Source organism: Lagenorhynchus albirostris, chromosome 14 (assembly GCF_949774975.1).
Source record: "Lagenorhynchus albirostris chromosome 14, mLagAlb1.1, whole genome shotgun sequence".
Taxonomy (NCBI): Eukaryota; Metazoa; Chordata; class Mammalia; order Artiodactyla; family Delphinidae; genus Lagenorhynchus; species Lagenorhynchus albirostris.
In genome coordinates this window covers 79,266,587-79,796,458 of record NC_083108.1, presented here as the reverse complement: position 1 = coordinate 79,796,458, position 529,872 = coordinate 79,266,587, and the positions used below count along the sequence as shown (strand labels likewise).

The 529,872-nt window shown below is 46.3% G+C and overlaps 4 protein-coding genes and 1 non-coding gene across 7 annotated transcripts; 3 read left to right on the top strand and 2 right to left on the bottom strand.

The window, feature by feature from the left end:
* Positions 1-26,467: 26,467 nt before the first annotated feature.
* PPP1CC (protein phosphatase 1 catalytic subunit gamma) lies at positions 26,468-47,351 on the bottom strand. Of its 3 annotated transcripts, XR_009534707.1 has the most exons (9): positions 47,099-47,351; positions 36,660-36,791; positions 35,533-35,763; positions 30,800-30,904; positions 29,268-29,491; positions 28,923-29,057; positions 27,649-27,709; positions 27,060-27,152; positions 26,468-26,753 (listed from the first exon to the last, which is right to left on the bottom strand). XR_009534707.1 is itself a non-coding variant. In XM_060121021.1 (8 exons), the coding sequence occupies exons 1-8, from the start codon at positions 47,151-47,153 to the stop codon at positions 27,112-27,114; spliced, it is 984 nt and encodes a 327-aa protein (XP_059977004.1). In that variant the 5' UTR covers positions 47,154-47,350; the 3' UTR covers positions 26,468-27,111. The 3 variants fall into 3 exon arrangements, 2 of the variants coding, with proteins under 2 accessions (XP_059977004.1, XP_059977003.1); XM_060121021.1 differs by having other exon boundaries at positions 26,468-27,152; positions 47,099-47,350; XM_060121020.1 differs by lacking the exon at positions 27,060-27,152 and having other exon boundaries at positions 47,099-47,347.
* A 68,615-nt stretch (positions 47,352-115,966) lies between these two features.
* On the top strand, positions 115,967-116,069 carry LOC132504589 (U6 spliceosomal RNA). The gene has a single exon (XR_009534976.1). It is a non-coding gene; the product is annotated as a U6 spliceosomal RNA (small nuclear RNA).
* A 16,824-nt stretch (positions 116,070-132,893) lies between these two features.
* Positions 132,894-166,463, top strand: CCDC63 (coiled-coil domain containing 63). Its single transcript, XM_060121440.1, is given in 13 exon segments — positions 132,894-132,985; positions 137,747-137,842; positions 138,244-138,407; positions 141,279-141,470; positions 147,922-148,042; positions 148,455-148,636; positions 149,628-149,771; positions 149,773-149,804; positions 153,368-153,588; positions 156,431-156,505; positions 160,375-160,567; positions 163,741-163,944; positions 166,318-166,463. Coding segments are annotated over 12 exon segments (1,683 nt in total). The 5' UTR covers positions 132,894-132,985; positions 137,747-137,833.
* Positions 166,464-168,434: 1,971 nt separating this feature from the next.
* MYL2 (myosin light chain 2) lies at positions 168,435-176,880 on the bottom strand. The gene is made up of 7 exons (XM_060120911.1): positions 176,761-176,880; positions 175,401-175,490; positions 172,844-172,919; positions 171,567-171,671; positions 170,586-170,664; positions 170,439-170,487; positions 168,435-168,762 (listed from the first exon to the last, which is right to left on the bottom strand). The coding sequence occupies exons 1-7, from the start codon at positions 176,761-176,763 to the stop codon at positions 168,664-168,666; spliced, it is 501 nt and encodes a 166-aa protein (XP_059976894.1). The 5' UTR covers positions 176,764-176,880; the 3' UTR covers positions 168,435-168,663.
* An 83,520-nt stretch (positions 176,881-260,400) lies between these two features.
* On the top strand, positions 260,401-523,070 carry CUX2 (cut like homeobox 2). The gene is made up of 22 exons (XM_060170867.1): positions 260,401-260,476; positions 415,090-415,200; positions 418,824-418,871; positions 462,391-462,469; positions 481,290-481,424; positions 484,508-484,631; positions 486,888-486,967; positions 487,864-487,930; positions 489,982-490,030; positions 494,000-494,104; positions 497,819-498,010; positions 498,105-498,163; positions 498,631-498,679; positions 498,773-498,872; positions 500,007-500,681; positions 501,445-501,546; positions 506,288-507,087; positions 508,307-508,466; positions 513,491-513,763; positions 514,992-515,180; positions 516,428-516,701; positions 520,050-523,070. The coding sequence occupies exons 1-22, from the start codon at positions 260,414-260,416 to the stop codon at positions 520,840-520,842; spliced, it is 4,527 nt and encodes a 1,508-aa protein (XP_060026850.1). The 5' UTR covers positions 260,401-260,413; the 3' UTR covers positions 520,843-523,070.
* Positions 523,071-529,872: the final 6,802 nt, after the last annotated feature.

Genomic DNA, 529,872 nt, shown 5'->3' with positions numbered 1-529,872 from the left:
AATGCCCTAAGGGGGTGGCCAACCTCGAAGCTGTCAGGACGCCCCTGGGTTGGGTGGGGGAGGTGAGGCTGGAGGTGAAGAGGAGGTGCCCTGCAGCTGGGCTGGTATTGGCACGAGGGAGGAGCCTTCCAGCCTCGAGGCAGAGCACACCCTTGCTCAGGCCGACTAGGGCTCCCCTTCCCCAGCTTTACCGTCCCTCCCCTGCAGGCCCTCCCTCACCCAGGCTTCTCCAGCGCTCTGTCCATACCTTATTTCTGTTACTGTTCGCTCTCGTCTCAGTTCTTCCGTTAGCTTCCATCTTCCCCAAAATATCACTTGTCCCAAACTTCCAAGGGCAGAAGCCATCCATCTTCTACACACCTCCCTGTTTCTTCTGGTTAGGCTGGCGGGCGGGGGCGGGGGCGGGGCGGAGGGGGAGCCATACTAGTTTTCTGTGGCTGCTGTACCAAGTTACCACAAACCTAGTCGCCTAACACAGCACAAAAATAACACTTAAAACAACAAAGCACTGGAGGTCAGAAGTCCGGGGGGGGGCCTCAAAGGGCTAAAATCAAGGTGTTGGCTTGGCTGTGTCCCTTCTGGAGACCCGAGGGGGGAATCCATTCCTTGCCTTTTCCAGCTTCGAGAGGTTGTTTGCATCCCTTTGCTCCTGGCTAATTATTCTGACCTCTGCTTTCATCGTTAAGTCTCCTTCTCTAGATCTGACCCTTTTCCCTCCCTCTTTTATATGATTTTTTAAAAAATTTATTTATTATTTACATGTGGTTGCATTGGGTCTTTGTTGCTGTGCGTGGGCTTTCTCTAGTTGCGGTGAGCGGGGGTCACTCTTCATTGCGGTGTCCGGGCCTCACATTGTGGTGGCTTCTCTTGTTGTGGATCACGGGCTCTAGGTGCGTGGGCTTCAGTAGTGTGGCACACGGGCTCAGCAGCTGTAGCTCGTGGACTCTAGAGTGCAGGCTCAGTAGTTGTGGCGCACGGGCTTAGTTGCTCTGCAGCATGTGGGAACTTCCTGGACTAGGGCTTGAACCCATGTCCCCTGCATTGGCAGGTGGATTCTTAACCACTGTACCACAAGGGAAGCCCCTCCCTCCCTCTTTTAAAAGGACCCTTGTGATTATATTGGGCCCACCTGAACAATCCAGGATAATCTCCCCATCTCAAGATCCTTGACCTAATCACATGTACAATGTCCTTTTGCCATGTAAGGTAGCATATTCATAGGTTCTGAGGATTCAGACTTGAATATCTCCGGGGGCCCAGCATTCTGCCTATCACAGAGATACTGTCTCCATTAGCTTCTACTGAGTCTGCTCCTCCCAGTCCTGCCTCCTGCCTCCTGCTGGGTAGGGGGCTTTCTTAAAACATGTCTGATCTGACTCCCCAGTCACATTTTGTTATTACAACAGTCCCATTCTGGTCCCTAAGGCGTAGTCTGGTCCATTCTAAACTTCCACTTTATATTTTATTAGAAACTCCCTTCCCGCCCCCAGGGCCAGCCAGACAAAGTAGAGGAGTGTGGACTCTTCTTCCCAGCCCTCCCCTGCGTTCACTCCCTGAGGGCTGGGGAAGGGAAGAGAGTGAGGGAACAGGTTCAGGTATTCCTTCACCTAACTCCCACTGCAATCCTCTTTCTGTTGGTTTTTTTTTTTTTTTTTTGCAGTGCGTGGGCCTCTCACTGTTGTGGCCTCTCCCGTTGCGGAGCACAGGCTCCGGACGCGCAGGCTCAGCGGCCATGGCTCACGGGCCCAGCCACTCCGTGGCACGTGGGATCTTCCCAGACCGGGGCACGAACCCGTGTCCCCTGTATCGGCAGGCGGACTCTCAACCACTGTGCCACCAGGGAAGCCCTTTCTGTTGGTTTTAACAACTAGTCCTGCCTGTAGTTTTAAGCTTAGTACAGACAGCCGGTGATCTCAACAGGCCCTACCAAGGAAAGGCTCAAACACTGCCCCTGGCCTGACCTTCTGGCTGACCCCTGCTGGAGGCACCACTCATTATTCTTCCCATGCACTTCATCGTTGACCTACACTGCAGTGTTCCTGGGAAAGCCTGCAGCTGCCAACCTTACCTATGCCCTGGAGGCTGGGGTCACCAGCAGGGACCTATTTCCATACATTTTTAGGAATCAGGATCCTGAGGGAGCTGGTCAGCAAGTCTGGAGAATTTGGTAATGTTCTCAATACTGCTGTCTTCACTGGAATCCCTGTACTACTTAGTCTTCTCAGTGGACAGGAAAACATCTCAGTTGTGTTAACATCTTTAGCAGAGAGTCTGGCACAGCAGGTGCTTTACATGCCATTATGTAATTATGCAACAGCATAAATTAACAAATGAGTACTGAGCATAATACAGTAAGGGTGCCCACCATCACTGTTTCTCTTCAGCATTGTACTGAAGATCCCAGCTAATGCAATAGGACAAGAAACATGAGGTACAAAGATTGAAAAGAGAAAAGCTAATATTTGCAATCAATGTGATTGTCTACCTAGAAAATCCAAGGGACTCAACAGACTGGCACTGGATACCAACTGTATGGCAGGCCTTTTCTAGATACTTAATATGAGATGAAGGAGCACCTCTGTTCTCAGAGAGCTCCTATTTAAGTAGTTGAGGAGGTGAGGTGAACAGTCCTTACAGCAGAGTCACCTGCAGTCCACAGAAAGAATCCAAGAGGTCCATAAACTTGGATGGGAAAAAAATTACATCTTAATTTGCATTAACCTCTAACTTAAATTTAGTACTTCCTTCAGTTATGAATGTAGGTAACAAACCACAGTTGTATTAGCAGCACCCATGATTTTGTAGTCAGTCAAAATCACAGATGTTTCCACGTTACAATATAGTATTTATAGATATCTCAAAATATAACTTACACTCACTCAAAATTACAGTAGTTATTAAACTAGTTCTTATAGTTTAATGTGTTAACAAAGAATTTCATATATTACTTTATCACAATTAGAAAAATAACTGCATTTCAAGATAACTGGGGTCCTTTGTAAAATGATGCATTTTCTTTTATGCATTTGAGAGGAGGACCCATGTTACAAAAGAGATTAGAAACTCCTGCTTTTTTTTTTTTTTTTTTTTTGCGGCACGTGGGCCTCTCACTGTTGTGGCCTCTCCCGTTGTGGAGCACAGGCTCCAGACGCGCAGGCCCAGCGGCCATGGCTCACGGGCCCAGCCGCTCCACAGCATGTGGGATCCTCCCGGACCAGGGCATGAACCCGTGTCCCCTGCATTGGCAGGCAGACTCTCAACCACTGCTCCACCAGGGAAGCCCAAAACTCCTGCTTTAAATGAAGGCCGTCTTTTCTGGTTTGGGCGATGCTGACACAGTTCTCTTTCACAAGGGAGTCCCTGCCGCACCCCCCATCCTTCACATTTCTTATCAAGCAGTAAGCCCAGCTTGCTCAAGTATGTGTCAGTCATTGTCCCAGGAGCTTTCTGGGTGTCCTGCCTTTTGATATTCATGGAGCATTTTGGGAAGCTCTAAGCTTTGGGTCTAGGCTGCTTGCGCCCCTGAAGAGCCAAAACAGTGACAGTTCTGGTTTTACCCAGTAGGAAGAGAGAGGGCTATCTCTGCTGGTTTTGGTTCCTTCACAGTCGACCACTTCCCTTCCTCGGGGAAAAGCCAGGCTCTAGGAGAATGTACGAAAATGGAAAGGAGGAGAGAGAAGTCGATGCGATCTCAGCCAGGGCCGGGGGCAAGGGCTGTTTGGATTTCCCAGAGTTACATCTACTGCCTGGGTCAAGAGATTCCTTTTCCAGCAGGTATGATTCATCTATACCAGTGACAGCCACACAAGGATACCTATGTATGATAGGTGTGGGTACCTACATAAGATAATGTAGCTACAGTAAAAGGTCGTGACTATCTTTGACCCCCTTCTCTGATACTTGGCTTGAACTTCTGCTTCATAGTTCAGAATCATATGAAAGGGTAGTAAGGATATAGGAGTTGGCATCCAAGAGACTTGGGTTTAAATCCTGCCTCCATCCCTTCCCTTGCTAGCTGGGTGATCTTTCATTAATTTAGTAAATAATTTCTGAGTGTCAGCTATGTGCTAGACACAGAATACAGAGGTGAATGAGACAGGTTCCACCTCCTCTCATCAAACTTACTCCTTAGAGGAAGACACAAAGAATAATAGTGGTGGGGATAGAGATGAGGCCCCACCAAGGTAGGACAGTTGGGAAAGTCCTCTCTGTGACGTTTAAATTAATACTGAAAGCTCATATAGAGCTGACCACAAAGAGAGGGGAAAACCTTCTAAGTGGAGGGAACAGTTTGTGCAAAGGGCCTGAGGTGAGCATGAGCTTGGCCTCCCGAGAAACCAAAGGTGGCCAGAATTACTGAAACATGGTAGGAGGGAAAGACAGTGGTGAGAAGTAAGGTCAGAGAGGAAGGCAGGGGCCAAAGGGAAGGCTGCAGTTCAAAGTACAAGAAGCCATGCCAGTTCTAAGCAGGGGGAGAGTCACAGTTTGATATATGTATTTTTTTATTGTAGTTAAATATACGTAACATTTTAGCCATTAGAAAGTGTACAATCAGTAGCATTTAGTATATTTATAATGTTGTGCAAGCTTCACCACTATTCAATTTAAGAACTTTTTCATCATCTCAAAAATAAACCCTGTACCCATTAAGCAGTTACTCCCCATTCCTGCCTACCTCCAGCCCTAAAGTACCCACTGATCTGCTTCCTGTCTCCATGGATTTGCCTATTTCAGACATTTCATATAAACGGAATCATATAATATGTGGTCTTTTGTGTCTGGCTTATTTCACTCAGCATGTTTTTGAGGTTCATCCATGTTGTAGCACGTGTCACTACTTCCTTCCTTTTTATGGCTGACTATTCCACTGTATGGACAGACCACATTTTGTTTACCCTTTCATCCACTGACATAGTTTGATTTTACAAAGGTAACTCTGCTTGCTGGGTGGGGACTGGATTATAGAGAAGGCAAAAAAAGGAAGTAGAGGTGAGAGATAATGATGGCTGGAACTAGAATGTTGAGAAGAGGGAAGGAAAAAGGGCATGGGTTCAGGATCCATTTGGGATATATTGAACAGATGAGAAACTGAGGGATTGGACATGGAGGGTGAGGAAGAGGCTGGAGCCCCTGAGTGCACAGTGGTGCCATCACTGAGATGGAGAAGGCTGGGAGGGGAACAGGTAGAGGGACGTCCTAGTTGGTTTTGATAATGTTTGGTTTGAATTGTTAAAGTGGCAGTGTCATGAGGGCAGTAGGATTTGAGTCAGAGATTTAGGGTGTGATTTTGTGATAGAAGAACTATATATTCCGGTTTTTGTCCCTGGGCTCCTGGCCAGAGCTCCTAAAACTCTTGTAATTTCCTAAGTGATAAGAGTAATAGGAGCATCTTTCCTTTCTTTAAAAAAAATTTTTTTTTTTTCTTCTTGGCCACACCGCGTGGCACATGGAACTTCCCCGACCTGGGATCCAACCCGTGCCCCCTGCAGTGGAAGCGCGGAATCAACCACTGGACCACCAGGGAAGTCCCAGGAGCATTCTTTTATTTGGTTTTGCCCCCAGCTCCTGAGATGCTCTAGTAATTAAGGTTAAAGGAGCATCTCTTGCTATTCAAAATGAGCCCCTTTGAACCACACCTGAGTTTACATTAATGAAGTGACTTTGGAAAGCCCCCAAGGATGGGGGGCTGGTTGCCAGGGGAACCAGCTAAGGGGTTAGACGGTTGGAACTTTTAGTCCCCCACCTCTCTTGGGGAGGGGAAAGGGGCTGGAGGCTGACTTAATCACTGGCAAGGAAGGATGGCATCATCCAGATTGGTCTAGATACTGGCAAGGAGACCAATGATTTAGTCAATTACACCCGACATAATGAAGCCTCAATTAAAAATCCTAACTGAAAGGGTTCGAAGAGCTCCAAGGTTGGTGAACCTGTGGAGGTGCTGGGAGAGTGGTGTGCCTGGAGAGGGCATGGAAGCTGTGTGTTCCATCATCCAATACCTTGCCCTATGCACCTCTTCCATCTGGCTGTTCCTGAGTTGTATCCATTTATGGTAAACCCTAATTTGGAGTAAACCATTTTCTAGAGTCCTATGAGCCATTCTAGCAAATTATTGATTGAGGAGGGGATCAGAGGAACCTCTGATTTATAGGTAGTAAGAAGCACAGGTGACAACCTGGACTTGCAACTGTTGTCTGAAGGGTGGAGGACGAGAGAGGGGAAGGCGTATGGGGCTGGGCCCTTAACCTGTGGGGTCTGTGCTAACTCCAGGCAGTTAGTGTCAGAATTGCTTGGTGTGCAAACCCCACACACTTGTTGAAATGAAAGTACTGAGTAGAGAGCAAAACATGGAGTTTTCCTTTTAGGGGGTCATGGGCACACAGCTGGTGTTGAAAACCATGGACCAGGTTGAGATTTCCCCCTCCCGAGTGTAGACAAAGTGGCCCAGGACTGAGCTAGAGATGGATCAGGTGAGGAAGAGGTTGCAAGGGAGACAGAGTAACCGGGAGGTAGAAGGAAAAACCCAGAGCGTGTAGGATCCTGGGGACCAAGAGGAGAGTGTGTGGAGGATAGAGGAGTGAATGGTGTCAGATGCTGATAGGAGTGGGCTGAAGAGTGCAGAGAGGGAAGGAAGTGGAGGGAAGGCACTTGAGAAACCAATCAAGGAAGAATGAGCGCTCATGAAAAGGAGCAGAGAAACAGGGCAGAAGTGGGAGGGCTGGTAGGGCCCACGCCGGAGTCCCCCTGGCCTAGCACGGAACCCTGGAATGTAGGAAGCTGCGTTTATTCAGCTCTTACTGTATGTCAGGAGAAGATGTGCTAAGCATCTTCACGGAGAAGACTGTGAGTTACAAGGCCACACAGCTGGTAAGAGGCAGAGGTGGAGCACGAACCGTGCCCCAAACACAGGATTCTCAGTGGACTTCTCCCCCACCTGTGCCAGGAGCAGTGGGTGCCGGCGTTCAGGGCTCAGGTTCTCCAGTTCTCTGGAACCTTTCCTGTCGAAGTGGGTGAGACTTTTACACTGGGAAGAAGAGGACAGAAGGCACTATAAATACTTTCTGACTCTCACTGTGGTGAGCAGAACCTCTAAAAGATTTAGCAGCATCGCTTTGTTCCACCTGCTGGCTACTCATGGAAACTACTCTTGCCCATGTGGTTCGGCCCTCCTGGCCAGCTGGAGAAGGTCCAACCAGATGGATGGGTCCCACGTTAGTCCAATGGTAGACTGACTCCCCAACTTCTCTCCACCCAGGAGATCAGTCTAGACCAATCTGGGTGATGCCATCCCTCCTTGCCAGTATCTGTTTCAGGAGAGGGCATATGACCCAATGCTCTGGCCAGTGAGACCTGAGGGGAAGCTTGCTCTTTCCAGGAGCATTGCAGGAGCCTGCTGCCTTTCTCCTTCCTCTGGTCCAGGTCTGGACCTAATGCCTGGACTGCACTCCTGCTCCCCGCTTGAGGAGGGCAGAGTGAGGGGCGGAAAGCACCCAGGCCCCCGATGATGCTGCCGGGTCACCAATCTACTCAGCCCACGGCCACCTGCATAATTCTGCTTTTGAGAGATGACACATTTCACTATTGTTTGGGTGAGGATTTCTGTTACTTATTGCCAAGAACATCCGGCGCTTGTCTGCACTTGGACACTTGTTGGGTTTTGGCTGCCGCTTAGCACCCATTCCTGTTAAGGGAACTGACTCACCTGTTGGGTCCAGTCTGATGGAACTGTTCGAGGTGTCCCCCTCTTCTAACTGAGAGGTGGGCACGTGACCCAAATGGAGCCAATGGGAAAGAGACAGACAGCTCACATCAGGGCGGGGTCTGCAGTGGAGAAGTTCTGTGGTTGTTGGTGCCTGTCTGTGCCAAGCCTGGGTCTCCAGCCTTCCCTTCCACCATGTGGGTGTCTCACTGCCTTCCGATAAACTCCCTGTTTGTTTCTGTCTGCCTGAGCTGGTCTCTCTCATTTGCATCCAAGGAACCCAGGCCAGGAGCTGAGGGAGAGAGAGATAGGGGAAGTTCCTGCTGTTAAGGTACAGTGTCCTCAGTGTGGGAGGTGGAGCTGTAAACATCCCCCTGGACTGTGTGGCAGAACAAGGGCAGGGAGCATGGTAACTGGGAGAAAATAACAGCCACCTGCATTGAGTGCACGCCTACTGCACGTCAGGCACTGGGTGGGCACATTCAACACATCTCCTTGTTTAATCTCTGCAACAACCCCGTGAGGCAGGAACTCTCATGAGTTAGGATTAGGTCCTGCTGTCAGAGAAAGTCCGAAGTATCAGTGGCTTAAACAAGTCAGAAGTTATTTCTTGTGCCAAAGGCTGGAGGTGCCTCCGCTCCACAAAGCACCTTCCAGCTCGCTGCTCCACCTTCCTAGGGCCTTCATCGTCATGGTCAAAGATGGCAGCACCTGCGCTTCAGGCAGGAGGACGGGGGATAAACAAGAAAAGGACACTATATGGGTGTATGCCAGCCATCTCTTCAGAGCGGCTTCACAGCACTGCTCCCACCCCATGGGGAGCCCTTGGTCCCAGGACACCCAGCTGCAAGGGAACATGGGAACTGCAGTCTTTATTCAGGGCACCTTGTGCCCAGCTAAAAAGTCTATGGTTGTTGAAGAAGTGGAGAGAGATCTTTGGGAAACGGCCAGTAATTCTACAGATGAGAAAAACAAGGCTCAGACAGGTGAAGTCACTTGTCCAAGGTCACCCAGCCATGGGTGGTGGCAAGGCAGGACGTGAACTCACTGTCCATGGGAGCTGTGGTTAGTCAGACAGAGGAAAGCAGAGTCACAGGGCAGCTGCAGGGAGGAGGCCTCTCAGGGGAAGTGGTATTTAAGCTGGGTCTTCTCGGTTGGGAAAAGGGGAAAGAAGGACATTGTTAAGAGCCGAGGTCTAGAGGAAAGAAAATCATTTCTCGGGGTAGCATCTTATAAAGTGCACCCTGGTCACAGGTGGATCATCTCCAGCAATGGGGAGCTCATTACCTGTGAGACAGCTCATTGTATTTGGGCGTATTTCTAGTCAGACTTCTCCCTTAGAAAGCGTGGTGGCTACCTTTAGTGTTTCCCTGCTCGGCATTGTCCCCCTCCTTCTGGTAATGTCAGCCATCCCCTAGTTTCAACACAGGTGGTTTGAGAGAGGCTGACCCAACCAGGCCAGTGGGGTTCCATAGAGGACTCTGGCTGGAACTCTTCACTGAGAAGTCCTCTGCTGGGACCGCTATTTGCAAGGATGGGTAAGCCTGGACCTGTGGGCCATCATGCGGAGAAGGCCTGCCTGAGAGTTAGGCCAACACAGAGGAGAGAAGAGGTATCTGATGGAAAAATGGGAGGATGCATCCTGCTGATCTCATTTGAGGCCCTGCATCCAGCTGTGCTCAGAGCCCTGGTCATGTCAGTTGTACAAGCCAACAAATTCCCTTTTTGCTACAGCCAGTCTGATTGGTATTCCTGTCACTGCCAACTAACAGAGGTAGAAATGTCAGCCCTCTTTTTATCACCACCTAGGAGGAGGTGGGGAGTATCTGTGTATTTTATGAAAGTAGTAGGGCTTACAGCAGAGTTTCTGCAAGTGTGGTCCATGAACCCCCCAGTATCTGCATCACTCTGATACTGAACTTGATGAATGCACTTTCCTGGGTCCCAATTTCCAAATCAGGATCTCTGGAGGTGAGGCCCAGGACTCTGCATTTTTTCAAGCACTCCAGGAGGTTCTCGTGTCTCCCAATCTGAGAAGCAACGGCTGAAACAGGTGACCTGGGATCCAACAGAGATCCTGCCACCAATGTGGACGTTACAAATCTCTTTAGATTTCCAGTAACAGCCAAACAGAGCCCTTCCCTTGACTCGTTGTTTCACGGGTGCCCAGCAGAGTGCTGTGGAAATGCTTTATGTGTGCACCCCCCCATGTAATCCTCACAACCACTGAAAATCTTTATTTTAAGGAAAGGAATGGAGGTTCAGAGAGGTTTATTGACTTGCCTAATGTCACTCTGTTGGTGAATTTAAAACCAGTTTCTGTATCCATTCATCCGATGATGGACACTTAGGTTGTTTCCATCTCCTGGCTATTGTAAATAGAGCTGCAATGAACATTTTGGTACATGACTCTTTTTGAATTATGGTTTTCTCAGGGTATATGCCCAGTAGTGGGATTGCTGGGTCATATGGTAGTTCTATTTGTAGTTTTTTAAGGAACCTCCATATATACAATGGAATATTACTCAGCCCTAACAAGGAACGAAATTGAGCTATTTGTAATGAGGTGGATGGACCTAGAGTCTGCCATATAGAGTGAAGTAAGTCAGAAAGAGAAAGACAAATACCGTATGCTAACACATATATATGGAATTTAAGAAAAAAAAAATGTCATGAGGAACCTAGGGATAAAACAGGAATAAAGACACAGACCTACTAGAGAATGGACTTGAGGATATGGGGAGGGGGAAGGGTAAGCTGTGACAAAGGGAGAGAGTGGCATGGACATATATACACTACCAAACGTAAAATAGATAGCTAGTGGGAAGCAGCCGCATAGCACAGGGAGATCAGCTCGGTGCTTTGTGACCACCTAGAGGGGTGGGATAGGGAGGGAGGGAGACGCAAGTGGGAAGAGATATGGGAACATATGTATATGTATAACTGATTCACTTTGTTATAAAGCAGAAACTAACACGCCATTGTAAAGCAATTATACTCCAATAAAGATGTAAAAAAAAAAAAATTCCTCCTTGTTCCACCCCCCGCCTGCCCCAACCTGATAACTCCCCCGAAGCCCATTTCTGGCCCCCTGGTGTCTGTCTTCTTTCTGTCCTCACTGTAATCCATCCTGGGCCATGTCACCACCACCTGCTGCTTCCAGCAGTCTTTCTACTTTCACTCTTGTCTTCCTCAGACCTGCGCTCCCCACCCAGTACTGAGAGCGACTTTCACAAAATCATATCTCTTAAAAAATATCACAAACATTCAAAAATTATACAGAATACTATAAAAACAGCCATGTCCTCGCCACCAGGTTAAGGAATAAAGTATTTTTCTTGAGTCACAAAGCTCAGAAACCTTCACTGGTTTTCCCTTGCTCTTGAGATCAAAATCCTGTGGCCAAGGAGGCCTTCCCTGCCTGGCCTGGGCCCTGCTCCACTGAGCTTCGTCCGCACCCCTCTACTCTGCTCCTGCTGCCCTGCCTTGATTTCCTCTCCTGCACCAGGCTCCTCACTCAGGGCTGGCATGCCTGTTATTCCTCCTGTAGAAACGCCGGCCTGCCATGTGGGTGCAGCTGGCAGTGCCTTCTCACGCTCAAGTCTGTTGCAATGGCACTTCCTCAGGAACGCACCCCCAACCCCCAAAGCAGGCCGTCCCTGGTCATCCCCCCGCTCACACTGATCCATGCTGTTTAGCTCTTGGCTTAATGCCTGTCTCTTGTACCAGACTGAGTTCCATGAGGGCAGGACTCCTGCCTTCCCAGGGCCCATTGCAGAGTAACTGCTATAGTACCTGGATGAAGAAAGGTATTAATGAAGTGTCAGCCTTTTGCAACCCCAGTAAAATATGTAACACGTATTCACCTGACAAACATTTACCGAGGGCCTACTATGTATTTGGCTGATCTTTATTTCATTAAAAAAAAAACAACCAGGGACTTCCCTGGTGGTCCAGTGGTAGAGAATCCGCCTTCCAATGCAGGGTACGTGGGTTCGGTCCCTGGTCGGGGAGCTAAGATCCCACGTGCTGTGGGGAAACTAAGCCTGCGCGCCACAACTACTGAGCTCGCACGCCACAACTAGAGCCCACGAGCCCTGGAGCTCGCGTGCTACAACTAGAGAGAGAAAACCCACACGCCACAACTGGAGAGAAGCCCGCGCGCCACAACTAGAGAGAAACCCAAGCAGACCACGCGCTGTAACAAAAAGATCCCGCATGTCTCAACTAAGACCCGACGCAGCCAAAAAAAAAAAAAAGGAAAATAAAATAAATATTAAAAAAAAAAACCCCACATCATTTGCCTTAATAACAATCTGTGCTTCAGTTTCCTTATTCATTAATAATATGGGGATCTGAGTACCTACCTTGGGCATGGAAAGACAGAATGAGTTAATACAGGGACGGCTCAACGTGGTGCCTGGCACACACAGTAGCAGGGGCTATGAGGGCCAATATCGGGACAGGCACTGTTTTTTTTTTTTGCGGTACGCGGGCCTCTCACTGTTGTGGCCTATCCTGTTGCGGAGCACAGGCTCCGGACGCGCAGGCTCAGCGGCCATGGCTCACGGGCCCAGCCGCTCTGCGGCATGTGGGATCTTCCCGGACTGGGGCACGAACCCGTGTCCCCTGCATCGGCAGGCAGACTCTCAACCACTGTGCCACCAGGGAAGCCCAGCACTGGGTTTTATACCAAACAAAACATGGGCATCACCCAACACTTGCTGGGTTTTTTCCTGGGCCATGGATAGAATGTCCAGTTTCCTAAGCTGCACCAGTTTGGGCTGGCAACACTACTTCTTCTCTGCGCTCCCCAATTTTAGGCTTGGCTATTCATCTGGCAGGATTACAAAAACAACTTCTGGAAGGTGCTGTCTTTCTATCAATGTGGGGGAATTCACTCCTCCACTGGTTGTTAATTCTAGCTGTTGGAGAAGGAAGTAGAGGGGGAAACAAGCACATTAAAACAATCTTCTCATACAATTCCATCCAGTCTGCCACCGGAAAGTATGGACTGGGTCGGAGCACAAAAATTTATGAAGGTTTCTTTTGGGAAATCCAAATATATAAGTATTTGAATGATAAAGCTGTTGATATTTGGTAGCATTTTAAAACCATTCTGTTGAGAAGCTGCTTTGTTTCCTATCATTGCACAAAATAAGTTGATGGAAAATCCAGAAGCCCATTTTGGCTGCAAATAACAGAAAACTCAATTCAAACAGGAAATGTGTCACTTAACTGAACTAGTCCAGTGGTTGCACAGGCTTCAGGTATGGTCTGATCAAGGCTCTGGCTCTGTTTCTCTGCTGTTCCTTGGCCTTTCTATTCTCCTTGGGTTGGTTTTTGTCCTCAGACTAGCTTCCCTCCTTGTTGCAAAATGTAGCAGTTCTAGACTTCACACTGGCATACCACAGCTTAGAGGTCTTCTTGCCCCATACCCCCATCACAGAATGGTCCTGGGCTTCCTTCTGTTCTGATTAGACTAATCTGGATTGTCTTTCTATTCCTGAACAACATACTCTGGCCAGGGAAATACCATGTGTTAGGTGGCTTGGGTTGGGCTGACCATGACTAGACCAATTTTTCTGCCAATGAGTAGTGGCATTAATTGTGTCCCACTTTGGGCTCTATATACAGGAGAGGGGGAGGTGCAAGTTGGGAGGCAACTGTACTGTCCAAAAGTTGGGGAAATTTTTAAGGGTGAGCAACAGAATTTCCCAAAGTAAACCTGAGAAGGGATACTTGAGCCCAGGGATGCATCAAACACTACTACCTCAGCCTGTAATTCCCATCCAGAACACCGTGGGGAAGGCCCTGTTGTTTTCCAATCATGTCCAATTTTACCCTCACAGAAATAACCCTGAACCCCAGGAAGGATGAAGAATCTGTTCTGGGACCTCTAATGTATGCTGAGGACATGCCAGCCATTCAATTAGTATATTTTTTAAAGGAAAGAACTAAGGATGTGTTGACCTGTAATCAGAAGGCACTTACTGTCAAATCATTGAAACTTGGTGTCTGACACATGCAGACATGCACCCATGCACAAGTACACATGTGCTCATAAATAAAAATAAATGATCTAGAAGAACACAAGGGCAATGAAAGACCATGGAAAATTTGGCATCTAAATGGCCCTGGTTTTTGGTTTTAACACAGCACAGCACAGCCACGCTTCCTTGTCTATGCCTGGCCTATGTGGCCCCGAGTCTACCTCCTGTGACATGGTGACACATCAGGGCTCAAGGGGTGAAGCAAGGACACCTGTAACACACAGGGACACTGAGTTGGATGTCACTGCCATGCAAACAAGCATTTCAAACCAGTCTACTCTCAAAGGATGTTGGTGGAAGGCAGGCAGTGCTCTCTTTGAAAGGCAAGTTAATATATCAAGTTATTAAAAAAATGCATATACATTTACCCCTTGACTCTTCTTATGAACTTATCCCAAAGGCACTGGGCCAGTGACATGGAAAGATATATGTGCAAGTTACTCACCACAGCGCTACTGAGAGAGCACGGGCTGGGAACCGCCCCAGCGTCACTGATAGAGAACTGGTTGAAGAAACCTTTCCATTCCCACCCTGGAGGACCATGAAGCTGGAAAAGTGCAAGAGGAACTCAAATACTGCTATGAAATGGCCTCCAAGAGAAACTGTTACAGAAAAATGTACGGTATGAGCAAGTGTGCCTGATATACTTCCATTCTCCAAGAAAGAGGGGGTCTGGGAATATACAGATGTATTTACTTATATTAAACTCACACATATGCACACACTTAGGAGTATTAACAAACAGGGTGAGGTCAGGACAGGGTGGAGAGGGCAGGGAGAGAAGTTAGACTTCTCTGAATATAACTTGCTTTGTATATTTGACTTTGGGACCATGTAAATAGTTTATCCTTGGATACAAAAGCAAAATTTAAATAAAAATAAATTTAAAGAAGCAAGATGAGAAAACTCCCTGGCGGTCCAGTGGTTAGGACTCTGTGCTTTCACTGCTGAGAGCCTGGGTTTGATCCCTGATCCCTGGTCAGGGAACTAAGATCCCACCTACAAGCTGCGTGGTACAGCCAAAAAAAAAAAGGAGAAGCAAGATGAAACAAATGAACAATTTTGTTTTATTCTGGCATAATCCCACTGAGAGGAATTGTCTCAGGTGACTGTAAAACATGGTAATTTAAAAGGACTCTAAGGACAAAAAGAACTATTAAAAAATTCAGTACTCATATTATTAATAATATTCATATTTTTCTGCAACTATTATAGGTAATATAGGATGAAGCAAATAAATAATTGTTACCATTGCTGGGAACTAATATTTTCATTATAAGAGAATAAGACACAAATGTAAAATCAAAGAAGTAAAAACCATGTAATCCTAAATTTGGATTGGAAATATCAGCATGAATTAATGATCTAGTTTCTCCCGTACTTCCTAGCTTTGTTCACTGAAAAGGCCTAGAAACAAACTCAATAGCAACGAGCCCCAACCCCAACACTAAATGACCAAAAGCCATTTCCCACTGAAGGGAACTGTGGCTCTGGAGAAATGGAGGGAAGTTCAAAATGCACTTAGCACCTTGTCAGAGCAGAAGGCACGGAAATCCATAGTAGAGTCACGTCAAAAGGACATAGCCAAAAAAAAAAAAAAAAAAAAAAAAAGATGTAGGGAAACTCAAAGAGGCTCTGACTGGCTAAAGATGGTAAAAGGTAAACTTTGAGAATATGAATTGCAACGGATTGAAGCCCACGAGTTCATAATGATACTAAAACAGAGCAAAACAAAACAAATCCTGACTCTCTGGTCACCTCTGAAAGGATGGTGACACATTTATTTTGAAAACTGGTAAATAAGGGACTTCCTTGGCAGTCCACTAGTTAAGACTCCGCGCTTCCACTGCAGGGGGTGTGGATTTCATCCCTAGTTGGGGAACTAAGATTCCACATGCCACGTGGCATGGCCAAAAAAAATTTTTTTAAATTGGTAAATAAAGGGAAAGAGTCAAGCGTTTATCCTGACTTTCCTGTACACGTTATAACTCAGGGTAATCATAGAGCAGAGGAAGGAAAGTTTCTCTGTAGAGACATATTCTTGGTAACAAATGAAGAAAGAATGTCAGAGTATGGACAGTTTCCAATCCCTAATGTTTTAGTATCATTATGTCTTTCAGTGTATTTGAATACTGACTGGGTATTAGGTGTGATAACGGTATCATAGTTATGTTTTAAAAAAATCATCTTTTAGAGGTACAAACTGAAATATTTATAAATATGATATCTAGGACTTACTTCAAAATGATGTTAGGGGAGTTAAGTAGAAATGACACAGCTCGGCTCCAAGTTGACTGTGCAGGCTGAATGACACCCACATGGGGGTTCACTACTCTTCTAATTGTTTACATATTTGAAATTTTTTCAGAATGAGAAGTTGAAAAACCTGACCTCCCCTTCTGATTAACAATTTGACTTCATGGAGTCTATTTAACAGATAGCACTTGAGTTGAACATGTGTTCACCTCACTATGGACAAGGATATTTATTCAGCATTAGTATAGCAGCAAACAAGGGCAAACAACCTAAAAGTCCATCCAATGGGGGCTGGTTAAATCAATTATGGCAAAAATATACAAATAGCTCTAAAAAAGAATAAGGCAGCAATATGTACACATAATATAAGATGATCTCCAAGATTACTGAGTATAGGTTAATATACTTACATAAACCAAAATGTAGAAGTGTGTTAAAAATTAGTGTGTAAGGAAAAAAGATCAACTTACAAATACACAGGATTGGAGATTCGCTGTCTCTGAGGAGGAAAACTGAAGCTTAGAAGACCTTTCACTGTCTATCCTTTTTTACCTTCAGGAAAAAAACCCTTTTTAACCACATGCATGGTCATTATCCACTACATAAAATCAATGAGAAAATCTGAACAAGATGCTCTAGGGTACATGGGCACAGGGGTAGCAGCTAATGAACCATCATTTTGAGTGAGCTGCCACACCTGGCAGGTGCCCCAGGCCCCCTCATTGTCTTGTGCTCAGCCCTTGCTTGGTTTTGGGGGTGCGGTCCCTGCTGCTTCCTTCTAGCACAATCACAGAGCTGTACTGGGGCCCCCTGAGCTTATTTCCGTCTTTTGGAACTGATTCAGAAGGCACTCCTCAACCTGCACTTGAGAAACCAGGGCTGGGAACGTGGCTTGTTACAAAGAACAAATGTTTACAGGTAAATACTGTCAGTTCTGTTGGCATAAAACAGCTTTCTGTGTCTGATTGTGATAGGATTTTCCTCCCCACATTTTACTATTGTATTCCCGACTTCACACTTCTCTATTTTCCACAAAGGGAGGAAGAATGTTCTTTTAATAAGCTTTTTGAAAAATTAGAACCAGGGGTTGAGTTCAAAGAATGAGGTAGCTGTATAATATACTAATACGGGAAAATCTACCATAATAAAAACAATGTTCCAATACCACTGGCATTTAAAAGAAAAAAAAAGATTGAGTATGATTTATACTCATACACACTGGTTTAAGTAGCCATATCCATGAAAAGTGCAAAAAAAACCAGGAACAGCTTCATCTGGGGAGGGTGGCCGAGGGGCCAGGGAGAATGGAAGATTTACTTTAACCTTTTAGAGTGTTTTGGAAAATGACTTACGTGCATTACACCTTTTCAAAAAGTGAATTAATTTAAAAGGTTAAAACATGCCTTAAAAAAGGAGAATTAATTAGTTGTAATTGATTTGTTGAGACTGTGTGTGAAACAATTGATATTTTTCCTTCAGTTTCCTGGTTGGCTTGGTGTGACTTGTAGAAAGCTTGTGGATCTTTGTAGAACAGAATTTCACAACAGTGCATTTTGCTAAGTAATTCCATTTTTGGTTATCAACTATAAGACGGTAAGGAGGCTGGGAATAGCGTTTTAACTGTTTTATACCTTTCATTTAATGCTACATGGTTTGGTGGCAGGATGCAGTCAAGCAATAATAGTAATGTCTCATATTTACCACACAGCTATTATGGGTCTGAGTCTCAGTTCTTTCCATGTATTAATGTTTAAAATCTTTACAGCAATCACTGATGTAATGTTTCCATCCCTATTTTTTAACCAAGGGAAACACTGAGGCACAAAGAGGTTAAATGACTTGCCCAAGGCCACACCACCAGCAATGGCAGTGAGGATTCCCACCTCGGCCCTAGGGTATAGAGTCCATGCTCTAACCACTGCCCAGTACGGCCCTTAGGAAGAGGAAGAGCTGCGAGCTGCTGCATATGTGGGCTTCTGCAGACTTGGGAGCTACTGTAACTAGCTCAAGGCCACACATATCCATAAATTCATTACAGAAATGGGTACCTCTGTGTATGTAAGAACTAGCTTGAGCAGCAGTTTGCAGAAAACTCTATAATTGAGTTACTTTTCCTACTTCTTTGTAACAAACGACTCCTAAAGGAATAGGAAGCTTAAATTGAATCTCACCCATCTATATTGTAAAGAAACTACTAACAATTCAGAAAGTTCCCTTATGGCTGTAGATGTATGATTCTACTGTTTTTTCATCAAAATGAACACAGATCTGCTCATCATAAATACTAAAGTTATTACCAACAGGATTTCTGTTACTCCTGGCAAAGAAACCATGAGTGAGATAATTACTAAAAAGAGTGCATAAATACCATTTTAAAACAAGAGATATAAAGAAAAAAAAAAGGGAGAATTAAATTCCAGGCCTGGAAATTTTCTTTGTATTTTAGAAACCCTCTCTAGAATTAAAGTAGTCATCATGAGAATGGCTACCTTCAAACCAAATGAAGTCTGAGGCAGGACCCTGGCCCACTCACTCATTCAAACCAGCACTTACCCCCTCTAAACTATGCAAACTTGATGAAGCTATAAATCCTTTCCTTAGAAAGATTCACAGGTAATATACTGCATAGAATTTCAGGGAGCTCACAGACCCAGATCAATAACCCCAGAGGCTGAACTGTGGAATTATGGCGTGAGGAACCTCTGCTGCCTGGTCTCGCTGCTCAGTTCCTTTGACCTAAATCCTGATAGTCTTTCCACCACAGCTGCTTCACTTCCTGGTGTGGAATCCAAGTGTATAATAAATTCTTATAAAAGGAAAACTGCATAGCAAATCAACATGGGTCTTTAAAATAGTAGTAAATACACCCACTTAGTAAATTATTTCCTATATCAAACTCTGATCTTAAAAGGATTTGCAGGTGGTAACTTCAAACAATTTAAATATAAAGTAAAAAATAATTCCCATTTGAAGTGGCATCCAGGATCAAAGAAAGGAACTATTAAAGAGAAATCTGACAGGCACCTGAATACTAAAGTCTCTGGGTTTAAGTGGTGGTATGTTTGAATTCATAAAACAATGCCAAGGATTCAACTTAATTAGATCAACTACTGAAATAGAAATGAGCTAAAGAGACTCGAAGAGACCAAAGGATGGAGAAAGACCCTGAAAGATTCTCTTGATTAAAATAACTAAAATATTAAATGAAATGTAAAAACTATGTTAAAAAATAAATTATAGGGCTGGCAGGAAAGAGATTAGCAGAGTGATGCTTAAACAAAGTGGAAATAGGAACCTTGAACTTTGGGAAGCACATGGGCACCAAGATGGCTTTGTCTTAAAGGCCTCTTCAAAACCCTGGAGACCTTCCACTTCAGTTTTTATAACTCTCTAGGGGTGCTGGGGAAGGGGATAAAGTCCAGAACCTACTCAAGGCAGGGAATCTATTAGAAAGCTGCCATTTTTTTAAGACCCCAAACTTTATGACATTGCTGAATTATGTAGGCATACCCCCATAGTTCAACCTAATTATAGCAGACCCCAATTACAGCTGGGTATATGGCATTAAAAACAGAAGAAATAACCCTGCCATGCAGGAGATGGCAAAGAAGCCTATCTTGACCCTGGCACTGGGTAGAGGGGAGTAAAAAGCTCTTTCCTACGAATTCATTGCTAGGACCTAAACATTTGAGGCTTAATTTCATGATACCTGTATGATGTGAAAAACAGCAAGTGAGGAATTAAAGATTCTATGCTGCTACTGCACCAGTTTACCCAGAAGGGCAAACTCCTATCTTCTCTGGGGAAACTTAACTTCAATCCAGGCTGCAGAGACTCCCCACAGATAAAGATAAAAAGGACAAGTAAAACGGACAACTCCAAGTAAAATATCACAAAACACACAGAAATGAGAACCAGCAGGAACAACAAAGAAACTCCCAAAGATTTCAGATATTGGGATAACAACCATTTTACCATATTCAGGGAAATAACACTTAAGTTTAAAAAGATTAGGAGGACTTCCCTGGTGGCGCAGTGCTTAAGAATCTGCCTGCCAATGCAGGGAACACAGATTCGATCCCTGGTCTGGGAAGATCCCACATGCCGCGGAGCAACTAAGCCCATGTGCCACAAATACTGAGCCTGTGCTCTAGAGCCTGTGAGCCACAACTGCTGAGCCCATGTGCCACAACTGCTGAAGCCCGCATGCCTAGAGCCCGTGCCCTGCAACAAAGCGAAGACACCGCAATGAGAAGCCCGCACGCAGCAACAAAGACCCAAAACGGCCAAAAATAAATAAATAATTTATAATAAATACATAAATAAAAAATTAGGAGAGAGTAAATGACAAAGAATAGCCAAGCAGATTTTGAAATCTAAACAAAACAAAATGTGAAATAAAAATACAGTGATTAAAATTTAAAATTCAGTGGATGGATTAGATAGATTAGGCATGACTGAGGAGAAAATTAATAAACTAGAAGACAGAGATGAAGCTATTTTTGAGAATGCAGATCATAAGGACAGAGACTGAAAAAAATGAGAGGTTAAAGAGAAATGGAAAGATGAGGTCTAACACATATCTTGCTGTAGATGTCAAAGGAGAATGGGAAGAAGAGCAAAGATAGTAACTTCTAACACTAATAATTTAAATTAAATTTGTTAGAGTAACCACCGAAAGAACAGTGAGTTATAAAGAACATAACTTCAAATAGAAAAAAAGTGGAGGAAAAGAAAAGCAAAAAGGAGGGGAACCCCCCACCACACGCCCACAAAACCAAAAACTGGGAATCAAGCATGTCAACATGGATAAACCCCTAAAAAAAAACATGTTGAAAGAAACCATTTATAGAAGAATACACAGTGTAATTTTCATTACATAAAGTTCAAAAATTGGCAAAATTTAACATATTGTTCAGGGATACAATGAAGAAAAAGCAAGGATATGATTATATACACACATTGGAATACATTTAATTACACCACACACTCAAAAAACATAAATGGCATGGAACACCCTCAGTGAAAAACCCTGGTCTCCTAAAGGATGTTTTGTTAGGATCTGCAGGATGCTTTCCTGATCTACTGTGTCCCATAATGCAATGCTAGGAAATGAAAGCCAGCTAAATAACTTTCAAAGTGCTACCTTGTTTGACTTTCTACCCAAAGAGTACTTAGCTAGTTAGATCTTAGACATGGCATCACAAAGTTTGAAAAGGCTCTAATAGTAGAAGGTTATACTATCGACGCTTACAAGCCTGTAAGTATATAGAATGATAAGCCTCTGCTTCTAACAGAGGCTTTCTGATTTTATTTTACAAATGATGCCTTTTGATACGTTTTTGTTTGAAGGGTTCCACCTGGCAAAAAAAAAGTTTGAACAGCACAGCAGGAATCCTAGCTTCCTGGAGTTGGAAGGGAATGCAGATCACCTTTCTCAAGTCTCAGTATAAATACAACTGAAAACTGTGTGAATCTGAGCAAGGTTATGGATTTTAAAAATAATCTTATAAAAGCACATCATGGTGACCAAAATGTGCACTCAATAAGCAATCTGCACGGCAGCAAATTTTAGGATTGCTGGTTTTCTTTCCTCTCTTTAGTCCATCATCATTAGAAATACCCAATGGCCCTAGAACAGCAAAAGGAACACAAAGCAAATCTCAAACCAATCTAAGCAAAGCAAAATCCAGCCAACCCCTGCCCTGATCCACCACACTGGATCCGTGCATCTTATTTATCATGTACAGCCTCCCGACCAGGGGATTAAGTCTACAATCTGTTGAAGTCAACTCCAGCTACCCCTTAATCAGAAAGATTAAACCTAAATATGAGAAGGAAGATATTGGTGTTTGTCAGTGGGTCATCAAAATTTGGAAAGTGACTTTATTTTGGTAAATAAAAGGTAGAGAATTTGCCTCCACTAAAGGCTCGTGGAGTTGGTGAATAACATTTCCAGCAGATGGCATGTGAACTTCTGCCAACCTCAGCAAGAACATCCTTAATCCCACCCGCTCTCCTGCCACACCTACCTAACTTGCCAGGGTTTTGCTGGAAAGGTCAAGCAGCCAGTCTGTCCCAGAACATAATGACTGGTTACTGTTCTCTTGTTCACCAGCCCTGAACAACTGGTGTGTGGGCTGGTCATCTCTGGGAGACATGGTATTTGATACTGTGCTAACTGGCTGGCTAGAAGAAAAAAAGAATACACATTTTTTAAGTGGTTCCTTAGTATTTTTTCTACAGTTACATCAAATATACATCTTGGCTGAATGATTATTAAAATTCAGTAGTGGTTACAGCCAAATATCACTGCTAGAGAACTGGTTGTTTGGGACATAAGAATGAATCTGAAATTTATCCCAAAAAATCTGTCTTAAATTATTAAAATTGTCAGAATTTTCCAAAGTAGACACTAGGCAGGAATGATTCTTAGCACCATCAGTTGCTTTACTGCCCCGTGTGGTCAGCATCTGCACATCTGTAAATACTAGGCAGATGCTCACGGTTACCTGAAGCTGTGGAAGAAGTTGTCGTTTGGCTGGCCCTAAAACCAAATTGAGTGCTGCGTCCTAACAGTAAGATAATGACGTTAAAAGCACTTAAAAGATTGTTGCCACACTGATTAATTTCCAACATTCTGCAGGCTTATAAACTTCTGTTAGCTCAGAGAATATAAAGTGCATCCTTAACTTATCTAGGTAACAGTCTATTTCCCTACTTAATTATTTCTAACTTTCTTAGTTTTAACTTCTTGGTTAAAAAACTGTGTTTGTAATTAACTGAAGTGCTTTACTTAATCCTATAACATGTACTTCAAATAACTGACAATATACATACCCATAATTCTCACAACTAAAATGCTTACCTGTACTTGAAATTTTTCAGATATTTGCAATAAATCCAAATGTCATGACTGAATGACTGAAGCTATTGTGCTGATCAGATGGATAGCAGTCACCTCTGTGTTCACACAATCATTAATCACGTACTAATTCACGAATGCAGAAAATTTAAGTATTCATTCTATTTCTTGGGCTGAGGTTGACGGCACTGATAGTACATCTTCATTTTCACTTTTTTTTTTTTTTAATTAGTTTATTTTTGACTGCCTTCGGTCTTCGTTGCTGCACGCAGGCTTTCTCTAGTGGCAGCGAGTGGGAGCTACTCTTCGTTGTGGTGCACGGGCTTCTCATTGCGGTGGCTTCTGTTGTTGCAGAGCACGGGCTTCAGTAGTTGTGGCACACGGGCTTCAGTAGTTGTGGCACACGGGCTCAGTAGTTGTGGCTCACGGGCTTAGTTGCTCCGCGGCATGTGGGATCTTCCCGGCCCAGGGCTCGAACCCGTGTCCCCTGCATTGGCAGGCGGATTCTTAACCACTGCACCACGAGGGAAGTCCTTCATTTTCACTCTTAAGTTCACATACATAATCCAGTAACGATGAATGAAAATTGACTTTTGCCTGTACTTGTATCAAATTTTCCTCATGTAACTTTTGTGCTGTCATCGATGTAAATCTTGGAAATATTCTTTGGTGTCTTATAACTCTACAGTGAATGCTTATTATGCGTAAGTCAAGTTGTAGGCACTTTTTATGGGTTTAATCTTCACAATTCCACCATTTTAAAGGTGAGGAAACCGAAGCCTGGAGCAGATGTCACATTCTTCTGGTGTAGGCTGACGTGTACAGCTGATTTGCAGAACAAAAAAAAGTGAAGAACCATCCTTGCAGATTCAAACTAACTGGTCTGCAAGGCTGAGTGAGCTTTGGGTCTGTCTTTTCTTAAGAAGTAGGAAATGGCATACAGAACTTGAAATCTTTTTTTTTTTGGCTGTGCTGCATGTAATCCTAGTTCCCCGACTAGGGATTGAACCCGCGCCCCTGCATTGGAAGTGTGGAGTCTTAACCACTGGACTGCCAGGGAAGTCCCCTCTTTAACTTATTTTTGAAGGAGCTCTTTAATTTCTACGTAACCACACACGAACAAACACTGCTTCTTTGCCCTCATGCCAATAACCAGCTCTATGCCCTCTCTTCTACTACATTCATGATAACTTGGATGAGACCCTTACCTTCGAGGGTGTTTCTGTCAAAATAAACCTAACATTTTTCATGTAGCACCTCCTTGCAATGGCTTTTGCCTTTCTCGACTACCAAGATGCCCACCTTGTCTTAGCTGTACTGGTTGATCTTACATCTTCACTTCCCCACAAACTGGGTTTTCTTTCAACCTTTCATCATGGCTCCACACTGGGAAACTTAGGTTCTCTTCCTTTCCAGCAGTCTAAATCCTGTGCCATCTTCATGGATCAGCAGTCATTTGTTCCCAGCTCCCATGTCTCATATATTCCACTTATGTGTATGTTACTTGAAATGCCTCTAGTCTTATATCAAGCGCCTGAAGAACAAGATGCTATGTTAGAATCTGCTGTTTACTGCAGATACATGTGGGCAAGCCTAATCCAGTAGGTACAAATCAGTAATTTCTGTGAATGGGTTTAAACGTATTATGTTGACTATCTAGCTACATAAGGATGGCAATACCTGTCTTTCTGAATGGTTTTGTAATGGTGCTATTAACTTGAGAACTGAAATACTTTATAAAATACTTAAAAAAAAACTAGAATTGAAAAAATTACACTAATAATTGCAACAAATTCATTTCCTAGTTATTTCTTTTGTATCTGCTGAAAATATCTATAGGTATTCTGTATGCAGTCAGTGCTCAGAAATGCTTTGCTAGGGACACCACTGACAGCACAGTGGTTAAGACTCCACGCTCCCAATGCAGGGGGCCCGGGTTCGATCCCTGGTCGGGTAAAAGGATCGCACATGCGTGCCGCAATTAAAGAGCTGGCGAGCCGCAACTAAGATCCAGCGCAACCAAAGAAGTTAAAAAAAAAAAAGGAGAAAGAAATGTGTAGCTAGCTATGGCTCAGTGTCAGGTCATACTAGGGCTACAAACAAAAGGCAGGTGCTACTTAGAACTCAGTCAATTGAGATATTCATACACGTGAAACAACTGGGATAAATTATAAGCCAACAAATAGCATATATTTACTGAATACTATTCTGAGTCAGGCATTCTTCTGAACATATCTCATTACTTCATTCAGTGATTCACAATGAGAGGCAGATACTGTCCCTGTTTTATAGCTAGGGACACTGTGGCTCAGCATTTAAGTCACACACTCAAATCACACAGCTAGGGGAGGAGCCAGGACCTGGACTGAGTACAACCACTAGCTTATAAAGGCAGATGTGACCTCAACTGCACACGGAGATAAAGGACAAATGAGAAAGTAAGGTCAGTGCAGATTGGGATTTACAAGGCAAAGCCTCGAGTTCTATCATCACATACTAGTTTCAAATTACTTGAGTCTCTCCTAAGATCTTATGTCCTAAAACCAAAGACTGATTTTGTTCTCTACTTAACCAGTGCTATGCCTGTTCTTTTTGGAAGAATTTTCAGCTAGATAATACACTCCACACTTTATAATCCAAGCCCAATGGGTTATAAATGGCCCAATTTTACGACTTTATAGGATTTTGAAATCCTACAAGTGATACAATTGATAATGTCCAGAGCATAGATTGAAGATTTATGAAACTGACACCAATTATTGTTCATCTTCTTCTTGTAGTCAAAGAGATCTGGGAGAATATCATAAGTAAAATAATGCAAACTCTGAATTTGTCACAAACATGGAGCAGGAAGGAGCTAGAGCTCACGAGGTCATCCTCCTTCAAGTGAGGAGCACACTGTGGGTAAGGACACAGACTATGCCTCAGGGCCAGAGCTTGTAGTGCAGACTTTGCTCTTCTCTCTTCTCACCACAAGCAAATGTCAGTTCAAACAATCCCTCACTAGGAGGTCCTCTCCCAACTCCCTAAGAGACACCAGTTTTTGATAAAAGAAAGTGCTTTTCAAATGACACTCCCTCCACCCACTTTTAATGTACTTGAGAGATTAATACGCATTCGACACACTTGTGACAAATGTAAAAGGACACAACACTGTGTTCCATATGAATCAGGGAAGGGAGAAGAGAGCAAAGGTCTGTGTATAAAAACACTGGTGGTTGATTTATAATAATTTAAAAAGTAGTTCTTGAATTTTGCTGCCAAGTTCAAATGAACCCAGATAAAAAGAAAACTATGTATACAGATGATGTCACAACTCACTAAGTCCCACACTTCCCTAAATAGTAGGGGAAGATAGTTCAATCTCATTGCTCTACTTCAGAAACTTAGTTATATCCAGGTAAGAACTCGAAGAATGTGAGCATCCATATTATAATCCATCTTGGAAAACAGACTATTTGAAGGAAGACAAATCCAAATTGAAACTGTGTGGTTTCCAGAGCAATTTATTCATTAAAGGCTACTCAATATGCCATCAACAGTTATCCTGTGTGTATTGTGCTGATAAACTGACACTGAGAGAATTTAACAAGTTGATCATTTAATAAGTCTGAATTTATTTTCACCACATGGTATTGTACATGGTCATCTGTTGAAACAGATTTCTTTTTAACAGATCTTAGTTTAAAAAAGTCATAGATACTGTGAGTTCTGTATAAACTGCTGGATAGTAAGTTAGTTCCTTTGTTTTGACTTATAAGCCTCAACTTCACCGCAGAATAAAGAATGTAGGCCAAAGAAAGCATAATCAGTCACTCGTATAGAACAGTATTGTTTCTATAATTTGAAGCTTTCTGAATGGACGGGTTCGGGCCTGATGTAACTGTAAAAAGATTACTTAATGAATAGGCTATATGGAAATTGTACAAAATGTTATTAACTTTAATCATTAATAGCTTAAACAGCACTATGTTACTAATTGCTATTCAAACTCAAAAACCTGTTTTTGAATCCCCATAAAGGCGGCAGATGTACACAACCATGCCACCTTGTACTTAGGGGAGTGTCAATATATATTTCAACAGAAACTTTGGCTTCAGGAAAGAGTCACAAACATTTAAAATAATGGCTTTAATCGTCATTTTAAGTATATCACAGGGGAAAGTGTGCTTTAATTAAATATACATACCAGTGATGCTGGCAAGGTTGAAAGTTACTCCTAATGTTGATAGCTATAAAAACTAGCTTGTACATGATAAGACAATGAGAAAAAAAGCAATCCCTTTGAAAACAAAAAACAAAAATAGAGTTCACAGTGGTTTGTATCCAACAATATGCATTTTATGACAATAACATGTACAGATTGAGCACCCTAGGGCTCTCTTTATATCCTAAAGAAAGTGAGCATTTACATTATTCATGGGCTGTACTGAATTTAAAAAAAAGATCAGTTGTACACTCAACCCCTTAGAAAGGATAAAATGTCCTGGGGTGTACAGCTTTAACACCATCATTAAAGTTGTTTGCAAAAAGGAACAGAGAACTAAACAAAACAAAACATTTTTCCTTGGGAGTGGAGAGTCTTTCATTTGCTGTTATAACCAGCAAATACTATTCATTAAGTCAAAAATGGAAGGGGGGGCCCACAAACACTTTTTGAGCAAGCTGACCAATACACATTACACTTTTAAAAATGAAGGTTATACACTATATGTTACAAGTCCGAACTAGGCAGTGTCAAAATGACATCTATTTCTTTGCTTGCTTTGTGATCATACCCCTTGGAGGTGTTACGGGCCTCGTGGCATTCGGCTTCTTTTTTTCTGCAGGTTTTAAAATCTGCAAAGATTCAAAAGACCATGCATTTTAGGAATACACTCAACCTCAAATCTTACGTTTCACTCAAATCTTTTGTTAGAAAGTTTTTTGTTTAAAACTGACCCAACAACTTGGAAGGCCCCACTGGCATATTAATACAAACCAAGCTGACAAACATTTTGGTAATAAATGCTCTGATGAACAGCTAAGATATATGAGCTGAACAAATTTTGCCTCTGGATAAAATGACAATTTTTGGAAGTCACACCTTTAGGTATCCCTTCTGATGGGTGGTGGTGGGGGAGTTCTTTAGAATAGTATCCCTCAAACCCCTAGGGCAGCAGTTCCCAACCTTTTTGGCACCAGGGACCGGTTTCGTGGAAGACAGTTTTTCCACAGGGCGGGGCTGGCGGCGATAGTTCAGGCGGTAATGTGAGCGATGGATGAAGAGCAACGGAGAGTGGCAAATGAAGCCTCAGTCGCTCACCCAGTGCAGCCAGGTTCCTAACTTGGCCCCGGGGGTTGGGGACCCCTGCCCTAGGGAATCCTATCACAATCTCTGGGAGCTGCAAGCTCTCCCTGATACTTGGTTAAACACAAAAAACACCTGTTTTAAATTCAGTTAACTGATGACTGCCACATGACTTCAGTGGCTGTATTTTTGTTATGATTGGGCTAGCCTGAAGTCATACAAGTTTATTCATAACAAGTGAATGAGAAAAAGACTGAGGTAGACTTTATGTGTAAATGATCCTTTTGTGCCAAGTGAAGGCCAAATGATGTCATGGTGAATCAATAAGAGGTTTTATAGAAATTAGACTAGAGAAAAGTGGTGGGAGAAGTGAGTAATTACATAGCACATCTGGCACATGGCAGTCAGTATTACTTTCACGTTCAAGTGGTGATTTAATTTTAGCTGAACGTTGCACTGACACTGTAGTTTTAGACTTGTAGTAAAGGAGCCATAAGCATACGAAGCTAATATATTGTGGTTTTTATGTATTTAAATAATGTAAAAACAGTTAAATTCAACACTGGAGGAAGGGTTCTATGATAATTTTTTTCCTTTAAAAGGAATTCACTCATTACTGAACTAGGACAAACACCAGTTAAGGGAAAATAAAAATTCAGTCTACTCAACATAAATGAATAGTAGGCAGAAAGTAGCACTTTTTAAAAAAATCAGTAAAATTCAGACATAATAAAAGGACACAATGCTGAAAGCATCCTCTACCTGAAAAGAACACATTAGTGTTTCGTCCACACTCATCATGGCACCTGCATTGTCAAACTCTCCACAATAATTGGGTGCAGAAAACAGAGTGACCAACTGCCTCTTTGCAAAAAATTCATATCCATCTTCAACCACCTTGGAGAGAAAACATTTTCAGTATAAGGAGGTGCAAATTTTAGGTGGGTAAAACCACTCTTCAGTTTCCCGTTGAGCCTGATATCCTGTAGGTCACACTTCCAGAGACGTTTTGTATAAATAAGCAATACCTACCCACCAAAATCAACAAGGAGAATCTGTGCTCACACACATGCTCTTAAGTGTACATGTAAAATTCAAAATCAATACCTGATGGGCTCTACATATAAGATCCAAATCATGCTTATGGAGAAATTTTGCAACCACTTCTGCACCAAATGTGAAGGACACTCCTCTGTCATTTTCACCCCAGCCTAAGACATCTTTATCGGGGTCAGACCACAAAAGATCACAAAGAAGACCTTGATCTGGTACATCAGTTGGTCGCATAATTCGCCGAATCTGCTCCATAGATTGAAGATCTGGTGATAAACCTATTAAGTGAAAAAAAAAAAAAAAAAAAATGAAGGAAACAGAACTTTAAAAAGGATGTTAGACCTGCTGTATAAAAAAATAAATAAAATAAAATTCAAAAATTAAAAAAATAATAATAAAAATAAAGGCTCATGTAGCAATGCTCCTTACCACTTAAAAAAATAAATAAATAAAAAGGATGTTACCACTTTAACAGCTCCATTTGTCTACAGAGACACCCAGGGACTCTTACAAAGGCTTACATTAAATCTTTGGCTACATTTTCTTATTTAGCTTTGGTTAAAAAAAGGTCGGGGGGGGGGGCTTCCCTGGTGGTGCAGTGGTTGAGAGTCCGCCTGCCGATGCAGGGGACACGGGTTCGTGCCCTGGTCTGGGAAGATCCCTACATGCCGCGGAGCGGCTGGGCCCGTGAGCCATGGACGCTGAGCCTGCGCGTCCGGAGTCTTGCTCCGCAACGGGAAAGGCCACAACAGTGAGAGGCCCGCGTACCACAAAAAAAAAAAAACAAAAAACACGGGGGGCACTGGAACTTATTACATGCACTAATTTGCAAGGTACAGTGTGCTTAAATAGCATATGGAAAGTTACCTCAACATACAGAGCACCCTGGTGACCATTTGTAGTGACTGGGCATAGAGGATGCAGACACTCAGGTGATGTAGCTTTCTAGGAAACCGGCGCTGTCCAAGGACCATAAAATCTATCAGACCAGCTCAGATGTAGCCGACTCTCATATGAGTTTAAAATCACATGCCCAACTCTACCAAAACCAGTTTAAGTATATAAGGAAGGCAGGGATAGTGGATTTATTAAAATATAGTGAGTTGGCCCTGATGGTTGTCTAATTTCTGATCACAGATGAAAAGAAATCCTCTTTGCAATTATTATTTTAATTACATAATATACAGCACAACCACCAAGCAAAATAACTTTTAACATCTAAGTCGAAAAATTTCTGAAAGGATCAAAAACAGACCAAGGAGAAGTCTATTCACATATTCAGTATCCTAGAGGATCTATGGTACAGCATATTAATTGTTTAATTTTATATTCAAAAATCCTTTTGCTCTATTTTCAAAGCTGTTACAGAACCCTTAATTCCCTGTAACAAATCAATTGGGTACTCTGGACTTGTATCCAAATGATCCTGGATGTGCCAAAGTGGACCCAAGATTTAACACAGCAACATAGGAGTTACCTGACAGAGGAAGTCATCCCAATGATAACTCATTGGGATGATAAATATCAAAGTGTACACTCCTTAGAAGAGATCAAAATCTATGTGGAATTAAAATCAGCCCGCATACCTCCATGACAGCAGAATATTTTCTCATCCACGATGGCTGCTATCGGTAAACAGTTAAAGCAGTCTGTGAAAGTTTTCCATAGTTTAATGTTATATCTTCTTTTACCTGTAAAAATTTTGGGATGGTTAAAAAGAGACTGGTGTTCTGTAGGTACATTCCCTCAGGACAAGTCCTCCAAGGCAAGGTTTTGACTACCTTAAGTAAACAAAAACTATGCTTTTATTAAAAGAGAGAGAATCAGATATATATAATACTTGGAGATGTCTGATTTATAAGCAACAACTTACAGTTTCATATGAAGTATTTTAAAATTCCATGGAAGTCTGAAATCAGAATTCCAGATATAATGATTAAGGATAACCATTAAACCTCAACAATTATTTGATAACACCAACTCTGTTTGAAATCTAGTCTGTCTTGTCCACTCTCAACCTGCAAGTAGGTTCCTATTTCTAAAGGCAACTAAGAACTCACACATGTGCCATTATAATCTTCCTTCTGAGGAAGCCTCTGAGAGTTAACACCCATCTCATCTACCACCACCCTCAATAAGCTACTGGAACCATTTAATTCCCACCCCCCTTAAATATTCTAGTAGGAAGCACAACGACTACAGAGGAATACAGATTGCTTATTGCAGGCACACCAGGATAGCCCTAACATGCTGCACAAACACTGAGAATGCCCCCCCCACCAAAAACGTTACAGAGTGGTTACATTCCCACCTCACCAACCCATATATTCCATGCATTCTGGAGTCACTGTGTGCTTTCCACAGGAAAACTATGTTTTGAGTAAAAAACCCACTCATAAACCCTGGAAATACAAATCTTTCTGAATTGGATGAGGAAGACCCAATTGTTAGGGTGCCTTCGTCTCCTGTACACTCCATACTAAGGTTAAAAGCACTAAAGTTAAAAGCACAATCTTACTCCTAAACCAAATTTGTCCTCAGTCTCTTCTCCATTTTCATCCTGTGGATACTGAAAGGTTTACAGCTTTCAATGTACCCTTTCTTTTGAGTTCGAGAAGGGCCCAAGCAACAGGCTTCCTGAACCACATCTTCCACTCCACAGCAAATCAAGTCAGGGAGAAAGTTTAGCACAGGTTTGAAACGCAATGCAAATTCAACAAACGTTTGACTTCTCCCTTTGCAGAGGAGGATTTCTGTTTTTTCTCCTAATAGTTTATGTTTCTCTATGACTGGGTATAACCCTCACCATGGTTCACCCTGTTTTGTATTTCTTTGGAGGCCACTAATTCCCTTTGTCCCACATCTTCCTTCACTGGAGTTTTCTGGAAGCCTAACGGAATTCCTCTCTACAAAAGCCTGAAGGGGAACCTGTGCACCTCTAATTTCCAACAATGGTAATAATACAAGAACAGGGCTGGGCTGTCCTAACCCCTATGTATAAAAGTGATTTGGTTCTGTCTCCATTTTCTACTGAAGCCTGTCTCTGAACAACATTCCAATGGCTCCCCTAGATTTTTCCTTTGCTCAGATGCTGCATTTGCCAGTGCCAACAGATTCTCTTCCTTCTTGAAATCTGCTTCACTCCTTGATTCTTTAGTTTCACAACACACTCCAGCTACTCTTATGGATTCCTTTGCTATTTTTGTTGGCTTCTCTATCAAAAATTAAGATCCTTGGGCTTCCCTGGTGGCTCAGTGGTTAAGAATCCGCCTGCCAATGCAGGGGACACAGGTTCCAGCCCTGGTCCAGGAAGATCTCACATGCCGCGGAGCAACAAAGCCCGTATCCCACAACTAGTGAGCCTGCGCTCTAGAGCCCACAAGCCACAACTACTGAGCCTGTGTGCCACAACTACTGAAGCCCGCGGGCCTAGAGGCCATGCTCCGCAACAAGAGAAGCCACCGCAATGAGAAGCCCGCGCACCACGACGCAGAGTAGCCCCTGCTCACCGCAACTAGCAAAAGCCCGCACACAGCAACAAAGACCCAATGCAGTCAAAAATAAATAAATTAAAAAAAAATTAAGATTCTTCCTCCTGTTGTCTCTGAGCATCTTAACTAAGTCCTGGGCTCCTGCTTCCTCTCCTCTCTACACTTCCTCCCTAAGGCCACTTCAGACCACTAGGAGCATCTGGCTCCAGGATTCCTGGATAATTGCCAAGGTCTCTTCAAGCTTCCAAATCCTCAGATTCTGAGCCAGAACCCCTAATGCAGTTTCCTATTACTATAGACCAGACAGCTCTGGTATCAGAAAAGTATAACACACATTCACATTTTATCCAACAACAGATACCTCGGCTATTCCAGGACTACAGTCATAAAATTGGGGGTGGAGGGAGAAATTGTAGCACAGAGTGCTTGTTACACTTAGGAAATAAGTCTACCACATAAAACAGTGGTTTTTAAATTGTTCCATGGAAATTTCCATTTGAATAAAATTTTTCAGTACAATAAAATTTTTAAAAAATTATCAAGGTTTTTAAAAAAAGTCAGCAAAGCATCAACTGAAAGCCACCTAAGTCAAGAACACTTTTAGGCCCACAAATTATACCTGCCTGATGGGAGAGGGGAAAGCTGGAGTACAAGGTCATTACATCAGTCTTAAGGACGAACAAGAGTCAAAACTAATTCCAATCAGTGCTGACCTTCTAAATCATAGGGCCTCACATTAAACAGAAACAAAAATGATGTAGCCAATACCTTTAGACTAGGATATATGCCACAAGGAAGAGATCTTATGGATTTGAACTTCGTTAATGAAAACAACAAAATACTTGCTAACAGCTGTGTAAAAAGGAACCTGTTCTAAAAAGTAGTACCTGTAACAAATACCTAAAACAAAATTATAAAATTCTCTGCCTCTCATTTCATTACCTAAGGAGTAGTAACTAACTGCCTTACTAGTACTTCTCTAATAGACTCATTGTCAATATCAAGTATCTTTCCTGCCCAACTCAGGTGTCCCAGTCAGTTCAGAAACCACAGTATTTTTCTTCTTGGTAATCCCTCCTGCCTCATCCTGTTTTGTTTTGTTTTAATTTTTTACTGAAGTATAGCTAATTTCCTCCAGCCTCATCTTATGAGCTGGGTCTCAGGGCCATAGACATACATATATAGTCATGTAAGAGGTTGCGAGTACGAGGGCCAAGTCTATAAACATAACCTTTCTAGCAATGTACTTCTAACAAATACGCTAGCTGAACACATCTATGTGAAACTGAGATGGAAAAACACCATACCCTGAGAGACTATAGGTTATTATTACAGTCTAGGGGAGGGTCACAGTGACAATGCTTTACCAGTCTTGTTATAATTATACTGGCAAGTGCTAGTAATTCAAATTCCTTTTCCTCCCAGCCTGAACCCTCCTGCTGGCAGAAATGATGAGTACAAAAGGAAGATGGAGGTAAGGACTTTTTTTAAATTAAAAAAAAAAATTTTTATAGTTACTTAAAAACAGCAGCACCAACAATAAAACTCTCCACCAAAACTGATTATTTTCAAGGCTTTAAGAAACTTGTTTCTGGGACTTCCCTGGTGGCGCAGTGGTTAAGAATCCACCTGCCAATGTGGGGGACATGGGTTCGAGCCCTGATCCGGGAAGATCCCACATGCCACGGAGCAACTAAGCCCGTGCGCCACAACTACTCAGCCTGCATTCTAGAGCCCACGAGCCACAACTACTGAAGCCTGTGCGCCTAGAGCCCGTGCTCCACAACGAGAAGCCACTGTAATGAGAGGCCCGTGCACTGCAACGAAGAATAGCCCTGCTCTCCGCAACTAGAGAAAGCCTGTGAGCAACAACGAAGACCCAACTCAGTCAAAAATAAACAATAAAAGAATAAATAAATTTTAAAAATTAAAAAAAAAAAGACTCTTGTAAAAAAATTTTTTTTTTTGCGGTACGCGGGCCTCTCACTGTTGTGGCCTCTCCCGTTGCGGAGCACAGGCTCTGGACGCGCAGGCTCAGCGGCCATGGCTCACTGGCCCAGCCGCTCCACGGCATGTGGGATCTTCCCGGACCAGAGCACGAACCCATGTCCCCTGCATCGGCAGGCGGACCCCCAACCACTGCGCCACCAGGGAAGCCCTACAAATATTTTTAATTAGCTTCCCCCCCCCAATTTTGTTTTCTCCTTTCAGCACAATTTCAGATAGTAACTGCTATTTTCCCTGGGGTGCAGATGTGCCAGAAGGAAAAAAACTATATTACAAATTACAAAAAGTAATTATTTGTATATTGCAAGTTTCCATTTACATGAAATGTCTAGAAAAGGCAAACCTATAGGACAGAAAGTAATTAGTGCTTGCATAGGGCTGTGGTGATGGTTGCATAACTATGAATTCACTTAATCACTGAATTGTACACTTAAGATGGATGAAGTTTACAAAATCAGATTTTATCTCAAAGTTGTCAAAAACGAAGGTAATTATATGGACAGATTCTCAGAGTTGTACTAAGAATTAAATTATCTGTGACTATTCATCACAAAAATTATCTTAAAGAAATCATCACTGTGATTGCTACTTCCTAATCTAATCATCACATCATACAAGAATCCAGGGGATTATTATATGGCAACGAGTGCTATTCTTTACACCAAGAAAGAAAAACCAGGATAAAAACAAGTTAATGAAATAGTAAACATGAGAAATTACAACACTACATCTAAACTCGCAAATCCTAACAGAAGTATGTTCAGTTTATGACCAAGAATCTCAATTTGAGTAAATCCTCCTCAGACGTAGAAAGTACTTACATTCATCATAAAATCCATAAATTCTATTGATGCTGGCACATTCGTGGTTTCCTCTGAGAAGAAAAAAATTCTCGGGATATTTGATTTTGTAAGCCAACAAGAGGCAAATAGTCTCCAACGACTGCTTTCCCCTGTCCACATAGTCCCCAAGAAACAGGTAGTTGCTTTCTGGTGGGAAACCACCGTACTCAAAAAGTCGAAGCAAATCATAGTATTGTCCATGGATATCACCTAGAAGCAAGAATTCTGTTACATACTGTCTTCATACATATAGTCCAGACCACTAACATTACTAATTTCCAAACTTGTATCATATTTAGTTCAACTGAGCTTAGTGATAATTTTAAGTGTATGTGTGTATCCAGACTCTCACACAAAACTCAACTAATTGAGAATTTATTTTATGGAAAGGATTATTAATGCCTAGGCAGGGCTTCTTGCCAAGTAACACGGTTTTCCTTTCAGGTTGGCCGATCAATATCAGATCTCCCACAGCTCAGTCTCTGGGGACCGTGTCAGCAGAAGTGCTGCACTCTTAACAAGCCCTGGCCCGGCGTGAACAAAGGTGTACACACAGTACACCCACCAATGCATCTGGCTTTCAATGTCTCCCTGCTAGATAATGCCAAAGAGCATTTTACTTAAAAACAAAAACAAACACCACAAGATTCATCAATGCAGTCAAATATGTTAGAAGAATAAATATAGTATTTCTCAGATAGAGTTTAGTTTTTATACCAGTTATCTGTATTTATCATGTAGAAACAGAACTACAAAATGGCATATTTTTAGGCATAACCAGTGTTGCTTTAAGCTTAAATATGATCCCTATATACTCATAATTCAGGCCTTTTTTTGGCTCTCCATTCTGTTTCATTTCTTTCCTTTCTTCTGCAATGTTTATATTCGTTTAGTGAAATAATTTTAAGAAAGTGCGAAGTACGTCTAAGCACATTAAGTCCATTAGAGGTATTTATTCTAAAGCTACAATTATTTAATTTTAAGTAGTTCCAGGTTACTCATAAATAGTAAATGATTTTGTTGGCTAACACAAGGTCATCTATATATCCTTGACTCAGTCCATCAATCACGTAACCAAAGATAACTGTTAGTGTGCCAAAACTTACCACATATTTTGAGTGGTGCTTCAAGTTCTAGTAGGATAGGCTGACTGAGAAAGATCTCTCTGGACTTCAAGCACAGTCCTCTGATTTCATTCTCCTGTAGCTGGACATTCTTACCAGGCTTGGACCCTCTCACTGTAGGGGAGAAAAACCCCAATTCAGTCAAGAGAAGTCAAAATAAGATTTAACGTAAAAATTAAAAATATCGGAAAAGGTAGAAGTTTTAAATAAAGAGGAGGCAAAAACATAGTTTAACTACTTTCTGGCTAGGCTTTATTTTCAGGACACTTATAAAGAACATGATTTTAATGCCTAATTACAATCTTAAAATCTTAAGACAGGATTTCAGAGATTTAGTTGCATTTTCTACACCAAGGTAAGACTTCTTTACAGTATCCTGATCAAGGGGTCAACCTCTCTGTGTATGAATACTGTTAGAAAAGTCTTATCGCTTGCGAAATCAGACTCCCCCTGGGCACAGCTCAAGGCCTCAGTTCTGCATCCAAGACATACAATTGGCCTGGTTCACCTATAACCCGCCCACCAGGCCAGCTCTTTTTGCCTCTCTGTCTTGTCTTCCCTTCTCCAGCCTTATAAATGAATTAGTATTTGTGTAGCAGGAGATTTTAGAGATTGTCATGTTACTGAGTTGGTTCTAAGAATTCCTCGTTTTAAAATGTGAGATTGGAAATGCTCATCTCCCCTCTCAATCAGTGTTTTTCAGAGGTCCACAGGTCTCTCAAGGGTCCCAGATTTATCTATGAAAAAACTTAAGTGTTGTTTTCATTTCATTAAAACACACTGTATGCTTGCTGTGCATATTTTGCTGTGCAACTTTCTGGGCCTGCATTTGTGAATACAATCATGCCTCTACAGGGCAAAGGATGTCAGCGTGTGCTGTGAGAAAGGTATCCTAGTAATTTGAACAGATTAAAATTGAGAAAAGGCAAAAAGAAATCATGGCACAGCACCAAGTGTCCTAAACTCCCAAGTGCCCGCATCAGAGCACTCTGAGTGCTACTTACTATCAAAGTGAAGTACTATCAAAGTGAAGTACAAGATATCCTCTGGCCTTATAACAATTCATTTATCAGCAGGTAAGTAGTAGTAGGAAATAAAATTGTTTTGATTCCAGTTGTAACAGACTAGACAGTTATTAAATACATAATAAATAGCACTGAATTGCTAAATTTACCTTAATTTCACAGTTATGAACTGGCCTGCTTGCCAAAAACTCACAATCAAAGTCTTAATACTTGTTATGTATAAAAGACTTATGAAAGCAAGCATTCTCCAAATTAGAATTGAAGCAAAAACTCCAGACCAGACTAAATACAAAACTAAGGCTACACTACATCTTTCCACCATTAAACCCAATATAAAGTGATGAGCAGATTAAATCAATGCTGTTAATTTAAATTTTATCAGTTTTGGAGGCTTGCTTTATATTCAAAATCACAAAATCATTTGGCCTAATAGCTGAACAAGAGCAACAGGTTTAACTGGTTTGTATCTAGCTTTGTTCTGTAAATATCTAAGTAACATTACAGAGTAATAAAAACTACAAGTAATAAACTCTGATGCCTGTTGAGAATTTTTTTCCATTAAAAAGGGCTGTGTCCAAGTTTGAGAAATACTGTCTTAGGGGAAGCCATCCTTCAGCCTGAATAGCCACTGAAACTGAATTCCCTGAAGAAACAAGTTTTGAGCAGAAATGGAAGGGTGTTATTTTTTTTCAATGAAAGGCAATAAATAAGAAAGGATGACACGTGAGAAGAGTCAAACTCTTGAAGGGCACAAAAAAAAGAAAATGTTGAGTGCACTGAACTGGGAGCCAGAAGCCCCAAGTTTCTGTCTTGATTTTATAGCTTGGGAAAATCACCTCTTTGGACTCCAAAATATGTTAACTAAACTAAATGACTGCCAGTCTCATTCTGATCAAATATTAAGAAACAAGAAGCAATTAAAGGGAAAGCATAGTAAGGATAATCTTTTGAGGGAATTATGCAAAATAGACACATATATAATATTTACAACAGCAACTGAGCTATTTGTACAACAAAAAATGATTTTTTTTTCAGAACCAAAGTAATTTTTTCTCTCTAGACACACAAAGGAGAGAATTCAAGAAACACTCCCAATGGAAAGACGGTGGGATCCCTGCTTCACTGGCCAGAAAACCCCAATCATTAGTGATTTTACCACAAGTCAGCCAGAAGCTTGGGCAGACTGCCCAACAGGAAACTTTATTTTTGGCTAGGGGACTCCTAGATGCTTCTGGTTTCAACCAGAATCTTTTTCAGAAGAGCCCCCACACCTGTAAGTGAACAGCCCACTCTAAGTCTTTTGGGAGAATATGTAATAACTGACTTACACCTATAAGGAACACACAGGCTATTCTTTTAATATGAATGATATCATATTACACCAATGCCATCAGATTAAATCAATGCTAATATAAATTTTACTGGATTTGGAGGCTTCCCACTACCACCATTAGACATAGTTCATGGTAATTTTAGTCCTCTTATTCTGCTTGTCCCTCAAGTGGAAGTGTATAGAGATTAGTAAAGAACAGTACCGACAATTTAAAAAGTATTCCTAATGTGGAGTGAGAATTTTTTTTTAATTGGGGTACTGTTGTTTTACAATGTTGTGTTAGTTTCTACTGTACAACAAAGTGAAGTAGAGATCCCTGTGCTATACAGCAGGTTCTCATTAGTTACCTGTTTTATACCTATTAGTGTGTATGTGTTAATCCCAATCTCCCAATTCATCCACCACCCACCCCCTGCCCCTTGGTGTCCACAGTTTGTTCTCTACCTCTGTGTCTCTACTTCTTCTGCCTTGCAACAGGTTCATCTGTACCATTTTTCTACATTCCACATATAGGCATTGGAATGAGGATTAAATGCAGTTTTTCCAGAACAAATCAAGATATATTTTATATTTGATGAACAGCACTCATTAAAAACAACATAGTCCCAAAGCTTCTTAAATTCCCTACAATTAGCTCAAAAAATAAAATTATAAAAATAGAAACTGCCAAAACCATCTACCAACTGGCGAATACCTGCTCATTTTTCGTGACCGCTTAGATATCACTTCACTCTGGAAAACCTCTCTTAGCCATCTCCTCTCCCCTCAACAAGCCTGCTTTATGCTTTCTGAAATGCTCTCACAACACCTGGTCACCGCCCAGCACATACTGTGTATTATAATTGCCAGTCTGCTTCCACCTATTCATCTGGACCTCCTGGTAGAATGTAAACGCCAGGACCACATCACTTGCTCTGCAGTGTACATGCCCATGGTCAGTACATGGTAGGTGCACAAAATTTGTTGCATAAATGAAGTCTGAATAAATCTCTGTTAATTTGTGGCATTACAATTAGCATGCATTCCAAGCTATATACTTTTTTTTTTTGCAGTACGCGGGCCTCTCACTGTTGTGGCCTCTCCTGTTGCGGAGCACAGGCTCCGGACGTGTAGGCTCAGCAGCCATGGCTCATGGGCCCAGCCACTCCGCGGCATGTGGGATCTTCCCGGACGGGGGCACGAACCCGTGTCCCCTGCATCAGCAGGTGGACTCTCAACCACTACGCCACCAGGGAAGCCCTCAAGCTATATACTTTTGATTAGCAAAAAACAAGAACAAAAATTGTGTCTGTGCCTTAAAATTACAAAGCAATAGTGTCATTTCCCCATAGGCTTTACTAGAGTTTCTAGTTTAGCACATAACTGTTTTTGTCATTTTACAAATTCATAAGCAATAATAAAGATGAAAAAGTGAAAAAAAAGGAATTTGTTCTTCATTAAACTTCTAAACCGAAGGAGTTTTTATAGGGCAAACTACTGAAACTCCAACATACATCGCTCCCTAAGAAAAATTTGATACGGGATATAAAATCATAAGGCATCCTTACATACAGGAAGCATTAAATAAGAACTAAATGATGTAATCTGTTTAAGACTTTCAATATTCATTTTTACCATGCTTCATTCAAATATTCAACAAAATAGTTGCTGGGCACCACTACATGCCAGACCTTGTGTTGGATGCTGGGGATACCCGGGCAACAGCACAGACAACTCTGTCCTTTTTCTTGAGAGGTTTACATTCTAGTGGAGGATGCACAAAATAAGACAAACTAGGTAACCGCAGATTATTATAAACGCTGTAGCTAAAACTAGCCATCCATAAAAACTATAAAACTAAAAGTTTATCTCAGGGACATCTTCAATACCATTAAAAACACAAAGCCTTGAATATCTACTTTATCGCTATTAGCTACAAAGAAAATATGCAAACAGTACAGCTCTGCTCAATAAAAGCAGTCACTACTTCATGGTTTAAAACCCTCACTGTGCTCTGTGCATGATGGGAGAAACCTACACAAAAAGGAGACCCTAGGTGGGAAACTCAAGGGCTGTCTCCTCATGATACCTTCCTAAGTAGTAGTTCAAATTGCATGTATCTAATCATTTCAACAATTGCCAACAGAATCCAAAATATTCCAACAAATATGAATTCCATTTTCCAGGTGGAATGTTTCTCATAAGTCCAGGTGCTAGGCACTGCATGGAAATAAAATCAGCAGGCACAGTGAACATAGGTAGGTTAGTGATTGATATATCAAAATGGTCAACTTAGATCTGAAACTTAGATCTTAAACGTGTGACTTCTCTCTCTTTTTTCTGCTGCACCGTGCGACTTGTGGGGGAACAGCTATGGGATCTTAGTTCCCAGACCAGTGATTGAACCCGAGCCCTCGACAGTGAGAGCTCAAAGTCCTAACCACTGGACCGCCAGGGAATTCCCAAACGTGTGATTTTTGAGCGAAAACTTTTCTTTATCTGGTTAAAATGGTAGATTCAGAAAAAAATGCACTATGGCTGTTACCAGCAAGGACTGCTCTGTTCTGACTTATCTGATCATTTATTTATCTGGCAAATCACTAACATGAGCACATGATAAAAACTCCCATGCAATTTTACTGAAAACAAACTGATAAAAACCTGATATAATAAAAGAATGTCATTGGTGATTATATGCAATGCCAGCTTTTTCTCACAAAACAACATTAACTTTTCTGACAGCCTGGTAACAAAGCAGAGATGAAAACCATAGAGGGAAATTTAAGACTACTCTGGGATTATTTATGAGGAATAAGCAAGTATTCTTCTTGCCCCTTAACTGTTAAAAGAAGATCATAGGGCTTCCCTGGTGGCGCAGTTGTTGAGAGTCCGCCTGCCGGTGCAAGGGACATGGGTTCGTGCCCCGGTCGGGAAGATCCCACATGCCGCGGAGAAGCTAGGCCCGTGAGCCATGGCCGCTGAGCCTGCACGTCCGGAGCCTGTGCTCCGCAGCGGGAGAGGCCACAACAGTGAGAGGCCCGCGTACCGCAAAAAAAAAAAAAAGAAGAAGAAGATCATAGAAAAGGAATAGCATACCCACCAAAAAGCCTCAGCTGAACTATAATCAAGTTTTAAAACCTAAAACTGGCACAACCGGTGTAAAAATAAATCAACAGAGATTTTGCTAACAAGATAATCCTATTAAAGTAAGTGGCAATCTTAACAATATGCCACATCATATTCATTTCAGTGACAATCAATAACCTCACAATATCTGACAGATTTAGGAAAATAAAACCTCAAACCAAAGCAAACAAAAAACAGTGAATATTTGTAACATTAACACTTTCCTGCAAACAATGGAGTTCTTTTCTACAAAAAATATAAGCCACAAAAATGTTAATCGAGAATCACTTGGTTTCTCTGCAAAGTCACCAGCAGGAAGACATCCACTTTCTGGCCATCTTAATTTCTAAACCACCCCTCCCCCATCCTGACTTTCCTAACTGCTGGTGTTATACTTTGGGCATTTAAAGGTGATACCAATTTTCTCAAGGCAGATAATCAGGATATAGCTGCAAAACACTGTCTATTGCTCTCAGTAAAGAACGTTGAGTTTTCTACATCTAGAGTGAAGCCAATTTATTGAAAAATGTTTAACTCTCTACAGTCTAGCCACCAATTCTGATAAACTACCACTGATTAGACTTCACATCTGAACCTACGTTTGTAATGAGTGGTTTTCATTTTCATAAGCCTTAATATCAGTGACATACACTCTCCTCTAGATGAGGGATGCCAGTAAACCCCAGAGTAGGGGTGAAATTGGAGATTTCAGATAAAACATCAAGACCATTAAGTAAATCATCTATTTTTACATGCTTTGGATACAGTGGTCTGATCCTAAAACATAAAAATTTGTCCCAGAATTCTAAACTCCAAAGAGATTGAATCCTTCCTTTTTCTTCTTGAATAAGATTTTCCAGCTTCCTCATTTACAAAACAATTCATATCAGAATATTATCTCCTTCACAATTCAATCTTTAAGGTCTACTAACAGCCGTGATGGTAAATTAAGTGAAATGATTTCCCTGCTTCAAGATCAGTAATCCTCACCCTAGTCAAGCAGACTGACTGGCACTGGCACATACTTTTGCAGAATAGGTTATTATAGGACTGCAGTTTCCCAGATATAAAACAATCTCACCAACCTCTACCGCAGACGGGCTACCAATGCATGGCGCAGCATGGCATGCATTTCCCCAGCTTGGAGGAGGAAAGCCTGGCCTCCTGCTCCTAGGGCTAACATTCCCTCCCTCAAGCACAACAGAATGACACACACCACCCCGTTAGATTTCACTGCTGGGTCTAACATTCCCTCCCTCAAGCACAACAGAATGACACACACCATCCCATTAGATTTCACTGCTGCCTCCTGCTACTGACAGGCGAGGAAGCACTGTGGGCACAAGGAGAGTAATCCTTTCCATGCTGTGGTTTAGGATTGGTGTAAGCTTCTGATCATGCCTCTAAAAGAGCTTTCTTGCCTTACCTTATAGGAGAGGATGCGGCATACAACTGACATGCGGGAGGGGTGGGAAGAGCAGGGGGCTCACAACACAGACTTCTTGTAATTTAGAGTATTAGTAACACATTACTTTAATATTACTGTCTTTATCAGCAAAATGCCCTATGATCATTGATTCCAAGAAAAGCCTCTAATGGGTGAAATTATCTGATGTGTAAAGAAAAAATAATTGCAGAGGTCTCATTAGGAAAGATTATTTTTGTTTTCTTTGGTCAGCATTTTAAGATTTTTTTTTTCTTTTTGCCATTACGATTGTCCTTTATTATCTTCAGGACCCCTGTCTTTTAAACATTACAATATAAACATATTTCATTTCACACCGAATATCTAAACACATGGGTTACTTTTACAAGTCAGAGGATTATGTTAGTAAACGCTGAGGGCCAGGGCTGAGGTCATATTTAAATCACTAAAGCAAGTCAAGCAATTGTGCAGAGCTTGGCACAGTCTTTCAGTTTGACAACCGCCAGCTTTAGAGCCAAGATGCTTCTGGCAAATCAGGATGTGAAAATAAGTTACAACTGCCTGCTCTGCAAGAAAATAGCTAGCCATCACCGCTCCCCGAACGAGATCACTTACAAAGTCACTCTGCCTCAAACCTCACTTTTCTCCAACACAGTAGGACTATGAGACAAATCAGCAGCTGGCTTATTCTCTAAATCCAAAGTTTTACTGTGCAGTTATTTAAATAAGTGAACATGAATGATACGAAGGAGTGACAACCTTAAGGTTTTATCACCCACAAGGCAGAGATCTTCTCAGGTGGGTTGCAGAAGTGATGCCTCCTTAAGGAAAATCCACTAAAAAGTTTAGAGTAGAAAAGAACTGCAAAGCTGTAGTGACTAAAATCTAAAACCAACACGGTATTCTCCTAAATCAGACTTCACTTTTGAATGGTCTTTTTAGTACTATTACCGAACTACTTCTCACTTAGCTTGTACAGTCCTCCACCTTAAAAAAGGAGACAATCTCTAACATGTAAACAATTCTAACAAGGCCACAAAACTCACATTTCCCTCCATTTTCAGATATACTCAAATCTTAATTAAAATTTTTACAGGAAAAAGTTTGTGGGGCATTAAAAAATGGAATCACAGAAATTATCAACCTTTTCTACCTTGGATTATATATATTCTCAATGGATCATTTTCAACCCTTTCCCTGCCCATTTAACACTGACTAGAAAAGAAGGAAATTTACGTCTGTTGAGCAGCTAGCTTATTCCGGAGGAATTAAAACACAATGCTTTATTAATTTCAATGAAAAAATGAAATGTTAAAAAAAATCTGGTTTTCAAGTACAAAACATGTATAGAAATTATTAATAAACAAAGACTGATCTCATTATAAATAATCCAAGTTTATCAAGGCAAATTTCTTGGCACAATTTAAAAAACAAGATTAAAATTAACAAAATGTTATATGAATACAGAGTTATGGGCAACCCTGGACTTAACAAGACTTACCTAATCTTAAAATTCTAATGTTTCTAATCCACAGATTCCATTTTTTCCTGCCTTCTCAACGAAATAAAGCCAGCTCTTAACTAGTTGCACGTGTCCCTCCACAGATATGCAGAATTTACAATTTTTGAATGAAAAACAAAATTTTAAGTTCTTTTCTTATTGCAAACTGTTTAATCCGTTTCTGACCCACTGCTGCCTCACATAAATCGAAGAACTGTAGTAACTAGTATTAAAAGTGTGGTTCTTAAAAAAAAAAAAAAAAAAAAAAAAAAAAAAGTGTGGTTCTTCGGTTTGCAGGGCAGAAGTTGAGACACAGATGTAGAGAACAAGCGTATGGACACCAAGGGGGGAAAACCCCAGTGGGTGGGGATGGTGGTATGCTGAATTGGGCAATTGGGATTGACATGTATACACTGATGGGTATAAAATTGATGACTAATAAGAACCTGCTGTATAAAACAACAATAATAATAATAAAAAGAGAAAATAAATACATTCATGAAGGTGCAAAAAAAAAAAAGTGTGGTTCTTAAATAAATGCCAGGTACTGAACAAATAAGGTTTTCACCCACAAATGGCAGCAACATTTCAGGGGTCTATTTAACGGGTTTTTCTTTTAAGAAACTATAAAATGAAAAAACCTTACAGAGATTAAGAAGAGATATTTTTAGGAGTTTCATTCTAATGACTTAAACAAAAGATCTGCAAATTCTAACACCAGAACTGTCCAACTGTTTATGCTCTCGACTCCATCTCTCACAGCATTTATAGTCCAACAATACTTAGAAATGTACAAAGACAAAAAGCAGTTAAAACTCAGCCAAATCTACATTATCCAGTATTCAAATTAAGAAAGGGATCTGAATTCTTTCAAAGTTTGGAATTAGATGTTAGTATTGGATAGATGTACTCTGGAATTTGGGGGGTGGTGAGGGGTGATTTCATTTCGGCGTCCCTCCTTAAAATCCGAATTTCATCCGTCTCCCACATCAATATAAATCAATCGCCAGGCACCTCACGAGTCTTAGGTCAGCCAATATTTAAGATTTTTTTTAACCTTTGCTCAACCACTTGACACCTCCTTCCTTCATACATAGGGTGACTTGAATGACTTCTAGCTCCTGGCTGCCTGGGTTTGAAACTTGACTGTTACTGTGTGACCTTGGTCAAGTGACTTCACTTCTTTGAGTCTTATCTTCCTCTGAAAAACAGTAAAATATAATAGCACCTACCTCGTAAGGTTGTTGGGAGTATTACATGAAATCTGTGTAAAGTGCTCCAAAAAATGCCTGACACACAGTAAGCGCTTTAGAAGCGCTGGCTAATATCATGACTGTATTTATCCGATGAACGCAAAGCGCTTACAGAGCCTGGCACATTGGAAAGATCCTAACGAAACTGTCATCACTGCTGGCTTCTCGGTTCAGAGGCACGTTCAGAAAAGAGCGCGGAGACCTCTTCAAGATAAGGACAACTTAAAAAGAGTATTTGGAAGGGCAGGAGAATATGAGTTCCAACATCCCCTTGAGATATGAACGGTCGTCACCAAATAACAAGTAATGGGCCCCTCGACCCCAGCCTCACAAAAAATAAAAATGAGCAGGATAGGAAAGAAGCCCCCAAGCCCGGTGGAATCCATATCCCCATCATGTTGCTTTCCAAGAGAACGAGGACCAGAAAGTTCGTAACGTGCCGTCCTGTAAGTTGGACTGGGGCCCCCAACCTTCATCCAAAGATTGGTCGGGTGTGCGGGGCGCACTGGGGTACGTACCGGAAACGTGGGGGTGGGGAGCGGAGTTTTCAAATTTCAAGGCCAGTAGGACGGCTGCACCCTCGTGCAATGAATGAGTGGAGCCAGGAGTGTCCGCGGGTTGGCCCAAGTGCGGAACCCCGGGCAGCCTCCCTCCCGCTGCAGCCCCCGGCCCGCGGGCGAACTCGCGGGGCTCACTCCTCTCGGCGCTGCAAGTCCAAAAGGCCTCCCAAATCCCCCTCCCCCCTCGAGTCCCCGGAGCCGCCCGCCGCCCCCTTCACCTTCCAGCAGCCGTTGGATGATGCTGTCGATGTTGAGCTTATCTATATCCGCCATCGCCTTCCCACCGCCGACCCTCCCGCAGTGGCGCCGCCGCCGGCTCGCGCCCGGGATTTACACCTCCTTTGCCACGCCACGAGCACAGAGATGGTGGTGGCGGCGGTGGCAAAAGCCGCGGCGGGTCCCCCCCAACCGCCCCACTCCCTGCTTCCTCCTTCTCTCCCCACTGGAACCACGAGAAGAACAAAATGGCCGCCGACTCCTTAGCCAGCCTCGGGCGGCGCACGGATGTGCGCGGGGAGTGCAGCGGCAAGGCCGGGACTTCTTTGTGGGCCATAGGGCACCCGGGAGGGGGCGGGGCCAGAGCGCGGAAAGGGGGCGGAGACAGTTGACGTAACTGCGATAGCGCGCGGAATCCTTCCGCCAAACGGGCCGAGCAAATAGGCCTCCTGGCGGGAGCATGAGTTACAAAGTTGCACGCAGGAGTTGGGGTTGGAGGAGAAGAAGCAGCTGTGTACTCGAGGATTGTGGGCTCCGCGGGACGCTGTTCACTGGGGCCAGGTTTTGCAGACCTGGCCATGTGAAAAGCCCACGGAGGGGATTCGGAAGCCCTGGAATCTCCCCTTAAGTTAAATCTGGGGTGGAGGTGAACAGGGAGGATAATAAAGAGAGGTAGGTTGACTTTATTTGGTTTCAGATTTGCTGGGATTTGGAGGAAAGGGAAAGGTTTATTTGATGACTAATAAAGAAACTCTTCTCCTAGGTAAATAAAAATGTTAACAGTTATTCTTTCTGAGTGGTGGAAATATGGGTATTTGTATGTACGTTTTTTGTGCTCTCTGTAACTTACATTTGGGGAAAATTTTTTTTAATCCACCCTCAAAAAAATTTGATCATCCCTATCTTTGGATTGTCTTTCTTGAACTCGGGAAGTTATATAATCATCGGAACGGTTACCCTGATTCCAGCCAGAACGAAGATGAGCGAGCGTGTGCAGCAGATAAAGGGAGAATTTGCAGATTTCGCGCGTCGGAGCTCGAGACCGGAAGAGGAGAACTAGTGTGCATCCACGGGCATTGCGGGCGGGTCCCGGGTTCTACAGACACCCCGGGAAACTTTGGCCCATTTCCTTTGGCTTCCCAGTCTCCCCAAGTGCATCTCTCTCTCGGAGACCCCTCCAAAATGTGCCACCTTTGGGGACTATATGTCTCTTCTAGCTTGGTTTTGAAGTGCAGTTTATGCTCAGCAAACACATCTGCTCTCTTGCATCCTGACTTTTTCATTGAACTGCTTTTTCCTGCAGCGCTTCACAGTTTGCAAAGCCCTTTCCCTCCCCCTAGAGAAATTAATTTTGTTTCTCAAGGCACGCAGGATGCACGAATTCCCATCCTGAAATGCCATCGAAGTGATTGCATCCAATCTCAAAATCGGTGATTCCCCCGCCCCGGGGGGGCCCAAGCGGTGGGGGGGGGGGCCCAGGCTCCTTGCACATGGACCTATGGCCTCCCTGCTGCCAGTTTGAGGGCGTTAGGGTTCAGAGCTCCCCTTGCTTGGCTCAGCTGCTCACTCCACTTTCCCCAGTCACCAGCTCACTCTCCCGCGCTGTAGCTCTGTTCACCAGAAGACACACAAGTGTCATTTGTCAGCCCAGGGCACAGAGCCCAGTTGGTGATATCAGAGTTGATGCCCAGCGCCGCTGTGAACAGCTGGCTGTCAAGGTCAGGGTGGCTCTCCCCGGAGTCCACAACTCCTCCAAAGCGCATTATGGTAATGGCAATTAGAGCAGGAATATCAGAGACAGCGGTTCATTCAGCAAATATTTATGGAGCACCTATTCTGTGCCAGGCATTGTTCTAGGCGGAGAAGCAGGGGTGAGCGAGAAAGACAAGGCCCTTCTCTCATGGAGAGTCATCTAGTAAGCCAGGCAGACAAAAAAAGCCGCAAATAAAAATAGCAGCTTCTGATAAATACTAGTGGAGAAAAAAAAACCACTGCACTTGTTTTCTTTGTATGTGTCAAAAATTATCTCACTGAATCCCCAAGATAATCCTAGGAATTATGTACTATTCCTAGCACATCCATTTTACAGATGAAGTGAGACACAGAGGCTAGGTTGTTTGCTGAAGGTCACACAGCTAGTAAGTTTCAGAGCCACAGCTGGAAGTCAGGACAGCCAGAAACCAAAGCCCTTGTTCATATTTAATAAATTCCCACTGCAAACCCCCAGTACCTAGCACAACTCTGGCACACACTAAGCACATAACAAATGTGGGAATGGTCTAAACATATCTCTATGGACAATAAGAGTACCATAAATTTCCATGCTCAAAGTAGCATGTGTGTTAACCTCTGCTGACATCATCAGGGCTGGAGGAGAACTTCAGACTGGACTGGGACACGGCGAGGGCTTCTGTCCACATGCCATTCTCTGCCAGGCAACTCCCCTCTAGAGTCCAGTTTTGCTGAAACATGTCTAAGAGAATTAGCTGGTTCTGAGCCTGAGAGTGGCATGAGCTCACAGGGTAGGCCTGAAGGGCTCCCAGAAAATAGCCAATAGCTCTGGGAGGAAAGAATGTATCGCCTATTGACTTTTCTCTGCTGTTATCAACACTAAGGACTAGCAGACAAACGTTTGCCAGAAAGGCTACTGTTCCAACAGGTGGAGTGTCTCTTCCCTCCTCTAGTTTGCCTATAGTGAGGAGAATGGATTAAAATGTACTGTGGGGGGACTTCCCTAGTGGTCCAGTGGTTAAGACTCACCGCTTCCACTGCAGGGGGCACGGGTTTGATCCCTGGTCAGGGAGCTAAGATCCTGCATGCTGCGTGGCGTGGCCAAAAAAAGGAAGAAAAATGTACTTTTTGAACTGTCTTCCTTGGATGCACAGAGTTTTCTTAAGGGCCTGCTGAAGATGATGGGGACCTGATGGGGTTCTGATCCCCAAACCCTTGAGTCAACCAAAGCAGAACCATGGCACACAGTAAGCACTCAATCAAAATGAACTGTTATCACTATTATCTGTTTTAGACATTGAGCTTCCATGTAAGGTTTGAAGAGAGGGGCTGTAGTGAAAATATTTGAAAACCAGTAGTATTCCTAAGGATACTTTAGCCTTTGAGGGGGAATCTTAGTGACTAAAGGGACCAGGCTGATAACATGAAAGAATTAAGCCAGGTGGATAGTGACTGATAAACTGAAGAGCACACACCCCAGCTCTAGTCCGTTGGGACCCTGTGGGAAACTGGGGCCCACTGGGGCCAGATCCACTTGAGTTTTCAGGAGAACTTGGGCATCTGAAGTTTGATATGAAATGTTCCAGTTTTTAAAGTTTGGTCATGAGCTCAAATTCTTCTAAAATGTGTAAGGCTGACAAAGCACATCCATGGGCTACATTTGACCCTAGGCCAACAATTTGGAATTCTGTTCTAGAAGGTTGGGGGTGAACTCTTCCCCTTCCCTTCCCCCAACTTAATAAGCATTGGGATTATTGTTAAATGATTAAACGAAATGTTGTTGATGAGGTTTGCCAGCAGATCTGGACCTACCTGGATATTCTGGAGGTTTTGTACAGAGTAGGGAACCACAGGAAAAAATATGGGTGAAAGCCCTTTGACAAAGTTCACCGTTTTATTTCAATGTCCTGTGGTATTACCAGCAGACACTGTTTTTTGTTTTTTGGGTTTTTCTGGGGGTGGTTTTTGGCAAATGTTTATTGAGGCCTTGCTCTGTGTGAGAAGCTGGGGATATAGCAGTCTCTGTCCTCATGGAAGTACCAGTCTAGTGGAGGAGACGGAGAGGAACAGAGAACCCAGTGAAGAAGATAATTTCAGAGAGTCATGAGTTTTGTGAGAGAATTAGAAAGGATCATGTGACCACACAAAAGGGATTCTGAGGATTTGACGTTTGAGTCAAAATCTGAAGAATAAGAAGGAGAAAGTTATGGGAAGAACACCGTAGGGGAAAGAGTATTCTCAACACAGGGAACAGCAAGTGCAAAGGCCCTGAGGCACGAACAGTCTTCCAGTGTTGAAACAGTGGAAAGAAGACCAGAGTAGCTGGAGTGCAGAGTGAGAGGGAGAAATGTTAGGAGAGGAAGCTGAAGAAGTGGGCAAAGGCCAGATCGCTCAGGGCCTTATAGGTCACAGGAAGGCACTCGGATTTTATTCTAAGCCGAATGGGAAATCACTCAGTTTTAGGCCAAGGAGTAATATGATCTGATTCACTTTTTAAATAAGTTTTTTATATTAAAATAATTCTAGATTTACTGCGAAGTTGCAAAGATAGTACAAAGATTTTCCATATACCTTTCACTCAGTTTCCCCTTAATGTTAACATTTTACACAACCATGGCATTGCTCTTAATTTTTCAAGATATTTAAATCATAAAGAAATGTTGGGTCATAAAATATCACATAACATCATTACCCAGAGAACATCTCCTAAATAAGATCTGACTTCATTTTTAAGAGATTCCTTTGGTGTCTGTGAGGAGAATGGACTGTAGGTGGGCAGGAGTGGAAGCTCTGAGATCAGGGAGGGGGCTGATGAAAAATGTGGCATCACTGCTCTGAGCCTCAGTTTCCTCATCTGCAAAATGGGAATGATATATCTCCCATCTCAGAAGGTTGTTGTGAGAATGTACCTTACCCTGTACCTGGGGAGATAAAAGTAATAATGAGGACAATGGTGATAATGATGAAGATAATAATAGTAATAGCTAGCATTTACCGAGTGCTTACTGTGTGCCAGTTTTTGTGCTTCAGGCCCTTCATGCAGAATCAGGAAAGCAGATTCTCTGGGATGTTCCCAGAAGCCTTGGAGAAGGGGGATTAAGATGGGTCTTTCAAACCATCCTTGGCCCTCATAGAGTACATGTTGATGTTGGGTGTTTCTCTGTTTAAGAAGGCCCCAAATATATTTTCATCTGGACTTACCTAACAGAGAAATTAGGATGGTTATTGCCTTGCTAAGTGTTTCTTAGCTTCACAGAATGACTCACTCCAGGTTGGGAAAGTAGCAAGTCGTCCCGATATCTAGAGGGTGGATGACACTGTTGTTTGGAACTAAGTCTGGCAAAGGGAAGCTCATTTTGGTGCAGGGCCTCTCAACCTGGGCACAGCTGACCTTTGGGGGCAGATCATTCTCTGCTGTGGGGCTGTCCTGGGCATTTAGGATGTTCAGCAGCATCCCTGACCTCTACCCACCAGATGCCAGAAGCATTCAAAAATGTTGCCAGGTGCCACCAAAAACCACCCTCCCACTCCTAGATGAGAACCACCACTTTGCAGCATCTGGGACCTGTGGCAAAGCGGCTTTGAAGTTGCTCTGTTCTTCTGTCAGTCTTAACCCTGTGTGGTAAGTGCTTTGCCAGAGTAACTCCTCAACTACTAATACTAATATAATAGCCATCATTTATTCAGATTTACTATGTGCTAGGCATTGACCCAACTCTTGCTTTATCTATCTATCTATCTGTCTTCCAGCTTTACTCCCACTTAATGCATAAGTCATTATTCTCCATATATAGATGGAGAAACAAGGCTCAGAGAGGTGACTTGACGAAAGACACACAGCTAAGAAGCGACAGAGCCTGGATTTGAACCCAGATTTATCCAACTCCAGGGGCCATGCCCTTTAACCACTCTGCTACTCTGAGCCTCTGGAGCCAGAGGTGTTAGAAAATCATGTGGGGAAAAATATTTTATAAACAGTAAAGTGCCATTCTGGTATCAAGTAGGAGAAGCAGCATGGAGAGAACTTGTTCTGGACTCTCAGGTTGGAAAAGCCAAGTTCTAGTGCAGAGTTCACACATGACTCATTGTGTGGCCTTGAGCAAGCCACTTACTTGACTTACTAGGTGAAACAAGCTTAATAAGCCCAGCCCCGCCTTCTCCCACTATGAGCAAGATGGCACACAGTGCTGGGATCTTTGCATATGTGTTCTTTTAAATTTCATCCACAATAATTCTAGGAGGCACAAGCCCTCCCTCCACCCCCTTTTTGAATTGAGATGAAATTCACATAACATAAAACCATTTTACAGTGTACAATTCAGTGCTGTTTAGTACATTCACATGTTGTGCAAACACCATCTCTATCTAGGTCTGAAACATTTTCATCACCACAAAAAGAAACCTTGTACCTATTAGCAGCCACTCCCCATTCCTCCTTCCTCCCAGTTCCTGGCACCACCCACCTGTTTCCTAACTCTGTCTTTGCCTATCCTGGATATTTCATATAATCAGAATCATACAATACACGACCTTCTGTGCCTGGCTTCTTTTTTTTTTTTTTTCCCCAATAAATTTATTTATTTATTTATGGCTACTTTCGGTCTTCGTTTCTGCACGCGGGCTTTCTCCAGTTGCGACAAGCAGGGGCTACTCTTGGTTGCGGTGCGCAGGCTTCTCATTGCGGTGGCTTCTCTTGTTGTGGAGCACGAACTCTAGGCGCGGGGGCTTCAGTAGTTGTGGCACGTGGGCTCAGTAGTTGTGGCTTGCGGGCTGTAGAGCACAGGCTCTGTAGTTGTGGCGCACTTGCTCCATAGCATGTAGGATCTTCCCGGACCAGGGCTTGAACCCGTGTCCCCTACATTGGCAGGTGGATTCTTAACCACTGCGCCACCAGGGAAGCCCTGCCTGGCTTCTTTTACTTAGCATCATGTTTTTGATGTTCATTGACATTGTAGCCTGTGTCAGTACTTCCCTTTTATGGCTGAATCATATTCCATTGTATGGAGTGACCACATTTTGTTTATCCATTTATTCGTTGATGGACATTTGGGTTGGCCCAGCCCTTTTTTCAGATGAGGGACACAAGACCCAGCAAAGTTAAATGACCTCACCAACATCACAGAGGAATTGACAAGCTGCTGGCTCTGGATTTTAAACTATGAAGACCGAACTGTCTTTTACCTGTCTTATCTATACTGGAAATTTCCTAACACTGGTTGATGATGAAAACATTTTAAATGAACTACTGAAAGCTTAGAGCAAAGCTTGGATTACCCTGTTCACAATCCAGAGTTAACAAATGCTAACATTTGGCCATATTTGACTTGGACTTTTTTTAGGTAACAAAAGAAATAAAGCATTATAGTTGAGACTCCCTTTGAACCCCTTCTCCCTTCTACTCGCTTCCTCCCCCCTCCCCAGCGGACCTTGCCTGAGATGTTGTGTAGGTGATTGGGTTCTCACCAGTATACTGAACAAACTAACAATCAACAAGGAACTAACAACAACCTTACCCCCCGGGGGGGTAAATGGAATGCTCTTCTTTTTGGCTGTGCAGCATAGCTTGCAGGTCCTCAGCAGTGAAAGCACCATATCCTAACCACTGGACCCCCAGGGAAGTCCCTCAAATGCATTTTTATAAAGCCAGATTTATTCCAATAAAAAGACCATCTTTGACTCCGAGAGTAGGGCTTTCCAATTTTATTTATATTAAAATGTCCTTCCTAAAGTGAAATGGTGGTGATAGTGACAGCTATTTTTTGAAATGTTCCACTTGGCAAAAGAAAAAAATCCTATAATGGGAGGATGGAAAAATAACTTGTGGCATGTTTATGCAGTGATGGAAATGAATGAAACCAAGCTACATGTCTCAATATGGATACATCTGGAAGCTAATGTCAAGTGAACAAAAGCCAGCTGGGGAAGGATTAGGACTGTACCATACTATTTACATAAAAGTTAAAACGACAAAATATCTTATGTTATATATTAGGACAGTGTTTTTTAAACTTTTGGGGGGCCACAGTGCTCTGTAAGAAAGATATTTTAAAAATAGAATTACTATATGACCCAGCAATCCCACTACTGGGCCTATACCCAGAGAAAACCGTAATTCAAAAGGACACATGCACACCAATGTTCCCTGCAGCACTATTTACAATAGCCAGGTCATGGAAGCAACCTAAATGCCCATCAACAGACAAATGGATAAAGAAAATGTGGTACATATATACAATGGAATATTACTCAGCCATAAAAGGAACAAAATTGGGTCATTTGTAGAGATGTGGATGGATCTAGAGACTGTCATACAGAGTGAAGTAAGTCAGAAAGAGAAGAACAAATATCGTATATTAACGCATATATGTGGAAACTAGAAAAATGGTACAGATGAACTGGTTTGCAGGGCAGAAATTGAGACACAGATGTAGAGGACAAACGTATGGACACCAAGGGGGGAAAGTGGCGGGTGGTGGTGGTGGTGGTGTGATGAATTGGGCGATTGGGATTGACGTATACACTGATGTGTATAAAATTGATGACTAATAAGAACATGCTGCATAAAAAATAAATTAATTAAAAAGAAAGATATTTTATGTCTCAACCCAGTACACATATATACAGATGTAAAACTTGAACAAAAATTTCACAAGACATATTTACCTTACTATGTATCATACACTCTGATTATTTTTTAATCCTATTCTATCCTTATTATTAAAATGCTGGTTGTGACCGTGTAAACTGATTTTGAAAAATACCAGTGTAGGAATATACCCCACGCAGTTAAAAGTATAAAGACAAATGAGAAAGAAACATACAACATTCAGGAAAGTGTTTCCATGTAGCGAAAACATAAAGACACATTCATGAAGCACATCATATTTAGGAGGAAAGGAGAAAGGAGGAGATTGGGGAGGGGTACACAGGGGTGCAATTTTCTTTCTAATGTTTTGTTTCCTGTATTGGAGGGTGGGTATGTGGGAGTTTGTTACATTACTTTTTAAAAATCAACTTCATTTGAGGTACACTTTGCATACGATAAAGACAACCATTTTAAGTGTACAGTTTAATAAATTTTGACCAATGAATATGCTCATGTAACCACCTCCACAATAAGTTATAGAACATTTCCAATACCCCCAAAAAGTTCCTCCAAGCCCTTTTGTAGTCAACCTCTCTCCACCCCCAAATCCCGGTCCCAGGCAATGACTGATTTCCTGTCTGAAATTGTAGACTATAGTGATCTTTTCTAGAGTTTTAGATAAATGGGATCATACAGAGTGGGCTCTTTTTGTGCCTTGTTTCTTTCACTCAACGTAATGTTTTTAAGATTGGTACATATTGTGTGTGTCAGTGATCCATTCCTTTTTATTTCTGAGTAATATTCATAGTATGGATAGATAATAATATGTCTATCTATTCACCTGTCGGCAGTCATTTGGGTGGTTTCCAGTTTTTGGAAATTTTTTTGATAATGTTCATGTCCAAGTTGGTTTAATAAAAAATAAATATACAATTTGAGATAGTTCCAAAATAATAAGAAGAAAAGGGAACCACAAAAAACAAACAAAAAATAATAAGTATAATCTACAACACCCCTCCCCACATCTGCCATGTTATTCTGGCAATTTTTCTGGTGTCACATCCCCGAGTCAACGCTTCCTCGCCAGCAGTCTGGAAAACCACTGTAGGCCACCTGCAGCGGAAGTTAATGATGGGCCATTGGGCAGAGAAACCGGAGGTCCCTAGAGCCCATCTTGGGTTTTGCTCTGGGCTGGCCTTTTCTCCTAGGAAATATCGATCACAGTAAAGGGGCTGCTGGCCCGGCTTAGAAGCCTTCTGGGGATCTCGGATCTGCGAGGAGGTCTGGAATGCCCAGCCCTCCAGCTCTCTTGCTGAGGCTCTGAGCCACACACTGACAGTTTCTGGAAGTGCTTTCCACCAGCCCTTCCATCTGCCCACACACTGGCCCCTACCCAGCCCAGCAGCGAAGTTCCATCCAGATTTCCAGGCCCTCCAGAACCAAACCAGATCAGGCTACCAGGGCCTGACTCAGAACAAATTGTCTTTTTTTGCCCATGAGTGTTCAAACCTCATCTCCTCTTCACAGCCCTGAAATTACAGTAATGCTGTGGTCTTGGACATAGTTGGGAAATAAAGGATAACCCTGGGGAGGGCAGAGGGCTATGAGCGGGCTCAGAACAGCCAGTTCTGTGCTGCTGGCTGCCCCCTCTCTGGGTTCACCTCCAAAGGCCATTCTCTGCCACCCCCATATCTGTTCCACCAGGTGCTTGCCTGTTACCTGGAATCAAACTCCAGCTCTTTCCCCTTAGTAGCTGAGTAGCTTTGGGCAAGTGACATCGCTGAGCCTCAGTTTTGTGAAGTGAGGTTAGTGCAGGATTGAATGAAATGATGTATGTGGGCTGCTTAGCATGGTACCTGAAACATAAGGCAGCGAACTGTATTTTCTAAAATTGGCCATGATGATATTTCCGGTCCCATTTGCTCTTCTATAACCTTACCACTCCCCTATCAAGAGATGGAATCTAGGTTCCCTCCCCCTTAAGTCTGGGTGGGAGTCTCTACAGTGGAAGTGATGCTATGTGGCTTACCTGGCTGGGTCTCAAAAGGTAATATACACCATCCCACTCTCTCCTGGCCTGAAATAAGTCAGACAGAGAAAGACAAATCCTGTATGTTCTCACTTATTTGCTGAGTCTAAAAACGCCTAACTCATAGAAAAAGAGAGTAGAATGGTTGCCAGGGACTGGAGGGTTGTGTATGGGTTGGGGAGATGTTGGTCAAAGGGTACAAACTCCCAGCGATAAGATGAATAAGATCTGGAGGTGTAATGCACAGCATGGTGACTATAATTAACGAGGCTGTATTGCATACTCACAGGTTGTTAAGAGAGGAGAGCTTAAATGCTATCACCACACACATACAAAATGGTAATTATGTGAGGGAATGGAGTTTTAACCTAATTGTGGTAATCATTTTACAATATACACATGTATCTATCTAATCATCACATTGTATACCTTAAACATGCATATGTTACAGGTCAATACCATCTGGATAAAGCTGGGGAGAAAAGGTAGAATGACTCCCCCAGCTCTCTCTGGTGACACTGGCTCCGGGAACCCTGCCACTGTGCTGTGAGGAGGCTAAGGCCACATGCCGAGGGTCCAGGCAGGTGTTCTGGCTGCAGCCCCAGGTGAGATTCCAGTTAACAGCCAGCATCGACCATCAGACAGGCAAGTGAAGAGTTTTCAGAAGGTCCCAGCATCAAGCAGTCCTTCCAGGCCCCTTCCCTTACAGCAGTCACTTCCCTCCACTCCGGGCAAAGATGAGCTAAGTGAATGATCGCTATTGTTCTAAGCCGCCAAGTTACAGGCTGTTTTGTTGTGCTGCGATGGATAACCAGAGCACAGAAAGGCCACAGTAAACCTCGGTGGATCATTATTGCTGTCTGTGTTTTGCTCACACTCCATGTTCCCCGTTTACAGCAAATCCAAACACATCCCAAGTCCAACCCTTTCAAGTTCAAGCCACCGTCACCTCTGGCCTGGAGGACTTAAAGTAAACTGTTTCTACTTTGCCTTCCTGTTGTCTCTTCTCCACCCAGCCTGCGAACCAGCTCTTAGAAACAAAAGTATGATCATGCCTTTCTCTGCTCTGAAGCCTCCAATGGCTTCCTGTCACACCTGGAATAAAATCCAAACCCTGACTGTTGCCTACAAACACTGGTGTGCTGGTAAGTGGTATGTCTGCTCTCAAAAAAAAAAAAAAGCCCTGATTTATAGCATTTGCCAGCTCTTAGAGTCCATATGAAGGAGGCTATGACACACGACAGCTGCCAGGCCCTGTGTCACACTCCAGCCTCAGACTCTATCTACCACCTTCCGCCTTGCCACTGGCAACCACTCTGGCCTCCTTGCTATGCCTCAAACATTCCAAGCACGTTCCCATCCTGAAGCTGTTCCTTGGATAGAAATGCTTCACCCTAGGTATTTGCTCCCTCTCTCCATTCAAGTCTCTGTTCAGCTGTCACCTTGTCAGAAGGCCTTCCCTGACCACCATACCTAAAATAGCCCTCTCTCCCCAACCCTTCTGTCCCCCTTTCTCCCCTCACCTTCTTCTCTTTTTCTCCATGTCACTCCTAGTTTTATCTGCCATTGTATTATGTCTTTGTCCATCTATTTTCTGTCTCCGCGTGGGCAGGGATTTTGTGTGCTTGGTTCACTGCTATATTCTGGGTGCCTGGCACATGCAAGATGCTCAGTAAAAATCTGTCAAACAAACAAATACATCGAAGCTATTGAAACAGAGAAGAACAAACCTGACTCCATATTGAATCTATTCCTTTAGCTCTAACCTTTGTGCTTTGTTGCTTCTGCTGAGTCATGCTGGCTCTGCACCTTTTGTAAAAGAATGTTACATATAGACTGAAATATACAGGATAGCCCAGTTCTCAAGGCTCTGACCTTTAAAGCTATAACACTTTCCCATGCATACAGAGATAAAAAGTGGCAGAACTAAGAATAACATTTGTCTAGTTGGAGGTTTATAAGGAACATTGTGACCAGACCTACTGGACAGCTATAAGAACAAAAAATTCCAGCACCAAGAAATTTGCAAAAACTAGCCAGACCCCCTCCCCTTTTCATATAAAAGAAGCCTGAATTCTAACTCTGGCAAGATGGTTCTTTGGGATACTAGTCCACCAACTTCTCCATCTGCTGGCTTTCTGAATAAAGTTGCTATTCTTTGCTCCAACAACTCATCTCTTGATGTATTGGCCTGTCCTGCAGAGAGCAGTGCAACCTAGGATTTGGTAACACTGTTAATAATACAGCTGCAGGACTCCCCTGGTGGCAGTGGGTAAGACTCCACACTCCCAATGCAGGGGGCCCAGGTTCCATCCCTGGTGGGAGAACTAGGACCCACATGCATGCCGAAGCTAGGAAGCCCGCAAGCTGCAGCTGAGAAGTCTGCATGCCACAACTAAGACCCGGTGCAGCCAAAATAAATAAATAAAATAAACTGATTCCTTTAAATAATAATAATATAGCTGCAAAATGGGGATAATAATAGTTGGGGGCAGAATTCAATGAAATGATGCAGGTAAATGCTTAACACAGAACTCTAAGTAGGAGTGTGTTGTAAGGTTGTTAGTTACCTCACATCACAAGGCTGTCTGAGGCCCAGGGGACAGTACCTGGGGACAGTGAGGAACAGTGGTCATCTCTGTGCATTTCATGTGGCAGAGCAGGCCTCTGCCAGGCACTAGAGTGTCCATCATTGCAGGGTAAGAAAGCAGTCCCTAGGGCCGAGGACACTCTCTCTGGCCTCACTGCTTTATAGGCTAAGGATGGAAGAGCACCAAAGGGATTCTTGGGGCTTGAGAAACCTTGCTTATTTTGATGGTAGGAATGGAGGTGAAGAACAAATGACTCTTTATTGATTTTATTTTCCAAGTTCCAAATCAGCATTGCAGTGTCATCAAGAGACATAAAAATTAAAAGAATCATCATCTCCCTTCCCCAAACCACCACCTCTATTCTTACTCCGGTTTTCATTCGTTTGTTTTGTGGTTTTGTTTAAAAATAAAAACAAGGTCCTGATCTTTGGTAATAGTTACTGAAATATTTGTGGGTGAAATGACATGATGTCTGAGATTTACTTCCAAGTAACTTGTTTGCAAGTTGGGTTCTTTGGAAGCAGGCATTGAGATGGAGGTTGAGGATGCAAGATGTATGTACTGCTTTGAAAACAGACAATGATTTATCTATTGTTTGGTGTAAAAAGCAAGTTGCAGAGCAGTAAATAAAACATCATCCTGCTGTGCAAAATAAAAAGCATGAAGGTAGAGGATGTTTCTGGAAGGATATGCAAGAAACTGTCAACAGTGGGGTAAGACTGAGTGGGAGTAGGTGTCTACAACCCCTTGCCACCCTCTGCACTGTTTGAATGTTTAAAGTATTGGACACACATTACTTTCATACTAAAAGTCTCAGGCTAAAATGTTGGCCACGATTGTTCCTCCACCTTTTAAAATATTTAACATTCTACTACTCATTTTTAAGTAATGCATCTAATACATGGGCTAGGGGCTGAACTGTGTTCCCCAAAATCCATACATTGAAGTCCTAACCCCCAGTCCCTCAATGTGGCTGTATTTGGAAATAGGGTCCTTAGAGGTAATTAAGGTAAAATGAGGTCATTAGGGTGGGCCTTAATCTAATATGACCGGGGTCCTTATAAGAAGAGGAAATTTGGACACAGACACACGCAGAGGAAAGACTAGGAGAATACACAGGGAGAAGACTGCCATCAACAAGCCAAGGGGAGAGATCTTAGAAGAAACCTACGCTGCTGACGTCTTGATCTTGGACTTCTGGCCTCCAGAGCTGTGAGAAATAAATTTCTGCTGTTTAAACCACCACTACTTTGTTATGGTAACCCAAGCAAACTAATACAATGTATCAAATATTTGGAAAATGAAGAAACGTGGAAAGGATAAAATCATACATAATTCTACCACCCAGCAAAACCCACAGGAAGATGCCACTTCTGGCTCAGAGTGAGAAACAAGGGGCTCTGACCACTCTTCTCCTTCTGGAGAAGGCGTTCCTGGCTATTGCCTTCAGAAAGGTGGGAAGAATTTTGCATCGAAAGAGCCTGCTTCACACAAACTGGATGGCATTTGGCCTTTTCAGATTGCTGTGGGCTTTTTATTACAAAGAGATGCTTCCCTTAAAGGTGATAAAAATCCACACCAAAGAATTTGAGCGTGACATGATTTAGAGCAGGGGTCAGCAAACTTTTTCCATAAAGGGCTAGACAGTAAATATTTTTGACTCTATGGGCCAAACGATCTCTGCCCCAGTTACTCAATTCTGTCACTGTAATATGAAAGCATCCCAGACAATATGTAAATGAATGGGTGTGGCCATGTGCCAATAAAACTTTATTTACAGGGCTTCCCTGGTGGTGCAGTGGTTGAGAGTCTGCCTGCCGATTCGGGGGACACGGGTTCCTGCCCCGGCTCGGGAATATCCCACATGCCGCGGAGCGGCTGGGCCCGTGAGCCATGGCCGCTGAGCCTGCGCGTCTGGAGCCTGTGCTCCTCAACGGGAGAGGCCACGGCAGTGAGAGGCCTGCGTACCGCAAAAAACAAAACAAAACAGAAAAATTTTATTTACAAAAACATGTGACAGGGGACTTCCCTGGTGGCGCAGTGATTAAGAATCCTCCTGCCAATGTAGGGGACACGGGTTCGAGCCCTGGTCCGGGAAGATCCCACATGCCACAGAGCAACTAAGCCTGTCCGCCACAACTACCGAGCCTGCGCTCTAGAGCCCGCAAGCCACAACTACTGAGCCTGTGTGCCACAACTACTGAAGCCCGCACGCCTAGGGCCCATGCTCTGCAACAAGAGAAGCCACCGCAATGAGAAGCCCGCGCACCACAATGAAGAGTAGCCCCCGCTCGCCGCAACTAGAGAAAGCCCATGCGCAGCAACGAAGACCCAACACAGCCAAAAATAAATAGTACAAATTAAAAACTAAATAAAAAAAAAAAAGTGACAGGCTCATGGTTTGGTCTGACAACCCTTGGTTTAGAGCAGTTATTTACTTTTGAATATAATTTAATATTTTAATTAGAAGCAATGATTACCTTAAGGAGAAAGTCTCAGTTATTGCTAATAAGTCCTAACCTTGATAATCTCTTTTTATATATTAAAATTTATTTATTTATGGCTGCTTTTTATTACATATGTAATAATACATATGTCTCAGTCTGTTTGGGATGCTATGACAAACATACCATAGACTGGGTGGCTTATAAACAACAAACATGTATTTCTTACAGTTCTGGAGGCTGGAAAGGCCAAGATTAAGGTGCCTCAGATTGGGTGTCTGGTGAGAGCCTGCTTCCTGAGCCATAGACAGCTGTCTTCTCACTGTGTCCTCACATGGCAGAAGGGGCGAGGGAGCTCTGTAGGGTCTCTTTTATAAGAGCACTAATCCCATTTACGAACCTCAGTTTATTCTCTGTAAATTGGGATAATGATGGCATCTACTTGGGGGAGATTGGGGAGTTAGATTCAGTCAGGCAATTCATGTAAAGGGCTGAGAGTTTCCCTGGCAGCAGCAAGAATTCAGTAAATGGTAGTTGTCATGGTGACTGTACTGTCCTCAGAATGATAAGGGAACTTCAGTGCAACATAATGTAAGAGCAGTGGACTTTGAGCCAGGATGATTCAGTATAAATGTTAGATTGTCCATTAATTAGGCCAGTCACTCTGGACACGTTAAACTTCTCAGCTTCAGTTTTGCTTATCTGTAAAATGGGGGCAAGGTCCAAATGGGGTTTAAATATATATATATATATATATATATATATATATATATATATATATATGTATGATAGCCTCTATTCAGGCCCCTTTATTTTTCTATTAAAAAATTTATTGAGCATCTACTATGTGCCAAGAATTATTCTAGGTTCTAGTGCTATGGCAGTAAACAAAACAGACCACTGCTCCCCCCAAAAAAGAAGCACTGGGAAGAGGTGGGGGAATACAATAGACAAGATAAACAAGTAAACTATAGAGAATGTTATATGATTATATAATGAGGGAAAAGGGATAGAAAATTGGGACTTTTATTTGCAAGAATCAGAAAGCCAAACTCCAAGTGGCTTAAGCAGAAAATTTAATTGCTTATGTGCATGAAAAATGCATGAACAACTTAAAAAACATTCAGGTGTGGCTTGATCCAGGAGCTCAAATGATGATATCAGGGCTGATCAGATATCAGGGATGATAGCTCCTCCCGTCGCTCCATTCAGTTTCCCTTTGTGCTAACTCCACTCTCTCAATTAGATGCTGCCCTGTGGGTGGAAAGATGGCTGCCAGCAGCCCCTACTCTCATAACACCAAGACCAGCAGAGCAGAGAGCCAGCTTTTCCCTAACAGACAGAACAAAAGTCCTAGCCTGACTCTCAGTGGTCCAAACTGAGTTGGCAATCACAGCAACCAGAGGCATGTGAGGCTCTGATTGGCCAGGTCTGGGTCACATGACCATCCTGGTCATCGGAAGTGGAGTTGCTATCACTTACACCAAAAGAACCACTGGTTGGGGGAGGGGATGTCCTGAGGAAAATTGAGGTGTTGTTCCTTGAAGAGGGTGAAAAGATGAGGGTGGGTGGGTAGACAAACAGAGTAAGGTGATCAGTAGATGGCAGCCAAACTTGAAGGGAGTAGTTGGCTTCCTTTTTCCAAAGTTCTAACCTGTCTATCCTTGGCTGAGTCAGAAAATTATTTCTGAAAAATTTTCAGCAGTTCTGGTGTGTTCTGCCAAAAAAGAAGTATCAGTCAAGATATAAAGGCCTAGCTGCTTAATTAATGGGCCTGGCAGGAAGAAGGACAGGTGTACTGTGAGTACAATGAACACCCAGTGAGGTCGGGGCAAAGGGGGAGGGGAAGAAGGCTAATGTGGTTTCAGGGCAGCTCCACCCCCTCAGACATGATCTGATGCTGCTGCTGATGTTTCCCCTTCGTGTCTTTAGAGAAAGTAGGAGACACGTGGTTGGATCCCTTGGACGGGTAACAAGGTGACTAAGAGGAGGGCTGGACTCCAGGGTGGGAACAGGGCAGCAAAAGTCTGCAGGAGTCAACCTGGAAATTGTTTCCTCTTTGCAGGACTTGAGAACTTTCCTGGGCAACCACCAGATAACACAGTTCTCCTATGCCATGCCCAGAGCATAAAAAATAATAAAATACAAAGAAGGATGTACATCATAGAATTAACTTTGGCTGCATATAACAGAAACTCAGTACATATTAGTTTGTTTTTCTCTCACTTAAAACAAGTCCATGGGTGGGCAGCTCAAGGCTTATGTTGCCACAAAGTCATCAAAGACCGTTTGTCTAACTTTGCCCTCTGCTTTCTTTTGAATTGGCTTATGATCTCAAGGCTGCTGGAAAGTTTACTCTGCCCACTCAAGGGAGGAGCAGAGCAAGGGCATGAATGTGTGATTCCATTACGGGAGGAATGAAAGAACTCCAGTCCCCCAAAAGGGCCAAGACAGAGTGTTAACACTTCTTTTTAAGAGCACTCACTTCCCATCTAAGTGTCTTGCAACTTGCGGGTGTGCGGTAAATATTGCCAAGTGAATTATATCTTCCTGGCTGCTCCAACACAGCAGCAACTTCCTGCTCGTATGGAAAATTGAACATGCAGCCATCTCAGCTAAGATTTATTGCACATTTTCAAGTCAGGCACACTGCTTAGAGAAGCATCTTGCATGCATCTTTTTTCTAGTTGTGAAGTATCTTATTATTTAATAATGATTTTAAACATCAGGGATCTGAGGCCCAGAGAGCTTAAGTGACTGGCCCAAGGTCACACAGGGATCGGGGACTTGAACCCTCATGTGCCTGACTCCAAAGGATCTTTTCTTAACTATTAGATGAACTTGCTTCCTTGATTCTCAAAAAAGGTCAGTACTGTAATATTCATTGCAAAGTCATCAGAGCTAACGCTTATGGGAGGCTTATTGTATGCCCAACTTTGTTCTAAGCATTTTATGTGAATCATCCCATGTAATCCTCATGCACAATCCTAAATACTATAATTATCCCAGTTTACAGATGTGGAAGCTGAGTCACAGAGAAGTTAAATAAGTAGTCCTTGAGTGGCGGAGGTAGGATTCAAACACAGGCAGCCTGACTGCAAAGCCTGTAGCAGATACTGTCTGTGCCTCCCGCATATCCTTTCAGCAATCACTTTCTTGTGCAAGCTGATCTGATGGTTCACACTTCCCACCCTGCACTTGAACAACCCTAACAGTGAGTGCTGCCTCAAAATTTGTAACCTGGGCACCTCACTCACCTCCCTCTAGTCCTGGACCTGCTAACTTCCAGAATCTGGACTTGGCTCTGTCCTCCAGGGCTGGCTGGGCAAGTATAGGGGCAAATCAGAAGTGCCAGGGAATTAACATCCCCTGGGGAGCACTCCTCAACCAATGAGTGACAGGAGTTGAAGGATAAATACACCAGCTCCCTCCCCTCAGGTGGGATCATGTTCTACACAGTTCCCAGTGTTCCTCAGAGCCTCAGCTGCCCACAGTGGTACTTTGTACCATTTTATTAACTTCATTTCCTTCCCTGTCTCCCTTCCTGATATTTCCTGGAGTCATCTCTCCAATAAACAATTTGCAGTAGAATCCTTGCCTCTGAGTGTCTTTGGGGGGAACTCAAACTAAGTAGAGCTTAAAGTTCCAGCCACTACACCGATTGCCTACATATATCAAGGTTATTTGTAAGCACAAACAAAACTAGCAACTTAGAAAATACCTGGAGGGCACCTAAACAGGGAACTGGCTAAATCAATCTTTGTGTGCATGTGTATATCTTGCTGTATATGCATGTGTGTATGTGTGCATGGGTGTGAAGTTGTGTGTGTACAGACCTCTCAGATGGGCTTCTTACCTTAAAGCTCAAGGTCATCCAGTCCAGCCAAGAGGAGGCAAACTTTGAAGAGTGAACCAATTTCTCTTTCCAAACAGTTTGACAGGAAGGGCATCTATTATAGATAAGATCAGCACAAACGAATTTGCCATTTGTTGTGAATTTTCAGAGTTCAAGCCAGAGGACCTCAACCTGTGGGTATTCTGTTCTTCTGGGGTTTTTGGTGGGGAAGGGCTTCTTTCAGAGGGCTGCATTCATTTTAATAAAGGTATAGTTGTTTTAACAAAGAGACACCAACTAGTTGTTACTGAAATTAGATAGAAACTATTCTCTTTCATATAAAGATATAAATACAGAGCCTGGGGCTATATGGCATCCCTAGAATCATTAGATGTCCAGATTCCTTCCATCTTGTTTTTCTTCTATCCTCAACATGTGCCTGCCAGCTCATGATACAAGACGGCTGCCTGCCATCATGTCTGCATTTGAACCATGGAGAGCTTGTTAAGCATGTCCCCTACATTTTTTTTTTTTTTTCGGTACGCGGGCCTCTCATTGTTGTGGCCTTTCCAGAGCACAGGCTCTGGACGCACAGGCTCAGCGGCCATGGCTCATGGGCCCAGCCACTCCGCGGCATGTGGGATCTTCCCGGACCGGGGCACGAACCCATGTCCCCTGCATCGGCAGGCGGACTCTCAACCACTGCGCCACCAGTGAAGCCCTGTCCCCTACTTTTAAGGACACTTCTTAGAACTTACACATACCACTTCTGTTTACATCCCATAGGCTGGAAGGTAATCATATGGTCATATCTTGCTGCAATGGAACTACAGTGAAGTGTAGTCTCTATTCTGGATGGCCATATCTGGTCTTATTACTGAACAAAAAAAGGAGCAGATATTGTGGAACAAGTCTCTAAGGAGGGCCTCACCAAGCCTATTGGCACCCCAGACTAGTAAATAAATAAAACCACTACTCTTCAAATGTGTGCTACATATTAGAGCAGTTTATAGCAGGGGCTGGACTTCGCAAGGGGAAGGGCAGAGAAAGAAGTGTGGGAGTGGTCTGGTTGGTTTCTCCTCTGGCCCCCAGATTAACAAAATAAAGCCCCTCCTTAGAATGCTAGTATGACATGGGCTTGCATTTCTTTTGGGGCTTCTGCCCTTTACCCAATGCCAGCAAACTTTTCAAAGGCTTCCTTCTGATTACACTCATCTCTAAGGTGAGTCCCCGTGAATGGCTTTCTTGTTCTGTCACTGCGCAGGGTTAGCCCCGTGAGTGATGTGTTCAGACTGCTGCTCTGCTGCTTCCTGGCTGTGTGACCTTGGGCAAATGACTTCACCTCTCTGAACTTCAATTTCCTCCTCTGTGAAACGGAGTTAAGAACAGTGCTTTCCTTGTACAGCTATTGTGAGAGGAGGGATGAGATCACAGATCTCAGTCTGACCCAAGAGCACCTGATATAATTGAACTATTATTACCATTCTCAGTGAAATTTTAAAAAAAGAGTGTCTCGGGACTTCCCTGGTGGCACAATGGTTAAGAATCCACCTGCCAATGCAGGGCACATGAGTTCAAGCCCTGGTCTGGGAAGATCCCACATGCCACGGAGCAACGAAGCCCGAGCGCCACAACTGCTGAGCCTGCACTCTAGAGCCCGTGAGCCGCAACTACTGAGCCTGTGTGCCACAACTACTGAAGCCTGTGCGCCTAGAGCCCACACTCCACAAAAAGAGAAGCCACTGCAATGAGAAGCCCGCACCAAAATGAAGAGTAGCCCCCACTCGCCACAACTAGAGAAAGCCCACGTGCAGCAACAAAGACCCAATGCAGCCAAAAAAAATAAATTAATTAATTTAAAATAAATAGATAAAATAAAACTTAAAAAAAATAGTGTCTCCTTGATAAACTGTTTACAAGGGTACTATCCATTGGAAGTAAAATATTAGCCATATATGGAGTTTAAACTTTTTCTGGTCGCCACATTAAAAAAGTAAAAAGAGCAAGGGAAATTAATTTTAATTACATATTTGATTTAACTCAATATATCTGAAATATTATCATTTCAATATGTAATCAAATAAAGTATTCATGAAATATTTTGTACTCTTTTTTAGTGCATTAAGGCTACAAAATCCAGTGTGTATTTTACACTGACAGCACATCTCAGTTTGGACCAGCAATATCAAAGTCTCAGAACCACATGTTAGGAATGGCTGCCCTGTGAATGCCATAAGCGATAAGCCATCCTTCTCTGGTTTTGTCTATGTGTAGAGTCAAAGAAGCGTTATTATGCATCCAAATCTCTGGGACCTTGGCCAAGCCTATCTGCCGGAAGCTTTCAGAGTATTTATAGGTAACTGATCTTCAGAAAATGGAAAGTAAGACCATCTCCAGCCCCCACTGTCCTCCTTCAATCTCAGGTTTGCTGCCTCAACTACTGTTTTCTAGAGGCCCAGTGGGAAGGGTCTGAAAGGAGTAGTTAAGTACATATGTAAATGTGTAGGAAGAAGTCCGGAAGACTTTTCACCAAATTGTCAACAGTGGAAATGAGGGGTAACATCAAAGCAGACTTTAGTTTTATCAATAATACCCCTAATTTTTTCCACCAAGAGTGTATTCATGTGTTACTGTAAGCAAAAGTCAATAGAGGAAGAGATACAGAGAGACAGATAGAGAAAGGCAAAGAAAAGTAACCATGATTTGAGGTAAATCCCCGAATTTGAACAGAAAACACGGTGAGTGTGTGTGGGTTACCAAGTGGGCTTTGGTGCCAGCTACCTGCATTTGCGCCTCAGCCCTGCCATCTACTAGCTGGGAGACCTCGAATAAGTTTCTTATGCTCTCTGGGCCTCAGTTTCTTGATCTATAAAATGGGGATGATAATGGAACCTCCATCTCTGGGTTGTTTTAAGGATTAAATGAGTGAATGTGTGGAAGGTGTTGTGATCGTGTCTGGCATATAGAAAGTGCTCAAGAAATGTTTTTGAGATTTCTGATGGGGAGAAGGTAGCAGGAGACTCTCTTGGTAAAAATACACTGGCGTGAGAGCTGGGAGATCTGGATGCTAAGTCTGGGTCTACCATCAACTAATTTGTGTGAACTTGGGCCTCAGTTTTATATTAATACAAATACTAACAACAGCAATATACATTGTTTTAGGTACTTCCTATCACCCAGGAGCTTTACGTGTTTAATTTCATCAGACTTCCCTCTGGGAAGGTACTATTATTTCCCTTCTACAGATGAGGAAACAGAGGCTTAAAGAGCTGCAGTAGTTTGCCCAAGGCCACAAAGCTTCTACCTTCCAGTGGAGGGATGTACATTCATGCTGTCTGCTTGACACAAGAGCCCGAGGTGACGCCCACTGCACCACGCTGCCTCACGTAAGGTCTTCTCCAGCTTTGCTGGTCTGTGATGCTGGGAGTTGAGTTGCTTGCTGGGAGTTAACAGTTCTGGGTTACAGAACTAGTTCTTTTGAATTTTTGGGCCCCAGAGTTTGCCTATCAGCTTTTTCATCTGTAAAATGGGGTCAAGAATAACACAGTGCTCTGCCTTTGAGGGGTTTCTTTCTAGCTTTCTCCTTAGGTCCTCCTCTAGACCTTCCTACCTCATTTTCTTTTCTCTTTCCAAACACTTCACTCAAGAGATCACGATGAAGATCACAGGACACAGGTGGAAGGTCTCTGAGATGCTTAAGATGAGATGTCTAAGCCAGACAACACAAGAAGAGGAAAAAGACAGACTTTGCAGGGAAGGAAATCTGAATCAGATTACATTAAAGTATATGAGTGGGGGCTTTGAGAGAATGGTGACATGTGCATTGTGGGACAGGGTCTCACAAGGGAACACATGGTGCATACATGTGTGCATCCTCACACAGACATGCTGTCTGAGACGCCCTGGTGGCCGACGTTCTGGGGAAAACAAGGAAGTTGTTAAAATTATCCAGCTGTTCTGTCTAAATATGTTGCAAATCTGGTAGCCTGGAAACCTCTGGGTGACTTTTTATTTTATATTCACTGTCTTGCTGTCTGGACCCAACCTCAGGGCTCTAGAGGAGGAAAAGGGGGAGGAGAAAAAGAGAAACAGGGGTGGATTAGAGGCAGGGGGTCGGGGAGAGGAAAAAGCACAGAGAGAGAGAGAGAGAGAGAGAGAGAGAGAGAGAGAGAGAAGGGCAAAGACAGAGAGACAGAGACAGAGACAGAGATTGAGGGTGGATTGGAGGCAAGGGGTGGGTGAGAGGAAAAAGTGGGGTGGGAGATTCACTTAGAGAGACAGACACAAACATACAAAGACAGAAAGACAGAGGGAGAGAGACAGATGGACAGATAGATAGGAAGCGGGAGGAAGAGAGAGAGAAAGGTAGAGGAAACTCAAATAAGGAGATGAAGAGAGATAAACACAGAGAGAGTGATGGAGAAAGAGAAATTCATATAGAGACAGAGACAAAAACAAAAGAAGAGGTAGAAAATAGATGAGATAGACTGAGGAAGAGAAAGACTGACACAAACATACAGAGTAAGAGGAAGAAATTGACAGACTGAAAGCAAGAAATCCACATACAGAGATGGAAAGGAAGACATAGACAAACACACACACACACACACACACACACACACACACACACACAGAAATATTCAAAGGGAAAGATTCACATAAGAGAAGGGCTGCCAGTCCACTGGGAAAGAGGGGGACAGAGGTAGAGAAAGACAAAGAGATTGAGACTGGGAGAGACAAATACACACACGGAGCAGAGAATATAAAGAGACAAAGAACAAGAGAAGCAAAAAGAAAAAGGCAAAGAAACCGAGATCCACGCAGAGAAAGAAAATAAACCATTCAAACAAAAAGAGCCATCAGGATTTTCTGTTCTGCCAAAACATCCTGGGAGTCAGAGTGAGTTGTGTTAGGCCTTAATGCAGAACATTAATCTTTTTGAAGGAAAGAGTGGGCTTTAAAAAAATGTTTTTGATATAAGTAATTGCTCCCCAAATGGGGAATTATTTTATTCCTTTTTCATTTTCTCTTTATAACATCAGAACGTTCTGAGGAGCATCAAAGACAGCATTTGAGAGTTGATATACTTTCCAAAAATATCTAGCATCAGCAGTATCTTTTTAACAAGAGAAAAAAAAGTTTCCAGACAAGAATGAGACTTCTAGATGAATGCTGTGGGGTGCAGAGCAGACTGCCAAGTAGAAAGTACTAGATCCGGGAAGGAAATACGCTTGCACTTCTCACATAGTGGCTTCCCAGAGTGCTGCAGAAGGAGGAGTTCTGAGGCCAGGTCTCAGGGAGAAAGAATGCTGAGATCTATAACGTTGTCGCCACGCTCAGGGATGGGGCAGTCTTGGTGGTGTTTGCCATATATTTGCCATTCCGTTACCAGAATCTAGTCCCTGCCTGAAACACTGGCACAGTCTGAGATAAGAGTGCAAGTGGAAGCCCAAATACCATATGTCTAAATACATTAAAAGTTAGAAAAGGATGCGGAATGGTATGAGGTAGCCCTGGCAAGGAAGGGTGTGAGGGAGCCGCAGGTGAGGCAGGGTGAGAGGCAGCCCCGCGTGAGGGAAAGTGAGAGGGAGCCTCGCGTGAGGGAGGGTGTGAGGGAGCCCAGCGTGAGGGAAGGTGAGAGGGAGCCCCGGTGAGGGAGGGTGAGAGGGAGCCCAGCGTGAGGGAAGGTGAGAGGGAGCACCGGGTGAGGGAAGATGAGAGGGAGCCCCAGGTGAGGGAGCGTGAGAGGAAGCCCCGGGTGAGGGAAGGTGAGAGGGAGCCCCGGGTGAGAGGAAGTCCCGGGTGAAGGAAGGTGAGAGGGAGCCCCGGGTGCGGGTGGGTGAGAGGGAGCCCCGGGTAAGGGTGGGTGAGAGGGAGCCCCGGGTGAGGGAGCCCCGCGTGAGCGAAGATGAGAGGGAGCCCCGCGTGAGGGAAGGTGAGAGGGAGCCTCGCGTGAGGGAAGGTGTGAGGGAGCCCCGGGTGCGGGAAGGTGAGAGGGAGCCCCGCGTGAGGGAAGGAGAGAGGGAGCCCCGCGTAAGGGAAGGTGCGAGGGAGACCCGGGGGCGTGTGGGTGAGAGGGAGCCCCGCGTGACGGAGGGTGTGAGGGAGCCCCGGGTGAGGGTGGGTGAGAGGGAGCCCCGAGTGAGGGAGCCCCGCGTGAGGGAAGGTGAGAGGGAGCCCCGGGTGAGGGTGGGTGAGAGGGAGCCCCGTGTGAGGGAGGGTGTGAGGGAGCCCCGCGTGAGGGTGGGTGAGAGGGAGCCCCGCGTGAGTGTGGGTGAGAGGGAGCCCCGGGTGAGGGAAGGAGGGAGGGAGCCCCCGGTGAGGGAAGGTGAGAGGGAGCCTCGCGTGAGGGAAGGTGAGAGGGAGCCCCGGGTGAGGGAAGGTGAGAGGGAGCCCCGGGTGAGGGAAGGAGGGAGGGAGCCTCGCGTGAGGGAAGGTGAGAGGGAGCCCCGCGTGAGGGAAGGTGAGAGGGAGCCCCGGGTGAGGGAAGGAGGGAGGGAGCCCCCGGTGAGGGGAGGTGAGAAGGAGCCCCGCGTGAGGGAAGGTGTGAGGGAGCCCGGCGTGAGGGTGGGTGAGAGGGAGCCATGGGTGAGAGAAGGTGAGTGGGAACCCCGGTGAGGAAGGGTGAGAGGGAGCCCCGCGTGAGGTAAGGTGAGAGGGAACCCCGCGTGAGGGAAGGGGAGAGGCAGCCCCAGGGTGAGGGTGGGTGAGAGGGAGCCCCGGGTGAGGGATGGTGAGAAGCAGCCCCAGGTGAGGGTGGGTGAGAGGGAGCCACGGCTGAGGGAAGGTGAGACGGAGCCCCGCGTCAGGGAAGGCGAGAGGGAGCCCCGCGTGAGGGAAGGTGAGAGGGAGCCCCGCGTGAGGGAGGGTGAGAGGGAACCCCGCGTGAGGGAAGGGGAGAGGCAGCCCCAGGGTGAGGGTGGGTGAGAGGGAGCCCCGGGTGAGGGATGGTGAGAAGCAGCCCCAGGTGAGGGTGGGTGAGAGGGAGCCACGGCTGAGGGAAGGTGAGACGGAGCCCCGCGTCAGGGAAGGCGAGAGGGAGCCCCGGGTGAGGGAAGGTGTGAGGGAGCCCCGCGTGAGGGAGGGTGAGAGGGAGCCCCGCGTGAGTGAGGGTGAGAGGGAGTTCCGCGTGAGGGAGGGTGAGAGGGAGCCCCGCGTGAGGGAACGTGAGAGGGATCCCCGGGTGAGGGAGGGTGAGAGGGAGCCTCCCCACCAAAAAGAAAGGAAAAAGGAAAAAAAAGGAAATAAAAGTCTTAGAAATCAGGTTGCATTCTAGCGGGTCTTGTCTTCTTGCTCATGACCCTGGCAGCCAACCCCATGGGATTTCCCTGCCAACCCACAGACTAAAGGAGGTCAGTGCCTCTCTGGGCCAGTCTTGCCACTAGCAGTCCAGAGTGGCAGCTGGATATGCAGGACAGGGCAGTGTGACCGCTGGGTCCAGGCCAGGGATTGCCCGATGGTGATTGGACCTGTGATGGGACTTCCCAGTCAACCTGCCTGAGGATTTCCAGACAGTCACAACCACCTCCAAAATTATACTTCCCTAGTAAATGATAGGGAGGGAGAATAGTTATCTGGGGAACATAGCCCAAGATAACCAATTTTGGGTCATTTGAGGAGGCCAGCTTTAAACCGAAGCAGCCTCTATGCCCTCACTGGCCACTTCAATTCTTGGGCATAATACATGGTCAGTAAATATTTGGTGATAAAAAAGAATGAATTCTTTTTTTGGTTTTTTAAACATGTTTATTGGAGTATAATTGCTTTATAATGTTGTGTTAAAAAGGAATGAATTCTGTAAAGATACTTCTTTGTAGATGAGTGCACTGAGTCTCAGCTCCTAGAACTCAGTGATTCCTCCCAAAAGTGAGGGGCCATCGAGTGCTGGGAGGTGGGGTTGCTGTTTTTGTTTTATGAGGGGGCTGGCAAAGTGACATTTGAGCCAAGACTGAGGGAAGTGAGGGAGCCAGCCATCAGGATGTCTGGGGGATGATGTTCCAGGCAGTGGGAACAGTCAGTGCAAAGGTTCAGAGACAGGATTGTGCCTGGCATGTCTGAGGAACAATGAGGAGGCTGTTGTGACTGGAATGAAGTGAAGAGCCAGAGCAGTGGGTGATGTGGTCAGAGGTCCCTGAGGCCACCTCCCATAGGGCCTCATGGCAATGTTAAGGGCTTTGGCTTCGACCCTGAGCGAGATGGGGGCCATCAGAGTTCAGAGCCCAGAATGGAGTTATATTTTAAGAGGATCCCTCTGGCTGCTGGGTTGAGAACAGACCAGGCAGAAGCGGGGGCACCAGTGAAGAAGCTGTGGCCTAGTCCGGTGAGAGGCAGTGGTGGCTGGGCTAGTAGCGTGGAGATGGGGAGAAGTGCTCAGATTCTGGACATCTTTTGGAGGCAAGAGATGACAGGATTTGCTAACAAATTGGATTTGGGATTAGAAAGAACAAGAGAGTCAAGGGCGATGCAAAGATTTGGCCTGAGCAGTTAGAAGGATGGAGCTGCTGCCATTCCCTGAGTGCAGGAAAGACTATGGAAGGGGCTGGCTTAGGGCAACAGATCAGGAGTTCAATGTCAGACATGAATTCTGGGGCGGGATGATGGAGTTCTTCGGCAGGCAGTACTGGATCAGGTGGTTGCTCTTTCTTTTTTGCTCCTTGTGGAGCCTCTTGGCTTCCTTTCTATATTTTGATTCTTTTTCTTCTCTCTGCAAATAGGTTTGCTCTGTGCTTCAATGGACTTCAGCATGGAAGCACCAACCCCGTTCCTGATTCCAACACTACTTGACCAGGTTTGGCCTCTGTCTCTTAGTTTATTGTTTAGAGCAGCAATTTTCAAATTATGTGCCAAGGTACCCTGGGGCTTGTGGCCACATCACTCCAGTCTCTGCCTCAAGGATGGATGAATGAGACAGACAAGTGAGTCAAGACTGACAGATGCAACTCTGAAGTGTTTCTAGAGCATTTGACCCAGCCTGGAGAAGTCAAGGGAGCCTTCCTGGAGGAGGTGACATTTCAGTTGAGACTTAAATGGCTAGAAGAACCTAAGTAGGTGGGAGGAGTTGAGGAAGTGGGAGAGGGCATCTCAGGAAGAAAGAGCAGCAACGGTAAAGGCCTGGAGGTAAGAAACAGCATGACACACTGGGGAGCATAAGCAGTTTGATGTGGTTGGAATAAAGGGTGGAGGCAGTTAAAGAAGTGAAAGACTTTGCATGCTAAGCTAAAGAGTCAGAAATAAAATATGAATTAAAAAGTATACATATTTTAAAAGGATTCATACTTGTGTGCTTGTTGTAAAATATCCAGATGTATATTAGAAATCAAAGCCCCCATAATCCTAACTGTTACAGGAGATGATATCTAATAATATTTGGGGGTATATCTCTTTTTTCCTTTTAAAAGATTGAGATATAACTATATACAGGAACATGTGCAATTCTTAAGTACAGATTGACGAGTTTTTACCCATCTTTATACCTGTGTAATCATCACTAAGATCAAGATATAGAACCAGCAAATGTGGGGTCTTTCTAGGTTTTTTTTCTGTTTATTGGCCAATAACCATACACATGTAAATACTAACATATATGGATATATAAATGCGCATGCTAATATGCAATATAATTTTATGTATATATAAATATATATGTACTTATAGCACATACATATATAATAATTTTGTATATATAAATATAATCTGCAGTATCATTTATGTATATATAATTATAAAAAGTAGAATCATTCCTGACATAATATTCCGCAATATTCTTTTTTCACTTAACATGGACATTTTTCCATATCAGTACATAAAGATCAAGAGAGAAAACATCTGGTTTATTCGTGCATTTATTCATTTACTCACTCATTCAACAAATATTCTTTTTGAGGTTGTATGATATGTTCAACTGTGTGTCACTGAAGGGATTTAAACAGAGGAGGGTCATAAAGAGGAACAATAGAACAGGCTTTACTTTTTAGATAGATCATTCTGGAAGAAGTATGCTATCCCTCACTCCCTTTGGTGGAAGAGGAGGGGTAAACAATTTTCCTTCTCAAATATTAAGCAGTTATTTTTGAATAGGTGTTACATTCAATGATTCAATATTCAAAAGAGGCAAAGGACATTTTAGTGAAATCTTCCTTTCAACCATCCCTCAAGCACCCATTTCCACTCTGGAGAGAAAGCTATCATCACTAACTTCTTATGCATCCTTCCAGAGACAGTGGCTGGATACATGAGCAGACACGTGTACATTTTTTTTTTAATCCTTTAAAAATTCATCTTTTCGTACTCAACAACATCTCTTAGAGACCACTCACATCAGTGCATAAAGAGCATCCTCGTTCATTTTTTGTGACTGCACAGTTTTCTATTGAAGGGAAGGACAAGTTCTGTTTTCAAACCTTGCCCCGAAGCCTGGCATCTTTTAGTCCCTGCCAGACTTCTCTCTGCCCCTGGTCGGTGGACACCTAGGTTGACCAGGAGGCAGGGCTCTGAGAGCTGGAAATGTTCCGTGACCTGACTGGGAGTCTCAGAGGCTGAACGTGGGAGGCCCCTAGGAGATGTCTTGTGGCCTCAATGCTGTTCTCACTCTCTCTGTTATTTCAAAAAGCTGCCCTGGCTTGTTTATGGTCCTGTCCCCCTTGTTCCTGTGCCTGAGTTTGTCAGCAGTTGGCCTGAGGGTCCTCCTGCCCACATCTGTTCTTGGTCACTCTCCCCCGAGGGCATCCAACTGTTCCACAGCTGTCTCAGAGCCCCCAGGCCTGTGCCCACATTTTCTAGCAGACAGGGTCACCCTTGGCCATGGGATGAAAGTACTCATTTAATGAATACCTACTGTGTGCCAGGTTGTCTGGTAGGCTTTTACAAGTTAGTTCATAACAATTCTACCATGTATACCATTGTATGGATGAGGAAACAGAGGCTCGGGTAGGGGAGGTCAGAGCTGGGTAACGGTGAAGCCTGAATTTGAACCCACCAACACCAGACATCTTGGTTCCCCTTGTATCCTGGGGCTCCCTGAATCATTAAGGAGTAAGCACTCAATAAATATGTGCTGACTGACTGAATGAATGAACTTGAGAGATATTTCCTGAGGTCTTGTTTGTCAGGCACTGGTGTAGGCACTAGAGATGGGGCAGTGAACCAGAGAGACTTCTTAGAGTGAAATTCTAGTGAGGAAGACAATCAAACAAGCGAAAGTAAGATAATTAGGTGGTAATAGGAACTGTGGAGGAAAGATAACAAGATGTGGAAGACGGGTGGGCCAACTTCAGATAGGGACAGGACAGGATGTGTATGGAGGTGACCTTTGGATTGAGATCTGAATGGCAAGAAGGGGCCAGCTATACAAATAAATGGTAGGGAGGAGAGGATTCCATGCAGAGGAAACAGCACGTGCAAAGGCCCTGAGGTTGGATCAAGCTTGATGTGTTCAGGGGACAGAAAGAATGCTAGTGTGGCTAGAGCAGAATACAAAGGACAGTAGGAGGGGGTGAAGTTCAAGATCTAGGCAGGGGCCAGATCATGCAGGGGCTTGCCAGCCAAATAATGGCTTGGAGGGCTTAGGTAGGGGAGTAATATTTTCTCAGGTTACTGTGTGGAGGATAGACGGTGAGGTGGCAGGAGAAAAAGCAGGCAGCATGGTGAGGAGGCAACTGTGGTCCCTGGTCTGAGATGGAAGTGACATGGACCAAGGTGGCAGCCATGGAGACACAGAGAAGAAAACATACTGGGGATATATTTAGTAAGGAAAGCCAACAAAATTTGCTGATGAATTACAGTTGGGTGATGGGAGAAAGAGAAGAACCAAGGATAATTCCTTGGTTTCTGGCTTGAGCAACTAGGTGGATGATGAGGGAACCATTTATTGAGATGGGCAAGATGGGGGAGAAGTAGGTTTTCCTGACGGCCATTGGGGAGAGAGGAGGATGAAGTAGAGTTCCATTTTGGACACAGGAAGTTTGCTATGCCCATTAGACATCCCAGTGGATGTATCAGTTAGCAGCTAGATAATGAGTCTGGGACTCAGGGGAGAAGGCAGAGCAGGAGACTGATGAGTCATCGTAAGTAGGGTATTAAAGCCACAAGCCTGGATGAGAGTGTGTGGGGAGCGAGTGAAGACAGACCCTTCATCGAGAGAGGAGGAGGATGAGGATGCATGTCACCGAGGGGCAGGGGGAACTGGATTCCAGAATGATGACCAGGATATCCAGCTACTCAGTCTCAAACCCAGAGGGGACCCCATTTTGGGGGTCACTGTAGTCTTCTGGAAGCTGGATCTTAGATGCTGTCCACAGGGCCTTTGACCTGCTCCAATGCCCTCAGTCTGAAGGCCCTCAGACAGCATTATCTGGAATTGCTGTTTACCTAACACCTTCTTCCAAGAAATTCAAAAGCCTGGCTGGGTCCCCAAAGAGCCTCCATTCTTCCCTTGGGGACTTTACCAGAATGCAGGCCAGGAAACTGGGGCAGCAAGTACCTCATTCAAGGTCACAGGGCTAGGGTGTAGCTGCCTGCAGAACCAGGGAAGCAAACCCCTCATTCACCCACATTCATATTGGTTTGGTTTCTGACGAGGCTTTTGTTTTGCCAAGTGGAATATGAAAACTAAAAAATAACTTCTCGGAGTAATAAAGATGTTTAGCAGGGGAGGATTGGGAGAAGACATTCTGAATCACAGAGCTTGAGGAGAGAGAAGTTTAATATAGTTTGATAACATTTGGCTTGTAATATGTGATATAATACCATCCTTGGTCTCTACTTGGAAACTTCAGCAAAATCTGCTGCACTTCAGTGCTTTGGGGGTTAAATTTGTGGTTTGGTGATGGAACAATGTACTGAAACTAGTTTTTGGAGGGTCCTGGGGTCTGAACCACATATGGGTTATGTTGGGAGTAGATTTAAGAAGGCTAAGGGATACCATGGAATGCTTCTTGTTCCCGTCTGGAGCTCCTGGAGGGCAGGGGACACATGTGACTCCCTTCTTTGTCCCCAGTGACCAGCACTGGACGTGAATAGAGTAGGGGATCAGGAATTGTTTCTGCAATGAAGGTATCAAGAGAGGAGTAGCTGAGTGAATGAGTGAAGTGTAAAGAAGCTTATGCATAAGAGAGGGAAGAAAAGTGGACACCAATGAGAAAAAACAAAAATGAAAAGTCTAACAATGCCAAGTTCTGATAGCCGGTCTCCAAGATGGCCCCCAATAATTCTTGCCTTCTGATGTTCACACTGGTATTCATTTTCTTCTGCTGTGTAACAAATTACCATAAATTTAGCAGCTTAAAACAACACCTGTTTATTCTCACAGTTTCTGTAGGTCAGAAGTCCTCTTTTCAGGGTTTCGCAAGGCTGAAATTCGCAAGGCTGAGGTGTCAGTGGGGACTGTGATCTTATCTGAGGTTCAGAGTCCTCTTTTGAGCTCATGGATCATTGGCAGAGTTCATTGCCTTCTGGTTGTATGATGGAGGTCCCCATTTTCTTGCTAGCTGTTGACAGGGCAACACTGTCAGCTCCTAGAGGCTGTTATCAGGTCTTTGCTAAATGGCCTTCTCCATGGATAGTTCATACATAGTTATTTACTTCTTCAAAGCCAGCAGCAGAAATCTTTTCTTTTTTTTTTCTTTTTTGCTTTGAATCTTTCTGATCTTGTTTAAGGGCTCACCTGATTAGGTCAGGCCACCTAGGGTATAATACACCTAGGGTATTTTCCCTTTTGATTAACTGAAAGCCAACTGATTGGGGACCTTAACTACATCTGCAAAATCTCTTCTGCCAAATAATGTAACATAAACGTGAGAGTGAAATCCCATTATATTCACAAGTCCCACTCACACTCAAGGGGAGGAGATTCTACAGGGCATGCACACCAAGGGGTGGGAGTCTTGGGGGCTATTTTAGAATTCTGCCTACCACAATACCCTTGTGTAGAACTCTCCCACACTGAACAGGAATGACCTGTGTAACTAGAAGCATATTGCAAAAATGATGTGTGAATTCCAAGACTTGGTCATAAAAGACATTGTGGCTTCTACCTTGCACTCTCTCTCTTTCTTGGATTATTCTTTCTGGGGGACTCCAGTTGCCATGTTAGGATGCTCAAGCTGCCCCAAGTATCACAAGGATACACAAAGAAAGAAAGAATTTATTAAAAACACATGGAGATGTCTGTCACTTGGAGTCTGGCACCCAGGGCTGTCACAGAGCAACCTGTAGTCCTAAACATGTACTCTCCTGAATACCATCATTCAGGCCCCCGGGAAAAGCTTCTCCACGTCTCTTAGACTGTGACCTCAAAATAACAGTTGTGTCTGAATGCAATGAAGGTTCATGGGTAGTGCTGCTGTCAACACTGGAGGTGAACATTCTAGCTCTGGTTCTAGTGCAGGGATAATTTGGGAATTGGAAGCACTTAAATAAGAGCAAATACAATGTATTAACTTGCAAAATCCTTCCTCTCTGATACCATAAATGCACAAAGAACTCTCAGGCTTCTCCTTGTGTTCCAATTTGTGACTCTGGATGCACTCACACATTAGTGTAATCTTTGCAAGCACCGTGCATGGCGACTGTGGGAGACAGACTCTAAAATGCCACGCCCCCCCACCCCAATTCTCACCTTCTGGCGTTCATGCTCCTGTGTCATCCTCTACCCTTGAGTGTAGGCAGGATCTGTGACTTGCTTTTAACCAACAGAATGCAGCCAAGCTGATAGGATTTCACATCTGTGATTACCCCGCATAAACTGTAACTACTGTCTTGCTTGCAGACTCTCCCTATTGACCCTCCTTTGCTGGCTTTGATGAAGTAAGCCACCATATGGAGAGGCCCACATGGCAAGAAACTGAGGATTTTCTCCAGCCAACAGCTAGGAAGAAGCAGAGATTCTTACTCTGGCAGCCCATAAAGAATCGAGTCCTGAACCACCACGTAAGTTTGGAAGTAGGTCCTTCTTCATCTGAGTCTCAGCTGAGACCCCACCCCTGACTGACATCTTGATTGCTGTCTTGTAAGAGACTCTGAAGCAGAGGGTTCAGCTAAGCTGAGTCTGGATATCTGGATTGTGATATAATAAATCTGTCCTGTTTTAAACTACTAAACTTATGGTAATTTTGTGCACAGCAATATATAACTAACACAGCAGCAGAGGATCATTTTGAAATATTAATGATTCATATTACTCTTAAATTTGAATATATGTAGATCCAAATGTAAAATGCATGAAGTGTGATACGTTTCTTTACATTGACTTCCAGACATTTGAACTCTAAGATTGTTAGCAATTTTATTTTTTAATATTTATTGGGATTTAATTAAAAAATTCATATTTGTAGCTTTATTTATTTATTTATTTAAAAATATTTATTTATTTATTTATTTAGGCTGCGCTGGGTCTTAGCTGCGGCATGTTTAGTTGTGGCACAAGGGATTGTTAGTTGCATCATGCAGGCTTCTTAGTTGTGGAATGTGGACTCTTAGCTGCAGCATGCATGTGGGATCTGGTTCCCAGACCAGGGATTGAACCCGGGCTCCCTGCCTTGGGAGCATGGAGTCTTACCCACTGGACCACCAGGGAAGTCCCTGTAGCTTTATTTTTTTCTTTTTTTAAAATTTTATTTTATTTATTTTTTTATACAACAGGTTCTTATTAGTCATCAATTTTATACACATCAGTGTATACATGTCAATCCCAATCTCCCAATTCATCACACCCCACCCCCTGCCGCTTTCCTCCCTTTGTGTCCATACGTTTGTTTTCTACATCTGTGTCTCAATTTCCGCCCTGCAAACTGGTTCATCTGTACCATTTTTCTAGGTTCCACATATATGCATTAATATACGATGTTTGTTTTTCTCTTTCTGACTTACTTCACTCTGTACAACAGTCTCTAGATCCATCCACGTCTCAACAAATTACCCAGTTTTGTTCCTTTTTATGGCTGAGTAATATTCCATTGTATATATGTACCACATCTTCTTTATCCATTCATCTGTCGATGGGTATTTAGGTTGCTTCCATGACCTGGCTATTGTAAATAGTGCTGCAATGAACATTGGGGTACATGTGTCTTTTTGAATTATGGTTTTCTCAGGGTATATGCCCAGTAGTGGGATTGCTGGATCATATGGTAGTTCTATTTTTAGTTTTTTAAGGAACCTCTATACTGTTCTCCATAGTGGCTGTATCAATTTACATTCCCACCAACAGTGCAAGTGGGTTCCCTTTTCTCCACACCCTCTCCAGCATTTGTTGTTTGTAGATTTTCTGATGATGTCCATTCTAACTGGTGTGAGGTGACACCTCATTGTAGTTTTGATTTGCATTTCTCTAATAATTAGTGATGTTGAGCAGCTTTTCATGTGCTCCTTGGCCACCTGTATGTCTTCGGAGAAATGTCTATTTAGGTCTTCTGCCCATTTTTGGATTGGGTTGTTTGCTTTTTAATATCGAGATGCACGAGCTGTTCATATATTTTGGAGATTAATCCTTTGTCCATTGATTCGTTTGCAAATATCTTCTCCCATTCTGAGGGTTGTCTTTTATTCTTGTTTATGGTTTCCTTTGCTGTGCAAAAGCTTTTAAGTTTCATTAGGTCCCATTTGTTTATTTTTGTTTTTATTTCCATTACTTTAGGAAGTGGATCAAAAAAGGTCTTGCTGTGATTTATGTCAAAGAGTGTTCTTCCTATGTTTTCCTCTAAGAATTTTCTAGTGTCTGGTCTTACATTTAGGTTTTGAATCCATTTTGAGTTTATTTTTGTGTATGGTGTTAGGGAGTGTTCTAATTTCATTCTTCTACATGTAGCTGTCCAGTTTTCCCAGCACCACTTATTGAAGAGACTGTCTTCTCCATTGTATATCCTTGCCTCCTTTGTCATAGTTTAGTTGACCATAGGTGCTTGGGTTTATCTCTGGGCTTTCTATCTTGTTCCATTGATCTATGTTTCTGTTTTTGTGCCAGTAGCATATTGTCTTGATCACTGTAGCTTTGTACTATAGTCTGAAGTCAGGGAGTCTGATTCCTCCAGCTCCATTTTTTTCCCTCAAGACTGCTTTGGTTATTCGGGGTCTTTTGTGTCTCCATACAAATTTTAAGACTTTTTATTCTAGTTCTGTGAAAAATGCCATTGGTAATTTGATAGGGATTGCATTGAATCTGTAGATTGCTTTGTGTAGTAGAGTCATTTTCACAGTATTGATTCTTCCAATCCAAGAACATGGTATATCTCTCCATCTGTTGGTATCATCTTTAATTTCTTTCGTCAGTGCCTTATAGTTTTCTGCATACAGGTCTTTTGTCTCCCTAGGTAGGTTTATTCCTAGGTATTTTATTCTTTTTGGTGCAGTGGTAAATGGGAGTGTTTCCTTAATTTCTCTTTCAGATTTTTTATCATTAATGTATGGGAATGGAAGAGATTTCTGTGCATTAATTTTGTATCCTGCTACTTTACCAAATGCATTGATTAGCTGCAGTAGTTTTCTGGTAGCATCTTTAGGATTCTCTATGTATAGTATCATGTCATCTGCAAACAGTGACAGTTTTACTTCTTTTCCAATTTGTATTCCTTTTACTTCTTTTTCCTCTCTGATTGCTGTGGCTAGGACTTCCAAAACTATGCTGAATAATAGTGGTGAGAGTGGACATCCTTGTCTTGTCCTGATCTTAGAGGAAATGCTTTCAGTTTTTCACCATTGAGAATGATGTTTGCTGTGGGTTTGTGATATATGGCCTTTATTATGTTGAGGTATACTTGTTAAAATAGGAGGTTAGACCATATTTTTTTTGACAATTTGTAAGCTTGATTTTTTTAATAGGTCTTTACTGAAGTATAATTGCGTCACAATACTGTGTTAGTTTCTGATGTACAACAAAGTGAATCAGCCATATGCATACATATATCCCCATATCCCTTCCCTCTTGAGCCTCCTGCCCTCCCTCCCTATCCCAATCCTCTAGCTTATTGCAAAGCACCGAGCTGATCTTCCTGTGCTCTGCTGCTGCTTCCCACTATGTAAGCCTGATTTTTACCATGCAGACTTTTAGACACATGGCCTGTGGGCCTCCATTTGTACTCTTGTTCTGGGTGCTCTGTATGTAAGGGCAGGCTGCCCAAAGTTACCCAGCTGATAAATGGAGCCGAGATTCAAACTCCCACCTGTCTGGACTCCAAGGTGTGGGCTGTGTGACATGTGACCTGACCTGTGTCAGTTCACAGACCAGTGGAGGAGCTGCCATCTCAGGAAGCCCTAAGTGTCACCGAAGCTGGGATACTCTATGCTCAGGGGCAGAAGAGGCTACAGAATTTGTGGGTTCCAGTGCAAAATGAAAATGCATTATAATTATAGTTAATGAATTATTAAGGATTCCCAGATGCTGAGAGCACTAAAGTAAGCAGGAGGCCTTTCTAAGTGCAGGGTCTGTGCAACTGCATGGTTGGGGGGCTTCCTGGAGGTTGTGGCACCCGGTCCCCCTCTTCCACTTATAATAGGTAGATTTGGGTGTGGTGGAAAGAAGGGTCAAGAGCAAATGGGAAAGATGAGGACCATCTATTTATAGCACTTTCTTTTAAAAACCAATTTATTTAAATAAAAATGTGTCATTCAAAGGAAAAATTAAGGAAATAAAAGCATATGTGATATGCAGATATGGAAAAAGTTGTGATGAGTCATTTGAATGACTGGGGGTTGGGAAATTGCTGTCTGGGTGTGTGTGTCTACAAGCGTGTAATTGTGAGCGTGTGCACGAGTCTGTATATGAATCTTTGTATCCTTAAAAATGAGTGTGAGTCTATGTCTGAGTGTGGTTGTGTGATATATTTGTACAAGTGTGTGACAGTGGATGTGTGTCTGAGCATGTGTGTACAATTGTGTGAATGTGTGTAGGGGTGTTTGTGTGGATGTGTGCATGTAAACCTTTCTTATCCTGAACTTCTGCAAGAAGAATGTGGAATTATGAGCTTGCTAACACTGGACGCATTTCTAATACCTGTGTATATATCAGCTATCACCACAATGACGCTGTGTAACAACAAACAGGGAAATGGGAAAAGACTGTTAATGCATTGGATAGGCGATTTTCTTTTGGGGTGATGAAAATGTTCTAAAATTGATTATAGTGATGGCTGTACAACTGTGAATCTGCCAAAAAAAAATTGGATGGTACTATTTAAATGGGTGAATTTTATGGTATGTGAATTATTTCTCAATTCAGCTAATAAAAACCAACAAGAAAGAGCTAGTTTCTTGTTCATTAGTCTAGAGTGAACTATAGCTCTGCTGGAATCATCTGAGGCTTGGCTCCTGGTTGCTGAAGAGTTCAAGTATATTCCACATGCTTCTTCTTCATGTCTTTCATCCTCTTTTTTGGCTCAGCAATGGCTCAGTTATATTCTTTTTGTGGTGAATAGCAGAAGTGCAAGGGGGCGAACAGTCACATGTAAGGTTTCCTACCACCTTGGCTCAGAACTAGCACATCACTTCTGCCCACTTTGCATTGGCTGAAAAAAATATCATACGGTCAAGGGCAAGTCCAACATCTACAGGACAGGGAAATATACTTGTCTCACTCTCAAGCCCTTCAAGGTCATATAGGGGAAGGGAGTGAAGACCTGAGAAGGATAATCCAATCTACCACAACTGCGTAACATGTTGCTCCTGCCTCTTTAGAGATCTGGTTAAACAGGTCATAGACCCGAATTCCAAGTCTGGGGCAGCCTCAAGTCTCCCCATAATTTCTGCCCATTCTGGTGTCTTATTTCCTCATGCTTCTCTCTTTCCCGTGCTTCTCCCTGTCTCAGGGCTCTTGTGTCTATGTGCGCTATCTTTCTTCCACCCTGAGTCAAACTCAGATAAGAAACCCAGCCTCATTGCTATTTTTGAAAAGAAATCCAGTCACACCCAGCACATAGTGCATTTAGCAACTTTGCGGAAGATTTCAAGGCTTATGGCGAAGGGTCACATGGCTTTTTGCACAACCTTCTGTATTTAGGGCTCCACCCCTCTCCCCCTCTGCCCAGAGACTGCAGGGAAGACTTCCTAGAGGAGGTGACATTTGACAAGATTTTGAAGGCTGAGGAAGAGGTGGGCACCTCTTCCTGAAGAGTTCCAGGGAGAGGGAACAGCATGGATAAAGTGAGGCAACATCTGGAATAGTTGAGAAAAGGCGAGTACAGTTGACCCTTGAACAACGTGGGGGTTAGAGGTGCCCATCCCTACAACACACAGTTGAAAATCTGCCTATAACTTTACAGTCAACACTCTGAATTTGTGGTTTTGCATCTGCAGATTCAACCAACCTCGGATCATGTAGCACTGTAGTACGTATTTATTGAAAAAAAATGCATAAAAGTGGACCCTCAGAGTTCAAATCTGTTTTGTTCAAGGGTCAACTGTAGTCGGCATGGCTGGAGTGGAAGGTATGAGCTGGGGAGTGGTGGGGGGTGAGGCTAAGTGTCCCACAGATCCATGAAGTGGCTTGTACTGGGTCCAGCTGGGTTAGAACTCTTTTTCCAGAATTACCTTCCCTGTGTGGTTCTGGGTTAGCATCGAACATAAGAGAAACTTGTGTGGGTTTTGGAAGATGGATGTAAAACTGAAGCCATGTTTTTTATGCTCTGAAGGTCAACCCAGGGCCCCAGGCACTGTGGACACTGGTGCCACTTGGTCCTCTCAGTTGTCCCTGTGGCTCCAAGGTCATCCTCCCAGGTTCCAGTTTGTCCTTGCTCTCATTCATGTCCAGGGCTCCTCCTTGACAACTGATCTAAGTGACGCAGAGGCAAGATCATTGAATAGATTCCTCCACCAGCTCCCACCACTGTGTCCAGTCTTGTCCCTGTAATTCTTTTTTCTATGGTGTTCATAGTGGTTCTCTGGTTGAACCCTGACTGATACATCCAGAATCATAAAGACCTTTATGTGCCACACTGAGGAGTTTGGGCTTCATCTTTTAGAATGGTTTTTCTCAAATTTCAGTCATTTGAGGGCCACTGTGACAGAGGTAATGCTAAATATTCACCAAATCCCCTTCTTCCCAAGCGTATGTCTACACCTCCAGCCTCTTGCGCAGCTAGGTGGGACCATGTGATGAATTCTAGCCAACAGAACATGGGCTGAAGTGAAGTGTGTATGTTCAGGCCTGGCCCCCAATCCTTCCACGTGACACTGCAGATGCATTCTCGCTTCTCTAGCGTGCCAGCTGAGTGCAGAAGGTCCAATGGGGGACTTCAAAGGCCGGAGGGTTTCAGAGCCCTTAGCTGGAAGGAGCCTGGATCTCTGAATGACTCCCTGAAGCAGAGGCCCCATTTCCCTGCATTTGGCTGTGACTTAAGATATAGAACTTTATTATGTAAAGCCAGTGGGATTTAGAATTGTTTGCTAGAGGGGGTAGCTGACCTTAACAAAAACAACCACCTTCACAGTTTTAGTCGTAACCTTTTACCATCTGTATCATTATTGATTTAATCACTTAAAATTCACTGTTTATAACCTTAATTTATTTAAAAAGAGAACTTTGTGTCACTATTCATAAATAGAAAAGCAGCTTCACTCATGGTAGAGAGAAAGTAACAGTAAAAAATAAATGCAATGGAAATCAAACCATGATATGAAATTCTTGTTATATCCTGTCCCTGCTAAGGGCTCTGGAGCCTGAGAATTGCTTTTATTTTGTTATAGAGAGATTAATGGGTGTTTGATAGGTGTTAAAGACAGATTAGCACCAAACTGAGACTTTCTTTTTAATGTTCTTGAACTACCAGTGATAATCACCACACTATGAAAATACATGAGCCAAAGAAAGCTGAAGAGTTTTAAAACTTTTCTTATTATGGAAAATTTCAAACACACGTACATAAATTTAATGAGAATAGTAATATAACACCCCTTGTGTGCACTACCCAGCTTCAACAGTGATCAACTTTTTGCTATTCTTGTACATCTATTCCCCCTCCCCTGCTTCCTTTTTTTGATAGAATATTTTAAAATAAATCTCAGACGTTATATAATTTCACCCACAAATACATCAGTATGTACTTTTTTTTTTAGCCTCACTGCCCGGCATGCGGGATCTTAGTTTCCCGACCAGGGATTGAACCCTTGCCCCCTGCAGTGGAAGCGTGGAGTCTTAACCACTGGACTGCCAAGGAAGTCCCTTCAGTATGTACTTCTAACAATAAAGACATTTAAAAAATTCACACAACACCATTTTTGTACTTAAAAATCAACAATTCCATATTATCATTTAATACTCAGCTTATGTTCAGTTTTCCCTAATGACCACAAAAATAAGGTTTTGCAGTTGGTTTGTGTAAATCCAGATCTGAACAAGGGCACACATTGCATTTGGTTGATATGTCTTTTTTAACCCTGAGGTGGATTGATTGCAGTAAATGGCCTCTCTCCATATTCACTGCCTTAGCCATCTGACTTGGCAGCTTCTCCTGTTGAGAGGTGGAGTCTATTTCTGGACCCTGGAATCTGATCATGTGCCTTGCTTTGGTCAATAGAATGCAGCTGGATGATTTCTGGGTCTGGGCCTCGAGTTGTCTTGCACGATTCCACTTATTCTCTTGGATTCTTATCTCACCCAGGAGAGCAAACTTAGGCAGCTTGCTGTGGGGTAACCATGTAGGGGAGGACTTTCTTGGGTGAGGCCATTCCGGACCAGCTGGTCCCCAGCTGACCTGTCAGCTGACCATAGATGCATGAGCAAGCCCAGCCCAGATCAGCTGAGCCTGGGCCAGACCAAAAGAACTGCCCAGCTGACCACAGAACCATGAGAAATAATACATTGTTATTTTAAGCCACTATGTTCCAGTGTGGTTTATTACATAACATTATTGTGGCAGTTAACTGATATAAATCTACAAAATTTCTGCTCCTTTTTAAAATGTCATTTACTTGCTAAAGACACTAGGTCATTGGTTCTTTAGTTTCTGACATTCTAGATTTTTATATCCCATGTGTCATTATACTACATTACATTCTAGATCATTATATCCCATGTATCATTTAATGTTAGTTCCTGTATTTCTTATAAACTGGTAGTTAACCTCGAGGCTGGATTTGATTCAGGTTGGTTATTTGGGCAAGGATACTTTTAGGCATGCTTCCTCTGCCTCACATCAGCAGGCACACAATGTCTGGTTAACCCCCTTCGAGTCACGTTAAGATTGATCAGTGGGTTCAGTGAATAATTTTAAACAAGAATGGGATAACCGGGGAGACTTCCTGGAGGAATCGGGCTTGAGTTGGACCTCTTTAAAGGACAAGTGGGATTTAGATAGGCCAAGGGAAGGAAGAAATATTCCAAGTGAGGAGAGAAGGAAGGATGTGTGAGTCAGAGAGTGTTCTGAAAATACTGAGCAAAAACTGGTTAATCCTCCCTCATCTCAGCTTCCATTGTTATCCTCTGCTCTAGAGGCCAGGGCAGGAACCAGATTTTATCTCAGGTTTTAATTCTAATAGGTGCATGGAGTATTTTGTTGGGACACATTGTGAAATCACATTCCTGCTCAGTGGAAAAGATTGCTATGATCAACTAGTGATGTCTGGTATGGTGGTATGGTTGCTGTGAATCTGCCAGAGATCAATGACTGCCCAACCACAGGGTCTTAGACATTGGACCCTAGAAGGAAATAAGGGCTGAATGGGGTACCTGACATGAACTGTGGCAGTCCTTGTTGGTTGTTTACTAATCTTCATTTGCCTTTTTGTTTTTGCTAATGGAACCTTAGGTATTGGATGGCAGGGATTGATTTAGACATGAACAATGACCCAGTTCTGGCTAATGAGAAATAAGGGGAAGTCTGCTCCTGGGGCTTCTGCAGAATTTTTTCTTCCTGAATTGAAAGAAATGTGTGAAGGGATGCTTCCCACCCCTTTGGAGGTGGTTGTATAAGGACATGATGCCTGGAGCAATGGCAGCCATCTTGTGACTATGAGAAGGCATGGCCAACATGTCAAGGATGGTGGAGAAGAAATATGGAAAGAACCTGGGTTTTTTTTTTTTTTTTTTTTTTTTTGCGGTACGCGGGCCTTTCACTGTTGTAGCCTCTCCCATTGCGAAGTACAGGCTCCAGACACGCAGGCTCAGTGGCCATGGCTCATGGGCCCAGCCGCTCCGCGGCATGTGGGATCTTCCCAGACCGGGGCACGAACCTGTGTCCCCTGCATCAGCAGGTGGACTCTCAACCACTGTGCCACCAGGGAAGCCCAGAACCTGGGTTTTTGATGAAGGGGTTGAGTCATGAACAAACTCTGGAACCACCTATTGCCAAATATTTTCTTGTGTAGAAAGTAAACCTCTATCATTTAATCCATGTTTAGTCAGGCATTCTTTTATTTATTTATTTATTTGGCTGCATCGGGTCTTAGTTGCAGCATGCAGGATCTTTAGTTGAGGCAGGTGGAATCTAGTTCCCTGACCAGGGATCGAACCTGAGTCCCCTGCATTGGGTGAACGGAGTCTTAACCACTGGACCACCAGGGAAGTCCCTAGTCAGGCATTCTTTTACTTGCAGCTAAGGACAGCCCAAAGGATACACTGACCATACTCCATGCTTCATGGGCATAGTCCAGACTAGCATTTTCAAGCCATGGCTGAGTCATGAAATCAATTTATTGGATCATGACCAACATTTTAAAAAATGAAATAACATAGATTATATGAGAATGCATGACACAGAGAAAGGATAAATATTGGTTTTGTTGAACTCTTGTTTTAATTATGTGGGTCCCAGGTTATGTTCTCCAGGAAGCAGATCCTGAGACAGAATTTAGTGTTTGGAAGGTTTATGAGGGACTGTTCTTGAGATCAACTCCTGTGGACAGGAGGGGAGAGAAACAGGAGTGGGCAGGGGGAGAGGTCAAGCTGGGATGGAGGTCTAACAATGATCTTGACTATCCCCACGGGGAATCTGGGAGTTAAAATGGCTCTTCAGAAATTGTCCTGAGTTGGGCTAAGATGGCCAGGTTTTTATCTTCCCCTCACTGGACATGAACCATCTCGGGAAAGAGGTGTGACTTTGAGCAAGGAGGCTCCATGAAGATAAGGCAGGGACTCAGTCCAAGGGGCTGACAGCTGGAGGCTCTCTGCAGACAGCACTCCCAGAAGCTGGGACAATAAAGCCTTCCTGGGATGAGGATGGAGCACTTCATGTCTGTCAGTGTCTGTGTGTGTGTGTGTTAGAGTGAATCAGATTGTGGTGTAAATGCATTCCTTATTGTGGGTCCTGGTCAAAGCAGTTTGCAAGCCTCTGGAAAGCCTGGGTTATGCTTCCACCCAAGTTGTTTTCCTCCTAATTGCCTTTTGGGGTGTCGTCACTTTTCCCGAGGCTCTGCTTGTGAGAGGCAGCCCTGTCTTGTGAGACAGTGCCCTGGCATATTTGAACACCAACACTGAGCTGAGCTGTTGGTCCTGCCCATGCATTAAGAAATGGCAACTGCTGGGCTTCCCTGGTAGCGCAATGGTTAAGAATCCGCCTGCCGATGTAGGGGACATGGGTTCGAGTCCTGATCTGGGAAGATCCCACATGTCATGGAGCAACTAAACCCGTGCACCACAACTACTGAGCCTGTGCTCTAGAGCCCGCGAGCCACAACTACTGAGCCTGCATGCCACAACTACTGAAGCTGGCGTGCCTATAGCCTGTGCTCTGCAACAAGAGAAGCCACCACAATGAGAAGCCCGCGCACCCCAACGAAGAGTAGCCCCTGCTCGCTGCAACTAGAGAAAGCTAGTACGTAGCAACGAAGACACAACGCAGCCAAAAAGAAAAAAAAAAGAAAACCCTGAAAGAAAAAAAAAAGAAATGGCAGCTGCTGCCAATGTCCCCAAATGAAAATGACTAAGGAGGATTAAAGCCAAGTGATGTCATCATGATCCCTGATGAAACAAACACACAGGAGCTGTCTAGTCCCCCAGGGTGCCGCTTTAGCCTATCTTGGTAGGCTTCTTCCTTTTTTTTTTTTTAACATCTTTATTGGAGTATAATTGCTTTACAATGGTGTGTTAGCTTCTGCTTTATAACAAAGTGAATCAGTTATACACATACATATGTTCCCATATCTCTTCCCTTTTGCGTCTCCCTCCCTTCCATCCTCCCTATCCCACCCCTCCAGGCGGTCACAAAGCACCGAGCTGATCTCCCTATGCGGCTGCTTCCCACTAGCTATCTACCTTACGTTTGGTAGTGTATATATGTCCATGCCTCTCTCGTTTGGTCACAGCTTACCCTTCCCCCTCCCCATACCCTTAAGTCCATTCTCTAGTAGGTCTGTGTCTTTATTCCTGTCTTACCCCTAGGTTCTTCATGACATTTTTCCCCCTTAAATTCCATATATATGTGTTAGCATACGGTATTTGTCTTTCTCTTTCTGACTTACTTCACTCTGTATGACAGACTCTAGGTCTATCCACCTCATTACAAATAGCTCAATTTCGTTTCTTTTTATGGCTGAGTAATATTCCATTGTATATATGTGCCACATCTTCTTTTTTTTTTTTTTTAACATCTTTATTGGAGTATAATTGCTTTACAATGGTATGTTAGCTTCAGCTTCACAACAAAATGAATCAGTTATATACATACATATATTCCCATATCTCTTCCCGCTTGCGTCTCCCTCCCTCCCACCCTCCCTATCCCACCCCTCCAGGCGGTCACAAAGCACCGAGCTGATCTCCCTGTGCTATGCGGCTGCTTCCCACTAGCTATTTACCTTACGTTTGGTAGTGTATATATGTCCATGCCTCTTTATCGCTTTGTCACCGTTTACCCTTCCCCCTCCCCATAACCTCAAGTCCATTCTCTAGTAAGTCTGTGTCTTTATTCCTGTTTCACCCCTAGGTTTTTCATGACATTTTTTTTTAATTCCATATATATGTGTTAGCATACGGTATTTGTCTCTCTCTTTCTGACTTACTTCACTCTGTATGACAGACTCTAGGTCTATCCACCTCATTACAAATAGCTCAATTTCGTCTCTTTTTATGGCTGAGTAATATTCCATTGTATATATGTGCCACATCTTCTTTATCCATTCATCTGATATAGACACTTAGGTTGTTTCCATCTCTGGGCTATTGTAAATAGAGCTGCAATGAACATTTTGGTACATGACTCTTTTTGAATTATGGTTTTCTCAGGGTATATGTCCAGTAGTGGGATTGCTGGGTCATATGGTAGTTCTATTTTTAGTTTTTTAAGGAACTTCCATAGTGTTGTCCACAGTGGCTGTATCAATTTACATTCCCACCAGCAGTGCAAGAGGGTTCCCTTTTCTCCACACCCTCTCCAGCATTTATTGTTTCTAGATTTTTTGATGATGGCCATTCTGACTGGTGTGAGATTATATCTCATTGTAGTTTTGATTTGAATTTCTCTAATGATTACTGATGTTGAGCATTCTTTCATGTGTTTGTTGGTAGTCTGTATATCTTCTTTGGAGAAATGTCTATTTAGGTCTTCTGCCCATTTTTGGATTGAGTTATTTGGTTTTTTGTTATTGAGCTGCATGAGCTGCTTATAAATTTTGGAGATTAATCCTTTGTCAGTTGCTTCATTTGCAAATATTTTCTCCCATTCTGAGGGTTGTCTTTTGGTCTTGTTTATGGTTACCTTTGCTGTGCAAAAGCTTTTAAGTTTCATTAGGTCCCATTTGTTTATTTTTGTTTTTATTTCCATTTCTCTAGGAGGTGGGTCAAAAAGGATCTTGCTAATGATTGCTGTGATTTATGTCATAGAGTGTTCTGCCTATGTTTTCCTCTAAGGGTTTGATAGTTTCTGGCCTTATATTTAGGTCTTTAATCCATTTTGAGTTTATTTTTGTGTATGGTGTTAGGGAGTGATCTAATCTCATACTTTTACATGTAGCTGTCCAGTTTTCCCAGCACCACTTATTGAAGAGGCTGTCCTTTCTCCACTGTACATTCCTGCCTCCTTTATCAAAGATAAGGTGACCATATATGCTTGGGTTTATCTCTGGGCTTTCTATCCTGTTCCATTGATCTATATTTCTGTTTTTGTGCCAGTACCATACTGTCTTGATTACTGTAGCTTTGTAGTATTGTCTGAAGTCAGGGAGCCTGACTCCTCCAGCTCCATTTTTCATTCTCAAGATTGCTTTGGCTATTCGGGGTCTTTTGTGTTTCCATACAAATTGTGAAAGTTTTTGTTCTAGTTCTGTGAAAAATGCCAGTGGTAGTTTGATAGGAATTGAATTGAATCTGTAGATTGCTTTGGGTAGTAGAGTCATTTTCACAATGTTGATTCTTCCAATCCAAGAACATGGTATATCTCTCCATCTATTTGTTTCATCTTTAATTTCTTTCATCAGTGTCTTATAGTTTTCTGCATACAGGTCTTTTGTCTCCTTAGGTAGGTTTATTCTTAGATATTTTATTCTTTTTGTTGCAATGGTAAATGGGAGTGATTTCTTGATTTCACTTTCAGATTTTTCATCCTTAGTGTATAGGAATGCCAGAGATTTCTGTGCATTAATTTTGTATCCTGCTACTTTACCAAATTCATTGATTAGCTCTAGTAGTTTTCTGGTAGCATCTTTAGGATTCTCTATGTATAGTATCATGTCATCTGCAAACAGTGACAACTTTACTTCTTCTTTTCCAATTTGGATTCCTTTTATTTCCTTTTCTTCTCTGACTGCTGTGGCTAAAACTTCCAAAACTATGTTGAATAAGAGTGGTGAAAGTGGGCAACCTTGTCTTGTTCCTGATCTTAGTGGAAATGCTTTCAGTTTTTCAACATTGAGGACGATGTTGGCTGTGGGTTTGTCATATATGGCCTTTATTATGTTGAGGAAAGTTCCCTCTATGCCTACATTCTGCAGGGTTTTTATCATAAATGGGTGTTGAATTTTGTCGGAAGCTTTCTCTGCATCTATTGAGATGATCATATGGTTTTTCTCCTTCAATTTGTTAATATGGTGTATCACGTTGATTGATTTGCGTATATTGAAGAATCCTTGCATTCCTGGAATAAACTCCACTTGATCATGGTGTATGATCCGTTTAATGTGCTGTTGGATTCTGTTTGCTAGTAGTATATTGTTGAGGATTTTTGCATCTATGTTCATCAGTGATATTGGCCTGTAGTTTTCTTTCTTTGTGACATCCTTGTCTGGTTTTGGTATCAGGTTGATGGTGGCCTCATAGAATGAGTTTGGGAGTGTTCCTCCCTCTGCTATATTTTGGAAGAGTTTGAGAAGGATAGGTGTTAGCTCTTCTCTAAATGTTTGATAGAATTCGCCTGTGAAGCCATCTGGTCCTGGGCTTTTGTTTGTTGGAAGATTTTTAATCACAGTTTCAATTTCAGTGCTTGTGATTGGTCTGTTCAAATTTTCTATTTCTTCCTGGTTCAGTCTCAGAAAGTTGTGCTTTTCTAAGAATTTGTCCATTTCTTCCAGGTTGTCCATTTTATTGGCATATAGTTGCTTGTAGTAATCTCTCATGATCTTTTGTATTTCTGCAGTGTCAGTTGTTACTTCTCCTTTTTCATTTCTAATGCTGTTGATTTGAGTCTGCTCCCTTTTTTTTCTTGATGAGTCTGGCTAATGGTCTATCAATTTTGTTTATCTTCTCAAAGAACCAGCTTTTAGTTTTATTGATCTTTGCTATCATTTCCTTCATTTCTTTTTCATTTATTTCTGATCTGATTTTTATGATTTCTTTCCTTCTGCTAACTTTGGGTTTTTTTTGTTCTTCTTTCTCTAATTGCTTTATGTGCAAGGTTAGGTTGTTTATTCGAGATGTTTCCTGTTTCTTAAGGTAGGATTGAATTGCTATAAACTTCCCTCTTAGAACTGCTTTTGCAGCTTCCCATAGATTTTGGGTCGTCGTGTCTCCATTGTCATTTGTTTCTAGGTATTTTTAAATTTCCTCTTTGATTTCTTCAGTGATCACTTCGTTATTAAGTAGTGTATTGTTTAGCCTCCATGTGTTTGTATTTTTTACAGATCTTTTCCTGTAATTGATATCTAGTCTCATAGCGTTGTGGTTGGAAAAGATACTTGATACAATTTCAATTTTCTTAAATTTACCAAGGCTTGATTTGTGACCCAAGATATGATCTATCCTGGAGAATGTTCCATGAGCACTTGAGAAAAATGCGTATTCTGTTGTTTTTGGATGGAATGTCCTATAAATACCAATTAAGTCCATCTTGTTTAATGTATCATTTAAAGCTTGTGTCTCCTTATTTATTTTCATTTTGGATGATCTGTCCATTGGTGAAAGTGGGGTGTTAAAGTCCCCTACTATGAATGTGTTACTGTTGATTTCCCCTTTTATGGCTCTTAGTATTTGCCTTATGTATTGAGGTGCTCCTATGTTGGGTGCATAAATATTTACAATTGTTATATCTTCTTCTTGGATCGATCCCTTGATCATTATATAGTGTCCTTCTTTGTCTCTTATAACAGTCTTTATTTTAAAGTCTATTTTGTCTGATATGAGAATTGCTACTCCAGCTTTCTTTTGGTTTCCATTTGCATGGAATATCTTTTTCCCTCCCCTCACTTTCAGTCTGTATGTGTCTCTAGGTCTGAAGTGGGTCTCTTGTAGACAGCAAATATATGGGTCTTGTTTTTGTATCCATTCAGCCAATCTGTGTCTTTTGGTGGGAGCATTCAGTCCATTTACATTTAAGGTAATTATCGGTATGTATGTTCCTATTCCCATTTTCTTAATTGTTTTGGGTTTGTTATTGTAGGTCTTCTCCTTCTCTTGTGTTTCCTGCCTAGAGAAGTTCCTTTAGCAGTTGTTGTAAAGCTGGTTTGGTGGTGCTGAACTCTCTCAGCTTTTGCTTGTCTGTAAAGGTTTTAATTTCTCCATCAAATCTGAATGAGATCCTTGCTGGGTAGAGTAATATTGGTTGCAGGTTTTTCTCCTTCATCACTTTAAATATGTCCTGCCAGTCCCTTCTGGCTTGCAGAGTTTCTGCTGAAAGATCAGCTGTTAACCTTATGGGGATTCCCTTGTGTGTTATTTGTTGTTTTTCCCTTGCTGCTTTTAATATGTTTTCTTTGTATTTAATTTTTGACAGTTTGACTAATATGTGTCTTGGCATATTTCTCCTTGGATTTATCCTGTATGGGACTCTCTGTGCTTCCTGGACTTGATTATTTCCTTTCCCATATTAGGGAAGTTTTCAACTATAATCTCTTCAAATATTTTCTCAGTCCCTTTCTTTTTCTCTTCTTCTTCTGGAACCCCTATAATTCTAATGTTGGTGCGTTTGATGTTGTCCCAGAGGTCTCTGAGACTGTCCTCAGTTCTTTTCATTCTTTTTTCTTTATTCTGCTCTGCAGTAGTTATTTCCACTATTTTATCTTCCAGGTCACTTATCCGTTCTTCTGCCTCAGTTATTCTGATATTGATCCCATCTAGAGTATTTTAAATTTCATTTATTGTGTTGTTCATTGTTGTTTGTTTCATCTTTAGTTCTTTTATTTCCAAAGATCCAATGAGTTGGGCTCTCCAGGAAGGGGGGAATGTAACACAGGAATCTGCATAGGTACTTGTTAAATGTTTCTTGCATTTTGTCTATTCTATTTCCAAGATTTTGGATCATCTTTACTATCATTATTCTGAATTCTTTTTCAGGTAGACTGCCTATTTCCTCTTCATTTGTTAGGTCTGGTGGGTTTTTATCTTGCTCCTTCATCTGCTGTGTGTTTTTCTGTCTTCTCATTTTCCTTATCTTACTGTGTTTGGGGTCTCCTTTTTGCAGGCTGCAGGTTCGTAGTTCCTGTTGTTTTTGGTGTCTGTCCCCAGTGGCTAAGGTTGGTTCAGTAGGTTGTGTAGGCTTCCTGGTGGAGGGGACTAGTGCCTGTGTTCTGGTGGATGAGGCTGGATCTTGTCTTTCTGGCGGGCAGGTCCACATCTGGTGGTGTGTTTTGGAGTGTCTGTGGACTTATGATTTTAGGCAGCCTCTCTGCTAATGGGTGGGGTTGTGATCCTGTCTTGCTAGTTGTTTGGCATAGGATGTTCAGCACTGTAGCTTGCTGGTCGTTGAGTGAAGCTGGGTGCTGGTGTTGAGATGGAGATCTCTGGGAGATTTTTACCATTTGATATTATGTGGAGCTGGGAGGTCTCTTGTGGACCAGTGTCCTGAAGTTGGCTCTCCCTCCTCAGAGGCACAGCACTGACTCCTGGCTGCTGCACCAAGAGCCTTTCATCCACACGGCTCAGAATAAAAGGGAGAAAAAGTAGAAAGAAAGAATTAGTAGAAGTAGAAAGAAAGAAAGAAAGAAAGAAAGGAGGGAGGGAGGGAGGAAGGAAGGAAGGAGGGAAGGAAGGAAAAAAGGAAAAGAGATAAAGTAAAATAAAATAAGATAAAATATAATAAAGTTATTAAAATAAAAAAATTATTAAGAGAAAAAAAGAAAAAAATTTAAAAAACAACAACAACAAAAAAAACGGACCAGTAGAACCCTAGGACAAATGGTGGAAACAAAGCTATACAGACAAAATCTCACACAGAAGCATACACATACACACTCACAAAAAGAGGAAAAGGGGAAAAAATAATAAATCTTGCTCTCAAAGTCCACCTCCTTAATTTGGGATGATTCGTTGTCTATTCATGCATTCCACAGATGCAGGGTACGTCAAGTTGATCGTGGAGCTTTAATCTGCTGCTTCTGAGGCTGCTGGGAGAGATTTCCCTTTCTCTTCATTGTTCTGATAGCTCCCAGGGGCTCAGTTTTGGATTTGGCCCCGCCTCTGCGTGTAGGTCGCCGGAGGGCGTCTGTTCTTCGCTCAGGGAGGACGGGGTTAAAGGAGCCGCTGATTTGGGGGCTCTGGCTCACTCAGGCCGGGGGGAGGGAGGGGCACGGAGTGTGGGGCGAGCCTGCGGAGGCAGAGGCCGGCGTGACGTTGCACCAGCCTGAACCCCCCCGCGTTCTCCCGGAGGGGTTGACCCTGGATCCCGGGACCCTGGCAGTGGCGGGCTGCACAGGCTCCCGGAAGGGGGGTGTGGAGAGTGACCTGTGCTCGCACACAGGCTTCTTGGTGGCGGCCGCAGCAGCCTTAGCGCCTCATGCCCGTCTCTGGGGTCCGCGCTTTTAGCCGTGGCTTGCGCCCGTCTCTGGAGCTCCTTTAAACAGCGCTCTTAATCCCGTCTCCTCACGCACCAGGAAGTGAGGTAAGAAAAAGTCTCTTGCCTCTTCGGCAGGTCCAGACTTTTCCCCGGACTCCCTCCTGGCTAGCCGTGGCGCACTAACCCCTGCAGGCTGTGTTCACGCCGCCAACCCCAGTCCTCTCCCAGTGCTCTGACCAAAGCCCGAGCCTCAGCTCCCAGCCCCGCCCGCCCTGGCGGGGGAGCAGACAAGCCTCTCGGGCTGGTGAGTGCTGGTCGGCCCTGATCCTCTGTGCGGAAATCTCTCCGCTTTGCCTTCCGCACCCCTGTGGCTGCGCTCTCCTCTGCAGCTCCGAAGCTTTCCCCCTCCGCCACCCGCAGTCTCCGCCCGCGGAAGGGGCTCCTAGTGTGTGGAAACCGTTTCTCCTTCACGGCTCCCTCCCACTGGCGCAGGTCCCGTCCCTATTTTTTGTCTCTGTTTCTTCTTTTTTCTTTAGCCCTACCCAGGTACGGGGGGGGGGGGGTTCTTGCCTTTTGGGAGGTCTGAGGTCTTCTGCCAGCGTTCAGTAGGTGTTCTGTAGGAGTTGTTCCACGTGTAGATGTATTTCTGGTGTATCTGTGGGGAGGAAGGTGATCTCCGCGTTTTACTCTTCCGCCATCTTCCCGGAAGCCTCGGCTTCTTCCTTACTCTCATTTTATTTCTTCTATCTCCCTTCCTCAGCAGATTGTCTTTAGCAAATTGTATTTTAAGTCATGTAATTATAAGTGGGCTAGAGGCTCGGAGCAAGCTTTGCTCTTGACAAAAATCTGGAGGAACCTCCCATGCTGTTGGTTTGCAAAACCCTCCATTAGTGGCTCCTTGATTGTTGCCTGGAACAGGTGGGGAAAGGAAGGTAAAAACTGGAGGGGCTGTGCCTCTGCCCTCTGACTGGGAAAGAAGGCCCCCAGCTTTCTGCAGAGATAGACTTACAGTCAGGCTTCCTGTGTGCCAGAATCCCCTGGGGAGCTTGCTAGAAATACAGATTCCTGGGTCCTTCCAAAGATCCAATGAGTTGGGCTCTCCAGGAAGGGGGGAATGTAACACAGGAATCTGCATTAAAATTTTTTTTTTCACTTTGAAATAATTCTGCTCTCACAGAAAAGTTGCAAGGATAGTGCAAAGGAATTACGTATATCCTTTGTCCCATTTGCTCAGTCATTTCTTTCTTTCCATATATAAATATGCATATTATTTTCTTTTCTGAATCATTTGAGAAGCTGTAAACGAAATGCCTCTTTACCGATGCTTATCTCCTAAGAACAAGGAAATTCTCTTACATAACTGCAGCATAATTATCAAATTCAGGATATTAGCATTGAGGCAATACTATTATCTAATCCACAGTTTGTGGCAAATTTCCCTAACTGTCCCTCCCACCCCATTTAAAAAAAATAATCCAGAATCACGCAGTGCTTTTAGTTGTCATTTCTTTTTTGTCCCTTTTAATCTGAAACAGTTCCTCAGCTTTTTTTTTTTTTGTCATTTATGACCCTGACATTTTGAAGCGTCTAGACCAGTTGTTCAGAGACTGTCCCTCAGTTTGCATTTGTCTGTGGCACGTGTATTTTTAATGTCGCCTTTGACTTTGAGCCCTTTGAGAGGACTGGGCAGCCCTAAGATGCGGGTACTCGGAACTCTTACCTCTCAATAATGCCGACGCTCAAAGCACTTTAAAAAAATAGCTTCGTGGGGTACCAGACTTAGCTCCTCAGTGGTTTTTTTTTTTAATTAATTAATTTATTTTTGGAGGCGTTGAATCTTCGTTGCTGCGCGAGCGCTTTCTCTGGTTGCGGTGAGCGGGAGCTACTCTTTTTGTGGTGCGCGGGCATCTCATTGCGGTGGCTTCTCTTGTTGCGGCGCTCGGGCTCTAGAGCACAGGCTCAGTAGTTGTGGCGCATGGGCTTAGCTGCTCCGCGGCATTTAGGATCTTCCCAGGCCAGGTATGGAACCCACGTCCCCTGCATTGGCAGGCGGATTCGTAACCACTACGCCACCAGGGAAGCCCCTCAGTGGGGTTTAAAGTTTGGGACTTTTGTTTTAAGCTCCGATTTGCTCAGAACTCAAATCCAAGAGATTCTTTAATTGGCTGTGTTGTTAGGCTGGCAGAGCCTGCAGGGATCCCACTGGGCTTTTAATTTCTCCCAACTTTGAGTTCTGGCAAGGTCGGCGAGCAGGCTGCTGGCTTGGGGTGGGAAGTGGGCTGGCGGGAAGCAGAAGGAGACAGAGGGGTCAAGACTAGGCAAGTAGTAAAAGAGAAGCTATCTCCTCCATGCGCACCACGAGCAGGCAAGGGGCTGCACTCTTGGGCGGATTTGCTCGCTCAGTCCCCACAGCCATTCCAGGGGTGAAACATCGTTAGCTCCATTTGGCAGATGGGGCAAATGAGGCTCAGAAAGGTGACATCACTTATCCTTCCCTGCTTAGTTAGGATGTGGCTGAGCTGAGATTTGAACCTAAGTCCATCTGATTCCATAGCCCATGTTTGCTTAATCATTAGGGCACCCCACTCAGCAGGGAACAATGCACTAAGGGAAATTTGTGGTCTGAACGTGAATTCATGAAACAGGAGGGCAAGAGTGGGTCAGCTCGACTCTGGTCTTGGGACCAGAAGCATCTGGGGCACTGTGTCTGGCTGGGTGGCAGGGTGTTAGGGAGACGTTTTGCTTGGGTACAGTGCCCAGGATCACCTGCTCCAATCCCTGCTCAGCCACTTCTGGGGCTTGTCACCTTGGCACGTTGCCTAGCCTCTCTGTGCCTCGACTTTCCCTGGTATAAAATGGGGATAACCACATTACCCACCTCATAGGATTGCTGTAAGGATTAAATGAGTTAATATAGTAAAATGCTCAGAACAATATCTGGTAAATACCATTGTGACTTACATTAATGTTAACCATCATCTTCATCATCATCATCATCTCATTATCAATTACAAACCCATGGGTGTGTGGAGCTGAGTTGGGCATCTTTGGTGAATTCATTCTTACCCCTGCTGCCTGGCTCTGAGCTGGTCTCTTCTGAGTCATTTTACTTCTTTGTCCTCATATACCAGATGGAGACCTTTCCCCAACTCCCTGGCCTTCAGATCCACTCAGAAGGAGGTTAACCCTCTCTGGCCCTGAGAATTCCAAGTCTTTATATTTCAGGATTGAGCCGAGAGCCTTGTTAATTGCCACCACCTACTGGAGGGCCAGCCTGGGTCCAGCTCACTGCCATAAGTTGTCCTAACACCCCAACTTCTCATTCACTCACACCCACACTCAGTGCCTTTACTGAACACCTGCTGTGTACCAGTCACTGTGCAGGGTGCAGGGGCTATACTATATCAAGGAAGATAGGAGACAAGGTCCCTGCCCTCGTGAAGCTCACCTGCTAGAGGGGGTGACAGAAACCTGGCAAGTAAACAACAAATAAATGAATATATAATAGCAGAGAAAATAATGACAATTAAAGTAAAAAAAAAAGGCAAAGCATGGGCTTCCTTGGTGGTGCAGTGGTTGAGAGTCTGCCTGCCGATGCAGGGGACACGGGTTTGTGCCCCGGTCCGGGAGGATCCCACATGCTGCGGAGTGGCTAGGCCCGTGAGCCATGTCCGCTGAGCCTGCGCGTCCGGAGCCTGTGCTTCACAGCGGGAGAGGCCGCAACAGTGAGAGGCCTGCGTACCACAAAAAAAAAAAAAAAAAAGGCAAAGCAGAGAAGGGGGCTAGAGAGTGACTGGGAGGGGGGCAGGAGGTGTGGTGTATGAGTATTTTAGGTTCAAGGAAGTACCTTTTCCTGGGATGCTCTGGTATATTCTGGGATACATGGGATGGCCAGGTAAGATCCCTGGGAATTTATTGCTTACAGGGCCATCATTTCTAATGGGTTTCCTCTCAGTAATTCTGCGTCCCCTGCAATCCATCCTCTACACTGTGGCTAATGTGCTTTTTCCAGATATGATCACATCACCCACTTGCTTCCCCAAATGGCAAGGATGAGGACTAAAATCCTCCCTGCAGCGTGTCTGACCTGCCTTGTCCAGTCCCTTCTGCCTCCAGCCTCAGCTCCAGTCACACCCACTCCCATAGTGGGGCTCAGCCAGGCGACCCCGCTCCTACTACCTGCTAGGAGTATGCTTCCTGCCTCGGTAACACCCATTCTTCATCTCAGCTCAAATGTGCCTTCCTTCAGGAAGTCTTCCATAACTAGGTCAGACCCCCACTTATCAACTGCCACTGACTCCCGGGACTTTTCCTACTTAGCACTTGCAATAAATCCAGCTTGTAATGAATCCTGTATAAAGCGAATCCCCAGTGGAATTCCAGGGCACTCCTGGTCCTGTTGGATACTTGTTTGTTGGGATCCAAGACAATTTGCTAATTTTGAAATCAGAAAATAAAAACTTCCCTCTTCCAAGAAAGTCTTTCCCTGCTTCTGAGAAGGTGATTACCTGTCGAGTTCAGAGCCCCTCTGGCCGGGCTCCTGAATGGGCAGGAACGGAGGCTGCGTATTTGCTTTCCTGCTGAAGCAAAGCGGTAAAATGAACTGGTAGGGCCCTTTGACTGGAGACCCAAATCAGTCAAAACTGCCAAACAACCATGTTCCCTGGCCAGACAGGACCACCAGCAGCACCATGACTGGGATCTCCGCTCTGGCACACACCGTGTGGCTGACAGGGTCTTGCTGCTCCAGCCAGGTGTCAGGCCTGAGCCTCTGAGGTGGGAGAGCCAAGTTCAGTACCGCCAGAAACCTCCTGGCCCCGTGTAATATTAATCGGTGAGAGCTCTCCCAGAGATCTCCGTCTCAATGCTAAGACCCAGCTCCACTCAACGACCAGCAAGCTCACCCCATGGCAAACAACTAGCAAGACAGGAACACAACCCCAACCATTAGCAGAGAGGCTGCCTAAAATCATACTAAGTTCACAGACACCCCAAAGCACACCACCGGATGCGGTCCTGCCCACCAGAAAGACAAGATACAGCCTCGTCCACCAGAACACAGGCACCAGTCCCCTGCACCAGGAAGCCTACCCAATCCACTGAACCAACCTTACCCACTGGGGGTAGACACAAAAAACAACGGGAACTACAAACCTGTGGCCTGCAAAAAGGAGCCCCCAAACACAGTAAGTTAAACAAAATGAGAAGACAGAGAAATATGCAGCAGATGAAGGAGCAAGGTAAAACCCCACCAGACCAAACAAATGAAGAGGAAATAGGCAGTCTACCTGAAAAAGAATTCAGAGTAATGATAGTAAAGAGGATCCCAAATCTTGGAAATAGAATGGAGAAAATACAAGAAACATTTAACAAGGACCTAGAAGAACTAAAGATGAAACAATGATGAACAGCACGATAAATGAAATTAAAAATTCTCTAGAAAGAATAAATAACAGAATAACTGAGGCAGAAGAATGGATAAGTGACCTGGAAGGTAAAATAATAGAAATAACTACTGCAGAGCAGAATAAAGAAAAAAGAATGAAAAGAATTGGGGACAGTCTCAGAGACCTCTGGGACGACATTAAATGCACCAAATTTCGAATTATAGTGGTCCCATAAGAAGAAGAGAGAAAGAAAGGGACTGAGACAATATTTGAAGAGATTATAGTTGAAAACTTCCCTAATATGGGAAAGGAAATAGTCAATCAAGTCCAGGAAGTGCAGGGGGTCCCATACAGCATAAATCCAAGGAGAAACATGATAAGACACATATTAATCAAACTGTCAAAAATTAAATACAAAGAAAAAATATTAAAAGCAGCAAGGGAAAAGCAACAAATAGCATTCAAGGGAATCCCCATAAGGGTAATAGCTGATCTTTCAGCAGAAACTCTGCAAGCCCAAAGGGAGTGGCAGGACATATTTAAAGTGATGAAAGGGAAAAACCTACAACCAAGATTACTATACCCAGCAAGGATCTCATTCAGATTTGATGGAGAAATTAAAACCTTTACAGACAAGCAAAAGCTAAGAGAATTCAACACCACCAAACCAGCTTTACAACAAATGCTAAAGGAACTTCTCTAGGCAGGAAACACAAGAGAAGGAAAAGACCTACAATAACAAACCCAAAACAATTAAGAAAATGGTAATAGGAACATACATACCGATAATTACCTTAAATGTGAATGGATTAAATGCTCCAAAGCAAAAGACATAGACTGGCTGAATGGATACAAAAGACATAGACTGGCTGAATGGATACAAAAATAAGACCCGTATATATGCTGTCTACAAGAGACCCACTTCAGACCTAGAGACACATACAGACTGAAAGTGAGGAGATGGGAAAAGATATTCCATGCAAATGGAAACCAAAAGAAAGCTGGAGTAGCAATTCTCATATCAGACAAAATAGACTTTAAAATAAAGACTATTATAAGAGACAAAGAAGGACACTATATAATGATCAAGGGATCGATCCAAGAAGAAGATATAACAATTGTAAATATTTATGCACCCAACATAGGAGCACCTCAATACATATGGCAAATGCTAACAGCCATAAAAGGGGAAATCGACAGTAACACAATAATAGTAGGGGACTTTAACACCCCAATTTCACCAATGGACAGATCAATCAAAATGAAAATAAATAATGAAACACAAGCTTTAAATGATACATTAAACAAGATGGACTTAATTGGTATTTATAGGACATTCCATCCATAAACAACAGGATACACTTTCTTCTCAAGTGCTCATGGAACATTCTCCAGGATAGATCATATCGTGGGTCACAAAACGAGCCTTGGTAAATTGAAGAAAATTGAAATCATATTAAGTACCTTTTCCGACCACAACGTCATGAGACTAGATATCAATTACAGAAAAAATAACTGTAAAAAATACAAACACATGGAGGCTAAACAATATGCTAAATAACCAAGAGATCACTGAAGAAATCAAAGAGGAAATAAAAGAATACCTAGAAACAAATGACAATGAAAACACGACAACCCGAAACCTATGGGATGCAGCAAAAGCAGTTCTAAGCAGGAAGTTTATAGCAATACAATCCTACCTCAAGAAACAAGAAAAAGCTTGAATAAACAACCTAAACTTACACCTAAAGCAATTAGAAAAAGAAGAACAAAAAAACCCCCAAAATTAGCAGAAGGAAACAAATCATAAAGATCAGATCAGAAATAAATGAAAAAGAAATGAAGGAAACAATAGCAAAGATCAATAAAACTAAAAGCTGGTTCTTTGAGAAGATAAACAAAATTGATAAACCATTAGCCAGACTCATCAAGAAGAAAAGGGAGAAGACTCAAATCAACAGCATTAGAAATGAAAAAGGAGAAGTAACAACTGACACTGCAGAAATACAAAAGATCATGAGAGATTACTACAAGCAACTCTATGCCAATAAAATGGACAACCTGGAAGAAATGGACAAATTCTTAGAAAGGCACAACCTGCCAAGACTGAATCAGGAAGAAATAGAAAATATGAACAGACCAATCACAAGCACTGAAATTGAAACTGTGATTAAAAATCTTCCAACAAGCAAAAGCCCAGGACCAGATGGCTTCACAGGCGAATTCTATGAAACATTTAGAGAAGAGCTATCACCTATCCTTCTCAGACTCTTCCAAAATATAGCAGAGGGAGGAACACTCCCAAACTCATTCTATGAGGCCACCATCACCCTGATACCAAAACCAGACAAGGATGTCACAAAGAAAGAAAACTACAGGCCAATATCACTGATGAACATAGATGCAAAGATCCTCAACAAAATACTAGCAAACAGAATCCAACAGCACATTAAACGTATCATACACCATGATCAAGTGGGGTTTATTCCAGGAATGCAAGGATTCTTCAATATACGCAAATCAATCAACGTGATACACCATATTAACAAATTGAAGGAGAAAAACCATATGATCATCTCAATAGATGCAGAGAAAGCTTTTGACAAAATTCAACACCCATTTATGATAAAAACCCTGCAGAAAGTAGGCATAGAGGGAACTTTCCTCAACATAATAAAGGCCATATATGACAAACCCACAGCCAACATCGTCCTCAATGTTGAAAAACTGAAAGCATTTCCACTAAGATCAGGAACAAGACAAGGTTGCCCACTCTCACCACTATTTTTTTTTTTTTTTTTTTTTTTGCGGTACGCGGGCCTCTCACTGTTGTGGCCTCTCCCGTTGCGAAGCACAGGCTCCGGACACGCAGGATCAGTGGCCATGGCTCACAGGCCTAGCTGCTCCATGGCACATGGGATCTTCCCGGACCGGGGCACGAACCCGTGTCCCCTGCATCGGCAGGCGGACTCTCAACCACTGCACCACCAGGGAAGCCCATCACCACTATTATTCAACATAGTTTTGCAAGTTTTAGCCACAGCAGTCAGAGAAGAAAAAGAAATAAAAGGAATCCAAATCAGAAAAGAAGAAGTAAAACTGTCACCCTTTGCAGATGACATGATACTATAAATAGATAATCCTAAAGATGCTACCAGAAAACTACTGCAGCTAATCAATGAATTTGGTAAAGTAGCAGGATACAAAATTAATGCACAGAAATCTCTTTCATTCCTATACACTAATGATGAAAAACCTGAAAAAGAAATTAAGGAAAAACTCCCATTTACCATTGGAACAAAAAGAATAAAATACCTAGGAATAAACCTACCTAGGGAGACAAAAGACCTCTATGCAGAAAACTATGACACCGATGAAAGAAATTAAAGATGATACAAACAGATGGAGAGATATACCATGTTCTTCGATTGGAAGAATCAACATTGTGAAAATGACTACACTACCGAAAGCAATCTACAGATTCAATGCAATTCCTATCAAACTACCAATGGCATTTTTCACAGAACTAGAACAAAAAATTTCACAATTTGTATGGCAACACAAAAGACCCCGAATAGCCAACGCAATCTTGAGAAAGAAAAACGGAGCTGGAGGAATCAGGCTCCCTGACTTCAGTCCATACTACAAAGCTACAGTAATCAAGACAGTATGGTACTGGCACAAAAACAGGAATATAGATCAGTGGAACAGGATAGAAAGCCCAGAGGTAAACCCACACACATATGGTCACCTTATCTTTGATGAAGGAGGCAAGAATATACAATGGAGAAAAGACAGCCTTTTCAATAAGTGGTGCTGGGAAAACTGGATAGCTACATGTAAAAGAATGAAATTAGATCACTCCCTAACACCATACACAAAAATAACCTCAAAATGTATTAAAGACCTAAATGTAAGGCCAGACACCATAAAAGTCTTAGAGGAAAACATAAGCAGAACACTCTATGACATAAATCGCAGCAAGATCCTTTTTGACCCACCTCCTAGAGAAATGGAAATAAAAAGAGATGGGACCTAATGGGACCTATTGGGACCTAATGAAACTTAAGAGCTTTTGCACAGCAAAGGAAACCATAAACAAGATGAAAAGACAACCCTCAGAATGGGAGAAAATATTTTCAAACAAAGGAACTAACAAAAGATTAATCTCCAAAATATTCAAGCAGCTCATGCAGCTCAATATCAAAAAAACAAACAACCCAATACAAAAATGAGCAGAAGACCTAAATAGACATTTCTCCAAAGAAGATATACAGACTGCCAACAAACACATGAAAGAATGCTCAACATCACTAATCATTAGAGAAATGCAAATCAAAACTACAATGAGGTATCACCTTACACCAGTCAGAATGGCCATCATCAAAATATCTACAAACAACAAATGCTGGAGAGGGTGTGGAGAAAAGGGAACCCTCTTGCACTGTTGGTGGGAATGTAAATTGATACAGCCACTGTGGACAACAGTATGGAGGTTCCTTAAAAAACTACAAATAGAACTACCATATGACCCAGCAATCCCACTACTGGGCACATACCCTGAGAAAACCATAATTCAAAAAGAGTCATGTACCACTATGTTCATTGCACCACTCTTTACAATAGCCAGGACATGGAAGCAGCCTAAGTGTCCATTGACAGATGAATGGATAAAGAAGATGTGGTACATATATACAATAGAATATTACTCAGCCATAAAAAGAAACGAAATTGAGCTATTTGTAGTGAGGTGGATGGACCTACAGTCTGTCATACAGAGTGAAGTAAGTTAGAAAGAGAAAAACAAATACCGTATGGTAGCACATATGTATGGAATCTAAAAAAAAAAAATGGTTTTGAAGAACCTAGGGGCAGGACAGGAATAAAGACACAGACGTAGAGAATGGACTTGAGGACACGGGGAGGGGGCAGGGTAAGCTGAGACGAAGTGAGAGAGTGGCACTGACATAAATACACTACCAAATGTAAAATAGCTAGCTAGTGGGAAGCAGCAGCATAGCACAGGGAGATCAGCTCTGTGCTTTGTGACCACCTAGAGGGGTGGGATAGGGAGGGTGGGAGGGAGATGCAAGAGGGAGGGGATATGGGGAAATATGTATATATATAGCTGATTCAGCAACTAAGACAACAATGTAAAGCAATCACCAATAAAAATGTTAGAAACAAAACAAAACAAAAAAAGGAGTTCAGAGCCCAAGCACTAAACTCCCCCTGAAAAGACCCAGGATTCCAGTCTTGCCCAGAGTGTCCTCCATTGGTAGTGTCCACTCACCCCCACCCTTATTTACCATCTTTGGGCCCTGCCCCGTTTCAGAGGAGGCCAGGCCCCATGTCACCCAGGCTCCTGAAAAAATGTTGGAGAAGCAAATGAATTGTGCGGGTTAATTCAAAGGCCACCTTTGGGCTCTTAGGAGCACAAATTGTTCCTGGGGACTTTGGCTTGCTTCTGGGAGGCCAAGGGAGGCACGAATTCACCTCTGACTGCTCCCAGGGTAGTAAAGCAGGTCCTGAAGTTTTCTCTTGGCTGCTCCCTGTCATTTACCCAATCAGTGAACCTGATTGAACCCGGGCACGCCCCTACTTGGAACAGAAAACACTGACTTTTTTTTCCCTGATTATTGGCTACCAGGATGTTTTACTACTCATCATAATAATCACTAACACCTATTGCTAATTTACTAAGCTCTTGATACCCATTAACTTAATTAATTCTCACAAGGACCTTATGAGGCAAAACTATTGTTACCCCCAACTCACAGAAGAGGAAATTGAGGTCTGGAGAGCTGTGGCAAAGACTGCTGAGTGTCCCCCAACATCTATTCTAAAGTTTCCCTTATCTAAAGTAAAAGTAATCCAATTTTTAGCAGGTCATTTCACAGCCTCCTTTGTGGGTAGGTGTGGACATGTGACTGAATTATGGCTAAAGGGTGTGAGGGTTACTGGAGAATTCTCCCTAAGAGATGTAGATGTGCTCGCTTTGCTGTTGCTTCTTTGTCCTTCTTTTACCTGCTGTCTGGAAAACAAATGCCACCATCTTGGACCATGATGTAGGGCCCCGACTGAAGGTGCATTTGACTGGGAGGACCCTCGGTCCCTTACACTGTTGACCATCATAACCAGGCCTGGTCTGGACTTTTTCAGCAGAGGGAAATGAACTTCTTTCTTCTTTAAACTATTTTCATTTATTGAGCCAACTTCAATATCAAGCACAGTGGCAGAGCTAGGATTCGAACCTATATCTGTGAGGCTCTTAACCAATCTAATTGTAATTGTTGGAGTGCATCGTGTAACACTGCAGGACACGTGCCACCTTGGTGTGAGGGAATTAGGAGCCAAATTCCGTGTCACCCCCATAGGCCTTCTCTGCGTGGCCCGTCTGCTGTGGAATCTGAGTGAGAAGAGAGGCCTCTGGTGAGGATTTGAGGCCATGGACAGTGGGGGCTGAGGGAATTCATGCATTTATTCTACAGATATTTACTGAGAGCACACCATGTGTCAGGCCTGTGTTAAATGCTGAAGTCTTCCAGGTCAGAAGTATGGGAGATTGCAACGTGGCCCCAAGTCCCTCCTATCCCTGTACACTCGCCCCTGTCATTGTGGCATTGCTGTCTCTTCTATCAAGAGATGGAATCCATTTCTCAAGCCCTCAAAGCTGGACTTGGCCGTGTGAGTGGCTTTGGCCTGTTGGATGCTAGCAAACATGATGCAAACAAAGTCTTGAAAAGCACTTGTGCATTGGAATTTGTTACCTCTAGCTGCTGGGAACCCTGCAATCACCACTGCGGGGAGGAGCTGGGCTAGCCTGCTGGATGAATAGGGATGCGTGGTCATTGAGCTAACTGCTGGACATGTGAATCTAGAGGATGCTAGATCTTCCAGTCCCAGCTGAGCCAGCCGAGGCCAGAACTACTCAGCCAACTTGTAGAATCATGAGAAATATTAAGTGTTTGTTGATTAAAGCAGCTAAGTTTTGGGGTGTTTTGTTATTCAGCAAAAGCCAACTAGTTCCAGGGGTATTAGTGGGTATGCACTGACTACAAGTTTTGATAGGATTCATTATTTAATAGATCAAGAAGTCCAGGGTGGGTTGGGCAGTGCCGATTCAGCAGCTCAGTAGTGCTATCAAGGACCCAGATTTTTTCTTTGTCTGTCTGGTCAATCATTGTCAGCGTGTTGCCCTCTTCCCCAACCTTGTCCCCTCAAGTTGCCAAGATGGCTTCCATGTGCCTCAGGCAAGACAGCATCCCAAGCATGAAGTTGCAACTCAGTGGGCAAGAGCCTTCTTTTTGAGTAGCTCTTTATCAAGTAGAAAAATATTTTCTAGAAGTTTCCACCTAGAAAATATTTGGCCAGGACTGGCCACATGTCCACACCTAGGCCAATTGTTGGCAAAGAGAAATAGGATTGACATATTTGGCTTTGACTAATCATGATTTGTCTCCTGAGGTTGGACACATTGCTGCCCAAACAAACTTGGGGCTCCTCTAGCAAGCAAGTTGGGGGAGTGGCTGTTGGGGACATTTCCTGCAACACTGGGGACACGATATGAGCAGAGTTGCTGTGACTAAAATGTGCAAAGTGTGTTCAAGAAAGCAGTGAGCAAACCTGTGCAGTCAGAGGGCAGGAGGTGTCCGAGAAGCATTGCCTAGAGTCACTGTCATGGGTGTTCTGTGAAGATTAGAAAAGGGTCCTTTGCTCAAGTCAGTTTGAGAAAGGTAGAGTTACATAATGTCCCACAGCTTGTGCTGCTGTCGCTGTTGCAGACCCCCTGGGAGCCTTGAAAATGCTAATACTAATATGCCCCACAAATTTCCACGGACAGGAGCAGGGAGGTGGACTGTATGTTTTTTCCTAAACTGTGTTGACCACAGAAGGTTATTTTCCTCAGATCATCTCCCAGTATTTCCGCTCATGGAACAAGCTTTCGGAACTGCTAAGGGACAGTTGGTGCAGTGGCTCTTGACCAGGGTTATGGAGTCCCCCAGGGAACAGTGGGCAACATCTGGAGACATTTTTGGTTGTCACAGTCTGGGGGCCTGGGTACTACTGACATCAGGTGGATTGAAGGCAGGGATGCTTCTAAACATCCTGCAATGTACGGGGCAGCACCCACAACAAAGAACTGTCCAGCCGAAAGTGTCAATAGTCCGCACAAAAACCTGTACATGAATGTTCACGGCAGCATTATTCATAATGGCCAAAAAGTAGAAACAACCACAATGTCCATCAACTGATGAAAGGACAAACAAAATATGGTCTATCCCTACAAAGGAATATTATTCAGCTGTAAAGATGAATGAAGAACTAATACACACCACAAGATGAATGATCCTTGAATACATTATGCTAAGTGAAAGAAGCCAGATACAAAAACCACATACTATATGATTCCTATGGAATAGGCAAATCCATAGAGACAGAAAGCAGATGAGTGGTTGCCAGGGCTGGGTAGTGACTGCTAATGGGTATGGCGTTTCTTTTGGGGTGATGTAAATATTCTAAAATTGATTATGATGATTGTTGCACAACTCTGTGAATACACTAAAAAGCATTGAATTGTACACTTTTTAAAAATATTTTATTTATTTATTTGGCTGCACCGGGCCTTAATCGCGGCACACGGGATCTTGGGTGCTGCAGGTGGCATGCAGGATCTTTAGTTGCGGTATACATGTTCTTGGTTGAGGCATGTGGGTTCTAGTTCCCTGACCAGGCATTGAACCTGGGCCCCCTGCATTGGGAGCGTGGAGTCTTAACCACTGGACCACCAGGGAAGTCCCAGAATTGTACACCTTAAAAGGGGGAATTGTAAGATACAGGAATTATATGCCAATAAATCTGTTTTTTTTTTTTTAAAGTCAGTAGTGCTGAGGGTGAGAGACAGTGAACTAGTAGGTAACTAGGTTGACAGAAGAAAGTGGGGGGATCAGTTTAGAGGACCATGAAGGGTAGGCTAAGGAGTTTGAATTTTATTGACACTGATGGGTGACAAGATTAGTGGACTCAGCCCTGTATATACATCCATATTTCAAGACTCTTTGAGTATGTGCTGTGTGCTGGGCATTTTCATGTACATCATCCCCTGTAATCCTCATGATGAATTTGTAGCTAAGTCTGCATTCCATTGTTCAGATGAGTAAGCTGAGGCTCAGAGAAGTTCACTGACTTGATTGAGGCTGCACAGCTGGTAAATTGTAGAGCTGGGGTCTGAATGCATTTGGATTTGCCCTTGACCCCTCAGGATTTCCACTGCTGTATGCTGACTCTCAGTGAACCATCTGCCTTGGCTCTCTCCTGCCTCAGTCCTGGTTGCAGCCTGTGGTCCTGGCAGAGCCCCAGGAGGCCCTCCCCAGAGTGCTGACGCTCATCCCTCTGCCCAGGCTGCAGCTGGCATCTGGATAGGGGTTGGTTGCTTAGCAACATGGGCGCAGATTCTGCCCTGAGCCAAGGGAACCATTTCCTCAGTCTTGGCTGCAGGAATTTCAAGGAGAACAGCTCCAGGAGGGCCTGAGGGAGCAGGGCATGGGGAAAGCAGGAACAACTATGTCCCCGGGAGGGCATGGAGATGGGGACCCTCCTTAAGGAGAAGACTCAGCTTCAGGGACAGTGAAAGAGAACCAGAAGACCTGCGTCATTCATAAAGATGTTATTATTATGACCACAGCAACATTTCTTGAGCACTATCTGTGTGCCAGGCACTGTGCTAAGTGCTTTATAGTCTATGATCCTTTCCAAACCCCAGGCAATAGGTTACTATTATTATGTCCCTTTTGCAAACGAGGATCCAGGGCTCATGGAGGTTGACTTGTCACACAGTCAGAAAATGCAGAAGCTGGGATATGAACCCAGGTCTTCCTTTTCTTTTTCTTTCTTTTTTAAAAAATAAGCTTATTTATTTATTTTTGGCTGTGTTGGGTCTTCACTGTTGTGCAGGCTTTCTCTAGCTGTGAAAAGCATGGGCTACTCTTCCATGCGGTGCACGGGCTTCTCAGTGCGGTGGCTTTTCTTGTTGCGGAGCACAGGCTCTAGGCTTGCAGGCTTCAGTAGTTGTGGCACATGGGCTCAGTAGTTGTGGCTCATGGGCTCTAGAGTGCAGGCTCAGTAGCCGTGGCACATGGACTTAGTTGCTCCGCGGCATGTGGGATCTTCCCGGACCAGGAATAGAACCTGTGTCCCCTGCATTGGCAGGAGGATTCTTAACGACTGCACCACCAGGGAAGTCCCAAACCCAGGTCTTTCTGATGCCCCAGCTCAGTCCCCATTACAGCCCTGGCTGGGCACTTGATAGAGAAAATATACTATGGGGCTCCCAAGGCCCTGGGCAGCCTGCCCCACTCTCCCTGTCACTCTGCTTGCTCCAGACATACTGTCCTGGCTTTATTTCCTCAAACACTCCTACCTCCTTTCAGCCACAGGGCCTTTGCACATGCTGTTCCCTCTGCCTAGGTTGCTCTTCCATCTACTCTCTTCACTTGGTTTACTCCAACTCATCCTTCTGGTCTCCAGTGGAACATCACTTTATTCATTCATCCATTGATCCAAACCTAGTTAATGGGTGCCTCCCAAAGCCAGGTAAACATTAGCAAATAAAATGTATGACCCCAGGCTTCTTGGAGTTTATAAGCTAGTGGAAGAGATAATAGATGAATAGACAAGCCACAATTGCATGGGAAACATTCCCTGACTCCTCTGCCCTTTGGCAAGAATAATTATCAATTAATTGTATAATTATTTATTTAATGCTGGTCTCCCCTTCTAGGATGTAGGTTCTGTGAGGCCAAGGACTGTGAGGCTGTACTGTGAGGGTCAGTACTATTATTATCCCCACTTTATAGATGAGGAAACTGAGGCACAGAGAGCTTGAGCAACTTGCCTAAGGCAAGAGCTGGTAACTGGTGGAACCAGGATTTGAACTCATGGCTCCAGGGTCCATGTTTTCAATCAGCAGGTTATGAGCAGTTTAGGAGGAAGAAAGAAAGAAAGAAAGGGAGAGAGAGAGAGGGAGGGAGGGAGGGAGGGAGGAAGGAAGGAAGGAAGAAAGGGAAAAAGAAAGAAAGGAAGGAAGAGAGAAAGAGAGGAATGAAGGAAGGGAGGAAAGAGAGGGAGAAAGAAAGAAAGGAAGGAAGGAAGAAAGAAAGAAAGAAAAGAAAGAAAGAAAGAAAGAAAGAAGGGAAGAAAGAAAAAGCAAGCTCGCTTCAGCAGCACATACACTAAATTTAGAACGATACGGAGAAGATTAGCATGGCCCCTGTGCAAGGATGACATGCAAATTTGTGAAGCGGTCCATATTAAAAAAATTTTTTTTAATGAACTAATTTTTTAAAAAATTTGTTTATTTTTGGCTGCATTGGGTCTTCATTGCTGCGCACAGGCTTTCTCTAGTTGCGGTGAGCAGGGGCTACTCTTGGTTGCGGTGTGCAGGCTTCTCATTGTGGTGGCTTCTCCTGTTGCAGAGCATGGGCTCTAGCTGCACAGGCTTCAGTAGTTGTGGCATGCAGGCTCAGTAGTTGTGGCTCGCGGGCTCTAGAGCACAGGCTCAGTAGTTGTGGTGTATGGGCTTAGTTGCTCTGCGGCATGTGGGATCTTCCCGGACCAGGGCCCAAACTTGTGTCTCCTGCATTGGCAAGCATATTCTTAACCACTGTGCCACTAGGGAAGCCCGTTCCATATTTTTAAAAGACAGCCTCTTCAATAAGTAGCGCTGGGAAAACTGGACAGGTACATGTAAAAGAATGAAATTAGAACACTTCTGAACACCATACACACAAAAAAACTCAAGGTGGATTAAAGACCTAAATGTAAGACCAGACACTATAAAACTCTTAGAGGAAAACACAGGCAGAACACTCTTTGACATAAATCGCAGTAAGATCTTTTTTCATCCACCTCCTAAAGTAATGAGAATAAAAACAAAAATAAACAAATGGAACCTAATTAAACTTAAAAGCTTTTGCACAGCAAAGGAAACTATAAACAAGACAAAAAGACAACCCTCAGAATAGGAGAAAATATTTGCAAACGAAGCAACTGACAAAGGATTAATCTCCAAAATATACAAACAGCTCATGCAGCTCAATATTAAAAAAGCAAACAACCCAATCAAAAAATGGGCAGAAGACCTAAATAGACGTTTCTCCAAAGAAGACATACAGATGACTAACAAATACATGAAAAGATGCTCAACAACATCACTAACTGTTAGAGAAATGCAAATCAAATCTACAATGAGGTATCACCTCACACAGGTCAGAATGGCCATCATCAAAAAATCTACAAACAGCAAATGCTGGAGAGGGTGTGGAGAAAAGGGAACCCTCATGCATTGTTAGTGGGAAAGTAAATTGATACAGCCACTATGGAGAACAGTATGGAGGTTCCTTAAAAAACTAAAAATAGAACTACCATATGACCCAGCAATCCCACTACTGGGCATATTCCCATAATTCAAAAAGACACATGCACCGCAATTTTCATTGCACCACTATTTACAGTAGCCAGGACATGGAAGCAAGCTAAATGTCCATCAACAGAGGAATGGATAAAGAAGATGTGGTATATATATACACAATGGAATATTACTCAGCCATAAAAAGGAACAAAATTGGATCATTTATAGAGACGTGGATGGACCTAGAAACTGTCATACAGAGTGAAGTCAGAAAGAGAAAAACAAGTATCGTATATTGTAATATTGTATATCGTATATTAACGTATATATTGAAATATAGAAAAATGGTATAGATGATATTATTTGCAAAGCAGAAATAGAGACACAGAGAACAGATGTACAGATACCAAGGGGGGAAGGGAGCGTGGGAGGAATTGGGAGATTGTGGTTGACATATATACACTATTGATACTATGTACAAAATAGATAACTAATGAGAAACTACTGTATAGCACAGTAGCTCTACTCAATGCTCTGTGGTGACCTAAATGGGAAGAAAATCCAAAAAAGAGGGGATATATGTATACGTATAGCTGATTCATTTTGCAGTAGAAACTAATACAACATTGTAAAGCAACTATATGCCAATAAAAATTAATAGAAAGAAAGAAAGAAAGGGAGAAAGAAAGAGGCAGGGAGGAAGGGAGGAAGGAAAGAAAGAAAGGTGAAAGGGAAGGAGGGAGGGAGGGAAGAAGGGAGAAAGGGAGGAATGGAGGAAGAAAGAAAAAGAAAGAGAAAAAGAGGGGCTTCCCTAGTGGCGCAGTGGTTGAGAGTCCGCCTGCTGATGCAGAGGACACGGGTTCGTGCCCCGGTCCGGGAAGATCTCACATGCCTCGGAGCGGCTGGGCCCCTGAGCCATGGCCGCTGAGCCTGCGCGTCTGGTGCCTGTGCTCCGCAGCGGGAGAGGCCACAGCAGTGAGAGGCCCACGTACCGTAAAAAAAAAAAAAAAAAAAAAAAAAAAGAAAGGTTCCATCAAGGGTTGTGCCTTCCGTGACCAGCCGGTCCTGCAGGAAGTTGTGGTCTGTTTCAGAGCCAGGCCCAGCCTCCTGGGTCCCCACCTTCCCTGCAGCTGTGAAGCAGCCCAGGGTTGCTCAGTAGGCTGGGAAGATCATTGCTGCCCACGAACTTGGTTTGGGCCATGGGAAGGGAGCAGTAGAAGACAGCTTTGAATGTCAGAGGGAATGTCAGAAGCAACCTTTGCTTCTCTGCTGGGCAAACTGGGGTCTCAAGAGTACAATCTCACAGCTCCTGAATCCAGCCCAGGGTTCTAGAAAGATTACTCTGCCCCAGTATTCCAGAGTGTACATTCTCACAAGTCTGTGAGCCAGTAACCTGGGCTTTCTGGGGCCTTTTTTGTTCTCCTATCAAGGAAAGATTCTGGCCAGAGAGCCCTTGAGAACAGTTTTATGCAAGGCTGTGGCCACGGAACAGAGCCAATCCCTTTTTATACAAAAGAAGTCTGGTGTTATCGAGCTCATACCAAGTGCCAAGCAGTGTGCTAAGAATTCCACGTGCATCCACACCTCCAATGGTATATAGTGAAGATCTTGTCTCTATTTGATGTAAGTTGTTCCCCTTCTTACCAGCTGTGTGACCTTGGGCAAGTCCCTTCATTTTTCTGAGCTTCCATTTCCGTTTGACGTTAGAAAGATGAAGGTACTTGTCCAAAGTCACATGCTTATAAGAAGGAAAGACAATTTTTCCATCCACAAAACTTTCCTGAGTTCTTAATATATGAAAACTTATAACTATTTTGGGGCAGGAAGTGGGCAGAGCTGATTACGACTCTACTGCTGCTCTCAAGGAGATTACAATCTCGAGAAGGAAGAGCAAATGTGTTTTGTTTTTTTTTTTTCCTGACAGAACGCTAGAATCAGCGGGTAATGGCTACCTGCCTGGACTCCTGCATCCTGGATCTGCGGGGAAAGAGTTCCAGGATTGATTAGTGATGTCTGCCGCAGGATCCAACTTGATGATCTAAGTACCAGTGGCCAGATGGGGACTGTTAAGAACAAAGTGAGGGTCTGCATGGAGTTCTGCAGGGGTGGGGGAAGGAGAGAGGGGAGACCACCATTTGCGCTTGAGAGAAAACTCATTGGAGATGGTAGCCGTGCTCTGAGGGGAAAAGGGTGGACTATGGCTGTGAACACGTGTGTGGCACAGTAGCTATCCAAACTGGAGGCCAGCAGGCTAGAGAGGGCACAGGCTCTGGATGAAAAGAAACCTGAATTCAAATCCTGACTCAGTCACTTTTTAATGTGTGACTTGGGACATACCTTTTAACCTCTCTGAACTTCAGTTTCCTCTTCTGTTATTGGGTTGATTGCTGACTCTTGCTACAGTGTCCACTGACAACAATAATCCAGGGAGGTAGTATTGTCAGCGCTGCTCCTTGCTGGGCTCCTGGGTTGGCATTCACTCCATAGCCTGTGAAAACTTGTGCCCTCTGGTGCCACAATGTGAATGACTACCTCCTGGAGTTGTGTGACATGGCTGCCTGGATGAAAGAACAGAGGCCAGAGAGGTTAAGTCACTTGCCCAAGTCACACAGCTAACACATGGCAGAGGTGGAATTTGAGCTCAGGTCTGTCTGCTCCACAGCCCAAGCCTGTAAGCAGCATGACCTCCTGCCCACGAGCGATTTGCCAAACCTGGAAAACAGTTCAGCCTCTATAACAGTTTGAACTTTGGCAGATTGATAAAGGTGTGTAACTTCCCCACCTGGATTTTCCTGCAGGGATAGGTAGCCAATGAACTCATTTTCATGCCTGTGAAAATCCCGAGCATAGTGCCTGGTGTGCAGTGAGAGTAACTCAGAGTGGTGAGGTTGAGGGCTGCTGGGAGACTGAACCCCACTCTGAAACTAAGTGTGAGAAGGGCAACCCTAAAAGAAAGAGGATGGTAGTAGAATTTTCAATGAGAGGGAAGCAGATGAGTTCTTGGGCCTGGGGAAACAGACTTGGGGGGAGAGTGGTGCTCAGCTGTCAGAAGGGCTACTGGTGTATCCAACTGCAGGGATGCCAATCAGTTAGGGTCCCACAGGGGACATGGGGGTAACTGCTGATCAGTAATGAAGGGCTTGTAACAGCTGTGAGCAGGAGAAAGGGAGCCAGCAGTGGGTGGTGACACTTCTGGGACTGGCAGGAGCAGGGAGCCCGTGCCCAAAGGCATGAAGGGAAAGTTTGCTCTGGAATCTGGTGAGAGCTGTAGCTTTATGAAGGAGCCGCGCTGTAGGGAGACGAACGCAAACTTCATCCAGGCCACCTGCATCCAGACACCATGGGGGTGGCCCCCCAAACCTCACAGACTGAGAGGGGTCAAGGGATAAACCTCCAAAGGGATACTGGGATGCCCTTACCACAAGAAAGTAGGAAAACTCGACAGACGTTCATCACACAACCCTGACCAGGATGATTTGTGAACATTCTGGCAGCTCTCAAATTCTTTAATTTGATGACCATTGACTCGATCAGCTTTTATTTTTTGGGACATTAAGTTATGTGGAATCTGGTGGAGCTTTCAAATGATGCAGATTCAGGGCGGGTAGCTGGGGGGATGGGGAAAAGGGGTTAAGAGAGGCATGTTTATCTACAGCCCGACATCAGGTGGCCCACGTGTTCAAGCCAGAGAGTTTCCCAGAAGGTGAAAAACACACCACCCCCAAAGTCCCTGCTGTTATTAATCAGCAAATGTCTCAGCAGCAGGTGTGCATGAGTGAATTTTGGGGTCACGGCAGGTAATCCGGTCTGGCCAGGCCGTAACAGGTGACCTGACTGTCTGCCTGATCCTGAGCCACTGGATAAGGGGATTAATCTAAATCTCTTGGAGGAGAGGACGTTTTTCGAGAAAGCCTGGGACCCAGAAAGTGAAAGCTGACTTAGTGACCTCAAACTCCGTTCCTTGGGATCATTTAGAAAAGGTGCCATTGAGGTTGAGACCCCCAGGGATGCAGGGGCAGAAAACACGGAGCTTAAAGGGTCTGGGAGGAATGGAGATAGAAAATCAGGGAGATAGAAAATCCGGGGAGTTCATGCCCTTCTCAAGGGGGCAGTTAAGACCCAGTGCTAGTTGACAGTCACTGAATAGAGCCAGATGGGCTGGATTTGGATCCTGGCTCTGCCTCTTACTCATTGTACGACATTGGGCAAGTCACTTCCTCTCTCTGTGACACAGTTTCCTCGCCTGTAAAATTGGACAATGATAAAACCGACTTCATAGAGATGTTCTGTATGAATGAATGTTTGCAAACGCCTAGAACAGTCCCTGGTATGTAGTAAAAAGCACTATATATAATGTTTGCTAAATAATTAGATAAATAAGAATATAGGTTATTTGTTGTCAGATCTTCCAATCTTTATAGGGAACTAAACCTGGAAATCTAAGTTTTAATAATCATATTAATGGCAAACACTCAAGCAGTTTCGAAACACCTTAAATATTGACTGAATGTTGTAAGGTAGATACTGTTATTATCCCCATTTTACAGATAGGGAAACTGAGGGGGTCACATGTTTTGTCCTAAAGTTACATACTAGCAAGTGGTAGAAATGGAATATAGGGTGACAAACCATCCTGGTTAAAACCAGGACATTAGAAACCCCACCTCCCAGGAAACTCTTCAGTTTGGGAGAACCAGGACTGTTGATCACCCTAGCTTCAAACCTGGTCAGCCTGGCTCCAGCATTCTGCTCTTAGCAGCATACTCTATTTTCTTTTGCATGAATGCTCCTGATTTTTAAATGTTGGCCACTGTGGGCCAAACAATTTGCAATTCCTGAAAGAATCTGATATTCCCTTGCATCAAATTTCCCAGTTGTTACAGAGAAGTGCCTGTGTTTCCTCATCTGTAGAATGGGAAAAGAATAACACAGACCTCATAGAGTTGTGGTGAGGATTAAATGAGTTCATGTACTTAAGGCACTTAGAGTAATGCCTGGTATGAAGCAAGTGCTATATAAATCTTTGCATGTATTATTGTTGTTCTTAAACAGACATTATCAAGACCCTCTCAGACTTCCTGAATCTGAATCTTGGCTTGAGGTCTGGGCATCTGTTGTTGTTGTTGTTGTTGTTGTTGTTTTTAATGCCAAGTTCCCCAGGCAACCAGGTTTGGGAGTCAGCAATCCTGGGGTCAAGTCTGAGTAGTACAATTAATGCTCTGTGTGACCTTGAACAAGTTTCTTCACCTCTCTTTCTTCCCTTTGCAAAGGACCAGGAGTCCTGCCTCTCTCAGAGGGTTAATGTTTAGAGGCTTCTAGAACCTCTTGGAAAGGGAAAACATTTGATATAAGGCAGGTGAGGAGGTAAAGAAGTAAGAAGGGAAGCCCCACATTGCACTTGGAGGGGACTTAGGATTCAGGCCTGGGGGCTAGGCTACAGGATAGTCAGGATGGACTAGGCTATGCTGAGTGACAAAGAGCCCCAATAACTCAGTGGCTTAAAACAAGTGTTTGTTTCTCACTCTCACTCCACATGCTAGTTATTAAGCTGCTGTCTCTCAGCTCCAAAGCTGCCCTCCCATACGTTGCTCTGTGATGCTGGGGCTGGGACCCCACTAGCCACATTCCTGGTTTGTCAGCTGCTCCTGGTAGGCTCTCCAGGCTCCGGACAGCCTGGAGGAAAGAGGAGGGACTTGCTCCTTCCTTCTGTTGTCTGTTCAGGTCAAGGTCACCCAAGCAACACTTCTGCATCCTGGCAGTGGCTACTGGTTCCAGTCCCTGGGTTTTTTACACACACCCCTGGAACCAGCCTCCTTGTGTCCCCGCAGTGCCGAGCACTCCCCACTTGGAGGTCTGAGTCCCAGCTCTGAGGGGGCCTCTCCTCCAAGGCTCTGGGTTCTGACACTCCAACCTCCACCCTTTGTCCACCGGCGCCAGGGACAGTGGCTGCTTCCTGTATCAGCATCTCTGTGTTGCCTAGTTGCTCTCCTGTGCTTTTTCAGCCCTCCAGCATTCATTCTAATTCTCTGTTAAAATGACTGCTGTGGTTTCCTTTTTTCTGTCAGCCACCCTGACCCACACACTCCATGCATACTATGAAACAGAGTTCACTCTGAGACCCAAGCTAAGGGAGCAGCCCACCTGGAAATTGCCAGGCATAGTGGCATAGGGGAGAGAGCCTGATGGACCACACACTAGCTCTTAAAGCTTCTGCCCAGAAGTAATGCGTCACTTCTGTCCACATGTCATTGGCCAGAGTAGGTCATGTGACCATATCTGAGTTCAACACGGGATAGGCAGTGAATATTTATGATCAGTAGTACAGCCTACTAGTGTGTTCTTGGAAAGACTGAGAAACTATACTCTTTTCTCCTTCCTGACAGTCAACCCTAATCAGATCGCTAATTAGATTTTCCTGAATAATAATAACCAGCAAGTTATTGTGCATTTACTATGTGCTAGCCTAAGCGCTGATTTTCAGAGAGTCCATGGGTAGGTAGTTGTTACCCCTATTTCTCAGAAGAGAAGAGGCTCAGAGAGGGGACGTGACTTGCCTCAGGGTATAGAGCTGTAAGAGGCAAAGCTGAGATTTACACTCGAGTCTGTCAGACTGAAGCCCAAATTCTTCACTTCTGAACTCTGTGGGGTGTCCCTTCTTGCTCCCATTCCAGAAACCCCGGGGAGGGCAGACAAGGAAAAGCAGGTATTTAAACTGGCTCAGCCCCTTTAACTGGCAAATCCTGCCTCCCACTGAAAGTTGCAGGTTCTCTACAGGGCAGCCCACTTCTGGAGCTCAGCAATCCAGAAAACTCCCCATGATTCTGCCCCCGGGAGCCTGCTCCTCTGGCCAGTCCTACTGCTGGCCTTGGCGCTTGGTTTTCACCCTCCAGCTTCCTCGTCCAGCACCTTGCTCAGCCCCAGCCTGGCTCAGGTTCTGCCCAGAGAGCGTTCCCAGGAGGGGAGACAATGTCCAGGGTCTGGGACCCCATGAGCCTGAGCTCTCCCAGGGCTCTGTCACCCCTCAACATTCAAGGGACACTGGGCTGTGCTTGGGGCAATAGCCACTTGAGTCTTGTCCCAGCAGACATGAATTTCCTCAGTTAGAATATAAGCTCTTAGTGGTCTGAACTGTGTCTTTTGTATCTTCTGCACAGTATTATTGACAGCTGATGCCCTCAGGCACCCCAGGCATCAGGCACTATGCCTATTTCAAGGGTACCTGGGATTTGTTTTAATCAGGTGTGGTAAGACACACAGAGGTGGAAATGACTGCCATGAAGGAAGAAGTTTATACTCTCACATCCCTAGAAATAGGCACAGCAGACACAGATGTTTAAAAAGAACTCACTTCTCCTGTGTTCCTTCTTTACTCACACTATTACCACACTCACAACACTTCTGACACCAGATGTGTGAGTTTTTTTCCCACACCATGCAATTCTCTGTGATGCCAGCTGGGTGTCCTACAGTTTAACTCAATTCTGACACCGTCTACCTGGAGCCCCATGACACTGCCCCCCACTTCAGGTGCCAATCGCCAAGTCATAGGTCCTCAGGTTACCCACAACTTCTGTCCAGCTTGACTATACATCAGAGGTTCCCATGACCTCCTCCCCCTTAGATTCGATTATTTGCTAGAACAGCTCACAGAATTCAGGGAAACACTGACTTACGTCCACCAGTTTATTATATAATAAAGGATATAACTCAGGAACAGCCAGATGGGGATGCATAGAGCAAGGTATGGGGGGAGGGATGCAGAGCTTCCATGCCCTCTCTGAGAGCACATCACCCTCCCAGCACCTCCACATGTTCACCAGCCTGGAAGCTTTTCGAACTCCATACTTTGGGGATTTTTATGGAGGCTTCATCACATAGGCACGATTGATCGTTAACTCCATTTTCAGGCCCTCTCCTCTCTCTGGAGAATGGGGGGGCGGGGCAGGCTGAAAATTCCAAGCTTCTAATTATGGCTTGGTTATTCTGGTGACCAGACCCCAAAAGCCCACCACAAATCACCAAAAAAGCCCACCACAAATCACCTCATTTGAACAAAAGACACACCTCTCACCCAGGAAATTCCAAAGAATTTAGGAAATCTGTGTCAGGAACTGGGATCGAGATCAAATATTAGGGCAAAAGATGTTCTTAATGCTCTTATCACTTAGGAAATTCCAAGGGTTTTAGAAACTCTGTGCCAGGAACCAGGGGCAGAGACCAATATATATATTTTCTATTATTTCACAGTGTAGGGAAAGGTACATGGGGAAGAACCAGGGTCAGTCAGGAGGCAGAGGGAGTGAGGGGAAAACGTAGGCAGGAGGTTTTACTGTAGTTTCTGCAGGAAGAAACGTGCAAGGCAGAGTAAGCAGGCTGAGAAGGTTTAGGATTGGCTCATTTGATTACTTATAACAGGCTCTAGGGTGCAGGTTCCTTCCCCAGTTGTCTGGTACCTGGCCCTGGGGCGATTAAGGCAGGGGGATATTGGCCTGGAGCTAAGAGCTTGATAAAGTAGATGGTTGGGGTGTGGGCTTTGGATTGGTTGGTTTGCAGGGGAAAGGCACACTCCCAGGGGAGTTGTTTGCTCTCTCTAGGAATTAGCTAATCTTGAGAGGGGCAGTCCTTTCTAGTGTCAGCAAGGCCCCGAGATGTCAAGGCATCAGAATAAACAGATATGCTTACTACAGAGCCTTACAAGTATCATATTGCTCAATATTTGAAACCAATCTATTATTTCAGTTGGCGTGAGTTCAGCAGCCAGTAACAAAAGAACTGATTAATAGAGGCTTAAGAAATAAGATGTTTAATTCTGACATAACAAAAAGTCTTGAGGAGGAAGCTTCCAGCTTTAGTTTGTCAACTCAACAGTATCATCCAGGACCCAGACCTTTTCTCTCTTTTGCCTTTTTTCTGTTCAGCATGTTGGTGACGTGGCTCCATATAATCCCAAGAAGCTGACTCAGCTCCAGGCATCAAAGCCCCACAGAACATGGTCCCAATGAGATGGAAAGGTATTTCAGTTATCTATTGCTGTGTAACCAACCATGCCAAAACTTAGTGGCTTAAAACAACAAGTTATTATTTCTTACACTTCTGTGGGTTGACATGAGTACAGCTGGGGGGTTTTTCTGTCCCACATGGTCTTGGTTGGGGCCATCCACTGAAATGCATTCAGCTGGCAGCTGAGCCAGGATGGAAGATCCAAGAAAGCTTCACTCACATGTCTAGGGCCTTGGTGCTCTTCCACGTGGCCTCTTTATGTGGCTACTTGGGGTTCCTCACAGCATGGTGGTCTCTGAGTAATGAAGTGTCTTTCACGGTGACTGGCTTCCAGGGCAAAAGTGGAGGCTAACAGGCCTTCTTAAGCCCTATGCCTGGAAGTGGCATAGCATCACTTCTGCAGCATTCTAGGGGTCAAAGCAAGTCACAAGGCCAGCTCCAATTCAAGGGGAGCTGTATCCGCAATAAAAGTAAGAAAAGGAAGGAAGGAGAGAGTAGATATTGGGGAGGCAAATGGCAGGGTCTGCCACAGTGAAGCATCAGTTTCCCCTTGAAGAGGTGGTCAGACAAGAGACTATCTTTCCTTAGAGCAGTTGAGTGGCACGGTGGGTGTGTACTACTGCTTGGGGCACCAGGGTAATATAATGGCATCCAGAGTCTTCTCTTTCCCTCTCCCTCTCTCTCCTAGTTCAGTGTGCTCTACCTGCTCATTGCCTCACCCACAGGGGTGAGACCATGGTAGGGAGAGCATGATAGCACATATGGGGAGGGGGAAGAGCCCAGTTATTTGCTTTTTCAAAAAGACGGAAGCATTTGGCACCGCTCCTGGTGCCAAATTGAAATTAATGCTGGCTACACTCCCAGCCTGGCTCCCATCCCCTCTGGAGGGCAGAGTCTCTGCAGCACTGAATCCAGGAAGGTCACTTGCTTGTCACAGGGGAAGGTGGGCGAGGGGCTGCAACAGTCAGGGCCCTGGAAGAAAACTGAATCCAGTTCAGATGCTCAAGGGGCCTTAGAGAAGGGACTGTTCTCAGAGCGTGGGCAGGTTTAGGGGATCAGAGAAGGGAGGTAGAGGCACTGAGAGATAAGCAACAGAGGGAAGCCATTACCACAGTAAAGGCAGGGAGAAGCAGGGGAAGGAACTAGTGTGACCGAAGCCCAGCGAGGGCAGGAGCTGGGGAAGGCATCTAGACAGAGGCTGTAGTTGTGGAGGTGTGTAGCCGCCAGCAGGGACATGATATTGAAGGAGGGAGTTTGAAAGAAATGTCCCACCTCTCTCTCCCCCTGCCTTCTGATCTCCTGCTGGTCCTTCCCATTGGCTACACCCAGTCAGAAGCTGGAGGGCAAGGGAGCCCATGGGTGATGTGGGCCATACTACTGATTTCTGGGAAACACAGGGCAGGCAGAGGAGGCTGGAGAATGAATTGGGGTGGGGTGGGCGAAACAATACAGTTGTATTATGCAGATGCCCAAAAGATATGGTTATTTTTGTATAACTACTTTTCAGTACTCCAGAATGTCCCCCATTCATAGATCTGCCACAAGTTACTTAAAAAATCCTTCTCTTGGGAGTTCCCTGGTGGTCTAGTGGTTAGGACTTGACGTTTTTATTGCTGTGGCCTGGGTTCAATCCCTGCTCCAGGAACTGAGATGCTGCAAGCCACTTGGCAAAAAAAAAAAAAAAAAAAAAAAAAAAAAATCCTTCTTTTCTTTGTAGAGAGCTGTTTTATTGAAAAACGATATACATATATAAAAGGGACATGTCAGAAGTGCACAGCTTGATGAATTTTCACAAGAGAGCTTATCCATGTAACCAGATCAAGAAACAGAACATTCCTAGCACCCAGGAAGCCCCCTGAGTCTCCTTCCAGTTATCACTGCCCAGCTCCCCTCCACCAGAGAGCCTGGATTCTGACTCCCAAATAGCACAGGCTCATTCTCCTGTAGAGATAATGTTACAATGGGCATCTTTGTGTCTTCGGATTTTTTATTTATTTATTAATTTTTGTCATTGACTTGTTTTCTTAGGATGAATCTCCAGATTTAGGTTTCCTGGGTTGAAGGGTGTAAACATGTTTATTGCTCTTGCTGTATGAGGCTACATTACTTTCTGAAGGATATACAGATTCCTTATCACTTCTTATCTCAAAAGTCAGCCACTGAGATTGTAATTGGTGACTCTGGCTTCAGTAGAAGGTAGCCAGGAGGGGGCCAGTTCTGGATCCCATTAGGGAGGAATCTGAAACTCTAAATACCAACAATGCCTGCTCTCTTGGTATATGATGTTTTTGATTGCAAATGACAGAAGCTGCTGTAGGCAGACATGGAGATTATTGCAGGCAATTAGGCAGTCCGGATTCCTGGGTGGGTTTGCAGCTCTGTAGCAGGAACTGAACTCAAATCCCCCCCGCCCCAGGGCCCAGGCACTTCAGCTCACACCTCCGTGCACTGGAGGTTCAGCCAACATTTGGATCTGTTCCCAGATCCCCCAAGCGGACTTCCCCTCACATCTCATTGGCCACCCCAATATTTCAGTGGGCTCACTTTCTATGAGATTCAGTGCTCTCCACTCAATTCTGGAACACAAATCAGGGTTTTATTAGCAAGGAAGATGTGATGGAAGGGCTTTGTGTGTGGTCAGCCTCTGAGCAGTGCATATACTTGGGGAAAAATAGCTGCTCCAGCCCTGACTTCACACAATCTCTTGGCTCTTGTACCCCATACCTATTAATAAGTCTTTTGTTTCTCAAGGAATTTTTTGTCCAAATTCTGTTTTCTGGGAAAGAAGCTCTGATTTGTCTAACCTGGGTGAGGGGTTCTTGTCCAGTCAGCCATAGCAGAAAGAAGGATTTGGTGACACCACATGCCACCAACATGGAGATTAGGCCACTCGGCAGGGCTGGGCTGGGGTGGGTAGCCTTTGCTGAGTTACCCAAAAACAAAAGAAAGCAGTACCGAGGGCCCCAGTGAAGTAGGGACACCCAAAAGTATTTTTTCCCCCAAACGGTTTGTTATTTCATTTGAAAAAGCATTATGGCAGAAGTCAGAATCCTGTCAGACTACCTGACCCTTATCTTATGGATCAGTACTGTTTTTATTTTCAATGCCATAGGTGGGATGAAATACTTTACAATGTTTTCAGGCTTTAAAATTCTCAACTTGGCCCTGGCAGTCTGAAGAAATTAAGGCTCAGAGAGGTCAACTGACTTTCCTAAGAGCATGCAGCACATCAGTGGCAGAACTAGGACTAGAACCTGGATATCTTAACACCTTGCCCAGTGTTCTCTCCATTATATGACTCTGCCCTCCCCTTTTTTGAGAATTATTTTCACAGTCCCTGTGGAGGGGCCATTGTGCCACCTGATAGCAGCCCCCTGGCTCTTGTTATTGTGCCAACAGTGGACATAAAATCTAGACTGGCCAAATTGGGTTCTCTTTCCTGGGAAGTTGAGATTAAGAAGACAAAGATTGATTTTTTTTAGTTCTTTTTTTTTTTTTTTTTTTTGCGGTACACGGGCCTCTCACTGTTGTGGCCTCTCCCATTGCGGAGCACAGGCTCCGGACGCGCAGGCTCAGCGGCCATGGCTCATGGGCCCAGCCGCTCTGCGGCATGTGGGATCTTCCCAGACGGGGGCATGAGCCCGTGTCCCCTGCATCGGCAGGCAGACTCTCAACCACTGCGCCACCAGGGAAGCCCTGATTTCTTTTAAACTGGGATCTTCCTCCAGCTTACATGCAATAACCATGATATTCATATAATTTAGCATGCTTTTGGCTGCAAGTAATGGGAATCCAGACTGGCTTAAACAATAAGAAAATGTATTAATTCCTTTAACAAGAGGTGCGGAACCAAGGTGGATTTCAGGTATGGTATGATTACAGTTCCAGCTACACTGTTCTGCAATTCTGTCTAGGCTCCTCCCTCCATAATGTGTTGGCTTTGCTCTCACATTGCTTTCCCTTATGGTTACAAGAGGGCTGCCAGCAACAATAGGGGCAACATGCTTCCTTGTTCTCATCCATGGAGCTAGAAAAAAGCATCTTTCCAGCTCTGGACTGTAAGTCCTTTCTTTCTGTCTGATTAGGCCATTGTCAATTATGTGCCTATTCCTGGACCAGTTGCAGTCTCCAAGAGAATGCTATGCACAGATTGATTTAAAATTAGGTTCCAGGTCCAATCATTGGCAAGGAGGATGGGATGGCTGTGATGGGCTAAGAGTAATTGAGAGCTATCCTGGAGATGTGTGTGAAAATCAATTTCTTTTGGCCATGTAGGCTGAATGGGAGAGGGATGGTTACCTGAACAAATTGGGATCTGTTGGGAAGGAGGAAGGGGGAACAGATGCTGGAGAGCCAAAAATAAAACCATTTTGAGTTATTTCAGGTGGGTTTCTGATCCTTGTTGTCAAAGACTCACTTGGACAATCAACTTCCTGGTCTGCGGCGAAATGCCTTTGCCCAGCCCCTCCGTATCCCGATTCTGATTTTCTCCTCCGTTCTGTAGACTCAGCTGTCGTCAACATTTCCCACCGCTAGCTCATCGTTTTGGCAAGCTGGCATCTCACTCTGCTCCAAGCCCCGCTGATGGAGCTGAAGATCCCTTTAGCAGAATTGATTCTGGCATGTTTTAATTTAAAAAGCCTTGCACTTCTCTGCATGGAGGCTGCTGAAATCTGTGCCCATAAAAGCAGAGAGTAAATTCTTCTGAGGAAAGCCTATTTTTAACAAGTCCTGAACCTAATTGAACTTAATCATTTTTCAGTCGTTGACACTTGAAATTATGAGTCATTGGGCTATATATGGAACTGAGGGCTAGAGCAGCCCTTTAAATATCATATAGATGGTAGATATCAGCTTCCAGAAGAACTTCTCAGGTTTGGAGCTGTGTTTTCACTCAGAATTGTGATAAAGCATGGGTCTCTAGAGACAGCCCTGGGTTCAAATCCTGAATCTCCCACTTACTGCAAAAGTCACTCTATTTTCTCAAGCCTCAGTTTCCTCATCTGTATTGAAAACAATCTTTTTTTTTTTTTTTTTGGCCGCAATGCATGGCGTGTGGGACCTTAGTTCCCTGACCAAGGATTGAACCCGTGCTCCCGGCAGTGGAAGCATGGAGTCCTAACCACTGGACTACCAGGGAATTCCCTCTTCATCTGTAAAATGAGGCTGGCAACACTTGTCCCAAAACATTTTGTGTGAATCATCAAGGCCTGACATGAAGCTGCTATGATCATTATTTATTCTACTTTTCATTAATATTCATGTTTTCTTGCAGAAATGTTAATGTGTTTGATTTTGACATGTTGCCCAAATCCCATTAGTAAAATATAATGTCCCACTAACTTCCCTCATGGTTACAACATGGCTGCCAGCAACATCAGGGGCAACATGCTTCCTTGTGCACCATATCACCTTTCTGAAACCAAAAACACAGTAACTTCTAAAACACATCTTGTCCCAAGAGTTTAGGTATAAGAGAATGGAGAACTTAGTAAGACTGAGCTATAGTTCACTCAAGGGGTTGGAGGTAAGGTGGAAATCACAGGCATCAAAATTACCCTAGAAAACCAGTACCCCTAATCATTTCCCTTCAGTAATGTGGCTGCTTCTTGAGTTTAGCCCCAGAGGAAGTGGTTGGCTTATGTTTCAGGGCCATTTGTATGAAAAAATGTCTATCTTTAAACCATCAAATGCGGTTAGGCCAGTGAAAAATGCTCATGCCAGGAGTCACAGGTGATCTGGGTCAGACTGGGGTGCCCATGTCAAGCTCACAGAGCGTGGGGTGGGTGCTCCTAAAGAAAATTAATGGACAGATTCCTCTGCACCCGTGGTTATTTGTCTCAAGTTCTTTCTTTTTTTGCAGAGCAGAAAGATCTGAGTTCTGGACTTCTCTGGTGGTGCAGTGGTTAAGAACCTGGCTGCCAATGCAGGGGACACGGGTTCGAGGCCATGTCCGGGAAGATCCCACATGCCGCGGAGCAACTAAGCCCGTGAGCCACAGGTACTGACCCTGCGCTCTAGAGCCCGTGAGCCACAACTACTGAGCCCATGTGCCACAACTACCGAAGCCCATGCACCACAACTACTGAAGCCCGTGTACCTACAGCCTGTGCTCCACAGCAAGAGAAGCCACCGCAATGAGAAGCCCACGCACCACAACGAAGAGTAGCCCCCGCTCGCCACAACTAGAGAAAGCCGGCGGGCAGCAACAAAGACCCAAGCAGCCACAGCCAAAAATAAATAAATTTATTAAAAAAAAGAGAGAGAGAGAGAGAGAGAGAGATCTGGGTTCCTTTGTAGTGTATGTACCCAGCAGGGTTGCTGTAAGTACGGGTGAGTGTGAGATGGGGAGTAGGGAGACAGTGAGAGGACATGCGGGTGAATGAGAGAGGAGATGGAATGGTGATTGTATGGCAGTGTGAGTGGCCGAGTCAGGGAAAGAGAGCGGTAATTGAGTTAAGAAGTTAGTGGCGTGAGGGTTAGTGGCTAGTCTGGTGAGGGGTCGCCGCGGGGGAAGAGGGGTCGTTGAGGAGTCTGTCGTCCTCCCCCGCCCCCCCCCCCAAAAAAAAACAACTTTCCTCTCACCAGCTGCTCTGGTCCTCTCTTAAGGGCCCTGGACCCTCTTAGCACCTTCCAGGGGAAAACGCCCCGTCTGTGCGAGTCACAAAGGCGCCCGTTCCGGGGTTCCGAGAACGCCCGGACGTGAGAATGGGGGTTGGCTCAGCGCAGCCGCACAGCAATCAGTCCTCCCGGCGCCGTCGGACACGCAGCTCCAGTGGCCGTTGGACACGCGGTGGGAGCTGTCCTGCAGGGCGTCCCTGGTAAGTTTCACTGCGCGCGCAGCCGCGCCTGCTGCTCCACAGCTCCCCCTGCTGAGGAAAGCAAAGACGTGGCGGCTACCCCTCTCCCCTTCGGACGTTTAGCTGCCCCTAAACCTGGAAAATATCTTGGCCCCCATGAATTAAACGTAAATAAATTACAGTGTGTAAAATAACTCCAAGGAAAGTACAACAAACTTCCATTTCCCCCTGTAACGATCCCAATTTTTAAAAATCTGTGGGTGTTTCTGCACCTCTGCTTGATTAGTGCTCCAAGCACATGTTTAAACCATGTTATGCATGCAGCCTTGGCTTCATTTTTTTTACAGGATCCTCCTCTCTCAGACTTGGAATTTATAACCCACATAGTGGCCTGTCCCAGGGGCCCTGCCCTTCAGGGGTCAGGATTTTCTTTTAAGGTCAGATTGTTAAAATTCAGCAGCAGAGAAGGATCCAGCCTCCTCTACCCCAGCTAATTAAATATTAGACAATAAAGTCTTCTCCCACCTGGGAGGAGACTTTATTCATTTAAATAGCATTTGCTAAGAGCTTATCATGTGCCCAGGACTACAGATACTGTAGTGGATAGACTGAGGTCCGGGGAGCAGGAGGCATGTTTGTGATGCTCCCTGACCTGGACCTCTAGATCTCTTAGCACTTTCCAGTGCACACAGATGGGCAGCTTTGAGATTCCTCCCAGGAACCACAGACTCAAATTCCTGCTGGCTCCAGGCAGTTACAGGAAATGTGGGAATTGGGGGGAGGAGGAGTTAGGCAATGGGGAGGAATGGAGCCTGCAGCCAGGAGTGTGAGTGCATGACCCATATTCACATCTTAAAACACTGCCTGCTAAAAAGAACTGAAGGCAGGTTGAATTTGTCCTGTGGGCCTCAAGTTTGAGACCCCTGACTAAGAGGGTGGTGTGCCAGGGCCCAGGACACCCTGCAGGTGCTCTCTGAAGGCCCAGCTGTGAGAATGGGGGTCGATCTGTTCCCAGGGAACAGAGTGGGTCCAGCCCACAGAGCACAGAAAGGGAAAAACTTGTGTTGGTGTCTGGAAGCCGGAGAAAAGCCGGTATCCCAGGGGGAGCCTGGTTGTGGGTGTGTGTATGTATCAGCGAAAAGGTAGGCGTTGACGGAGCCTCCAGCTCCTGGGGAAAAACACACAACACAACCAGTTAACTCAAGGGCAAGATAAACTGACACTTGAAAAATCCTGATTCACAGACAAGTTACATTCATCAGACACCTGTCATGTGCTAGGCACTGTGCTAAGAGCTTTATATACATTATTTTATGCTGAGTGTGGGGGTGAGCATCCCCATTTCTATAGATGAGGAGACTGAGGATCAGAGAGAGAAATCACATTGTCAGTGAATTTCAAGTATACTTTATTTAGTCATGCTTTTAGAAGGGTGCATTACAGATCCACTTAGGATCAAAAGAACCCTTAAACATAGAAAAGCTTCTGCACGATGTGAAATCGGAGCTGCACAAAATTCTAGAATTGAAAGAGGTCCTAAAGTGAGTATTCTTTGCCCAAACCTTATCAGTCTAATAAATCCTGCCATAGCCTCTACCCGTACCTTGAGGGCTCTTCCAGAAATAATCAAGCTATGGAACCATAGTCTTTATTCCACTTCCCTGCCTGTGGGAATTTTCCAACATTAGATATTTTCCTTCAAATATGATTTACCAAAAATCAGTTCGTCCTCAAACCCTCTAGAAACCCTCTAGAACATATTAGGGAAACGCCAGAGGTCTTACAGTCTCAGCCACTATATTCTTATCACCCAGCAGATTGAGAATCATTTTCAAGATAGTGGATCATGTAGGGCAGGAATGATCTAGGCTGCAATGAACAAAATACTTGATAAGGGTGCCTTAAACAATAGTGACACTTAGTTATTTCACTTAACGAGAAGCCTAGGGTAGGCGGTTCCAAGGATGGGGCAGTGGCAAAGTGTCAGTGAGGCCCTAAATTTCCCCCCATATTTCTTCTTTGTTCTCTTTAGTGTGACAGTGATATTTCTCCTCCTGGTCACAGGATGGTTGCTCCAGCACCAACCATTGTAACCTTCACAATAATTTCCAAAAGCAAAAGAGAGGGGAACATGGACAAGCTCTTTTTATCACAAAGGAATAGGAATAGACATCTCCTTATGTCTCTTTGGCTAGATCTGAGTCACATGTTCATCTTTCAACCAATCATTGACAAAGGGAAATGGGTTACTATGATTAGTGGGAACCAATCATGATTCATCCTCTGGAACTGGGCAGATTGAGGAGGGATAAGCTCAGAGTCCTGTTAGGAAAGAAGAAGTCAGAGCGTTCTTAGAGTCATACTAGTTGCTGTAGCAAAGATGCCCCCTCATTTCATTGGCTTAACACAACAGAAATTAATTTCTCTTTTTTGTAACAGTCCAATGAGGATTTCGTGGTTGGCAGGTGACTTCTTCCACAAGTTGATTTAAGAGACCTGTCTTGTGGCTCTGCCCATCTATGGCTGCGCCTCACATAGATGTCAGATTGGGAAGAGAGGATGGAAATGTCACATCCACTTCTTAAAAAGTCATGGTCTGGAAGTGACACACCTCTCTGCTCACATTCCATGGGTGAGAATTCGTAGCTCTGCCTGGATTCAGGAGGAGCTGGGAAGTGTAACCCCTGGCTAGGCAACTACCTTAGCAACAACCCTTCATGAAGGAGAAGTGACTGTTGGAAGGCGATTAACTCGTCTCTTACAGGCTGATCTTCTTACATCCCTGCTTTTAAGGAACATCTTGGCTTTTCCAGACCTCTTGGCCAGTCACTTCCCAGTGGGTACTGCCGCCTACACTAGACCACACATCAGTCTCTGAACACTCCTTTTATTCACTTGCTTCTCAGCCTTTGCCCAGGCAGTTCTCTTTACCCCAAATTCCTTCCCCACTTTTCTTCTCTGCATGGTGAACTCCTATTAATCCTTCAAAACCCAAATTGAAAATCATCTCCTTTTTGCAGCCTTTTCCACTATTTTGCCCTGGGCAGGGTTCATACCACCTTGAAGGTTAACTTATCCCTGAATTCCCTACAATATTTAGCACACAGTAGGGGCTTAGTTTTTATACTAAAGAGATCTAGGTACTTCAGGCATGAGAACTCATTTGGTTGCAAGTGACAGAAAACTCATCTCGGATTGCTTTAGGAGAATATGTTGGTTCATGTAATTGGACATGACCCAGAGGTATCTTCAGGCTTGGCTATATCCAGGGGCTCAGATGATTCCCCTATGGTTCAATTTCTCTTAATTTTGTCTTCTGTCCTCAGTGATAGCTTTATTCTCAGGCTCCCTGAAGAGGCAAGATGGCTGCCAGCCACTCCCAACCTCATTCACATAGGTTAAAGTGCAGCAGGAAACAGAGTTTCTCTCTTCCTGTGTGTGCAAGCTTAAATTCCACTATTCACTCTGCTTGGACTAGGTAAGGTCATGTGCCCATTCCTGAACTGATCACTCAGGCCAGGGGGCTGGAATTATGCAGATTGGCTAGGGATCTGGCACTCTGATTGACCCATCCAGAGTCATAGGTTGCAATCCAGAAGTTGATGGAGTAGGGTCAACCTCAGGGGCGCAAAAAATGACCAGGAGTAAGGGAGGGAGTGGCTTCCCACTGGAAATTCCAGGTATTGCTACCAGGAGACAGAGGAATGCTGGATGCCCCGTAAGCCCACATAATTTTTTTTTTTTTTTTTTTTTGGTGGTACGCGGGCCTCTCACTGTTGTGGCCTCTCCCGTTGCGGAGCACAGGCTCCGGACGCGCAGGCTCTGTGGCCATGGCTCACGGGCCCAGCCGCTCTATGGCATGTGGGATCTTTCCAGATCGGGGCACGAACCCGTGTCCCCTGCATTGGCAGGCGGACTCTCAACCACTGTGCCACCAGGGAAGCCCACACATAAATATTTTTTATGCTGAACCTTCATCCTATGAAAAGACCCATATCGCACCACATCGTAACAGCCACCGTTTACTGAGGACTTACCTTGTGCCAGGCTTAGTGCCTTACATGCTGAACAACCTGTGAAGTGGCTTCTAGAATTTCTCCTATTTTCCAGATGAGGAAACCAAGGCCCAGAGAACTGAAATGACTTGCTCAAACTTAACAAGTGGCCAAGGAGGAATTTTTGCTGAGATCTGATGGTTGACACAGCAATGCTTTAAACCACTGCACTGTAGGACCCCTCAGTGGGTGGCAAAGCTAGAAGTTTCTTGTTTAAGAATCTAGCTCCTAAAGCCTGGGAGTTGGGGTGCAGTGGATCTTACAGCCCCATAGGGCTCAGAGGGTTAGCATTGTCGCCTTCTTTGAATACCTAATGTCTCTCAGTACTACTGGCTCCTGCTTTAAAAGCGGGGGGGGAGTGTCCCCACAGCTGAAACTGGGCGAATTTCGATGTAACCCCATCAGGGCAGAGGAGACACTGCCCTGATGCCATCTTGCCCCTCTTCTTTGGGAACACAAGGAGCAAGAGGGTAACTGACATGCCAGAACCATCTGCCTGGCTCCTAATAATAAATCATGAGAGGAACAGGTTTCAGGCAAACATTGCTTTAAAAAAAAAAAAAGCCTCTTCTCACACCCGGGCAGCCATCTGCCGTGTCCTCCTCGTGTGCCAAGCTGTGGGAGGAGGAAGGTCTGCGGGAGGTGGGGAAGGGAGAGGGTGCTGCCGGGTCCTGCACCACCAGCAGGGGTGGCTCACAAGTTCTCTTCCTTTCGCCACTGTGGACAGGTATCGCAGAGAGAGAAAGGAGCACTTGCTAGCTTTGACCTCCCTGGATACAATGTCTGAGGAGAGCGAAAGCACAATTCCTTCAAGATGCGGACGGTGGGTAACAGCAGCTCCTACATACAGAGGGCTTACTGTGGGGTCAGGCATTGTGCGGTCCTCTGTACAAGTATTAACTCAACTAATCCTGACAACAAATCTATGTGTGCCCATTTTATAGATGAGAGACTGGAGACTCAGAGATGTTAAGTGACTCACCCAAGGTCACACAGCAAGGCCACCTCTTCAGTATGCAGTAATGAGGTCCAGCTTCCTCTCCACCCTGGCAACCCAGGGTGGGTTTTCCATGTAACACCTAAGCAGTTGACATCACCCAAGGGTGGTCTTCCTACTCCAGCCCTGCCCCAAGCACTCTTCTTGCCCTCCACCCTTAAGCTGAAATGTGGGCTTTTCTAGTCACCTAACCTGTTGCTTAACACTCACCCTGTCTCACTCAAAAGAAGCACAGAAGAAAAGACCCTGAAAATTCCCAGGAACCTTCGGAGAAGACCAAAGAGCAGCTGGCCGAGGCAGAGCTTCGGAAGCTGAGGCAGCAGTTCCGGAAGATGGTGGACAGTCGGAAGTCCTTTAACTTCTGCTCCCAGCAGAAGATCACAAACCAGCAGTAAGTGATGCTCAGAGTTCTGTACTGAGTGAACTTGGAGAAAATTTTGGGTTTGGTTTCATGGGGCTTGCCTTCTGATGGGGTCTGGGGCAGGGACCCACTTGGGATAGCTTCAGTGGGGAGAGGAGATTTATTCTCAGAGTTCAGGGTGTCTCAGGGACTCCAAGGGGAGCAGCGCACCCATGTCTCAGTGAAGGACCCAAAGAAGAAAGTGATTCTGGTTCCTGTTTCTTTCAACACATGGGTTTTGTTCTTTCCTCTCTGAATCTCAGCGGTGGCTGGTGGGAGATGGCTGCCTCCAATTCTTGAGCGAACAAAGGCCACACAGAGAGACTGTTCTTAGTCAATTCCAATCCCAAAATTCCCAGGAGAGGGAGAATCTGATTGGCTTAGCTTGGATCTGGTGTCTACTTCTGGCCCATTCAGCTGTGGCCTGGTGGGGGCTGAGCCATAGGACAAAAAATAGCTATGGGTATCCCCAGCAGTTCTAGCAGTAAAGGTGGGGAGTTCCCAGAGAAGGGGAAATCACCAGTCGGTGGATACCCCAAAGGACGTTTCCTGCTTGTGCGTTATTATGGGATCTGCAGGCCTGAATATCTGAAATTGAGTTGCCCTAGAAATTATGGTGTGTATAGTTTCTTTGGGCAACAGAAAGGTGTTCCCTGAGGTTGAATAAACAAACATTAAACAAGCATTCTTAGATTCCGTCCAGAGAAATGAGATTCCTTAACCACATTCATAATGTTTATACAGGCAGTAACTGCCTATTGTTAGAAAGAAAATTTTACTGTTAGATGATGTGTGAAGTTCAGAGGATAGGGAAAAGGGGTTCTTTAGATTTTCCATGGATTGGTTCACTCAGAGCCACTGCTAGTCCATATGGGATCATTACGTGAATTAGAAAAAGGCACCCTTTCTCAAAGACCCTTTACTGCCATCTGCTGGAAACATTGTCATTATGTAGGGATTTTGTTAAAACGACAAAGTGTCTCACAGAAAAGTGGAGTAAATCAACAAATCAATGATATGTTTTCAAGCAGATGGTGCTCCCTTGGGCTGTGCAGTCCACAACCTGCACATCTGTGCCGGTGACCCTGATTCACAGCCTACCCTTGGTGGGCATCAGGAAATGCCTACTTCTTGATGTGGTTTCAGTTTTTCTTGAATCTTACTTACCCTTCTGCATCTCACTCTACCCCGATCCATTTGATCTGGTTTCACTGTGGTGGAACTGAAGGGGAGGAGAGTGGAAGAGACCTGGAGTGAGGTGAGTGAGGTGCTTAGTGAGCGTAATATTTAAGGAGGTGCTTTTCCCCAGCGCAGACCCTGCACCTATACCACCCTGAAAATGAAGACCTCCTTAAATTTTGGGGCACCTCACTCCCCTCACTGCAGTCCTAGCCCTGCCTAAAGACGGACAAACCTTCCTTTTGCTTTTCCGACCTCACTGCACCCCCGAAAGCCTAACTCTGACCTACTATCCGCTCTCTCTCTCTCTTTTCTCTGCACCTTAGCAAAGACCCCTCCCGAGAGGGGCTTAGGGGGAGAAAAGTCCCAAGGGCCAGGTTAAGAAGACAAGATGCTCTAGAACTGGGCATGCACTCCAGTCTTTGTTAGCAACTTGTGGCTATTTACATTTGCAATTTATAAATAAATAAAATTAGAAATTCACTTCTTCAGTTGCACCAGCCACGTTTCAAGGGCTCAATAGCCACACATGCCTGATGGATGCTGTCAGACAGCGCAGCTAGAGGACGTTTGCATCACTGCAGAATGGTCTACTGGACAGCGCTGCTTTAGAACATCATTCAGCAAACGGTGGCCAATGGGCCAAGTCTGAGTGGCTGCCTGTTTTTGTAAATAAAGTTTTATTGGCACACAGCCACGCCTCTTCATTTTTGTGTTGCCTATGATTGCTTTGTTGAGTAGTTGCAACAGAGACCCTCTGGCCTGCAAAACCTAAAGTATTTACTCTTTGGCCCTTTATAGAAAAAGCTTTGCAGACCCCGCCCTTGAACATTCTTTGCTGTTCTAGAGTGGCGCTTCCAAAACTTTAAAGTGCATACAGGTCACTTGAGGATCTTGTTACAAAGCAGATTCTGATCCAGTAGGTCCTGGATTGAGACCTGAGCTGCTGCATTTCTCCAAGCTTCCAAAGGGCACTGAGGCAGCTAGTCTGCAAACCGCACTGAGCAGCAGGAATAGGCTGCCCAGACTTTGCCAGAAACTCGGCCTCTGTACCATTTCCTGTTGCTCAGTTGCCGTGCAGTCGCCTGAGTCTTCTTTTCTCTTTTAGAAATCCCTGGTTGCTCACGTCCCCGACACCCTCTCTTCTCCAGAGCAGACAGAGGAAGAGAAGGAGACTCATGTCAGCCAATTTCATAAATCAGTAGCCCCTGAGTAGAAAAGTTGGTGGGGGTTAGAGGTTCCTGTGCAGCTCTGTGTTGATGCACAATTGAAAGATCCTGCCTCATGGGCTTGCCTCTTATTACCAGAGATAACTGGCTGTAAAGCCGGAAAAGAAAGTCTGCAAAATCAGACAGATGTCAGTGAGCTGCTGGCAAAAGAGAACTTGGGGGCTCTCACCATGACTAGGTAATGGGTTTTGACAGGCACAGCTGCAAATTGTTCTGAGGAGTAAAAAAAAAAAAAAATGCAGCTCAGAGAAGGGTGGAGCAGTGGAAGTTGCAGTGAACTGGGTCAAAGGACATCTGAGTTCTGGACCTGGGTTGGAGACTTTGGGTGAGTCTCTTCCACTTGCTGGGGTGGGAAGTACCCCTCTGAGTCTCCTTTCAGGACCAAGGGGCCTGGAGTGTCTGATCCAGGCAAACTCAGGGGTTCAGGGTTAATCACATGCTGCTTTCCCAACAGCAGGGAAATCAAGACCCTGCAGGAGGAGCAGGATGAGATCACCCTGCTTTTGAATCTCATCAAGTCCTCCAGGAACTTGGATCTGAATGAGAAAAACTACATGGAGCTGTGTTTCCTGCTGCAAACCAAGGAGGACTATGAGGCCCTGATTAAATCGATGAAAGTGCTGTTGGCTGAACTGGATGAGAAGGTGTGGTCTTTCTCTTAAAGGGTTAACCAGAACACCGAGCAAGGGGAAGGAGTGCAGGAGGTGTACTCCCCACCATATCCCCACCGTTGGCTTTTCTAAACGTGACTGTGGTCACTGTCTCCACCACCATTGTAACCCCTGATCTCTCAGCTCAATTGATCCATTTCCTCACTGTGGTCTCCACTGCCTCCCCATTACAGTAAGACTAAATGCCCCAATCCTTACTGTATCAGTCAGGAGAGGTTAGGTTATGCTGCAGTAACAAAATTCCCTCTCCCCAACTCAGTGGTTTAAAACAACAAAGGTTTCTTTCCCATTCATGGTTTATGTCTATCGTGGATTGGCTAGGGGCTCCTATATCCTCTCATCCTGGGGCCAGGCTAATGGGATAGCCCCATCTTGAACATTGCCAGGTACTGTGGTAGAAAAAAGTGAGTCCCAAGGCTCTCACACTGGCAGTTGAATGCTCCAGTGACATGTGTCACTTCTGCTCATGACTCATTGGCTCAAGATAGTCTACCAAACCCGTAGTTTGGTAGACTATCTTGACCCAAAATAGTCAACTCTACCCATTCACAAAAGGGCCTAGGAAGTGCAACCCTCATGGATCCAGAAAGCAAAGAGCTAGAGACATTTGCTATACAGTGTTAATCCCTTAGTATCGTTTGAAAGACCCTGCCTACCCCTCTAGGCTCATCCCATGTCATTTCTTCCTTAACTCTTCACACTCCAGCTGCAAAAGACTTCTTTCTTTCTTTCAAATAATGCTGAGCCTTTTCTCACCTCAGGGCCTTTGCACATGCTCCCCACACTGCCTTACCCTAGTTGCTTATCTTTATGTCTCAGCCTGAAGGTGACTTTCTCAGGGAGGCCTTCTCTATGCCCTCTCTCTGGTTTAAAGTATATGCCCCTGGTGTTAGTTTCTTGGCCAGGAACAAATAGCACACTCTGTAGGGTACTCGGACGAGTAGGGCATTCTGGAACCTGGAGTAAATACCGCAACCTCTCTTTCTTCTCACCTCTGACCCCAACTACAAGGAAGCCATTGTGGATCCTTCCCGGTTAGCTTCCTGGGGCACAGAGCAGGGTGGAGAGTAGATATTGGGGGGCAAATAGAAGATCCCAGCGCACCCTCTATCCTCTTTCATGTCACCCCATGGCACCTCCTTCACAGTACCTTTCACGGTGGTAATTATGCCTTAATATGGGCGTTGTCTAATGTCTCCCTAACCTGTCACCTGCGTGAGTCTGTTTTGTTCCCTACTGTACCCCCTGTTCCTATCCCAGTGTCCAGCACCTAGCAGGTCCTCAATAAATATTTACTGACTGAATGAATCTGGAAATCTCATTACACCTTTCTTCTGCTTCAAACTCTTCAGTAATTTCCAACTCTTGCTGTGATAAGGGCCCAAGTTCCTGGTGTAATTTGCCGGCTCTGCTGCCTCAGCCCCTCCTGCCTCTTCCACCTTCTCTCCTGCCTCCTTCTCCTCTGTGCTCCATCCACACTGGCTGCCTTCATGGATCCACAGTGCTGTCTCTCACCTCCAGACCTTTGCACATGCTGTTCCCCCTGCCTGGAGTGATGTTCCCCATCCTCTCTGCTTGGGGGAGTCTTATTCATCCTTTGCGTCTCAGCTCAAATGCTGTTTCTGCAAGATAGTTGTCCCCTCATCTTTCTCTGCTACATGCCCCTACTGTGTGTGTGCAAATTACCATCTATCTCCTCTCTCCTAGGGCTCATCATGCTTCCTGGCTTGTTTCCAGTCCTAGATTGTAGGTTCCCTGAGGGCAGGGACCACTCTGTCTTGGTTACCATCATACCCCTGTTGTCTGGCACCAAGCAGGGGCTTAATAAAACGGATGAATGAGTGAATGAATGAATGAGTGAACAAACATATGAATGTATGAGAAAGGAGGCAATAAAAGTGAAGAAGAAAAATGGGGATGTGGATTCTCAGAAACATTAGAAAAGGCAACCTAGTTTTGGAATCCTCCAAAGAGTACGGCACTCACTGCCCAACACAAAAACCCACTTGGTCTAATTCCATCTCAGCGCAGGCAGCTCCCAGAATCCCCTCCTGCTGTGTCCACCACACAATGCCCAGAGCTTTGTCCTTTCAAGGGGTCACTGGAGGTGAGGATATCACTGGGCCCTGCTTAGCCTCACAAAATAATTAATAAGCTGATGCCTTCCTGCTGAGCATCTAGTGTAGGCAACGTATTTCCCCATCAGCCACAGCCTTGGCTAATGTCTCCCATTGGGCTGAAGCCTAATTACTTTCAGCATCACAAAAGCAGCGTCTGACATAAAGGTGCCAAAGGGAATACAGCTCTGAATTTAATCACAAGAGCTGATGCCACAGCTTCCTTTGGCAAGTAGGTGGAGCCCTAGGACTCTGGGGGTCAACTCAGGCTAGGGCAGGCATCCTTTCAGAGCATGTGATGCCACACCTAATATATGGTGGAGGATGCTGCCCTCCCATATATCAAAACAAGTCATTTGTTTTATTTCATAAGAGAGCTGGAGGGGGTTTGTGTTGAGGATGCTGCCTTGTGCATAGAACAGGAGAGGAGAACGGAGTAGAATAGGAACCTGACTTGACTTGAATCTGACTTTGTCAGTACTGATGAAGTAATTTGTTTTTGCTGTGAGGGAGTTTGTGGGGGAGTGTGTGTGTGTGTTCCAGCTAACGTCCAAAGCCTGGCTAATATCAATCATAAACAGCATTCATATACCTTACCAGTTTTGTGTGAGACCCAATGGTTCCCTTGGTGCCTGATCTTTTGCTTGAGAATGTGTTGGGCTGCAAGTATTGATAATAGAATTCTTGACTGGAAGCAACTGGGAGAACAGAGGTTTGTTTCTTTCATTTAATATGATGTCTGACTAGAAATAGGCCATCCCAGGGATGGTTTAGCAGCTCTACAATGATGGGTTCTTCTTTTTCTCTATGACTCTCTTGACCAGCCTTCCCCTCATGGTCACAAGATGGCTGCCAAAGCTTAGCTAGTATAATGTCTCATATAACTGCATTCAAAAATAGGAAGAAAGGATGGGAAGTTTTTGTACATGATATTCTCTTCTTATGAGAGGGAGAATATTTTACAAAATTCCTCCAGCAGATTTTCTCTGATTGGCCAGGGCTAGGGTATATGCCCATTCCTTGGCCAATCACGGGCCAAAGGGAAATGGAATTTCTGTAATTGCTTTGGGGTAGACCAGGGGCAGCAGATTACAGTGCAAGCACCAAATCTGGTCTGTTTGTTTATGGCCCTCCAGCAAAGAATGGTTTTTACATCTTAAATGTTTACTTTTTAAATGGTTATGTGAGTACCTACATACTAATCTCTTCGTCCTTGAAGCCTAAAATATTTACTATTTAGCCCTTTAAGATAAAGTTTCCCAACCCCTAGTTTAGACCAATGATGATTTATCCCTTGGGTTTGGAGGCAGAGCCCACCTTCCCTAAGTAGATTACTGGCAATAAGAAAATGTTTTTATCTCATATAACAGGAAGTATAAAGATAATGCAAGCTTCAGGGTTGGTTGATTCAGCAGCTCAATTAGGTTATCAAGGTATTTGTCTTTGTCCTTTGGGGGCAAGACAGCAGCAGCAGTTCCAGGGACCACATCCAAATGGAACAATACCGTCAGGAGAAGACAGACCATCTCTTCCTATGACTCTCTTAGGAATGAGGAAACTTTTTCCAGATGCTTCCCTACCAGACAGCCAGAGGCTCCAAATGGTTTAGTCTTGCCCATCCCTGAATAAATAAATCATAAGAAGAGTGATTAGAGTTACCATGCTTGGCTTGGATCAGTCTTCTGGGGTGGGATGGGTATTCTTTCCCAGAACACCCACGATGGGTTAACCACCCACCATGTCCACCACAGTACAGTTCTGGCTGTTGTCACCTCTGCCAGCCTCCTGGTTCTGGAACATTCTTCTGTCTTCCGTTAAGCATCTCTTGCTGCCTAAAAACCATCTTTCATCACTTTTCTGTGGGTCTTCCATGACCCTAAATGTATGAGTAGACCAGTGGCCTTCAGAACAGGCTGAGCCTGACAACATGAAGGCTTTGGCCTAACATGTTAAAAATCAGGAGATTTCATGTAAAAATTCAGATATCTGGCTTCTCTTTTAAAAAAAACTGGAAGATCTGGCAATATTGGGCCTGAATTTCCTTGAAGCAACTGTAACTACATAGTGTTGTGGGTGACACTGCCATTCTTTATGTTTTCCTCTCTAACAGATCCCTGACTTTATTCAGGGTGAGCATGTGCCCAGCTAAAAAGCTACATTTCCCATTTTCCCTTGCACCTAAAGGTAGACAATGAAATGTAAGGGGACATCTGTTAGGGGTGTCTGGGAAAGTTTTGCTTTCCAGGTATAGGTCGTACCCTTCATCCATATTGCTTCCTCTACTTTCCTCCCTGGAACATAACTGTGTGAAGGCTGGTGCAATGGCAGCCATCTTTTGAGGGAGAAGCCAGGTGAATTACAGAGATCTTATTTTTACCTCCTTGAGTTACTGAACTTAAGCCAGCAGTGTATTATGAGAGAAAGATAAACCATAATTTGTTTAAACCATTGTTAGTTGGGCTTTCTGTAATTTGTAGTTGCATGTGTTTCTAATTGATACAAGCTGCTGCCCCTGAAGGAAGGCTACTGAGATCTGTGCCCATAAAGGCAGAGAGAGTAAATTCTTGTGAGGAAAGCATATGTTTTTTAAAATGCTTCATTTTATTTTATTTTTTATTTTTTGGCCACACCGCACAGCTTGTGGGATCTTAGTTCTTCCACCAGGGATTGAACCCGGGCTCTCAGCAGTGAAAGGGAGGAGTCCTAACCACTGACCACCAGGGAATTCCCAAGGAAAGTATGTTTTTAGCAAGACCTGAACCTAATTGAACTTAATCATTTTTAGTTGTTGACACTTGAAATTATGAGTCACTCAACTGCCAATGCCCCTTTTTAACAGCCAATGTTTGGTAATACCTCCTTTACAATCCTGAAGTGAAATTCATAGATGATATAATCCTTTATCCTTCTTCTTTTAAATCAATATGATGCCATAACTATAATGCAAAGGAAAAATAAAGGAAAGCTACTTATACTAAAATTATATGTATTTCGATACGTGCATGTTTTGGCCTGACTTATCGAGACCGGGGCCAGCAAATTGCTCCGCAGAGGCCCTGATAGTAAATATTTTGGCTTCGTGGGCCACACTACTCCACTCTGCCTTCATAGTATGAAAGCAGCCATAGACAATGCAAAGAATGGGCATGGCTGTGTGCCAATAAAACTTTATTTATGAAAACAGGCAGTGGGGAGCTTCCCTGGTGGTCCATTGGGTAAGACCCTGCGCTCCCAATGCAGGGGGCCTGGGTTCGATCCCTGGTTGGGGAACTAGATCCTGCATGCATGCCACACCTAAGAGTCTACATGCTGTAGCTAAAAAAAAAAAAAAAGATCTTGCATGCCGCAATGAAGATCCCACGTGCTGCAAGTAAGACCCAGTGCAACCAAAATAAATAAATAAATATTAAAAAACAAACAAACAAACAAAAAACAGGCAATGGGGCAGATTTGGCCCAGGGCCTTAGTTTGCAGACCGCTGGTCTAAAAGATATAGTCAGAGGCCAGTATTATTGATATGCAGAATCACTGAAGATTCCACACTGCAGACCGATTTGGACTTGTTGTATCCACAACTCAAAGATGATGATCCAGGTTGTGCTGGTGTCATGATTTCCAAAATGGTGGCCAACTCTTGGTAAAGTTCCAAACAAATCAACGAACATTCTCTTGATTTATACAGTGACTACATTCCTGGATAATTAAGTGTCTATTAAAACCTAATGAAAAATACTGTGTGTGTATATGTAAAAGACAGTTTGATTCTAGGTACAGAAAATTATAGAGAGGTTCTTCACCTGCCTAATATCCTGAGGGGCACTGGAAAGTCAAAAGGGGTGGAGGACAATTCTTGGATGTTTGGTGCTGTCTTACATGTTGCAGGGTATGTGACATCTCATGACCTGCCATTAAGTGCCACTAGCATCCTTATCATTGCAAGAGCAAAAAAACAAAACAAAACAAAACAAAAAACAAAGGTTACAGAAGGCTTCTTGGGGGAATAATGCCATTTCTGCTGGAAACCGTGGCTTTAGGGCCAGGTGAAATTTTCGCCCACAGGTAAGTGAAATTTACATGCACGGGTGAGAGTAAAAACCCTAAGTTGCCTCATTTTGCCCCAAACTGGCTAAGGTTAAGTTGAGTTGAGCATACACCCAAGAGAGAATTAAAATTCCATTCATGGGAAAAGAAAGAACATTGCAGTTTTTGTTTTACCACACTTGAGTTAGTGAACTGTCACATTTGTACCCATACAGATGTTAACACAGCTGCGTTTTCTCTCTCTCTCTCTTTCTCTTTTTCTTTTCAGATTATTCAGATGGAAAAATATATATATAAACCAAAGACAGATCTTCTCAAAAATACAGGAGGCCAATAACCCCCAGAAACTGCAAAAACGGATCCACGTTTTGGAAACCCGTTTGCATCTCGTACGTAAGGTGTTCTCTGGGGGAATTCCCTGGTGGTCCAGTGGTTAGGACTCCATGCTTCCACTGTAGAGGGCACGGATTCTATCCCTGGTCGGGGAACTAAGATCCCACGTGCTGCAACGTGACCAGAAAACAAACAAACAAACAAAACTCTGCAAACAACTCTGCCTCCCTTTGCTAAGAGGGAAGAATGATGTCTATGAAGCCATTAGCAGAACATACTCATCTCATTGGTTGAGTCGGGATAAGGTGAACGATGGTGTGCACACAGGCCAGGCAGCACTCCAACCATTGTTCTGTGGGCCTGGGGTGGGAGGTGAGGGGAAGACCCTTCAACCCTCTGGCTGCCTTCTGGAAGCTTGTCTCATGCCCCAGGAGTGAGCCTTATTTTGAAGCAGAGCCCTCTTTGCAGGTCACTGTACACTTTGACAAGATGCTGACCACCAATGCAAAGCTCCGGAAGGAGACTGAGGACCTACAGTATGAGAAGGCTGCTTATGACAACATCTATGAGCAGATTCATCGGCGCTTGTTGATGCAGAAGAAAACAATGAATATGGCCATCGAGCAGTCTGCGCAGGCCTATGAGCAGAGGTGGGCTGGGGGAGAGACCCTGGGGGCAAAGATGTCTCAGCCCCCTGCTGAGCTTCCTACTCTGGGCCACCTCTACCCACTGTGCTTATGTGTTGAGGAACCTGAAATCATCATCATAATAACTCTGAGTGCTGATTGTGTGTCAGCCAAGCATGATGCTAGATGCTCTGGGTAGTATTTCAACCTTCACAACAGCCCTAGGAGTTATTATCCTCATTTTACAGACCAGAAAATGGAGGCTTAGAGATGCCAAAATACTTACCTGAGATCCAAATAAATGGCAGATGTGGTGGAGTTGAGACTCAAACCCCTATGCTGTACCATCTCCCCCAGGTGTCCCTGCCTCTAGTCCTAGGGGTCCCTCTCAGTCTGGGCTGTCTCCCGGCTTCACACCTAGAGGGGCAAAAAGCATGCAGTTTAGTGGTGAAGAGTGCAGATTTTGGAGTCAGAGAGATCTGGGTTTGAACCCTGGCTCCATCACTACTACATTGTTGGAGGACCCCTTCAGGTGGTAGTGAGGATTAAATAATATGTGTATATAAGCGAGTGGCTGGGACATAGTACTTGACAAGTGGTGATGATGATGGTACTAGTGATAATGGTGATGTGTGATGATGCTGATGGTGGTGATACTGCTGATGGTAATGATGATACTGATGGTGGTGGTGGTGGTGATGGTGGTGAAGATCATGATGGTGGTGGTGATGCTGCTGGTGATGATGTTGCTGATGGTGATGATGATCATGATGATGGTGGTGATGGTGGTGGTGATGATGATGATGATAGAAAATCATTTCCTGAGGGTGGTCTAGAGCTGTCAACTGCTGTCATTCAGGTGAGGAAAGTTGTTCCTCTACTCCCAGAAACCTCCATGATTAAAAGGAGTGATGGTCATTGACCAGTCAGGAAGTCTGTCTGGACTGGTAGGGAGAGGGGAGGAGAAGGATGGCGCCTCCGGACACTCAGACTCTGTCGTGCCCCCCTCGCCCAGGCTGGAAGCCATGGCTCGAATGGCTGCCATGAAGGACCGCCAGCAGAAGGACATCTCTCAGTACAACCTGGAGATCCGAGAGTTGGAGCGTCTCTATGATCATGAAACCAAGCTCACATCCTTCCTACTCATCAAGCTGAATGATCGAGTTTGAGGAGCAGTCCAAAAAGGAAGAAGGTAATGCTTTCCAGGTGTCCTCTTTTCTCTCTCTCTCTCTCTCTCTCTCTCTCTCTCTCTCTCTCAACTGAAGGTGCCCGAGTCTCCTTGTAGTAGGTTTGCCAAATTTAGCAAATAAAAATACAAGATGCCATTAAATTTAAATTTCACATAAACAATGAATAAAATTTTAGTCTCATGTAGTATTTGAGACATACTTATACTAAAAACTTATTTGTGGTTTATCTACAATTGGGACATATTTATACTGTTAAAAATATATCATTTGTGTCAGGACTACCCTGGTGGTCCCATGGCTAAGACCCTGTGCTTCCACTGCAGGGGGCAGGGGTTCGATCCCTGGTTGGGAAACTAAGATCCTGCGTGCTGTGCAGTGTGGCCAAAGGAAAAAATATATATTGTTTGTCTGAGATTCAAATTTAACTGGATGCCTTGGGTTTTATCTGCCACCCATAACCTGTAGGATGTGTCCTCACCCTGTGGCTCTCCTTCCATTGTTTAGAGGAGGAGCTTGTGTGTCAGAGGTCCCCAAGACCACCCCCGGGCTGGGTGATTCTCAAAGAGGACTCACAAGACTCAGCAAACATGGCTATGATGTAGGGACACAAAGAAAAATCAGCAAAGAGAAAAGGTGCGTGGGGCGAAGTCCAGAGGAAACCAGGCACAAGCTTCCAGGATCTTCTCCCAGTGGAGTCACACAGGGCATGCTTAATTCCTCCAGCATCTAATTGTGACAACACATATGAAGAGTCGTCTGCTTAGGGAGCTCATTAGAGACTTGGTGCCCAAGATTCTTACTGGAGGCTGGTCACGTAGGCACCCTCTCCCCAGCACATACCAAAATTCCAGCTTCCCAGCAGGAAGGCAGGTGTTAGGCATAAAGCACACTGTCCTTACAGTCTGGGCTCAGGAGCCACACTTACCGTTTAGGAAAGTTTTATATCAGTGTAGGGAGCTGTTCACCATTTAAGTTCCCAGATGAAGGCCAAGGGCCAACCTTGCAAGCAGGCCTTTCTAAGGAGAGCAGTCTCAGGTCTGCTATGTTAACTCTCTCCTCAACAGATTGAAGGGAGAGCCCCCTGTGCAGCTGCATTTGTTTTTTTTCTTTCAGCCCCTTCTGTCCCTTCCTACCTTATTTGCAACTGTATGGCTGGAAGTGTTTTTCTGAGAAATCCCATCTCTTACTCTCTAACATTACAAAAACCACCTTTTGGACCTTCTGTCCATCCATCCATCCATCCATCCTTCCATCCTCCATCTATCCATCCATCCATCCACCCATCCATCTTCCATCCTTTATCCATCCATCCTTCCATCCTCCATCCACCCACCCATCCATTTACTGAGCCACTGGCTTATGCCAGCTTCCATTCTCTATGCTTGGCATGCATGGCTTCCATTTAGCCTTCACAACATCTCCAAGAGGCAGACATTATTATTAACACCCCCAGTTGACATATGAGGGCAGTGCAGCTGAGAGAGGATACATGGATATAGCCAAGGTCCTCTGCAATGTAAGTAACAGATCCAGGACCCCATCCCAAGTGTGTCTGCCCCCCAAAGCCTGAGGTCCTACTACTCTCCTCTTCTCTCTCCTAATCCACTGAGCAGCCTCAAGATTCCACTAGGCATCCAAGACCCGAACTGTGCAGTCAATAGGAGTTCTCCCATTCACTGCCACTCCAGTTGACTTGTGCGTCCATCCTTCCTCTTCTCACTGCCTCAGCCTTGTCATCTTTCTCATCACATCTCCTCTAGCAGCTTCTGCTGGGTCTCCCAGCCTCCAGGCTCCTCCTGTTCCTGTGACACGGCAGGGGTAAGTTCTTCATGATCAGTTGACTCCTTCCTTCATCCATCCAACCATTGCATTCTTGGTCTTCCAACAAATTTTAATGATCACCTATCCTGAAACAGGCACCATGTTGGGGACCAGAGACAGAGCAGTGATCAAGACAGTGTTAGTCCTTGATGTCACGGAGCTTATGTTTTAGATATGGAGGCACACAAAAAAACAAGCAAATAGACAAATACAAACACTTCAGGTTGTGATAGAACCTTTGAAGGAAGAAAACAAGGGACTGAGATGGAAAAGTAACAGGGAGACCTCTCTTGGATAGGATGGACAAGGAGGGGCTGTTCAGACTGTGATCTAAAGGATGAAAAGAGTCCAGTTGTGCAAGGGTGAGGAATCCAGGCAGAGACAAAGGCCCAGAGGCAGGAACGTGTTAACTGGAGTGTAGACGCAAAGCTGGAGAAACAGGCAGAGGCCACTCCTGCAGGACTGACCATGTGCCAGGACCTGGGCTACGTGTTGGGAGACGGTGGGGAGTAAGACAGAGGTCCTGTCCTTCTGGAGCTGAACTTCTGTCAGGGGAGATGACAAATTGGCAAATCGGCAAAAGTTAATCTGATCTCTCGGGAACCCATGAGCATGATGAAGAAAACAAAACAGGATAATTGACAGAGAGTAACCAGGGGCTGCTTTATCTAGGGTGGTCAGGGTGGGCCTCTTGGAGGAGGTGCTGTTTGGGCAGAGACTTGAATGATAGGAGAGAACCAGCCACATGGAAGACTGGGAGAAGCACATCCCAGGAAGAAGGAATTGCAGGTGTAAAGGCCCTGAGGTGGGAGTGAGGTAGGCATATTTCTAGAACAGAGAGGAGGCCAGTGTGGCTGGAGTGAGTTGATGCCAACAGGAGAGTGGTAGGAGATGAAATTGGAGGGGTGAGGAGGAGCCAGACCACACAGGCCCTTATAGGCTGCACAGGGAGCTCACGTTGATTCTAAGTGTGGTGGGAAGCTATCAGAAGATTTAGGCAGACTAGTGACTGAGTCTGATAGTGACCAGGCACTGAGGGTTAGAGGGGATCAGATCTTAAATTATGCCGAGAAACTTCAGCTTCATCCCAGGGACAATAGGGAGCCACACATGAAAAGGGGTCACGTGGCCAGATGTGCCTAGGAAGATCTAGAAAGATCCTTCCGATTGCCATGTGGAGGCCAAATCAGAGAGACAAGGCTGGATTCAGGAGAGGTGGGGCTATTGCAGGCATCAGGCTGGGGAGCAAGGCTTGGAGAACTTTCTTTGTTCTAATGCCTTGAATCTGCCAAGCCCTGAGACTGCTTAAGGCCCTCTGCCAAGAGGGCTTCCCCGGCCTTCATCCTGCTCACGTCACCTCCTTCCCTGGCCACGCAGCTACCCCATCACAGCACCTACTACATCTCCTCCATTGCCTGGGCCACAATGGTAATTATTGGATTTCTTTTTCTGTTTACTTGGCTATCTCTTTTTCTTTTCTCTTTGTGGCTGATTCCTCCACTAAAAGCTCTGTGGAGCAGTGATTTTGTAGCTATGGAGCCCAGCACAGTGTCTGGAACATAGTAGACAATCAATTAGATATTCGTGAAGTGGCTAAGGAGGGAAGCTCCCACTCCATCTCATGGGAAAGTCTAGCCCCCTCCCCAGGGCACAATGATAATGCTATGGAGCACATCCCTCCGCTGGGCACTACTCTGAGCGGCTTCCCTTTCAGACTCATGGTTGCCAGTTCTTCCTTTTCTAGCTCTCAAGGCAAAGAAGCATGGGAAGAAGAACAAGGGTGAGAGTTTTGAGAGCTATGAGGTGGCTCACCTCCTGCTGCTGAAGCTGACAAAGAATGGCAACCTGAATCAGCTCATCGAGGAGTTTCTGGCCAAGGAGGAGAAGAATTTTGCTCAGTTCATGTATGTCACAGAGCTCAACAATGACATCAAGATGATGCACAAGAAGACTGAGAGAATCCAGGTCAGGGCACCTCTTCTTCCCCAGGCCAGGGGCCCACCTGCTCCCACAGCAGCCTTCCCCAAAGCGGGTTCCTTGGAACACTCCTTGAGATACTCTGCAGAAAAAAGGGCTTCAAGTCAAAAAAGTTTAGGAAATACTATATTCCCCCAGTGTTTTCCCCCCTACATTTTAACCTTCCTGAAATTGGTATTTGTCTTCCAGTTGATACATACACTTAATGTGTTCATGTCCCCTCACCCCCAATAAGTGACATTTAAAATCCATGGTATGTCTTATAATCCAGAGTTCAGTAAACTATAGCCACAGCCAGATATGCCCTTTGGCCTGTTTTTGTACAGTCCATGAGCCAAGAATGGTTTCACATTTTTAAAGGGTTGTAAGGAAACAAAGTATGCAAGACAGACCATATGTGGGCTGCAAAGCCCAAAATATCGACAATCTGGCCTTTTGCCTTAAAAGCTGGCTGACCCCTGTTAATCAACAGCTTCACAGAATTGAGGAGAGATGGTAAACTAATCTTGGAGAGAGTTGATATATATGAGCATAATAAAGGCTCTGACAAATCCTACAGTAAAGAAACTATTTACCTTGTTGAATCCATAATTTCCCAAACTTAATTGGCTCCCTGGACTACTTGCTCCGCAGAACACACATAACCAGCCTTTGTAACTGTCTGCACAGGAGAGAGTCTAAACTCCTTAGTGTGACACTCCAGTCCCTTCAAAATTTGGCTTCAACCTGCCCCTGCATGCTCAGCTCCCATCATGACCCCCAAGACACTCTCATCAGCTGCCAGTCCCAGCTTCCCCCTGCATTTCCCTCCTCTGAGGCTTTCCTCATGCTATTCCCCGCCCCTCCCACTTTTCTTCTGATGCAATACCGCTCATTAGTCCTGACAGATGTCACCTCCTCTGGGAATTCATTACTCTTTCCTCTGAGGTCCCTGTGCTCAGGGGAGACTGAGGGGAGCCCTTCCTTTTGCAATGTCACTGTTTCCTGAATGTGGGGCCGTGTGCAAGTAGATATGCCTGTGGGAAAATGTAATTCAGAAAAATATAAGGAAAAAGTACAGGTCACCAAAATATCACCACTCAGAGACACTGCCAATAAATATTTTGGTGACATTGCTTTACGAAGGCAGTGTGCACTTAAGCATGTGTCCGTGCGCGCACACACACACACATACACACACACACTCCCCTAGATGCCCACTTATAGTACTGGGTGTATACTAGATAGTTCGTGCTGTTTAATAAACTTTTTTCTTCAACAATTCATCATAGATACTGCCCAACATCTTCTATGTTCTTTTCAGTGGCTTCTGGAGACCCTAGATGCTCTGTGGTAGTATCACAAAATTCTTCGTAAAAGAACAGATTCCCCAGGCCCTATCCCATACCTACAAACCTAGATTCTCTGAGAATAAGCCAGGAATCTGCATTTAAACCATATATTTAAAAAATTTAATTAATTTATTTTTGGCTGCATTGGGTCTTCGTTGGGGTGCGTGGGCTTCTCATTGCAGTGGCTTCTCTTGTTGCAGAGCACGGGCTCTATGCACGCAGGCTTCAGTAGTTGTGGCACGTGGGCTCAGTAGTTTTGGCTCACGGGCTCCAGAGCGCAGGCGCAGCACTTTCAGCACATGGGCCTAGCTGCTCCGTGGCATGTGGGCTCTTCTGGGACCAGGGCTCAAACCTGTGTCCCCTGCATTGGCAGGAAGACTCCCAGCCACTGTGCCACCAGGGAAGCCCTAAACCATATTTTAATTTGAGACCCTTTCCCCCCCACAATGTAAATGTACCATCGTTTACTTAACCGATCCCCAACCGGTAGACATGTAGGTTGTCCCTAACGGAGATTACAGATAATAGCACAAGGGACAGCCTTGAGTGGCCACCTTGCCCACATGTCCTATTGTTTCCATGGGACAGACTCCTAGAGATGGTATTGCCCCATCAAAAGGTGCTTGCTGGGCTTCCCTGGTGGTGCAGTGGTTGAGAGTCCGCCTGCTGATGCAGGGGACACGGGTTCGTGCCCCGGTCCAGGAGGATCCCACATGCTGTGGAGCGGCTGGGCCCGTGAGCCATGGCCGCTGGGCCTGCGTGTCCGGAGCCTGTGCTCTGCAACGGGAGAGGCCACAAGAGTGAGAGGCCCGCGTACCGCAAAAAAAAAAAAAAAAAAAAAAAAGGGTGCTTGCCTTTTACATTTGGACACACTGTTCTAGCCCAGGAGTTCTCAAATCTAGTCCCTGGACCAGCAGCATCTCCTGGGAACTTGCGAGAAATGCACATTCGTGGGCCTCACGCAGACATACTGGATCAGAACCTCTGGTGTGGGGTCCGGATATGTGTGTTTTCACAAACCCCCAGGTGATTCTGATTCATGCTAGAGCTTGAGAACCCCTGCTCTGGAGCTGCCCATCCATTACCATAACCATCAGCTACATGGGGCGACTTAAGTTTAAATCAATTTAAATTAAATTAAAAAATGAGTTCCTCAGTGGGACTAGCCACATTGCAAGTGCTCTGTGCCCATGCGTGGCTAGTGGCTGCAGTGCTGGACGGCACAGATAGAACATTGCCACCATTGCAGCAAATCCTACTGATTATACACAATTCTCCAGAAAGGATGAACCACCCACCTGCTCATGCCTACATCCTCCTTTTAATTCAGAAACATCAGAAAGAACCTCCATGGACATAAGAGGGGTCCAGGGGTTCTGGGGCTACTTGAAATGGATAATTTAAATCCTCACCAACGCCTCGAGGCATTGGCTTATTTTTAGGTATGTTGGGCAGGGGAGCACTTGCTTTTCCTTATGGTCTGGTTCTCTCCTGAGCAGAATGAGGTTATCCGCTCGCAATCCCAGCAGAAATCATCACATGAGGACAACCGCTCCATCCTGAGACAGCTGGAGGTAAGACCAGGGTGGGGAGGGAGGGATGCAGGAGTCTCCATTGTCTGTCAGGTGACCTGTCAGTTGGTTCTCAGGAGGAGGAAGATGTCTGCCCCATGACTATCTACTGGCCTGGGTCGTGTCTTGACATGTCCCGACCTTTTGTTACAGGCAGCCTCTGCTACAGATCTTGCTGCAGAATTTTGTCCCTGAGGCTCTCTTTGTCCATTTTAAAGACTCTCCCACTTCAGGGAGCCTATCTCAGGCCCTTGTGCCTATAATTTCATCCCAGGCTGGTAAATTCCAGACAGATCTCTGCCTCAGTCTTTTATTCTCTCTCCCCCTTGTCCTGGTGTGGCCTGTTCTCAATCAATAATAGTAATTACAAACATTTCCTGAGCCATTACTACATACTAGGCACTGGGCTAAGTGCTTTGCTTGCATTATCTCATTTAATCCTCACAACAGCTCTATGAGGTAGGTGATATGATCTATTTTACAGATGAGGAAACTGAGGTTCAGGGAAGTAATCGCCAACATCATGGAGCTGGGATACTGCATGAGCTTTGCATTGCATTCAGCTGCTAATAATAGGGACCCAAAATAACAGTGGCCTAAGCAATAGAAGTTTATTTACTTTGTTAAAACATAAATCTGGAGATAAACACTTCAGGGCTGGTCATTATGTCATCAGTAACCCAGCCTTCTCCTTTCAGTTTTTCCATCTTTAGTGTGTGGCTTACATTCTCAAGGATGCCTCATGGTTGTATTATGGCTGCCAATGGCCCACCCATCACATACACATTCCAAGCAGAAAGAAAGTAGGGAAGGAAAAAAAGGCCTTGCTAATTGAGTTAGTCAGCTTAAAAGTTTTTTCCCTGAATTCTCAGCCAGTGACTTCTGTATCTATGTCTCACTGGCCATCCCTATTGCAAAGGAGGGTTGGAGATATAACTTTTAGCCGGCACATTGCCACCCCAAATACAATCAGCATTTTGCTATTAAGGTATACGGCGAGAATGGATAGCAAATGTCTGGCAAAGATATGAACCAGAGAGTTTGACTGCAAAGCCCTGTTCTAATCCAGTAGTTCCTGGCCCAGGAACTACAATCCTTGGTCATTTCCCTTCCTTTCTCTGTGGTTTATTTCTACTCTTGGCATGCAGGTGGCAGAAAGGGTTGGCCATGCCATTCTCTCATGCGCCACTGGAGGGCAGCAAAGCACCTCTCAGGCTCAGGAACCTCTCCCATGACTCGGGAATGGGGAATGTAGACTTGCAGGCAGGGCCCAAGTTCAAGGAGACTCTCCTTAAGTTGGACACATGCTTGGGGTCCCACATCCTTGGCTTTGAGCCATCCAGTGTCCAGATGCTTCCTTGGGGTTGGGACTTGTGCTGTTCTGCCTCTTGGGGTTTTGAAGGCCTAAAGGGGGACACAGTTTGGGAAGGCTGACCAGGCAACCCCAAGCATCTCCCCCTGAAGACCTCTGCCTGAAGTCCTCCAGCAGCTCTTTGTTCCTTTGGCTTTAGTAGGAACTCCTGGAACCTCTTTTCAAATGCAAATACTCTAAGCAAGAGAATTTGTCTTAATAGCAATGGGCTCACTTAGAACCTACTTTTCTTACCCCTCTGCTAAATATCGCTTCCATCTCCTCTACTCTTGGAACCTTTCCACTTAACTTCCATTTCATCCTCCCCTCTGGGAGAAGTGGTGAGACCAGTCCTTTAATGGGAGGGTTTTGCATAGGAGTTAAGCAACCAGGCCCTGGGAACAAGTGCTTGGGTATGACTCCCAGAAGAGTCGCTTCCTGGCTGTGTGACTTTGAGAAAGTGACTTAACCTCTCTGAGGCTCCGTGTCTCACCTGTAAAGTGGGGATAAAAATTGTACTCACTTTGTAGGGCCGTGAAGATTGAATAAGATACTGCAATGTACACGCTTGGCACAGTGCAGGGCAGAGAGCTATAAACATAGCTATCATTATTGTTGTTGTTTATCCTGTAAGTCAATAAAACCTCAAATCACCATCATCTTGTTACCAAATAATTGTCCAAATAAAGAGTTGTGCCCATGGTCAGGTATTAGACAACTCAATACAGAGGAGCTAAACACAAGTTCACTTTTCTTCTCTGACCTCAATATTCCTCATCTGAAAACTGGGGCAGTTGTGAGGATAGGTTAAGATGATGTGTGTAATATGCCTGGAACATTTTAGGTGCTGGACATGTGTTGTCACTGTCACATCAGGCTTTAAGAAATGTTTTTAATCATGTGATCTTTTTTTTTTTTTGGCCATGCCATGCAGCTTGTAGGATCTTAGTTCCGTGACCAGGGATTGAACTCATGCCCTCTGCAGTGGAAGCACAGAGTCCTAACCACTGGACCACCAGGGAATTCTCAACCATGTGATCTTTTAATGCACCTTTAGAATGAGGGGGGGCTCTTGCTGTCATATGAGGAAATGCAGCCCTGGGAACTGAATATTCCAGTGTTTGGGATGGAGGAAGCTGCCTGGTGTGGTGGTTGAGAGACAGTTCAAACCATGGCTTCCCTCTCCTGGCTGTATTCCTTAGAGCCTCAGTTTCCCCACCTGGAAAATGGGGGTGTGAATAGGGCCCTTTGGGATCCTTATTTGGAATGGTCCGTACGGAGCTGGTGGGAACAAGGCTGGTCCTTCCAGGGCCCAGTTCACCTTTGCAAGCTGAGAACTCAGAGGGACAGGCAGGAAGCCACTGAAGCACTCATCCCAGAGCAGCGATTCTCAGTCTGGGCTGCAAGTCAGAATCACCTCGGAGGCTTTAAAATTCCTGATGCCTAGGCTGCATCCCAGACCAAGATGTCTAAATCTCTGAGGCTGGAGTTTGGGCAGCAAATGTTTAAACACTCCCACGTGATACCAATATGAAGCCAAAATTGTGATCCAGTGGACTCACAGAGGTTCTCAAATTTTATCATGCATCAGGATCACCTGCATTAAATACAGATTTCCAGGCCCACCCCCAGAGCCTCTGATTCATTCCGTCTGGACTGGATCCCAGGAATCTGCATTTCTAACAAGTTCCCTGGTGAAACTGATGCTGCTTGTCCTGGAACCCCACTTTGAGAACCACTGTGCTCTAATGTGATTTAAACTGAGTGGTGAAATTGGTTTGTTGGATTGCAACCAGCATTTAAAAATAACAAGAGGGCTTCCCTGGTGGCGCAGTGGTTGAGAGCCCGCCTGCTGATGCGGGGGGCACAGGTTCGTGCCCCGGTCCTGGAGGATCCCACGTGCCTCGGAGTGGCTGGGCCTGTGGGCCATGGCCGCTGGGCCTGTGAGGCCACAGCGGTGAGAGGCCCGCGTACCGCAAAAAAAAAAAAAAAAAAACAAGATAGAACAGAACAGAATGGAAAATACTAGAACACACAATAAGAATATGATTTGTGAATCTATATTTCATTTGATTAGATAAATATATAAAAATACACACACGTATATAAGTATTGGGCTGCAATGTAAAATATATTCCTTCCTGTGGGCCATTTTTAAAAAATGAGTCACCAGCTTTTTAAAAATACTGTAATCCAGTACACATGTAGACACACATACACATATGTAAGTAAACAAAATTTACATTAAACAATAACTACCCTCACTACCTGCAATGCATGTTAGTATTTTCTCTTCCTTTCTTTTCTGATCATTTTATTTCATTTTTTAAAAAAATGTGGGTTGAGGCCAATTTAATGATTAAATTGATCTCGCACCCCTTTAGAGGTTTGAAAACCTGCACTTTGGAGATCCTGGCTCCAGAGGGTCCTAAATCCTCATCGCCAGCAAAAGCTTTCATGTGAGGGCTGAGCCCAGGGTGGTGACCTGGCTGACCTGGATGGGAATTGGGGTCTGCCACAGGAGAAACTAAAGAGGACCATGGAGCAGGCAGATATGTATGAGAACAACTACAAGGAGATCAACAAGACCTTGGAGTATCTCAAGAACTCGGTTGAGAATCTGTTTAAGAAGATAAATTGTGATGCCACCAAGATCCTGGTATAGTTAGGGGAGACAGGGAAAATCACTGATACCAACCTCCCACAGTACTTTGGTGAGTCGAGCTGGGGTAGCAACCTTTTCCAGAGATTTCTATGACCAGACCCAAGGACTTGTTCTTTTGGAGGTAGTGAGCCTGGTGGTGAAGCATATGGGCACTAAAGCCAGCTTGGTTGGGTTCAAATCTTGGTTCTACTCTTACTAGCTGTGTGACTTTGGGCAACTTTCTGAACCTCTCTGTGCTTTAGTTTTTTCATCCAAAAAAATATTGGGAGGATTAAATAAATGAGTAGTTCTTAGAGAAATAGTACATGATCATCTCAATAGATGCAGAAGGAATTATTTGACATAATTCAACATCCATTCATGATAAAAACTCTCAACAAACTAGAACTAGAAGGAAACTTTCTTACCTGATAAAGGGCATCTACAAAAACACCTACAGCTAACCTCATACTTAATGGTGAAAAAACTGAATGTTTTTCTTCTAAGATCAGAAACAAGGCAAAGATGTTTGCTCTCGCAACTCCTATTCAATATTGTGTTGGTGGTCCTCGATAAGGAAATAAGGCGATAAAAAGTAATGAAAGGCATTTAGATTGGAAAAGAAGAAATAAAGGGCTCAGAGCAGTACCTGGCATGTAGCAAATGCCTATTAACTATAACACACATTTCTAGGCATAGGCCTTGAACTCAGGATAGAGAGGGAGGATGCACCTACAGAGATCATGACAATTTAGAATGAATGGCTTCCACTACTCTTAGAATAAAATGTAAGGCTCTTAATACAATCTGTTTTTGAGAGGTTCCCAAGACACCTCCCTCCCACCAGTTTCAGTGATTCACTAGGAGGGCTCCTGGATTCAGCATATAGTCATATTCATGGCCCTGATTTATTATAGCAAAAGGATACAAAGCAAAATCAGCAAAGGAAAAAGGGGCTTGGGGTGAAGTCTGGAGGAAACCAGGAGCAAGCTTCCAAGGTTCCTCTTCCAGTGGGTTCACACAGAATGAGCTTAATTCCTCCAGCAATGGGTTGTGACAACACAAGTGAAATGTTGTCAACCAGAGAAGCTCACTGGATTCTCATTGCCCAGGGTTTGGATTGGGGGCTCATCATATAGGCACCTCCAGCATGACACATACCCAAATTCCAGACTCCCAGAAAGAATAGTGAGTATTCAGTCAGCATAAATCACATTTTTTATACCACAGTTTAAGCATGATGAGCCACTCTTTTAACAGTTAATGGTAGTGGGGACCTTCCTGAAATTCAAATTCCCTGATGCTATCCAAGGGCCAATCTGGTAAGCAGCCCTTTCTACGAGCAGTCAGGCTTTGCTGCATTAACTCTTTCTTACCCACAGCCTATCAGGTTCTTTATAGCCTGGCCCCTACTTACATTTTTCATCATCTCTTGTCCTGCTCTCCCTCCTTTCTCACCACATTCAGCCACAGTGCTCTCCTCTCTGTATTTTCTTTTTTTTTTTTTTTTTTTGCGGTATGCGGGCCTCTCACTGTTGTGGCGTCTCCCGTTGCGGAGCACAGGCTCCGGATGCACAGGCTCAGCGGCCATGGCTCACAGGCCCAGCTGCTCCGCGGCATGTGGGATCCTCCCAGACCGGGGCACGAACCCGTGTCCCCTGCATCGGCAGGCGGACTCAACCACTGCACCACCAGGGAAGCCCCTCCTCTCTGTATTTTCAAATCCCTCCCCCAACTCATCCCTGCCACAGGGCCTTTGCATGGGCTGTTCCTGGGATACTCATCCCATGCCCAGTTCCTCCTCATTCTCAGATCTCAGTTTAAATGCCCTGCCTCCAGCAAGGCCTCCCTCTGCTGCCCCATATGAAGCTGGTCCTCCCCTACCCACTATTATTCACTCTTACAACAGTCCTATTATTTAATACTCACCCAGTTTGTCTCTATGTACAGGTCATTCTCATTATCTGAATCTATGAGGTTCTTGAGATCCAATAGCAAGGTTCAGATGCAAATCTTTTTGGTTCCTGACTTTCAGAGAGAATAGAAACAGTATGGGTTGTGTGAGTTTTTTTCAAAAAAATTATCCAGATCCAGTAGTTACTGAATTCAGATAATAGGCATCTGGATAGTGAGGGATATGTGTATTTATTTGCTGAACTTGCCTTTCTCTCCGTCCCCCCATTCATACTGAAGCTTATGAGCTTCATCAGGACAGGGACTGCATCTCTGTTATTGTTTATCGTCATTTTGTTTTTCTTCCATGCATTGTAGCACCATGCCTGGCATGATAGGCATCCAATAATAATTTGTGGAATGAATGAATAAATGAATGAATGAATTATTCTGGTGACTCCATGAGGCTATGAAACACGGTGGGAAGGGCAGCTCCCTCAAACTCAGAGACAGCACTGAGGAAAAAACCATAGTTTAAGGCAGAGCTTGCCCAGGGCTCCCAATTTTTAGTGTAACCCAGTGTTCCTCAATCTTCTTTTCATTATTGTCCCCTAAGGAGCCTTTTTATATTTTTATTTAATTAAAAATTTTTTTTAAAAAATTTTATTTATTTATTTTTGGCTGTGTTGGGTCTTTGTTGCTGCACGCGGGCTCTCTCTAGTTGCGGAGAACAGGGGCTACTCTTCGTTGTAGTGCGTGGGCTTCTCATTTCTGTGGCTTCTCCTGTTGCAGAGCACTGGCTCTAGGTGTGCGGGTGTCAGTAGTTGCAGTGTGTGGGCTCAGTAGTTGTGGCTCGCGGGCTCTAGAGTTCAGGCTCAGTAGTTGTGCCGTATGGACTTAGTTGATCTGCGGGATGTGGGATCTTCCCGGACCAGGGCTCGAACCCGTGTCCCCTGCCTTGGCAGGAGGATTCTCAACCACTGTGCCACCAGGGAAGCCCTAAGGAGCCTTTTTAGACATTCTTTTCCCAACTGCTCCGCCTTGTGGAATTTTAATACAGTTCATATACCATATAACTGTTTACGTCTTGTATGTATATCTGTACTTTATATATTAAAGAGTCAGATTATTTTTGCTTCTCAAGAACCAAATTGTGCCCTCTAGGGAACGTGTGATGTAACCCAAGAGAAAGCCTCGTCTTTATAGGAGCTCATGACGTGCTCCACTTCCTGTTGCTACCATTCATCTCCAGCAGGGGACGCAACCTCTAGTTTCCCCCCCCCCCCGCCCCCACCGCCCCGGGACTCCGGTCTCCCAGCAGCCCTCTTGGTTCTGTTTATTTTTTTCCAGCCATCATTGAAAAGAAGACCAACGACCTGCTGCTGTTAGAATCCTACAAGCGGATCATGGAAATGGAAGTGGCGGAGATGGACGTCCCACCACCCTTCATCAACCCCTTCTGGGGTGGCTCTGCCCTCCTCAAGCCTGCAGAACCCATCAAGGTCATCCCCCCCGTGCTCGGGGCTGACCCCTTTAGTGACAGGTTGGATGGAGGTGAGTTCTTTCTTCCCGGAATTCTCTTTCTACTGCTCAATGACTCAGCCACAGATTCTGAAGTTTAGTTATCCTGGGTACTTTAAAAAAAATTGCAACAACTTTGTGACCATTTGATGAACTTTAAAATGTGTACCATTTCCAGGTTGTCAAGTTATGGGCACAGGAGATTCCCTGATCCCGGCTCCCACCTTCACCCTATGCTTTTGAGACTCGCTCCTCCATCTGTGACCTCCTTTCCTCAGCCCCATCCACATCCCCCAACCCCGTGGTTGAAGCGCCGGAGATGGTTCACGCCAGAGCTGAACTGTGGCCCTGCGGGCGCCTGCACATTGATCTTTGCTTTTGGAGGCTGAAGCTCATGATACTCCCCCTCGTGGGGGTCTGCCCTTCTCTCCGAAGGTGGGGATATAATCGGCCCCACATAGTTTTTGGAGGGCAGTTTGGCAACACGTTCGGGAAGCCTGAGAAATGGTTATGTTACTGAGCCAGGTTCGGTTTTTGCGATATGCAGCAAGCCAAACGCTGAGAGTGGAGGGTTGCAGCTGAGAGGGGGCGTTATTCACAAGGCAGCAAAGCGAGGAGATGAGATGGGAGAACAAACGTCCAAAATCCACCTCCCTGAAAGCAAGGGGCTCGGGTATTTATGGGATAAAGAATAAAGAAGCAGGGTGGTCCGAGGTGTGGGGAGTGTGAGGAAAGGCAATTGGAAAACAGTGCGGTAATTGGGGTTCTGTGCTGGCGTAACTAAGCTGTGGGCCTCTGCACGTTCAAGAGGTCATCCAGTGACACTCGCACGTGCCCAGTTAAAGGATTGGTGGTTCCTTCCAGTGTTAACCAGCTCACCTAGAACTAGACATAGCTGAATCCAAGCTCCTGGAAAACAGCTCAGGCAAACACATTGTTTAGGCTAAATGCTGCTTGGAGGACAAGCAAGTCTTTTGTAGCAATAATTAAAACGACCTTGCTTAGTGAAGGCAGGTTACAGGTGAAATGGGGTTGACTAATGATTACCTAGGGTTTCAGATACACATGTTGAGTCTGTAATCTCACTTGTGGGGATTGGTCCTTCAAAGAAAAACTTATTCGAGGGTTAAAGATGGAAGTAGGAGGGTGATTGAACTGGAAATGACTGAAATGCTCACCCATTAGAGATTGGTTAAATAAGTTACAGTTCACCCATGCATGCCATGGAATACTATGCAGCCACTAAAAAGAATGCAGTGGGCTGACATGAACTGACATGTATATATGGCATCTAGTGGCCAGGGATGCTGCTAAAAATCGTGCAGTGTACAGGACAGCCCTTCACAACCTGATTTATAATAAAGGGAGGGGGAGAGAGAGAGAAGGAAGGAGGAGGAGGAGGAGGCGGAGGAAGGGAAGGAGGAAGTTATCTTGATGATACATATAAAAGCGAAGAGGATGTATACTGCTGACTTACAGTGGGTATTTCTGGGTGGTGGTTTGCAGAGAACTTTGCATTTCTAAGTTAATTCTGTATTGCTTAGAATTTTCTTTAAAATGACCTTGCATGACTTGAGTAATCAGAGGAAAAAAATTGGTATTTTTAAAAGCTGCCCCTCTTCTGTGAGCAACGTTTCAATTGTGCAGGTGTGCCAAGGATGGAGGGAGGGGATGGCCAACAGGCGCTGGTGCACAGGTGCACAGGTGTACACACACCTCCTGTTTGATTTATTCAAGGCACCTGAGACTTAGCAGGAGTGAAAACTGGGGCTGACGTCAGCCACCTTAGCACAGCTTCCCTTGGCCCTTTGAGTGCTTAAAGGAGGAGGGTGGCAGGGCATAGCTGTTGAGAACACTGTCCTCACAAGGTCAGGAATGTACAGATGTTGTCTTATTTCCGTTCAAGGGAATGTTGATAAACATTAGGTTCTCTTAGCCCACTAGCCTCTATGGCTTGTATGTGTGAATTAGAAGAGGCAAGCCCCTCTGGGCAGATTAATTAGGAAAAGGAGCCCCTGATGGGTAGACATGGCTTGGCAATCAAGTGGGGGGCTGGATTTCAGCCCTGTAGAAACAGGTGTCTTTGTGCAATCTACATCCTGAGCAACGGCACGTGGTGACCCTATCTCCTTGATACTAAACCAAACTCATTTTTACATCCTCATCTTGGAGAAAAAAACAGTTATTGTCTGGCCATCCCTGAGCAGTACATCTCTGCCTGTCCTCCCCCTCCCTGGACTTTGAGAATTTTTACACTCCAACCCCCAGCACTATGGAGGGACACCAAACCAGGCTTGGATATCCTTGAACAGGGCAGAGAGGCACTGTCCCTGGGAAGGAAGCCCACCCCCTGCTGTGCTGGGTTTGATTTCCAAACTCCTCACACTAGTCCCATCTTTGGCACAGTGGACCAACCCCTGGACCACAGCAGCCTTCGGCAAATGGTGCTCAGCCACTACACCGCAAGAGAGTTTAGAAACAGGGATTTACACATGGACAGCGTGCCTGAAAAGGGGGACGATCTGAGGCCCAAGAAGAAGTTAACAGTCTGAGGTGGACATGGCCACGTTTGTACCATAACCAGAGAGAGTAAATGTTTTGTTCCGTAACCCCGGTGCCTCTTCACATTCATTACTAAGAGACTGGGGTGCTGGAGCCACCCCAGGATGGGGTAGAGGAGCAGGAGGGTCGAGTTCCAAAGCCAGAAAGGGGACAAGAGTGGTGTGAGGTCACCACAGCTGGGAGCCAAAATACTGATTTCATGTCCTGGAACCACATGGGGTGCGGCAGACGCTCACAGGTGGGGTGCGGCAGACGCTCACAGGTGGGAACCAGGAGCCTTGGAGGCTCTGTGTGTGTGTGTGTGTGTGTGTGTGTGTGTGTGTGTGTGTGTGTGTGTGTGTGGTGGATGAGTGTGTCACTGTGGAGCTGTGTCCAGAGTGTCTTGCCCAGAAACACAAACTCCACTCGAGCGCTCTGGGCTGGGGCCTGGCCGTGTCTCTGTAGGAGCCCCAGGTCACAGGTTCCGGACGTGGGGGATATGGGTTGTTGTAGGGTTTGGATCATGATGGGTCATCATGGCGCGGGGGGCCCCTGAGTCCCTGCCTTCCCAGCTTGCTGTTGGCTTTGAAAGGGACCCCCCTTCCCAGCAAGTGATGTCATTGGAGCTGACCCTGAGCTCCTCCTCTGGGGGCTCTGGTGTTGTTCTTGAACCTTGAAGACTCGCTCCAGTTCTGACTCCTTCAACCACCTGGACCCCCTCATAGCCCCTGGTCGACCCCAGCTGCCACTCCCACTCCCAGTTTCAGCCCTTTGTTTCCATCACATCATTCGCTTTGGCTGTGTCCTGGGTTCTTGGTGTTCTCTTGAAAACTTAGAGTGCCCGGCATCCACTCCCCTTTCTTCCTAAAAGACATTTGGATTTTCCTTTCGGGAACGGCCCCTCCCATCCTCAGGCCATGTGGTTTGGAAGGGGCTGGTTTCAACCCCAACACAAGAGTTAATTGTGTGACCAAGTTTGCCAGTCAGAGCACTACACCTGTTTCGGGGTTAGTTCAGGTATCCCATAGGCCCTGTTCTGGGATTTGTGTGGAGCTGGGAGAGAGGGAGGTGCCTTCTTTCCACTAGGATTGCTGTGGGGATAGACAAGAGCTAAGAACTGCTGGTGACCATTCTGTCACCACTGGGAGCAGAGCAACATGAAAGAAAGCAGAGCAGTGGAGAGGCCTCCTCAGGTTCTGTTGGTACTGTTTGAGCTCCTGGATGCAGCTGTGCCTGAAGCCCTCAGACTTCTCAGTTATGTGAACTCATTTGTCTCCTAAGTTGGGATTCTTGCAGCCAAAACAGACCTCAGTGTTTCAACAATGATTTTGATCACTCATAATCAAGAGTCAACTCACACCTAGGCCTAGTTCCTAGACCCCAGGCAGGGTCAGAAGTCATTATCTATGTATGTCTGTGTCCCTCCCCTAATTTGCCAGGAGAGAAATACAGACAACTTCTACTTTATATGAAATTAGAAATTAACCTCTTACAGTTAATGGATGTGATTTTTTGGCAGTGTGCATGTGAGGCCTCTTCTTCTTAACTTATCCCGGGGCCTAAACACATCTATGGGAGAAGCATTCCAGTGGCATCTTAAAGGAAAGTACACCGGGGAAGCTAGGCTCTACCAGTGCTCGAACTCTTTGAAAGAAAGGTTTGTGGTCCTCTGGTTAGCATTCCAGTAAAATGTGGACTTTCATAGAAATAGTCCTGAGTGGCTGTGAAGGTCTATTTTTTTTTTCCTGGCCACGCTGTGCAGCCTGCGGGATCTTAGTTCCCCGACCAAGGATGGAACCCGTGGCCCTGCAGTGGAAGCGTGGAATCTTAACCACTGGACTACCAGGGAAGTCCCTGAAGGTCTATCTTACAGAGTCACTAAGATTCAATAATAATGACAGCAGGGCCATCACTAGCTCATACACCACCTTCATGGGAACTAGCAAAGGGTCTTCCATACTCAAGGACACACTATAAACAAATACACAACCTCCTGTTTATTTGAACATGGCCTCTGGATGGATTTCCGTCTGCTGGCTGTGTGGCCACATGGTATCTCTAAGGCACCCAGGCTGTGAAGAAGATGGAGGTAGATAAATGAGGCGGCCACACAGCCAACAGGCCAGGGGCAGGGGTGGTGGCATTACTGGGCAAGGTGAGAAGAGGGCAGGGACGCCCCCCCATCCACCCACCCAAAGGCAGTCCCCTCCCTTAGTCCTTCTCTTCTCCATGGGTGATGATGTGCACCAGGTTCTTATAGTCCAAGTTGCCAGTCACATCAGGGGGGAAGGCGGCAAACATCTGGTCGATCTGCAACGAACCAGCAAGACATGCTGAGGACATGGGGAGGGGCAGTGGAGGGGGGAGGGCTGTGTGCAGGGCGGCCCGAGTGGAGAGGCAGCTGGGGGCCTGGAGGACATGGGTTGCGTTGGACATATCCCTCCGTGCCCTCCTGCTTCCTTGCCCTTTGTAGCTCTTCCACAGGTGCCAACCCCAAGGGCCATCCTGCAGGGATGTTCCCGGGAACCAACCTGCGATGGGGAAAGAAGGGATCGCAAACTCAAGTGTGCAAAGGGGCAGGCAGGTTATGTAGGGGAGCAAGGTGGGCCTGGTGGGGACTGTGGCTAAATGGAGACTAGTCCATCTACAGAGGTCACAACTGCTCAGGGCCAGTTAATGTGTCCACATGGGCAAGGAGGACAGACTCTTTGAGGGAAACTAGAAATTAAATTTTTTAGAATGTGCAATTTCTACATTTAAAAAGTATTGGCTAGTTATGTTTTTTTTAATTTGGGGTTAATAATAGATAACATTTATATTGCCTTTATCACATATCAGCACTTTATACATGTGAACTCATTTAATCCTCACAGTGTACTATGAAGTAGATTCTATTATTGTCCCCACTTTACAGATGAGGAAATTGAGGCACAGTGAGGTTAAGGAGCTTGTCCAAAGTCCCAAAGCCTGGTGAGCGTTGAAAGGCAGACTCTTTCAACTGCTTGAGTTTTGAGGGGGAGATCCAAATAAAATTTTTAGTAAAATGTGAAACTTTATGGAATCAGGCCAGAGAGGCTAAAAGGGACTATTTTATTTTATTTATTTTATTTTTAATTTTTTTGCAGTACGCGGGCCTCTCACTGTTGTGGCCTCTCCCGTTGCGGAGCACAGGCTCCGGGTGTGCAGGCTCAGCGGCCATGGCTCACGGGCCCAGCCGCTCCACGGCATGTGGGATCTTCCCGGACCGGGGCACGAACCCGTGTCCCCTGCATTGGCAGGTGGACTCTCAACCACCGCGCCACCAGGGAAGCCCGGGACTATTTTAAATAGACTCATTAAGGTTCATTAGTAACGTTGACAAGGCAGTTGCTTGTTTATACAGGGCCTTCGGTGAATTAGCAATAGTGCCCCTTCTTCCAGGCACATTACTGCCACCTGCCAGAAAAAGTCATATATTCTGATTTCTAAAAAATTATAATAAGACACTTTACTGCCATCTGCTGGAAAACTATTGCAACAAATAAATACTCTGCAGTATATATCATTAAGGGCATCCAGGAGGATTGTTCAGTGTATAACCTACACGACTGTATGTGGTGACCCTGCATGCCACCTTCGCTTCATCAGGAAATTAATACTCTCACCAGGTATCCATGCATTATGAGGAAGACAGAACCTGGAGTCAGACAGACCCAGGTTTGAATCCAGGCCCTGGCATTTCTCATTAGTGTTGTCCTTTCAGTCAAAGCAAAGTGACTTTGCTTCCCTGAGCCTCAGTTTCCCCATCTGTAAAATGACGATAATACTAGTCCCTACCTCACAGGGTGATTGACAGAGTGAAATGAGATAAGGGCTTAGTAAACAAGAGCAGATTCTCTCTCAGTGTGGGGTCAGGGGTGTTTTATATAAGAGAGTCTGGAGAGGGAGTCCCCAGAAGGGTGAGGCCAGGAGCTGGGGTGCAGAGAGTGTCCGAAGGGCCCTGTTACCTCCTCCTTGGAAAACCTCTCCGCCTGCGTGGTCAGCATCTCCTGTATGCTGCAGAGAGAGAAAAGCAGGTATTGCAGCCGGCTGTGTGGAGAGGGCTGGGGGGAGAAGCAAGGAACCCCAGGTCTTCCCCCACAGATCCCACTCACTAATCAGCCCTGAGCACCCCTTTGCCTTCAGGGTCAAACACTTTGAACGCGTTGAGAATGGTCTCCTCGGGGTCTGCCCCTGAAACAGAAAACAGAGTTAAAATGTGCCATGGGTGGCTGGGAAACTCTGGTAAGGAGGAGAGGTCCTGTTGCCTCCTGAGCACTGAGCCTTGGCGTTTTGAAAGAGTGGGCTGAGAATCCAGTTCTTTCTTTCTTTCTTTGTTTCTTTTTGGTTGTGTTGGGTCTTCGTTGCCGTGAGCAGGCTTTCTATAGTTGTGTCGAGCAGGGGCTACTCTTTGTTGCGGTGCACAGGCTTCTCATTGTGGTGGCTTCTCTTGTTGCAGAGCACAGGCTCAGTAGTTGTGGCTTGCGGGCTCTAGAGTGCAGGCTCAGCAGTTGTGGCACATGTGCTTAGTTGCTCCACAGCATGTGGGATCTTCTTGGACAAGGGATCAAACCTGTGTCCCCTGCATTGGCAGGCGGGTTCTTAACCACTGCGCCACCAGGGAAGTCCTGAGAATCCAGTTATTTCTGAGGAAGCCCAAGGTCAAGCATGGATCTAGGCTTAGAAAGACTCGGATTCAAATTCTGACTCCAGCATTTGGTAGCTGTGTGGCTGCAGGCAAGAGACTGTCCGTCTCTGAGCTTCAGTTCCCCATCTGTAGACTGGGATAAGAATAGAAACTATCTCCTAGATGCTATTAAATAAGGTGATGCATATAATGTGTTTAAAGTGCTTAGCATGAGGTCTGGATCAGGGTAAGCCTTGGAGCACTGTTAACTTCTGTTTTTATTGTTTTTTCTTCCCCCTGACGTTACTCTGCCTTCATGTGCCAACCCCAACATGTTCTCCCAGTGCTTTAATTGATGCCCAAAGATGAAGACACATAAAGACAGACAGACATACACAGATGCACAGAGACACATATACACAGATATACATATACACACATAGATGCACAGATATACACATGAACTTACCCTTAAGTTTCTCCCCAAACATCTGTAGGAACACAGTAAAGTTAATTGGACCTGGAGCCTCCTTGAGCATTTCATCAATTTCCTCATTTTTCACATTCACACGCCCTAGGGCAGGAGACACACACTTAGTAACTCCAAGCTGGGACAGAAACAGCTGTCAGGACACTGGCATTTGCCCTTGTAATCCTACTTCAAGGAATCTTGTCTAGAAATAATCAGAGACGGAGTGGATGGGGCCAAAGATTCACGTGAGAAGATGTTCTCAAAAGTGTTATTTATAAAAGTCAGACAACTGGAAACAACCCAAAGAGGGTTTAGTTACTTTTTAAAATAGTGCCTTCAGAACCTGGAACAATTTATACAGATGTTTTAATATTTTACTCAATGGGAAATGCTTGTATTATAAATTAGCCCTTGTTACTTGGAGGTGGGAGAGACATCAGAATTACCTGAGGGAACTTTTTCAAATTATACCTGCTATAACCCATACAGCCTTGGAGATTCTGATGTACCTGCTCTAGCCACTGCCACAGGCCGTATAGTAAGTACCTTTGTGTAAGTTAGAAAAAGCTGCCCCTTCTTAAGATAGTTTATGTTTTAAAGGTAAAAGTCTACAGTGGCTACAAATATGAATAGTACTCTGTATAATTGCTCACTACACAACCTGCACAGCTGTTCATGGCCCTGAGTTCTGGGGTTAGGAGTCGAGGAGCGGTTAGTGGTGGCAGGTTGGACACTTATATTTTGAAACAGCTCCATGTACTCATCCTCATCTTCCTGAGATGTTAAATTTTAAAAGCTGAATCCAAAATAGAATGATTCCAGCTATTAAACACACACGTGCACGCATGCTCACACACACGCACACGTGCGCGCACGCACACACGCGCGCACACACACACACACACACACACACACACACGAGATGCCTAGAAAAAAACTTAGAGGCTGAGATGTTAACAGTGGAATGTGGCCTAATGGCCAACGTTGTTTCCTCTTTATACTTTTCTGAGTTTTCCAAGTTTTCTATTGTAAACTGCCATTGCATTCAAATCCACACAAAAATTAATTTGAAAGAAAAATAAGACACATGTGAAGACACTCAAAGACTAAAACACTTCTTTCCTATCCTCTGAAATTTGCCTTGAAGACAAATCTTGGTTGAGCTGTTTCTTTGGAAAATGACAAGCTCTTGACCTTTTTGATGGCCCCACCTCCTGCCCCTCACGGGAGTGGGGTAAGGAGACCCTCCTGCAGGTGTTGGTGGGGCGACGTACCAAGAGCAGCAAAGGTGTCCCTCAGATCGTTCTTGTCTATGAAGCCATCCCTGTTCTGGTCCATGATGGTGAAGGCCTGTGAAAGGGAGGCGGTTGTCTGGTCAGCCCGAGAGAAGTTGGGGGGAGGAGCCCTAGAGGTTATGCCAAGGGCTGGGGGCAGTGGGACTCTGGGGTTTTCAAGGCACATCGAAGGACATTAGATCAAGAATCAAAGATCTGAAACAGTCTAGCAGTTCCTCAAAATGTTAGGCCTAGAGTTACTGTAGGACCCAGCAATTCTACTCTTCGGTGTGTTCCTAAGAGAAATGAGAACATATGTCCACACAGACACCTGTAGGTGAATGTCCACAGCAGCACTATTCACAACAGCCCCAAACTGGAAACAACCCACATGTCCATCAACTGATGAGTGAATAAACAAAATGTGGTCTCTCCCCATGATGGAATATCATTCAGCAATAAAAAGAAGGAAATTCTGACACATGCTACAACATGGATGAACCTTGAAACATGATGCTGAAAGAAGCCAGACACAAAAGGCCACATAGTATATGACTCCATTTCTATGAAGCTTCCAGAACAGGCAAATCCATAGAGACAGAAAATAGATCCGTGGTTGTCAGGGGCTGGGGGGGCGGGAGAAATGGGGAGTGACTGCTAATGGGTATGAGGTTTCTTTTGGGGGCGATGAAAATGTTCTAAAATTAGACAGTGATGATGGTTGCAATATTCTGTGACTATATTAAATAACCACTGAATTGTACAGTTTAAAAAGGTGACTACATGGTACGTGAATTATATCTTTATAAAGCTGTTATTGAAAAACAAAACTAAGTTAAAAACTGGAGTCTGTCTCCGCCAGCTCGCAAGCCCGCATTATCTGTAAAACAGAGCCAGTAATCTTTCCCAGCTGGCTCCAGAGAGACTCTAAGAGCTTTGTGAACGCCCAGGTAATTTACAAATGATGTATTATATCTGTGTTTTTTTAGTTCTTTTAGCAACTGGTTCCTGAAAGTATTTGCATCCCCAGGTCATACCCCCAGCAGCTGATCTCATTCCAGAGGTTGGGACAGAGTGAGGGAGAAGGGAGGATGTAGTCTTCTCCATGGAAGGGGACTATTTCAAGTTCAGATATGATATTTCATCCCAGGAATTCCTCTTTCTCTGGCAGCTTATGGGCCACGGCGTTCCTGTGATCTGAATGTTGGTGCGGACAGCACGGGCCAGTCTTCATGTCCCATTGGAAGCCCCAAACAGTTTCCCCTTTTATATAAAACAGTGTCCTCTCCATCATAGCTTTAACGTATTTTCCTCTGAAGGGCCAGGTGAGAATGTGGATGACTCAGTGTGAGCCATCAGGACTGCTGGAAAATTAATTCAGTTTATCCTTCTGAGTCTGCGGCAGTGGCTTAATTTTGCCTAATTGGTACTTAGGTTTGCTTACTAAGGCACATGCGCATAGACTGTGATAGGGTTTCAGACCCGGCTAGCATCCAACAACTGAGGACTGTAAAAATTAAAATCTAAGATACTCTCAGACATCTCTCAGATTGACAAAAATAACTTCTGAGACGTTAACGCCCTATGTTGATGAAGATGTGGCGGGAAAGGCACTTTCTCCTCTTGGTGCTGATGGGAGTCAGAATGATCACAGCATTGCTGGAGGGCAACTTGGACCAGTGGTTATACTTGGTTTTAGTTCCTTTTTTAAAAAGTTCCTTCGATCCAGCTGTTCTGCTTTTAGGAATTTACCCCAAGGAAATAACCAGAGATACAAGCAAAGATGTGTTATTTATAATAGTACAACATTCTGTGTATAACATCCAACCATAGGAAGCAGTTTAAATAAATTATGGAAAATGTTGGTGCCGAATTGCTCAAAGAAAAACAGCAGGTACTGATTAGTGTGCTTCGTTTAACAAATGTGTACATATTTTGGGTTGGCCAAAAAGTTCGTTTGTGTTTTTCCATAAGATCTTATGGAAGAAAATGAAAGAACCTTTTGGCCAACCCAATGTATAACAAAAATCACTGGAAGGGTGAATACCAAAATGTTAACTGATTATCTCTGGGTAGTAGAATTGTAGGTCAGGTCTTTTTTTTTTTTTTTTTTTTTTGTGGTACGCGGGCCTTTCACTGTTGTGGCCTCTCCCATTGCGGAGCACAGGCTCCGGACGCACAGGCTCAGCGGCCATGGCTCATGGGCCTAGCCGCTCCGCGGCATGTGGGATCTTCCTGGACCGGGGCACGAACGCTTGTCGCCTGCATCGGCAACCACTGCGCCACCAGGGAAGCCCAGTCAGGTCATTTTTATTCTTTGTGCATTTCTGAAATTCTTTCCTACATTTTCAACAAGACACATGCTTTACTTTGATGAGCAGCAAAAGTTAATTTCTTTAAGTCATTCACACACACATTCAGACCGAATTTGGGGTTTTGGGGGAAGATAAAGACAACCTAACTGAGAGGTCCTTGCAGGGAGTATGGAACGAGGGAAGGGCTCTTTCTAGCGTGTGAGAATCTCCACCCAGGCGAATGATTCCACAGCTGCACCCACCTCCTTAAATTCCTGGATCTGGCTCTGTTCAAACATGGAGAACACGTTGGAATTGGCGCCCTCTGGTCTCTTCTTGGCTTTCTTAGGTGACTAGGGTGTAAAAAAGCATCGATTAAAAAAAGTCAGAGGCTGGGAATTAGAAGACTAGGTCAGGTGTCATCTCTGGGTGAGCCTCAGCTACGTATCTGTGAAATGGGGGTATGGTGCCCACACTCATCTCAAAATGGCGATGCTGGAAAGATAAAAGGACATGGAATAAGGTTTCTCAAAAGCACCCCAGTTCTGGTGGATGCTAAAAGACTGTGGATCTTGCAGCAGCTCCTTTGCAAACTAGCAGAGGTAGAGGTCTGTCTCCGGGGATGGAGGCCAGGCTTTCGGATCAGCCCCAGCAGGACCCAGCTGCTTTTGTTTCGATGCATTTCACAAAAAGTTCAGTAATGCACAGAAGGAGAATTGATTGGAGGCGAAAAAGAGCCAGGCTTACTAAACCATGAGGAATGCGAGATGAAATGACACATTTTCAGGGTGTTAAAACCCAACTGCTCTGTCCCCCTCAATTTTCTCTTGATCCAAATGGCAGCAAAATCTCCTCTCTAAATGTTCTGTCCTCGCACCGTGCAAACAGAGCAGAGAAGAGCGAGTTAACATTTCCCCACCCGCTTCTGACTTGAGTTACAGCAAACGCTTGAACACTGCATATGTTATTGCATTTAATCCTCATAACTGCTCTGTCAAATGGATGCTATTATTACCATCGCCATTTTACGGGGAGGCAACCGAAGCTCAGAGAGGTTGGGTCATGTACCCAAGGTCACACAGTCACAGAAAGGCAGAGCTGGTATTGAACTTGGGCAGACTGACTCCAGAGTCTGTGCCCCTAACCGCAGTCCTACACTGACCCTGATTTGGGGGCTTCCTGCTTCAGGAGGGGGACACCTAACCAAAAATATAGGGAGAAAGGTTTTAAATTTGCAAGTTCAAAAGGTGAAAACAAAAAAGATTCTTTTCCCCAAATGCCTGAACAAGAGAAAAGAATTACAATTTGATCCTTAAAAGTGTTCAATCCCATTTTGCAAGCCCTGGGCATTATTGATTCCTCGAGAGGTCAGTAGACAAGCCATAAAAAGGCCAACTCTCTTATTTTGTTTTTGCGAGTACCCGGGAGCTGCTGTTATTTGTGGCTTATCGGGGCATTGATTGGGGTTCCTCTGTGTGCACACAGCGAGTAGTGCTTTTTCCACCAGGGTCTGGGGCCCCAGAAAGCTGCCTTTCTCCCCCTCCCCTTTCGTCCTTTGCTTGTAGGTGGTGTCCTCACCTCACCGCCCAGCATCACTTACCTCCGGGGGCCCTCGATACTCACCATGGTGGAAAGGACACAGCACTGCTCCCCCAGAAGAATCCCACAGGCTGCCTAGCTCTCCTCAGCCCAGGAACAATAAATACTTCCTCCCCAAGTTTAAAAATAACCCCATGACCACTTTTGGCAGTAGTAGGTGAGGCGGACACCACCTAAGGCCCCCCCACCCCCACCCCATGCCGTTCTTCTGAAGTAAGGGCAGCTCACTCGCCACCCAGTGACACGTGAGACCCAAAAAGGCATTCAAGGTTAAATAGACTGGCGGCTGGTGCATGGGGAGAGATGTGGCTCACTTTCTGCAGCGCTTGGGTGGTCAGCACTTGTGCTTGTCTGTTTTGAGAAGGAAAATGGCTGGGAGGGAGACTGTTAAAATTCTCTAACATTATCAGGCATGGGTCCCACCTCAGGGTCTTTGTACCTGCAGTCTCCTCTGCCTGGAATGCTTTTCTGTCAGACATCTGCAAGCCTCCCTTCCTCACCTCCTTCAGGTCTTTGCTCAAACGTCACCTTCTCAGTGAGACCTCCCTACCACCCTATTTAAAATAGCCGTTTAGCCCTGCCCTGCAGAGACCTTTCTCTGCTTTGTTTTTCTCCCCAGCATTTACCACTTTCTAACACACCGTGCAATTCACTTATTTTGTTCACTGTCAGTGGACAGCTCCGGAGGGTGGGTCCTCTTTATTTTCCTCACCACTCTCTCCCTGGCTCCAACCTCGTGACTGGCAGGCACACAGCAGCTGCTCAATGAGTATGTGTTAATTGACTGAAGAAATAACAGCTCTCGGGCTTCCCTGGTGGCACAGTGGTTAAGAACCTGCCTGCCAATGTGGGGACACGGGTTCGAGCCCTGGTCCAAGAAGATCCCACATGCCACAGAGAAGCTAAGCCCATGCGCCACAACTACTGAGCCTGTGCTCTAGAGCCTGCGAGCCACAACTACTGAGCCTGTGTGCCACAACTAGTGAAGCCCGTGTGCCTAGAGCCCGTGCTCCACAACAAGAGAAGCCACCGCAATGAGAAGCCCGCGCACCGCAACGAAAAGTAGCCCCTGCTCGCCGCAATTAGAGAAAGCCCACGTGCAACAATGAAGACCCAACACAGCCAAAAATAAAGAGAGGGAGGGAGGAAGGAAGGAAGGAAGGAAGAAATAACAGCTCTCATGGAGTGCCTGTGTACACGTCTCTTGTTCCAATTTAAATTTATAATCACTCTGTGTGGTAGAGACCACCTTATTTTCAGTGTCCCCATTTCACAGATGAGGAAACTGAGGCTGAGAGGCAAAATGAGCTGCCTGGAATCAGGCAGTGAAGTTGGGAGTGGATCTGAGGCTCATTTGCCTCCAGAGTCCAAGCTCTTAAAGGGCCTTGGGAAAGGCCGTTTGCTCTCAGAATGCCAAGCACTGTGGTTGTTAATCTCCCTCAGGATGGTTTTCCTCCTGTGGCCTCACAGGCAGTCTTGGGATCCAAGGAGTGAGAAGTCAGGGCTTGGAATCAAGTCATGGCCTTGTTTAGTGGCCGTGGGTGATGGGCTCCAGAGTCCACGCATCTAAGAAGCAGAACATTCTCTCAGCTGTCCTGTCCCTGGTGGTGTGGCCCCAGGGCCGATGGCTGGGCCAGTGGTCACCCCCTCTGTGGAGCCTGCTTTGCGCCATGCACGGGACTAGTGTGGGAGACTGCCGCCGAGTGACAAACTCCACACCCTTATGACGCTGTGTGCAACGGGTAGATGGATAAAAATAAACAAATGCATAACCCAGAGAATTTCAGGTAGTGACACATATTACAGAGAGATGAGATAGAGAGGTGGGTAGTGCCGGGCGGTAGTACCGAGTAGAGACTGGGGGAGAGTGCTTCTGGCCACAGGATGGCAAGAGCCTCAGAGGAGGATGGATTGGGAATCTTTGAGGAGCAGAAGGACCATGTGACTGGAGCTGAGTGTGGGCCAGGGCACAAAGTGAGGCGAGCAAGGTGGGCAGGGCAGATCACGTGGTATGGCCTTGGGATTTCATTCCAGAAGCAAGGGGAGTTCCCAGCAGGGAGACCCTTTGGCTAACCAGCCCCCCGGCTGCCCATGCCAGGGACAATCTGATTCGGGGGCAAGGCCAGCAGGCAGCACCCTGGAATGAGATCCTATCAACCAAATCAATCTACAAATATGTGCTCAGTTACTCTGATGTGCTGAAACCTTTGTGGATGTTGCTGGAGAAAACTGGAAGATCCTTGGCCCCCAGGAATGAACAAAGTAGTTAATAAACAAGTAACACAGACTTTGCTTTCCTTGCCAAGGGCCTGAGTAGGGATTGTTAGAACATTTTCATTCAACCTTAGGCAGTTTGAGGCAATGGAGTGGAGTGATTGAGCCCTCAGGCTTGGAAGTCAGACAAAATTGCATTTGAACTGGTGGGCTCTGTGTGACCTTGGGCAAGTGACTTTACCTCTCTGAGCACATAAAGAAAACCTTCCTTTTGAGATTTTCCAGAGGGTGAGTGGCAGTGAGGCCCAGGCAGGTCCTCAGTAAATGGCAGTGATCACTCACTTCCTTTCTCAGGTGAAAAAAATTTTCAATTTTGGGGGTGCAAACCCAAGAATCATTTATGGCCATGACCAAAAAAATAAAAACGGTGTGAGTTTTTACCTCTCTAACATGGGTTAGAATTACCCAGGAACCTCTTCTAACAGAATCTTTAATAACAAAAAATGTGTTTTCCTGTATGGGTACAGGCACAGGTACACACACTTGAGTGGGCACCTGCACCCACACACACGCACACACATGCCCACACGTCTGTGTGCGGACCAAAACACACCCATGCACTCGTGCACATACACAGAGGCACATATTATACACAGACTTATGCACACTTATACACGCATGCACGTGCACACAGACAGGTCAAAAAGAACTTTTCTCTGACAACACCAGAATAAATGTTTCCCTAGCTAATAGGCACACCATGGATTTTTGTTAAAACGCTTGTGCGAGCAGTCAGTAGCTATAAATGACCAAGCGAAAAGGTTGTTGCAGCCACAGCGGATGTGTAGAATGCATGGTGAGGGTGGAGGATCCCTGGTTCAGGGGTGAGGATGGGCTCAGGCCCTCCAGAGGTAGGTGGTGCCCCTGAAGGGCATCCGTATAGCTGGGCCCTCTGAGAACATATTTTATTCAACTGAACCTTTAGGAGAAGGTGCTGGGGGGAGAGTTCTGGCTCCATAGCTAGAGGTGTGGGGTCTCAATCAGGGTAATAAGTCTCTCAGGGCCTCAGTTTCCTCATCTGGAAAATGGAGACCATAATAGTACACAAACCCCCATAAGGCTGTTGAGAGGATTAAGTGAGATTGCGTATGTCAGGGAAATTCTAGGAACATGTGGCCTGAGTAGGGCATGGAGTCACATGGCTGCCAGAACGTGGGCCCACAGGCTGGGTTAGACCTTCGGCTCTGTTGTTGGAGACCCAAATACCCACTCTGGTCAATGAGCTGGGCCAGCATTGGGGAGTCCCCCAGAGCCCTGGGACAAGGCCCTGGGAGTGGCAATCCGGGAAGACTTGGGGTTTGGGTCTGTGTAGACATTCAGGGGTACGATTCAGCATCGACCTCAACCTGCACCAGGGGAGGGACCTTCGTGGGTGGTCTGAGGCCTCTCTATCCTCGAGGCTGGCTTGGCTAAGGCACCTTGCCTAGGAACACAGTCCCACTGGGCCTGAGAGCTTTCTACTGCTGGTGGGATTCATACAGCTAAGAAGTGTCCAGCAACCAGACCTAAGTTCCATGCAGCCAAAGAGAAAAATAACTGCCCATCTGAACAGAAGTCAGAGAGAAGAACATTGGGCAGAACAATCAGAATAGCAAATTCTAGAACAATCAGAAAACAAACCTAGTGGATTCGTTTCTTACTGCAGCTATAAAAATATTGCCATAAATTTGGTAGCTTAAAAGAGCACTAATTTATTAATCTCACAGTTCTGGAGGTCAGAAATTGAAAATGCAGGGCTGCATTCCTTCTGGAGGCTCTAGTGGAGAATCCATACTTGCCATTTCCAGCTTCTAACACCTGCCCACACTCCTTGGCTTGTGGATGCATCACTCCAGTCTCTTGACTTCAACCTCTCTGATCCTCTTGGCTCCTTTCTGTCTTCTGAGGACCCCTATGATTACACTGGGCCCACCTGGATAATCCAGAGTAATCTCCCCACCTCCAGATTCTTAGTCACATCTTCAAAGTCCCCTTTGCTATGTAAGGTAGCATATTCACAGGTTCCAAGGATTTGGGCATGGACATTTCTGGAGAGTTTTATACTGCCCCCCACATCCAGTGAGCACAGGAGGAAACAGAGCAACAGCTGAGTAATATTAATTACAACAATAAAATTTAAGTGTATTAAAATTCATGGAACTGTACACGAAAAAAGGTCAATTTTATTGAATGGTAATTTAAAAAATTACCCATTGACAATTTTTTAAAAAGGCGTGAGGAGAGGGAAAAAATATAAGTAGTGCAAATAGATGTACACTATTTTAAAGCAAGAATGATTTTGACCCCAGTTTCAAAGGACATGAATTACTTAAATATTTATTGGTGCCCCCCTTTATGCAGGGTCCTGTTCTTAAGGCCTGATGTATGTCAGTAAAACTTCGTTCGGGTAAGGGGAGAGTCATAAATACTAAGCTTCAATTTGAGAAAAGTAAGAATTTTTGTTCATCTGCCTATGGCACAATAATCTTCTGTTTTGAAAATGTAGCAGTGTGTTAATTTGATTATTTTTTAAAACCCACGTATTGGCTTACTACATAAAACAAAAACTGAAACAAACAAACATAGAGAAATACCAGTGAAACCCCAAAATGACATCCTGGAGCTTTAAGACCTAATTTTTGAACTAAGAACTTAACTAGATGAATTGTAAACAAGGAGGGTCCCTGTTGCAATCCACATAGTGGTTTGGAAGATGGTGTGCAGGGAATATCTTGGAGGAAAATAATGAAGAGATGCAAACCATAAATATTCCAGAAGGAGGGGCTGAAACTAAACAAGTAATACAAGAAAATTTTCTTCAGCTGAGGAGAGAACGAAATCTGTAGATTGAAAGGACTCCCAAGCTCCATGTGGGATGGATGAGGAAAAGAACACAAACCGAGGTATATCCTGGCAAAATTCACAAACTCCTAGGATTAAGAGAAAATCTGACACATTTCCAGGCTCCTGTGGAAAAAATATGAATGGCATCAGACTTTTCCTTGACAATGCTGGAAGCAAGGAGCCAGAGAACGGGGGGCTGCAGCCCACAAACCCCAGGTCCCAGCAATTGGTCATCTGCCAGATTGAGGACAGGAAAAATATTTGCTTTTGATTCTCTTTGAGGTGGCCTAGTGTGACTGCTCAGGGTTTTGGAATCAGATAAACCAAGGTTTGAATTCAGGCCAGCTGTGTGATCTCAGGCAGGTTTTTTTTTTTTTTTTTTTTTTTTTTTTGCCGTACGCGGGCCTCTCTCTGTTGTGACCTCTCCCGTTGCGGAGTACAGGCTCCGGACGCGCAGGCTCAGCGGCCATGGCATCTTCCCGGACCGGGTCACGAACCCGTGTCCCCTGTATCGGCAGGCGGACTCTCAACCACTGCGCCACCAGGGAAGCCCTCAGGCAGGTTTTTTCCTCCACTCTGAGTCTGTTTCCTTATCTGTAAAATGGGGAAAATAATAGCATCGCCTCATAGGGTTGTCATGAGGGTCGAATAGGATAGAGCATTGTGAGCCCTCGATAAATGTTAGCCACTGTGATTGTTTTGGGGTGCTTGGTTGTTAGACCTGGGAACACCTTTCCCCAGGCCTGGAAAACATGGTCTAACCTGGGGGAGGGGAAGTCCTTGAAGGAAGAATAGTCCTTTTCCACTCACTGTTTGGAGCCTTGACATGGAGTGTCTCAGGGTCAAAGTGCCCATTTGAACTTGGATCCAACACCTTTGCCTGGGTTGACTGTGTTTTCAGTGGACAAAAGGGGGCTTGGAATGAGGGGAGATGGGTAAGGAGACTTTGGATTCCTATAAGCCTTTGATTCCCACTTTGCTGATGATCACTGCTCCTCATATTTTTCTAAGGTAAACATTAACATTTTAAATTTCAAAACAGTATATGGATGAACAGGCAAAATGGATCTGTGCTGTTAGGGGTCAGAACAATGGGAGTTCGTAACTGTGAGGGGCCTCTAGGGGTGGGTTACTAGGTTTAGCCCCCCCAAAAAAATTTATATATCTATATCTATATATATATAGAATGCCCAGTTAAATTGGAATTTGAGATAAACAGTATTTGGGGGATCTTTTGGGACACTGGGAATGTTCTGTATCTTGATCTGGGTGCTGGTTACACAGATGTATTATGTTTGGGAAGATTTATCGAGCTGCAGTTTTATGATCTGTGCCCTTCTCTGTGTGCATGTCCATAAAAAGTTAAATTAGTACAATGTGAATGAATACATTCTTACTATAAAACAGTTTGAAATGCTACAGAAATATTTTGACTAAAAATCTTCCTTTCTGTCACTTCAGCCAAATCCTCCCCAGAGGGAACCAGTGTTTGTGGTTTGATGTAAAGTCTTTTAGACTATATTTTTAATTCTTTGGTTTTTAAACATTGAGATACACCTGTAATAAGGCGCATGCCTCTTCAGTGCCCAGTGCGGTGAGTTTTTCATATGCATACACCATGTCACCACCACCCAGGTCAAGACCCAAAACATCCCATCTCCCGGAGCCACATCCCTGTCAACACCCCCCAAAAGTAACTGTTTTTTGACCTCTAGCACTGGAGATTAGCTTTGCCATTCTAGAACTTCAGGAAATTCCTTCCAGACTTTTTTAAAATAAAATTTTAATTTTAAGATTTACAGAAAAGTTGCAGAGTTCTCATGTCCCCCTCATTCAGTTTCCCCTAATGTTAACATCTTATGTTACCATGGACATTGGTCAAAACTAAGAAACTGACGTTGGTGCATTACTATTGACTCAACTCCAGACTTCATCTGGATTTCACTGGATTTTCCACCATTGCCCTTGTTTCTGTTCCAGAATCTATTTCAGGATTGCATCTCAGCTTCTCCCTCTCTCTCACTCTCTCAACTGCTCTCATTTGCACACACAAATATACATTTTTTGCATTAATATCATATCACACACATACATGTACATACTAATATACTTTTTCACATTAATGATATTGACACACACACACACACACACACACACACAAGCCACCTGGACCTGTCTACTGCACGATGCGCCTTGGAAACCTTTTGAGAAGTCCTCCACCCTGGCCTCACTGATGGAAATGGGATGCATGCCTTCCCATCTGTGGCCAAGCGAGAGGCTGGTGGCAGAGCCAGGTCATGCAGTGGACATACTTAATACATGCTCAGAGCACCAGCTGAGCAGCGGTGTTGACAAAAGAACAAAGGAAAACCCAACAAACTTATTTTTGGAAAGGATTAGATATCTTTTTAAAAAGGATTAAAATAGTCACCGCAGGGAAAATCAGAACATCGCGAGATGTTTTTACGCCGGTTTGACCATTTCATACTGTTTTTATCTTGCATTTCATATGAGGTGGTGGGAGTTGGCGTCTTTGCTGTTTTTGAGTCATGTAAAGGTTTTAATCCAGCTCCGGCAGGGGGTATTTTTTAATTTGTTTCCTTTGTAAGTACTTTTTTCTCTTTAGCTCCTGGAATTCAAGTCTAAGCCTTTATATCCCTTCTAAGGTAAAAAGGAAGCTCTTCTCTGTATGGTTGTTTTATAAAACTCTTCAGTGGATCAAATGAGTACATATATTAATATCAGTAAATTAAAGAGTTAATCTAGTAACACGTCAATATTTAAGACAGAACCTGGCACAGGAAAGTGCCATGTATGTGCTCACTGTGATATCATTGGAAGCAAACTGGTTTAGCGGGTCGCCTTGCCTTGGGCGTGATGCCCCTTTAAGGCGGGTGGTGAAGTCAGCCATCTCCCAACAGAACAAAGGCATACCAGGCCCTGCCATCCCAAAGCTGGCTGGCTGATTGGCTCTGTCACCAAGTGATAACGCCTATCTTGCTGTGTCAGGGCCCCCAGCTGTCAGCGAGAGCCACCAAGTGGGGAAGGTGGCTTTTCCAACAAGTCAGACCTGGGTAGACAAGCTTTGTGCCCAGCAGAGATGGGGCAGCCACAGTGATGGGGCACCCACTGTGTACTGAGTGCAGCTTGGGCAAGCAGCATCAGCAGACTGTGCCTCAGTCTCTTCATCTGTGAAATGTGTATAATAGAGGTCCTTATTTCCAGGTGTTCCCAGCATTCTTGTGAGGTTTGAATGACTTAACCCATACTTGCAAAGTGCTAGGCACACAGTGAGCACACAGTGAGTGTTCAGTTCTGGGCACACAGTGAGTGTTCAGTAAATGTCAGCTCTTATTCTAGAGCACTGGCTGTCGGCCGTGTCCAGGGAGATGGGGTAAAAAAGGTAGTATATTCAACATGAATTCATTCTTTCTTCTCGCTCTACCAATCTCTTTGTCAATTAAAACGACCAGACCAAAATCCTCAGCCATCTTGATTTTGCCCTGCTGGCAAAAAAGTCTATCTATTCTGCCCCTGTCAGGGCTTGCAAATCCATATCCCCTACGTCCCGCCACAGGTCTGGCCTATGGTAGTAGATCTCGATTTGTTTGAGGCTGCTCTTCTCTTGCCTTTCCACCCCTGCCTCCCACGTACCCCCCACTCCAATACTTTCCCCCCATACCCAGCTCTGATGATGAGCTGTACATGTTCCCGAACTCTCAGTGGCTCCCCACTACCTGAGGAGGGACTCTCCCCTCCTTGGTCCAATAGTTAAGATATTTTACCGCTTGACCCTGATGTACCAGAATGATACATCAGGGTCCATTGAAAGCTGGGTTCCAGGTCAGCTTCTTCACTTCCTTGACTGTAGGGCCTTGGACAAGTGACTTAACTACTCTGAACCTCAGATTCTTTACTTATAAATGGGGGAAGCAATAGTGCTGACCTTAGAAGCTTGTTTTTAAAGTAAAACTAGATCATTGTGCTGCTAATGATAGCAACTAACATTTATTGTGTGCTTGCCCTGTGCCAGGCACTGTCCCAGGTACCATCCATTTAGTCACTCATGCAATTCGTGTGAATGGCGTTGCATGGTGCCAGGCACAGCACAGAGTATGTGCACCATGAGTACACGCATGCATGTGTGTGTGTGTGTGTGTGTGTAGTTATTACTGGTTACCTTTCCAGCCTCGTTTCCTATGCCAGCCCCAACCTCACCCTCCAGGTCCCTCGGGCAGAGCTCTTGGGGGAAGATGATCTGTGACACTTGGACATGTTTGAGTTGTTGAGTTGTTCCTGCCTTTAGTGACACCCTCATGGTGTAGGAAGGACACACATGAGCTGTCTGAGTGTGAGCAGGCATGTGCTGGGCCTGGAGGGGACATTAAGGCTTGTGCTGGATCATTGGGGGTAGGTAATAAGGCCCCGGAGAAAGCAGGCCTGCCCACTGGGGCCACCACCCAGCCACTGTACCGTGAGGTCACCAAACTGAAGTCCCCAGAGAAATCAGATCATTATTGTCCCGCTTATCTAGAGCTCCCTGTGTGACAGGCACTGACCTAAGAGCTTTACCCATCATCTTATTTCATGCTCACAACACTGTGAGGGAGGTACTAGTGTTAGACCCATTTTCCAGATGAGGAAACTGAGGCTCAGAGAAGAGCAGTCACACTTCAGGGCCTCACTGCTAGTGCCTGGCAGATTTGAACCCTGAATGTGAGACTCCACCACTGCAATTTTCCTCACACTGCTGTTCCAGTTTTGGGCCTTAGGGACCCAGGTCCCAGCTCTCACCACCCCCAGGGAGCCCAGAGGTCAGATCCGGTCCCAGGCAGCCAGACAACCCTCTGGTGGCTTTTCCTCTCCTGGTATTTTTAGCCCTCAGTCATCTGCCTTGCCTGCGTGGGGGGACTGAGGCACCCAGACAATTCCATTTTTACTGGTGCCCTTCAGATGCCCGCTGCCCACGCCCGCTCGCCCCGCAGGCTCAGCTGTCTTGGTGGCGTGCCTGGCATTCCGGGGGCATTGTTCCTCTTGGTGAGGCCCAGATTCCAGCAACAGCTGCTGCCCCGACCTCCCCCACTAGCTTTTCCACACTCCTCTGCCTGCCTGTCTGAGTCCCCTTTGCTGAAACCGTGGCATCATGACAGCCAAAACTGTCACTAACACCCCGCTCTGGAGCTGTGTTAAGGCTGCGCTCCCAGCTCATTAGTCACCCTACCTGGGGTTCTTGGGTGAAGGACCTTTCAACATGTCTTCATCTCACACAGCTTGGCAGGGCTGGGGCCCCCGCGCCTTCCTGACACAGCCACGGGTGTTCACAGGGCTTTGATTCTGGACCAGGATTCTCAGCCTTGGCTCTGTTGACATTTGGGTCCAGATCGTTCTTTTTTATGGGGCAGGGGCTGTCCTGGGCATTGCATGACATTGAGCAGCGTCCCTGGTTTTCACCCAGCAGATGCCAGAAGCAACCCTCTCCCAGACGGTGACAACCAAAAATGTCTCCAGACACGGCCAGCCATCCCCTTGTGGGGGGAAATTATCCCAGGTTGAGAACCACTGACCTCGAGAATTATTACTAGGATGGGAGAGATGGGTTCCGTGCCAGTGAAGAGTCTGAGGATGGTTAGGGGTGCTGAAGTCCACCGACCACCCTCTGCTTTTCCTCCTGCTGTCTCCTGGCCTGGCTCCGGGGAAGGAGGGACACTTGGAGTCAGGTGAGATAGAATGTCACCTCTGCTGCCTGCTGCTTGGATAATGGAGGGCAAGTGACTCTTCCTTGCTGAACCTCCCTTTTCTCATCTGTGAAATTGGGTGGGTAAGAACACCAACCTCATGGGGTGCTGCGAGGCTGGATTGAGATAACACTGAACAAAATGCAACTTGGGTTTTGCCTTCCGAGGTCTTCATAAATCCTATTTCTCAGGGTAACCTATGCCCACCCTTGGATGAAAAGTTGACTTTTCTGTGCATGGCTTTTCTGCTCATTCTTAGGTAAAAGACAGTCCTATGGTCATTTAGTCCTAAATACAATCTTACTTCAATATTCAGAATGTCTAGCCCCAAATGGCAACCAAAATTCAAAACTTCTTCCTTGAATTCATGTCCAGTCTTCTGTCCTCCCTCAGCTCAGGACTGCAGGGAGTGCACAACTGTCCTGATCAAATCCCTGTAACCACTCACCTGGATGACTCCAACAGCCTCCCGGCTTCCTGTCCTTGACCCTCCACAGACTGTTGCCACATGGCAGCCAGAGGAACCTTTTCAAAGTTCGTTGTCTTCACCCATACTTTTTTTTTTTTAAATTATTTATTTATTTTTGGCTGTGTTTGGGTCTTTGTTGCTGCCCGCGGGCTTTCTCTAGTTGCAGCGAGCGGGGGCTATTCTTCATTGCGGTGTGTGGGCTTCTCATTGCGGTGGCTTCTCTTGTTGCCGAGCCCAGCCTCTAGGCAAACGGGTTTCAGTAGTGGCTCAGTAGTTGTGGCTCGTGGGCTCTAGAGCGCAGGCTCGGTAGTTGTGGCACATGGGCTTAGTTGCTCCGCGGCAAGTGGGATCTTCCCGGACCAGGGATCGAACCCCTGTCTCCTGCATTGGCAGGCAGATTCTTAACCACAGCATCACCCGGGAAGTCCCTTCACCCATACTTTTAAATTGCTCCCACTCTCTTAGGGTAAAGACTCTTCCATCCTTCTAGACCCTACTTCCCTCCCCTCTTTATCTACATCAGAGTTTCTCAATGTCACCATGCAAGGCCCTAGAACTTTCTGTCTCAGGTCTCTGAGGATACCTACAAAGGAGGAATAGCAAATACAAGGCACACGGCATGCGCATACCACTCTCTAATCCGGTGCCCATGGCAGACATTGCTAGTCAATCACAGCACTTTCCCTCATTCAGTCATGCTCAATTGGAGCTGGCAAGGGAGATGAGCTGACATCCTCGACCTCTCTGACATGGTTGGAGGTGGGGGATAAAGAGGGATGCCATCAGTACTATTGACATTTGGGGCCAGATAATTCTTTGTTGTTGGGGGCTGACGTGTGCATTGGAGGATGTTGAGTAGCATCCCTGGCCTCTTCCCACTAGATGCCACCCAGTCATAGCAATCAAAGAAATTGCCAGACATTGCCATGTGTCCCCTGGAGCAGAGGGGCAAAATTGTCTCCATTAGAGAACCACTGTTCTAGTTAATGTTCTTCCTTCCCCAACTCCCCAGATGAAGGTTGCTAGCACTGGGCTCCTTTCTCTCTCACTTACCACAGTTGCATTTTGCATTTCTTTGTCATTATTTGACGAGCATCTGACTCCCTACTCCCTGGGCTGTAGCTCCACAGTGTAGAGACTGTGCCTATCTTGCTCACCATCTCCCCTGGTACCCAGCACCGTGCCTGGCACATAATAGGCACGCAATCAATATTTATTGAATGGCTGAATGATGCTCTGTTGCAGCATTCACTGCATCTTCTTATCATTTTGTCAATCTGTCTCTCCAGAACCTTCCAGGACAGAGACCAGGATTCATTCATCTTTCCAGGACCCTCAGTCCTGGCACATAGTAGGTGATTGCTATAGACTTGTTCCATGGAACTGAATTCAAAAGGGACTGAGGATGGTCTTGGGAGTGAGTCCAGAACACATGTGTAAAAGGCCTGAGCAAACTTCTATGCAATTCTTTGGGGGCTGAAGTCAGTGATCCTCATGCCCACCCCTACCTGTAGGCTTCAGGCCTGCTGGGTCCCCTCTGGCTCACTAAGAGAGCATCACGGCATCACTCTTTATCTCTCGCCACCATCCGTGTCAGAGAGGTTAAGGATCTCCCCTACCAACTTCAACGGAGCATGGCCATCCTGGCTTAGTAAGAAAGAGTGCTGGGACTGATTAGCAATGTCTGCCATGGGTGCCGGATAAGGGAGTGGTGTGTGCATGCCATGTGCTACACATTTGCTATTCAACCTTTGTAGGTATCCTCTGAGACAGAAAGAAGGCCCTTGAGTTATGTGTGGTGAGGAGAACAGGCGAGAATTTGGGGGTTGGGACACACAATGGAGCAGTTCTATTTCACCAGGAAAAGTCAGACAGAGAAAGCTAAGTTTGCCCTGTTCTCCTGGGTGACTTTGGACAAGGGAACAGGAGCCTAAGGGATTAAGGGGGAGTGTGTGCTAATATTTCTGTATCCTGGCCAGGAGCAAGGGCATTTTACAAAGGACAAAAATAGACAGGAAAGATGAGGAAGATAAAGAGGGATGGATCATGGAATCCACTCTGGAATGAAGGTGTGAGGCCAAAAAGAGCCTCTGAAGTGAGTCATGGTTTTACAAGGTGAACAGGCCCCAGGGAAGGGAATGGTTCTGCCTGGTACAAATGCCCAGAGACTGTCCTCAGGGTGAAAGAGCGATTATTAATACAAATGGATAAAAACAGGTTGATCTTAATTCTGAGCAGAGAGCTGGGACCCCTGGATCCATGAGGTATGCTTTGGGCTGCAGGTGACAGACAACCATTAGCCAGAGCTTAAACCAATGGGGGACTGTTTTTCTCTTTCAACAAGGAGTTTGGGAATCGGTAGTTGCAGGGTTGTTTGGTAGCTGGACATGACCAGGATCCTGATGTTCTTCCCATGATTCTATTGACTTTCCTTTCATGTTCCCAAGATGGCAGCCACAGATCCAAGTAGCCTGTCTACTTCTTATCAGGCAAGCAAATATGTTTCCCAGAAAGCCCCTAGAAGACTCTCTATACACTTCATGGGCCAGAACAAAGTAAAGTGCCCATGTTTACATCAAGCCTGGCCTACTCTCTCTGCGATCAAAGTCTCTTTGGCCAAATCCTGAACATAGTCAGAGTTCTGTTAGCAAGAAAAAAGATGGCAAATGGATCTGGTGTAGACGATAAATAATGTCTGCTCACCAGTCCTTCCAAAATAACTGAAATAATTTTCCCCCCAAATATATAGTGGAATACAAAATACAACAAAAATTTCTATAGCAAAAGAGTGAGTCTAGTTAAATAGGTTTCTCAGTTGCAGAACTTCTCAGAGCCTTTAACAATAACAATTGGTATTTTTTGAGTACTGACCACTTGCCAGGCACTGTATCAGTGGCTTTATTTCTATTATCTCATTAAATCCTTGTAATAAGTCTGTGGAACCAAGAAAGTAGAAACTAAAGAAGAGGGCAGAGCCGGGATTTGAACCCAGAATTCTGATCCTACACCATTGTGCAATACTGTATCCTGAAGAGCAAAGAGTTAAATGGGCAAATTATTCTTCTCTGGGGAGATAATTTGCCAAGGTTGAAAGACTGGAAATTTCCTCCCACCCTAAACGGCCCCTGACTACTGGCAGCAGAATTCAAATTTAAATATCATGTTCTTTTGTGGATTTCCCAAAATTGAAGTCTACCCCATTACTCTTCTTCACCATGTTCTCTTTTCAGAGCACTTTACCACAGTTTTAAATTAGATATTTAAATTTATTTATGGGTGAAGCATCTGTCTCCTCCCTAGAATATCAACTCCATGACAGCTGAAATTTTTATATTTTTCTCTGCTGTATCCCCAGCACCTAGAACCCTGCCTGGCTAGCAGTAACTGCTCCATAAAAATGCTAAGTCAGTAAGCAAACTTGACCAATCCATTTCCTCTTTCTGTAACTGAACTTGCACATTCATTTAAAAGTCTGGGTAAAAACTGGATTTGAAGTTCTCCTTTTGTGAGGTGGGTTGGATAAAAAGAATACAGGGTAAACACAAAACCTAAGAAAAACCCTGTACTTGAACTGGCTCCAGGGGAGCCAGAAGTTCCAAAAAAGATCCGTGGAGAGTTGACTCTGAATTGTGGCTGATATCCATTAAGGTGAGTCTGGGCCAAATTTCTCATCAGGAGCAACCCTTCCGCTGTGAGAGGTGAACTGTGCCTGAATCAGGACCCCTCAGGACCCCACAGCTGAAAGAGTGGGCCCCATTTCCTTCTCATCCTCTTCCAGCCTGAAAAAGCTTCCACATACCTATCTGGTTGCCCAGAGGAAAACACGGGGGCTTCATCCCCATAACCTTTCCACCTGGTTTCTTTCCAAATTCCCAGGTTTAATCATTTTTCAAATGTTGTCTGGGGCCACAGCAGAGCACTGCATTCTTCAAACGTCCCAGCAGGGGGCGGTGCTATGTTAGGGCTCAGCGCAGCTACGTTTGCTCGCTGGCAAGTGACGGGAGCAGAAATCTGGAAAGGGAGAGGACATCTTTTCTCCCACCTGTCCCTCACCAAGCCTGCCAGATCCATCTCATCCATAGCACTTATGAAAACCAGAAGGGCGAGGACTAAAGTCTTCGTGCAGGAAAACCATTTGTTTGTATTTCATTCATTCCTCAAGTATTTATAGAGCTCGATTCTGCTCCAAGCCCTGTTCTAGACTCTGGGAATCAACAAGGAACAAAATAGACAAAATTTTTTTACCTCCTGGAGCTGACCTTTTGGCTGAGGATGAGGGGTGAGAGATCATAGATGATAAACATAATAAATAAGCAAATTACAAATTCGGTTAGAAGTTGATAAGTTCTCCTATGAAATAAAAGAGGGAAATACAGCATGTTAAGAAGGAAGAGAGGGCTTCCCTGGTGGCGCAGTGGTTGAGCGTCCGCTTGCCGATGCAGGGGACACGGGTTCGTACGAGCCCCGGTCCGGGAAGATCCCACGTGCCGCGGAGCGGCTGGGCCCGTGAGCCATGGCCGCTGAGCCTACGCGTCCGGAGCCTGTGCTCCGCAGTGGGAGAGGCCACAACGGTGAGAGGCCCGCGTATCGGAAAAAAAAAGAGGGAAGAGAGAGAGGTGTATGGGGACAACTTAAAATAAAATGGTCAGGAAGGCTCCTGGAGAAAGTGACATCTGAGCAAAGACTTGAAGAAATGGAGGATATCTGGGAAAGAATATTCCAGGCAGAGGGAACTGCCAGGGCAAAGGCCCTGAGGTGGGATCGAGCTGGTGTGTTATTTAGTTTTGAAAGTAAAACGTAATATTCACTTATTGTGGAAAAAATAGATCTTGAAAAAGAAAAATATCACTTGTAATTCCTCTACCCAGGAATAACAATTTAACATGTTGGTGTATATTTTTGTGGCCTACTTTTAGACATACACATGTACAAATACACATATATATTCTTTTTTTTTAACAAATGGGAGTCATTCCATACATATAGTTTCATAATCACTTATTTGCTTAATAATATAACCAGAAGACCATTCTGTGTCAGTAAATATTGATTCACATCATTATTGTAACAGCTGTAGAATGTCCCCCTGTATGGATGTGTCCCATATTTTATTCAACCATTTCCCCCTTTAATGGGCATTTAGGCTATTTTCTGTTTTTCTCAATTATAAATGGCGATGTAGTCACCATTCTTGTAACATTTTTACATTGTCCAAGTATCCAGTTATTTCATTAAGATGCACTTCTACAAGTGGAAATGCTGGACTGAAGGTTTTACATACTTTGAAAGCTATTATTTTTGAGACCTGGGTGTTTCTTTTTTTTTTAAATTTTATTTATTTATTTATTTTAATAGATCTTTATTGGAGTGTAATTGCTTCACAATACCATGTTAGTTTCTGTTGCACAGCAAAGCAAATCAGCCATATGCACACACATGGCCCCATATCCCTTCCCTCTTGAACCTCCCTCCCATCCTCCCTATCCCACCCCTCTAGGTCATCACAAAGCACCGAGCCGATCTCCCTGTGCTATGCTGCTGCTTCCCACCAGCCTACTATTTTATACTCGGTAGTGTATATATGTCGATGCTACTCTCACTTTGCCCCAGCTTCGCCCTCCTACCCCATGTCATCAAGTCCATTCTCTATGTCTACCTCTTTATTCCTGCCCTGCAACTAGGTTCATCAGTACCATTTTTTTTTTTAGATTCCATATATATGTGTTAGCATACTGTATTTGTTTTTCTCTTTCTGACTTACTTCACTCTGTATAACAGACTCTAGGTCCATCCACCTCACTACAAGTAGCTCAATTTCATTTCTCTTTATGGCTGAGTAATATTCCATTGTATATATGTGCCACATCTTCTTCATCCATTCATCTGTCGATGGACGTCTGGGTTGGTTCCATGTCCTGGCTAATAGTGCTGCAATGAACATTGTGGTACATGTCTCTTTTTGAATTATGGTTTTCTCAGGGTATATGCCCAGTAGTGGGATTGCTGGGTCATATGGTAGTTCTATTTTTAGTTTTTTAAGGAACCTCCATACTGTTTTCCATAGTGGTTGTATCAATTTACATTCCCACCAACAATGCATGAGGGTTCCCTTTTCTCCACACCCTTTCCAGCGTTTGATGTTCATAGATTTTTTGATGATGGCCATTCTGACTGGAGTGATGTGATACCTCATTGTAGTTTTGATTTGCATTTCTCCAATAATTAGTGACGTTGAGCATCTTTTCATGTGTCTCTTGGCCATCTGTATGTCTTCCTTGGTGAAATGTCTATTTAGAGATCTGGGTGTTTCTTAAGAGGGCCTTTCGGAGGGTTTCAGGGCAACCCTACAGAGACTGGAAGACATGCTCTTTGGTATGAAGTTGTCTTTTCTGAGGAGAAATAAAATCCCTACCAGAGGGCTTATCTCTAGGGGCTGGCCATCTGGGCAGTTTTTATTTTAATTTTCTTTTTTATGCATTTCTATATTAGATTTTTCTATATTGGGCATACATTGCTCTTGATAATAATTTTTCTCACAAAAGCAATATTTGCTTTTTATAAAAACCTAACACAAGAGAAATCTGTAAAGTAGAAAGGGAAGGTCCGCATTGCCCCAGAAGCTGCCACAGTCTATTTTGTGTGTCCAGCTTTTAGATGTGGTCTGGCCCCCACCCACATTTCTTATTTTATTGACCCATCTCTCTTCCCTGTGCTCCCTATGCTCCAGCCACACTGGCCTTCCTGCTGTTATTCAAATATAGCAAACTCATTTGGCCTCAGGGCCTTTGCACCAGCTATTCACACTGCCTGGAGCCCTTCCCCCAGGTCTTCAAATGGTTGGCTCTTTGTTCTCTGTCTCAGCTCAAATGTCCCCTCCTGAGGGAGAGGCATCCCCCAGCCACCCCGAGTAAAGAAATTCTTCTCTCAATCTATCACATCATCCCGCTTTACTTTTTCCTTAGCACTTACCACAATCTGAATAGATCTTGTTTTATTTATTTGCTTCCTTTGTTCTATCTTCCCTATTAGACCAGAAGCTCCTTATAAGCAAGCATCTTTAACTGCCTTGTCTGCCACTGTAGAGTGATTGACCCATAGTAGGTGCTTGATAAACATTATGAATGTGAATGAAGGGACATACATAAACAGGCATATCCTTAAAACCCAAATAGAGAACTCTTACAGCTCAACAATAAAATGACAAATAACCCAATTAAAAAATGGGTAAAAGACTTGAATAGACATTTCTCCAGAGAAGATATACAAATGGCCAACAAGCACATGAAAAGATATTCAATGTCATTAGTCATTAGGGAAATGATACTGCTTTATACTCATCAGGATAGCTATAAAGAAAAAATAGAAAATAAAGGCATTAGCAAGGATATGGAGAAATTGAAACTCTTGCACACTGCTGGTGGGGGTGTAAAATGGTGCAGTCGCTGTGGAAAACAGTTTGGCATTTGCTCAAAAAGTTAAACATAGAATTTCTACGTGACCCAGCAATTCCACTCCTAGATGTATACCCAAAGGAGGTGAAAACAGGTACTCAAGCAAAATCTTGTACACGAGCATTCATAGCAGCACTACTCACAGCTGCCAAAAGGGGGAAAAAACCCCACATGTCCATCACCTGATAAATGGACAAACAGCTCTAACCAGGCAGTGGAATATTATTCAGCTATAAAAAAGAATGAAGTTTGATACCTACTACAACATGAATGAACCTTGAAAACATTATGAGTAGTGAAAGAAGCCAGACATAAAAGGCCACATGTTGCATGACTCCTTTTCTATGAAATATCCAGAATATGTTAACCCAAAGAGACAGAAAGCAGATTAGTGGTTGCCAGGGGCTGGAGGAGGAGAGAATAGAGAGTGACTGTTTAATGGGAACAGGGTTTTCCTTTTGGGGAGATGAAGTACAACATTGTGAATGTGCTAAATCTACTGAATTTTTCACTTTAAAATGGTTAATTTTGTTTTGTGAATTTTACCTCACTAAAAATGCTGTCACAACAATAATCAATCAAATTAGGATGTTACACACTTTTTAAAAATCAAATGGGCTCACTTAAAACATGCCTTCTCTTCTTGCTTTCTCCACTTAACACTATATCTTAGATATTGTCCTCTGAGGGGCTACTTTGTTCTTGGTAATGGCTGCAGAGATTTCCACTGTGCAAGTCACATGAGTTGTTTATTCGGTCCCCTGTGGATGGATAGCCCTTTGTTTTGCCACTATATACAGTGATGGATGGAACATCTCCAAGCTCTAGTCTGCGGCCTCCTTGAGGGCAGGATCATACTGAGCAGGGCTGAGAGGGTGCACAGACGTCAACAGACCCCCGCTCTCTGCACCTTCTGCATGCCCAGCACAGTGCTTCACTTTAGGGTTTGTGCAGGAAGTAGGAACAAAAGGAAGAAACAAACCAGAGGAAGGCATGAAATGGGCAGTGAGGAGGGAGAGGAAGGGCAAAGCAGAATGTGGTCCCAGCATGGGCATGGGAGACAGGCAGCTGAAGCTTCAGTCCACTCTGTACTGCCTCCTAGCTGTGAGATATGGGCAGCTCACCTAACCTCTTAGAGCCTTAGTTTCCTCATTTGTCAAGTGGGCACAATTTCAGTCTCCATCTTGTGACATTGTGAAGATTAGCTGATTGATGTCTGCAAGTGTATCACACAGGGCTGGGTACATAGTAGGTTCTCAGAAAGTAGCAGCTAAAATAATTCTTGTTGTTATTATTTCTATCATTGCTATCTATGAATAGCTAGAGAAAAGTCCAATATACCCATTTCGCAGGTAAAGAAGTTGAAGGAAAAGGTCACCAGCTGGGTTGCATAGCTCATAACCCACATGTGGCAAATAAGAACCTGTTCTGGGATGCACCACATTTTCTGGCTCCCTGAGCCAAGCTTCTCCTGTGACATCCTTGATGTCCAGGATGGGAACTCCCAGCTTTCCCAGGACGCCAGCATTCCGGTATCCATAGAGCAGAGAATCAGACTCTGCCCAGAGAAGGTTGGCATCTGGGGGCCATGACGTGACCATCTCTACTCAGGCTGTCATGTGTCACCAGCTTGAGGCATGAAGAAGCAGAAGAAAGCAATGAAGCAGGTGCTCCAACGGGAGCCCAAGGCCATGGAGAGGCAAGGGAAGGGGTTGAGAGTGAGAACCTGGGTCCTTAGGAACTTAGCTCACATGCTCCAGGTGATGGAGGACCTGCGGAGTGTTGGTGAGCGAGTTGTGTGGGAGGATGGGCATCCACGACTGTCCTCCAGAAGACTCCCAGGCAAGGCAACTTTGACCGAGACATCTTCAGGGTCTGCCAGGACCTCAGCAGATGTTTCATGATGTGTTTTGAGATCCCCAGATGAGAACAGCGGTGGGATTCATAACAGAATGCTCGGTTTCCAGCCAGGACCACAGCTGTGCTTTTCTGTAGTTGTGAAAAAAAAAAGGTCTTTCTAAAATTTTCTGATAGAAGTAATATATGCTCATAGCCAAAAACAAGTTAGAAAACGCAGACAAGTATAAAGAAGAAGAAAATTATCTGGAGTTCCCCCAGCCAGAAATGAGCATGGTTAACATTTCTTCTAGACTTCTAATGTATTCTGACACATGCACTCCCCGCCCCCATACTAAACATATTGCTTCTTATTTTGCATTTTTTTACACTTAAAATATGTCATGAACACCTCTGCATGTCAATAAATATAGCAGAACGTCATCCTTTTTAAAGGTTGCACTGTAGTCCATGGATGTACCAGCATTTATTTACAAACCCCCTCTTCATGGATCTCTATGTTGATTCAAATTTTTGTCTGTATATAAGCCATTTTGTATTGCTGTCCTTTTATCTTATCTGACTACTTCTTTAGAATTAATTCCCAGTAGTGCAATTGTAGGGTACTTTTTAAAAAGATATGATGCGTAGAACCAAATTGCCTTCCAGAAAGATGCTAATTTACACACTCACCAGTTGTATATGATATTATCCCATGTATTCACTAAAACTGCTTACTTGAGAGATTGAATATATTTCCAAAGTGCTTTTTGGCCATTTTTTATTCCTCCTCTTTTTCATCCTTCTTATTTGGTATTGCATGTTTCTATCATTTTCCCATGCTAAAAAAACTGGAAATATATTACAGTTATGTTTGCAAATATATTGCACATATTTTTCCAGTTTTCTAATTGTCTTTGTTATTATATTTCTTTTTTTGTGGTAAAATACACATTACATAAAATTTACCATTTTAACTTTTTTTTTTTTTTTAATTTTTGGCTGCACCATACAGCATGTGTGATCTTATTTCCCCAACCAGGAATTGAACCCGCACTCACTGCAGTGGAAGCACGGAGTCTTAGTCACTGGACCTCCAGGGAAGTCCTCATTTTAACCGTTTTTAAGTGTACAGTTCAGTGGCATTAAGTACATTCACATTGTTGTGCAACCATCACCCCCATCCATCTCCAGAACTCTTTTATCATCCCAGATTGAAACTCTGTACCCATTAAACACTAACTCCCCATTTTCCCTTCCCCCCCCCCGCCGTTGGTAACTTCTGTTCTTCTTTGTGTCTATATGAATTTGACTATTCTAGGAACCTCATATAAGTGGAATCATATAATATTTGTTCTTTTGTGACTGGATTATTTCACTTAGCATGATGTCGTCAAGGTTCTTCTGTCTTGTAGCATGTGTCAGAACTTCCTTTTTAAGGCTGGATAATATTTCATTGTATGCATATACCACATTTTGTTTATCCATTCATCCATCAATGAACACTTGAGTTGTTTCCACCTTTTGGCTATTGTGAATAATGCTGCTGTGGGCTTCCCTGGTGGCGCAGTGGTTGAGAGTCCGCCTGCCGATACAGGGGATACGGGTTCGTGCCCCGATCCGGGAAGATCCCACATGCCACGGAGCGGCTGGGCCCATGAGCCGTGGCCGCTGAGCCTGCGCGTCCGGAGCCTGTGCTCCGCAACGGGAGAGGCCACGACAGTGAGAGGCCCGCGTACCGCAAAAAATAATAATAATAATAATAATAATAATGCTGTGAACATGGTATACAAATATTTCTGAGTCCCTACTTTCAATCAGTTTGTATATATACCCAGAAGTGAATGTCCTTAACTATTAACTTTGCCTTTTAACATTGTTTATGACTTTTTTTACATGCAGAAGTTTCACCTTTTAAAGTATTCCTCTATCAATCTTTTTCATATTGCTTTGGCTCTAGGGTCTTTTCTATACTATTTTAAAATACCTCTAGGTAAGGGCTCTGTTTATTCATTACAGTGTAACAAACCACCCCATAACTTAGTGACTTGAGAAAACAATAATCATTTATTTTGCTCATAAATCAGCAATTTGGACAAGACTCAGTGGGGTCAGCTTGTCTCTGTTCCATGGGGCTTCAGCTGAGGCAGCTCACTTGGAGATAGGAAGATCCACTTCTAAGATGGTTCACTCATATGGATGTCTTGGTGCTAACTGCTGGCTCTAGAATCCCAGCCAGGGCACTGGGCTGAGGACTTTGGTTCCTTTCCATGTGATCCCCTTCAAAGGCTGCTTGGGCTCCCTCACAGCATGGTGGCTGAGTTTCAAGCATGAGCATCCTAAGAAATCAAGGCAGAAATATATGGTATTTTTGTGACTTATCCTCTGAAGTCACACAGTGTCATTTTTGCTGTACTGCATTGGTTAGGGCAGTCATAAAGCCCGGCCCAAGTTCTAGGGGATGGGATATAGATTCTACCTCTTGATGGAGGAGTTAGAAAGTTCTAGAAGAGCATATGGGCTGGGAAATACTGTTGCAGCCATTTTTGAAAAATATAACCTTCCAAGTCTGCTCTCTGGCCACAACAATTCATATCCCTCCTACATGCGAGATGCACCCTTCCAAGACCTCCCAAAAGTTTTATGCCATTACAGGATCAGGCTCAATATCAAGACCCAGGATCTTATTATCTAATCAGGTCCAGGTACAGATGAGGCTCCTCAGTTACAAGGCCTTGGGTATAGCTCCTTGGTAGCTTCCTTCTGGACCTGAAGACCTGTGAACTAAAGAGCAAACTGTCAGCCTCCCACACCCGATGTACAATGGGGGCACGATTGATATAGACGCTCCCATTCAAAGAGGGAGAAAATGGGAGTATAAAGCAATCACAGGTCCATAGCAATTCTGAATCCAGCTGGGCAAATTGTTGGTAAATTTGCCAATTTCTTGATTAAGGACCCAGTATAGCTCCCTGGGTATGATTCTGAGCTATCCTTTTTTTTCTCCCATAAAATATAGCCTTTCTTGCAGCTGAGTCGTTTTCTCTGCTTGCTTCCTACCCATAGAAGTCTGGGGACTCAAAGGCTCCATTTCATTTTGCACTGTCTCTGATCCTTTTAGTCCTAGCTGGTACTGCTTCCACCAGAACAATTTTATTAAAAAAAACTTCGTGGGTTTTCTATGAATCTTATTGAGGTTTGTGCTATTAAAGAAAAGCCAAAATAGCAAATGTCTTCAAGATAAGCCCTTTTCTATCTTGGACTCCCATTGAGGCTACTGTAGAACAATGCCCTTAAAATTCTTAGATTCCTTATTGTACAGTGGAAAGCATCTGTGAGGCATGGCCTGTAGATCCTTAGAGGGGCTTTTGTCTACTTGAAAGTCTCTATAAGGTACTGCCTTATATCTTCCTGGTGTCTTAGCAAAGGAACTTACAGTCCCACCTGGATTCGATATTTGATCTGAAGTCTGCTCTCCCTTTCCTTTCCCTCTTCCTCTCTTCCTCTCTTTCTTCCCAAAGAAGGTCACGTTCTGAGGTTTCAGTGGACATGAATTTTTGAGAAACACTATTCAATCCAGTACAGTCTTTTTAATTTAGCCATTCTAATAGGTATGTAGTGGTGCCTCACTGTGGTTTTAATTTGCATTTCCCTAACAAATGTATGTTCATATCTTTTGCCCATTAAAAAATTAGTTTTGAGAGTTCTTTATATATTGCGAATACAAGTTGTTTATCAGATATGTGACTTGCAAATATTTTCTCCCAGTCTGTAGCTTGTGTTTTCATTCTCTTAACAGTATTACTCAAAGAGTAGAAGTTTTAAATTTCAATGAAGTGCAATTTAGCAATTTTTTAAATGGCTTATGCTTTTGGTATTCTAAGTAATCTTTGCTTAATCCAGGGTCACAAAATTTTTCTCTTTTTTCAGGAAGTTTTTAGTTTTATATTTAGGTCTATGAACCATTTTGACTTAATGTTTGTATGTGGGGCGAGGTGTAGGATGTCTTCTTTCACCATTTCTGTTCAACATTGTACTGGAGGTTATAGCCACTTTGATAAGGCAAGAAGAAGGAATAAAGAATATTATATTGGGAAAGAAGAATTAAAATTTGCAGATAACATGATCACCTATGTAGAAAAATCTGATGGAATCTTAAAAAACTACTAGAACTAGTAAGTGAGTTTAGCAAGGTTGCAGAATACAAGGTGATTATATTATACAAAGATCAATTGCATTTCTATATACAGGCAATGAACAATTAGAATTTAAAAATACCATTTACAATAGCATCAAAAATAAGAAATATCTAGGGATAAATCTGACAAAAGATGTGCAAGAGTTGTAGACTGAAAACCTCAAAACACTGCTGAGAGAAATTAAAGAAGACCTAAATAAATGGAGAGATATAGCTTATTCATGGGTCAGAATGCTCAATATTGTTGAGATGTCAGTTCTCCTCAAATTGAACTATAGATTTAATGCAATCCTGATCCAAAATCTCAGCAGACTTTTTGTGGAAATTGACATGCTGATTCTAAAATTCATATGCAAAGGACTTAGAAAAGCCAAAACAACATTGAAAAATAATAACAAAGTTGGAGAACTAACACTACCTGATTTCAAGACTTATTATAAAACTACAGTATTCAGGACAGTGTGGTATTGGTATAAAGGTAGGCAAAATAGATCAATGAAACCAAATAGAGTCCAGAAATAGACCCACACATAAATGGACAACTGATTTTTTACAAAGGTGCAAAGACAATTCGGTGAAGAACAGATAGTCTTTTTCTCATTCTAAATTGGGTTGTTTGTTTTGTAATAAAATTGACTTTCTTTTTAAGATTGAGTTTTGAGAGTTTTAAAAAATCTCCTTATCCTGGATGTCAGTCCTTTATAAGACATGTGTTTTACAAATATTTTCTCCCTGTATGTAGCTCCTTGGCTTTTCATTTTCCTAATGGTGTCTTTGAAAGAGCAGTTTTAAATTTGGATGAAGTCCCATTTATCAGCTTTTTCTTTACAATTTGTGTTTTTGTTTCCTAGATCAGAAATCTGCTTCACTCAAGTCACAAAGATTTCTCCAATGTCATCTCCTAGAAGTTTTATAGTTTCAGGTTTTACATTTCAGTCTATGATCCATTTCAAGTTAATTTTTGTATAGATAGTTAGATATGGGCTGAGATTCTCCCTCTTTTTTTTTGCATATAGGTGTCCACTTGTTTTAGCACTGTTTGTTGAAAGAGCTATCCTTTCTCTATTGAATTGCCTTTGCACCTTGGTTGAAAATCAATTGACCATATATGAGTGGGTCTATTTCTGGGCTCTCTATTCTGTTCCATTGATCTATGTTTCTATCCTTTCACCAATACCACACTGTCTTGATTCCTGTAGCTTTATCGTAAGTCTTGAAATCAGGTAATAAAAGCCTGAGGTCTTTTCTCAGTTGGATAATTTTTTGCCCTCTGGAGACTGGGAATGGGAAACAGTTTTGTTTGTGAGCCCAGCAGGTCCTGCTTCCTTTATATGTAATAGTTTGTTCTTCAGTCAACTTTCTCCTTTTGTGTTTTATCATAGGTAGCAAGAAAAAGCCAGATGACACTCTCAATATTCTTCTATTTCATTGAGTTCATTACACGTTTCTTCTTTTCCACGTTTCTGCAGATGACAAACTTCCTGCCAGCACATAAGGTTTCCCTTTCCTCCAGTTTCTAATAACATTTTTCTTAACTCCCACTGACGTCCTCCTCAAAGCTTCATAGGCTTTTAGTAGCTCCAAGGCCCCGGGAAGGTCTCAGATGTGTGGTTTGGGCTCAGGGTCTCTGGTGCAGTTGTAGTCAAGTGGAATTAGGGGCAGCTAGATGCTGATCAGCCTCTCTCTCTCATCATGGAGTCCTAGGGCTTCTCCATGTGGTCTTCTGCCTAGGCTAGTTGGGGCTTCCTCACAGCATGGTGGTCTCAGGAAAGCCAGGCTGCTTGCGAGGCAGCTGAAGGCTCAAGGGTGAGTGTTTCAGCTCACAAGGAAGAAGCTACACCATCTTTTATGACCTAGTCTTGGAAATGAAATATGGATGGAAGCCATTCCCACTATACTGTATTGATCCAGGCAGCCACAAGCTCACCCAAGTTCAAGGTGGGTGGGTGGGTGGGGGACATTGACTCCACCTCTTGGAAGGGTAGTGGCAAGATTCTAGATGAGCATTTGGCAGTAGGAGATATTTTTGTGGCCATGCTTGAAAAACACACTCTAACATAGTAAGGAAACACCTCATTTATGAAATTATTTTCTTTATGCCGAACAAACCAAAAAACCCACTCATGCCCAATAATTATTTAATGCATTTCCTCATTTCATCTTTCTTGAGACTTCCTCTGGGGACTTAGGTATCAAAATCAGTGGGGTACTGCAGATAGCTCGTACTGGCTCGTGAAAGCTGATTGTAAAATTTTCAGGAATTCTGCATGCTGGTTGTTAAATACAGCAATTATTTTAAATTACATTATATAATCTTACACTTGAATAGATTAAATTAAAAACAGGTAATAAATACGCAATCCTCATCACTTCCTAATTATTTTAAACATTTTGCTATATCTATGCTCGTTTGGTCTATTGTACCTGTGTGGTGGAATGACTGTGTAATGGTGTTTCACTGTGCCTCTCTTCCCAACTCCACATTCAATGGCTTTGCAGTGGTAGCATGAATTAGGCCATAGTGGAATATTTACACCACGGAAGTCGGCAGTTGCTATAAATCAGGGCTTTGTGTGGTTGATTGTCTCGCCCTAATAAAGAGATGAACAAAATGTTAATAATGCAGACTAAACTTGAAAGTGTGTCGGGTTGTACCCATTTCATTGTGAATAGCGCTAAATATTGGGGGAAATATTCTCCCAGTATTCAAGAACTATTATTCAATTGAGCAAAGAAGTTGCTCACATCATTCATGGACAAGTGAAGTTCTAACTTACATCTTCATTGTTTCACTTTCACATTACTCATTAATGTAAATGAAAAATCAACCAACATTCATCTCAGAATTACTCTCATGTGGTTGAGGTGCAACTTCATTTGTCAAATCATGATTGACTTGCAATCACAGATAGATGATGGATATAGTTTGGCAAAAATCAATGAAATTATTTATTACAAAATTTAGTATTTCTTACAAATATTATTAGTAGATTTTGTGCTGCACTTTTTTACATTAGTAAAAATTCATGATAAAAAACACTTATGTACACATACACATGCATACACTCTTTTTTTAGGAGAGTCAGTTGTTACTTGCCCACCACTGATCAAATCCCACCATCAAAAGAATGCTTTTTAATTTACTGAGAAGTTACTGAGTGTCAGAAAATAATAATAGCTAACATTCATTGAGCGCTAGCTCTGTGCAGGTGCTGTTCTGTCTTTTACTTGTCTTATTTAATCCTTAAAACAACCCTGTGAGGTGGGTACTATTATTATTACCATTTTCAAGATCAAACAGCGAAGGCTCAGAGAGGTAGAGTGACTTGCAGGGTCACACAGCTGAGAAATGATTGAGCCAGAATTTAAAGCCACAGAGACTGGATCCAGAGCCTATGGATCTTAGCTCCTACTGTTTTCTGCTTAGCTCCTACTGTTTTCTGCTTCTCCAAGGGCAATGTGCTAAGTGCCCTGGAGAGTCATAAAATAATCTAACAGTTCCAATGATAGTAACCACAATACTTTGTACCAGGCTCTGTGCTAAGTGATTTCCATGTCTTGTCACCTAATTACCAAACATCCAGTTTTTGCGATTATTTCTGTTTTGTAGGAGAGGAAACTGAAACACAGAGATTAAGATGCCTCGGCCAGGAATTGGTGGGCTGGGACTGGAACCCAGGTCTGTCTGAATGTTGGCCCTCTAGCTCTTTCCCACACAATATAATCCCAGAATCAGTCTGTTCATAGATGATATGTCCCCAAATAGGAAGCTAGGGAGAGAATGTGTCCTTAGCTAGAGCTCAGAATCACATCTTTGAACTTGACCCTGTTCTGGGACTGTACTTCTCTTTGGAACCTCTGCCTGTTGGGGTGAATCTGGAGCAGAGGCCAGGCTTGGCGTGAGGACTTCACAAAACTGAGATTCAGTGAGACAGAGCCCTCGTTTTAAGGGCTGTGCAAATCCAGCCGGTACCTTCCGTCCGGTCTCCCTCTTCAGGCGGCTCCACACGAGGAGCAACTCAGAGGCCAGAGAACAACGTGGGGCTGGGCTGCAGGGAGGAAAGACAGGATCTCGGCGGGGATGGGGAGGGCGGGAAGCAGCGAGGCAGAGAGAGGCGAGGGGCTTTATTAATTAATTAAGGGAGGGATGTGAAGTAGGGCAGAATCCACAGAGGACGCCTGCGCTCTGTCTCGAGTTTATGGGTCATTTTTCTGGTGGCGGTTCAGTTGCCCCAAAGCACATAGTACCTCGGTCTGTCGCCTCCTGACAAGCAAAAGTGGTCCCCAAAGCAAAACGGGATGTGCCCCCTCCTGGTTTACAATCGAAAGAACTCCCTCCCTGGATTCCAGGGACTGGCTTTCGCCACATGGAGTGGTCACGGTGAGCTGTTCTGGAGCCACATTGCTTGTTCGGATCTTGACTCTGCCGCGTACCTCGAGCTGGGCGATCTTGAGCCAGTGAGTTGAGCTTTCTGTGCCTCAGTAGCCTCCCCTGTGAAATGGCAATACCTATACCTTCCTTATAGGGTTGGAATAAGGAAGGATTAGTGCTTGAAATGATGTCAGACACAGAATAAGCATTCAACAACTGATAGTTACTATGTACTAATACAGGATGGGGTTCTTGGTGCTTGTAAGGAAAAGAAAGGTGTCTCAGTTTACCATATTTCCATATTTGGCCTGAACGCCATTTGGTCAAATATAAGAGAAATATAGCGGGAGGGAAAGTCATGGCAGACACTGTGGTTGCCCACTGACAGTACACCCTTCTTTTCTTCCTTGTAAGGGACAACCTCTGGAGGATTCTGAGACAGTTTCTTCCCTAATAAGAGGAAAGCATGTTATAGGAGAATTTCTCTGTTCTAAGCCTTCAGTTATTTCCTCCTCTGAATGCGTTTGTGTGAGGATGTGATGCCTGGAGTTGTGGTAGCCATACCGTGACCATGAGGGGAAGGCTAAGAGAATAACTGAGACACCAGCCCTATACCCTGAGTATTTCTCAGTCACCAAACCAATCCTGAAAGCCTCCTCTTCCAGATTTCTTGTTACATGAGAAAAGTCAACCCTTGTTCTTTTAGGCCAAGGTTTGGCAAATGTTTTCTATAAAGGACTGTATAGTAGATATTTTAAGTTTGCAGGCCATATGGTCTCTGTTGTGATGACTCAACTCTATTGAATAATGAAATCAGCCATAGATGGTATGTTAACAAATGGACGTGACTCTGTTCCAATAAAACTTTATTTTCAAAAGTTCACAGGAGCCACAAATTTTCCCTGTGGAGTATAGTTTACCAACTCTTATTTTTGGCCATCTTTGCTAAATTTACTGTTACTTCAACCCAAAACATTCCTAACAGAGCATGTATGGGCTGCCTTGGAGGGTGGTCTCTCACCCCAAACACAGCTGTGATCAAAGCCCTCATTGCCCCTTTGTACTTATAAGTTTGTAATAAACTTATTAGTACATTAGTTTATTTTCTTCTATCAATATTCATTTATTCATTCAACAAACATCTATTGAGCACCTGCTATGTGTCAGGAGCTGTTGAAATGCTGGGGCTACATTAGGGAATGTTGCATCCTGCCCTTAGGGAGTTCTCATTCTATAACAGTGGGAATCCCAGAGGACTTCCTGGATGAGGGACTGAATTAGTGCCAAAGGATGAGTCGGAGTTGGGAAGGTTGGGAAAAACAAAGAAAGCGTGGGGATGGATGGGTAGGAGAGTATTCCAGGGTAGGAGGGGGCCTTGCACATATGTGGCTGAAATGGGGAGAGTGAGGGAAAGAGTGGAGGAGAGAGAGGCTGCAGAGGTCACGTGGGACGAGATCACATGGGGCCTGGTAGGCTGTTGGTCTTCATGTTGAGTGAGATGGTGTTCCTGGAGGGTTTGGAATAGAGGATGACATCAACTTATCGATGGCAGCTTAGACCAGGGTGGTAGCAGGGGAGATGGAAAGGAGATGGCCTTGAGAGATTTTGAGGAGGTAAAATAGGTAGGACTTGAGTATAGAGTGGACAAGGGAGGTGTCAAAGATGACAGGCGAAGTTCTGATTCTTGACTATTCGGTTTCACCTCTATTTAAAGAAACAAAGATAAGGCAGAGGGGAATTCAGAAAAGTATTTCTGAGACCTTCATGCAGTAGCTTTATCAGAAAAAAAAGGAGTAAGCAATAGAAAGGAGCTCAGGCTTCCAGGCCATTATCAAGCTTTGGCTCGTATTTGTCCTGGAAAGTTAACTGAATTGATTGGACCTCAGCACAATTATCTTAATTTACAGCATTAGGTGAAAATCTATAAATGTCAAGATGCAAAGTGCAGGAGTGTAAGGGGGATTGTCAAAGAGACCACTACATCTGTAGCATTCTCCCCTAACTGCCAAAGAGATGTTTGAAGACACTGGGAGGACTTGGCCCAGGAACCATGGGACTAGAAGGGGAACTGGGCCTTGACCAAAAAATGACAGGAACCATGTGTGTGCCATGCAACCCCTGTGGCCAGTTCTAAACATTCTGTTTACCTACTTTTTAAATTTAATTTTAATGTTTATCAAAATATTTCAGATAAATTGATGAAAAAGTCAAACAGTCCTTATATCTGTTTAGATTGCACACAATTGCAAGTAACAGAAACCCCAAAATCTGGTAACATAAAAGCCGTCTAAGTTTGGGACCGCTTCAGCTCCCCCCTCTAGAGAAGATTTGTCTCCAAGTTCCAGCAAGAAGATGACCCGACTAGAGTCAGTCCCTGTGACCTCCTCCAGCAGCTAAGAGCACTCATTTTGCAGGACTCTGCCCGGGGCTTCCCCTTCCTCCTGCATGCTGGGTGTGATGACAGCTGTCAAGAGGGGTCAGGCGTTGAGGTGGGAAGATTTCCAGACCCAAAGAAGGGATTTGAATTCACTGTTCCAAGTTCCAGGGCTTTCCCTGGGGCTGACCTCTCTCAGAATCATTTCCTTTGAGATTCATGCTTCCCTTTAAGAACCACTTTGAGTCACCTACTGTGCATCTGGCGCTTTATCTGGCATAAGAGCATCTACCCCACAAGGTCACATACCTCTGGCATCTTCCCTCTCATATGGTTACATCCAGTCAAGGCCTGACTGCCTGCAGCCAGGGTCCAATGCTATCTCATCTCAATCTATGCACTTCTAGTGAGCACCTACGATGTGCCAGGCATTGGACATTATCTCAGTGTTCCTCAAACTAGTCATTTGAGTTCCCCTACACAATTTCGGAAAATGCCATCTATACTACTTTTGACCTAATGTTTTTCTTCAAATTGGCCCCCTTTTTAAAAAAAAATTTGTTTATTTTTTTAATACAGCAGAGCTCTTATTACTTATCTATTTTATACTTATTAGTGTATATATGTCAATCCCAATCTTCCAATTCATCCCACTACCACCACCCCCCGCCCCTGCTTTCCCCCCTTGGTGTCTGTATGTTTGTTCTCTACATCTGTGTCTCTATTTCTGCCCTGCAAACCAATTCATCTGTACCGTTTTTCTAGATTCCACATATATGCATTAATATACAATATTTGTTTTTCTCTTTCTGACTTACTTCACTCTGTATGACAGTCTCTAGGTCTGTTCACGTCTCTACAAATGACCCAATTTCGTTCCTTTTTATGGCTGAGTAATATTCCATGTGTATATGTACCACATCTTCTTTATCCATCTTTATGTCATTGGGCATTTAGGTTGCTTGCATGACCTGGCTATTGTAAATAGTGCTGCAGTGAACATTGGGGTGCATGTGTCTTTCTGAATTATGGTTTCCTCTGGGTATATGCCCAGTAGTGGGATTGCTGGATCATATGGTAGTTCTATTTTTAGTTTATTAAGGAACCTCCATACTGTTCTCCATAGCGGCTGTATCAATTTACATTCCCACCAACAGTGCCAGAGGGTTCCCTTTTCTCCACACCCTCTCCAGCATTTGTTGTTTGTAGATTTTCTGAGGATGCCCATTCTAACCGGTGTGAGGTGATACCCATTGTAACTTTGATTTGCATTTCTCTAATAGTTAGTGATGCTGAGCAGCTTTCCACGTGACTCTTGATGGCCCCCTTTTTTATTTCAATAAATTTATTTGAAAAGGAACTTCAGATCACTGCCATCAATGGAAAATCAGTATTACTTGCCAAAAGCAGATAGTAACCTTAACAATAAAAACATAAGTATTAAAATAAAAACTGCTAGTCTCTGTCCAACCTATAAGCACCTCTAGTACCCCCCAATGGTGTATATGGCCAAGGTGATGGCACTTTATTTCTCTTACACCTCACCATGTCCCTATAAGGTGGGTTTCCTCATCACTCCATTCTACAGATATGGAGCTGAGGCTTAGAGGGGTGAAGGGCTTGCTCAGGAAAGAGGGCTGGGAAGTGGTGGGACTGAGATTCAGATCCAGGCGTGTCTCAACCAAAAGGCTTGGGGCATTTGAGGACTGGTCCTGGTTCTTGAGAGGCCTACAAGGGTCTTTTTCTGTCTTCTCAGCTGTTGTTGTTACAGAAACTGAGATTCCTCAGGGCCATGAGAACCAGTTTTTACACCCTCAGGACATTTATTCACACATGTAAGAGGCAGAGGTTACTGAGACAGCTTCCTGATGATGTGGGAGAGCTCTCAAGATTCAGTCTCACATCATATTGACCCAGCGTGGTTCCCCTCCCATCCCTCCAACCACTGGCTGCACTAGTCTCTCCAGAGAACCCTCTATCCTCTGGTTATTCCCAAAGCCTGCCCCCTCTTTAGCTTCAAGGAAGTGGTGCTGGTTCAGGATGTATAAGATGTTGCATTACTCATGACTCCATGAGTTGCAAGTGACAGAACCCTAACACTCAATGGCTTACATAAACAAGGGGATTTATTGACTTGTGTAAATAAGAAGTCCCAGTATGAAGGACTTCAGGCATAGCTGGATCCAGGCTTTACAGTGTATCATCTGAACTTTATCCATCTCTCCCTCTCCTGCTGTCATTCATTCCTCTTTCCACCTGCTTCTCATCTCTTCTCCCTCCTTTCTTCTGTATTGACTCTTTCTCCTCTTGCAGTGGCAAAAGTGGCCACAGCAGCTCCAGGCTTACAACTTACGAGCTCAGTGACTCCTGTGGAAAGAGAGTACTTCTTTCCTAATAGCTCCAGCAGAAGTCTCAGGCCAACTCTTATTGGTCCGGACTAGACCAAAGGTCCCTTCCTGAAACCATTCCTGTAATTCTAATGGGCTGGCCCTGGGTTAATACGAGAAGATCATCAGTCCAACTAAGCCACATGCACCAAGTGGAAGAGGGGTGGTCTCCCAAAGGAGAATCAGGGTGCTGTTACCAGAGGAGGACATAAAGATGTCAGAGAGGCCAGACAACAGGCATCCCCTGTGGACATAAATTTGGTATCTGCAAAACAGCACAAAGCCCAGATGTTCCTGTTACTGGAACAACAAGAGCTAGAGCGCCTTCTCAATTCCTTGGACACCCATGGAGTTTCTAAGGACAGGTTACCCAGGCCCAGTAAAGGTGTCTTTTCTTCAGTGTCCCCTCCCTGGTGCCCTGAAAGTGTTAGCCACTATTCTCTCCATCCCTTGCCTCTCTCAACTGGGAGGCAGGGAGATTCTCTCCAGACACACCATCTTTTGGCTGATTGACCCAGAGGCCTTGAACAGGTTCCTTCTCTCTCACCACAAACCTTCAGCCAAGAAACAGCATTGGTCAAGAAGAATTTAGACACAGGGATAAGAGAGTAGCTCAGGATGGAGAGAAAGTAACAACAAGGGGCTGGCAAAGAGATTATCATGTTCATTTATTCGTTCATTCATTCATTCTGTCTCTCACTCTCTCTGCAGCCTAGATTCTCTCCCTCCTCTCATGTCCTCATGGACATGGCACAAGAAGGCTTCTGCACTGCACCAGATTTCCTCTTTAAGGTCGTCCCACCACAGCCTGAGTAGCACCCCTGAATTCCAATTTCTGAATGAGAGAATCTGATTGGCCCAGGCACTGGGCGGAGCCCCAGCCTGAGCCAGACAGCTCCAGCCAGGGTGGGGTCATGTGATTTCAGACTGGCCACAGGGGAGGAGCCAAACTCTCATAAAGAAGGTAGTGGGAACCGGGACGCCATGCCTGAAGAATCCATTAAAATCCACCAGCGAGGAACTTAAATCTAATGACTTTTTTTTTTTTTTTTTTTTGGTGGTGCGCGGGCCTCTCACTGTTGTGGCCTCTCCCATTGTGGAGCACAGGCTCCGGACGCACAGGCTCAGTGGCCATGGCTCACGGGTCCATCCGCTCCGCGGTATGTGGGATCTTCCTGGACCGGGGCACGAACCTGTGTCCCCTGCATCGGCAGGCGGACTCCTAACCACTGCGCCACCAGGGAAGCCCAAATCTTATGACTTGTTACATTTTATTTTAAAATCAGGCCTCTCTTAGGGCATGTGTGAGGTGGAGGGTAGGAGACTTGCCTTCCTAGTGGTAGAAAAGAGATTTAGTATTTGTTTAGTATTTTGTTAAAATTTCAAAAAGCTGTACAAGCAACCGCCCTTCTGAGAAGACAAGGTGGTGAGAGCCACTGTGCTCCTCTGCTCCGCACTCCTGGGCCTGATAACATTTATTTGGGCGCTTGCATCACACATGTGCCACATGACGGATTGCTGGACGTTGACAGCATGGCTCCAGTACTAAAAACATATGACTCCATATGGAACGCTGTGGTGTGGGGTGGAAATCCTGGACGGCTCGAGGCTGCAGATGGCCATGTATAATTCACGGGATTTGTAAGACTCTGCATCTGCTCCGTTGCTCATTCTTCAGTTGTCAGACAGACATAATCCCGAGCCTCTTATTTTATAACACAGATCTGCCAAAGGGAGAGGGGAGGGGAGGCGGGGGAGGCAGAGCCGCTGCCAGGAGAACTCAGAAATAATTTGGGGGAGAACATTCAGTGTGTCAGCGAGGACAGAAGCACGCACCGCAGGAAGCCCAGGCGAAGTTGGAAACTGGCTGCTGGTTCCCTGGTCTCTCATGGGAGGCTGGTGCCTGAGGAGGTTTCTGGAAGGGAGTGTATTTTGATCTTGCCTCAAATCTGGGCCTCACTATGGGATTTTGGTTTAACCTGGGTCAACCTTGTGGATGAGCCAGGAGGTCAAATGTCAAGTTATTTGGGCATTTTATAGCATTAAGTCAGCCGGTCTTACAGATTGTCTCATGTTGGCAGATTGCAGCATTAAGTGGCAAATAAGAGGTTCCATTTTGCATCGCTTCCCTCACTAGATTAGGAACCTGTGACAGTCATTGTCTGTACACATATCTCCGCCCACGCTGGGGTCATCTGCACGCAGATTTGGTACAAGACAGGGTTTTCTTCCCAATGCCTGCCTGGGGGGCTTTGTCCCATGCGTGGGACAGGCCAGAAGCTGGGGAGTTGATGCCCCCAGGAACTGCTCTCGACCAACAAGGGAGAAGAGGTGGTAAATAAATACTCCAGCTTCTCACCCCAGTGAGGCAACTCTGAGCTGTGATCTGCTTCGGGGGAATCAAATTAAGACAGAGACTCTCTTTCATGCTTCCTCAGACCTCTAGATTTCCTCTATACCATTGTTCATATTTAGTTGCCATCACTCGCTTCAATGTTTGTTCTCCCTGTTACTCCAGGGGCAGAGACTGTATTTATCTATCTTATTCTCCATTGTATCCACAGTGTCTGGTGCCTCATGTTCAATCAACATTTGTGATATTAACGTTGTGAGATTCTGCTGGCTTCCCCACTGACTAGCTATGTGATCTTTAGCAAGGCACTAACACCTCTCACCCCCATCCATCCCCTCATTTATAGCAAGTGGACAATAAGTATGTCTTGTCTACTTCATGGAACTGTAGTGGAGATTAAATAAAAGAGTCATGGAGGAAAATCTTAGTAAATTCTGAAATGCTCAATAAAACTAATGACCCTACTAGGTCAGAATTTCTAAAAGTATCACCTTCCTCTGGTTTATATGAGTCAATTTCAGATGGTACCCCAAAGCAGTTTTATTTGAATAATTGTACATTTACTTGAATTAAACTAGGAAAAAAATAAGCAGCCCATCAAATTTAAATGTATTAATTGGGGATGTATTTGGCTTCCAATAACTGAAGATACAACCAACAGTGGCTTAAATAAGTAAGGGGTTAATTTTTTTCAGTCTCCAAGATTTTTGGACATCTGCAGTCCAAGGCTAGTAGAGCTGTCCAAGGATAGTATGAAAGATCCAGGCTCCTTCTCACTTCCTGTTTTTTCTTCTTTGGCATGGGGCTTTTATCCTCATGGCCTCAAAATGGTTGCTGTACTCCAGGAATTGCACTCTCATTCCAGGCAGGAAGAAGGGAAAGGGGGGAGGGAAAAGGCTGTACCAGCTGAGTCTGTCTACCACCACCACCATAACCACCACCACCACCACCATCACCATCATCAATTTTTAAATTAGGAAAGCAAAAAGTTTTCTGGGAAGTCTACTGAACAGACTTCTGCCTGCATTTTATTGGGCTGAATTAAGTTTCCTGACCACTCCTAGCTACATAGGAGTCAGAGGAAGCATTTTTAGCTAAACACATTGCTTACCTGACAAAATTAGCAAGGGCACTGTGACTTCAGAAGTAGCTTAGTAGAATGAAAGGAATAGGTTTAAAGAAAAATATCAAAAAATAATACTGCTGGAATCAACTTGTACTCCTTTTGTTCCATTCCTCTGTTCTTATCTTTATTACTCAGAATTATACTTTTGTTTTGATTCTTTCCTTTCCTTCTGGCTGTGGTACCTGTGAACTTCTTGAGGGCAGGACTGTGCTTTATTCAGCCTTGTATCCCAAGCACCCAGGACACTGCCTAGCACCAAGCAGGGTGGAACACATGTTACTATTCATTGTTTGACTTATGTGTTATTTCTTATTCATTTTTCTCAACAAGGTGCTAAAACACTTGTACCAATTCTTACGGCTTTCTTAAAATAAGAATCAATCAAAATATTATATTGAGTGAAAGAAGCCTTACGTAAGAGTACATGTCATATGATTCCATATATCTGAAGTTCTAGAATAGGCTAAATTAACCTATATTAAGAAAAATCGGGACAGCAGTATCCTCTTAGGAAAGCAGATGTGGGAATTGACTGGGAAGTGACATGAGAGAACTTTCTGAGTTTGGTGATGATCTGTACCTTGATAGAGGTTTGGGTTACATGGTTTAAACAATTTCCAAAACTCATGAAATGACACAAAAGATTTGTGCATTTCACTGTATTTCAATTTCACCTAAAAAAGAGAAAACATATATTGAACTCTAGTTCATGATATACAAGTTGAAGTGTTTAAGGATGGAGTGTATGATGCTTGCAACTTACTTTGAAAAAAAAAAAGGATGGATTGATAGAAGGATGGAAGGATGGAGAGGTTGATAGACATGTAATAAAATAAACATAACATAATTAATTGTAGAACGTGGGAGGTGAGTACATGAGTACCTTTCTGTATGCTTGGAATTTTTCATAATAAAATACTGGAAAAGAACAACCAAAAAACCTCTGACAACAACCAAATAAGATTGAAGAAGTATTCGTTTGTTAGGGCTGCCAAAACAAAGTACAACAAACTGGGTGACTTCTTACATGGTAGCTCAGGCCTCTAAGCATGAGGATTCCAGTGAATGAGGTGAAAGCCAATGGCCTTTTATGACCCAGCCTCAGAAGTCAGAGAGCATACTTCCTCCAGATTCCACGGGGCCAAGCAGTCATAAGCCCATCCAGATTTAAGTGGAGAGGACAGAGAGCCCCCATCTCAATGCAAAAACTGTCTAAGGATTTGCAGTCATGTTTTAAAACCACCACACCTGTCTAGAGAGGTGTTATCTGCCACCTAGCCTGTCCCTCTCAGCAAGGAGGAGAAAGAATTTTCTCATCTCTGCGTTGACAGAGAAAGATGAAGTTGGGTCCTTCTTCAGAGAACACATTGCTCCGTGACCTGCTTTCCCCCCAGGCAGCAAGGCCTTCCTCTGGCACAAGCCGGAGCTGGGAGAGCCAGCAGACACCGGGTTGTCATCGCACTGGACACCACTACAGCTGACTCTACTCCTCTGCCCCATCCCAGCCCCTGACCTTTTGACTTTGGGTGTCCCACTACCATTCTGCATGCAGGGTCCTTCCCATCGCTGCTCAGTCCAACCTCCAGCCCTCGGTCTCAGGACTGAACGAACTCTCTCACTTGGGGACAGTGGAAGCCTTTGTCATCTTTTCCTTCTTCGGGTGGGCCACTGTCTGTATGAGAATCCAGATTACCCTTGCAGCGGCGCTGGTGATTACCTCTGAGAATCTCTTCATACCAGCCTCTCCTGGCAGGCTGGGGGTGAATCGGGGCTGCACAAAGGGAAGAATGTTATCGCGGTGAACCAGGACAGGCCCGGCTTGGCTCCGTTGCAGAAAACACACTTCACTCCTGCAGAACGCGCCAAATTGAAAAGATTGTGGGTTAATCAAATCCTTTTCTCCTCTGTTTTTATCAAACTCAAGAGGGGCTGGCCTATTAATTAGAAACGCTTTTTCATGTAAAACACGGGCGCTTTGGAGATAAGGAGGGAAGACCCTTGATTCTACAGTCACAATGATGTTTCAGTTATTTCATTACAAGGCACCATGTTCACCGCCAGCCCCGTGGACACAGCGCAGACCTCCCATCGCTCTCGTGGAAAAACTCCCTGAGACTCAGAAAGTTTCCCTGCCAGCAGACAAGGGCAGGAGAGTTTCTTTTTCTGAAGTCACGATACACTGAAGACCTCCTGTTTCTATACACTGCTACCAGAAAAATTTAGCAGGCTTTTATTTTGTGTTATCCAATTACAGTAGCCATTAACCTCATGGGGTGATTTAAATTTAAATTAATTAAAATTAAAAATTCAGTTTTCCGATCCCACTAGGCACATTTCAAGTTCTCAATAGCAACATTGTGGCTAATGGCTTCTATACTGGATGGCATCATTACAGAAGGTGCTATTGGACAGCACCGCTCCTTTCAACAAGCTCACAAAACATCCTATTTGTCCTTTGGGAGAAATAAGAAAAGAATGGTCACCTCCTCTACTGGAAGAAAACAAAACCCTACCATATTTCTGCAGTGACACTTGTCAGTGCTTCCTGCCCAGCACCATCCTCCTTCTCTTAGCAAAAGTACCTTGATTTTCTTTTGTGAGTCACTGCTTTCCTACTCCCTACTCTCATGTGGTTCAGGTGGGGTTGACGCCACTGCCTGGCCTGAGGGGCAGCCCCAGGACTTAAGCCTGACTAAACCGGATATTCCTTTCCCTTGGCCTTGGTGATCAGTTCTTTCATGTTGGCCAATAGGAGTAAACTCTGGAACTTTGGCCAGAATTGATGGGAAGGAGTGCCCTCTTCCTGTTGGGGATATAAGCAGGTGGCCATCGTAATCTTATCCTTGGAAGAGTTGGCCTGCAAATAACTTCATTGCAGAAAAAAGCAGAGTAGAGAGAGAGGGAAAGAGAGAGTCTTGGTGACGCAGTAGACCCCCTGGATCCAGCAGTGTTTGATGGCAGATCTAGGCCTGAACTTCCCAGTCAAATGACGCTATTACTATTAACACCTTGGTGCTAATGAGTCCTCCAAACCGCCTTCCAAATCCTCATGTTTAGGTCTGTTTGAACTGGGTTTCTGTCGCTTACAACCAAAAGAATGCTCTGAGAATGGCGAGCTGTTTACAAAGGAAAAGGAGGTTATGTTTTCTCTGCTGACACATTTCTATTCTCAAACTGTTATTGAGATCCACTTCATGGGATTGGAGGGTATCAGTTCCAGATGAGCCTCCCTGACCCAGGAGAGCCACTTCCATAGGCCGAGGCTACACCAACCAGATTCCCTCTTTCTTGATAATTTGGATGAAGTTGAAACAAAGACTGACTGAGTTGATGTGGAGTCATATCAGTGGGAGCACTAGACTGAAAGGCCATGTACTTTGCCTGCTGAGAACCCTCAAGTTGTTCTGCTCTCACCCTGCGTGAGGCCCATGTCCTTTTAATAAACCACCTTTAACCTGAGCTAGTTCAAGTTGGTGTCTATTTCTGATAACCAAATATGCCCGATTAAGAGTATCAAAAGCCTGCAAGGGGTTTTATTTGGACCAAGCAACTCCACTTCTCAGAATTTACTTCCAGAAAATCATCAAAGTATATATACAAAGGTTTAGCTATGAGGATATTAAGGACAGTGCTCTGTAAGAAGCTGGGAAGAACCTATATACAAGAATAGAGGCTCAGTCAAATACATTCAGAGACACAATTTTAGGCAAATACTTGCTGAGTGATGAATGAGAGAATGAATGACATACTAGATGACCATAAATTTATGTGGGATAAATATATTAACAAGGAATATAGCTGTGATATATTAAATGAGAAAACATGTTAAGAAATTATATACCCTGTATGATCTCATTAAAAAAGAAAATCATCGTATGTTTGTATACACACAAAAGAGGGTTTGGAAGGATCATTAGCATCAAGGTGTTAATAGTAATAGCTTCTGAGTAGGTGGAACTGTAGTTTTGGGGAGTTTGTTTTTAATGTTTTCTTCTTTTTGCTTGTTTGCTTCATTTTCATTTTGATTTTTGGTAATGAACATTGCTGTCACTGCAAGACAGCCAGAAACCAGGTCCGGTTAAGATCTTTACCTTAGAAGTAAGCATGGTAGAGCTTATGATGGGGCCCTATGTATGACTCAAAAGAAAAATAATACTAAACAGCAAAACAAGTGCAAGGGAACTCTAAAAACCCTTGTGATTTTGCTTGTGTTCAACATTTTTTTCAGAGAAGAATAAACATTTAAATTATTTTGAACATTTGGAGCATCTGCTTTGCTGGTACTCTACACGTGAACTGAATCTTTCTGCAATGGTTGGGAGAATGTTCCAGACAGGGAACAGCAAGTGCAAAGGCTCAGAGGCAGAGTGGGTGTAGCTTTTAGTAGGAATTTTCAGTCTTTGAGTGGTGGGATTATAGCATGTGAGGGGAGAGCGCCCAGGTGTGAAGCTGGGTGGGTAAGCAGGACCCAGTTATGAAGGGACTTGTAGGTTTTTTGAAGAGTTTCAACTTGATCATCAAGGCCATGAAAAGTCATCGAAAGAGTTTACACTGGGAAATGACATGTTACAGTATTTTTAAAAAGACCTTCTTTCGGAGTTAACAAAATGAGATATTATTAGCCAGAGTGGCTAGGGAAATTGCTTTAAAAAAACCCACAGGGCTTCCCTGGTGGCGCAGTGGTTGAGGGTCCGCCTGCCGATGCAGGGGACACGAGTTCGTGCCCCAGTCCGGGAAGATCCCACATGCCGCAGAGCGGCTGGGCCCGTGAGCCATGGCCACTGAGCCTGCGCGTCCAGAGCCTGTGCTCCGCAACGGGAGAGGCCACAACAGTGAGAGGCCCGCGTACCAGAAAAAAAACCCAAAAACCCACAGGCACAATTTTTGACTTGACAGTGTTTTGCAGACATTCTGGAGCCTTTTTTAAAAGAAATTCATTATGCTGACACTAACTATCAAACCCCATTCCCTTGAGCTCAGCTGTGTTGTAGCTGAAAACTTGTTCAGTATGTTTACTCCACACAGAACCCAATTTTCCAAATCTCTGCAAATTTGCCCTTAACAGTAAAATACTGGGTACAGAGCATCTACCCACTCCACCCAAATTATCCCCCTTGGCATGTGCTAACAGTCTGATGCTGTGATTGTTGTTATGATGGAAATGATTGGCACCAAGTCTTATTTGTAAGCCTTCCTGGAAGAACCCGTTGGAGTTTTCTGCTTTAGCCTTGTCAATATCACAGATAGGGGTCACTGGGCAATTCATTTGCCCTCTGCAACAGTCAGGAGAGACTGGATTATGCTACAGTAACAAACATCTCCTAAATCTCCATGGCTTACAACAACATAGGTTTATTTCTTACTTATGCTACATGCAAATTGTGGGAAGGTTGTGCCTCGTTTCCATGTCATCCTCTTATTGAGATTCAGGGCAATGGAGTGGCTTCTGTCTGGGATGTCAGGGGTCTCATGGCAGTAGGAAAAGAGAACATGGCGAACCATGTGTTTCCTCTTAGCTTCTGCTGAAAAGAAAACTGAACTCATCATTTTCCCATCCCTTCACTCTCCTTCTTTTAGGCATTCTTAATATTAACTTGAATAATTATGGTGATAATGAAAATAATTAGGGACTTCCCTGGTGGTGCAGTGGTTAAGAATTCCGCCCGCCAATGCAGGGGACATGGGTTCGATCCCTGGTCTGGGAAGACCCCACATGCGGTGGAGCAGCTAAGCTCGTGAGCCACAACTACTGAGCCTGCACTCTAGAGCCCGCGAGCTACAGCTACTGAGCCCGCGTGCCTAGAGCCCGTGCTCCGCAACAAGAGAAGCCACCGCGATGAGAAGCCCGCACACCGCAACGAAGAGTAGCCCCTGCTCGCCGCAACTAGGGAAAGCCCGCGTGCATCAACAAAGACCCAACGCAGCCAAAAATAAATAATAAATACATAAATTTATTTAAAAGCCAAACAAACAGCTAGTACCTAGGGGGAGCTGGGATTCAAGCCCAGGTGTTCTCACTCCAGATCCCATGTTCCCAACTTCCATGCCTTTGTGTCCTCCTTTTCATCAACTCCTCTCTCTTCCTTGACCTCTATACCCAATGGCCATATTATTTATGGCATCTATCATCTAGTTCTCCTGCTATCCCAAGCCCTGTTATTCGCTGCTTGGTCTATTGCAGCAGTGAATATCCTCTTCAACTGGTGTCTCAGCCTTTAGGCTTTGCTTTATCTTGGTCACACCACCATATTTCTCTTTGGGAAGCATGGGTTTTATCATGCTCCTCTTTTGCTCAAAAAACCCTAGTGGCTCCCCCACTGTCTACTACAACAAACTGTAGCTTGGCATCCAAGCCTTCTATGTCTGACTCCAGCCTTATGGAATCCCAGTTTGTTCTTCCTATGTTCCAACTAGATTGGACTAATTCTGCTGAGAACATTCTTTACATACTTAACGTTCATTCTTAGAGATTCTCACCCCCTTCCTCCCAGTTCCCACTGAAACTCTCCATTACTCTTACTTGAGTATGAGTCTTAGCTTTCCTTCTGGATTATGAGCTATACTGGGGGAGTAATATCATGATGGGGGAGGGAAGTCTATAAAAATAACAGTGTTCCTTAAAAATAAGTTGGCAGGAGTAAAGAACAATACTTGTCTGCCAATGAAGCAAAGCCAATAGTACAAAAGACAGCAGAAAATAGAGAAATTTTAGCACTAACTTGCATTGGAAAGAGACTAACCATCATGTATTTTTTTAAAAATTCAGGTGTAATGCATGTAAAGAGCACATATCTTAAGTGTCCAGTTCAATGAATGCTGGCAAATGTATATGCCTACATAACCACCACTGAGCTCAAGATTCTGAACATGGCCAGCATCCCAGAAGGTTCCCTCATGTCACTTGCCCATTAATACTCACCCCCCCCAATCAGAGGGAATCATTATTTTAGCCTTGATTCATTTTGCCTGTTCTTACCCTTCACATAAGTGAATTCATACAGTATCTGGCTTCTTTCTTTCAACATAATGTCTGTCTCGCATCATTTTGACTACTGCATAAAGCATAAAATAATTTGCACACACTTAAAGACAGTTATCATTAAAATGATGGTTTTCACCAAGAAAGGACAGAGAGGACCCAAACCAACCTAGGACGCTTAATCCTGCCCCTGTAGCATGATGATGCAGTAGTGGAAGGAACCAGAAGTTTGGGCTTAATTTAATCCTAGGGCAAATATCACATCATGCCTTTGCCAAACAAGGTTAAGGCTGGGTAGTGGGTGGAGGAAAGAGAGGGGATGGGGGAGGAGGGTGTATTAGTCAGGGTTCTCCAGAGAAACAGAACTGGTAGATGTATACAAGGAGATCTATCGTGACGAATGTGTTCTCACGATAATGGAGGCTGAGAAGTCCCATGATCTGCTGTTTGCAAGCTGGAGGCCCAGGAAAGCCAAGGGTATAGTTCAGTCTGAGTCTGAAGGCCTGAGAACCTGGGGAGCTGATGGTTTAAATCCCAGTTGGAAGGCTGGAGAAGATGGAATGAGTTGTCCGAAGTCAGCAGTCAGGCAGGAGGCAAAGAAGGGAACAGATTCTTCCTTCCTCAAGCTTTTGTTCTATTCAGACCCTCAAAGAATTGAATGATGCCCACCCACATTTGGGGAGGGCTGTCAGTTTATGGAGTCCACGGGTTCAGGTGCTAATCTCATTCCAAAACACCCTCACAGACACACCCAGAAATAATGCTTAATTAGGCAAGTTGACACATAAAATTAACCATCACAGAGGGGTTTGTAGTTTTGTGTGTAAGGTGTAAATGCAAGCGTGGCCCAAGGTCCTAGAATGGGGCCTTCAGGTTTCCTTCACCTGAGCCCCCAGCTCACGCAGCCTCGGTAGAGGAAGGAAATCCTGGCTGTAACTAGAGCTGCTAGGATTAGGGTTGAACTCCGGAGGAAAAGAGGAACAGGCATTGCAGAGCGGTTGCCCGACCCTGCCTTGTCTGAGCCTGTTTAGTTATTGCAAGCCTAGCAAAAGGCCATGTCTCCCATCCTGCTCACTAGCTCTTTCTTAAGCATAAATGATGGTATTTCAGAGTCGAAATTACTGAGGAGGAACAAAGTTCAAAGCCTGGGTTAGTTTTCCAGCTAATTTCGAGTGATTGTGTCTGGAGGGTAATTATCATTAGCTTTGCAGAAACTCATTGTATTTTTTTTTTTTTACTGTAAAACCAGATTTCTGCAGATCTGGAAGCTGCAATGGGAAACATGATCCGGCATCCAGATGAGCGAATTATGCTGCACTCAGGGCCCAGCCCGGTGATGCGCATACAGTAGGCACTCACTAAGAGCTTGTTGAGTGGAAGAGAGAGGAAGGGACAAAGAGAGAGGGAGAAGTAGACAGAGGGAGGAGGAAGGCCAGGGTGAAGGGGGGAGAAAATGCAGGGACAGACCCAAGGAAGGAGTGAGGCAGAGAAGGATGGTGGGGCTGGCAGAGGGGCGAGACCCAAAAGCCCAGTGGCAGAGCCAGGAGCCCCAGGCTAGTGGCCTCTTCCACCTCCGTCCCTCAGAAACACACACCTCTCCTGCCTCTTGATACGGCCAGCAGCGCTGTCAGTTTCCTCTGAGGAAGCTTCCAGAATGAAGAAGCCGCCCTGGTCCAAATCACTTTGAGACCTGGAACAGGTCACTCCCCTCTCTGAGCCTTTGTTTTCTCATCTGTAAACTGGACATCAAGGGGCCCAGTTCCCTGGTTCTCCTCAACCCCCTCTTACACTTGACCTACTTTATCCTTACACAGTTCCATAAAGGCACTGGGGCCTGGACCTCTGGTCTAGAGGCTTCATAGTGCTTTTTGTTCTCTACTGGGTGTGGGCATGGGTGTCAAGGTGTTATTTCCGAGCTCTATAGAGATGTGCATCTGATTCCTGACAATACACACGGTACCTTGGGACACAGTCGAGGCAATAGGCAGTGTGTGTGAATTGTCCTCGGCACCTCTCATCGTCCACTAAGGTACTGGCCGACCCCAGCACTTCATCATCGACACCTGGAGAGGAAGGCTGGTTCTCTGCATAGCACCAGAGCGAGTGTCAACCAGGCGTTCATCCCATTGAGAAAGGATCCCCTTCTGTCCCGCGGCATAAAGAACTAAGGGAGGACGGAATTCCTTGGTGGTCCAGTGGTTAGGACTCTGCGCTTTCACTGCCAACCTGAGGGCTCAGTTTTGATCCCTGGTCGGGGAACTAAGATCCCACAAGCCACTTGGTGCAGCAAAAACAAACAAACAAACAAAAACTAAGGGAGGACATCAAAAACTACAATCCCCAGCATGCACTGTGTCTGTTCCTCCCTCACCTGTAGCACTCCGGGAAGCTGTTCCTCTCAGGATACAAAATGCTTTTGACATTCTTCCCTCCTTTCCATCCCCCCTGACCTATTGCCTTCTGTAAACTTCAGTCTCCAAATGGTAGAAGTACAGGCCAGGAAGAGGAAGAATACTTTGCCTACAGAACTGACCCCAAACAGTGGAGAAAACCCCCTCCCCTCTCACCACCCCATTTTCTGATTGGCACAGACTGTGGGTCTCACAGTCTGGGGTTGTAAGTGGGGAAAGGGGTTGAGTATTTTCCTACCTCCTTTTACCCTGGAGGAGTGCCCTATTTCAGAAGCTAAAACTTGAATAGGTTCCCGATTGTTTATCTCAACCCAGCTCCATCTGCCTTGTATTTATGGAAATTCCTCCCAGATTCTGGCAACAGGCGCCTGTCAGTCTTGGGTGTCAGCACTGTGAGCTTTGGATTCTTGCTGCCTTCTTAGGTATTTTAGTGGAAAGCTGGGAAAATATATCTCAAGGGCTGCTACTGTGGTGCCAGTTTAAATCAACCACACCCAACCTCTTCCTTTTACAGCTTCACCTACGTTTTCACTCATTCACTCATTTAATCAACAAACATTTATGGAGCACCTAAATCGCGCTGGGTACCATGCCAAGCACTGGGAACAAGAAGGTAAATGGAAGCTTCTCCTTGCTCTTGAAAGGGTCTGTCTTTTGGCGGAAGCAGATTCATAAGCATAGCATGAGTATAAGAGTTGGGGAGGGGGGTGATGCTGAGACCTGTTGAAACCAGAGAGGTTAGGTGACCTATTCAAGGCTGCATGGTAAATTGGAGCAAGATCCAGAGAGGAGGCCAGTTCTCCCAGTTCTCTAGTTCCTGCCACTGTGCAGGAACACTTTCTAAGAACCCCTGGTGCACACCATTCCTGAATTCCATCCCACAGCTGCCACCATGAAGGAATACACCACCAATCTGATTGGCTTCTGAAACCTCTGAAGGAGCTAAGTACACATTCCATATACCCTCCATGGGACCCTGCTACGTAAAGCTCTGCCAACATCCCTAAACAACAGAATAGGCATCAATGTGTACTTTTTAAAACAATTTATTGTACAAGCAACAATGCATAATTGGTTTTCTATAAAGACAGAAGAGAAGATAGTTCATACGCGCTCACAAAAGGTTACTTGAAATGATGGGACGTTTACAACTGAACCAAACCTTGCTTTTGTCACAGTCCCTTTAAAAACATCATACACATTCAAGTTCCTGGCAGAATGGCTGTTTTCCTTGTCTGGTAAGAAGTATGACATGGAAACTACATATTTATTCTTTGCAATAAATGTTATGGTCAGACGAGTTGAATCTAGAGAGAGGCTTGTCTCACCTTCCCCTCCTCACACCCGCAGGCATCTTCAGCCCACCCAAACACTTTGCTATTCACAGCCTGTTCCATATCTCCACCTAAATCTCTGTGTCTGCCATTGCTGGCTGTTCCCCTTGCCTTGAACACATTTTCCGTCACCAGTAATAATAAAAACAACAACAACCATTTATTGATCACTTACTTTGGGCCAGGCTCTGCTAAGAGCTTTACAACTATTACCTGATTTAATCCTTCTGGCAACCCTATGAGGTGGAAGTTTATTACCCCCAATTAACAAAGGAGGAAACTTGAGGCACCAAGAGGTTATGGAATTAGCTTCTCTTCACAAAGCTAGGCAGGGATGTGCTGGGATTTGATCCCAGGAAGTTGGGGTCCACATTCCCTGCATTTGCCCTTAAGTTGCCCTGAGTTGATTTCTGTTTTTATTGACATGAAATTCATGTAATGCAAGATTACCATTATAAAGCGTATGACTCAGTGGCATTGAACACATTCACAGTGTTGTACAACCACCACCTCTAATTCTAAAATATTTTCATCACCCCAAAAGGAACCCCTGCATCTATTAAGCACTCATTCCCCATCCTCCCCTCCCCCAGCTCCTGGCAACCACCAGCCTGCGTTCTCCTAGCTATTTTGCCTGCCCTGTCCAGCACGCAGTTCCGTTTCTGAGACAACACACTGTTTCCCTGTGGGAAATCGTTCTTTCCTCACACACAAAAGAGCCTGGACTTGAGTTCCTGGAGGGGAGCACCTGGGTCTTCCTCACTTCTCCACCCCCCGCCATCAGCCCTGAGCTTGGTATATATCTGTTGAAATAATACAAGCTAGAAGCTCCACCTCATTTTCAGTTTTTTCTTCTTTAATGATAAACTTTTTAATTTATTTATTTTTGGCTGCGTTGGGTCTTCGTTGCTGTGCGTGGGCTTTCTCTAGTGGTGGCAAGCGGGGGCTACTCTTTGTTGCGGTGCGCGGGCTTCTCATCGCGGTTGTTTCTTTTGTTGCGGAGCATGGGCTCCAGGCGCGTGGGCTTCAGTAGTTGTAGCACGTGGGCTCAGTAGTTGTGGCTCGTGGGCTCTAGAGCGCAGGCTCAGTAGTTGAGGTGCACGGGCTTAGTTGCTCCGCGGCACGTGGGATCTTCCCAGACCAAGGCTCGAACCCATGTCCCCTGTATTGGCAGGTGGATTCTTAACCACTGCACCACCAGGGAAACCTCAGTTGTTTTTTTTTTGTTTGTTTTAACCATCTATTGGATTTCTTGAGGCCCTACTATGTGCCACTATGCAAATCTTCAGAATAACTCTGTGAGGAGGCAGGAAAGACTATGCCTATCATACAGATGAGGAAAACAGAGGCTCAGAAAGTTTAAACCATCTTCTCTCCTTCCTCTGTGCCTTTGTTATTGTGTTCCTCCTGTCTTGAAAACCCTTCCACCAGAGTTTTCCACTCCCAATGCCCTCTCCATCCCTCCCCTGTCTGTTTGGGGTCTGGCTTTGCTCCTGTGTTAAAAAAGCAAAAATCCGACACACAAAGGGAATTTACACATTTTTCTTCCATAGGCCACCCGGGTTCCCTCAGACACGCACCTTCTCTGCTCTTGGCTGGGATCCTCTCGGCTCCAGGAGCCTCCTGCTAATCGGAAGCCCTGGTCTGTAGTTTGTGCATCTTTGATGAATAAAAAATGGGGAAACAAATTAATTATTACTTAATAAATTTAGTTTGGTTGACAAAAATCTTTCACGACATAAGGCCCCCACGTTGGAGCCAGCCCAGATGTCCATCAATGGGTGGCTGGTGAAATAGATGATGCCTTTGCATGGGGGCATGCCAGGCAGGGACACCCACGGGCACTGACATGGAAGGATGGCCAGGACGTGGCATTAGAAGGGAAAAGAAAATTGCAGACGCACTCGGATGGCACAAACTCATTGTTGCGTATAGAAAATAAATGCACAGGTGGGTGAATATAAATATAGATGTATTCATGGAGAAAATTCTAAAAGAACACCAATTTTCTTTGTGTGTGTTAAAATATACATAAGATAAAATTTACCATCTCAACCATTTTCACATGTACAGTTCTGGTATCAAATACATTCCCAATGTCGTGCTCCCATCACCACCATCATCTCTGGACTCTTTTCATCTGTAAAACTGAAACTCTGGACCCATTAAGCATTGACTCCCCGCTTCCTCCCAGCCCCTGGCAACGACCAGTCTACTTTCTGTCTCTAAGAGTTTGAGTGTTCTAAGGACCACATATAAGTGGAACCATACGGTATTTGTCCTTTTGCGACTGGCTCATTTCATTCAGTATAATGTCCTCAAAGTTCATTCATGTCATAGCATGTGTCAGAATTTCCTTCTTTTTAAGACAATAATATTCCATTGTATGGATAGATCACATCTTGCTTATCCATTCATCCATTGGTGGACACCTGGGTTGCTTCTACATTTTAGCTACTGTGAATAATGCTGCTAGGAACAGGGAAAAACAGCACATTTTTTAGCAAAACTAATCTCTGGGTAAGAGGGTGGAACTATGGGGAAATTTTACTTCCTTTCCCTCACTACACACAATTTAGTTTAATTACAAAATGTATTAAAATATATAAAATCTAGAGAAAGCCCTGACTCCCATATACATCTAAGAGAAGTGTAACCACAGTTTGGGGTACGTCCTCCCCGCAAGTTTTTCTTTGCACAGGTGAACATATAGTATGCACATAAATACTTTTAGAAAGTGAAAACTGAATTGTAGAATTACATAGTTTGTTCTGTCCTTGGAGTTCTGTATCATGGGCATCCTTTCAAATCAGTTTGTATGGATCTGTTTCATTCTTTTTAACTGCTTCTTACTCTTCCATTGCCTATATGCTCCAAGTATATTTAACCAATCCTCTGCTGTGGACACTTAGCACTAAATTTAGGGTTTTTTCTAGCTTTTTGCTGTTATATCTATGGTGCAGTGAATATCCTTGAATGAATATGTTTGCACAGGTGAGCACAACTGTTAATACTTGCAAGATAAATTCCCAGAAGCAGAATTGCTTCTCCAAAGGGTATACACTTTTTTTTTTTTTAATTTGGCCACATCACACGTGGCATGCAGGATTTAGTGCCCTGACCAGGGACTGAACCCGCGCCCCTTATAGTGGAATTGTGGAGTCTTAACCACTGGACCGCCAGGGAAGTCCCTCTAAAGGGTATACACTTTTGAAATGTGGCTGGATATTGCCAAGTTGTCTTCCAAAATAGTTGAACGATTCACCCCCATCATCAGTGTGGATGGGAATATCTTTCCATATATCCTCAACCGGCACCAGATAATCTCCCTCTTTTTAATTTGGTAAAGATGAAGCTTATTACGGTTTTAGTCTGCCCACCTTCAATTATGAGGGAGCATGGGCTCCCTTCAATTATGAGGGCAGTTGAATTATTTCCAAGTTAACTGGTCAGTTGTTTTTCTTGTATGAATATTTATGTTCTGCTCACTTTTTAAGTGGGAGCTTTTCTGTTTCCTTAAGGCTTTCACTTTCTACATTATGTCATCTGACTTTTTTATTACAACTAGCAAGTTCAAGTCTACAATCCCTTATCTCAGACCCTCGGGGAAGATGTGTTTCAGAATTCAGAATCCGTTTGGCTCTGGGAAAGGCGTCAAGGGTCCATGTGCCTTATCTAACACTCCCAGCGAGGTTTAGGGCAGCCCCCCTATAATCAAACACATTAATAATTCTGCCATGAAAGGTATAAATGTTCCCACAAAGTGGGATGAATAAGGAACATAAATAGCTTCATATCTGTTCAAATCACGTTTTGCTACCAAATGTGTTAGCAATAAAAACTCAGTTTTCAGAGCTTTTTGGACTTAAAAATTTTGGCTAACAGATTGTGGGCCTGTATCACTTTTGTTTGCAGGGAAAAAGAAAACAAAGATAACTTTAAAATTAAATAAATAAGGCTCACGCAGGGAAGTTAACGTCAAGTGACAAGGTCAGGATTCCTTCTTCCATCTCCAGGCTTTGAAAGGATCCGGGCAGGTGAGATGAGACATGGATGTTCTTAGCCCGAGATCTTAGGGACAGGGGTACATCCACCTCTGACGCTGTCAGCTTTAGCTAGCTAGCTTCAGCCCTCTCCCTTGCACACTTTTTCCTTTTCCAGTAGGAAAGGGCCCTAACCCCTCCGTGCATCCCAGATTCCTGATATGGACCCAGCCAGGACCGCCTTCCCAGCAGCTCCTTCTCGTCTGCCTGCTTCATGAGCTTCCTTTGTGCCACACCTGAATACAGGTGAAATTAATTCAGTCCCACGGAGTATCCCAGCCCGGAGTCCTCTCACCTCCCCACCCGTAAGTCAGTGATTTCCATGAGGAGGCCCTGATGCTAATTCTTCCCCTAATGTATAAAAACTAGGTGCTTCCAGGAACTGTAAATACGAATCTACTTTAGGCTTTTAGAGCTACTGTGGAATTGAATAATCATAAAGGATACTTCTTCCGTGGAGATTTATGCCCTCCATGCACCCCCATTCCTAGTGCCCAACCGATTAAAAAAAAAAGCATATTTTACTAAAATATATCTCCCATCAGCCGTCCTGGAACACCTCACTAACTGACTATATTTATTGGGAAATGATTCATATTAATTTCAGGCGTCATCCTAATATTATATTTATGACAGACTGTGTGAGCGCCAGCAAGGGCCCTCGCCTCGTTCCTGACATACATTCTGTTTCTGCAAATACATATTGTAAACACTGCCTGGAGAGATAGAATCATAAAACCAAAATAGGTTATCTTTGGAAAATCTGTTAATCCTAATCAAACAAGGCAACCGCTCGCCTGATTTGAGAAGCTGAGCGGCTTCACCCAAGGTCTGCGGGCTTATTTCTCTTAGAGTTTCCTTATTCCAACTCTCCCCCCACCTCCAAGATGTGATGCAACTTTTTCATGCTGGGGAGACCCTCATAGTGATGAATGAGGCTGGACTTACAAATCCTGCCAAGTGAATAGTTGCTCAATGTGCAGAAGGAGAAACTAAAGGCAGAGAGGAGACCAGCGGCAGGATAAGATGCAGGAAAGTTTGTTCAGAATCTATTTTGTGTGGCCTGATGCAGCGAGACATGAGTATGGACCGAGAGAGAGAAAATGCAAACTGCCTGCCCATAGGGATACTGTTACTTTGGACAAGCCAGAGGAAGAGAAGCAGGGCCCATTCTCTGAGGCCCCTGGGAGGGAAAGCCTGGAAGGCTTTTAAGTATTGAGAGATCTAATATTTAATCTTTAATTGTGTGTGCAGTGTGATGTAGCCACACATACACCATTGCAGCTGTCACGTCCAGTAAAAGCCACCATTCAGAACAATCCTGAGTGGGAGATGTCCTGGGGAAAAGGGACAAAGGGCTCTGTTCCACTTTGGGGTTGCTGTAGTCTGAGGCAGTTGTTTCCACCTGCCCTCTGTCCATTCCTGCATCTGGGAACAGCACCCCGCCCCTCTCACCACAGTCTAAGCACTAGGGTGACATCTACCTCAACCCTTGGCTCCAGGGATGGGCACATGACTTAGAGCTGGCCAATGAGAGTGCTTTAGCTCCCTAGATACAAGGATTAGTTCCTGATGGCCATGTGACCCAGGCCCACCAATCAGAGCATTTTACTCTCCTGAACACAGTGATTGGTGTCAGACCTGACCAATCAGAGCATGCTATCCTTCTGGCTACAGTGATTGCTTCCCAGATTGACACATGACCTAGGATTGGCTAATAAGAACAGCTCATCTCTCTGGCTCCAGAGATTGTTACAGGAAAGGGCAAAGCTCAAAGCCAGGCTGAAGAAAGCCGCTCCAGAATTTCTGCTGGAATTTTGCGGGAGGAAAATACAAGTTCTCTTTAGACCAGGACTTTTGAGGAATGGGATGTAAGCTTGAGTGCCTGGCAGCCGTTTTGCCACTGTGAGGGAGAACCTGCCTGAGAATAAGGACTATAGAGGAAAATAGTGGAGAGATAAGGAAAGCTAGACTCCTGATGATGACAAAGATGATGACAATAATCTCAATGCTAATAATGAACAGCTCTTACATTGTGCTCACCATGTCAAACTCTACTCTAGAAGCTATACCTATAGTGAGTCATTTATTCCTCTTAACAAGTCTATGTGCTGGATGCTTTTAGTACTTCCATCTAACAGATGAGAAAATGAAGGCAGAGTGGTCACCCAGTAAGCAGCAGAGCCGGAATTGGAACCCAAGTAATTTGGCTCCAGAATCCCTATTCATAACTGCTATGTATCACTCAACAAACAATTACTGAGCCCCTCTGTAGGCCAGGATGTGTGGGGACATGGAGATGAACTAGCCCTGATCTCTAGTCTCCAGGAGCTCAGAGTCAGGGAGGGATTTCAGGAAAGCAGGCAAACGCATCCACTGGGTGTAACTAAGCTGTGACTGTGGTAGATGCCCTCAGCCTGTGACTGCTGTACCACCTGCATCGATTTGCAAAGAAACTCATTCCTTTCAGGAGAGCAGCTCCAGCCCTAACAGGCCTTCAGAAATGTCAAGGGTATTTTTAGCCTGGAGAGTTGGTGCATCCGGTGGCAGATTGGAGAAAGGAGCCTGTTCTCTGGGGAGATGAAACGTGAAGCCACAAGAAACTCTATTTCAGGAGAGGGGCTGGGCTCAGGGGAGGCTTTGGGGATTCAGGGAGACACAGGGAGGAGAGCCAGGCTGCTGGGTATCTGGAACTGGGGAGGGGAGTCACGCTTGTTGGGCATGGGCCTGGAACCTTCCCTGGTCCACTCCCAGGAGGGTGTGAAGGTCTTCTAGAAAGTGCTACCTTAGCAGGTGTACACAGGGGAGTGGCACAGTGAGATGGCGAAGTGAGCACAGAACTAGGGGAGGGCCCTTTAGTCATTCAACAAAGCCATGTGCTAATGCCCCGGAGGCTGACGTACTGTCAGTGCTCAAAATATTTTGTTGAACAAATGAGCGCCCGTTCCCTGAGCAAGCATCCACGCTGGTTCTGGGCTGTACCAGGAGCCAGGGATACAAAGGAGAAAGCACAGCCTTTGCCCTATGTTAGATGGAAAGGGAAAATTGTAGGACTGTGTGGTTAGATCTACTGTAGCTTGGTAACCCTATGGGCTGTGGGAACTCAACAGAGGGCACTTAGTAAGGTCAAGGAAGGCTTCCTGGAGGATGTCACCCTTGAATTGGAGGCTTGAAAGACAATCTGAAGCGAACCAAGTAGAGAAGGCAGTGTAGTACAAAGGCATAGAGATGTATCAAGCTGAAAAATTAAATAATAAATCAAAATAACAGCTCCCTTTTACTGAACCCTCCATGAGGGCCAGGCACTGTGCTATGCCTGTAAAGGCCAGATCTCATTTAATTTTCCCAACATCCATAGGAGGAAAGGAAATCCTCCAATTTGCAGAGAGGAAACCTGGCCCCCAAAAGTTGAGAGCATGGACTCTGGGGCCAGGTGGCCCAGATTGGAATCCTGACTTTGACACCAACCAGCTGCATCACTTGGGGCAGTGACTTTCTCTCGCTGGGCCTCAGACTCCCTATCTGCAAAATGGAGATAATAACAGCACCTACCTTGTTTAGGATTGTTGTGGGAATCACACGAATTGCTACAAGCCAAGTGCTTAAAAGATGGCTCGGCATACGGTCATTGTTCAGTAAGTGTTGCATGAATAAATGGGGAAATGAATGAATGAATGAATGAATGAATGAAATTAGGGCTAGAAGAAGTATGACTTTCTAGGGCCACATAGAAAGTAATGTCAGAATTTGGACCCAGGTCTGACTCTGGATTTTGAGCTTCTGTTCTTTATTGCCAATCAGGGTTTAGTAAAAATCGGTGAGTAAGGTCATAATCCCTGAGGCGCTTGTGGATGAACAGAGTGAATATCACGTGCTGAGAACTGGCCTGAGCACTTTCCATGCATCAGCCCCTCACTTAGCCCCCATAACAACCCCACTGGGTAGATCCTAATACTTTTCTCATTTTACAGATGAAGATATTGAGGGTCAGAGTGACTATGAGACTTGCCGGAGCTGCACAGCTAGCAAGTGGCCACGCTGGGATTTGAACCCAGCTTTGTATGGCCAATTTGTGACCCAGTTACACACAAGCCATAAAGAAATTCATAAATGATCGTACTAGAGATGACTCACATGCATTCATAGTTTAGTTCTCATCCCAGCCTTATGAAGAAACTGGTGGATTGTCAGTCCCATGTTAAAGATGAGGAAACTAAAGATCAGAGGGGCCAATTAACTTGCCTAAGGCCACACAGCTGGTTGGCAGCAGTGCCCTCACCCAGGAGCAGAAGGATTGTTGCAGTTTATCAGACCAGCAGCCTCTGGACCTGAACAAGCCACAGGCCCAAGCCCTCCATTTTCACAAACAGCCCTGCTGGACCCAGCTATGTCCAGAGGATCCCTGCCCCATTCCTCCTCTCACCTCCTTGGCTGACCCCACCAGCCGTGTGCACTCTGCATTCTTGGTCCTCAAATGTAGGTCTAGTAGCCACCGCAAGTCATCTGTTTGCTGGTGCCCATTTCCTCAGTCTGTCTCAAACCCAATGTCAGTTAATTCGAGGCTGATTCCCAGGTACACGGCCCACATTGAATACGTAGTCCCACGCAGGCTGGGGAGCCACTGTGGCTGTTGACAGAGCCTCTGGGGCTTGAGTCACTTTCAGGGCCCCACATCTGGTGGCCACAGCTGGCAGACCTGAGGGAAGAAATCCCCTTCGCCTTGTCCCTCTCTTCTTCCAAAACATGCCCCCGCTGTCCATTTTGCTGACACTGTCACAATCCAGGCCAGTGTGGTGCTTTACCTGGACAGCTGCACCGGCCACCTCCCAGGGCTCCTGCTGGGACACCCCCTCCCCCTACTCTTCCCCCCACCCCGCCCACCCCCGAGTCTGTTCTTCACCAGACAGAGCCTGGAGGCAGGGTCTATAGGCCTGGGGGACACTGGACACCACAGAAGACACTCCAAGGCTCTGAAGACCCCAGGAATGCCTGGGGGCATAAATACAGAGTTAGGAATAACCCTGTATTTCCTAACAATGGCTGTTTCCATACTTGGTAGGTCAAAAATTTACTGTCCTGTGTCTCTAAAACATCCATTTGAGTACCACACCTTACAGTGTTTTGCCATATCCACAAACCACCACTATTGTCACTTATTTTATACTTTTCTTCAAATTGACTCCTTCTTTTTTACTTTAAATATGTGTTTTGAAGAAAGAAACTTTATGTTGCAACTGTAAAGGAAACACTAATTTTCCTTTGCAGAAACAGAATGTAACACAAAAATAAATACATAAATATTAAAATGTTTTTAATGTTCAGCTTGGCACAGTCTTATCTGTAGTATCTCCCCCATAGATTTCTTACTAATTACGAAGGGAAAAACTTAGAGTGGAGAAACCTGACAGATACTACCCCATCCGAGAGGTCAGAATTTACAACAGCCATCAGGTGCCTCCTGATATGATGCACTGAGAAGGACACAGCATCACTTTGGTGGTGTTCTTGCCAAAAATGCATAACTTGAATCTGATCCCAAGGAAACACCAAACAAACCCAAACTGAGAGACATCCTCCAAAATGGACTCTTCAAAAATATCAACCTCAAAAAAGACAAAGGAAGGCCGAGGTACCGGTCCAGATTAAAGGAGGCTAAAGAGAAGGGACAGTTAGTTTCAATTTGTGATCCTGGATGAGGTCCCAGACTGGAAAAATAATTGCTATAGAATACGGTGCAATTTTATTTCACCATTTCAGTTGGTGAAGTTTGAACATGGAATCTAAAACTCAGACTCTAGAACTGTATCACTGATAAGTTTCCTGAATATGATAAGTGTACAGTAGTTATGTACGAGAATGACCTTGTTCTTAGGAGATACACACTGATCTGTGTGTGTAAAGGATTGTGTTGGTGATTGCATTAACTCACAAATGGTTCAGGGGGGAAACATATATATAGAAAGATATACATACACATACAGACGGAGAGAAAAATAAAGCAAATGTGGCAAAATGTCAACATTTGGCAAATCTGGAGAAGTTCAGGGAGTTCACTGTACTCTTCTTATAACTCTTCTGTTATAATTTTTTTCCAAATAAAAAGTTTTGAAAAATGTCCATCTGAAGAGAGCAAAGGCAGCTCACATATCATCACTGGGGAGGGGTCCCACACTTCAGGAAACACGACTCAGCGCAGTTTCTCCATCTCTAATTCTCTCTCTTTTGTAGGTCTTACCTTCCCAGTTCAGCCTCTTCCTGGGTAGGTTTTGCCTGCTTATTCCCTTCTTAGGGATTCAGGACTCACATTAGCATATTAAAGGCTCTGAAAAGTCCTGCAGCCACAAAAATGTGGTGAATGCTTTTGGTTGGGGTGAGGGGCTGCTGTTTGTTTAGCTGCTACCATGTCTCTGGTGTGCTAAGAGCTGTAGGAAATAGATGCTATCATCATTATACCCATTTCACAGATGAAGGAACTGAGGCTCAAAAAGGCAAAGTCACTTATCCAAAGATTCCTAGGAAGCCAGAGAATAGGGATTAGATACCTCCCTTAATTACCCCAGTGTACCTGCTTTGGCAGCCACCATACAATTACTGGAGGCAATCTGGTGGTTGAGAGCAGGAATTCGGGGTTCAAATTCCAGCGCTACCACTTGCTAGCTGTGTGATCTGGAACAAGACACTTACCTGTAAGTTGTGGTGATGATTAAAGAATCAGTATATGGAGAGAACTTAGTGTTTGACAAAATGCCTGGGAGAAATGGAGACTCAGAGAGGTTAAGTGACTTGGCCAGGGACACACAGGAAGTGGCAGGTTTAGGGTTTGAACTCTGGTAGACCCCAGAGCCCCACCTATGATTCTGTGTCCTGCTGACCCTGAGCTCTCGGTCTAGTTCACCTTCTGCTTCTGGTTCCTATTTGCCCCCATCTCACAGCTCCTTTCCAGCTCCCCCTGCCTTAGTCAAGGCCTACAGCCATTTTCTGAGTCTGGACATGGCTCCAATCAGCCTCATGAGGACAGAAGATATTACTTCTGGGCCTTTTGCTTGGATCTCCAGCTCATATCCCACAACCAGCCTTGGTGGGGACGGTGAATGCAGCTTACCTGCCACCAAGAGAGTCTTAAATGCTGCAGAAGTTAGCACATCCACTCAGAAACCAGTGGGTTACCAGAATGTTCCCCAGGCTCACCCACCTGTCCTCCTTCACAGGAACTAGGCCACACTAAAGCCAGCATGGGAAATATTTATTCAGCCAAAGAGAATAAAACAACAACAACAACAACAACAAACAGGGTCAGAATCCATTTCAGCCTAACTGATATTTTACACAATTGGATACGTTTGACTAAACTAATACATATGTATGGAGACTGGCGCATTTCCATTCAAACCAATGTAAATTACCTTTGACCAATATATTTTCCTGGAAATCAATGCATTTTAACACGAGATAATATTTATGAAATTGAATTTTTTATTGAAGCTAATGCAATTCTATTCTATTTTATGCATTTTTATTAAACTAATGCATTTTAAATTAATCCATTGTATATTAAGTACAACAGACATTGGTACTTACAGTAAAATAATATATGCCTGCTGAAATCAATACAGTTTCAAAACCCGGTGTTTTCCATTTAACTGAAGGATGTCAAGAATACGCAGCTACGAGTTCAGGACATATGAATGTAAAATTGTGTCTTTTTCTTTTTTTTTTTCCCAAAATCATTATCACATAAAAGATATTGTACCTCAGGATATGGCCAGAGGCCCAAGGATTTAGATTTAATTCATGATTATAACAGCCAACTCAATCAAACATCCCACTTGACCAACTTTTTGACCAAGTGGACTGGTGATTCTTAATCATGAAGTGTGACACAAATCACTTGTCACTACTAATACTGAAGTTTGCAAATAATTTACTTTAGAAAAAAAAAAAAAACAGCTCATGTTTTGAATCACTCTGGGTCCTGGCAGGAAAAGATGATGCACTCAAACTGGTATTTCAAGAAGAGTTGAATAAAGAGACTATTTATCTATTTTACCTTTTTTATAAATTTATTTATTTATGGCTGTGTTGGGTCTTCGTTGCTGCGTGCAGGCTTTCTCTAGTTGCAGCGAGCGGGGGCTACTCTGTTGTGGTGCGCAGGCTTCTGATTGTGGTGGCGTCTCTTGCTGTGAAGCACGGGCTCTAGGTGCATGGGCTTCAGTAGTTGTGGCTCGCGGGCTAGAGCGCAGGCTCAGTAGTTGTGGTGCACAGGCTTAGTTTCTCGACGCATGTGGGGTCTTCCTGGACCGGGGCTCGAACCCGTGTCCCCTGCATTGGCAGGCGGATTCTTAACCACTGCGCCATCAGGAGAGTCCAAAGAGACTATTTATTAAGGTGAGGAAAGGTTTAGAAAAAGCAATGGTGCAGCCCCCTGGGGCTAGTAACTTTAGGGAGCTGTTACCACCTGGGCATTACCAGGACGTGGAGGGGGCAGCTGGCAGAGAGAGAGCAGCTGTGGCCATCAGTAGAGAAACAGCCTTCCTCAGCAATCCAACAGAGAAGGAGCTAGGGGGATAAATACTCGACCTCTCTGTCTTCCCTCTTGATCTCCTGTTGACACTTGCCATTGGCCAAATCAACCAAAAGCCAGAGGAAAAGGGAGACCATTGTTGCGGTCCTGAGGCAGCACAAAATAAGCTGGAGAAAGGTTAAGAAGGGTGAACCTGACAGGGAAATGGAAGATACTAGAACACCTCCTGAATGCTTACTATACACCAAGTACTTTCTCATTTAATTCTCACAACACCCTATGAGGAAGGTGCTACCATTATCCCCATTTCCAAGATGGGAAAATTGAGGCTCAGAGAGATAAAGTGGGAGAGCTAAGGTTTGGAGAGAGGTCCATCCAACTTTGTGGAGGAAGGGGACTGTTTCTGGGAAAGATCTTTTTCTTTAATTAAAGAATACAAGATTCTTTTTAGCATAATCATACCCCCTTCCTTACTGCTTGAGACTATGACATGAGGACCTGATATCTGGAGCTGTGGAAGCTATCTTGTGACCATCAGGGGAGACATCACCAGCACACTGAGTAGAGCAAGCCAGAAAGAACAGAGGAGTCTGAGTTCTTGTTGACATTGAGTTCCTAAACGAAGCCCAGAACCTCCTACCTTCCAGCTTCCTGGTAATTAACAATAAATACTCATCTTTTAAACCATTGTTGGTTGAGTTTACTTGTAGCTAGAAGCATTCCTTATACACCATTACACATACATTGCTTGAATTTTTTTTTTTTTTTTTTTTTTTTTTTTTGCGGTATGCGGGCCTTTCACTGTTGTGGCCTCTCCAGTTGCAGAGCACAGTCATCCAGACGCGCAGGCTCAGCGGCCATGGCTCACGGGCCCAGCCGCTCCGCGGCATATGGGATCTTCCCAGACCGGGGCACGAACCCGCGTCCCCTGCGTCGGCAGGCGGAATCCCAACCACTGCGCCACCAGGGAAGCCCTGCTTGAATTTTTAATAATGAGTATTATCTTACAGAAAAACACAAAATCAAATAATAAATAATTGTTTAACCACTCCCCTCATCCAACTCCACCAAACTGGTCATGGGATTTTTTTTTCCTTCAGGACAAAACCCAGATGCACATGATTTTTTAAGGCTGAATTCACAGACCTATTTTATTACATTTTTATACAAGTTTTTTTTTTCATTATGCACATTTAGGTGGCAGAACAGCTCAAGCGTACACATACTCATATTCCCTGTTGCTGAGGATGCTGTTTGCAGCTCTCACAGGGCGCAACAGTGTGATTGCTGCATTTCCTGTGAGAGTCCCTTATAAGCCTGCTCTCTCCCCGCGCCATCAGCTCTGAGTCTGTTCAGGGAAACTTTCAGAGTTCCCAGATGCAACCACAGAACCCCAGACCTGGGTGGATCTCATGGCATTTCTCTAGAACTTTCAGCATCTTCCTTCTATGACAAGAGAGTTTTGTTCTAAATTTCCATCTTGCTCCTTTCTCTTTGAATACAGACTCAGGAGATTCTAGAACCTTAAGGGTCTGGGGACATTTACTCCTCCTGCAAAGATTTACAGTGGTGAGATTCCCTGATTTCACTCACTCACCCATTGCTTTGGCTCGAGTGAGCCTCCGCTTTCTCATCTGGAAAATGGGAGTGATGCTAGGACTTATCTCAAAGGATTGTGAGGGGAAGAGTTAAAACATGTGGAGGACTGGCATAGAGTAGAGACTCTCTTATGAGTAACAAAAGTAGTATCATTGTTTTTTTTTTTGAGAGTCAATAAAAGTTCTTGATGCATCCATCCACATACAGCCACCTTCCCCAGTGGTGGCTGTCCTTATCATGGAGGAATCTAGGTCATCAAAATGTCTCAACTTTGGATGAGTGTCTATTTTATGAATTCATCCATAGCACTGATTAGCCAAGGAAGCTGATGGGAGTTAAGAGCTTGGACATTAAGATCAGAGAGAACTGATTCAAAGGGTTCAAATCTCACCTTCACTTCACAGCTGTGTGATCTTGGGCAAGTCACTTTGCCTCTATGGGCCTCTCAGCTTCCTCATTTGGAAAATGGGACTAATAATGTCTGCCTCACAGACTGGTCTGAAAATTAAATGAGGTTAGACATGAAAAGCTCTGAGCACAGGGCACTTGAGAGCATCTGCCATATCTCTTTATAGCTGTCTTTTTTTTTTTTTCTCTTGGCATGCATGGAAATAACCACGGAGAGATGGATGCAAAGTTCTGTGGTCTACGTGCTAGTCTGTTTCCAGAGACAGATGGATAGAGGAAGAAAGTGCAAAGAGGTTATTGATTGAGTTGGAATTTTATTTTCTTAAATAAAAGTGATCTCAAATTTATAGAAAAGGTAGAAGGGATTCATCATTAATATTTTAATACTGCTTCTAGATTCCAAACTCTCTGTAGGCTGAGACCCAGCTAATGAACTTTAGTATCCTGCACAGGGCCTGGCACTCAGCAGGTGCCCAGTCAATGCTAATTGCTCTAAATTCATCCCTGTACTAGTCAGCTCAGGCTACCATAACAAAACACCATAGCCTGGGGGGCTTAAACAACAATTTATTTTCTCACAGTTCTGGGGGCTGGAAGTCCAAGATTAGGGTGCCATCATGGTTGGGATCTGGTGAGGTCTCTCTTCCAGGTTTACAGATGGCCACCTCTTGTGATGTTCCAACATGGAAAGGAGAGGGAGAGGGGGAGAGGGAGAGGGGGAGAGGGAGAGGGAGGGGGACAGGGAGGGGGACACGGAGGGAGGGAGAGAGGGAGACTGTTGGGGTGTGCGGGGTGTGCATGCTCTCAGTGTCTCTTCTTATAAAGGTATTAATACCATCATGGGGGCCCCACCCTCATGACCTTGTCTAAACCTAGTTACCTCCCAAAGGCACCATTCCAAATACCATTACCTTAGGAATTAGGGCTTCAACATATGAATTGGGGGGTGGGGAAGGGCACAATTCAGTCCATAGCACTCCTCCAACATTTTGTGTTTCAACTGCAAGGTAGACAAAACCTCAAGGTGAGAAAAGTGCACAAGAATCCTTGGATAAAGAGGACAAGGAATGAAAGAGTGAGCATTATAGGAACCACAGGCTTACCCACCTTCTTGGCTCTCACTGGTGGTTGGTGTAATGGCTAAGTGTTCAGGAGCTAGAGTTCATGGCTTGGATCCACTGCTGTGACACCTTGGGCAAGTGTCTTACCCTCTCTGGGTGTAGGTTTCTCTATCAGTAGGAAACAATGCTGTATTTGCCTGCATACCATTTCCCTTTCTTATTACAGCAGCATCTTGGTTTTCCTTTGGCCAGCTTATGGCTTGTGGCTTTACCCCGTCATCACTACCCTGCCCCAGCTGTAGAACTGGGCATGCAATCTGGGCCTGGTCTAACAGAGTCAGGGTGATTGGCTCAGGGGTCCAGATCTGATCTGGACCAGTGAGAGTTTTCCCCAGGATTTCTGGTGGAACCTTTGGAAAGAGGCTCTCTCTTTTCCCTGGGGATGTTAAACTGTGAGGACAGACACCTGGGCTGCTAGAAGCCGTCTTGGCCACCCTGGGGAGAAGCCTGTCTGAAATTGAAGGCAACAGAAGAAATCAGAGTCCAGAAAAGGAAAATGATAATGTCTAAAATTCAACCTCAGAGGCTCTTGATCCAGCTGTATTTGAAGCCCATCACACCATTAAACTTTCCAGTTAAATAAGCTAATAAATTATTTTTGGCTTAAGCCAATTTGAGAGATGTTTCCCTCCCTTGCAACCAGAAGCATGTGACTAATTCAAATGCATTAGCTGGAACTATCTCAATGTTTGCAACCTGTGCTGATGTCATCTGATTCTCTTGGGTTTGGGAAGATATGCATCACACTCTCTTGCAAAGTTGAAGAGTATTACAACTTGTCTCAATTTTCACAGAAGATTAACCAAGAACGGATACCTCTTTTGATCCTCACAGCATCCTTGTGAGGTAGCTGGCAGCTATTGTTATATTCTGTGGTAGACACTGTCGGTTGCTGTTCCAGCATCCTTTTCCACCTTCCTTCTCCCGTTTTGTTCAGGTTCCCCAGCCCCTCCCCACGAAGCCACTTGTTTCTGGGAAAGCTGAGCCCACTCCCCAGTCAGGGTAAGCCCTCCCCCTTCTCAGCTGATTCAAGAATGAGCATGTGACTCAATTCTGGCCAGTGGGATGTGAGGAGAAATCCGCTGGGCGGGGCTTCTGGGGGAAGTCTCCCGAGACCTCTGAGAGAACTTCCTGTGAACTTCGTCCTGTGGAATCTCTGGCGCCATCTTGCTTTGCCCTGAGGAGAAAACCTCGAGGACGGCAGAGCAGAGGATTGGAAAATGCCTGCGTCCGGACTTGAACCGCAAATTACCAGAATTACCCGTTTTGAGATCTGCTCCACCTCAGGACTCCCCGGTATGTGAGATAATAATTATCTATTTCTTTCAAACAATTTTGAGTCAAGATTTCTGTTACCCTCAAAAGCACTTGAGTAATCCACTCATTTTATAGATGAAAGAAATAATTTCAGAGAGAGGAAGTGGCTTTCTCTGATATATTGTCAAGATTATTTTGGTTGCAGGTGACCGAGATTTAACTCGAACAGCCTAAGAAAAGAAAAAGGAATTTACAGACTCAAGTAAATTCAGAGTACAGGGGTGGATAAATGTCCCTCAACTGGTGAATGGATAAACTGAGGTACATTCGTACAATGTATTTATTCCTCAGCAATAAAAAGGAACAAATCACTGATAGACTAACAACACAGGTGAATCTCAAATGCATTATGCTAGGTGAGAAAAGGCAGACTCAAAAGGCCACATACTGTGTGATTTCATTTATATGACATTCTGGAAAGGACAGAACTTTACAGACAGAAAACAGATCATTGGTTGCTGTGCGTGGAGTTGGGGGTGGAGTGAGGGAGCAGATTATGAAGGAGAATGAGGGATTTGGGGCTGGGGATAGAACTGGTCTGGATCTTGATTGTGGTGCTGTTTAAATAACTGTGTTTGTCAGAACTCACAGAAACACACAGAAAAAAGGGTGAATTTTACTGTATGTATATTATATAAATAAATATATATATATATATTTAAATTAGGATTCGTAATAGGATGCAGAGTTAACCGCGTAATGGGTACAGAGTTTCTGTTTGGGGTGATGAAAATTTTGGAAAAAGATGGTGATGATGGTTGCACAACATTGTGACTGTAATTAATGCCACTGAATTGTACATTTAGAAATGGCTGAAATGACATTTTAGGTTAAATATATTTTACCACAATTGTTTTTAAAGTGAAAAAAAAGAGTCTGGGGGTAGATTTCAGGCATGACTGGATCCTGGTTTCTGTTCATCTCCAGGCTCTCTTTTCACCCATCTTGGCTTTACTTCCACCAGGCTCTCCCCAGGTGGTACAGAGACGGCCTTGGGCAATTCCAGGTGCACCTCCTCTCAGCTCAGCAACATGAGCAGGAGGGAAGTGATTCTTTCCCGATAGTTCCCGAAAAGCTCACAGGTGCGTCTCACTGGCTTGCTTTTAGGACAGGAGCTTGCCCTTGAACCAATCACTGGGGCCAAGGGGTTAGAGTGATCTAATTGGCCAGTCTGGGTCACATGCCCACTCCCAGAGCTGGGGGAGTAACCCCACCCCAACCCTTTGGAGGGAGAGTTGGGAGGGATGGATTCAAAGAAAACGGAGGAGCTTGCCAGCAGCGCCCACACCCAAGTTAAATGTTGAATGGCCCAGCCCCAATTCTCTGCCCGACACTTAGGCAGGCTGTGCCATTCTGTCCTTACTTCTCTCCAGCAAAGCCCACGTAGGTACAACATACACTCATCATTCCATCCCTGGGTTTGCATAAAAACCCACGTCCACGAAGTAGCAACTGCAATGTTTTTCAATCACACAGCAAAGATATTTAAAAATATCACCCATATGTGTTTTAAATACAGGCAAATAGCTGGCAAGGCAGCCAGCTTCACACCCGCGTGCCATTCTGAGTTATAATCTTCTCGCTTCCAACTCTCAAAATCACACGTTGAAGGCCAGACAAGCCCAGAACACTGCTAAGGCTTTGCGTCTACCCAGAATCTTCCCAACCGCTCAGCCTAGATTTCTTTTCTGGTAGAGGAAACATCTATGATCCTGGGAAGGAATTTAAGGGCCCTTGGGCTTGATCTTAATTGTTTGCCCTCCTCTGAGAACACAGAAATGGAATCAAGAAGTTTTTAGTGAAGTTTAGGAAGTTTCCCGAACTCTTTCATGAAACCATCCTCATAGTCGAGCTCACACTAGCTCTCTCACTTCCCCCTCCTGCCTGCCCATAGTGTCATCTATCCAATATTAAAGTCTTTAAAATCCAGCCTTGCATATATGCCATCTTATAACTTGAGACTCCCCACGTTTTTTCACCTTCCAGATTTATACTTTCCTTTAATATCCAAACTAATACCCTTCTGCTATACATATCAGATAATTCCAAATTAAAGTGGCTAAAATTATAATAGGTTTTTTTTATCTTATACAGGAAGTGCAGAGGTAGGCAAGTCCAAGTTTGGTGTGATCAGTGGCTATGTGACATCACTTCTCTACCCTGCCATTCTTTGTGTGGCCTTTACCTGCAGCCTGCTTCCCATCATGACCCTAAAATGGCTGCCACTGCACCAGCTATCACATCTAGGCTCAGAGATATCTACAGAAGCACTTAAGCAGATCTCGCCTCACATCTCATTGGCTAGAACTTAGCCACATGCCCACTCCTAGGCTAATCACCAGCAAGGGCAATGGGAGGAGGAGCACCAAGAAGAATATGAAGAAGAGGGAGGAGGAGGAAGGGAAGGGGCAGGTCATGGGGGAGATTTCTGAGAAATCTTCAGGAGCTCTTATAATCTCCTCTTTATAATCTCTCTTGGGATTGGTGCACATTTCACTCTTGTTCTCTCTAAACCCTCCCGCCCCTGCTCTGATGGTTCCCTGCTTTGCCACAGCGCTACATGGGCTTGACTAAGGTGCTTTAAGTCTCATTAATCTTGTTCCAAAACCTCTGGAATGTGAAAGTTTTTATTTTCAAGTTTGTAGCAAACTCATTTGGCTGCAAAATCTGCCCAGGACTGGTGCAATGTATAGACTTAAAAAAAAACCCCAAAACCCAACACTTGATGTGAACAGTCATATATTTTCTGTAGAAGTATTAGCGTGCTGGGCCACACGGTGCTGCCCAGGCTCTGCATGTAATATAAGGTATGTGGTAGTCTAAACATCTGAGAGATTTTGAATTCCCAAATACATCTGGTCCCAAGGAATTTGGATAAAGTAGGTTATGCAGTTTGTTGATTATTATTACCATCTCCATTTTATAGATGAGGAAAATGAAACTCAGTTTCAGTAGCTTGCCCAAATTTACATAGTGAGTGTGGCCTGGATTTAAATTCAGGATGTCTAATGTCAAAGCCAAGGCCATCACACAACACAACCCTTTGATCCTTCCCATGCACAGACACAATTTTTTCTGTATCCATGTACCATATATTATTATTATTTACTTAATATTTTTCTCTGGGCTGGCTCACTTTTTACTTAAATAAATGTTTTTGTAAAAGGAAACTTTCTATCACTGCTCTAAATGGAAAACTGGCATCTTTTGCCATAAACAGAAAATAGCTACATATAAATAAATACATTTAGAGTAAAGTAATGAATTAAATTCTTGCCTGCCAGAGGATCTGAGCCTGAGAGCTGAGAGTTTTCCAGGGACAGAAGCATTATAGACATGGTAGTGACTAAATGGAGCTTGTTTTTTGGAGCAATCAGAAAGATTGAGGGACAGTTAAAAGAGGGTGGGCTTCCTCCCCATGGGATTCGAAGTTGTAGAATGTTCCGTGTATGCTCTAGAAACATCTGGAAGCTCATAGATCACACTTTGGGAAGTACAGAGTTGTGCACAGCTGGGTAGCTGCCCAGCTCACAACCTCCCCATGGTGTCCTTGCATGTGCTATCTGCCTGCTGCCCATGAATAACAGACCTCACCCTCTGTGACCCAGGCTTGGCGAATCAGCCTCTTGCCTTTCATCTTTGGCCTTGACCCCATAAGGATATACTTCCAGAGCTACTAGGGCCATGGTTTTAGACTTGTGGACAGTAAAAGGAGCAAAATCAAGCTGACATCTAGACAGAAGCAGATGGAAAGCAGCAAAAGAAAGTCTAGGCTGTGCTGAGGGCCTAGCCTGGGGTGTATCCAGCCAAACTCTTGACCTTTTTTTTTTTTAGAAGATGTTGGGGGTAGGAGTTTATTAATTAATTAATTAATTAATTTTGCTGTGTTGGGTCTTAGTTTCTGTGCGAGGGCTTTCTCTAGTTGTGGCAAGCAGGGGCCACTCATCGCGGTGCGTGGGCCTCTCACTATCGTGGCCTCTCTTGTTGCAGAGCACAGGCTCCAGACACGCAGGCTCCGTAGTTGTGGCTCATGGGCCTAGTTGCTCCACGGCATGTGGGATCTTCCCAGACCAGGGCTCGAACCTGTGTCCCCTGCATTAGCAGGCAGACTCTCAACCACTGCGCCACCAGGGAAGCCCCAACTCCTGACCTTTTGAGATATGGGAGCCAACAAATTCATTCTTTTGCTTAAGTTCATCGAACTGAAATAGCCGTGACTGGTTCACAGTGACAATATGGTCTGGTCAACAAGCACCAAACTTGAGGACGCCACAAGGATTTACAAAGGAAGTGTGTGATGGTCAGTTTGATGTGTCTGCTTGGCTAGATGGTAGTGCACAATTATTCAGACACTAATCTGGGTGATGCTTTGAAGATATTTTGTTGATGTGATTGAAGTCTATAATCGGTTGACTTTAAGTCAGAGAGACTATTCTATGTAATCTTTGTGGGCCTGATTCAGTCAGTTTGAAAGGCCTTAAGAGCAGAGCTGAGACTTCCTTGAAGACCCGGAAATTCCTCCTGTACAGAGCAGCTTTACCCTAGAGTCCTGGCCTGCCCTTCCCGATGGCCTGCTCTACAGATATCAGACTTGGCTAGTCAGCCCCACAATTACAAAGACCAATTCCTTGCAATAAATCTCTTAGTGTACATCTCTTGGTTCTGTTTCTGTGGCAGATACCTGAATGATACAGTAGGAAAGGAAAGAACTTGTGTGGAAGGATATGCATGTTTAAACCATGTTGATAAGTACATGTAACTGTCTTATGTTCCTTTAATTCTTTGCTACACTAGTAGGGTTTAATAGTCAAGCCTTTCTGCTCGTCATGGAAAAATAGAACTAGTTTTTGGTGGATTTGACCATCCCAGTCCCTTGTGGAAGAAGAAGGGAGAAGGGGAGATTGTAGAGGAGATCAAGCGTGAGATATCTGGGTGGAGGAAAAGACAAAATGTCTTGGATGAAAGGGGGAAAGTGGGTTTCCTTCCCCTCCATACCACCCCACCTTGGAGTAGGAAGAGATGTTCTTGGGCAGTGGGACAAAGGAAAAAGAAGGGTCTGTGGGTGTTGAGAACAGAGGGGAATCTGAACCCCATTTCCTTACACCGCTGCAAGACCCCAGAGGTGGAGCAGTTCATGGTGTGTCTAGGCCATGGGTATCCCAGCCAAGGGTTCCTGCATTCAGAGCCCATTCCTTGTATTCACAGGGCCTTTGTCTAGGGTGTGCTGGTGGGCAGGGACTGCACCTCTTTTCAGCACAGATACCACCATATGCATGTATGTTGACTACAAAGACGAGCAATCACCAGGAGAGTAGCTGCTTCTCCCTTGCCCTCAACACTCATATTTTGGGGCACCTCACGGGGCACCTTGCTTTAAGAAACCTGACATATGCTCTTCCCAAATAAAATTTGTCTTCAAGAAAAAGCCAAACCTGACATATGGAGATTGGAACTTACCCAAATGATCAGTAGTCATCTTCAACAATCATTGCATGCCCACACTGCACCAGGTCCATTTGCTACGATTTCAGACCCTATTGGTGGCCCTGCAAGGAAAGGAGATTCAGGAAAACGAAGCATTCCCAGGGCCACATTCTGGGTGTCACACAGCAAATTTAGCCCTTGCTTTTTTCATGAAAGCAAACAACCTTCTGTTCCACTCAGTGTTTTAAAATTCATTTTGATCTATTTCAGATATGAGAAATAATATTAGAGCATCTGTATACCTACCACCTGGTTTTAAAAAATAAAAGATTACCAGCTAAAGCCCCTACCTCCCCCTCTCCAATCTCAGTCCTTCCCTCTCCCCCCTTAAAGGTACTCTGTATCTTGAACTTGGTGTTGATCATCCCAGGGAGTTTACACTTTATTGAAACATATTAATGTAGAATAGTGTTACCTGCCCTTAAAATTCACATAAATAGTATCATACTGTTTGTGTTCTTTGGGAACTTGCTTTCTTTACTCAGCATTACTGTTTGTGAGAATCCTCCATGTTGAATAGTGTGGTTCTGAATCATTTATTTCCCCCATTTACAGAGTTCCATTGTGTGAATCCACTACAATTTATTTATCCAGTCTACTGTTGATGGGCATTTGGGTTTTTACTTCTTGCCTATTTTTTTTACCATTATGAACAATCATTTATAAAGATGCAAATCATTTATATCCTGCCCAATGCCTTTGGACAGGAGTTCCTGGTGAATATATCCCTAGGAGTAGATTGCTGGGGCATGGGGCCTGTGTATCTTCTACTTAACTAGACTTTGCCAGATTGTTTTCTAAGGTGCTTGTACCAATTACACCCCCACCAGCTGTGCATGAGAGATCCATTTGTTCCACATTCTCGTCAACACTTAGTATTATCAGGCTTTGACATTTTAGCCAATCTGATGAGTGTGAAATGGTACCCCGTTTGGGGTTTAATTTGAATTTTGCTAGTTACTAGGGAGGCTGAGCAGCTTTTCAGGTATTTATTAGCCATTCGAGTGTCCTCTTCTGTGAAATACCTGTCTGGGGCTGTCACATGGAGTTTTAGAAAGGGATCTCTTTAGGCAGGGCCACTCTTGGGATATTTTATTTTTTATTTTTTAATTTTTGAAGCACCAACTTGCCAAACAAGTTGACGTTCAAGACTTTAACAAAGAAGAGAAACAGGGTGGGGGTGGGGGCGGGGCTGAGGCAAAGGAAGTGGGACTCTTCTCTGTTTCTCTCAGTGATGCCCCTTAGGAGTCAGCATTGAATGATGAACCTTAGGACAGCTCATATTTCTGCAGGTCTCGTAATTGTCACCATTTGGACCTTCATGCCTCCACTCTTGAATTGAGCAGGGAGCAGCGCTCCCCTTTACAGGTGTGAAAAACAAGGCCTCCAAGGTGCTAGGTGACTTGCCCAAGGCCACATGGCATCATGACTCAAGCTGACTGGGGTGCAAGACCTGCTGGCACCCCAGCACCCAGAACCAGTGGTGAAGGCCACTAGGAAGGCTGGCGAGAGCACCATGGAACCTCACCTGTGGGCTAAGGTGGGTCCTGTCAGGGCAGTTGGTTGCTCTAAGCAGGGACTCAGTGGGAACCAAGGTCTGATTTCAGGGAGCTCATAGTCTTAGGTCAGGAGGTCACAGCAGGCTGAGAGCACAAAGCCCCAAGGCATCCAGGCTGGGAGACTGTGGGGGAAAATCCAGGTTGGTGAAACCAAGCACTGGCTCAGGACGGGGTGCAGGGTCCAGCCTGCCGGTGAGGTAGCACTGGATGCACTTGCTGCAGCAACAAATAGGCCCCGGTGCACAGTGGCTCAGCATGAGAGCCATGTGTTTCATAGCTATGGGACAATCCTTGGCAGGTGTTCCTGGATGGTCGAGGCTGTCCTCCACATGTGATCCAGGAAGCCAGCCTCCTCCCTACCCTTGAGTCTTGCATCCTCCTCCTGGGACCAGTGAGTGGGCCGGGCATGTTCCTTTCCTGGCAAAGGCAACAGTGCAAGAGATGTATATCTTGAGATGTGGTCTCAGAACTGGCACGCCAACACTTCCAGCTCATTCTTTTGGCCAAAGCAAGTCATGTGGCCAAACCCAAGCTCCAGTGGTAGGGACATATGCCCCACTCACAGTGGGATGGACACTGCTAAGCCACATGGCACTGTGTATGAATAGAGGGAAAGGTGAAGAATTGGGGTCAGTGACACCATCAACAATAGGTAGATATTATCCCTCCTATTTTCTAGAGGAGGATGCTGATATCCAGAGAGGTTAAGCGCCTGGATTTGAGCCACACAGCCAGACAGCCACAGATTCAGGATTCAAGCCCAATGGCTCTTGAACCCCCAAGTCCTGGCTCCTGCCAACACCATGCCACATCAAAACATAACTCTGCTACTGCTGGCATCATCAGGCAGCCATTTCCTGGTGACTGACTTTTAAATAAAATGTGGAGCACACAATTTCCTGTACCTAATCTCTTTTACATTTGTCTCTTGTCTGGGCCACCATCTGTCCCTCCACTCTGCAGTGATGCTTCAGCAGTGGGGCAAGGCCTTGCCAGACAGGTTCCGTCCACCTTCATTGCCACTTAGCAACCTACCGCAGATGCAAGGTTCCTGACACAGGATCCCATGATTAACAGATGCTGTTTAGTTAGCTTTATTTCCGTCGTGTTTATGGCCTCCCTGAGATTATCTTAATCCTGTAGCCCTCCAGAATACACATAATGCATTTGTGGCCATTTGCCTCCCTGGGGATTGGGAGGAAGAATGGGACTGTCAGTGACTCTCTCTTAGTCCCTCTAAGGCCAGACTTCATCTTGTAGAGAAGTTTCCAGACTTAAGAGACGCTGGGAGGTCAGAGGTGATAGGACAGCTCAGCAGGAGTAGGGAATATGAGAAATCCAAAGGAGTCTGCCTGGATTTTAATCCACTCACTGGCTCTGTGACCCTAGGCAAGTTACATCATCTCCGTGCCTCAGTGTCCTCACCTGTAAAATGGGAATAATAATGCCTACTTCATGGAGTTGTTATGATGTTAAATGAGTTAATTCTTAGTCCCTACAACAGTGCCTGGCACACAGGGATTAAGTTATAATTAATTATAATTATATAGCTATTATATTGGGCTTCTGAGGCTCATCTTTTGCCCACCCCTCTAAGCATCACTTATTTTTCCCAAACATCAACACTGCTAATAGCAGTCTACATTTATGGAGTGCTTAGTGATGTCAGGCTCTTTGCATGCACTATCTCATTTAATTCTCACAACACCAAGAGGTCCCCATTGTACAGATGGGGAAACTGAGGTTCAGAGAGGTGGAGTGCCTTGCCCCACATCTAAAAGGTGGCAGAGCCAGGATTTGAATCAGAATTTGGACTGGGGTCCCTCTGACTCCAGCCCTGCTTCTTGTTGCCCCTAAATTATACCTGTATTCGGTCTGAGAGGAATGGAGATGGAGAGTAACTGACTCTACTTCCACTATGTCATTGCTTCTTCCAACCACCTCACTGGGGGCTTTACCACACTTCACAGTTGATGAAGCAGGTTCGGGAGGTGGAAGTGACTTGCCCAAGGACACGTGTAGGAATGGGACAGCCAGGAGTTGCTGCTCCATTTGAACTCATGTCTGACTTCAGACTCGATTTAGGCATCTGACCCTGAGATAGCAATTGATTGTGTCTGCAAGTGGCAGCGTAGTGATTCAGATCCCTGCCTCTGGACCCAATGCTCTTTCCTCTGCCTTTGTCCAAAGAAATTGCTGCCCAGAGAAGGAGAGAGGAGGAGAGAAAGGAGCTTTAAGGGGCAGGGCGTACCCCAAAGTCTAGCTTTGGGCTCACTCACTTATTGCCATCCAGCTTGGGTGCTGCCCAGAGTCATACTCTGGTCCCAGGGGCGCTCAGGCTTGGAGCTGGGGTTGGCGGATACACCAAGTGTCCACCAGGTGGGGCTTTTGCTAAAGGCCGTGCTCCCGGAGGTCCCAGGAGAGGCCTCGCTGCCCCACCCTGGAAAGTACAACTGGGCATACAAACCACTGTACAATATACTCACCCACATGCAGCCTGTGCAAACCTGTGTGTGAGCACACAGGTGTGTTCCAGAGAATCTGTTTCTGGCTTGTGTGCAAATGTGCCTGAATAGATGTGTGCACTGGCATGCAGGTGTGTATGTGTGTGCACGTACATGTGCAAATATGTACGTGTGTGTGTGCAAAAGCGGGTGTGGCACATGTGTGGTAGGTTAGACCTGAGGTCCTCAGGCTCATTTTAAAGTCTCTTTCCTAGACTGTTTGGAGGTGGGAGGCTGGGACAGATGACCTCTCAGGGTCCCCAATGCCTGGCACATTTGCCAAAGATCCTGATGGACACCAAGGATTTGTAGCAAGAAGGGTCATGGTAGGAGGGCTAGATTTATTTCCTGGGTCAGGAAGTGTTTGAATTGGGGGGACTTTGCTGCCCCAGATGCTGAGTCTTTAGTCCACAGAGGTTTCTGGGGTTGGAGGAATGGGGACCCAACCTTCAAAGGAGAGCTTCTAGAGCCTACATTCTGGACTCCCAGACCTCTGGAGAGTGTGGCTGGAGGCTGTGGGTACAAGGGAGACTCAGCTCTGGGATCCAACCCTGACTCAGCCCCTCACCAGCTGGGAAATGAATTCAAAGGCCCTCAGAGGAGTTAGAGGCAGCTGAGAAAGGGAAGCGGGTGGCGTTCAGGGTTAAGAACTTAAGCCCCAGCATCAAACAGAACTGGATTTGACCCCCAGCTTTGTTGCTTACATGCTAGGTGACCTTGGGCAAGTCACTTGCCCTCTCTGAGCCCCCATTTCCTCAGCTATTAAAGGGAGGAAATGGCCATACTTACCTCCAAGTGCTGTTATGAGGAGGAAATTAGATAATGGGCAGAGCGAGCCGGGCTTGTGGAAAGCAGGTCATAAACGGCAACGTTATCATTTTTTTTCGGTGCTGTGGGGCCAAGTGGATCATCTTTTGGTTCGTGGGAGCCAAGAGCTAGGACATCAGAAGCTCCAAGGAGGCTGAGGGAGTGGTATCTCAGGGACTGGCTGCCAGGGTGGCAAACACAGCCCCTCTTGGCTCTGATTTGTCTGAATGGCATCTTCCAGAAGCACCTTCATTCACTTCCCTCCTGCCCTGAACTTAGGCAGCAGGAAAAGCTAGAGCTAGGGTCAAGGCTTTTGCAGCAAGGCTACCAAAAGGTGCAGGTTTTCCCACCCAGCCTCCAAACCATGCTCAGCCATTGTCCTGTTGAATGAACTTGGGTGAGCTGTTCTTTCTCTTTGAGCCTCAGTTTGCTCATCTGTAAAATGGCACAGCCATGATAGATTGTGAGATTTGACTAGAATGTTAGTGAGGCCCCCAGTGCATAGTAGGCACCATTATGACAATGACGATGACAATGTGATGATTGGACAGGGGCAAAAAGGAAAGTGTAAGCATTCACATCTCCCCATCTTACCTAAGGAGAAAAAGAATTCTTTCTTTCTTTTTGGCTACTGGATGGTACTTTGCTGACTAGAGGAAATGTGAGAACCTCAGATTTGAAGAAGGAGGAGAAACTAGAGCAGGAGGGGGGACGGATATGGAGGAAGAGGGAGAAAGAGCTGGGGAAGATAGAAGCTGAGAGTGAGCGATGTGTGAGAGAAGACGGATGAGCTGTTTGAGAGGAGAGAGATTAAAAACAGAAATTGGAGCGGTTGCTTTAATGAAGGGAACTTTGGGGAAAGAAAGAAGCAAAAAAGGATTTTAAGGCATTAAGCTCTCCATGCCCCACCCCTTAAGAAAGCCAGCAGTAATAGTCTATACTCTTCATTGAAGCTTTAAGGGTCCAGTTTTGTGGAGTTTTATTTGGGTGGGGGTGGGGGTGGGCATGCTGAAGGGCTTTGTTCCTCTCCTCTGGACACGGGGAAGACCCTTGAGAGTTCATAGACCTGGGAGCCAAGAGAGGAATGGGTGCCCTAGTGGGCATGAAGCCAAGTGGGGACACTTGAGCCAGATGTATGGGATTTGGGAAAGGTGGAGAGCCAAACGGGTGCCCTCAATTCTGTGGTGGTTGTTTTGGGGGGCTTAGATCACTGTCCAATTTGCACACTCTGCTGCTAAAATAGGGGTGCAGAATTGGAAGGCAGATTTCTGCCCTGGAGCCAGCTTCTCAGGGGCTCAGGGAAGCTGTGTGCCTGAAGAAGAGCCTGTGCCAGTGGGGAGCAGTGTTCTAGAAATTCTAATTAGCTAATGTCTCTAAATCTCCTGGAAGCTGCCAGGTGCCAAGTGGTGTTTCATTCTGGGGATATTCAAAGAAAGTTCAGTCCTGGTTCTGGCCATAGATCCAGCTCTGAAAGGGACCCTGGGCTATTTCATGACCAGAGCTATTGGGATGCTTAAAAAAACCAAAAAAAAAAAAAAAAAAAAAAAAACCCAGACATGGCATAGTAAAGTCAGCTTAATAAGGATATATTTTCCAGTTCAAATGTTCTGTGCTTTTAGAAAAAAAGGAACGTGTTGAGTTTCTTTCTTTAAATTCATAGAGTTGCAGCCACCTCCACCTGGAGTTGATCTTTTTGTATAGTGTGAGGTAGGGATCTGATTCTGTTTTTTCCCATCTGGATAGCCAGTTGGCCCAGCACCATATTGAAAATGAAGTCTCTCCTTTACCCACTAGTTTACAATGCCAGTTCTGCCATCTCTTTGTGTAAGTTCATTCTATATTGGTGTGAGTCTGTGTCTAAGCTTTTAATTTTGTCCCCTGAGTCTCTTTGTCAGTCATTCTGCTCACTGTCTTTATTATTGAAGTTTTATAATAAGTCTTGATATATGATAGGAAAAGTTCCCTCATCTTATTATTCTTCAAAATTGCCCCTGCTGTTCTTGGCCCTTGCACCTTCATAAGAATTTTAAGATGGGCTCGTCAAGTCCTATGAAAAACCTTATTGGGATTTTCATTGGGATGGTCTTAAATTTATGGATTAATTTGGAGAGAAATGACATCTTTACCATATTACAGCTTGCAGCCCATGAACATGGACGTCTCTCTATTTAGTCAGATCTTCTTTCATAGGCATCTCAAATGGATGTGATATTGTGGTATGTGTATCAATCAGGGGCTCAGGAAAAAACAGATCCCCTCCACCCCAACTGAATTAAGATTCCTGATGATAAAAGTAATTTGTAGTCATAAAAGAAATTAAGATGATGGTGTGGAAATTATGAGACCTCTAAAACCATTTTCCTCAACTAATGTCTGTTAACCAATTGATGCCTAGTTTTCCTTAAATTTTTTCTAAGTAACATATTTTAAGCAAAGATGGGATTATTTATAATACTGTTGTATAACCTGCTTATGTTCACTTTACCATATATCCTAGACATCTCTTCACCTCAACACATATACACACCCCTCATCTTTCTTAATAATTGAATAATATTCTCTGGTAGGTGTATTGGTCAGGGTCCCAGCAAAAAAAAAAAATCAGCTGGAATTTTTTTAATAAGACTATTTACAGCGGTGTGTGCTGGGGAATGTTAAGGCATCCAGATGCTAGCAAGAGAGGGAAGCCATTAACACCCCAGATCTGAAGAGATGTGAGGAGGGAGAAGTTACTGGGGCCCAGTGAGAGCAGAAGGACAGCTTGACAAGGGCTGTGGCTGTAGAAGGACCCAGCCACTGCCAGGACTAAATATCCCAACCTTTCTCTCCCCCTGCCTTCTTATCTCTTACCAGGGCCTCCCATTGTCCAAACCCAGCTGGAAGCCAGAGAGCAAGGAAGCCTGGGAGTTGTAGTCCGTAAAGGTCAGATTCCTGGGACATTGGGCAGGGGATGGGGAGAGTGTGAGGAAAGGGAACAAAAGGAGAATAATCAGCACAGTGTGAATGTACTATCATTTGTTTAATTAGTCTATAACATGGGAGGGGAATCAGGCCAAGGGACCTTGTCCCTCTTGTGTTGTTCCTCTCCAGTTTAATTGGTAACTGAGAGTTGGCACATAGTTAAGGCTACAGCCCTTGCTTTCTGGGCATCTCCTTTTCCACTCATTCTTCCCATGAGAGGCATGGGAGGCTCAAATGCAAAGAGTCCTAGGCTTGATGTGAGTACACCCAGGTATTAGTGCTTGTTCTGCCCCCTTCACAACCATGTGACCATGAGCCAGCCACTTCCTCTCTCAGGGCCTCATTCTTTCCATCTGCAATATGGGAATGCAAATCTCTGTCCTGTTTATTGTGAGACCAATAATAATGATAGCTACTAGATACAGCACATTTACATAATGCTTTAGATAGACTAACTCATTTAATCTTTATCACTTTGTACAGTTATTAGCACTGTTGTACATACAAGGAAAACGGGGCACAGAAAGGTAAACTAACTTTCTCAAGGTCACAGAGCTTGTAAGTGACTAGCTGGAATTCACATCTAGACAGTCTGCCTCCAAGAGTCGCAATCCTAAGCACTATGTTATTCTAATGATTTCTTTATAAAGCGTCCAACAGCCAGTAGGTGCTTAATAATGGTAGTGGTTGACAGCATTGTGTCAAGTGTTTTGCACGTAAGGAACTGCTGGCTTGGTTCTGTTGCCAGTCACTTCAGCCTCTGGATCTGAGACCTAACCATGGGCCAACTTCCAGGGACACACCCCTGCAGGTGTCAGCCAGACACTCCCACATCCCTTTCTCCTCTCCCAGGGCTAGAAGACTTCCAGATGAATTTGGAGTGTCTACTTGTCTTTCTTCCTGCCTGACAGCTGCGGTGGGCAGTGCAGAGCTACTGAAGGACATTTTCTTTTGTTTCAGCTTTGATGCTGGAGATTTCGCATATCATTATGTTCGTGGCTAAGGACCTGCCATTATCTTCCCTGAGATTCTTGCACAGTTTTTGAATTTCCTAAAGGATCTGGCTCTTGGTCTGCTTGTGCTTTCAGGATGGGCTGCCCCAAGCCACCCTCTGCTTTCTCTGGGGTGGGAAGAGGATGTCTTCTTTGCCATTGTAATTTTTAAAATACTTACCTTGATGTGTGGGTCTTTGACAATCAGGAATCAACCAGGAACCTGCTTAAGTTTTTGTATATCTGCGTACATGTGTGTTTGTGGCAGGGAGAATGTGCTAAGAACATGCAAAACAGCTTTTCTCAAAAATATTTAATATTCTAGTACTTTAGTTCCCAAATCCAAGGCTGATTGTTTGCTGAAAAAGTCTTGAGTTTCCTGGTTTCTTGGTCTTTCATTAAGGACCACCCATAATAATATCATTCCCTCAGCTAACTCCGTTCAGGGGGTAAACACTTAACTGCTTAATTCATTATCGCTGAGACTGAGATGGTAACAGATGCCGTTGGAACATAAGCCCCCACGTCTAATAAGGCACAGGCGCACGATGCGCTTGGAATATGGTGGGGAGAGATGGCTGAAATTTATTTTTTGAATAAAGCAATAAGCCTCTAAGCAAAGCTAATATGTTTCAGCCCAGACAGAAAGACATGATCATTCAGTATTTATGTAGCAACCCATTCCTCAGTGGGACTGCAAGTTTCTACCATTAAGATTGTCAGAATTCTTCAGAGACCTACTGTATTAAGTCATTTAAAAATATCACAGACTTAAAACAATCTGAATTATTGGATTTTCTCGCTGCTCCTCAGTAAGCATGTTTGCTGTGGCAATTTCCTGCTCGGTCAAAGGTGCAGCCTACGTCAGTCAGGAAAGTACAAAAGTTCCATGCAGAATTTTTATTTGGAAGTCCAGTAGTCCCTAACAGCTGAGACAAAGTCGGGCATAAATTTAATTTATTATTTTTCTTTTAACTTCTTCTTTTGACATAATTTCAGATTCCCAGAAATGTTGCAAGGAGAGTACAAAGAATTTCTGTGTACCCTTCCTCTAGAGTCCTCAAATGTTATTTTGCATTATTTGCTATATCATTCTTTCTGTGTAGATAGATTTAGATAAATAAATAGATGCATATTACTTCTGTCTGTACTGTTTGAGAGCTAGTTGCAGACATGGTGGCCTTCCCTTTACCCCTAAATACTTCAATGTTGTCTCTGAAAACGAGGATATGTTGTTATATACCCACAGTACAATGATTAAAACCAGGAAACTAACATGATACAATACCATTATCTAATCTGTTGATTTATTCTAAATTTGCCATTGGCTCCAATTAATGCACTTTCTAGTAAAAGAAAATGCTGGATCATATGTTTTAATCGCTTGTCAAGTCTCTTCTGCTTTCTTTTTCTTTAAATTTTTTAAATTTTTAGAAGTTTTTGTCTGCGTTGGGTCTTCGTTGCTGCGCGGGCTTTCTCTAGTTGTGGAGAGCACGGGCTACTCTTCATTGTGGTGCACAGGCTTCTCCTTGTGGTGGCTTCTCTTGTTGTAGAGCCTGGCACATATGCTCAGTAGTTGTGGCACGTGGGCTTAGTTGCTCTGCGGCATGTGGGATCTTCCCGGACCAGGGATCGTACCCGTGTCCCCTGCATTGGCAGGCGGGTTCTTATCCACTGTGCCACCAGGGAAGTCCCCTCTTTTGCTTTCTTTAATCTGGAATAGTTCCTCAGTCTTTCTGTGTGTTTCATGTGACACTGACATTTTTGGAGAGAACAGGCTGTTTACTTCTAGAATTACCCCTCCATTTGGGTTTGTCTGATATCGCTTCACAATTAGATTCAAATTATGCACTTTTGGCAGGAATACCACAGAAGTGGTGTTGTGTCCTTCTCCATACATCATATCAGGAGGTACATGATGTCAATTTGTTCCATGACTGCAAAGTCAGACATAAATTTAAAATAATCTTGCATCAAAACCTTGATTTGTTAAAAATTGCTTTGAAAGGTTTCACACTCGCTCCAGATTTTCTACTACAGGTCTTTAAAAAAACAGACTCAAAGACAAGAAGCTGCAAGCTTTACAGATGCTCAGGAGAAAATGTGGCCATTAAAAAAAATTGCCATGCAATAGTTATGAAATTTCCCTAAATTCATTTTGCAGAATGAGAACTGTAATTTAAACGTGAAGTTATCGAGAGCTTAGATACACCACATATCACGTGCAATTTAATCTGGCAAGGAAACAGGCCACTCGGAATTGCTAACTAGGCCTAATTCATTACATCTTGGTGAATGCTGTACTTTTGGCCTTATGAGTCTTTCAACTTGTGCATTAATATATTTACCCAGGCCTCATGGAAGATGGTAACAGAAATACTGTATCCTTGTTTAAATCACATTATGTTTTTTAAACAGCTCGAGTGATTGCTCAGAAAGATCACACCTTCTTCTGAAGCATTTATGAAACAATTATTTACATTACATTAAAAACTTTAATTGCCTTGAAGCACGTGTTCCAAGACACAGATATTGGAAAATCATCAAAAATATCCATCACGATTCTTTCTTCTTTACAACTCTTCTAAACTTTATCTTTTTTATAACCCTCTATATTGATCTATTGTCCCAGACCAAGAGTGATGTCAGAAGTCCAAGCTGGGTCATAAAAAGAGAATATAATTTCCGATTGCTGTCTATAAAAGCATATCTTTTGCCCAGAGAAAAAGGGGGGAAATGCCCCCTTTTGGGGTGGGATTTGGCAGGGGGACATGCCAGAGAGGGAGAGTGACCCCAGGGTCAGGAGAAGTGTTAGTTATGGAGGGGGTTGGGCAGTCTGAGTTCCTCCTGGGGTGGGGGGTGGGTAGGACGTTGGGAAGAGACTGGGGACCTCTCACTTGCACAGAGGCAAAAAGAGGGATAATGTAAAAGAAATCTAGTCACCTCTATTGTCCAGCATCCGAGAAATTGCAAAAGACCAGAATTTCCCTCTAGCTGGGCTAAAGACAGTCATAATAAAGGAGGCCCATACTGCAAAGGACCTGGGGTCCCCAGCTAGGCTAAGGACCCCTGAATAATGATGGTAATGATAGCAGAAACCTCTATAGTTGTTAATGATCCAGAGCTGGGCTAGGGCCCCCTCAACATATCATAACAATAAAAGCCAACCCACTGCGTGGAAAAGGGCTCAAGAGGTTTGGTAACCCTCTTTAATAATCATAACAATAAAACGGCCTCCCATTCTAAAGTTGTGAGGAGCCCATGTAATTGGACTAAAGGCTCCCGAAAATAATAACAATAACAAGAATCCCTACTGCAGAGGACCCCAGGAAAAAACCCAGTGCTATGGCCAAGACACCGCTCTGTAGTAATAATCCTAACAGTATCATAGCGTGGAAACTGCGCGCGGCAGTGGTGACATTTCCCACAACTCAGTGGCGCCCCCGGGCAGCTACCACCCGTCCTCTGGCCGGCTCCCATAAGCCCGCTGGCCGGCGAGTCTACACAGCTCGAGCTGCGGGCTGCTACCCTCGGATGCGAAGCTTAGCTGGCGGAGGAGCGGCGGCAGCCCGAGGCACGTGTTGTGTGTGCTCCGATTGCAAAAGAAAAAAAATGCATTGCAAACTATTAACTTTTTTTTTAAGTATGCAATGCCGGGGATGGGGGATAGACAGGTGCTAGGCGGGGGTAGGCGCCCCACGCGCCGGCCTCCTGCTGCCCCCCCCAAACTTCCCTTTGCATTGATCAGCACGTTACGTCTGTATTGATAAGTTTGCAAAAAGCCAAAGTCAAGTGCAATCGCGCGGCACACCGACCCCGGACTTGGGGGGGAGATGCAGCGAGCGCTCCGCGGGCCCGGGAGCCGGCTGCAGGCAGGGCAGCGGCGGCGCCAGCGCCTCTTGGAGAGGCTGCCTCCCCCCCCCCGTCCCCTCCCATCCCATCCCCGGCCGCCTCCCCCCGGCGGGCACCGAGCTCCCCGCCCCGCGCGCTCCTCCCGCGCCCTCCGGGGGTCGGGGGGGCGCACGGCTCCCGGGCCCGGCGGCGGCGGCGGCGCGGCGGCGCCGAGGGGCTGCGGGTGGCAGGAGGCCGTGGGGCGCCCGAGGGGCCCCGAGCGGCGGCGCGCTGGGCCCGGGCGGCCGGCGGCGGCCCCGGGGCTGGGGGGAGTCCAGCCCGGATATTGAGTGCAGCCATTGAGAAAAGCCAAACTCTTGTGTGTGTGCGTCTCGAATAGCCCCCAAGATGGCCGCCAATGTGGGATCGATGTTTCAATATTGGAAGCGATTTGATCTACGGCGACTCCAGGTTAGTGCGGGCAGCACTGGCCGCGCGGCCGTGTGGAACCCTCGGGCGCGCCCTGGGCGCACTGGGGAGGTACCCGGGAGGGCGGTCGGGCGCCCCAGGGAGGCGGGCGGCGGCTGCTGGGGCTCGCCGGGGCTCGACTGCCCGCTGCCCATCGATAGGTATTAGGAATTGATCTCGCCGCTGCTCTTTGTTCGGTTCAATCATCGATTAGCCGCCGCGACCATGGAGAAGCGCTAGCGAGCCCACGGCCCGGGGAGCGAGGCGGCGGAGTGAGGCACGGGGAAGGCAGGGTCTGCGGTCCCAGGCAGGGGGCTGCTGGCGGGACCACCGGCAACCCCCCTTGCGCCGCACTTTGCGCGCCTCCCAACTTCGCGGCGCCCGGGGAGGCCGCGGAGCGCGCCCAGTGCCTGTCCGCGCCCGGCTCGGGTTCGGGCGAGGGAGGGAGGGAGCTGGCGGGCTGGGAGGAGGAGGAGGAGGAGAGGGGGGAGGCATCCGGGGTTGGCGAGGAGGCGGCTCCGCGCCCCGTCGCCCGCCAGCACCTCCACCGCCCGCCTGGCTGCGCAGCCCGGACGCGCAGCCACCCGGGGGCCGCTGCTGCCGCCCCAGCCGCTACAGCCACCATCGCTGGACTGGCCGCCTACACCGGCAGACCTCTCCTTGGGCCGGGTTCTAGGGGTTCGTCTTTGCTTCTTGTCTTATTCCCGCTTCCGACCTCTTTCCAAGTCTAGATGGGGACGGGCGGTGGAGATGGGCCCGGGGCGCGCGCAAGTTTGCGCTCCTGCCTCGGGGGCCTTGGAGAACCGGGAGCGGAGCAGAGCAGGTGACTCCAGGCTCTCGGGCCCACAGGAACTTTTAAATGGGAAATTCCCTCGCTGTCTTCTACCTCCTGCTTTTCCTCCCCGACACTCCTCTCTTTTCTCCTTTCTCCAGCCTCTTCTTTCTTTCTCTCTCTTCTTTCCTTCTTCCTCCCTAGAGTGACTCCCTCCCAAACTCCGGCACTTTATCCCCATTCCACCTTTTTCTGGGAGTCTGTCTCCTCCAGATTTGGGGGTATTCTCTGCTGACCCAATAGGAGGCCGAGCTGGGGGGTGGAATCTCAGAGAGCTGCGCGCTGGAGGCACAGCGCTAGCCTCTGTCCTTTCCCAGGTGCCCCAGGATGCTCCAGACAAGCCCCCCAAACTCAGGAGTCTCACCAAGGTGCGGTGGGAACAAGGGGCGGGGAAGTGGTGCTGATAACGGGCGATTAAAGCATCCTGCCTTGGCCTTGACATTCTCAGAAGAAGGGAGAGCATCAGTCTGGAGATAAAAAGGGACCCACTTTTTTTTTTTTTTAATCCGCCTGCAAATCTCGTCAAGTTTCTTCTGATAAGTAGTTACAGTACCCCCTTCCTCCTGGTGGCTTCCCAACCCCCCTCCTTCCTAACTCCTCACTCCCTGCAGGCCCCCTCCCTCAAAGCCATTGAGCTGGAGAGAAAATCGGGGCACTCAGGCATGCAGTTAATAACTGCGAGTGCCTTGCAATTCCAGGTCGTCGCTCGAGTTGGGGCTACAGTTTGGTGGCCAGCTGAGGCGGGCAGGGCTGTGAGCTGTGCTTGCTGGTTTAAATGATGCTAAAGTGGCCTTTCTGGAAGAGTGGGGGATGGGGGGAGAGAGAGAGAGGGAGAGAGGGAGCGAACGGGAGAGAGTTGGGCAGCCACATTGGGCTTGGCACGAAGGCCAATGGTAATTGTATTCCCTGCTAATGTTTGTAAATGAGACCCGGGCACGGCTGGGGGACAGCGTCTTTATTTATGATTGATGTTCTGTAACATAAGGAATGACAAGAACGTGGCAGATGAGAGAAGAGGAACCAGAAGGGCTGGTGAAAGCCCTTTGCAGGGTCCTATTGTTATTCTGGGCTGGAGAAAATTTCCGCGGCGAGATTTGCAGCGCTGGTATTTGCTCCCGGTTGGCCAGAATGTCAGTTAACACAATTTTCATTAGATAACTCGTTTTCAATCCGGGGAGCTTGGGCTGCAACCGGGAGGTAGAGTGAGACCTGGGGCTGGATGCTGAGGGGTGGGTGCGGCTCCCAGGGGGCTGATTTCTGAGCTGGAGTGGAGGGGGTGTTGAACCTCACTCTTTTCCTTCTCGGGCTCAGGGGTCTTTTGTGGAGCTGTTGGGGTCACCCAAATCTTGATTCCAGTTGGACTGTCATTGATCTGAGAACCCTTTGTTAGGGTTTTAGAAGATGCTGAGGTGGAAAAGCAAATTTGAACTGGAAAGGATGAAGGTGGGGTTGGTGGAGAGCCTCGTTCAGGTGATGGGGATACAGGGCCAAGACGTCTCCCTGCACAGGGTGTATACATAGGGTGTGGGAGGGGTGGGTGTGTTCATTAAGACAATGGCTGGTGTGTCTGGCACGAAAGGAGAAGGCTCTGGGGAAGGGGTTAAGCTCATTTACATGGATATTAAGTGTGTGTGTGGGTCCCTGTGGGAGTTTGAAAAGCTGCACACTTTTAGAGAGCAGAGAGGTAAATGTGGCAGCGGTGGCCGAGTGTAAACATTGAGGCCCTCACATCTGCTGTGGTCCCCACCCTTGTCCTGAAATGTTCAGTTGTTCCCCTGCCCGGTAGGCCGACACCTCCCCCCGCAACCCCCCGTATTCTCACTGGTGGCATTTTGTCGGAAACAGATTATGAGCCTAAGCACTTTTGCCTGGGATCATCTCTTGTGCATAATGCTAATGACTCCGGTGCCATACTTTTGTTTTCATTTTTTTCCCTTCCCACTTTCCTCTCCTCTGGGAGATAGCCAGAAAGGAAAACTTCAGCCGGCTCGTTCCAAGATCTGGGTAGGAAAGGTGGGTCCCCACCCCAGGCCCTGTGCAGGCCAAGAGCTTTGGGCCCACTCTTCACGTGGCCCAGCTGCTTATGAGTGTGAGGTGTGTGGCTTCAATTCAGCGGTTTCATGCAGCCTAGTTGCTGAGTGTTAAAGTGGCCGAGGCAGCAAAGGAGGCCTGTGTCCCCAGGCCAGACCATGCTGCTGACGCCACCCTGATCCTGGCAAGAAAGGTGACCTTGTACCGGCCTGCGCACAGCCCTCCGGAAGTATACATTTTTCAAATATAGAAGCAGTCCGGTTATTATTTCTTCCAGTGCCATCTCTGGACACAGCGGGGCTGTTTTCCTAGGATGGAAGTCAGTCAGCAGTCTTAATGACTTGAGGGCTGATGATGGTAAAGATGCTGTGACATTTGGTACCCTACTCCAGGATCCCTGAAACTGCTTCCCCCTTTCTCTGCTTGTTCTTTTTTTTTCCTCTGCAGCTAGCAGTCCAGGAAATGAGAAGAGAAAAAAATTCTATCTCAGAGTTGATGCTAGGCATGTTTCATTTGGTTATAAGATTGCTTTATGGTGAACATTACTAATGCAGTATTTTTTATGGCTTTTCTGTGTATAATCGTCATAACTGGATTCATACCTTTGTGATTTTCTTTTTCTGCTTCACTTTGCCACTTTTTTTATGATGCTCTGGGTCCAGTCTCCTGTGATATCTTTTTTTTTGTCTTCGAAGAGGGTTAACAAGAGTTGGTGCCCAGTCCAAATGCACATCTACGTTTCTTGGGAGGAAAGAGGTTGGGTGGAGGGATCATACAGTACGAATTCCGCTTGGGGTGTGAACATTTAGGGAGGAAGACTGACGGGTCGAGTGAGAGAAGCTGGACTTTTTGTAAGGAGTTTGGAGAAACTTCTGGGAAGGCTCAGTTTCTTGGCGCCTGGGAGATGGGACTTGATGGAATGTTTTTCCCTGCTCAAAGTTTAGAAAAGAGCGTGGATGTGATTAAAATATTATAACCTTATGATATTCTGAAGTGCATAAGTTTTACATATCAGCCACAGAGAGTTTAGACATCCATTAGAGCCTCTGACAGCTTGACTTATCTAAATGTGCTATCATTTAACAATGTGTCAAAATTCCTCTTTCTTTAGATGACAGCAGTAAATAAGCTATCAGCCCTGTTGGCGGAATCCTAACTTTGGAAACTTTGCTGTAATAGAATTGCTGCCGGGGTGGGGAGCACGAGCAGAGCAGACCAGGCTTGGTGTGGCCCAGGCCCAGGCCCAGGCCCATGCGATGGCTGGCATTGGGCAAGGGCTGTGGGAGGTTGGAGGGGGAGGAAAGGGAGAGCTGGGAGGCAGAGGGTGTGAGGGGAGATTTCTAGCAGCAGCTCTGTGAATATGACGACCAAACCATCGGTCAGCCCCCGGACCCTTCCAAGTCCAGCCAGTGGGTGACCCTATTCCATCTGCCTCTCCAATTCATTGGAAGCCACACCCTGTGGGCCTTTTTTGCAGAAGGAGCTAGAAACAGGTGTTGAGAATTTATTTAAAGAACCCAGCAGTCTTTTCTGGGCATCCCAAAATTCTGGATTCTCAACTCGACAGAAATTGCTTCCCGAAGATGGGCTCTCTCTTTGAGTGCTGGAAGAAAAACGAGCAGCGTCTCATCCCTGACTGCTTTTGCTGTTGGAGGTCTCGAAGTTTCTTTTATTAATACCTGAATTCACTGTAGAAAATCGAGAAACCACGGACAAGCCTAAAGAAGCAAATAAGCGTCTCAGTGGGTTATTTCAGATGAGCACGGTGTTATTTTGACCAGAGGGAACAGGTTTTCTGATGGTGATGGTGCTTTTTCTTTTTTTTTCCTTCCTTTTTCTTTCTTTCTCCTTCTTCTTTTTTAAAAAAACTCTTTTGTTAAATGTGGATTCTGTCTTCGAACTTGACATTCTGTTGTGGTAACCTTTCTTCCATCAGATGGGATTTAAAACGTGAGCACCTTGGCTGGTGCTAAATTTGGTCCTGGATGATGGTGGACATGGCTGTCCAGGAACTGTGGTTTTCTCTGTTGCTTTCTGAAAGGGCTGAATTTCTGGTGGCTTCCAGATATCTAATTCAGAGACTGAGTCTGGCAGAGGTTGAGCATGGGAAGGGGACTGAGGTGGTGGCCTACCTTTGTTCCTGGCTTAGGAATTCAGGGTTCAGTCTTTGGTTTGATTTTTCTGTCTTGGGGGTGCTCTTTAGTAATGACAGTGGCTTATATTGAAGATGTCGGGGAACGTGGAGGTAGTAGATGGAGAGGAAGGGCCCCAAGAGGAGCTAAAAGGTACAGCCTCTAGCACCCCTGGGTGAATCACCCAACATTCCAAGTGTCCCATTTCTTAATCCATCACACGGCCTAGCTGCGCGCATCTGGTCTGCTGTACTAGTTGCTGTAAAGGGGCAGGATGCTGACATACTTTGTGTGCCAGTTAAACATGTTGTCTTCTAATGACCTGGGGGCCCGTTCTGGCGGTGAGGGGGAGCTATTGACCGTTTAAACAAATTTTTGAGACAAGAAATTATGTCTAGGATGGAGTTCTTGGTTTCTAAGCCTTGCAGATCCATTCACAAAAATCATTTGTAGCGTTTTGTAGGATATGAACAATCTATTCCTGTCATACTTAAAAGTTTAAAATCCAGACTCCTTTCCCCTGGTTACAAGGCTCCCGTAATCTGCGCCCCCTGTTATCTCTCTGGCTTCATCTCCAGTCTCTCTCCTTCTGCACACTCTGCTCCAGTCACAATGGTCTTTTTGTCCCTTAAACACAGCAAGCACATTCTTACCTCAGGGACTTTGCACTTGCAGTTCCCTCTGCCTGGGACTCTTTTTCTCCAGATCTTCCCGTGGCTGGCTCCTTCTTTTCGTTTGGTCTCACCCCAAATACCTGAAGAAGCTTCCACTACCCTTTTTACCCTTTAATGTGTAAATGTGCTTCCACGTCTCTAAGGATGGTGTTTCCCTGAGGGTTTTGACCTCATAACCTTCTCAGGGTGTGGCATCTCTCTAGACTCTTTAGGAAACCATCTAGGTCTGCCATCAGGGTTGCCAAACTTTTTCTGTAAAGAGGCAGATAATAATATGCTTTAGACTTTGTGATCTCTGTTGCAAGCACTCAGTTCTGCTACTATGGCATGAAAATAGCCATAGACAATAAGAATGAATGGAAATGGTTATATTCCAATAAAACTTTACAAAAACAGGTGGTGGGCTGATTTGGCCTTAGGGCAATAGTTGCTGAGCCTGGTCTACTGGTCTATGTGATGGCTGTGGCATGGCCAAAGTGTTTCACTTTTCAGTTGAGAGTATTGGGGTAGATCAAACTTAGTTCTAGAAACTTGTTCCATACTTTTTCCCTCAAGAGGGAAGTACGAGGAGCCAGGATGGTGAAGGGCCCCTGTCTGGCTTCCAATCCTGGCTCCATCATCTACTGGCCATGTGATTTTGGATGGGTCACTTAACCTCTCTGAGCCTTATTTCCTTGTCTCTAAATGGGACTAACAGTAGTCTTCACCTTTTAGGTTGTTCTTAAAGATTAAAGCACTTTAAATGTGAAAGTGCTTAGCACAGTGCTGGGCACACAACTACTGTTCCGTATGTGTCTTCTTATTGTCGTTGGTATTTTTAGAGAGTAAGAGAGGGGTGAGAAAACCAAATAAGCAGTGGATCCCGGAACTTGCTGGCCTTGAAAGCTTGTTTTAGAGATTACTGGGCACTTTTTCTCTTCTCTTTTACTCCATTGGGGGCTTACTGTATTAATATATTACTAATATTGTATGTGATGTCTTATATTTTGGGAGCTCTGAGCACAGAGGTTGCAGACTGGGAGCTATGTCTGGCCAACGGATGTATCTGTCTCGATTAGTGCAATATTTTAAAAACACTTTTGTGTACGTTTGTCAGCATTTAAAACATAGGAGATGTTACCTAAGAAATTCAGATGTCCAGTATCCCATATAAATCAAACGCTCTGACCACACCTGGCAGGAGGTGGAGACCTGGCAAGGGCATGCCAAGCAGAGGGAACGGTGGTGCCAAGGCCCTGGGTTGAGGGTCTGCGCTGGGTCAGGTCAGCTGTAGGGGTCATGAGGAGGGTAGCTGTCAAGGCCACTGGCTGCCTTTCTCCAGGTGCCTAGTGTCAGAAGAGGCGGCATTTCCAGAAAAAACAAAAGGCCCTTGACAAGCTTCATGAATATACATGATTAGCCCTCTGTCTCTGCTTTTCCTCAGTAGCTCAGTCACCCTCAAAGTGGGCCAGTGGCTGCCCCCGCCTTCCCAGTCCTTTCCCTATATACCCCTTCTTCCATCCTTCAGTTCAGCCAGATGAAACAGCAGTTCCAGGATACGCATTTGTCATTAAAAAGAAAGAAAGAGAGAAAAAAAAAATCAATCCTTCAGCCTCTTTGGCCTGAGCTGGTTGTCTGCCCGAGACGCCCGGAGCCAAGCAGGGCTTAAGACTCTCTGGGCCGCTGTCGCTCAAACTGGACGGGGTAAATGGCTCCCCAGGAACCATTACGGTCGATAGACTTGTCCAGCCAGCTGTTTGGAGTGTGGGTGCTGCAGACAGGACCACAGGGGTCACCAGGGCAGCCAGGTCGAGGGCAGGTATCCCTGAGTAAGGTGGTCACTCAGAGGCCACTCTGCTGGGGGCACCTACTTGGGGTGCTTGTCCATTATGAGTGTCTGTGGGCTCCAGGTATCTGCGGGGTGTAGTGTGGGCTGCAAACTCAAGCCCTGCAGCCTCCCATTCCCAAAGACATTTAGTGAGGACTCTGGAGCCATGGGGCCTGGCTCTAGTCCCAGCTCTGCCACTTACCAGCTGTGTGACCTTGGGCAAGTCCCTTAACCTTCCTGAGCCTCGGTTTTCTCTTGTGTAAAATGGGGATAATAGTAGTATCCACCTCCTTAAGGATTGTGGATTAAGTGAGTTAATGCACGTGAAGTGTGAAATCCGTGCCCAGGACATAGATGTGCTATATAATGTTAATAATAATAACTGCTATTGTCCTTCAGTCTGGAAATGTATATTCACCACTCACAGTATAAGTTATAACTATAACTAATAACTGTGTAAATAATAATAAGTAAATAGCATAAATACTATAAGTAATAATAATATACCGGCGATATCACAGGGAACCGGAAGACAGAGTGCCAGCTCTCACCCAGCCTGCAGACAATGGGGGGGTGGGTACACGTCTCATTGGACAGATGGGTGTGTAGTCACACAGGGGGATTTGGTTCTGAGACAGTAGGAGGCAAAAGAACTGCCCGAGTCTGAGCATTGGGGGAGCCTTCCTGGAATAAGTAATGCTTCAGCCGAGGTGTCAAGGACAAGGTCAGGGAAAAGCATCCCAGCAGAGGAAATGTGCTAAGACCTTGAGGTGGGTGGAAAAACAGTGCATGCAAGGAATTGAAGGAAGGCAGTGAGGATGGTCACAGATTCTGAGTGGCTCTTGGACCCACCTTCATCCTCAGTCTTGCCATCTGTCAGTTGGGAGTAAGGATGAAGCATAAAATAAGATTATTTAGCACATGTGTGGCCCGGAATGAATCTGTCTCCGTGGGTACTTAGTAAACTGTCAAACACCATAAAAGCCTTGGGTATTGCTTTTATTTTTTAATAAGGTATTCAAGCCCAATTCTTGCTCTGTTGCAAAATGCCCCCCACCATCCTCTGTTTATCTCGTGATCACACACGGGGCAGTCAGGATTCAAATCCCAGTTCTGCTCCTTCCTAGCTGCATGCCCTTGGGCAAGTTATTTCCCCTTTCTGAGACTTGGTTTTCTCAGCTCTAAGATGGATACAATAATGGTACCTTCCAGTGGCGGCCATGAGAATGCACCTTGCAGACCTTTGACTCTAGGGAGTGTGATTGGCAGGTGGCACCAGATAACTGCTCTTGGAGATCACCCCACAAGTGCCACAGCCAGGAGCTGAGTTTAGCAGGGACTAAAAGCAGACCTGTTCCTGGGACACACAGGACTCCTTTGCAGGCTCCAGACTCCTCGGCAGTCTAGGATGCTTCCACAAACCAGCCAACCTACCTACCAACTTCCCTTCCTTCTCCCCTCCCTCCCTTCCTTCATTCCTTCTCTCTTTCATTCTGGCTCCCTCCTGCAGGCGCAGGCATTGATCCTGATAAATCTCTCTGTCTTGTAATCCTCCCTTTGCGTCTGCTTCTCAGAGGATCACACTTCCTTCCCTACAGGAAAGATGAAATGAGGTTTGGACATCTACCTAAGGCACCTAATACTTTGGAAGTGCTCAGTTGAGGTATCTTTTATGTCTTGTTGGGAGCCTGGGGGGTGTCACTCTCAACGTTGTCTCTTCCGGTTGCCTGTTCTTACCTGGCCCACTGTGTGATTAGGTCCCCCTTCCCTTTTTCATCCCTCCATTATCTCTCACTCTCATTTCCTGCCACTCCTCCCCTTTTTATTCAAGCACTCTGGCCTCCTCACTGTTCCTTGAACACACCAAACATTCCAACCTCAGAGCCTTTGCACTTGCTGTTCCCACTGTGTGGGAAACGCTTTCCCAGACATCTCCTTGGTTCTGTCTCAGTCCCTTCAGTCCTTTGCTTAAATATCACCTCTTCGGAGATGTCCTCCCTAAGCTCTCTTTCCAAAATAGCCTCCCCCCATTTCTTTACCACCATCTGCTTTACCTGGGGAGGGCAAGGACATAGTAAGTTCTTAATAAATATTTGGATGATGGTGTGGATGGTTACCACAGGAAGGGTGAGGCGAGGGCAGCTGCCTTGACTCCACCTTGGGGGGTGGTCCTGGGGGACCCAGCTCCTCCCAGGTCCCCAGCTTCTTTACCCATCACTAGCTCTTGAAAGTCCCTCACTCTGTGATTGGGAATTGGGTACGGGCCTCAGACTCACAGTGAACAAGGGTTTATCTTTAGCTCTGTGAGTCTCGCTTTAGAAACTGGTGACCCCAATTCCAGCCTGGGAGGTGGCTCCCATCCTAATTAATAAATCCATTAATTAATTTCTGGCAGGCTGTGGACCATCAGTGGTGGTTTGGTGGCCTCAGTCACAGACAGCTCAAAGCAGGTCCCTGCAGCTGGTGAGATGGCTGTTATGGGGGACACAGATAGCCAGTTAACACGCTTTTGGACCCAGATGACATTCTTCTCCCAAAGCCTGGTTCATGGGCCCATCTGATCAACCCAGCAGGCGTCAAAGAGGGATCAAGGTCTCTGGACGCTAGAGTTGAGGGGATTTCCTGCTCAGCATCCCCTGGGACTCCTAGTTTACAGTCAGGCAAGAGGTCAGGATCGGAGTCTTCCCTTTCCTTTTGTGGTGGAAGGACTCTGTCCGGGCCTCGGTTTTCCTGTCTAAAATGGAGCTTCCCTGGGTTGTTGAGACAGATTATTCATTCATTCATTTAATGAAAGTTATTCAGCACCTGCTATGTGTCAGGTGCAATGTGAGGTGTTGGGGGTGCAGGAGTGAACAAAACAGACCAAGTCCCTGCCCTCATAAAGCTTCTCTATTACAACCGTTTGGAGATGGAAGTACTTTTCTTCAAGGCTGTGAGAAGTAAAGAGCGACAAACCAATACAGACACAGCCTAGGGCTGGGCATGCTGTAAGCCTTTCCAAGATAGTGACTGTTATTAATCATTGTCTTTATTAACAACACCACCAACAATAATAATAACTATGATGATGATGACGGTGATGCTGTGAGGTAGTTTGAGGTAATTCCTGTTGAATTTCGGGTGCCCTGGGGGCAGCACCTGAAATGATTTGAGCATGGGCTTGGAGTAGTCAGACCTCACTTTGGACCCTGGCCTTGCTGCTTCCTAACTGGGAGGCCTTGGGTGATTCACTAGACTTTTCTAAGTCTCAGTTTCCTCATCTGTAAAATGGGAATCATACACAGCCTCTACCTCATGGGGACATTGTGGGGGTTTGATGAGTGGAAGCATGGCAAGTCCTTAGCACCGGGCCTGGAATATGTTCATTCCCAGGAAACGAGCAGCTATTATTACTTTTATTATTATTGTCAGGATCATTGTTGTTTGTTATTCACCTCCTGGTCCTCACCAGCCAGCGGCAAGGTGGACTAGATCCTTGCAGAGAGGCACTGGGTGGGAGGCCAGGCCTCTCCAAATGCCCCTTGGCTGGCTTTAGCAAGGACAGGCCTGGCATTTGCTTTGGAGCTTCAGAAGGAAGCTCTCTGCACAGAAAGGCCTGACAATTCCTCTTGAACCTTTATTGCATGGTAGACAGTGTTTAGAGCCCTTGACAGATATTATCTCGTTTAATTCTCACAACACTAGGACAGGAAAACTACTATTATCCCGTCTTTACAGTTGAGCAGACTGAGGCACAGATGGTTAAGTCCAAGGCCATATTGTCAGCAAGCAGCAGAGCTTGAACTCTAACCCAGGATGCAGGTCTGTTGGCCACTCATGTCCCTGACCTTCACTCACTAGGGGCCGGAGGTGCCTCTTCCAGAGCCAGTCCCCCCACTCCCTGCTCCCCTCTCAGGGTTCCCCCACCTATATTCATTATGCTTGTGTTTTCCCCTTCGTTGTTTTTTTTTTTCTTTTTGCGGTACGCGGGCCTCTCACTGCTGTGGCCTCTCCCATTGCGGAGTACAGGCTACGGACGTGCAGGCTCAGCGGCCATGGCTCACGGGCCCAGCCGCTCCATGGCATGTGGGATCTTCCCGGCCCGGGGCACGAACCCGTGTCCCCTGCATCGGCAGGCGGACTCTCAACCACTGCGCCACCAGGGAAGCCCTCCCCTTCGTTTTTTAAATATCTTAAAAGACCTCATCATTGTCAACTCATGGAAATGACTCCAGACCCACAAGCCTGAGAGGCATGGGGTAGGGTGGCAGGTGGGAGGTTATTAATAACACAAGAAAGATTCCTGTCTCCTGTCCTGGAAAATGAACACCACCCAGCCATCCGTCCCTGGCCTACCTGCCGGAGTCCAGAGCTGTGTGGCGCGCCCTGCGGTTCGGCCTGTGTTCGCAAAATGAAATTCTCGGCCCGGGCTGATAATAAGCAGGTATTGATTGCTGCCTTGGTCATTATCAAGATTTATTTAGTCGATATGGCCTCCTCGATCAATAAATCGTGTCGTTGATAAAGAAAGAAGGGGATAGACTTGTAGGCTTTATTAAAAAAGTTTTTTAGATATTTTTTCTTAACTGCTAAATCTTTTTTTTAACTGCTAAACCCTCTTTCCGTGGCTGTATCACCCACACTCTACATTTCATACTTGGCTCCATAAGCTCTTTCCTTTCATGGTAGAACTTAACTTATCGCTCTGGTTTCTAGAAGCAAAGACTTGGGGCCCAGCTGCTTCTGGAATGGCCCCTGGGACTCAGATGTCTCCTCACTTTTCTGTCCTCCCCCCAGTGCGGGGCTGGGAGTTACTTCCTGGCTTGTCAGTACCCCATTCTCTCATTTCATCCTCGCAACAACCTTTTGCAGTAGGTACTAGTGTTACCCATTTTTCAGAAGAGGAAACTGAGGCCAGAGGGGGGCCATCCATTGTCACAAAGCACTTGAATCTAGTCTGGCCAGTCTTTGCTCTGAACCTGACATGTATTCATCAAATGGCAAATATTTATCTAGTATGTGCTGTGGGCCCAGCACAGTGTCAGGTGCTGGGTATAGAGGGGTAAGCTAAATAAATTAATGTGTAATTACTGAGATAGAAAGAATGGAGGAAAGAAACGACCAAATGCTACTAAAATCAAGATGAAGGAGGAACCTGTTTATTCAGGCTAGTTACTGAGTAGGTGACATTTAGGCTGAGACCTGAACAATGAGGAGCCAGTCAGGCAAAGTTCAGGTGGAAGAGACTTCATAGCTACAGGAACAGTGTGTGCAAAGGCCCTGAGGTGGGAATCCACTTGGCACATCTAGGAACTGAAGGAAGGCCAGTATGGCTGAGACAGTGTGGTCAGGGAAGGGAGGGTAGAGGACAGGATGAAGTCCGAGAGGGAGGGAGGCCCTGTAGACCGCGGTAGGGGGTTATATTCAGTTGGGTTATATTCTCAGGGAAGTGAGAGGACATTGAGTGTTTAAAGCAGTGGAGAAACAGGATCCAGAGTATGTCTGGTTCCCACTGGGTTCCGCCTGATAGGGAACAGTGAAGGAAGGGAGGGAACGTTTGGAAAATAGGTAAAAGAGAGCTTCTATGACAATCTGATATGTTATCTCTGCCCAGAGAGGGTCTTAGTGCTGAGAGGCCTTTGGGTGTACAAGTGTTTTGAGGACTGTATCATTCAAGGTTGGGGGGGTGTGTGGGAGAAGTTTTCCATGGGGACATACCTGATGCCCCCAGCAAGGTGGCAGCTGTGCTTCCTTAGGAAGGGGGTGGTTGCTTCCCTTGTGCAAATGGCTAGCTGGTGTTTTGGAGGCCTCTCGTGGCAGGTATGCAGTGGGCAAGGGGTGTTGTGTTCCTTTCCTCAGAAATAGAACTGGTGCAAGGTGCTGGGGCAGGACTTGAGTTATGGTCTGAGAAGGGCTCTTTGCACTCTGGTTGTGGGTTTGGTTTGTAGCATGTTACCAAATGTTGCTTAACAGTAAGGACCATGAAAAGATGAGGTGACTAAGATGGTGTGGATATCAGAGCACAGGACACAGGCCGGTGCTCTGTCGAGCCATGTCCTGGCCATCATATATGGGGATGCTATTGGGTAGCAGAGGGGTTGGATGTCTACCTGGGGGATTATTGGGAATGTGGGCTGGAGTACACAATAAATAGGACACTTCTCACCCTTTAGTTTTGTCCAATCTCCAAGCACCCACACACGGGAAGTCTGGCAGGGGTTGGGTGTCCAACTGTTTACCATCCATCCAATATTATTTCATCTGTTCATTCATAAGTTTGCTCACTTATCCATTTTTATCCACCCACTCAGCAATTTATCCAGCTGTCTGCTTTCTATTCCTACTGACTTCATCCATCCACCTACCCATTCATCATCTATCTATCTATCCATCCAGTCATCCATCCATGTATCTAATTACACATCCTTCCATCTATCCATTCATCTACTTAGCCACCCAGCAACCCATCATGCCCCATCACTTCGCCCTGGACCTTGGTCTCCCAGTTTGCTTTCCGGTACAGACTCTGACCTCCCCCACTCTTTTTGACATATGGAAGTTAGTGAGATTATTAAAAACCTATTAAGAACCGTTTACAATGGCTCCCCATTGCCTTTGGGGCAAAGGCCCCAGCATGACCTTCTGGGCTTAGCACAGCTGGTCTCTACCCTGCATACTTGGTTTATAGTATTGCAAGTCTTCTGTTTTCTTCTTGATCATCTGTCTAGTTGTTCTATCCACTGTTGAAAGTAGGATACTGAAGTCTCTGTTATTGTTGAATTATCTATTTCTTCCTTCATTTCTGTCAGTTTTACTTCGTGTGTTATGGTGCTCTTTTATTGGTTGCATATATGTGTTTAATTGTTATACCTTCCTGGTGGATTGACCCTTTTACCATTATAAAATATCCCTCTTTATGTCTAGTAACATTTTTGTTTGTTTTAAAGTCTATTTTATCTTTTACCTGTATAGCCACTCCTACTTTCTTATAGTTGCTGTTTGTATGATATATGTTTTGCTATTCTTTTATTTTCAGTCTTTTTGTGTCTTTGAATTTAAAGCATGTCTCCTGTAGATAGCATGTAGTTGGATCTTGTTTTCTTATCTAGTCTGAAAATCTGCCTTTTGATGGGATGGTTTAATCCACTCACATCTAATATTATTATTGATATAGTTGGATTTAATCTACCAACTTGCTTTTTGTTTTCTATATGTCTCATGTCTTTTTTGTTCCTCTGTTTCTCCTTTTCTGCCTTCTTTAGCATTGCGTGAATATTTTCTAATGTAGCACTTTAATTTCGTTAATGGTTTTTAACTATATTCTTGAGGGTTTTTTTGGTGGTAGCTCTATGGTTTACCGTATACATCGTAGCTTAACAGAATCACCTTCAGAATTATACTAGCTTAATTCTAGTGTGTCTGCTGTTCTTGACCTTGATCTTGAGCCACATTCGCTGTGCCCTCCATGTTCCAGACTTACATGTCTTTCCTCTGCACCACAGCCCCCTGTGCATTACCTGCTCCCCCTGCTTGGGACACTGTTCCCTCACATCCCCCGTCAACTCCTCCCTCACCCTGGAAGCTTGTTCAATGTCACTTCCTCAGGGCAGCTTCCCCACTCCCCCTTGAGATGCTGGGTCCCATCTCTACTGCACTTACCACGGCAGGTATCACCCATAGCTCTGATTATTGATCAACTGTTGCCTCCTTCTGTGAACTCTAACCTCCATGAGGGCACAAAGCAGCTTGTCCCCAGGATCTAGCAGCTAGGGGCTGAGCACATAGTAGGCCCTCAAAAAGTATCGGTCAAGTGAATAAACGGGATGGATGTGAATGTCATGTGACTGTATTTATGTATTTATGTGTGTACACTGCATCTTTTTTGGTGTATTTTTGAGTATGTTTGTGGGTCTTTGCACGTTTATGTGTGTCTGTCCTTGTGTGTGTATATTAGCGTGTTTGTGTATGTGTCTGAGTATGTCTTTGTGTCCTTCTGAGTGTCTTTGCACATGCGCCTCTGTGTCTGCATCCACGTGTGGGTGACTCTGTGTGTGCACTCGTGTGTGTGTCATTGTCCATGCATGCGCCTTAGTGTGTATGTGTATACATTTGTGTGCTCATGCTCCAAGCAGCAGCTCCTTTCAGTCTCCTTGCATGCCCTTATTTTTTGACTAGTTTAGTGTAGCATTTAATGATTTCCCCAGAGCTAAGCACAGCCCCCCAAGTATTGATCTTGCTGCATTAGAGGTAACTCGGGGTAATGCACTACCAGCTGGCAGGTACTTCTCCTCAGAATTGGCTGCTGTACCTGCCCTGTCTCCTTAGCCCCAGCTTGATCCCTTAGAGGGGAAAACCCCAGGTTGGTAGCTTGGTGCAGGGGCAGAGGTATTCCTGACAGACAGATTGGCTTCCCTCTCACCACTGTGTGATGCAGCCAGGGACTGCCCCTTTTCATACCTCAGTTTCCTCATAGCAATAATAGTCACCTCATAGGGTTGTAGTGTGGAGGAAATGAGATAATCTTTGTGAAGGGCTCAGCTTGAAGCCTAGCATGTACCAGGCGCTCCATAAGTGTTATTCTGTCATCTGCTGTCATGCTTGCTCCCTGTTACCTCTAACCTCAATAGTGGGAGTGATGATTTCAGGCTGTGGCACAGAGGCAAACAACTAAGGAACTCTCTTCCTTCAAGGGGTGCTTTCCAAATGGCTTCTCTGTGGCCATCCAAGGACTGCACATCTGCTCCAGTGAGAGCAACATGCTAATCCACAAGTGCCCAGAGAAGTTCAGAGGCTTCCCGTACATATACAGCCTTTCCCCAGTAGAGATGGGATTTTGCCCCAGGAATTTCTGGCTTCTAAAACTCTACCAGCTGCTTGCATAGTCTCTAGCCTCAGCTTTCTCTCTTGCTCCCCAAACCCATATATCCTCCCTATCCCCAAACTGCCATACTCCTCATACTTTGCAGCCTTTGCATTTGCTTTTCCCTCTGCCTGGAATACTGTTCCCCTTGTTCTTTGGTGGCCCCAGCCCTCCTTCCCTGACTCTGTGCTGAGTTGGGCACCATCTTCTATCTCCTGCTCGGGCACCCCTGGCCTGGGCTGCTTTTCAGGCCACTCGGTGACTCCCTGGTTCCTTGCTGGTCTCCCTCATCAGATGGTGAGCTCATTAGTCTACATTGCAGCTGCAGTAACTGGTGTGACACTTGGTGAATGCTGAACACCCGGTGCCCTGATCAGAGGTCACATTTTTAAAACTCGGGTTCCTGGCTTCTCTTCAGCAGAAGAGCTAGCATCCCTGGGCCTGCATTTCAAACAGGGCAGCAGTCAGCTGAGATGTGTAATGGAGGTGGGAATGGAGAGTGGGTTTCCCTTTTGCACAACCCCCCGCGGGCCCAGTTGTCCCATTGATGCTCCTTGTGCAGCCTCCATAGGCATGTGAGTTAGCAGCCTTACTCTAGGGACCAGCTGTGCTGACTTTGTGACTGGTGTGGAGATGATTCTGCCTTCTCTGGTCTCAGTATAGCCATTCCAGAAAATGGGCAGAATTTACATGACTGTTCAGGGATGAGAGGAGTGCTGAAGTTTTGTTTTTTGTTTTTTTTGTTTGTTTTTTAATTTATCACTTATCAAGGGTGGCTCTGTGCCAGGCACAACTCTAAGTGCTCCCTAAATACCATCATTTAAATGATTTAATTCCCATAACAGCTCTATGATGTAGACACTATTAATATTACCATTTTGCAAAGGAGAAAGCTGAGGCACAAAGAGGTCAAGTGACTGGCCCAGGTTTACTCAGCAGAGTCAGGCAGTCTGATTCTAGAGGTCCTCCTGTGTTTGTAGGCTCTCCTGCCTCTTGCTACTTCTGTGAATACCCAAAGCAGAGACTGTACAACTGGGAAGGGGCTACTGTATATGCAAGTTTGCCTTGTAAAGGTCTTAACGTGATGGTGTCTTGCTCGCAGTGAACAGTGCCGGCTGGCAGGAGTGCAGGCATGGGCCAGGATTCCCGGGAGTGGGCGCTGATAAGCAGCTGGGGTGTCAGGGTCCCAGGAGCCGAGGTCAGAGCTGGTGACCATGCAGGTACTCTGGGAGGAGCCAGGCCTATTTTCTGCCCTTCACCTCCTGGGGTTGCTGGACCCTGGGCCCCTTGGGCCAGCAGCCTTGAGCCTCTCTGAACTAGCACTGTCCCTTGAAGGGTATTCTCCTCAGCCTCTGCAAGCAAGCGGGTTGGTCCCTCGGCCCATGGCCTACTTTGTGAAATTCATCTCTGGGAAAAAATGACTCTCTGAGCAGAGCAGAACATCTTGGCATCTCGTGGTGGGTGAGGACTTCTGCCTCCCCAGAGCAGGGAGGAGAGAAACCCAGGCCCACTCCTGCTTCCCACTTGGCTTCCACGGTGGGGCGCTCCAGGAAAGGCAGCTCCCCCAGTTCCCAGTCCCTGAGCCCCTAGAGCTGGCCCAGCTGCCCCATCAGTGCACGTTCCCTTGCGTCCTACCTAGGATGGCCCCTTTGGTGGGTTGGGGCTGGCCCAGCTGCTAACAGGTAAGTGGCTTTGGGCCAGAGCATAATTTGTTTCTCTGGGATATACTGATGAGCTGCCCTAATTAAGCGCCTTGCTAATGAGAATCAAACCACTTCCCTGGAGTCAGGTGGATCAGAGCCTGGCTCTGCTGTGAACCAGCCGTGGGTCCTGGAAGAGCCCTCAGTTGCGTTGGGGTCTCAGTTTGTCTTCCACACCACGGTGCTTCCTGTGTTCTCTCCCCTCCACACTAGACCCTGTGGTTTGCTTTAGTCCTTCCTGTCGCCGCACACAGCCAGTGCTTGTGGGCCTCGGGGGCTATTGAGAGCTGACTAAAGAGGCATTAGGTAGAGGCTAATTATTGCTTTCTTCGGGAGAAGTTCTTGTCACTGGTGGTCAGATCCACCAATCTGTTTCTCACGCTGGGCCTCTTCAGTGGGTCTGTGAGGAAAGAGAGATGTTGGGGATGAGGGCAGTTCTTAAAATGCGTGACTTTGTGTTAATGTATCAGTCGTTTACTGCCGTGTAACAAACCACCCCAAAACTTACTAGGTAAAACAATGATCTATACTGTGAGTCAGAATCTGAGTCAGGAATTAGGACAGAGCACGGCTGAATCACTCCGTGATATCTGGGGCTTCAGTTGGAAAGATTCAAAGTTTGGGGGTAACTCGACAAGTCACACATCTAGTAGTTGATGCTGGCTGTCAGCTGGGACCTCAGCTACCAGTCGGAACACCAACATGTACCCTCTCCATGTGGTCTCTCTGTGTGGACTACTTTGGGCTTCCTCACAGCATGTTGGCTGGATTCCAAGGGTGAGTGTCCTGAAGAGAGCTAGGTGAAGTGAAGGGGTTTTCATGATCTAGCCTTGGAAGTCACTAATGTCATTTCCATCTTCTCTGTTGGTCAAGGCAGTTACAAAGGACCACCCAGTTTCAAAGGGCAGTTACAAAGGACCAGGTTCAAATCCTCCCTCGATGGGAGGAGTGTCAAGGTCAAGGTCATAGTGCAGGAAGAGCATGAGAGATATTGTGGTGGCTGCCTTTGGGAAAACAGTCTGCTATAGTAAGGATGGTGGTGGTGATTCAGCGCTGAGTGTGACAAACCATGAAGAGAGACAGGAGGCTGTATGAGGGAAGTGGGTATGACAGGAAGTGGCCAAGTGGGGAGTAGGTGTGGCAGGAAGTTGTGTGAGAGGAGTGGGTGTGACAGAGATGGCTTAATGAGGGGAGTGGGCATGACAGGGAGTAGCTGAACAGGGAGATCTGCATTGGCCAGAGTCCGCCATGATGGAAGTGGACTGATGGTGACAGTGCCCAAGATACTGGCAGTACCATCTTCCCTTGCTTTCCAAGCTGCCCTCTCGAAGGCCTTGGGGTGACCAGGCTGATTCCAACATGGGTACCCAGGCCTCCAGCAGCCCAGGCCAGCATCCTCCTTACCTGGCCCTGTCTTGGCCCCCCCCAGCGCCTGCCATCTTTCTCTTTTTCTGTGGGCCCCCAGGCTCCCCATTCTCACCAGCAGCCTCCCCTTCTTCCAGAAAGAGCGACTCCCACCTCAACAGCCTGGAAGCACTCCAACTACCATACTTTCCTTCAAATAAAAGCAGCTAATTAACATTATTCTTTAATTATTGCCTTTATCAACAAGGGGTCTGATTTGTACCAGCAGGATAGTTGCTTTCCCTTAAACTACCCAAGTGAATGCTTCAGTTCCTGGTGCTTTTGAAATGAATTTGATGTCATCTGCCCAGAGTCACTTAATGGGAACGCCTGGGTAATGACTGAACGCACTAACTCCGTTAGCAGCCCTGGAAGCATGTAATTTGGCCCCTCAGGCAACAGCACTTTTGAAATCTCTGGATAGTTTTGAACTCTCTGTTCTTAATTAAATATGCAATTTTTCACGGTAACCAGGTTAATTCTTTTGTGTTGTGTTGTAATACTGTTAGGAATTTTCATAGTTCTTATTAAACATTATTCAGGCATTGTGAATTCCATAATTAAAAAAAATGAAAAGAACAAAGCTTGATTCACTCCTTTCTTTTCCCTAGCTAATTTATCAAATGAATTTTGCAAATTTTTCTTTCTGTCCCCAGACAGTGTGGCAAGTGTTTTAAAGGGGAAGGATTTAATTGCCCTGTAGGGATTGGCTGGTTATGAAGGATTTGGCTGTTTGATTAGTAAACCCAGTTGGGAATGGTCTAATGCTCCGTGATCTTAAAAATTGTCTGATTGTACCCTCTCCAAGGAGGCCTCTCTTTTCGTTATGTAGAGCATCAACTTCACACAAGTGTGGTCATTAGGTAGTGAGGAAGGGGAGAGAAAAGAATCTGACTTTATTTTAAATTGGGGATCTTGGGAGATTTTTTACCCCCATTTCCCTGGCTGGGGAGGAAGGGGGAACACAGTAGAGGAGCAGAGAGAGAGACAGGGACAGAGCAATTCTCAAACTGCAGGTACAAGAGAAGGTAGAGGGAGGGCAGCTGAGAGGGTGGGGCCCAAGGGGACGTTTTGCTCCATCCTTGCAGATAATGGCACCTGCCACACTGGCCAGCTGGAGAGGCGGCTCATAAGCTGAGGAGGCCCCTCTGCAGGGTTTTTGGGGCAGGAGGGTTACTTTTCCATTTCTGGAACCTTGTTTCTGAAAAAATATGCAGACCTCCACTGAGCATGGTGGGTTGTGGGTGGGAGAGGACCATGCCCTGAAAGTGTCCTGATAAGGCCAGGGCCCCTCTGTTGAGGGGCTGCTAGGCAGAGATAGCCGAGCCCTGGTAGTGAAGGGAGTAGGACTACTGGCTGATTCCTGGACCTTTTGGATTCCAGCGAGGGCCCTATTTATGCCTCAGTTATCCCAATCTGCAAAATGGGGCAAGTTATTTCCAACCTCTTCTTACTTTGCTGGATCCCCCCAGTCTTAGCTTTCTGCCTCCTAGAGGTGGGGAGGTGGCAGGTGAAGTTAAGAGATGGCAGGAGTCAGATCATACAGGCTCTTGAGGGCCACAGCATAGAGCTGGAATTTTTTTTTTTTTTTAATTTTTGAGGGCAAAGCTCCTTAGATATTGGAGGAAGGGAGGGATAACTTGGAAGGGATGTTACCAAAGAGTAGGTGGGTTGGGGACGGCAAGTGAGGGGGGGGCCTTTTTGTCAGAGGGTGGTCTTTGCCAGGCAGCCCCTCCCTCCCCTGCCTGCGCCCTACCCAGATTTAGCATCTTTAGCCCTGAGCTCTGGGAAACTCCCCACCTTGAGGTCACCCCCTAGCTGGTCTGACAGTTGGAGCTCGGGTGGAAGATGTTGGTCATGCCTTCAGGGGTGCTTGAGGGGCCGTGCTGCAGTGGGTTTAAGCAGATGGTTCGGGTTTTCAAGAGAAGCCAGAAACCTGGGTTTTGTGAACATTCTTTTAAGATGTAAATGCAGGGAAGAAATTGAAAGTAATTAAATGCTGGGCACACAACAGGTTTGCCTATTCATAAATATCAAATTGGACCTGTGGGCCCTGGGTCTCCAAGTCTGTCGCAGTGCTTAAGGGGGCTCTAAACGGGTGAAAAGAAACATTTCAATAGCTTATTTATGAAGTGCTTTCCCAGCAGCAAGCGCTGTGATGAGCCCCTGACAGGTATGCGCTCATTTAATCCTCCCAGTTGGAGGAGGAAGGTTGAGTCTTTTCTCTGTTTCTCAGATGGGAAGACTGAGGGTTGGAGAGGTGATGTGTAGGGTATGAACCCCAGGCCTCAATCCCAACTCATGTGGTCTTTTTGGCAGGTCACAGGACTCTGTATAGAAGGCATGCATCCCCAGGAAATCATGGCAGAGAGGTGGCAGTGACTTAGGTCAAATGGAGATGCCCTTGCTTGATTCTGAGGTCAAAACCAAGAGTTGAAGACCCTGAACTCTGCCTTGAGTGAGCTTTGTAAAAAAGTGAAATCAGGTCACCACACCCTCTCCTCCACTTAAAAACTTTCAGTGGCTCCCTACTGCTTAGGGGATGAAGTCCTTTTACCTTGGCTTACCAGGCCTGTCGTGCTCACCGCCTCCCATCCTCACCTACCTCCACCATTCCATCTCTTACTACACTTCCTTGCCACCAGTTCCCCCAGCCAGACTTAATTATTATGAGGTCCACAAATGCCTTATGCTTTCTTATCTCCAGACCTTTGCATATGCTGTTCCCCCTTCCAGGAACTCCCTTGCCATCGCTCTACCTGACAGATTTCTCTCATCCTTTACATCTCTAATCTGGGAGGCTTTCCTGAACCTCCTGGCCAGATCAGGGGGCTGCCCCCATCATTATTACATCACAGTTCATTGTGATTGCTTGCCTTGTTTTTTTATTTTAAGACCCACGAGGGCAGCATTTGTGTCTGTCTTGTTGACTCTTGTCACAGGCACAGGGCGTGGCACATCTTAGATGCTCGATAAACATCTGTTGATGGCACAACACTTTTGTTGCTCCTAGAAAGTTTGGGGGGGCAACTGCTAAACTTTCGGGACCCCATTGGGAAGCAGGGGTTGAATTTTGTTTGAAGGTACTGAGAGGAGCAAATTCCACTTCCCTCAGGACCATTCTGGTCCAGCCCACCCTGGAAGGTTCTCTTGGAGCCCATGGCCTCTGTAAAGTGTGGACAAGACAAGGCTGCTGCTCTGAGAGCCAGGGAGAGAGTTAGGCTGCTGCGGCTGCCTTCAGAAGCAGAGAGAGAGGCTTAACGCCTGCTCCCCCTTCCCCCCTATTATCAAATTAATCCTCTAGATGGCCAGGTGTCAGTGATAAAGATGAAGGGAAATGACAGTTATGTTTCCTCCAAGAAGAGCTCGAGACCTTAGAAAGAGAGCAAGTGGTGACACCTGCTATTTCTCTGCCTTGGGATGCCCTCCCTGCTGCCCCTTTCTTGGGTGGCTTCGGCAATTTTCCCCACTGTGGCTATGTGGAGGCCAGGCTCTGATTGGTGAGACTGCTTGGAGAGCCACAGGCCCGTGGCATCCTCAGCCACAGGCACATGCACATGCCGTCACATGCACACACGTGCACATATACTTACTGGCGTGCCCATGCGCGCACGCACACATACACACACATCTTCCCAGTTCTGCATCCCGAGAATCCCTGCACATAGCAACACCGTGGCTTCCTTTGCTTTGCCTTCTTTTTCCTACCTATTTTCATTCCTGAGTTGTTTGGGGACCAGAGGAGCTGAGGAAAGCTTTTTGGGTTGTGGGGTAGGGAGGAAGGCGTTGGCCACAGAAGGATTATCAGGGAATCCCACGACTGAAAGGAAAAGAAGGGATTTTAAAAATTAATTTTGTCTTATGAAAGCCATGTTGCCACGTGGAGAGTTTTAAAAAGAGAAAAGAAGGGGAAGGAGATGCCAATAACCCAGCCCGCTTAGCACTTCAGTGTGCTTCCATGTACTCTTCCTGGTTTGCCATCAGAACCATGGTTGATTCTGTTTCGTGGTCTTTTCACTTAATACTGACATTGGCCTTTTCCACATCATTTTGCTGTCTTCAGAACAAGTGTTTTACTGGCCTAATATTCCCTGAAGTGAATGGATCACTCTCCCCTTAGCCAGACCATGTCCCTGGGCATCTCTAGGTGTTTTTGCTTTTAAAACACTGGGGTGATGGAAAAAAGTTGTATTTCTGGTTTTATGTCTTTGGCCCTTTTCTCAAGGCCAAGAACCTGGCTCCAAAGTCAGGTAGACCTGGGTTCAAATTCTGCCCCTATCAATGAAACTTCAGGCCAGTGCTTTCTGCTCTGTGCCTCAGCTTCTTTGTCTGTGAAATGGGGACCCTCAATGCCTCTCTCACAGGAAGTATTGTTGGGATTAGTTGAGTGAATTTGCCTGAAGCATTTAACTTGGGACTAACACATAGCAGGCTCTTGTGTGGCCCCTAACAGGTCTGTTTTATTCACTGTTCTTCCCCCAACACTCGTGCCTGGCGTGTAGTGGGTTCTCACTTAATTTGTGCTGAATGAATGTGATGGACACATTCACATGTATGTGTTTTTCTGCCTGTGCTGGGGTGTACATTTCTGTTGAAGACTCTTGTGTGGAAATATAGATGTGTACAAACACATACACACACACACACTCAACCAAGCCAAGGGAAGGGCACAGGGCCATTCTGGTTGAGGGTTCATGAACATTTTATTGTGATTAAATATTTATCTGGTGCTTGTAGTGTGAACGTGACACTTTGCAGTAGATAAGACAGGGCCATGTAGAAAAGGCCTGAAAAGCTATGGGGTCCAGCTCAGTGAAGAAACAGCCAGTTAAGGAAGCAGAGGAGGGGAGGGGCTGGGGCTCAGGGATTTATTCGTTCAGCCAATCAGTCATCTGTATTTATCCAGCACCTACTATGTGCCAGGTCGCAGGCTATGCCCTAGTGATGCCCTAGTGATCAACACAGACATGCTCTCTGCCCTGATGGTCTCCACGGTGTTTAGAAGTGAAATCCCTAAAGAGACTGACATTAATCAAATAATCACACATACTTGAAATTGCAAACCCTGTGAAGGGCTGTGGAGGAAATGAGCTAGGAATGATGATATGGTGTAACAGATTTAATCTGGAAGTTAAGGAAGGACTCCTGAGTTAGCCAAGTGAAGAGAGGCTGTGGTCATGCAGGCAGAGGAAGGGAGCAACACATGCAAAGGTCCTGGGGTGGGAAGATACACCTCTGGTTCTGGGAAGTGAAATATGGCCAGTGTTACTGGAGCATAGAATGAGGGGCAGAGAGGTAGGGTGTGACTGGGGAGGGTAGACAGGGTTGGCTCAGATGGGGCTTGTAGGCCCTGCTGAGGTCTTTATCCTGAAACAGAGGGGAACGGTAACTGGGTGAAGGGGGCCTTGGAGGGGTGAAAGAGGAGAATTGGAGGGGTTTGAGGGCCTGGAGCCTAGGGTGGGAGAAGTGCCTAGACAAGGAGACTCAGATGTACCCACCACTGTCCCCTGGCTGGAAAGTGCATGCCTGGCCTTTCCAGGCATCCATAAAATTCATCAGTCTGTAGGATGGAGCAGGTCAAGGTAGGGACAGGAATAGAGCCGTTTTTCCTGGGCAGATGGGGAGGGGGGCGGGGGAGGGCCTTACCACATTCAAATATATGCTTCCTTTCTGCCAGTTATTATTTACCTAGGGGCTTGTGAAAAGAGAAAGATCAAAAAAAAAAAAAAACCCAACAACCCAAGAAACACCAAATCCAGCATTGCTTCAGGCATGCAGCCTGAGGGAGCAAGTATTTTTTCTCCAATATTTGTGTGTGTTTGAGTCTGTGAAATGCTGTGCTGAAACTCTAGACCCCGCCAGAATAGGGGGCTCTGGGGCCTTCAGGGCCGTCAGGAGGGGGGCACCGTTGCTCTCCACATCCCGGACGAGGGCTGGCATAGCGGGGCCCGCCCTCTGCAAAATGGTAGGCTTCTGTTTCTCATCTGCTCTGTGTTCCGATAACTCAGGCACGGCCCACCTGGGGGTGCGGGGTGCGGGGTGCTGGAGGTTCTCAGGCAGGCTGCTTTCTGGAATGGAGGAATGCCCAAGAGAGAGGTTGGGAGGCAGGGGATTTGGCGGCTGCCCCTGCACAGTGATATTCTGTGCCTCATACATTCTTATTAGCATCGTAATCGCTCCAAAATACTGATTCATTATCGCGCTCCAAGCTGCAGACTGAGGCAGTGGGGTTTAATAGTTCCATATGAACCATTCTGGGCTGTTGAGTAAATATTGCTCATTCTGAAAAATTGGGTAAATGTGTGTTTTGGCGATGAGCAAGACAGCAGCCAAGTAGGTAGTTGGTGTCTACGTCGGCGCCAGGCAAGGTGGTGGGGGACAGGGGAATGCTCACAGTCCAAGAAGTGTCCTGTTCATGTCTGACTGGCATTGAAATATTCTTCTGTACATGAAGATTGGGATTAGGAAGGAGATTTGCTCTGAAATGAGGGTAGAAGTACCCTCTTGTTTTTTGTGCATGTAGAAATGGCTCCAGGGTAGACAGGAAAGACCCCAGGCCCTCCAAATGTGTATAGACAAGTGATTGCTTTCAGAACTGGAGGGCTGCTTACTACAGGCAGCAGGAGGCAGTGTGGCAGGAGTTAAGTGTGCAGATGAGTAGATTCCACTCTGAGGTCCCTGTTCTGCCACTTGTTAATTGTGGGACCCCAGGCAAGTTACTTGACCCCTCTGTGGCCTCAGTTTTCTCATCTTTAAAATGGGGATGATAAAAGTACTTCCTCATAGGATTGTGTGGGATTTAAACAAGCATATTTTTACAAAGTTCAAATGGTGCTTGGCATTGTGCACAAGAAATGTTAGTTATTAACAGAGTTCTGGTATGGTGTGGAAAGGAGGTTTGCATTTGGATCTATCTCTGGGCTTCTTCAACTTTGAGAATCTGATGAAAGCTATGGATCCTCTCTATGCTAGAGACACATAGCATTTTGCATATATTGTAGTTTCAGGGGGTTGTTGGGTCCTCCATATTTAGCTAGGTACTCCAAGTTAAGAGCTCCCAATCCCTACTGTAGATCACCCTGTTGTGGAGTGGAAGTGAGTCATAGGCTCTAGAACCTTCTAGAACTGGGTTTCATCCTGGCTCTCTTTCTTATTTGCTGTATAAAGTTAGGCAAGTGAAGAGACATCTTTCAGCCTCGATCTCATACTTGGTGTGGAGTTCTTCATGTGAAAAGGATTTGGACCATGTAAAACACTTGGCCCAAAGCTTGGCACACAGTAGACCCCACTTGATTGAAGACCTAAGAGTTGCTAAGGGTAGGCTCTGCCCCTCTGTTATGTTTATAGTCTGTGTGTAATAATTCCTTTATCTGAAGTTCTTAGATCTGATCTTGCTAGTTGTGTGTATTGATTCTCACACAGAGTAGACTGTTTCCCCAGGTGTTTTGTAATTTTGGATTGAAAGCTCATCTATAGTAGGATTGAATCTCTGGTAATTTTCTGTGGCCTGGGTTACCTCTAGCGTAGAAGTTGGCCAGCTATGTTCTGTAAAAGGCTAGATACAAATATTCTTAGCTTTGCAGGCTGTGATCTCTGATACAACAACTCAGCTCCCACTGTTGTGCAACAAAAGCAGCCAGAAGTAAGTAACCTAATGGGTGTGGCTGGATTTGGCCTGTAGGTGGGTGGGATTTGGACCCACAGGTCATAGTTTGCTCACTCCTGCTCTAGAGAGATTTTGTATTTGGTTTTGCTTAATGTCCAGGGGTATTACTAGAGAGAATGAATTTTTTAAATGCCAGTTGCTTGGCTGACAGCAGTAGTTCTCAAAGTGTGGTCCCTGGATCAAAAGCACCTGAGAACTTAGACATGAAAATTCTTGGGCCCCATTCCAGATCTTCTGAATTAGGAATTCTGGGGGTGGAGCCCAGCAATCTGTGTATCCAGGTGGTGCTGGTATACACAAGTCTGAGAACTTGAAGGGTAGTATAAAATTGACCTCCAAACCCATGTGAGGGCAGACCTGTGGTTATGAATTACCAGGGAAGACTACTTTTTGGTTTTCCAGTCTAGAGGCAGGGCCAAGATAGATCAAATTCTACTGTTCTTTTCTTTTTGTGTTAGTGGATAGACGTGTTCTGACCCACTCTCACTGAGGGTGAAGGGCTCTGGACTACTAAGACGGGCACCTGTTCCACCGTTTCATTGCCAAGGGCACTGAAGTATCAGTTCACATACTCAGCAGCTTGATTTTGTTTCCTCTTTAGTTATGACCCTTGAGAACTTCTCTTACTTTCTTACTGAACTGACCTGTGTATTCAAAGGATGTTGGTATATTTTATCCATTATTTCTGGGTGTTTTGTAGTGTGAGCATTTTCAGGTTATCTTGTCTCCCATAATGCTAGACAGAAACTCCTTTCAATGTAGTGGAAGGTTGAGTTTCTCCTTTAGGGATTCTTCTTTAGAATGTCTGGCAGCTCCTCTGCTTCTCATGTGATATGACACTTGTCACTTGCCCTGGAGTCAGGGCCTACTTTGTCACTCCCTGGTCACAGGGAGTGTCACTCCCTGGTCACAGAGACCAGCGTCCAAATACCCCCTGGGGAGTCTCTCCATCCTAACTTTTCCCAGGGCTTGGATCCAGTTCAGCCAACATTTGTTGAGTACCCACTGGTGCCAGGCCCTGGGTGAGTGATGAATGGGGTTTAGCTCTGTACAGGTGACAAGTATCTCTGTGCTAGAGGTTGCCATTCTGTGGTCACTGTACCTGGGGACCTTCCTCTATCCCAGCATGTAAATCCCCTTGTGCCTCTCTAGGGGAGCTTGACTCCTTTAAGTGTTTTCCTCTGGGGGTCAGAATGAGGTCAATATTAAGAATATTAACTTTGAATTATTAGAGAAGTGCAAATCAATACTATAATGAGGTACTACCTCACACCAGTCAGAATGGCCATCATTAAAAAGTCTAAAAATAACAAATGCTGGAGAGGGTGTGGAGAAAAGGGAACTCTCCTACACTGTTGGTGGGAATGTAAATTGGTACAGTCACTATGGAAAATAGTATGGAGGTTCCTCAAAAAACTAAAAATAGAGTAGCTGTATGATCCTGCAATCCCACTCCTAGGCATACATCTGGACAAAACTATAATTCGAAAAGATACATGCACCCCAATGTTCATTGTAGCACTATTTACAGTAGCTAAGACATGGAAGCAACCTAAATGTCCATCTACAGATGAATGGATAAAGAAGATGTGGTACATATATACAATGGAATACTACTCAGCCACGAACAAGAAGGAAATAATTCCATTTGCAAAAATATGAATGGACCTAGAGATTATCATTCTAAGTGAAGTAAGAAAAAGACAAATACCATACAATATCACTTATATGTGGAATCTAAAATATGACACAGATGAACTTATCTATGAAACAGAAACTGACTCAAAGACATAGAGAACAGACTTGCGGTGGCCAAGGGGGAGGAGGAGTGGGGGAGGGATGGATTGGGAGTTTGGGATTAGTACATGCAAACTATTATATAGAGAATGCATAAACAACAAGGTCCTGCTATATAGCACAGGGAACTATATTCAATATCCTGTGATAAATCATAATGGAAAAGAATATGAAAAAGAATGTATATATATATATATATGTATAACAGAATCACTTTGCTGTACAGTATAAATTAACACAACGTTGTGAATCAACTGTACTTCAGTAAAAAAAAAAAGAACACTAGCTTTGAAGTCTACTAGAGTCAGTTTCAACAACCAGTTCTCCGTCTTACAAGCTGTGTGATCCTGGGTGAGCCCCTGTACCTCTCTGAGCATCAGCTTCTCGGACTGTAAGATGGGATGACAGAGGGTTGCTCTAAGGATCCAATGAGATTATTCATGGAAGGCACTTGGCAGAGCGCCTGGTACCTGATGAGTGCCCAATGGATTGTGATCCAAATGGCTGTTGTGAGTCTGTCTCTCATGATAATGGACTAGGAGAAGTCAGGCTGGGCGCTCATGGGATGACAAAATCGGGCAGCAGCCAGATACCATTGCTCAGCATGTAGCAGATATACCCCTGCGCCTCACCATTCCTGTGGTGGCCTCATCTTGCTTCCTACCTCCTCCCCTCAGTCATGTGACTCAACCCAGAGAGGAGGGGGAGCTGCCAATCATAGTACTCCATCCCCCTGGCTAAGGTGATTGGTCACATGACTCAAACGGACATCACATGACTCAAACGGACATCACATGACTCAAGCTGGGCCAATTAGAGTGTCCCCATGATTTTTCAGTTGAAGCGTAGAGGGGAGTGTCTCTTTTCTCTCTAGCTGAGATGCTTCAAGGAACGAAGCTCAGCTGCCTGTAGCTGGGGTTGCAGACAGCCTCATGGGGACAGAGCAAAACCAGCCTGTAACGAGAGACTGAGTCAAGATATGGAAAGAGACAGACCCTGGTTGAATCATCCCAGAGGCCACCTTCTCCGTCTCTTAATAGTTTATTTACGGGAGCCCACTTTGTTGTTTTTGTTTGTTTGTGTTTGTTTTTTGGATTTTTTTGGGTGGGGGGGGTTAAGCTCTTTGATTAAATTTTTACGACCTACAATCAGAAATACCCCCAAAACAGTTCTCCCTACACAGCGTTCTGGAAACTCTCGGCCAGTCCATTCTGCATGGCCAAATTTCTACAAGGTGAACCAGACACATGCCACATCTGCCACCTGGCCTGGTGCAGACATGCCAGGTGGTGCAGGATGTACCCTGTTGTTTGAAAAACATCATGCAGAGGAGGAGGGGACAGAGGGAGGCCACACGGTGTGCCAGGACACAGCTCTGGGCAGAATTGCACTGCCTTCGTTTTTTTTTTTTTTTTTAAATTTTTTTGGCTGCATTGGGTCTTCATTCCTGTGTGCGGGCTTTATCTAGTTGCGGCGAGCGGGGGCTACTCTTCGTTGTGGTGCGTGGGCTTCTCATTGCGATGGCTTCTCTTGTTGCGGAGCACAGGCTCTAGGCACACAGGCTTCAGTAGTTGCAGCACGCGGGCTCAGTATTTGTGGCGCACGGGCTTAGTTTCTCCACGGCATGTGGGATCTTCCCGGACTAGGGATCAAAGCTGTGTTCCCTGCATTGGCAGGCGGATTCTTAACCACTGTGCCACCAGGGAAGTCCTGCCTTCGGGGTTTTGAACGTACCCTTTCCACAGGAACTTTCAGAGAGGGGCTGGGCAGTGCCTCAGCCACAGTTGTGTCAGTAAACCACCCAGAGAAATAAGCTCCCACGTGGAGCATCAGGAGATGTGGGATGTTCTCTCCCTTTGGGCTTCAGATTCTCTCCAGAGAAGCCCAGCAAGGGATCACCTACCCTCCTCCCCAGTCACATGTAAGCCCAGCAAGTCTGGCTCATTGAGAATGGGTTTTGCCTACCATTTAAACATGGCCCGCAGACACCCACAAAGCCCCATACATCTTCCTGAGCCCACCACACCTGCTGACATTCAGCACAGTTCTCCCCCCTCATCCTTGATCTCAAAAAAGATCATCTTGGAAAAGATTGTTTTGTGTGCAGTTTACCCAAATGCCACTTTTTCTCATTTTTGCCAGAGTTGCTCTTTGTCCCTCCCTTTCTTTGATTTCTTTCTTGGATTTGCTCTGGGGTTGGCTTCCTTAAACCAAAATAACTCTCACAATGCACGGGGAGAGCGCTTCCTGTGGGTGAATGACATCTGTATGAAAAGACTGCAAAGCTGCCGATTTCTATCCTTTGAAGACGCTTGTCAGCCAGTGCTGCGGTGGAGTGTCAGACGTCACACGGGGTGACTGTGGAGATGCCAGCAACAGCTTTTTTCCAGAAAGCCTTCAGCCCAAACTTTGGGCTCTCCGGGGACCCAGGAGCAGCATCCATTTTCTGAAGAGATTAAAGGCGATGCTGGTTGGAGCAGCTGGTGTTTTCAACTGCGTTCCCAGCAGGGCCCCGCAGCAGTGCTTTGTAGCTACCTGCTCTGCCTTTCCCAGTTCAACTCTGTTCCCTTCTTTCCTGACTTGTGTGCCTCCTCAGGGGTCTGGTAGCTCCAGGCAGACCCCTGAGAGGAGAGGAGAAGGGGTGCTGATGGTGCCGCTGTGGCTCTCCTTGGGGAGGGGAGGGGGGAATCTCATGATTAAGAACATAGCTCTGGAGTCAGGCTCGGTATGAGTTCAAATCCCAGCTCTGCTGTCCTGAGTGAGCCAACCCTGTCACTTCTCTGAGCCTCAGTTTTCCCATTTGTCCAGTGGGGTCGTTGGGTTTAGTGAAGACAATACAGGTAAAGCACTTCCTTAGCATGCTGCCTGGCACATAGTAAGTGCTCAGTAAGGTTTAGCTGCTGCTCACTTCTCCAGATTCACCCTGGTTGACCTTCTCTAATGGCCCATCACCTCTCTTTAAGACTTCTTGGTTGATAACTCCTCAACCCCAAGGTTGGTCACAAATAAAACCTGCTTTATTTATGTAGCGGTATTTTGTCCATGTGTTTTTGTGTTCCTGTCAAAAGCAAGTCCCCCAAACCCCCAGCCTCTTCATCCCTATACATTTTTTGTTTCCTTTGTTCCTATAATCCTTTGTCCATCTTTCTATCATAGTTCAGTGCTGATTACAGTATCTAATTCGGGGAATGGCAAACTTCCATGAGCACAGGGGCAGGCAGGTGACATCAATGATGGATTCAGCTCTGGGTAAGCAGGAGGAAGGTTGGTAGGGGAGCAGGGGTGCTGGACAGCTGAGGATATCTGGCCCTGCAGCAGGGAAATCAACTTGATTAAAATGCTGTGCTAGACAGATGAAATACCCGACTGCTGGCTGGCTGTGGCCCAGACCTGGGTTGTACAATAGTTACATCCTCTCCCTACCCCCACCAAGACAGTGAGCTCCTTGAGGGCAGGGATGCCCTCACCTCCCCGCACTGCCACCCCAAGGGCCCCATGCTAAGGATGACATCGCAGGGGTCAGCAAATTTTTGATGAATAAACAAACATACTTGCTGTTGACCTCATTCATTAAAGTAAGACACGTTCAACGTGGAAATTGTAGAAAGAACAAATAAGCAAAAATAAAAATCACCCGCTTCTGAGATAAATCTTTTATCACGATTTCTTTAGACTTTTTGTAACAAACATACAGAAAAGGACATGGATCATATGTGTTCAGCTCAACGGCTTGTCACAAACATGGAACCATCACTCAGATTAAGAACATCCCTGTCCCCCACCCCAGAAGCCCCATCAAGCCCCTTCTATCACTGCCAGCCCATGCCTCAGGGGTGACCCCTCCTGACTCCTAACAGCACGCGTTAGTTTTGCCTGTTTGTGAGCAAGGAATCACCTAGCATGTGCTCTTTTGCGTCTGGCTTCTTTCACCAACGTTATGTTCTTGAGATTCACCCACGTTGTTGTGTGTAGCTGCAGTTCATTCATTCCCGTTCCCATCTAGCATTCTGCTGTGTGAGGAGACCACAATTTATTCATCCTTTCTCCTGTTGATGGGCATTTGGGTGGCTTCCAATTTGGGGCTCCTACCAACGGCACTTCTAGGAACACTGGTTCCCGAGTGTCTCTTGGGTGAACGGGTGCATGTGTTTTTCTTGAGTATAAATCAGGGTTTCTTGATCTTGGCACAGTTGACGTTTAGGACTGGATGGTTCTTTGTGGTGAGGGCTGTCCTGAGCATTGGAGGATGTTTAGTAGCATCCCTGGCCTCTGCCCACTAGGTGCCAGTAGCATCCCCCAAGTTGTGACAGTCCAAAGGGTCCCCAGGGATTGCCCAATGTCCCCTCAGGGGTAGACAAAATCGCCTCTGGTGGAGACCCACGGTATATATCAGGGAATGGATTACTCGGTTACAGGGAGTTATTTGCATAGCTTCAGTATAGTATATGCCAGGTATTTTTCCAAAGTGATTGTACCAGTTTGTACTTCTGCCAGCTGTGTGTGACCTTCTAACCATTTCTAATGCCTTTATTTATAGTTTATATATAAATTTTATGGAATGAAATCAGGTGTAAGTATTATTCTACCTTATGCTAGATTACATGGTCTAGCGTGTCTTTTATCATTTATTCTTCCATTACAGAGCAGTAAAGTGATTAAATCTGTACTTAACGCTGGAATCTGACTTCCTTTAGTTTAACCCGTGGCTCTGCCTCTCTGTAGCTGTGTGGCTTTGGCTGAGTGACTTCACCTCTTTGTGCCTCAGTTTTCTCTTCTGTCAAACAGGAACAATAATGGTGCTGGCCTCTGTTATTTGGAGATTACATGAATTCATTAATGTGAGGCAGGTGGAAGAGGGCCTGGCATGTGGCAAGTGCTGTGTTGACTGCTACTATCCATTTTAGTGGCCATAAATATTCTCTTATGTGGATGAGTTGTGGTTTATGTCAGTAGTTCTTTGGTGTGGAATGGTAAATTGGTTTCAGTTTGGGCTGCCAGAGTTTGCAAAATCTAAAAAATGATAATAATGCCTAGTTAAATTTGAATTTCAGATAAACAACAATTTTTAATATAAATATATCCCATGCAGTATTTGAGATTTTTATACTAAAAAATATTTGTTGTTTATCTGAATTCAAATTGATCTGGGTGTCCTGTATTTTATCTAGCTATCCTCTTAATTCCAGTTCTTTTCTCTTCTGAGCGTCGCAGTGATGAGCATTCTGGAAGTTGCATCTTAGCACACAAACACGGTTTCCTGAAATTGGCTCCTTAGCTGAATCACCTAGGGGCTTGTTAAAGTGCCCAATCCTGGCCCCCACCTAGATCTCTTGAAACTGAGTCCCCAAGTCTGGGTTGAGACTCTGAATTTTTAACCAAGGCCCCAGGTGACTCAGAGCCAAGACTTCAGGGTGAACTCCTACTCTGCTGTGTTTGTGATGTGCTGTGTGGAAGGTGGGGCAGGGAAGACTCTTCCTTGCTGCTCCCTGCCTGGTCACTTCTCTCCTGTGGGTGAAGATAAGGGTTGGCCTTGACTGGCCTTTCCTGGGACACCTCTGCTCAAGGCCTCCAGCCTGGGCAGGGGACTGGGGTGGGGTCTCTACTTCCGGCTGCCCCTCAGCCCAGCTCAGAGCCACCCCCCAGCTTTATAGGAGGCGGCGCTGAACTTTGGCAGCGGGAGAGAAAGGTGGGGGCAGTGGGCACCAGGACCAGCTGCATTGATTTATTTCTGCACTTCTTGGAAGCCCTATCATGAGGAAAACAGGCGGCGGGTAAACAGTAGACGGCAGCCTCAGCAGCAGGGAGGGCCTGGCTGGCCTGAGAGCTTGTCTCAGCTCAAAGTGTCTGCCAGGTTCTGACTGTCGCTATTGGGGGCACAGTGCCCCTTGGGCCCAGGCCTGTGGCCTCCTGAGACTCCACCATCTGGCCAGGTAAGGTCCAACCTGGCCAAGGGGCAGGGCCTGGACTCAGAACTGCACCCCTCGCTATGTCCCTGCCTGACCAGAGCCTCAGGGACTCATGGTCCATTCATTCTGTTCCTGTGGGCCTTCAGAGGCTGCCAGGCCAGGCCTGAGGGCAGGAGGAGATGTCCGCCAGCAGCTCCTGTCCCCGCCCTTAGCCTGGCCTGCAGCAGCTGCTCTCCCCAACTTTGGAGGATAGATCTGATTTCTTTTTCATCCCAGCTGCTGTTGGGCACCCCGGAGCCACCAGGCCACAGCCAACTGGGCAGGCCGACCCTGTCTGCTCAACTCAAAGCCACAAAATTACAGCCCAGACAAGATCAATATGATCATGTCCCGGGGCCTTCAGAGGATGCTTTTGCTTTGAGAAGAGGTCAGAAGGGGCCTTGGATTTATAAATATATTATTATTTAAGAGAGGATTCCTGGTGGTCTGTAAGAGTTTGTTGGCCGGGGAGACAGCCTCTCTCTGACCTCCTGCATGCTCTCTGGGGCAGAGCCAAAGTGTCCAGGCTGTTTAGGCTGGTGTGGGCCAGGTGCTTCCTCTAGCAACAAGGGGGTCTTCAGAGTTTGGGTCTGGGTTTGGGGAGGGAGGTGTTCACCTTCCTTGTACATCCATTTGGTGCTGACAGCTTGTGCTGGGCACAGACGTTTTCTGGGAAAGAACTCATCAAGCAAATATGTTTAATTAGTGCTTTTTCTTTCTTGCTTTAAGTGCTTGTTGTAGCCTGGGCATTGTTCTAAAGACTGAGGGAATAGTATTGTTACCAAGCCAGATGGGAGCCTTGTGTTTTGGAGTTTATAGTTTTCATTATTTACCTTTTTTGGTTAGGAATCAGACAGGTGGAGTGAGTTGCCCAGGGTCACTCTGCAAGAGGCGCCTGCCAGGTTCAAGTTTCACTAGTAAATGAACAAAATAATCACTTGATCAAGTAGAAAACTGAGTCTGATTAATAATGATGATGATGATAATAACCAGCATTAATTGAGTGTTTACTATGTGCCAGGAACTGTGCTAATAAGTGAGTTTAGTTCCATGAGATCCATATTATAATCATCCCAGTTTTTAGAAGTTGTGAAAGCTGAGGTTCAGAGAGGTAAATTCACTTTCCCAAAGTCACATAGCCAGCAAGTGGCAGAGCTGGAATTTGAACCCGGGGCCTGGGCCTTCAAGCTTAAACACATTGTACAGGTGCTTTCTGGGGTTCCCACTAAAGCCTGGTGTGCTGGAGAGGAAAGTCACAATCATTATTTTTATGAAGGTTCAGCATTTGGGTTGGGATAGTGCAGGTGATGAGGGTGCTGATTTACCACGAACTTTATCATATACTCCTCCAAGGAGTGCAGAACACCTGGCATAATAATAGCAATAATATTAACAACAAAAACAACAGATGCCATTCGTTGAGCATTTGAGTGATTCCCATGTGCCTGCCATAGAAAGATTACCTTAAAATACATAGCTGAATTTAAAATACATAGCTGTTTTGTTATTCCCATATGATGGTTGAGAAAACCAAGGCTGAGAGAGATTGAGTCACTTTCTCAAGCTCACATAGCCAGGAAGTGCAGAGCCGGGATTTGAACCCTGTTTGCCTGCACAGCCCACAAAGCCTTGCTGGTTCTCCCAGAAACTGCTCCGAGGAGCCCATGATGGCATCTACGCTCCTCTGGGGTCTCCTTGTTCAGAACAAGGAAGTGACTTGCCTCAGTCCCCTTTATCACTTGGCAGACGGTCCAGATTTCTTATCCCAGTTTCCCGTCTCCTTCCAACCCTGCCTGAGACTCCTAACATTTTCCATCCTAAATCCTTCTTTCTAATCAGTTCAGCTGTGGAATACGGGCCCCCAAATAATGCCAAGTACAGCCTTTGCTGCCACTGGATTTCCTGCTTGCTTAGCAGGATGGAAACTTTGGCATGGGTATGTGTCCTTTTAAAAAATCCTTTATTTGCTCTGCTCTTGTTTTTATAAGATATGACTCTTAATGAGGCTTTAATTCAAGGTCAAAGAGTCCAGAAGTTGGCAGAAAGCCCATGGCCCCTCTGGGTCCCGCCAGACACACAAACAGCCAATGGCTGGCTTTTTTTCATCTCCTCTTTTAAACAGTCCCATTGCAACAGAGCTGTTCCTTGCATGAGGAGGTAAAATATTTGAACTGACTGTATTGCCTGTTCCTAACTGTTTGCAAAATGCACCCAGGCTCCCCCTTGTCTTTGTTTATTTTTTCCTTTTCTGTAGTTCAAAGAAAATAATTTATTAACTTGAGATTTAGGGATAATGTCGTTCCCCAGCCCTGCAGCTCCCTGAGGCCTGGGCCAGCCTGCCTTCCCTACTTGGGAAGTTGAGACAGGCTTTTCTGTCAAAGGCATAGCCATGGCAGAGCCCAGGTGGACAGGGGTAATGTATTCACAGTCATGATACGAAAACCCTGAGTGTCTGGAACCCAGCCCCCAGGGACCGATGGGGCCACGCCATTGACCTGAACCCCCTGGACTGCGCCCTCGTCTAAATCCATCAGGCTCGCCAGCCCCGGTCTTGGACCGCTGAATAATTTACGGTCCCGCGGAGCAGCGAGCAGCGGGTCATCGGAGTTCATGGGTTAATAACAGGTTTGGTTTTCGATGTCAGCAGCTCTCTTGATAACGTATGAAAGAATCCTATTCTGTTGATTAGATTTTGAAATGGATCAATTTTTAATCAGCCAAACACCTGACTCACTCAATAAGAGTAGCATTGTGGAGACAGGACGGAGGCTGCCTTTATTTACAAGAGTGTTTGTTTTTGGGGGGCTATAAGCAAATTCCTACCCTGATCCCTCCTCCTGGAAGAAATTGACCAGATTATCTCCCACCTCAAATGGCAGTGTTTGATTCACTTCTGATTAGTTGGGAAATCCATGGATCTGTTTAAGAGATAAGAGCAGCAGCTAAAGGTTTGATTTAGTCATCCATGGTTATTGATGGAAAAAGCATTTATTTGCCAATGGAGAAATTTTGCTTAATGTAACAGCACGGAAGAAGGGAGGAGACAAAGGGAGTCCCGGCGATAGCCAGGGGGTGGCAAAGGCATTTTACCACCAGGGGGGGCTGGGATTTCCAGCCCTGTCCTCTGAGATTTTCAAAACTATGGTGTGGAAGTGGGCCAGTGAGCAGATTGAATGCATGGAAGGTTCATTATGGAGGGTGTTGCTTCTGGTCATTTTATTTATTCATTCAACAAACGGTTGAGCCCACACTGTGTGTCAGGCACTGCATTGGGCATCAGGGATGAAGCTGTTATTGACAGAGACAAGATTCCTGCCCACATAGAGTATACATTCTGGTCCAGGGGAGGCAAGCAGTGAAGGAAAAACAAGGCGTCTAATTATAAAGCATGCAAAGTTTTATGAGGAAGCTCTGAGGAAAAATAACAAGATCATTTCATTTCAGTGGTGGTCGAGGAAGATCTGAGTAAAGAGAAATGGGAAGAGAGCACCAGGAAGGAGGGGAGCAGCAAGGGTTAAGGCCTGGAGGCTGGCATGCTAGAGGAGCCAGGTAAGGCCAGGTGGCAGATGAGTGGGTGACAAGAGGGAGAGAGATGGAAGAGGAGTCTGGGCAGGTAAACAGGGGCTGGCTTAGGTGGGAGGAGGACTGGGTTTATCTGCAGTGCCATGGGGAGCCCTGGAACGGTCTGAGCAAAGGAATGGCTTGTTCAAGTTTTGCATTAGAAAAGGTCACTCTGAGGAGAGTGGGCTGTAGGAAATGGGAGACTTGTGCTGAGGGGTCTACTGTACCACCCAGTGAGTGGTGATGAGGGTGTGGACCAGGGACACAGGGTAGAGTGGGGAGAAGGGGACAGATTCAGCAATTCTGGTCTGTGGCCAGGTGGCTAAGGAAGAGGATGTGGTGCTTGGGCCAGCTGGGACCCTGGCCTGGCCTCATGAGGGCTGTAGCCCCAAGCCAGCAGTGGCCTGTTCCCAGGGGAGTGGAGGGATTCTTTGTGGCAGAACCCTGCTTGTCTTTGGACTGGTCTTCCAGACTTTTCCTGAGACTGCAACAGCTAGAAGTAGGGTGGTACGGAGGTTGGGGACTTGGGCTGTGAAGTCAGATAGATATGGGGGCTTCCGGTCTCAGCACTGCCTTTTGCAAGCTGATGACCTCAGACAAATTGCTCTTTTCACATAAAAGCAAGTGAGAATAATTGTTGGTATAGAACTTTCTAGAAGAACTCATAAGAAACTGCCAACAGTGGTTGGTTTCCCCTGGCAGGAGGACATGGGCTGGGTGGGAGGTTGACTTTCTCCTCTGTACCCTTTTGTAGCCTCTGAATTTATGCCACAGGCATGTGTTACCTGGTCAGAATTGTCCGTACCGCTTGTGATGTGCTGTGACATTCACCAGGATGGACTTGCAGTGGCATTTGGAGCAAGGACTGGTATTACCACCTCTGTTTTATAGATGAGGCTCAGAGAGGGCCTGTCACTTGCCTACGATCACATAGCTGTGCCTGGTGGCTCCAGCCCCTTCTCAGGCCCCAACCCCTCTCTTTCCAGCTCAGCTCATCTTACCTGTTGCTGTTAGTTGAGGTTGTGGACTTGCTGGGTCTTTGAGAAGCTGGATTTTCCCAGCACAAGTAGCAATCTCTCATTCCCCAGTGGTCTGCTCCAGGAACCATCGATTGGGCAGCTTTAGTTATTAGCTTAACCGTTGCACATCCCTCAGCGACACTGTTCTTGTGCCTGCATTGTTGGGGAGGCAGAAGGGCCTGCATGCACACCTGTGTGTGTGCACAGGCCTGGGAGTGTCCACGTGGATTCAGGACTGTGTGGGAGGAAGCCCGCCTCACTTCCCAACTCTCCTTGGTGACAGGCACACTCTCACAAGCATCTTAATTTAGGCGTGGCACAAGTAATTGCTCACTGAGGGATCTCAGTGGAAAAAGAACTATCTGATTTAGTGTCAGAAGTCCGTGATGCTAGTCCTGGTGCATGTACTTGCTTGCTGTGTGACCTTGAGTTAAGTCTGTTTTCTGGGCCTCTGTTCTGCATCTGTAAAATGGGAATAATGGTGATCTCTGGCCTTCTCCTTGTTGCTTTTCTCTCTTTTCTTACATGTCGGCATAGCTTGCTCCTTCACTTTTGTCTTTACTCAAAAGTTACCTTCTCAGGGAAGCCTTCTCTGGCCACCCTAACTAAAATTTCACAACACACACACCCTATTCTTCTTTTCCACGCTATATGTTTTTTTTCTTCCTTAGCACCTAACGTGATTGATCATATTATAGCTTTTAACCGTTTACTTGTTTACCGATTTTTCCCATTAAAATAGCTGCCCCAGCAGGGCAGAGATTCTTGTCTGTTCTGCTTGCTTCTGTCTTCCTAGCACCTAAAATGGAGCTTGACACATAGTAGGTGCTCATCAAATAGCTGCTGAAGGAATGAATGAAATAAATCAGTGTAAGGCACTCAGAACAGTGCCTGGTACATAGTAAGCACTCAGCAAACTACTGGTAAGTTTTTCTGAGCTTTAGTTTCCTCACCTTTATTTATTTTCTAAAATTTATTTATTTTTGGCTGCATTGGGTCCTTCGTTGCTGCACGTGGGCCTTCTCTATTTGTGGCGAGCAGGGGCTACTCTTTGTTGTGGTGCACGGTCTTCTCATCGCGATGGCTTTTCTTGTTGCGGAGCGCGGTCTCTAGGCACGTGGGCTTCAGTAGTTGTGGCATGTGGGCTCAGTAGTTGTGGCATGTGGGCTCAGTAGTTGTTGCTCGCGGGTTCTAGAGCGCAGGCTCAGTAGTTGTGGCACATGGGCTTAGTTGCTCTGTGGCATGTGGGATCTTCCCCGACCATGGCTCGAACCCGTGTCACCTGCATTGGCAGGCGGATTCTTAATCACTGCCCCACCAGTGAAGCCCTTCCTCACCTTTAAAATGGAAATACTGTTGATAGTAGCTATCATAGAGTTGCTGTGAAGATTCAGTACTGTGGATGTTGAGTTCTTGGTACATCTCCCAACACAGAAATTCTTCAAAAATAGGAGCTATTTTAGTTAAAAGTACAAAATGAATAATAAAGGCCCCCTGGTTATGGCAGCATTTTTGAGAAATGGAGTTAGTGTCAGGGACCCAGGGACCAGCTGTAGCCACCCTGTCACCAGTCCTGATTAGCTACTACAGCTGTGGGGCACGATCCTCTGGTTTGCCTTTGACTACCGTCTACCCAGAGTGTCTAGCCAAGGTTTGCAAATACCCGCTGGATTCCAGCTTTCTCAAGGGGTGTCTCAAATCGTTCCAAGAACAGTTCATTTGATTTTGTTTTCATTTTTTTTTAAAGTATGGGAAGTGTTTTTAAGAAGAGAGACCAATTGATATTTTTTGTCCCAGGAAAGCATCCTCAGCACATTGTTATGTGGATAAAAACTGGAGCTGAGCAGCGCATAGTGTGTAATTTTGGTAAATCAGACAAGCAGAGCCTCCCCGGACAGGTGAATGAGATTTGTTCATTGGCCTAGACCTGGGTCTCGACCTTCATCCCTAGAGTCTGGGAGGAACCCCATCCAAGATTCTTAATTGCAAGCAACAGAAAGCGACTCAGCCTCCCACCAAGACTCATGTAAGGAGGGGCTTCTCCACCCACAAGAAGGAGATTCTGACGCTAGCTTGCCAAAAAAGCAGATGTTCACGGCAGCTGGAAGGGAGTGGTATGGGATGGGATAGAGATCCCCAAATGAAAATGAGGGACGGTGGCTAGATGCAGCGGGAATTCATGTTGGGGTGGAGGTCGGTCGCTGTGTAGCCTGAGGCAGATGCAAAAACATCTGGGACTTTTCAGTGTCCTCTGACAAGCTTTCACCTGCTGGTGATGTATCTCTGTCCCCTGGGGGCTTATGTCCAAAACCTTAAGACCACTTTCCTGAGAGTGGGGCAGGCCAGAAGTTCTGGGTAACTTTTGGGAACAGCACTCAGTCTCAGGAGGTGGTGTATACATATTCCAGCTCCCTCACTTCTGAGTGGAAGAGTTCCTACATCTCTTTTGCATTTTCTTTGGGTGGTGGAGATTATAGGCGACTTTTGTGTTTGGCTTTCTTAAGGAGGTTTTTAGGTTTTCAGCTTTGAGAATGTTTTATCTTGTCATTTGAAATCAACTGCAAAAGAGCAGGACTGGGACTTCCCTGGTGGTCCAGTGGTAAAGAATCCGCCTTCCGATGCACGGGACGCGGGTTCAATCCCTGGTCGGGGAACTAAGATCCCACATGCAACTAAGCCCGCGTGCCACAACTAGAGAGAAGCCCAGCACCGCAAAGAAAGATCCTGCCTGCCACAACTAAGACCCGATGCAGCCAAAATAAATTAAAAAAAAAAAAGAAAGAGCAGGACTGCCCCCAGGCAGGTTGGGGGGTGTCTGTGCAGGGACAGCGGGTTGCTTGGTAGCATCTTTGTCTCTGCTCACATTGTGGACAGAGCATTTCAGGCTTCTGCATCGAGCTGAGATGAAGGGAAAAGAGAGAAAGTGGAAATCACAGTACATTATAGGGCGAAACTAAAGGGATTGGAATCAGTCCAAATAAAAGGCTGATGACCTGAACTGGTTGCATTTGGGACATTTCTGGATTTGAAACTTCAGTGGGCAGAGGTGTTTGAGCACCTCCTATATACCAGGTACGGTGTTGGGTACTTAGGCGGGGAGAAATGAGTGAGACCAGGTTTCCCAAAGAGTCTTAGAGAACCCACAAAAAGTAGTGACTGGAATGGACGGGGGGAGCAGGTGGCCCAGGGGAAATTGAAGCCCAGGGCATGGGCACAGAGGAGAGACAGAGGTTTGATCATCCAAGGATCCTGGGAACATTTAATACATGCCTGAAAGCTGGAAGATTTGACAGGCTGACAGATGGAGGAGAGTACAACATGGGCAAGGGCCCCGGGGTTGGATGACTAGGGTCAAGCCTGGGAAGCACTGTGCAGGCCAGCTTGGTTTGTGTGTGAAAGAGAGATGTGGGAATTAGGTTGGGAGAATGCAGGATCCTGAATGTCATGAAGGGACCTTGCTGGATAGCTTGGTAGGCCATAGGGAGCTATAGAAGGTGTTTGAGCATCTTGAGAGTGAGATATTTGGAGCTGTGCTTAAAAGATCCTTTTATCACAATGTTTCTCAACCTCCACACTATGGACATTTTGGGCCAGTTGTTGTGGGAGGATGTCCTGTGCATTGTAGGATGTTAAGCAGCATCCCTGGCCTCTACCCACTGAATTGCCAGCTGCCTCCACCCTAAGTGTGACAATCAATAATGTCTCCAGATATTGCCAAATGTCCCCTGGGGGACACAGTCACCCCTAGCTGAGAACCATTGTGTCAGACTGGGTGGGAGCAGGGAGCAGCCAACATGCAGGTGAATAGTGATGCAGCCCGGAAGCAGGGCAGAAATGAGGAAGGAGGGTGCAGGTGCGAGAGGCCTTTGAGAACAAGGACCAGGAGGCCAGGGGTGAGAAGGTCAAGGAGCCCGTGGAGAGAGATGTTGGAGCCTGGACTTTCAGGGGCCAGAGTCCAAGGCCCAGGGCCTGACAGGTCCATGGGACTGGGAACAGATGGGAAAGGAAGCAGAACCCTTTGGGGTGAAGGGCGCTGGGGGACCCCAGGGTCATTGCATCTTGTGGTATCTCCAGGGCTTGACACAAAGTGGGTCCTTGGTAACGGGGAAATGTTGTTGAATGAATGAATGAGTTAATGAATGAGCCAAGTAGGAGGCATTTTTTTAAAATGAGACTGAGGTTCAAGTGGGAGCTAAGAGACCATTTTCTGTGCCATTTAATGAACACCTACTGTGTGCACACTGGTGGACCCTGGGCACCTATAATACCTCTGATCTCATGGAAATTATAGCATAGAGGAGGAGGGGGTGCTGAACAAGAAAATAGGCAGATAATACATGATTACAGATGGCTCTCAGTGCCAAGAAAGGGAATTCGTGTGTTGGGAGCCAAGTTTGGGAGGAGAGGTCCAGCAACCAGTCAAGGGCTGCTCTCGACAGCGCGGTCCACGTTTGGTCCAGAGAACATGCTTATTCAAGGTGACTTTTGTAGGGGCAGGGTGACAGGCCACCCCTTGGCACAGAAGAACAGCAAGAGCAGACCAGACAACAGGGCAATTTCCTTGAATACTGGGGTAGGGATAATCAGGGAAGGCTTCTTTGAGGAGGTGACATTTGAGCCAAGAATGGAAGATTGAGTAGACCTTTGCAAGGGGAAGCACAAGGGAACAGCAAAGGCATCGTGGCTGTGCTCGATAGAGATCAGGGTTTATGGAGCAGATGGAGCCTTGACTCATCTCCTTAAACCTTACAAGTATGTAAAATTTCCCTCCTGGCCTTCAATAGTGAGGACCTAATTGGTGGGGTAGGGTGGGGTGGGGTGGGGTGGTTGGAGGCTTCTGGGGTAGTGGGCATTCTCACAACCCTGAGACTTAAAGGTTTTCTGCTCTCTTTTCTCCTATTCCTGCCAATTCCCTGTTTCCAGGGGAGTAGGATGGGTGGACCCACAGATGCCCAGACCCCCCTCATACCTTAGCAGTTTGGCAACCTGTGGATATATTGAGTATGAGTTTTAGTTTCTTCAGTGCATCACTGGATAGAGCAAACTTAACTTTTTCTTCTTTTTTTTTTAAGGCCAATTAAAAAACTTTTTTTTTTTTTCCAGATCAGGCCACCGGCTATTACGGAAATAGTAAACAGGAGTCAGTGCCAGGGCATAAGTGGTCAGTTTTAATTAGAACATTAAAGTATTTTAACGCTTACACTTTATATTTTTGCGAACTTGATTATATAGCATTTTAAATACCTGTGAACGTTTTAAGGACTCTCGGCAATGAATTATTTGCAGTTTCACAGGAAACTTCTATTTTAAAGCAAAACGGTATAAGAGTGGCTCCGAAGGCTTGGCAGCAGTGACTGCACTGTATAATGAGGAACCACGTGGTGGGTGGGTTGGCAGATGGCCTGCTGGGCCCGCCGTCACCCAAGCTCCCCGGTGACCCCATTTTGGAGAGGCTCCTGCTGTGTGCCAAGGATTTAGGGAGGCCTCAGGGTCCAGCTAGGGCCCCCACGCCCCACCCGCCCCCAAGTCCTGAGGATTCTTCTTCTGGAATGCGGCTGACAGATGTCTCTTGGTCTCTTCCACTCTCTGCCACTGAAGCATCTTCAGGGGGCTCCCAGCTGCAGCTTTCACCTGCTCTGCGCTTCTCCCCACCCAGCATCCAAAGGGGGCACCTTAAAACACAAATCAGTCTCATTGCCCAGTGGCTCAGAAGCTTCCCAGGGGAAAGTCAATGTCCACATCAGAGTCACCAGACCATGGGCAGTCAGACCTAGCCCCATCTTTTCCTCATGCCACCACAGCGCAGACACACAGGCCTTATCATCTTTCTATCTCTTAATGTTTATTGAGCATCTGCTATGTGCCAAGCATTGTTCTAGACACTAGTGATTCCCAGCCTTCATGGAGCTGCCCTGCTAGTCAGGGGAGACAGGTGTTAGAGAAGCAGGTGAGAGGAGGGGAGGAAAAGTAAAACCGGGCAGAGGATGGGGATGGTGGGGGGTGCTGTTTTTGATGGGGGGAATTAAGACAGGTTTCTCTCAAGAGGTGACATTTAAAGGCCTGAATGAAATGAGGGAGCAAGCCAGTGGTGTGCTGGAGTTGGTTTGCACAGGCTCACGAGAAGCCAGTTGCACCCATCTCTTCCCAGATCCTTGTTTAGTGATATCTGGTTGGTAGCTTGAAATCATCCAGGGTGGGAGTGTTTTACACCACAGAAATTGGCAAATGCCACAAATTCGAGCTTTCTTCCCAGAGATCTGGTTGTTATGCATTTACCAGCACACATCTGGAGCGGGTCGTGCAGAAAGCCGTGGGAGGGGGTTCTGGGCATTCCCTGAAGGGGAAATGTGTTTAGGAAGGCTTGAGGAACATCACGGAAGACAGTACCGATGGGACTGAGTGAGTGAGAAGGGGAGCATGAAAGGAGATAAAGCTAGAGACTTCCCTAAATGCTTCTAGTTTCCGAACTCCTCTAAGCTTGTTTGTGCCCCAGGACCTGTGCACATGCCATTCCTTCTGCCCAGGATGCTCTTCCCCTGGCTGGTTCCTTCAGCTCCTGTCTCCCCACAGAGAGGCCTTCTCTGACCATTTTTGCTAAAACACGTTTTCCTCCTTTATTCTTCTGTCAGCACCCTTGGGTTGTCTTCCCAGCATTTATCTCAATTTGTAATTGTGTATTGGGTTTTTTATTGTGTTGGGGTCTGTCTGCCCCATTGAACTGTAAGGTCTGAGAAGTCTTCTTGCTTCCTGCCATCTTCCCACCTTCCAGCAAGGACCTGCACAAAACAGATGCTCAGTGCCTTTTTGTCAAATGAGTGAATGTGGATAGAAAGCCTTTCTGTGCCAAGCATTGGTTCGGGAGATATCCTAACCGCATGAGATCAGAAATCAAGGAACAGAAGCAGCTGACAGAGAAGCCAGAGGTTCCTACCTTGTGTCCAGCCTTATTCCAGCAGCATAATTCCTGGGTTCCTTCTACTTAATCCAGAAGCAACACAGCGACATGTTGGGGCCTCCCTGAGAATGGGCACAGTTATCGTCCCCTAGCTGCCAATCCCCTGTTGGTGAGTAAGAACAAGCTTTCTGCAGCTGCTGAAGACACTGGTGACGTTGGAGGTTAAATATTCCTATTATATCTTTGCTGGCATGTTTATTGTCACAAGAGCAGTGGATGTCAGGAGTTCAGGACTTGAGATGAAGTTTATTTCATGATGGAGAAAATGCTGAACGCACTGGTGTTTGGAATCGAGTGGCCAAAGGTGCACTGAGGACAGAAACATTTTGATCACAAGGAAGAGGTTCAGCTGACCCGATTATTTCTTTTTATAATGTTGAGAGCTTAGAACATATTGATTGAGGTGATCAGCATTTAGGTCTTTCATAGTTAATGAGGAACTGTCCAATTTGTATTGGAAACTGTCACTGCCCAGGGCCTTTAATGAGGTGTGTGGTTCCTGGGAGAGGAAAACAGTTAACATCACAGAAGTGGGTGCAGAACCAAGAGAGGAAGAGCACTCCTTTTTTAGGTCATCAAATCACCTTCCTCTGTCCTTGAGGGTCCATCTCCTGGCTCTGCCCTTCTCAGCTGTATTCCCTTTGGCAAGTTGCTTAGCCTCTTGTAACCTCAGTTTCCTCTTCTGTAAAATGGGCTAGTAGTGCTGTTATCTCCGGGAGTAGTTTATGGTTTATGAGGATTAAAAATGATGATGCATGTGCAGTAAATTCTCAGAAAATGTTGCTTACTGTTATTCAGGCTGTCAGGTGATGGTGTTGGTGCTTCCTAAGGCCTATGAAATGGGAACATCATAGGTTCGTTCCAGTATGACAAGGAGCTTCCTAAAGAAAACACCCTGAATGAAGAGTTGCCACAGAGTGTTCTGGCCCCTTGATTTGTCGCTTCATCTTGAGGCAGTGCAGGTTTCACCAGAAGATAATGTTTTTTCCTTGAGAAAATGCACTCAAGTGCTTAGCACTTGACCTAGCTCATGGGAGCATCTGCTGATTTTATCATGAATCAGAGAACTGTATCCATTTCTGTGTGTATTGTTGTAGAGTGGACTTTGCTGTAAGCTGTCTGCACAATTATTCAGTTTTGTATTACCTGAGAGGGCAGGGGCCTTTGTCAGCCTCGTTTGCTGCTCTGTCCTCAGCACCGAGAACAGCTCCTGCACATAGTAGGTGCTCAGTAAATCTTGGTTGAATGAATGAAATTATATGAATGTAGGGGTTTAAGAATGAAAGACCATATCCCAGAGAAATGATAACTGAAGTTCACACAAAAACTTGCATGTGAATGTTCACAGAAGCGTTATTCATAAGACCCCCAAAGTAGAAGCAACCCAGATGTTCTTTAGCTGGTCAGTGGTTGAACAAACTATGGTGTATCCGTACCATGGAACACTACTCAGCAGTAAAAAGGAATGAACTATATCAATACACTAACAACTTGGATGAATCTTGGAGGAATTATGCTGAGTAAAAAAAGCCAGTCTCAAAAAAGATGACATACTAGATGATTCCATTTATATAGCATTCTTGAGAAGACAGAGATGGAGAACAGATTAGGAATGGGAACAGGAAGGGAAGTAGGTGTGGTTATAAAAGGACAGTGTGAGGACCCTTATGGTGATGGGAATGTTCTGTATGTTGACTATGTCAGTGTCAGTATCTTGGTTGTGATATTTTACTACAACTTTGTAAGTTATTACCAAGGGGAAAAGTAGCTGAAAAGTATGGGAGATCTCTCTGTATTCTTTGTTATAATTGCATTGAATCTACAATTATCTCACAATAAGAAGTTCAATGTAAAAAAATGAGGGACTGAAAGCACTTGATTAATTATGAGAGATACAGTGGGCTGAACCCCTACTCTGGTACAGTAACTCAAGTTTTCACAGCAGCTTCGTGAAGTAGATGGATGTGACGTCACCATTTTACAGGGAAGGAAACGGGCTCAGAGAGGTTAAGGGACTTGTTTGAAGACTCACAGCTGGCAGGTGGTAGAGGTGGGACACAAACCTGAGAGTGTCTGGCCCCAAACCCTGAGTTCTTTCCCCTAGACATGCATCTCTGAGTTTCTGCGGGTTGAATGCTGGGCAGAGCCAGGAAGCTCACTTCCCTCATGCACAGTCACATGATGTCTGACCACTTAGTTGGGCCCTGTGGATGACCTCTTAAGTGACTGACAGCTCTGTAGGGGAGAGGTGGCTGAGAGTAAACCTAGGCTTCCCACCTGGCTGCTCCTAAGTGACCTGCTGACCTCAGGAGTCATGACCCCCTCCCCACCCCACTCCTTTGCCTTATGCGGGGATGTTGCAGTATTGGTGTTATTATACCCGCTTTACAAGTGGGAAGACTGAGGCACAGGATGGAAGAGGAACTGGCATTGTTCCAGGTGGAGGTGTAGTCCTTCCCACCTCTAGCATTCTGTGGTGGTGATTATAGTTCCTTTGATTTGTCTTGCACAGCTGCTGTTTTCAAGGGTGTCTTCTGCCCCGTGATGTGGTGGTCAAGGGCACAGATTCTGCAGCAAGGTCCGGCAATGCTGAAGTGGAGTCCTTGCCTTGCACATCACCAGACTGTGAACTGGGGCAAGTGATTTCTCTTTTCCAAGCCTCACTTTCCTCATCTGAGAAATGGGGATAATAATGAGGACTAAATAAGAAAACATAATACACTGTAGGAAACAAAAACCACTGGCAGTATCTGAGGTCTAATTGGGAACTCTGATCTATCTGCCTTGAGGTTCAGAGCTCTGAGCAGAGTATGCCGAAAGAAGCAAAGCCCCCTTCCTGAATTATATGCCCTGACATGGCTCCCTGGGGCATGTGATCTCCTGGACCTGAGTTCTGCTTAGCTGTTGGTTTCCTGAGCAGGATGGCACATGCTATATTAGAGGACATCCAGGGGGCCCGGGAGGCTTTCTGCAGGAGGCAGCACCTAAGCTGAGAGCTGAAAGATGACTGGGCTTTTGCCAGGTGAGTGGGAAGCAGAGGATGGAAGGACATTTCAGGGAGAGGGAACAACAGGTACAAAGTCTCAGAGGTTAGAGTGTGCAGGTGCTTTTGAGGAACTGTAACCAGGATGGTAATACTTCAACATTAAACAGGCATAAAGCAGAACCCAGTCACTCTGGCCCTCAGTATCTTTTTGTGTTAAGACAACCCAGAGTAGGCTAAAAGGATCCCAGGGGGACTCATAGGTGGGTAAGGAATTTGGACTGCATCTTGAGGATGATGGGGAGCCATGGAGGGTTTTGAGCAGAGGAGTGGTGCAGATAGACTTATATTTGAGAAAAGTGGTTCTGGCAGCTGTGTGGAGTGGAGGGGGGCAGAGGCGAGCCTCCAAGTGGAGGGTACTGCAGCATCTTGGTGAGCGATCACTGGGGACTGGAGCAGAGTCGTGGGAGTGGACTTGGATAGAAGTGGATAGATTCAGGACATTGGTGAATGTCTGATGGGAAAGTGACAGCTTGGCAAGGGGCCAGATAAGGGGGCATTTTGGGTGAGCTGGATTTCTGACTTGGGTTCTGGGCTGGGCCACTTGGGGGAGGCCCCTTTACCGCTCTGTTCCACAGTCTCCTCTGTAACATAGGGGTGATTTCCCCCTTCCCCATCTCTTGGCATCCTTGGCTTCAGTGAGTGTCAAATGAAAAGATCCCTGAGCCAGCGCCTTACAGGGAACAGCAAAACCCCCGAACCCCCACCCCCACCCAGAGCTCGTGAGTATTCCCAGGGGGACAAGGCCCCTAGTGTTCAAGATAGAACTCTCTTATTTAGTCCAGTGGTGTTTCAGAGGTGCCACAGTCTAATCTGCTTAACACAGATACCGACTACTGGTTTTCTTTCCTTTTCCTTTTCCTTTTCCCAAACTAGTAAAGACTAGTTTGGGGCTCTCTTCCCTTCTCTCGCTTATCTCAGGGGAGGTGCTGAGAAACAGTGCCATCACCAAACTGAAGGTTCCAAAACAAGCATCAGCATTTCTGGAGCTCCTACTGTGTGCCAAGGCCTCTCTGTATGTTACCGCCTTCTTTGTCTTCTGGGTTAGGGGCACGGGTGATGGACTCCAACAAACTGGGGTCTATGTCTGGCTGTGCCATGTCCTGGCTAATTGGAGCCACTTGCAGCCTCAATTTGCACACCAGTGTAAGGGGTCACTCTTTTAGACTCACCTGGGAAGGTTGCCAAAAGAGTCATTGAGTCCACTCCAGCCAGGGGCAGGGCGACTGGGTACAGTGCTGGAACAGAGAATGGCCTCGGTAAGAGGCAGCTGGCAATAAATAATTCTGGGAGGTTGGCCTCGTGTTACTGTTCAGGGAGGGAAGTGATATTTACAGCACGAAAGCTGCCAAGGTAAATTTCCTGACTCAGCCGTGCCCTTTCCACGAAGGTCTGGAGGAGACACAGCTGGGGTCATTGCTGGCCAAGGTCAAGTGTAACCGGATGGCCTGTACTCCCTGTGCAGCCCCTCTAGTACAGGGAGAAACTCCATGGGGCCATTGAGGGATACAGGATTGGGCCACCTCATCTTGGTAGCCCAACTGACAGGGCCCATTTTGATTTTTTACCCCAGCCAGCCTGGAACTTTCCCAAAGCCCAGACAATTGTCACCCATGGTTTTATGCACTTTTCATAGAATAGCATTATATTAGTTTCCTAGGGCTACCATGACAAATTACCACCAGCTGAGTGGCTTAAAACAACAGAGATTTGTCATCTCACGGTTCTGGAGGCCAGAAGTTCGAAATCAGGGTGTCAGCAGGGCCACGCTCCCTCTGAAGGCTCTAAGGGAGGAGCCTTCCTTATCCCTTTCAGCTTTTGGTGGTGGCCGGCAGTCCTTGGTGCTCCTTGGCTTGCAGTTGTGTCACTCCGATCTCAGCCTCCATTGTCACATGGCTGTCCTTTCTCTGTGTGTCCTCTCCTCTTCTTATAAGGACAATAGTCATTGGATTTGGGGTTCACCCTAATCCAGTATGACCTCATCTTTCTAATTACATCTGCAAAGACCCTTTTTCCCAATCAGGTCATAATCGGAGATTCTGGCCGTAGTCGGGACGTGAATTTGTGTGTGGGCGTGGGGAACGCTCTTCAGCTCAGTACAGACGTTTTCAGAAAATGCTGCAAGCACGTGTCCTTCTCACTGTGAGCTTTGTTAGGAGTTCTTTGGGGAAGTGGGAAGGGGGTGTGGGGATGACTCCCTCAACCGTGGGCAGGAAAAAGGGCTCCAAGTGTTAGTCTTAAATGCTGCCGGACAAAACTGAGACTTGGGGTCTTTACTGCTTTTGGGAGGAGGAGCAGAGGCTGAGCTAAGGTCTGCGGTTGTTCGAGTTTCCTTGGTTTTTGAAAACTTGGTTTTCCCTGAGCCTCAGTTTTCCTCTCTGTAAATTGGGGATAATAACAGCACCTTCCCTTCGAGGTGGTTGTGAAGACATCACATAAGGATTTTAATGCTAGAGACTCGTGAGTCCAGGGTCTCATTGTTTGGACAGAGAATCTGGGACTGAGAGGACAGCCATGACTTGAAGTTACAAGCTTAGAATCAGGGCTGGATGTGGTGCTCCAAGAACAGTGCTCTCTCCTCTCAAATCCAGCCTGGGTTCCTGCCAGTGATTGAATAGGAGGGTCTGAGCCCTTTATCGTAAAACTAATGAATGTGTATTTAGAAGCTAATCTTCACAGTGATCCTGTGCATTGGAGACTGCTGCCGTCCCCATTTTACAGATAAGGAAACTGAGGCTCCTGGAGGTTTAAGTTACCTGCCCAAGGCCACGCAGCTGTAGGTGGTGGAGCTGAGATTTGAATGCAGGTATGTCCAAGTCCACTTCTCTGGTTCCATTTCCCTTCCTTAGGCTCCTCCATGCCTCGGTTTCCTCATCTGTAAAATGGCATCTCCTCCGGGTTCCTGACTCCAGCAGAATTGTGCTGAGTATGAGGCCCAGAGCGTTACATAACCCTGATTTGCTCAGGAGGGTGTCTCAGCTTCCCTGTCTCCTGTCCCACACACCACAGCCACTTGAGATTTTCACACAGACAGGAACTGTTTGTGGGGTGGTGAGCAAGTGAGAGAGAGAGAGAGAGAGAGAGAGAGAGAGAGAGAGAGTGTGTGTGTGTGTGTGTGTGTGTGTGTGTGTGTGTGTGTGTGTGTGTTTGCAACAAATATTTTATAATAGACAAGCCTTGTCTGCCACTTCTAAAAGTAGTGGGGGGAAAAAAAAACCCACTTTGACAAAGTAAAAATAACCCAAAGCCTGAGTCACTGAAGTCACTGAACTCAGCCAGAAGTGGCTGCTCTGAGCTTGGCTACTTCTGCTTGCCCAGAGGCAGTGGGTCAAAGGCCAGAGGTTTGGGGGATGGACACCTGGGCTTTTAGGGGGAAAGTGCCAATGGTTAGTTTGTGGGTGTAATGCCTGTCCATCTATGTTTTTGGTTTTTTTTTTCCTGCAGAGGAAATGTCTCCTTAAAATGCTCCTTATTCTCTCTCTTAAAAGTGACTTGACAGTTGATAATTTTGCCCTAGTGACGGACACCTTAGAACTTTTATTTCTTGGAGGCCAAACATTGATGTTGTGTGAAATGGGAGCTTGGCGGAGCCTTTGTGCGGATCTCGAGCTTCCTGAAAAATTTATTTACTGTGACTGTGATCTGCAGAGCGAATTGATGTTTGTCTGTAGTCATTTGCACCAGCAAGGAGGGGAAAATGCATGACTGCACTTTCCTTGGAAGACTTGCAAGGCTGTTTAAATAAGTAGCTAAATAGCAAACTTTCAATAGCAGACAGGCAGCTTGATGGACATGGTACAGTGTATTATTAACCATAAGCAGGCTTAATCTTTCCCCCATGTTTTAGGGGAAACTTTATAACCTTCTGGCCAAGGAATTCATGAGAACCAGGTATTTGAAGCTGAGCAAAATTATCCTGGCTGTTCCAGTGGCAGAATCGATAATTCCAAGAGACACGTGAAAGAGGTGAAGCAGAGGCTCTGTCTGGGGCCCACGTGAGCTGCCCCAGCCTCCTCCTTGTGGCTGGGAGGTCAGGAGAAGGGGGGCCTGAGCTGGCAGGAGGAGGTGAGGGTCATTCCAGGAGCCTGGCTTTTCCACCAGGAAAGTAACTTTTGCTGTTGCCTCCTGCTTGGAGGGTCTGTGGGGACAGGGAACAGGGATATGTGTCTTCCTGCTGGGCCCTGGTTATAGTGCCTGACCCTTTGGTGGCACCCACCATTTTAAGCGATAGAAAGGATTTATGTGATTGTCCAGCGAATGTCTGTCTTGCCCCTCAGAACCAGAAGTTTTTGCACCTGGAAAGCATCATGTTTAACCAGGAGGGCTCTCTTGATCTCTGAGAGAAGGTAGACTCTCTTTGTTATAAAGTCTCCCCTCAGTTCCTTACCTGACGCTTGCCTCCCTTGGGAGTGAGGGAAACTTCAGTGTCTGTCTTTCCCCCGTTAGCTGGTCACCTGCAAGGGTGCGGGGACTCATCATGTTCCCTGTAGTCTCCCCAGCCACTCTCTGGAGTCTCTTAAAGGCTCAGCAACTGTTTGTTGAATGACTGGCATGGATTTTGCTCGGAAGGAGACAGCTGTGGCTAAGAGCATGAAGGTCAGGTAACCTTGGGATTAAATTCTGGTCTGTTAACTGCTGTCTTCAGGCAAGTGGCTTGCCTTCTCTGGGTCTTTGTTTCCTAGTCTGGAAAATAGGATAATGGAGGAAGTGCCTTCACCATTTTAAATGTTTCCTCGTTCGTAAAATAAGTGGAATGCTACCTTCCTGAAGGGCCGTACTGAGGAGTAAATGAGAGAATGCTAGTGGAGGACCCAGCATAAGGTCCAGCATAAAGCTGGTGTTCAGTAAGTTAGAGCTGTTACTATTATTAATGTTTGATTGATATTACTATTATTATTATTGCTCTCCATGACCCCAGGGAACTCACAACCTCTGTTCTGTCTGCTTTGAACACTATTGCCCCCTTTCAAGATCTTGAAGCCATAATAGGGGACACACTACTCCAGACCTGTGCAGAGTCAGGAAATGCTGGTCTAAAGCGCTTGACACTGAAACTGGGCTGGAGGGAACCCCCATACACAAATCGTGGCAGCTCTGGTGGGTCTGTTCTGTGCTGGAGCCGTGAGCTGCCCCCAGGGTGCCAGACCTGAGCTCCCACCCCACCCTTTCCTCCAGCAAGGGTGCAGGGGCTGGGAAGTTTCACAACCCCCAAAGCCAAATAGAGCTAGCAGTGAATCAGGGGCAGGAGACAGTTTGAGGGGCTCGACCACACCTGATAAGAGTGTCTCATGGATGAGTGACAGCCCCTGAATTATCCGTGCCACTGAGCCTCGCCTCACAGTGTGGAGAACCAAGAGCTGCCTGACACTCAGAGCTTTATCATCACCAGAGCCAGAGCCTGGTTTACATTCCCGCAGCTGCCCAGAAGGTCCAAAGTGGAACCTCTCTGGGTATGGGGAGGTGGGACCATGGTCTCAAGTTCCCCAGCTACCTGGGCCAAGGCTCTTTGTCCTCCCTGGGCTGCTCTCTTCCCCTCTGGCCTTTCTTCCTGCTCTTCAGAAGCCAGTTGGGTTTGCCCAAAATATCACCATAATGACCCTTATGCATGGAGCAGAGTGGGAGGCCAGACCCCATGTTGGGTATTCCCTGTGTGGGATCTCAGGAGCTTTTATTACTTACATTTTTGAGATGAGGAAACTGAGGCTCAGAGAGGTAAAATCAGTTGCCTGGGGCCACACAGCCTTCCTCTCACCTGTCCCTCTTCCCAGTTTAGTTGTGTCTCCAGCCTCCTCTTCCCCTTCAGAAAGCAGGGGCAGCTCAGCCATTGGGCAGGTGTGTGAGTGGAGCTGGAATTGTCCAAGAGACCCAGCCAGACGAGGGTAGATGTTGGCCTCAAGATAAAGTGTTAAGCCCTAAAAGTAGGGTCTTGCCAACCCATGTGGCAGAGCCCAGCACCCCTAGGGACCCTGTGCTGAGGATCTTTCCTGTCCCTTCCTCAGGGTCCCACCTGTCTTTAAAAGAACACATAGCCTACCTCATGCTAACCCTGTCCCGACTGCTGACAGGAGCCCAAGGAAGGTGATGTGGGAGCCTCAGACCTGTGTGAGTCCCCTGAGACCCACAAGGTAGCCTTGGAATGAAGACCCACATTGTTCTGGAGGAACATGTACTCAGATACTCAGGTGCCTCTCTTGGGGTGGTGAGCCCTGTCATCTCCCCCACTTCCTGTGTCATTTCTGGTAGGAGGGCCTTCCTTCCTCTGCTCGCATGCTAACCCTCAAGCGTTCCACCTTCAGACTGGAGCATGGGGAGTTGCAGAGGAAGCTGAGGCATCTGGATCTTTCCTTTTGGCTTGATTTATTAGAAACAAACTAATACAAGAGCTTAGAGCAAGGCACCAGGCCACAGAGGGAGCTTGAAAAATATATTCATCACAGCAGTAATCACTAATACATATTAATGTGTCTACTCTGGGCCAGATCTGGGTAGCCTCTAGATAAATTAAATGGGACTCCTGCTCTCAAGAGGGTCACCAGGGAGAGAAGACCACCCATGACAGCACAAGATGGAGGTTTCTTCGGCACTGGGTACTTGCTGTGCAGGGGCTTAGAGTCAGGAGCTGGGAAGGAGCCTCAAAGAAACTCTTTGCCGCAAGTCTGGAAAGATGTGTTTCCCAGGCAGGGAATTAGGGTTGCCATTTTTTTACACAAGGGAACACATCAGACACAGGGAACAGTATGGGCACTGGCACAGACACTGGGGACTGGGGACTCCTTCAGTTGGAGATCAAGGTCAGCTTGGAGCTGGTGGTGGATATCAGATCAGGCAGGACCTCCTGGGCCACCACGTAGAGATTGGACTTTTCCTGGAGGCTCAGGGTGAGGATTTAGGGGTTTAATTCTAAGAGCTGCAGGAAGCCATGGAGAGGTTTGAGCCTGGAGTGGCAGTGACGGAAGCCAGTTACCTTTTGCAAGGAGCCCTCAGGCCACCCTGGAGAGGAGGGATTGTGAGGGGGTAAGATCAGAGTCAGTGAGGCCAGGAAGAGCTACTGCAGTCATCCAGGCCTGTGTCGCGGGGAGGGGGCCTGAGCCGGGCCGTGGCATTGGGACTACCCAGTAGAGGACCGATGCAGGAAGATCCAAGAGGCCCCAGAGGGAGGGCTCTGAGGCTGCTGTGAGCCATCTGCTGACATTTCTCTTTTTCATCCCACATTTTTATGCTCGGGGGCCTGTGGAGCCTTGATTGCTAACACAGCAATGTGGAAACATTTGGGTACAGCCCCCTCCAGCCCCAGGGCAGAGCAGATAAGAGCTGCGAGCCAGCCAGAGCCAGTGTCACATCGTCTCTCTAACAAGGACTTACTTAGGTCTCCCTTTCCTGGTCTCTGTCTTTGGATGTGGAGGAGGAAGGCTGTGAGCCATGGTGCTTCAGCCAGCATGAGCTCTTTGTTCATTTACTCACTCAGCAGCCACCCATTGGGCTAATGCTGTGCCCGGTGCAGGGAGACCTGGAGGGACACGGCAGACTGCCCCCTGCGCTTGGGGAGTCCCTAGTCCCCATAGCTACTGGAGACAGACCCAGGGACAGGTGGGTGGAACCAGCTTGGGGAGAGCTGTCCCTTAAGCGGGGAGCCCAGGAGCCCGTGGGAGCTGAGGAGAGGTGCTCAACACAGTCTGGGAGGCCTAGGAAACTTCTGGAAGGAGGCCACCTACATTATATCTCAGTAAAGGCAGGAACTGGGTTGTACCCTTCAACATGGGACAACATGGGATCCCTGGACCCCCAACAATATGGTATGGAGTGACTTGGAAGCTGAGACCTGAAGGATCACCAGGTACAGCTCTGGCAAAGAGACAAGAAAGTGTTCTAGGAGGAGGGAACAGCTTGGGCAAAGGCTCGGAGGTGGCTTTGCAGAAATCACCTGTTCAGAGTACCTGGGACCTTAAGGGTGAGCAGGATGGGGCAAGAGCTGAGGCTGGAGGCTGTATTTTGGGTCTAGGCCTCTGAGCTCATAAAAATAGCTCATTGTCTTTCACAAACTAGTCTGTGGTTTCCCTTCTCCCTTAAGTCCTTGCCAAGCCTGGAAATCCAGATTGAGTCACGGCTGGGAGGTGCGAGGTGAGGCTTGAGTTTGCAGGCAGGGCGAGCTGTGGGGTGGGAGGTGGAGGACAGTGCCCCAGTTCACACCGAGCCTGCCATTTGTCAGGGGGCATAGCCATCATTTGAAAGCTGCCTTCCTAGTGTGTGGTGCTCATGTTGGATGGCACGACTGGATCCGCAGGGATCCCGGCCGGAGCGAGACAGAGTTCTCCAGAGGAAGTTTGGGGGTATATCTCTTTGCTTTATTGGGTGTAGCATCAGTGGGATTCTGCAGGGATGATGTAAAATAAAAGCCAGGTGGCCAGCAGGCCCCTGGGTCAGCACCCCTCGTGCCGGGTGACCTGTAGGCGTAGGGCGTAAGGCCTGGGACCCTGCGTCCGTCCCCTTGCTGCCCAGTACGGCCGGCGGGTGGCCCAGCAGGCGAGGTACCGTCTGGCTGGATGGAGAGCCAAAGAGGTAATGCTAATGTCTTTTAAAATTAGAATGAAAATGTTTATTGCAGAGAGCAGAACCTGCGTCAGCGCGGAGTCCTGTGGGAAGGGGACTGCTTTATCGCAGCCTTTCGGCTTTATTTTTGCACATTCGCTCTTTACTTGCCGGTGGTGCTGTGTGACAGGCCCTTGGAGTGGGCTCAGGCTGCCGGGCTGGGGCTGGAAAGACGGCACTGCCGCCTGTGTCTGGACGCCCCTGCCCAGGGTAAGCGCCAGGACGTGCCATCGGTGGGGAGGACCTGTGGGCGTGAGAGCAGGAGGCTGTGACTGTGTATGTGTCCCTGTGCCCTTATATGTGTCCAGCCAGGTGTGTGTGGCGGGTTTGGGTCTCCGTGTGTCTTTTTCTGCGTGCATTACGGCTTTGCAGGGGCTGTCCACGTGCGATACTGGGTGTGACTCTTTGTCTGTGTGTGTGTCTTTCTGTGTTGTCCTTGTGCCTTTGGGAGGTGGTCATGGGTGTGGCGGGGTCTGGGTCTGGGCATGTTTCTCTGTGGCCCTGCGTGTCTTTTTCTATCTGTGCGTGGATGTGTGTGAGCATCTTGGAGGTGCACATGGGTGCGTGACTGTGGGTCTGTGTGGGTCTGTGTGCATCCATACAGCCGTGTGTGTGCACATGTGAGTATGACCGTGTGTGTAATAGGAGTGTGTGAGTGTGTGAGCCTGCATTTGAACACATGCTCATGTGTAGCGGAGAGTGTCTCGTGGATGAGTATGTTGTGTGAGAGCGTGTTGTGTGCATGTTGAACATGAAGGCATGTTGCATGTGAGCACCCATTGCATGTGAGAGCGTAAGCCATGCTGTGTGTGCGTGCACACATGTGAGAGAATGTAACATGTCGAGGGTGCATGTGTTGCATGTGAGAGCGTGTGTGGCACTCTCCCATCCTCTCCCGTTTGGAGTCCCTGGCAGAGCTGTCTTTGGGTAACTCAGCCTGTCACACACCTTCCTGGGTTCTAGAATACAGTGGGCCAGCACTGTTGACAGGCTGCCAGACTCCCACCTGGCCCCGACTCCAGTCAGAGACTCAGGAAACCTCCAGGTGTCTCTGAGGATGGCGCCGTTTTGAACCCACTCTGCTCCCGCTGTGGTGTTGTTGAGCTTTGCCCCTGCAGCTTGGGCCATGTGAGCAATGGATGCTTTGTTTCTGGGTGCTGCTTTCTAAATATAAAGTTATTTTATGAAACAGAATGTGCTTTTTCAGGGCGTGCCTACCCCTGGCAATGAGAGCCCCTGGTTGACAGTTGTTGGTCTTGCCTGGGGGGAGGCTGGTGCCCTGGGCTTGGTTGCCCCGAGCTGGGTAGTGGGGGCTCCAGCCCTAGCCCTGGAGGTGATCAGAGCTTCCGCAGGGGCCACAGCAGCCCTGAGCCCTGCCACCCACAGGGCTCAACCTGCTATAATTGCTTCTCTAGGGCAGAAAACCCACCCCCTGAGGGAACCTGGTGGCCAGAGAGCTTCTCCACGGGACCAGAGGAACCACTTTTTAATCCCTGTCTCCCTCCAGCTCACCTCCTTGTCACTGGGATTTGTCTTGTGGTATCACCCTATGCAGGACAGGGTGGCTGGTATGAGAGAGCTGGATTTTACAGAGTAGAAACCAGGTACTGTGCAAAATTCAGTATAATCAGGAAGTAGTGCGAAATGTAATTCAGGAGCCTGGCTTCAAATGCTATGTATGTGTGGCCTTGAGTGTGTTGGTCAGCTTCTCTGAGCCTCAGTCTTATCATCTGTAAAATGGGAATTTTGCCCGGCAGCCTCAGGGCTGTCTCTCAGTTGTTAGCTTGGGGCCTTTCTTGAACACAGCAGTTTTACATGGGCTGACAGCCGGGTTCATTGTGTCCTACTTGCATTGTGATCATGGGCAAGTCATCCTGTCTGTGCCTGTTTTCTTACTTGTAAAATTGGGCTAACAATAGTACCTACTGCGTGAGATGTTGTGAGGGTTAAATTTCTTACTTTACATAAAAGGTTAGATTAAGTGCTGTAGAGCATGAGCTATCATTGTTATTTCTGGAATGCCTGAACCCAGATTAAAATATCCTGTCAGCACACAATACCATCTTTTTTTTAAAACACAACTTGTAACCCACTCTTTCTGCAGCTTTGCCCACTCTGTGCCAACAGGCAGCTGCTGTGTGCCAGGCATCTGACTGGGAGTGCCCAGGGCATCATGGCATGGGTTGTGGGGTGGGTATTCTGCATGGGTGGGCTGGGTCAAATGCTATGTTGTCTCTCTTCCAACGATTTGGCAAGGCGGGTACAGACTCGGTTAAGTCACTCTGGGCAGCAGCCAGGGGTGAGAGCCAACCGGCAAGAGAGCCACCTGGCAGTTCTCCCTGCCGGGGTGGATCCAGCAAGCTTGGGCTTGTGGTGGCTGTGGGCACCCTAAACTGTTTTGTGCACTTGTCAAAAGGCAACTGACATCTGAGCATTGGCGGCAGACAGCAGAGGGGAGAGCCGAGTACAGAGCGCTGTTTTCCCCCAGCCTGACACCGCATGGTGCCCTGAGCCCACCTGCCTTAAACCATGTCAGGGGCACACTGATGATGAAATACTCCATTTGGCTGGGCAAAGCCCTTCACGTGAGTAAGGCTGTGTCCTAAAACACTTTATGGGCATTATCTCATCTAGTGTATGTATAAACCTTTTGAAGTAAGTCCTACTTATTTCTACTTTACAAAGGAAAAAGCTGAGGGCCGGAGATGTTTTGGAATCTTCCAGATCTGGGTAGAAATTCTGGTTCCTTCAGTTGCTCCGTGACTTCAGGCCAGTTACTTAACCTCTCTGAGCCTCCAATTCCCCACTTCTTAGGGTTGTAGCAAGGGTTCAAAGGAATATGTAGTTAAAATGTAGTTAAATGTAGTTTAAATGTAGTTAAAACATTTAGCCTGGCATCTGGCATGGTAAACGGTTTTTTAAGAAGGTTGTTGTTATTACTATGATTCTTATTTCATCTTTTTGCAAGGGAACATTCCTTGCCAGTTTAACAGAGATATCGAGAAGGTTCAAATTCGATGTCTTGAGGTCTGCAAGGAAGGGGGTATTTTTAGGAGGAGGAAAACATTTTATTATTATTGGCAGCAGATAAGTTTGTAAGCTTCCCGTCTAGTGGGAGACACTACTCTAATCTTCAGGGTCTTATCTGCTTGTGTGGGCGGAGCCTCTTTGTTTCACAGAAGAGAAACTCCCCAGGGTTTTTGCCCCCATGCTTATTTCTATAACCAGACTCATTCAGACGCTTTGAGCAAAAGGTGTCTGGTGTGTAGTAATTGCTCAACAAATGCTCTTTGGATGGGTGGATGGATCATGCTCCTGAGTTTACTGCAGCTAAGGGAGTGATTGGATTCAGGGACAACGTGGCAGCTTCCCACAGAAGAGGGGGCCTGATCTAGGCACCTCCCCTTCAGAGATGCACACTTTGCAGAGCTGTGGGTGCATGGAACATTTCCTGGAGTTAATCGCTTAACTGTGATTGTGATGGCCAGAGGTAGGGTGATGGCAGAAAACTGAGACACTATCCCACACCTCAAAGACCAGGGAATGGGTTTGAGGCAGTGAATATGACCTTGATGGACAGGTAAGCATTGACTGTGGGGGGAATGTCATTCATTCAGTGAATATTTTCTGTGCTCAGTGCCGGGATGCAGGGAGACGCCTTGTGGACTCAAGTGAAAGAGAAGAACTGATGTGTCAATCTCGAATAGACTTTTCAGGGATTATGTCACAGTGAGGTAGAATTTGGGGCCACTCTCTACTGTAATGGGCAGGACTCTTGTGTTTGTATGAGAGAAACTCACCTGGTGCCAGCTTAAATCAAAAAGGATTTTTATTGGCTCACATGACCTGAAAGTTCCAGGTCATCTGGCTTCAGGCATGGCTGTATCCTGCAGCTCAAATGTTATCTCATCCTACTCGTCTCCTAGCTCAGCTTTCCTCTGTGTGGGTGACTTTTGTTCTCAGCCAGGGTTCTCCCCTGACAGCTCTCTTTCACCAGCATGGCAACTCTCAGGGAAAGAAAGCCCCTTTTTCCTAGTAGCTCTAGCAAAAGTCCCAGGATTCACTCTACTTGGACCAGCTTGGATCCTTGCACTTGCCCAAGCTGTTCTGACCACCTGGAGTGCTCTCCTCCCTTCTGCGTATCCCAAACCTACCTGCCTTTCAAGTCCTGCTTGAGCTCCATAGCTTCTATCTATAGTCGTCTTCTCCTTTTGCCTTTATCGTTTTTTTGCATTTTTCTCTCTCTCGGAGCACCAATCATCTTTTTTCCTGCTTTGTATCTAATTCAGCTGCATCCTGGCTGCATTGTGTTCACATCAAGTAGGCCAGAATCCCTGACAGGCCAGTTTCATTTCTTACCTTTCTCTCTCCTGCCCCGTACATAATATAAATAACTTGAGAGATACCTAATAAGTGCTTGTTAGTGGATTTGGGGCATTAAGGATTTAATTTAGAAGCCAAATCCCAGGATGGCTCATGGGAGGTCATGGGTCAGCAGGGTCCAAAGGGAATCCCAGGACTCATCTTGCCGAACTGTTCATTTGTAATTGGATCCCAAAGACTTGGGCCTCTCAGGAGGCCAGTGAGGAGATGGGAAAGGGGGTAGGGGCTCAGTTCAGAAGCTGGGCTTTCCCAGGTTCAAATCCCAGCTCTGTGCCCTTCTGGCTGTGTGACGTGGGACAAGTTGCTTCACCTCTCTGTGCTACTCGTTCCTTGTCTGTAAAATGAGATCATTCACACAGTGGGTTTAAGGAAAGGGCCTGGGACACAGCAAGCGCTCATTGACTGTTCACCATTATCATTACTACCGTGCTGTGTTCAGAGTCACCAGGTAGAGAGGGATTATAAACTCCATTCCTATTTACTAGAGGAGGAAATAGCAGCGCAGTGAGCTTCAGAGACACCCTCAAGATCACAGAATGGCTCCCCACCCCACTCACCTCGACTCCCATTTCAGCCCTTGATCTTCATGTTGGCTGTCCTTTTTGAGACCACGTGAGCTTGCAGCCCAGTGTGGCCGTCAGGGAATGTTGACTCCTCTTTAGAAGCAAGGGGTAGGGGTGGGGGGGCCATTTGTCTCACACAGAGGGTGAGCAGGACTCTGTCTTGGTGTTTCTCCTGGCTGGGTTTTTGCTGTCATGTCTTGAGACCTGCTCTCCTCTAAGTAGCCACCCTTGGTGATCTGCCCTGTGAGCGGCCCATCACTGCCCCCAAAATAGACCCAGGAGCCATGCTGAGGGTCATACGGTCCCCACTGAGCTCAGGGCCTGCTGCCCCTGCATGCTGCACTGTGCCTTTCCATGTAAAGATGCGTCTGGTCTTCTCCCGGGCAGTCTTATTTATTTCTGCCTCCTCAGAAATATTTGGGGGTGATTAAAAGGAAATGTTCTTATAACTGTAATGAAGTGAGGTTTGGGGGTTTTGGAATGATTGGCTGTGGCCTTGGGGGCCAGTGCTGGTTGACTTGATAACCGAGTTGATAGGCAACAGAATATTGATTTCTCTCCCCCTCCTCCCAGGAAGGTGACTCAGTGAAGGGGAGATGTTCTGAAGTTCAGGAGAGGGCTACTTGGGGAAGCCAGAAAGAAGCTGTGTGTGTGTACATGTGTGTGCTTGCGTGTGCACAGCTCTGCTGCTCCCTCCAGGGCCTATAACTCACAACCACACTCCCCCTGTCCCCTCAAGATGGGGCACGCGGGTTCCCACCTCTTCAGCTGCCTTTTCCAGCGCTCATCTGGAGAAAAGTGAGGACTTTGGAGCTACACAGACCCAAATTGAAGCCTGTGTCTGTCACCTCCTGGCTAGGTGGCCTTGTGTAAGTGGCTTTACCTTTCTTTGACTCAGTTTCCTTCTCTGTAAAGTGGGGAGAGCATACCTGCCGCATGGGGTAATTCAGAGGATTAATTGAGAATATTTCTTGGTGATAATTAATGGCAGCTCTGATTGCAGTGATGATATTAACAACTAATAATTTGTATTACTTGCTGATAGAGGAGCAGAGTGCCATGGGAGTGCCAAGGAGCAGGTGATGGATGTTGATGGAAGCAATCCTGGAAGACTTCCAAGAGAAGGGCCTTGAATGAAAGAAATGCTGACGTGTGACAGAAAGGGGGAGGGGTGGGAAACACTTTTCTGTTCCAGGAGTTCATAGGCTCAAAGGCAGGGAGGTGTGGGAACCACACACAGTAGATGGGGGACCAGCTACTGTCCAGTGTGTAGGGGAGGGGACTGGGAGGGGCGAGGTTGTGGCAGAAGAGGGGCTGTTGGGCTTTGTTTGGCCAGCGACTCAGGTAAAATGGTTGATGGAGAGCTTTGTGCATCAGGACCCATTTGTTCTGTCTGAAATTCAGAAGCAATTATAATACATTGCACCTCCTCCCTTGGCTGAGTACTAATTGTGAGCCAGGCATTGTGCTAAGTGTTGACTCACACCATCTCATTGAATCTGCACTGCCCCCGTTTTACAGGTGAGAAAACTGAGGCTCTGTGTAACATTTTCTGGTGCACCCGAATGTATACTCTTCTGTGTCATTCACCCCTTCCCTTGAACCACCCACAGGGCCTGGTTAGACCAGGCAAGCCTCCTCCTTTGTGGCCAAACCCCCAGACTCCTCACTATCCCACCCACCTGATGTGGGTCATATGAGTCCTTGGGCCACATAAGTTTCTCCTTTGCGGAAACCTTTTTGACACTTGACTGGGGCACATACCCCTTTCCTCAGATTCCTTGCCTAATTCAGTCAGGTGAAGATGTCATGCAGACGTCACTTATAATTCTTTTCTCCATGTTCCCAGCTAAGTTCTTTTATTGCCTCGGGGAGTTCCAGGGAGCTGCAGGATTCACCTGGGCAGGGCCTGATGTCACAGCTGCGACCATATTTACGACATGCTCTCTGGCTTAGGGGAGTTTGGAGGGACGGGGGCGTCTGCATGGCAGGCAAAATGCCCATTCTTCAGGTGGGGGTCAGAGAGTACAGGGAGCAGAAAGGCCTGGGGTGGGACCTGCAAACCTCAACGAGAAAACAAATGCCTGATATTAAAACTATGTAAGAATGAAAGCAAATAAATGGTCTTATACACAAAATCCCTTTGTGCCAGGCAGCACCCAAGGCAGTGGCAATGCAAAAGGTGTCCAAGGCAGCTGGATCCCTGACTTTGGGGTGCTCACCTGGGCAGACATCCTGTACAAAGTCCACCCACTTCAAGTCTAAATTTAACTCCGGGAATATTTGTCAAGCACCCCCAAGGCTCACCCAGTGAAATGGAGAAACCAGTGATTCTAGAAGTTCCCACAAGGTGAGAAATGAGGGGGAATTTATATGGGAGTAACATCTACTGTCTTTCAAACTTGCTCTCTGAGCTGGGTGCTTTCCAGCCACATTCCCTAGTGATCCTCACAGCATCGACCCATTTCACATATGGGGGAACTGAGGCAGGGAGCATTAGGTACCTGCCCACATTCAGAGGAAGTGGTCAAACCAGGATCTGAACCCAGGGCACTCGGACCTCACAACATCTTCTTTCATTTTCAAATGGGAAAACAGGCTCGGAGAGGGGTTGGGACGTGTTTGCCTTTCAGAGGTGGAACTTCCCTGTATCTGCAACTATTGGTTACCTCATGGTTTGGTGAGGAGAGGGTTAAGTTGGCTGTAAAGCCGTGAAACAAATAGAGGAAAATAGAAAATAAAATATAATTAAGTGCCAAACACCCTGGCATAGCGATGGGCAAGCTCTCCATGGTCCCTGTTTCAGGAGGTCCCTGGGTGTCTGAAGCAGAATTAAGCTTTGTGCAGGATTCTTCAGCTCATGAGGCCACTTTCATTAAGTTTCTTTGCTCTCTGAAACGTGGGCACAGTAACCCTGTTTGGGGAGAATGTTTCTATGCTTGCCCCCCTGAGTTGGATTGAACCAGGAGAGGAGAACAAGGGGGCCAGGAAGGAGGTTGGTGTGAGATCTAATGAGGCCCAGCAGTTGCCTAAAACTTGACTGCTGTTGTGGAAATGTCTCCACAATGACGGTGGAACTTGCAGAGGCTAGAAGTCAGGGCACTGGATTTTATCAGTGCTCTAAGGCCAGGGACTTCCTGCCTTTTGCCACTCATTTCTTCTTGTCTCAAACAGATGCTAACCAAGGCTTCTTCTGTGCACTTAGGCAAATGCATTGCATGCCTGTTTGGCCAGGCTCAATGGGAAAGAGTTCTGGGATCAATTAACAATGTCTGCTGTAGGTGCTGGAGGAGGTGGTGGTGGTATGTTTGCCATTCATCTATTTATTCATTCAGTGGGCACTTTTTGATTGCTAACTATGTAACAGGCACTGGAGACAAAGCAGGAAACAAAGCAGGTATGGCTCTATGCCCTGGAGATTTCAGACTGGTGGTGGCGACAGAGTAAAGCTGTGTTAAGAGCAGAAATTTTGTGTGCTTGGATCACTGCTGGGTTCTCAATATCTAGCTTTTACCTGGCACACCTGTGCCTTCAGAGATTTATTGGCTGGACAGATGAATGAATGAGCCAAGTGCAGATGAATATGTAACTATAGAAAGTAATAAAATCTACATGGGAAAAGAAGGGGATGGTAAAGAAAGTATAGTGATTCCCTCTGGTAGGAAAGTGCCATGTGTTCAGAGGGCTCACAGACCAGCAAGAGAGACTGCATTCAGCAAAGAAGCAATAAGTGAATTTATAATTCTAAGTGCTCTGCAGTAAGAGATGTTCTGAAGTGTTGTCTGGAGGGAACCATTGGAGGTAGGGTAATTAGGGAATATTTAAAAATATTATTCTTTAACTTTTATTTTTAAATTGTTTCAAAAAGATTTACAAAAAGTTGCAGGAATAATACAGAGAATTCCCCATATTCCCTTCACCCAGATTAACATTAATATAATGTAACATAAACATTCAACATAAGCACAAAACAATTACAAAATGAGGAAGTTAGCATTGATACAACACTATAATCTAGTATACTGATATTACTCAAATTTTTCCCATTGCTCACTAGCATCCTTTTCTGGTCTAGGATCCAGTCCTGGATCATTCACTGCATTTAATTGTCATGTTTCATTAGTCCTTTAATATGGAACAGATTAAAGTGCCTGGACCCAATTCAGTCAAAACAGAGTGAATCTTGGGACTTTTGCTAGAGCTACTGAGAAAGAGGTGTTTTCTTTCCCTGGGAGTTGCCATGCTGGTGAAAGAGAGCTGCCAAGGGAGAACCCTGGCTGAAAACAAAGCCCACCCACACAGAGGAAAGCTGAGTCAGGAGGTAAGTAGGATGAGATGACATCATTTGAGCTGCTGGATACAGCCATGCCTGAAGTCAGTAACCTGAAACTTTCAGGTCATGTGAGCCAGTAAAAATCCTTTTTGGTTTAAGCTGATTATTATTCATTGAATTATTCATTCAGTGAGCATTTCTGTGCTCAGTGCTGGGTTGCAGGGAGACACCCTGTGGGACTAAGTGAAGGAGAACTGTTTGATGCGCAGATATCAAGTAGACTTTTCAGGGACTGTGTCACGGTGAAGGAGAATCTGGGGCCTCTGTCTACTGTAATACACAGTGCTCTTGTGGTTGCATGACCTTGACACTTGAGATGAGAACTGGCCTTTTATTTTGTAGATTGTCCCTTGATTTGGGAATGTTTACTCATGATTAGCTTCAGGTTATGCATTTTGGCAGAAATGCTACAGGAGTGATGTTGTGTCCTTCTCCATGCATCATATCAGGAGGCACATGGTGACCATCTGTCCCATTAGTAGTGATGTTAACTTTGGTCACTTTTGTCTGCTGGGATTCTCTGCTGTGAACTTATTGGGTTTTTTCCTTCGTAATTAATAAGTATCTTGTGGGGAAACACTTTGAGACAATGTAAATACTCTGTTACTAATTCTTTTGCCCACTAATTTTAGATCCATCAGTGCTTCTTGCCTGAAACAGTTATTACTGCGGTGTTTGCCAAATGGTGATTTTTCTCTTTCCATCATTACCTCTACATTTATTAGTTGAAGAGCTTTTCTTTCTCCCTCACTTATTTATCTGTTCAATTATTAATTTGTTTCAGTATGGACTTATGGATTCATATTTTGTGTCCCCCCGCTTTTTCTTTGTCCCCTCTCTATTTCTACCCCTCTCACTCTCCTTCTCTTCCTCTCTTTTATTCTTTTATTCTTGCTGAAGAAGGCTTTCATCCCGTAGAGTTTCTCTCCATTGGATCTAGCTGAGCATATCCCTGAGGTGTCATTTAATACTCCTCCATCCCCTGGGTTTCCTGTGAACTGGTGGTAGCCTCAGAGGCTTGACCAGATGTTGGTTCAATATTTTTGGCAAGACCACGTCATGGGTGGTGGTGTGCCCTTCTGTCAGGAGGTACGTGAAGCCTGGCTGTCTCCTTTTCTGTGTCATTGAGATTGATCTGTGGGGTTTGGAGCTGTCAGCCTGATCTGTCCATTGTCTCCCATCAGTTCTTCATCCGCTGAGTTTTGCACTCACTGATAATCATTGCCTGTATCCATTAATTCATTAGGGGTTGCAAAATGTTGATAGGTTGATTCTGTCCCTCTTCTTTTTCTTAGCTGGAAGATTTCTCTACAGAGAAACCACCCCTCATCAATTGTTTGCTCACTCTGAAGGCTAGTGTGTCCAGGAAAGGGCAGATAAATGCTTAATTCTTTCCCTTTATTTGCCAGTTTTCAAAATAAAGAGTTGCTTCCCAGTGTCCCCCAAAAGTGGCCAATAAGAGTTTTTTTAAATATCGTTATAAACCCATGGATGCAAGTGTCATTGGAGTGTCCTCATCCATTTCAGTTATTATCTCTATTCATATTCAGGTTGTCCAGTCTCTGGTGCGTGGGGACCTCTGAAAGTTGACCCCTGAATCCTTTGGACTCCTCCAGTAGTCTTGGACAGTCTCCTTGCTTTCTAGGAAGATTTCCAGACTCACTGTGTACATTTCCCACCCCAACTTTGGACGCAGACATTGCTCCAGGTAGTCCTGGATCCTTTTACTAGGAAATAGTATTTAGAGACCACAGTCTGGGTGCTGAATGAATGAATGTACAGAACATCTCAAAATAATGCACCTCAGAGCATTTTCAGTGTCCACGGTGGATGGGATGGTGGGGAAGGGAGCAAGGTAGTGTCTTTGAATTTGGATGTCATTTCTTTTTCAAACCTGTCCCGGGTTAATGACCTGTTGGGTGCCATTTATTCACTTTGGCTGCACCACGCAGCTTGTGGGATCTTAGTTCCTTGACCAGGGATCGAACCTGTGCCCCCTGCAGTGAAAGCATGGAGCTCTAACCACTGGACAGCTGGGGAGTTCCCATTCATTCACTTTTATTCCTTTCACCCAACTTCTTCATTTAGAAAACCAGGGTGGATCTTCCCCATCTTCAACATATCCCCTTACTTGGGATTGGCATTTTCTTGGTGAAGGTCTTTGAAGTCAAAGAACCCCCAGAAGAGTGAAGCCACTTGTGGTCCATCAATCCCTATTGGGTCCTGCCATGCTTTTTTCAGCCACTCAGTGTGGTACAGCTTAGTGAAGGGTGTGTGTGTTGGGGGGGTATCACTGCTATTTGCCTCTTAGTATCTTTTGAGAGGGAGCAATAAGAGAGTTCACTGAGGGACCATCAAATCTAGACCAGACAAATGACAGATAATATCCCTTCATCAGAGCAACTTAAAAATTAATATGAGCCTCTGAGTGTTACCTCGCCTTTATCTGAGCAGCCTGCATGTCTGTGTTTGAGATTAAAACTCACATTTCATTTTTATATGCTGTGCTTAATCCAATAATGATTTCATGTTGCAAACAGCAGTAATATCTTTCAGCATAGTTAATCAGAATAGACTTAATGCTGTCACTATTTATTAACCTTTGTTGAAAAGCAAGAAGTTTCTCTCTAATCTGTGATTGTTGGTCGTGTCAGGCTCTATCAAGTGAAAAAACAGTTTTGGCATTCATTAAAATGGTGCGAATCCTGAAATGACAATTGGAGCCGGATGGTATTTGGTGCATGAAATCTTCGCTGCGTTCACCAGGATAACTGAGAAGGCTGAAGGGGGGCGGCGAAGAGGGAACCCACACATTCAAAAGACTATTTCATCCCTGAGTTGCTCTTGAATAAAGAAATTGAGAGAATGGGGCAGAGAATGGGGTACAGGTGAGGGGAGGGGTCGGGCCTGTTGATGCCTCTCGCCAGAGAAACTCATTGTTGGTTCAAACCAGTGGCTTTGAACTTGGATCCCAGACGCCTCATCACTTTCCCAACCCTGTAACAGGTTAATGACCCACTGGGAACCATTTATTCACTTTTATTTTTTTCCCCCAACTACTTCTTCATTTAGAAAACAATGGTGGGTCTCCCCGCCATCTCCAAGGCCCAAGTTGAGTTGGAGTCCAACTGAAGGAGTCCCTCAAAACAGGCTGGTGGCTGCCAGATATCAGCATGAGGTTCAGAGATCTCAGTCGGTAGTTCTCAAACTTTAGAGTGCATAGGACTCTCCTGGAGAGCTTCTGTGATGCCTGGGGAATCAGTAGGCCTTGAGTGTCCTGAGATTCTGCATGTCTAACAAGTGCCCAGGTGACGTTGATGCTATTGGTCCAGGGGCCACCCTTTGGATAGTACTGAGGGCTTTGTGGTTTGGGGTTTTCTGAACCATGCCAGGATGTCATGATTGGGTCAGTGGCCCGATGACCTGGGCTGGCAGCCTTGTTGGAAGGTTTTATCTGAGGGCTATAATGGTTCTTGGAGTAGCAGGGCTGGGCATCTTAGCTTGGGGCAGGCCAAGCAGAAAGTATTCTTCCTACTTTCACCTTGCAGATATGGCAATGGTTCTTCCTCATTATCACTTCTCTGAAACAGACCACCTGAACCAGTGCTTCTGAAACTTTCACATGAACATGAGTCACCTTGGATTCTTGTTTAAATGCAAGTTCTGATTCACTAGGACTTGGATGGGACCCAGGAGTCCACATTTCTAACAGACTCCCCGGGATGATGAGCCACCTTAGTGGACCACACTAAGCAGCAAGGCTCTGTTGATTGACAAGAAAACCCAACAGTTCGTTGGTCAATTCCTGCACCTTCCTGGGCCTGAATTATAGAGTTTGAGTCTTGCTAAATCCACCAACTCCCCTGAAGGGAAATTTACCTTACAAAAAAAAAAAGGAAAGGAAGGAGAAGGTAGGTTTCAACTTGCATTCCCCTGAAGGGAAATTTACCTTACAAAAAAAAAAAGGAAAGGAAGGAGAAGGTAGGTTTCAACTTGCAGAAGCCTCCTCCAAAGGAAAGTGGCTCTCCCAAGGGACATCTTTTTCTCTTTTTCACCTCAAAGAGGCCCCAGGTATCTTTATCAGGAAGTCCCCATTGGGTCTTTACCTTTCAAAGGTGATTCAGAGAAAAATCTAATCCAGTCAAGAGATCTGGTATTGGGAGGCATAGAAGAATATTCCGCTAAGCAAATACACTGGTTGTTCAGGGCTGGGTGGGGGAGGCCGAGGTTGAGGGCTAACTGGTCTCTCCTGTCATAAGAAGGAGAGACCACTTGGGTGCCGAGCAGCGTTGTGGGTTTTGCCCGCATAAACAGGGAGGTGAGCAGGTGTTGTTAATTATTTAGGAAGAATTAAGCAGTCTGGGTGGGTGGGTTTTATGCTCTGTTTGGTAATAAAGGTTGCTGCAGAAAGGAATTTTAAAATTCAGTATCCTCACTTGCCTCATCTTGCAAAGAAGCCGAGCCTTGGTTTGACTGGTGGGAGCATCTGGAATTAATGAACCGGCCTCTTATGGTGCAGAAATCAATGTTTGCTGCATTAATTGCATGATGCTGAAACCCCGCTTTTTAAATTTCGGACTCGCAGAGCCGCAGCCTAAGAAATCTTTCTTAAGTGGCGTTCTGGGGCTTCGCTATTGCCTTCATCTGTCTGGGCGTGGGGAAGGAACTGCTTCTTCACTGTGGACTTGTGACACAGGGACATGGAGGCATGGGAGAAACTTAGGATGAGTTGTGTGCTTTGGAGTCCCCAAAGGGGCAGAACTTGAGGATTGGTTCCCTCTTGAGTAGCTGGACCCTGTCTGGACTTCCATCTCCTGAGAGTTTCCAGTTCGTCATTTTCTTTAGGTTAAAATAAGCCATATTAAGAAAAGCTGGACAGATGTTCCTTGCCTCTCTTGCTTTTCCCACATGATAACCCTTTTGGAATATAGACACTTTGATCTAAAATGTAATTTGGCCACCATCTCGTTAAGTACTGGACATTGAACCACATCAATCTGCCCGCCCTGGCTGCACTTTGCATTTCTGTGGACCCAACCTCAGTGCTGGACACTTTGGGTGGACTATCCAAGGAGGTGATGTTTGAGCCACATTTGGGGAAACGAATAGGAGTTTGCCAGGGAAGGAGGATCCCAGGCAGAGGGAACAGCATGAACAAAGGCCCTGAGGCCTGGAGCCCTGAAGTTTCTGCCAGCTGGAGTTGCAGAGGGAGCACGGATGGGCGGATGGGTATAGAGTACTCTCTGGGAGAAGCCTGGCCTTGGACATCTGGCTAAGAACTTTTGATTCTCTCCAGTAGGTGGTGGGGAACCTGGCAAAATGCTTAAGCAGGAGATGAGATGACTGGTGAAGTTTTATTTTTAACGTACATAGGGTAATTTTGTTTTGTTTTGTTTGTACAGTTCTGTGAGCTTTGACCACAATCAGAATATGGAACAGTTAACTCACCCTCTAAAATTCTTTTCTAGTGCTCCCTTATATTCAGACCCTTTCTCCATCCCCTTTACCTGAAAACCACTGCTCTGCTCTGTATCCCTGAAGTTTTGCCTTTTTCAGAATGCCATATAAATGGAATGATGCAATACATACATACAGATAATGTGTGTTTGTGTGTGTGTGTGTGTGTGTGTGTGTGTGTGTGTTTAAATCTAGCTTCTTTCATTTAGCATAATGCATTTGAAATTTCTCCATGTTGCTGCATGTATTAGTACTTTGCTCCTTTTCATTGCTGGGTAATATTCCACCGTGTGGTTATATCACTTTGTTTATTCATTCACCTGTTGAGAGATGTTTGAGTTTGCAGTTTCTGGCAGCCATGAAAAAAACTGCTATAAACATTTTGTGCAGTTTTTGTGTGACCATAGTTTTTAATCTCTCTAGAGTAAATACCTAGGGGTGGGATTGCTGGGGCATTTGATAAGCGTATGTTTAACTTTTTAAGAAACACCAGTCTTTAAAGTGGCGGTGCCATTCCGCTTTTCTCCCAGCAGTGTAGAAGAGTTCCAGCTGTTCTCTGTGTTCCCTAACACTTGGTATTATCAGGTTGTTTGTTTTGTTTATTTGTTTGTTTTTCAATTCTGGCCATTCTAATTGGAGTGCAGTGGTATCTCATTGTGCTTTTAATTTGCATTTCCCTAATAACTAATGATGTTGAGCATCTTTTCATGTGCTTACTTGCTAACTGTATATCTGGTTTGGTCATGTGCCTATTAAAATATCTTGCCCATTTTTTTAATTGGGTTGTTTGTTTGTCTCATTGTTGAGTTTTGAGAGTTCTCTATATTTTCTAGAGTTAAATCCTTTGTCAGATATGTGATGTGCAAATATTTTCTCCCAGTCTGCGGCTTGTCTTTTCATCTCTTAAAGTGCAGGGTTTTTATAAAGATCATTGTAGCAGTTGGCGTTTTAAACTCTACCACTCTCTTCCTCACGCAGCACACTGCAGCCATGCTGGCCTTGTTTCAGTTTTTAAAAAAATCAAACTCTTTCCTTCTCCAGGGCCTTTGCTCATGCTGTCTTCTCTGTCTGGAATACTCTTTCTTACTGTGTCCTATCTAATAAATCTTTGCCTACCCCCAAATCATAAATCTATTCTCATGTTTTCTTTCAGATGCCTTGTTATTTTAGCATTTATGTTTAGCTCTCTGATCCACCTCAAATTAATTTTTTTGTATGGTATGAGGTAAGGATTTGAGGGTCACTTTTTTTTTCTATACGGGTATCCAGTTGTTCCAGCATCATTTGTTAAAAAATTTCCCTTTTCCCTTTAGATTGCTTTGGTGCCCTTTTTCAAAAATCAGATGAGCATCTGTGTGGGTCTGTTTAGTTTGTTTCATTGATCAATATGTCTATCCTTACAACAGTGCCACACTTTATTAATCTTCACAGTAAGCTTTGAAATTGGATAGATTGCCCTCTAACCTTGTTTATGTGTTTTAAAATTTCTTTGGACATTATATGTCCTTTGAATTTCTATATAAATTTTAGAATTAGCTTATAAATTTCTACAAAAACAAAAACTCCTGGGATTTTGACTGGGCCTGCATTGGATCCATAGATCAATTTGGAGAGAATGAAATTTCTTAACAATATTGAGTCTTCCAATCCATGAACATAGCATATCTTCATTTTCTGTCCCCTGCTCTTTGTCTGGCTTACTCTTATTCCTCTTTCAGGTGTCAGCTTAAGTGCCATCTCCTCAAGGAGGTCTTCGTTGCCTCTTGACTAGATGATATAGCTCCTGTTATACCCTCTGGTGCCCTTGCTCTCTTCCTTCTTGGTACTTATCACAATGGTAATAATTATTTGTATGATTATCTGTTTTGTGTCATAAGTTCCATAAGGACAGAGATCAGGTCTGCCTGTTCACAGACTGACACACAGTAAGTTTTCAATAAAGATTTATAAAGGAATGAATGAACGAATGTCCTCCTGTTCTTTTGGCAGAGATCTGCAGGTCACTGGCTGTTGTCAGTCACAGTTCGATGCACACCGTGGTGTCTGCTTGCTAATGGAGAAACCAAGGCCGAATCCTCCCACCCCTTTCTTGGCCTTCTGCCTAACTCTTAGTTCCTGCTGACGTGCAGTATATGACTCCTATTCACTTGACAGGTAGATGTGTGTAATTATGCTTTTTTAAAATAAAATAATTCATCTACAGAGAATTTTAAGTAATGAGTATAATACAGAGGTTTAATTTATTTGGGGAGAGGGGGGAAAGGTGTTGCTTTCACAGCATCAGTTGGAACATTTGAAAAAGCAGTGGCAGAATCTTGATTGAATTAGGCTGTGCTCATAATTAGGAAATGCCAAAGCCTGCACAACGTTGAAAAGTGGTGAGGACAAAGTGATGAAATTAAGAGTCTTTTTTTTTTCCCCTTAAGGTTTAAGAAGTCGGCAGTTGAGGGGCATTCTGTTGTTAACTAAATGGTTTGTGGACATTACTTGGGTATATAGATTTCATTCTGCATTTTGATCATAAGTCAATATATAGGTACCAGTGTTAATTAAATCCCCAGAGTAAGCATTGCTAAGGAAGACTTTATGAGGAACTTTCTGAGAAGGAGTGAGATTGTTGGGACAGGTTGCCAAGGCATATTGCAGAATGTTGGTGATTCGGGGCAAGATGAGAGAGAGAAAGAAGTTGCTCAAGGATGTAGAGTCCTGGGCAGGAGCCCTGAAGGAGGAGACCAGACATATTGCTCACTTTGAATTAGATCCAGAGGTGGTTAATACAAGCAAAACAAAAACTTGACTGGAATTCTTGGGAGCTTAAAGAAGAGCAATGGAAATAACCTAACTTTATCACAGTCAGAGATTGTAATTTCTTCCAGTGAGGATAGCTTTTGTTGTTATGCAACGCACACTGTCATTATAGCTGCACAACTGCCTGGTCATGCAAAAGCAAATGCGATCCTCGTTATTATTTCCGTATCACAGATCAACAAACTGAGACTCAGAGAACTGATGTGATCGGCCTGCGATTGCAGAGTTAGCAATCTAGTTAAAGTTAAAGAACTAGTTAATGTTTTCCTGTTAGAGGCATATGATCTAGATTGAGAGTTTTGGGGTGATATTTATAGTTTGGGAGACAATGGAGGTATTCTTAAGAGTAGTAATAAACACCATTTATTTAGCAATGTATCAGTCAGTATAGGCTATATTATACTGTAGTAACAAAAGATCTCCCAAATTTCAATGGCTTAACACAACAAAGGCATATTTCTTGCTCACAGGACAAGTCCCGTTGGCTTACGTGTCCATTGCAGGTAGGCAGTGGGCTCTGCTCACCACAGTTATTCAGGCACCCAGGCTAATGGAGCAGCTGTCAGCTCTGATGTCTATTCACTGTGTTGAAAGGATGAACTTCTCAGAGGGTCTTGTGGCAACAGTAAAACACTCCGTCCTGGAAAGTGACACATCACTTCTGCTTTCAGCTCATTGGCCCAAACTAGTCATATGATCTCACTCAACCACAAGTAGCCAAGACAGAAGGGAGGAAGCCAGAAATATTTGGCAAACAGCATGAATGATTGCCACTAGCACCCAATAAAGAAGTAATTCATGTGATTCTACACAAACCTGTACAATAATAATGAGAACTAACATTTATTGATTATTGGCCACATGCCATATACTGTTTACCCAGAAGAGCATTTTCAACCCTTCAACCCCCATCAGGTGATACAATAATTATCTGCATTTTACAGATAGGGGATCTGAAGTTACTTGCCTAAAGCCACACAGCTAGGAAGTCATAGAGCAGTATTTTAGTCCAAGCCATCTTGGCTATAGAGCCCATATTATAATAACCCCATTTAATAGAATGAGAAATCTGAGGCTCAGGGAAGCAACCTTCCCAAGGTCTTCCCGCCAGGAAGCAGCAAGCTTCAGTCCTTTACCTTATTATACTTCCCATGTAAATTCTGTTAGTAACTACCAGCCAACTCTTGACCTTCTGAGTCTTGAAGTGACTACGGGCATACCTCATATATTGTTGTACTTCGCTTTATTGCACTTCACAGATACTGCATTTTTTACATATTGAAGGTTTGCGGCAACTCTGCGTTGAGCATGGCTATCAGTGCCATTTTTCCAATAGTGTTATTTTTAAATTAAGGTATGTACATTTTTTTAGACATAATGCTATTGTACATTCAGTAGAGTACAGTATAGTATAAACGTAACTTGTACTGGGAAAGCAAAAAATTCGTGTGACTTGCTTTATTGTGGTCTGGAACCAAACACTTAATATCTCCAAGGTCTGCCTCCACTGTGGTAGAACCACCTTGTACCAGCTCAGGAGAACCAAATATTAAATTTCCAGGACTTTTGCAAGACATTATTAAGAATTCAACTACGTAACCTAACTACAGTTAAATAAATTATATTTATTTCAAACCACGGTAATAAATACTCAAAACTTGTCACTTCCAAATCATTTTACATATTTTACTGTTATATACTCTTGAGGTTATTTACATCTGTCGTATCTGTATGCTGGAAATACTATATAATGTATTACTACCGTACATATATATCTTCCTAGCCCCGCTTTTAGTGATGTCTAGTTGGTAGATTGAAATTGGCCGTAGTGGGAGTATTTATACCATAGAAACTGGCAAGCACCACCTTTCAGAGCTTTTTTCCCTGGAGAGCCAGTTGTTAAATATTTACCAGCACACCACTTCCTGTAGCCCACCTGCTTTCCCAACTGGGTGTTACCATCAGAGTCAATCCAGGACCAACTGGCCCTCCCCATGGATCCAGCTGGTTTTAGAGGTGGGCCAACTTCTATGGGGCTAATGCATTGGATCAACAGTCTGCATTCATCCTTGAAAACTTAACGCCAAGCTGATGTCTCTCCTTTTAAGCCGTGGGTCCTCAACCATGGCTGCCCATTGGAATCACCTAAGAGAGCTTTAAAAAAACCCAGATTTCTTTTTTTTCCAGGACCCACCATCAGAGGGTCTGATTTCATTGGTCTGGTGTAGGGCCTGGCCATGAGGGATTTTAAAAGCTTTCCAGTGATAGCCAAGGTAGAGAACTACAGCTCTAAGCAAACTCAGTGTGTGAAAAACTTGGGCCACCAAAGAAGGCAGATTGGGGATTTAATTCACAAAACCTTTTTCAGTTTTATCAACAATATTCTGTGAAGAACACTTTAGGGCAGAGTACGGCAAACTTTTTTGTTAGAGGGCCAGATAGTAAATATTTTTTACTTTGTGGGCATACAGTCTGTGTTGCAGTACTCAGCTGTGCCATGGTAGTGTGAAAGCAGCCGTAGACAAGACTTTAAAGAATGATCATGCCTGTGTTCCAGTAAAATTTATTTGCAAAATGAGGTGAGCCAGATTTGACCCATGGACCACAGCTTGCCAATCCCCATCTACAGTGTTCCTTTAATCCAGAAAGTGGTGTTCTTAGAATCTCTGCACACAGTCACCTTGAATGTTCCCACTGAGCTGGGAGGTTGTGTTGGTCTTTTGAGTGCCCCTCCAATCCCCTCAAGTTCTTCACACAGGTTTAACTGTCACTCTTCTAATAGGGAAAATCCACCATTGCTAGACTGAGTTCCTTGAAGGTGAGGAGCCCCTTGGTCTTGTTCTCCTGCCTTGGTGCCTGACCCTTGGGTCTCATTTAGCAAATATTTGTCTGGGGAACAAATTGATCAAATAAATAGCATTTACTATTTTTTTTAAAGCTGTTTTATGGAGCATTTCAAATGTCCACAAAAAGAGAATAGTGTGGAGAATCTCCACATACCCATCACCCAGCTCCAACACTGAATTGAAGTTGCTTGCTTGCTTGTGCTTCTCTAAATTCCATAAAGACAAGGGACCATTTCCCTTCTCCTATATATTGCCATATGCCCTGGTGCCATGAACAGGGTCAGGTACATAGTAGGTGCTCAGTAAACATGTGTTGGATAAACAAAAGAATAAATGAATGACAAGCTGGTGCATTTAGATGTGCTTTATAAGACTTCTAGCGGGTTCACTAGCTATTGCATAGACTTGGAAATATTGTGGGTTAGATCGTGACTCCTTACACTTAAAACCACAAATAGCTATGGTTCAGCATCTGCAGGGGACATCAAAAAGTCCCTGCAAATCTTAACCCTGTTGGTTCCCAGGCCCCCTGCTAGGTGTTGGGCTGTTGAGAAGACAGGGGAATGGGGAAGCCTGGTAGAATCTTGTAGGTGAAGGAAAATCTAGCTCCCACCCACCCCAGCCCTGCCCAGCACCCTTTAGACACCTTCTCTCCAGCATCCTATAAGGAAGGGAGTGACCACCAAAAAAACCCAAAAACTTGGTCTAATTTAAACCCCTTTAAAGTTACCAGGCTGCTGGAGATTAGCTTAAAGAAGATATGTCGGGGTCTGCTTTGATTTGCAATTTGAGGGAAATGTGGGAAACGTGTTTTTGCTTCTTAGGAGAGGATTATGTTGCTTTGCAGGTTGGGTCTTTGTCACTTTTGATTTTTGAACACTTACTCATGCTTCCAATAATGAACAAAAACCAAACCACACTGAAGTCAGCCCAGGAGGTCCCGCTGTCTCAGAAGCCCAAAGGTTTCTTGTTCTACTGAATTCTTCTCTCTGGATTTCCGCCTGTTGCCCACCAGACTTTTAAGGATTCTGCTCTTGTGCTGTATCAACACTGGTGTTTCATTTCAGACATTAAAAAATCTTGTTAAATTGTTTAAAAAAAACTAACTTGGTATCTTATATTTTGAGGTGAATCGTTCATTACCATATTGATTAAACATGTAATATACCCTGATAAATAACCTTTATAAAGGTGAACTTAGTCAAATTAGATTCAGTAAACATGATCATGGAGCTTAAACTGGGAGGCAGAGAAGGAGATAAATGTGTTTCCTTTAAACAGTTCCTTTTTGCTTTACTTTATCCACGGATTGATCTGTTACGAGAGGCAGGGTTTTAAGATAATTTCTCACATCGAGAAACCTCTGTATAAGTTACAACCCACAGATGCTTTCATCAGAGGTGTCATACAGCTGTGAATCAGACACCACTTGAATGGAGGGGCATTTGAGGTGAGGCCTGGCCTTCCCAAAATTCTTAGGTTCATTCTAGGCACAACTCTTGCTATGAACCCTGTCCACTGATAACTTAAATTATACGTGCTATTTCCAAGTGCTACGTGTTCCTGAAAACCAAATCACTCCTAGGTGGTTAAATCTCGTTTCCACAGCTGATATTAAAACACCATCCTCCATCCTGCATGCAGTCCCCTGCTGGAAGTTTCTGGTTCCACTGCCTGAGTGTGGTCTAAATATAGCCATTTAAAAAGAAGATTACGGCCCATCCACTTGGGACTGCTAAAAAGCCTTTGACGATAACTCTTGAAAGCCTGATGCCTTTAATCCTTAACTTTAATTTAAAATAAAGAAATCTTCTCAACTCATATTCCATTTTCCACATTCTCTCCCACCACCCTTGTCCTCCCCTACAGATCTTTTAATTGCCCCCCGCCCCCTTCCATTAGTGAGGAGTAAGACTCTTTACAAGCAGCTTCTGGTGCAAGAATGCGGTACATGCTGTTTTAATTTCTTGCAGGGATGTTTCTATAGAAGAAAATCAAGTCAACACTCAGGAGTATACACAGCCCTTTACCGAGGTGGGGAGAATTAATCAGGCCAGAAAGTTCGGAATATAAAAAGGGAGGGGGGGAATGGGAAGGATGTTTTATCAAACCAGACTGCTCTGGGAGATGCAAAGATAAAAGGATTTCCCTCTCCTAGTGCCTTAAATATTGGCAGGCAGTGGGGTCAAGATTTTTTCTTTTGTTGTTATGGAAAGCCATACAGATAATTAATGCTGTTGAAAGAAGATTGTTCTGCTGGCGTCTGTGAGGCTGGCCCCCTAGTCTGGGATCTTCTGGAAAGAAACAAGTCAGGGAAAAAGTTATGCACCGGGGGAGATCCTGCCAATTTACAGCAGCAATAAATAACGTCCGGAGAGCAAACAGCCACTGGCTAGTTCCTTGTGGCTGCAGATATTTGATATGGGGACACAAGTCGGTGCGTGCAGTGAACTTTAAATGGAGTGGAAGACCCGTCAACCCATCCCCACCCCACCCTACCATCCCAGACTACTTCTTTTAAACAATGATTATTAAAGAAAGGAAGTTGCAACAGAAGCCCAGGAAGGTTATGCATTGGCTTTGATATTTACAGTTTTATTTCTTCCTAGATAGATAGCCTCTGCTTTAATTTAATGGGCAGGAAATGTTTGATCCCTTCCTTGGATGTCAGATGTAGCCATGGGGTCTGGGAGTCCTGGCCAGCCCTGCTGGGCCCCCAGGAGTCTTCTATGCCTCTGGCTGACCCAATCCTGAAGGACCTGAGGAAACTCAGGAACCCCAGAGTGATAACAGTTAACATTTACCACGTAGGATATGCCAGATCTTATGTATTTCCTATGCATTAGCTCATTTAATCCTCATAAAACCCATGGGGGGTGGTGCGATTTTTGTTCCCATTTTATAGACAAGGGAACTGAGGCTCAGGGGGTGGAGCTTGTACAACTAGCAAATGTCAGACTGGGATTTGAACCTGGACAGTTCGGCTCCAGTCAACACTTTAAAACTCAAGGTGAAATTCACACATCATAAAATTAACCATTTTGAAATGAACAGTTCAGTGGCATTTAATATATTCACAATGTTGTACAACCACCATCTCTGTCGGGCTCCAAAACATTTTTTTTGTCACCCCAAAAAGAAACCCTATACCCACTGGTAATCACTCCCCAGTCCCCCACCCCCCAACCCCTGGCAACCACAAATCTACTTTCTGTCTCTATGGATTTACTGGTTCCGGACATTTCCTGTACATGGAGTCGTATAATGTGTGATCTTTTGTGTCTGGCTTCTTTCATTTGGCATCATGTTTTCAAGGTTCATCTATGTTGTAGCCTGTGTCCGTGCTTCATTCCTTTTTATGGCTGAATCATGTTCCATTGTATGGATATACTGCATTTTATTTATCCATTCATCTGCTGATGGACGCAAGTTGTTTCTTCCTTTTGGCTATTGTGAATAGTGCTGCTGTGCACATTCATGTGCCTGTATTTATTTGAACACCTGTTTTCAATTCTTTGAGGTCTGTACCTAGGAGTGGAATTGCTGGGTCATACGGGAATTCCGTGTTTAACTTTTTGAGGAACTGCCAGCCTGTTCAGAGTTGACACTTAATCCCACACTCTACCGTAACTGGATCCCCCAATACCTCTCAAGTTGTGCTGGGTGTTTGGAAAGGAGCTATTGTTGCCATGCCTTGGGGCACTTCTAGCTTTTAGTCCTGGATGCAAGGAACATTCATTCATTCAGCGAATGTATTTTGTGTCCTAGATTTGTAGCAGACACTGTGCCATATGCTGAGGGTGCATTGGTGAACACACTCATGGTCCCTGCATTTAGGCCTCATAGTCTAGAGGGGAGGGAACACGTGAAGTAGGAACTGAAAACTCAGATTTCTGCAGGTGCCTAGTGGGTAAGATAATTGAGGGAGGCAGAAAGAAGATGTGAGGCTATAGGGAGTGGTGAAAACTGTGGCTAACTAGAGAGTAGATGCCCAGTCTAACAGTTCTAAATGATGATGATTGCCAGGCAGGAATGCAGGCACAGTGTGGTCAGAACTTCCTGTTTTTAAAAAGACTCTGGAATTTTGAATGTTTTTATAAAATCCCTGATATTTAAGATGCAGAAACTAAACAAAACACATCTATAGAGGGCAAATGAGCCACCAGGGTATGAAATGTATTAGTCACAGGTCTCCAGAGAAACAGAATCAACAGGATTGTGTGTGTATGTGTGTGTGTAAGAGATTTATTAAAAGAAATTGGCTCATGTGATTGTGGAGGCTAAGTCCCAAGATCTGCAGTTGGGAAGCAGAGTAGCCGATGGTTTAAGTTCCAGTCTGAAAGCTGGCAGGCTCAAGACCCAAGAAGAACCAATGTTTCAGTTTGAATCCAAAAGCAGAAAAAAAGCAGTAACCCAGCTCAGTAGTCAGGCAGGAGGCATTTCCCTTTACTAGCAGGAGGGTCAGCTTTTTGTTCTGTATTGACCTTCATCTAATTGGATGAAACCCACCCACATTGGGAAGGACAATCTGCTTTACTCAGTTTACCAATTCAAATGTTAATCTCATCCCCAAACACCCTCACAGCCACACCAGAACAATGTCTGACCAAATATCTGGGCACCCTGTAGCCCAGTCAAGTTGACATATAAAATTAACCATCACCTGTCCACCCCTTGTCAGCTTGGCTCCATATGCATCTCCTTAAACCATACTTAATCTCTAAATAAAGAAGATAACAAGGTCACGATTCCATCTAACACAATACAGCTGTCCTGTGAACAACCAAAAATGCACTAACCCCTTCCCCAGAAGAGGAGGTAAAGTCCTTGACTGATGTTTACTCTTCTCTTGTTCTGAGTCCCACTCAAAACCAGAAGCTTTTCAGGTCACTTGGAAAGTGGGCTGAGTAACATGCCCAAATGAGAACTGTGTGCCACCAGAATCTAAAGAGATCCACTAGGCATTTCTGCTGGTTATAGGAGAGACCAAATCCAACAACTTATCCTTCACCTCAGAAGGGGTATCTTAACATCCTCTATGACACTGGACCCCAGGAAGTTTCACTGAGGTGGAAGTCCCCTGAGTTTTTGTCAGATTTACCTCCCACTTTCTGACACACAAGTCTTCCCAAAAGGTCTAGCGTCGTTGCTACTTCTTGCTCACTACGTCCAGTCAGCATAATGTCATTGCCGTCATGGACCCGTGTGATATCTTGTGGAAGGGAAAGACAATCAAGATCCCTGCAAACTCAATTATGACGTAGGGCTGGAGAGTTGATTTACCCCTGAGGTAGAACAGTGAAGGTGTATTGCTGGCCTTTTCCGCTGAAAGCAAACTGCTTCTAGTGGACCTTACTGATAGCTATGGAGAAAAAAATAATTTGCCATGGGCTTCCCTGGTGGCACAGTGGTTGAGAGTCTGCCTGCCGATACTGGGGACACGGGTTCATGCCCCGGTCCGGGAAGATCCCACATGCTGCGGAGCGGCTGGGCTCATGAGCCATGGCCGCTGAGCCTGCGCGTCCGGAGCCTGTGCTCCGCAACGGGAGAGGCCACAACAGTGAGAGGCCCGCGTAGCACAAAAAAAAAATAATAATAATAATTTGCCAGATCAATAGCTGCATTCCAGGGACCAGGGGATGTGTTGATTTGCTCAGACAATGAAACCACATCTGGTACAGCAGCTGCAGTTGGAGTGACCGCCTGGTTAAGCTTACAGTAATCCACTATCATTCTCCAAGATCCGTCTGCCTTCTGCACGGGCCAGATAGGCGAATTGAATGGGGATGTGGTGGGAATCACCACCCCGGCGTCTTTCAGGTCCTTGATGATGGCACTAATCTGTGCAGTCCCTCCAGAAAAGCAGTATTGCTTTCGGTTTACTGTTTTCCTAGGTAGAGGCAGTTCTAGTGGCTTCCACTTGGCCTTTCCAACCATAATTGCCCCCACTTCACAGGTTAGGGAGCCAATGTGGAAATTCAGCTGCTGGGTATATCTTTTCTAATTATATGTTTCAGAACTGGGGAAATAACCGCAAGATGGGGTGGGGACCCACTGGACCCACTGTGAGACAGACCTGAGCTACAACTCCATCGATCACCTAACCTCCATAAGCTGTCCCCAAAAGGTTTGATTATTTCCTTTAACCTAGTGCAAAGTCATCTTGGTAAAAGGCCATCAGTCCCTTTGGGAAAAGCTTGAAGAAAGATTTCACGTTATAAATTTTCAGTAGTGTACCAGAGTCCTTCCTCAAGGGAACCTGGCTTCCCCTGCATTCAGGGGGCTCTGTGTGTGGGAATTGATTGAGGGGCCATGACTATTTTTATGGTTCAGGTTAGATTTTTATTCATGAGACCTAGAACTTTCTGCTTATCCAGATTAAGGAAGAATTTGGTACATTTCCTATCACTTATAGGAACACTGTGATCACCTAGGCAACACCATAGGTCTGGGTGGGTCAGACTATTCTGATTGTAGCTCTAACTCTGCCCATTATGATGACCGTGCCCACCTTGCCTTTGGCAGTTGAGTGCCACCACTTAGCCCTGCCACCCTGAGATCCAGTTACTCCCATTGTACTTAGGTTTCCCAATTCCGTGCCTGCAGTGCCCACCATAAGGTCTGGCCTACAGAGAACAGCAATCACAGAGCTCTTCAAGACTGCCAGGGCTCCCCTTGCAAATTTGTTTCTCACAGTTGTGATGAAAGGTATGTCTTCTGGACACATACGTCCCCCCCAGTCAGTGTGGGTAAGTAGATCTTAAATGACAAATCCATTCTAACATTCCAGTCTCCCCAAGCCTTGGATTCCCTTTCTCTCCAGTAAAACAAGGCAGGTCTAGTACTTCCAGCTCACTCACTGTGGGCCACTTTTTCGTCCATATTTCAGCCAACCAACCAACCAAACTGGAGACCTACCCAACTCCCTGAGCTGCAACATTAAATGCAGACTATCTGCTTAGTGAGCCCATATCAATAAATTCTGCCTGATCCAACTTTATGTTCCTTCCACCATTATCCCACATTCTTTTTTTTTTTGGCTGTGTCAGGTCTTAGTTGTGGCACGTGGGATCTTCCGTTGTGGCGTGCGGGCTCTAGCTGAGGCGCGCGGGCTTAGTTGCTCCGCGGCATGTGGGATCTTAGTTCTCTGACCAGGGATTGAACCCACGTCCCCTGCACTGTAAGGCGGATTCTTTAGCACTGGACCACCAGGGGAGTCCCCTCCCACATTCTTAATATTCATTCCCACATATATTCCCAAGATTTGTGTCTGTATAAATTAGAGAACTCAAGTAGTTCTTTTGGAGTGTAGCTCACGTCCACCTGGGTCACATTTTGTACTTCACCTTTAGGGGCCTGCTGGGACTTGAGTCTAGTTACAGATCTAGAAGCAAAGAAGCAAAGAGGCAGGGATGGATCCTGAGGAGAATCAGCTTTGCCTTGAATGGCAGCTGCCTCAGGGAAGGCCATTACAGTTTCTTCAGGCAGTGCAGGGTTGATCCCCTCAGCCAGGGGATGGAGAAGCTACTCCCACTGTGGGTGAGGAGTACTCTTTCACTAGCAAAGAATTTAGGGGTTCAGAGTCCGAAAATTCATCAGGATCTTCCTATACATCCCCATTCTGACTTGCATGATCTCATTCTTTCCCAGTCAATGCTCTCACTTTAACAGTAGACACTCTACAGGCTGGCAGTTCAACTTGAATTGTTATTCAGTGAGTTGCGAGGTGAGATTCCGGGTTTGATTTTTAGCAATATCAGCCCTGCCGCTACAGGTAATAAGGGTCTCCTTCAGGGCACACATAAAAGCTTTCAGATCATTTATGTGGCACTTGAGCTGGGAATTCAAATCCCTGAACTCATTCTTTTCTTTCCCCACTTTGTCAAGTGACATTAGGAGTAACCAGCAGACCTCATTATATTAGCCAAAAATATTTGCCAAAAATATTTGAAAGCATCATATACACAGTCACTCAGATCCTTGCTTATTATAAGTGCTTGGTTAGGAGGGACTTCCCTGGTGGAGCAGTGGTTAAGAATCCGCCTGTCAGTGCAGGGGACATGGGTTCGAGCCCTGGTCCGGGAAGATCCCACATGCCGTGGAGCAACTAAGCCCGTGCACCACAGCTACCGAGTCTGCGCTCTAGAGCCTGCGAGCCACAACTACTGAAACCCGCATGCTTAGAGCCCGTGCTCTGCAACAAGAGAAGCCACCGCAATGAGAAGCCCACGCACCACAAGTAAGAGTAGCCCCCGCTCACCGCAACTAGAGAAAGCTCGTGCGCAGCAACGAAGACCCAACGCAGCCAAAAATAAATAAATAATAAGTGGTTGGTTAGGAGTATCCAGTGGTGTTATTTTGCATATTTCTATAAACAGTTCACACCATGGACTGTCAGTAGTCTTTACTGGAAATAGAGTCATTAGCATCCTTAAATGTAATTGGATTAGTGAGCCAATACCAGAAACCCCAGAATCAATTCAGAAAACTCATCCTTAAAATTCTTTTCCTTCAGAACCACTCTCAGTACCAAAACCTGCATTAGTCAGGGTTTTTCAAATAAATAGAACCAACAAGGTGTGTGTGTGTGTGTGTGTGTGTGTGTGTGTGTGTGTGTGCGTGCGCGCACGCACATGCATAAAGAGATTTTATTATAAGGAATTGTGATTGTGCTGTGATTATGGAGACCGAGAAGTCCCACAAGCTGGAGACCCAGGAGAGCTGATGGCGTAGTTGAATCAAGTATGTACTCAGAGTAATGAGGCTCTGGTATAATTGTGAGGAAGACACCCAGGGAGATCAACTGAATTCTGCCTGGAGAGGTCAGGGAAGCCTTCTTGGAGGAGGTGACACTTGAGCTGTGTTGTGAAGGATGAAGAAGGATTTGCCAGGAAAACTGGGTGGGAAAGGGAAACTCCTGGCAGAAGGACCATGTGTGCTTGTGTTCCTGCAGCTAGTTCAGTGTGACCTAAATACAGGGCATGTGTGGGGACATGACAGGGATACGCCTGGAGAGTAAAGTAGGGCAGGCCCCCCTGAGGGCCACAGGAGCTATCCTGGGCTTTGAGCAGAGGAGTGGCAGGGATTAGATTGTGTACTATAAAGACTGCTGTGGGGGCTGTTTATTGAGCACCTGCTGTATGCCAGGCCTTGGTGTTTCAGTGGTGAGACAGATGAGGTTCCTACATTCCTGGAGCTGACATTCTAGAGCGAGAGTAAGACTAAGAGAAAAGTGAAATGTGTGGTTAGTCCATTTTAATAAGTGATACAGAAAAAAAAAAAAACAGGGAAGGGAGATGGGGTGCTGGGGGCAGGAGGCTAGAGTGAGGGTATAGTTAATGCAGTTTTAAATAGGGGCTCACTGAGAAGATGACATTTGGGCCTGTGAAGGATTTGAATAAGGCAACGTGAGTGTCTGGAGTAAGAGCATTCCTGGCAGAGGGAACCACCAATGCAAGATATAAAGTGGTATAGCCGCAGGACACAATTTGGTGGTTTCTCAATAAGTTAAACATGAACTGCCATATGACCCAGCAATTCCACTCCTGGGAATATACCCAAAAGAATTGAAACAGGTGTTCAAACAAAATGTACACACAAATGTCCATAGCAGCATTATTCACAATAACCAAAAGGTGGAAACAGCACAGTGTCCATCGACGGACGATGGTCTAAGACGTGGTCTATCCATACTGTGGAATATGATTCAGCCATTAAAAGGAATGACACATGCTACAGCCTTGAAAACATCATGCCAAATGAGATAAGCCAGTCACAAAAGGCCACGTATCCTATGATCCCCTTTCTGTAAAATGTCCAGGATAGGCAAATCCATTAAGACAGAAAGTAGATCAGTGGTTTCCAGGGAGGGGGAAGGGGGAATGAGTGCTTACCGGGTTTTGGGGTGATGAAAATGTTTTGGAACTAGATAGAGGTGATGGTTGTATGATATTATGAATGTACTAAATGACACTGAATTAAGCACCTTAAAATGGTTAAAATGTTAAATTTTACGTTATGTGTATTTTACCACAGTTAATGCCTGTTGGTTAAAGGAAGAGCAAGGAGACTGGTAAAGACTTTGGCCTTTACTCTGATTGAGCTGGGAGCCATGGAAGGTTTGGAGCAGAGGAGGGAGGTCATCGATGTGGGTGCCTGCTCTGGCTGCCATATGGGGAATAGACTCAAGGCAGTGTGAGCCGGAGCTGGGACACCCACAGGGAGGCTATTGCAGTCATCCAAGCAAGTGGTGAGGGGGGCTGAGAAGGCCATGGAGGGGTGAGAGGGGATGTGATTCTATCTGTAATTTAAAGGTCAAGCCAATAGGACTCACTGATAGGTTGCATGTGGGATGTAAGAGGAAGAGAGAGGCGTCCTGGATGACTCCAAGCTTTCTGGCCTGCGCTACCGGAAGGATGGAGCTGCCCTTTCCTGAGATGGGATGCCTGGGGGAGGAGTGGGTTTATGGAGGAGAGCAACAGCTCAGCTTTTGGGTCATGGGCTTATGGGTGAGCCAGGCTGCCGTGCTGACCTTGCTAAAGCTGACAGCAGGCAAGGCCTGGTGGTGAGGGGATCAGGCCTGAATTCAAGCAGCCTCAGGAAAAGCTGCACATGCAGCAGGGCTGGGAGGATTTTGTCCAAAAATAAAATGATGGGAAAGTTTATGAAGCCCTCATCACGTACCAAACACTTTGCCTACGTCATCTCATTTAATTGACGTAGCAGTGCCATGAGGTTGCCACAGTTGTTAACCCATTTTAAGGTGGACATGGAAGGCTCAGAGAAGTTAAGAGATTTACCTAAGGTCACCCAGCAAGTAAGTGCCAGCCAGGATATGACCTCTGGGAGCCTGGCTCCAGGACCCAGCACTATCTGTCAGGGCACTTGTCTCCCAGGACAAGAGCCAATGCCTTTGAAGGCAGTGCAGGAATTTATAGGGTCTTACTCTAAAAATCCCAGGTGGGTGCAGTGGGGTCAAGATATGGTCCAAGAATCCCCTACTTAAAGGGCAGTGAGGGGCAGCTTAGGGCCAGAGGTGAGAGAGGATCCAAGGTGGTCCCATTGCCCTCCTCTATTCTGCTGATATTATTGTTATTATAATTATTATAAAATTGAATTAAAGTCAGTCACTTGGGGGAGGGAAAGGTCTGGAAGGGAAGATGCCAAAACATTACTAGATTGTTCCTGCGTGATGAGATTTTTTAAAATCCTTTCATTATGGAAAATTTCAAACATCATGGAAATAGAAAAATACAATGAACTTCCTTTTGCTGATCACTCAGCATCAACAATTGTCAGCATCCTGCTGTTCTGGTCTCATTTATCTAACCGTCCCCCTCCACTTCTTTTTCCTAGAATATTCTGAAGAAAACCTCGGAGAGGTTGATGTACTCGTAGATGGTGGTGGGATTTTGAGCGATCGCTATTTTTGACTCATCTGGATTTCCTAGTTTGTATACAGAGATTTGTATTTTTTGTCTGACTTTAAAAATTGCTGCAGTTTTAGGGAGCCCAGGCTTTGGGCACCTCTGTTTCCTCATCTGTAAAATGGGGCTGCTCACAGGGGTCAGTGAGCTCATCTCTGTAACATGCTGGCTGCAGGGCTGCCAGAGCATAGGTGTTGCTGTTTGTACTTTTATTTTAATGAGGTGTAATTTGTAAGGTGGAGATTCTACTTTCGGGCTCTTGCCCACAGTTTGAGCTGCTTTACTTAGACCCGTTATCCCCCTGCCCTCTAGGCCAAACCCACACTAATTGTGGCAGGTACGTACATGTGACATGGTGAGAGCCCAGGCTCAGTGCTATGGGCTGGGAGAACCCCGGGCCAGCAGCCAGTTTCTTAGCTTCCATGTCTGTTCGCCAAGATTGTCAGGGTACCCACCGTATAAGAGCTGGCTGTTTTGCACAAAAGGAATGAACTAGTGTGACTTGGCATACAGTAAGTGCCCAATGATTGTTGATTGGCATCTTCTCTCCAGAATTTGCTTGGGGTTGAGCATGAGGCCGAGGAGGTGCAGGACCACCCGTCCCCCACCCCCGATGATGGCTACTGGTCAGTAGAACAAGTTCTGGCCACAATACTGTCAGCTAACCAGGGTCCAGCCCTGCTGTGGGGCTTCATACAAGTGTCCAAAACCTCTCTGGGTGCCCTGTGAAAGGCTTATTTGTGAACTGTAGAAATCTGCAGAGGTTGGGGCTCCAGCTGTTGGGACTCCTGCGTCCCACCCCCTCCCCCCTTCTCCCTGAGAAGCAGCCATGGCCAGGCAGGTGGGGCTTGGCATGAGGACCAGCAGATGCCAGTCTCGCTCTGCGCACAGACGTATCTGCCAGTTTCTGATGGGGAGAAGCGATCTGGGAGCCGCTCATTTCATTGATAATTAAATTCAAATTAAGAGAGATTTGCATTTATCAAAAGCCTGTTTGACAAGGTGTCACTGTTTCCATCCAGCACCCTGGCTCTGGGGAGCCAGCAAAGGGAGGGACAGCTATATGGGAGTGGGGAAAGGGTGTGGGTAGGGGCATGGGGAAGGGAGGGGGAAGGATAGCAGAGAGGCTGCCTGTCAGCTATTCATTATTACAGAAGGTAATGGCTCCATGGTAAATGGGACGAAATGCTCTGTGGCCTCAGTCAGACTGCTTAACCTTTCTGAACCTCACTTTCCCCACAGCAGCCCCCAGGGTCTCCCTTCCAGGAGATGGACTGCTACCGTTTGGCTTTGGGTTAGGCAAAGAATCCTCAACTCTGCCATCCTTCTCTGCTGAAGTTTAGGAAGAAGGAGGGTCATAGATCTATGGGGGATGTCTCTGGTGGCACCCCCAGATCCCTTTACCAGCCAGCACTGCCAGCTGCTGTGAGTTGGCTGATAGCAGCTCCTGGCTGCCCCCCTTTTCCAGGGAGTCTCAGCCTCTAGGAGCTGTCTGCCCAGAGATGTTACAGCCCACCCTACTCTGGGGGCAGCCTACAGCCTTTGACTGACTGATTCAGGGGACCAACAGCCTGGCCGCCTTCCCTCAAGACAGGACCTCCCTGTGGTACCATTCACCCACCAGAGCTCCCCCTGGGATCAGGCTGATACTGGACTCCTGCTGAGCCCACCTCTCTCCTCATCTTCTCCCCCTGCCCCTGCCTGCTTCCCTCACTCCCTCCAGCTTCCTCCTGAGCACCTTCCCTCCATGAATCTCCAGCACAAGAATCCCCATCTCAGGTTCTTCTTGTAGAGCACCTGACCCAAGACAACCCAACCTGGACTCAAGTCCCAGTTTTGATGCTGTGTGACCTCCAGCAGGTTGTCAGCCTTTCATGAGTCACAGGATCCCCAAGGAAGGGGAGAGGGAGGACAACAGGGGGATAAAATAATGAAGATCGTGGATATGACATTCCTTCTTGTCAGCTGGAGGCTCTCTTCAGAGACAAAAGGGATCCTGCTGGTCTGACTGGTCCCAGTGTGCTTGGTGGGAGAAGAAAGGAGAGGGTTTGGGGAGCAGAGAGAGGGGGTGTGTGTTCTGGGGACATTTTCTGCCTCCCTGGCCTGGGGTAGACTACAGAGAGTGGACATGCAGGGCCAGTGAGGGAAGAATAGCAAATGGCATTTGTGGCCAAGAGAACTGCATGGGCAGAGCGTGGGGGTGAGATACCCAGAGATGGGCTATGGGGCTGAAGCATTAAGCCAGGACGGGGCTCAGTGGGAGAGGGAGGTGGGCAGGTCCATGAGTTTATGGTGAGGGGGCCAGACTTTATCTCAAGTGTAGTAGCAGCCACAGATGGGTTTTGAGCAGGGAGTACTGTGGTTTAGATTTTAGAATGGTGTTTAGAGTTTAGGCACCTTCTGGGTACAGGTGTCTCTCCTCCCCTTCAAAGGAGATGTGGTTAAGTAAGCAGCCTCCGGACGCGGACACCTCTGCCTGCCACTTGTTTGTTTGACAACCTTGGTTAAGTATTTCCCTTCTCCAAGCCTCAGTTTCCCAATCTGTAAAATGGGCATGATGCCATCTCCTTGGCAAACAAGATGATGATACAAGTGACTAACATTTCTTGAGCTGCTGCATGGGGAAGAGTTTAGGGGAGCCCAGCATGGAGGTAGGAGCTCAAGGAAAAGCCGGGCCCATGATCCAGGCAAGAGATTGTGAAGGGCCCAGTGAGCACGCCTTGGGGGATAGTGGGGATGGAGGGGCAGGATTCAAGAGACATCTAGGAAGCAGAATGGTGGGGATTTGGTGATAGATTATATGGAGGAGAAAGAAATGATTAAGGATGACTCCTAGAGTTGGGGGTCTAGGTGGGGGATGGAGCCCCTCCTGAGATGCAAGAATCTCCTTCTACCCCTTGGGGCCCTATGTGAAGAGTTCAGTGCTCATGCTGGGGAAAAGTGCAACCCTCACTTGCTGTGTGACTCTCGACAAGTCACTCCCCATCTCTGGTCCTTAATTTGTTCATCTAAAAAATCACAACACCCCCTCTTGTCACTAAGAGTCAAAGGGTCTGTATGGTAGGCTAGATAAAGTAGCATTGTCATCACCACAGATATTTCTATAAGGAAGTGAGGTCTGGCTGCAGCAAGAAACACCAAAGTCAGAGTCCAGAAGGAACAGTCTGTGTAGTGGGTCTCTGGGCAGTTGTGAAATTTTCCTCCCTGGGAGACCCAATGATCCAGGAAAGGAGCCCTGGGACAGCTGGTCCAAGAAGAGAGCCTATGTTCAGAAATACTGGCAGTTGAGGTCATAGCTACTGAAGTTGTTGTTTTTCTAGTTCTGCGTTGGGGCAAAGCCTCCTGGATCCTCAGAAAGTGCTCTTCTAAGGTAGTGGGAGTTCCTGGCTTTATCTGATCCAATTCTCCACCTCTTCTCAGAGCCAGCCAATTGCTTCCCCTTCCTTGGGAGGCTTTTGTATTGTGGCAAAGAAAACCTGATGTAAGAAAATCTATTATACAAAGTGTATGAACGAAGAGATGGTTATATGCATCACACAGGCTTGTCCATTCCTTCCACAGGGCTGAGCTTCCCAAGGTCATTTCAAACAGGATAAGATTTCAGAAGAACAATTTTCCCCCAAGAAACTGCCTATTATGTCAAAAGTGTGGGCCTGCCTTCAGTCTGCCAAAGGGTTCTTCATTCTTACAGGTCCTAGATGTTAAAGTCAGACATACTTCATTCTTACAGGTCCTAGATGTTAAAGTCAGACATACTTGGGTTCAGATTCCAACTCTGCCCTGAACTAACTGTGTGACCATGGGTAAGTCACTTAACCTCTCTGAGCCCCCATTTTCTTATCTGTAAAATGGGGATATGAACAGAGTGGTTGAGAGAAGCAATGATGTGGTCATGGGGCCTGGCCCAGAGTAAATGTCAGTATTTGGCATATCCAGTAACTTCTCTGTTCTTTTTCATCCCTATTCTGCTTCAGCTTCCTATCCCGCACCTTGCTCCTTATAGAAATTTTTCCAGTGTTGCGGTGTTCTGTGTTGACTGTACTTGCAAGAGCAGCAGAAGAGTTGGGGTGAGCTGGAAATCCATTTAACAACTTTCCAAGCACCCATGTAGGGCTACACAGGGGCCCAATTTCCTGGGCAGAGGAGTGAGAACAGAAGATCCAGGAGTCTCTTGATGGGGAACAGTTGATGTGGAGGCAAGTCTCACTTTTCCATCAGTACCGTAGATTGAGCTGGCAGCAAAGAGATTTTGGGGGTTTTATCCAAGTTTTCTCTCTTTTTTTAAAAAAAAAATTATTTATTTTTGGCTGTGTTGGGTCTTCGTTTCTGTGCAAGGGCTTTCTCTAGTTGCGGCAAGCGGGGGCCCACTCTTCATCGCGGTGCGCGGGCCTCTCACTATCGTGGCCTCTCTTGTTGCGGAGTACAGGCTCCAGACGCGCAGGCTCAGTAGTTGTGGCTCACGGGCCTAGTTGCTCTGCGGCATGTGGGATCCTCCCAGACCGGGGCTCGAACCCGTGTCCCCTGCACTGGCAGGCAGATTCTCAACCACTGCGTCACCAGGGAAGCCCTAAGTTTTCTCTTTTTTTAATGAGTTATAGTACCACCTGTCAAATCAAGAACTCTCTTTTGATATAGAAAAATGTGTACGGAGGGTAATTTTATTTTCCTGGTCATGGCAGACAGGTCTTCAGAAGCAGTCAGGTTCAAGCTTTGTGGCTGGTGCGTCTTCCTCTTTTATATTAATAGGTTTCATCCAGTTGATGTTCTCCATTTACACACAAAACTGGAAAAAGTGCTACAGCTAAATATAGCCCCAGCACAGGTGAGCTGACCTGGTAGGGGAACAAGGAGGGCAGGATTGGTTTTTGTTTGTTTGCTTATTTGTTTGTTTGTTTGCATAATTGGAATTGGGAGGATTTGCAGTCCTTGTTACACTCCGCAGAGGCTCCAGTGCTGCAGGGGTCCCTAATGGGACCTTAAAAATGTGTGACCGCAGACGGGTTACACCACCTCTCTGAGCGTCAGTGTTCCGCTCTGTAAGGTGGCATCGTATCTCTTTATGATGTTCCAGGTTTGACTTTTCAGTGGTTCGTTTTTCCCATGTGGGGATGGTGCCTGAGAAGTGAGTGGGCTCCGGTGACACTGCAGGACTTATTTCTCTGGTTTCACGTTTTGTGTCATCTCACGGGATGAGAGGAGAGGGTACTTGAAGGGAGATCTTCTTTGTTGATCACCAAAGTCTAGATTTCTTAGACCCTGAGAATTAAGATTATAATTTAAGTCCATATCTTAGGTACAAATTAGGGGCTCATGGGCTTAGTTCAATACCCCTCTGCCCCCCACACACACACTTCTTGGTAGAAGTGTCCCTTCTTCTCCCTTCAGATGAGACAGTCTTTTGTGGTTGTTAAGTGAACAGGCTCTGGACACAGATACCCACGCCTGCCACCTATTTGGTAACCTGGGTAAAGTGTTTCCCTTCTCTAAGCCTCAGTTTCCCCATCTGTAAAAGAGGCATGATGCCATCTCCATGGGCTAAACAAGATGATAATAAAGATGACATTTACTGTGCACTTAACTCTCTGTCTGGCTCCATGCTAAGCATCATCTAAGTATTTTAAGAATTGCCCTGAGAGATAGGTACCGATATTATCCCCATGTTACAGGTAGGGAAAACTGAGGCTCAGAGAGGTAAAGTGACTTCCTCCAGGTCACACATCAAGTAAGTAGGAGAGCCAGGACTTAAACCTAGCTCTGGGCAATTTCAAAGCCTGTGCTCTTTAGCCCCCAAGTTATGTGACCTCCTGATGAATGTCAAGGTCTCAGCTCCATGCCTGGTGCCTAGTAAGCACCCAGTGAACGTCAGCTGCAGTGACCATGAGAACATTGAGGATACTTGGGCAACCTTTGTTTGGGGGCAGGAATGTAGGATGGATTTCCTGGTGAGTTCTAGCATGGATTCATACATTTCCATCAGATTTCCATGGGAAGGCTCATGCTGAGATGAGCCACATGCAAAGTACAGCCTTCTCATCCAAAATAAAAGGGATATATTTACACACACACACACACACACACACACACACACACACACACACACACACACACACACACACACACACACACGCTCACACTTTGGTGTCTCAGAAACCAGGCAGAATATTGTAAAGCAATGTACAATAGCATAAAATATCGTCTCAATTTAATCCATCTATCTAGTGTTCCATCTAATTACTATATTACAAAAGTCTTCAGACCATGTATTGAACATTATAAATGGGAATAAAATGATTCTGGTAATGGCTTAATAAAACAGGTGAGGTAGCTCCGTCTGTCTGCCTGTATCCTTGGACCATGGCCAGATTGATTTGTCAGGGAAGGAAAAAAAAAAAGAAAGAAATGGGCCTGTGTTGTTGCACTTTGGAGATTGTCTCCATTAGGGGCCTTTGATTTTATTCTTGTTTTTCCTTGTGAGAAGTGGTTATTGGTTCCTTTTGTTAACAGCAAAATATGTAGAACTGATGGGAAAACTGACAGCAGTCGTTTCATATTTTATAAAGCTGCTCCCAGCTCATAATTTGCTGGTTAGGATGAATCGAGGAACCCTGAAACTCCTGGTGAATTTGCAGCTGATGACTGCAGTCTTGTGTGTAACCATCGGGATTTAGCTGCTCTGAGAAGCTACAGCTGGGGGAGGTTGGGGGAGCCCAGGGTCAAGAAATTATATATCAACTGTTCGGAGCTGGAGTAGACCAGTCAGAGGGTCAGGTGTGCACCATATCATCTTTCCTCCATATGCCTAGGGAGGTATTTGCTTTTTTGGAATCTCTGAGGCTTTCGGTATAGATCAAAAAACAACTGCCCCTTCTCCCCTCTCTCCAGATGCTCAATGCCTTTGTGTCTTTGCCCCGTGTCCCCATCTGCTTTCCTAAAAGCTGCCGTTGCTACTGAGACTTGACACATCCCTGCATGAATTTGCTCCTGGCTTTGGAGTTGATATCCAGCAACGCGCGACAGGCTGGCCACACAACCCGTAGGTGTCTATCCTTCCCCACTTCCGAGGCGCTGTGCCATGATGGAGAAAAAACACCTCTTCCCCCAAGTGCCCTGGATTTTTCCAGCCCCAAACTCTAGTTTCTTCCTGCAAGTAGACTAATATGCGGATGTCGGAGGTTAAATTCCAGCACACCAAGGAGTACCCATCCTTCACGGAGCCCGAGCATTTGCATCAGGCGTTGTCCATGTTGTCATGGTTACTCGGGCCCAGGACCCCAGAGACCGGAGCGCAGAATTAATGGCAGTCCCGAGTAAAGGATTCCTGTCTTGGCAAGGTTGATGGATTACATTGATGTACCATTTGTCATACTGTAATTGTTCTGGCAAATGTAATACCCACTAGTATAAACATTGTACTGCTTTGCTAATAAAACCCAAAATAGGAAGAGAAAGGATGATACAGTGTTATGCTCACTTAAAGAGACAATGTCTCCTTTCCAAGCTGGAGCCCAGTGCTTCCGGAGGCCTTGGCGCCTGGTGCCTTCTCCATCAATGTGCATGCGCCTGCTAAGCAGCTGTCCAGCATCTGCCTTCTGGCATGCGTGGCATGGGATGTGTGTGCAGACATATTCTTCGATGATCTCAGGACTCAGTTTCCCTCTTCATCAGCATCTCACGTGATTCCCCTTCTCAGGCTTGGGATGACTAGTCGTTGCTCAAAACCTCTTTGCATTTCCTTGGTACCTGCTTGGTGTCCCTGACAGAGTCTGTTTGTCTGAATTGACTTGGCATTCATGGCTGTGCTGTAGCATGTGCCGTAGCATGGCCGCTGCCTCCAAAAATGCTTCTCTGACCAGCTCTGCCTTCTCTGAACTCTCACATCTCACAGTGAACCCACCACTGCCCGGTGCCCAGACTGCCTTGCGATACTTCCCTGTTAGATCATGAGGTCTTTGAAGGCCAGGACTGGGCCCTAAATGTCTCCCCACCCCCACCCCTGGTTATTGCCAAGAATGGTACTTGGGACACAGAAGGTGCTTAATAAATACTCAATGAATTACTGACTTACTGGTTCCCCACTGGGCATGAGAAGACTAAGGACCCCCAGACATCTACCCTGCTTCTTCTTGAGCCATCCTTGAACTTCACTCTGCAGAAGGACAGCACACATAATGGAGACTTTGTGTACCTCCCTCTCCTGCGCTTTGCTGAGAAGACCTTTAGGTCATGTCCCCACCCCATTCATCTCTGAAGTCCCACCGTCCAGCTTGAAACCCCTGAATACTTAAAAGATAATGAATGAATGAATGCCCCAACTTATTCTCATCCCCATGGGTGGAGCTGTGCTTGAATCCTGTTTCACAGAGTGGAGTTGTTGAAGGCAACAGGGGGCAAAATTCTTGGGCCTTTCCAAAGATCTTTATCCAACAGCCTGTGTGGGGTGGGGAGGAATGTGGGCCATGGAAGCAGCTCTTTCTCTTGTCTCTGAGTAAACTGGGTACTGGGCTCTCTGGTCACAACTTTTCCCTAAGGGAAGTTTCTGTGCCCCTGAGATAAGCAGAGCAGTCTTCTTTTGGGATCTTGGGGACGGATGATGTTGGGAGGAAGGCCCTGGGGGCAGCTTGGCATCCATCTTTAATCCCACCTCCTGATCTCGAGTTTGAGTTCCTGCTTTCCCAAGAGATCTTCTGAGCAATAAACATTTCTCTTTTTCACCAACCCAACCACCTTCCCCCAGGTTATCAGGGCATGAGGGCAGAAGGGCCCACGCAGGATCTCTGATCTCATAACATGTTTGATCAGGCTTTGCTGGCTCCAATATGGATATGCTGTCCTCTGTCCAGAACCCCTGTACCATTGTGGGGCCCAGCCAGTGACCACAGTGCCCTCTGAGGTTCTGCTCCTTTAAGAAATGCACTGGACTGCAAATAACTGGAAACTCAGCCAGTGGTGCCTTAAACTCATTAGGTTTACTAATTTATTTTTAAGTAGACTTTATTTTTAGAGCAGTTTTAGATTCAGAGCAAAACTGAACAGAAAGTACAGAGAGTTTCCATATCCCCTTTGACCCCACATATGCCCATTCCCCCACATTAGCATCTCACACCAGAGTAGTACATTTTTTACAATAGATTAACCTACATGGACACATTATCACCCAAAGTCCATTTTCCATTAGGGTTCACTCTTGGTGTTTTACTTCCTATGGGTTTGGACAAGCATATAATTATGTACATGTATCCACCAATACGGTATCATACAGAGTACTTTCACTGCCCTAAAAATATTCTGTGCTCTACCTCTTCATCCCTCCCCACCTTCCAACCCCTGGCAGCCACTGATATTTTTAGTGTCTCCAGAGTTCTGCCTTTTCCAGAATGTCATATAGTTGGAATCATAGTATGTAAACTTTTCAGATTGTCTTCTTTCACTTAGTAATATGCATTTTAATTTCCCTCATGGCTTCATAGCTCATTTCTTTTTAGCACTGAATAATACTCCATTGTTTGGATGTACCAGAGTTTATCCACTCACCTACTGAAGGACATCTCCAGGTTTGTTTTTCTCACATAACAAAGTTCACAGGTAGGCGACCCTTCTGTCTTTCCATTCCACCATCTTGGCTTTCATCTTCAGTAGCTGCAAGGTGTCTCTTCGTCCTCCAGGTCTCATGTCTACAGGCCAAGAAGGAAAAAGAAGGGAAAGCCAAAGGGGCAGAGGGCAAAAGGTTTACTTCCAGTGAGGATTTTACTTTTTAATTTAGGAAGCAAAGCCCTCCAGAGGGATATCTAATCTTCGTTACATTGTCCAGAACTCTCAGTGGCCACTTGTAGCTGCAAGAGAGTCTGGGAAATAAGATGCTATAGCTTCCCAGCCTCTGGTAGAAGATGGTGTTATGAGTTGAATTATGTCCTCTCAAAATTCATATTTTGGAGTCCTAATGCTTCAGAATGTGGTTATATTTGGAGATAGGTAATTATTTGTGCCTTTAAAGGTAATTAAGTTAAAATAAGGTCATTGGGGTGAGCCCTAATCCAGTGTGGCTGGTGTCCTTATAAGAAGAGGAGATTAGGACACAGACATCTGTGTACAGAGGGAAGACCATATGAATACAAGGGAAAGATGACCATTTACAAGCCAAGGAGAATGGCCTCAGAAGAAACAAACTCTGCCAGCACCTCAATCTGCAACTTCCAGCCTCCAGAATTGTGAGAAAGCAATTTCTGTTCTTTAAGCTGCCCCGTCTGTGGTACTTTATTATGGCAGCCCTAGCAAACTAATGCAGATGGTGAGGCAGGTGGGAATTGGAACAGTGTGGGGTAGCTGCAAGTAGCTTCTTTCATTACCCCATGTTACAGAAGAGTCAGCAGAGTCAGAGAGGGTTAGTACCAAGTCTAGTGCTATGTGGCAGTCTAGTATGACAGTCAGAGCTTTGACTCCAGAGTCAGACCCGCAAGTACCCGTCAGTGAGTGAATGGATAAACAGAAGTGGTATATCCATACAATGGAATTTATTATTCAGCCTTCAAGAGGAAGGAAGTCCTGTCACATGCTGCAACATGGCTGAACCTTGAGGACATTATACTAAGTGAAATAAGCCAGTCACAAAGGGACAAATACTGTATGAGTCCACTGTATCCTACTATATGATTGACGCCTAGGGGAGTCACATTCATAGGGACAGAAAGTAGAATGGTGGTTGCCAGGGCTTGGGGAGTTAGTGTTTAATAGGTACTGAGTTTCAGTTTTGCAAGATGGAGAAGTGGTGGATGGTGGATGGTGGTAATGGTGCTAATGGTTGCAATAACAATGTGAATGTACTTAATGACACTGAACTGTACACTAAAACATGGTTAAAATGGTAAATTTTGTGTTATGTATGTTTTACCACAGTAAAAAAAAAATACCGCTTTCGTTGCTGCTGCTGCTGCTACAATTAATAATAATAATGATAATTATACTGGTAATAATAAGTGATGCTGCACTGCATACTTGACAGAAATTATCTCATGTAATCCTCCCAAGAACCCTAAGTAGACACTGTTAATAAGTAGGTAAGGACACTAATAGTACTGCAGTACAGAGAAGCTAGGTCATTTGTCCAAGGTCACACAGCTTGCAAATGGCTTAACTGAACCATGAACACAGATCTGTCCAAAACCCGGTCTCTCAACCATATGACCCAGACTTTGATTAAAGCAAGGTTGAACTTGACACTGTTGACATTTTGAGCTGGATAGTTCTTTGCCGTGGTGTGGGGAGGCATCCCGTGCATTGAAGAATGTTATACAGCCTCCCTGGTCTCCATTAAGTGCCAGGAGTACACACTTCCCCACTGAGATGACCAAAAGTGTCTCCACACATCATCAGATGTCCCTCTGGAGGCAAATCACCCCCAATTAGATCCTCTGGTTTAACTGGGGGCCTCCTGGCAACGCAGAGGATATCGGGTAGTTGCTGTCAGACCCACCAAGGTGGATTCACCAGCCTGCAAATAGCATATCTTCATGCTGTTGCTGCTTGTAAGCTTGTGAGTGCTCATATCTTAAAGCCACATCAATCCATGGAAATCAGCTTGTGCACAAAAGATCGTTTGAGGGAAGTATGGGACACAAATACTTTCTTTGCCTGTTGAAAGGATTTTTCCACAGGAGTGCCACACCCCTCACACCATCTCACCCTTAAAATGTCCGGACGGGTTGAACAGCCAGTTTGAACATCCACTTTGGCATAAGTCTGGGCACACCCTTAATTGGTAGCTTGAATAATGTTCATTTATAAGATGGTTCATATTAGCAAAAAATGTCCTTGCAGGTTTAGGCAAATACATGGTCCATACACATGGTAGAATTGTACCTTTCAGTTTAAAGTGTCCAGGACACTTTGTTGGGTGAATAAAGCAAGTAGTAGAATGGGATCCCACTTTTGAGAAAAATTCTACCTATGAATGTACATGTTAGTTGACATGTAGAGAAAAACCCAGAGGAGTAGACCCCACGGTTTTCCAATGGTTTTGTTTACAGCTGTAGAACCAGTGCCCCAGCACACAGTAGGTGCTTAATTATTATTCGTTTGATAGCTGAATACAAAGTGGAAAGACAGGGCTGTCAAACGTTTTTCTTTGTATGCTTCTCTGTCATTTGAATTTCTTATGATGAGCATAAATCAACTCTGTGGTTAAAGAAAAAAAAAAACTCTTCCCCAAAGAAAAGAAATTTTAAAAAGAAGAAGAAGAGTCATGCCTTGAATTGCCCAGCTCTTCCTTCTGATGAGCTCAAAACCCATGTGCTCATCTTGCCAGAGCAATGCAAAGAAACAAGGCTGGTGTTTTATGGTCCTTGTTCAACCATGCATTGATAACACTGGCTTCCTGAAGAAAGCTGCTTCTTTATTTATTTCTCTCGCTTTGGTTTTTCCCTTGGGCTTTTGGAGGAGGGGAAGAAACCCAACAGACGGTGAGCATGAACAGGAAGGCAGTTTCGGGAAGGGAGTAGGGGCCTAGAAGATTCAGTCTTTCTGCTGCCCCAGGTGGGAGGCAGAGGGCTGGCCCAAATGCCCTCTTGGTGGGGAGGGAGCTCCCACTCCTGTGAATTCCTCCTGCTGTGGCTTCGAGATCCTTCCAGAGCTCCCCAAGCGCTAGGAAGAGCCTGGGGGTATGTGCAGGTCAGAGTGGAAAAACAGGGACTAGATTATTTGAGGGAGCAAGTTTCAGAACCACAAGGAAGAGGGGCCATGTCATCTTTCTTGGCAGTGAGGGAGGAGGGAGAAAAATGCCCCCCGCCGACCAGCCTTCTGATTTCTGAATACCCCAAAGGCCTTTGAGTTTGTACAATTACATCTCAGATGTTTTTTAGAGTTTACAACTCACCCGATTCATAGAAAAAGATAAACACCCTTCCTATGTTTGGAGTCATATGTAATTTTTATCTCTTGACCTTTAAATGTAAGCAGCAGTAAAATGAAGAACTATTGCAGTCATTTAACACTCTGGCTGTACTAACTGGTTCCTGCCTGAGAACCGTGGTTTTAAATTGGCTAATGCAGAATACTTGCAGAGCTAATAATAATTCAGATTACTCCTGTCAGCTATTCCGGATTCATGGGTAATTTAGTAGTTGAATAAATTTTTAAAAAAATTCATTCGTTACCATGCACTGTTATGAATCAGTAGATGGTTTACCATTGGCAGCAGTAACTGTAAGAAGATTTAAATTGCTACTGAAAAGGATTTGAGTGAAGGTAATGTTTTATAATGTTCTAAGCCATATGCACTACTTTCAGGCCTCATCAGTTTTACATTGATTCCTAGTGAAGTGTTTAATTGCATCATGAATGCAATATAATTCAGTTCTTTCTGCTAATATGGTATATATCTCAAAGTGATATACAGCACTGACAGGGTGAATTCACAGTTCCGTCTGGATTTGGGAGGGCAATGAGAATTGGGCACCTACTGGATGCATGGGGGCGGGTGACAGGGGTGGGGGCAGAAGGCTGTAGCTTGGTGCCATCTTGCTGAGACTGGGCGGGGTGTCATGAGCATGTGTGGGGAGTGGTGGACTGTGTCTGTCACCAGCTCTCAGTGCTGCCATTCAGCTAGAGAGGGGTCTGGTGCTGTTGGCCTCCCCAAGGAGGGTGGGAGATCTCTTGGCTGGCTGAGAAGTTGCAGAAGGCTGGCCAGGCCCACTCCCACCATCAAATGCTAACAGGTTGGGTCTGGCCATCTCACTGGATGTTTCGGAGTGGTTATCAAGAATTGGGCTTTCTGTTGCCATTTGTTTGTCAGTCAGTGGATATTTATTGAGCACTTAAAAATTGGTGGTGGAGGGAACTGGGGCAAAGGTTCCTTTTTTTCTTTTTCTTTTTTGCATCTCATGAAGCAACCCAAGGTGCAGGGATATTCTTGCTGGGGTAAGCCACTGCATTCTATTTTAAGAGGCATCTCTGGCTACCATCCTTCAAAATGGTGGCATGTGAAGCAAAATTCATCCTTTCTGGCATTCATTCATTTATTCACTTATTCCTTCAACAAATATATTATGAGTCAGGCACTGTTCTAACTTCTGGGGGATAAAGTCGTGGACAGATATGGTACCCTCATGGAGCTTCTATTTTAGTGGTGGCAAATAGACCATAAGCAGGTTATATAATTAAGAACACAAATTAGCCTCAGATACTACTGATGGCTTCATTCCAGTAGGATCCATCTGATACCTTGGTTCCAGATGTTTTCAGAGTCTATCTCAATGCGTTCTTTTGCTGAGGCTGCCATGACAAAGTATCACAGACCGGGCAGCTTAAACAACAGAAATTTACTTTCCTCACAGTTCTTGAGGCTACAAGTTCAAGATAAGGTATTGGCAGGGTTGGTTTCTTCTGAGGCCTCTCTCTTTGCCTAAGAGAAGGCCATCTTCATGTTCACAAAGCCTTCTCCTTCTCTGCATGTCTGTGTCCAGATTTCCCCTATTTATATTGGATTAGGATTGGATTAGGGCCCACCCTGATGACCTCATTTTAGAGCCTGTCTCCAAATGAGGTTACATTCTGAGGTCCAGGGGATTAGGACTCCAACGTAAGAATTCGGGGAACACAGTTCAGCCTCTAACACCTGCTGTCGGGAGAGAATGTGTGTCTGTGTTTGTGTGTACTCACGTGTACGTATATGATCGTGGCTGGGTACGTGGGGCCTCTCAGTGAAGGGAACAAGAAAACAGTGCTAAATGCACTGTCATCAGAAGGCTCCTTCTGTCAACCCCCATGAACGATGTGAAAGTCACATCTGCTTGTCACGTCAGTCCCTTCTCCAGCAGGACCTTAGAATCAGAGTTCATGCGTTTTCAGATATCTGATTGCCGTGCAGCCACAAAACAGAAGCCCGGGACTTGGGGCTCCCGCCTCAGCCTGGCGCCTCGATGTAATCAGAGCCTCCTTTTTATCCCCACTCTCGAGGAAGGCCAGCCAGGCCACCTTTTTGATCATCGTAACCTTGATGCAGAGAATAATTTATCCATGCCCCTGGACGAGGAAATTGCAAAATATTATTTATGAAGACAAGCGGATGCGTCGTAATTCTGGCCCTGCATTTCTGGATGCGGCTGGCCAGGATGGGGAGATGCGGTGGTGTGTGATAGTAAAACAGGACAATGTCCCTGTGAGATGGAGGTGTTGGGGGAACAGGGAGTCAGGGATCCTGCAAGAGAGATTCCAGGGAATGAGAATTGTTCTGGCAGCTGATCCAAATGTCCCTTCCGTGGACTCCCCCAGGCCATAAGTGGGAGGAGAAGAGTCTCCAGGAAAATGCAGAGGAAGCTCGTGTGAGAGGGGCTGTTGAACAGAGGTTTGGGCAGGGGACGAGACCTCCCTTTGAGGATTGTGGCTTTAGTTTTGGGGACTTGGGAAGTTGTATAGTACAGTGTTTATGAGTCCTGGCTCTGTCACTTTGCATGTAGTATGTGACATTAAGCAAGTTAGGTCACTTTTCTGAACCTCAGTTTGTTTAGCTGTACAATAGGAATAATAACAAATCTACCCAAGAGTTGCCTCAAGATTAACATGAGATAATGCACGTAATTGTCTGGTCAGTTGGCCAGACTTTCTTACCTAGTAGCAATTCAGTTGAATGATTAAGAATGCAGGTCTGGAATCAGCCTGGCCTGGCATGCCAGCTCTGTTCCTCACTGGCTGTATAGCCTTGAATGAGTCACTTCACCTCTCTGAGGCTCCATTTTCCTCACCTGTCAAATGGGTATAAAAAAGTTCCTACCTCAGAAGATCATCTTAAGGATTAAAGGAATGAATGGGAGGAAAGTTTAACAGTGCTTATCTTACAGTAAATACTCAGTTAAACGTTGGCCATTAATATAACTTCCTAAGCCATAGTTCCTTAGCAGTCTTACTTCTGAGAAACCATTCTCAACCTTAACTCGGATTTAGAGGCTCCCTGTCTCCCATCTTCCAGTACTGTTGAACAACACGCTTAATTTAGAAATCCAAACGGATTTGCGTTGCTTATGATTTGAAAAACTCTTCTGAGCATTGAGAAGTCCCTCCTGAGGTGACAGAATGTGTGTTCCCGGCAAACCACCCTAGCATCTGTACAGCACAGGGAAGACAGACCCCAGCAGACCCCGACCTGTATGACCACCCAGTTTGCTTAACTCCTGGAAACACCACTGCATTCTCTCAGGCACCGCCAGAAAATTCAGCACAGTAAATGTTTTGCAGCCTCTCAGCAATTTGGGGTTCTACCGAATTAGTGTTTGGTATTGAATTAGTGTTCATTTTCTCTAATATGATATAAGAGTATAATCACATTAGTGACTTTTATAGCACATTGGATTATACATTTGGAACACGTCTTTGCCTGAAGAGCTTAAAAAAAAAAACAACTCGCCAACAACAATAACAAGTGAATGGTCTTCCTCCCAGGCTCACAAGCACTGGCTTTTCCAGCTGGGCTGCAGCAACCTGGATAGAAAATTCTCTGCTCTCTGCCTCCTGGTCCCTACAGAGAAAGAATTTTCATTCCACTGCCCTGATTTGTGAAGCATTGAATTTAAGACCTTAATAGTTGTTCCAAATGAATGTTTCTTTAATCCCGGGGCAGAAACGTAGGCTGTGGTTGAGATGTAATTAATAGCACTAATTACTCTTCTCTGCTTTCATCTTCTTTTCTTCCTGCCGTCATCCCCGTTCCCCGAGAAACCTGATGGGAGCAAGAGAATGTTCACCTTTTGCTCCAAGATGTCCCTGGACAGGGAAATGAGTCAGTGAGCCCAGAACTCACCCCTGTCTGGGCTCCCAGTTCCCAAATATTTTCTCTCTTCTTCCCAGTGGTTCCTCCAGTTCTGGGACTCCTGGGCTTTCTAGAAGTTTGGTTTTTCTAGAACCTGTTTCCAGCCATTGTGGTGACTCAGCCAGTTGTGAAAAGTAATGTACCAAGGAAGCAGTAACGCATGGCCTGACTCTCCTAAGCATCTTTCTCTGCAGTGACAGCCTCATTGATGCATCGGTTAAAACATGAATGAAGTTCTTCACAGACTCCCCGAGGTCCCTGCCACTGGATGCCCAATGCTGAGGGACCCTGTCAGCAGCCCTGTCGGGCCCAAAGCTCTGCCCCCCCCATTTTCTACTGCAAAGAGTAAGGACTAAAAAGTTTACTACATGTAATGAAAGGAAGTCAGCTGGTCTGGAGGGCTAAAATGATTTATTTTTACAGTGTCTCATTCCCAGATGATTGGAGATGGGTAGACCCACCAAGACAGGCTTTGAAAGCAGGCTGCGTCTTGCATGACAACTCTGAGAATTCAGTGGTGGCTTCTTGAAGTGCCACGTTGAGAAGGAGTCTTAGACCACGTTCTGGATCAGCAAAAGAGAGTTTAATTCAGTATACAGACATTTGATGCGTCAGGCACTGCTCTAGGCACTGGAGCCATACCTTGAAGTGGGCAGCCAAACTCCCTCCCTTAAAGGAATTCACATTCTAGTCGGGAGAGGCTGAAAGTAGATACCAACAAAGTCAGCTTATGCAGGGCTTGAGCACAGGATAGAGTTAGCATCCTATTCTAATTGCAGTGGAAGTCATTAGAGGATTTTCAGTAGAGAAATGCTAGAATCTGGTTTATGTTTGAAAGATTGAAGCTTTAAAAAAAATCACTCTGGGTAAAGAGACTTGAGAAACTAGAAGATAAAGTTCAAAGGATATTGTAGACGTCTGAGCAAGGATGGTGGAGGATGAAGGAAGGGTAAGAATTTTTTTTTTTTTCTTCAACACAGAGATGCACCGTAAGTGCCTCTATTATTATCACCATCTGAGGGGGTCTTGGGACTGTACTGTAACCACAGGATCCCAGGGATTTTCTGCAGCAGGGCAAGTTTTGATGGGAAAAAGTCTGAGGTCACTGGGCCTGTAAGTGAGGTGGGACCGACCTGAGTGAGGCAAATAGTCCCAGGCAAATGGGGGGAGGGTCCAGGCACCTAGAAAGTCACGGGAGTCAAGGTCCTAGGAGATGCCTCTCGAGGCCTGGGGTGGGTTTCCAGACTCCCCCCCTACCCCCGAGGGGAGGGAGGGTGCTTCCTGAGTCCTGCGGTTTCCAGGCCCCCAGAGGGCGCGGGCAGTGTTGACGCATGCCCCCTGCCTCCCGCCCGCCCGCAGGTGCACCGGTGCAGCGCTGGTCCATGCAGGTGCCGGCCGAGTTGAGCACGGCGGCCGGCGAGGCGGCAGCGCTGCCCTGTACCTTCACGCACCCGCACGGCCATCTGGCGCGCGGGCGAGCGGTACCCGGGCCAGCAGGTGTTCCTATGCGCTGCGGCGCGGGGCAGCGAGCTCTGCCAGACTGCGCTCAGGCTGCAGGGCCCCTTCCGGCTCAAGAATTGATTTGAGCTCAACTGTAGAAGTATAACTGACTAGATTCATTGGTGGGTTACATTGCAGAGTAGGCGTGGCCAATCCATTAGTAATGTCTGCCACAGGCAAGGGGAGTGGCAGTTGCCACAGACATGCTCTATATTTGCCCTCTCTGCCTTGTAAGTCATTTTTAGGCTGATAGGAGGGAGTTGGGAGGATGAAGGCTCACTCAGGGATAGTAATCTGTGGCTTCAACAACAGCTACATATATTCCAGGAGGTGCATTTTGAAGAGAATATTCAAGGACTGTTCATGGAACCGTGAGGGGGGGGGGAGGGGTGTGTGAGATGCCACATTATCTCAACCTGAGATTGTCCAGGGATCGGTAAGGCAAATGGGACTTTCAGAAGACCAAATTAGACCAAATCCCTATAGATATGTGCAAAGGACCAACATGACTCCATGGAGATGCAATCAGGGAGGTTCAAAGAGAAGAGGCAAGGCAGACAGCCATCCATGGAACAGGTTAATAGAAAAAGTTTTCATTTATGTCAGGTGAAAACAGAGGATCAGAGACAATCCCCTCTTCTTTCCATCCTACAAATAGGAAGGACCTGGCAGAGTTGGGGGCGAGCAGAGGACAAACTGGAAGCCCCTTTGGGTTTTTTTGTTATGGTTTGTTTTTCTTCTATAAATCTCTGTCTTCTCTAAGAAGATCAGACACTTGGAGAAAGGACATCATTGTGTGACTGGGTAGAGTGGAAAAGACAGCCTGGAGTTGGGAAGGGAATGAGACTTGAGGAGGGAAGGGCTGTTTTGAAAGCCTGAAGTACCCTCGTAAGGAAGTGGCAAGGCTGCAGTGGAGGCCCTGTGAATCTTACTACAAAATTTTAAAAATCCTTCAGGTTAAGGGAAGTTTTGTGAGATTATAATATGAACAGGGCTGTATGTGTAATATGCAAATTTCTATTAAATAAAAACCAGTGTGAGGGCATACTTCAGGATTATAGGCCAGTTTGCTCAGCTTCCATTCCTGCAAAGAGTCTAGAAAAAAACTGTCAAACTATGAGCTGAAATCTCTGCCCTTGTCCTCTCGTTTCTCACAGCCAGCCATGTGGCTCTAGGAACATCCAGCCCTGGACAAACTTAATTTCCTTCATTGACAGATAGGCTGGCCATGAAGATAGAGGACTCGGGAAATGAGGCCCACGTGAGGCTTCCATCCAGGCCCCTTCCCCTTAGGCCTGGGGAGGACTGTGTGGACCCCTGGATCTCAAACACAGTTGGTGTTCAGACCCATCACCCCAACCCAGGAGGGTGTTGACAACACCCACCTGGGAGCCCAGCCTGACATCTCTTGCCAGGATGCTGGGCCGACTTGGAGAACCACTGGGATAACCCACTTTAAAATATTAATTTTCAAAGATGCATTATTCTATAAGCAATATACATGTAATATTTTTAAGGGAGGCATTAAAGATGACAATAGAATGAACAGTTAAGTCTCCTGAACTTTCAGCTCTCTCCTGGCTGTTCCACATTTATTTGTTTTTCCAGGACATTTTAACCCATAGACAAACGTGTAAGTGCAGCCCCCTTTTTAAAATAGGAAAAGGATTATGGGATTATTTCTTCTTCTTTCCAGTACTTATTGAGTGCCTACTGTATGCTGGGAGCTGAGACTACAGCAATGCAGAAAAGAAAAATGTCCAAGACTTCCTGGCATGGGCTGTCTGGGAGAGGCCAGGGAGACAGCCAAAAAGCATGGAAACCAATAAGATAAAAGAATCACAAATTGTGATCCTGCAAAGAAAATCAATAGTGTGCTGTGGTAGGGGAGCAGGGGGAGGGTGTCATTAAGTGACCTCGAAGGGCGAGGAGTCAGCCATAGAAAGTGGGGTGTATGGGTGTGAGGTGTGTGTCGAAGTTGGCTTGTGTATGAGTGTGTGGGCATCTATGTGTGTCTGTGGAGTGTGGAGTGTATCTGTGTTTCGAGATGTGTGCTTCTTTATCTCTGTGGGTGTCTGTGTGTCTGGGCGTGTATGTATCTGTATGTGCACACACGTGTGACATGTGGCGGAAAGGCTTGCACTGGGGTCTGAGAGCTCCTGTGACCAGAGTGTGGAGGCGTTGTGAGATATGGATAGAGAGCAGGGCTGCACCCAGGTTTGCAGGCCTCCTTTCCCAGATGAAGAGGCCTGAGGTTTTGACCCAGGAAGTTGATGGAGAGGGACACAGGGAAGCGACGCAATCCCGGGGCATTGTCAGGGCTCCCTGTGAAAGCGTTATGGGGGCAAGTGGGTGGCCAAGAGGAGGCTGGGTGACAGCAGAGGATGGCTTCGGCTTCCCTAGAAGTGAAGCTGGTGGATTATTTAATGTGGCAGAATGGAATGAAAGAATCTGGGTGGATTCGATGCTGTTTCCTGAGATGTTACGACACTGGGGGAAAGAGTGGGGAGCAGGCAGGAGCCCAGGGTTTTCTCTTGGTCATAGGAAATCTGAGATGCCCGTGGCCTCCCAGAGGGGACATCAGGTCTGCAGTGGGTGTGCGAGTAGAGCCCAGAGTCCTGTGGGCTGAAGGTGAGACCCTCGGAGGCCTGGCCATGTCCACGGACTGGGCAAACAAACTTTCCCTGGCTCTGAGGCCCTGAGCCAGAGCACTGAAGGCGCCCCATCAGTTAATGCCAGCACAGCCCCGTGGGCATGGCTGCAGGAAACCCAGCAGAAGGATGTAGTAGGCACTTTCCTGCCAAATGAAGGAGTCCGTCAGCTCCCTGAGGCAGAGACTGGGTCTTTTCATATTCCCAACACCATCCCAGGCCTGGTATAGAGTGAGTACTTGTGTTTGTTGAGTAAGAGTTAGAATAAGCTAATCACAGAAAGTGACCATGCAGGAGCCACGTGAATTGGGCAAACTCCAAGGTGTTTGTGGTTAGGCTATAATTGCTTCAAAGATTTATAAAACCTTGAGACGCAGAGGAGTATCGGGGGTCCCACAAGCAGCCTGGGGATTTGAACATTTGGAATTCAGACCTTCACTACTTACAGTGTGGTTGGCCGTGGAGTGATAGCATCGGTGTCGCCTGAATCCTGTTAGTGATGCAGGGACATGGCCCAATGCTGGACCTGGAATCAGAATCTGATCTTTGACAAGTCCCCACATGATTCTTGTGCACATTCAAGTTTGAGAAGCAGAGGGAATGCACAGGCGCTGCCAACAGGGCCCCTATGTCCTAAGGAGCTATTTAGGGAGGTGAGGACATGGGGGATATGGGCCTATTGGCTATTTATTAAAAAAGCATGTGGGGCTTCCCTGGTGGTGCAGTGGTTGAGAGTCCGCCTGCCGATGCAGGGAACACGGGTTCGTGCCCCGGTCCGGGAAGATCCCACACGCCGCAGAGCGGCTGGGCCCGTGAGCCATGGCCGCTGAGCCTGCGCGTCCGGAGCCTGTGCTCCGCAATGGGAGAGGCCACAACAGTGAGAGGCCCGAGTACCGCAAAAAAAAAAAAAAAAAAAAAAAAAGCATGTGGTTCAAGCTGTCTGGAGTGGGGAGAAGGTGCATCCTTCCACTGCCTGGGAAGAGAGAAGTGGGAAGTTCACAGAGGGTCACAGCTGGTAAGACAGCAGGAGGTTCTCCAGAGCCAAACCAGAGCCACCTCCCCTGAAAAGTGACCTCTGAACAGTGGTTGAACAGAGGTGGGCACAGAAAACACAAGGGTTTGGGGAGAGGGACACACTCTCACTGTCACCTCTCTACGAGAAAGTCAGTATTATTATGCTGAGGTGGGAACAGGGTAGGAGGGAAGGGGAGGTTTGGGCCAGAGAGCATGAGCTTTGAAATCCACACAGACCTGCATGTGATCCTTGTGCTGCTTCTCACCATATAACCTTGGGCAAGGAAATAAGTGTCTCTGAGCCTTGTTATTCTTGTCTAGAAAATGGGGCTAAAATAGAACTTACCTAATAGGGACATAGGGATGGTAAATGCAGTGGTGACTGGAGCTGGCTGGTGAGGACCATTAGCTTCCCTCCAGCTCCAGGGGTGGTGACTTCACAGTGGGAGCTTGAAACTGAACATGCTGGGAGAATTTACACCATGGAACACATCTGGACTTTGCCTTTTTTCCTAGAAAGCTGGTTTTTAAGCACACCACTGTTTACTAGCACATAACTGGTTAAATGACAAGATGTATTTAATTTGCTAGGCCCAATGCTTGGTAGTGGTGGTTACTAATTACTGTATTATTATATATTAATTACAGGACTACAGTATTACTAATATTATATAAAATGGTTTTCATGATTGGACTTGCCATGTGTTGACTCTTACATTTACTTTAACTGCTTGGGGGACTTTTCTGCTACTTCTCTGGTCCCCAGCCTCATTCTGGATAGCTGATATTGTCAGTTAGCTGAGCTATCTTTGGGTATCGTATAGAATTTGAGCATTTACTGAACACTGACTGAACACTAGGTACTGGGCAATCACTTCTAGTATATGATCTCATTTAATCCCCCTAACAATTCTATGAGGTAGAAACTGTTATGAACCCTATTGTGTGGTTGCAGATGGGGCTCAGAGAGGTTGTGACTTGCCCTGTGTCGCACAGCTGCTCATTCGAGAGGCTGGGCTTTGAACCCATGCGTTTTGACTCCAGAGGCTGCGCTCTCATCAGGTGGATCCGTGGAGGAGGCAGGTGTTTGCTCCTTGTGGTGTGGACCTTATGCCTTGCTGGGAGGCTTTGGGGTCAAGGGTTAGACAGTGGTCAGGGTCAGGAAGTCCTGACAGTGTCATCTGGCTTGATGGGACAGCAACAGTCCGATTTTCTGGGACGTGTGCCGGCCTCATTCTGATTGGCAAGGGGACGTCTCTGTTGGAAAGGAATCTTGGCCACTTGCCTCTTGGCAGCAGGCTTTGGCTGCCACGTGGAGTGCCGTTTGGAGGTGGTGGGAATTATTCAGCAACCTTGCCTGGGATAGTTTAGAATGGGCTGGGGGCTCTGCCAGTCTCTCAGACAGGCAGGCAGAGAGAGCAGGAAAAGGAGCGCTGTCACTGGAAGCCCAAACTCAGCTTCCTCCCTTCTCAGTTCTCCCTGCCTCTATCTCCGTCTCTTGTGGTCCCTCAGTCTCTCTTTCTGCCAGGACGTAAGGAGCCAGTAAGATGACAGGTGGTTTGGCATCGAGGAAGTAATGTCTCCTGTCCCCACAGGCTTCCATTCCCTCAGCTCTACTAAAACCTTTACCTGTACTTCCACAGCTCCCAGTTTCCATCAAGATAAAGTTCAGACTCCTTGGTTTGACTTGAAGATCTCTTGTGATATGACCCCTGACCCCTGGCTCTGCATCTTGTCTCCCAGGGAGATGATACAGGAGAGATTGTATCATATTCAACTTTTAATTTTTCCATAGCATTAGCCCAGAGCTCACTCAGATGTGTGGATGAACTTGACACACTGGGCTTGCAGTCATCGCCATTACTGTGTCTTAAGGCAGATTTATCATGTGCCAAGTACTATGAAAGCGTCTAGGTTTTTTCTCTTCCTGTCTCATTTACTCCTTACAACAACCCCATAGATAGGCCCTGTGTTTCCCCCATTTTACAGAGGAGGAAACTGAGGCACAGAGAAATTAAATTACATGCCCAAGATCACCCAGCTAGGACACGGCGCTGACTGATTTGAATCCAAGCCAGTCTAGAGCCCGGGCTGATTTGAGTGAGGTTTTCCTTAAACCACTTTCTGAGAGCCTGTCACCAGCTCAGTGTCACCCTCACCCCCCACCCTCCCTGTGACTTTGTCAGCACAATAGCCTGGTTTGCTAGCTCCTCACATTGCTGTAGCTCTGCTGTGTCCACACATCCTTGCTGAATTAACCTTGGCAACGCAGACCTTGTCACACCAGTACGGTTAGAGCTGCGGAGAACTGGGTTGTAGAAGGTATAATGGACCCCTCTCTCGTCTTTGTCCCCCTTTCCCTGCAGATCCCAGGGTTGCTTGGATGTTTAGGAGAAAAGCTGGAATGTTTCTTATGAGAGCAGAGAGTGTTTAGAAACAGGATAGACCCTCTAAGTTGGTTCCTGCCAAAGCGGACCCCCTCCACACCCAGACCTCATGCAGTCTGTGGAGGGTGGTAGCCCTCATGGCTCTGCTCACCAGGGCCTCACTGTCTCAGCATGTCCCTGAGTTGCTCAACAACAGACCAACATTCCTGCGCCGAGGTAGAGGAGAGTCGGATTGTGTTAGCAATTCTCCATCAGACTGTGTCATATTCAGATTGTATTGTATTAGTAGTTGTTTCCACTAATGTGATGAGAAAGTTGCTAATCTGAGAAGACTCTTGCATTGTATTAGGGAAAACAAATATTAATGTGATTCGATGGCAAGTGGCTAATAAGAAACTAAGTTGCTAATATGACATGATGGATCAGTGGGAGGAATTTGTGTTGGGTGCTTGAACTTTTCTGGAATGTTCAGTGAGGGGGAGAGGGCACAAAATGGCAAGAGCTCCATGTTATGCTGTCTCAGAGTTAAGGCTCCTTATCTGGGCCTCTTTCCTCTATCACCACACCACACTCCAAAAGTTCACATCCACCCAAAACCTCAGAATATCACCTTATTTGAAAATAGGGTCTTTGCAGGTATAATTAGTTAAGATGAGATCAGACTGGATTAGAGTGGGCCCATTCAGTCTAATGACAGGTGTCCTTACTGGCCATGTGAAGAGCCAGACGCACAGGGAGAATATGCCCTGTGGTGACGGAGGCAGAGATGGAGTGATGCAGCTACAAGCCAGGCAACACCAAGGACTACCAACAACCAGAAACTGGGAGAGGCAAGGAAGGAGCCTCCCCTGGGGACTTCAGAAGGGAGCCTGGCCCTGTCGACACATTGATTGGGACTTCTGGCCTCCAGAGCTGTGAGAGAACATGTTTCTGTTGTTTGAAGCCCCCAGGCTGGTGGTACTTCATGACTGCAGCCTCAGGATGCTAATCCACCCCCACTCCCTACCACATCCCAGAAAAGGAGGAGCAGGTTCAACAATATCCATCTAACTCAAAGACAGCAGATCAGCTCTGGGGTAGTTCTCCAGCCCCAGCTGTTGGCCTGGCTTGACCAGACCTGAGGATGAGTGTTCACTCTCTCCTCCGCTTTGTTCTTTGTTTAAAAGGAGGAAGCCTCCTCAGTCGCAGGGTGGTTGGCATATGGGCTCTGCAGCCTGCTTCGCGGCACGTTAATATGTGATTAAAGGGGTCTTAAAATGCCCATTAGTTCCCCTCAGGTATCTAGTAGTGCTTTTGGATTTAGAACAGAACATTATTTACTCATTAGCTGATAATAGACCCGAGTGCACACCGTATGTACTGGGACAGTTATTGGAATATGGGTTCCACAGAGAAATGCAGTTCTGCAGGTGTGGACGGTGGCAGGACAGCATGGTCTGGAGGACACAAGTTGGCCCCTGGGCCCTGCTAGAGACTATCTGTGGCAGCTTGCTGCAGACAGAGTCGAATTCCAGGTACAGACCTGGGCACATGAATGTCCCAATGGAAGGGTTTTGAGGGTGTAGAATTTGAGGTAACCACCTCCAAGAATGGAGATGCCAACAACAGCCCCCCACAGTGGTGAGAGATGGCACCAAGCATCCCACCCGAGTCTCCCAGGATAAGATTATTAATAACATGACAGCCACTGCCAGGATCACAGGGGTAGGGTGACTCACCCAGGACACACAGCTGGTAAGACACCTGATGACAAGACATGGCCCTTTCCAGCATTCCTCTGTACCCATTGCAGAAACTTCTCACTGATTCCAATCTTCCCTTTCTGTGATGAAAAGAGGAACTTTGACATCATTTCCTCTTCTGCCTAGCTGGTTGGAAAGATGAAAATAGCAGATTGTCCATCTTCAGTGTGTGGGTCCTTGACCTTAGGCCCAGTGTGATGTGAAGGCCTGGGGAGAGGGAACAGGAAAGGACAGGAGCATAAATGCCATGGGAATTATTTGGGCATCTCCCAGGAAGCAGGAGGAGGCCCTGGAAAGGACCAAGGAGTGACAAGATCAGGCCTGTGTCTGGGATCAGTGACGCCAGTGGAGGTCTGGGAATCAGTGGAGAAGAGGAAGAGGCAGGGAAGAGGCCAGTGAGAGGTTCCATGGTTGCCCAGTGAAGCCTCATGGCTCTGAACCAGCGGATGGCATTGGTATCAGGAGGAGGGAATGGATGCTGCCAATAGCCCCAGAGTCGACCTCACAGGCATCAGTGGTTGATTCGACTTGTGGGGGAAAGAAGATAGCGAAGTTGGGGCAGCTCCCAGTTTGATAGACAGTTTGTCTGGGTGTGGCAGCGGGTGGGCATAAAAGTCTCCAGTTTGACCTTTCACATCCCTTGACCTTGGCAAGCCCGATTTTCAGGTCATGAGTTTGCAGTGATTTTGCAAGCGAATGCATGAGCCTTTTACAGTGAGGTCACTGTGAGCGGCATGGCATAAGCTTACAAGCCCCCCAAAAAGGACAAGCACCAAAAAACCCTAGCCTTTAAACTCAGAATCACCTAGAATATTCTGAGATGTACCAGAAGGAAAGAGGGGCTTCTTGTGTGAGGGTGGAGTAGTCTCCTTCTGGCCCAGTTGCAAACAGTAGGAAACATCTTGCCTCTGGGTTTCCGGGGTGTGCAGGGAAACCTCAGCCCATGTCCCCGCTGTACACAGGCAACCAGGCGTTTTGTGGGTCCTGTTTATTATGAAAACATACAAGAAAGGCGCGAGGTGCCCTCTCTGGTGAATTGTTTCAGCATGTGGACACAGTGACACCAAAGAAGTCAGAGGTGTTCCCAGCGACGCAGCCGCAATTAGAGGCCTAGCGTCACCTTTGTCTATTGCCTGAGTGAGGAGCAGGGCTCCCTTGTGAAAGATTAGCAGAGGGTCCGTCTCCACTTCCCTGGGAAGAAGCTGGGGAGAAAGCAGAGCTGGGCAGATTGTCCTTCTGTGCATCTCCCACTCTAGATATGTGGGTCTGCACCTCCACCAGATAAATAACCAAGTAAATAAATGGCTTCCCAACAGGCGTGCAGCAAATGCATGAGTGTATGTGTGTATGTGCCTCTGTGTGTCTGTGTGTGTGTTTTAATAAAACTCACCATGAGCCAGATATCAATTTCTGTCAGAGAGACACAGAGCATCTGAACCAGAACTAAATAAAAATAAACATTAAACAATTATTGGAATTTAGGTTTATTTAAAAAATCAGCAGGGTTGAGGGAACAAGGCACCCATTAGTGAGGCAGAACTATCGGGCCTTTTAACAACCTGCTGGTTCTTGGCTGCCAGGGAGATTTGGGCTGTACAAGCCATGGAAACTCCGGATCCTATTGATTAAAGATGATGCGGTAACAGGCCAATTATATCATCGTGGCTGCTTGCGACACTGGCCAACGCCGGCTACCCGTTTGTCTTTATGGAAACAGCTTTGTCTGGGGGAGCTTTGGGAGGGCGGCTCAGTGTCCCCCATCCTGGGCAATGCGTCCAGGCTGCCTGAGGTCTCTGCAGTTGGAGGCTCCGAAGCCCAAGCTGTCTCAGAGTCTTGCATTTTTCTCCTCTCTGTCCCCTCCACGGACATTTGTAGTTCATAAGGAACCTGCATATTGTCAACCGAATCAGTGCAAATAACCAGTGAGCGTTTCTCGACTTTTCAGTAATAATTGATCTTCCCAGAACTGATATCATTTGGAAAACATAAGTAAGGAAAGCAGCAGTGAGCCAGATGTCTGCGTTAAGAGAATATAATTGTTCTGAGTTACAGGAAAGGAAGTGATTTCTCTTCCAGCTTTAGCTCCAGGAAGAGCAGAGCAAACTACCCTGGAGCACCAAGAAGCTTCCAGTGAACTCTGGGCTTAGTACAGACTCAGTGTCTCAACCCAAAGATTCGGATGACGGCAGGACTGGGATCTTCCAAGCCGTCGGGCAGGTTTTCTACTTGCAATTTTATCAGTCTCCAGGATTTTATTTGGAAGCTTTCTGCACAGCCGGTCGCTGTTGGGGAAGGAGAGAAAGAAGGTTTGCTCTTCTTCTTGGGGGGTGTTTGGATTTAGCCACTGAGCTGTTCATCCCCTGGATGGGAGTCTTCTCTCTGCTGTTTTTGTTCATTCTTTCTTCCTCCCTTCTTCCCTTCCTCCCTTTTCATTCCATGCCTCACTGTGCTTGGTTCCTGACTTGACCAGGGTGACACTTAGAAAATCAGATGGGGATGGGGATACTCTATGGATTGGTATATGGAGAACAGGATTCCTGGGGTTACTTTCTTTATGAACATCTGTCACTTTTCCAAGACTCATTCATTTGTTCCTTTGTGCATACATTCATCTGCTCAGCGAACACATAGTTACTGGGCACCTACTCTGTGCCAGGCACAATTAGGTGCTGAGAGCATATTGGTATCTTTCCCCATGGAACTTCCAGTCTAGCTATGAAGAGACACAGACATGAAACAATTGATTATTACATCATAGCTGCAGTAGTACTTCACAGAAATGAGGAGTGGGAAGTGGGGGCAAATGACCGTAAAAACTTGACCTTGTCTTGGGGTGCTGGTCTTGCAGTAGCATTGTGTAAGCTGAACCTTGGCATAGGGGTGGGACTGAGCTAAGCCAGTGGTTCTCAGACTTGAGTGTGCATTAGAATCACCTGGAGGGCTGGTTAAAAACATTGCTGGGTGCCCAAAACTCCCCCAGAGTTTCTGATTCACCAGATCTGGAGCTGGTCCAAGAATTACCATTTCTAATAAGTTCCCAGGCAACACTGCTGCTGCTGGTCCAAGGACCACACTTTGGGAACCACCAAACTGGGAAAAGGACCAAAAGGAGAGGGCATCCAGGTAGTGCGAATTGTAAATGCAAAGGCCCTGTGGCCAGGGTGTTTGGCAGTTTCCAGTCACAGAATAAAGGGGCAGAATGGCGGGAGCAAAGTAAGGGAACTATAGGGGAAAATGTATTGGAGGAGAGGGCAGAGTCCTGACCACATAGGTCTTGCAGGCTGAGCCGAAAAGTTTGGATTTTATCTGAAATTGGATGGGGAGCCTGGGGAGGTTTTAAGCAGCAAAGTGTCAGCATCCAGTTTGTATCTTGAAACACTCTCTCTGGCTGCTTGTGGGGAAATGAGATGGTGGCAGGCGTGGAGCCCGGGAACTCTATGAGGAGGCTACTGCAGCCAACCGGGTGGGAGTCAGCAGTGGCTGGACCAGGCTGGTGGCAGTGGGCATGGAGGTGCATGGACGTATGGACATGTTTGAGAGAGTGAGTCTAGGCTCCCACTTTCTGGAAAGCCTTACTGATCAGTTTGGATCCACGCATCAATCCCTGAAACCTGATTTCTTACCTGAAATGTTCTGTCTGCTTCATATAGCCCATCTGCAGCCCCCGATTAGATACACAACAAATATAATAATTAGCTGGTTGTGAACATTTGCCAGTTTACCATCTGTTATCCCATTAGATTTTTCAAATATCCTGAGCAAAAGGTGGAGTTGTACCCATTTTGCAGATGAGGAGAACTGAGGTTCAGAAATGGCAGTAGATGCTCCCAAGCTCACCCAGCTGGGCTTAAGGAAAGGCAAGATTCTCACCCAGGCCCAGAATATCCTCTGATGAGCAGACAAAAGGAGCTGTGATCCCTCCATCCCCAACCTTAGACAGCAACCAAATTTCCCTTTAAGTGGTGCCAGTGGGCTTCCCCAAGATGATAGGGCTAGTCCATCAGAAATATTAAGTAAATATAGAGGGAATTGTCATTTTTTTTTTTGGAAGTCAAAAATCTTCAAACATCAGCAGTTTCCTATGGTTCAATCTAAAACAAAGTATGAGGGGGAAATGTTGCATTTCTAGAAAATTCTGCAGCATGAGGACTAGGAGTTGTAACATAGTCTAAATTGTCTCTGAAAGCAGCTTCCCACACACACGGAAGCTGATGAGGGGGCCGTACAGGGATGCAGCATCTTAGAATCAGTCTATAATGCAATCAATTTTGTATATCCCTGGTGAAACAGCAACATTTATTTAACGTCTTTTATAGAGCAGCTGAGTTTTATCACAAATCACATTCCATTTCTATTCAGCTGGGACTCCTTGAAGGCTAAAATGCACTTACTTTTCTCGGAGGAAATTTACCAATTCCTCAATAAAGACCCATTTGCCTCTGTATGTAAAATTGACACATTTATTGAATATTAAACATTTAATGTTTTTCCCCCCAGCCCCCCCCACCCCTCACCCACACCTTTTTCCACTTTTCCACAAAGCTTTGCAGTCATTAGGGGGACTTCCTCAAAGTGGTGAGAAATGCGTTTTTATGTGCAGAAACAGCCCACATTTATATTCGGGTCTTTCTTATCCCTGGGAAATGGTCAAGTTACGTCATAAATTTGTAGAGTGAAATCCAATGCCTCCGAGTGGCCTAGTTAAGCCACGTGCTTTCCCCTTCCCTTTGTGGTGGGCTTGGCAGTCTTGGTCACAAGGCAGTATGTGTTGGGTTTGTGACAAAAGTTTTTTGTCCACACTTGTAACGTTTGTGGAAGGCAGGGGCAGCCTCCTGACAATAAATTGTGCTAATTAGCATGAGGGCCTATTAATAAAGCGCGTTTTCTTTCATCCTGTTCCTGAATGGTCGGGGACATCAGTTAAAGTGTGCACTTGGGACAATGTCTTTTCACTGCTGGTTGCCGTGTTTTTATGTAAAAAAAAAAAAAGGAGCAGGGGGTTGGGCAACTTATGGAACATGTTTTTGTGTCGTTAACATGAGAGAGGGCTGAACTGTTGAACTTAGGTCTCCAGTGTTGGGTCCGGGTTTTCTTAACCAATTCTAAATCAAAGTTGTGGGGGAAGGAGGGAGCTGTGCTTCACCTTAAGAGAACTGTTGAGTTTGAGGAGTAGCTTTCTCATGAGCTTTGCGATCAGACAGACTCAGGTTCAAATCCTGTCTTCCCTCCTTTACAGGCTTTGTGACCTCAGACAAATGATTGATTTTACCTCTTTGAGCCTCAAGCAAGGTTAAATGAGATAATCCATGGAATGTTCCAGAAGGAACCTCAAACTTCATAGCTATTCTCCTGAGGACTTTATCCAGTGTCAGGTTTGGACAGGAAAAGAAAGGTCATTGTGCCTAGCCCCCCGTTCCAGGCTTTGTTGTCTTTCCACAAAGCCCACCAGTTGACCAGTTTACTCTTGGGCACATCTGGGGTCAAGGAGCTCACTTCTGACCATCAAGGCTGTCTGCCTTTTGTTAACCTGAAACCTGTTCACGTGTAACTTCCTTTGCCCACACAGACCTGAGCTCCTCTCCTGTTCAAATATGTGACAACTCCCCCGCTCCCTGAGTCTTCAGTACTCCAGGGTAGATGTCTCCAGCTCTTTGCAGATCTGGATTCCTCAGCCTCACACAATGTTGACATTTTGGACTGGATAATTCTGTTGGGGGGCTGTCCTGTACATCATATGATGTTTAGCCATATCATTTGCTTCTTTCCACTCCATACCAGTGGCACCCCCCAGTTGTGACAATTCAGAAGTATCTCTCGACATTACCAAATGTTCCCCAGAGGGCAGAATCACCCCCAATTGAGAACCACTGTTCAAGAGTTTGGGTCCTCCCCATCCTGGCTCCTTCAGCCACACGTGACACCTCACCTGAGAAGCTTCCACATCCTTTCATTTCTGTCGCCTCTGGCATGCCAGCATCCCTGTGGCTTCTGCCTCTGGAATGATTTGGACCCGTTGGGAGCAGGGCCCGCATTTACCTGGCACAGGCTGGACCTGCTGAGATCCTGAGAAACCAAAATAAAATTGCCCATTTTTCTCTCTGTAGCTTTCTCTGGAAAAGGCAGGCACCACCAGGACTGGAAGGTGGCTGGGACTTCCTTGTTGGAATCTCTGTTTTGAGAACAGGAATGATGAGGTCTGAGTTTATCCTGTAGCTTTCATCTGAACAGGTAGAGCTGACTTTGCAGAGCGGGAGGCTTCTGACTGGGGCTGGATCCAGCTCTGGGTTAACACTCTGCCTTTGCCACTGACTGTGTGACTATACCTCTCTGAGCCTCCATTTTCTCATCTGTGTAATGGGGATAAAAATAGCAACTGCTCAAAGGGTTGTTGCCATGATTTCAAAGATTCAACCCATGCAAAGTGTCTGGCATATAGTAATCAACCAGTAAATTATAGCTACTATTTTGTGATACTGTTGTTGTTTGCAAATAAGAAACACACAACCAAAGTATGAGAGTAATTCACCCAAGGTCAACTAGCAGGTCAGTGTAAAAACATTGGGTCGAGCATCTTTCTTTATGGAAATCCCGGGGTTTTTGCAAAGGTCTGTTTGTGCATACAGGGGAAGAGATTCAGAGATGATCCATTTTATGTGATTCTCACCCCATTAACAGCCCGCAGTTTTGCCAGAATATCCTCTTTTCACTTTCATTTTAAAAACCAGCCAGTGTAATAAATCTTGTCCCGAAAAATCTCGGCAGCACATCTTGGCTGGAGTGTACGATAAATCTAATATACTGTGGCTTCTCTGTATGAGAGATCCCTGTGCAGATTTGTGTTTTTGGCGGACAGCCCCGTGGCCTGGCAGGATTATAGTTTGCTCTTGGTTTGACAAGTTCAGTCCTCTGACTGGGTCGTCTTTGTTCCACAGCTTCATTGGCTTAAGACATGACCCTGTCCCTTCTTAATCTTTCTTTACTTTTTCCTCCCCCACAAATCCATAGACTTAGCTACTTCCTCCCCACATTTAAAACAGGGAATGTGGCTTAGAACTAAGAGTGAATTTGAAGGAGACACGGTTGGAATGGGGGAGGGGAATGCCACTGGAAACTCAGCAGGTACCTGTGTTCTTTTCATGGGGTGTTGGGCGCCCTGTGGTTCTGCCGCATGTGGACTGTGTCACCTTGGGAGACCCTGGGAGGGCAAGAATCCCCATCTTGATCATTCAAAAAATATTTCTTAAGCACCTACTATGTGGCCAGGTATAAGGAAGTGAACAAAACAGAGTTGGGGTTCAACGGGAGAAGCAGACAATTTATAAGATGGTCACTTGAAATGAAGCTGAATCATTTATGCCTGTGCCGAGGGCTCTGATTGGGAAATGCAGGGGCTCTGGGAGCACCAAGGGATGGTCCTGAAGAAGGGACATCTTAGAGCTCAGTGGAGTCTCAGGGAAGGAGCCCAGACTCTGAGGCAGGGAAGTATAGCAAGGTTGTCACTGACCAGCACAGGGCCAGGGGAGGCTGGGAGGGAGGCTGGGCAAAGACTATGCAAGACCCTGTGGAGTCTTCCTGCTCAGAGCCGTGGGCAGCCAATCAGGGGAGTTTGGAAGGAACAGTTCATTTTAAAGGCTCCTCCAGCTACCGCACAGAGGATAAACCGGATGGGGCCATGGTGGAACCTGAGAGCCTCATGAAGAGCCACAGACTCCCCTCCTCGTCTCAGAGCCCCAGAGGGAGCCCATTGAGGCCCCTGGGAGGCCAGAAAGAGCCCCCAAAGGCTTCAAGGACTTTGGAGGGGGTTTCAGTCCCAGCTCCACCCCTATCCATCAGCTTAAATCACTTCTCTCTGAGCCTCAGTTTCCTCACCAGTAAAATAGAAGTGATAACAATACCCACCTGGGTATTATAAAGCTAAATCAAGAGAATGCATATAAAGTGCACAGAGCAGGGAACGGTTTCTGGCACTCAGTAAGCACTCAAGAAATGTTGATTATTCATTCTGCGTACTAGCTGTATGACCCCAGGAAAGCTAACTTTATTTCTTCGGGCCTCAGTTTCCTAATCGGCAAAATGGGGATAATAATTATAATATTGGATTAAACAGGTTAGAATAGTGTCTGGCAGAGTTTGGGCTGATAGGTTAGTTGTTACTACTGTTAAAATCATCGTTGTTGTTTTTACTACTCTCTTTCCTGTGGTTCTATATATTACGTGGTTGATCGTCAGGTGCCCAGGGGTGGTTTTTATCCTGGTTCTGAATCCCACCACGTTAGCTGTGCCTCACCCAACCGTTCCCCTCCACCTTGTGTGTTCACCTTCCAGACCCTCTCTTGGACCCCACTTTGCCTCAGACAGAATTCTAGCCCCCAGAGTCCCCCGGCCCCAGCATAGGTCTGCCACCTACTCATCCAGTTGTGCCACGACCTTCTGTTTCAGTGACCTTCCTCTACTCGGACAGCAAACTCATCCAAATAAAGGGGGTCCTCAGGAACCCTCATCCTCACTCACTGAACAGGGCCTTTTCTGTGCTTGGCATCATCTCTTCCCCCTCATAGCAGACCATGGAGGGTGGGTATCTTCAGCCCCATTTGACAGATGGCAAAGCAGGGGCACAAAGTGCAACGGGCAGTGCCCATGATCTTTCTGGTACTTGCAGGCTGCTCTTCACTGCAGAAGCATTCACTCCCCTCCTTTTTCCTTCCCCTGCTATCACGGAGGCCAAAATGCCATCTTCCGCTACACCCCTCCTCCAGTTCATGACATGAGCAGACCCTTTTAAAGGGAGGGAAACAAATCTCGTGAACCTTTGAGAATCACTTCTCTCAGCCCGGAGTCTGCAGACCTCTGCCAAGGAAGCCTTGACATATGCACATTCGAATCTTGGGCTCTGAGATGAACTTTCAGCTGCCAGCTAGCCCTGAGAATTTGGGCCTTCACAACAGGCCAAGTAATAACTTCTTTGGATTTGTGTCAATGTGGAAATATCAAAGGATAGGTTTGAGGGACCCCCAGTTTGGAAAATGCTGCCTTTGGCTGGCATATTCCCGGCTGGCATATTCCAGAACTTTCTTCATCCCTGTCTTATAGGTCCCAGCACAAAGGGCCTGTGAGGGTCTGATGGGATTGAGGCCTCCCAGGTCTCTTCTCTCCTGGACCTTTCAGCCCACAGCTGAGGCGGCCTCATGCCTGGGTCCCGCGGAAAACTTGAGACCTCACCAGGACCCCGAGGTTGCCCCCTCTCACTGAAGTGAGAAGGGCAGTGGGCGAGTCTCCTCCATGTTACTGAGGGAAGAAATATGGCCTAGAACTCTTTCTGTAAAAATAACCTTCCTGGCTCCTCCTTTATGGGTGAGGGAAAGTGCTTAAAATGCTTAGAGGGAATAAACAGCTTTTAATGAAGTTACATTGCCACATAATGGGTATCATAAAATTGCCTTCATACAACAGGGTCCCAGGATGGCCTTTATTATCGACTGTGCCGGAATAGTCTTTGCAGAGCTCCGGCAGCTGCAGAGAGAAGAATGCAAAAGTCTCCTTAAATTACCTGATTGAAATAACCAGTGGAATATTCCGCGGACCCGCCGCGTGCCAGGGAAGCCGCCTTTAGGGTGGTCTGTCAGAGGCGGTTTGCACATTCTGAAGAACACAGGAGTTTCATTGCAGCAAAACAGATGTTCATCTTGTTTCTCTATTGGCTGTTTGATGAGAAATTTATTGCTCTTCCGCTGGGCAGGAGCCCCTCTCGGCTGTGGAGTCTATTAGGCAAGCCAGCAGCTGGCGGGAAGCCAAGGTGAGGCTGTTTTGATGAAACCCATGAAAAGCCTTGGCTTGGAGGCGCCGGTAATAATGCACTGGCTAGACTCTCCTGATTGGGCGATTGATTGGCCTGATTTGATTTATTGATCAATACCCTCAAATTTGGCGTCTGAGAAGCTGCACTAATCTTTAACTGTTGTGAACATCTCTACCTGCTGGAGAATTAGACCCTGATAAGGAATGTATGAAAGAAATCGGGGCTTATCTTAATCACATACCGGGCCCCAGCACTGCCCACGCCAGCGAGGGCCCCAGTGCACTGCGCCCCATTGCCAGGCAGGCCGGCGCAGATCTATAAATTGATGGAATTCAAAGCCTCCAGCATCGATTACCATTATAACAAACAGTGGTGCACAGAATGTCTGATTATTTTTAGACAAAGATTCTGTTCTCTCAGCAGCAATTTTGCTGAGGCTGTCACTGTGTCAGATGTCTACTGTTGATTGCAATTAGATGCAATACAAAAAAAATTCAACTATCTGTATCCTTAGTCTTATTTCCAGTTATTAAATCTCTCTCTTTGTTTGCCGTTTCCTCATGATATCTACAGCTGGATGAAATATTTGGTTGGCAGGAGAAATCCTTGTAATTCAGCAGGGGTGCAGTGGCCTACTGGCTTACTGGATTATGTCTGATGGGACACGTATAATCTTGGGAGGAGGGGAGTTGAATGGGGGGTGTTTGTGGACGTCTGTGTAAAAGTGTGAAGGGTGAGGGCTTGATGCAAAGATGTTTCAGGGCAGGGCGTGGGGAACAAAACCAATCTCCAAAACCCTCTGGAATGCCTGTGTTTTCAGTCTTCTTGTTTTCTTCTGCATCCAGCAGGACCTAATCAGGGATGTGCCCCTGTTGATGGGCAGGGGGCGTGGGAGGTGGAGCAGGGCTGGGGGAGTGGAGGAGGTTATCCAAGCAACCGAGCTCAAAGGTTGGCGCCACTTGAAATAATTAATTCCTCCAAACAGAGACTGCACTTGGGAACCCTTCCACACTCAATCATACTTGAAGAGCAGGCTCCAGGTAATTGTGGGTATGAACAAATTAGGCATTCCCTTTTACATGTGGCCCGGCAGCCAGCATCCTGACGTTGGGCGCATGCATCCATCATCTTGGCGCTCTCCAGTGATCTCTAGTCTCAGAGCCATTAGCCCCAGCGTCCTTGATGGTGGAACAGCTGTAAACTTGAGACCGTCCATGGGGTGGCTGAGACCGACTATTTATTATGTATTGGGGGGGGAGACAAAGGCTCAGGTGACAGAGCCAAGGCCGCCTGCTTTCCAGAAGCCAGCTCTGCTTGGAATTGGCAACTGCCAGCTAATTTTAGAATGATCGGAGTGGAGGATGGAGATGGAGGTTGTGGCAGCTTTGACTTTGGTGTCAGCCAAGAGGGTCCTGTGGGGATCAGAAGGCTGGCATTGATCACCACAGCAAAAGTGGGCAAGGGACTTGGCCCCTGATCCCACCCAGGGGCAGACATTCAAATGCCCCTGCAAGGATGCTCTGGGGGAGCTAGTGGAGGTGACTCCAAGCTCCTCCATGGCAGGGAAGGAAGTCAGTCCTGTTCAGTAATTATCAGAACAACACCTGCCATTTGTTCACCGCCGACTGACCATATCCTGTGCCAAGCACTTCCAGTTGCACCTTCCTTCTTTAAGCTGGCCAGTTACCTTGGGAGGTTGGTAATAATTATACCTATTTGATAGATGCAGAAACTGAGGCTCACAGACATTGAGTGGCTTGACCAAGGTCACACAGCTAAGAGGTGTGTGAGGCTGGAAGTCAAGTTTAGGTTGGTTTCTGGAGTCTGGCCTCTTAACGTCAATGGAGAGCACTCAACAGATATTTATATCTGTTGAGTGAATGAATAAATGAGTAGATGGATGGATGGGTGGATTGATGGATGGACATACACCTCCAGTAGGGACTCACCTGGGCTCCTCGATAGTCAAGAATGGCAGGGCCAGGTCATCTCTCCAGGGGATAAGTAGAGAAATTTCAGTGACCTCCATGGGCAGGCCTGATGTTTGGGCCTCCAGGGCTGCTGGTGGCAGCTCCTGCTTCGTTCTTATGGGCACAGAGCTGTGCTCAGGCTCCAGTCCTTTCAGTTAGAGGAGCCAGTATGAGGTCACTAGGAAACTTCCAGGCAAGGAACACTCAGGGTTGCAGGGTCTGGCCAAAGGGAGAAGCAATAATGGGGTCTCAGGAGGCACGGTGAGCTCATTGGTGACCTGGCTGAGAGCCAGACAGCCTTGGGCCAGGACAGCATGGTGGTTGAGTTTGAACCGTGAAGTTGAGTAGACCTTGGTTTAAATCCCAGGGTCGTCACATTCTTACCTCTGTGTGACCTTGGATAAGCAATTGAACCTCTCTGGGCCTCAATTTCCCAGTCTGCAGATAGCTACTGATCATAGTACCTCTCTCTCAAGGTGACCGTGAGGATGAAGTGAGGTGATACGCGTCAGCCCACACACAGTACCTGGCACAGGCCGTATGGCAGTGATGATCACTGGTCTAAGGCGTTTGGGGACACCCACACCCCCAGTGAACGTTTGTGACTAACAAGGCCATTTGGCCCAAGGAGAATTGCAGGCCAGGGAAAGAGGTGTCAAGTGACCTCTCTGAAATCACAGAGCAAGTCCCCAGCACATTTGACATCTTCCTTGTCACCCGTTGTCATCCTCTTCTGGAAACACTCCAGTTGTGCGTGTCCCTTCTCCTTTTCCCTTTCCCATCCCCACTGTCCTGATCCTGTGATAAAAGTGTGGCTGGTAGTCTCAGCATGGCTGTGGGGAGAAGTGAATCCCTCATGTGGCTGGTGGGAGCAACGATCAATGCAGCCCCTTCGGAGGACAAGCTGGCAGCATCTATCACACAGATGTGCCCGCACTGTGACTCGGCCCTTCTTTATCGCAGAACTTGTTCTTTAGATTCACCCACACAGGGGCAACCAAGAGGAAGCCCTCAGTGTGTTGGTGCAGCATCATAGTAATAACCAAGCCTGGAAATAACCTAAGTGTCCATGAGTGAGGGATCAGATACATAAAATAAATTATCTCCACACAGAAAAATACTCCATGGCTGTAAAAAAGAAGACAGATACTCTTTATGATAAAAGGAGAAAGCAAAATAAATTCAGTGAAAATGACAGGTTGCAGAACATGGTATGTAGCATGCTGTGTCTGAGTAAAGCAAAAGATGAGATAGATTATGCTCACATATATGCTTGAATGTGAATGGAATATCTTTGAAAGGACACAGAATAATGGTGAAGAAAGAAGACGTTTTAACATTAAATCTTTCTGTGCTAATGCAGTTTTTATCATAGGTATGTGTTACTTTAGTAGTGTAAAAATTTTACTATTTAAAAATGCTGGTAGAATGGAAGAACTTGGATTCTTGGAAATCAGATTTGGGAGCAGATATTGGCTCTGTTACTTCCTAAAATAAGCTGATCTTAGATAAGCAATAGCAACTCTCTGTGCCTCAGTTTTCTCGTCTGTTAAATGGTGACAAATGGACGGTAACAAGTGTTGGCAAGATTGTACACATAAACGATAACCTGGTCTGTGCCACCCATGGTTATTAGTGGTTATCGTTACCAGTGTGAGGCTAAAAGGAGGCACTGTTTATGGCATTGCTGGGCCCAGAGCCCTCCATGACAGTGCTCAGGATGTCAGTGGCTCCCTGAGCCCTGCAAGGGAGGGCAGGGGGCCTCTTACACTCAGTAATGCCCTTGAATTCATTAGCCTGCAAGGCTCAATAGTGGATCCCTCTCCAGAGGCCTGGCTCCCGATGGTCACAGCTTCTGTAATGGGGCCTGGTCACCAGCTCAGCCCAGAGAGGGGGCACAGAGTGGGGGGTTTAGCGTTACCTGCCTGTCGCCCGTGTCTACTCCACAGCGCCCATCCTGGCAGCTGTCCGTGATGTCGGGGCAGTTAAAGAGCTGTGTATTCCCTCCCTCCCTCTCCCTGTCTCTGAATTTCTCTCTCATTTCCTCTGTTTCTCTTTCCCTCTTGGTTCTTCTTCTCCTCTCTTTCCCTTTCTTTCTCATTCTGTCTCTGTCTTTTCTCTCTTGTCCTCTTATTTGTCCCTCCCTACATCAGCTAAGAGTTGCTACTGTCACCATGAAGGGCCTAGCCAGGTAACACTTACGGGGACTGACTCTGTGCACTGGGCTGGTGCCGAGCGTAAAGGGAAGGCAGGTGGCAGACCCAGGCCCTGCCTTCCGGGCGGTGGACATTGCGGTTGAGACCTAGATGCATAGAAAGTATCATGAGGGCCCTGATGGGGAAGACGAGGTGCCGTTAGACCATCGTTTCAGAGAGGCTTCGGCAAGCCTGAGCGGTGACAGGGGCTCATGGAAGCAGTGACACTGAAGCTGAGACCCAGAGCATGAGTTAGGTAGTGGGGCTGAGAGGGGAAAGGGGTGTTCCAGGCAGAGGGAATGGCACGAGCAAAGGTCTTGTGGCTGGACAGGACCAAGTGAACTGAGCAAATCCCAGCCAGGCCCAAGTTCACTGTAAGAGAGGTGGGGACTCCATGGAGTGGGCCTCATGGCTGTGTAGAGTAAGGAGATGGAATTCGGAGCCAGAGTCCCTGGATTTGCCTCCCAGCCCCAACACATGCCAACTTGGGCAGCCTTGCCCTCTCTGGGCCTGTTTTCTCCTCTGTAAAGTGGCAGTGGTGATTGTGTGTACCAGCAGGTCACTGAGAGGTATACATGCATTAATATGCATAAATGTCCTTAGAACATTCCGGGCACAGAGCCTGGGCTATCTAGGTGTTCACTCGTGTTTTACTCTTGGTAATGTTATCTGTGCTCCCTGCTTCCTGCTGTGGATGTTTTCAGTGCCCTTGGCTAGGAATCCATATTCACACAACAGGCAGCAGGATTCTGTGAAAACTGCATCAGGCCCCATGCTTCTTTTGCTCGCCAGGCCTCCTCAGTCACGGCAGGCATGTTCCTGCTGCCTCAGGGCCTTTGCACTTGCTGTTCCCTCTCAGTAAAAGGCTCTTCCCCCAGATGATCACATGGCTTGACTCTCCAGCCTCTTTAGGGCTTTGCCAAAAAGTCACCTTTCCTATGAGATGTCTCCTGGCCACTCTGTTGAAATTGCAGCTTACCCCCCAACACCCCCCTTATTTTCTTCCCTGCTTTATTCTCTCTCTCCCCATCTTCAAACTTAAACGCATTTCAGTGGCTCCCATTGCTGTTAAGGTAGATATCTGGGTGGGAATTGGGGTTCCTTAGGGCTCACCAGCCCTGGGTGCCCCCAATTCTGAGAGGAACCCCCCAGGTTGATGGTACCTGGAGTTGGCCTTGTCTGTGCAAGACAGGCTGGGGTGGGTCATTTGAGGCATCAGTCTTCTACACAGTGTCTGCACTGGGCTTTGGCTGTAAGCAGCTTCCACGGCTCCCTCTCCATTTGACTAGGGACTGGATTGCTTCCTCGCTACTGGGCTCAACCTGCAGAGGTCCATCCCAGAGGTGCGGGGATGACAGTGATAAGAGTGGGCCTGGCATCCTGGCTGTGTGACCTGGTATAAGTCACACACCCTCTCTGAGTCTTCTTTAGCCGACACTATAAAATGAATAGAGTCACATCCACCTAGAAGGCATTAATTGGTGCTGCCTCCTGGAAGCCTTCATAGGCCCTGATGATGGCTTTGGCCACATGCTTCCCTGATGCCCAAGCTCCCACCCACGATGCTACTGAGTTTTTTTCAGAGAAGTGGTAGAGGCTTGTGACTAAATGCTTGGGTGCTGGAACCAGGCTACCCGGGTTCAAATCCCAGCTCTGCCTCTCACTTGCTGTGTGCTCTTAGGTAAGTAATTTGACCTCTCTGTGCTTTAGCTTCCTTGTGTATGAACAGGGAGATAATATCACCCTATAGAGTTGAGGATTAAACGAAAAAAGTGCCTGGCACTGAGTAGGTGTTTGGTGGAATGAGTGAGTGTTGTCAGAGTTCAGCAGGGTGACTCAGGTCTCCTCAGGGGCCTCCAGCTGGCAGTGCTCTAATTCTGTCATTCCTTCCTGTTTACTAGCTGGAATGTATCTATTGAGAGAAACTTCTCTGCTGTTTGGCCACTTTGGGGTGCAGATTGCAGGAAAGGCAAAAATACAAGTTTGATTCTCCCCTTTTATTTATCAAATTTCAAAGCAGTGAGTTGGTTCCCCAGCATCCTCCAATGTGACCAGTGAAGGGTTTTTTTTGGTTTTGTGTTTGGTGTTATTATAAACTCCTGCTATTATTAATCCATCCCCTTTGATGGATTTCAGTCCATCGAAATTACTTTCCTTCTTGATCCTCAGATTGTCCCACCTCTAGCCCTTGGAACGCTTCAAGTTAGCCCTGGGGGTCTTGACAGTTTCCTCATCTGCCATGAGGGAATCACAGTCCATTTTCACAGTTTCCATGAGGTAGGTGTGCAGGACAGGTGCTGGCAGCATTGGCAATCATCCCACCCTCTGAGACAGCCCACTGTTTCCAGGGCTGAGCCCTTGTGGGTGGCTGGAGCCTCTAAAAGCCATTTCCAGTCCTTCTCAGAAGGCCCAGGTGACCCCCAGACCTTTCACTGAGCCCCCCACTGGCCACACCACCCCACTTCCCAGGGCAAAGCTGCCCCTGGCTCAGGTTGGCTGAGGGGCGTAGGTCCAACAGCACTGGGTGGGCACAGCTGCCAGTCACCCCACAACCTGAAAGCTATTGATCTAGTATTTTCACTGAGTATTTTTAAACTTGGCATTGGTCTCATTTTCCTATGTCCCTCAAGGACATATTTTGAAAACCTTAAGTGGGCCAGTCAGACTGTGGCACAGCCATTAAAATCAATGACAGCTGAACACCAAGAGGTGCCTGGGAATGCTTGGTAAATATGTCTTTGAGTGCTTGAGCCCCTCTCTTCCCTTATTCCTTCAAGTATTTATTGAGCACCTACTGTGTACATATTTCTTAATGGATATTCTACCTCACTAAATAGGTTACTAACACAAAGTATCCACAACGTCAGAAATAAAGAGTGGGTGAGAAATGGTGGAGGAAGAAGAGGATTGTGGAATGTGGGGAAGAGAAGCAGTGGGAGGGAAGCCCAGCTCTTTCCCTTCTGCCCGAGGAGACAGGCACGGTGTATGCCAGGTGCTGTCACAGGCGAAGGCCAGGACAGATATGGACCCTGCCATCAGTGTTGAGCAGAGGAGATGGCAAGACACAAGCAAACAGAGGCATATCAAGAGTGCCGTGAAGGAAGCCAGCAGGCACCAAGCGAGAATAAGAACAAGGTCCCATTTAGGCCTGATGGTCAGGGAAGGCCTGAAGGAGCAGTTATAGGAAAATCTAGAGGAAGAGAGGTCCAGGCAAGGGGAACAACAGATGCAAAGGACCTGAGGTAGTCTAATGCTTGGCCAATGAAAGGCAGAGTGGCTGGAACACAGAAAGCAAGAGACGTGAGGGCAGAGAGGTGGGCAGGGCCAGATCACACCAGCCCTGGGCAGAATCTGAGACCTCAGCCTCCAGAGCGGTGGGAAGTCACTGCAGAGTTTTCAGCATGGGAATAATGGGATCTGATCCATGTTTGTGAAAGTGCCCCTGGGTGCTGTGGCAGAACTGATCATAGGGAAGGAGGGACAGGGGAAGACCCGTGACTGACTACTGCAGCAGTCCAAGCAAGCAGTGATGGGGGCTTGGTGGCAGCAGAAATGGCAAGACATGGGCAGATTCAAGAGTATTTTGGATGGAAGGAAAATAGCCGATCCTCCCTCCTCCTGCCTCTCCCTCTCCCTCCCTCCCCCGCCGAACATCCATTCAGACCAGTGCACAGATTGTAAGGGTGCAGCTCCATGACTCGCCACAACTGAACATACCCATAGAACCAGCACTGAGATCAAGAAACAGAACATCCCCAGCCACCCAGAAGCATCTCTTTTACTCCTTCCATTGCCCTCCAGCTGCAACCACTCTCCTGACTTCTGATTTGCATGGGTTTGTTTCGTCTGTTTTCGTACCTTGTATAAATGGGATCATACGGTGTGTACTCTGCTGCATCTGGCTTCTTTTGCTCAACATGACTTTTATAAGATTTATCAATATTGTTTGCTGTTGAAATTCATTCATGCTCCTGGCTGTAATGTAGTATTCCATTGGGTGAATATATTGCAGATTTATCCTTTCTACTGTTAATGGGCATTTGGGTAGTTTCCAGTTTGGGGCTGTTATGAATAGTGCTTCTGTGAACACTGCAGACCAGTTCTTCTCAAACTTTAAGGTACTCATGAATCACCTCAAGATCTTGTTACAGTACAGACCCCCAGTTCAGTAGGTCTGACGGGGCGAGGGCAGCGGAAGGTGTGGGGGGGGGTCCTGAGTTTTTGCATCTGTTGCAAGTTCTCAGGTGAAGCCAATGCTGCTGGTCCGTGACCATGCTTTGAATGGTGAGGCTCTATTTTGGTGAACGTATTTCTCTGGGGTAGGTGCCCAGGGTCGAATTGCTGGTCATAGGGCAGCATATGTTTAACTTTAGTAGACACTGCCAAGTAGTTTTCCCAGATATCAGCTGACACCCCACCAGTAGTCTATAAGAGGTCCGGTGCCCCACATCCTTGCTGACACTTGGTACTGTCTTTCATTTCAGCCATTCTGGTGGGTATGTAGAATTATCTCCTAGTTTAAATTTGCCTTTCCCTCATGACAGTGAGGTTGAGCATCTTCTCATGTGCTCGTTGGTATTAGGATCTCCTCTTTAGGGAGGGGCTGGTTCAAGTCTCTTGCCCATTTTTCTGTTAGGTCATTTCTCCTTTTAGGAGTTCTGGATTCTGGACACAATCCTTTATTAGGTAAATTGCACAAACCTTCTCCCACTCTGTGGCTTTGCCTGTTCACTCTTATTTCACCTGTTCTTTTTAATTCAACAGTTATCGCTTAGAAATGCAGGGGATGAAGACAGAGATTCCCATTTGGCCCATCATAGTCAACTTAGAGTGTCACAGGAAGGATCGTCCCTTGAGCTTCTTGTTCATTTACACACTCACACTCCTGTCACTGAGCTTCCTAGGTCAGGGGCTCTCCCCATGTTCATGGTGGACATTCCTCCACCACTGCCCCTCCCCACGACCCCAACTGCTCAAGCCAGGGCGTCCACTTAACCCTGACATTCCTTTGACATCTTTTCACCTCTGATGTTTTTGACCACTAGATTACTTCGTCTTTCTTGGACATCCAGAGAGCTGCCTGGCATTATTAGCAGATCCACAGATCCCTTGTATCTTCACAAAGACACACCTCTGAGGGTGGTTGATCCCAGGCCCGCAGCCTGGCGGAGTGGAGGCAGTAGAGAGGGAGGCGAGCTGCCTGTGTCCATGTGCATCTCTGTGGGAGCCTGAATTAATTCTCCATCTGCTTCACTCCTGCACTCACAGCACCTCCACAGCCCAGCACCCCAGCTTTTAATCGAACATGTGCCTTGTGAGAGAACGCACGGTGGAATTTTCCAGAAGCTACAGGATGTGTGATGATGTCATCATTCTGACAGCTAACGGAGTGTGTGCCTGTATATGCTTGTGCTTTAAAAATTTCTCAGTTTTAATTTTGAACACGGTAAATATCGATTGCTATAACCTATGTAGACAAAGCTCTTTGAGGGCCTCAGTCATTTTTAAGTGTATACAAGGGTCCTGAGACAACAAAAGTTGGAGAGCTGCTGTGTTAAATGACAAAATGAATGAGTGTGTGCTAAGGAGTTCGGACCTGGCTTACCGTTAAGGGATGGTGGTTGGAGTACAGCATCCTAGTGGCTGTGTGGAGAAGGGATTAGAGGGAGGGAAGAGAGATGCAGGAGTCCAGGAGAGAGGTGGATATGGGATTACCCAGGCCCCTGACCATTGCCTCCAAGTACCCTTTGACACAGCACAAGCATCCCAGGCATAGCCAACAACCGACTGCTCCAAGGTGTTTTCTACAGTGGAACAATTTGAAATAATTAGAACTTTACAAAATGTCTTTAAACACTCTGGTAATGGGCATGAGAAAACACTTGTGAAGTGTAATCAGTTATTAGCAGCTGATCAATTATCTTCATGGATAGCTGTTGAGGGGGGAGAGGAGAAGCAATAAGAAGCCCCTTGATTAACTAATTTGAATATCTTTGGAGAACAAATTCCGAAATTTCTTTCTATTTTCTCTCTTGCTATTGTAACAGCGCACATCTGCTGGATAAAGGCGGGATGCAAATGGTAATGAGCACTCTGCTGTGAACAGTCTCCTTGTTTGGGATCCTGGGAGGAAGGAACTGGAGGTGTGGGGGGCAGCGAGCCAGCCAGGCCTGGGGACCTCATGCTGGCTAGAGGGCAGTCGGCTCTGCCCCTCTCCTTAGGTTCTGGGGGCTGGGGGAGCTGACTCCAGTGGGCAGCGGGCACAGGCGGGTGGCACCCATCTGGGAAGCAGCACACATCCTCCTGAAGACCTTCTAGGACCAGCTTGACTGGGGCAGTCCCAGGATGGAGTGACCAGTGAGCAGAAACCTACATTCTGGAGGCTTCTGTCAGCCTCCCCAACCTCTCTGGGGGACAGGTTTGTAAGAGGTGGGGGTAATGAACTGGAATGTTATGGACCCCCTCATCTCCAGGGGTCTCACATTCCACAGGATGTCATGGACATGTCATACCATTGGCCACCCAGCTTGCTTTAACCACGAGGAAATTGTAAGGCTCTGGAGCCAGACTCCTGGCTGGAATCCAGCCCTGCCACCGCAGCTGTGTGACCTTGAGCAAATGACTTAACCTCTCTGTACCTCGATGTGCTCCTCTGTAAAAAGGAAATAATAACAACACCCGCCTCACAGTGTTGTTTTAGCACGGGGCCAGGCTCGTCATAAGTGCACTGTAGATGTAAGCCATCGTTGTTATTATTATTCTCTTCATCCCTGGTAATTAACAGGCTAGACTGGAGTTTGCAAACTGGCAGGCCAGGGTCCAAATCCCCCAGTAAATCTGTTTTGTTTGGCACAGAGTGTGTTGTTAAATTTTTTTCTGAATTTGTTGCCAACAATTAAAAATCAGGAGATTTTCAAATTAAAAATCTGGATTTGGGCTTTTCTGTAGAACCAAACCCTCCGACCCACTGAGCCCACAATCCTCTGTGGCACCAATCAGCCAGAGCTGAGTATAGCTGCCCCCTTTCTCTGGAACACTTGTTTCCCATTTGTTATGCCCCCCAGCCCTTCATTTCTTGATGTCACCCCGGCCCGCACCTGTAAGCCCTGTGAAGTCTGCTGGGAACAGGTCAGCCTCTTTCCTGATGTAGGTGCTTGAAGCACATTGAATGAACGTGCGTTCAGGTGAGTTTGACTTAATGGGGCAGGTCCATTTTGAGAAGACCCTCAACACCTAGTGGTCCTGCTACAGAGAGCACAGCAAACTCCACCCTTGGTATGTCTGCCCTTTGGGTCCCCCCTTCCCCTTTCCCCCCAATTCCTAAAGAAAGTCCTGTTCTCTGCTGTTCCCCCTCTCCCCTCACCCCTTCTGTCCTTTCCTCTTCATCCCTCTACATGAGATGTTCTGGTGACCCACACACAGGGAAATGCCCACCCTGAGCAGCCAATCTGAGGCCTGAGGCACCAGAGGAAACCACATTCTGTACCATAGTCTGTAGCTGCGGTCACCGGTCCACGTCCGTCTCAATCAGACAAGACGTTTAGTTTAAAGCTGTTCAAAAAAAGCATCTGAGACCACCTTTAAAATTCCTCCCTCCTCCTGCCCAGCAACTTTTCCCTCCCCTGACTGTTCTATCGCTTAAAAATGGCTTAACCAATTTGGGTTATTTTTAGAAAAATGCCTGGCATGTTGGCTGACAACCTGTATTCTAAGTTTCAACCTGATAGAGAAAAGACAGAGTTTATAAACCCCTAGGGGAAAAAAAAGAAACACACAAAACAGTGCTTTAGAATAGAAATCAAATAAAACTGACCATGGGTCCTGGCCAACGGAGTGTTAGGTGGCACAAGGAATGGGCACCAGCCACCAGCTTGAGGTTTCAAGGGCACAGCATGGAGTCTGTTCTTCTGAGCTCCCTCCAGCATCACTGGGAGAATTGGATGCAGCGTCCTGTGGGCTGCGAGAGGCAGGACAGAAAGACCCAGGTTCGAAGCCTGGTTTCACCATGCTGTATCCTTAAGCCAGGGAAGTACCTTCTCTGAGCCCTCAGGTTTGCCATTCGTAATATGAGGATACTCATAACCACTTCAGGTAAAATGCTGATCACAGAACCTGATACCCAGTGACTTGTCCATAAATGTTCCTTATTGTCATGATGGTCCAATGCAAAGATGAAGAGGGCTCTGAAAGGAAAGTTAGCGTGAGCTTTAAGATTTTACAAGACAGCTGAACATAGCTTTCCCCACCTCCTGATTTCTTTTCACTTTTTTTAAAACAGCTTTATTGAGGTATAATTTATGTACAATAGAATTTACCTATTATACGTGTACCCAACTGTGATTTTTAGTATTTATGGAGCTGTGCAACTATCACCACAGTCCAAATTTAGAACATTTCCATCACCCCAAAAAGATCTTCATGATTGCACTCCTAGCCCCAGGACTTCATGAATCTCCTTTCTATATCTATAGATTTGCCTTTTCTGGTCATTTCATATAAATGGGATCATACAGTATGTGGTCTTTGTGTTGACGTCTTTCATTTAGTATTATGTTTCTAAGGCTCATCCATGTTGTAACAGGTATGAGTATTTTGCTCTTTTTTATTGGTAAATAATATTCCATTGTATAGATGGACCACATTTTGCTTATCCATTCACCAGTTGACGGACATATAGATTGTTTCCTCTTTTTGGCTGTTTCCTCTTTTTGTTTGACTTGAGCACACGTGCACAAGTCTTTGTGTGAACATACACTTTCAAGTCTCTTGGGTAGAGAAGTGGAATTGCTGGGTTGTAAAGCAAACTTATGTTTAACTTTTAAGAAACTGCCGAAGTGTCTTCCAAAGTGACTACCATTTTACATTCCCACCCGCAGTGTGTGGGGGCGCCAACTGCTCCACGTCCTTGCCAGCATTTAGTCATGTCTTCCAGAGATCTGAGTATGCATTTTGGGTCCTGAGTTTCAATCAGGGTTTGGACTGCGAATTCTGGGAGCCGTTGGAGCTTGAAGAGATGAATGGCAGGTGGGGGCATGGACTCATGAGACAAAACCGCACATCTTAGATGTTCTAAAGTTAGTGCTGTCCAATAGAACGTTCTCTGATAATGTAAACGATGTATATCTGAACTGTCCAATATGGTAGCCCCTAGCACCTGCGGCTGTTGAGCACTCAAAATATGGCTCGTGAGACTGAGGAACTGAATTGGTAATTGTATTTCATTTAAATTCATTTAGATGTACTAAATTTAAAGAACCTCACAAGGCAAGTGACTACCACATTGGGCAGTGCAGTACTTGGAAGTTCAAGATCACTGCTCAGTATGTTCTAGGTCCTCAGTGAACCTTTCCAAGGATTGAGCAGAGTTCAACTCTTTTATTCCTACCTGGCTGGGATAAGCTAGGGCTTCAGGGCTGCATGTGTCCTGGAATATTGCACCTAGATAGTACATATAGTACATAGTGTCTCAAGGCCGAGAGGGAAGCACCAGAAGTTGTGCTGTGGATTTATGTCGAGGTACACTATAGGGTCAGGAGAAGAGCATGGATGGGCTCTGGAGCCAGGAGTGCCCAGGTTCAAATCCCAGCCCTGTCACTTACTGTGTCTGTGACCTAGGACAGGTGACCTGTCCTCTCAGAGCCTGTTTCCTCAACCAAAACAATGGAGTGGTAACATGACTCTTGAAGGACTCTTGTAAGGCTCAGAGAAGAATGATCATAAATCCCCTAGCATGGTGTCTGCCTCTTAGTATGGGCAAAAAAGTATCTCCTTCCTTTATTGTTATCTTTATTGTTGTTGTTATTCTGTCCAGTCCCCAGGGCTGTATAAATGCCATGTAAACCCTGACTCCACACTTTCGTCCATGAAAGATAAGGTGCTGGACTGTCAGTACCACACGGGCAGTGACCTTGTCTACTGCCACCACTGCTAGATCTTCAGCGACTGGAACAGTGCCTGGCACAGAGTAGGCACTCAAATGCATGTTTGATGAATGAATGAAGCAGTGAATGCCATCGGCATGCTGATGAGCAGGATGTAAGCAACGTGAGGTTTCCCGGAAAGAACAACAGACACTCTCCTTTAGAAAGTGTGGTTTGAAAACAACATCGGGTTCAATGTCAGCAGTGACCTGTTTTGTGTGAGGGCAGAGATGGCTTCCCCCTCCTCGAACAAGTGCTTCATCTCAACAGGAACGTGCTGCAGCACGGGCTGCTCTGCGGTCTCCAGAGGCGGGTGTGGAATGGATGAGCGCTGGCGGGGTCAGCCAGGCCGACCCACCTCCCACCACCCGCCCTGAGCCGATCTGCCTGAAGGGACCCCACTGCTGCGGTTTACACAGTGAAAATACAGCTTTAAAATGTGAATGACTTTTCATCCAAGTAATTCTCCCAGGCCCTAAAATATCAGGACGTGCTAACATGTCAGGCGTCAGTGCACCTCCCGGGGTGGTGGGAGAACACCCCAAATGGCCTTTGGGGGTGGGGGGAACACACTAGTTCCACCTCATTAATCCTGAATTTTCTCCCATTCTTGCTTTTCTCTTCTCTTTCCTCCTTATTCTCACTCTTTGTTTCCTGCCTCTAAGCCCCAAAGTAAGATATTTCCATTCTTAAGGAATTGTTATTTTTGTTTTATTTGTGTGAAGCATTTCTGGCTATCAGAGTCTCTTCATATTCATTATATTCATTTGATGTGCAGAGAAACTCAGTGAAGTGAATACTCGTTCAAAAAATGTCTATTAAGCTTCCCTCTGTACCAGGCATAGGCCCAGGTGCTGGAAATACAGAGAACAAAAGAGACACAAGTCCTGCCCTCCTGGAGCTTTTAGTTTTAGTTTGCCTTTGCAAATGCTGGTGAATGCTCTGTGGAAAAGGAGCAGGGAGGGGATGGATCTACTTTAGAGTTTGGGGTGAGGGCAGGGAGGACCCCACTAAGGAGGTGCCAGAGTTAGGGGGATGGGAAGGGATGACAGATAAAGGGAACTGCCCAGGCAAATGCCCTGAGTGGTGGGAGAGATGCTGGCATGCTGGAGGATAGAAGCCATCGGAGGGGCTGGAGTGCATTGAGTTGAGGAGAGATGTCAGCCCACATAAAACTGGAACCTTGAGCAGTGGCCACACCCTGTAGACCCCAGTGCGGGGGAGTCTGGATTCCACTCTAAGCCCATGGCAAATAAATCATGGAAGAGTTTCAAGCCAGGGAGAGGCAAGAGCTGATTCACGTTTTGAACAGCACACTCCAGCAGCTGCCTGGAAATTGGACTGTAGCAGGTAAGGGCGGGAGCTGGGAGGGAAGGAAAGAGGCCCCGGAAATAGTCCAGGCGAGGGACGATGGCAGCTTGGACGAAGGCGGAGGCAGGGGCGGTTATTATTTCTGGACAGTTAGAGATATTGAAGAGTGAGACGTGCCTGAGATTCATTTAGTATTATTATTATCCTCATGCTGCAGGTGGGGAAACTGAGGCCCAGAGAAGTGCAGTGACGTGGCCAGATCAGAGCTAGCAAGTGTAACGGAAAATTTGAACCCACGGCTGCAGAGCTGCTACCATCCCAGTGATCTGCACTGTTCCTCGGTACTTCTTCTAGGTAGCTCAGCTTGGTGTCCAATCCCCATCTCTAGCTGAGATGATGCTCACAAGCATCATACCCATTTTTCAGATCAGGAAATTGAGGCTCAGGCATTAGGATCTCCCAGCTAGAGAGTGGCAGGATCAGGATTCGAACCCAGCCCCCATTCCTAAGTCTTCATCTAGGCCCAATGCTGGGAATATGAGTATCCTGTGTCCTGGGCCTCTTTAGGCCCTGGAGAAAGAAAGTCCCTGGTCTAGGATAGGCCAGTCTGTCTGTCATTCTCGAGTTTTCTCTTAGTCAATAAGTACAGTAAGAATTGTTCTGTACAGACTGTCTGTGTGTCTGTAGATAGGGGGAAATTCAGTTATGCCTCCAAATACAGAGATGAAAGTCTCCCTGGGTCTGGGGAGAGAGCATTTGGAGAGAAAGGTCTCATCTGTGTTGTTTTGGGACATGGCCTTTTGTGGTTTGGGGGAGAGGAAAGGACACCCCTTTCTTAAAATTTTTTTTTATAATATTTTTTATAATTTATTTTTGACTGCCTTGGGTCTTCGGTGCAGTGCGCGGGCTTCTCAATGTGGTGGCTTCTCTTGTTGCGGAGCACGGGCTCTAGGCGCGGGCTTCAGTAGTTGTGGCGCACGGGCTCAGTAGTTGTGGCTCATGGACTCTAGAGCACAGGCTCAGTAGTTGTGGCGCGCAGGCTTAATTGCTGCGCGGCATGTAGGATCTTCCTGGACCAGGACTTGGACCCATGTTCCCTGCATTGGCAGGTGGATTCTCAACCACTGGACCACCAGGGAAGTCCCCCTTTTGCAGAAAGGATTAATGTCTTGTCCCTGAACTTTCCTGGTTGGGTCAGTGCCTGGCCATGTAGCATTCCTGTCCATCACTTTATTTACTGTGCCAAGAAGGCAGTCAGGGGTCCTGGGTGCAGTTTCAGGTAATTAAAGTTGGCTTCATGAGAACTTCACATTATGTGGATGATAAACATTTTAATAAAATACAGGTAAATAAAAAGGGATGTTGATTCAAAAATAAAATGTAGTCTTTCCCCTTCCTCTCCCCCATCCCTTCCCTCCCTTTCACTGGAAGTGGAAGAATTGTATATCAAGGACCTTATGCAGCTTGACGTGAAATAAGACCTGCACCCTGGATTAGACTTTTTATCAAGGTGTTGGGGACACGCTGGGACAAGGGACTCAGTCATGGGGTTGTCTGATTAGTAGGAGGCTCATAGGGACCCTCAGGTGACCCTGCCTGGGCATCCCTTATTCAATCTGGGACTCCCTCCTGGAGATGGTGTCACTCAAGCAAATGTCTTCTAACCCTAAAAAGAAGAGTCGAGGCATGTGAGTCGCAGCCAAATTAGGACTGGCTTTAAAGGAGTTACCCCTGCAGGTTAGGAACAACAGCAGAAATGGGGGGCATTTAGTTTTAACTCTAGCGCCCTTTTCCTCCTTGTCACCCCTACAAAATATTTTTCTTTAAAAAATATTTGTCTTCATACTTATAAACTAGACTCCCCAGAGCATTTATTAAACACTAATTCCTCCCATTTGTTTAGGGAGAAATTGTATCTACAAATTTCTTTAGGTCCTCTCAGTACCCCCTCAGACATCCTGGGCCTCATTTAACCAATAAAACAGTGGGCAGTGGGAGGTCTGTCACTTGCCAAAGTCAACAGCAAATTAGGAGACAAGCGATGGAGGGCCCAAGGACTCCTGGTGTGAAGCCCTCCTTCGTGTGCCCAGCTGCCCCTCATTTGAGGGCCTTCTCTCTCCCTCTTGCCCTCAGCCTCCTCTGGCTGATCCTCCCAGTTGCCAAATGGCATTAATTCCTTTCCATTGGGTCCCTAAAATCCATCACCTCTCTCTTCTGCCTGTTGCCCTCACCTTTCTCTGCCTGTGAGGCTTCCCAGAGCTGCCTGAAGCAAGTGCCCCTCTTCTGCTCAACTGTCCTCTGTGGCTCCCAGTTCCTTCTTGCCTTGGCCTCATGGCTTTCCAACCCCAATCCCCATGAGTCCCTAATACGCATCTAGGTGGTCAGCCACTCCCCAGCACAGCCCGGGTTTTCCACCCTCCACGCCCTTGCCCATGGGTCCTTCCTCCTCCGATGCCTTCCCCCAGGTGCCCGGTGCCCATATTCTTTTGTTAGCTGCAGCTCTCTCCCTGTGTGCTTCCCCCAAGACACCGTATGAGCACTTGTGTGACCGTTGTCTCCCACCACTGAGGTCCACGATGCTCCCCCACCTAACACCGAGCAGGCGCTTCCTTCCCCACCTGGATTGTGTGCCTTAGCCCTGTACGCCAGTAAATTTTTCCACAGCTTTCTGAGGTTTCCACAGAGCTTCTTGCAACACCCAGTCTCCTCCCCCACCCTAAAAAAGAGGCTACTCAGAGAAATGAATTTGAAAAAGATGTTAAAATGGCACAGACTTCAGCGTTGGTGCCATGGTTTGGAGAAGAGGGGATCAGGATTCAAGGCCCTGCTCTGCTTTTGCCTGACGGTTATCTAGGGTGAGTGGTATCATCTCTCTCAGACTGGGTTTCCCCATCTGCAGAAGGGGTTAGGAGAGGAGCTGAGCCAAGGCATGAAAAGTTGACACCACGTGGCAAGCCCTTAGCTCCTGTGATATGATGAGTAACCACCACTGTGGCCCCTAACAAGTGGCTGGCACAGAGTAGGTGCTCAATAAACACTGAAATGAGTGAACGAGTGATTCCTTGATGTGACCCCCTCCCCCTTTTTCAACAGAGGAGAGGGAAGAGCATAGAGAGGAGCTGCCCAGCCAGCTCACCCAGCTGGACCAGATGTATTAGCCCTAAGAGGTGGTACGTGGGGTCCCTGGCCCCTCATCTGACACCCACCAGAGTGGGGGCGGGGCTACTCTATTTTCCTGGTGCCTCAAGGTTTTACATCTGAGAACTCCGGAATATAAAGCAGCAATCAAGGGCAGGAGGAAGTGATCAGATGTGGCTCCCGGGTTCGTGGCGAGATAATTAGGTGTTTGATTGGCATCCTCTCTCAAGGACAGCCACCTCCAGGTCCCATCTGCAGCAGGAATTGGCTTGTTTTCCTGGCTGGTGCTTGGGGCGGGGGGGTGCCTTGGAGGTGGAGGTGCAAGTGTGGCGGAGTGGGGAGGTTTGGTGCCGGGATTGGCCAGCACGTCTTTCATTTGTTCCTTTAGTCATACATTCATTCAATCAACCAGTGTTGGCACCTACTATGTACCAAGCATCAGGGATACAGCAGTGGCCCAAACAAACAAAGCCCATGTCCTTCTGGAGCTGACATTCAAGGAGGGTGGCTAGTGGAAATGGACAATAAATAAATAGAGCAGTAACCACATAAATGTGTTGATGACAAGTGCCATTTAGAGAAATAAGCAGAGAGAGAAGAATGGGTGAGGTAGGGAGGAGGTGCTTGCTATTTTAAATAGGATGGTAGGACAGGCTTTTGTGAGAAGGTAGTGTAAGAGCTGAGACCTGGAGGAGGAAAGGAAAAGACCCATGTGGAATAAAAACAGAAACAAAAACCGAAACCCAGCATTTCAGGCAGAGGGAACAGCCAATACAAAGGCCCTGTGGTAGGAATGTCCTTGATGTGTTCAAGAGCTAGCAAAGGTCCTGTGTGGCTGGAGGAGAGTGAGTGAGGAGGGAGTAGAAGGATGTGAGGACAGAAGTAAGTCACGTGGGACCTTGACATCAAGGTGAGCACTTTGGCCTTGATGCAGAGTCAGGTGGGAGCTGTGGAAGGGTTTTGAGTAGAGGAGGGACAGGGTGTGACTTGGGTTTAACAGTATCCTGGTGGCTGTCGGGTGGGGAAGGGACTGTAGGAGGGTGAGGGCAGCAGTGTGGAGACCAGTGAGGAGGCTCCTGTGGCCACCCAAGTGGCAGCAGCAGAGAGGATGAGAAATGGTTGGATCAAGCTGACAGTATTTGCTGATGAGAGAAATGTCCCAACTGCAACCCTGGGCCTCAGCCTAGTACCAGGGCAGGGAAGGTTGCTGCCCTCGCGGGGCTCAGGGCTGGCAGTGGTCCCACCTCAATAGCCAGCCCTAGCCCCTGAGCACCCAAGCACCTCCTGCACCCTGGACCCCCTGCCAGCCACAGGCCTCTCATCCTGCCTGCACCCCTAAGAGACAAGGCATGCCATGACTTCATGTTACAGCAGTAAATCCTAGATGCAGAGAGGTCAGGGGTCTGCCCAGACTCACAGAGCCAGTAAGTAAGAACATCTGGACTCAAACCCGCTCTGCCTGCCGAATGTGGGCTCTTGGGCTGCCTCCAGCTAAAAGCAAATTGCCACTGGATTTTCTGGAAGCCAGAACTTTGGGAGCTGCTAGGAAGGCCTTGTGGACCACAATTTTGTTTTTGTTTTTGTTTTTTTTGTGGACCACAATTTTAATTGTCTGTGTGCCTTCCATGACCAAACACTGTGTGAGGGCAGGACTTGGGTCTGACTTGTTCTGGGCCACATTGTAGGCACTTAAATTATAGTTGAGTAAATGAGTGAGTGGCTGGCTGGATGGATGGATGGACAGATAGACAAAGAGATGGACAGACAGACTGATAAGGCCCAGCCACGCTCCTGATCTTCAGGCTACATGAGTCCTTGTCTGGGACAAACAGGTAAGGGAAAGGTAGCCCCATGAGCAGCCGGAGGAAAGAATGCAGAATAAAGTGTGACCTTGGCAAGTGGCTTTGTTTCTCTGCAGGTACCCTGTGTAAAATGGCACCTGCATCATAGGACCATTCATTTGCTCCCTCAGTAGATGTTTCTAGAGAATCCACTGCATGCCAAACACTGTTGGGAAAATAAAATGAACTTTTGTATGCCAGTTAACATGGACCTAGTAAGCCCTCTATGGGACAGTTATTATATTATTGTTATCACTGCACTGGGAGTCTGCTAAGAAGTTGTTGGCAGCCTCGCCCACACACCCGGGCGTCACGGTTTGGACACAGTCCTCTCAACGGGCTCTGTGACCCAAGTGTGAACTATCATCCTGGCCCAGATGATGGAATTCAATAAAGCCAGCTTGGCTGAGAACTGTTTCTCATAGGCACCGCCCCTTGCCGGGGCCCTCGGATAATTTGCCCTACATCTTGGCATCTGAAATTTACATACGGTGCCGGGAGTGATGGATGGCTCTGGTAACCCGGTCTGTCTCTCGGCCAAGGCTCAGTTATCCATCTCAGCGGGCTGCAGAGCCATCCGTCTTCTCTCCTTGCTCATGGCAGGCCAGCATGTGCCCTTCGTCCCAGGTCATCTCCCGGCCCCCTCCTAGAGCCAGCCTCTGAGGCCACTCTGAAGGCGACACTCCCATCATGGTCCACTGCATCCCCAGAAACCCTCCTCCTTGGTGTTTGCCTGGGACTCTGATGGCAAAGCCCTGAATGGCTCCATGGACCTGAGATACAGAATGGGTTGTTTGCCCCCCCCAAACAGCAAGAGGGCCCCATCTTGCTCCTGCCACAAAGGACTCCTCATGCTTATACCTACTAACAGTCATTCATTCGCAGGTGTTTTTTGAGTGCCTTTATGCATCTGGCATTTAGCTAGAACCTGTGGCTACAGCTGTGAGCAAGACAGGCGTGGGCCCCACGCATGAGGGACTGACATTCCATTGGAGGGGGTATGAGCAATGAAGATCCTAGACACTGTGCCAAACACTCTACCTACTTACAATCTGGTTCTCAAGGGTTTCCTCAGTAACACTTTGGGCACAAATTTTTATCCCCATTTTACAGACACAGAAACTAAGGTTGAGTATGTTGTCCAAGGTCACACTGCTAGTGAGGGTTTTGACATAGGTCTGTGATCCCTGAACATGGTCATTGTTCCCCAGACAAATCAGGCTCTTTCAGGGTTTCTGACACACAGCATTTATTCATTCATTTATTTGACCAACAAACATTTCTAAAGTGCCTGCTATGTAACAGGAACTGTTCTAGGCACTGAGCATAAGGAGGAAAGGACCAAAATCTCTGTCTTGCTATCATGGAGTTTTCATTCTAGTAAATAAAATATATAGTGTGTTTGATAGTGATACATGTTAAGAAGAAAACTAAAGGCAGGAACAGAGAGGCCAGGTAGGGGGCTATCACAATAATCCCATTTCCTCTGTGTGGGATGCTTAGCTTTCTTAAGCATCCCCTGACCCCAGGTCAAACATTCCCACCTTGGTGACTCTTTACCCCAGTCACAGCAAGTCACCTTGCTCTCTGCGTTCCCATGATACTTTATTCATACTTTTCATGTTGTACTTCGGCACACGGTGTTGGAATTGGCCTGTGTGTCTCCTCCACTGCACTGTGAACTCCTCAAGGACAGGGGCTATGTTGGTTAGTTTCTGTGTACCAGTACCTAACACTGTAACTAGCACAGATTTGGGGCTCAGTAGTTAGTTGGATGGATGATTAGATGGGGATGGGTGGATGGGTGATTAGATGGATGGATGATGGATTGATGACTGGTTGAGTGTGAGTGATTGGATAGATGGATGTTGGATGATCAGTTGGAAGATAGATGATCTGTTAGATAAATGGATGGATGGATGAGTGGAAAATGGATGGTTGGTTGGGTGATTGGATGGATGTTGGATAAAGAGCTTCCAGCCTGGGTAACTTACTAGGTACTGGCAACCCCTGCCCAAGTTGGGAACCACACAGTGATTTAATTAGTAGAAGCAGGTAAAACTCTTATCTCTCCCTTGCCCCATCAGTTTCCATACCCATGCAAAGGCAATTCAGGGCATATGTTAGGGTTTCACTCTTCTCCAAGTCTGCTCTGGAGGTGATGTCTTAATGCGATGGCCTTTGTCCCTTTTACCAGAATTATTTATGCCCTAACTTGTCTTATTTGGTTTCTGAGCTCTTAGAGGATATAGACTGTATCTGATTCCCTTTATCTAATGCCTAGCACACTGGAGATCATGGATGGCTGAATGTACAACATCTCTAGTTGCATCTCCCTGCAAAGAGAAAGCAGACTTCCAGGTTTGTGTTGGGGGGAGTTGGTGATTGTATTGAAAGTCATAATCACTGGTCATCCTTGTTTTCTAGACCTGGCCTGGAATCTCAACTGCCACTTCATCCATATATCCTTACAGGAGATAATATACATAAAGTGCTTAGCACATTCCATAAATACTAGCATGTGTGTGTGTGTGTGTATGGCATAAATGTTAGCCATGAGCTATTGTTTTCTGTAAGGAATGTCTGTGTAAGGTTTCATTTGGCGAAAAAGTTCTAGGCCTTTGAAAAGACAACATCTGGTGGCAAATATCAGAAGGGGATAACAGGGACACAAAGGAGATGCCCAGACTTGGAGGGGAGGGTTCAGGAATCCTTCCTGGAAGAGGGGACATTTAAGCCGAGGCACAAGGGATGAGTAAGATCAGCTGCAGAGACAGAATGAGATCATCTGAGCTGAAGGAATGAAGTCTGTTGAGCCATGGAGTTGGGAGACCCTGTTGCCTTTGGATTCCTGCAAGGCAGGAAGGTTGGTTGGGAAGGAAACAAAGATGTTCGGAACAAGGTTGGGAACAAAGGTTGGGAAGATGGAAGGGGCCCAGTGACACCTAGATAGGAAGTATGGCGATTGTCCTAGAGCAGTGGAGAGCCAGAGGTGGGTTTTGAGCAGAGGAGGGACATGTTGAGGAAGTTTCTTTCCTTTCATGAAACCCCTTCAAAATATGGGAACACCTGAGGTCCTTGCTTCCTTAACTCCTAATCCCCAGCAATCACTGCAGCGTTTTCAGAAGGTCTCTTCTCAGAAGTGGTATTAGGGAGATGTGTCTGAGTGTGAGGGTGTCTTTGGAGCTGAGAAGAGTGTGAGCACATGCTGGGGGAATTGACATGCATATGCACAATTCAGATGTGTATTTCCCCTGTAAGAACATAGCAGCTAGCTCAAAGTTTTGTACATCATTGACACTTCAGGTCAACATCATGTGTTAAATTTCTTTTAAAACTAAGTATTCTTGTACAATTCCCAATCCTTCCTGGTTGAGGAAATACAGTTGAACTGAGAATGTTCAACTTGCTCTCCCCATAGATAACCAACATTCTTCCTTCCCCACCCAAGAGCTACCTTCCCTCTGAGGAAATCCAGCCTCTTAACCAGATGTGTGGCTTGGGCAGGTCGCCTAAGCTGTTTTTGCCTTAGTTTTCTCATCTCTAAAATGGGAGACTCAGATTCAGTTAGTGTTAGCTAAAGTGTGGGACATACATACCCCCACTGTTAGGACGTGAGATGACTGTAAGTAGACCTGACATTAGAAGGGATTGACCTGTGTCAGGAGGATCAGTTATCCCTTCTCAGTGGTCATTCATTCCTTCTCATGGGAACAAGAAGAAAGTCTCTACCTTTAACACCTCTCCAGCACTTGCCAGTCTCCTTTTATAACAAAGACAAACAGCAATGCTTTGTTTTCATTGTACTTTTATTTTAAAGACTACCTTCTGTTTATGGCATAGTGTCCTCTAGCGATAAAAAGAAGTTCCTTTTCAAATGTACTTATTTAGGTTAAAAAGAGAAGGGGTTGTTATGTAAAGGTCAAGAACAGGCAAAATTTATCTAGATGCTAGGGTCAGAATGATAGTTACCTTTAAGGGGGTACTAACTAGGAGAGGGCACAAGGGAACCTTCCAAGGTGCTAGGAGTGTGAATATTCTGTGTATCTACCTGGGCAATGGTTATAAGGGTGTAAAAGTTTGAGCTTAAAATTGAACTTAAGGGCTTCCCTGGTGGCTCAGTGGTTGAGAGTTCGCCTGCCAATGCAGGGGACACGGGTTCGTGCCCCGGTCTGGGAAGATCCGGTCTGGGCCTGTGAGCCATGGCCACTGAGCCTGCGCGTCTGGAGCCTGTGCTCCGCAACGGGAAAGGCCACAACAGTGAGAGGCCCGCGTACCGCAAAAAAAAAAAAAAAAAAAAAAATTGAACTTAAAATTATACCAAAAGAAAGAAGAGTCAGTTTGAAGGTAAATATCATGGAAATAGTAATTCATGTGGAATATCAATATGGCAAAATACATGCAGAGGGGTAGTATGAATGGTTGAAGTTCAGAGAGTGATGGACTGGACAACCTTGAAAGTTCCTTCTGGCTTATATGTTCTGAGACTGTGAGTGCCTTGGAAGTTCCAAGGTTGCCCAGCAAGCTGATGGCAGACGCTCTCAGAGCTAGGGCCACTCCCCGGGCAGTGGGCATTTCCCGTGGGCAAGCAGTGGGGCTGTAGGTCCCATCAGAAGAGCTCTTCTTCCCTGCCCCAGCCTCTTCCTGCTGCTCCTAGCCCTGGCTGCAGCTCAGTCCCAGCTTCCTTTCTCTCTGCACGCTGGCCCGAGCCTCAGCTGCATCTATCATCTGCTTCAAGCTCATTAAAATTATTTCTTTTTTAGTTGCAAATGGGCTGTTTATGATGATCATTATTTGAATGGTCTGCGGCGGGCTCCGGGCTGTCTGTCTGCTGCTGATGGCCAGTTAATCAGATGAGTCTTCTCCCTGCCTGGGCCTGGCCCAAAGTCTGGGGCTGTGTTAATCATGGCCCCCCTAGGGCTGGGGGCTGGGGGCCAGGTGGGAGAGGATCCCAAGTTCTGCTTGATCATCAAAGAGGCCCTGCTAGCTGTGTATGTGCATGGGGGTTCAGACACTTATTTCTAAAACTCAGCTTCAGACTGGTGCTGGTTTATGTTTGTGAGAGTTTTTTATATTCCTTCAAAATAAATACAGTGCTGTGAGCTTTTTTATTTTAAATATGTTTATTTTAAAAGACATGTCAATTCTGTCATTGGCTGTCTTGCTCTGTTAATGTTCAAATAGCCTGTCTTCTAGGGTGGGAGGGAGTGGTTTTTAATGTCTTTGCCTGATAGAGTAAAACTTGTCAGTACTCTGTCATCCTTTTATTGGTGGGGCGGGGGGTGTGAGATTTTTACTGACCTGTGAAATCCTGAACTCTTAGAATCACTGATCTAGTGGGGTGTTCCTTGAGCTCTCAGCGTATCTAAATTAGTATCAGCCAACATGTTTTGAACACTTAGTACTGTGCTTGATGCTTTACACATTTATAACATTTAAAACAAGCTCCCTGAACATCCCCCAGCTAGTGGGGAAGTGGAGCAGAAACCCTGTGACGAGCAGGGCATTACAATTTTGCCTTTATAATCCACCAAGGAGATAATTCACAGCTGAATTATTAGGACTGTAATTCATTTCTTAGTCCCTGCTTGAATTACCTTACAAACATATTAATGTGCTCGTCACATGAGATGATGTATATGAGGAGCTTAGCATGGTGCCTGGTACGTGTAAGCACCCAATACATGGTAGTTATGATTATTTACTATTATTGTTGTTGACGTGTTAGTGTACTAACCATAGAAATGTGGCAAGAATTCAGAGTTGAAGGATGAGTATAGATGTAAGGCAGAGGTAAGAAGAGCATGGACATCAGTCATGATGTCCGTCGTCTGCTCCTCTAGGGATGAACAGGAAAGACGGCAAGAGCTGGGCTTCTGTGGGGCTGGGGTTGGGAGCCTGCTGATGTTCCCCCATCTGGTCTCACCTCTGCTCTGTCTACAGTGTGGATGCAGCAGACAGATTTGTACCCACCAGCAGCCTGAGAGGTTAGGATGGAGGGAGCCAGTGCAGTCGCATGGCATCGTTGCCTGGTACAGCACATCAGACAGTTAGACTTAACCTGCTCTGAGATTTCCTTTTGGAACTTGGGTTTGATGTTTTAAATAAGGAGTCGGGCTTCCCTGGTGGCGCAGTGGTTGAGAGTCTGCCTGCCGATGCAGGGGACACGGGTTCGTGCCCCGGTCCAGGAAGATCCCACATGCCGCGGAGCGGCTGGGCCCGTGAGCCATGGCCGCTGAGCCTGCGCGTCCGGAGCCTGTGCTCCGCAACAGGGGAGGCCACAACAGTGAGAGGCCCGCGTACCACAGTCAATCAATCAATCAATCAATAGTCAAAGTTCAGCCCCCACCAGGTTGCTGGGATGCTGGGAGAGGCAGTATCCCAGAGATAAGAACATTGTGTCAGATATATGATCATTCAAAACCGTGTGATGTTAACGCAAGTCCCAGTTCTGTTTGTCCTGTAGCCATGTAAAAATCAACTCTTTATCTTCAAGACGGATGAGAAAAACTAAGAAAAACTGTGAGCACTCTGCCACAACTCAAATTGACCATGACACTCCAGTTACTTCTCTCCTGCCAAGTGAGGTTCTGTCCACCTGGCTGCCCCACATAGTTGGTTTTTGTCTGCCTTAGGTCAGTCCCATTGCTGCTACCACAGATCTCTCCCTAGTCACTTGATATTTTGGTCACGGTCAATTGTGGTTTCTTTATTGGAAACTACAATTATTTTTAAATGATGATAAACCAGAAGTCTCCTTATTTTCTCTGTCACCTTGGCAGACTGTCAGAAATTGTTTCTGTTTCTCTCTCTTCTCTCCCATGACACCTTGTTCCTTACCTGGCTCAAAAATTCAATGGGACGTTTGGACTGGAAGCCCCTGCACCTTGGAGTTGGTGTACCCAGTGCTGTGGCATAGCATTGATATCAGCACCTTGGAGAGCACCACATTTCCAAGTCTCTTGCCCCTCTATTTTAATGGCTACTTTCTTGCCTCGATTTTCCTCCCTTCTAGTCTTATGATTCTCCAAAGAGGTTAGACATTTCTCCAGAAATAGAAATTCCTTCCCCGATTCTCCCAAAGGCTCCATAGGCAGAGACACTTACCCTGGGTTTGGGGTATGCGCTCCAGCCTTCAATGGGCGCGAGGTTTATGGTGCTACGGTGAACTGCTGTTGAGCAGATTTACCGACTCTCAGACATGATATAAGACGATTACCATGCATTTCGTCTCTTAGAGGGAAAAGGATTTGCAGCGGGTTAATAGTACTTTTATTTCATTATCTAATAGTAAAAGTGTTTCATTGTGTGTGCAAGATGAATGCGCATTAGCAATGACAAATGAGGTCTTTCAGCACGGTGCCGGGCCTCATCATACATATGTTAGATTAAAGAGTTCACCCTAGAAGTACACTCTTGCATCTGCTTGTGTGTTTTTAATAAATCTGATTGCAGAAATTTATTGCATCACTGGATTTAGGAAATTATGGGGCTTGATTGCTGCAGATATAATCGGGTGATATATACAGAAATGCTCCTCTAGTTATCGTCCAGAAAAAAAGCCCATCTCGGGATGGTGCAAGAAAGCAGCAGACCACATAAACAGAGCATTTCTTGAATTATGCAAATGAAATCCATGACAACTCATGGTGAATTATTCTCCCCTCGTGAAACCGCCACTGTTAAAGTGAAGAAAGCTGCGAGAGGGGTGATCAAATATACATGTACAACCAGCAGACATTGTCTGTCATGTGTGAGCTGGAGCGTCCCCCACTTCCATCTCTCACTCTCTTTTTTTCCCCTCCTTGGTTCGTCCTGTAAAAACCTGGTCTGAAACCTTCATTGCACATAAGCAGGCAAGGCTGCTTCCAATCCTTTTCTTCTGAATCCAGGAGTCTTCAATGAAATATTTCTTATACTTGAAGTGAACCTTAGATAATTTACTGCAGGATACACAAAAGGTCATCTTGCTTCTTATTGGCACCTTCATTTTTCCAAAATCTACAGAAATTAAAAAGCCATCTATATCTTAAAAGGCGTATTTATGAACCCTTAAGTGTAAGTCATAGTTGGAACAGTTCCCACCTCTGATATATGAAAGCTGTCGACAGCACTTTCTTACACTATAATATGCCCATACAATATGCCGCACTTTACTATTTTGACACCGTTTGGAGATGTTTTCTACAGTTACTGACAAGCTTATGCCATCACTCCCTTGGAAATTTAAGAGGTGGGGCAGAGGCGTAGGGGAGAAATGAAAAAAAACAGCTCCACCCAACTTTATGGGAGATTATTGATCTGGCCTGACTTCTGACAAGCAAAAAAAGCTGTCCTGGATTTTTTTCGGTTGCATCCCCAGTTTCGTAAATTATTCATTTGTGCCAGGAGTCAATATCCTGTCTTTTCTCAGCTTTTTTGTAAGTTAAGGAAACTTGTTTGGAATGCTGTTTTGTACGATGATTAAAAAGGAAAAGGAGGAAAAAAATCTTTTTCTTTTCTCTCTCCCTCTCTCTCTTTTTTTTTTCTTTTTTTTTTTTTTATTGTTCCAGAAGGAGCTTAATTCCGTCGCTTCCGAGCTGTCTGCACGGCAGGAGGAGAGTGAACATTCTCATAAACATTTAATTGAACTCCGCCGGGAATTTAAGAAAAATGTACCTGAGGTACAGTATAGTTGCTATTATAGAATTAACTCAGTAGGAATGCAGATTTTTCTCTGTTCAAACTGTATTTTGAAAACTATAGACATAAGTGACTAACAAGAAAAGAAGCTAATTAGCCACGAAGAAAAATTACAACCCTCAACCTTTCTGTGTTTCTCAGTATAGCGGTGCTCACTGGTGCTGTCTAGAATAAAAGCAGGACGCTTCTCCATGGAAGTCATTGTTTTTGAGGGCTCTATACCACATCCATTTTTCCCTCACATTAATGTCTAAGTCAAATGCTTGGCCTTGATGGCAAAGACAATTTGTCTAGAGTTCCTGATTTTATTTTGCTTTCCCATTGGCGTCCGGGAAATGATGGCTGTAGACTGTCTCACCCTCTCTGGTCCTTCCCTTGATCTCCATGTCTGAAACTGTCTCCCCCACCTGCCCATAAACGTGCCACATTCTCCCCGTTCACCTCCTCCTTTGCAACTCCAGCCACCAGCGTTGTCCTTCCCAGCTGCCATGAGGGTGGTCCAGGTAATGGCCAGCCCCTGCAATGTAAGAGTCCCCCAGGGGAAGAGACGAGAATGGACACGTTTCTTTCTTCACAAAGGTGAATGTGTGAATTTTTTTTCCTCCTCTGTCAGGCCCCCTGTTGCTTCTCAAAATTTTTTTTTTTAGTGATGGAAGTAAACACAAATAGGAAAAAGAAAACCTTCTGACTCCATATAATGTTGGCAGGGATGTGACACATCAGAGCCATGACAGGAAACAGATACCCCGCCCATTCCCAAAGCCTGCTGTGCTTCTCTGTGCTCAGCAGAGGGTTGAGCTCTCTGTCCCAGGCTGCTCAGGTGGCCTGGATCTTGGAGGAGGGCCAGACAGGGTCTGCCATTCTAGAGGTATCAGACCTAGACATGTTGATTCCACTCTGCCTGTTGGAATCACCTAGGAGTCCTGTTGCCATCTTACTGATGGAGACCATGGAAGGATGGAGAAGAAGCAAGCCCACCCAGGAATCAGGCCACATAAGTGCAGAGGGGTCAGTCTCTTAGCTGTGAAGTCCTCCTCACACCAGTCATAAATATCTTTGGTTCTTCAAGGCAAGAGTGGGAAGTAGGATCTAGTTAGAACTTGTCCATGGAGCAAGTCTGGGAGGAATCAGGTTTGGGAGCTGAGAGAGAGTGCACTTGTAGAAGGGGCGGGAATCTCAGGTCTGAGCGTGTCTCCCATGTTATGGCTTTAGAAAGGCCAAGTTACATCCTGGGTTTGACTGGGAGCTAAGAAAGCATAGGGAGATTCTGAGCATCCTTCCCTTCCCTTTTAGAACAGAGAACAGCTTGGTCTTTAAACCAGTTTTTCTGCCCAGAAGGAGAGAACCAAAAGCCTTGCCTCTGACTCTCCCATCTCTGGGAAGCGGAGATGAAACGGCCACAGATCTTCACAGCCCACCATTTTGTCCTCCTTCCCCCAGGCGACGTGGGAGCCCCCAGGTGATGAGGGAAATCCAGGCCAGGTTTTAAGCCTCTGAGTTCGGCTTACATAATTTTAATACTGCATAATTATGCAATTATGTAATTAGAAGGAATAAGTTTCCATTCCTATTATAGTCGCGCCTCTGAAAATTCTCATTTTTGGAACTAGCCTCTCCTGATGGGGGAGAGTCATGCCAAGACTTTATTTAAGAACATCATCTGGCTGGTGCCCAGCTCACCTCCTGCTGATGCCTTTGCTCAGTTTCCCCCAGGAGTTAAGCAGACAGGGCAGTGGGCTTCTAGAAATGGCTGGCATTGGCCCAAAATCCCACCCACCCCGCCGTGGGTCTCAGATTTGAATCCCCTAAATTCACTTGAGTGTGGGGTTGTGAACAGAGCCTGTTTGGGGAGTCTGTTGACCTGCATTGAAATCCCAACTGTGCCACTCACTTGCTTTGGGACCTTGAACAAGGCAGCCCCTCTCGGGGCCTCTGTGTCCCTTTCTGTAAATTCAGGGGACTGGAGATGGTTTTTGAGCCCCTTCCAACACCAGCATTTCCCGAACCCAGACCAGAGGTTTCCTGTTGATGTGCTTTATTTGGTCTGTAAAGGTCTTTCAAATTTTACAGTAAGTTGTCAATGTTTAGCATCTCTGATTTCACCCCGAAGCTTGGATTTCCGATATCTTTTGAGACTGTTTGGTAGATCTGGCCACGGGGATGCTCCATGCCCAGTGGCAGTCACCAGAAACAGTCGAGCAGCTGCCGCTCACGTTACCAAGATGCTGTGCTCCCCTGAGATTTGCCATGGGGCAGCCTGTCTCCCTCCTGTCCACTTCCTGCAGCCTCTGTGGGCATTTGAGTTTACAACCCACAATCTAGGTTTTCTTAAGTTTCGTTTTCTGCGCTCAGCCCGTGCACTCACGGTTCCTTATGATCAAATAAATCCACTAGGTTCACACGCACTCCCTACGTCCCTCCTGAAGATCCCCTGCATACATCAGTATATCAGTGGCTCTGAGAAGCCCTGGGGGCCACAAATCAGTGAGGAAAGCATAGCCAGGACCCAGAAGAAGGATTTTTTCCAGGGCCAGGAGCACCACAATCCTATTTCATAGTTAAGGGATTTTATTCTTCAGCTGAAATATGTATTCTTCAGCTCATCTCTTCCTTTCCTGTTTCTGTCTGCTACCCCCTCCCTCTCCATTCTCTCCAGCTCCCCTCAGCTCCTCCTCCCAAGGGGGTCTCTTGTGGGCCATAGAAGCCAGTGGTTAGGGGAGTCACCAGTGGGTCTCAGAGGAAACTGGAGCATTTATGGTTGAGATCTTGGTACCCTCGGTTCTAATCCCTCTTGCACGCTGGAGAGAACTCATGGCAGTCCACCAGGGATGCCCTTGTGGCTGGGAACCTCAAGGTCACTTGAGAAAGGCATGAAATTAGGGTCCAGAAAGAGGAGGCTGCCTTCTGGAGACAGCCCAATGGCATAGAGTTGATCAAACATTTACAGAGCCCTTCTTCTGAGCTGGGTGCCATGGCAGGTGACCCCACCAAGCCCCCAGAAACCCCACCTTCTGGTGAGGAAGGAGCGACCGTGCAGAGTGGTGTTGCTAAAATGCCAAATGCAGTCTTTGCTGGAAGGGGCAGCTGGGTGGGGAAGCAGAAATGGCACGCTAGGGAGACATCTCCCGAGCAACCTAAAGGACAGAGGTTTTCATGGAGGAGCTTTGGTGACATGGCCCTGGGTGTGGAGCCTTTCCAGCCCCTCCTCCAAAAAATGTCCCATGACGGACCACCAGTCCCGCAAGGTACTTTGCATAAAAGAGCATTCCATGATCAAATCCATTTGGGAAATGCTACTTCCTCTCTCCCTCTTCCAGGAATTCTCATTGTGCATTATGTAAAAGGCTCCAAAAAGTCCTGCAGGGAAGAAACTTGATGTTGTGCTTGATGCGTCCTAGTCGGATCTGGCTTGGCACCGTGGTGTGTGTTTGTGTCTGTCTGTAGGTGTATTTATGAGGAACCCTTACGAAATCTCATGGAGTGCAGGTCCCATGGGACACGCTTGGGAAATACTGATTTGGGGGACAGCAATGAGCTGCAAACAGGGGCCATGGGGGTATCCCACTTGGCACCACGGTGAACTCTTCGCTGATCTCTTTTACAGGAAATCAGAGAGATGGTGGCTCCTGTATTAAAAAGCTTCCAAGCTGAGGTAAGACCCAAGGCCTGTGTCACGTCACAAAAATACTTCCCAGTTCCCTCTCCTATCCCACCTGGAGTTGCCAGAGGATGCCAGCAGCAGAGAAACTTCTCTACCCCCATTGCAAACTGCCCCATGCCCTCCTGATCAGCCATGGTATTATGATAAGAATGGGTTCTCGGTTCTGTTCGATGGGATTTCTGCCTGCTCTGAAATCCTCTCTACCACCCATCCTCTGAGGATATAAAATCTACACTTTTCACATCCTTTCCTGCCAACCCATCGGGCCCTAGTTCCTTTGGCAGCAGCTGAGCTGTCCTCAGCCAGTTGTTTCTCTTGCTGTCCTGGAGCCCTGGGATGGAGCTGAACCTCCTCTGTTTCTCCTCTTTGCTTGACTTTGTGACCAGGATTCTGAGAATGTCCACTTGTCTGGCTGGTGCAGGAGGTAGACTAGGAAAAGAATGGAATTACACTGAGTCAGGAGAGTGGAAGGGAGGGCCATTTCTCCAATGTTCTGTCTTCAGGGGGCTCTTCTCCGTCTTCCCCTGTATTCAGGCAGAACCCTGGAAGGATAGGCCCTTCTCAGAGCTCGCCAGTGGAGATGCATTTTAAGTCTGTCGTCTGCCAAGTGCCACATTACTTTAAATCTGTCTCTTCGGAACTGCGTAAGCGCATAAGGCAATATTAAAGTAAACAATAACTGGATTTACACAAATGTCGCTGATTTCCATATTTTTCATCCTTTCATTTTATTACTGAGTTGACTGATGCGCTTATTTATTTATAGGGCCATCCGGTATTGATTCATTTGGTTGTAAGGTGCCTGAGCTGGAAGGGGGTAGAAAAAAACCAGAAAGAAGACCAATAATGTTGGGAATGTGTCGTCATGGCTTTTATGTTTTTAAAAAAAGGCCCCCATCTGCCACCAGCTCATGGTCCCCTGAGAAATACTCAGCACACAAGCCCTTTCAGGCAGCTGATCCCTCTGTCCAGCCCAAAGACAGGCAGTGAGTGTCTTGTGTAGAGCGTCACTTTCTCAGCCATTTCCCTTGCTTGGGTTGGTGTGGCAGAGCTTCTCTTAGCTACTTAGACCCTCAGTTTCTCTATATGTTAAAGTGGAATAAAGGCACTGCAGATCTTTTCATGTTCTTTTGAGGATTGACTGAAATATAATGAAAGGAAAGAGTTTAATGTAATTCCCGGTACATGGAGAGCTGCTAGGGAGTGAAGAGCACAGACTCTGGAGTCAACCTGGATTTGAATCCTGCCTCTGCCAGTTACTAGCTGTTTGACCTTAGGCAAGTTACTTGACCTCTCTCTGCCTCTGTGTCATACTCTATAAAATTGGATAATAATTATACCTACTTCATAGGGTTGTGATTGAGGAAGAACAAAGTCAATACTCATGGAGTGCTTAGGACATTACCTTGCATATTAGAAGTCTTATTATTTTATTATTCCTATTATCAGTCACCTTCAACACAGGTTTATTTGGCCTCCACTATGCCTGGGTTGGAATCTGCCTCTTTCCTAACTAGGTGTTCAAGGATTTTTACCCAAAAGAAGGGGGTTTTCTATCCCTATAGGAAGCAGGCATGACTTATGCCATCTTTCCAATAGGAGAAAGAGTTAAACATTAGATTTCGGCAGTGATCCAGGGAAGACCCAAGTGCAGCATGGTGGAAAGCACATGTGAATCAGACTCGTATGGGCCTGGCTTGAATTTCAGCCCTGCTGCTTATACGAGCTGTGTGACCGGGGAGAAGTTCCTCCACCTCTCGGAGCTGCAGCTTTCCTCCTCTCGTAAGTGAGGCTAACAGTAAGGATTCTAAGAACTAAGCAGGGTGGAGGCAGTCGACATGGTGTCTGGCACACAGTTGGTGCTCAGTAAGTGCAGGAGGAGAGAGTCTTAGTGGGGCCAAAATAGGCAAAGGTGAATTTTCATTTCCAAACCCATGTGGCATGTTGAATACACACCATTTTAATAGCCGGGGATCTTCAAGGAACTTCGTTAATTTTTTTAAGAGGGTTTTCCGTCGTCCCTTTAATGTACCAAAAAGACTACATTTGTCTGGAGTTTTATTCCCGAAACCCCTGCTTTCTTCATGATCTATTGACTAATCCATTTCGGCCGCCATGTCCCTCCCAGCGCCTCAGGGGAGAAACACCGGCAAAGAAAGGTGTTAATAAAAAGCATCTCCTTCGTCCAGAACAAACTGCACACACATAGGCCGTTTATAATCCAAATTTGATTTTCATTTTAATTTTTTTAATGAGGGTTCATCCTTTATGCCGCTTCCCTCTTGCCAACCACCAGGCTCTAGGCTCAGAGCTGAGGATTCCCAAGTGGGCATTAATCACCTCCCAGGAATATTCCCTGAGGCAAACACCTTCCAGAGTCATATAAACTAACCCATAAAACGCCAAGGCTGAATATCGTGCCTGTCATTCCTTCTTCCCCAGTGTGGGCCTCTTGTTGAAATATAACATGTTCAAGTTCATTCCTTAATTTCACTCCACCAGCCCTGGTGAATACAGCATACGAGCATCCTTTATCTTTTCATACTGTGTATGTGTGAGGGTCTTTTTTCCTTTTTCTTTCTTTCTTTCTTTCCTTCCTTCCTTCCTTCCTTCCTTCCTTCCTTTCTTCCTTCCTTTCTTTCTTTTTCATGCTGGTGGGAGGGGGGCGGAGAGGAAGTGAATTTGCCCTGCTGTGAATCAAGGAAGCTTTTCCTCTCCGCCTTGATTGCTTAAAGGACAGTCTTGATTCCCCCTGCTCAGGGAAACAAAGACAGCCAGAGAAGGTGGCTTAATGGAGACAGCTTGAAATGGCCAAAGTTTGAATATCCTTGCGCGCAGAGAAAAGAGCAAGACGAAAGCCCTGCTAATTACAAAAGTTGCTTTATGAAAGATAATTCAAAGCAATAATTTAGCAAACATAATCAAGTCGCACAGATGGGGTTGTTGATGGATGGATTGCAACATGCAATTAGCAGTTCTCGTAGTTACATATCATTAACCCTCCAAGCACAGAAATTATTTTCTCATTATTAGTTGAAAAGGTAAAATTAAGCTGACTAGACAGTAAAGGAACAAACTACAATTAATTACCTTCATTTATTACAGTCATTATTTTAAACTTATTTTTACTTGGAGAGAGAGACGAAAACATCTAAATTAAAAGTTTTCTTATGCTAAATCAGAGGTGAAACTTTTCTAAGGAGCATGTGCAGTGGCCCAGCCAGAAGATGGCAAGGCCACTGCTGGGAAATTTTTTTTCCCTGCTTCCTTCCTCTTCCACCTTGAAGGGGATATGGCCTGCATGATGGAAAACCCTTTCCGTTGAGTTGGAACAGACACGTTCATCTCGGCCTGATTGAAACAGAGCAGTTTGGGAACCAAGGAGGCTGAAGTGTCCTCTGACCCCCAGGGGAGGCGGGAGAGTGTGGAGGTCAGATATCCAGGGTCTGTGTCCCACCCTGACACTGCTTATATGACTTTGGCAAGTGACTTCATGTCTCTGAGCCACTGTTTCCTCATCTGTAAATAGGGACAGCTCATCGGATTGCAAGAGGTTCAGTGAGATTCTCTGTTGATTGGCCAGCGAGTTATTTGTTCTCATTGTGGTGGGTGTGTTTGGTTCAGGCCTGAGAATGTTCTCTCCCTGTCCTCTTAGGATCAGAGGGGAGCTCGTGTGGCGTGACCACCTTTTAGGAGCTTAGAGACGGTACTAAGATGCCATCTAGGGCTTCCCTGGTGGCACAGTGTTTGAGAGTCCACCTGCCGACGCAGGGGACACGGGTTCGTGCCCCCGTCCGGGAAGATCCCACATGCTGCGGAGCAGCTGGGCCCGTGAGCCATGGCCGCTGGCCCTGCGCATCCGGAGCCTGTGCTCTGCAACAGGAGAGGCCACAACAGTGAGAGGCCCGCGTACTGCAAAAAAAAAAAAAAAAAAAAAGATGCTATTTACCAGGAGATAGATCAGATCATCGGTTGAGTCCATGAAGTCATTTATTCACTCAACAAACATTTACTGAGTACCCAGAACCTGAAGTCATCATCGGCTTCCCCCACCATCTGCCCCAGCCCCAGACACTGAGGACTGCCTTCTTCTCCCTCACAGGCAGTCATGGGTGGGGAAGGGGGTTCTAACCCAGGACAAGATCCCCAGGGGTTTGTAGTCTCCATTCCTGAAGCTGAGCTGCCTGAGAAGGGCATGGGGGGCATCCTCACAGCTCAGATCACCTGAGACGGGCTCGGCCCTCCCTGCCCTGAGCCCCCGCCCAGCTCTGCATGCCGTGTCCTAATTTGGTCCCTGTGCTCCCCTCCTGTTCCACATCTGCCCACAGGACTCTTGCCCTTCCCTTTGAGCCAAAGTTTAATTACAGGATCTTTTATTTTTCTTTTTGCCTTTTAACATTGTTTGCTCTTCCAGCTGTCTTTGATGTCATAATTCTCTTACTCCCCAGATGACCCTTTCTCTGTCACTCCCAGCACTGTCATGACCTTTGTAAGTGGGACCCCCTTGGGGCCACAACAGACATTAGACACGTGCAGTCCTGACCAGCCTACAAGGCCAGGGAGAAATGGCCTCACTGACCAGCGGGACCCACCAGGAAAGATAAGCAGTGGGAACAAGCGTAGGCTTGGAGCCAGATTGGCGTGAGCTTGCATCTTAGCCTATCCACTTCCCAGCTGTGTGATCCTGGGCAAGTCACTTAACCTCTCTGGGCCTCAGCTTCCTTGGCTTTTAAATGGAGATAATAGTAGTACCCACCTCATAAGGTCGATGAGAGGGTTAAATGAGTTGATACTTGAAAAGCCCCAAGAACAAAACCTAGCACATAGTGAGTGCTCCTTGAAGATTAGTCAGCACTCCTAGCTGATGAGCTGAAACTTGCCTCATCACATTTATTCCTCCCACAAGCCCAGTGAGGAAGCCTCTCCTCTCACCCATTCTCAGGTGAGGTAAATGAGGCTTAGCACCCAGCACATGGTGGTGGGTGGTAACTCAGGCTGGGACACCAGCCAGCAAAATTTATCGAGTGTTTAGCAATGCCTGTCACACATCACCACCTCTCAGCAGCATGGCAAGGGAGGCACCACTGGTATTGTCCCCTCTTACAGGTGAGAAGTTGGGTTTCAGAGAGGTTAAGCTGTTTGCCTAAGCTCACACAGCTCTTCACCAGCAGAGCAGAGGGTGAAAGATGCAGATCTCAGCTTCGAGGGCTGAACAGAGCTCCTCAAGGAGCCTGTGGGGTACAGAAGGAGCTGAGAATATAGATTCTAGATTAAGGGCCTGAATTGGACACTTGCAGGTGGTTATGGTTGTGAAGGACCTCTGTTCAGCCAGATCTGTGCCTTTTAGATGTTTTTGCTGAGCTATCCAGGCAGAATCCACCAGGGAAGCCCAGCCCCTGCAGAGAGCTGGGATTCAAACCCAGGTCTGCATAGCCAGCCCAGGACTTGGCACATAGCAAGAGCTCAGTAAACAGGGTGTCACTTGCAAGATGCAGTTAGAAAGACTTCTGTCTACCCTTACTGTTCCCTGCTCTCACACCTGCACGTACACTCCCCACAGCCTCCTCTGATGACATAATAACTTTGGTGATGCGGGTCTCCTTGGCTCCCATAACCCAGTCTGGCTCCTCTGGCTTTGCCCTGCCCAGCTAGGGGTAAAACCCGAACATCCTTCTGAATTTAATTTTGAGAACCCACCAAAGCATCACTGAACCTGTCACGCCATATTACAACCAAATTAAGAACCAGCAGCAATCCTCTTTCATTTGGTATCATATACCTTATAAAATAAATTGTTAATGCTTTTTCCCCCCAGTTAAGCAGTTATTTGCAGTTGTTCTGGGTATTTCTCATTAGAAATAACATCATCTAAAGAACGATATTGATTGATTTTTTTAATCTTGGAATCATGGACGTGAACCACATATTTATATGACATTCCCTTTAACTAGAATTCTCATGCTTTATTTTTATATTATTGATCTTTTTGACACGAATTGCTTTTGGCCTTGTGCGAGTGTTGTAAGCTTTCTGCCTGCAGAGGAATGGGCCGGGCTGAGCTGGGAAGAGTGATCGCTCCAGCAGCATGGCGGTAACATTCCCACACATTTAACAGCAATTAGTCTGTGCTGATGCCGTGGTAGGCTTTCGTGTATGAAAATTTACAAGCCTTTTAATGGACTGCATTATGGAATGCCATGCGGGGCCAGTCGGTAGGGAGATGAGGCCGCCAGGCGCGCATCCATCTCACGGCACTGTCAGCCGAGTGTCTCTCAACACTTGTGTCTGCCTGGGGGTAGTGGCGATCAAAGCAGACGCTACTGCAACAGCCAGCACGACACCAGCATGGGACGAGTGGCCATTCGTGCAGTCACTCATGCATCCATTCAGTATATGTTTCTTGAGCACCTGCTGTGTGCCAGGCATGGTACTAGGTGCTGGGGCTAAGTGGTGAACATTATTGACTTGTGCTCAAGAAAAGGTTGAGCACCACTGTGTGCCAAGAAACATGCTAAGCACTGAGGATAACAGGGTGAACACAGATTATTCATCCGACTCCCGTGATGTGGAGTAGAAATGACATGAGCCTAGATCCACACAGACCTGGGTCCAATCCCAGCTCCGTCCTTTGCCAGCATTCTCGGTGAACCTTGGTTTCCCTGGCTGTAAACTGGGAATGGTAACAGTCCCTACCACGCAGGGAGGCCAGGAGGATTCACACAGGTAAAGAGCTCAATGCGACATAAACCTCCCAGAAATGGGATTGTTGCATCATGATTTAGTGTTGTTGCCCCTTCCCCTCCATCCAGCAACCCTAGAATACACATATACACTCCTGCTTCCCTTCCAATTCCACTGAGATCTTCACGCTCAGCAGCATTTATTTGGCACCTGCTGTATACCAGGGTGAGTACCAGGCTCCAGGGATGTGGCAGTGAGCAGCTCCAGATACCGTTGCTGTCCTCATGGCACTCACAGCCTTAATGAGAGAGACAGCTGGAAACATACCCGTCAGAGCCAATGAAAGTCACGGTTATGATTGAGTTTCACGTGGCCAGAATGTGGGATGGGAGAGATTCAACCAGCCCACCCATTCCCTCATTCAGAAACTGTTTCTTGCGCACACCCTGTGTGGGGCCCTGGGGATACAACAGGGAACAAGACAGACAGGGCCCCTGTCCCAGGGGCGCTCAGAACACAGTGAGAGACATGCCTATTTGCATCATGCACGTAAATTATTTGAAGGACAATATAGTGCAGTGGTTAGGAGCACGTCCCTCTTCTGCTGCTTATTAATTGTGTGACCTGGGGCAAATTATGTTTCTCTCTCTCTGCCTTGATTTCTTCATCCGTAAAATGGGACTCCTAACATCCCCTACTTCATAGTGTGAGAGTGGGGAGCAAATGAGGTAATAGGTGTAAAGGCTTAAAACAATGCCTGATGTAAAGAAAGCTGAGATCAGAGTCAGAGACTATCTTGGTTATCACAATGATTATGGTTTTGAAATCATCCCACACTGCATTAACTAATTATGGATGTGCTAAATGCTGCTGAAGCAAAATGCAGTTGCACCCGGGAAGACCCCAGGCTTATCTTCCTTTGTCCTAGCTCTGAGGCAGAGGACTGGACTGCTTGACCCACTGGGGTTGTTGCCCAGGGAGTAGGGGGGCCCTGAAGTGCCATCCCCAAGCTTAGGTGCTGGAGAAAGAACCTTCCTGCTCATGGCATCCTCTATGAGGCGGACCCCTCAAGAGGCCCTCAGGCATCCAGTATCACAGTCATACCCTCCCTGTTTCCTGAGTGCCAGGAATAAGACCCAGAGAGGGTGAGAAACTCACCTGGGGTCACACAGCCAGGAGACGGAAGGGCCCTATGTTGTTTCAGATCCATGTAATCCCCTTACACAGAGTGGCTCCAATCAAGCAGCTGGTGAAGGAAGACAAAGGCAGTGGATTTGGGGTCTCGGAAAACCAGGTCCAAGCCCTACCACCAATCCCTAGCTGTGTTACCTTAGGCAAGTCGCTTTACCTCCAGCCTCAGTCTCCTGTTCTATAAAATGGGTTGTTGCAACACCCACCTTGTTTAATCCCTAGGGATGGGCGTGGAAAGCCCACATGGTCACCCAACTGAAAGGAAGCATCCTTTCTCTAACCCTTTGTTATTCAGAGAATGGTCCATGGGCCAGCAGCATCCACATCACCTGGAATCTTGGTAGAAATGCAGTCTCATTGCCCCCCGCCACCTCCCAGATCTCCTGAATCAGAATTTGCAGTTTAATAAGGTCCCCTGGTAAGTCAACTATACTTCAATTAAAAAAAAATCCCCCAGTAATTTGTGATTCGCGTAGGCATTGAAGTTTAAGACGCTCAACCTGAGAGCCCTGGCTGCCCTGAGGGCTTTAAAAAATACCGAAATCCGGGTCCCACCGCAGAGTGGCTGGCATTCTTGGTCTGGCGTGAGCCTCAGGCATCAGGATGTTTAAAGCTTCTGCTGGTGATTCTGATGTTTGAGATGCTCTTGCCCTAGAAGCTCACCATCTAGTGGAGGAGACAGACACATGGAAATAACCAGTGGTGTGCTGGTAAATGATGAGCAGCTGGCTATCTGGGGAGCCTTGACTTCCATGGTATAAATACTGCTGCCAGGGCCAATTTCAAGCTGCCAGCCTGAAGCTGAGAAGAGATGTGCAGTAGCATCTTATATAGCATTTCCACCACACAGACACAATAGCTATGCATAACCTCAAAGCACCGGGAGTAGTAATATATCACCAAATAATTAGGAATTGATGAGTATTGAATATGTATTTCCTCTTTCTTTCAATTTTTTTGGTAAAATACACACAGCATGTACCCCCTTAACCATCTTTAACTGTAGAGTTCAGTGGCATCAAGTACCTTCACATTGCTGTGCAGCCATCACCACCGTCCATCTCCAGAACTTTTTTCATCTTCCCAAATTGAAACTCTGTTCCCATTAAACAGTAACTCCCCATTCCCCACCCCTGGCAACCACAATTCTACTTTCTGTCTCTGTGAATTTGACTCCAGGTACTTCATATAAGTGGAATCGTCTAGTATTTGTCTTTTTGTGACTGGCTTCTTTCACTCAGCAGAGTGTCCTCAAAATTCATCCATGTTGTAGTACCATCATTTTTAATACAATTTATGTATTATAATTGTAGGTTTATATGATTTAAAATTTTAATTATGGCCATGTTTAACAACCAGCTTGCAAAACTCCTGAAAATTTAGCAGTCAGCTTTTGCAAGCTGCTGCAGGTCAGCCCCAGCACACCACCGGAAGTACAAGTGAGAACAGAGGTACAAAAGGCAGGCTTTAGGACAGGGGTCTGCAAACTATGGCCCTCGGGCCAAAGCCTATTTTTATAAAATTTTATTGGAACACAGCCATGCCCATTCATTCATATATTGTCCATGGTTGCTTTCCCACCACAGCAGAGAGCACAGAGTTGAGTAGTTGCAACAGAACCTGTATGACCTGCAAAGACAAAAATATTTATTATCTGGCCCTTTACAGAAAAAGCCTGCTCGCTCCTGCATTTAGGTGTACAGGGAGTGGGAGCGATTGACTCTTTTATTATTCATTCATTTATTCATTTGTTCACTCAGCCAGTATATACAGAGCACCTTCTGGGTGCCAGGCACTGTTCTAGGCACAGGAGCAAATAAGACAAAGTCCTTTCCCTTCCAGAGCTGACCTTCTGGGGGAAGACAGATGTAATTCAGACTCTTGCACAGCAAGTAAATATTTAATTATCAGGAATAGCATGCCAGGTAAACTGAACAGCCTGTGCAGATGCCCTGAGGGAGGATGGAAGTGAGAATTGCAGGGCTGAAAGCCTGGGAGAGTTGGCCAGAGTCAGTAGGCCCTCACCTGTGCCCAGACCTCTACCCACCCCTCCCATCTACCCTGCCAAGCACAGTATCACTTTGAGTCAGGCTTACCCTGGCACGCTGGCCCCCATTGCTTCCCCACCCTCAACGGCCACCTCCTAAATTCTCTCCATCCACCTCCCTCCTGGCCTTGGAGCCCACAGTGTGACAGACAAAAGTCTCTTATTTATTTCCTCCACAAGGCTTATAAACTGCCCTCTAATAAAATCATTCTCAGCACAAGCACAAAATAATAACACTTAATTAAAATACATAAAGCCAAATATTAGTGGAGACCAGTGAAGATTAAGATCAACCAAATCCTATGTCCCAGTACTAAGCAGAGGCCTTGCCCTAATGGGAGGGGGTTTCCATTTCTTGAGCACCTACTGGGTACCACACTCAGGGCTGGTTATCTGACATCGGGGATGTTGTGGGATATTCTAGAGAATCCTAAGGGGAAACGAATTCAGAGAGGTTGAGACACCAAGATCACATAACGGAGAAGTAGAGCTGGGATTTGAACCCAGTGTGTCTGCACAAGTCATAGTGGCTCACTCCTGTAGCAACAACATCTAACATAGTGGGAGTTTCTCATTCACATCACAGTCTAGTGCTGGTTAATGAGGCAGGGGAGCTCTGCTCCATGCAACCATTCAGGGATCCAGGCATCTTCTGTCTTCTGGCTCTGCCTTCACTGTATCCCAGAGTCTCTTTCACTTAGTCAGTACATGGGGAAGGTTCTCAAGGGACAGACCTGGAAGTGGCCACATCGTTTCCACCCACATTTCCTTGACCAGAACTCAATTATAAGGCCATGTCCAATTTCAAAGGAGGCTGGAGATATAGTCTAACGTGTGTGCCCAAGAGGGTAAAAAGAAAAAAAAAAAACAGGGCTAAGAGAGCACATAACCCTGTCTGCTGCACTGTGGCCTCCCTGATGGATGAAGTAACGACCTCATTAGCTATTGGGGAATAGGATGAACTCTGGAAAACAGTAGGATTAGTACATTTTGGACAAAAGAGCAAGAAAAGAATTTCAAGGGGTCTGTCAAGTCAAGGAGCAGCAAAACAAGGGCAAGGAAGAATTTTAACAATTTGGTGGGTGTTATAAAGCTCCTACTCTGTGTACTTCTTTGTGCTGGCCTGACTAAGGGAAGAAGTGAGCTCCGTCCAACAAGGAGGCCAAGCCACCCATTAGGAGCCCACACCCCCTAAGAAAAACTAAGAAAAAAGCAAATGTAAAGTTAGAGCAACATGTCCCAGGTGTGCCAAAGAGAAAGTGATTACTTTGTAGGCAAGCAATCAGGGAAGACTTCCGAGAGGAGGTGAAGTCCCGGCTCAGGTTAGGAAGACTTGGGCAGGATGGAACACAGAGAACAAGGTGTGGTGGTAAGAGCACAAGCTGCCTTATCAGGCAGACCTGGGTTTGTGTCCCAGTTTGACCACTGGCTGGGTGATCTTAGGCAAGTCACTTCCCCTCTTTCTGAGCCTGTTTCCTCATCAGTAATGTGGTACCTAGTGATCAGGCTAATTGTGAGGATTAAATGAGATGGTCGTGTCTGGAGTGCTTAGCTCAATGCATAGCACACAGAAGGCTTAAAATGAGTACCCCAGTGGCTGTTTGGTGAGAAGTGCCACATATCTGAAGCTATGATATGTAGGGAGGCGGGGGAGAGGAAGAGGCTAAGAAACACACTTGGGCAGGACAAGGGGGCCTTGAATGCTGAGTTAAGTCTGCACTTCGTCTTGTGGGTAGACAAGGTGCCCAGGAGTCTTTATTGATTATGAAACAGCATGACCAGAAGGCTTTTCTAGAAAGACCCCTTTGGAGGTAAGTGGGGTGGGAGGGGGTTGACTCAGAAGTCAGGATTTGGAGCACTTGAGACATGTAGCAGTAGTGATGTCCTGGCCTGAGGTAGAGGAGTGGCAAAGAGAGGGCTGGTTTGAAAGAGTTTGGAAGTGGGAAGCCAGGCCTTCACGTGGCTGATGGAGATAGAAGGCCTGGGTATCAGGCTCCGGAGGTCAGTGGGGCATGGCACCATTAGCAGAAGAGGAGGAGGCAGAACTGGTGTCAGGAAGACAAGCCCAGTTGGTTTAGACACCCAGGCTCTAGGAGCCAGGGAGGCCTGGGCTCAACCCCAGCTCTGCCTCTTACCTGCTGTGTGACCTTGAGCAGGTCACATGACATCATCTCCCCCATCTGTAAAACGGGGATAATATTTGTCCCTCCCTAATAGGGCTCTTGTTGGAGGACTCCATGAGATTATGCCTGGCACATAATAGGTGCTCAGGAAATGGTCCTTGTTATCACCATCCTTTTTCCTGTTGAGTCAGACCCAAAACTGGGTTAAGAAAGGGCTGATGATGAACCAGCAGATTCCTCGGATACTCTGCAGACTGTGAGAATGCTATTACTAGTAACAACCCACAGCAGCAGCCAAACCCTCCTGTGTGTTCAGTGTATGCTGTGTGCTCAACATTCTTCTAAGTCCTCCACACATACTTTTTTTTCTTTTAACATCTTTATTGGACTATAATTGCTTTACAATGTTGTGTTAGTTTCTGCTGTATAACAAAGTGAATCAGTTATATGTATGCATATATCCCCATATCCCCTCCCTCTCGCATCTCCCTCCCACCCTCCCCATCCCACCCCTCTAGGTGGTTACAAAGAACGGAGCTGATCTCTCTGTGCTATGCAGCTGCTTCCCACTACCTGTTTTACATTTGGTAGTGTATATATGTCAGTGCTACTCTCTCACTCCGTCCCAGCTTAACCTTCCCCCTCCCCGTGTCCTCAAGTCCATTCTCTATGTCTGCGTCTTTTTTCCTGTCGTGCCCCTAGGTTCATCAGAACCATTTTTTTTTTTACATTCCATATATATGTGTTAGCATACGGTATTTGTTTTTCTCTTTCTGACTTACTTCACTCTGTATGACGGACTCTAGGTCCATCCACCTCACTACAAATAACTTAGTTTCATTTCTTTTTATGGCCGAGTAATATTACATTGTATATATGTGTCACATCTTTATCCATTCATCTCTCAGTGGACACTTACGTTGCTTCCATGTCCTGGCTATTGTAAATAGCGCTGCAATGAACACTGTGGTATATATCTCTTTTTGAATTATGGTTTTCTCAGGGTATATGCCATGTAGTGGGATTGCTGGGTCATATGGTAGTTCTATTTTTAGTTTTTTAAGGAACCTCCATACAGTTCTCCATCGTGGCTGTATCAATTTACATTCCCATCAACAGTGCAAGAGGGTTCTCTTTTCTCCACACCCTCTCCAGCATTTATTGTTTGTAGATTTTTTGATGATGGCCATTCTGACCAGTGTAAGGTGATAGCTCATTGTGGTTTTGATTTGCATTTCTCTAATGATTAGTGATGTTGAGCATCCTTTCATGTGTTTGTTGGCAATCTGTATATCTTCTTTGGAGAAATGTCTATTTAGGTCTTCCGCCCATTTTTGGATTGGGTTCTTTGTTTTTTGATATGAGCTGCTTGTATATTTTGGAGATTAATCCTTTGTCAGTTGCTTCATTTGCAAATATTTTCTCCCATTCTGAGAATTGTCTTTTTGTCTTGTTTATGGTTTCCTTTGCTGTGCAAAAGCTTTTAAGTTTAATTAGGTCCCGTTTGTTTATTTTTGGTTTTATTTCCATTTCTCTAGGAGGTGGGTCAAAAAGGATCTTGCTGTGATTATGTCATAGAGTGTTCTGCCTTTGTTTTCTTCTAAGAGTTTTATAGTGTCTGGCGTTACATTTAGGTCTTTAATCCATTTTGAGTTTATTTTTGTGTATGGTGTTAGGGAGTGTTTTAATTTCCTTCTTTTACATGTAGCTGTCCAGTTTTCCCAGCACCACTTATTGAAGAGGCTGTCTTTTCTCCACTGTATATTCTTGCCTCCTTTATCAAAGATAAGGTGACCATATGTACGTGGGTTTATCTCTAGGCTTTCTATCCTGTTCCATTAATCTATATTTCTGTTTTTGTGGCAGTACCATACTGTCTTGATTTCTGTAGCTTTATAGTATAATCTGAAGTCAGGGAGCCTGATTCCTCCAGCTCCGTTTTTCTTTCTCAAGATTTGGCTACTCGGGGTCTTTTGTGTTTCCATACAAATTGTAAATTTTTTTGTTCTAGTTCTGTGAAAAATGCCATTGGTAGCTTGATAGGGATTGCATTGAATCTGTAGATTGCTTTGGGTAGTATAGTCATTTTCACAATGTTGATTCTTCCAATCCAAGAACATGGTATATCTCTCCATCTGTTTGTATCGTCTTTAATTTCTTTCATCAGTGTCTTATAGTTTTCTGAATACAGGTTTTTTGTCTCCTTAGGAAGGTTTATTCCTAGATTTTTTATTCTTTTTGTTGCAGTGTTAAATGGGATTGTTTCCTTAAGTTCTCTTTCAGATTTTTCGTTAGTGCATAGGAATGCAAGAGATCTCTGTGCATTAATTATGTATCCTGAAACTTAACCAAATTCATGGATCAGCTCTAGTAGATTTCTGATAGCATATTTAGGATTCTCTATGTATAGTATCATGTCATCTGCAAACAGTGACAGTTTTACTTCTCCTTTTCTGGTTTGGATTCCTTTTATTTCTTTTTCTTCTCTGATTGCTGTGGCTAAAACTTCCAAAACTATGTTGAATAATAGCAGCAACCTTGTCTTGTTCCTGATCTTAAAGGAAATGGTTTCAGTTTTTCACCATTGAGAATGATGTTGGCTGTGGGTTTGTCATATATGGCGTTTCTTATGTTGAGGTAGGTTCTCTCTATGCCTACTTTCTGGAGAGTTTGTATCATAAATGGGTGTTGAATTTTGTCAAAAGCTTTTTCTGCATCTATTGAGATTATCATATGGCTTTTATCCTTCAGTCTGTTAATGTGGTGTACCACATTGATGATTTCTGTATATTGAAGAATCCTTGCATCCCTGGGATAATCCTCACATGATCATTCTTTTAATATGCTGTTGGATTCTGTCTGCTAATATTTTGTTGAGGATTTTTGCATCTATGTTCATCAGTGATATTGGCCTGTAGTTTTCTTTTTTTGTGGCATCTTTGTTTGGTTTTGGTATCAGGGTGATGGTAGCCTTGTAGAATGAGTTTGGGAGTGTTTCTCCCTCTGCTATATTTTGGAAGAGTTTGAGAAGGATAGGTGTTAGCTCTTCTCTAAATGTTTGATAGAATTCACCTGTGAAGCCATCTGGTCCTGGACTTTTGTTTGTTGGAAGATTTTTAATCACAGTTTCAGTTTCAGTGCCTGTGATTGGTCTGTTCATATTTTCTATTTCTTCCTGGTTCAGTCTTGGAAGGTTGTGCTTTTCTAAGAATTTGTCCATTTCTTCCAGGTTGTCCATTTCACTGGCATGTAGTTGCTTGTAGTAGTCTCTCATGATCCTTTGTATTTCTGCAGTGTCAGTTGTTACTTCTTTTTCATTTCTAATTCTGTTGATTTGTCTTCTCCCTTTTCTTCTTGATGAGTCTGGCTAATGGTTTATCAATTTTGTTTATCTTCTCAAAGAACCAGCTTTTAGTTTTATTGATCTTTGCTATTGTTTCCTTCATTTCTTTTTCATTTATTTCTGGTCTGATCTTTATAATTTCTTTCCTTCAGCTAACTTGGGGTTTTTTTTGGTTCTTCTTTCTCTAATCGTTTCAGGTGTAAGCTTAGGTTGTTTATTTGAGGTGTTTTTTTGTTTCTTGAGGTAGGATTGTATTGCTATAAAGTTCCCTCTTAGAACTGCTTTTGCTGCATCATATAGGTTTTGGATCTTCATGTTTTCATTGTCATTTGTTTCTGTGTATTTTTTAATTTCCTCTTTGATTTCTTCAGTGATCTCTTGGTTCTTTAGTAGCGTATTGTTTAGCCTGCATGTGTTTGTATTTTTTACAGTTTTTTTCCTGTAATTGATATCTAGTCTTATAGCATTGTGGTCAGAAAAGATAATTGATACAATTTTAATTTTCTTAAATTTACCAAGGCTTGATTTATGACCCAAGATATGATCTATCCTGGAGAATATTCCATGAGCACTTGAGAAGAAAGTGTATTCTGTTGTTTTTGGATGGAATGTCCTATAAATATCAATTAAGTCTATCTGGTCTAATGCATCTTTTAAAGCTTATGTTTCCTTATTTATTTTCATTGTGGATGATCTGTCCATTGGTGAAAGTAGGGTGTTAAAGTCCCCTACTATTATCATATTACTGTCAATTTCCCCTTTTATGGCTGTTAGCATTTGCCTTATGTATTGAGGTGCTCCTATGTTGGGTGCATAAATATTTACAATTGTTATATCTTCTTCTTGGATTGAGCCCTTGATCATTATGGAGTGTCCTTCTTTGTCTCTTGTAATAGCCTTTATTTTAAAGTCTATTTTGTGTGATATGAGAATTGCTACTCCAGCTTTCTTTTGATTTCCTTTTGCATGGAATATCTTTTCCCACCCCCTCACTTTGAGTCTGTATGTGTCCCTAGGTCTGAAGTGGGTCTCTTGTAGACAGCATATTTAGGGGTCTTGTTTCTGTATCCATTCAGCGAGCCTGTGTCTTTTGGTTGGAGCATTTAATCCATTTACATTTAAGGTAATTATCTATATGTATGTTCCTGTTATCATTTTTTTAATTGTTTTGGGTTTGTTATTGTAGGTCTTTTCCTTCTCTTGTGTTTCCTGCCTAGAGAGTTCCTTTAGCATTTGTTGTAAAGCCGGTTTGATGGTGCTGAATTCTCTTAACTTTTGCTTATCTTTAAAGGATTTAATTTCTCTGTTGAATCTGAATGAGATCCTTGCTGGGTAGAGTAATCTTGGTTGTAGGTTTTTCCTTTTCATCACTTTAAGTATGTCCTGCCACTCCCTTCTGGCTTGCAGAGTTTCTGCTGAAAGATCAGCTGTTAACCTTACGGGGTTTCCCTTGTATGTTATTTGTTGCTTTTCCCTTGCTGCTTTTAATATTTTTTCCTTGAATTTAATTTTTGATACTTTGATTCATATGTCTTGGTGTGTTTCTCCTTGGACTTATCCTGTATGGGACTCTCTGCGCTTCCTGGACTTGACTATTTCCTTTCCCATGTTAGGGAAGTTTTCAACTATGACCTCTTCAAATATTTTCTCAGACCCTTTCTTTTCTTCTTCTGGGACCCCTATAATTCGAATGTTGATGTGTTTAATGTTGTCCCAGAAGTCTCTGAGACTGTCCTCAATTCTTTTTATTCTTTTTTCTTTATTCTGCTCTGAGGCAGTTATGTCCACTATTTTATCTTCCAGGTCACTTATCCGTTCTTCTGCCTCAGTTATTCTGCTATTGATTCCTTCTAGAGTATTTTTAATTTCATTTATTGTGTTGTTCATCATTGTTTGTTTGCTCTTTAGTTCTTCTACATCCTTGTTAAATGTTTCTTGTATTTTCTCCATTCTATTTACAAGATTTTGGATCATCTTTACTATCATTACTCTGCATTCTTTTTCAGGTATACTGCCTATTTCCTCTTCATTTGTTTGGTCTGGTGCGTTTTCACCTTGCTCCTTCATCTGCTGTGTATTCCTCTGCTTTCTCATTTTGTTTAACTTACTGTGTTTGGGGTCTCCTTTTCTCAGGCTGCAGGTTAATAGTTCCCATTGTTTTTGGTGTCTGCCCCCAGTGGGTGAGTTTGGATCAGTGGCTTGTGTAGGCTTCCTGGTGGAGGGGACTGGTGCCTATGTTCTGATGGGTTGGGCTGCATCTTGTCCTTCTGGTGGGCAGGGCCATGTCCGGTGGTGTGTTTTGGAGAGTCTGTGAACTTAGTTTGACTTTAGGCAGCCTCTCTGCTAATGGGTGGGGTTGTGTTCCTGTCTTGCTATTTGTTTGGCATGGCACGTCCAGCATTGGAGCTTGCTGGCTGTTGGGTGGAGCTGGGTCTTAGTGCTGAGACAAACATCTCTGGGAGAGCCCTCGCCGATTGATATTATGTGGGCCCGGGAATTTCTGGTGGTCCAATGTGCTGGACTCAGCTCTCCCACCTCGGAGGCTGAGGCCCAACAGCCGGCTGGAGCACAAAGACCCTGCCAGCCACACCGCTCAGAAGAAAGAAAGAAAAAAAACCGAACCCTAGGACAAATAGTAAAAGCAAACCTATACAAAATCACACAAAGAAGCATACACATACACACAAAAAAAGAAAAAGGAGAAGAAAAATATATATGTGTGTGTGTGTCTGTGTGTGTGTGTATATATATATATATATATATATATATACATACATACATACATAAAGGAAGAGAGCAACCAAACCAATTAACAAATCCACCAATGATAATAATCACTAAATACTCAACTAAGATAAACATAAAACCAGAATCAAATTAGATGCAGAAAGCAAACCCCAAGTCTACAGTCGCCCCCTAAGTCCACCACCTCAATTTTGGGAACATTCATTGTCTATTCAGGTATTCTTCAGGTGCAGGGTTTATCAAGTTGATTGTGGGGATTTAATCCGCTGCTCCTGAGGCTGCACAGAGAAATTTCCCTTCCTCTTCTTTGTTCACACAGCTCCTAGGGTTCAGCCTTGGTTTTGGCCCCCTCTCTGTGTGTAGGCCACCCTCAGGAGTCTGTTACCCACCCAGACAAGAGGGGGTTAAAGCAGCAGCTGATTAGGGGTCTCTTGCCCACTCAGGCAAGGAGGAGGAAGGGGTACAGTAGTCATAACTGGAATGTGGGCTGAGCCTGAGGCGGCAGAGGCCAGCGTGATGTTGCAACAGCCTGAGGCATGCCGTGTGTTCTCCCTGAGAAGTTGTCCCTGGATCACGGGACCCTGGCAGTGGCGGGCTGCACAGGCTCCCGGGGGTGTGTGGATAGTGACCTGTGCTTGCACACAGGATTCTTGGTGGCAGCGGCAGCAGTGTTAGCAGTTCATGCCCGTCTCTGGGGTCTGAGCTGATAGCCGTGGCTCACGCCTGTTTCTGGAACTTGTTTAGGCGGTGTTCTGCCTTCTGTGGGCACACTGGGAAGGAATCCCCTCTTCTCTCGCACTCCGAAACAAAGGTCTCTTGCTTCTCTGGCAGGTCCAGACGTTTTCCCCAAACTCCCTCCGGGCTAGCTGTAGCGCACTAGCCCCCTTCAGGCTGTGTTCTCGAAGCCAACCCCAGTCCTCTCCCTGGGGTATGACCTCCGAAGCCGGAGCCTCAGCTCCCAGCCCCCACCCGCCCCGGCGGGTGAGCAGACAAGCCTCTCGGGCTGGTGAGTGCCGGTCGGCACCGATCCTCTGTGCGGGAATCTCTCCGCTTTGCCCTCCGCACCCCTGTTGCTCCGCTCTCCTCCGTGGCTCCGAAGCTTCGCCCCCACCCACCCCCTGTCCTTGTCAGTGAAGGAGCTTCCTAGTGTGTGGAAACTTTTCCTCCTTCACGACTCCCTCCCAGAGGTGTGGGTCCTGTCCCTATTCTCTTGCCTCTGTTTTTTCTTTTTTCTTTTGCCCTACCCAAGTACGTGGGGATTTTCTTGCCTTTTGGGAAGTCTGAGGTGTTCTGCCAGCATTCAGTAGGTGTTCTGTAGGAGTTGTTCCACATGTAGATGTATTTTTGATGTATTTGTGGGGAGGAAGGTGATCTCTACATCTTACTCCTCCGCCATCTTGAAGGTCTCGCCCATACTAACTTTTAAAATCATTGCTGCAACCCTCTGGGATAGGACTTATAGTTATGCCTATTGTAGAAATAAGCAAACTGAGGCATGGAGGTCGGACAGCTAGGAGGTGGTGTGAACAGCCCAGGAGCTTCGGTTTATGCAGATCCGATCTGCCTGGGAGGTAAAGACGTCTACTTTGGGCCCCAGGGGTGCCAGGTCCAGCTCTTAATCCCATGACCTGGGGTGAGACAGGGAGAGAGAGAGGGTCGTGAAGAAAACAAAGGACCAGAGGTTGTGGCCTGGTTGGCACTGGTTCAAGAGAAATGCCCAAAAGATTTTATTGTTTTATGTTCTGCGTAATTGTGAGACCTGGATTCAAATTTTGGATCTGAACTAGTAGCTTCAAGTTAAAAAATGATTTTTTAAATCTCTCTGCTTTAGGCTTTTTTTTTTCCTATAACAATTGCAAAAATAATTGTCAAAAAAATTGCCTCCTAAGAACAGCAAAAACTTTCTAGCATCCAGTGTGAAGAAGGGTCATTGTGTCCATACCCACCTCCTGATAATTTGATCCCAATTTATCCTCAGCAGAGCTGTTGTGCTGGCCTTCTGAGCCTTTGCACATTCTGTTCCCATCTCTCAAAATGCTTTTCCTTCATAAGTCCCCTGAAAAATCCCTGCTTGTCTCTCAAGGCTCCAGCCAAATATTGATCCTCTAGGTCCCTATCCTCACACCTGTGCCTCCTGGATTATGGGCCTCTCTGCCCTCTGAACCACACTCCCAGCGGGTGGGCATGGGCTGTTGACATCTCTGCCTCTCCTAAAAATGACTCAGGCATCACAGAATCCAGCCCTCTTGTTTTCCAGATTAGTTTATCCAGCCCTCTCTGCCGGCAGCCTGGGTGAGCGCTTCAGAAGACAGACAACACACAGCTTGGCTCCCTGTGTATAACCCTCCAGTAACGTCTACCACTACCTGGAGTGAAATCCAGACCCCTGACCACCAGCTACAAGGCCCTCTGCCTTCAATCTCTCACCTTGTTCCCCTTCTTCTTTGCATCCTTTATGCTCTTCTTTGGAAGTACACTCGCCCACACCTCAGGGCCTTTGCACCTGCTCTTCCCTCTTCTTGAGGCTACTTCTCCCCCTGTTTTGTCCACTTAATGCAGAGGTTCTCAACCTTGGCACTATTGACATTTTGGACTGGATAATTCTTTGTTGTGGGGAGCTGTTCTGTGTGTTCAGTAGTATTCCTGGCCTCCACCCACTAGATGCCAGTAGCACCTCTCTCCTCAGTGGGAGAGCCATCAATGGCTCCAGAGAGTTGTCCCCCTGAGAACCACTGACCTAATGCCTACATGTCTTTCAGATCGCTGTTGAAATGTTACTTCCTCAGGAAAACCTTTGTGGGCCCCCCACAGATTTAATCAAGCTTTCCTGTTACATATGCTTATAGGAGCCTTCACAATACTTAGGATAGTTTGTAATGTTTATTTGCTTAATTGTTCAAATAACGTTTGTTCCTCCCACTTAACCAAAGAAAGGAAGGAGGACTTTGTAGACCGTTATGTTCCTGAGTCTCACATGGTGCCTGACACACAATAGATACTGAATAAGTATTTATTAAATGAATGTTGACACAAAGTAATTGGCAAACATTGCTATGGCTGTTTCTGTGTTTCAGGCAGCATTCTGAGCACTTTACAGATACCAATTTATTATTCCCCCTGACCACCCTATGAGGTAGATATTATTATCAACATTTTACAAATGAGAAGAATGAGGCACAGAGAGATTAGGTAACTTGCCCAAGGCCACACAGCCAGTAAGGGGCAAAGACAAGATCTGAACCCAGGCAGTGTGGCTTCAGAGTCCTTACCCTTAACCATTATTTATTAAGCACCTACTGTGTGCCAGGCCCTGGGGATACAGTAGTAAACAAGAACTACATTGCCCCAGGTTCCAAGAATTCCACTCAGTTCCAGAAAGGTGGCTCTGTTTATAGGTGCAGATGTTCAGGTGCAGAGATATTCAGACGCTGAGCAAGGCCACACAGCCAGTTGGCAGCAGAACACCTCTCTTTATTCCAGGCTTTATGTGCTTCCTACTATACACCCTGTGTCCACAGGGTAGGGACACTTTGACGATTTAACCAATTATAATAATATTTTTCTCTCGGAATGTTTAAAAGAAAAAAAGTTGGCTTGCTAAGGTATAATCATGGCTCAGAGGCCAACCTGACATTAGTTATTAATTAGGCCATTATGCATTCCACAGTGATAATTGCTTTGCTGCAAAGTCACCAAGCATGAAACGGACCTAGCAGAGAAACGCAATCAATCTGAGAAGTCGCAGCCCAGTTGCGTTCTCTCACCTTGAGTCGGGTGTACGCCAGAGCGGGAAACAAAAAGAAATTAATGCTACATCAATAGGCAATAGCAAGCTGGCCCCATCCCATTCCTTCCCCGGGATGATCGTGTGCCTGGGCGCAGGGATGGTGTTTAAGTGAAGTTTATCAGCAAAAACGGCCATTTCTCTTTGATCTCCTAGCCAGTGGAAATCTGTTCATCTCCTTTCCTTTTTTTCCCATCTTGGGAAAGGAAAAAAGCCATCTGTTTGCCTCGCCTGTTGCTTTTGCAATGAGTAGGGTGGGGGAACAGCAGCTGCTGGGGCTGCCCAGGTGTCAGGAACAACACAGCAGCTCTTCCTGTGTTCTGTCTCAGTCTACGTTCTGTCTCTGGCCTTGGTGGGGCAAGAAAGGAGACGCCTACCCCACCCTGAGCCTCCAAGTGGGAGACGTCAATGTCGAGGGCAGCTGGAAGTCCATCTTAAGAGAAAACCTTGGGGTACAAGAAACAAAAATCCACCCTAGCTAGCCTAGATGAGGAGAATTTATTATAATATTAGCTACGTGATATTTATGGGGTATCTTTTGTATACCAGATGCACAGTTGTGTCATTTAATCCTCAGCAGGGGTATTTTTGGTATATCCCCCATTTTACAAATGAAGAAACTAAGGCTCATCATGGCGAGTTGTCTTGCTGAAGGTCCCACCGCTAGTGGTAGAGCTGGGATTTGAACCCAAGCTCATGAATACAGCACTCTCCTGAGACCACATGAGAGGCTGGAGAAAGCACAGCTGGCCTTCCAGAGCATGGGACAAGGAACCAAAACAGCTCAGAAGCAAAGGAGTGGGGTTCCTCATCTTGTCCTCTCTCTGGGCCGGCTTTCTCACACATGGTAGATGGAAGGTGGCTCCCGCATAATGGCCATCTCAGTCCCCAGGTTCACCCCAAAGTCACTGGAGCTAACTACCTGGACAAATCAAAATCAACCAGTCTCAGATTTAAACTGTTAGGATAACGAAGATCATTGGCCTAGCCCAGTGTCTGCCCCTGGTACATCAGCCATGGACAGGAAGATGCCTCAGTGCAGACATCAGCCGCTGTGGCCGATCTCGGGGGAAGAAGGAAGGTCACAGACTCGCAACTTACCGTTGCCTAATTCAGCTTCTTATCATTTTGTCCATTCACACAGTCCTGATTCTCCCTCTCATCTAACCCCTTCAATCAGCCACTTCACATACTGGAGTTACTACTACTTTCCTGCAGACATTTGGGGTTTTGCTCCTGGAAGAGTAGTCGAGTGATTCTTACAGAGAGGGTAGATGACCGTCTACCTCAGGATTTAGAAAGCCCCAAAGGTGTACAGATCTCAACCAGCCCAATCATCTGTATTTTGCCCAGAAGTCAAGATAAAGAAATTCATTATGCTGAGAATGGGTTGTTTCCAGTTCTCGCTCATTGAAGCCAGGCTCTGGCGCCATCTTGTTTCATTCTTCCACGTGATTTGCCTGTGCCAAGACCTTATATACCCCACATCCCCACATGTTCTCTGTGAAAGGAGAGTAAAACCCAGCGAGCCCAGCTCCAGTGTTTGAGAGATTATTCCCATTCCAAACAAGATGGCAACCAAGACTGGTTGAAGACTTCCCACATTGGCTCAGCTCCTCAACGGAGCCTCCAACGCATGTTTCAGTGTTTGGCCAAGCCCTTGAGGGGTAGGTGGAGCGGTTTGCTGCTTCTGTGACATTGATCACCAGAACTTGGGATGGCCAAGCTGGACAACCCCTTAGAGTTAAGCTGTCACCCTTAAATGTCTCTGATGCTTAAGCATACTCAGCTGCACAGCCTCTTAGGAAGTTCTTCTCAGGAGCTGACTCATAGTGTGAAGTAGGACTTAGATGTCTCTGTTATAAATGTTCCTTTTTCAGTGTATAAGGCGAGGGGACCCTGACATTTTGAAAAGGAGTAAGAAGACCATGTTCTTCCATCCCTGTTTTCTTCACTTGATGGGGACAGACATAATCATTCATCATTTCAACAAATGTTTGTTGGGCTTCTCCTACATGCCAGATGCTATTCTAAGTGGTGAACAAAACATTCTAGCAGGATATGTTAAATCAGTAACAGCTTGCTGTTAGAGGACCTGCTCATTTTGACATGGACCCAGCTCTATTCTGGCTTAATCCTGGCCTGATGTGGTTACTGTTTTTATCCCCATTTTACAGAGGAGAAAACTCAGAAAGGTTAGGTGACTTTCCTTAGGTCACAACAGAAAGGCTAGATGACTTTCCTAAGGTTACAACAGCAAGTAGTAGAACTGAACCCAGTTGATATCCTTCTAGACCAGGGGTTGGCAAATTATATATAGCCCATGGGTCAAATCCAGCTCCCTGCCTTTTTTTGTAAATAAAGTTTTTTTTTTTAAACAAATTTATTTATTTTATCTTTGGCGGTGTTGGGTCTTCGTTGCTGTGCGCGGCCTTTCTCTAGTTGTGGCGAGCGGTGGCTACTCTTCGTTGTGGTGTGCGGGCTTCTCATTGTGGTGGCTTCTCTTGTTGCGGAGCACGGGCTCTAGACGCGCAGTCTTCAGTAGTTGTGGCGCGTGGGCTCAGTAGTTGTGGCTCACGGACTCTAGAGGGCAGGCTCAGTAGTTGAGGCGCATGGGCTTAGTTGCTCCATGGCATTTGGGATCTTCCCGGACCAGGGCTCGAACCCGTGCCCCCTGCATTGGCAGGCAGATTTTTAACCACTGCGCCACCAGGGAAGCCCCTGTAAATAAAGTTTTATTGGCACACAACCACACAGTGTCTGTGGCTGCTTTCACTGTACAAGGGCAGAGTTGAATAGTTACGACAGACCATATGGTCCACAAAGCCAAAAATATTTATTCTCTGGCCCTTTACAGAAAAGGCAAGATCAAACTTATAAATTTTGAGTGGTTGAATTTGACTCAGAGAATGCATATCTTCCTACAGTCATTTCTATCTTCCTCCCTCCTTTCTCTCCTTCTTTCCTTTCTTTCTTCTCTTTATTATGGAAAAATTCAAATACATGAAAGTTAAAGAGAATAAAATAATGAGCCACATGACCCAGTTTCAATGATTATTCACTCATAGCCACTTCCCTTTTGCACCCCTGGATTATTCTGAAGCAAATCCAAGTTGTATCATTTCACCTGTAAATATTTTAGTGTATAATCTCTAAAAAATAAGGAATCTCTTTGTAAACATAACCACAATATCATCTCATCCAAAAATTTTTTAACACTAATTTCTTTTTTAAATTGAGATATAATTGATATATAGTATTATATTAGTTTCAGGTATAGAGCATAATGATTCAATATTTGTATATATTGCAGAATGATCACCACAAGTCTACTTAACATTCGTACCACACACAGTTGCAATTTTTTTTCTTCACAGTAGTTTTTTAATATTATCAGATATCCAGGCAGTGCTTCAGTGTCCCTTATTGGCTCCTCAGGGTTTTTTTAATTGTTTTATGGTGTATACCAGGACTCACACAGGGTCCATACATTGAGACTGATGGATGTGCCTCTCAAGTATGGCAACTAACTGTCTATTGGTTGTGCTAGGTGTTTCCATCACGAGGTGTATGATGTACCTCCCAGTCAATTCCTTTTTTTATGCTGTTGTTAGGCCCTGGACTGAGGGGTACCTGAGATGCAAAACTTTGGGTTTTAAAGCTGAGAAGCTCTTCAGGTGTAAGACTTTTCAGGCTAAAACTGGGGAAGTCCAAGAAAAACTAGGACAAGTTGGTCATGCTACCTCTGCTACATGTTCTAATCTGTAAGCACCCTGCCCATCTTTTTTTTTTTCTGATCTGTATGTGGAAATAACTGGCTATTTTTCTTGAAGACATTCCCCTGATCACAGCTGATTGCACCAGGGGCCGACACTGGTCTCAAGCTAGGCCAACAGTATTCATTATCTCAGGAGTTTGAGTGTGGGACTGGTTGAGGAAGCCAAGAAAGCTGACCTTAAGAGAGGGCAGGGCCAAGGGACTTGCCTCGTGCACTAGAAGCACCCTCCTTGCTTCTGGACTGTTCTGGTTCCTTGTCCCACCCTCTGGAAGCCCAGCTGCACTTTCTCTGGCCTCTCATGTGGTCTCAGGAGAGTACTGTGTTCATGAGCTTGGGTCCAAATCCCAGCCCACCACCAGCTGTGGGACCTTGGGCAAGTCACCTCACCTGTAGCTGGGATTTTGCTGATTGTGCCCCTGTGGTGTGGTTTGACCAGTTCCTCTATCCTCTATATTTGCTGTACATGGGTAATTGGATCTAGAGGCTTGATCATATTCAGGTTCAATGTTTTGGCAAGTCTATTCATAGGTGGTGCTAGGTGTTTCCATCACGAGGTGTATAATGTACCTCCCAGTCAGTTCCAAGATGGGGGTGGGGTCAGCTAGAGGCAGGGACCAGCCTGATCAGTGACAAGCCAGGTGTGGCCGCCTAGGGACACCTAAACCTCCCTCCCCCCGTATGTCAGGAAACCATAGCCGATGTCCTCTGATAGTTAACATTCATCATTAATAATGGAAGCGGAAACGAAGTGATTTCATAGCTGTGCGAGGTAATTAAATTACTTACGTGAATCCACTCACACTTGATTATTTCCACGTTTCCCACCAAACATATGCCTTTCCTTTGTTTGCTGCCATCCTGAGCTGCCAGCTGGGAGGATAAGGATTGAGGGGGCTTTGCCTGTCTTTGAGAAACAAGAAAGTGGGGTTCCCCATCCAAGCCCCCCTCCCCTGATAAATGGAAGCTCTTCCTCCCAACAGAGCATAGGGGCTAGAGCATCATCTGCATTTCCAACCTAAGGTGAACAGTTTTTGCTGTATTTCCCCCTGTAAATCATATTGTTTCCACGTTTTGTTGTATGGGATAGCAGGAGGCAAGAAGGGGAACAGAAAAATTGCTTCCATGAAATTGATGCTGTTAGTGGTCCTGGCAAAGAGAGAATGAGAAAAAAAGTGAGAAGCATTTGAACTACAAGGTTTGCTCTTCTACTTTGTCAGGTGCCAGGGGATGGAGTTGGGATACAGCAAAAGAAGCTGGCTGTCCCCTACCCTGGGTATCTTCTGTTTGTGTTCAGGTACCTGATGGGGTTCCCAGAAGGGCAGAGGGAAAAGTTGGGGGCCACATGACATTCCATACCCCAAAGCAGGGCTGCAAGCTCAGTTGCCCACAGGGGCTCTGCAGGTAAGCTGAGTGAGCACCACAGGCACAGGTGAGACAACAGAGAGGAGTGGGGACTGAGGCAAGCTGGGACTTTGTGTGCCACCTCAGGAGTGGCCTCTACCCAGCTCGGGCAGACGACACAGTCTGGTCTTGCAGTGCACTGTGGGAGCTGAGAGCACAAACTTCAAAGCCAGGCTACCTATCTCCAAATCCCTGCTCTGCTCACTTTCCTAGCTCTGTGACCTTGCTCAAGTGTCTTGACTTCTCTGTGCCTCCATTTCCTCATCTGAGAAGTAGAAATGAAACTACATCTACCATTGATGTGCTGGAGAGACTCACAGAGCAAACTCCTCGGGCAAACTCCTCGGGTGGTCGGTGACATTGGTAGCCTGAAATCCGCCATGGTGGGAATATTGGCACCATGGAAGTTGGCAAACACTACAAACTAGGACCCTTTTTTTTCCCACCAGATAACCAGTTGTTAAATCTTTATCAGCACATCACTGCACCCACCCTAAAGGGCTTTTATGAGGATTTTGAGACTTAGTGTGTGTAAAGCCCTTAAAGCAGTGCCTGGCACACTTTAAACACTCAGTAAATATTCACTATTATTACTGTTGCCTTTTTTTATGCTGTTGTCACACAAGAACAGAGCCCTCTGTGGCCACGTTTTCTCATTTTTCCAGCAAGCTGGAAATTTCAATTTTTATGTAAAATCTCCTGATCTTTAAATGTTGGCTAAAAATGAACATTTTTTAAACGTGAACAAAGCCAAGTGCATGATGGGATTTGGACCATGGGCCCCACATTTGCAGCCTTGGGCTTAGAGGGAGGAGTGATGAGCGTCGTCTGATTATACCAGATCATTTCTTACCTTGGCACATGCCACCCTCTCTCCCTCCTCTGTAGCTCAGCAACCTGCTCGTCCTTTGCAAGCCAGTGCCACCTCCTCCTTGAAGCCCTCCTCTAGCCAATGCCCCTGCAGAATAAACCCCTCCCTCCTTGAATCCCCCTCCTCAAAATGCTGCTTGTCTTCTGCCCTTTTCTATGGTCGGTCTCTTTCTTACTCTAGGACTTGTGGGCTGGGACTGTGGTTTATTCTTCTTTGCGTAGTGCTTAACACATTGAGGATCATAATAATTAATAATACTAAAATGAACATCTGTTAAGTGTTGTCTGTTTGCCAGGCTGTGAGCTAAGCAATTTTTGTGTATATCACCTTTAATCCTTATCGTAATCCTCAGATGTGGAAACAAAGGCTCAGAGAAGGCCAGTGGCTGGCCAAGGCCACAAAGAAGTAGGGAAACTGGGAATCGAATTCGACTGGAAATCGAATCAGCCCACGTCAGGAAACTGCGCCCATGACTCCTTGCTGCACAAACTGGGCAGGAGACAGAGTAGTGCCCCAAGTGTCCAGCTGAGGCTCTTATGGAGCTGTCTTGAGCCACACTCCACAGAGACATCCAGAAATGACGATGCTATATTTAAAAGCATGGGCAGGTGGTGCTTCAGTGGCATTTGGGTGGCCGCCTCTCCATAAAGGGCATGCATGCTCTTTTAACTTAGCTCTTCTGCTCTGGCATTTCAGAGAACTTCCCAGGATGGCCTCAAGAGGGGAGACTGCAGCCACCTGGGACCCCTGCAGGCCTCCCTGCAAGGGCAAGCACACCCCGGCACATGGCCGACAGAGCCTGGGGCAGTGAGAGCTCAGAGGTGAGGTCAGGGTCACGAGCCAGCTCACAGCAGGAACAGGAGTCCCCTGGGCCTGGTGCACAGACCCCTGGACTGCCCTGTTTCAGAGGCCGCTTGTTGCCAGGCTGGCTGGGTGGTTCTTGGCATTGCTGACCCTCAGCCCACATTCCGGTGATTTGGTTCCAGCCCTCATGTTCCAGCAGTTTCCACCTTTCACATTCCCCCCAATAGCACCAACTTCTAACACCCTCAGACCCCTTTGCCCAGAAATCCAAGAACCGTCTATGGATGGCTTGGCCAATTTCACTCCATATTTAGTGGTGAACAAAGCATATCTTAACTGCTGGTGTCACCACACAGAAGCTGGATCTTGTTGTCCCTACTCTCTAGGTAGAGAAACCGAGGCAGAGAGAGGTGAAGGAAGGATGTTCACTCATCATTAAGTGCTGGCAGGGCGGGTACTCTGCCAGCTGCTTCTCCTCCCTGATTTGATCCTCCTGGCAGCTCGTCACATCATTGTACCCATTTTACAGTTGAGAAAGCTGAGGCACTGAAGGCTCCGTGACTTGCCCAAAGTCACGCAGCCAGAGATGCAGGTTTCAGACTTAGGTCGCTCAGAACCTGACTCCAAAGCCCGTGTGCCTTCCAGCCCTTCCTTGAATCCACAGGCCTTTATTAAGCCCCAGCTGTGTGTGTCCCTGCGCTCACTCACCCCTCTCCTCCGTGGCCCACTTAGCACCACCATTCCCATCAGAACACAGAGTAGACAAGCCCTGCTGGTCTTTCCCAACTCTGCCTATGAGTTTCTCACCATTTAGCAAGGCACAGAATCATCCAGATGCTCTAAATGGCCCTTTTTTCTGGTCCCAGGTAGACTTGAGTTGGGAGGGCCTAAGCATTTTTATTCGGGGTGGAGGGCTCACACAGGATCTTGTTACAGTTTGGAAGGGAAGTTTGCCAGACATGTGGGGCTGCCTGGAAGTGAGAAGTAGGACCAGTACAGGGCACCCTGCTTAGCGTTCCTGTTTTTAATATGCCTGCGAAATCACTATTTGAAGGGTGGAGTTGGGGGCTGATGGAACTCAAGAAGAATGTGGAGAAAGCAAAGCAAGCAGAAAAGGGGTGTCAAGTCTAGGCCAGAGTGAAAATGCCAGTGCCGATGGGGTCCCACACCTGTACTGCAGGTGCACAGGAGGCCCGAGGTGAACTGCCGACCCCTGGCCTACCTCAATGGAAGGCTGCTGCTTGGCCCCAGGCAGCAGTTGTTGGTGGAAACGTGGTCCCAGGCTGGCCAGATCCTCTGATTTTCCAAGAAAAGCCAGCAATTTGGATCTCTTCTCAGTTTTAAATGCTGCCTCAATATATATGCACACATTTTCATGCTCACAGTACTTTATGAAGGTATAATTTACATACGGTAAAATGCGCAAATCTTAAGTATGTAACTTGATGAATTTTTTTGGCTCAAATATTTTTAAAACACTTGAGGGGCCAAGAAAACATGTCCATGGGATGTATCTGGCCCTGGACCCATCATTCATGACCCTTATTATGCTGTCTGGCACCCATGATCAAGGTAGGACGCTCACACACGACAGTATGCCATGGGAAAGGGGGCAGGCTTTTGGAGAGAACTCAGTGATAATCCCATTAGTCTCATGGCTAAGGGCACATGCTCTGGAGTCCTGAGTATGAATCCTGGCTCTGCCACTTGCTGTGTGACTTTGAATAAGGTAGATCTCTCTGACATCTTGTTTTCCCTACCAATAAAATCAGGAAGATAATGTTACTGACCTCATAGGGCTGCTGTACAGATTGAATGTGTTAATGTGATAAATACCGAGAGCAGTGCCTGGTACCTAGTACCTGCTTTATACGTGTTCACTACTCTTTTTTTTTTTAATTGATGGACTATTTTTTAGAGCAGTTTTAGGTTTAGAGAGAATTTGAGCAGAAAGTATAGAGCTCTCTACCCCAGTTCCCCTGTTATCAACATCTTGCATTAGTTGAGTACATTTGTTACAATTGATGAACCAATATTGATACAGTATTATTAACTGAAGTCCATTGTTTACATTAAGCAGTCACTTTTTCTGTTGTACAATCTTCCTTGACAAGTGCATAATGTGTATCCACCATCACAGTATCATACAGAATAATTTCACTGTTGTTTTAAATCAGGAATCTTTGTTAGTGCTTCTGGCTATTGCAAAGAAAAGACTGGCTGTGGCTTATGCATAACTTCAGGTGGGCATGCGGGAGCCCCATTCCTTACACTCAGGAAAACACAGCATATTCAGGCGTGAGAAGGGGACATTTTAGGGGTGAACTTGAGTCTGTTTTAATTTACCAAAAATGGAAACTACTCTCCCACTTCAGGTGGGAAGTTGCACAAATCCAGGCCCCAATTCTCTGCTGCACAGCTGGCTCTGAATCCAGAGACCAGGTTCACATGCTGCCTTGACGTCTCCTATATGACGTGGGACTGCCGTATCGGCCTCTCTGGGCCTCTCAAACAAGAACTGTCCTCCCTGCCAGTGCCACCTCTGGGAGTGAGTGGAGGCTCAGAGGCATTAATTCCTGTGAAAGGTCTTTGTAAACTATGAAAAGCTCTAGATTAAAATTGGAAAGTATTATGATCATAATCAGTTATAGAGAAAAACTGAGCTGTTGTCAAAACAGGCTTGGTTGTCAAAGGCTGAGCCACAGAATTTGGTCGCATGTAAGGGCTTCATGACAGTCGTGCATGGCTTGTCCCTCTGGGGTGAGGTAGCCAGAAAGTCAGGCACACAGCTAGGGCCTGCCTGGAACAGCAAGGTCCGGACTGGGGCACCCACCCCTGGGTTGCTTCTGCTCTTGAAGCCTGCCAGCCGAATGGCAATCAGCACGGAGCCATGTTTGTGATATCGGCAGCTCCCAAAAAGAGGAAATTGAACACAGATGCTTCCAGTGCCCATGAGAATGAATCTCAGTCATCTGACTTCATATACTGGCCACACCCTGGGCAGGACGGGAAACGTAACTTCTTTCCTGCTCTCATATATAAATGGCCTTAATAGCTTTTCAACTCATTATATGAGCACATAGTTGATTTTTTTTAATACCCCAAAGCAAAATTTATTTGTAAGTCACTAAAGAAAGCCTCCTGTCCTGTCCCTTTTATGCTGGGAGCCCTCGGAAGAGAAGTGAAATTGTGTATTCACTGCTAAAAAAAGCTCCGGCTTATACAATTTTAACAATAGAAAAAATGATCTTTGTGCTTCAGTGCATGGATGCTTAAAGGAAAACAGGCAGTCTGTTCAGGTGGCTGGTGAATTACAAATGAGTGGTTTGGCTTTGGTTTGAGTGACAAGCAATTTAAATGCAGTCTTATGTGGAGGCCTGGAAATTCTTTTCCCCAGAAGAGAGAGCAGGAAAAAAAAGAAAAAAGCTTCCTTTTTTTGAGCTGAGAGATTATATGAGTTGCCACTGAGCGGAGGTGAGAAGTTAGAACTTCATTTGATAATTATAAAATCAGTAGTTTGTGATTGGACATAATTGATGATTATACTGTTGCTAATAGCAGGCCTGCCAGCCTGCGCTTGTGGGACATTTCATTTTTGCGCCGCTTCCAAGCTGTGAAAGCCAACCTGGCGTGGGGCACCGTTTCCGAGATCTCAAGGAACCTGACATAAATGCATTCGGGGGCCCACATTATGTTGGATAAAAAGTGTTCATTAATGCCAACATTTGAAAACACTTTGCTCTGTGCCTTATTTTTAGCCTGGGGATAATTACAAATATTAAAATAAAATTGCATGGTGTTTTTCTTTCCTCCCTCATGCTCTCCCAGCAGACCCACCCCTTGATCCAAGCCTGGGTGGGCTTCCAAGGCCTTGCACTGCTTTTGATTAAAATCCCAGTGGGGTGGAGATCGATGTGTGGGGAGGAGAGTGTTTGTCTGTCTGCTTGAGTGAATTTGAGCTAGAGACCTGAAACTCAGCACCTTCACTTTACAGATGGGGAAGCTGAGGCTCAGAAAGGGGGTGTGACTTGCCCAAAGGTGAACAGGGACACGAGGCCCCAGCTGAAACCAGAACCCAGGTCTGCTCACTCCCAGGTCCAGCTTTTCCTGTTTCCCACACTGCTGACAGCTTCCCTGAGATGCCATGACCTCTGGGGCAGATCCTGGGCCTCTGTCCCCTCACACTAGGTGTTACTCCATCACAGAGCCTGCAGGAGATCTCCACAGAGCCTTCAAGGTTGCAGCATAGTTTGGGTTGCAGCGTAGATGAGTGTCATTCTCCATCATCCTTCTAGATGTGGGTTTTTATTTGTTTGTAGTTAAGAAGGATTAGCTCAGAGAGCCTCTTAAGTTCCTTCCTTATCTCATTCATTCATTTTTTCATTCAGTCATTGTTGATTTAGTGCCCACTCCTGACTTGTCCTGTTGTGGACTGCGAGGGCAGCAGCTGTTCAAGATCATCCAGTTGTTCACGCCCCAAACCATGAAATGTCCTTGACGCCCCTCTTCCTCTCACCTCACCCCACATCTACTCTGTGTTTCTGAGAAACAAATCCTGTGGCTGGACCTTCAGAATGGATCCAGAACCCCAGCACTTCTCCCCACCTCCACTGACACCACCCTGCTCTGAAATGCCATCCTCTCACCTGGACTATTAAAGTAGCCACCTCCCTGGTCAACCTGCCTCCACCCCAGCACCCCCTCAGTCCATTGTCCACACGACAGCCAGAGGAATCCTGTTAAAACGTACGCGAACCATGTCCCTCGTCTGCTCTAAGCCCTCCCGTGGCTACTCATTCCCCTCGGGGAAAAAGCCCAGGTCCTCACAATGACCTACAAAGCTCTGCCCCTACCCTTTGATCCCTGACCTCATCTCGTCCCCTTCCCCTACCTTCTCCCACTACACTGGCCTCTTTGTTGTTACCCAAACAAGGCAAACATATTTCTGCCCCAGGGCCTTTGCACCTGCTATTCTAGCTGCCTGGAATATTCTTCCCTGAGATGGCCAAATGACACACCCCCTCCCCTTCTACAAGTCTGCTCAACTGTTCTTTTCTCCCAAGGCCTTCCCTAGCCCTACTAGGCAGGACACACATCCCTACCCCAGACTCCCATCTCCCTCCTAGCTTTATTTTTCTCCCTTGATCACTTTCTCACCTTGTGTATCATGATTTCTTTTATTATCTGCCTCTGCCTTTAGAGTGTCAGCTCTGCAAGGGTACAAGTTTGGGTCAGTCTTGCTTGGTACTGAATACCCAGTGCCTAGAACAGCCCCCATCCTTAGAAGATGCTCGATAAATACCTGCTGAGAAAATGAATTTATTGGACATCGGTGATGTGTCAGGCGCTATGTTAACACTTTACATGCATTATTTTATTTCACTTTTTTAAATGCCAAAAAAAAAAAAAAAAAAAAAAAAAAAGCTAGTCCCAGTCCCAGCCCTCTGGATGCTCACAGTCTGGTTGGAGAAATGGAACAACACCCAGATGACAAGTTAGCATGAGCACGGGCCTGTCATCAGATGCTGACTGATGGGTGAGTTCCTGGTGTTCAGGGGAGGTCGGGACGAAGCACAAACTCTCCCTTAACTAGAACACGAGCACCAATCAGGGTGCCTGGTACTTTTCCGGACATCTCCAAAGAGGGAGCCCCACTGCTATCAGTTCCTCTCCAGCCTGAGAATCACCCCCCAAGGATGACACATAGACAGTGACACTCGTTCTTCAGCAGACATTTATTGAGCACCTACTGTGTGCAAGGCTGTGTGAATAGACAGACCCACTCTCCTCTGGTGGGGCTCAGACCTAAGAACTGACAAACCCAGCCGTGAGATGGCAGCTTCTGGAGCTAAACGGTCAGCTCAGGCTGTCGTAACAGAATACCACAGACTAGGTGACTTAAACAACAGGATTTTATTTTCTCACAATTCTGGAAGCTAGCAGTCCAAGATCAAGGTGCTGGCGTGGTTGGTTTCTGGTGAGAGCTCTCTCTTTGGTTTGTAGATGGCCACCTTCTTACTGTGTTCCTCCATGCTTCTGCATGCCTATGTCTCTTCCTCCTCCTATAAGGACACCGATCCCCTTAAGACTTCATTTAACCTTAATTACCCCCTTAAAGGTCCTATCTCCAAATATAGTCACATTGGGGGGGCACAATTCAGTCCCCCCACCTCATGGAAGTTTTGCAAGGATCGAGTGAGTTAATGCATGTACAGCACTCAATGCGTGTTTGAGGGTCTTGTGGAGGGTGCAGGATGCCTCCCCTGGGGCGTGCACATAGTGGGTGCTCAGTAAATACCGCTTGCTTTTATTGTAGTTACTGAACTCCTGCTTGTGTCCATCACTGTTGCAGGTTGAGGCACTGGGAGGAAGATCTAGAAACTGGACCTACAGCCCTGGAAGAGGGGATCTCAGAGCTCAAGATTGAATTTGAATTAGTGTTTTACAGCGGACGATTTAAAATAGATTTGTGATTTATACCTGAGAATTCAAAACAGTGAAAGGTGGCCAGATATGTTCATTTTATTCCATCCCATCAGGCTCTAGAAGTGGCTTCTGCTGGCTCCTGAGCCTCAGCTAGGATGTGGCCTTTCTGGGACCCACTCTGACCCTCCCTTAGGAATGTCCCCGAGATCTCAGAAGGCCAGAGAGGGTCCCAGCCTTCTGCTCTGTCCAGACAGGAGCCAAGAGAGCCCAGCTCAACAACAGCTACCAAAAACAAGAGTCAAACTCTTATTTCTTATTTAAGCCCTGACATTAAAGTGTAATTTTCATTTGCTCAGCCACATCAATGACATACGGCAGAGAGAGCATTAGTGCTCACCCGGGAGCAAGGCCCCCAGCAAACACACTCTGTGAGGCAGAGGAGACAGGTCCTGCTGAAGACCCGGGCACTTGGCTTCTCCTGGCCTCGCTGTGCCCTGCCCACCTGCCGGCCTGGCTCCTTCAGCCCTTTCAGATATTCCAGCCCCTTCCACAAACCCCTGCCAGAGGTTCAGTCCCAAGTGGGGGTTAGGATCATGGGCTTTGGAGTCTGACTGAGCTGGGTGTGAGTCCCAGCTCCCACACGGTATGGCCTTCGCCCTTCTGTGCCTTGATATCTTCATCTGTTAAATGGGCAGTAACACCCCCACCCCGACCTGGGTTGTGAGGATTAAATGAGTTAATATTTGTCAGACACTTAGCAGAGTGCTTGACAGAGTCAGTGCTCAGTAGTCACTGTTACTGTTGATAATAATAATTCTCACATCAGCCAAACAAGGTAATTGTTATCACCTTTTACAAGTGGTAGGACATCAGAATATTACTATAAGTAAAAGGGATTTATCAGATAGACTCAGAGTAAGATGTGCGCCTTCTGGATAGTTTGGCCAAACCTCCCTCATGTATAAATTTCCCTTAGTACGTTTATATCCTCAGAGATAGATGGCCATGTACTTGGATGCCTCTTCTGTTGGGGAGCTCAGTACTTCACAAGGCAACCCATTTTGAGAACTTAGAAAGATTGAGCCTCCTTGAAATTTCTACCTTCTTCCCATCCTGGGCTGCAATCTTTACAGTCCAAAATACATGTACTCCTCTCAACGCAATAGCCAGAAAGATCTTCAGCTGATTGTAGACTGCTCTTGTAGTGTGTCTCCCTGAGTCTGCTCCTCCCTCTTGGCTAAATGCACCCCCATGCGCCTCCCCACCTTCAGCCCCAACCATGTCCTGGATCAGGAACTTATCTCCTAATCATCTCTCCAATCAGTTCTTTTGTTTCCCTCTCCAGCACCACCCTGGACCTGGACCATCACCTCTCCCAGACCCTGCGGCAGCCCCTGAGCAGTCACCACGAGCCCCTTCCCATCTGAGCCAGTCACTCCCCTGCGTCGCGGCGGCCAGGGCTTCCTTCTGCTCCTCTGCATGGCCCACGGCCGCTGCCACCCTCATTCTCTGTGCTCCCCCCACTGTGCTCCACACCCCTGCTCCCTTCACTCTGAGCCCTCGTTCCATCCGCCTCCATGTCTGTGCGTCCCTTACTCTCCATGACCCCCTTCTCCTGCCTGCTCCCCTCAGTGTCTGTGAACCCCCAGCTCTCTGCTCCCCCTTGCTCTCCATGCCCCTCACTCTTTGCATAACCCTCACGCTCTATTCCCCCTTCCTCTGTCTCCCCTCGTTCTTCTTGCTCCTCTTTGCTCCCCATGTGCCCCCGGATCTTCACTCCCCAAAAGGAGAACCAGGCCTCAGAGGGCGTTAAGGGCACTCTCCCGCCTGCCGGCCCCCGGCCATCCTGGGCTGATGCCTTTTCTCCTCCCATCTCATTCCTCTGCCTCCTCCTCTGAGGTACTGATTCTGAGAGCCTCTGAACACCCACCTCTCAACTGCCCATCACTCTTCAGTTTCTTCCAGAATTCCTGTGGCCTCAGACCCACCCACCCAATCTCTCAGAACCACCATCCCCAGAGCCCAGGACCCAGCGGTAGAGGGAAGCTGTGTCAAAGTGTGTTTCACGGAACCCTAGTTTCTAAGTTTATTCTCTGATGAAAAAGCTCCGTGACCAAATGCATTTGGGAAAACACTGGGCTAAGCTGAGTTGAAGAGCATTTTCTTCTGCAGCTCTCGTCAGAGCATCCAGTGTGCTAGTAGATTTTGTACAATCCATGGAGAAGGCAGGTGTGTACAGGCTTGATCACAGGTCCCTCCCTCTTCACACCGGGGGGACTGTGCAGCACACTTTGAGAAACACTGGTCTCTGGTTGCAGTTCTGAGCCCTGGAATGAGAGCATACTGGGCGCAGATACCACCTCCATCAGTAACTAGTTCTTTCATCTTGGCCAAGTGACTTGGCTTCCCTGAACCTCAGTTTCTTCCTCTGTAAAATGGGAGCAATAACAGAGCTCACGTCTCAGAGCTGTATGCAGACATTCCAAAGATAAGGCACTGAACACAGAACAAAGGTTCGGTTTCTGGAAACTCTGACTGTTCATTGTGAAGAGCTTGGCACAGAGCTGTTCTCAGTAGCCAGTAGATGTTGTCACTGCTGTCTCAGACAGTCATGAAAGCACAGCCTCGGGGGGGGGGGCCCAAACTTGCCATTTTTCAACCACCTGACAGACAAATGCTAGGCAGCTAGAGCAGGCTTTTGCGTCTCCTCTGGCTTAACCGGTTCTACACCTGTTAACTTTCATACTCAGGGGACCAAACACATTTTCACCCCTTACATTACTTCGGGTAGTGTGAATGCCGCCTGCTTCATCAGACGCTGAGCTATTTCTGATGGTGACCTTCTTGGTGTCTGTAGCTGGCCGCCACCTCCTCCTCCTCCTCCTCTCCCTCCCCCAGATGGCCTTCAAAGATCTGCCTGTCACAAGCCAAAGCTGTCATTCTGGACCCTTTTCTCCTGCCCTTCTGCACTGTAGGACCCAGCCATGAGGCAGAAACACATGGCCTTTTATTTAGGCCGAGCTCACCTCTTCTGGGCACATGGGTGAAATACATTAGAGCTGCAGCTCTTGGAAAAGACATGCTGTATGGTTGGAAGAAGAATTATTGGCTTTATTAGAAAGCTTTTTTCCAACTTCCATGGGACTCTTTACCACATGTTAGCCCATTCCTCCCCCAACAGCTTCTTAGGCAGATGGAGAGTATTATTCCCACATGATGGATGAACAAACTGAGGCCAAGAGATGCTTCATGACATTGGGCCCAGCACTGGATCAGTCCCTGATGCCATCAGGCCTGGCCTTTTAGAAATAGACAGGGTCATCGCTCTAAAGCAAGACTGAACGAGGCAGGACATCCAAATGACTACTGTCTTCAAGAGTCATATTTACTATGGGAGGCCCTAAACTTGAACTAATTCAGACCTAGTGCCATTCCAGGATGTTTTTTGATCTCTGCTTTTGAAAATATTGTCCAGCCATTAGGTGAACCTCTAAAGCAGGAATCAGCAAATGTTTTCTGTTAAGGGCCAGAGAGAGTAAATACTTTCAGCTTTGCAGCCAGAATGTCTGTCACAACTATGCAACTCCACCATTATAGCATGAAAGCAGCCATAGACAATACATAAAAGAATGATTGTAGCTGTGTTCCAATAAAACTTTATTTAAACATACAGATGAAGGGCCACATTTGGCCCAAGGGCCATAGTTTCCTAGCCTTTGATCTAGGACAGTGCTGTCCAGTAGAAATAGAATGCCAACGACATAAGTAATTTAAATTTTTCTAGTAGCTGCATTATAAAAAGTAAAATGAAATAGGTTAGTTTAATTTTAATAATATATTATATTGAATCCAATATGTCCACAATATTATCATTTCAACATGAAATCAATATAAAAATTATTGAGATATTTTACATTCCTTTTTGCTTCCTAAGACTTAGAAATCCCATATTTTACACGTACAGCCTATCTGAATTTGAATAGTCACATTTCAAGTGCTCACTGGCCACATGGGCTAGTGCTTACTGTTTTGGACAGCACAGCTTTAATGGGGCAGGCTGACATTATAAGGAGACAGTCGTACACATAATCAATACACAACTGATAAGCACCATGAATGGATAGTAGAGGGTGCTATGCATAGGGACCGGGAAACAATAAAGGGATCTTCTGTGACTTGCCCTCATCTCTGCCCTGTATTCCTTTTTGGAAGTCAATAGCAGGGCTTTCCTGGTGGTCCAGTGGTAAGGAATCCACCTTCCAATGCAGGGGATGCGGGTTTGATCCCTGGTCGGGAGCTAAGATCCCACATACCATGGGGCAACTAAACCAGCGCACCACAACTACTGAGCTCGTGTGCCTCAACAAGAGAGCCCGCATGCTGCAAACTACAGAGAGAAAACCCACACGCCACAACTAGAGACAAACCTGAGTACTGCAACAAAGAACCCGTGCCGCAACAAAAGATCCCACATGCCTCAACGGAGACCCCACGTTCTGCAACTAAGACGCAACACAGCCAAAAAAAGAAAGAAAAGAAATAAATCAGAAGTCAATAGAACATTCTTAACGCCTATCGTAAACTCCAGCTACCACACGTGCTTAGCATGGACTACTATAAAATGAAGCATTCAGACTTTGTGCTGGCTCATCTTTGATAATTCTCCATCTAGGGATCGGGAGATGAATTGCTTTTGTTTCTCATGGCTTTTCTTGGACCTCAGGTCAGCAGCATAGCAGCCCCTGACCTGGTACAGCCATAGATAGCAAATCAAGGCATCAGCATCCAGATGGGGTCCGAGTGATTGTCCCCACTGGCTGGGATGGTTTTTCTATCCAGGAGAAAGGGGCCCACATCTGGATTCAGAACAGTAATTTCAACCCCCAGACCTGGTGTGAATCTCACTCTACCATTTACTTACTGAGTGACCTTGGGCAAGTTACTTAACCTCGCTGAGTCTTAGTTTCCTCATCTGTACAATGGGGATAATGACAGCAGCTACCTTCAGTGATTGGTGTATGGAGAGGGATGATTATGAATAGTAAGTATCTGGTACATGGTAAACTCTGAATATTACATTATTATTATTATTAGTGCATCAAGGATGTCCCCCCAAACTCTGAATTAATTGCCCCCTCCTCACATTAATCTGGAGACTCCAGTGTTTGCATCACCTCCTCCTGTGTTACGGTTCCTCTTTGGCATTGCTGTGTCTCCCACTCAGCTGTGAGTTCCCAGAACAGGAACTGTGTTTTGTACATCTTAGCAAGAATAAAACTCTTCCCTTTGCCTAGATTCTAGAACATTATTTCTGTCCATCACCATCTTCCCCTTCTGGGAGATAATTCCTGATGTTCCTTCCACCCATCAAACTGGGTCAGTCTCCCCCCACTTACACACTCTCAAGCCCCCCTGTGCTTTTCCTTTGAAGCGTTTAGCACATGTAATTAATGAATTATCTGGGGAATCTGCCTTTTTTTTTTTTTGCGGTACGCGGGCCTCTTACTGTTGTGGGCTCTCCCGTTGCGGAGCACAGGCTCCGGACGCGCAGGCTCAGCGGCCATGGCTCACAGGCCCAGCCGCTCTGCGGCATGTGGGATCTTCGCAGACCGGGGCACGAACCCGTGTTCCCTGCATCGGCAGGCGGACTCTCAACCATTGCGCCATCAGGGAAGCCCTGGGGAATCTGCTTTAATGTCCGTCTCCCCACTGGACTGTGAGTCCTCTAAGGGTGGGGCTTGAGGCTGCATTATTCATTGCTGAGTTCTCAGCTCACAGGTCATGGCACATAGCAGGTGCTCAGGAAATGTTTGTTGAATGTATGAGAGACTGTCATTCACTCTGGAAGGTAAACGACCAGAGATTGCTCTCAGAATAACAACAAGAGAGCTTAAAGAGCTTTTGTAACTGACCTTTTTAAAATCACTTGCTCAACATCCACCATATATTTCTCTCCACCTCTCTTAAATAAAAAGTCTCTGTGGACCTTGTAAAACCTTCAAGCCATGCTGTCCAGTAGAAATATAATGTGATCCACACATGTACTTTTACATTTTGTAGTACCTACATTTTAAAAAGTAAAGGAAAACAGATGAAATGAATTTTAATAATATATTTTATTTAACCCAGAATACCCAAAATTTTATCACTTCAACATGTAATCAACTTAAGAATAGCTGATGAGCTATTGTACATTCTCTTTTTTTGAACTAAGGCTTTGAAATCCGGTGCATATTTGCACTCACAGCACATCTGGATTTGGACTTGCCACGTTTCAAGTGCTTAGTACCCACATGAGGCTCATGGCTGTCATATTGGAAGCTGCAGAGAAACTGCTATGGTTTTCAAATTCTTCTTCCCAGAGTGCCCTGCTGTGTGTGGAGGCGAGGCTTTTCTCAGGTGGTCTTCATAGGACACCAGAGATGAGCACAGCTGAAGTTTATCATCCAGCACTGGGCAGAACCTGTCCCCATAACAGGCAAGAAGGAAGGAAGGGGTTGATCATACCAAGAGGTGACATGTCTATGGGGCTTAATGCATGCTAGGAGTTTTGCAAAGGGCTTTACATTGTGTTAAGTCATTTGATCCTCTAGCGACGCTTTGAGGGAGGCTATCATATTATTATCCCCGTTTTACAGGTGGGGAAGTAGAGGCACAGGGATTGAAGTGACCCACCTGTTCAAGGACACACAGATAATAAGTGGTGGAGCTGGGATTTGAACCCAGGCAGCCTGGCTCCAGGACCTATACCTCGGTTGATCACCTCTGTGAGCAGACTGTCTCAGAATTGGGCCCTGCCATTTCTCTACAATTGTGTCACAGGCAGGATCTAGAGTCAGTGCTACCCACTTGGATTTGTTCATACAACAAATTATGTTGAGCCCCTTCTGTGCACCAGACCACACGCTCACAGAGCTTACTTTGAGGGGAGGAATTCAATAACAGACACTTCCCCAAATGGCGTTACTGGGATTCATAGGAAAAGCCCAGCTCTGAAAGAGGGTGTTGACAAGTAGATGCTCTGATAGAGTCATCATTTAGCAAGTTGGCACCAGAGGGAGAGGTATTTCAGTGCCAGGGGGAATAAAGCTCTGTTCCAGTCCAAAGGGGGATGCCAGCCCAGTGTGTCCTCGAGGAGGTAGGGATGGTGACCTGTGGGTGCCAGGAGCTTGGTCCAACAGTATGCCAGGAAGGCCCAGGACTAATGCCAAGGGGAGTGGTCAAGAAGAGCCAGCATCAAGGCAGTTGTGAGGCCGGAGCTCAGAATTCACAGCCAGGAGCGAAGGGATGAGATGCTGCTGAGCCCCAGAAACACATCTTACGGAGTCTCACTGGCAGAACAATAAAAGTCTGTGAGCAAGAGAACGAATGCATGAAAGTAGCTCCTCACTACTGGTCATCCAGTCATTTGGTGTATTCATCAATCAAGAGGCATTTATTGAGCACCTTTGGTATGCCAGGAACTGTTTCACAAGCTGTCACTCTTGACATTTGTTGAAACTGATATCTTACTAGAGATTCAACAATTTCTCTTTAATTTTCAGTGGCAAGACATATTCCCCAGATGTGTCCCACTTTCCTACAAAACGTGTCATATTTGAACCTCTGACATTAATAACAGGAATAATAGTAACAGCTGTTAATAACCTACTGTTGTGCCAGGCCCTGTGCTAGGCACTTATATATAGCTTCTTTTGATCCTCACAACAGGCCTAAGAGGTAGTTTCTATTATTTACCCTTTTTTTTTTTTTTTTTTTTTTTTTTTTGCGGTACGCGGGCCTCTCATTGCTGTGGCCTCTCCCGCTGCGGAGCACAGGCTCCGGATGCGCAGGCTCAGCGGCCATGTCTCACAGGCCCAGCTGCTTCACGGCATGTGGGATCTTCCCGGACCGGGACACAAACCCGTGTCCCCTGCATCGGTAGGCAGACTCTCAACCACTGCGCCACCAGGGAAGCCCCATTTACGCCCATTTTACATATGAGGAAACTGAGGATCAGAGAGGGGCAGTGACTTGCCCAAGGTCACACAGCCAGATGCAGTGGAGCTGGAACTTGAACCCAGACTTTCTACTCCACACTTTTTTCTTTCTTTCTTTCTTTTTTTTAACAGGCAAAGTCTATTTATTTAGAACTTGCTCTGGCAAAGGAGTCAGCCACCATCAGCTGAATTTTGGCAGTCTACTCCATACTTTCAATCTTCATTTCCCTTCTTCCTCCCCCCAATCCCATGTTTGCACATATAGAAAATGATTAAATTTGCTTCTAGACTCAGATGCTGTGGTCACACGTGATTCTTTCTCTTGTTGTTTCCAAAGGTGGTGGCTCTTAGTAAGAGAAGTCAGGAGGCCGAAGCTGCTTTCCTGAGCGTTTACAAGCAGTTAATTGAAGCACCAGGTAAGACATGCTTGGACTCCGTGAGTGAATAATTAACAAAAATAAACTGCTGTTAGGACTGTTGCACAGGGGCCTCCTCTCAGTGGCATCTGGGGACAGGCCAAGACTCCTGGGTGAGGCCAGGCCCTCCATGGGTAGGAGTTGTAGGGACTGAGGGGGTCTACACCCAGTCTGGTGTGATGTGTCCCCACACGACTCTTCCATCCTACCCCACTGCCTTCCAACATCAGCCAGGGAGCTTTGGGGGGCTCCTGGTAAGGTCTCCCACCTGGATCTTCTTGGGGAGCCGAGTGTCTTGCCCACCAGAACCCCCATCCCTTTGCCACGAGGGGCAGAAGGCACCCAGTGCTCTCTGCCAGCAGAGGGCGCTGGAGGAAAGACTGCAAATGTTTCCTCCAACATGGCACGGCCAACCTCAAAAACTTGATGTTCCTCAAAAACCAAACCCAAAAAAGCATATACTGTATGACTCCATTTACATAAAATATGAAGACAGGCAAAAATTAATGTCAGCACTATTCACAATGGCTAAAAGGGGGAACAACCCAAATGTCCATCAGTGGATGAGTAAATAAAATGTGGTTTACCAATCCAGTGGAATATTATTTAGCCATAAAAAGTAAGGCAGTACTGACACATGCTACAGAGTGGATGAACCTTAAAAACATGATGCTGAGTGAAAGAAGCCAGATGCAAGAGGTCACACAGTTTATGATTTCATTTGTATGAAGTACCCAAAATAGGCAAATCTATAGAGACAGAAATCAGATTGGTGGTTACCAATCTGGGGGCAGGAGAGAATGGGGAGTGAATGCTTAATGGGTATGAGGTTTCCTTTTAGGGGAATAAAAATGTTCTGGGACTAGATAGAGGTGGTGGTTGCACAACATCATGAATGAACTAACTGGCACTGAATTGTTCACTATAAAATGGTAAATTTTGCGTTACAGAATTTCACCTAAAAAAAAAAAAGGCACCTGTGCTGTTAGAAGTCAAGAGAGTGGTTTCTCTTGGGTGGGGCGATAGTTCCTGGGAGGGGCCTTTGGGGGCTGGAGATGTTGCTTCTTGATCTGGGTGTGGATTACAGAGGTATGATCAGCTTGAGAGCTTCAACTGTGTACCTAAATATGTAGATATACTTCTGCAAAAAGTTTCCCCTTTTTTTTTTTTTTTTTTTTTTTGCGGTACGCGTCCCTCTCACTGTTGTGGCCTCTCCCATTGCGGAGCACAGGCTCCAGACACGCAGGCTCAGTGGCCATGGCTCACGGGCCTAGCTGCTCCGTGGCATGTGGGATCTTCCCGGACCAGGGCACGAACGCGTGTCCCCTGCATTGGCAGGCAGACTCTCAACCACTGCACCACCAGGGAAGCCCAAGTTCCCTTTTTTAAAATGACCCGTCCTCTGCACGTTTTCATTTATTGACCTAGAGATGGGAACCCAGAATGTAGTGATTTGCTTAATAATGGTGGAGCTGGGAGACAACTCCACTGTGCTAACTCCCTCCACCCAGACAGCCCCTTTAATCCATTTCTAGTACTTCCACACAGCTGCAGGAATTAGTGCTATCAGAGGTGACTGGAGCTGGGGGTTTATGAAGAAGAAAATGAGATCCCACTCTAGGCTGAGCCATGGAGAAGGCAAAGTCATTTATATTTGATGTCAAGCTTGTTTGTGAGATCTTTGTGCAGGGGATGGGAAAGTCCCTCGTTCCATCTGTCTTGGGCAATTGTGGTGGTTTAAATAGTGTCCTCCCAAAATTTATGTCCACTCTGAACCTCGTAGTGTGACCTTATTTGGAAACAGGGTCTTTGCAGATGTAATTAGTTAAGGATCTTGAGATGAGATCATCCTGGACTTAGGGAGGACCCTAAATCCAATGAAGGGTGTCCTTATAAGAAGAGGAGAGGGAGTTTTGGGACACAGACACAGGGAAGAGGGCCATGTGAAGACAGAGGCGGAGTTTGGAGTGATGCAACTACAAGCCAAGGAATGCCTGAGGCCACCAGGAGCTGGAAGAGGCAAGGAAGGATCCTCCACTAGAACCTTCAGAAGGAGCACAGCCCTGACAGCAACTTGAGTTTGGACTTCTGGCCTCCAGAACTGTGAGAGAATAAACTTTTGTGGCTTTAAGCCACCTTAGTGGGTGGTGCTCTGTTATGGCTGCCCCAGGAAACTAATACAGCAACAATAATGTGAAGCTTCCCCTCCAAAAGCACATGAGCTGGGTGGTGAGGGAAGTCTTCTAGCCTGTTCTACTCAAAGTGTAGTCCATGGACCAGCAGCATTGGCTTCGCCTGGAGCTCGTTAGAAATACAGAACCTCGGGCCATTGAAGCGTCTGCATTTTATCAAGTTCCCCAGGGGATCCGGGAGCACATCACAGTCAGAGAAGCAGTGGCCAGGTGTAGAAGTTGCATGTGCTCTACCCTCTGCATGTTACAAGCCCCAAAGGAACAGGCCCTACCAGTCCCTGTCTCCCTGGCACAAAGAAGTTGAGTCCAGTGCCTGATGCCTCACAGCCAGGGAGAGATGGGACTCAGCTCTTGATACATTCAACAACTATTTCTAGAATGTCTGCTCATGTCACAACTTGGCTACTCGTGGGAGGTTATGTTAGTTTCCCATTGCTGTAACAAACTGCCGCAAACTGGGTGGCTTAAAACAACAGATCCTTATTCTTTCTCAGTTCTGGAGGCCAGAAGTCTGCAATCAAGGTGTCGGCAGGGCTCTGCTCCCTCCGAAGACAAACACTGTTTGGTGTAGGGAGCAGAAAGCTGAGTAACTTGCATCCTTCACGTTACACACTGTATTTCAATAGGGGAGGACTCTTCCCTACCTCTTCCAGCTTCTGGTGGCTCCAGGTGTCCCTTGGCTTGTGGCTGCATCACTCCAGTCTCTGCCTCTGTCTGCACATGGCCTTCTTCCCTCTGTGTCTCTGGGTCCCAAATCCCCCTCTTCGTTCTCTTATAAGGACACTGGTCATTGGATTTAGGCCCCGCCCAGATAATCCAGGATGATCTCATCTCAAGATCCTTAACTTAATTACATTTGCAAAAGATCCTTTTCCAAAAAAGGTCACATTTACAGGTTCCAGGCATTAGGACATGGATGTATATTTTGGGGTCACCATTCAGCCCACTACAGAGGCACCTGCAGACTCGACTCGCTCTGCTCCAGTCCCGTGCTCTGCCCTGATTCTGCACTCGCAGGAAGGCAGCATGGCCACATGGGTTTTCTCAGTCAGAATGTTTTGGCGGCAAGAATGGCTGGAACCAGACAGCACAGCCCTCCAGGCTCTGTGCCTTCCCCCTGCCAGGGCATGGCCCTGTGGTATGAGGCCAAGACAGCTGTGTCTGCAGCCCTGGTCGTTATCACCCTTACTGAGGACCACACCAGGCACGTGGCCGAGAGACCGAGAGGCCGCCCCATTCCTTGCAGCCTTTTTGCTTATGATGTGTCCACCCTTATCAGAGCTATCTGGGAAAAAATTTGGAAAAATACACCCTCTTATTTCCCACTCTTTTCATTTCTTTGGGTTGCACAGTCTCAGTGGTGAATGACAGTGGAGGGTGACCCAGTACAGACCCCAGAGATACCTCCCACGAGTCCACACGCCCAGCTCCTCCACCAGGCCTCATAGTACCTTTCCTGTAGCACCAGGGGGCAGCACTGAGATGGGCTTGTGTTTCCAGGCAAAGACCCCAGTTCAAATCCTGCCTGTACCACTTACTCATTGGGTAACTGTGGACGAATTAATTCACCTCCCTGAGCTTCAGTCTTCGCTTCTATAAATTGGGAATAATATCAGAGTCTGTCTCATACAGTCATTGGGAGGCTTCAGCGTGCATGGCACAGAGTGGCACTTGCTAAGTGTTAACTGTTCTTATCATCATCTGTGTGTCCCTAGGACAAGTGAAATTCTCCAAGCCTGGGACTGAGTCATAGTAAACCTGTGTACCCTGAATCCAGTACACAGTAGGCACCTAATAATTGTTTGTTGAATGAATTAGAAATAAGATTCAGACGCAGAAAGTGGGAGAAGAGTTATGAATGAAAAGGTACTTTTTTCAACTAGTGCTTCCTGCTTGTCACGTGTTTATCTACTCAGATGGCATTTATTGAGTGCCTCCTGTGTGCCCAGCACTCACTAGACACTGGGAACATAACCATGAGCCTGCCGATACAGACACGGGCCCAGACCTCAGAGAACTTGCATTCTGGTGGCAGAGGTAAACAGATCATCACTCCAGTAACCTGTTGTCTCAAACCCAGGGGAGCGTTTGGGGGTGAGAAGGGGCTTACAGCCCCCATGTGGGAGAGAGCATCATTTCTGGGGTTCACTGTGGACGCACATCTTTCTGAAAATATGTTAACCCACGAGGCCAGAACCGCGGTGCCAGTCAGGGACCGTGAGCGCTCCCAAGATTGGCATGGAACTTCCTGGAAATTTCCCGTGCTCTCTTGCCCCTCTCCCCAAACGGTCATTCCAAGCCTAGTGCTGACTCCACGTGTCTGATTTCCCAGCTCTACTCCCCAGAAATGGAGGCGTGGGGGGGACGTACATCCCCAGCTGTCACCAAGCTAGAGAACGAGGAACCTTAACTGATGGAGACATACCATACGAACAGCCCCTTCAGGGCTCTAATTCATTTTCAAGACATTTAAGAATAACAAAATGTTTTAATGATTTCTTAGGGGAATTAGGAAGACATATTTTTGTTCTCATTAAATTGTATCCTTAGACACAAGAACCAAATGTCAGATGTGTTGCTGGTGCTCGGAGCTTCCCTGTTCACTGTCCCTGCCACACATGCCTCCCCAGCCCCTCCATAAAAATAACACTCCTGGAAAATTTGCCAGGATGAACACTCTCCTGTTTTTATACTTCTTGACAGGCAAATTATTTGTCGAAATACTTCCCATCCACACCTCCCCCCCGAAGCCACACAAGTCCTGATTCAACATTTTTGTTTTGAGTGACTGCTGCCAACACAAATCTTTGGCAGAGAATGCGATATAGCGTGATTGCTCAGCAAGTATTTTGATAAGTGTGCAGCCTGTATGTCTATAATTATGAAAGAAAACCGTAAATCTTTTGGATATTGTTCACACAGATGTGGCGTGAAGTGAGGAAAAAAAGCAGTAAAACGTGTTAAAAGCATAATTAATGTCATTGTTGTAGAGGATGATTTGATTTAAACCTTTCTGACTCCTGTACCGGTGACGGCTGATTTCTTTATTGCGTTCATAGAGTCACTAGGTACCGACCCAAGTTTCAGAGAGCTAACTTATTAACTGAGTGATTAGGTTAAAAGCAAAAAGAAAAAAATTTAAAGAGAAAACAAGGAAAGAGCAAGTAAGAGGACAGGCAGAGGAACACTGCTGAAGAGATAAGAAGGGAGAGGTGAGTCCCCCCAATTTTTTTTTTTTTTGCCTTACTTTGTATTTTTTAAAATCTGATGCAGGAGATGGCAACTCCTCACAGGCGTTTCTCTCCCTGCTCCTCCTTTCAGGAGGCAAGGCTAGGCAGCTTAGGTTGATCGAGCTGTAGCATCAGACACAGTGGGGTGGGACTCTCAGCTTGGTGGGTTTTTTTTGAGCTGTGTGACCTTGGGCAGGGGCCTGAACCTCTCTGACTCTGGTTTCTGTGTCTTTAGCAGAGGGATAATAGAACCTGTTCATCGGTCAATGTGAGGATTCTATACCTATACATGAAAGCATTTGGCAGGTTGGATAATCAGCAGCCCACTGCAAAGCTGCCATCAGGGTATAAGTTACGTGAGTCACACGCATTGGCTTTGGATTTCATACAGCTCTGTCAATTATCAAGGAAGTGGGGTGAGAGGTTTAACACTACAGGGTTACTGAACATGCAGTAGGACAATACTTTCCAATGTTTAGGATTTTTTAAATTTTCTCCGCAATTATAAAAGTTGTATATGCCTACTGTCAAATTCAGAAAATACGGAAATAGGAGGGGAAAACTACCTACTAGAAAAGCAGTGGCAATATTTTGTTGTTTTCCTATCTGATCTTTTCCCCATGTACTTTTTCAAAATGGTTGTTCATTCTGCATGTACCATTTTCAATCCTGCTTCCTTTCACCCACTACAAGCATCTGTATTTCTCTGTGTGATTACAAATTCTGAGTAACTTTGGTTCCTCTTGTGTAACAGTCTCTTGTGTGGCTGTATTGTAATTTACTGAACCCCATTCCCAACACTGGGTATTCGGGGTTCTTGGGAATGCAAGGCATATTGGTACTGTACTGTAGTTATAAGAGTGAGAAAGAAAACTTGGGAAGGGGAATGTATTGTAGCCACATATTGACCACAAACCCAGGAAAAGTGGTCAGAAAGAATAAGAATTTTTTCCCCCTTGTTGATTTATTTTGTACTTCTTTGTTTATTAGTTACACTAAATATCTTTTCACATGTTGTGAACCACTCATTTATTATTTTGTAAATCACTGATTCATGTACCCTTAGCACATTTTTCTATCAGAGAGATCATTTTCTTATTGATTTGTAGATGCTCTTTGTATATTAGAGATACTAACCTTTGTCCTGGTAAATATGTTTCATATTTTCTCCCCTAGTTTGCCTTTTGTTTCTTAATTTTGTTTACAGTGTCTCTTGTATATGATACATGGCACACATTCAAAAAATATTAGCAGAAAGTAGGAAATCTTACCAGACCTTTGCTTTATGGCTTCTGGATTTATTGTCATATTTTTAAAAAACCCTCTCACCTGAAGGTTGTAGGATTTTTAAAGTACTTTTGTGATCTCAATTTTTAGAAATTTGAATCTTTGAAGCATTTGAAATATATGGTGATGGAAGTAGAAAGTGGGGTTAAGAATTTAACATTGTGTTTGTCCCAAATGACTAGTTCTACTGCCATCTAGTGGATAAGCCACCTTTGCAGATAAAGGCAATACAGATTTTAGTGTAATGAGAGACCCATCGCTGTCTTTGGCTGCCCTCACCTCCTTCCCTTCCTCCCTGTATATGCCTCTGCCCATTTGGTCCTGTTGAGCTCAGGGAGCACAGAAGGGTAACATAAAAGGTTATTTAACCCATAAAAAAAGGAAAAGTTTAACAGCAGATTTTCCAGAGATGGTACTTAACTTCAAAAGGCATTGTCTCCCCATTTTCTGCCACACCTTTGCCTCTGCCATTTCTTCTGCCAGGAGTGCCCTTTCCCCCTGGCCACCTGTCTGATTTTTACTACTCCTGGCAGCTAAGGGTTGAAAGATGATTAAAGGAAAACATCCAGCATGATGCTGGTACCCAGTGGGTGCTCAATAAATGGCTGCTCCCTTTCAGAAGGGAAGACAGGCGTTTCAGCTGTGGCTTTTCATCAGCTCATTCTCTGAGCACCTACCATGTGCTGAGCCCTGTGGGAACCCAAACTTGAGTCCTGCCCTGCACTCAGAGTCCAGCAGGGGCCACATGACCCGAAGACAGACGGCCAGAACACCCAGCAGAAAAAGGGCTTCAAGATGGGAAGGCCAGGATAGGTGCCTCAGGGAGAGCAGCCTTTGAATTTAAACGATGAGCTACCATCCTTGTGGGGCGGTTTCTTGGGTGCTCCCTGTGTGCCAGGCAGTGTGCTCAGCCCCTTACAGAAAGGATTTCACTTATCCCCTCTGCCCCTTGGAGGCAGGTATTGCCATCTTGTCCTGCTGTGTGGCTGAGGCAATGCAGGCTCAGAGAGGTCAAGCCACTTGCCCAAGGTCACACAGCAGAGAGGTAGTAGAGCCTGAATCTTGATCCCTGGCACCAAACCCAGATGCAGGATTAATTTTAAAATTGAAAGGGTTGGGGGACTTCCCTGGAGGTCCAATAGTTAAGACTCCATGCTACCAATGCAGGGGGCCCGGGTTCGATCCTTGGTCAGGGAACTAAGATTCCACATGCTGCACAGTGTGGCCAAAAACGAAAAAAAAAAACTTGAAAAGGTTGGAACAAAACCATTAGAGATTTGACATCTAAATACAGTGAAAAACAGCTAAGGGTCTTTGCTGCCAGTAGGTTGAGAGGTTCTAGGGTGAGAGGATGAGCCCTTTGCAGAAATGCAGATGTGTTAGCTGGAGGAAGAACATGACCCCTAACAGACACGTACACCTGGTCCTCCTGACCCAGGGCTCCAAAGGCTGGTACTTCTGTTGAGGAGAAATTGAGCCACAGAGCTCCAAAGGGGGCAGAGAGATGCCAGGAGGAGCACTAGCGGGACTCTAGGCTGAGGGACCCTCTCAGAGAGGGGCCAGTCCCTGTCCTGCCATCTTGCATCCTGTATCGCACCTGACTTCTTTGATCCTCAGTTTCCCCACTTGTGAAGTATGGATAATGATCTCACCTAATTATGGGCCCATTGGGTGGATTCAGTGGGAATGGAGAACACTTAACATGGTGCCTGGCACAGAGTAGTAGCCCCATGCAATTCATTCAACAAACATTGAACTCCTACTGTTTGATAGGCACTCTACTCGACACCAGGGGCACAATGTTAGGCAAAACAGACACTGTCCCTGCCTGCCTGGAACTTTCTGTGCAGCTTAGTCTATGGAAACTTTGTTTTTACTACAATGGACACGGGTTTGAGTCCCAGCTCTGCTGCTCCCTGGATGGGTAACCTTGAGTAACTAGCTCTACCTCTCTGAGCCTCCGTTTCCTCCTCTGGAAAAGCACACTTACCTTCTGGTACCTCTGAGAGGATTAAGCAAGGTGAAGAGTATAAAATCCTAAGCTGGTGTCTGGCACACAGTAAATGCTCAGTAGACCCGTGGCTGCCGTTGCTGTTGGTGGTGGTGTTACTGTTACATCACCACCCAGTGCCAAGAAGGAAGACCTTCTCCAGCCCCTCTGTCCGTGCTTAAGCCGGGAGACCCGGAAGCAGCCAGCCCTAGCGACGAAGGGAAGAAAGCACGGCCCCCATTTGCATACAAGGGCTGGGCAGCCATCTGCTATCAAAAAGTTAGGATTAAAGGATCAAAGTTAGGCTCGCTGCCGCCGTCAGTAGCCTGAACCTCCTGCCCACACAGGCGCCCGGAGCCGGGGCCCAGATGGGAGAAGGCTTCTGTCTCAGAGATACTTTGGAGGGACACACGCATACTTCTGCATATATGTGTTTCTAAACAGCCTCTCGGACAGCCTTTGCAGCTCCAGCTTTCCTAAAAAAAGCTCTGAGCACCGCTTTCCTTCAGATGGACACAGTGGGAGGAATGAGACAGCTTTCCCTAGACTCACGACTCTCCCACACAGCCCCATAGACACTTTTTTTAAAAAACACCAACAGCATCAGCTAGTGGTGGAAGATGGAATAGATGATGTTCTATCCATCTCCTCCTACAGAGGCTTTGGAAAGGCTGGTGTGAAATTAAAATATTATAAATCCATTGGCAGTATTCTCTAGGGGTTTAGATCCAATGTAACCAAAATGAATTAGTCATTTTATTAAGCAGTTTATGCATAAAGAGCAAGTTGATGGCTGTAAGACAAAGGCTCTATTTCCTGACGACGTTCCCCCTCCCCGCCTGCCCATCATGACCTGCCACCTCGGATGGTTCATATTTGATCTTCCGTGTCTGCCAATGTGCTTAATTAATCCAAAGGATATGTAGTCAAACACTTCTGATTTGGGGTCCCCTGTTTGGGGCTTTTTTATTCAGGTTGGATCTAAAGCCGTTTGATTCCCGCTGCCACTGCCCTTGTCTGTATATTGACAGTGTGTATGTTGCAGGAGTGAAGTGGGGGAAATGAAGTCCCGCTCACAGCTCTGGGCAGCCACATGTGTCAGCTGAAAGGTTTCCCGTGGAAGTGCTGAGCCCGGCAGAAAGGCAGGCTCCGTGGCTCCAGATGAGGAGCTACAGGGATGTTCTGTCACTTCTCCTGACACTGAGATATGCGGCTTGCCAGACGTTGGAGGGGGACACAGGTCGCTTTGGAGTCTGGGGGTCAGCGGGACCCCGCGCTTCCCCAAGTGGGGTCACCTGACATAGGGAGCAGCCTTGGTGTACCTGGCTCAACACAGACTTTGAATACATTGCTCACCAGGTATCACCTTTCTAGTTCCTTCTAGAGAAAGTCTCAGTCAGGTGCTAAAGCATCTTAAATGCCTATGGAACACCTGTGAATCTCTCCTTTTAACCAAGGAAGAGCCGGCCTCAGGCTCAAGGTCTTGAGCAGGCAATGGGGATGTAACTAGAATTTAATAACATCTGTTTCTTGATTTTTCCTTTGTATTTATTTTAATGGTTAAAACCCCTTTTTTATGATACAGAATCCCAATGATCTACTTACAATAGTGAAACAAATATTCCTTTAAAATATATTTAAGTTAAAAACGTCAAATCACGTAAGGACAGATATCAAGTTGGTAATATTTTGGGGGGCAGGTGGATGCAGCTTAAGGTGTGACATGTCACCAGCATTTGACGATTGGGCCACCCTGGGTTCAAATCCAGCTCCGCCTTTTTCAGCAAGTGGCTTCCCTCTGCTGGGCTGCAGTTTTCTCATCTGGAAAATGGGGAGAATAGCAATGTCTCCTGTGGTTGTTTTGATGATTAAATGAGATATAAATAACTGCAAAGTACCTGGCGTATGTCAGGGTGTGGGGGGTGGTGGGGATGAAGAAATGTCAGTTCCCTGGAGCTTTTGTCTCAAGATGCTGGGTGGGCATCTCATCTGCTCTTTACCCCCCAGCTGGATATGGGTGCCCCATCTGCCCCAGAATGAATGTTTGCTAGAGTTGGGAGGATGAAGACCAGAAACTAGTGTTTGAAGAGCCAGAGCCTGCTCTGAACCCAGTCACCACCCACCAGCACCCAGACCAGCCTACAGGGAGGAGAGGTGAGGCTGGCGCCAAGAATTGCCCAGGCATCGCCAGCCTCTCTGAGCCCCGTGTCCTCATCAGTAACATGGGTCAGTTGTGAAGATGAAGCTAAGCTGTGTTTCTGGGACAGTAACTCAGGGGGGATTGGTCAGGATGGTGTGCCAACGTGTCTTGGTCTAATGGGAGCTGTTTCTCCTGGTACTTCCTGGGTCTGGATTATTCTCTCTCAGCCCCCTGCTGGCTTCCTCATTTCCTTCAGGGCTCTGCTCAAATGTCACCTCCCTGACCAGGCTGCCTCAATTAGCACACTGCCCCCAAGCACACACCTCAGGCCACTCTCTCCCCCAACCCTGCTGTTTTTGTTCTCAGCCCCCTTACAGCTGTTGGTTTATTTGTCCATTGTCCATCTCTCCCCTCTAGAATGTCAACCCCAGGAAGGCAGGAATTTCCTCTTATTTACTGCTGTATCTCCAGGGCCCAGAAACTTCCCTAAGTAGATGCTCAGGAAGTATCTAGCAACCGAAGAAATGGTATCTGACACATAGCAGGTGCTCAGTAAAAAGGTACTAATGAATAAATGGCTGAATTACAGACTGTATTCGTTTTTTCCTGCTGCTGTAACAAATGACCACTAACTTAGGTGCTTAAAACAAGCAACATTTCTTGAGCACCTACTATGTGAAAGGCCTTGGGAGAAAGGGGTTGCTGAGGAGTGAAAGCTAGATGCTCCCAGACCCCTGTGACTGTCAGGTTCTCTGAGAAACCTCCTCCCAACATTTCAAAGATTTGCTGTCATTTCTGTCTCTTTCACTTTGTATTTGTAAGAGCAGCTAGTGACGTTTAGCTGATGCATCAACTAATACAGTTGGACAAAGTAAGCAGGAAGCCCTCGGATATGTCAGCTACCCCAGCTGAGCATTTTACTTATGCGTAACTTGGCAGAATCTTCCAGTCCTCTGAATGCTAATATTTTTTTTTCTACCTAACTCAATCCCCAGCAATGTAGCTCAGACCTCCGTGGATTTCTCCCAGATGGGGGAGTTGGGAAGAAATGAGTTTACCCACATGCCGTAAAGTCTAGGAATTCTGTGGGGAGGAAATAAAGAATGGAATATGCCTGGGGAAATAAGTGATCATCGTTGCTATGCACTCTTCAGAGCAGGGACCATACTCAACTCACCGCCCTGTTCCTCAGTAGCTGGAGAGGATGAACATACAGGAGGATCAGAGCCCAGCACCTGCTGCTTTGTCTTATGAAGCACGCTTGTCTTCCTGGACGACTGGTGAAATGGGTGCAGCAGGAGGGAAGTAGGTTAGGCTTAAGTAAGAACTTCCTTCCTATGAGACTTGGAGTCTAGCAGCTCCTTAGTCCTGCCTTTCTCACAGTTGGTATCCAGCCAGTTGCCATGTATTATGGGTTGAATTGTGTGCCCCCAAAAGGTATTTTGAAGTCCTAACCCCTGGTACCTGTGAATGTGACCTTATTTGGAAATAGAGTCTTTGCAGATGTGATGATGATAAGGGACGGTCCTTAGGGTGAGACCCTAATCCACCATGACTGGTGTCCTTATAAAAAGAGGAGAGAGATACACAGAGAAGAGGGCCAAGTGATGACAGAGGCAGAGATTGAAGTGATGCCACCACAAGCTGAGAAATGCCAAGGATTGCTAGGAGAAAGCGTGGGACAGATCAAGATAGCACAGCTCTGCCAGCACCTTGATTTTGGACTTTGAACCTCCAGAATACACATGATGTATTAGTTTTCAGAGGCTGCCATGCCAAATTTCCATAAACTGGATGGTTTAAAACAATGGAAATTTATCCTCTCGGTTTTGGAGGCCAGAAGCCCAAAAGTCAAGGTGTTGGCAGTGTTGGTTCCTTGTGGAGGCGCATAGGGAGAATCTGTTCCATTCCTTTCTCCTAGCTTCTGGTGGTGGCCAGCCATCGTTGGCATTCCTTGGCTTGTAGACACATTATTTCAATCTCTGCCTCTGTCTTCACGGGGCCTTCCCTGTGTGTTGTCTCTCTGTGTCCTCCCCTCTTATTGTAAAGACACCAGTCATTGGGATTAGTCAACCCTAATCCAGTCGACCTCATCTTAACTTGATTTCATCTGCAAAGACCCTGTTTCTAAATAAGGTCAGTTTCACAAGTTCTGGATGGACATGAATTTGGGGAAATGCTATTCAGCCTAGAACACCACACCCCATCAGTTCTTCCTATCTACCTCTTGTGTCTGAGCACTTCCCCCCAACTCCTCCTGCCACCGCCCTGATCCCAGCATCACTGCCTGGACTATTGCAGTAGCCCCTGTCTGGCTCCCTCTACAGCCCATTTTTCTTGCAGCAGCTTGGATGAGCCTTCGAAAAATGCGAATTAGAACATGTCACTTCCTAATGCTCTTAAGATAAGTCCTTTCCCCATCCATATTATCTGACTGGGATGTCAGCTACACATAGACAGAGACACTACTGTGCCCCCCACAGGTAGATGCTCAACAAACTCTTGCTGAGTGAAGCAGGTGCATGGACTCTTAGGTCCCCCTGTGAGCTCTGCCCACTTTAGATTCACCACTGTGGAATGTACCATCACCTCAACATGGGCTCCACACCCACAGACTCCAGAGTCTAGCTGCAGCTCCACAGGAGAGGCACTGTGACTATCCCCACTTTACAGACCAGGAAACTGAGGCTCTGAGAGGCAAAAGAGTAATCACATATTGGTTTGGGTCCTCTGGAAGCATTCACATGCCAAGATGGCACCGGATGTGCAAGAGATTTATTGGGGAAGATGCCCGTGAAGGATGAAAGAGAGGGAGAGGAGGAGACCAGGAGAGCCTTCACTTGGTGATGCTGGTCTAACACCTGGGAAGGGAGAGAGGGAAGGAAGGAGGGTTGGTAGGAGGAACCTCAAACTGCAGTGCAGCTCTGAAAAAGTCTCAGCCAAGCTAAAACTAACAGGAGCCCCAAAGCAGGATGCAATAGTCTGCTCAGGCTGCTATAAGAAAACACCACAAACTGGGTGGCTTAAACAACAGAATTTTCTCTCTTACAGTTCTGGAGGCTGGGAAGTCCAAGATCAAGGTACCAGCAGGGTTGGTTTCTGGTGAGAGCTCTTTTCCTGGCTTGTAGATGGCTGCCTTCTTACTGTGTCCCCACATGGCCTTTCCTTTCTGCACGTGCAGAGGGAGAAAGCTCTAGTGTCTCTTCCTCTTCTTTTAAGGACACCAGTCCTATCAGATTGGGCCCCACTCTTAATGACCTCATTTAACCTTAATTACTTCCTTAAAGCCCTGTCTCCAGATACAGTTGCATCAGGGGTTAAGGCTTCAATATATGGGTTTGGGGGAAAACATTTTAGTCTATGATACTAGGTTGCCTTTTCCAGTATCAGCAGGAGTGGCCCAGCCCTACTGTCTCTGTCTTGCTCGGTCATTGGCTGGGAGCAGGCCTGGGGAAACCTGACCTCCAAACCAACACTGCAGTGTATCCTAAGGTGCAGCGCCTGGAGACTGTCACCAACTCCTCGCAGGACGTTCTTTCTTGAAGGGAGAGCTGGGTGGCACATCCCACACTGCCACAAGTCATAAGAATAAGGGTAATGCTCACTTAGACTCTGTTAGGTGCCAGGCACTGTCGCAGGGGCTCAGCGTGCTCATGGAGTCCCTGCACAGCCCTCTACAGTAGGTCCTGTTGTTATCCCCGTTTTACTGAGGAGGAAACTGAGGCTCAGGTGACCTAAGTGACTTTCCCTAAAGTTGTCACAGCCAGGATTTGACCATCAGCCTCCCAACCTGTCCCTCTCCCCCTTTATCTGAGAGTGGCTTTGGGAATTTGGAGGATTCACAATGTTCAAACCTCAAGTGTCAAGTTCAGCTATGAAGGCGTTTAATAATCACCCTCCCTGAGCATCCCAGCGCCAAGGAATAGGCCCAGGGCCAAAAGCACTCACTTTGGCAGGACCACACCCCTATCTGGTGATAACCAATGTTGATTGAGTGTGTGCCTCAGGGATACTTGTGATAGAAATTTGGAGCCCAGAAAAGTCTGATGCTTTGTCCAAGGTCACACAGCAAGCCTGTGGCAAGGCCAAGAACAGCGCCCTCATTCTCTTGCTTCTGGCCTAGTAATCCCCCATGCCCTGCCTCAAGGCAGCTTAGCCCACTACAAAGAGTCACCAGGCACTCCAGGTTCAAATCCCACCCCTGCCACTTCTGAGCTCGGCGACCTTGGGCACATGGAATCTCCTCTCTGGGCCTTCATTTCCTTGCCTGGAAAATGGAAATAGCAGCATCTACCTTATTGGGCCTCACCTTGGGGAAGTGATTTCACTCCCCCATGCCTCAGTTTGCCCATCTATAGAATGGAAACACAACAGCCCTACTAACAGTGTTGTGGTGAAGACTGTATGAATTCTAATCAATTTAAAGTGCTCCAGCTGTTAGGGTTTGGCCACAGCCTGACGTCGGCTGAGTCATCTGAACCTTCCCCGACTTCCTGTCTCAAATTGAGGATCTAGGAGGAAGCACAGTGTGGGAAGAAGAGGCCGAGGCCCAAGGCCCCATCTTGGCCCTATCGCCAACTCACTGGCAGACTTCAGGGAAGTCACGGGACCCCATTTTTCCCCAACTGTGCACTGGGGTAGGGGTGTTGGACACTTGACAAATTGTCCCTCCTCAGTGTGACTTTCTAAGCTGGAGCCTTTGAGTCCCTGAGTGGAGCTCAACGCAGGATTACTGGATTCTGAGTCTCCCAGGCACTGATGAGAGTATATGAGGCCTTACCCTGTCCTGAGTCTCCGTGGAGTTTTGCCATGTAGACCGCAGCTCCTAGAACGTCACGGGACGGTGTGCTGCCCCCTCTCAGGGTAGTAACAGCAGCCAACACTTATCAAGCCCTACTGTGCACCCAGCACTGTGCAAATCTCTATACACATTCTCTCATTCAGTCCTTGCAGCCCCATTTTACAGATAAGAAAATGGAGGCTTGGAGAGGTTAACTGTCCAAAGGTCACATGGCCAGTTTAGAGCTGGAGCTGACACCAGCAGTCCTTAAATCATGCTGCCTCTCTCAGTAATCTTTTTCAGTCTTCCCAGTAGTAACTGCTGAGAAGTAGAAACTGTAATATTTTCTGACTTTTTAAGTGGGGAAACTGAGTCTTGAGACCAGCGCTGGACTTCATGTTCTGAGAGTTTAACCACTATGTTCTACCCTGTACTGGCAAATGAAGGCAAAGAGAGCCTTGGAACCCGCTGACCCCGTACTGAGTGTCCACTCGCCACCCACCTCCTCCAGTCTGTCCAGGAGGCCACCTGTGGTCAGCTTCCCCTGGACAAAGAGGCCGAGGCAGCAAGGGGACCGCAGTGCCTCCGCGCACAATGAACGTCAATTTCTGATCCCTGGGAATGGGGTGAATGACTTCCTTTTTCACCCGAGCGTCATCTTTTGGCTTGGACAGGCTCCTAGCCAGCCGGCCCCTGAGCCATGAGCTGGATCTTTCCCTCCTCCCTGGAACCAGAGCTGAGCCCTCTGCAGCCCTCAGCTGCAGTCTCCCGTGTTTATCTAACCTCCCTGACCCCGGCAAGCGCTTGTCGCCTTTTTCTTCCTTTCTCAAAAACCAGGACACAATAGGAAGCGTTTCCCTTAACTTATTAAAAAATCCAGACTTGTAAATTAATTTGTCCGTGTTGTACAAAGGCAGTGCAGATGGACTCATTAGCATGCACACAACAAATAATTATAGATGAATTTTTAGCTGGCCTGCCTAATGCGCTTGCTGGGTTAATTATGTCAATGTATAATTACATCAGCCCGGGGAGACATAATGGCATACCCTGCTGAGCAGCCCCTGCCTAATGACGGGGCATGGGGGAGTGCTGACAGAGGAAAGCCAGCAGCAGCGTTCCTGTGCACCTGCTTACCTCGACACAAACACCCATTGTCTGAGCCTCCCACCACCTAAACAAACAGGCGGGAGAAGAGGGATAAAATGCAGAGGTGGCCTTGTTCCAGCCGGACCTGAAGGTCCCCACGTATAGGCTCTGCCCCGTTTCTTCCATCAGAAGATATTTATTGGGTTGGACTGTGGGTCAGGCTTCATTCACCCCACAAGGGGTCCAGTGGAAGAGCAAGAACAGATGCAGTCCCGGCCCTGCCTTGTTGTGGAGTTTGCAGTCCAGCGGGTATTAATTAGGTGCACTTGCAAATCAATGAAAATTGGAAGTACAGTGAGTGCTGTGAAGGAAAGGTGCAGGCAGCTGGGAGAGCTCATACTAGAAGACCGACTGGTCAAGGAAGGCTTCCTGGAAGAATTGGCATTTGAGTTGCTAAGATGAGTAAGCATTAACTAGCTGAAAGGGATAGGGGAGGGCAGGGTGTTCCTGGCAGAGGCTCCCTCCCGTACAAAGTCTCTGGGGTGCGTTTGAGGGACTGAGAGAAGAAGGTCAGTGTGGCTTGCACTCAGAAGGGCAGGAATAATAGTGAGGGCTTCCATTTGTCCTGAGCTGACCAAGTGCCAGGCACCGCGTTGAGCACTTTACATGAATCTTCATCACAGGCTCACGAGGTCGGTACTTTTATTGTGAGGCACAGAGAGGTAGCGCCATTTACCAAGGTCACACAGCAATCCTAAGAAGCAAGTATAGATTAGACCAGGACCAGGGACATCTGACTCCAGGGTCCACACCAGCAGAGAGCAATGGCCAAGCAGATGCTGGTGGGAGATCCCAAAGGAGGGACCAGGAAGAGAGAGGGCTCTGGGGCATTAGAAAAAATGTGGACCAGACCAGCCCCCTTGGTCTGAAGCGAGGAGGCCCTGGCTTTCTTGGGACCCCGTGAACACCTACCTACCTGCAGCTACTGGGGTCGAAATATCCACACCACTGAGACAGGAAGTCTTTGTGGCATCAGAGAAAGAGACCCAGACTTGAGTCTCTCCTCCGCTCTTCAGCAAGTCACCTGGCTTCTCTGAGCAGTTTCCTCATATGTGAAAACAAGTTAGATCCAGGCCAGCCTCCAGGGGATGCTGGGTGCATCGTGGGAACCTATTCCCAGGGACTGGCTTTGTAACATGGAAGATGCTACACCAAACCTCCTGCCCCAGGTGGGGAGTTGCTGGAAGAAGAGGTGTTGGATTCTAGATCTGAAGGAAGAGGAAGTGCTTGCTAGGTGACAGGGTGGGAGGGGGGACAGAATTGCAGGTGGAAGGACCTGGAGTCCTCAATTTAGCTATTGGGAAATACGGAGACATCTTATATCCAGGTGTATATCTCGCCCCCAGAAAAACTATTATTTAATCGGCCACAAGTGTCACAAATGATGGTGTGTTGGCCCAGATCCATTGAAAAGCACCCCAAGGGTTATATGTGCAAAGATGCTATTATGGAACCTCGGGTGAAGGAAAATAGGGAGGGAGCTAGGAGAGGTGGGGAACTGGGTGAAAGCATCCAGACCACATTATAGCCTAAGGAAGGAAGCACTGGGGAAGGCCACGGGCCGGTCCTCAGCCCTCAGAGCAGTTTTGTGTCCCCCAGAAGCAGGTCTACCTCTATCCTTGCTGCCTGCAGGCCTTGTCTGGGAAGTCCCATGAGAAGGCTAGGTTTGAACTGATGGATTTCAGAGTGTGCCTGCTAGGGTCCTTGCTAAGTGATGTTCCCTGTGTTCGGTGGTGTGCAGGACAAAATCTCATGGCCACCACAGATGGCATATAGAATCAGGAAAATGAAGTTATTATGATAATTATTATTCCCAGCTGGGCAGGACAGCCACACCCATGGGGATGGCACCTGCTCTCCAGAGCAGGTGCCTGGAGATCGGCTCCCTCATAAAGCAGAAAGTCCACGTTGCTCCCCTAAGCCACCAGAGCGATTCCAGATGGCTCCTATGGATGGTTCTTCCCACCCAAGCTCCCTGGCCCTGTGGCCTCAGCCGGGGCACCCCCTGGCCCCCAGGGCTCCCACCACCCCTGTCCTCCTCTCTCTGTGCAGACCCCGTGCCTGTGTTTGAGGCTTCACGCAGCCCAGACGACAGACTGCAGTCCCCCAGCTTCGACCCCAGCGGGCAGCCGCGGCGAGAGCTCCACAGTTCGTGGAAGAGACACCCTGAGCTCCTCGGCCCCAAAGGTACTGATAAGGTTTTCACAGGATGTCCATAATAAACAAATGGGCTGTGGATCTTTGGCAGCCAAACTCGGCCACCCTTGTGGGGGAAGGAGGGCAGGGAACTCAACTCTATCATAATTTTAGATGTGGGATGGGTTAAGGTGCACTTCTGCTGAGACAGACCAACCCCAAATCTCAGAGGCTTAATATATTTGAAGGGAGGGGAAGTCGCAGGGGACACTCCACGCAGTCATTCAGGGACCCAGGCTGTGGTAGTCCTGTCATCGTCAATTCTCAACAGCCAGAGTCACAGTGAATGTTGACACCCAGCCAACAGGCAGAGAAAGAATGTGGAGGATCACACTGAGGTTGTGGGAGTGGCACACATCACTGTGGCCACATCCCTGCTGCAAAGGAGGCTGGAAAATGTAGTCTGGCTGTGTGCCCAGGAGGAGAGGGAAATAGGATGTAGTGAACACAGCACTGTCTCAGCCCCAAATGAGACAAGTTAAGAAACTAGCAAAGCTAAAAATAATAGTGTTTGGGTGTACATATGTTGTGATAAAAATGTTTGAAAGCAAGAGAATGGCGAACAAAATTCAGCGTGGTGGTTACCTTTGGAAGGTGAGGTAGGAGGTTACCATAGGGAGGAGCAAATAGCAGGTGAAAGCCATTGGTAACCGTCCAAGTTTTGGATGTTCATTGACCTGCAGGCACTGTCGTAGGCACTGGGGACACAGCCAGGAACAAAACAGACAAAAATCTCTGCTCTCATCATGCTGACCTTCTAGAGGGAGGGACTGAGTGTCAATAAATGTTAGTAAAATATATAGTATGTCAGTTGGTGAGAAAGACTTTGGGGAAAAAATTGAGCAGAGAATTGGGGGAGTCAGGTGAAGGGATTCTTGTTTAATGAACGAATGAGTAGGATTTACCTCAGAGGTCAGCAAGCTTTTTCTGAAAAGGGCCAGAAAGCAATTATCGCAGGTGTTGCAGGTCATGTAGTTTCTGTCACAACTACTTAACTCTGGGTGAAAGCAGCCATAGATAGTATGTACATGAGTAGGCATGGCTTTGTTTCAATAATACTTTATTGACAAAACAGGTAGTGGGCCAGATTTAGCACGTAGTGAAGATAAAATGGGCTGAGGCCTGTCAAATGAAAGCATGACACAAAGTCTCTTCTCAGGAAACAACCACTCTCTCACAGTCCCCCATTTCACAACCTCCTCCCTTCCCCCTCCCCACATTACATAGAGAGCACCTGATGTAAGCCTGGCCCTAGGCAGGGTCTTCTGGGGAAGATTTACAGTGACTAAAATAACAGCACTTTGCCAACTCTGGTCCTGCACCTGGAATACGATTCCAACCACACTGCCAAGCCAGGACTTGGCAGTTCTTCAGCCCCTGCTCATATGTACACACCTCTGTGAAGCCTCTGAGGTTCCCCAGCAAAATTGTCACTCCTTCCTCTGAGGTCCCTCTGAGGTTCAAACTTCCTTCTGTAAGAATAATAGTAGTTGTGGAAATTGCCTCTTGAGAGCATTTGCTCTGTGCAGTGTGCCTTTCACACAGCATCTCACTGTCTCCTGGCATCAATCTTCTGAGGTGTCATTGGCCTCATTTTACAGATGAGGAAACTGAGTCACAGAAGCCACAGGTGGCCAAGTGGGGAATCAGAACAGAAGTTTTTGACCTTGGTCCTGGGCTGTGTTTCTCCTTGAGGACACTTGTTATTCTGCATCATGATGGTCAAAACTTGCCTTTTTGTTCACTGTTGTGGCCTAGGCACCTGGAACGTACCCAGTATGTGTGTGCACGTGTGTGTGTGCGTGCATGTGTGTATTATAAGCTGACTGCTGTACTAGCCTCTAGAGTAGAGGGGCTCACTCTACAAACCGCCCACCTCTACACTCACCCTCCTGTGCCAGGATCACAGTAGAAACTTAAAAACTAGGACAGGATTTAACTGAGTCACTTGGACCCAAGGTTGGGAGAACAAATTTTGGAACTCTTGAGCCACTCACCCTCAATGGCTGGCCCCCGAGCAACTCTCTCTCCATAAGTTCGGTGCCAAAGGCACACACTGATCCCCAAATGAACTGCCACAGGGCCTGTAAAGATGGACCTGACGTGGGCCCTGCCCCAGGGCACCTGCAGGTAAGGGGCGATGACTGAGCATCTGAACGTGTGCCATCAATTTTGGGGAAGGGAAAACAGTGTGGTGGCTCCTCAGTAAGTTAAATCTGGAGTTACCCTGTGACCCAACCATTCCATTCCTAGGGACATACCCTAAAGAATTGAAAACAGGTGCTCAAACAAAACTTGTACACAAATGTTTATAGCAGCACTGTTCACAGTAGCCAAATCGTGGGAATAATCCAAATGTCCATCAATGGATGAAAGGGAAAAAACAAAATATGGCATAACCACGAAATGGAATATTATTCGGCCATAAAAAAGAATGAAGTACTGACACATGGTCCAACCTTGATGAACCTCAAAAACATGCTAAATGAAAGAATCAAGTCACAAAAGGATAGGTGTTATGATTCCAGTGCTGAGATATCCAAAATACACAAATCCGTAGCGACAGAAAGCAGAACAGGGGTTGCCGGGGGCTAGGGAAGGGAGTGGGGAGTGACTGCTTAATGGGGACAGGTTTCCTTTTGGGGTGATGCCAGTGTTCTGGAATTACTGATAATGGTTGCACAGTATTTTGACTATACTACGTATCACTAAATTGTGCACCTTAAAATGGTTAAAATGGTGAATTTTATGTTATGTATATTTTACCATGATTTTTCTTAATCATACAGAAGGCCAAGGAGGCAGGAACAGGTCTGAGAGGGCAAAGGAAGCCTCTGGGTGTGCTGTCTGAGGCCGGCACGATGGAGTTTGACTTTCTTGTGCAGGCGCTCGCCAAGGCTCAACGCAGCTGATCGCAGTGACAACAGGTCCTGACAGCTGCGCTCTCTCCAACGCTGAGTTTGGGAAATTGATTCTTCTCCCAGCACTGTTGATCGATCTGGTTTGCAGAAAGCAGCTCTGGCTGTCACGCCACTCTCAGCAATGGGCGGTTTTCCCTCTTTTTCTCCCTCCAGAACAGAGAGAGGGGACGTCGCCGGCTGCGCCCACGCTGACTGAGGGGAGCCGCCTCCCAGGCATTCCCAGCAAAGCCCTCCTGACAGAAACTTTGCTGCAGAGAAATGAGGCAGAGAAACAAAAGTGAGTGGGGGAAGGACAGGCAGGCTCCCGCTGCTCCACCTGTCTGGGAGGGGGGACCTGGAAAGTCACCCCTGCCCAGGACCCTTTGGGAATCCAGATGCAGGTTGGAGATGGGGATGCAGGTCTGGGTTCAAGCCACACGTCAGCAGCTCAGTGGCCAGCCCTGGGCAGGTCACATCACCTCACTGAGCCTGTTTCCCCATCTAGAAAATGGGGCTAATGGTGGTATATTAGCCAGGGTCCCCCAGAGGAACAACCAGTAGAATTTTTTTTTTAATTAAGAGTTGTATTTTGGGACTTCCCTGGTGGTCCAGTGGTTAAGATTCCACGTTCCCAATGCAGGAAACCTGGGTTCAATCTCTGGTCAGGAAACTAGATCCCACATGCCGCAACTAAGAGCCCACGTGCCGCAGCAAAGACCCAACATAGCCAAATAAATAAATATTAAAAAAAAAAAAGAGTTGTATTTCAAAAACTTAACTCACACGATTGAGGCTGGCCAGTCTGAATTGGTCGAGCCGGCCAGCAGGCTGGAAACTGTCAGGTGGGCGTAAGTGCTGCCATCTTGAGGCAGAATTTCTTCTTCCTCAGTTTTGTTCTTAAGACCTTCAACTGACTGAATGAAGCCCACCTGTGTTATTGCGAATATTTTCCTTTAGTTAACATCAACTGATTGTAGATGTTAACCCCATCTACAGAATGCCTTCACAGCCATACATGTATTCGTGTATGACTGAATAACTGGGTACTATAGCCCAGCCAAATGGACGTATTAACACCGACTGTCCCAGGCAGTGTCAACTCCTAGTCTGCCATAAGAATGAAATGAAATGACACCTGTACATGCTTAGCTCAGTGCTCACAGGGAGAAGCACATGTCAGTAAATGTTTGCCTTTACAATTGGTGCAGTGGTGATAAAATATGCATTCTTAGGGCCTTTCTAGGACAATTTTATGATGATTGTTACATTTATCCTTTCTGTCATTCACTTATTTTTTCATTCCACATATTTATGCAGCCACCTACTGTGTGCCAGCCACTGTTCTAGGCAACAGCGGTGAACAAAATGGACAAAACTCTCTGCCCTCCTGGAGTTTACTTTCTAGTGAGGAAAACACAAACAAAAACGATAAATAAGTGGTGTGCTACATGATAAGCATTGTGACGACAGATAAAGCAGAAGAGGAAGAGGATAAGATGGGGGCTGAAGTTTTTTGGTTTTTTAATTTATTTATTTTATTTGTTTTTGGCTGTGTTGGGTCTTTGTTGCTGCGCGCAGGCTTTCTCTAGTTGCGGAGAGCGGGGGCTACTCTTTGTTGCGGTGCGGGGGCTTCTCTTGTTGCGGAACACGGGCTCTAGGCGTGCAGGCTTCAGTAGTTGTGGCACACAGCCTCAGCAGTTGTGGCGCACAGGCTTAGTTGCTCCGCAGCATGTGGGATCTTCCCGGACCAGGGCTAGAACCCATGTACCCTGCATTGGCAGGAGGATTCTTAACCACTGCGCCACCAGGGAAGTCCCCGGGGGCTGAAGTTTTAAATAGAGTGTTGGAGGAGGCCTCACTGAGAAGGTGAGCAAAGCCGTAAGGAGGTGAGGGAGCCTTGCAGGTATATAGGGACAGAGGGAACAATCAGTGCAAAGGCCCTGAGGTAGGAACGTGCCTGATGTGTGAGGGGAGTGTGGCTGGAATGGAGTGAGGGGGAGGGGGCAGGATAAGATCAAGGTAAACAGGGCTCCTTCCCTAGAGTCACTGAGCCAGCCAAGGTAAGGCTCAGGCTTTGCATAAACCCTCCCCCAGCATAGCTAGGGGTCCTCCTTCTCCGCTGGGATGCTTGCATCACACCCAAGTTAGACCACAGTGGGCTGGGGGGGCTTCCCAAACTCCTGCCACAGAAAAGGGGAAAAAAGTGCCTCTCAAGGGGACAATAATAGTTACCAGTGATACTGAGGGAACTCTGGGTGCTGGGCACCACGTTGAACGTGCTTCACAACACTCTCTGAGGCAGACTCCATCAGAAACCCATTTTATACATGAGGAAATTGAGGCCCAGAGAGGCAAGGTCACTGGCTGCTACAGAACCTTAACTGGGCACCAGCTCTAATGGAGGCCACACAGTCAGCAAAACCGCAGGGCAGCCAAGTGCCTGACTGTCATGTTTAAGGACTCATTAAAAAGACGGAGGTGCAGATTGTACAGGGAATGGGAGTGGGGACAGGAAGCCAGGATGGGCCGGTCCACACACCAGGTCTTTTCACAGGGGCCTTCAGGAAGTACAGGCCTTCACTTTGGCAGCCAGACTGGGGGAAGCCGAGGAGAAGATCAAGGTCCTACATTCAGGTGTGTATCTGGCACATGTCCCCTGCCCTCGTGCAGCGCCCCAGCCAGTCAGACCAGGAGGCCCAGGGGGAGTGGGAGGGGGCAGCGACCTGAACACAGGGTCAGGGGTTCTAGAATCAGGACGGCAAGAAAGGAGTTTGGGAAGGGAGAGGAAAGACCTACATTACCCAGCAGGGATCAGAGCCCCAGTCCCGGGGGTCGTACTACTGTGGAGAGAGGGTTTGAGATAAAATTCAATCCGGGGTGGCAAATGCAGTGCCTACAGGGGCCGGGCATGCAGCCAAGCTGGCTGGATTAGGATATGCAATAGGGAAGGGTGAGGTGTGGGTCAAACTGGAGAACCCAGGCTGATCTAAAGAGGTGGCCACTGCTGAGCCCCAGCCAGGCACTGCCCAGTATAGCCAGTCCCTTCCATTTTGCTAGAGAAATCAGAAATCTGGAACTTTATGAGAAATCCCTCATTTGTTGTAATATACATGTATCTGTTGACTTCGTTGCCCCTCCCGTCCCCTCACTTCCAGGGCTGGGCCTCAGGGTGGGTGAGCTCATGCACGGACGACCCCACCCAGGTCCTGGAGTGACCTTAAAGGTGTTAGGGGGCTCATACGCCAGGTCCCAGGACAGACTGCCCCCTCCACTTACCTGGGTCCCCTGAGCTTCATAGACTCATAGAGAATCATGTCATCTGCCCTCCCCACCCTGGCTATGCCACAGCCCTCCCTCCAGCTAGAAGCCCTTCTAGGGGCAGGAAACTCGCTGCTTGTCACCAGTTCTGAGAGAAAAATCTTTCCTCACTACTCCAAGCTTCATTCTGCCTTCCGGGCCCCAGAGAAGGGGAGCAGGTTCCACTTCCCTGGGGGTGGAGGGCCTTACTCCGGCACTTTAATTTTTCCCAGCGTTGAAGGCCACGCAGACAGAGCTGCTGGAGCTGCGGCGGAAATACGATGAGGAGGCGGCATCCAAGTAAGTGAATGCCATGCTGAGGTGTGCCTCCTGCCTCTGACCCTCCCAGACACGCCTCCTCCCTCTGACCCTCCCAGACACGCCTCCTCCCTCTGACCCTCCCAGACACGCCTCCTCCCTCTGACCCTCCCAGACACGCCTCCTGCCTCTGACCCTCCCAGACACGCCTCCTCCCTCTGACCCTCCCAGACACGCCTCCTCCCTCTGACCCTCCCAGACACGCCTCCTCCCTCTGACCCTCCCAGACACGCCTCCTCCCTCTGACCCTCCCAGACACGCCTCCTGCCTCTGACCCTCCCAGACACGCCTCCTCCCTCTGACCTTCCCAGACACACCTCCTCCCTCTGACCCTCCCAGCCACGCCTCCTCCCTGTGACCCCCCCCCACACACACACACACGCACACGCCTCCTGCCTCTGACCTTCCCAGACACGCCTCCTCCCTCTGACCCTCCCAGACACGCCTCCTTCCTCTGACACTCCCAGACACGCCTCCTCCCTCTGACCGTCCCAGACACGCCTCCTCCCTCTGACCTTCACAGACAGGCCTCCTCCCTCTGACCTTCCCAGACACGCCTCCTCCCTTTGACCCTCCGAGACACGCCTCCTGCCTCTGACCTTCCGAGACACGCCTCCTCCCTCTGACCCTCCCAGACACGCCTCCTCCCTCTGACCTTCCCAGACATGCCTCCTCCCTCAGACCCTCCCAGACATGCGTCGTCCCTCTGACCCTCCCAGACACGCCTCCTGCCTCTCACACTCTAGACATGCCTCCTCTTTCTGATATTCTTCCTCGGATTCTACCTGAGACACCCATTTAATTAAGTACTCTCTGCTCCACACTCGCATAGTCTCACAGCTGTTCAGCATTTATTTGTGGTGCCATCCATGTAGCACAAGCTATAAAGGACATTCTGGGTTTCCAGCTAAGCGGACTCTGCTAGTCATGGGCCTCTGCCTTGCCCCAGCCTCCAGGGGCTGTCCCCACTCCCCAGCTTCACAGTCCAACCCTTAGGGCCAAGTGTCATTAACTTAAATTACTCTGGACTCAACATTTCTTCAGGCTTTAAGATATAACTTAATCCACAAACACTTATTTAGCACCTACCGTTTACCCAGTGCTATGCTGGGTCCCTGGAGGAAACACCAGAACATGGGCCTGTCCTCAGTCAAGGAGAGGAGACAGACACTAGCTGATGTACAGGAATAAAGTCTTTCATTCACAGACACTGTTGAGCACTTACTGTATGCCTGACACTGTTGTGGCCACATGGTAAATGCCATGAAGGGAAAAAACAGGAGCAGCAAGAGAGAATAACATGGAGGGGTGTGTCCTATTATCCAGGTAGTCAGGGAGGACTTCCCTGAGGAGATGACTTTCAGAATGAGATCTCAAAGATGGGAAGGAGATGGCCACATGAAGAATGCTTGGAAAGGTGCTCTGGGCAGTGGGAACAGCTTATGCAAAGAAGGCCTTGAACTGGAACATGCGTGTAGCACATGTGTGGCGTTCAGTCACCAAATGCTCCCTGCAGGCCCCTTGTGGCCCCACCCCTTGCTAGGCAAAGGGGCAGCCGAGGTGGATGAGGCCTGTCCCGATCCTTTAGGCGCTGTCAACCTAAGGGGGTGGTGAGGCAGCAAAATAAATGAGGGTAGTTGAGGGAGGCCTCCTAGGAGAACACTCTGCAGCTGGGTTTAAAGCTCAGGCCCTGTTCTCTTGAGGAAGGCATCTAGGTGGAAGGCATAGCAGAGGCAAAGGCTGGAAGGTGTAGCTCTGTGGCACCTTCAGAGAGTGGACCCCTGGGGGAGATGGGAGGCCAGGCTGCCTGGAAGGGGTCCAGTGCTAAGGCCCCATTTTCATTTCCCCCCAGCCTGGATTCTTTCCCCGCCCCCCCAGCTTGGTTTCTCTCCAGTAGGAAGGATGGAAGGCAGCCTTCTCGAGGCCTCCATTGCAACACCCTTGGGTTGGCAGGGGCTGGGGGGTTTCAGGAATGGCGGGGGCACTGGTGGCTGCCAGAATCCCTTCCTCAGGGCCTCGTCTTTCTGTCTCAGGGCAGATGAAGTCGGCCTGATCATGACCAACCTGGAGAAAGCTAATCAGGTGAGGAGACGTGTGCTGGGGGCTCATTCTCCCCGGGGCGGGGGTCTCGGGCCAGGCGGAGAGGAGGGAGCTGAGCTCAATCAGTATTAATTGAACTACATGCCATGCTGAGTGCTGGGGCTGGGAGCTGTCTGGGACCCAGCCCCTGAGTTCCCAGAGGAAGGAGGGTGGGGTACAGACAGAACACTCAGAAATAGGGTGATGCAGGCAGCAATGGTTGGGGAAGGGACACCAGACCCAGACTCAGGGGTCAGGGAAGACATCCCACAGGAAGGGTCGTGGAGCTGAGACCTGACAAGTTAACTTGAGACTGTAGAGGGATGGATTCCAGGCACGGGACGGCCCTGGTAAAGGCCAGGAAGCAGCCTGCAGAGCATGACGAGTGCCCTTCCCCGTGGGAGGAAGGCAGAGCAGTGACCAGAGATCCCAGGCCCATCCCCAGGCTAAGCTGGGACATGGGTCTCTCTCAACCAGACTGAGTGAGGAGCTATGTTCCATAGAGCCGAGGGCGGTGACGAGGGACAAGCCCGGGGCTGCTTCTCTCCCTCCATTCCCACCTGGGGTCTCCACCAACCTCCTCACTCGATCACCAGGCAGGCACTGTGTGGGCCCTAACCTTCCCTGGGGGCCCCATATCCTAGTCCCAGCCCGGGTCCTTGTAAGTCCTTCAGCCTCTCCGAGTCTCAGTTTTCACATTTATAAATGGGGTTCCCGCGTCCTGCCTTCCTCTGGCTTCAGATGTGTTGCCATCTGCAGGACAAAGTTGGGCAGGACTTTGAAAGGAGGTAAGATGTGGCCATAAGGGTCTGGTCTGGAGTCCTGCGGGCCTACTGTATCTCTCCCCGGTCCCCTGCAACACCAGCAGCCAGGGGCATGGCCAGGAGGGGTCAGCAGTGTGACAGGGCAAGTGGTCATTTCCCTGGGGGTGGTTGAGGGAGGCTTCCTAGGAGGACACTTTGCAGCTGGGTTCTAAAGCCCAGGCGCTGTTCTCTTGAGGAATGGCATTCCAGGCAGAGGGCACAGCAGAGGCAAAGGCCCGGATGCCTGGCTGTGCCAGCCTAAGGACAGGGTGCTCCCTCCTGCAGAGGAAGGTTGGAAAAAATAACGTGTTTTAGGTTAATTTTTTGAATAGGTAATCCATTTACTTAGTTCAAAACTGAAAAAGGCACATTAGGGCATAGCCAGGAAACTCCATCTCCCCTCCCTGAACTTGCCCCCAGTTCCCCTCTCCCTAGCAACCTCTGTTACAGTGTCTGGGGTCTCCTCCCAGAGATCCCTTCACAAGCCCATGAATATCTACTTTTACCCCTTTCTAAAACAAAAATGAGGGACTTCCCTGGCAGTCCAGTGGTTAAGACTCCATGCTTCCAATGCAGAGGGCCCAGGTTCAATCCCTGGTTGGGGAACTAAGATCCCACATGCCGTGTGACCAAAAATAAATAAATAAAAGAAAGAAGTCATCACAACCTTGGTATGCATATCCTTAAGAGAATAATTAGCAACTTTAAAAAAATAATAATTATTAATACTACGTACACCCTCCTGAACCTTACTTTTTCCGTGTATGTGTCTTAGAGCTTGTTCCGTATCTGTATATAAAGCAGTTCCTTCTGTTTCACAGCTGCGTCGTGTTGCACTACATGGACGCACCATCGTCTAACCCAGGGGAAGGCAAACTTTCTATAAAGGACCAGAGAGTAAATATTTTCGGCCTTGCAAGTCACTGTCACAACTATTCAGCTTTGCAGTGGTAGAGTGAAGCATAGACGATATGGAAACGAATGGGCATGGCTGTGTTCCAGTAAAACTTTATTTACATAAACAGGCAGCAGGTTGCAGTTTGCCAACCTCTGGTCTAACTCATACCCTATTGATGAACGTTTATGGTATTTCCAGTATTTTACCATCATCCTCCATACTGCAGTGAATAACCTTGTACAGATATCATTTCATACATACCCAAGCCACTGTATAGGGCAAATTCCTAGAAGTGGAACCGTTGGGTGAAAGAGCTGTGCATCTATAATTTGGCAAATGTGACCAAACTGCCTTCCATGGGGTTGTGCCTGTACACACTCCCTCCAGCAAGGTCTGAGAGGGCCCGTTTCCCAATAGCCTCGCCAGCACTGTGTGGCGTCAAACTTTTGGATCTCTGCCAATCAAGTGGGCTTAAGAAGAGCGTTCTTAGAGTAGTTTGAATAGGAAGCATTTTTAATACTGTTTATTTTTTCCTGAGTATAAAACTAAAACCTGCTCATTGTAGAGTACTGAGAAAAAAGTAAATGTCATCATATTAGTCTTTAATATCTGTATTTATTAATACTATCCTAAATGTGAACAAGAGGATTCTGGAGCAGAGCAGATCATTATTACTTGTATAGTAAAAACCATGCCAGTTTGCCCCAGTTCTTCCCCTGGGGTGACAAGACGAGAACCAGATATCCTCCTACATGCACCAGAGTTTGTGCTGTAGGCAAGGAACCACCCAAATATGAATCTGGGTGGTTGTATAGTATAGTAGAGGGACCTTCTGAGAAAGGGAGAGAAATCTACTCCCAAGTATCATGATGAACAGAAGGGCAAGGATCCTGGGTTTCTTGCATTTGGAATATAAATACTTCTCTCCAGGGGAAGATAAGACTAGTAGCTTTAAACCCAGCTTTACAACCCAGGGGGTGTCTCCACGGTCTGGGTCTCATCCCCCCTTGAAATGTCAACAGACATCTCCCAGGAGGTGAATCTTTCTGGAGTTCTCACTAGCTAATCAGTCATGTATTAACTCCAAGGCTTGTCTTTTAGCCCAGATCCCAAGTTTCAGTCACATTTGCTCAGTATGCCCTTTGTGGAAACATAAAAATGTTTTCTCTACAACCCCACACGCCCAAAACCTTTCCCAAAACAAAACTGACTCCTAACTCAAACCATTCCTGGAACAAGGCAGGATACTAATAAACAAATCAGTTAAAACGTAAATCAATGAAATGTGCGCGCGGAAGTGTGTGGATCTCTGTGCGCGTATAGTGGGCACAGCATCCTGATTGCTAAGGTCAGTGTGTAAGTTAAACTTAATTGCTATGACCTGCATCACCAGCTGGAGGTCAAGACACAACTGCAACTCTTAATTTTCCATAGTTCAAGATCCCATACACCCTGTTGTTGTTAATAAAGTAAACCAGTTATTGACACATTTGTATGTGTCAGGCATCAAGATGAGATACCTAATGAGTTGTATTTTACCAAATTACTTACTTGCAGAACAACCCTATGAGATAGTTGCTCTTATGACGCCCATTTTACAGACAGGGAAACTGAGGCCAAGGATATGAAGTTTCTTGCCCAAGGTCATACAACCAGAAAGAGAGACAAAGTACAGATTTCTCTCCAGGCCACAAGTCTACATTGTTAACATTTGGATGCTTCCTTCCGAGCTTTTTCTTAGAAATTTTTGAAGAATTAAGATTCAGTTTAGTAAACTGTGGCATTCTGATTTTAGATGTATTTCAACACTCCTCTACAGTTTCATTGCCCCCATTTCACAAAAGGAAAACTAAGACTCAGAGAGGGGAAGTAACTTGCCCAGGGGCCTGCAACAGCTTGTGAGCCACCTCTGCAGACACCATATGGCACAGGAGCTGGGGACAAACTCTGGCCTTTTGACTAGCCAGGCCTGAAGTTTACTTGGCAGACAGAAGTGGCCTGGGAACGTGTGAAAAATTGCCAGTTCCATCAAGACAGCATCTCCCTTCCTGCCCTAGTGAAGAGGGAATGTTCTAGCTCCTCTTGGATACACACCAGGGAAACCAAGAGCCAACTCAAAGGTCCAGGACCCAGAAAGGAGGACCCCAGGCCCTCAGACCTGCCTTCCCAGCTGCTGCCTGAGACGGTGCAGGGAAGCAGTGGAGGGCCAGGGTGGGATCCAGTGTGGCCCCGCTCACCTCTTAACCACACTTGCCCCATTTTCCTTCCCAGCGAGCCGAGGCTGCCCAGCGGGAGGTGGAAAGTCTTCGGGAACAACTTGCCTCCGTCAACAGCTCCATCCGCCTGGCCTGCTGCTCTCCTCAGGGACCCAGTGGGGTAAGGATAGTGGAGGAGCCACGGGGAAAGGTTGGGAAAGGCCAGGTTTGTGGGTTTGAATATGTGGGTGACATTTTGTGGGTGGACCCTGCGCATTTGTGTGAAATTGTGCACATGAATGTGTGTGGGTCTCTGTGTGCATACTGTGGGCATAAGCATTTTAATTGCCAAGATCAGTGTGTAGTTAAACATAATCACTGTGACTTGCTTCACCAGCTGAGGGTCAAAAACAGCACAGCTCTTTTAACTTTTCAAGCTCAAGCTTCCACATACCTTGATTCCATATACTTTGGAATTTAGTCAGGCCAAAGAGGATCATTTTAGTTGCCAGATGCCCAGCAAGAGTGGGTAGGAGGGTGAGTTTGATCAGTAGAGCAGCCGTGCAGTTTTGGTGGCTGCCACCAGGTGTTGCTGTTGACCATTGGTCTCACACTGCTTGGAAGATGTGCGGGGACTGCTACAGGGATGCCCCACTGGTTCTCAGTCCCTCCCAGACAGCAGTGGAGCTGCTTACCAAGAGCTGAGGTTGACACTCATATCAGCCAAGGGTTCCTAAAATGTATCAGGGTGATTCTAATGAGGTTTCCCAACCAGCCACATGTTACAAAGAACCAATCTTTAGTCATCAACCCTGAGGTTCCTGTGTTAAGCCAGTTAGTCAGTACATCTTTCTCATTCCTCCAGGTTGGTGCCCCTTGGGTCCTGGGGACATTTCCTGCCAAGGAATTTTTTTTTTTTTTTTTTTTTTTGCGGTATGCGGACCTCTCACTGTTGTGGCCTCTCCCGTTGCGGAGCACAGGCTCCGGACGCGCAGTCACGGTCATGGCTCACGGGCCCAGCCGCTCCGCGGCATGTGGGATCCTCCCGGACCGGGGCACAAACCCGTGTCCCCTGCATCGGCAGGCGGACTCTCAACCACTGCGCCACCAGGAAAGCCCCTTCCAAGGGATTTTAATCAGGCCCACCCCAACCTACCCTTCTGTCATGTGATAAGAGTCTTCATTGTTCCTCTCACAGAAAGCCTGGCTTCCTTATGTAAATTGGTCCACCTTCTTTCCAGATTTCTTTCCAGATATCAAGGAATGAAATTCATGATTGCTTACATAATAACAGGTCTGCTCCAGGGTGATTTGCAGCCTCCATTCATGAACCTGAAGTGGCTGGCATAATTTTCATTTCACCTGACACCCTGATACATAGACCTGTGTCTGTATCTGTCTTTCTGTTTAAATATTGGAATGAGTCTCTCTGAACGTGTTTTACTGTGTATGTGTGTCTGTTTGTGACCTTTGGGCAAATAACTGTATCCTTAACCTAACTGTGCCTCAGTTTCCTCATCTGTATAAATAGGACCTGCCTTATAGGGTTATTGAGAGGATTACATGGTGCTTGGTTTATAGTCTATGCTCAGTAAATATTTACTGAGTGTTACTATTACTAGTGTGTTCGGGGTATGTCCAGGGTGTTTTTGCCCACGTGAGCATGTGGCCTCTGAGCACATACACGTCTGTGTGTGTGATGGTGACGCGTCTCCTTGGTGCCTATGCATTTCCGTGCGTGTGCTTCTCAGCATGAGTATCCCCACAGGTACATGTGTCAGTGTGTGTCCATAGGTGTGTGCACCTGTGCCCGTGTCCCAGGAGGCAGTGTGTATGTATCAACGTGCCTGATGTCTGCACGACATAGAGAATGAACACAAGAAAGACTGAGAGCGAGAGCGCTCATGAGGATGCCTCAGAGAGAATTTGCCAGTGGTTCTTAATTAACCCCCATGGAAGCCAGCAAATGCCTGTGCTAATCAGCCATGAGGAACTTTGCTGGGTTGGGCCGGTGGGGGGGGGGGGGTGAGCTTTTCTGAGCACAACAGTGGCGCTCGATGCTAATTAATTTAATGTGTTAATGGCATCCGCTTCCTGTTTTAATTGGCATTTAGCTCCATAGAAGAAGAGCTGGGGTTGGTAGTGGTCAGTTGTTCTTTGTTTTTTTTTCTTCGTAATGCTGCTGAGATTCATTTGTAACTGAGCTCAAGGGCAGCCTGACTTCACGTCCCCTCAAAGAGAAACCTCTTCATCTTCAACCAGGACAAAGGGGCCATTTCCTAAAACCCGGAGAAGCTGTGGGGCTTGGGGCTGGTGGCAAATTAAGATGAGGAAGGAATCACCCTAACGTGTCTCATGGCTGCAAGGTCTCAGGTCTAATCCTGTGTGTCTGTTGCTGCCGGGAGTGGGACCTGGGCCCGATTTAGAAACCCAAACCTTTGCTGTTCTCTTAGCCAGGAACATCCTATAACTACCACTTCCTCACCCAACTGACTAGTTCTTTTTTGTTCCTTTTTCCTTTTTTTAAAAAATATTTATTTATTTTGGTTTTGGCTGTGTCAGGTCTTAGTTGCGGCATGTGGGATCTTTCATTGTGGTGTGCGGGCTCTTCGTTCTCTCTAGTTGTGGCACGCGGGCTCCAGAGCGCGTGGGCTCTGTAATTGGCGGCATGCGGGCTCTTTTTGTTCCTTTTTAATAAATGTGTTATTGAAGTATAACATCCACAAGGGAAAACGTGCATATCATAAGTGTACAACATTTGGAATTTTTCAAAGTGAACACAGCCCATAACCAGCATCCAGATCAACAATAAAACATTCTAGGGACTTCCCTGGTGGCACAGTGGTTAAGAATCCGCCTGCCGATGCAGGGAACACGGGTTCAAGCCCTGGTCCGGGAAGATCCCACATGCCGCAGAGCAACTAAGCCCGTACGCCACAACTACTGAGCCTGTGCTCTAGAGCCCTTGAGCCACAACTACTGAGCCCGTGTGCCACAACTACTGAAGCCTGTGCACCTAGAGCCTGTGCTCCACAAGAGAAGCCACCACAATGAGAAGCCCACGCACCGCAACAGAGTAGCCCCCGCTCACCGCAACTACAGAAAGCCCGCGTGCATCAATGAAGACCCAACGCAGCCATAAATAAATGAATGAATGAATAAATAAATAAATATTTAAAAAAAACAATAAAACATTCTAGCACCCGGAAGCCTCCCTCATGACCCCATCCAGGTGCCACTCCCCCTGATTTCTAACAGCACAGATGGGTTTTGCCTGTTTTGATATCTGATCTTAATAGAATCACGTGTACACTTTGGTGTCTGGCTTCTTTGGCTCTATGATGTATCTGGCAGAGTCATCATACTGTGTTGCAAGTAAATGTAGATTATTCGTTTTTGTTGCTGTCTAGTATTCTGTTGTGTGAGTATTCCACAATCTGTCCACTTTCTGGTGGGTAGGCCTCTGGGGGGTTTCAGGTTTGGAGCTATTACAGAGAGGGCTGCTGTGAACGTTCACATCCTGTGTCTTGGTGCACAAGTGCCCACGTTTCTCCTGCATATATTCCACCAGGACTTAGGGCACCGAATTTTCACCTTTAGCAGAAGCTGCCAAGCAACTTTCCAAATCACTAACTTGTTCTTGAACTTCATCACAGTTTAGACATACCTTCCTCCAAAATACTTTCTCTGACCACTCTTTCTCCCTCCTTATTTCTTTTCAAGAAGAGAGGGAAAGACATCCAGGCAGGTGGGACCAGCCTGAGCAAAGGCTTAGAAGTGGTAAGGGGAAAGCCACAGGCCTGTAAGAGGGGCTGAGTCACCCCAGGGAGGACAGCAGCCCTGCAGCCCCCTGCCCCACACCTCCCGGCCCCTCCAAGCCCCTGTTTGTGCCCAGGATAAGGTGAACTTCGCTCTGTGCTCGGGCCCTCGGCTTGAGGCTGCCCTGGCCTCCAAGGATCGGGAGATCCTGCGGCTGCTGAAGGATGTGCGGCACCTCCAGAACTCTCTGCAGGAGCTGGAGGAGACCTCCGCCAACCAGATTGCAGACCTAGAGCGGCAGCTCATGGCCAAGTCGGAGGCCATCGAAGTAGGTCTTGGGGAGGAGGTGGGCAGATGGGAGATGGGCGGGGCGTCCCCAGGCAGAAGGACGTGGACCAGCCTCACCATCTTTGTTCTTCTAGAAGCTGGAAGAGAAGCTTCAGGCACAGTCTGACTATGAAGAAATTAAAACAGAGCTGAGGTACTGTGTGGGGCGGGGCTCCATAGATCCCCCCGCCAAGCCCTCTTGCCTGACTGGGGGCTGCCTGGGAAGATAGCAAGGGGCCCTCGGCAAAGTTCACCATCTTCCTCCCTCCCACCAGACCCCGCTTTGTGTTACCCTTGGCAACTCTCCACTGGCACCTTGGGTGTCATGCCCGGACCTTTGTCATCAAGAGCTGCCTGTGGGAAAACATAGCCTTGCTGGTGCTGTAACTGGGCAGGGGGATGATGCCTTAATCAGATGAGCTCAAGCCACACTCCTCCAGGTGACAGCAGACCAGTTCACAAGCCCACTGTTTAAGGCCTGTTGTCCATTGAGTCCCGTGTTACATGGGGTCCTGGGGGCTGGGGTCCTTGCTGTCAATCAGGGAAGATAGCAGGTCGTAGTGCCTCTCCCCCGGCCTGGGGAACTGGCTGGCCTCACACTCTCTCCACTTTCTCTGGCAGCATCCTCAAAGCCATGAAGCTGGCCTCCAACACCTGCAGCCTCCCCCAGGTGAGTGTCCCCGCCACTTTCCCCACAGGGCAGGCTGCCCCTGAGAGCCTTGTACCAGCCATGCCCTCTCAGCCCTGCTTCTTGTCTCCTCAGGGCATGGCAAAGCCCGAAGACTCCCTGCTCATGGCAAAGGAGGCATTCTTCCCTGCGCAGAAATTCCTTCTAGAAAAGCCTGGTCTTTTGGCCAGCCCTGGTAGGGGAGGAGGGGTGCTCTTGGGACTGAGGGGCCGGGGTGGGAGCTGCCCGTGGGTCTCTGGCCTCCTCCATGCCCTCAGACCACTGCCTTCCACATGGGCCGGAGGATGATGGATAAAAGGCGGGCATGTTGATTGAGCGCCTCCTGGGTGCCAGGGGCTGAGCTGGGCGCCATCCACAGCTAAGCCAGCAGGCAGCTGTCCCACAGGGTGCCACCCACATCCACGCCCACACTCAGGGACACACAGCTCACTCAGGCCCTCCTGAGGTCCCCCGAAGGGCTTGCTCATGCCCTAGCCTTCGAGAGCAGTAGAAGAGGTCACAGGACAAGGAGGGCGTTCACACCGCACCCCTTACAGCAGACCCCTGGGCACGGCCTGCAGACACGCCTGTCTCCCCCACATCACCCCTTCTCCTCACACAGTGGCTTCATGACCTTTCAGCCATGTGGCCCCAGCCGACACTTTCTGTGTGCTGCCTCCATTTCCTCATCTGTGAGGTGGGGGCGGTAATGGGCCCTGTGCGGGTGGAGTAAGTTAGCAGCATGGGAAATACAAACGCATAGACAAGGGGTGCAGGGTGACCACCCAGGAAGTGGGCTGTCCTGCTCTGGGATGGGGGTTAATCCTCCCAGGGCAAGGTGTTGGGCCCATAACGAGTGCTCAGTTGATGTGCTTGATGGTGGGAGGGGGGCTCCCCAGAACTAGCATTTGGCCCGAGCCTTGAAGGATGGGGATCAGAGAAGGGGGCAGGGAGTGTGTGTGGCAGAAACAGCCAGTGTTGGCGCCTCGCGCTGCCAGACGCCTATAGCACTTGTCCCCACTCCCTCCTGCCCTGTGCCCGCTTCCTCTCCCTCCAAATTTCTGTCTCTTTGTATGTGTTTCTCTGTCTCCCTCTTTCTATCTCTTTGTCCTTCTGTTGCTGTCTATCTTTCACTGTCTCTGTCTGCCTGTCTCTGTCTCTCCGCCTCTGCCTGTCTCTGTCTCTCCCCTGTTATTTCTGTTTTCCTATCTCTGTGTCTCTCTGTGATTTCTCTCCCTGTCTCTGTCTCTGTCTCTCCCCATCACTATCCACCTCTCTGTCTTTCTCTGTCTCTCCTCTCTTCCTCTGTCTGTCTGCCTTGGTGTTCTAGAGGAAGACCCTTCAGAGGATGTTGCCATCAAGGATTCTCTGGGCACGGAGCAGTCCTACCCATCCCCTCCACAGCTCCCACCGCCACCAGGGCCCGAAGACCCCCTGTCCCCCAGCCCAGGGCAGCCCTTGCTGGGCCCTGGCCTCGGCCCTGATGGCCCTCGGACTTTCTCGCTGTCCCCCTTCCCCAGCCTGGCTTCAGGGGAGAGACTGTCAGGGGACACACTGCTGTCCAAGCACATGATGCCCCCGTCTGCCTTCAAGGGGGAGGCGGGAGGCCTGCTGGTGTTCCCCCCGGCCTTCTATGGCGCCAAGCCGCCCACGGCCCCTGCCACCCCAGCCCCTGGCCCTGAGCCGCCCGGGGGCCCTGAGCCAGCGGAGGGCAGTGGCGGCGGCGTGGCCACAACGGGGGCCGGGGCAGAGGAGGAGCAGCTGGACACGGCGGAGATCGCTTTCCAGGTGAAGGAGCAGCTGCTCAAACACAACATCGGGCAGCGGGTGTTTGGCCACTACGTGTTGGGCCTGTCCCAGGGCTCGGTCAGCGAGATCCTGGCCCGGCCCAAGCCCTGGCGCAAGCTCACGGTGAAGGGCAAGGAGCCCTTCATCAAGATGAAGCAGTTCCTGTCGGACGAGCAGAATGTGCTGGCTCTGAGGACCATCCAGGTGCGGCAAAGAGGTAAGCGCCGGCCGAGGGCCCATCTGCGATGCACAGGCTCAGACCTGGTCTCCACGACCCAGCCCAGGGCACGGGGCTGGCTGGGGTCTGAGAGCACAGCTCGGGGTTCAGAGCCTTGGGTCTGCCACCTCACAGCCGTGTGACTCGGGGCAAGTGACTCTGCCTTTCTGTGCCTCAGTTTCCCCCTCTGGCCGCTGTGATGCCGTTCAGGCTGATAATGGTGGGAAAAGTCTGGGCCCCAGGGGCTGCCTTGGCAGATACCCGCTGAGCACCTCCAAGCCTCAGTTTACCCATCTGTATGACAGCCTGGGTGACTGCCCACCTTGCCAGACTCAGTTTCTAGGGTAATCCATGTGGAGGGCCCAAGTTCTGACCTCACAAGCACCTGAGTTTGTGTCCAGCTCTGCATTCATCTACTGAGTGACCTCAGGCAATCCACTTTAGCTGCTCTGTGCCTCAGTTTCCCCATCTGTCAGCCTCATGGCGGGGGTTAAATGAGCATAAAGCATGTAGTAAGTTCTTGAGAACTGTTAGCTTTGATGGTGGCTGCCGTCAGTGGGTTTTGTTGTTGTTATTATTATTTCAAGCTAGAACCACTTGTAGGTCCACAGTTTGTCACACAGACTAGCAAAGTGATGGTCCTGCCACACATACTCACGGTCTGGCCCTCAGAGGAGGGCACCAGGCTGTCACCCTGCCCAGCTCCAGGGACTGATCCCCAACATGCAGGTCCCCACAGCAGATGCCTCCTTTCCTCCCCCAGGCAGTATCACCCCGAGAATCCGCACACCAGAGACCGGCTCGGATGACGCCATCAAGAGCATCCTGGAGCAGGCCAAGAAGGAGATCGAGTCACAGAAGGGGGGTGAGTGTGACCCCACAGCAGCCGAGGCCCGAGGCCTCCAGGGCCTGCTCTGAGCAGGAGGCAAGGCCTTGTCCACCTTCATCCACTCCAGAGGGGATTCCAAGCAGGTCAGAACCTCTTTGCCTCTTTCCAGACCTGCAGCCAAGTGAGGTCTAGGCCTGGAAAGTGCCAGGTCCTATCCGGTATGGAGCTACAAGCCACGTGTGGTTATATCCATTTAAATTAACTAGAATTAAGTGAAATTAAAACCTCAGTTCTTCAGCCGCAGTAGCCACGTCGCACAGGTGACGAGTGGCGGCCATGTTGGGCAGCACGCCCACAGAACGTTGCCCTCACTGCGGAGTTCTGTTGGCATTCCTGGTCTGGGTTGTCCAAATGTCCTCAACTTTCAGGAGGCACAGTGACCAGTATTCACACAGGAGCTTGTCAAGCACAGAGGCCTGAGCCTCACCCCCGACCATCGGTCTCACCTTCCTTCTTGCACCTTACTTTCTAGTTCCCAGTGAGACACTGTTCCCCTGGCCTCCTCCCACCTCTCAAACCATGCCTCCTGCGCTTCCCCAGTGGGGGCCACACTCAGAGCTCAGTGGTTAAAAACAGCATAAATTTATCATCCTACAGTTCTGGAAGTTGGAAGTCCAAAGTCAGCCTCACTGGGCTACAGCTGCGTTCTTTCTGGAGGCTCTAGGGGAAAATCTGTTTCCTTGCCTTTTTCAGCTTCTAGAGGGTGCCCAGATTCTTTGCCTCCTGGCCTCTTCCTTCATCTTAGCATCATAGCATCTTTAGTCTCTGTCTCTGTCTCTCTCTCATCTTTCTGCCTTCCTCTTATAAGCACCATTGTGGTCATGTGGGGTCCACCCAGATAATCCAGGATAATCTCCTCATCTCAAAATTCTTAACTCTAATCACATCTGCAAACTCCCTTTTGCCATGTGAGGTAACATGTTCACAGGTCCCAGGGATTGGGACATGGATATCTTTGGGGGACCATTATTTAGCCTATCACAGTGCACTTTCTTCATCAACCCCCTCAAACGTGGGGTTCCCCCAGAGCCCCACCCCAGGCCCTCTGACTTTCTTACTCTTCCTAGATGAGTTAATCCACTCCTGGAAATTCCAACAACCCTAACCCTAACGCTAACCCTAACCCTAACCCTTACCCCATCCAGGGGTCACTTAACTTCTGAGTGCTTCTTTCAAGCTTGTCCATCCCCACCCCAACTGCCACCAGCCTAGTGAGCCACCATCATCACTTGCTGGGACTATTGCAGTAGCCTATTTACTGGTCTTGCCAGTGACATTCTAGGCCATGCTCTGGCTCATTCTCCACCCAGAGGCCAGAGGGATCTTTCTAGAGGACACACATGGTCATATCACTATTCGAAATCCTTCCATGGCTCCCCATTACCCTCAGATAAAATCCCAAGTCTCCAACAAGGCCTACAGGCCCTATCATAGTCTTCAGACTCCTCCTGACCCCTCCGTGCCTCTCACATGAACTGTTTATAGTCATGCTTATTCTCATTCCTGTTCCCTGTGCCCCTAATGCCATCCTCACCCCAGCCACTTTTCATCTGGCCAACTCCTGCTTATACTTTACCACTCAACTCAGAAGTCATCTCCAGGAAGCCCCTCATCCCCATCCAGGTGGATTGGATACCACCCCTCCTTGGATCCCCCATAATGACCTGTATTGTTTGGTGCATTGGAGCCAGAGTGACCTGGCTGCAAATTTTGTCTCTGCTATTTATTAACCGTGTGACCATGGGCAAATCGCTTAGCCTCTCTGTGCCTTCATTTTCTCATCTTTAAAATGGACACAGTATTTGTACTCCCTTCTTAAGGTTGTGTGGGGATCAAATGAGATCAGGCCTGGCAAGCACTCAGCTGGGGTCTAGTATGTAGAAGGTGCCCCTGAAAAGTTAGCTATCCTCATTACATTATCATTATTATGTCTCCATTGTTGCATTTATTCATGTTACAAATGACTCTGCTGATGTGGCTGTCCCTCCCACCAGTCTGGGGGATTCTTGCAGCCAGGGACCTAGTCACATCCCTGCACCCAGCATGAGGTAGTACAACACAGTGTAGACCACAGCTGACTTAGAACTAGATGCTGGCTTCAGCACTCCCACTCCATTTTACATTGTCTGCTGCCCCATGGTGGCGACTCGGAGCAAGTGTCCCGATTCCCAAGCCTCTGATTGCTGCTGGAAGCCAGGAGTTCCCCAAGATCCCTCCCCTTCCCGGTCCCTGGAAAGGGTAGAGAGGGGCTTACCCTGCTGGGAGCCTACACTGCTCCACCCATATAATCTGCTGAGCCCTTACTGTGTACACCAGGGGTCCCCAACCCCCGGCACGTGGACCAGTACCAGCCCACGGCCTGTTAGGAACCGGGCCGCGCACAGCAGGAGGTGAGCAGTGGGTGAGCGAGTGAAGCTTCATCCCCGCTCCCCATGGCTCCCCATCGCTGGCCTGAACCATCCCCCCACCCCCATCCCCCCGCCAGTCCATGGAAAAACTGTCTTCCATGAAACCTGTCCCAAACATTTATTAAGTGCCTACTGTGTTCTAGATAGGGCTTACACATATAGATGAGACACAGTACTGGGGGGAAAAGAATCATGAGAAACAGTTTAATCTAACTCTCCCACTGAACAGGAAAACTGAAGCCAAAGAGGAGGAGACATACTCACAGTTATTCAGAGACCAAAGGAGAACCCAGGTCTCCTGACTCCCTGTACAGTGCTCTCCCACTGTGGGGTCAGAAACAAGGCAGCAAAGAAATTAAAAAGGCAACATCATAGAGGGAAACCTTTGCATAGTTGGGGGTTTCCTGTGAAGGGTCTGTGAAGAGTTCAACAAGAGGAGGAGTGCCAGGTTATCCCCCCCGTGCCCCTGACAAGAGTGAAGGCTAAGCAGAGAGCAATTAGCAGTCCTCTGGGAAGGAAATGAATGTGGTTGACACTAACTTAGGAGCTCTACTTTTGGGGATCAAAAGAAATGTCCAGAATGGGGGCAAAATTTTATATACAAGCTATCTCTTTATCGTTGTTTCCAACAGTGACAAACTAGAAACAATCTAAGTATCTAGCAGTGGGAGATCAGGTAAGTAATGCACAGGGTATTTCCTCAGTGGTATATGCAGCCATTAAAGATAGAAGAACTTATAGGAAAAAATACTCATGTTGACACCAAGTGAGGGCAAACCAGGCCACACTCCCGCATATCAAGTGTGACCATCCCATGAATGTTGTTAGAAAACAGATTGGAAGGAAAAACATGAGAAAATTTCATGTGGTTGCCTCTGGGGGAAAGATTAGAGGGGATTTTTATTTTCATCTTAATTTTCTGTGCATTCTTAGCTGTCCACAATAGGCACGTATTACTTTTTTTTTAAATAAATTTATTTATTTTATTTATTTGTTTTTGGCTGCGTTGGGTCTTCATTGCTGTGTGCGGGCTTTCTCTAGTTGTGGCAAGTGGGGGCTACTCTTCGTTGCGGTGCGTGGGCTTCTCATCGCGGTGGCTTCTCTTGATGCGGAGCACGGGCTCTAGACGCACGGGCCTCAGTAGTTGTGGCGCACAGGCTTAGTTGCTCCACGGCATGTGGGATCTTCCAGGACCAGGGCTCGAACCCATGTCCCCTGCATTGGCAGGCGGATTCTTAACTACTGTGCCAGCCAGGGAAGCCCCTACTTTTTTTTTAAATTGAGGTAACATTCATATAACATAAAATTAACCATTTTAAAGTGAACAATTCAGTGGTGTCTAGTATACTTACAATGTTGTGCAACCACTGCTTCTGTCTAGTTCCAAAACATCTTCATCACCCCGAAAAGGAAACACTGTACCTATTAGCAGTCACTCCCTACTCTCCACCTCCCTTAAGCCCCAGGGAACCACCAGTCTACTTTCTGTGTCTATGAATCTGCCTATTCTGGATATTTCATAGGAATGGAAACCATACAATATGTGGCCTTTTGTGTCCGGCTTCTTTCACTTAGCATGATGTTTTCAAGATTATTCCATATGGTAGCATGTATCAGTGCTTCATTCCTTTTTATGGCTGAATAATATTCCATTGCTCTATTGCTTTTTAATTGGAAATTAAAATTGGGGCTGTGAGGATCCACTAGGGTATAGACTGCACAACCAGGTAATAGAGGAAGGGCTGTGTTGATATGGGTTGGTCCAGGGGTGGGGAGACCTCAGCATGGGAAAGGCCACTAACAGGGCAGAGGGAAACAATGTTCTGTTGTTCCTTTTTGTTTACCACTCTCAAAAAAAAAAAAAAGATTTTTCACTAAGTGATACATTGCTTATTTCGCAGCTCAATTAGAAAGCAGGTTATACTGTGTGTCTTCTTCTGGGACTTGCTTTCATCTGCATAGATGGATCACAGCATATGCAAAAGACAAGTCTTTTTTTAATGTTATATTATCCCCGTGAGCACTTTCTCCACATGTGCCAAAATCTCACTGTCCACCTGATTTTTTTTTCTGTTTCCTTTTTTTTTTTAACATCTTTATTGGAGTATAATTTGTCAACCTGATTTTTAATGGCTGCCTAATATTCTGTCATAGGGATGGACCCTAATTTACTTAACCAATCCCCAGCTGTTGGACAAAGAGGTTGCCTCCAACATTTTGCTGATATAAATACTGTGCTGTGAACATCTTTGCCCTTCAATCCATGCTCTGACCATGGGCCTCCAGCCACCCTGTCATCTTTCCCACAGGTGAGCCCAAGAACTCGACAGCCCCACTGAGCATCACCAATGGCACAGCCCCCGCCAGCACCTCAGAAGATGCCATCAAGAACATTCTGGAACAAGCGCGCCGCGAGATGCAAGCGCAGCAGCAGGCCCTACTGGAGATGGAGGCAGGCCCCCGCGGCCGCTCGGTGCCTCCCTCACCCCCAGAGCGGCCCTCGCTGGCCGCCATGAGCCAGAACGGGGCCCCGACCCATGTCAAGCAGGAGGAGAGTGGTGTCGGCGGCGGTGGTGTCAGCAGTGGGGGCACCAGCAGCAGTGCCACACAGACATCCCTCACGGTCCTGTCCCCGGCCGCCTTTGTGCAGAGCATCATCCGGAAGGTCAAGTCAGAGATCGGCGATGCCGGCTACTTCGACCACCACTGGGCCTCGGACCGCGGCCTCCTCAGCCGCCCCTACGCCTCCGTCTCGCCCTCACTCTCCTCCTCCTCCTCCAGCTACTCCGGCCAGCCCAGCGGGCGGGCATGGCCCCGTGGGGACGAGGCGCCCACGGCCCCTGAGGAGGAAGCGGCCGGGAGTGAGGACGAGCCCCCCAGGGTGGGTGAGCTCAAGGCCGAGGGGGGCGGCCCCGAGGCGGGCAGCGCTGGGCGACTGGCCTACTACCCGGCCTACGTGCCCCGCACGCTGAAGCCCACCGTGCCGCCCCTGACCCCCGAGCAATACGAGCTCTACATGTACCGTGAGGTGGACACCCTGGAGCTGACGCGCCAGGTCAAGGAGAAGCTGGCCAAGAATGGAATCTGCCAGAGGATCTTCGGGGAGAAGGTGAAGATGGCGGGGCCCACCCTCGGAGCCTCCGGGGCCTGGAGCACGGGACCTGGGGAGGGAGGACCCCCATCCCACGTCCATGGTCTGGAAAGAATGCGTGTGTGTGTGCGCGCGCGTGCGCGTGTGCAAGAACTGGGCAGAAGCAGGATTCGGACCCTGGTCTGTGTGACCCCAAAAGCCCTTTTTCCTGTTTCCAGCTGTCCCTGGGCACTGGAGGAAGGGGAGCCAAGGGCAAGGCGGTTTTTAAAGCCGTGAAACCCTTCCATCTGGTTAGGAAATAGCCACCTACCCGACCCTGCTCGGGTACCCTCCACCCTTCCCATGGTCCATCCACTAAAGGGTTAAGGCTCAGCCTAGCTTGCGGGGGTGGGGGGGTGGTCTCCTGATTGGTTGCTGCCAGTTGTTAAGTAGTTTTATTTCTTTTTAAAATGTAGATTTATTTTTTAATTAATTAATTTGGTTGTGCCGGGTCTTAGTTGCAGCAGGCGTGCTCCTTAGTTGCGGCTCATGGGCTTCTTAGTTGCAGCTCACCGGCTTCTTAGTTGCAGCATGCGAACTCTTAGTTGTGACATGCATGTGGGATCTAGTTCCCTGACCTGGGATCGAACCCAGGCACCCTGCATTGGGAGCGTGGAGTCTTAACCACTGTGCCACCAGGGAAGTCCGTGTTAAGTAGTTTTAAACATCACCTCCGGCCATAGCAGAAGAGCAGGCAAAGGGTCATAAGCTCAGAGGAAGGCGAAATGACCTGAATGGGAGACACAGGAAGGCTTCCTGGAGGAGGGGGCACTTAAGGGGTCTTAGAGTCCAAGCAGGATTTTTTTTTTAAGATTTTTTTGATGTGGACCATTTTTAAAGTCTTTATTGAATTTGTTACAATATTGCTTCTGTTTTACGTTTTGGTTTTTTGCCCGTGCGGCATGTGGGATCTTAGTTCTCCATCCAGGAATCTGCATTGGGAGGCAAAGCCTTAACCACTGGACTGCCAGGGAAGTCCTGAGGCAGGATTTTTAGATGGAGGGAAATCAGGAAGGGCACTGCAGGTGGGGGGTACAGCACAGGCACACAGCAGACACCTGGGGAGTGAAGAACACATGAAGGCAGCCCTGGCCTCTCAGAACGGGAGTGAACAGTGGGCCTTAAGGTTCTTGGGGAGAGTGGTGGAGGGGATGGCCAGGGACCTGCTGACCTACCCTTCTGCCCTGCCCATCCCCAGGTGCTGGGTCTGTCTCAGGGCAGTGTGAGTGACATGCTGTCCCGGCCGAAGCCGTGGAGCAAGCTGACGCAGAAGGGGCGGGAGCCCTTCATCCGTATGCAGCTGTGGCTCTCGGACCAGCTCGGCCAGGCCGTCAGCCAGCAGCCCAGCGCCTCCCAGGGTGAGTGTAGACAGGGCCCCAGAAGTGCCAAGAGCCCTCACTCTTCCAGTCTGTGCAGTGGCTTCACTGCCCGGGTCTGCCCCCCTCTGCGTCCCCACAGCCCCAGCGCCACTGCTGCTGCCTTGAAAGAGTGCAGGTTGCTCCTAGTTGGTGTCCCTGCTCCCCTTTCATCCTTCCTTCAGCCAGACAGGCACTGGTTTTAAACCTCTAGGTGGCACCCGGGTGCGTGGAGCAAGTGGAAAAAATACTTTGCATGGGGAGCCCCACCTTCCTTCCCATCCCGTCAGGAGTCTGCCGATTGATCTCTTTCTCCCAGCAATCCAGCATGCAGCCTCAGAATCCTTCTTAGCACAGGGCCCTGGGCAGCTGTTATCCATCCGTTAATGATGCACAGGCAGGGTGGAGTCTGAACTTTCCCTGGGTGAGGAAACTGAGGCTCAGAGAGTTGCCCAGAGTTACAGAGCCTGAGAGTAGAGGGATTGGGGCCCTGAGGTGGGGACTCCAGGGAGCTCAAGCTCCCTCCCCAGTGACAGTCAGTGGGCAGATCCATTAAGGCCCTGGTGAGATGCCTACCCAGACCGTGACGGGGATTGCTGCCAGGACAGGACATCTGACCTACCTGCTGAGGCCAGAGAAAGGCAGAGACAAAGAGACGCCAGACTCCGAGTCCAAGGACCTCAGCTCAGTCAGTTTGTCCATTTCTAAAGTGGGGATTGGTCAATAGGACAAAAACCATATCTCAGTTTCATAGAAATGAACCAGATCAATGGGTATCAACAGGAATAGTACCTGAAACATAATGTCTGGGAACAAAATCTTACCTCCCAGTGATGGTGTTTATTTTAGAAGTTAATGCCCACAGACAAGAAATGAAAAAAGGTGCCATCACCCACCTGCCTGCAAGGAGGGGCTGCTCTGGGCAGGGAGGGGCCAGGAAGAGACTGGGAGGGGACTAGAGGGCTCTGGCTGTCTCTGTTCCTTTTTTTCTTTAAAACAAACAGGGAAATTTGAAGCAAATAGGGCAGTGTTAACATCTATTAAGGTGATAGGCCCAGGGAAGGGAGGGAGGACTTTTCTGTACATTTCTATAGCTTTGAAATATTTTATAATATTTTAAAATTGAGGACTAATACAAGTGTTATAATGACCGCAGTCATTTGTCACACACAGTGCTAACCACTTACAGTGTTTTCTTCTTTAATCCTTGTGTTAATCTTGACCAGAGGGACTCTTTGTCCTTCAGTTTTACAAAGAAGAAATCAAGGGTCTGAATAGCACAATGACTTGCCCAAGGTCACTGGCCAGTTAGTGGCAGAGCCAGGATTAGAACGCAAGACTGGTAGCTGTTAGACTCCCCTGCCTCCTAAGGTTTCCACCTTAGAGCCTACACTTGTGAAAGGGTCCCAAATCCTTTCTTTTTTTTTTTTTGGTGTGGTGGTGTATTATAATTAATTCATTTTCACTGTGGTAAAATTCACAAACCAGATTTACCATTTTAGCCATTTTTTTAAGTGTACGATTCAGTGGCATTTAGTACATTCACAGTGTTGTGCAACCATCACCTCTGTACAATTCTAGGACATTTTCATCACCCCAGAAGGAAATCCCATACCCATTTGCAGTCACTTCCACTGCCTCCTCCCCCAAAGCCCCTGGCAACCACCAAGCCTGCATTCTGACTCTATGGATTTACCTGTTCTGGGCATTTCATATCAGTGGAATCAAGATAACATGTGGTCTTTTGTGTCTGGCTTCTTTTACTTGGCATGATGTTTTGAAGATTCTTCTATGCTATAGCTTGTGTCAGAATTTCATTCCTCTTTATGGCTAAATAATATCCCATCGGAGCGGTAAGCCACTTTTTGGCTACTGTGAATAATGTTGAACATGAACATGTCTTTGATCACCCGTTTTCAATTCCTTTGGCTATATATCTAGGAGTGGAATTGCTGGGTCACGTGGTAATTCTATGTTTAACTTATTGAGGAATTTCCAAACTGTTTTCCGTAGCAATTGCAGCATTTTACATTCCAACAGTAAGCCAACACTTGCTATTTTTCCATTTTTTACTGTAGCCATCCTAGTGGGTATGAAGTGGTATCTCATAATTTTTATTGGCATTTCCCCAATGTCTAATTGTTTGTTTGTTTTTTCTTTGTAATGGAAAGATTTGAGGTAGGGATAGAGTTAGGCAAAGACAATCAAGAATAGTGTTCTTGGCATAAGAAACAGCAAAAGCAAAGGCTGGGAGGCAGGATCATACACGGTTTGGGAAGGGAGGTAAGTGCAGATGAGGGTGGACATCTTGTCCCCTGCTTACCCACAGATCAAGACACCAGGACCCGAGGTTTGTGGAAACAGATTTGAGTGGTCCTGACTGAAATGTATTCACTCAGAAGCACCTCCTGCTTCCCCAGGCTCTAAGACTAACGTATGTTCTCTGCCTTCCAGGGGCTGGTATTTAGTGGATGAGAAGACCATGTCGGGCATAAGCATACCTAAGCTCAAGTCCTGGTTTTGCCACTAGTCACTCTGTGACCTTAGACATATTGCCTGACCTCTCTGAGCCTCAGTTGCCTCATCTGTAAAAGGGGATACCATCATACCTACCTCCTAGGGGTGTTATGAAGGTGACTTGACATCATGGGTGTAAAACACATAGCACTATGCTAGGCATGTAAGTGCTCAGTAAAAGGAAGCTTCACGAATTATTGTCGTCACCATCATCGTTGTTGTTGTGTGTAGTAAGGCAGAGATCTGGCACAAGCAAGGAATTAGAGTGAAGCGTGACAATTTGTAGTCAAGGTGCTCTTAGACCCCAAAGGTGTACACCTCAGCGAAGGGGCATTTGGGACTGGGTCTTCAAGGATATATAGGAGTTCAAGGTTAGGAGGAAGGCTTTCAGAGTGGGAAGACCAGCCTAAACAAAGGCACAGGGGTTTAGAAGAGCCTAGGAGGTTTGTGGGGAGAGGGGTAGCTGAGGGGACTGTGAATTGCTCCAGGTCTGTGAGGTGGGCAGGGACAACAGAGTCCAGAGCCTTAAACACCAGGACAAGGAGGTACACGTTTCTTGTGCAAGGGGCAGTGGGGAGCCATTGAAGGTTCTGAAGCATGAGAGTGGTCTGATCAGAGTGATCTACTTGTTGGCCACAGGGAAGGAAGAACCCATCTAGAGCAGAGAGAGGCTCAGGATGTCCTTTCTAGAATCAAAGCCACTGCAGGATGGTTATGGGGCTCCCTTTACTTCCTACTTATCATACATTTTTATGTTTATCTTAACAAATTTCCATCAGGCACCAGTTAAACACTTTGAGGAAGAGGTACCTTTTCTTCCTACTTCGCTGGAAGACACCTTGTGGACCGGCACAGGGATTCCTAGACACCCTGTACCACACGCCCCTCCCTATTAGGGGCACCTCCCTAGGCACGTCCCCTGCCCTCCCTGGATTGTCCAGAGGCTCAGCTCACACTGGAAAGTCCAGTGGGTGACTCTGATTCCTCAAGAGGTGATCCACATTATCTCAAGTCCTCTCCAGGCCCTGAGTAGGATAGTTGCAAGTGTAGCGCTATTTGTCTTACGGCCCCATTTAACAGATTCAGGAACTGAGGTTCGACAAAGTCATCCCACCCAAGATAACTTCTAAGTGGTTTTTAAATATACGTTCACACAAAATGTCTTTCGACACATGAAAAATGTGGTTTTAAAACTCACTTTCTTTTAACATGCCAAGGTACTGTGGACATCTTTTCTTGTTCTTTTTTCAGTTTTATTGAGATATATTTGACATAGAACACTGTGTAAGTTCAAGGTAGACAATGTAACAATTTGAGAGATGTATATATTGCAAAATGTTTACCGTGGTAAGGTTAGTTAACACATCCTTCCCCTCACATAATTACCATTTTGTTGTTATAGTGAGAACATTAAAGCTGTACTCTCACAGCAACTGTCATATAGTACAGGATTGTTAACTACGGCCACCATGCTGTGTATCAGATCCCAGAACTTACTCATCTTATGTGGACATCTTTTCATTACATTATTTTTAATTGCTGCAGGGACTCATTGTATTTTATTTAGCTGATGCCCAGTAGTTGGGCTTGTAGGTCATTGCCAACTCCTTTTTTTCCTTAACTTTCAATTTTGATGTAATTTCTAATTTACCAAAGAGTTGAAGCCATAGAACAACCTAGACCCTACACACAGATTCACCAGTTGCTAATTTTGCCATATTTGTACTCTTTCTCTCTCGACCATTTGAGAAATTAATTGAAGACATCATGTCCCTTTACCCCTAAATGTTTCCAACAAGTATTTCCCAAGCATGAGAAATTTTACAATAATAACAGTACTGTTACATAACCCACCATCTATATTCAACTTTCCTCTGTTGTCCCAGTAATCACCTTTATATAATTTTATTTTTCCCTGTCCAGGATCAGATTCAGAATAACTTGTAGTTAGTCGTCATGTCTCTTCAGTCTTTTTCAGTTTGGACCATTCTTCTGCCTCTCTTTGTTTTTCAGTTTTGACATCTTTCAAGACTAGAAGCCAGTTATGTTGTAGACTGGCTCAGTTCACCTTTGTCTGATGCTTCCTCGTGGTTAGATTCAGACTGTGCACTTTGGGCAGGAATATCACAGAAGTGATGCTGTGTCCTTCTCAGTACATTGTATCAGGAGGCACCAGTTGTTTATTTGTCCTATGATTGGTGATGCTAACTTTGATCACTTGGTTAAGGTGGTGTCTGGCAGGTAGCTGTACTGTAAAGTTACTATTTTTCCCTTTGTAATTAATAAGTATCTTATGGGGAGATACTTTGGGACTATGTGGATATCCTATTCCTCATCTAACTTTCATCCGCTAGTTTTCACATCCAGGACGGTCCTTGCCTGAGATATTACTATGGTGGTTGCAAAAGGGGTGCTGCCAACTCTTGGCTCTAGCAAACAAGCCTGCCCAAACCATGTGTGTCAATGCCAGATTGCAGTAACCGCCTTCTCTGTCTCTCTGTGGCCCACAGCCAGTCCCACTGAACCAAGGTCCTCGCCATCCCCACCCCCTAGTCCCACGGAGCCACCGGAGAAGACATCCCAGGAGCCCCTGAGTCTGACACTGGAGAGCAGCAAGGAGAACCAGCAGCCTGAGGGACGCTCCAGCTCCTCGCTGGGTGGAAAGATGTACTCAGGCAGCCAGACCACAGCGGGCATCCAGGAGATTGTGGCCATGTCCCCCGAGCTGGACACGTACTCCATCACCAAGAGGGTCAAAGAGGTCCTCACAGACAACAACCTAGGTACAGGGTGGCGGGAATCAGGGATGCTTGGCTCCTACTTGCCTTAAGGAAAGTGCTGGCAGTGAGATCCCAGGCACGGGGGTCCTGCCTGCAGGTGCCAGTCAGCCCTGGGGCATCCAGGACCCTCTGGGAGGCATCTGACAATGACCTGGGTCTCTAGAGTGGGACACAAGGGAGGTCAGTACGGGCCTGAAAAAGACCTAAAATCCTGAGCCCACAGCTTTCAAAACTGCCTTCCAGGAGGACTTAGAGAATCCCAGTAACAGTGAGACTCTAACACAATCCTGATCCAGTGCTGGGGGCACAGAGGAGAAATCTGGATTCTTTAATTTTTTGAATCACGAACTCCTCCAAGTCTCAAATGGGTGTCAAGCCCCCCTCCCAGAGGGATACACACAAGCCCCAACTTTTCACTACAATTTCTATAATAAAAATAAGGCATCTTTATTTAAAAATACCAAATAGTACAGAAAAAAAGAATTAAAATTTAAATAAAAAAGTAAAATCTCCCTGCCTCCCCGTTCTCTGACACTTTCTGAACACATACAAGAATATATGTTCACCTAGTTTCTTCTTTTCTTTTTTCTAGATAGATGAAATTACACACAGGCTGTCCTTATACTTGCTTTTTAAAAATTAACACTGTTTGTGGACACCCTTCCAGTTTAGAATGAATAGACCACCTGCATTCTTTGTCACTGTTGCAAAATTTTTCAGGTCATGGATGCCCCACATTTTTTACCCAACTGATGAGCATTTTGCTTGTTCCCAATTTCCTGCTGCCTCTGAAACTGTGTCTGTATGTGTCTTTGTGCCCTTGGGCAAATACAACTGGAGGATAAATCCCAGGCAGTGGAATTGCTGGATCAGAGGATATGCACACTGACATTTCGATAAAACCTGTCAACTTGCTCTCTGACAAGGTGATACTAATTTGTACACATGAAGTTTGCAGACAATTTCAGGGATCCCCTAGGAGTGAAGAACATCTAAATCATGAAAGCATTTTTGTTTGGTAGCTGTCTGCCCGCCCCCATCTCATATTTTGCAGAAAGGTCTCTTCCAGATACACACTGGGCGTGGGTTCCCCCATGTGTCTAGTCCTCCCTTCTGAGTCAGTGGAGACATTCCCTAGGTTCTCCCATGTCTCTGGCCTATTTCTTGTGTCTCCTGGGAGCACCTCTGCCCAGCCTGGGGGTTACAGGTTGCCCTCCTCCCCTGTCTCCAGGGCAGCGGCTATTTGGGGAGAGCATCCTGGGGCTGACACAGGGCTCCGTGTCTGACCTGCTGTCCCGACCAAAACCCTGGCACAAGCTGAGCCTGAAGGGGCGGGAGCCCTTTGTGCGCATGCAGCTGTGGCTCAATGACCCCCACAATGTGGAGAAGCTGAGAGACATGAAGAAGCTGGAGAAAAAAGGTAAGCACTGGGTAAACTCAGGGTCCCAGATAAACTCAGGGTCCCAGTGAGTCCAGTCTCAGTCTGGTGTGGGGCTGCAAGAAATAGCAATTCCACAGAATATAACTGCAAGCCATTAAAACATTTACTACTTTTCCCCTGAAAATTCCAATAGCCCATCTCTCAGCATCCTTCCCCACACCGACAGCTACTCCAAAATCTTTTGTATATTCCGCAAAACCCCCTTTCTCTCTGATCCCTCCATCCTCTGCATCACCTCCCTATTGTATTACCTCCTTTGCCCATTACCCAGCTTCTACACAACAAAGCACAGAATTGACCCAGCAAACAAGAATCCTCCCTTGTGGAAGTGGACAAGAAATTGCAGATTCTTACATGGTCTAACATTATTTTATATCCCTGAAAAAATGAGCTGGCATTGAGTACCTGTTTGTGCCCTCCCAGTCTCATGCTGTGAATAAGGGATTCCTGGATCTTAAAAAGCTCAGGGTCCAGTTGGGAAATAAGATACAAGGAGTTGGAAAGTCATCATCCAGGGCGCCAAGGCAGTTCATGATGAGGGCCCAGGGTCAAGCCAAGCTGTAAGCGGCACATGGGGCAGGGCCGAGTCCGGCTGTTGGCATCAGACAGCTGTACAGTTGAGAACTTGTCCTGCCACTTCCTGGCTGTGTGACCTTGGGCAAGTTACTTCCCTTCTCTGTGCCTCATTCTACTTCATCTGAAAGTAAGAGTCACAGCATCTACCTCAGGGCATTGCTGTGCGGATTAAATGAGACGCTAATGCCTTACTTCCTCCGTTCTGAGGTGTGCCTTTTTTCCCCTACATTTTGACAATTTGAGGCTGAGATGCATCATGCAATTACTATGTTCGTTTAAAATTAATGTCCTGCCCCTGCCCCCAACAAAAGTAGTGAAATTCAGGGACACTTCTGACAATCAAGAGAATGCTCCAGAGCACCCTTTTTCGAGCACTTCCTTCCTGTCTGTGAGGCGAACCTTCTACATATGTTAACAATTAGAGTGCTAATGACCAGGTGTGGGTAGGCGAGCGCGTCTCGCGCGGAGGAAGTGAAAGGAGAGTAAGAAAGGAGAAAAGGCTGAGACTGCGTGGGGGTCCCAACGTTTGGGGCATGGAGGGCTTTGAGGACCGCTAGCTGATGCTTGGTTCAGCTCGGGTAGCAATGGGCCTCTGGTCGGCCGCTCTCAGCCCTCCCCCACTCCCTCCCCCACCCGCCCGCCCGCCCCAGCCTACCTGAAGCGCAGGTACGGCCTCATCAGCACCGGCTCAGACAGTGAGTCTCCAGCCACCCGCTCCGAGTGCCCCAGCCCCTGCCTGCAGCCCCAGGACCTGAGCCTCCTGCAAATCAAGAAGCCGCGAGTAGTGCTGGCCCCTGAGGAGAAGGAGGCGCTGAGAAAGGCCTACCAGCTGGAGCCTTACCCCTCCCAGCAGACCATAGAGCTCCTCTCCTTCCAGCTCAACCTCAAGACCAACACCGTCATCAACTGGTTCCACAACTACAGGTAGGGATACTGAGTGGGTGGCCACTGGGAGGGTGGGAAGGGGTCTCAGCCGGCCCCCCTTCCCTGTCCCGGGGCCTGGAGGGAGCCCAGCGTGGCCTCTGGGAGATAAGAGGACCATATTGCTTTATAACATAGGCAGACCTGGATCTATTGATAAATCCCAGCTCAACCATTTCCAGCTGTGAGGCCTGGGCAAGGGACTTCACCTCCCTGAGCGACAAGTCTTCTAACTTATAAAATGGGAACCATAATGGGATCTACTTCATATAGTTGTCCTGAGGATTTGATGGGCCAACGTATTTACATAAAATACCTGGCACACAGTTTGTGGTAGGTGTTGACATCATTATTGTCACTGTCTTTATTATGACTTCACCCAGCTTGCTCCGCGTCTATGAAGGGACAGGGAATGGTGTTTGGGGCACAGCCCTGAGGAACCTTAACTACCCACCGAACCTTGTGTCAGAGCCCCGATTTGGGGCTCTTGGCCTCTCCCACTCCTAAGGCCAAAGGAAACCCCTGTGGCAGCCCCTCGGGCACCATCCACCTCAGGGAATGGGTGATTCCTATTTCTATGGTGCCTTCTCCCACTCACCAGTCCCTAGTCTTAGGAGTAGCTGACCTGCGGTGGGCTGGGCTGCCTGAGGGCATTGACTGGCTGAGTCCAGCAGTTTCCAAGGAGACCGCAGAAGGGCTTCCTGAGAGCCCTGCAGAGAAGGGTTGATGGGATTTCGAGGACCATCTCTGAGGCACTCCCCACCAAGCCTGTTGAGCAAGAAATGTCTCTGGTGCCTCTGTGGTGCCAGAGAGGAGAGTCTCTTGACCCCCAAGAGAGAAGAGGAAGGAGGAGCCTGGAAGGGTGGAATGCCTGAAGTCTCTCTCCACAGCCCAGGCATGGGCATCACACAGACCTGAGTTCAAGTTCCACCTTGGCTGTGTGTTATTGAGCAAGTCACTGTACCTTTCTGAGTCTCATCCCTATTTTACAGATAAGGAACCTAATACTTAACCCCACAGTGCTGAATTGAGGATCAAATGAAACACTTCAAGCGTACATACTTTGTAAAATATTGCATATTATCCTGCTCAGACCCAGAGCCTGCCAAACAGCAAATGACATAGGTCCTTAAAGTCTCATGCCCTCCTTCCCTCCCAGGGGACACTCTCTCCCCTCTTGTTTCCCACAGGAACTGAGCCCTCCATTATTATTCAATGTATTCATTCAATAAATATTTGCCATGTATGCACAGTGAGCTAGGGTCAGGAGATACAGGGGTTCAAAGCTATCATCCCTGCCCTAGGGAGCTTAAAATCACAAACCAGATAATTTTGCAACAACCTAATAAATTCTGTAAAACAGGAATGAATACGGGGCTGAGGGAAAAGGGAATTCTACCTAGGGAAATCTTTATAGAGAGGTGGCCTTTGAGCTGGGCTTTGAATGAGCAGAGAGAATTCCACTCCTAAAAGAAACCACTCTCAAAGAGTTCTAATTGTAGAAGAATACATTACTTCATTTAGTAAATGTTTATTGAGCACCAACTCTGTACCAAGCACCAAAGAGAACAAGACAAAGTCCTTGCCCTTAGCACCTCTTACAGACCAGCAGGGAAGATCACTATCAAATGAGTACTTACATTAATGTATCATTACAACCTTCAGTGAGCTCTAGGAAAGGTGAACAATAGGATGTTTTCAGAAAAAATTACCAGGGAGGACCTGCTACAGATTTGGGAGTCAAGAATTGAAGAAAAAGACTAATTTTTACTATGGTGTAAATGACTATTAGCCTCATATTTATACTTGATCTACAGTTTGGAAGCTCTAATGACAGAGGCTCAGGCATTGAGCCATCCCAAAACACCCTCAGATCCCACCTTACCGGAAACGATTAGTGCTCCCCCTGGTCCCAGCAGCTTTTCCCTCTAGAGGGGACTGAAGGAGATGACAGAATCTCCTGGAAGGTGGGCAAGGCTACCTTTGTGGAGGAATTAGGAACTGAGAGAGAGAAGTGAACCAGATCACCCTTCACAGTCCCTCCAGGCTCAGGATCCTGGGATGGGGCCCCATCCCCCACCTGGGCAGGGAGCCAGGGAGGCAGGAGAGTGTAGCCGGACCGCTGGGTTCAGGGCCCAACTGCACTACTTGCTGGCTGTGTGACCGTAGCAGTCCCAGTGCCTCTTTGAGCCTTGTAATCTTTGTCAGTGGGAGTGAGACTAGTATCCTGCTCATAAGGTTATTATGAAAAATAAATGAAATAACCTGCAAAAGTGCTTGGCCCCGTACCTGGTACATGATAAGCACCCATCATTATGATGTTTAAAATTAAAATTTATAAATGTGAGTATTATTTATCAGTAACATGTACTTTATTATTAATATTATAAATAATGGTATTAATATATGATGTCATTAATAAAAAAGGGCAGAGGGCTACAGCATTGAAGATAGATGCTGAGGAAGCCCTGTCGCTCTATGACCTTGGACGAGTGATTTGACCTCTCTGGACCTCATGCTATTAGGAAAATAGTTAATGGAGTTAGACTCATTCCTATCATTTCCTGCTCTAAAACATATAAGTTTCCCTCTGACAACAGGGAGGCCATTGAAGTGAAGAGAGGATGGGTTCTGGACTGGAGTTCAGGGTTCCCAGCTGCTGGTCCCAGCTCTGCCTCTGTGTGCCTTGGTGACCTAGACAAGTTATTCTGTGTGCCTCAGTTTCCCCTTCTGGGCTGATGTCTAAGAGTCCCTCCAGGAAAGAAGCAGGGGGTTATTGGCACAAACTAGATCTGGGTTTGACTTTGAAAAATGCTCTAAAACAGTGCTGTCCAATAGAAATACAGTGAAAGCCACATATATAATATAAAGTTTTCTAGTAACCACATTAAAAATAAAAAGAAACAGATGAAATTAATGTAATAGTATATTTTATTTAGCTCAGTATATACAGATATAACCATTTCAACATGTGATCAGTATAAAAACTTTAATAATGAGAGAGCCACATGTGACCAGTGGCCACTGCACTGGACAGCACAGGTCTAGATTGTGAGCTTTGGGATCCAACAATCCTGAGTTCAAGTCCTGGTTCTGCCACTTACTGGCTGTGAAACCTGGGGCAAGTCATTCAACATCTCTGAGCCTTGTTTCCTCCTCTATGAAGTGGGGATGATAATAGCACCCACCTTGCAGAGTTGTTGAGAGGACTTACTAAGATGCTGCATGTGAAGAAGCTTATGCCTAGTGAGCCCCCAGGGAAGTGGGTGGGGTCAGAAGGCCACTCGTGATTTGACTCCAGGGTTGGCCGGTCCCCGTCCAGCCCCTTGCTCACCGCCGTCTCTGCCCCAGGTCCCGGATGCGCCGGGAGATGTTGGTGGAGGGGACCCAAGAGGAACCAGATCTCGACCCCAGTGGGGGTCCTGGCATCCTACCGCCAGGCCATTCCCACCCAGACCCCACTCCGCAGAGCCCCAACTCTGAGGCTGAGGACCAAAAGCCTACTGTGAAGGAACTAAAGCTTCAGGAGGGTCCCGAGGAGAGCATCACACCCCTGACCACCCAGGACAAGACGCAAATGAGGATTAAACAGGAACAGACTGAGGATGCTGAGGAAGAGGCCGGCAGCCAGGACTCAAAGGAGCTGGACAAAGGCCAAGTTTCCCCCAAAGAGGTGCATCCTGACCCTCTGGGTAACGACGGACTCCCAAAAGCAGCCCCTGGGCTCCTTCTTCCAGGCGGGGCCACCCCAGCCTGCCCCTCGCTACAGCCCCTCCAGGAGAGCGAGGGCGGGGAGTGGCTACACCCGGACCCTCTAAGTTTTAAGTCGGCCTCGGAGTCCTCACGCTGCAGCCTAGAGGTGTCACTGAACTCACCCTCAGCTGCCTCCTCGCCGGGCCTCATGATGTCTGTGTCACCTGTTCCTTCCTCTTCAGCCCCCATCTCCCCATCCCCACCCGGCACCCTCCCTGCCAAAGTGCCGAGTGCCAGCCCCACTGCCGAAGCAACCGGGGCCTTGCACCCCAGCACCAAGGTGAACCCCAACTTGCAGCGGCGGCATGAGAAGATGGCCAACCTGAACAGCATCATCTACCGGCTGGAGAGGGCTGCCAATCGCGAGGAGGCCCTGGAGTGGGAGTTCTAAAGGTGGGGGCAAGGGGCTCGCCGCGGGGGCCACCTTCCCTCTCACTCAGGGCGGGGTAAGGAAGGGAGGAGCTCAGCCATCAAAACGTGGACCGCAGTGTCGCGCCGCTTGACAGTTTTGGTTGTGATCCCGGTTCCGTGAAGTCGTGAGTGAGCAGGTGAGGCAGGTGCCTCTGCTTCCCCTTTTCAGCAGCCCCTGCCCCGGGGATCACCCCCTTCTCCACTCTGGCCCCTCTACAGGAGGCAGAAGCAAAGTGGCGCCACATTCTTCCCCTGGAAACTCCAAACTCTTTTAGAAAAGTAAATATTTATAGACCTCTTTTAGATATTTTAATAAAGGATCCTTTGGAATTTATTCCCAGCTGATGCTGTTTTGATATTACAGAGAGTTATGAAATCAGGATACCGTCACAACTGTTGCGAAGTATACACTGAAGTTGTGTCATTTTTGCCACTAGATGAGATTAAAAGGAGACAGTTGTTCAAAGCCATCACAAAACACTATAAGACTGACCAAAATTCAGATAACCTTGGAACCACGGTTTTTTCCCATGTCTGTCTGTGAGACACAGTCCATTGCTACTGCCCTTCCAGAAACCATGTTGAAAAGAGAAAGTCCAGAAGACTCTAAATGAAAACCTTGATGCCGTTGAGGATGTGTTTCATTCTGGTGGTTTGTTATGCAACCTTGATAACACAGAATGTCCCATGCCGTTGTAAATGTTGTAGAGATGTGGGCTGTGGCCGACCATCCTATCTGAGATGTAACATGGTACAAAACAAACTGCTTACACTCCCTCTTGTCAGAAACCTGTGGACCGCAGGGGGTAGACAATCCATCTCGTCCGTCTGTAGACAAGATGTGGTTCCGAATCCTTCGGAAAGCCAGGTATGGGGGTAGGTGATTAGAGGGTGGCGCTCGAACCAGAGTGACCCCACCCCCCAGCCTGAATCGTGGCCACAGTGCAGGAAGTTTCCCCACTGGCTTTCCAGAGCAAGACTGTGGCCGCCATCTTCCTCTCTTTGTGTTTTAAGAAAATAACAGCGTTGGTCGTCCCACAAACACCCAGCTCAGTGCCCAGCACCAAGAAGTAGATTCATCCAACTAGAGACCCCAGCTCCCCTTCTCATCATCATCTTTCTCAAGTTGACCCTGATGCTTTCCGGAAGTCTGCACCTCCAGGTTTATGCAGAATGAAGCTAAAAGGTTGAGTTCACCTCAGCATGACCACCATATCCCTGTCTCAAGTCCAACTTCCTGCCTTCTAACACATGACCTTTTTGAGAACAAAGACTCAACCCCTCAACTCAAAGAAGCCCACCCTCCAGTGTCTTCATCACCCTGGTTTTTAGGGGAAGAGTTCCCAATTTGGATGGAACAGCCACCATATTGGTTGTTGAATCTCTCCTGTTATTATTTCTTTTACTTTTTCAAACTCTGTGGGAAGGTTGAGTTGGGTGACTTCCCAGCTGAATCCAGAATGACGATGAAAAGGTGGTCATAATCGGTGCCAACCCAGTACCAGGGGGAAAGATGGCTGACAGGGGTTTCAAGGATGCAGCGAACATTTTGAAGCCCAGGCCAGCAAAATCCAGTGACCAGAAGGGGTCATTTGAGGGGTGTTCCAGAAATCTCAACTCTCATGCACCCAGCCCAGGCTGCAGTCTCCACACCAATCAATGAAGAACAATGCAAACCCTGCAGGAAAACCTCCTTTTCCATACACCCAGGCTATGCATTGAAGAGTTTTCCACTGTATACATTTTTATCCAGATGAAGGTATTTTTATATTTTGACAATAGGAAACAGTGACCAATTTTCAGAGTAATCAAATCTGGAACAAACGAAACATCTCATTTTAGCCACCCTGTCCCAATTAAGGCAACCGTGGGGGACACACCACTTTTTACTGTTGAAACCCACGCAGCATTGAAATCCAGGCTTACATGCAGACTGCAATCCTTAGAGGACTAAATCTGGCTTTTGTGTGACGGGATTTGAATAAGCACTTAGTATAGTCTTTTGAACATGGAAATCCTGTTGTACTTAAAGCTAGCAGACCTGTGAACAACTTTGTCAGGTTCACGTCCTATAACGGTAAACACAGAACAAAAACCCACAAGACTGTTTCTATGAGAGATTGATGAACTTTGTTTAAATTAAAAAAAAAAAAAAAGGAACACGTTCTGTAATAAATGCGTCGCTCAATACAGAATTGTATAATAACATCTGCGTGTCCTGCTTGCTTTGTTCTGGAGCTGTGGGTACAAATTGGGGGTCAGATCTGACCCTTAGGTGTTTTACGGTACTTTTAAAAACTGGTTTTTAAATTCATTTGCCACCATGAAAATATGGGGGCTTGTCACATAAAAATCGTGATTTTCTTGTATTAATATATTCTTTTTTAATTTTTATTTAATATTGGAGTACAGCTGATTAACAACGTTGTGTTAGCTTCAGGTGTACAGCAAAGTGATTCAGTTATACATGTACATGTATCTATTCTTTTTCAAATTCTTTTCCCATGTAGGTTATTACAGAGCAGAGTTCCCTGTGCTATACAGTAGGTCCTTGTTGGTTATCTAGTTTAAATTTGCAGTGTGTACATATCAATCCCAAACTCCCAATCTACCCCTCCCCCCCATCCTTCCCCCTCTGGTAACCGTAAGTTCGTTCTCTATGTCTATGAGTCTGTTTCTGTTTTGTAAATGAGTCCAACTGTATGATTTTTTTAGATTCCGCATATAAGCGATGTTATATGACATGTCTTTCTCTGTCTGACTTCACTTAGTATGATCATCTCCAGATCCATCCATGTTACTGCAAATGGCATTGTTTCATTCTTTTTTATGGCTGAGTAATATTCCATTGTGTATATGTACCACATCTTCTTTATCCATTCATCTGTCAATGGACATTTAGGTTGCTTCCATGTCTTGGCTATTGTAAACAGCGCTGCAGTGAACACTGGGGTACATGTATCCTTTCAAACCGTGTTTTTCACCGGATATATGTCCAGGAGTGGGCTAGATCATGTGGTAGCTCTATTTTTAGTTTCTTAAGGAACCTCCATACTGTTCTCCATGGTGGCTGTACAAACTTACATTCCCACCAGCAGTGTAGGAAGGTTCCCTTTTCTCCACACCCTCTCCAGCATTTATTGTTTGTAGACTTTTGGATGATGGCCATTCTGCTGGTGTGAGGTGATATCTCATTGTAGTTTTGATTTACATTTCTCTAATAATTAGCAACGTTGAGCATCTTTTCATGTACCTCTTGGCCATCTGTATGTCTTCTTTGGAGAAATGTCTATTTAGGTCTTCTGCCCATTTTTTGATCGGGTTGTTTGTTTTTTTGATATTGAGCTGCATGAGCTGTTTGTAAATTTTGGAGATTAATCCCTTGTCAGTAGCATCGTTTGCACGTATTTTCTCCCATTCTGTGAGTTGTCTTTTCATTTTGTTTATGGTTTCCTTTTCTGTGCAAAAGCATTTGAGTTTAATTTGGTCCCATATGTTTATTATTTTTTTTTAATTTCCATTACTCTAGGAGACGAATCGAAAAAGATACTGCTGCGATTATGTCAAAGAGTGTTTTCTCTAAGAGTTTTATAGTATCCAGTCTTACATTTAGGTCTTTAATCCATTTTGAGTTTATTTTTGTGTATGGCGTTAAAGAATGTTCTAATTTCATTAAAAATCTTGATTACTGGCTTCACTGGAAAACAGTAAGATCTGGCCACACAGGGCCCAAATTCCAACATGACAGCAGCTAGCTGGGGAGTGGCCCTCCCCATTAGGACATGTGCCCATGATTTGCCTCTGTCTGCACCTGCACCACCTGCCCAGGTCCTGTGGGCATCTCGGTTGGTGATTGTGCTGTGGGCTCCAACAAAGGAAGATGGAAGGATTGGAATACATGTTCCACTCATTGCAGAAGGTGGAAGCTAGTTAGACTCTGGGGTCTAGATCTGAGGAGCTGAGACTGTGCCCTGCCCCAATCGGGGGCCACAGGCCGTGGCCCTAAGACCAGCCAGTTTACAAGCTGTGCCCACCTCAGTGGAGTGTGTGAGTGGCGGGTGCCTCTAGACTCCTGATGGAAAAGTGCCAAGAGGGGCTTTCTGGTGGCCAACACAGCAGCGCCCCTTTCCCAGCTGTATAACTAGGGCCTCGGTCTCCCATCTGTAAAATGGGGGTATCACAGCAGCCAACTCAAAGGGTCATTATCAGGAATGATGATGCATGTAAAACACATAAGACAGTGTGTGGCACATAAGGGCTCAGTGTTCCGTACTGTTTTCATGAGTGGGGGTTGGGTTCCTTCAACCCATGATGGTGAGTCTCTCTGTGTATCAAGCTGCAGGAGGTTTGTTTTTTCTTGACCAATAATGTCAAGAGAGTTCCCTAAGTGGCATTAAACATTATTCACCCGTGAGCCAAGGGCACGTGGCATCCCAAGACAGACCTTTCCTCTTTGTCTGGAAACCTTCTGATCACCCCAGTTTTTCCACACGTCCTTGCAGTGGGAATGAAATGATGAGTGAACTCCTCCTTGGTTAGGGTAACTAATTGCTCCAAAGTAAAGCCAAAGACAGGCCTTTTGGACACTCGGTTTGCAGCTCCGGAGGTCAGAAGTCAGAAATCCTCAGGATGTGGTCGTGGGTTGTAGGTGGGGGCAGGAGTGGAGGAGGAAGCCTCATCTGACACACACAAGTCACCTAAGAACCTGTAGAAGTAGGTGCCCCCTGGGCTCTGGGAACCAAAGCTCCCTCTGGACCATTATTAGCTTTGGTGTTGACATTGTGTCTGCAGTCGCTGTCCATCTGGAGTGGAAAATGCAGCAAAAACACAGAAATGTGGAATTCTGAACTAGGGACCATGGGAGAGCAAGAGTGGAGAGACCAGAGAGGAATGAGAAGGCAGGGGAGGCCTTACAGGCAGAGGCAGGTTTAGATCAAGGAACAGAAGGGAGGAGAGAGCTGAGCTGGGGGCAATTTGGCGACTGTTCATCCAGGTAATAACTATAGATTGAGTACCTGCTGTGTGCTCAGTGCTTCAGTGGTGGAAACACCACGAGAGCGTGAATAGGGGGATCCCGGAAGGCTTCCTGGAGGAGGAGGCATCTCAGCTGACACCTGAAAGACAATAGGATTTAGAGAAGCATAAGAGGAGAGCAGAAGGAATAGCTGGCAAGACATGGGACAGGGACAAGGACATGGGGAAACAAATCCAAAGGAGGCTAGAATTTGAGGTGCAGGGAGGAAGAGGGACAAGGGCTAGATCCTGAAGCCCCCTGGGGCATGGTGGGAAATAAGCCTTTCTCCTGAGGGCACTGGGGAGCCATGGGTGGTATGAGGCAGGGGGTTGCTGTGGTCAGACTTGCACTTCCAGGAGGTTAGGAGGTTCCATCTGCCTGAGGAGACGGCAGACCAAAGGAGAGTGGCCGGGCCCACTCCCAGTGCAGGCCCTGACCTCAGGCTTCTGCGGTCCTTGCTTCCCACCCCTACCCTCCTTTTCTTCCTAATTATGCTGCTCGCATCGGGCCAGCAGCCCCACGTCCCATCATCTCCTGGGGAATGAAAAAGCTAGACCTCACCTGGCTGACTGGCCCATGACTGCTGGCATGACTATCCTAGAAATCACTCTAAAGGACAGAGCTCCATAGCTAAAGCACAGGGTGTGTGTTGCTTTGCAGGTACCCAGGAGACTGGAGCCACCTCTCAAAACCCCAGAGCAGTAGAGATGGGGCAGGGACCACCCTGACTACCTTGGCCAACAATGAGAGGGATGAAACAGTTGATCTCTTTAATGGTCTGTGACCTTCTCCAGCCCCCTGGGGTATAGTTATTAAAAATAATAGCTTTGAACTCATCCTGGCCTGGGTTTGACTCTCTACTATTAGGTAACCTGAGGACCCTTTAATGAGATTCAGTTCCCTTATCTGTAAAATGGACATGATCATAATAGTATCTACCTGTATTTGTTGTCTATTACTGCATAACAACCCCAAACTTAGTGGCTTAAAACAATAAACATTTATCTCACAATCTCTGTAGGCCAGGAATTTGGGAGTGGCTTGACTGGGTGGCTCTGGCTCCTTGGTCTCTCGTAAGGTTACAGTTAAGCTGTCAGCCATGGCTACAGTCATCTGAAGGCTGTTCTGGGGCTGGAGAATCCACTTCCAAGAAGGCACACTCAGATGGTGGGTGAGCAGGTGCTGGCTGTTGGCTGGGCATTTCAGTTCCTCTGCAAGTGGCCCTCTCCATGGGGCTGCTTGAGCATCCTTACAACATGGCAGCTAAGAGTGAGCAAGGCAGAGGCTGTGGTGTCTTCTATACCCTAGATTTGGAAGCCCCACTGTCGCTTCCACAGTATCCTCTTGGCTTCACGGGTTTGCCGTTATTCAGTGTGGGAAGGGACTTCACAAGGGTGTGTACCCCAATAGGCAAGGATCATCAGGGAGGCTGGCTACCACACTGCCTTATAAGTTTCCTTGAAGATTAAATGAGCATTTCTTAAGGTATGGTTCTAAAATCCCTTGTTTCCTACTCAAAATGCAGATTCCTGGGTCCTGCTCCAACCTCCCGACCAAAATTCCTGGAGCCAGAGCCCAGGAATCTGCATTTTAAGAACTATCCCCCCCACCCCAACCAGGTGACTCAGACATCATAGGTCTCAGTAATGGGAGGCAGTTCTAATTCATTCTGCTTTGTTTGGCCTCACTGTGTGTGCCAGGCCCTACGAAGGATGCTGGTGCAACAGAAGAGCATAGGAGTACAGAACAAACATTCACTGGGTGTCTTGGTGTAGTCGGTAACTGTTGGGTTGAAAGAAATCGTGATCCACTTAAAGATGTGCAAACCGTTTATTGGGAAGATCCAGAGTAAACCTTGTGAAACCCAAAGGCAGGAAATTCAACCAGGCTTCGGAACACTGCAGTCTATCTTGAGCTGTTTGTTCTCTCTCTAAGGCCGCCTCATACCCAACTTAGTCTGTCCATCCATACACCCCCCCCAACACCCACTCCCGCTGATTCAAAATTCCCTGGACCCTGATTGGCTCAGCTTGTGTCTCGGGACCAACTCCTGCCCAAGCAGCTGTGGTCAGGGAGGGTAGAATCACGTGAGCTGAATGGGCACGGGAGGCAATTTTTGACATACCTGTGCCGGGCACTGTGCCAGGCCTTGGGGGCACATGGGAGGCAGACTTGTCCCTGCTCTCAAGGAGCTGCAGTCTAGGGGGCCTACTGGCGCCACCCCAGGATTTCTTGGCCCCATAGCTAGAGAAACAATGACCATAGTGCCCCTGAACGATGAAGAGAGGGCAGTGGCAGCAGCCCCGGTGCCCAAGTGCTCTCAGAGCTGCAGCTGGCAAGAACAGACAGAGCCATGGCCCCAAGCACGGGGAGACCAAGCCGAGGCAGCTCTGACCCCTCTGTCAGGAGCGGGCAACTGTTTTGAAACCCTAAGTGGAAAACAGCTCACGGGCCCAGTCCTCATCGGAAAATGCAAAGCCTGCAGCTGGGCTTAAGCGGTTTATTGCTTTACTGCCGTGGAGGAGTTATTTTGAATGCTGCGACTTTAGAAGTTGGGACAAGTAGCAGGGCCTTTTCCATAACAAAGTTTGTGTAAGGTGAGGTAAGGTGATCTGGGGAGGGATTGCGTGAGGGGGGAGTGGACAGTTGGCACCAGATCTAGCCAGAGTAGAGACAAAACAGCCCTGTTGAGGAACATACAAGATACTGAGCCACAAGTGGGGGAGGCAGAGAGTGCTATTCTTTCAATATTTGTCCCACTCAGAAGAGGAGAGAGGAAGGCATCCATGGAGAGGATGAGCAAAACAGTGGCCCTTCTACTGTGCTAGAGAATCCCACTCTAGCCCAAACCTTCACCCCAGTGAGCTGACAACAGCCCTGTCTGTGGCTGGCTACCCAGAGCCATGCTCCTTAAAGGGAACAGCTGCAGTCACTCAAGCTTATCCGTTAGGAAGCCTCTGACTGCAAATAACAAAAAAAGTCCCCCTCGAAGCTTTACACATTTATTACCTCAAACAACAAGACTTCCAGAAGAAGGGCGGGTTCTCAGGTCCATCGATGCAGCAGGTCAAGGATATTTTCCAGTGTGTGCTAAACTCAGCAGGGGATGTTTTCCTTAACGTGGCCTACTTCAGGATCACGAGATGGCTACCATGGCTCCAGGCTTCAGACATAGCTTACTTCCAGAGCTCTTCATTGTGTCTCTTTTTAGAAGCAAGAATGCCCTTCTACTCTTATCTGTCAGGCACAGATAGACACATATATTTTTTTTTCTTTTTTTTTGGCTGCAGCTTGCGGGAATCCTAGTTCCCCGACCAGGGATCAAACCCGGGCCCTCGGCACTGAACGCACAGAGTCCCAGCCCCTGGACCACTGGAGAATTCCCTGTATATATCTTTTTTTTAATATGAGTTTCAGGTGCACAGCATTAATAATTCGACATCTATATACACTAAAAGTGACCACCACCACAAATCTAGTTGTCATCCATCACCATACAGTTGACCCCCTTCATTCATTTCACCCACCCCCAACACACAGCCATTCTTTAGCAGGTCAAGTTTAGCCAGTCCCTGAATATCAAATGGGAGTAGCACAACTGACAGAATTTGACTAATCATTTAGCGTGGATGGATGTTGGGCAGTGAGCCCATTACTTCTGGCCTAATTGCCCTCCTTGAGGTTCTCATCCCCTACCCCAAGTGGCTTCTCAGAATATTCCTTCTGAACACATACAGTATCCTCCAAACACTGTTCAAGTGAAGACAACTTCCTCAACTTTGTCACACTCCTGGGATGCTGTGGTCTTCCTCAGGCTCATGGCCCGAACACCTCCCCGGGGTCAAGAGGAAACACTGTTAGCAGGTGGACGCACAACACTGAGGTACTGACTGACTGGTCACCCCTCCCCGTTTCATTCCTAAGAAGCCAGGCAGGTGAGGGCTCACCTGTGACCCTCCCTCTTGGGGCTGCCTCTCCGGCTATTTCCCCCATTCT

Coding starts and splice junctions, on each gene's coding strand:
- PPP1CC (XM_060121020.1), bottom strand. CDS start 47,153: ATGGCGGATATAGATAAGCTCAACATCGACAGCATCATCCAACGGCTG. Junction 30,905..35,532: donor TTATGGATTTTATGATGAAT/GTAAGTACTTTC, acceptor AAATTTTTACAG/GTAAAAGAAGATATAACATT. Junction 27,710..28,922: donor CACTAATGTGTTCTTTTCAG/GTAGAGGATGCT, acceptor GAATCTTTGCAG/ATTTTAAAACCTGCAGAAAA.
- MYL2 (XM_060120911.1), bottom strand. Junction 172,920..175,400: donor AGATCCAGGAATTTAAGGAG/GTGGGTGCAGCT, acceptor TCCCTTTCACAG/GCCTTCACCATCATGGACCA. Junction 170,665..171,566: donor GTTTGGGGAGAAACTTAAGG/GTAAGTTCATGT, acceptor TTTCTGTTTCAG/GGGCAGACCCCGAGGAGACC.
- CUX2 (XM_060170867.1), top strand. CDS start 260,414: ATGGCCGCCAATGTGGGATCGATGTTTCAATATTGGAAGCGATTTGAT. Junction 418,872..462,390: donor TAAAAAGCTTCCAAGCTGAG/GTAAGACCCAAG, acceptor TTGTTTCCAAAG/GTGGTGGCTCTTAGTAAGAG. Junction 498,164..498,630: donor GAAATTAAAACAGAGCTGAG/GTACTGTGTGGG, acceptor TTTCTCTGGCAG/CATCCTCAAAGCCATGAAGC.